The sequence below is a fragment of the Bufo gargarizans genome, chromosome 7, assembly GCF_014858855.1.
Source record: "Bufo gargarizans isolate SCDJY-AF-19 chromosome 7, ASM1485885v1, whole genome shotgun sequence".
Classification (NCBI taxonomy): Eukaryota; Metazoa; Chordata; class Amphibia; order Anura; family Bufonidae; genus Bufo; species Bufo gargarizans.
The window spans coordinates 168,770,721-169,327,186 of NC_058086.1; the positions used below are offsets into that span (position 1 = coordinate 168,770,721).

At 46.1% G+C, this 556,466-nt stretch overlaps 4 protein-coding genes and 1 long non-coding RNA gene across 10 annotated transcripts; 2 read left to right on the forward strand and 3 right to left on the reverse strand.

Moving 5' to 3' along the window:
- The first annotated feature begins 133,197 nt into the window (after positions 1-133,197).
- Positions 133,198-375,136, forward strand: RAD18 (RAD18 E3 ubiquitin protein ligase). The gene is made up of 13 exons (XM_044301938.1): positions 133,198-133,300; positions 140,198-140,279; positions 175,531-175,592; positions 180,353-180,423; positions 198,095-198,432; positions 198,833-198,932; positions 217,754-217,938; positions 237,976-238,046; positions 243,736-243,796; positions 270,215-270,313; positions 285,418-285,580; positions 341,876-341,941; positions 374,538-375,136. Exons 1-13 carry the CDS (start codon positions 133,244-133,246, stop codon positions 374,635-374,637), a joined length of 1,455 nt encoding a protein of 484 aa, XP_044157873.1. The 5' UTR covers positions 133,198-133,243; the 3' UTR covers positions 374,638-375,136.
- Positions 375,137-383,003: 7,867 nt separating this feature from the next.
- On the reverse strand, positions 383,004-389,805 carry LOC122943857. Of its 2 annotated transcripts, none has more exons than XR_006390900.1 (4): positions 389,687-389,805; positions 386,297-386,446; positions 386,050-386,219; positions 383,004-383,280 (listed from the first exon to the last, which is right to left on the reverse strand). It is a non-coding gene; the product is annotated as an uncharacterized LOC122943857 (long non-coding RNA). The 2 variants fall into 2 exon arrangements; XR_006390901.1 differs by having other exon boundaries at positions 386,297-386,382; positions 389,687-389,804.
- Positions 389,806-403,985: 14,180 nt separating this feature from the next.
- OXTR (oxytocin receptor) lies at positions 403,986-460,742 on the forward strand. Its single transcript, XM_044302163.1, has 2 exons — positions 403,986-405,462; positions 459,612-460,742. Exons 1-2 carry the CDS (start codon positions 404,544-404,546, stop codon positions 459,860-459,862), a joined length of 1,170 nt encoding a protein of 389 aa, XP_044158098.1. The 5' UTR covers positions 403,986-404,543; the 3' UTR covers positions 459,863-460,742.
- A 17,815-nt stretch (positions 460,743-478,557) lies between these two features.
- CAV3 (caveolin 3) lies at positions 478,558-481,502 on the reverse strand. Its single transcript, XM_044301412.1, has 2 exons — positions 480,662-481,502; positions 478,558-479,091 (listed from the first exon to the last, which is right to left on the reverse strand). Exons 1-2 carry the CDS (start codon positions 480,770-480,772, stop codon positions 478,750-478,752), a joined length of 453 nt encoding a protein of 150 aa, XP_044157347.1. The 5' UTR covers positions 480,773-481,502; the 3' UTR covers positions 478,558-478,749.
- Positions 481,503-492,417: 10,915 nt separating this feature from the next.
- Positions 492,418-527,662, reverse strand: LOC122943408 (protein SSUH2 homolog). 5 transcript variants are annotated; one of them, XM_044301117.1, is made up of 15 exons: positions 527,529-527,662; positions 526,549-526,662; positions 520,463-520,564; positions 510,957-511,043; positions 504,067-504,162; positions 498,288-498,366; positions 497,595-497,724; positions 497,457-497,517; positions 496,203-496,327; positions 496,066-496,128; positions 495,876-495,955; positions 495,528-495,620; positions 493,223-493,328; positions 492,898-493,002; positions 492,418-492,818 (listed from the first exon to the last, which is right to left on the reverse strand). In XM_044301117.1, exons 1-15 carry the CDS (start codon positions 527,539-527,541, stop codon positions 492,678-492,680), a joined length of 1,395 nt encoding a protein of 464 aa, XP_044157052.1. In that variant the 5' UTR covers positions 527,542-527,662; the 3' UTR covers positions 492,418-492,677. The 5 variants fall into 5 exon arrangements, with proteins under 5 accessions (XP_044157052.1, XP_044157051.1, XP_044157054.1 ...); XM_044301116.1 differs by having other exon boundaries at positions 496,066-496,143; XM_044301119.1 differs by lacking the exon at positions 520,463-520,564 and having other exon boundaries at positions 496,066-496,143.
- Positions 527,663-556,466: the final 28,804 nt, after the last annotated feature.

A 556,466-nucleotide genomic window follows, 5' to 3' on the forward strand; every position in this document is an offset into this window, starting at 1 on the left:
GTTACATCCTGTATTATACTCCAGAGCTGCACTCACTATTCTGCTGGTGCAGTCACTGTGTACATACATTACTTATCCTGTAATGATCCTGAGTTACATCCTGTATTATACTCCAGAGCAGCACTCACTATTCTGCTGGTGCAGTCACTGTGTACATACATTACTTATCCTGTACTGATCCTGGGTTACATCCTATATTATACTCCAGAGCTGCACTCACTATTCTGCTGGTGCAGTCACTGTGTACGTACATTACTTATCCTGTACTGATCCTGAGTTACATCCTGTATTATACTCCAGAGCAGCACTCACTATTCTGCTGGTGCAGTCACTGTGTACGTACATTACTTATCCTGTACTGATCCTGAGTTACATCCTGTATTATACTCCAGAGCTGCACTCACTATTCTGCTGGTGGAGTCACTGTGTACATACATTACTTATCCTGTACTGATCCTGAGTTACTGTCACGCTTCAGTGTGGGAGGGAAACACCACACCGAGCATAGGAGGGAAGGGAGAAACAGGGAATCAGGCCTGAGAACTAGGGAAGGAAGATGGACACCTCCTAGTTAAAACCCTAACCAAAATCCTGACTGACTACCAGTATGAACCGACCCCAAAGGTAGGTGAATTCATATGCAGGAATACCTATAGTCCTATCTAGCCCTATAGGACCCAGGTACTAATGGCAGGGACGAGACTACCTGCTCCTCCAAATGGAAAGACGAACAGGAGTCTCCTTCAGGCCTAATAAAAACAATAGGGAAATGCAACACACAGAACCCAAACAAAATACAAAAAGGGAAAGGAAAGACTTAACTTCAAAGAGGCTATGGAAGCACCAGGAACTCAGCAGAGATACAACCACAAACAATCCATGGGCACAGAAACTATAAACCGCACAACATTGTGGGAGAAGTAACTATAAATAAGGAAGGTTAAATGACCACATAAGCAACACCTGGAGGCAAGGGTTGAGGCCATTACCAGAAACAACACAGACACCTATTGATCCACTAGGAAAACCTGTCAGATCAAACCACGTGTTGCCAGTCTCACAGATCTCCTGCCACTCACTGTCCTCGGGACATCCGTATGTCTTGGTACGTCCATGACAGTACCCCCCTTCTACGAGTGACCTCCGGGCACCCAGGACCGACCTTTTTCCGGGTGAGACCTGTGAAAAGCTTTCACCAAACAACTGGAATTTACGTCAGATGCCGGTACCCACATCCTATTCTCTGGTCCATAACCCTTCCAGTGAACAAGATACTGAAGAGATCTACAGAGAACTCGAGAGTCAATTATCTTGGCGATTTGAAATTCCAAACCGTCCACCATGACAGAAGCGGGTGGAAAAGGAAGATGGCTCCCAAGGTTCAACATATCTCTTCAACAAAGATTTATGAAACGCATTATGAATCTTCAGGGCCTGAGGGAGTTCAAGACAGAAGGCTACAGGATTAATAAACCTTGAACCCAACTTCCAAGAAGGTATCTTCAACTTAATGTTTCTTGTGGACAGCCACACAGAATCACCCACTCTTAGGTCCGGACCTTTCATACGTTACCTGTCAGCCACGCGTTTATACTTGTTGCCCATATTCATCAAGTTATCTTGAATTTTCCGCCATATAGATGACAATGATGACGAAAAACGTTCCTCCTCAGGGATACCAGAAGTATCTGAAGCAGAAAATGTGCCAAACTGCGGGTGAAACCCATATGCCCCAAAAAACGGCGACTTGCCAGTGGACTCCTGTCTACGATTATTTATGGTAAACTCTGCCAAAGACAAAAACGAAGACCACTCCTGGATCTCAGAGACAAAACATCTCAAGTAAGTCTCCAGTGCGCTCCGTCTGTCCGTTCGACTGAGGATGAAAAGCTGAAGAAAAGGACAGTTGTACCCCCAGCCGAGTACAGAATACCTTCCAGAATCTGGACACAAACTGAGTCCCACGATCCGAGACCACGTCAGATGGAATGCCATGGAGTTTTACAATGTTGTCAACAAACACTTGTGCAAGTGTTTTAGCATTAGGTAGGCCCAGCAACGCTATAAAGTGCACCATTGTACTTAGGCGATCAACTACCACCAGAATAACTGTCTTTCCTGAAGAATTAGGTAGATCAGTGATAAAATCCATGGACGCGTCCACTTCCACAAAGGTTGTGATACATCCGGCTGCACAAATATAGGGGTGAAAGAGAAGCACTCTTTAATCGCAGAAAAGGCTCGCAACGCCGAATCAGACCACACTGAGACATCTGTCCCTTTCTTAGTCATGTCAGTTAAGGGATTTACTATTGTCGAATAGTTCTGAATCCATTTTCGGTAATAGTTTGTGAACCCCAAAAACCGCATAAGAGCCTTCAGATTTTCGGGTCGATCCCAGTCCAACACAGCATGTTCTTTCTCTGGATCCATTCGAAAACCTGAAGTTGACAGCAGGTAGCCCAAAAACTGCACCTCATGTACCGCAAAAACATACTTCTTTAATTTTGCGTACAATTTATTATCTCTTAGGATCTGTAACACCTGTCTAACGTGATCCTGATGAGTCTCCACGTCTGGAGAATAAATTAGCATGTCATCCAAATACACGACTACAAACCTCCCCACCAGGTGATGGAAAATGTAATTGACAAAATGCTGGAAAACCGCAGGAGCATTGGTCAACCCAAAAGGCATGACCAGGTTCTCAAAGTGCCCCTCAGAAGTATTAAAAGTTGTCTTCCATTCATCACCTTCCTTGATCCTGACCAGATTATATGCCCCCCTTAAGTCCAACTTGGAGAACACCTTGGCATCAACAATCTGGTTAAAAAATTGGGAATCAAAGGAAGAGGGTAAGGATCACGGACAGTAATCCGATTGAGTTCACGGAAATCCACACATGGCACATTATCCACACATTAACAAAAAAGAACCCTTCAGCCACTGGAGACTTGGAAGGTCTAATGTGTCCTTTAGCCAAACTCTCTGTAATATACTCTCTCATGGCCAGTCTTTCAGGTCCAGAAAGGTTATACATCTAGATTTTGGCAACTTAGCTCTGGGGATAAGGTTGATGGGACAATCATATTCCCGATGCGGAGGTAAATCCTGGCATCCACTCTCAGAAAATACATCGGCGAAATCAGATATAAAAAAAGAGAGTAATGTCTTAGTGGTTAAAACAGAAAAAGATGTATTCATACAGTTGTCAATGCAATAATCACCCCAATCCACCGGAGCAGGGAGACCCTCCAACACAAAACACAAGATAAATTCTTGATGTAAGTCACCCTTAATCTGATAGTATGCACCATCTGAGATAAACACTTCCGAGTTAGAGGTGCAGAATCAATAGCAAAAATGTGCATTTGTCTTTGACTGCTAGTACCCGATTTCTCATGACTGCTGAGGTGGCGCTAGAGTCAAAAACTGTGGGGATTGAGGCGTTTATTAACAGTCGGGCCGGGGTGAACCTGATTGATGCTCAGTTCGTCGGTATGCACGGGTTGTCACCGTGTGCATTAGAAAAAAACATTTCCATTTTATGACTCTCCTCTCACTCCTCCAAGAGTCAGATGGGAATTAAACGTCCCTCTTTTTTCTTTTTGCCGTTGAATGTATGGACATACTCTGATAAAATGTCCCTTCTGTCCGCAGAAAAAACACACTCCCTTCTCATTACCAGTATGCTCCCCCTAATTGCATGCGTTCATCCCCAGACATAAACCCAGGAGTATCTTCACCCAAAGTGTCAGAGGAGGATGATACATCAAGTGATAGTACGTCCTGAGAGTGGGGGCCCCTAGATCTCTCTCAGGCGTCTATCCATGCGTACGGCAAGAAACCTAGCCGCCTCCAGAGACACTGGGGTTTCATGAAAGGCCAAAGCGTCCTTCAGCCTCTCTGATAACCCTTGACAAAGCTGGCTACGGAGGGCAGGATCGTTCCACTCCGTATCCGTAGCCCACCCCCTAAACTCAGAGAAATAAATCTCAGCGGAACGATCACCCGGACGAAGGCCGCGCAGCTTGGTTTTGGCTAAAGAGGTCCGACCCGGATCATCATAGATAAGACCCAAAGCTTTGAAAAATTCATCTACTGACCGGAGAGACTTCATCTACTGACCAGAGAAAAAGCCCATCACTGCGCATCCCCCTTAAGTAAGGAAATAACCACAGATGAGTGTGGACGTAGCCTAAAATACAGTTTGCACGCCTCCCTAAACTAAATGAAATTATCACGTCCCCCAGAGAATCTGTCTGGGAAGGAAACGTTAGGCTCAAATAGGCCTGGTAACCACCACTAGGACCAGCAGCCTGTGATCTCTGCATCTGCGAGACGGTCGTGCGGAGGTCAGCTACCTCCAAAGATAGCCCCTGCAGCTGACCTGACAGTGCAGCAATAGGATCCATGGCTGCACACAAACAAACAAAATGACGGCATAGGCGTGCGCATGGGGTGTGCCGGGTGTGCCTGGGCACACCCTAATTAAGCCTGCTGGCCGGCGAATACTAATGAAGCGCTTCCATTTTGGAAGCGCTCTTAAGTACCGGAGAACCAGGAAGCGGTGAACGCTATTTACTCACCGCTTCCTGGTCCTCGGCTGTCAGCTGTGCAGGGCTGCGCACAGCGTGAGGCGCTTTGTGACGCCATGCTGCGCGCGCCAGTTCAGAGCACAGCTGACAGCAGGAGGAAGAGGATCGCGGGCGGCGAGGAGCGGCGGTGTCCAGGAGCAGAGAGGTAAGTGGTTTGTTATTTTATTAAAATATTAGGCTGCTGGGGGCATAATGGAGGCTAATGAGGCATAATAGAGGCTAATGAGAGGCATAATGAGGGCTAATGAGGCATAATTGAAGCTAATGAGAGGCATAATGGGGGCTAATGAGGCATAATTGGGGCTAATGAGGCATAATGGGGCTAATAAGAGGCATAATGTCACGGAAGGTGAGGGAAGGAAAGCAAACCAAACACAACTAACAGGTAACAAAACACCAGGCTAGGCCCCACAGCTAAGGAACAGGGATTGGTCACCACCTGACAAACCCTAAGCCTTTCCCTCACTGCTAACAACATGAACAAATCCCAATGGTAGAAATGTTCATGCACTGGAACCTAATCCCTGCTGCAACTGAAACAGACCCTCAGCTAGGGAACAGGCAATAAGACAACCGGTTTCTTGCAAGAGATGAAGGAACCAGTGTCTTCCTAAGGCCTAGCCAGGAAATAGAACAAAAGGGAAGAAAGGAGGACTTATCTCAAGACGGACTGGGAGCAGGAGATCCACCAAGCATCATCAGAGAACTCCAGAAGAAGCTATAGACCGCAAGGGCTATAGTGAGAGGCGGAGATAAATAGCATCACTAACTAACGAGCAGAACCTGCGAGGAGGTGGGACCCTGTCCAACAACACAACAAAGCAATCTGTCAGATAGGCTGATGTGCCGCAAGTCTGACAGACCTTCTCAGATCACTCAGAGGGCAGGGCATGACACATAATGGGGCTAATGAGAGGCATAATGGGGCTAATGAGAGGCATAATGGGGCTAATGAGGCATAAGGGCTGACAATGGTGGCTAATGGCATAAAGGATATATATATATGGAAAAAGTTTGGCATCACCGAAAAAACTAACTATAGAAACAATGCGGGTGCTATGTCCTAGGGCATAAGCCAATAGCCCAATGTATAAGTAGAAAGATGGACATCACTCCAAGGTAATAAAATATAAGAAAATGTATTCACCCATGTGGAACAAAATAGCTGCTGCTATTTTGTTCCACATGGGTGAATACATTTTCTTATATTTTATTACCTTGGAGTGATGTCCATCTTTCTACTTTTATATATATATATATATATATATATATACACACACACACACGCGCGCAGTGCTTGTGCTTTAGAGTGCACACCCTAATGCAATAGGCTGCGCACGCCTATGAATCACGGTAAAGGCGGTTTATAATGTCACGCTTCAGTGTGGGAGGGAAACACCACACCGAGCATAAGAGGGAAGGGGGAAACAGGGAATCAGGCCTGAGAACTAGGGAAGGAAGATGGAATCCTCCTAGTAAAACCCTAACCAAAACCCTGACTGACTACCAGTATGAACAGACCCCAAAGGTAGGTGAGTTCATACACAGGAATACCTAGAGTCCTATCTAGCCCTATAGGACCCTGGTACTAATGGCAGGGACGAGACTACCTGTTCCTCCAAAAGGAAGGACGAACAGGAGTCTCCTTCAGGCCTAATAAAAACAATAGGGAAATGCAACACACGGAACTTAAACAAAATACAAAGGGGAAAGGAAAGACTTAACTTCAAAGAGGCTATGGAAGCACCAGGAACTCAGCCGAGATCCAACCACAAACAATCCACAGGCACAGAAGCTAAAAACCGCACAGCATTGTGGGAGAAGCCACTATAAATAAGGAAGGTTAAATGACCACATAAGCAAAACCTGGTGGCAAGGGGTGAGGCCATTACCAGAAACAACACAGACAACTATTGTTTCACAAGGAAAACCTGTCAGATCAAACCACGTGTTGCCAGTCTCACAGATCTTCTGACATTCACTGTCACCGGGGCATCCATATGTCTTGGTACGTCCGTGACAGTTACATCATGTACTATACTCCAGAGCTGCACTCACTATTCTGCTGTTGCAGTCACTGTGTACATACATTACTTATCCTGTACTGATCCTGAGTTACATCCTGTATTATACTCCAGAGCTGTACTCACTATTCTGCTGGTGCAGTCACTGTGTACATACATTACTTATCCTGTACTGATCCTGAGTTACATCCTGTATTATACTCCAGAGCTGCACTCACTATTCTGCTGGTGCAGTCACTGTGTACATACATTACTTATCCTGTACTGATCCTGAGTTACACCCTGTATTATACTCCAGAGCAGCACTCACTATTCTGCTGGTGCAGTCACTGTGTACATACATTACTTATCCTGTACTGATCCTGAGTTACATCCTGTATTATACTCCAGAGCTGCACTCACTATTCTGCTGGTGCAGTCACTGTGTACATACATTACTTATCCTGTACTGATCCTGAGTTACATCCTGTATTATACTCCAGAGCTGCGCTCACTATTCTGCTGGTGCAGTCACTGTGTACATACATTACTTATCCTGTACTGATCCTGAGTTACATCCTGTATTATACTCCAGAGCTGCACTCACTATTCTGCTGGTGCAGTCACTGTGTACATACATTACTTATCCTGTACTGATCCTGAGTTACATCCTGTATTATACTCCAGAGCTGCACTCACTATTCTGCTGGTGGAGTCACTGTGTACAAACATTACTTATCCTGTACTGTTTCTGAGTTACATTCGGCATTGTTCGGTATTATTTCTATATTTGATACTACATGTTATAATTGTGGAGTGATTTTAAAAAATGGAAACATTTATAATCTAAAATCAATTCTTGAAGACCACCTTCCCTCTAAAAGCTGCTGTAAGTAAATAAATCAATAAAAAATTTGGTTACATAGAAAATGCTTATGCTCTTGTATTTTCATGCAATGTCCAGCAGATGGCGCTCTATGACAGCAATTCAAAAAAATATATGTTCCTGTAAATAGAATAATTCCAATGTACTGGAAAATTAGTTCTCCATTATTTTCTCTAAAATTTATTGAAACTTTAAACCTGTACATAAATCACAAGCTGTCGTTTACCTACATTCTGTGGTTTTAATGCTGGGTCTGTTCCTGGCAGATTGACTATGCTCCCATGTGTTTGCTAGGGAGATGTTTGAATTGGAGGACTTTGGATCTGTGTCCCGGATTGCTGTGCAGGTGTGTAGCTGTGAGGGACCCCGGCCATGTGTGCGGGGTCTCTGGCAGCTTGCGCTGTGATGTGTGTTTGCACAGGGACAAGGAATTCATTTCAGGCGGTTCCAGACTTTGCTGCCCTGCGGGGAGTTGGCATCGCCAGGGATCTGCACACAGAGCTCAGCTCGCTTCTGTCCACACACTTTTGGCAGGGGAGCGTGAGGAGGCATAGCATTAGTTATTTGCCTGTAGTCACCAGTAGCCTGCACTTCACTGCGCGCACACCGCCGCACAGAGAACGATGTGTGCTCTTAAAAGGGTTGTGCAGAACTACAAAACATAGGCGCTTTTATTTCCAAAATCATAGGCGCCACTTATTTCCACAGGTTGTGTGTTCTATTAGGCCTTGTCCACATTTCCGTTTTTCAGTATTTTCTGCGGACAGCACACGTACCCATTGATTTCAATGTGTAAGGTATTAGTATATTTTTTTTTTACTGACCGCGGGTCAGCAAAAAAAATCACCGACACATGCACTACTTTGATCCGTGAAGCACGCCCATTGAAGTCTATGGGTCAGTGAAAATCACGGACACAACATAGATGACATCCGTAGTGCGTCTGTTTTTCACTGAAGACTAATAGGAGACTCTTTGGAAATTAATTTTCAGCTGAGCAACGTCAGTGAATTACGGATGAAAAAAACGGATACACGACCAACCACGCATGCTTCATGGACACATTAACGGATGAAACACGTACACTTTTTTTTCACGGACGTGTCACTGACACGGGAATGTGGACGAGGCCTTATAGCTCAGCCCCGCTCACTTCAATGAGGTTAAGGTGTAATACCACACACAACCTATGGACAGGTGCGGCGCTGTTTATGAAATTGCCAGCCACGTTTTTCTAATCCTGGACAAACTTTTTAATTTGCAGATTTATTGGAACCGATCGGGGATAATGTGGATAAGAATAAGGGCTCGTTCACACAAATGTTTTCTTGCGTTCCGTATACGGGCCGTTTTTTGAGTTCCGTATATGGTTCACATACGGAACTATTCATTTCAATGGTCCCACAAAAAAAATGGAATGTACTCCGTATGCATTCCGTTTCTGTATTTCCGTTTTTCCGTTCACAGATAGAACATGTCCTATTATTTCCCCGCAAATCACATTCCGTGGCTCCATTCAAGTCAATGGGTCCGCAAAAAAAACAGAACACATACGGAATTTTCTCCGTATGTCTTACATATCCGTTCCGTTTTTGCGGAACAATCTATTGAAAATGTTATGCCCAGCCCAATTTTTGCTATGTAATTACTCTATATGCTATATGGAAAAACGGAAACAGAACCGGAAACACTACTGAAACAAAAAATGGAAAAACGGATCCGTTAAAAACGGCCCGCAAAACACTGAAAAAGCCATACGGTCGTGTGCATGAGCCCTAAGGAGAAAGTGACTAGTTGTCCAGGTGTCTGAATGCTGCGGGACTGCAATACCTGGGACCACATGACCTGCAAATATCTTCTAAACCAAGGAAAGTGCAGCCGTCCGTCTGACTGAAGAAGTCATATCTGTCTTGGAATTAATTAGGATCCTGATGAAGTTTCTCCAGATTGAGGCCTCTTGCACACGACCGTATGTATTTTGCGGTCCGCAAAAAATTGATCTGCAAAAAATACGGATGACATCCGTGTGCATTCCACGAAACAGCTGGCCCCTAATAGAACAGTACTGTCCGTGGCCGTAATCCGAACAATAATAGGACATGTTCTATTTTTTTGCCGAACGGAAATATGGAATCGGAATGCACACTGAGTGCCTTCCGTTTTTTTGCAGACCCATTGAAATGAATGGGTCCGTATACGGTCCGCAAAAAAAAACCTGAACGGAATACGTTTGTGTGCATGAGCCCTAAGGCTGCTCACACAGGGCGTGGTCCGGCATGCGGATTACCGCTTATTGCTGGTTCGCACCTGTACTTTCTGGGCTGCCCAGCAAACAGCATAAATCCTAATTTTGCATGAGCATCCCACGACCAAGCACCATGTGCAAGCGCCCTAAGGGCAGCCTATGGGACTCATGTAATTCAGCTGTTCACCGTTGTTTCTGATTGTGCTGGGATTTCCTGCTGCGAGAGAGACAGGCAGAGCTGCTTCAACTGTATGGGAAGAGAAGAATATACCAACCCCACCCTAGAAGAGCTAGAAAATTGTCAGCCACCATACTCCTAGAACAATGGAGACGGCAAACGAGGGGGGTGGGGTCTATAAACAGGGGAGGGCGTGTCCTATACAAATAGGAGGGGAATAAGGAAATACATTTTCATGGGGAACTACATAACCCCTTTTTTGTTCTAGTATCGATATAAGGAGGGCAGAACTTGCAGCCCATAGATGTGGAGGACGACAGGTGAGTATATTTACTTGACTGACACGGGGGCAGCTCGGGGCCTCCATGAGGACAGCTGAGTACTAGAGATGAGCCAATCAATTTGTCTCATTAACTAGGCCTCAGCACCTGTGACGGGGCGTCCCCGAAGTTGAGGGCGCTCCCCCACCATTTGATTGACATGGACGGACATCTAGGCCGGCCCTGCCAATCTTACGCGCTGGTCCGAGTAGCGGCACATGCGCAGAGGCTCTGCTTCTGCTACTGGATTAGAGACCCCACGTGCGCCGCTACAAGGCCTAGATGTCGGCCTGCTTAATGAGACGAATGGATTCGCTCATGTTTACGGGGCACAATATCAGGCATACAGGGCTGCGTATGGTATTATGACCAGTTACACTGCAAATCTGCCAACCCCTTGAGGAACATGAGATAAAAGGACAGGTGGCTGTGAATTTTGTGCAAGTTCTATAAAAAAAAAACTGTGCCCCAACTGATTTAGCAGGAACTGCAGCAAAAAAATGTTGCAAAATTAGCCAGTGTGAACTCACACATGCGGCTCCGTTAAAGCGAGTGGGTCCGCATCCGATTTGCAAAAAATGCGGATCGGATGCGAACAAAAAATAAGTTTGTGTGCATGAGCCCTAAGTGTTCCTGCACCAAAACCGCTAATAAATCTGCACTATTTATCGTTCTTGCGCGTTCTTTTGTTGGTGTTCATGGTTTTTGTTGCAAATTGTTTATGTTAACAACCCCGTGGGGAAAACCCGCTATATCTAAGGTGCAGAATAGCCCCCCAAAAATTGACATGGTGTGGATTTCAGGTCAGTTTCCGCACAGAGATTCGGTTATTAACACTGCAGTTTGTTCACGTGGAAAAACCGCAGGCAATCTGTATGGCGCGCAGGCAGCCTTATGGTCGCGCTCTGGGTGCCGTTTCATTATAACAGTTTTTTTTTAATCCTTTATTTCTTTTCTATTTTCTTTTCTAATGAGATAATATTCCTGGTGGACGTGAACTTTAAAATTGGTTAATTTCTGATATTTAGATCCTGCAGCGCTTTCATCAGCATGCAAATGTATGCGCGTCATGTCAGTAAGAGAGCGACGTAATTAATTAGTAAATTAAATATGGGTCATGGTGACACAGAGAGAAAAGCGAACACTGCTCATCAGTATATTTGGAGCCAATGAGTTATTTCGGTAACAATGTCCGATCTGCTTTCTGCTGTTCAGTGCAACGTACGGTCTATTGCTCCCTGTTATCAGCCATCCCGGGGTGCAGAGAAGAGGACTGTAGTGCTGCTGTCCTCCAGGTATAATGCCCTGGATTCTGGACTGATGTGCAGTGTCTGGCATAAACTATACAATGACCCCAGCTGAGAGTCCCCAATGTCTTCTCCACAAGAGAAGGGGCTGAGCTGCCGTAACTCGGCACAAATTCATTTTTGTGGTCAGGTTTAGGGGTCCGATCTTGGGTCTAAACCAGTTTTGAGGTCTGGGGTGAAATTAATTCTAGAGATCTGGTTTCAGCTCCGGCCTCAGATTAATTTGAGGGATCTGGTCTGGAGTCTGAATTAATTTTAGGGGCTGGACTGAGGTCTGATTAATTATAGGAGTTTTGTGGGTAAGATTAAATGTAGGGGTCTGGGGTCTGATTGATTTAAGGGGTTTGGTCTGTGGTCTAAATACATTTTTGAGGTCGGATTTACGAGTCCGATCTGGGCACGGATTGAGTTTAGGGGCGTGGGGTCAAATTCATTGTAGATATTTGGTCTCAGATTAATTTTAGCGCGAGGTCTGGTCTGGAGTTTGAATTCATTTTAGGGGCTGGTCTAAGGTCTGATTCGTTTTAGGGGTTTTATGGGTCAGATTTAAGGGGTTTTAGGGGTCTGAATACATTTTTGAGGTCGGGTTTAGGAGTCTGATTGAGTTTATGGGTCTGATCTGGGGTCTGAATGAGTTTTTGGGTCTGGTGTTAACTTAACTCTAGAGATCTGGTCTCAGATAAATTTTAGGGGCCAGTCTAAGGTCTGATTAGTTTTAGGGGTTTTAAGGGTCAGATTTAATGTAGAGGTCTGATTGATTTTAGAGATATGGTCTCAGGTCATTCATTTTAGTGGTCAGAATAAATTTTTGAGGTCGGGTTTAGGAGTCTGAGTGAGTTTATGGGTCTGGTCTGGAGTCGGAATTAAGTTTAGGGATTGTTTTTTAGGTCGGATTAGCTTTAGGGGTTTTGTGGGTCAAATTAAATGTAGAGGTCTGATTGATATGGTCTGGGGGCATTCATTTTAGGGGTCTGACTACATTTTTTAGGTCGGGTTTAGGAGTCTAATTGAGTTTATGGGTCTGATCTGGGGTCTGAAGGAGTTTTTGGATTACGGTAAATGTAGAGGTCTGATTGATATGGTCTGGGGTCATTCATTTTAGGGGTCTGAATACATTTTTGAGGTTGGGAATAGGAGTCTGATAGAGTTTATTGGTCTGATCTGGAGTCGGAATTTATTTTAGGGATTTTTTTTAAGGTCGGATTAGCTTTAGGGGTTTTATGGGTCAGATTTAATGTAGAGGTCTGATTGATTTTAGAGATATGGTCTCGGGTCATTCATTTTAGGGGTCTAAATACATTTTTGAGGTCGGGTTTAGGCGTCTGAATGAGTTTATGGGTCTGGTCTGGAGTCTGAATTAATTTTAGGGATTGTTTTTTTAGGTCAGATTAGTTTTAGGGATTTTGTGGGTCAGATTAAATGTAGGGGTCTGGGGTTTGAATTCATTTTAGGATGTGAATGGTTTTATGGGTCTGATCTGGGGTTTAAAGGTGTTTAGGTGTCTGAAAGAGTATTAGGGTCTTAATTTTGTGCGTTCGATTTGAATTTCCTTCTTGCTAACAAATACAAAAATCTAGATTTAAACAATTTTATAAAGTTTGTGAAATGTAAAGACGACATCTTTATTGTTAATTTGTCACCTGGCCACAGACCCAAGTACTAGTAACAGGAGCTAGACCAGCAGGAACCACGGTATAACATAACTAACAGAACTCTGAATGCAGCACTGGAGGTGACTAGCAGCATCCCAAGTAAACCCTGTAAAAAATCCCTACTTCTCAACCCTTTTACAGATTTTGCACTGGGGCCGGGGACTTCAAGTTACTTCTGTGCTACCTAAGATGTATCAGAAATCTCATTGTCTTCTATTTTCTATAACTCTCCTCAAATCTCATGTCCCCCTCCCCCGAGTGATTTATATATATTTTGTCCTAATTGACTCTAGCTCCATGGTCAGACAGATGACTGATAGAGGCGGGCAGCAGCTCCCCACAATGCTATGCTCACAATTAGCTGTAATTCATGCTGCTGTTATAGTCATGGCCATTGACATCCTCTTGGCTTCACAACATCATAACATCTCGAAAACATCAGTAAGTCATTTCTCCTGAGTGAGACAGACCGGGTACAACTGTGGTTTGTCAGAGATGGATGCTATTTGTATCCTCAAGGCCTTTTGTCAGGATATGACTTTACCACCACACAGAAAATAAGCAAATGCTTGTGGGCCCTAGAGATGAGGGGCCCCTTGCTGGCCAAATGACTAAAGGGGAGGACACAGCAGCTGCGCAGCGGGTTCATCTGTAGAGCAGCAGCTGTAGTGTGCAGTGGGGTTCTGTGGGCTGACGGGCGTACAGCTTAGCAGTGTGAGGAGGCCACGTGTAGCGGTATGACGAAACATGGCTTAGCGGTATGACGAGTGGAGCTTAGCTGTGCAATGGGGGCCGCAGAAATGCCAAATCTGCACTTCAGCATCTGGCACTGCGAAGTGCTATAAATAAGACTTGTGACTCTAACAGTTCTTTAGGGGCTGTGACCTTTTTTTGAAGCAGCTGATTGGTTGATCATGTCACCTGACATACAGTACTGTGGACAGAGCCCTCCCCTGCAGATCCAGCCTCATTCAGACACAAGACAATCCTTCAGACACACACAGAAAAAACGAATTAAAGAAGCGTCATTTATCTGAATGTCCTCAAGGAAATCATATCATAAACCAATGCAAATGTCACCCCATGAACCTGTGACAGATGCACCAGACAATAGTGCTGCGCAAATGCATGAGAATTTAGCCCAGTTTAGTTGTACATGTTGGAGCATTTTCAGTGAAACCTGAAATATTGAAAATTTTGTGGACGCCTTAGAAATTCCAAGCAAGGAACTGATCTACCCCTAAAGTTAAAGACAGTAAGCATGGCAAAAACATGCAAAAAACAAAACAAAAAAGTGGTTGTGCAAGGGTTTAAACTGTTAGACTGGGTCCCTGCCGCCCCCTGCTGGTTCACACTCTTTACATAGCAGGATTTGGATGTAAAGTAGTGTTACGTGCCGTTACATTGTATCTTATTCCCCCTCCTGTCTATCCAGAGCTACAGAGACTGGACATTCACCCCGGTGATCACCCACCCAGTTATTTAAAGGGTCTTCTCTTTACTGGGTACTTTTTTAATTGGGGGAAATACTCTTACAGATTCCTATCATCAGACATGGGTGACATGACCATTTTTTTTACTGCGGACTGTCACACAGCTTTCCTCAAACCAAGCAAAGCTATAAATCTAAATTTATAGAATTATATCCATCTCTTGCTATCTGTATCCATGATTATCTCATGTGTCAGTCCCCACTGTAGTTCTGGCATTCTATTCCTGTAACAAAACTTGCAAAAATAAATGGTCAGCATCTGTCATGCTCGTTCATATCATTAGTCGGCACCCACCATTTGCAGTAAATGTCCTACACTAGCAGCCATCCAAACACTCTATTGTAAGGCCAGCCGTACTTTCTCTGATTATTGTGCTCAGTCACCAGTCCACATTCTGATTATAATAAACTCATGCTTTACACTTCAGCTTTGCTTGTTTAGATGACTACTGTGTATAAATGCAAGCTCAGCAGGAAGCCGATGCATGAGCAGATGATATCTATTACTCCAAGGACAGACTGATCAGAAACTTCATTACCTCATTTGGTGTATGTCCTAAAATGTCTACCTTTCAGCTCCACTTTATTTTGTTATTCTTTTTAACCTAACTAGGTCGAAAAGTGGCTGGAGATCTGTTCCTGTGATCCACAAATCCAAATCCCCTGCATTGTTAAGGGGAAATAACATTGTGTCTGCATGCAGTAACCACCAGGGGGCGCTCAGGAGATCACTGTATACTGCTGATACAATAAGCTCCCTCTAGTGGCGGCTCTTGGAACCTAGAATTTTATGCAGAAGAAAATCAGAACTCCAACCAATATAAAGAAACATTTAGTAAGTAATGTAAAGCACAGATTGCTGGACTGAAAATCACCATAGAGTTAACAGGTGGACATTCAAGTAAATTCTTAGTATTTTTTTTACGTAGCACTACAATGAAGTAACAGGCCGCAGATCAGAGCCATTAAGCCCAGTGCAGAGAGCAGGGAAAGCGTGTTGGCCACAGATCAGTAACCTCTTTCCAACAGACTGACTTATAACTCCAGACCAGAGGAGATCAACTTTATAAGATATCTGCTCAAAATCCAGGATCTGGAGGACGTGTGTCCTGTCAGCCGCTCACCATTTTCCAGGTCCTGCATCTCATTTACAATTGAATTAAATCCAACCCTGCTCCCTTCCACTGCTTAAGCCAAGTGTCTGTGAAAGATGCAATTAGATCTGTCACACCTTACCTTCATGTGCTCCATGTGATGAGAAGCAGACAGGATGCACTTGTCTTCTTCTTAGCCGTTAATATGCACTGCACTCTAATATGGATGTTCCCTGTCACCGCCATATCCTGCAATCAGAGCACAGAGGACGCGGAGAGACTAAGTGGGGATAAGTGTAAAGCTAGTAATGTTACTTTAGGTGAAATTACCATTTAATTCTTGCTACTTTGTATTCACTCTATAAGTGACTATATGAAATGATTAAAAAAACCTTTTATCCTGTACTGATCCTGAGTTACATCCTGTATTATACTCCAGAGCTGCACTCACTATTCTGCTGCTGCAGTCACTGTGTACATATATTACTTATCCTGTACTGATCCTGAGTTACATCCTGTATTATACTCCAGAGCTGCACTCACTATTCTGCTGGTGCAGTCACTGTGTACATACATTACTTATCCTGTACTGATCCTGAGTTACATCCTGTATTATACTCCAGAGCTGCACTCACTATTCTGCTGGTGCAGTCACTGTGTACATACATTACTTATCCTGTACTGATCCTGAGCTACATCCCGTATTATACTCCAGAGCTGCACTCACTATTCTGCTGGTGGAGTCAGTGTGTACATACATTACTTATCCTGTACTGATCCTGAGTTACATCCCGTATTATACTCCAGAGCTGCACTCACTATTCTGCTGGTGCAGTCACTGTGTACATACATTACTTATCCTGTACTGATCCTGAGCTACATCCTGTATTATACTCCAGAGCTGCACTCACTATTCTGCTGGTGGAGTCACTGTGTACATACATTACTTATCCTGTACTGATCCTGAGTTACATCCTGTATTATCCTCCAGAGCTGCACTCACTATTCTGCTGGTGCAGTCACTGTGTACATACATTACTTATCCTGTACTGATCCTGAGTTACATCCTGTATTATACTCCAGAGCTGTACTCACTATTCTGCTGGTGCAGTCACTGTGTACATACATTACTTATCCTGTACTGATCCTGAGCTACATCCCGTATTATACTCCAGAGCTGCACTCACTATTCTGCTGGTGGAGTCACTGTGTACATACATTACTTATCCTGTACTGATCCTGAGTTACATCCCGTATTATACTCCAGAGCTGCACTCACTATTCTGCTGGTGCAGTCACTGTGTACATACATTACTTATCCTGTACTGATCCTGAGCTACATCCTGTATTATACTCCAGAGCTGCACTCACTATTCTGCTGGTGGAGTCACTGTGTACATACATTACTTATCCTGTACTGATCCTGAGTTACATCCTGTATTATCCTCCAGAGCTGCACTCACTATTCTGCTGGTGCAGTCACTGTGTACATACATTACTTATCCTGTACTGATCCTGAGTTACATCCTGTATTATACTCCAGAGCTGCACTCACTATTCTGCTGGTGCAGTCACTGTGTACATACATTACTTATCCTGTACTGATCCTGAGCTACATCCCGTATTATACTCCAGAGCTGCACTCACTATTCTGCTGGTGGAGTCACTGTGTACATACATTACTTATCCTGTACTGATCCTGAGTTACATCCCGTATTATACTCCAGAGCTGCACTCACTATTCTGCTGGTGCAGTCACTGTGTACATACATTACTTATCCTGTACTGATCCTGAGCTACATCCTGTATTATACTCCAGAGCTGCACTCACTATTCTGCTGGTGGAGTCACTGTGTACATACATTACTTATCCTGTACTGATCCTGAGTTACATCCTGTATTATCCTCCAGAGCTGCACTCACTATTCTGCTGGTGCAGTCACTGTGTACATACATTACTTATCCTGTACTGATCCTGAGTTACATCCTGTATTATACTCCAGAGCTGCACTCACTATTCTGCTGGTGCAGTCACTGTGTACATACATTACTTATCCTGTACTGATCCTGAGCTACATCCCGTATTATACTCCAGAGCTGCACTCACTATTCTGCTGGTGGAGTCACTGTGTACATACATTACTTATCCTGTACTGATCCTGAGCTACATCCTGTATTATACTCCAGAGCTGCACTCACTATTCTGCTGGTGCAGTCACTGTGTACATACATTACTTATCCTGTACTGATCCTGAGCTACATCCTGTATTATACTCCAGAGCTGCACTCACTATTCTGCTGGTGCAGTCACTGTGTACATACATTACTTATCCTGTACTGACCCTGAGTTACATCCTGTATTATACTCCAGAGCTGCACTCACTATTCTGCTGGTGGAGTCACTGTGTACATACATTACTTATCCTGTACTGATCCTGAGTTACATCCTGTATTATCCTCCAGAGCTGCACTCACTATTCTGCTGGTGCAGTCACTGTGTACATACATTACTTATCCTGTACTGATCCTGAGTTACATCCTGTATTATACTCCAGAGCTGCACTCACTATTCTGCTGGTGGAGTCACTGTGTACATACATTACTTATCCTGTACTGATCCTGAGTTACATCCTGTATTATACTCCAGAGCTGCACTCACTATTCTGCTGGTGCAGTCACTGTGTACATACATTACTTATCCTGTACTGATCCTGAGTTACATCCTGTATTATACTCCAGAGCTGCACTCACTATTCTGCTGGTGCAGTCACTGTGTACATACATTACTTATCCTGTACTGATCCTGAGCTACATCCCGTATTATACTCCAGAGCTGCACTCACTATTCTGCTGGTGGAGTCACTGTGTACATACATTACTTATCCTGTACTGATCCTGAGCTACATCCTGTATTATACTCCAGAGCTGCACTCACTATTCTGCTGGTGCAGTCACTGTGTACATACATTACTTATCCTGTACTGATCCTGAGCTACATCCTGTATTATACTCCAGAGCTGCACTCACTATTCTGCTGGTGCAGTCACTGTGTACATACATTACTTATCCTGTACTGACCCTGAGTTACATCCTGTATTATACTCCAGAGCTGCACTCACTATTCTGCTGGTGGAGTCACTGTGTACATACATTACTTATCCTGTACTGATCCTGAGTTACATCCTGTATTATCCTCCAGAGCTGCACTCACTATTCTGCTGGTGCAGTCACTGTGTACATACATTACTTATCCTGTACTGATCCTGAGTTACATCCTGTATTATACTCCAGAGCTGCACTCACTATTCTGCTGGTGGAGTCACTGTGTACATACATTACTTATCCTGTACTGATCCTGAGTTACATCCTGTATTATACTCCAGAGCTGCACTCACTATTCTGCTGGTGCAGTCACTGTGTACATACATTACTTATCCTGTACTGATCCTGAGTTACATCCTGTATTATACTCCAGAGCTGCACTCACTATTCTGCTGGTGCAGTCACTATGTACATACATTACTTATCTTGTACTGATCCTGAGTTTTACAGCCAGACACGGAGGCGAGTATTGCTTTCTCCTTCTTTACTTTCCACCAATAGCAGCAAAGAAGAAATTTACATAATCATAACAATAAAGGCCCCTCCCCTGTCAGATCCTATATCAATCGGCTCCTCTTCAGAATCCGCCTCTTTCTTTGCTGCTCCACCAGCTAAGGGCCCTTTCACACTTGCGTTATAGTCTTCCGGCATAGAGTTCCGTCGTCGGGGCTCTATGCCGGAAGAATACTGATCAGGATTATCCTAATGCATTCTGAATGGACAGTCCGTCCTTCAGGATGCATCAGGATGTCTTCAGTTCCGGAACGGAACGTTTTTTGGCCGCAGCAAATAGCGCAGCATGCTGCGCTTTTTGCTCCGGCCAAAAATCCGGAACACTTGCCGCAAGGCCGGATCCGGAATGAATGCCCATTGAAAGGCATTGATCCGGATCCGGCCTTAAGCTAAACGTCGTTTCGGCGCATTGCCGGATGCGACGTTTAGCTTTTTCTCAATGGTTACCATGGCTGCCGGGACGCTAAAGTCCTGGCAGCCATGGTAAACTGTAGTGGGGAGCGGGGAGCAGCATACTTACCATCCGTGCGGCTCCCGGGGCGCTCCAGAGTGACGTCAGGGCGCCCCAGGCGCATGGATGACGTGATCGCATGGATCACATGATCCATGCGCATGGGGCGCTCTGACGTCATTCTGGAGCGCCCCGGGAGCCGCACGGACTGTAAGTATACCGCTCCCCCGCTCCCCACTACTACTATGGCAACCAGGACTTTAATAGCGTCCTGGCTGCCATAGTAACACTGAAAGCATTTTGAAGACGGATCCGTCTTCAAATGCTTTCAGTACACTTGCGTATTTCCGGATCCGGCGTGTAATTCCGGCAAGTGGAGTACACGCCGGATCCGGACAACGCAAGTGTGAAAGAGGCCTTAGTACATCTGCATTTTCTCTTGTCATGTTGCTATATTGCTGTGTTTCTTGTAGGATTGTTTGTCTGCGCTGCTTTCATCTAGGGTGACTAACCCTTATGTGCAGCGCTTCCTGGTGGGTTATTTCCCCACTGTTTTTTATCCCCCTTTAGGTTCTGTATTTGCCTTCAGTTCTCACTGTCCCCATTTTGGCCTGTTTTTTATTTTCATCCCCTTACCACACTCCGTTTCTGCGCAGCGTTTCCCCTTCCCGACCGCTTGTCTCTACATCGGGAGGCGGGGCCTCCCTCCCCGTCTTCCTCGCTTCGGTCTGCCCGCGATTCGGGCCTTGCTCCCCGGCCGGCCGCGAGATCTCGGCGGCCATCTTGGATGACGCGATTGTCCCGCGAGATCTCGGCGGCCATTTTCGGTTTCTTGGCCGCGATTTCTCGTGAGCAGTTCATACCCAGCGTTCCCTGCTTGCTGCTCCTGCCGCCCTCGTTCTTCTAGCTGTGACCCCTGTATTTGGTATTTTGCGCTTGCACTGCTAGTTCTTTGCTTAGCTACCTCCCCCTTACTTGCGGCCAGTTAGTTTCAGGTCTGATTACCTCATAATATCCCACCCTGCCCAGTCTCCCACTAATGCCCCCCCCCCTCTTTCCCATAGGGCACCTGGGGAGGATGCACAGGCACAGGCTTTTCTGCGCTCTGTGTCTGATGCCATCATGGCAGCCATGGGCTCCATGACCACCATTCTGTCCCAGAGCATTACCTAGGCGCTATCTGCGCAGCCTACAAGAGTAGCTCTGCAGGATACCCAAAACACACCGCAGCCTACCTGTATTGAGCCTCCTGTTTCACAGGAGAACTTGACTGGTGCGCATCCTGCCACCCAAGGTAACGTGCATAGTTCACGTAAAAGGGCCTCATCACACCAGGCAGAACGGGCGCGAACATGGAAGTGCGCTAGAGCACAATCCCCTAATATGTCTGACTCAGACAGAGCATCGGACGAGGAGGCTTCTGCGGATGTGGATTATGTGTCAGAGGAGGATATTTCTCCCCCAGTTGAGGGCCCCTCGGTTTCCGCTCCTGCGGCCTCCTCTGCCAAGGACGTTGCGTCCTCCTCCGCCATGAGTCGGTCAGACATTCTGCTGGACTCAGCGGGTGTACCTACGTTCAACCCCCGACACTTTGCATCACCCTAGATCGGCGGAGTGGCTTCCCACTGAACATGTGGGTAGCTATTTGGAGCACTGGGTGTGTCGCCCCCATAGCCGTGAAACACAGAACAAACTTAGGGCCGAGTGCCCCAGGCCACTAGTCCCCAATAAGGTGTGTGACACCCCTGTGGTGGACCCCAAGATGTCTCAGTTTTTGGCCAAAACTGGTTGGAACCCTTAAAAGGGCCTGGGCTCAGCCCTGCGCAGCTGCCAGGATAAAGTGCTGGATATCTTCGGCCCGCTGGCCAAGATTTTCGAACTAGCTGAGGTGGCTAGGACTGAGGGCTCCCCTATTGACCCTGAAGAGTTGCGGGGTTGGACCCAAAGGGCGGTCTGCATCGCCGGGAATGCCAACACCGCTTTGGCAATCGAAAGGCGTAAGGCCATTTTGTTTAAAATTGATCCCAAGTTGTCAAATTTGGCGCTCACAGAAGCGGGCAAGGACGCCCAGGGTCTCCTGTTCGGCGATTCCTTTATTAAAGATATGGGGCAATTTGTTGGCACCTTCACCGCGCTAGACAAGGCCCAATCATCCATGCGCAGGGTATTTCAGGGACGGGTCTCTAATCGGGCCGGCAGTAGCAGGGGCCGCCTGTCCGGCCATGCAAACTTTCAGGCCCGTGGCGCAGGTAGAGGTTCCTTTGGTCAGCGACCTCCCTTTCAGGATCGACACATCCCATCTCCTTTCTTCTCGACCAGAGGAGGCCAGTGGCGATCTCGCTCCTTCAGAGGCAACCCGACCTCTCGCAGACCCTTCGGTAAGTCCTCCTCTGATTGGGGATTCTATGGCCCCTTGTGTAGGGGGCAGACTCCATCCTTTTTCTCATGTTTGGAGCCTCATCACATCAGACCCATGGGTGCTGACCACAGTCAGGGGTTTTTGTATAGAGCTCACGGGGTTTCGTGCATGCTTCCCCTCCCCCCCCCTGCCCATACCAATGTTGCGCCCGGATTGCGCACTAGTAGATTCGGAGCCCTGAATACGGTGGTGCGCTACCGTCATTTCAAAATGGAGGGGATTCACCTCCTTCGAGATCTTTTGACGCCAGGAGATTGGATGGTAAAGCTGGATCTAAAAGATGCTTACCTGACAGTCCCGGTAGACCCTCGTTCCAGGGACCTTCTCCGGTTCTTTTGGAGAGGAGGGATCTGGAGGTTCACGTGTCTCCCGTTCGGGTTGTCTTCAGCTCCTTGGTGCTTCACCAAACTGCTGCGTCCGGTCGTGTCATGGTTGAGGAGTCGGGGTGTTCGCCTCATCATTTACCTGGACGACATCCTCCTGATGCACGAATCCAGGGCGGGACTTCGGGAACATCTGCAGTGGGCGGTGGACCTACTGACGGACCTCGGTTTCCTCCTCAACGCGTAGAAATCATGCCTCATCCCATCGCAGAGGATGGAGTTTCTGGGCTTTATGGTGGATTCGATCTCGGAATCCCTCAGCCTCCCAATGACGAAGTTACGTGCGATCCGCAAGGAGTTGAGACATGCTCTTCTTGTCCCTCATCTTTTATTACGCCACCTGGCCCGCATCATTGGACTCTTAGCGTCTTCAATTCAGGCCGTGTTTCCGGCGCCGTTGCACTACCGTGCTCTCCAGAGGCTGAAGATTGCGCATCTTCGGATCGGTGCCTCCTTTGCGGACGTGGTGGTCTTGGACTCGGAAGCCCGGGAGGAGCTGCGTTGGTGGATCGCCAATCTGTGTGGAATGGCAGGGCGATCTTCGGCTTCCTTCCGGAGTTGACCATCGAGTCGGATGCGAGACTCATTGCAACGGAGTCTCCACGGGAGGATCTTGGTCGGCGGAGGAGTCTCTCCTCCACATCAACGCCTTGAAGCTCCTGGCCGGTTCCTTCGCGGTCAGGAGTTTCTCCAGTGGGATCGCCAATGCATGCATCAGGCTGCGGATGAACATCGTCTTGGCAGTCCGTTACGTCAACCGGTTAGGAGGTACCCACTCGGCAACCTTGGCGCGGTTAGCCAAGGAGTTTTGGTCGTTTTGCCTCTCCTGGAACATCATGGTGCAGGCGGAATACCTGCCGGGTCTGAGCAACGTCCGCGCGGATTGGAACTCTCGCTACCTGTCGGATGGCAGCGTTTGGCAGTTGGATCCGGAGGTGTTCTCGGCAATTTCGAAAATGTGGGGCCCGATGACCATCGATCTCTTTGCTTCGCGGCTCAACCGGCAACTCACCCGGTTTTACAGTTGGCGTCCGGATCCGGAAGCAGTGGCGGTGGACGCGTTCCTCCAAGACTGGTCGACTTCCCGCCTTTACGCTTTTTCCCTGTTCGCAATGATCCCGCGGACTCTCCTTCAGGTTCGTCGCCATCGGGCGGATTTGGACGTTGCTGGGGATCATAGTGGAGGTACCTGTTCTTCTCCCGTCTCGCGTGGACCTCCTTCGCAACCCTCAGGATCTTCACCATCCTCTCCTGCTCGACGGTTCCCTTCGGCTGTTGGCGTGCTGGATCTCCGGACACCTGGAGCTGTCGATGGCATTTCGGAGGCGACTCGACAGTTACTGGGCAGCGCATGGGCTCCCAGCACCAGAAAGTCTTATCGGGCAGCCTGGAGAAATTGGGCTAGCTGGTGCTTGGAACGGGACTTGGATCCCGTTTCAGCACCTGTAGCTCACCTTTTGCAGTTCCTCACCTCCCTTTTTGAGGCAGGTAAGGCGTACCGGACCCTCAACCTCTTCAGGTCGGCTATTTCCTCTACCCATCAGGGTTATGAAGGCGTCCCTGCGGGTCAACAGCCTTCGGTTTCTCGCCTTTTGAGGGGTTCTCGTTTGGCGCGCCCTCCTCTGCCTCGTTTTTCGACTACCTGGGACGTCTCTCTGGTCCTTTCCTTTTTGTCCTCTTGGCCGGAGAATTCGGCTCTCTCTTTGAGACAGTTGTCCGCTAAATTGTTGGCTTTATTTTGTCTTATTTCTTGCAAACGGGTCTCGTATGTTCGGGCCCTCGACTTTGACGCAAGTTCTTTCACTCGGAAGGTGTCACTTTCAACATTTCGCGTCGCACCAAGACTAACATCAATTCTGTCTCCTATACCAGTTTTCCTTCTGCTCTGATTTTGTGTCCTGTGGCTTGTCTGAGAGAATATGAGTCCAGGACTAGAGCCCATCGTTCTTCGACTGTGTCTCATTTGTTCCTCTCTATTCGCCATCCTTTTGGCCCGGTTTCTAGTCCTACGTTGGCACGCTGGCTTAGGTGGGTCATGTCACTGGCTGGAATTGACACTGCCGTCTTCACAGCGCATTCCGCCAGGAGTGCCTCTGCTACTTCTTTGGCGGTTTCGGGGGCCCGATTGGAGGACGGTATGCGGTTGGCGGACTGGTCTAATGTTACCACGTTTAGGGAATTTTATTTTCGTCCCCCGTCTCATGTGTTTTCTTCTATTATTGAGCGGCTTTGAACTTGCAATATGAGCCTCCGTGTCTTGCTGTAAAACTCAATGATTTTCCTAGTCTACGACGTAAAGTCATAGTTTTATTAAAGACACGGAGGCGAGTATTGCCCACCCTGTTCCCGCCCTTGGGTCTCCTCACGGTTTTTTATTGCAGTGGATTTTTTCCTTGTTTTTCTGATGATGGACGTTTTTGTTAATATTGTTATTATTATTGTTGTACCTTTTAGTATTACTGTTATCAGATCTTTGATGCTCTTATTATTTATATTATTATGATTATTATTATTATCGTATATTGTTGGTCTGTCATTTTATCCCTGTCATGTATGTTTGAGTACTGGGATTTCCGGATGTGACAGGTCTTGACGTGTATGTTTCACCTGGGCCTATAGTCTGTTCTCTTTTTCAGGTTGAAGGTCGATTCGGAATTTGGTGCCGTTTTTCTGGCTGAGTTGCCACGGTGTCTATGGTTCTACGTCGTTCTGAGTTTACAGAAGTTAGCCAGGTTGGCTCGATTTTGCAGTTTGGTGGACCTGAATGGTGGTCGTTCCTCGGGTCCAGTTCCGGTTCCAGTTTCAGTTACGGTGTTATGGATGGTGTCGGATACAAAGAAAGAGGAGGATTCTGAAGAGGAGCCGATTGATATAGGATCTGAGAGGGGAGGATCCTTTGTTGTTATGATTATGTAAATTTCTTCTTTGCTGCTATTGGTGGAAAGTAAAGAAGGAGAAAGCAATACTCGCCTCCGTGTCTTTAATAAAACTATGACTTTACGTCATGGAATAGGAAAATCATTAAGTTACATCCTGTATTATACTCCAGAGCTGCACTCACTATTCTGCTGGTGCAGTCACTGTGCACATACATTACTTGTCCTGTACTGATCCGGAGTTACATCCTGTATTATACTCCGGAGCTGCACTCACTATTCTGCTGGTGCAGTCACTGTGTACATACATTACTTGTCCTGTACTGATCCTGAGTTACATCCTGTATTATACTCCAGAGCTGCACTCACTATTCTGCTGGTGGAGTCACTTTGTACATACATTACTTGTCCTGTACTGATCCTGAGTTACATCCAGTATTATACTTCAGAGCTGCACTCACTATTCTGCTGGTGCAGTCACTGTGTGTATACATTACATTACTTGTCCTGTACTGATCCTGAGGTACATCCTGTATTATACTCCAGAGCTGCACTCACTATTCTGCTGGTGCAGTCACTGTGTACATACATTACTTATCCTGTACTGATCCTGAGTTACATCCTGTATCATACTCCAGAGCTGCACTCACTATTCTGCTGGTGCAGTCACTGTGTACATACATTACTTATCCTGTACTGATCCTGAGTTACATCCTGTATTATACTCCAGAGCTGCACTCACTATTCTGCTGGTGGAGTCACTTTGCATACCACCCAACCTTTTGCATGTTCAAAAAGGGACACTTATGGCTCATTATGTGACAGATCCAGTCAGTGGCTGGGGCAGATCATGGCTGCAGCCACTGATTTTACTGAGCTATAGTCCCAGCCATTTCCTGCCGGGCTGAGACAGTAGCAGGAAGTTGGCTGCAGCAGGGATCCAGCACCACGAGAGCTGCAGCGGTGGGGGATTGGTAAAGCCGGTATTATTATTTTTTGTTTTTGTGCATGTGCTGCTCCTCAGACTGAATTTTCTTGCCCTGAAATACCCCTTTAAATCCAAACACAAAAATGATCTCATTATAGATATTTTTAACTCAAAATTGCACCAAATAATAAAAAAATATTATTGGGATTTGTCACTCAGAGCATGTGCCTTGTGTAGGATATGAATATAAATCAGGAATGGCAGAATACAATCCTATCAGGTTTCTCAGCAGAAGATATAGATTTCCAGGTAGCGGTTATATTTTAAGGGGAAACCTTGAGATCCGCGTCCATTAACACTAACGTCATCAGGCTGATGTATGGACTGCGCTCTGACATTCTACCTGGAACAACTCATAGAGGATGAGACGGCGATGACAGCCAATATCAGCCACCCGATGGTAATAGACCGGATCTGGGCACAAGCCGCTCATAGATCAGAAATAACTGTCAGCGAAATCCTCAAAAAAGACATAAAAAAGCCCAGTAAAGATTATCCCGAGGACAAGAACAAAAAGGTGATCTGCCCATAAACCGGAGAGGGCAGAGAGCGCTGCTCTGTTTCTCCAGGACCACAGGTTCATACACCTGTAGGGTTCCCCCTGCCCATTACCTATCGAACAAAGTTGTCCATCTACCAATTACCCCCTCCTAAAAAAATACATCAAAGTATCCCCAGGACTATGATAATGTTATGTACTTTTCCACCTCATAGCATGAGCACAGCGCGAGTACCCCCTGGACATATGACATGTACCCCTGTATCACAGAATGAGAACCTAGGGTCTAAGTGAAGGGTCAGTGTTCGAGGACCCCCTTCTGCCCCACTAAAGTGAAGTCGGCAAGCGGTGAACCCCACCGAAAACTGTCACTAATCTAATGCACCTTTACATAGAAGCTCCGCCGTTTGTCCAGTTGAAGTACGTGACCTTGGGTCTCACTGATGTCACAGCCTAAGGCTCCATTCAGACGTCCGTAGTGTATTGCGGATCCGCAATACACCCGGCCGGCACCCCCATAGAAATGCCTATTCTTGCCCGCGGACAAGAATAGGAGATGCTCTATTTTTTTCCGGAGCTGTGGACCTGAAGATCAAGGCCGCGCTCCAGAAATGCGGATGCGAAGAGCACACTATGTGCATTCAGTCCCCATAGAGAATGAATGGGTCCGCACCCGTTCCGCACAATTGCGGATGTTTGAATGGAGCCTAAGGGCTCGTTCACATGACAGTATGGCTTTTTCAGTGTTTTGCGGGCCGTTTTTAACGGATCCGTTTTTCAGTTTTTTGTTTCAGTAGTGTTTCCGGTTCCGTTTTTCCGTATGGCATATACAGTATACAGTAATTACATAGAGAAAATTGGGCTGGGCATAAGATTTTCAACAGATGGTTCTGAAAAAACGGAACGGATACGGAACACATATGGAGTACATTCCGTATGTGTTCAGTTTTTTTGCAGGCCCATTGACTTGAATGGAGCCACGGAATGTGATTTGCGGGCAAAATAGGACATGTTCTATCTTTGAACGTAACAGAAAAACGGAAATACGGAAACGGAATGCATACGGAGTACATTCCGTTTTTTTTTGTGGAACCATCAAAATGAATGGTTCCGTATACGGACCGTATACGGAACTAAAAATAAGGCCCATATACGGAACGCAAAAAACATATGTGTGAATGAGCCCTAAGGCCTCATGCACACAAACATATTTTCTTTCCGTGTCCATTCTGTTGTTTTTTTGCGGACCGTATACGGAACCATTCATTTCAATGGGTCTGCAAATAAAAACGGAAGTTACTCCGTGCCTTCAGTTTCCATATGTCCGTATTTCTGTTCCGCAAAAAAATAGAACATGTCCTATTATTGTCCGCATTACGGACAAGGATAGGACTGTTCTATTAGGGGCCAGCTGTTCCGTTCCGCAAAATACAGAATGCACACAGACATCATCCGTATTTTTTGTGGATCCGTTTTTTGCGGACCGCAAAATACAGACAGTCGTGTGCATGAGCCCTAAGGGAGAGTTTATCTGCCATGGTCAAATGGAGGTTCTTGCAAAACTGTGCCAAAATGATATCGTTTAGAAGCAAACAATGCAATTTTAACCTTGATGTGTGAACTCACCATAAAGATGCCGCCGACCCTCTACTATGTATGGGAATGCCCCGACCCTCCCTGACAGCAGATGCCATGGCCGATCTCCAGGGAAGTGCCGGGCAGCACTTTATTTCTCTTTCTCCATTTAAAACATGTCTGATTGAGTCGCAGGTTCGTCTGTCTATGTGGTGGACAATGGGTTTGTGTAACACTTCTCTAAAATGCTAAGCTTTCAGGCCCCCATGAACTTTAGACAATTGTTAAAGGGGATGTCAAGGTTCACGGCTGCCTAGTGGTACCCGCCTCTAAAACAGCAGACTGCCCATTTGTGCCTGTGACGTCACCAAGCTTAGCATAGTGAGGAGAAGCCTGGTATGTCACCAGCAGTAAGCAGACATTGCCCTGCGCAATGCAGTGCAAGGCAACGGGGAGCATCAGAGCAAGGAATGCTATGATGCTCCACTCATACATAGTAAATAAGAGGTTAAATCTGGGTTCAGCTCTGAACCCAGACAACCCCTTTAAATCGAATTGTTAAGTTCAGCTGGGTTTGGGGTGGCCCCAACACTACGCTGGGTCTACCGGACACCGTTGAGGTGTCACCACATGTTGCTGCTCTCCAGACGGGATCGTAAGGCCTGGTGCACCTGATGGGATAGAAGTCCAGATAGTCAGGGACTGCAGTAAACCAGTGCGCTTCTTTATTGGAGGAACTCAAGTGCAAAATAATACATGTAATGCACTGAGCTGGTTTCTCCAGTCTCGTCCCTGGCAGAAGAATGTTTCCTGCTGACCTAGCTGTCCCTCTATCTTTCTCAGAAGGCTGACTCCCTGGTCAAACAGCTGGTGGCCCAGGGTCACTCATGCAGGCCGGCCCAGTCTCTCCTACTAAGCCCTGGTCTGCAGAAAACTAAGGCCTCTGACTGCTCTTCTCATATACAGTTTCTAGCTGAACTAGAACCTTCTAGTGGGGGGTGGAATGAAGAATCACCGCCTAAACAGATAAAATGTTACAATGTCTGTCTGTCATAGACTTGTATAAAGCTTCATTGCAAGTATATGGGAATGATTAAAGTAGTTTTTCCAGACATAGGGCTCTTTCACACCTGCGTTCTTGTCTTCCGGCATAGAGTTCCGTCGTCGGGGCTCTATGCCGGAAGAATCCTGATCAGTTTTATCCTAATGCATTCTGAATGGAGTGAAATCCGTTCAGGATGCATCAGGACGTCTTCAGTTCCGGAACGGAACGTTTTTTGGCCGGAGAAAATACCGCAGCATGCTGCGCTTTTTGCTCCGGCCAAAAATCCTGAAGACTTGCCGCAAGGCCGGATCCGGAATTAATGCCCATTGAAAGGCATTGATCCGGATCCGGCCTTAAACTAAACGTCGTTTCGGCGCATTGCCGGATGCGACGTTTAGCTTTTTCTGAATGGTTACCATGGCTGCCGGGACGCTAAAGTCCTGGCAGCCATGGTAAAGTGTAGTGGGGAGCGGGGGAGCAGTATACTTACCGTCCGTGCGGCTCCCGGGGCGCTCCAGAGTGACGTCATCCATGCGCATGGGGCGCTCTGACGTAATTCTGGAGCGCCCCGGGAGCCGCACGGACTGTAAGTATACCGCTCCCCCGCTCCCCACTACTACTATGGCAACCAGGACTTTAATAGCGTCCTGGCTGCCATAGTAACACTGAAAGCATTTTGAAGACGGATCCGTCTTCAAATGCTTTCAGTACACTTGCGTTTTTCCGGATCCGGCGTGTAATTCCGGCAAGTGGAGTACACGCCGGATCCGGACAACGCAAGTGTGAAAGAGGCCATAAACAAGTCTTCAGGCAAAAACAGAGCTAAACCAGTCAGAAGGTCAGTGTGTCTGGCCTTTTTCCCTCCAAAACTTTGTACAGGTAAAAAGGCCCAAAGCATCTCCATATTAGCTGGCTGTGCATTAAGCCTTTTAACAGTGCAGTGCAGATATAGTGCAATAACAGTGCAAATGAACGGAATATATTACTATTGTTACGGCATACAAGGAAATGCTTCAAACTCCCGAACGGAACTTCACGAATAGCTGCTAGCAGACGAATAGGAAACGCATACAATCAGCTTACACTCCTAGCAATCAGTCTCTAACAGCATACAGTGAATCCCCCCAAGAACGAGACCAAGCTCTGTGTTGAGGGCAAAGCGGTGGACGGCCAGAGCTGTGTGGTTATTGTTCTTATATAACATTGTTACACATTAGTACCACCCACAGGGTTTTGTAAGACAACCAGTAACCACGTACAATACACTCAGACACTCCCACACAAAATCCTCCCCTCTGCCTGTGATACAATTACCTTACACAATGGGTTAATGTAATTTTCACAGGCAGGAGAATACACAGTTTTATACAATGTCTTCTGTCCTGGAGACAATTGGGGAGTAATTCAATTATCTCTCAGGACAAAGGGAAATCGCCAATACACACGTGGGGACAATAGGACAGAAATCACTATTCAAATATACAATGTCACAACCATTACAGTAAACATAGACATTTAACATATCCCCAGATAGCTTCGGTCTGAGTGCATTCAATTATTAGGTGAATGGCACTCAGAATACATGAATACAGTTTAATTGCCATGGAGTTTAAGTTTAGCATAGGCTGATGAGTGTCACAACCAGACAGCTGAGAAGCTCTGACAGAGGCCTTTCAGAACCTCCTCCTTGAATTTCTGTGTTGTGGTATTCAGCTCCTCCTCTCGTCAGCCTCTCTCAGCTGTCATGTCTTAATTGCTTCCCTTTAAATGCCTCCTCAGAATGCTTTTCTGAGCGGCTTATATTTCCTCCTGGAGTGTGTGTGCACGCTGATCTGTCCTCCTCTTTGCTTCAAAGCTAAGTGTACTTTTATATGTTTATATCTGTTTGCTGGATCCCAGATGACCCTGACTCCCTCCGTGTCTTGTGTAGGGAGCCGGTGGTCGTGTCCCCTCACTATAGTAGGGTGCTCAGGGCTTTATAGTCAAGGTTCGTGGATATGCAAACCTCCACCATTAGGATCTTTGCATAGGCTGAGCAGCCAGGGAAAGTGCCAGGTCTTCTGCAGGGGTCTCCCTTGGTTCCTTAGTTTTTGGATCCAGCGAGTCGTTTATACATGTTGCTTTGCCTTGTTTCCTGTACACCGTCCGTGACATTATAAGCCGCCAAAACCGTCTTAAGCATGGATCCGGTTTCACTTTTGGCTGAACGCTTCCAGGGTCTTTCATTGGAGGTAGCTGACCTCCGTAAGACTTTGTCTCAGCTTCAAGTGACCGGTTCAGCTTGCGTTCATGGAGCTTGTTCTGAGCCTAAGATCTCGCTCCCGGATACGTTCTCCGGGGGTAGTGAGAATTTTGTGCGTTTTAGAGAGGCTTGCAAACTCCATTTTCGCCTTCTTCCCCATTCTTCTGGTGATGAGGAACGGAGGGTGGGGATCATTATATCGCTGCTCAGGGGTAACGCTCAGTCCTGGGCCTTTTCGCTGCCGGAGGGGGCACGGCCCCTCCGTTCAGTGGATGAATTCTTTTTAGCCCTGGGTCAGATATATGATGATCCGGATCGTATTGCTCTGGCGGAGTCTAGACTACGTCTCCTATGCCAGGGTAAACAATCCGCAGAAATATACTGCTCAGAATTTCGGTGTTGGGCAGCTGATACTGGTTGGAATGATGCTGCACTCCGAAGTCAATTTTGCCATGGTCTTTCAGAGGGATTGAAAGATGCATTTGCCTTTCATGAAAGGCCTATTTCTTTGGACTCTGCTATGTCTCAGGCCGTTCGTATGGACAGGCGTCTTAGAGAGAGAGGAGAGATCTCTCCTTCCTGTCATACTCGGTCCCAGGACTGTGCAGCGGTCCCATTCTCTGCGCAGGGGTCTCAGTCGCTGTCAGCCCCTTCTGAGCAGGAGCCCATGCAGCTGGGGTTGATTGCTTCTGACAATAGAAGATTCAGCCCGCATGAGAGGGTTTGTTTTTGTTGTGGAGGTATTAATCATTTGGCAAATATTTGTCCCTCTAGGAGATTCAGGCAGTTCTCTGGGTATAATAAAGAAACAAAGAGGAAAAAATCTTTGAAAAATGTTCCGTCTGTTACTATTGGCAGGATTGAGGCGGAAATTGAAGATTTTCCGTTTGCTTGTAGTTCCCGTTTTGTCCTGCCGGCTAGGGTGGCGCTAGAGAGCAAGAACATTTTTTGTGAGATTTTTGTGGATAGTGGAGCAGCGGTTAATCTCATTGATAATCACTTTGCGATAACTCATGGTTTCCAGGTGTGCGCTTTGAGAAAGGATATTCCTGTGTTTTCTATCGATTCCGCTCCACTTTCTCAGAAGTCATTAAAGGGCATAGTTCACAATATCCGTTTAATTGTGAGTGATGCTCATGTTGAGGATGTGTCATGTTTCGTCCTTAGCGGTTTGCCGACTCCTCTAGTGTTGGGGCTACCCTGGCTCACTAAACATAACCCCACCATTGATTGGCAAGCAAGGCAAATAAATGGTTGGAGTGACTTTTGCAGAGAGAATTGCCTCACGACATCTGTTTCTGAGGTTGCTACTAAGACTGTACCATCTTTTCTCTCTGAATTTTCGGATGTCTTCTCTGAGAGTGGAGTTCAGGATTTGCCCCCGCACAGGGAGTACGATTGCCCTATTAATCTCATCCCAGACGCCAAGCTGCCTAAATCTCGTTTATACAATCTTTCCCAACCTGAGAGGATCGCTATGCGTACTTATATCTCTGAGAGTCTGAGAAAGGGACACATACGACCCTCAAAGTCACCTGTTGCCGCTGGTTTTTTCTTTGTTAAGAAAAAAGATGGTTCTTTAAGACCTTGTCTGGATTTCAGGGAGCTGAACAATATCACAATTCGTGACCCTTATCCGCTTCCTCTGATCCCGGACCTGTTTAACCAGGTTGTTGGGGCTAAAGTCTTTTCCAAATTAGATTTAAGAGGGGCATACAACCTGGTCAGGGTCAGAGAAGGGGACGAATGGAAGACGGCCTTCAATACCCCTGAGGGCCATTTTGAGAATTTGGTTATGCCTTTTGGGTTGATGAATGCCCCAGCCGTTTTTCAGCATTTCGTGAACAGCATTTTTTATCATTTGATGGGAAAATTTGTATTGGTGTATTTGGATGACATTTTGATTTTTTCTCCCGATTTCAAAACTCATAAGGAACATTTACGTCAGGTCTTGCTCATCCTGCGGGAGAATAAACTATATGCGAAACTGGAAAAATGTGTGTTTGCGGTTCCAGAAATTCAATTTCTGGGGTTTCTTCTCTCCGCTTCTGGTTTTCGCATGGACCCCGAGAAGGTCCGCGCTGTGCTTGAGTGGGAGCTTCCTGAGAATCAAAAGGCGCTGATGCGTTTTTTGGGCTTTGCCAATTATTACAGGAAGTTCATTTTGAATTATTCTTCTATTGTTAAACCACTCACTGATATGACCAGAAAGGGGGTAGATTTTTCTTCTTGGTCAGTAGAGGCGCGTAAGGCCTTTTCTGATATCAAGGAGAGTTTTGCTTCCGCTCCCATCTTGGTGCAACCTGATGTTTCATTACCCTTCATAGTTGAGGTTGATGCTTCTGAGGTGGGTGTGGGGGCGGTCTTGTCTCAGGGTTCCTCTCCTGCCAATTGGCGACCGTGTGCCTTTTTCTCAAGAAAACTCTCCTCCGCAGAGAGAAATTACGATGTGGGAGATAGGGAATTGTTGGCCATCAAGTTGGCTTTTGAGGAATGGCGCCATTGGCTAGAGGGGGCCAGACACCCTATTACCGTATTTACTGACCATAAAAATCTGGCCTACTTGGAGTCAGCCAAGCGTCTGAACCCGAGACAGGCCAGATGGTCGTTGTTCTTTTCTAGGTTTAATTTTGTTGTCACGTTCCGCCCTGGAGTTAAGAATGTGAAGGCAGATGCCCTGTCACGTTGTTTTCCGGGAGGCGGGAATTTTGAAGACCCGGGTCCCATTTTGGCTGAAGGTGTGGTGGTCTCTGCTCTTTTTCCTGAATTGGAGGCAGAGGTGCAGGCAGCCCAGTCAGAGGCTCCTGATCTTTGTCCTCCTGGGAGGTTGTTTGTGCCTCTCGCTTTAAGACACAAGATTTTTAAAGAACACCACGATACGGTCCTTGCTGGGCACCCGGGGGTAAGAGCCACACTGGATCTCATCGCTCGGAGATTCTGGTGGCCTGCGCTTCGTAAGTCGGTTGAGGGTTTTGTGGCAGCCTGCGAGACTTGCGCTCGTGCCAAGGTCCCTCATTCACGGCCATCAGGTCCTCTCCTTCCCTTACCCATTCCTTCCCGTCCTTGGACACATCTGTCCATGGACTTTATCACGGACCTGCCTCGTTCCTCGGGGAAGACTGTGATTCTGGTGGTGGTGGACCGTTTTAGCAAAATGGTGCATTTCATCCCTTTTCCTGGTTTGCCCAATGCTAAGACGCTGGCGCAGGCATTTGTTGATCACATTGTCAAGTTGCACGGTATTCCTTCAGACATAGTCTCTGATAGGGGCACGCAGTTTGTTTCCAGATTCTGGAAGGCTTTCTGTTCTCGCTTGGGGGTTCGGTTGTCATTCTCTTCTGCTTTCCACCCGCAGTCGAATGGCCAGACAGAGCGCGTCAATCAGAATCTGGAGACATATCTGCGTTGTTTTGTGGCGGAGAATCAAGAGGATTGGTGTTCTTTTTTGTCCCTTGCTGAGTTTGCTTTAAATAACCGTCGTCAGGAGTCCTCTGATAAGTCACCATTTTTTGGTGCATATGGGTTTCATCCACAGTTTGGGACTTTCTCGGGAGAGGGGTCTTCTGGTTTACCTGATGAGGACAGATTCTCCTCGTCTTTGTCATCTATTTGGCAAAAGATTCAAGAGAATCTAAAGAGCATGAGTGAGAGATATAAGCGTGTGGCTGATAAGAGACGTGTGCTTGGTCCGGACCTGAATGTTGGTGATCTGGTGTGGTTGTCTACCAAGAATATCAAATTGAAGGTTCCCTCCTGGAAGTTGGGTCCTAGGTTTATTGGGCCTTACAAAATCCTGTCTGTCATCAATCCTGTTGCATACCGTCTTGATCTTCCTCAGACTTGGAAGATCCATAATGTTTTTCATAAGTCCTTATTGAAACCTTATGTTCAACCCATTGTACCCTCGCCTTTGCCTCCTCCTCCGATTATGGTTGATGGGAATCTTGAATTCCAGGTCTCTAGGATTGTGGATTCTCGTCTTGTCCGCGGTTCTCTTCAGTACCTTGTTCAGTGGGAGGGGTATGGTCCTGAGGAGAGGATGTGGGTCCCAGTGACGGACATTAAGGCCTCTCGTCTCATCAGGGCATTCCATAGGTCCCATCCTGAGAAGGTGGGCTCTGAGTGTCCGGAGTCCACTCGTAGAGGGAGGGGTACTGTCACAACCAGACAGCTGAGAAGCTCTGACAGAGGCCTTTCAGAACCTCCTCCTTGAATTTCTGTGTTGTGGTATTCAGCTCCTCCTCTCGTCAGCCTCTCTCAGCTGTCATGTCTTAATTGCTTCCCTTTAAATGCCTCCTCAGAATGCTTTTCTGAGCGGCTTATATTTCCTCCTGGAGTGTGTGTGCACGCTGATCTGTCCTCCTCTTTGCTTCAAAGCTAAGTGTACTTTTATATGTTTATATCTGTTTGCTGGATCCCAGATGACCCTGACTCCCTCCGTGTCTTGTGTAGGGAGCCGGTGGTCGTGTCCCCTCACTATTGTAGGGTGCTCAGGGCTTTATAGTCAAGGTTCGTGGATATGCAAACCTCCACCATTAGGATCTTTGCATAGGCTGAGCAGCCAGGGAAAGTGCCAGGTCTTCTGCAGGGGTCTCCCTTGGTTCCTTAGTTTTTGGATCCAGCGAGTCGTTTATACATGTTGCTTTGCCTTGTTACCTGTACACATTCCGTGACAATGAGAGGGCCCATAATCCTGGGGCAAGAGGCTGGCAACCAGGCTTCTCCAGCACCCAGTGGCGAGGTTGGTTTCGCCACAAATATAAACGTATAAAATGCAGTTCAACAATATAAAACAATCTAGGTGCACCCAACAGCATAAATCACAGTAAACCCTTCAAAGTGCAATAAAGTAGGGAGTTGATGGCTTTGCATAGTAGCAATAGGGGCAAATGTCCACAAATGTCCATAGTCCAAAGTACCCTTGCTCCAGGGCACTACACAAGTGTTGGGAGAGACAGCTGTCAGCATTCGAAAGACAGTATCACGATCGGCGTAACTGTCACATACGTGACACGGAGGGAGGGAAAGAGGAAGGCCCTGCCCTAGTGAGAGGGAAGGTGGTGACCCCTGACTCACCTTGCGTCTGGCACCTGGCTGCCCTGTCGTCCCTAGACGGGTTCCTCACCCGTACGCCGATCACGTGCCTAAAACCCTGGCTTTCCCTAGGATGAGCCCTAGATAGTGAACAGGGCGGTGGGAACACTAGTCCGCACCACTAGCTCTAGAGGAAAACACCAAGGGGAGGACAGACAATACAAACTAAACATATAATCCCAGGTGGGCAACAACAGGAGACAACAAAAGCCCAACAGGGATCCGGAGGGTAGCACTCTGGAACAACAACCAGGATTCACAGCTCCAGTGGGTCAGTATAGATGTCCAGGCAGGAAGCTCTATAACTGGCAACTAGAGAAGTGTGAGAGGAGAATATAAGGAGGTTGGGAGTGGCAGACAAGAAACAGCTGAGGAGGAGAAGCTACGGATCCCTGAGTGAGACAAAAAGGATAGCAAGGCAAACACAGAAAACAAACACTAAGAAACACCGTGATCTTTAGACATAGAGCGCGCAGCCACCCGCTGCGACTTCCTGACCCCGGGTATAACGGAGTCAGACGTGGCTCTTGACACCCTCGTGACAGTACCCCCCCTTTCACGAGGGGCCTCCGGACACTCAGGACCAGGTCTCTCCGGATGAGAGACATGGAAAGCCTGAATCAACCTGTTGGCGTTTACCTCTGACGCTGGAACCCACATTCTTTCCTCGGGACCGTAACCCCTCCAATGCACCAGATACTGAAGAGAGCGGCGGACCCGACGAGAATCAACAATTCTGGATATTTGAAACTCCAGATTACCATCCACAACAACAGGAGGAGGTGGCAGCGGTGATGGTTCTAGAGGTGGAACATACTTCTTGAGCAACGACTTATGGATCTTAAAAGTCTGAGGTAGCTCCAGGCGAAAAGCCACAGGGTTAATGACGGCTACAATTTTATAAGGACCAATGAACCTAGGACCCAGTTTCCAAGAGGGAACCTTCAACTTAATATTCCTAGTAGACAACCACACATAGTCATTCACTCCTAGGTCCGGACCTGGCGACCGTTTCTTATCGGCCATGCATTTGTATTTACCACTCATATTTTTCAAGTTAGCTTGCACCTTCTGCCATACCGATGAAAGAGATGAAGAAAACCGTTCCTCTTCGGGAACCCCAGAAGACCCCCCCTCTTTGAAAGTACAAAATTGGGGATGAAAACCGTATGCACCAAGAAATGGTGACTTGCCAGTGGATTCCTGACGGCGATTATTTATGGCAAACTCGGCTAACGGTAAATAAGATGACCACATCTCTTGGTTTTCAGACGCAAAACACCTTAAATATGTTTCTAGGTTTTGGTTGGTACGCTCAGTCTGTCCATTCGACTGAGGATGGAAAGCTGAGGAAAAGGATAAGTGTACCCCTAAACGGGTACAAAAAGCTTTCCAAAACTTAGAAATAAACTGGGTTCCCCGATCCGAAACCACATCGGAAGGGACCCCGTGAAGCTTCACGATTTCACTGATAAACACCTGAGCAAGAGTCTTAGCATTAGGAAGTGCGGGTAGCGCAATAAAGTGTACCATTTTGCTAAACCTGTCTACTACTACCAAGATAACTGTTTTACCCGCAGACCAAGGTAAGTCAGTGATGAAATCCATTGATAGATGTGTCCATGGTCTATTGGGGATGAAAAGTGGCAATAAAGACCCTGCTGGACGTGTATGAGAGACTTTCGCGCGTGCACAAGTAGAACAAGTAGACACGAAATCTATTACATCCTGACGCAACCTTGGCCACCAAAAACGACGAGACAATAGCTCCAAGGTTGCTTTACTACCTGGGTGCCCAGCAAGTGCCGAATTATGATGTTCCTTCAATAACTCAAGACGCAGGTTTAACGGTACAAACAATTTCTCTGAGGGGCAAGAGGCCGGGGCGTCCCCCTGGGCCTCTAACACCTTTCCCTCTAGAACAGAGTGTACAGCAGAGACAACCACTCCTCTTTGTAAAATAGGTACCGGATCACTAACATTACCCCCTCCAGGGAAACTACGAGATAATGCGTCTGCCTTGGTATTTTTTGCCCCAGGACGATAGGTGATTACAAAGTTAAATCTGGTAAAGAATAGCGACCACCTAGCTTGTCTAGGGGTGAGACGCTTAGCCGATTCTAGGTACAGAAGGTTTTTGTGATCCGTAATTACCGTGACGGGGTGGATTGCTTCCTCTAAGAAGTGACGCCACTCTTCAAACGCCAGTTTAATCGCCAACAGTTCCCTATTTCCAATATCATAGTTCTTTTCTGCTGCAGATAATTTTTTGGAAAAGAAAGCGCAAGGACGCCATTTGCCAGGAGACGGACCCTGAGACAATACAGCCCCCACTCCCACCTCCGACGCATCAACTTCAACAATAAAAGGCTGGGAGACATCAGGTTGAATTAGAACAGGTGCCGAGGTAAATCTCTCTTTTAGAGAGAAAAATGCAATTTTAGCGGCGTCAGACCATTTAGAAAAATCAGTCCCCTTCCTAGTCATGTCAGTAAGGGGTTTAACGATCACTGAATAATTTTTAATAAACTTTCTGTAGAAATTTGCGAAACCCAAAAACCGTTGCAGTGCTTTGAGGTTCTCAGGAAGATCCCAATCTAAAATTGCCTGGACCTTCCCAGGATCCATACGGAAACCTGAAGCAGATAATAGATATCCCAGGAATTGTATTTCCTGAACGGCGAAGACACATTTTTCAATTTTCGCATATAATTTATTCGTCCGTAGGACCTGCAGTACTTGCCTGACATGTACTTCATGTGTTTTCAGATCAGCCGAATAAATTAAGATATCATCTAGGTATATGACTACAAACCTGCCGATGAGATGACTAAAAATATCATTAACGAAATGTTGGAAGACAGCAGGGGCATTGGTCAGACCGAAAGGCATGACTAAATTTTCGTAATGCCCCTCAGGGGTGTTAAAAGCTGTCTTCCACTCATCCCCCTCCTTGATACGAATCAGATTGTAGGCCCCCCTAAGATCAAGTTTGGAGAACCACCTAGCACCCGCAATCTGATTAAAAAGGTCAGGAATGAGAGGAAGAGGGTATGGGTCTCGGATGGTTATCCGGTTTAGCTCACGGAAATCTAGGCAAGGATGCAGGCCCCCATCTTTCTTTTTAACAAAGAAAAACCCTGCAGCCACGGGTGAAGAAGAGGGTCTGATGTGTCCCTTGGCCAGACTCTCGGAGATATAATCTTTCATGGCTTGTCTCTCGGGACCCGAAAGATTATACAACCTGGACTTGGGTAATTTTGCACCGGGAATCAGGTTAACCGGGCAATCATAAGGACGATGAGGTGGTAGCTTCTGACAACCCTTTTCAGAAAAAACGTCCTCAAAGTCCGAAATAAATGTAGGTAGGGAAGCTATGGAGGCGATTAAGCAATTGTTATTTAAGCAATTCTCTCTGCAATGCTTACTCCACTCCAATATCTCCCTGGCCTGCCAATCCACCACTGGATTGTGCGCTACCAACCAGGGAAGACCCAATACCACAGGAGAGGGAAGGCCCTCCAGAACGTAACATGAAAGACGCTCCTTATGGTGGTCCCCTACCCGAAGATGTAAGTTATGGACAACATGAGTGAGGTTTCTCTGAGACAGAGGAGCAGAGTCAATAGCGAATATGGGAATGGGTCTCTGCAGCGTACAGAGAGACAAACCCATAGTGCGGGCAAAATGGGCATCTATCAAATTTACCCCTGCACCACTGTCTAGAAAAAAAGAAATAGACTCCGTCTTAACACCAAAAACAATAACCGCTGGCAACACAAATTGAGATGTTCGTATGGAGGAAACGTATACCCCCCGGCTGACATCCTCCGCACAGCCTGGGGTTAGTAGTTTTCCGACGGTCTTTTGTTTTTGAGAAAGGAGGGACAGACATTAATGAAATGACCCCTCCCCCCACAGAAAAAACAAGCCCCCCACCTACGGCGAACCTCAGGAGGACGGACCTGACGAGTAGTTCCTCCTAGCTGCATAGGCTCATCCAAGTCCGTACAGACTAACTGCTGCTTGGGAGAGGTTACCGATTGCTCAGGAATTTTCGATCTCTCCCTAAGACGTCTATCTATCCTGATAGAGAGGGACATAACAGCATCAAGGGAAAGGGGGGTCTCATACAGCGCCAGCGCATCCTTAACCCTTTCAGATAACCCAGAGCAGAACTGACTCCTGAGAGCCGGGTCGTTCCACTGAGTATCCGTAGCCCACCTGCGGAACTCTGAGCAATATTCCTCTGCTGGCCGATCTCCCTGTAGGAGTCTCCGTAACTTCGACTCAGCCAGGGCGACACGGTCAGGGTCATCATATATGAGACCCAAAGCCCCAAAAAATCCCTCCACTGACCGGAGAGCCTGGGAACCAGGGGGTAACGAGAACGCCCAGGATTGCGGGTCCCCCTGAAGCAGGGAAATAACAATCCCCACCCGCTGTTCTTCATTACCTGAGGAGTAAGGGCGCAGCTTAAAATATAATTTGCAGGCCTCACGGAACAACACAAATTTGTCCCTTCCCCCAGAGAATCTGTCAGGAAGAACAACCTTGGGTTCTGTAACAACCTGGTTACCCATAGCAACCGCTGGGCTTGCGGTCTGCTGCATTTGCTGCTGTTGTTGGAGGACAGACGCCTTCAATCCTGCCACCTCCAAAGACAGGCCTTGAAGCTGTTTTGCCAAAGCAGCAATAGGATCCATATTGGATTCTAAGTAGAGAAAAAAAAATTAAATATATATATATATATATTTTTTTTTTTCTCAAAAAATAAGGGCCAGTTATAATATCACGATCGGCGTAACTGTCACATACGTGACATGGAGGGAGGGAAAGAGGAAGGCCCTGCCCTAGTGAGAGGGAAGGTGGTGACCCCTGACTCACCTTGCGTCTGGCACCTGGCTGCCCTGTCGTCCCTAGACGGGTTCCTCACCCGTACGCCGATCACGTGCCTAAAACCCTGGCTTTCCCTAGGATGAGCCCTAGATAGTGAACAGGGCGGTGGGAACACTAGTCCGCACCACTAGCTCTAGAGGAAAACACCAAGGGGAGGACAGACAATACAAACTAAACATATAATCCCAGGTGGGCAACAACAGGAGACAACAAAAGCCCAACAGGGATCCGGAGGGTAGCACTCTGGAACAACAACCAGGATTCACAGCTCCAGTGGGTCAGTATAGATGTCCAGGCAGGAAGCTCTATAACTGGCAACTAGAGAAGTGTGAGAGGAGAATATAAGGAGGTTGGGAGTGGCAGACAAGAAACAGCTGAGGAGGAGAAGCTACGGATCCCTGAGTGAGACAAAAAGGATAGCAAGGCAAACACAGAAAACAAACACTAAGAAACACCGTGATCTTTAGACATAGAGCGCGCAGCCACCCGCTGCGACTTCCTGACCCCGGGTATAACGGAGTCAGACGTGGCTCTTGACACCCTCGTGACAGACAGCCATTGTAGATGAATGGACACCTTTTTTTTTTTGATGAATAGGGCTACATATACGGCGCCTAAAATTTCTTTTAGAGGTAATAGTGCCTACTATAGACCCCTACAAACTAAAATAGATCATAATACATAAAAAGAAAAAAAAAAACAATGAGGGAAATAGTGACAGAAACAAAATAATAATAATACTAATGCCGCCAGGGCCCCTCGGGGGATGAGATATTACGGCCGACAAAACCACGGGACAAGAATATTAGGACTTATTTAACAATTATTTGGTATTTCATATAGTAGATGTTGTTGTAGAGATGAGATCAGGTAGTTCCAAAAAGAAAACTACAAAGTTACACCAGAGCTAGTGACAACTTACGGAAGTTCATCCAAAGTTTTTATATCTTTAAAAACTGTTCGTGTCTGCGTTCGATCCAAGAGGTAAGTTCCTCAAGTCTACAAATCTGATCTACTTTCATAACCCATTCCCGCTGGGAAGGGGGGGGGGGACTCAACCAATGTAAAGGTATTTACAATTTGGCTGCAAGAATAAGAAAGTGGGTAATGCAATTTTTTTAGGGCTGAAAGAGGTGGTATCCTGCCATAGCAGAATTAGATTTGGCATTAAAGTCGGGGGATCAAGACATACCCTCTTGATCTTCTCCTCCACCACTGTCCAGAAGGGCCTAATTTTTTCGCAGAACCACCATATGTGCGATATTGTCCCTGAATTAGATTGACATCTCCAGCAGGTGTCGCTATCTACCACTCCCCTCTCATATAGGTATGCTGGTGTCCGATACCACCTGGACAATGTCTTATATGAGTTTTCCTGTAAAGGGACACATCTGAAGAAGCCATGCGATCTGGAAAGGATCTTCTGGACATCTGCGCCGGAAAAGGAGGTATGTAGCTCCGCTTCCCAATCTTTTAAGAACGTTGGTATTTCTGCTGCCACATCAGTTAGTATTAATTAGTATAGTTTGGGCAATGGCCGAGCAGAGAACAATGCTTTCTCAAAGTCTGCGGTTTGTCTACTGTGTGAATTACCAACCACCGCTTTTTGACAAATATGATAGAAGTGCGAGTATTGCAAGATATGCAAAGGAGGCCCATGAAGTTTCTGAGAGAGTCTGTTGTATGACGGAATTTTCCCCGTGAAGGAGGGTTGAAATAAGGCATGAGAGTAGCTGTTCCTATAAATCCTTAGCACGTGCCGCGGGAGGAATGTTCCCAAGTAAGTACGGCAAATAGCATGCTGGTGTTTGAGGCGAGGGGAAGGGCGCTATTGCTGGATGATTCCGGATCCCGTGCCAGGATAATAGAAGGCCCCTAGACAATCACCTGAGGACTGGAGCCTAGTGTTAGACCACATTTAGGGTCCATTCACACGTCTGCAAAATGGGTACGCATCCGTTCCACAATTTTGCCGAACAGGTGCAGACCCATTCATTTTCAATGGGGCCGGAATATGCTGTCCGCATCTGCATTTGCAGATCCGCGCTTCCGTTCCGCCAAAAAATAGAACATGTCCTATTCTTGTCTGCAATTGAGGACACGAAAAGGCATTTTCTATGAGAGTGCCGGCGATGTGCGGTCCGCAAAATGCAGAACGCACATTGCCAGTGGGAAACCAAACTGAAGCATAGTCTCTTTCATAAAAATCCAATCTAACCTCTCAAATGCCTTCTCGGCATCCGTGCCGAGAAGAACCATAGGTATTTTATTGGATTTGGCACAATGTGAACTCTATTAGCGTTGTCCTTACCTTCTCTGGAAGGGACAAAGCCTGTCTGTTCCATCTGTATCAAAGAGGGGAGAAATACCCGTATGCATCTAGCTTAGATTTTGCCCACAGTTTGACATCACAGAAGTGAGATGGGGCGATAGCTACCACCAAGCTCCAAGTCCTTACCTTCTTTCGGCAGGATGGCAATATGTGCTTCCAGCGCCTGCCTGGGAAGTTTCCCACCCTGCAGCAACACCTGACAAACGGAGTGAAAATGAGGTAACAGGATATTTTTTGAATTTCTTATAATAATTTATGGGAAACCCATCAGGACCTGGGCTCTTTCCAACAGGTGTCGATGATAACGCTTGTTGGATTTCTAGTATAGAAGTTGGAGCTAGTAGCTGGGCGGCTTCCCCCAGAGAAAGGGCAGAAAGATGCAAAGACTTCAGAAATTTTTTGATATCCTATGTTCGCTCCTTTTTCTTTGACAAACTCTCTGTAGTGTTTATATTGTATAATTGTCCATAGAAGTTGGCAAATTGAGCAGCAATTTCTTCAGTCTGATGCAACAGAGAGTTTTTGGATGAACGCATAGAAGCAATATGAGAGCGAGTAGAGGGGCCCTTAAAGGGAACCTGTCACCGGGATTTTGTGTATAGAGCTGAGGACATGGGCTGCTAGATGGCCGCTAGCACATCCGCAATACCCAGTCCCCATAGCTCTGTGTGCTTTTATTGTGTCAAAAAAACCGATTTGATACATATGCAAATTAACCTGAGATGAGTCCTATACGTGAGATGAGTCAGGGACAGGACTCATCTCAGGTTAATTTGCATATGTATCAAATCAGTTTTTTTACACAATAAAAGCACACAGAGCTATGGGGACTGGGTATTGCGTACTTGCTAGCCGCCATCTAGCAGCCCATGCCCTCAGCTCTATACACAAAATCCCGGTGACAGGTTCACTTTAAGCAAAGCTTAAAATTTTCACAAATTTTATCCCCAATAGATCCTTAATCTGACCTCTTAGGTTGGATAGTTCCGCAAGTTGTGAGACTGCTAGTGAACGTTTATGTACTCTCTCCGGCGTAGCAGAGAGTCAACCTCTTTTGATCTCTTCTTTTTTATGGCTGCTCCTAAAGCTATAAACTCTCCTTCGATGTAGGCTTTATGGGCCTCCCATATCATGGGAAATGAGACATCTGAGGTGATATTAGTGAGAAAAAAGGCAGAGGGTTTCTCACTTAGTGCTGAAATTATAGTGTCATCTTTTAGACGGGTTTCGTTGAGTCTCCAGGACCAGGCTTTCTGTTCAGAGGTCTGAAGCTGAAGAGTGATGTGTATAGGGTCGTGATCTGAGACCGAGATTGACTCTATGCCAGCCGACCTCACTGAGAAATAAAAAGATGGTCAATACGTTGGTATGAGTGGTGCACCTGTGAGAAAAAGAAGTAATCCTTAGCATCTGGATGAAGAGTTCGCCATGTGTCTACCAAGTGAAGACTCTCTAGAGAGGCTATCAGGGTACGTAAACCTGTGAATGAAACAGCAGAAAGCGAGGATGATGAATCTAGTAATGGATTGAGAGTAACATTGAGATCTCCTCCTAACAATATAATACCCTCTGCAAACAACTGCAGTCGATATATAGTGTTAGTCAGCCATTTCACCTGGCCCCGATTCGGTGCATACACATTTGCTAAAGTAATAGGAATGTCCTCCAACTTCCCTTTTACAAATATAAATCTCCCTTCTGGGTCAGATTTGGATCGGGGACAAGTGAAGGCCAGACCTTTTTTAAAAGCAATACTGACTCCTCTTGATGCTCGGGAGCCATTACAGCTATGAAACCATTGGTCGAAAGGTGAATATTGGAGTTTGGGAATTTTGGGGATTTTGAAGTGTGTCTCTTGTAAAAAGGGTATAGATGGTGAGTTCCTGCCTATCAAAGTAAAAACCTGAGATCTCTTTTGAGGTATATTGAACCCCTTCACATTGAATTAAACTGTGTGTTTCGTCATGTCACAATCTGGGGAAGGGTAAGTCCCTTATATGTGGTGTGTCTCCTCGTCTCTCCCGCGGGCCCCAGCCAGCAAACAAAATGACAATTAACATAAATAAAAGTTGCATGAATAAGAACATAAAAGATAACATTTTGGCAAGCTTAAGCTGGACCAACTCCACGGCCCACATAAGGGCCAATACTAAACGCACAAGTCTCAGCCCATACTGTGGACCCTTCAAGTGGCTACAGAAACACATAGCCTCAAACCCAGTCTTAACTCTGAACTTGAAAGCATGTCCCACTTATGCCTGATTTATCTAACAATTAACTTCTGAACCTGGAGGTGTGTCCCACCTCCACTGAATTTACTGACATCCATTGTGTTAGAAGGGCCCAGATACATATCATCCTGTAAGGCCATCCTCCCCTCTCAGAAACAAAAAAATCCCTTAAAGGGCTTCTGTCACCCCACTAAACACATTATTATTTTTCGTCTACTTATCATCCCTATCCTGGCATATTGCCATACATTATGTTATTAATAATTTTCGTTCAGTAGATTTAGCCAAAAACGTACTTTTATGATATGCTAATTTCCTTTCTACCAGCTAGTAGGGCGTCTCCTCGCTGGTAGCAGCCGCAGAAAACCGCCCCTCCTCCTGTTGATTGACAGGGCCAGCCGCGATCTCCTCCTCCGGCTGGCCCTGTCAGCATTTCAAAAATCGCGCGCCTGTGTTGTTTCGGCGCAGGCGCTCTGAGATAAGGAGGCTCGCCTCCTCAGCACTCCCTCAGTGCGCCTGCGCCGATGACGTCTTCTCTTTCGGTGACATCATCGGCGCAGGCGCACTGAGGGAGTGCTGAGGAGGCGAGCCTCCTTATCTCAGAGCGCCTGCGCCGAAACAACACAGGCGCGCGATTTTTTAAATGCTGACAGGGCCGGCCGGAGGAGGAGATCGCGGCTGGCCCTGTCAATCAACACAAGGAGGGGGCGGTTTTCTGCAGCTGCTACCAGCAAGTATATAGCATATCATAAAAGTAAGTTTTTGGCTAAATCTACTGAACGAAAATTATTAATAACATAATGTATGGCAATATGGCAGGATAGGGATTTATAATAGACATCTTAGGTTGTGCAAAGTTTCAAGGCAATTGATTGAGGTTTAGGCACATTATGGTACAATAAGCTACAGTAAGCCATTTTCACATTAAATGTTTTAGGATGTCCCATTAGCAGGTGATTACCGGGTTAATCCCTGATAACTGCCTGCTTGCTCGGCCATGTGAAGGGTACTTTAATCTGCTTTTGTCTAGGGAAAGCTTTGCCTGAACCAAAATCAGGTCTGAGTGCCTTGCCTTTCACTTATACGTGTCCTGTTCAAACCAACCTCTTGCTAGATGTTCCCGTGATACCATATAATGAATAAGAGGTTTCCATTGTAGTCAGAATTACTGACTCTATTCACATACAGAGGCGCTGTGTCTGCATTCAGTGCTCGGAAGCACATCATAGACGTCATAAATCATGAATTACAATGCATTCTTCCAGCTCCTTTTGGCTCCAATCGTTGGCTTGGATTTGCACCTACAGTACAATGTAGATTGTTGATGGGTCTTACTGGAGCCACATGAAAGGCCAAGGTTCATGCATGTATCTGGAGTAACTCAAGGGTTTCAGGTCCAGTCGTGAAGTAACAGGTGTTAGATTGCAACCTTTCCAGTTTTATTTAATCACTTATGGGAGACATTTGACCCACATTGGTCTAGGGATTGATTTAGGGCATAGGGTTAAGATACTGAAATCCTTGGCCCCAAGTCATTAATTTATCAAGTGGAAGTGGAAGGGGTGCTGGCCAAGAGCTGTCCAGAAGTAGTGGGCAGATAAATCCTCGCAACTCAACCTCATAGTGAAGGTTGGACATGGATAAGGACATCTGGCAACAAGACTCTAACCTCCACATAAAGACGGCAGGAGAAAGATTTTCTTGGAGGCTAATGTACGTCCACAGTAATAAACAGATTCCATAACGTCATGGAGAAGGATTGTAGCTTCTTTCCATCCAAGGTAACATACTTAAGGTGTCCGGGAAATGAAAAATTGGCAAAAGAGAGACTGCATGAAACATGATCCAATCTGCAGGAGTCATATATCTTGTATATGTTCTCCAGAAGTATTGTGGAGAGTTCTAACTGTGTCAGATGAGTCTTTTTCAAAAAGATTTATAGCTAAGTCTGAAAAAATAAAAATAAGTCCTTAAATCCTAAAAAGACATTTGTATAATACATTACTGGTCTTTTTTTCCCCTTCTAGATCCATCAGTCGGTGGTCATTATAAGCAGGTAGCTAGACTGCAGAGGATACAGAAGGAAGGGGAGAGCATAAGTGTATTATGGATGAGGGACCAGTAGGATAATCCCATCACTATTGGTATTAAATGTCAGTGATGCATTCAGTAGGTCAGGAGATTTTAAAAATAAAGAAAAAGTAAATGTTTTAACAAAAACATTTTCTGTCTGGAATATAATACTGCCTCCTATGTACAAGAATATAACTACTATAATACTGCTCCTATGTACAAGAATATAACTACTATAATACTGCTCCTATGTACAAGAATATAACTACTATAATACTGCCCCTATGTACAAGAATATAACTACTATAATACTGCTCCTATGTACAAGAATATAACTACTATAATATTGCCCCCTATGTACAAGAATATAAGTACTATAATACTGCCTCCTATGTACAAGAATATAACTACTATAATATTGCCCCCTATGTACAAGAATATAAGTACTATAATACTGCCTCCTATGTACAAGAATATAACTGCTATAATACCGCTCCTATGTACAAGAATATAACTACTATAATACTGCTCCTATGTACAAGAATATAACTACTATAATACTGCCCCTATGTACAAGAATATAACTACTATAATACTGCTCCTATGTACAAGAATATAACTACTATAATATTGCCTCCTATGTACAAGAATATAACTACTATAATACTGCTCCTATGTACAAGAATATAACTACTATAATACTGCTCCTATGTACAAGAATATAACTACTATAATACTGCCCCCTATGTACAAGAATATAAGTACTATAATGCTGCCTCCTATGTACAAGAATATAACTACTGTAATACTGCTCCTATGTACAAGAATATAACTACTATAATACTGCTCCTATGTACAAGAATATAACTACTATAATACTGCTCCTATGTACAAGAATATAACTACTATAATACTGCTCCTATGTACAAGAATATATCTACTATAATACTGCTCCTATATACAAGAATATAACTACTATAATACTGCTCCTGTGTACAAGAATATAACTACTATAATACTGCCTCCTATGTACAAGAATATAACTACTGTAATACTGCTCCTATGTACAAGAATATAACTACTATAATACTGCCTCCTATGTACAGGAATATAACTGCTATAATACTGCCTCCTATGTACAAGAATATAACTACTATAATACTGCTCCTATGTACAAGAATATAACTGCTATAATACTGCCTCCTATGTACAAGAATATATCTACTATAATACTGCTCCTATGTACAAGAATATAACTACTATAATACTGCTCCTATGTACAAGAATATAACTACTATAATACTGCTCCTATGTACAAGAATATAACTACTATAATACTGCTCCTATGTACAAAAATATAACTACTATAATACTGCTCCTATGTACAAGAATATAACTACTATAATACTGCTCCTATGTACAAGAATATAACTGCTATAATACTGCTCCTATGTACAAGAATATAACTACTATAATACTGCTCCTATGTACAAGAATATAACTACTATAATACTGCTCCTATGTACAAGAATATAACTACTATAATACTGCTCCTATGTAGAAGAATATTTCTGCTGTGTAATAGCTGGTCTATGGCACTTTTACATTTGTTCTTCGTTCTTTATCAGCTTTTTCCGATCTATTTTAGATAAGGAAGAAAATGGATGAAGTAAGTTGTGCACAATGAAGGAATAATACCGCTGGCTAGAATTCAAACCATGTAACAAAAAGAAATTCAATTTAAGTGAAACTAATAGAATCTTTGCCAGAGATGTAATATAAAATAATATGATAAAAAAAATTGAAAAAGCCACAACCTCAGATGCAGAGTACTCCTAATATTACTACAAGAGAAACCATATACTGGACATCAGTGGGTACTGCAACTAAAGTGTAATTGGACAGTATTGATGATTGCAAAAAAAATGCAGGTCCAGCACAAAAGCATCTCAAGAATAAACCATGGAGGCGGAGCACATATCTGTGCAGTTCAAAGCAGCAGGTTCTTAATTATATTTAATAAATGTCCGGATCTATATAAAAGACATGTATCTATTTTTTTTTTTTAATTGTTTTATCCTTTTTAAAAAATCAATAACACAAATATGCCCTTAATAAAGAATCATTAAAAAAAAGACCATAAAAAAATACTACATATCACTACCATAAAATAATATATAGTCACGGTCCCTCTATCTATTCCTAGTGCGGAGCTCACAAACTATTTAGGATATTTTATATTCCGCAGCGATATTGAAAGAGCCGCAAAGGAATCTTGTTATTGTAGTCTTATACTTATAGTTCTACTGTGGGGTGTTATACTGCTTACTTTGGGATACTTCATACTGTGGGGTACTTTATACTGTATACTTTGGAGTATTATACTGTATACTTTAGGGTATACTGTGGGGTGTGATGTACTGTAGAGTGTTATACTATATACGGTGGGGTAGAATACAATATACTGTAGGGTATACTGTTGGGATGTTATATACTGTATAGTGTTATACTGTATACTGTGGGGTGTTATACTGTATACTTCATACTATGGGGTACTTTATACTGTATACTGTGGGGTATACTGTGGGGGTGTTATATACCGTAGCATGTTATACTATATACTGTGGGGTAGTATACTATATAGTGTGGGGGTGTTATATGCTGAAGAGTGTTATACTATATACTGTGGGGTATACTGCTGTGATGTTATATACAGTATAGTGTTATACTGTATACTGTGGGGTGTTATACTATATACTGCATACTGAAAAGTCCAACAAAAAAGCACTCCGCACAACCAAATCAATATAAAATGTATGTAATATATTTTATTAAATAGACAATGGGTTAGAATACATATATATGGTATCATAATCCAAAACCACTGGAGAGTGCATACAATGTGGTCCTATTACAAGTATAATAGAATGTAAAGAAAGTGAGTGTTAACAATGCAACACAAGCCAAAAAAAGTGCAATACATAAGAAATTACACAGACCAAATTTAGCACCTCCACAGGACACCCCCTGTGCAGGGCCCTCTCGCCTTCTGTATACTGCATACTATGGAGTGTTGTGCACTATACACTATGGGGGGCTGGGGGTGTTATATTATATTTGTGTAAGGGGCTTACGGTAGTACAGTGAAGAGCCCTGGGAAAGCAGGGAATGAGTGCAGTCGGTTGTGGTGTGCCGAAACCGAGGATGAGGTAGGCCTGAGAAAGAAGAGGGCAAAAATGGAAATAACCAGTTTATTGTAACCAATTGATGTATCAATGGCTTAACCCGACATGTTTTGGAAAGCCACTCTTGACTCTTGTGTTGGATTGGGAATGTATTGCGCGTAAGCGGATGACTCCCAGCGCCCCAATCCCCTGATGACATGAGTGAGGATGTTGGCACTGGAGGCCGTGGACGTGGCTCCAATGCGAAAGGAGTGCCCTGAGTAGTTGGCTGCGTTAAGGCCTAGTTGTGTGAGGGATGACCCGGCATGGGTCATGAAGGTGGTGGTGGTGAGTACCGAACCATGTAGTTGAAGTAGCGGTTGAGAGGGTAGAACTTGTGACGCTGATTGTGAGCATCCAGGACCCTGACTGGACACCATCTGTTGTGCGTGGGGTAATGAAATGTTGACGGGTAAGTGCTGACTATTCTTGGAGTGAGGTAAGGACAGGATGTAGTGAACCATGTGTTTTGACAAGTGGGAGACAAGAAGACAAGGTGAGTGTCACGAACTATGGATCCGACCGCTCCGGATCCCACAGCTGTGACGTAGTGGTCTGTGACGGAGTCTGCGCACACACAGAGACCTCACGTGACCGGGGTATTACCACTCGGCTAACACCCCCCACTATACTTCGGTAACTGCCACCACGTGGGTTCCCGGTCCACGAGCCGACTATCCGGGTAATTCACTATCACACAGATCAGTGGATGAACCGGATATCACTTACTGACCAACCGCAGTCAATCACCCCCAGCTACAATTCTTAAATGCAATTTAACTAACTACCTGGTAACGTCTCTTCAAAGGCAAGGTACGTTGTTCAGCAGCTTAGAATATGGAAGACTTGGCCACTTAGATTTTATAATCTTTAATAAGCGGTAAAAAGCAGTGCATACAAGTCTAATGAAAATGACTATAAATCTACAGAATAATAATAACAATATAAATAATCACGACAGTCAAATAAAAGGGAAAAAGATGAAAGAATACTTAGTTTCTCTGCAGGGTTTCAGATGGTCGTTCATATGTCCTTTTTGAATCCTTGCAAACCCCTTTTCAGTATGTATCAGGGGAGACCCTCAAAGTTCTTCTGATACAGGGATCTGCCGTCAATGTCCAATTAAGTGTCTGGTGATGTTCCATGGGTCTCTCTCCTCTGTCCTTGTGCATGGATTTTTATGAACTCTGCCATGGGCAGGAGACTTACTCCTGTCAGCCAATGGCAGCAGAGTGACTGTGAAGCCTAGGGATTGCCCCCAAGTGTTTTATGACCCCATCAAAGTTCAGTTCCTACAATGAGGATTATACTTAAGCTCGTATCTCCTTGATACATCGGCATATTTTTATACAGAATACATATTTGCGATCCTTATTTATTTACCTACAGAATGAGACCACACACGGTAATGCTGGGACCTGTAGTTCTTCTACCACCGATAGGTCAGCTACAGAATCATATCCTCTAGTCATATTTGATACCAAATTAACTACAATACTCTGTAGAGCCTGGATCTGGTGTCAGAATGGGCATAAGTTGATTCATAAATGAAATATGAAAGTGGACTGGTTTTATGCCCAGAGCTAATTAAGGGCTATTAGCTCTCCTCAAACCAGACCTGGAAATTAATGACGTCACGCTCCAGCCAGGCTTGACAGCGAGCTTATCTTATCTCATAGGACAGGATGAGCTGGGCCTGGTATAGCCTTTATGACCTTTTATTGCTGGCCTCAAAGAGTAGTGGTAATAAAAGTGTCCATCTATATCATAGGCGACCCAGGCTTCATGAAGATGAGAGTTCACAGTTTTTTACATAGGCCAGAAGCATATAAGATGGCTACCCAGAGGAATTATGTATGTATGCCGGCACAGTGAGGTTCGGGTCGTGGAGGCTGTAGTGAATTTCCAGGAACTCAGGAATCTGTAGATGGCCAAGTAAATTGCCGTTTTGATGATGGAGTTGGTATCTGTTTCAAGAGGCGTGGCGTCCAGTAAGTCGGATAATGCTTTGAAGATATAATTGTTTATGGGTAGCCTCTGGGCTGGACGTGCGGGTTCCGTTTCCTGAATACCTCTGAGTATGGATTTGATCTGGTGCGAGGACATGAAGCTGATGTTATTGGGGTGTGTGATTAGCATATGATGTTGAAATGCCAGTGAGATATAGTTTGATGGTGTTGTATGACATGATTTTGAGGTGGCAAAAAGAAGCCAACCCCGGAAGAGACGTCATGACAAAAGGGTGCGTGATGTTGTGTTCCAACAGGACCTGTTGAATAGTGTGAACGCTCTGTCGTGTGTTCTATGTGTATCGTCTGATAGTGCTAAGCGGGACAAAGACTGGCTATGCCGCATGATGCCTTCTAATCCAGAATGAGCTGTTTGAAATGATGGAGTGATGGAGGCCGTGGGTGACGCTGATGGGAGAGCTTGATGAAATGCCTGAAATTTGACGCGAGACAGACTGTCAGCTGCCGTATTGCCCACCCCCGGGACATGGAAACAATGTGAGAAGAAATTATTGCAAGCGGCCAACCAAGGAAGTCTCCGCAGAAACCTCACGATTGTGAGAGATTTGGAACGATCCTGTTGATGAACTGGCAGGTCGTATGGTTGTCTGAATAGCACCGGACCGACATGTTTGCCCCTGAATGACCCCACGCTACGGCAGCTGTCCCGATGGGGTAGAACTTGAAAAGCGCTGAGGCAGCGGAGAATCCCTCCAAACCCCGGACCGCAGGAGGCCAGCTGCCCCACAGCCAATCGTTCCCAAAAATGGCCGCGAAGCCTGTGGTAGATGCCGCATCTGACCAGATAGAGGGGGAAGAGTCCGACGGCTGAGGGAGAAACAAGCCCCCGCCACTCCAGGTGGACAGAAATCTCCCCCACATGCCCAGACCTGCCTGCAGCGTGGGCATCCAGGGACACCCCGTGCGAGTCGTGTGGGAGAAAGGGGAGAGGTGCGGGAGCCGTGATATAAATGAGCGACCCCGAGGTGGATGCGCATGGCAAAGATCAGGGACCCCAACAGGGACTGCAGTTCTTTGCGGTTGCCGGTGCTGAGTTGAAGGTAGTTGTCTATGTGGGCGAGAATGTCCTGGATCTTCCCGGATGGCAAACTGGCTTGCATTGAGGCTGAATCCAACTGGGTACCCAGGAAAAGTGATGACCGTGTCTGGCCCTTCTGTCTTCTTGGTGGCGATGGGTACCCCAGGTTCCTCCTCCGGTATTATGTGCGCCGGGCTGACTTCTTGGTCCTCCAGGCTAGCGGTCGACGTAATCACTGGCAATCCGGCCGGCGCCGGTGACGCTGCCGGTGGTGGCTCTGCCAAGGAGAGGGTCGCGGTGACTGATTCCAGCCTCTCCAACCTGGCGTTGACTTTAGACATGGATGACATTTAGGGAGGACAGCATGGTATGTATATCCCCTGTGCTGGACTGGCTAGGTCCTTCCCCTGCCTCCCTGTTATCGATTGGCGTGCGCAGCAGCCGGAAAAGCTCTGCTTCCCTCGCCGTGGCGGGGAAGGGAACATGCCGTCACCTTAACTCCGTCGTTATGGGCGGGATTGTCCAGGATCTGATGGGTGCTGGACTGGCTAGACCGTCTCCCTGGGTAGCAGTGACGCATCTAGCAGGGGTGCCAGGTAGGGAGAAGTTCTCTATCCCTTCCAGAGACATGGTAAAACAAAACAGTTGATTAGCTTGGGGAAACACAGGATCGTGCTGGCAAGCTAGCTAGGCCGGATGGCGAAAAATTATACTTGCATGGTGACAGATGAGGCCCTGCTAATTTGCCAAGCGGCTTGAGAGGCTCTACCTATGATTTGGCGCGAGGGGTTAATGAGGCCACTTGTGGTAGTGGCAGGAGCGTTGGCCTCTCGGTGACTGTAAGACAGGACTAGGGGAAGGGAGTGACAGGTGAGGCCCTCTCTATGCAACACGCGAGGCGGCTTACTAACGAGGTGGCGCGTTGGGCGGGTGCCTCTGTATGTTTGAGGCGGGGTGTCGGCCTCGCGGGACCACTAACTGCTGGCGAAGCCAAGAAGGGGGTAACCTAGTGGGATGATGGTGCCCCTAAAGCCAGCACGCTGACCCTACCGGGACCATCCGAAATGTAAGGAAGACTTTTGTTAATGAGCAGGTGAACATACCTGGTGGTAAGAAAAAATTCTCCGGATACATGGTAGTGCAAAATACAATATAGGCTGACCGCCTGAAAAAAAGGGGGAGGGTAGACATAAGATAGTGTGATGAAATGTGACAATGTACATGGTACATATGCATGACCCGGAGGATCATGACGGTTGTTCATGAAATGATAGCTTGCGCCTGGTGTGAGAAGAGACCAGCGCGTGGCGCATGGCCATGCACAAGTGGGAATGTGCGTTTTGCAATCCAATGGAACGTATTGGTCGGTGTCCTTTAATTTATTATTATTTTTTTTTTTGTGTGGGGCTGCTGTGGTGATGTTTGACTTTGGAGGGGCGTGCTGGAAGGCCCCCCTGCAACCTGCGCAGGAGGGGCCCCCTGTGTGACCGGAGCCCCCTGAGCTCAGCCGACCAGCCGGGCCGGACCGTCCGACGGTAGCCCCCCGTATCAGATGCGGCGCGCACGGCCGCCGGGACACCGCGCACGCGCCGACGGAATCGCCGCGCATGCGCAGAACCCCGGCCGCGCAAGCGCAGACCCGGCACCAGGACGCGGCCGGGCGCCATCGGCCGCGCGGCAGGAGGAGCGGCAAAACAGGCAGGAGGCGGTGGGGAGGGGATGTCTGTGCAGCGGTAAGCCCAGTGGAGGTTGAAATGAATAGGGGGTGTGCCGGGCGCCCGCAGCTGGCCCCTGTGCGGTGCACATGAATACGAGGAGGAGGGGGAGGGGGGGGAGGGCATGAATGTTGGATGTTGGATGTTGAGGGGTGAAATGAAATAAACCAGAAATGGGGAATGGGGCTGGAACCAGCAGGGTGCTGACCAGAGTGTCGGTCCTGTGGGGAGACGCCAGAATAGGCCTGAGAGCAATGAGCTGCCGGTGATTGCTGCGAGAAGCCGTGACATGGGTGCAGCGTGTGTGAAAAGAACAACAGAACTGGGGGATTTAATCCAGGAACCATTGGCCGCATGCTGCCAGAGCTGTTGCCCGGAATGGTGGTGCGGTTTGTGAACAAATGCGCATGAACAGGTGCGACAGAAATGAAAGCTGGTGACTTTGTGTGAAAACCGTGACATTGGTGCGCATTGATGAAATGAGATGAACCGGTACAGGGGCAACCGTGAGGCCCTGCTGTACCGTATGAAATAACTCATACGCATTTGTGCTCCTGCAGCCGTGCACATGAACATGAGGAGGGGGGGGGCATGAATGTGGATGATTGTGGGGTGATATGGACTGAAAAGGAAATGGGGAACGAGCCTGGAAACCACAGGGGTGCTGACCGCAGTGTTGCCTGTGGGAAGATTGCTTGAACGAGACATGACAAAATGAGATGCTGGTGACTGTGAGAAAGGCGTGATATTGCGCAGCGTCTATGAAATGAAATAAAACAGAAATGGGGGATTAGGCCAGAAACCATGCTGCAGAGGTGTTGACCGGAATGGTAGTACGGTGTGGACAATGAAATGAAATGAACCGGTACAGGGGCAACCGTGAGGCCCCGGCTGTACCGTATGGATGACTCAGAAACCACTGCCTGCAGCCGCAGGGGTGTTGTCCGGAGTGGTGATACGGTGTAGGTAAATTTATACATGAACAAGACATGACAGAAATGAAATGCTGGTGACCTGGGCGAGAAAGCTGTGACATTAGTGCAGCGTTTGGTGAAATGAAATTAACAGAAATGGGGGATTGCCCAGGAAACGACTGCATGCTTGCGCAGGGGTGCTGACCGGAATAGTGGTACGGTGTAGACAAATTGTGCATGAACAAGGCGTGACAGAAATGAAATACTGGTGACTTGTATGAGAACACAGTGACATGGTGCAGCGTTTGGTGAAATGAATTGAACCGGTACAGGGGGCAACCGTGAGGCCCCGGCTGCACCGTATGGATGACTCGCAATTTAACGGGCAAAACGTGACCCCCAGTGAACCTGAGTAAAGCCGGAAAAATAGAACCGAAATGCTCCAAATCCAGAACTGATGGCAACGAAAAACTCCCAGAAATTCAGCGACTCGCAGGCAACTCTCCAGACACTCCATAAGCGACCTCCTCTCTCAAAAGCTCAGACCTCAATGATGCAGGAGCCAGGTAAGGGGAGTGCCCTAAATAGGCTGGAGGCGGACCTCAGCCCCTCCCACAAATCCAGGCAATCTGCCTTAATACATGTGGTATAGTTTTCTTTAATATGTACCAGAAAATAAATAATATGGGGCGAAACACAAAAGGGTGGATGGTCGTGGCAAATGGAGGTAGGGGGACCAAGATGGGTAACCGGTAGTGTCGGGCGAGCATGCTCTGCCGAACACTAATTTTACTCAAGCCGAATATCGGGTGTGCTCGAGCGCGATGCTCAAGTCTCCTCCCCGCACAATTTGTTAACTGCTACGCAGCCAATAAACGTGCAGGTAAGTACTGCCACTCACTGTAATGCTGTAGCCATGTTGGCTGCTGGCATTACATTGATTAGCTGGCTGGAACGCGTCATCGAGTGCGATATAGCACCCAATGACACGTGTTCGGCTCAGTCTTAGTCAGGGAGAGCTGGAGAGCAGAAGGGAGAGATAGTGTAGGGAGTGAAATAGGAATATTTTAGTTTTTATATTTGTTATATTTGTGTTATAGACCCAAAAGTCCTTTTAAGGACTATAGTTGTATCTGGCAGCAATATACACTCACCTAAAGAATTATTAGGCACACCTGTTCTATTTCTCATTAATGCGATTATCTAGTCAACCAATCACATGGCAGTTGCTCCGATGCATGTAGGGTTGTGGTCCTGGTCAAGACAATCTCCTGAACTCCAAACTGAATGTCAGAATGGGAAAGAAAGGTGGGCTACAACAGCAGAAGACCCCACCGGGTACCACTCATCTCCACTACAAATAGGAAAAAGAGGCTACAATTTGCACAAGCTCCACCAAAATTGGACTGTTGAAGACTGGAAAAATGTTGCCTGGTCTCATGAGTCTCGATTTCTGTTGAGACATTCAAATGGTAGAGTCCGAATTTGACGTAAACAGAATGAGAACATGTATCCATCATGCCTTGTTACCACTGTGCAGGCTGGTGGTGGTGGTGTAATGGTGTGGGGGGTGTTTTCTGGGCACACTTTAGGCCCCTTAGTGCCAATTGGCCATCGTTTAAATGCCACGGGCTACCTGAGCATTGTTTCTGACCATGTCTATCTCTTCATGACCACCATGTACTCATCCTCTGATGGCTACTTCCAGCAGGATAATGCACCATGTCACAAAGCTCCAATCATTTCAAATTGGTTTCTTGAACATGACAATGAGTTCACTGGACTAAAATGGCCCCACAGTCACCAGATCTCAACCCAATAGAGCATCTTTGGGATGTGGTGGAACGGGAGCTTCGTGCCCTGGATGTGCATCCCTCAAATCTCCATCAACTGCAAGATGCTATCCTATCAATATGGGCCAACATTTCTAAAGAATGCTATCAGCACCTTGTGGAATCAATGCCACGTAGAATTAAGGCAGTTCTGAAGGCAAAAGGGGGTCCAACACCGTATTAGTATGGTGCTCCTAATAATTCTTTAGGCGAGTGTATATTTTGCAGCCAAATAGCTTGCAATTGTTTTTCCACTGCAGACAGCAACATTATCTGCACTACTTCTCCTGTGTAACGTGTGCGCAGCCTAAAATATCTGTGACATCCAGTGTACTTTTTCTGTAGACGGTGTCTGCTGCGGACAGTTACATTACCTGCGCTACATCTCCAGTATAATGTTTGCCCATCCTAAATATCAGTGACATTAATTCAGTGCAATTTTTTATTAGGCGGTGGTGGCGGCAGCTACAATTTTTTTTTGCTATACCTCCTGTTTAACGTGTGCACATCCTAAAAATATCTGTAATATTCTGTGTACTTTATTTGCGCATACACTTACAAAACCTGCGCTACGGTACGTGTGACATACTTGCAAGCATATATACCATTTAATATGTGCAAGGCAAGCAGTAAGGGACGGGGAAGTGTCCGTGCTGCTGATGGTGCACGCAGAGGCCGTGGCCCTGGGCATGGTCAATCTGTGCCTGCTGCCAGAGCACAAGAAATACACTCATCCACCATACCTAGCTTCATGTCCCAGTTTGCAGGGCGGCGCAGGACACCACTCTCGAAGTCAGACCAGAGCGACCAGGTGGTGGGTTGGATTGCAGCAGATAATGCTTCCAGTCGGTTAAGCACCACCCTGTCTACCACAAAGTCCAGTCTCAGTAGCCAAGAGTCTGGTCAACAGAATCCTCACCCTGAAACTCCTTCCCCCCATGGAGAGTCTTGGCAAACAAGTGATCCCACACTCGGTTATTCTGAGGAGCTCTTTTCATCGCCATTACTTAATTTGGGCCTCTAGCCAAGTCCGCTTGAAGAGGGACATGAGTGGATCTTGTGCCCTGCTTCCCAAACTCTGGAGCATCCACAGTCAGAAGAAGATGACGGTGGGGAACGGCAATTAGTGTTTCACGAGGTGGATGATGAAGATGTAACACAGTTGCCAATAAGTCGACTGCAATTAGTGTCTCAAGAGATTGATGAAGAGGATGAGACACAGTTGTCAAAACTGAGGTTGTTGTTAGGTCAAGTCAGGAGGATGACCAGAGTGAGGAAGTGGAAGAGGAGGTGGTGGACAATGAAGTCACTGACTCAACCTGGGAAGGTGGCAAGCCGGGTGAGGACAGCAGTACAGAGGGGGCAACAGGCTGGAAGAGGCAGTGGGGTGGCAAAAAGGAAGAAGGCGAGCCACAGGCCCGCAACTGTTCCCCAGAGCACCCCCTTGCGGCAATCTCCCTTGCCAAGGGGTAGGTATTCCGCAGTCTGGCCCTTTTTGAGGAAAGTGCGGACGATAAAGAATTGTCATTTGCAACCTGACGGCACACTGGGTGAACGTTGTGGAGGCCGGGAGTGATTCGTACCCTGGGATGGCACAGGTGCTACCGACACCAAGGATTGCTGGCCCTACTTCCATCTGGGTTTCCGCCGCCACCTACGTTAGTGGCTGCAACCCCCCCTCCTCCTCCTCCGCCTCCTCCTCCATTTCCATCTCTGAATTATCCACGTGCAGCACCAGTCAGCCATCAGTCAGTAGCTGGAAGCAGTGTAGCACTGCAGTGGGGAAGCGGCAACAGGCCGTGCTGAAGCTAATATGCTTAGGGGACAAACAGCACACCGCCGCAGAGCTGTGGCAGGGTATAAGGGACCAGACTGAGCTGTGGCTCTCGCCACACAACCTAGAACCAGGCATGGTTGTGTCTGATAATGGCCGTAACTTGGTGGCGGCTTTGGAGCTCAGCAGGCTCACACACATCCCATGCCTAGCCCACATCCTAAACTTAGTGGTTCAGCGTTTTTTTCAAAACCTACCCCAATTTCCCTGAGCTACTGGTCAAGATGCGCCGCGTGTGTGCCCATTTCCGCAAGTCATCGATAGCTTCTGCCGGTCTGTCAACGCTGTTGTGCGACATGAGCACGCGCTGGAACTCAACGTTCCACATGTTGGCCAGGCTTTGTGAGCAGCAGAGGGCAGTAGTTAAATACCAGCTGCAACATGGTCGTCGCCTTTCCAGCCAGCTTCCGCTCTTCACAAGCGAGGAGTGGGCATGGATGTCTGACCTCTGTGAGGTTTTACACAACTTTGAGGAATCAACACAGATGGTGAGCGGCGATAACGCTATTATCAGTGTAACCATCCCACTGTTGTGTCTACTCAAACGCTCGCTACTCACAATGAAGGCGGACGCTTTGCATGTGGAAGAGGTGGAAATGGGGGAAGACAGTACACAGGGTGATAGCCAGACCACCCTTAGTTTGTCTTCACAGCGCAATTTGGATGATGATGAGGAGGAGCAGGAGACGGCTGCCTCCGCTACAGAGGGTAGTACCCATGGAAGCTTTATTCCATGTGTTCATCGTGGATAGGCAGAAGAGGAGGAAGAGGAGATTGAGAGTCATCTTCCTGATGACAACAGCGAAGTCTTGTCTGTTGGGACTCTGGCACACATGGCTGACTTTATGTTATGTTGCCTTTCCCGTGACCCTCGCGTTGTATGCATTTTGGCCAACACCGATTACTGGTTGCTCACCCTTCTCGAACCCCTGCTACAAAGAGAACTTCTCATCTTTCGTTCCTGTGGTGGAGAGGACGAGCAAAATGGTGCAGTACCAGAAGGTCCTTTATTGAAAAATTGCTCCAAAAATTTCCAGCCGACAACGCTGGCTGCAGAGTACGTAGTTTCTTGGCCAACCGAGGAGGGGAGACAAGGGGAACACACAGCAGTTCCAACAGAGGCAGGGCAACACTCTCCAAGGCCTGGGACAGTTTTATGACACCCTGCCAGCACCCTCAACCTCATGCACGGTCTAGTGTCACAAGGAGGGAAAAAACTTTGGAAGATGGTAAAGGAGTATGTAGCAGACTGTGCCTTACAACTACTGGGTGTCCAAGCAGGACACGTGACACGAACTGGCACTCTACACCTTAGAGGTGCTGGCCTGCACTTCCGCAAGCTTTTTTTCAGAGCGGGTATTTAGTGCTGCTGGGGGCATAATAACTGATAAGCGCATCCGCCTGTCAACTGAAAATGCTGACAGGTTGACTCTTATAAAAATGAACAAGGCCTGGATTGCCCCTGACTTCTCGACTCCACCAGAGGAAAGCGGCTGAACATAAAGGCACTTTACATGTGGCTTTTATGGTGTATTAAATGCACAAAAAAAAAAGGTATATGGTTCAATCTCCTTTTTCTTGTTCTCCTCCTCCATCATATCAACATGCTTATTAGGCTGCCCTCGCTCCTAATGTTTAAGAGGGTCAGCTCAGTAGCGGGCCCTCACCTATAATGTTTTTGAGGGTCACCAGCAGGCCCTCAACCATAATGTTTTAGAGGGTCAGCTCAGCAGCAGACCCTCACCCCTAAATTTTTAGATGGTCAGCAAAGCAGCAGGCCCTTGCCCATAATGTTTTAGATGGTCAGCTCGGCAGCAGGCCCTCGCCCACAAAGTTTTTTAGATGGTCAGCTCGGCAGCAGGCCCTCGCCCACAATTTTTTTTAGATGATCAGCTTGGCAGCAGGCCCTCACGCACAATTTTTTTTAGATGGTCAGCTTGGCAGCAGGCTCTTGCCTTGCCCATAATGTTTTAGATGGTCAGCTTGGCAGCAGGCCCTCGCCCACAGAATTTTTTAGATAGTCAGCTCGGCAGCAGGCCCTCGCCCACAAAATATTTTAGATGGTCAGCTCGGCAGCAGGCCCTCGCACACAACATTTTTTAGATGATCAGCTTGGCAGCAGGCCCTTGCCCACAAAATTGTTTAGATGGTCAGCTTGGCAGCAGGCTCTTGCCTTGCCCATAATGTTTTAGATGGTCAGTTTGGCAGCAGGCCCTCGCCCGCAAACATTTTTAGATGGTCAGCTCGGCAGCAGGCCCTCGCCCACAATTTTTTTTAGATGATCAGCTTGGCAGCAGGCCCTTGCCCACAAAATTGTTTGGATGGTCAGCTTGGCAGCAGGCTCTTGCCTTGCCCATAATGTTTTAGATGGTCAGCTTGGCAGCAGGCCCTCACCCACAACAATTTTGGGATGGTCAGCTCTGCAGCAGGCCCTCTCCCACAAAATTTTTTAGATGGTCAGCTCAACAGCAGGCCCTTGCCCACAAAATTTTTTAGATGGTCAGCTCAGCAGCAGGCCCTCGCCCACAAAATTTTTAGATGGTCAGCTCGGCAGCTGGCCCTTGCCCACAATTTTTTTTAAATGGTCAGCTCGGCAGTAGGCCCTTGCCCACAAAATTTTTTAGATGGTCAGTTTGGCAGCAGACCCTCGCCCACAAATTTTTTTAGATGGTCAGCTTGGCAGCAGGACCTTGCCCACAAATTTTTTTAGATGGTCAGCTTGGCAGCAGGCTCTTGCCTTGCCCATAATGTTTTGGATGGTCAGCTTGGCAGCAGGCCCCTACCCACAAAAAATTTGGGATGGTCAGCTCTGCAGCAGGCCCTCTCCCACAAAATTTTTTAGATGGTCAGCTCGGCAGCAGGCCCTCGCCCACAAATTTTTTTAGATGGTCAGCTTGGCAGCAGACCCTCGCCCACAAATTTTTTAGATGGTCAGCTCGGCAGCAGTCCCTTGCCCACAAAATTTTTTAGATGGTCAGCTCGGCAGCAGTCCCTTGCCCACAACATTTTTTAGATGGTCAGCTCAGCAGCAGGCCCTTGCCCACAATTTTTTAGATGGTCAGCTCGGCAGCAGGCCCTCACCCCTAATGTTTTAGAGGGTAACAAGAAGGCCATCAATCATAATTTTTCAAGGGTGTGTATGATGCCCTCCTTTATGTGTAACAAAGGGTGTATTGTAGTGCCAGTTCCTTGTAATTTTTGGCAGCTCTTTCACTTAGTGCATAGGCTTTATGAGTGTAGGAGTCCCACTACCTGAACAATTGTACCACAATGTGAATGAGGCCCTCCTTTATGTGATATATGGGTTGTATCGGAGTGCCTCTTCCTTGTAATTTTTGGCAGCACTCTATATACAAGTAAATATACAGGAAAGAATGTTTCTTAACAATATTTCCTCTAAAATAGTTTTTTTTTTTCCGGGTTTGTGCGTATTATTGTCAGTCTGTAAAAGTGGCGTACTACTCGGACAACATCGTTCCCGGCATCCAGACATCCTCCCCATGCTGTTCCCGGACCATTTCAGTGGTGTTTCTATAAATTTCTGACCTTTTCCTTTGAACTAGGCACCCTCCCCTCTTCAGAGCAGGGGGTGCCTGGTTTAATGCTCGGGTTCTCCCATTGACTTCCATTGTGCTCGGGTGCTCTGTAGAGCACCCGAGCATCCCGAGGTGTTCGGCCCGAGCACTTTGGTGCTTGACCAACACTAGCAACCAGCCCTCTCTCCCAGCACCAGCTCCTTCTCTAGCACCTTTGCTCGTCTTCCTTTGTAGACACTGATATTTCTATGGATGATGGGTTTCCTTGCCTGTATCAGAAAAACAAGATAAACAATTTCCTAGGGGAGTAAAATCACAGCCCCTCAGGCTGCGGACATTCCCGTCTGCATCCCCTAGAGAGGAGCAGTCAAAGGGGAAAACTTCAAAATCCAAGATAAACTTCAGTCACCCAAGAGTGTGCTTGTTAGGAGGTTGTATCGCTGGCTCAGATATGTCTCGACTGGATGAGTTTCCATCCTGAAAAGATTAAGCCAAATAAAAAATACACTGTGATTTCCTGATAAGACAGAGGATAACGGCTGTAATCCATCCCTCCGTCACCACTCAGCGCAGCACAGAGAATCTCACCGGATAGCGTGTAGACAGAGTTCTGTGTAATCTACCAAGCACAGAGTCTAAGTGGTAAAATGCATTTTAGTGCTAAATCCAATTACATTGCCTTTCTTAGAGTCACTCTACTGTCACACAATTTAATTTAATAAAGAATGGTTTAAATAAGACATTTCTAAATTACTTCATTTAAAAAGTCTGTCTGCATACATAAGACGGCAGACAGAAAGTGTGAGGTAATGTGTCAGAGCTTGCTGAGATTCTGAGCTTAATAAAAGAACTGCTTCTACACTGCTTCTGAAAATCCCAGGAGCCTCCTGTGTGTCTGTAAGTGTGATCTCCCCCTCCTTATCGGCTCCGGAGCTGAAAGCAAACATAGTGGGAAAGAAGGGAAAGGATGTCACAGTGTTGTTGGCAGATTTTCAGATGTTCCCTGCTTGTGAGAGAAATGTATCTAGCTGTGCAGCAGCAATAGGGAATAATATAGCTGAAAAATACATTAGAAGCCTATAAAAGACCTTCTCCTACACAGTTATGATTGTACAAAGAAACATAGTCATTATGCAAACTTTTTTTTGAAAACACGTAGGCTTTAAAGTATTTATGGGGTAATTTATCAAACTGGTGTAAAGTAAAACTGGCTTAGCTGCCTATAGCAACCAATCAATTTGCTACTTTACACCAATTTGATAAATTACCCCCTTAGTTTCTATCAAGTAAATAATGCTGAAATGAAATGGCAGCCTTCAGAATCAACAAGTATCACAGCAATGAATGGGCCCTCGTCCAGATCAGGAGCTGCTCTCAAGCTGGTCATATGCAGTTGAAAAATGTCAGCCTGACTCACTGATTTTGGCAGGAGTGGCCAAGCATCTAATGTGTTTGAAGCATTGGCCATGTTGGATTTCCACATGCCAAATCCTTTTATTCTCAGGATGATAATGAGCTTTTGGCTGACAGGTAACTTGTGTGTATATGACCGGCTTAAGATTCACACAACCATACCTCCTTTCATGCTTGCTCCTCATTTATTCCAGGTAATAAAAATAAAAAAATAAGCAAAGTTCCTGGGTCGGTAAAAAATAATTTTACCTGTTAGTGGTTTCAGGATACAATCTCCATTCCTCTATTCATTTTCCGACCCCCATATATACAGTGGATATAAAAAGTCTACACACCCCTGTTAAAATGTCAGGTTTCTGTGATGTAAAAAAATGAGACAAAGATAAATCATTTCAGAACTGTTTCCACCTTTAATGTGACCTATAAACTGTACAACTCAATGGAAAAACAAACTAAAATCTTTTAGGTAGAGGGAAGAAAAATATAAAAATAAAATAATATGGTTGTATAAGTGTGCACACCCTTAAATTAATACTTTGTTGAAGCACCTTTTGATTTTATTCCAGCACTCAGTCTTTTTGGGTAGGAGTCTATCAGCATGGCACATTTTGACTTGGCAAGATTTGCCCACTCTTCTTTGCAAAACACTCCAAATCTGTCAGATGGCAAGGGCATCTCCTGGGCACAGCCCTCTTCAGATCACCCCACAGATTGTCAATCGGATTCAGGTCTGGGCCATTCCAAAACTTTCATCTTCTTCTGGTGAAGCCATTCCTTTGTTGATTTGGATGTATGCTTTGGGTTGTTGTCATGCTGAAAGACGAAGTTCCTCTTCATGTTCAGCTTTCTAGCAGAAGCCGGAAGGATTTGTGCCAATATTGACTGGTATTTGGAACTGTTCAGAATTCCCTCTAGCTTAACTAAGGCCCCAGTTCCAGCTGAAGAAGAACAGCCCCTTGGCATGATGCTGCCACCACCATGCTTCACTGTGGGGATGAGGTTCTTCTGGTGATGTGCAGAGTTGTTTTTGCGCCAAACATATCTTTTGGAATTATGGCCAAAAAGTTCAACCTTGGTTTCATCAGACCATAACACCTTTTCCCACATGCTTTTGGGAAACTACAGATGTGTTTTTGCAGAATGTAGCCCGGCTTGGATGTTTTTCTTGGTAAGAAAAGGCTTTCATCTTGCCGCTCTACCCCATAGCCCAGACATATTAAGAATACGGGAGATTGTTGTCACATGGACCACACAGCCAGGACTTGCCAGATATTCCTGCAGCTCCTTTAATGTTGCTGTAGGCCTCTTGGTCCCTCCTAGACCAGTTTTCTTCTCGTCTTTTGGAGGGACGTCCAGTTCTTGGTGATGTCACTGTTGTGCCATATTTCCTCCACTTGATGATGACGGTCTTTACTGTGTTCCATGTTATATCTAATGCCTTGGAAAGTCTTTTGTCCCCTTCTCCTGACTGATACCTTCTAACAATGAGATCCCTCTGATGCTCTGGAAGCTCTCTGTGGACCGTGGCTTCTGCTGTGAGATGTGACTAAGAACATTTCAGGAAAGACCAACTAGAGCAGCAGAACTTTATCTGGGGTTAATCAGAGGCACTTTACATGACGGCCGGTGTATGCAGACTGCTATCTAACAGGATTGTGAATGTGATTGCTTAATTCTGAACACAGCTACATCCCCAGTTATAAGAGGGTGTGCACACTTATGCAACCACATTATTTTAGTTTTTTTTGTTTTCTTCCCTCCACCTAAAAGATTTCAGTTTGTTTTTCAATTGAGTTGTACAGTTTATAGGTCCCATTAAAGGTGGAAAAAGTTCTGAAATGATTTATCTTTGTCTCATTTTTTTTACAGCACAGAAACCTGACATTTTAACAGGGGTGTGTAGACTTTTTATATCCACCATGTATATATATGTTTACAGCCTGCTTCTAGTGTCAGACTTCTCTCATGTGGACAAGTCCCTCCGAGTTATGCATTCTGGATGTGACTTCTGTGTGTCCAGGATGCTGCTGTCTTCACTAGCTGTCTTGTATCAGCACATCTTCATTTCTGGACTGATTCCTTCTACATGAGGGCTCTCTCTTCACTTGTTCTAACAGTCACAGATTTTAAAGGAAGATACTACCCTCACCGATATGGTATTGATGACCTGAGTGGAACATAGGTCATCAGCATCTATAAAATGGACAATCCCTTTAACACTGAGAGGACGGACGTAGAGAGCAGACAGAACCAACACACTAAGGAGCAGGTTTGGATTGAACTCAGAAGCAGCAATACTGCCAGCTAGGTGAAGGACTTATAGAAACAGTAGGACATTTTAAATAAATAAAGGCTTTTTAGAAAGCTTCATATCTTTGCTTTTTGGAAGCAAATTAACAATAAATATATTTCAGCACAGAAGTGTCTGTAGTGGTAAAATGAAATGAAACATATAATAATAACATTACGATATTACCTTCAGCGTATATGTGGCTGTTGTCTATGGAGTCTACCAGAAGAGCCCTTCAACCTCTACAGTCCCTGATAGGTGACATTCCTTGAACTACTCCATAACAGGTACAGAAACCGCTTGTTTATCCATTATGAGGGGTGGTACATTTTCCAGTTTGTTACACTGTATCTATGCACTGGTCAAAACTGACACATTTTCCACTACAGAAGCGATCAGTGTCCCCATAAATGTATCACCTCTTTGCCTCTGGTTCTGCAGAGTCCCAGGGGTGTCTCACTCGCCGCATCATATTTACTTTGCTGATTACAGATGCTCTTATGTACAGAGGTGTTCTGAGAGTGGCCGATGTGACCGCTGTCAAACTTCTCTCTCGATCTGAAGCGGATGAAAGAACGGCCGAACATTGGATTTCTTGTTTGTTCTTACTTTGCTGGGTGATTGCTTAAAGTAAACAGGAGATTCTCAGCTGAGCTCGGCTTCGTCCATCGCACAGGCCCCGATACTGTTATTAAGAGCTAGTTATGGGCAGAAGTATAACCGAGGCGCTGGATCCACAATTCATTGTGCCCAATGTGTAAACAGTCATTCGTCGTAGGATTACATGGTGCCCATCAGAACAGGGGTTTCCTGTGCTAAGTAGTTTGCCAAAAAATCTTGCTTCAAGGTTTCACTGGTTGCATTTCATGAACTTCCCAAGTTGAGTTGAAGCGAACATAACTTCCATATAATCTGTATTAAAACCTATTCTAAATGTGCTAAAGTAAAATGTTAGAATATACTTTGTTTTTATTTATATTTTTTTGCGAAATAGACACCTATAGTGATGTGGATCTGTACACCCATATACCACTGACATGTTAGCGGTGTACGGATTCCACTGGGGTTGCACTGAGCGCTGCATAGGCTGGAGCACACATCACTGCTCCTACCTGTACCAGTGCTGTCCTGCTAAAGCCTGGCATAGATGTTCTATGCCAGGCCTTAGCAGGGTGGGTACAGGCAGGAGGAGCGATGTGCTATGGAGAGCTCCTGCTGGCGCCTACTCGCTCCGCTTCGGCCTGTACAGTGGCCCCAGAAGAACACGCTGTGTATCACAGGCAGTGTGTGGGTGACATTATCTTGTTAGAACACTATGGGGCACATTTACCAAGACTGGCGTTTTAGATGCTGGTCTTAATAAAGCCCCATACCTGGCGCAGTCCCCTCCATAACTTGGTGGATCCAGCGCTAGTTCTAAATGTAAGACAGTTTATGAGCCGTCTTACATTTAGACAATTTTCTACGCCTAAGACAGGCATAAAAAAATTATTTTAGACCTGGCATGAGCAGGGAAAAGTCGCAGATGGCGGCGTATTTCAGATTAGTAAATGACCTCCTATGTCTCCTAACTGAGCCAAAAAAGGCAGTAGAACTGGTTCCATGATGTCCTGGACATCCCGAAGCCTAGTTAATGGTCCCTCCCTGCAGGACTGGTGCAAGGATTTTTGCCACCCTAGGCAAAAGCTAATTTTGCCACCCCTTGACTCCGCCTATTGACCACGCCCTTTGACCCGCCCCTTTTTATCGCCCACCTATTTATACAGACTGCACCCTTCATTGTGGTAAGGCCACGTTTTGTCCCTCCAGCTACATACCATGTGATCCACAGATCCCCACAAGTGTCACCCACAGATCCCCACAAGTGTCACAGCCACAGATCCCCACAAGTGTCACCCACAGATCCCCTCCCCGCCCAGCGCCATCTCCTAGCTAATTTATTCACTTCACTTGCGGCTGAGGTAAATGCAGAGAAGCGCCGTAATCTCGCACAGGCGCACTGGATACAGTAGTCTGTGCCCGTGCTGACTACTGGCAGAGGCATCGTCGAGCGAGGTGTGCTGGAAGACGGCGCATGTGCAAAATAAATTAGCTAGGCGCTGCGGGCCGGATAAAAAGGTCCTAATGCTAAGTCTGGCTAGAGCGGTGCCAGCGCCCCCAGCAAGAGTGCGCTCTACGCGGTGGCGTACTTTGCTTACGGGTGGCGCCGGCCCTGCCTCCCTGAATACCAGAAGGGAATGGGCATGGCATCCCACACCATGCCACCTGGTGTTAGTCCTGGGTGTCTCCGCACTATATGGCAGTACGTGCCCTCCAGCAAACTTTGATAGGGAGAGATATAACATACTCCCTGTGCCAAAACTGTAGCATACATTTTTTACCCCTTCTCTACCACATTTGGGTGCGGCATGTACAGAAGGGGTGGGCACTGTGCCGCCCAACACATTTACGTCAGTTTTCTGCAGAAGTAATGCCTGCAAACCCATGCCTGCTAATATCTGGTGTAGCTTTGAGATTTTGGTGCATGGACCAGAATTAGGGAGAGTTCACGATACCGTTATTATTTCAATCTTCTAATCCATCAGAAGAACGGAAAAATAAATAAAATAAAAATAACAGATCTGTAAAAAAAACGGATCCTGTGCATCAGTATATGCACATTTGGCATCCGTTGGAACTTGCTCTATCTTTTTGCGGAACAGATGGATGGCGGACCCCCATTGAAGTGAATGGCGTCACGATCCGTATGCGGCAGCCCCACGGCCGGTGCCCTTGCAGTTTGCAGTCCACAGCACGGGCACGAAGGGGCAACGGTCGTGTGAACGAGCCCTGAAAGAGGAGAAGGCTGATGTTGGAGGAGAAATCTAGCGCACACGCATGTTGTCCAGTCTAACTTTATAACACCTATAGGTTTAGGTTACGAAATCCGCACATACACTTTGGCACATTTTGTATCGCATACCAATGCTGCCACGCCGCTTTCCTATTAAGCCACGCCACGTCGTTGGACGAGTCGTAAGAGGGATAGAAAAGTGTCTAAAACAGGTTAATAACTGAGGCTAACGCTCCATTTACCTGGCACAAACTGCAGACGGATTCTGGTGCATTTTGATGAGTAAATCTCCCCCAGGGTGCGGGGTTAGACGGAACATAAAAGGTATTTCACAGTTTTAATTCCTAACGCTGTCATTTGACTGGATTAGAAAGGCAAGGGCCCATTAAGCTCCCGCACACGTCTCGCACTCTGACACTTCTTTCCTAATAACACATTCATAATTTGTGTTTCAGAGAAACGATCAATAAAAATAAAAGCCTGCGGAGGAGCAGCTGTAAAAGTGCAATATCTGGCAGTGAGCAATCAGAGCTGACTAACTAGGAAAACTGCCTTGGGGCTCATTCACATGACCGCGTGTGCCCCGTGCCCGTACTGCAGACCGCAAACAGCACCGGCCATGTGAATTCCTTATCACGGATAGGGACCCATAGACTTGAATGTTCAAGATACGGTGCAGTGCGGATCAGGAGCCCACAGATGCACTATGGAGCACTTCAGTGAGATTTCGTTCTGCGCATCCGCACAGATCCGCAACTATTTTTTTTTGTGGTGCAGAATGTATCTTGCGGATCGCGGACCCATTCAAGTGAATGGGTCATCATCTGCAAACGTCGTGCACTTGGCCGCTACTTGTGCATTGCAGACCGCTATTTGCAGTCTGCAGCACAGGGCACACATGCTCGTGTGCATGAGCGCTTAGGGATCCGCAAAAAGTACGAGTGACGTCCATGTTGCATTAGTTTTTTTTGCGGATCCATTGTAACAATGCCTATTCTTGTCCACAAAACCTGCAGGAATTGGACATGTTCTATTTTTTTGCGGGACTACGGAACAGACATACGGATGCGGACAGCACACACTGTGCTATCTGCATTTTTTGCAGACCCATTGAAATGAATGTGGATCAGATGCAGTCGGAAAATACGGTTGTGTGAATGATGCATTAGGCTGGGTTCACACGTAACTGATTAGCTGTGGATTTAACCTGCAGCTGAAAATCTGCAGCATTTCTGCAACAACAAAAAAAATGCACCAAAGGGTGCGTGCACACCAAGGCCTCCCCGCTAATTAGGGAAGGTGAGGCGATCGCCTCAGGCGGCGTAGCCCTGGAAATGAGTGGGCGGCAGCAGAAGGGCCAAGGGAAATGAGTGCTTCCACAGCTAATAGGACATGTTCTATTTTTTTGCAGAACGGACATACGGAAAAGGAATGCACACAAAGCAACTTCCGTTTTTTTTGCGGACCCACTGAAATGAATGGTTCCACATGCGACGCGCAAAAAAAAAAAATGGAACGGACAAGGAAAGAAAACACGTTTGTTTGCATAAGTCCTAACACCGAGAGAAGGGAGGGGGAGAGCAGAGAGAGCTACAGTTGCAAGAAAAAGTATGTGAACCCTTTGGAATTATATGGATTTCTGCACAAATTGGTCATAAAATGTGATCTGATCTTCATCTAAGTCACCACAATAGACAATCACAGTCGGCTTAAACTAATAACACACAAAGAGTTAAATGTTACCATGTTTTTGTTGAACACACCATGTAAACATTGACAGTGCAGGTGGAATAAGTATGTGAACCCCTAGACTAATGACATCTCCAAGAGCTAATTGGAGTGAGGTGTCAGCCAACTGGAGTCCAGTCAATGAGATGAGATTGGAGGTGTTGGTTACAGCTGCCCTATAAAGAACACACACCAGTTCTGGGTTTGCTTTTCACAAGAAGCATTGCCTGATGTGAATGATGCCTCGCACAAAAGAGCTCTCAGAAGACCTACGATTAAGAATTGTTGACTTGCATAAAGCTGGAAAGGGTTATAAAAGTATCTCCAAAAGCCTTGCTGTTCATCAGTCCTCGGTAAGACAAATTGTCTATAAATGGAGAAAGTTCCGCACTGCTGCTACTCTCCCTAGGAGCGGCCGTCCTGTAAAGATGACTGCAAGAGCACAGCGCAGACTGCTCAATGAGGGGAAGAAGAATCCTAGAGTGTCAGCTAAAGACTTACAGAAGTCTCTGGCATATGCTGACATCCCTGTTAGCAAATCTGCGATACGTAAAACACTAAACAAGAATGGATTTCATGGGAGGATACCACAGAGGAAGCCACTGCTGTCCAAAAAAAACATTGCTGCACGTTTACAGTTTGCACAAGAGCACCTGGATGTTCCACAGCAGTACTGGCAAAATATTCTGTGGACAGATGACACCAAAGTGGAGTTGTTTGGAAGAAACAGACAACACTATGGGCCAGATTTATCATGGGGGCAAATGACACACTCTAATACTAACTTAACGCTAATAAATGATTGACACCAACAACATAGTGGAGGAAATGGCCGCTGAGCTTTATTAAGGGTCACTTAAAATTATTTAACAACCATAAATAAATAAATTAATTAATTTAAAAATACCATAATAACCGATACCAAAAGACCAATAATAAATTAACCATATAAAGACCAAGATCCACTCAGCATGAGCTGAGCGACACTACCCCTCTAATAAAGCCCAGCGACAGGTGACACAGTGCGAAAATAAGGGAAGGGGGGGTGGGACGCTGGTCAGTTCTTCAGGCACATCTGAGCCAGCTCTGCCGAACCTGTAAATATAAAGGGGAACAGCTTCCCGCCACTAAACCAACAACAAATCAGAGGGCTGGAAATCTCCCCCAGCAACAGCCAGCACCAATCAGCTGCGCTCTTCACTTGTACAGCAGGAATCTTCTAGACTACAGGTAACACATTTTTCTGAGGTAAATGTACCTGTAATAGAAAAAAGGGCGGGAAAAGACAAACAGGGGAAAGAGACATGGATCCTACTTCAATCCTAATTATGTAAACCTATGGTGTCATTGCCCCCATGCTTCCCCCCAAGCTAAACGCTCTGGTGGGGTTAATTCATTAGCTCAAGTCAGAATAATGGAGTGAAAAATTCGCAAATTTTTGCGCAATCGCTTAAACTGCGCAAAAATTGGCGACTTTTTTCTGCTCTGCACTATGCTCGCCAGTTTTCTGAAAGTGGGCGTGTTTTCTTATGTAAATGAATCTCTAGACAGATTTACTATTGTGACTATTTAAAAAGTCGCAAAAAAGTCGCAATTTTACTCCAGTGAGGACCATGCTTATCTTATGAGACTTTTTAATAGAACATGCGACTTTTTCATAAAAACTTGTGACTTTTGTAAAGCTGCTTACTGACGGATAAACTGCTACCGTCAAGCCACATTTATTACAGTCTTAAAGGGCCGATCATAAATCTGACTTGGCTAAAACTGACTTTAGCCTTATGTGAAAGTGGAGTGAGCTGTCAGAGTAATGATAAATCTGGCCCTATGTGTGGAGAAAAAGAGGCACAGCACACCGACATCAGAACCTCATCCCAACTGTGAGGTATGGTGGTGGGGGCATCATGGTTTGGGGCTGCTTTGCTGCGTCAGGGCCTGGAGGGATTGCTATCATCAAAGGAAAAATGAATTCCCAAGTTTATCAAGACATTTTGCAGGAGAACTTAAGGCCATCTGTCCACCAGCTGAAGCTCAACAGAAGATGGGTGCTGCAACCAGTTATTAAATCCAAGGGTTCACATACTTTTTCCACCTGCACTGTGAACGTTTACATGGTGTGTTCAATAAAAACATGGTAACATTTAATTCTTTGTGTGTTATTAGTTTAAGCCGACTGTGATTGTCTATTGTTGTGACTTAGATGAAGATCAGATCACATTTTATGACCAATTTGTGCAGAAATCCATATCATTCCAAAGGGTTCACATACTTTTTCTTGCAACTGTATCTGAAACAGGAGCAGAGCTCTGACAGATCTAGCAGTTTCAGCAGATAGGTAGAGGACTTAGGGTGGGTTCACATCTGTGTTCTGGATTCCCTTATGGCTTTCCGTTATAACATGTTTTAACGGAAAATAACGGAATCCATGAGACGGAGGTCAAAACGGAAGCCTTTAAGAGGCATTCCGTTTTGATCCGTCCTAGTAGAAGTCTATGGGACTCATAACAGATCTGTCTGGTTCCCGTTATGCAAGATGGAAAACAAAGTCTTGTCGACAGGACTTTTTTCTCCGTTCTGCATAGCGGAAACCAGGACCGATCCGTTCTGCTGTCTATATACTTCTATTAGGACAGAAAGCAAAACGAAATGCCTTATAAAGGCTTCCGTCCTAATACAAGTCTATAGACAGCAGAACGGATCGGTCCTGGTTTTTGACGTCCGTCTCATGGATTCCGTTATTTTCCATTATAACTATGTTATAATATAATATAATAAAATAATAAAATGTATTTATATAGCTCCACCATATTCCGCAGCGCTTTACAAATTCGTAGAGTTCATGTATGAAACAAAACTAACTGGCTAATATGCAACTGAAACACTAGGGGCCAGATTTATCACGACTCTGACAGCTGACTCCACATTCACATATGGCTAAAGTCAGATTTATGATCGGCCCTTTAAGACTGTAATAAATGTGGTTTGATGGTAGCAGTTTATCCGTCAGTAAGCAGCTTTACAAAAGTCGCACATCTTTACGAAAAAGTCGCACGTCTTTACGAAAAAAGTTGCATGTTCTATTAAAAAGTCTCATAAGATAAGCATGGTCCTCACTGGAGTGAAATTGCGCAATTTTTTGCGACTTTTTTGCGACTTTTTAAATAGTCTCAATAGTAAATCTGTCTAGAGATTAATTTACATAAGAAAACACGCCCACTTTCAGAAAACTGGTGAGCATAGTGCAGAGCAGAAAAAAGTCGCAAATTTTTGCGCAGTTTTAGTGATTGCGCAAAAATTTGCAACTTTTTCACTCCATTATTCTGACTTGAGCTAATGATAAATCTGGCCCTAGGAGTCAGGGCCCTGCTCGCAAGAGCTTACAATCTATGAGGAACTAGGGGTGACACATAAGGTGTTATAACGGAATCAAGGAGGCAGATGTGAAGCCACCCTTATACACACTCTGCAGAAGTGGTGGGGAGTTTTTAGCGAGTACTATTTGGAATGTTGGTTCATTCTGCATTTAGAAAGCAAATGAACAATAAAGTATTAACTGAAAGTCGTCCAAAGTCTCTAAAGAGGATGTTTCACTTCTCTGGACTTGTCTGTTTCAGTAAACACATTGTCCAATTATCTTTTATTTTACCTCGGTTATGCCTTTCCTCTAGTATTCCTACTAGAAGTTTATGAATGAGTCTGAACTATGGTGTGTGCCGAACTTTGTGACTTTTTGAGACCCATTTTCTGGCATACTGGGGATGACAACCATCCTCCTAGTGACTAAAGGTATGTCTGATCTCCACTATTGGGGACCGAGCCGCAGCTTTCAGAACGGTTCTGTTTTGATCAATGCGACTAATGGATAATGATCCTGCTGTCATCCCTTGTGGGCAGTAGAAGGCGCTTGTTGCTGCTGCTGTTATTATATCTGTTATGTTGCTCCTTGCGATTATGTCACTTTACTATATCGAGCCATAATTCTCTGCTGTGATTTTTTTTTCAAACCTGTTATTATTTCTATTATTCTAGGGTGAATTTGGGTATTTTACCTCCAACCAATCCATTCCGTTAAAAACATTCGACACATTCAGTGACATCTGTCAGTAAGTTTACTGACACTTGGCAGCCCAGATAATACTGTTGTGTAATGGTTGCCTAGTAATGCGGTAAATTACCAGGTTGTGATGTTCTCGCTTTCTGAGAAGTCAGAACACATCAGGAAGAGGATAATAGGATTTCAGACAGCATGGTCCGCTCTGTCTGACATGAGCTGGGACTCTGTAATGGCAGCGCAGGTGATATAGCACCTCCGATCCTGACTGTCACATAGGTGTAAGGTGACGTGAATAGAGCATGGCCGCCAGTGCTGTTACATCTAACATAGGAGTGAGATCTCTAGTGCTGGCTATGGGGCCCGAGACAGAGGGGGCCTAGTGCAGCCTGGGAATGGGCTCCTATTTGTGGGGAAAGTCACTGTAGTGGCCTATACAGCACTGCTACGTACTACGGTATAATCACTGCTGTAAAGTACTCATAAAACTACTATACAGTATCCATATACTACTGCCACACCGCACCCATATACTACTGCCACACAGCGTCCATCTACTACTGCCACACAGTGCCCATCTACTACTGCCACACAGCACACATATACTACTGCCACACAGCACCCAAATACTACTGCCACACAGCACACATATACTACTGCCACACAGCACCCAAATACTACTGCCACACAGTGCCCATCTACTACTGCCACACAGCACCCAAATACTACTGCCACACAGCACACATATACTACTGCCACACAGCACCCAAATACTACTGCCACACAGCACACATATACTACTGCCACACAGCACCCAAATACTACTGCCACACAGTGCCCATCTACTACTGCCACACAGCACCCAAATACTACTGCCACACAGCACACATATACTACTGCCACACAGCACCCAAATACTACTGCCACACAGTGCCCATCTACTACTGCCACACAGCACACATATACTACTGCCACACAGCACCCAAATACTACTGCCACACAGTGCCCATCTACTACTGCCACACAGCACACATATACTACTGCCACACAGCACACATATACTACTGCCACACAGCATCCATCTACTACTGCCACACAGCACCCATCTACTACTGCCACACAGCGTCCATCTACCACTGCCACACAGCACACATATACTACTGCCACACAGCATCCATCTACTACTGCCACACAGCATCCATCTACTACTGCCACACAGCATCCATCTACTACTGCCACACAGTGCCCATCTACTACTGCCACACAGCACACATATACTACTGCCACACAGCACACATATACTACTGCCACACAGCATCCATCTACTACTGCCACACAGCACCCATCTACTACTGCCACACAGCGTCCATCTACCACTGCCACACAGCACACATATACTACTGCCACACAGCATCCATCTACTACTGCCACACAGCATCCATCTACTACTGCCACACAGCGTCCATCTACCACTGCCACACAGCACACATATACTACTGCCACACAGCACCCATCTACTACTGCCACACAGCACACATCTACTACTGCCACACGGCATCCATCTACTACTGCCACACAGCAACCATCTACTACTGCCACACAGCGTCCATCTACCACTGCCACACAGCACACATATACTACTGCCACACAGCACACATATACTACTGCCACACAGCATCCATCTACTACTGCCACACAGCACCCATCTACTACTGCCACACAGCACCCATCTACTACTGCCACACAGCACCCATCTACTACTGCCACACCGCACCCATCTACTACTGCCACACCGCACACATATACTACTGCCACACAGCACCCATCTACCACTGCCACACAGCACCCATCTACCACTGCCACACAGCACCCAAATACTACTGCCACACAGTGCCCATCTACTACTGCCACACAGCACACATATACTACTGCCACACAGCACCCAAATACTACTACCACACAGTGCCCATCTACTACTGCCACACCGCACACATATACTACTGCCACACAGCACCCAAATACTACTACCACACAGTGCCCATCTACTACTGCCACACAGCACACATATACTACTGCCACACAGCACCCAAATACTACTGCCACACAGTGCCCATCTACTACTGCCACACCGCACACATATACTACTGCCACACAGCACCCAAATACTACTACCACACAGTGCCCATCTACTACTGCCACACCGCACACATATACTACTGCCACACAGCACCCAAATACTACTACCACACAGTGCCCATCTACCACTGCCACACAGCACCCATCTACCACTGCCACAGCGTCCATGTACTACTGTCACATAGCACCCTTATACTACTGCCACACAGCACCCATCTACCACTGCCACACAACACCCATCTACCACTGCCACACAGCGCCCATCTACCACTGCCACACAGCACCCATCTACCAATGCCACACAGCACCCATCCACCACTGCCACACAGCACCCATGTATATGATTTGATGATTTGATGGAGCCGCACTCAAATGAGTTGACTTCTCGCTCAATGTTTAGTATATACGTGTCTCGCTGTCTCATTTTGATTTGAGTAGCACTTATCCTGCGGCGTGAATAATACTTACTGTTTCTCTACTTCATACATATGTATGTGACTGAGGTTCTAAATATAATAAATACCGATATCAGCAACATGCTATCCTTTATTTATGGCATTTTATTCTCTCCATATATATGCTAATCTGTATCCGATATATACTGTACGTGCCATGGTTCCTGACATTAGATACATATTATGGAAATAGCCTTTCTATCCGAATGGATTATGAGGTGGTCAAGAAATATACAGAGGGGTCTTCATGAAGTCTATCTTCAATTAGAATATATTATTTATTAAAATATGGATATAGTCACCATTTCAGTGCTCATGGGAACATATAAAACATCTATTTACTTTCAGGGATATTTTTCCAAAGACTCACGTGCAACATTCATTCATTGCAAGTATTGCTGAGAACACCTCCCCATGCAAGTGCATAGGTGATAGCAGTATCTTCTTCTGGCTTTCTATCTTTAAAGTCCTAAGACATGCGCAGTAGGGACGTAGGTCTGTAGACTTAGGGCCTTTTATCTTCCAAGTCCTGTGGAGTTTCGCTCTGGTAGATAGGGTAAGCGGACGCAGTACAGAGGCAAAAGACAAGTTCTTAACGCAAAACTTCAGTGTTTTTTCACACTTGAGGTCTTGGTGTTTACTTCACACACAATGGAAAGTTCATATAAGACAAGTCACCTTGATCTCAGTTCTGCCTCCAGCAGTCCACAGCAGGCTTTAGGGGGTCTGTTTCCTCAGCCCATGTGTCTCAGCCCTCCAACCTGGCACCAAGCCTCAGATCCCAACACAGAGATCCTGCTGCTGAGCCCGGCTGCCTATTTAAGGACAGCCAGATGCTGCCAAAAACCCGGAACGGCAATTAAAATCCAGTCCGGTATTTGACCTCACCTGGCTGCAAATCAGCCCAGCAGCACATGCTGGGAGGAAAATACCTGTTTTCCCAGACCATTCCCCTCATTGTGTCAAAGTCCTAAGAAATGCGCAGTAGGGACGTAGGTCTGTAGACTTACGGCTTTTTATCTTCTAAGTCCTAAGAAGTGCGCAGTAGGGATAAAGGTCTGTAGGCTTAGGGCCTCTTATCTTCTAAGTCGCTAGATATGCGCAGTAGGGACTCAGGTTTGCACACTTAGGAAGCTTGCACCCCCTGTTTGTTTAGATTGGATATCCCTCACAAACGTCATAGGCACGAGGCCCCATCGTTCTCTTCTGTGAATGGTGGGTATAAGGCTGGGTTCACAGCTGAGCGTATTCAATAAGCGCTTTTTACAGGCATTTTTATAGGGCGTTTTTGAGGTGTATTTTGGGGCGTTTTTGTATTTTGGAACGTGTTTGTGTGATTAACCACAGAGGCATCCAATGAAAAACTGCCACAATACGCGCCACAATACGCTCCAAAGAAGCTTCTGTAGAGCTGAGAACCATGCCCATAGAGAAACATTGTATTTTTGCCTGTTGAGCGTTTTACAGCGCATAGGAACGAGCTGTAAAACGCTCAGGTGTGAACCTAGCCTGAGCTGTCCATCTACCAAACAGTATCTTATTTGATCAGCGAATATTAAGATACGCCTTTAGGGCATAAAACCCCCAATCGTTTGACAATCTGCTTCCTTAAAGGGGTTGTGTAAACAAAAATATTCTACATTTTTCAAACCAGCACCAGTATCTCAATACTTTTATAATTGGATGTAATTAAAAATATAGTATCGCCACTGAGTTTTTTATTTAAATGTCCCATTATTGTCCGCCTAATGGACAAGGATAGCACTGTTCTATCAGGGGCCAGCTGTTCAGTTCCGCAAATGCAGAATGCACACGGACGTCATCCGTATTTTTGCAGACCGCAAAATACTGAAAAAGCCATACGGTCGTGTACAAGAGGCCTTAGGGCCATCTTTTTGTGGAACGGACAGATCGCAGACTCATTCAAGTGAATGGGTCCGCGATCCGCATGCGGCTGGCCCACGGTCGGTGCCCGTGTGTTGCGCACCGCAATTTGCGGTCCACATCACGGGCGCGGAGGGGCAACGGTCCTGTGAACAAGTCCTTACGTGCAAGTCACTCCACTGAGTTCAACAGCTACACTGCTACATGGAAGACGAGCAGTGTCCAGAAAGGAGGATCACACTCACACACGGAGCGTGATTTCTGGACTGTACACATTTGTGTGAAACAGCCCTTATTCACACAGTTAGGCCTCTTTCACACGAGAGTTGCGGGTGGGTTGCGGGAAAAGATGCGGGTGCATTGCGTGAAAATGCGTGATTTTTCCGCACGAGTGCAAAGCATTTTAATGCGTTTTGCAAGCGCGTGAGAAAAATCGGCATGTTTGGTACCCAGACTTGAACCCGGACTTCTTCACAGATGTTTGGGTTTGGGATCAGTATTGTGTAGATTTTATTATTTTCCCTTATAACATGATTCTAAGGGAAAATAATAGCATTCTGAATACAGAGTGCATAGTAAATTAGGGATTGTTGTGCCTTTTCATAGGTAAATGCATTGATATCCAATTAAGGCCTCTTTCACACTTGTGTTGTCCGGATCCGGCGTGTACTCCACTTGCCGGAATTACACGCCGGATCCGGAAAAACACAAGTGTACTGAAAGCATTTGAAGACGGATCCGTCTTCAAAATGCTTTCAGTGTTACTATGGCAGCCAGGACGCTATTAAAGTCCTGGTTGCCATAGTAGTAGTGGGGAGCGGGGGAGCGGTATACTTACAGTCCGTGCGGCTCCCGGGGCGCTCCAGAATGACGTCAGAGCGCCCCAGGCGCATGGATGACGTGCCATGCGATCACGTGATCCATGCGCGTGGGGCGCCTGACGTCACTCTGGAGCGCCCCGGGAGCCGCATGGACGGTAAGTATGCTGCTCCCCCGCTCCCCGCTCCACTTTACCATGGCTGCGAGGACTTTAGCGTCCCGGCAGCCATGGTAACCATTCACAAAAAGCTAAACGTCGTATCCGGCAATGCGCCGAAACGACGTTTAGCTTAAGGCCGGATCCGGATCAATGCCTTTCAATGGGCATTAATTCCGGATCCGGCCTTGCGGCAAGTCTTCAGGATTTTTGGCCGGAGCAAAAAGCGCAGCATGCTGCAGTATTTTCTTCGGCCAAAAAACGTTCCGTTCCGGAACTGAAGACATCCTGATGCATCCTGAACGGATTTCACTCCATTCAGAATGCATTAGGATAAAACTGATCAGGATTCTTCCGGCATAGAGCCCCGACGACGGAACTCTATGCCGGAAGAAAAGAACACAAGTGTGAAAGAGCCCTAATTCTAGTCAAGATGGATATTCGTTGCCTTTAAGAGCCATACTCGACTATAGTTACAATTTTGTATATCTTGAGTAGGCCAAAGTAAGGTCGCACAAAGATTTCTGCTTTTTAGTGTTATTCTTCTTATGAATGTATCAGTCTGAGAAGAGGCCTCTCCTTGTCTACATAAATTTATGACGGGAGATAAAGATAAGCTCTATGCAGCTGGTGATAATTACCTATACAATTAGGCATTTATTAATGAAGCAAAATATATAATATTCATGTATTCATTTAATGAGCCTTAGTCCTTAGCATAAGACAATCAGTAGGACATTATATTACATTGTTATATGTTATGAAGACAACATGTATCCAGTATATTATATATATTTTTAATTAGGAGAATATTCATCTCAAAAAGAGTTTCTGTAAAGATGTGTGTTTTGTAACAATTAATTACATCTTTGATATGACAGGAGGAACTGATATCTCTGTGAGAAAACAAGGCCATTCATATCATTATAGTCCATAAATCAATAGTGTAAGAAACATGCAGAGAGACGCCTAGAGCAGTGTTTCCCAACCAGTGTGTCTCCAGCTGTTGCAAAACTACAACTCCCAGCATGCCCGCCCAGCCAAAGGCTGTCAAGGCATGCTGGGAGTTGTAGTTTTGCAACAGCTAGAGGCACACTGGTTGGGAAACACTGGCCTAGAGGTCTGTCTCTAATTGCTACAGGTGTCAGAATTAAGCTTTGAATTAAAGCTTCTAAGGTCAAATGTATAGAATACATTTTATTCAGACTTACATAAGTTAAACCTTTATACTATGATGCAAATAGCTTATACAGCAGTGCCACCTAGGTATCAGTAGGTGACATTACAACAGTAGCAAAAGTGCATTCTGGGTAAGGTTATGATGTCACATTTTTATAAATGGTCACGCCCATCCGACTATGATTGGAAAGCTCCAAACTAGGAAGGTGTGTCTAACTGATAAGTTTGTGATCATAAACCACACACAAGAGATTAGAAAAAAAAAAAAAGAGGAAAGAGAAGTTGAGCTCCCTAGAGGTGTCTATCAAGATGAAAACCATGGTGAGATGCACTATGATGGACCACCCAGCTTTCCTAGGAGCAGAAGTGAGAGTCCTACTAGGACTTGGTAAGAGACACAGAAAATGATATTTCATTTTATTAAGACTAATTTGATAGTGTGGGTGAAATTATACCATCTAGATTGGCAAATAAATAAGAACATTTATTAATTGATCATCTCCATATTGAGATGTAGTCTTTGGATATTGTGAGGCTTCGTTCTACCTGCAGAAGAATCAAGACTCATAATCTAGCAAAGCATTAAATGATCTCTTATATATATATATATATATATATATATATTGATAGAACATTCTTCGCCAAGCTAAGTGATGGATTCCCACAGGAAAGACTTGTTTCAAGTCCTTCCCATTTAAGATATGATCTAGCAAGATCCTAGATCCCTGTTATTTGTCTTAATATTTTTACCAATGTTATCTCTAAGTTATATCCTTGGATGGATTTGCCCATCTTGAGGTCATGTGATGTGTAGTTGGTTAGAGGGGGGTGGAATGTATTTAGCATTCTATATTGATGTCTAGGATTAGGAAATTTATAGCGATAGATAAGGTACAGAAAGATTGGAGAGGTGGGAATCATGTAGAGAAAATGTCTCGTCTAGAAACAAAACGCATTTACGAACTAAATACTCTACAACCATTAGGGTTGAATGCAGACTTTGAATTGTTTGGGTTTCTGTAGGATGGGGGCCATCTGTTGACGACTAACTGGACTATATATCAATTTGGTCCAGTTTCTCCTCCACATCTGGCCTCCATCCTAGTATTCTACAATAGCTGAAAAATCATCTTCCCAATTCTTGACTAATCCTGTACCCCTCCGTATCCCAGAATTACCCTGAAGAGTCTATGGCAAATTGTTACAGCTAATGTTAAATTTTAACTCCAATTTTTGTAGACTCATACTGTAACGCAGCCAAAAACTGTATGCGATATCAGTGCGTTTGTTACATGTTATTATTTTAAGGGATATACTGATCAATTAATAAAAGATCCCTTTATTACTGTATGTTGTCGTCGATAATAGTGTCCATAAATGAAAATTTTAAACTTTTTTGGTGTTTTTAAGATTTTGGATTCATTTTAAGTTATAATGTCGTTAATTCTGAAAAAAATCCTTGAAAAATGAAGTCCTTGGAGAAAACGCACCAGAGGTGCATTAAAATTGTATGCAGTACTGGTGCGTTTTATATTATAGTTGACTCCAAGCAACCTAGTGACTTATTATATATGAGTTTTCTTTTTATTTATTGTAATAAAGCTATAATTTTAAGCATTTGAAAATGTATATTAACTCCAATCCTTGGAAGATAGGAACTCCAGACCAGTCTTTTGTACACTCCTTACTCACTATAAAAGAAGATCATTAGCAGGGGGATATTAACCACTGAGGAAGGGGTCAATACTTCAAAGCCCCGAAACGCGTCTGGTGTGAATCCCCCTTAAAGGACAGCAAGGACACTGCAACCCCCGGTAAAGGTCTGGACACTGTTACAAGAAGAGCTAATTCACTGCGTCATTGGAGACGCCAAAGACCGCGTGGAACACAACCTGATTGACGCCAGCTCAGTAACAGCCCTTGAGACCGGGATACCACAAGTTGATCGTACCGAGTCGAGGACTCACTGTCAGGTACCAAGACCTCCGGGTAAGGCTGCATTGATCCCACACAAGCGATCGCTCTTTTCAAACACAGCGGGACGCCGCTGTATGATTCTGTAGCTATACGCTGCAATCCGAACTGTTGAAAGCCACATGCTCTGAATTTGATCAAATACACACAAGTGTATCGCTACAATGTTGCAACTTTATTAACTTATCACACACAAACTATCTATATCAGGAAAGACTTCGTTTAATTTCCAATAGAGATACAAAAGACTGGTTTCAATCAAGATTCATTTCTCAGATGCACCTATAAATATCAGTGTAAGACTTCATTGCCAATACATATCTTGCACCGATTATTTTCTGGATATTATATGAATTATTTTAGCATATTCAATGGGATTTATGTCTTATTTATTGTAATTTAATCTAATTCTATTTTATTTTAGTCTTATAAGGTCACTATCTTCTTTTTTTATCCATCATTGTATTATTAACCTACTGTGTATTATTGTATAGACCATTAAAGATCCCTTTACTTTAAAGAGTGTGCCCCACTTTAATCTTATTTATTCTAGGATTAGACATGCCGTCCTGATATCATGAGGTTTTCTCTGAACAGCAGTGATGTATATAACCTATGTTCATATTTTGATATCCTTCCTAACCTAATAATAGCTTGGTTATAATGTGACAAGTTATTTCCACTCACATGTATTGTTAAGCTTGTAATGCTTTATATTAACGCTATATTTATATATATATATATATATATATATATATATATATTCATTTGCATGTATCATTGTGTTTATTTACTTATATATGTTATCCATGTAACCAATAAATCTGCATATTTTTATACCTGTGTATTATTGTATAATGCAGAACTACATGTTTATCATTAACGTCATCTCACGTCAAAAGAACTTATTTATCTGAGAAAATAGTCGGACTCAGATGTGAATTGTATCGATTAGTTTGTCTACAATTCACCAGGTCATGATTTTAAGAATTTATGACAAATTTTATAAAAAATTTTTTTTTATGGTTAATTATTTTTATGACCATAATTAATAAATCTTAATTGAATTATTACTTCCCGACAGGATGGAGGGGTTAAAAAAATAAATAAAATTAAACTCACCTCATCCACTTGTTCGCGAAGCCCGGCTCGTCTTCTTTCTTCTTCTTTGAGGACCTGGGAGGAAAAGGACCTTTGGTGTGACGTCACTGCGCTCCTCACATGGTCCATCACCAGAGACTTTGCAAAGATCATCGGAGCCAATACATTCTAACACTGTACAGAGCGCTTGCTCCGTACAGTATTGAAACAAAGTTTTATGAGAATCGACTTCGGATGATTCATCCGAAGTTGATTCGCTCATCCCCAATCCTGAGCATAGGTCGTCAATATCCGAGTGCCTGGTCTGACACCTGGCAATCAGATGGTTAAAGTGAGTCAGCGCAGTCTTCCCTTCATTGTTTACCTGCTCGCCGTTGCAACAGCAGCGATGGGCAGGTGTAACTACAAGAAGCCGTCCCGTTAACTTCTGGGACGGTTTCTTCCTATTCAAGTGTATAACACAGAGCCGTCTCATTGAAATGAATGGGACAGCTTTTTGTATAATTTAATGCACCTGCCCACCGCTGCTGTTGTGACAGCGAGCAGGTAAACAATGAAGTGAAGACTGCGCTGGAACGGCGAGTGCCTTCTCTTTTACCAGCTGATCGGCGGGGGTGCTGGGTGTCGGATCCCCACCGATCTGATATTGATTACCTATCCCGAGGATGGGTCATCAATAAAGCTAACTTGGACAACCCCTTTAAAGTGGCCCGATCCTGTGTGGTTTAAGGGGTTAAAGTGGCCCGATCCTGTGTGGTTTAAGGGGTTAAAGTGGCCCGATCCTTTGTGGTTTAAGGGGTTAAAGTGGGCCGATCCTGTGTGGTTGGTGGCAGAACACAAACCTTGTGGCAGGTCTGACTCTGAGCTCTCGTATCTCGCTGCCTAATCTTGTGAACTCCGCAGGATTTTTGCGCAGATCTCAGTTTGGTATAACTATGTAGAGCTGCGTGCCGAGAGTGACAGTCCAGGCTGATAATCACCTCCAGCCGGGGATTATTATACGTTTTACTGCTTTCTGGTGTTTTAAAATTTGCAGCTGAGACGCCTAAGTGTGAACACATTATAAAATATCAGCATCATGAAAATGCTCTTATCCTATTAATGTGTGACTGCAGACTGTGTAGCTGATCTAAGCGCACTCACAGGATTGTCCATGGCCCTCTAAATAATAGCGAGGGCCCCCAGTGCGAGATTGCTGTCTAGTAGTCGTGACTTGCAGCTCTCTCCATAGATGTCTCACTGTGCTTTGTAAAACCAAGCAGCCACCTAATGAACAATCAGCCACCTTATGCTTATAGCAAGTGATGTCCAGGAAAGAAAGCATACCCTATGTGTAATTCAGAATTATCTGCGCCTCCGGTCATCACTAACGAGCCCCTTGTGGGACACCAAGGTCTTCAGGTTCTAGAATGGAAAGGTAGAAATCTCGGTATTCATGTCCAGTGATGCCTCTTTCCAACCGCAATCCATATGTCTTTTCATCCTGGATGGATGACTGTGAGCGCCTGTTGACTGAGCTCTGTGTGCAGTAAGGGTGTATTCAGATGTTGCTGTTAAGGTGCAGATAAAGCCACAAGGGAAACCACATGCGGTTCTTCATTTGTGTTTTTATTGAAGTATCGCAGCTGCATCTTGAACGGCCGCCATGTTTTTTCTGCCGGCAAACTATGACACAAGCTTTCTAATGCAAGAAAATGCTAAATGGATGATTGAGATACCAGTCACAAGTTGCTACAATGTAGGAACCATACTGAAACAACGTATACGGAGAGCACAATGGGGGACAATTATTAATGGTGTTTTCTGGTAATATTGAATTTTAAGAAAGAGCTCACAGTCAGCCTCCTGAAACAGAAAATCCTACTTACCTGCTCCATGCCGCTCCGGTCCTCTGTTCTGCCGCCATCTTCCGGTCCCCGCACTGTGTATAAAGTGGATATAAAAAGTCTACACGGCCCTGTTAAAATGTCAGGTTTCTGTGATGTAAAATAAATTAACAAAGATAAATCATTTCAGAACCTTTTCCACCTTTAATGTGACCTATAAACTGTACAACTCAATTGAAAAACAAACTGAAATCTTTTAAGTGGAGGGAAGAAAAAATATAAAAATAAAATAATATGGTTGCATAAGTGTGCACACCCTTAAACTAATACTGTCATGCCCTGCTCAGGCTATGTGCGGAGGTCTACCAGGTTAGCAGCACGTGTGTAGCCTTTTTGTTTTTGAATTGAGCTATATCCGCCTCCCTTCAGGTGCACTGGGTGGGGTCGTTGGTTTGAGTTTAAATTACGCCCACTCCCAGTGTCCTTGGCGGGTTATAGCTTCTGTCTGGCTCAGAGGAAGGAAGGAAAGAAGGATTTGCTGTTCCTGCTCAGTACAAGATAAGTTGGTTTTGTTTTCTTGTGGTTGTCTGTCTAGGCTGTTAGAGAGACGCCTGCCCCCTCCAGGTCCTGAGGGAGCAGGCTGCCTCTTTCCCCCTTTCACCATCTTAGGGATTTTAGGGAATCTTCAGCCTAGGCACGAGGACACGTTCATTCCCACCTTCAGGGTCTGAATGTGGGCATAGAAGTCTAGGGAGAGCTGGTAGGGATTTGTCAGGAGGTGACCTCTATCCCCAGCTTTTTGTCTAGACACTTGTTTGCTTATATCCTGTCTGCCGTGACAAATACTTTGTTGAAGCACCGTCTTTTTGGGTATGAGTCTATCAGCATGGCACATTTTGACTTGGCAAGATTTGCCCACTCTTTGCAAAAACTCTCCAGATCTGTCAGATGGCGAGGGCATCTCCTGGGCACAGCCCTCCTCAGATCACCCACAGATTGTCAATCGAATTCAGGTCTGGGCTCTGGTTGGGCCATTCTAAAACTTTAATCTTCTTCTGGTGAAACCATTCCTTTGTTGATTTGGATGTCTGCTTTGGGTCGTTGTCCTGCTGAAAGATGAAGTTCCTCTTCATGTTCAGCTTTCTAGCAGAAGCCTGAAGGTTTTGTGCCAATATTGACTGGTATTTGGAACTGTTCATAATTCCCTGTAGCTTAACTAAGGTCCCAGTTCCAGCTGAAGAAGAACAGCCCCTTGGCATGATGCTGCCCCCACCAGGCTTCACTGTGGGGATGGGGTTCTTCTGGTGATGTGCAGTGTTGTTTTTGCGCCAAGCATGCCAATTATTTCTGGCATTGGCTCATTGACATCTAACCTGTCACAGTGTACTGACAGATTACTCCAACCTGTAGTAAGAAAGATAAGATCTTACATCAAGGATACGACACAAATCATAAAAATTATTGAAGATATAGATTTCAAATCGGACTGGACACTAGGCACTTTAGATGTACACTCCTTATACACAATAATTGAGCATGAACAAGGAATTAAGGCCATGAAAAAACAACTGGAAAAAAATAGTCTTTATCCAACAGAACAAATTGAATATCTAGTCAGGGGAGTCAATCATATTCTGACGCACAACAATTTTTGTTTTGAATCGGAATTCTTCCTCCAGATTAAGGGAACAGCTATGGGCACCAGGTTCGCCCCCAGCTAGGCAAACCTCTTCATGTCGGAGTGGGAGGACTGCCGCATCACACCTAGACTGGGGATGGACCTGGTGCTATGGCACCGTTACATAGATGATATTATCTTCATCTGGATAGGGAGTGATGATAAACTCTTAACTTTCCTACAGGACATCAGTCTGAACCCTATAAACTTACGTTTTTCTTCAAATACAAGCAAAACTCAAATAGAATTTCTAGACATACAGATTAAGGTGGTTCAGAATAAGTTTATCTGCTGCACTTATCAAAAACCCACAGCAAGAAACATTCTCTTTTCGAGTTGCCATCTACCCAATTGGCTCCTCAATATACCGGCAGGCCAATTCAGGAGGATAAAAAGAAACTGCACAGATGATAAACAATGTGAACACGAAGCTCAAAAAATGAAGGGACAATTTATTGCATGAGACTATTCTACAAAAGGAGAGAGATAAGGCACTTACTAAAGTAAGAAGTCTATTTTTTCAACACAGACAATACTTAAACCAACACAGATAAGGAGAGTGCTATCCGCATTATCCTACCATTGAATGCACAGCACAAAACAATTGAATGGATCTTAAAAAAGCACTGGCTTTATTCTTAAAGATAAGCTATTAAATCCACTGATCCCTACGAATCCACACATAGTCTACACAAAAGCCCCAAGGTGGATCGAGGTCAGGCTGTTTACCAGCACCTCGATCCCCCCTCGGAGCTAGGCCCACATACCTATTTTAATCGATCACACTTTTGATAACACCACTACATCATTATTACCAGACATTTGGACAAATCCGTCACCCTTTGGGAGTGTACATTTTTGTATATTTTCTTTTTTTTTCTTTTAGATTCTTGTGTATTTTGGGCAAATAGAATTTTGTATTATTTTTATTGCTACTTAATGAGGAAAGTCCATTGCTTTGGACCCACCAGGTTCTCCAATATAGAATGTATATGATCACTGGGAATAAATATTGACAAAAACATACACAAAATGGATACTAACAATAAAACGCAACATTACCGCATCTGATCGCATAGGATATAAATATGGCGACTATATGGTAATCTACACTATTTACACACTCAATCCTTTATAATACTATTATATTATTATTACCAAATACCAACGAACAAATCAATCAGATATTTGGATAAATTCATTATCCTTTGGGAGCATATATGTTTTTATTTTTTATATCCTCATGTATCGATATGGGCAAATACAATTTTTCACTATCCTCATTTATACTCAATGAAAAAAGTCCACCTTTTGGACTCATCAAGCCTTTCAATATAGAGTATATACGATTACTAAGAACAAACATGATGATGAAAATATGGATAAAATGGACATTGACAATAAAACGCAACATTACCGCACTTGACCGCATTTGATATAAATATGGCGTAGTCATGGCAATTTTCAATGAGACTCATTGTATTCATATCTATACTAAATCCACTCTGAGAAGGAGCCAAATTAGGGCTCTTTCACACTTGCGTTGTTCTTTTCTTCCGGCATAGAGTTCCGTCGTCGGGGCTCTATGCCGGAAGAATCCTGATCAGTTTTATCCTAATGCATTCTGAATGGAGAGAAATCCGTTCAGGATGCATCAGGACGTCTTCAGTTCAGGACTGGAACGTTTTTTGGCCGGAGAAAATACTGCAGCATGCTGCGCTTTTTGCTCCGGCCCAAAATCCTGAACACTTGCCGCAAGGCTGGATCCGGAATTAATGCCCATTGAGAGCCATTAATCCGGATCCGGCCTTAAGCTAAACGTCGTTTCGGCGCATTGCCGGATCCGACGTTTAGCTTTTTCTGAATGGTTACCATGGCTGCCAGGACGCTAAAGTCCTGGCAGCCATGGTAAAGTGTAGTGGAGAGCGGGGAAGCAGTATACTTACCGTCCGTGCGGCTCCCGGGGCGCCCCAGGCGCATGGATGACATGATCGTGTGGACACGTCATCCATGCGCATGGGGCGCTCTGACGTCATTCTGGAGCGCCCCGGGAGCCGCACGGATGGTAAGTATACCGCTCCCCCGCTCCTACTATGGCAACCAGGACTTTAATAGCGTCCTGGCTGCCATAGTAACACTGAACGCATTTTGAAGACGGATCCGTCTTCAAATGCTTTCAGTTGACTTGCGTTTTTCAGGATCCGGCGTGTAATTCCGGCAAATGGAGTACACGCCGGATCCGGACAACGCAAGTGTGAAAGAGGCCTAAACCAAGATGAAGAACCTAGAATACTTTTAAATAATCTTTAAAAAAATAAAAATCATTAAAAGGTAATGGATTAAAAAAATTATCAAAGGAAACAGACTAGGATCCACTCCGGTCCTTCAGTCCAACCCCAACAGGATTTAAAAGCTTGGAATGGAGAGATGCGGGTTACCACTGATGAAGAAGTCAGAGCTAGAATTAAGATTAAGATTAATAAGACACCCGCACAACCATTGCATAGATGAACTTTATCTAATCTACGGTTTGGAAGCGCTTCCATGTATTAAGCTGTATTCACCCATCCACTTGAATTGGCAATGAATATCCACAGCTAAATCACTGCTTTTACTCTTATTCTCTGTGTCATGAGGAAGGATCTGTAATATATGTTGATCCGAAACATGTTGATGAAATGAGCCTGATGTTTGGTTTTTAAGCACGTTTCCTAATAAAATACGCACTGCGAGGTGAAGATGGACAATCTACTTTTTCCGCTATTTCTCAGCCTTGGTTCCGGTTCTGTGTCCGTGCTCCTCGGTGGTGTATGGTGAGGTGAGCTCCAACTTGGTGTTTTTACGTTTATCCACTTGAATATACTCCTGAGCATCGGGAGCCCACGTGGGACGCCAAGCGCAAAAGGCTATGATACTTATCTCCATCGGCTGATGCAGACGCTGAATCACTCGAACGTCCCTGCATAGAGCCACGTGAGACGCCGAGCGCACGGCACCGGTCAAACAGCAGCGCTGAGAGCCTGTGAATCCGTCGGGACAGGTAATGGCGGCCAGTAAACAAGGGTATGGTGGGACGCCACCAGCAAAGTACTGGTCCGCTCTTATATTCATCTACATTTCCCTGAGAACTGGTGTATGGATATACGGAACTCATGGTATGATAACGGTCTCATAACCACATAAGACCTATAGAACTACTCAGACCAGCAACGCATTACGCAAGGTGAATTTTGACAACTTTATTAGGCTGTTCTAATATATTACTAGGAATATTAGAGACTTTATTTCAAACAAACCAAACAGAATAGTCTGGTTTGCAGCCCAATACAGTGAATATATCGCCACATGTCTGATTTCCACCATATATGCGGTATGACACAATATACATTCGATGTGTGACTGAAAATCATATCAGCAATATTTTTCCCAGGAAAATAATCCCTCGAATTCTGATCCTTGGTTTGACCAGCATATTGCTGTAGACATTATTTGGGACATTTGAAGAGTTCTTACTGACTTATTTTTTGCACACGATCTGTTTGTATATTTTTAATATTTATATATATTTTTATTATTTCTTATACTCTTTTACTATGATATAGGTACCACATTTTATGTGCAATATAGCATCTAATAATGAGTCAATTTTATCGTAGTATATCTGTGGGTCCGCAATATGCGAGGACCGGCCGTGTGCTCCCCGCATCACGGATGTGGACCCATTCACATGAATGGGTCCGCAATCTGGAGCTGCGTTGCGGAACCGAGGCACAAAACCCCACGGAAGCACATGTTCTATTTTTTTACAGTGTGGATGGATCACGTCCCAGCCGCTGCACGGATGTTGCCTGTGCATTGGGGACCGCAAATTGCGGTCCCCAATGCACGGAACACCTGCACAACGGCCGTGTGCATGAGGCCTAAAAACAGATAGTAAATCTGCTGCACGGCACGTGTGCCAGTTTCTTCTGTAATCTGTGCCAGAATCCTGGTGCAGCTTGCTTAGTAAATCTCCTCCTATGTGTTTGCACAACCTTCTATTTTTGGCTAGAGTTCTGGGGAAAACCAAAAGACCCAACAAATTGCGCGGGGATTCCACTGATGTCCAATGGCTTGTGGCTCCTCAAACCAATTTTACTTGTTGTCTCCAAAAATTCTTTAGTGAAACTGACTCAGTGGTTATTATATGTCTGATAACCGAATAATTATACCAATGGTGAGCTACACTTCCCAGGGGTGACCCCTATATCCAGGGGAAGCGACTGGATCCTTACATCAATGTGGAAATCTAGTAGACCTCGTACGGCACTGCAGAATATATCAGTGCTACACTGAGAACTTTCCCTAGACGACCATGCTAAATTATTTCTCAAATTTCCAAACAAGCAGTAAAGAATGTGTGTTTGGATAAGATTCGGGCGCCCCCCCCCCCCCCCGGACATATCAAATGTTGATTTTACATTCTTTTAAGGCTTCCAGTACATTTAACTCCAGGTTCGCCCCAGTTACCGGCTCCAGGGTTGTCAACGCGCTATAGAAATACCGTTTGCTGCCAGTTGTAAGAAAATGTTGGGGTAATTAACATTTTTGTCTGAAATGTTGTGTAATCCGCATTAATCCAAGCAAATTTAGAATGCAAAGAGGGTTTAGAGGGAGTCTGTCACCTCAGAATCGGTAAGCGCACTGCCATGAAGGGTAGGTGCCCCAAAACCAAACCATTCTTTATTTGCACAAATCCTTGTGTTTTCTAATCTTGAGTAATGCTACTTGTTATATTTATGCAAATCATTTTTTCGGTGCACTGTGGGTGAGGCCGCTTCATCTGGTGCATCATTGCTCTGCCATAACGTTGCCCAGCGCTTTCCCCTCTTGTCCCTGAGAATTCAGAGCTGGCAGCGATAATGCAGGGAAAGTCATGTGCACCGAAAACCTTATTGCATAAGGATTAGAGAATTCTCACAAGAAACACATGGCTAAGTTTCAAGCACTTATCATACAGGGAGGTGATTTTAGAGGGGACAGACTCGCTTTAGAGGAGTTTCCCAGGAAGGGGTACGTGACGCTCTAGTGAGTGCTGCAGCCTCTTCCTCGGCCTGTGATGTCACATCCATTGGTCACATGACCTTCATGCAGCTCAGATACAAAGCTCAGCCGCTATACAATGTGTGGCGCTGTTCTGCAGGGGCGCCAAGAATCAGACCCCCCTTCCTTCCCCAATCGAGTACTGATAACCTGTCCCATGGGAAGGTCAGGAATATTTAATAACTAGAAATCCCCCTTTAACACCATAGTCCAAAATAGATTAAAAAAATTACATTGTAAGTAACAGATTCTGGGTGACAACCCGAGTGGCAAGCATTGCAGCGCCCATACTGGCTGTCACCCAGCATTCCACAGTCTCTGACATATTCGGTGTTAGGATGAGGTAGACGCTTGTTTCTTATGGCACTCAAGAAGACGAGCAATAAAAGAGAGAAAGGCCAGCACCTGAAATTTAAATTCTCCGTATTTATTAGCCTTTAAACCGCCCTGGGTCCGACGTGTTTTGGAGAAGAGGTCTTTTCCCGGCTATGAAACGCGTCAGCCATTGTGGCAGCTTTAATAGCTCATAAATAAAGCAGAAAGGATTTTAATTTAAGCGCTGATTGCTCTCAGTTTTCCTCACTGAGTTGCCGGTCTTTTCGACGATACAAGATGTGGTCTCTCCCTGGGGAAATATAAAGATATGAGCTATATAGGAAAGTGTTCCTGCTCTGTGCCTCGGGGCTTACTGTAGGTGCAACATCAAGAAACAGATCTCTGTGTCAGTATTTACTATCATTCCAGCATTCTATTCGTAAGTACAGCTCTGGACACTGTTGCCCCCCCCCCCTCGCACACAACAAAATCTGAAAAATCAGCAGACAACCCTGGCACCAACCTGACCAAAAAACTCAGACAAGCTCCCAGGGCTGCTGAGCGGCGATGGAAGAAATCCCATTCTAAGGATCACTTCACTGCATACAAGCAATCCCTCCTCACATTCAAGTCCTTACTCGCTGATGCAAAACAGGCGACTTCTCATCCCTCATATCTTCCCTGGCCCACAGCCCTAAACAACTTTTTAATACTTTTACCTCCCTTCTCCCTCCCCCAGTTTAACTAACGCTGCGCTCTCCCCTGTTCCCCTGTATCCGTACAGCACTTACGAACAAGCTTCCATAGCAGGCAGAGCGGTTGGCAGCAGTAACGTCTCTCCCGGCTCATACATCGCAGTCTGTGATGTAAAATGGAAGCATTTGCCCCATAAGACGCAGGGGCATTTCCCCCCCACTTTTGGAGGGAAAAAGTGCGTCTTATAGGGCGAAAAATACGGTAATTCTTCTAGCTCCGTTCTATAGAAACAGTAGGTTTAAAGAGCACACCAAATGCTTGAAATAACTTCTTTATTAACTTAAACTTTTCTTCATATAACACTGCCGTCTCTGCAGCAGATAGTCCATGTACAAAACACGTGTTGAATAAAGTATCACAAAATGGCGGTATACATAAGATGGTGGTTCAACTGTTCAATCTTGTCATTCAACATAAAATGGTGGATATATTTCTCTCTTCAGTATCTGTACTCTCACTTTAAGTTACTAAAGCACTTTATGATCTCTCTGAGGTCTAACTAATAGTTCACTTGCGGAATTTGGTCGCAATTTGCAGTATGCAGTTAGCAGTAACTATTTGCAGATTGAGTATGATCTGGTATGGTTGTATGCAATTTGAATTGCAATATGGAATTTGAATTTGGATTGTGAACTTTGTAGTTTGTAATTGGTGGAACTGTAAGTAAACATACATATAACCAGTTCAGTATACACTTATAATAACTACATTAATAGGAACATTATATAACTGTTCTAAATACCTATTTTGGCCTCTCTGCTTCCATAAAACACAGCTCTTAGTGAAGTGTGTGTCTGTTCAGCTCCTCTTTCTGGTGAATAATGATTCCAGCAGCTCCTGCTAGGGGAATTTCCCACACAAGCTGTGTGTGAGGCTGGCTGTGATTGGTCAAGACTCCTGCCCAGCAACAACAGTTTAACTCTATGCTTTCTGTTGTTTCTGCTGACTGGGCTTACTTTACATTCATATAATGAATCTTAAAGGCATATTATCTTTTCTGCTTCTGTGAACACAATATATTTAACAGTTATATGACATCTAAAACATGAAGTCACTGTAAATAACTCTGCTTTTGTCTTTAACACACAAACATAGGAGCTGTATTAAGGTTATAGGTCTAGATTAAGGCATGCTCAACCTGCGGCCCTCCAGCTGTTGCAAAACTACAACTCCAGCATGCCCGAACAGTCTACAGCTATCAGCCTAGAGCAGGGCATTGTGGGAGTTGTAGTTTTACAACAGCTGGAGGGCCATCAGGTTGAGCATGCCTGGTCTAGATGTATAAACTAACAAGCTATATTAGCAACCTAGGACAGGTCTTAGCTGGCCAGCTACACCGCCTTCCCAGAGTTCCGTTGCCTCATGTCCTCACACGTGTAGCCAGCCATGTTAGGAAAAATTGCAATTACCATGAAGCTGCGAGGAAATTCACATTAGTTCATAATCTAATTTTTCACCTTACTATCCAGAATCCCACATTGTCCTATCTTCCATATCCTCCTTCTTCTCCTCCTCTCGCTTTCTAAAAGTTAACATGGATAAAACAGAATTTATCATCTTTCCCCCATCTTGCTCAACCCCCCAACAGACCTATCTATCACAATCAATGGCTGAACACTCTTCCCGGTCATCCAGGTCCGCTGCCTTGGATTCTGCCCTCTCCTTCCGACCGCACATCCAAGCCCTTTTACCACCTGCCGCCTCCAACTCAAAAACATCTCCCACATCCGAGCTTTCCTCAACTTTGAGTCTGCGAAAATGCTTGTACATGCCCTCGTTATCCCCCGCCTAGACTACTACAACATCCTCCTCTGTGGCCTTCCATCTAGCACTCTCGCACCCCTCCAATCTATCCTCAACTCTGCTGCCCGACTAATCCACCTCTCACCCTATTACTCCGCTGCCAATCCCTTCACTTGCTCCCCATTGCCCAGCAAATTCAGTTTAAAATACTAACAAATACATACAAGGCCGTCCATAACCTGTCCCCCCTCTACATCTCTGAGCTACTTTCATCTTTCTATTGAAAAAGAAAGGACATCTCATCTTTGTCAGTATCTTGTGGATTGCAGACCCATTCAAGTCATCCGCACCACCGAGTACACACGGCTGGCGCCTGTATATTGCAGACCCGCCATATACAATCCGCAATATGGGCACAGAGCCCTTACCGTCGCATGAATGGGTCCTAAATCTGATAACCCAGGGGAGCAGCGCACACAGCTGAGGGAGGTCTGTATTTTTACCAGAAGGAACAATCATTCTTATTTTTAGCATCTAACCTGGGGCCTGGAGCATGTGACAATGAATGAACCACCTCTGGGGTTAGTTTGCACATTTTATTTTGTCCCTTTGGGACCCAGAAGTTGTGATCTCGTTGAGCCTTAGTGGGTGGGAGACCCGTTCTTCAGCCCAGAGGAACACAGCAGAGGAAATTCACATGCTCTGTGTCTATTTCATATAAAGTCTTTGCCGGACACACATGCAGCAATTATAGCAGAGAAATGTTCGCACGTCCCCAGCGGGATATTACAATAACATCTATCATCCAAGATAAATGCAGAAGCACTCCGGAGTCCAGGCTGGTAGACTGTGGAATGTATAGGCTTGGATACAATTGTAGCAAAATCTCAGCTGCGAGAATGATTAGATCTGCAAAAACATTCTGCTTCCGGATGGAAAAGAAAAATTCTAATACTACAAGATGTAGGGCAATTGAAACCATAGGGTCAAGGTTAACTGTAATGTGGGGATGGTGCAACCAGATTGCACTGAAAAAAGGACTTTGGTTAAGTACTCACATTAGGAAAATGCCCCAAAACAACTACTTGGTCATTGGGTCCTTTGCTTGGCTACACCTAGCACTAATGCTCCAACTGCAAGCTACAGAGGAGGTGGTGAAATGGGGTGAAGTGGGTACAGTGCCCCAACAGGGCTGCGCTGTGGACTTACTGTCATGGATTTGTATGAGGTAGATCCGCAACGTATTACAGTACCAGCGAAGTGGATCAGATTTTTGGCATTTGCTCTTGTAAAAAAAATCCATAGTGTAAATCGACCTGCGGTGTAGATTTTATGTACATTTCTGCAGCAGATTTTACCATATGCAATACAGAGGGTGAAATATGCGGCAAATCCCCAGCTGAGTCAGCATGTGCTCGGTAAGCTGCGAGGAGGCTGCGGCACCCACACCTTCCTAAATAGCTGATCGGCAGGGGGACTGGGTGTCGGACCCCCACTGATCAGATATTGAGACCTAAACAAAGGATAGGTCATCAGTAAAAAAGGTCTTGGAAAATCCTTTTAAAATTTGCAATTTGACCAGAAAAGAAAGTAAGAGGAAGGGATTCCTCTGAAGAGCAGGAGATTATAATAACCAGGACTCTTCTCAGGTAGATCGGACTCTTTTCAAGGCCTGGGCTGCAATGATTATGATGCTGGTTCTCGGCAACCACTTACTTTTAGCTCATGAGTGACGCACCGCTGACATCAGCATTTCTGTCACTATATTATACTTCCCTCAGTGAGGTCAGCATAAAGTTGATGACGGGTTCCCTTTAAAGCAACGACCAACTGCATCAATAACCAACGGGTGACTTTTCATGGGTCTTACTTGAAAAATCTTCTATACATACATAGGGGGTCATTTACACAGATCGGGGTTTTACACCCCAAACTCTGACAGGAGACGTTTTTTGCAAACATTTACACCCGTTTCCAGGCATAAAGGTTATTACTTAGTGCCGTCATTTTTCCAGGACTAATGTCCCAGCCCCAGTCCCTGTCACACCCCTGCCTCTCCCAAGTGGCGAGGATGGCATAAAAACGCTCACGAGACAAAATATTGTCACTGGGCGCTTTAAATGTCACAAAACGAGGCCTTGCAACTATATTGTATGCCAAAAACTGGTGCAAAAAAAAGCTAGTAAATGACCCTCAAAGTGTCTTTTACTACAACGCTCAGTGCCGCGCACCTCGACCGAGTCATGCATCACATATTATTCAGTACAGAACATCCTCTGAACGAGCAGCAGTTTCCCTTTCACTTCCACATTAAAGAATAAAGCAAATTGAGTTAGTTGCTTCATATTCAGAACATCTGGGTTTCGGAGCGGTCTATCCGCCCGCCAGCACTTCTAGAATATCACCATTCTGGATAAAGCACAGCTGTCATAATGCGGTAATCCAGCAGAGATGCCAGCGCTCTGCGGTGCACACACCACGCAGGACGGGACAGGCTCAACTTCCCTGGAAAATATGACTAGAAATGAATTTAGTCTCCAGAAGCGGCTGGTACATAGTATCACTATCAGACCCGCCGCGGTCACTCCACTCCTCTGCTGACCTATCAATCCCACACAACATGGAAGCCAATGTTCCTTCGCCTCAAGAAAGAATTTCCAAATTATGGCCTTTATGTAAATTATCCATTTTCCTTGTAAACAGGTCAAAAATTCTGTGCTGATTAAGTTCATAATATGTTTTTTCTAATTATCCAGGCACATTTTTTTTTCTGATACAGAGCTCCAAACCCTCTGCTTCCCTTAAAAATGCCATAAACGTAAACGATTTTTCGTAAACCAAAGGGAATGGTCAGGTGAGTATTACTTCTAATATTACTTTATATCATTTTTACCTGTTTTTTCATTATAAAATTCATGGTCTTAAAAAATAATTTTGGCTGTCTGTATCTACCACCAGGGGGCTCAATATTACTGAACTCAACGGTAGCTGTACAAAAACGTATGTAATGATCGCCACCTAGTGGTGGCTGCAGGCAATCAGAATTTTATAAATTACTTCTGGGTATAATATGGATTAGGATCGCTAACTCATTCTCCATACAGTAAGAACATACAATATTACTTCCCATAACCATTGAGCCCAGTTATTGGCTCCGTGGTCACCTAGAGTCGCATTGCATGTCACTGTTGGAATATATTCTTGTACATAGGAGCAGTATTATAGTAGTTATATTCTTGTAAATAGGAGTAGTATTATAGTAGTTATATTCTTGTACATAGAAGCAGTATTATAGTAGTTATATTCTTGTACATAGGAGACAGTATTATAGTAGTTATATTCCTGTACATAGGAGCAGTATTATAGTAGTTATATTCTTGTAAATAGGAGTAGTATTATAGTAGTTATATTCTTGTACATAGAAGCAGTATTATAGTAGTTATAGTCTTGTACATAGGAACAGTATTATAGTAGTTTTATATTCTTGTACATAGGAGGCAGTATTATAGTAGTTATATTCTTGTACATAGGAGACAGTATTATAGTAGTTATATTCTTGTACATAGGAGGCAGTATTATAGTAGTTATATTCCTGTACATAGGAGCAGTATTATAGTAGTTATATTCTTGTACATAGGAGGCAGTATTATAGTAGTTATATTCCTGTACATAGGAGGCAGTATTATAGCAGTTATATTCTTGTACATAGGAGGCAGTATTATAGCAGTTATATTCTTGTACATAGGAGCAGTATTATAGTAGTTATATTCTTGTACATAGGAGCAGTATTATAGTAGTTATATTCTTGTACATAGGAGGCAGTATTATGGTAGTTATATTCTTGTATATAGGAGGCAGTATTATAGTAGTTATATTCTTGTATATAGGAGGCAGTATTATAGTAGTTATATTCTTGTACATAGGAGGCAGTATTATAGTAGTTATATTCCTGTACATAGGAGCAGTATTATAGTAGTTATATTCTTGTACATACGAGCAGTATTATAGTAGTTATATTCTTGTACATAGGAGCAGTATTATAGTAGTTATATTCTTGTACATAGGAGGCAGTATTATAGTAGTTATATTCTTGTACATACGAGCAGTATTATAGTAGTTATATTCTTGTACATAGGAGGCAGTATTATAGTAGTTATATTCTTGTACATACGAGCAGTATTATAATAGTTATATTCTTGTACATAGGAGCAGTATTATAGCAGTTATATTGTACATAGGAGCAGTATTATAGTAGTTATATTCTTGTACATAGGAGCAGTATTATAGTAGATATATTCTTGTACATAGGAGCAGTATTATAGTAGTTATATTCTTGTACATAGGAGCAGTATTATAGTAGTTATATTCTTGTACATACGAGCAGTATTATAGTAGTTATATTCTTGTACATACGAGCAGTATTATAGTAGTTATATTCTTGTACATAGGAGCAGTATTATAGTAGTTATATTACTGTACATAGGAGCAGTATTATAGTAGTTATATTCTTGTACATAGGAGCAGTATTATAGCAGTTATATTCTTGTACATAGGAGGCAGTATTATAGTAGTTATATTCTTGTACATAGGAGGCAGTATTATAGTGGTTATATTCTTGTACATAGGAGCAGTATTATAGCAGTTATATTCTTGTACATAGGAGCAGTATTATAGCAGTTATATTCTTGTACACAGGAGCAGTATTATAGTAGTTATATTCTTGTACATAGGAGCAGTATTATAGTAGATATATTCTTGTACATAGGAGCAGTATTATAGTAGTTATATTCCTGTACATAGGAGAAGTATTATAGTAGTTATATTCTTGTACATAGGAGCAGTATTATAGTAGTTATATTCTTGTACATAGGAGCAGTATTATAGTAGTTATATTCTTGTACATAGGAGGCAGTATTATAGTAGTTATATTCTTGTACATAGGAGGCAGTATTATAGTAGTTATATTCTTGTACACAGGAGCAGTATTATAGTAGTTATATTCTTGTACATAGGAGCAGTATTATAGCAGTTATATTCTTGTACATAGGAGCAGTATTGCTGAATGAAGAAGACCATTTAACTCCAGACAGGGTTGTGTATTTGTTATTGTCTTTAAGCAGACAGGGAAGTTCATGGCCATTAATTCATGTTTCTCTGGCCTTTTGAGTTGACTAGACAGGGTAGTGTGGAGTTTCGATCCATTAATCCTTCAGTCTTGTTTATCATCTTCAGTCATTGAGCGGACATGTTGTAGGTGTCACTCCGTCCCTCCCTTGGTTTCTGTGCTTTGGCAGTGGCCTATGTATCACAACAAATATGGAGAAATGACCTCTGGAATTGTAATTAAATCCTGGCAATGTCTAGGATATTTAATGCTTGTCTTTTTTAGCTGAATATGATAAAATTTTAAGTAATGAACTTCAACATGACAGATTTACATCGCAGGAGGGCTACGCGTCTTGCTGACAGATTCTTTGATGACAATGTGCTTTTATTGATGAATTTGCAAAAGAAGTAGCTGCGGCCTTTTGCCTTAATTAAAATCTCCATCATCGAGTATCCCAGATTGAAAGCAGAAAATTGATGTTTCTCAGTGAGGCGCCGTGCTGTAATTGTATGGATTGTGGCAAGCATTGAATGTAGCCTAGTATTGGTAATATGGTGTGACCTGAGGTTTGTGCACAATTCATTAGCAGTTCCCCGCTGACCGAGGCTCATTTCTCTCTGTATATGGCCACCTTTACATGTCTGCATTTGAAAGCCAAAACCATGCATGCAGCCTACAGGGAAAAGCTATAGTGGAAAGACCTGCAGGTCTTCAGTATTGTGGAGTCACTCACGGTTTGGGCTTACAAATCCTGACCGTGAGAAAGTGGCCGAGTGTGACCCGGTAATTTGGCTTACAGTGGCGTACATAGAGAAGTAAGGGCCCCATAGCAAGGATCAAACCAGGGCCCCCACACAGGACAGAAGGGTTTCCGCTTAAACCCTTTTCAATGACCCATGGGCCATTTTTCCACTGTCTCATTTGCTAAAAGTTGTTAGAGGGCAGAGTCCTGACCAAGGTTTCACCTCCAGTAGAAGAGGAGATGATTCCAACTAAGACTGGGCCCCCTCCTGCCCTGGGCTCTATAGCAGTCGCATGGTCTGCCGCTATGGTAGTTACGCACCGTTTGGCTGGTAGTTTATATGTCATTATCCCGGCATTCATCTCAGCTACTGAATTCCATTGAAGAATTTCTTTGACTACACATCAATGTGACCAAGCAGATGGGCAGCGCATACAATGGTGGAGGGACAGAGTGGGAACCCAAGCCCCTGATGTGACGGGAGGTCACTGATTATAGCTGCGCCCAAATGGAGCGGAGCTAAAAAAAAGATGGCACCGCTGTAGGGGTGCACCTAGCCTTTCTGCTGCCTGAGGCGAAAACTGAAACAGGGCCCCAACCCCCCAATGATAATTTCTTAACCAAACCCCTTCCTTCCAGCTCTACTGTTATAGACATACTTGGAAAACATTACATACAGCGCTACATACTGTGCCCACTGCGCTTCCCAATACTATACCGCAGAAACAGATAATGCCCCTTCCGCTGCCCCCATCTTGCCCCTACCCGATGCTGCCTGAGGCAATCGCCTCGCCTCATTGGCGGTGCACCCCCGTACCGCTGATACTGAAGGCAAAAATACAGCAGCATCCATGAGGCAGTGAATTCAGTTTGGACCTCAATTAGAATCCAGTTTTCACAAAGGACCAGTAACGAGCTTGGCCGTCATTAAATAGAGGCATGAACATGCAGATGAGTGGGCGCCATCAGCAATGCTGGTTGGAGGAGAGCTGCTGACAACTGGGCTCAACTACTGCTGCCCTGACAACTTTAGTGTAAAGTAAACTGACATTTTCTGAAATGATTTAGCCATCTCACCTTAGCAATATGTCATCACTTTCTGATTTAACGGGAGTCAGACTGCTGTGACCTCCTGAGAATGAAGGGGCCGTCGCCCGGTTAGTAGCTGGACCCATCTTTCCCGGCTCTCTTGGCCAGTGCAGCTGTATTTAAGCGAATGGGAACAGATAACATATACCTAAGATAGCCGAGACTGGAATAAGCCTTGCAACTAGCGTCCGGAGTTACGGAAACAGCACAGTTCAGCCCGCTCGCCTGCTTCCATAACTCCACCGACCCCAGGCCGCAGCTTATGGGTTATTTTGAAAGACTGAGATTGGAGTAAAATTTTCAACCTCCTCAGACCCTGAAGAAAAGTCTGCAACAAGGTACCCCCTTACCAGGTGCCATATATAATACTGGGCTGTTACCCTAAGGACCAGGGCTAAGGTGCGACTACCTTTGCTACAACGAAACCCTGACAGCTGGTGGCTGGGAAAATCTTTGGGGGAAACCTTTAGGCCTCTTTCACACGGGCGTCATATTTTTGGCCCGGATAAGAAGTGGGTGCGTTGCGGGAACACCCGCGATTTTTCTGCGCGAGTGCAAAACATTGTAATGCATTTTGCACTCGCGTGAAAAAAATCGCGCATGTTTGGTTCCCAAACCCGAACTTCTTCACAGAAGTTCGGGTTTGGGATCAGTGTTCTGTATAAGGGAAAATAATAGCATTCTGAATACAGAATGCATAGTACAATAGCGCTGGAGGGGTTAAAAAAATAAAAAATAAAAATTTAACTCACCTTAGTCCACTTGATCGCGCAGCCGGCATCTCTTCTGTCTCCTTTGTTGAATAGGACCTGTGGTGAGCATTAAATACAGGTAAAGGACCTTTGATGACGTCACTCCGGTCATCACATGGTACGTCACATGATCTTTTACCATGGTGAATCACCATGGTAAAAGATCATGTGACGTACCATGTGATGACCGGAGTGACGTCATCAAAGGTCCTGTTCCTGTAATTAATGCTCACCACAGGTCCTATTCAACAAAGGAGACAGAAGAGATGCCGGCTGCGCGATCAAGTGGACTAAGGTGAGTTAAATTAAAAAAAATATATATATTTAACCCCTCCAGCGCTATTGTACTATGCATTCTGTATTCAGAATGCTATTATTTTCCCTTATAACCATGTTATAAGGGAAAATAATAATGATTGGGTCTCCATCCCGATAGTCTCCTCGCAACCGTGCGTGAAAATCGCACCGCATCCGCACTTGCTTGCGGATGCTTGCGATTTTCACGCAACCCCATTCATTTCTATGGGGCCTGCGTTACGTGAAAAATGCAGAATATAGAAAAAGGTGCGATTTTCATGCAACGCATAAGTAATGCGTGAAAATCACCGCTCATGTGAACAGCCCCATAGAAATGAATGGGTCGGTATTCAGTGCGGGTGCAATGCGTTCAACTCACGCATCGCATCCGCGCGGAATACTCGCCCGTGTGAAAGGGGCCTTAGGCCTCTTGCACACGACCGTTTTTTTTCCCCGTTTACTGCCCGTTTTTTGCGTTCCGTATACGGAACCATTCATTTCAATGGTTCCTCAAAAAAAACGGAATGTACTCCGTATGCATTCCGTTTCCGTATTTCCGTTTAAAGATAGAACATGTCCTATTATTGCCCGCAAATCACGTTCTGTGGCTCCATTCAAGTCAATGGATCAGCAAAAAAACGGAACACATACGGAAATGCATCCGTATGTCTTCCGTTTCCGTTCCGTTTTTTGCTGAACCATCTATTGAAAATGTTATGCCCAGCCCAATTTTATCTATGTAATTACTGTATACTGTATATGCCATACGGAAAACGGAACAGAAACAAAAAACGGAACAACGGATCCGTGAAAAACGGATCGCAAAACACTAAAAAAGCCGTACGGTCGTGTGCAATAGGCCTTATTCTGAGGATCGGTGGGGGTCCCAATCAGAAAGTGACGTCTTACTATGTGAGCTGGGAAAGCCCCGGTAAGATCTGAAGAATCTGGAAAACTAGATCCTGTAGCAGATAGGTGCAGTCACATATGTTTATTTTTCCTGACAAAAGAGAAGTACTGTCTGTCTTTAATTCTTCCCCTTTTATAAACCAATCCTGACTTTGGATTAAAAACCCTGCAAAAGCGGCCGTACCCTGACTGTAGTGAGTCCATGCGGTGAGCTGAACCGCATAGACATGAACGGCCCCATAAACTGAAATGATCTCCGCATAAAACCAGTCTAATAAAGTGGGTCAGCCTGTGTGTCATGCTTCCTGCGTCCCGTCTGTCCCATGGGCGGCAGAGATGTTGGTTTTAATTACACACCCACCTCTTGAGTCCATTCATAGCCTGACCTCCCAGGCGGCCTCGATCCTCCTCCATTTACATGGTCTGGGCTTACATGCCAATCTGCCTTCATCAGATGATAAGCAGCATTTATACCTACAATCCGTGCAAATCCTGGCGCCTTCCTTTTGTATGTGTGAAAGGTGGGTCACAACCTAAATTACAGCTCCCACAGCCGCCCTCACCCAGCTTTACTGTGTACATCCGGAATGACACATACGACAAATTATAGAACGTACATTCAATATCCCCAATATGTCTATATACCGAAGAACTAATGTGGCAAGAGCCTTGTTATGGGGGCATCTGAGGCGGGCACACGCTGATATGCTGGCATTTGTGGTATGAACAATGTTATAGGCACACTATGTTATGGGGGGATCTGTGGGTGACACACCGTTATGGAGGATCTGTGGGTGACGCACCGTTATGGGGGGATCTGTGGGTGACGCACCGTTATGGGGGGATCTGTGGGTGACGCACCGTTATGGGGGATCTGTGGGTGACGCACCGTTATGGGGGATCTGTGGGTGACGCACCGTTATGGGGGGATCTGTGGGTGAAGCACCGTTATGGGGGGATCTGTGGGTGACGCACCGTTATGGGGGGATCTGTGGGTGACGCACCGTTATGGGGGGATCTGTGGGTGACGCACCGTTATGGGGGGATCTGTGGGTGACGCACCGTTATGGGGGGATCTGTGGGTGACGCACCGTTATGGGGGATCTGTGGGTGACACACCGTTATGGGGGGATCTGTGGGTGACACACCGTTATGGGGGGATCTGTGGGTGACACACCGTTATGGGGGATCTGTGGGTGACACACTGTTACAGGGATACCTGCAGTGGTCACACAGTTATGGAGGCATGTGCGGCAGACATATCTAATAAGGTTTGTGAAAAGCCTGTTTCCGATTCCCATCTTTTGGAGGTCCCCCGGCTTTTACAGTGTGAACTGTAGGACAGGTCTGTGTTGCAGCCTGACGTCCTCCTGCGCACACATGGCTTCTTCTTGGTGTGGATAAATGAGATTTGGTAGAGCCAGTCTATTGCAGACCTGCCGCCTCCGCTACAGCCCCCTCCGTCCTCGTCAGGCTCAGGCTCTGAGGTGGACACGTGTGCAGCTGTGCACAGGATATAGAGGGAGCCTCGCAGTGCACGGGCAGGAGCAGCACTCATGTCCGTCTGTCCTGTTTATCGGCAATGGTTTTCTGCGCAGCCTGACAGATCAGCGCCTGCAGGGCACTCCCTTAACACGGCCTGCAGCCGAGGCAGCGCTCTACCACTTGCACATCCATGGCACACGCAGACCAGTCCTACTGCTCCACGCCAGCTACGGTCAGAAGGAATAAAAGAGAAATCCTATTCAAAAGTGGAAAATTGTCTTTCACGGTCTATGTGACAGACGGCTGCTTACCTGCACGGTATAAACGTTGTGTGCTCCCTGCATTCGAGGAGACCAGGAGGCCTCTATTAACATTACATAACCAGCTGGTCCTGTCAAAATCTTTCGGTTTGGCCAACATTAAAGGGGTATTCTCATCTCAGACATTGATATTGCTGGGACCCGCTTCTATCTCCAGAACGGGTCCCTTGAAGTGAAGAAGAGTGCACTGCGCATGTGTGGCCACCCTCCATGCGCAGCGTGCTCTCCATTCAGCACTACTGGACTTCTGAAAAAAGCCACGCATGCTCGCTCGACTATTTGCGGAACTCCCATAGCAGTGAATGGAGAGCATGCTGCGCAGTAAGCACAGTAAGCTCTGTCACTTCGGGGCCCCCGTTCTGGAGATAGGAGCAGCAGGTCCCAGAGGTGGGACCGGCACCTACCTGACACTGATGGCATATCCTAGAGCTGGGCCAACCCCTTTAATGGTTTTTAGTTTATACTGGCAGCCATGTCCAGTCACCAAGTGGCACCCCACCACTGAAACCTGCCTTCGAATGTGAGCCTCCCATCATCTTATAGACAATCATCTCGGCTATCTCATACATACATTGGACTTGCAGCTAATTAGTTCTGCAGATTCTTCTCATGTAACTGCATTGTGACGGTTTTGCTCCTGGTGGTGGAACAATCTTCTTCTATACCACAAATTACAGCCTGTCCTCACATTCCCTAATAGCTCAGTGTGTTATTAGATTGATTCCCATGAGAAAGTTCACTGGTTTGAATCCAGGATCCGCCATGAAGAAGATTTCCCAAGAAAAGAGAAACAGCCTCATCCAGCTCATCGATAGCGGTATCTCAGTCAAGAACAACTGCATTGTGTGAGCGCCATGACAGCTGGGAGAATAAAAAAATGAAGTCCATCCATTCCAAAGCCAAGAGGTGGACGTACAGGCAAAATATTGGAGTCAACAGATCGGCTCATCCCAAGGTCTATCAGTTCTGGAGGCAGTTTACAAAAAAGTCTGAACAGTGGACAGTAGAAGATTGGAAACGGGGGATTTGGAGCAATGAGACTGGGCTCTGATGGGTGCAAATGGGTCTGGAAAAACAAGGGAGAAGGGGCTAACGGATCAAGACATTGAAGGAACTGTCAAGTTCGGTGGAGGACGCCTGATGACATGGGGTAGTTTCACAGCCAAAGGTGTTGGATACTTGACCAGGATCAATGGTGATCTCAATGCTGAGCTATATGTGAGTATCCTACAAGACAAGTTATTTCATACACTTGAGTACTATGGGTATGAAAAGTGTTCCAGCAGGACAACGGCTCTAAGCATACGCCAAGATTGGTGAAGAAATGGTTCAATGACAATGAAGTAGAGGCGCTGGATTGGACCCCACAGTCCCCAGACCTCAACCCAAGCCAACACTTGTGGGTAGACCTCAGCATGGGCAGAAGGACTCAGGTAGTGCTAAAAAGCCAAAGGTGGATTTACAAAATACTAACGAAATATTAAAATTTAGAATTTAGGAGCAAAACAGTCACAATGCAGTTACACGAGAAGAATCTGCAGAACTAATCATATGATAAATACAGGGTAGCTGAAAGTCCAATGTATGTATGAGATCGCCGAGAGGATTGTCTATAAAATGATGGGAGTCTCACGTCTGAAGCTGCAGTGGATGGTGAGATATGGAGCCTGAAAGTTCAAAACATTGTTACCCTTTTGCTCATCAGTGTATTTTAGAAGGGTTTTTCCAGGTCTGTAAAAATCTAAATTATCTGCTATGGATTTAATTCTTAAGATTTTTAATATGTGAATATGTGTCTGAAGTAAATATTGTTGGTGCACAACATAGGGGACACAATTGCGTTTTTAACCCCATAGTGAGATACATTTTTGGCTTTAAGGACCAATAACATTTTTTCCTCTGTGTGCTCCAGCAGTCATAATTTTTTCATTTTTTCTTCAAAATTTTTAGCGGATTTTGTGGGATGAGTTGTATTTTTTTAGGAACCATTTTGGGGTACATATAGTGTAACTTTTATTTATTTTTAGGGGGAAAGATAAAAAAATTGCAATTTTAACATTATTTTGTGAAACTTATTTACGGCGTTCACTGTGTGGTATAAACGATAACTTTATTCTGTGGGTCAGTACAATAAATGATAATTTAAATCTATTTTTATATATATTTTTTTCTTTTCTCCAGCAGGCTGTCAGCTCCTCAACTGTCTCGCCCCCCTCTCCAGACTGAAGAGGGGAGGGCTAATTTAGCTGCTGGCATTCAAACAATAGCAGAATCACAGCATTATCTCCACTACATCGGCAGATATCGCTGTTAGCAGAGCTCAGGCAAAACTCTTAGGTGGTTAAAGGAGTTTTCCAGGAGTAGTATATTGCTGATCTATACTCAGTATAGGACATAAATAAGTGATCGGTGAGGATCTGACTCCCGGTAGCCCCACCGATCAGCTGAGTCTGCGTCGCTACATTTAACACTGTGGCCTCTTCCTAGGCGATGTGGCGTCATGTTCATCAGATGAAGGGACCTGAGCTGCAATACCAATCACAGCCACTACACAATGGACGGCGCTGTGCTTGGTGAGCTGTGTGGAGGCCGCAGAGCTCACTGGAGCACCGCAGTCTCTTCAAAGAGCTGATCAGTGGGGGTGCCGGGAGTCGGAGCAGATATTGATGACCCATCAACAGTATTTTACACAAAGAAAATCCTTTTAAAGATATTTTGCTATATAAATAAAACTTTCTATATAATCTCTGCCCATTTGCTGACATCTGCCAGCGCCTCGTTGGCATCATCCCCTCCACTTATACAATAGGTTATTTCCAGTTCAGTGCTGTTCATCACAATCTGGCTGCAGGAAACGCGCTCTTCTGCAGATACAAAGGGAAAGTGTCCCGTTATATTTTGGTAGAGGACATCGTTTCATCAGACATTATAATAAGACAAGCAATTAGCGCCTAGACTTTCACCAGTCTCATCCTTTTAGTGGAGCAGTGATTTGTACCGGTATAAATGAAGCGAGGCTCTGTGCGTTATCTTTTATAACGTCACGTATGTTCCCACCTCAATGCCAGCACTGCCCTGGCTCCGCGGCTGAGGGGATACTACTGCTCATGGAAAATCTGCTCCACGGCAGAGTCCCTGAGCTCTCCCCACAGTGGACATCATTTTCCATGTGGATTTGTCACCGATTTTGATGCATATTTCACTCTGTGCATTAAGAAGGAGGTGCAAAAAAAAAAAAAAAAAGTAAACATCCATCAGTTCAGCATTTCTTATAATTTTGCATCTTGACACATCCTGTCCCCTGCGCCATAACATCTGAATTCTGCAATATGTGTGAATATGCCCAATAGGCGCTACCCTACCGGGCATATAGCCCGTCAGGGTGGATGACTCTGACAAAAACGATACCTTTCTTTCTGCTGTTGGTGGTGGAGAAATTTTTTGGAAATATGCTAATGAAGTATTCGAGCACCAGGAGGTGGGCCAATGCAGTTTGAGCACAGCTCCAGAAAATCCCCTGGTGCTTCTGGACGCCCCTCTGCTGCAATTCACGCCCCTGCCTTTAGATTGACAGCGATAGACCCCAGAGGGTCTAGCGCCGAGATCCCGTGCCTGCGCACCGGTGTCCAGAACGGCACGTGCGCAAATCTTCGGCTACATTCCCGACTTCTGAAGATGCATAGTCCCGTCACGGGATCTCAGTGCTAGTCCAAAGGGTCTATCGCTGTCAATCCAAAAGCAGGGGGCGTGAAAGACAGCAGAGGGGCGTCATTATGGAGCACCAGGGGCGTCACTGGAGCGGTGCTCGAACCGCATAAGCCCACCTCCTGGTGCTCGAATACTTCATTTGCATATTTTTAAAAGTTCATTTTTCTCCACCACTGGACCACCGACAGCAGAAAGAAAGGTATCATTTTTGTCAACATAATCCACCCTACAAGGCTATATGCCCGGTAGGGTAGCATTGATCCAGGTGATCAAGGATCAGTACATGACAGGTAAAGAATAGTATGTGCAATCTTGCACAACAAAGTTGCAAATTATCATTCTGCTCTGCAGCCATTACAGTGACAGCAGAGTCTTTCTGCACAGAAACTCCTTTCATGATTTGCCTCCATATAAAGTCTTCCAGGTTTTTGACATATTTAATTTTATTCTCTTGTGAATCATATTAAACAGTGAGTCAGACTCATCTCCCAGCAGCACATGTACCTTTATGAATCTTTAATAGAAACCTTTTCCAGGCTGTGTGGTTCTGATGGGTGCATTAACTGCAGACCCCTTAATCAGCCACGCAATGTAATGAGACTACAACCGGGGGGATGTGTATACACAGCCGCAATCATTAACCTAAAGAATGGCTTCTTCTCCACTTATATCACCTGGAGTCTCCCATCTGTTTCTCGGAAAGCGGAAAACATGGATGCCTGGAAGAGGTTTTAAACTAATGTGGACTGTCAGTGCACCCCACCACCTACATCTACACCACTGTATCCTTTAACTGTATGTGGTCATGTTTTGCTGATGTAATGCAGTTATACATTACATTGTTTAAAGTTGCCCGTATTGCCAGCACACGAAAGTGAGTGAGAACTGGGCCATCTGAGCTTGGTGAAGACCTTGAGATGGACTAGATGAGCTATTCCGAACCCTATATTGCACCTATGGACTGCATGACAGCACTGGGCCTGCTGTACTGTCTTGAAGTAAGTGACCACCAAGTCGCAACCCAGGGTAATTGCAGGTTAGCCACGCCAAGAAAGAGGAAACTGCGAGTGGTTGTGGACTGCTATCCACTTCCAGTAGTAATTGTGACCCAAGCTAAATGTGACCAGCCAGTCTGCCCACTTGTTGAACACTTGTAAAGGGTAACTCTGTAGTAACACGGTGTGTGGCAAAGAAAACTGCAATGAGACTGGAGACTGAGGAGTCACAGTACAAGTTTTTCTGTTTATACTAGATATAGAAAAAGGAAAAAATATGGATGGGCACTCATATATGGAAAAATGGGACAGAATTTATTTAAACATATAATAAAACATCAATAAAACAAATAAATAGTAAAAAATGTATGAGGATATTTTCTGGTTGGAGGTCACCTGCTCAGATAATCTCCACTAGTACGGATAACTTTCACCAGTACGGATAACTTTCACCAGAAAATATGCAGTCCTCTATACCATTAAGATTGTATTAAACATTAGCAATAAATCCTGTATAAAAAATGAAAATGTACACATAGGTGTCAAGCGCTGTTGATTTTCCTTAGTTGATATAATTTGTATCTTATTGTGAATATACAAGTAGCGATATGCAAGTAGCGATATAAATATCAACTATATGTCTTGTTATGGATGCACTAGAATAGTACCAAGTCCGAGTTATTTTTCCTATCCAGGTAATGAGAAATGTCCAGTCTCTATTGTTTGCTTGTAAAAAAGCTGGAAGATATTCTTGGCAGATCACTAGATATATTTTATCTGGTCTAGTTTCAATCTTGCTAATATATGAATCTACCGTCTCATAGTTCTTTACCCACTATGTGGGCTTACCTTTGCCTGGTATAGATTCACTGGGACAAGTGGATCGACTGCTGATCTGTGTTAGAAGCCGGCGTCCCGGCTGTAAAGTCCGTAGCGTTCCACGTGTATATCCCAGATACTTCCGGCAGCTGGTTTGGTTTGAGAAGCTGCGTACTCGTACCTTCAGGCGCAGGTAAATGACGTATTGGAGGTCTCGGGCTGGAGAAAGTTTATTTTTTCTTTCTCTTTCTTTTCCTTTAGAGTGCACTTTTGTCCATGGAGACGGGGTATTATTCAATTGTTCACCAAACGCGTTTCGGGGAGACGCTTTCCCCTTCCTCAGTGGTATACCCCGATTTCATAGATTAGCTTATTTTATACTTGCGCTTGGTCTCTTTCAAGATCTGGTTCGGACTCAGAGTTCCAAAGTGCACTCTAAAGGAAAAGAAAGAGAAAGAAAAAATAAACTTTCTCCAGCCCGAGACCTCCAATACGTCATTTACCTGCGCCTGAAGGTACGAGTACGCAGCTTCTCAAACCAAACCAGCTGCCGGAAGTATCTGGGATATACACGTGGAACGCTACGGACTTTACAGCCGGGACGCCGGCTTCTAACACAGATCAGCAGTCGATCCACTTGTCCCAGTGAATCTATACCAGGCAAAGGTAAGCCCACATAGTGGGTAAAGAACTATGAGACGGTAGATTCATATATTAGCAAGATTGAAACTAGACCAGATAAAATATATCTAGTGATCTGCCAAGAATATCTTCCAGCTTTTTTACAAGCAAACAATAGAGACTGGACATTTCTCATTACCTGGATAGGAAAAATAACTCGGACTTGGTACTATTCTAGTGCATCCATAACAAGACATATAGTTGATATTTATATCGCTACTTGCATATCGCTACTTGTATATTCACAATAAGATACAAATTATATCAACTAAGGAAAATCAACAGCGCTTGACACCTATGTGTACATTTTCATTTTTTATACAGGATTTATTGCTAATGTTTAATACAATCTTAATGGTATAGAGGACTGCATATTTTCTGGTGAAAGTTATCCGTACTGGTGAAAGTTATCCGTACTAGTGGAGATTATCTGAGCAGGTGACCTCCAACCAGAAAATATCCTCATACATTTTTTACTATTTATTTGTTTTATTGATGTTTTATTATATGTTTAAATAAATTCTGTCCCATTTTTCCATATATGAGTGCCCATCCATATTTTTTCCTATATTTATTTCACTTTTGAGGGGTGTCTCAATTTTGGTTGGTGCACCTGCCCTGAGAGAGCAGGAGTGAGCGGATCTCTATAACATTTTTTTAGATATAGAAAAAGACTAAGCATAGTGCCTCTGCCAGGAAGTGTAAAGACCAAGCATAGTGCCTCTGCGAAGAAGTGTAAACACCAAGCATAGTGCCTCTGCCAGGAAGTGTAAAGACCAAGCATAGTGCCTCTGCCAGGAAGCGTAAACACCAAGCATAGTGCCTCTGCGAAGAAGTGTAAAGACCAAGCATAGTGCCTCTGCCAGGAAGTGTAAAGACCAAGCATAGTGCCTCTGCCAGGAAGTGTAAAGACCAAGCATAGTGCCTCTGCCAGGAAGTGTAAAGACCAAGCATAGTGCCTCTGCCAGGAAGTGTAAACACCAAGCATAGTGCCTCTGCGAAGAAGTGTAAACACCAAGCATAGTGCCTCTGCGAAGAAGTGTAAACACCAAGCATAGTGCCTCTGCCAGGAAGTATAAAGACCAAGCATAGTGCCTCTGCGAAGAAGTGTAAGTGTAAAGACCAAGCATAGTGCCTCTGCCCACAACTGTACAGCCAAGCATAGTGCCTCTGCGAATAAGTGTAAACACCAAGCATGATGCCTCTGCGAAGTGTAAACACCAAGCATAGTGCCTCTGCCAGGAAGTGTAAACACCAAGCATAGTGCCTCTGCCAGGAAGTGTAAACACCAAGCATAGTGCCTCTGCCAGGAAGTGTAAACACCAAGCATAATACCCCTGCCAAGAAGTGTAAATGCTAAGCATAGTGCCTCTGCCAAGATGTGTAAAGACCTAGCATAGTGCCCCTGCCAAGATGTGTAAAGACCTAGCATAGTGCCCCTGCCAAGATGTGTAAAGACCTAGCATAGTGCCCCTGCCAAGATGTGTAAAGACCTAGCATAGTGCCCCTGCCAAGAAGCGTAAAGACCAAGCATAGTGCCCCTGCCAAGATGTGTAAAGACCTAGCATAGTGCCTCTGCCAAAGTATTTATAAAGTTATACTTCTGCCCCTGTGTCGCTGCATAATTAAACAGTTTTGCCATTCAAGAGTCTGGAAAAGCTGGGTGACAGTGGCACGGGGGTAGTTGTCACGGGGGTAGTAGTCAACGAGATAGACAAGCACAAGTCAGGGTGCGCGGTGGGAGGGCTGGAGGAAGGAATCCAACTCTTTAGAGTTTTCTCGCTCTATGTTGAGCTGGCGCTCAGTAATCATTGACTCATTCTTCATACCACTTTACATTGTGTTTCTCGTTGTTTTTCTCTTTTTTCTGCAGTTTGCATCTTTCATAAAATCCACCTACATATTCCTCCTGTTTATTCACACCGGCATCTGTAATCTGCCCAACCTTCCATTACAAATCATCACAACTTTCAGCAAATGCGACCGTTCATTATTGCGCCTCTCTCAGATCTGACATTATAAATCAAATACCAGAGGGATTTTCAAGGTTGAATTGTCCGGCGGATGTTGTGGGAATCCGCAGTCGCTCATGGGCGTGATCGACATCTTCAGCGGAAACTCATTGCTCAGACGTCCAGGGCAGAAATATGATTCTGAGCTGTAGCTAGAGCTGGAACCTACTGAATCCACAAAATCGTTAACCCCTAGAGGCATCATACAGCAAAACACTTTTGCACTGAATTTAGGGCATTTTGATATTATGGATGAGCCAGATACCGGATACCAGCCATGTGCATTCCGTACGGAACAAAAGGGCTGGCCCCGAATAGAACAGTCCTATCCTTGTCCGTAATCGTAATGTGGACAATAGGCCAAGTTCTATTTTTTTTCGTGGAACGGCCATGCTAACATGGAATGCACACGGAGTAATTTCCGTTTGAAGTGAATGGTTCCGTGTACGGGCTGCAAAAAAATAAAAAAAAAGCAGGGTGGACACGGAAAATAATAAGCTTATGTGCATGAGCCCTAACTATGCGTAGATGCCATTCCTGGTTTTAGCTCATAATCCCTGATGGAAATCACAGACGTGTGAACAAGGTCCAATGCTGGCTGGCAGCATACCCCTCTGCTGTGCCACAATGCACCAATGGATATTTTGCAACTATATTTGTCTGCAATTTTGAGTGAATTGTGGCAAAAATAAAAGCCAAAGCCCAGTCCGTGTAAATGCCTCCTAATTAAGTGTTCTGCCTGAAGCATTCCTTGTCAATAACATCTGATCAGTTGGACGCCTCTACAGGCAGCTTCATTTCAGGGAAGGCGGCCAATAGTCAGGGGGCGGCCAAAACAGAATCAGCTCTTCCTGTGATCAAACATGGCGCCAGCAATATTTAGAAGATGATTGAGCGCAACCAGAGAGCGAGCTCTTGTACAAGATGTATTTCCATTTGCAAGTAAAGCCTCATTCACACGTCTGTGTCCGTGAGCAGGTGGTCAGTGAGGCATCCGTGAAGGACCCGTGTGTCTGTTTTTTTGCTGCCCGTGTTGCATCCGTGTTTCATTGACACTGAACAGCTGAATTTTTTTTTTAAAGCATCTCTTCTTAATGATCCGTGAAACACGGATGCAACACGGATGGCATCTGTGGTTTTCAAGGACACAGACTATAATGGACGTGATGGATCAGTGAACACAGACAAAACACAGCATGCATCCGTGTTAAAAACACGGACCCGCGGACCGTGCTAAAAACACGGATGTCTGAATACACACATATTAAAATGAATGGGGACGTGTGCTGTCCGCGGAGAACATGTACAGCACACGTCTGTGGAACACTGACGATAGTGTATTCTATAAATGTATGATAAGTGCGGATCCCACCTCTGAGACCCCGCAGTGAATGGAATGGAGTAGTTCAGTACTTTTTACTTCACTGCATGTGCAGGAGAAACAGGTTAACCACTTCAACCCCGCTAGCTGAAAGCCCCTTAATGACCAGGCCACTTTTTACACTTCGGCACTACACTACTTTCACCGTTTATCGCTCGGTCATGCAACTTACCACCCAAATGAATTTTACCTCCTTTTCTTCTCACTAATAGAGCTTTCATTTGGTGGTATTTCATTGCTGCTGTCATTTTTACTTTTTTTGTTATTAATCGAAATTTTATGATTTTTTTGCAAAAAAATGAAATTTTTCACTTTCAGTTGTAAAATTATGCAAAAAAAAACGACATCCATATATAAATTTTTCGCTAAATTTATTGTTCTACATGTCTTTGATAAAAAAAAAAATGGTTTGGGTAAAAGTTATAGCATTTACAAACTATGGTACAAAAATGTGAATTTCCGCTTTTTGAAGCAGCTCTGACTTTGAGCACCTGTCATGTTTCCTGAGGTTCTACAATGCCCAGACAGTACAAACACCCCACAAATGACCCCATTTCGGAAAGTAGACACCCTAAGGTATTCACTGATGGGCATAGTGAGTTCATAGAACTTTTTATTTTTTGTCACAAGTTAGTGGAAAATGATGATTTATTGATTTATTTATTTTTTTCTTATAAAGTCTCATATTCCACTAACTTGTGACAAAAAATAAAAACTTCCATGAACTCACTATGCCCATCACAAAATACCTTGGGGTGTCTTCTTTCCAAAATGGGGTCACTTGTGGGGTAGTTATACTGCCCTGGCATTCTAGGGGCCCAGAAGTGTGAGAAGAAGTTTGCAATCAAAATCTGTAAAAAATGACCGGTGAAATCCGAAAGGTGCACTTTGGAATATGTGCCCCTTTGCCCACCTTGGCATCAAAAAAGTGTGACACATCTGGTATCGCCGTACTCAGGAGAAGTTGGGGAATGTGTTTTGGGGTGTCATTTTACATATACCCATGCTGGGTGAGAGAAATATCTTGGCAAAAGACAACTTTTCCCATTTTTTTTATACAAAGTTGGCATTTGACCAAGATATTTCTCTCACCCAGCATGGGTATATGTAAAATGACACCCCAAAACACATTGCCCAACTTCTCCTGAGTACGGCGATACCAGATGTGTGACACTTTTCTGCAGCCAAGGTGGGCAAAGGGGCACACATTCCAAAGAGCACCTTTCGGATTTCACCGGTCATTTTTTACAGTTTTTGATTTCAAACTACTTCTCACACATTAGGGCCCCTAAATTGCCAGGGCAGTATAACTACCCCACAAGTGACCCCATTTTGGAAAGAAGACACCCCAAGGTATTCCGTGAGGGGCATGGCGAGTTCCTAGAATTTTTTATTTTTTGTCACAAGTTAGTGGAATATGAGACTTTGTTAGAAAAAATAAATAAATAAAAAAATCATCATTTTCTGCTAACTTGTGACAAAAAAAAAAAAATTCTAGGAACTCGTCATGCCCCTCACGGAATACCTTGGGGTGTCTTCTTTCCAAAATGGGGTCATTTGTGGGGTAGTTATACTGCCCTGGCATTCTAGGGGCCCTAATGTGTGCAAAGTAGTTTGAAATCAAAATGTGTAAAAAATGACCGGTGAAATCCCAAGGTGCACCCCTTTGCCCACCTAGGCTGCAAAAAAGTGTCACACATCTGGTATCGCCGTACTCAGGAGAAGTTGGGGAATGTGTTTTAGGGTGTCATTTTACATATACCCATGCTGGGTGAGAGAAATATCTTGGCAAAAGACAACTTTTCCCATTTTTTTATACAAAGTTGGCATTTGACAAGATATTTATCTCACCCAGCATGGGTATATGTAAAATGACACCCCAAAACACATTCCCCAACTTCTCCTGAGTACGGCGATACCAGATGTGTGACACTTTTTTGCAGCCTAGATGCGCAAAGCGGCCCAAATTCCTTTTAGGAGGGCATTTTTAGACATTTGGATCCCAGACTTCTTCTCACGCTTTCGGGCCCCTAACATGCCAGGGCAGTATAAATACCCCACATGTGACCCCATTTTGGAAAGAAGACACCCTAAGGTATTCCGTGAGGGGCATGGCGAGTTCCTATATTTTTATTTTTTTTGGCACAAGTTAGCGGAAATTGATTTTTTTTGTATTTTCTCACAAAGTCTCTCTTTCCGCTAACTTGGGTAAAAAATTTCAATCTTTCATGGACTCAATATGCCCCTCACGGAATACCTTGGGGTGTCTTCTTTCCGAAATGGGGTCACATGTGGGGTATTTATACTGCCCTGGCATTTTAGGGGCCCTAAAGCGTGAGAAGAAGTCTGGAATATAAATGTCTAAAAAATTTTACGCATTTGGATTCCGTGAGGGGTATGGCGAGTTCATGGGAGATTTTATTTTTTGACACAAGTTAGTGGAATATGAGACTTAGGCCTCATGCACATGACAGTATTTTTTCACGGTCCGCAAAAACGGGGTCCGTAGGTCCGTGATCCGTTTTTTCGTCCGTGGGTCTTCCTTGATTTTTGGAGGATCCACGGACATGAAAAAAAAGTCGTTTTGGTGTCCGCCTGGCCGTGCGGAGTCAAACGGATCCGTCCTGAATTACAATGCAAGTCAATGGGGACGGATCCGTTTGATGTTGACACAATATGGTGCCATTTCAAACGGATCCGTCCCCATTGACTTTCAATGTAAAGTCTGGAGTCCCTTTTATACCATCGGATCGGAGTTTTATCCAATCCGATGGTATATTTTAACTTGAAGCGTCCCCATCACCATGGGAACGCCTCTATGTTAGAATATACTGTCGGATATGAGTTACATCGTGAAAACTAATTTCCGACAGTATATTCTTTTTTTAATATATAAACTTTTATTTTATTTTTTTTAGTTATCATACAAAAAGATACATGACAATATACCATTTGCAATACAATAAGATCCAAGTGTCCGTCAGTTCTAGTCCATAAAGCATAGTTAAATATGATTTCATGCAAATACCCATAATTAAATAGATATTGACCAAACTCAGATAGAGGTCTCTCTGCCTGAGGGGGAAGCAGGACCCACCCGGCATTGGAGGGTTTAGAATTACAGATAGAAGGAGACATCTTATTTATTATAATTATCTCTATGCTGGGAGGGAGCATAGGCCCGAGGCCCGGGGGGCCCGCCAAGCAGCGAACACGCACCTGCCCCGGCCTCCCTCAGACGTAAGCAAGCGCCACGGACAGGACCAAGACCCGTGGGGCGAGTCCTCTAGTACACACCTATCCCATCTGGGGCAGGCTCATAGCGATCTTTAATCGCACCCTTCCATAGAACCGGAGAAGAACAAAAGGGGGTCCAGCAGTCTTCTATCCCAGTGGTATAAAACCCACTCCCAGGATTTCCTGCCTCATCCCCATAAAGTTGGATTAAATGATAATAGCCTGTTTAAGCATAACTCGCATGGGTTCACCGCGGTATCTCGTGAAGAGAGGACACAAATCAAAGTGTCGCTCAACAATCTCCAGCACTTGAGAAGACAAGAAAAAAACATAACCAGCCAGCACTGTCTCATTAAGAGAACCGTGCCCAGCATAAACTCCAGTTCATTAAGAAGGGACAAATGACGGGGCCCAAACCACACCCGAGTCAGCTCACTGCCCGTGGTATAAACTCACGTCCAAGAGAAAAAGCCGCATCCCGGGTCACACCCGATGCCCGGACCCCCCAAGGTCCTGAGCCCCGACCCCTCACCAGAATATTAGTCCATAATTTAGATTAATCAAGAATTAACCAATATCCAATGCCGGTAAGTCCTGCCAACCCCCGGCATTTCAAAAGATGCTCCATTATAGCTTCACATTCTGCATTAATACATTGCATACAAACAAAAAGCCGGACAAATTGGATCTTCCCCCAACAAATCCCCTACCATACCCCCCCCCCTCCCCCCCACCTTGCAGAGAAAAAAAAAAATAAAAAATAAAAAAAATAAATAAATAAATAAATAAATAAATAAATAAATAATATATATATTTAAATTAGTTGATCATATCCCAGTCTTTCCACAATTTATACCACTTTAAGTAGGAGCCTCGTTGTTTATGCAAGATCTTCTCGTAACTTTTCACCTTCTCAACCAGACCCAACCAGTTATTACAATCTGGAGCGGAGGGGCAAAACCATGCTCTAGAAATGAGAAGCCTGGCCAGAAACATCACCTTAATCAACAATCGACCATTTGCGGGTTGATAATTAACCTCCGATAAATCTCCCAGAACCCATATCCTGGGAGTGAAGGGAACCACAATGTTGAGTTTACGAGCCAGGTTGGTTTGAACCGATCTCCAGTACCTGCTCACCATTGGGCAATCCCAGAACAGATGTAGATGATCTGCCTCGGGTTCACCACAGCGTGGGCAGCCAGAGGAGGTACTAAGTCCTCTCCTATATAACCATATAGGTGTCACATATATTTTGTGCAAAATATTGAATTGTACCACAATGTGATTAAAATTGTGCGAGACCAATGTTAAGCTTTCCCCTATATTCTCCCAGTTCGGAGAGCCCGTCGCTGAGAGCGAGGATGACCAGGCTCTCTGTCCTGGTGAAAGAACGTCAGAAAAAAACTTTTTCATTAAGTGTCTATAACAGTGAGATACTTTAATTCTCGTGACTATTTTCTTGGAAATTAAATCGTGTAAAAATTCTGGAGTTTCTATAATAAGAAGATAGCGATTCACAGTGCTAGAAAGTGCTGACCTTAATTGAAAATATGCATACCAAGCCACCTCACCTAAATTTGCCCCTTGCTTTAAATCCGCAAGGGACAAGATGTGTCCACCACTGACCACTTGATGCAGGTACTGAATATTCTTGGTCCTCCAATACTGGCTGCAACTCAGGTCATTTAAATTCAAAAGCTTTGGATTGTGCCACAATGGAGTACAAATAAGTGATGCCCCAACTCCACACCAGTTCCTTATAATTCGCCAAGACTTTATAGCCATTCTGCAGAAGAGTGTATACCCACTCACTGCATTTAGTAAATAGTCAGACTCAAGTACTGCAAAGAAATCTGCAAAGCCTGAGTCTTTCACCACCCCGCTGCAGAACTGGCTATTTTCCCATTCATTAAACAAGCAGAGTTGGGAGGCCACAAAGTACCCCCTAAAGTAGGGGAGGTTAAGACCTCCCCGATTATAGGGCATAGAAAAATAGAGTACCTTCAGTCTCACACGCTTCCTCCCCCATATTAAATCATTAAGCATCCGCTCTATCAATCTAAAGTACTTATCTACAATCCATACAGGCGAGTTGCGCAAGATGTATAGAACCTGGGGCAGCACCACCATTTTTATTAATGAAATTCTGTCGGCTCTCGCCGACAGAATTTTTTGCCAAATCTTTATTTTAACCCTCAGCTTTATCAACAGAGGGAGCAGATTGAGTTGAAGATATTCCTGTGGTTTGGCAGAAACTGTTATACCCAGGTACTTTATTGAATCTGAGATCGTTAGCTGGTTGTACCGTTCGCCCCGCAGTTCATCTATGGGGAGGAGAACGGTCTTATCCCAGTTGATCTCGAGACCGGAAGGACCGGAAAAGAGACCAACCAGGTCCATTATGCGAGGAAGAGTCGTATCTGTCTGATGCATAAAAATCAAGATATCGTCTGCATATAATGATACTCGATCCTGATTCCCCATTGTACCAAAACCGGCCACCCTCGGATCCAGCCTAATACTAGCCGCTAGGGGTTCAATGTAAATATTAAATAACAGAGGGGAAAGAGGACAACCCTGACGGGTGCCTCTTCCTAATATAAAGCTCTCTGTAATCATATCATTGATCCTTATCCTAGCGACTGGGGAGTTATATAGGAGCTGTACCATCGCCAAGAATCTTGGGCCAAAGCCCATTTTTTTCATCACCTCCCAGAGAAAGGTCCACTCCACCCTGTCGAAGGCTTTAGTAGCATCCAACGACAGGATGGAGCGGGCGCCACTCCCCGGGGACTGAATATTCATAAATAACCTATGCAAGTTATGATGGGTGCCCCTTCTTGGCATAAAACCATTTTGATCTGGATGAATAATAGTGGAAATAACCCGCGAGAGCCTCCTAGCCAAAATTTTTGATAGTAGCTTAACATCGGTATTTAATAAAGAAATTGGTCTATAGGAGCTCAATTCTGCCGGGTCTTTATCCTTTTTCGGAACCAGAACAATAAGAGCCTCCATCATAGAACATGGCAAGCCCCCTCCCTGGGCCGCTTGGGAAAACACCTCAAGTAGCTGGGGGAGGAGCGTCTCACCATACCTACGATAAACTTCATATGGGAGGCCATCCAACCCTGGCGATGAGCTCCCCGAGATAGACCCCAAGGCCTCCTTCAACTCAGAAAGAGACAGATCCTCCTCCAAAAATTCCACCTGAACTTCATTCAAAGTGGAAAGTGGAATCTTCTCCAAGAATCGCATCGCCAGTTCGGATGTCGTATCGAGAGGGGGTCTATATATCTGAGCAAAATATTGTAAGAAGGCATCCCTAATCCCCTCTAAATTTGTTATAGTTTCCCCCTCTAATTTCGAATTAAAGTGATGGATTGATTTTTCCTATCTTGTTGAGAAATTATTCTTGCTAAGAGCTTACCAGGACGTCCGGACTCCGAGAAATATTTAAGCCCCTTAAAGAATACTCTATGATTTGCTTTCTCTACTAAATACTTTTCCAAGCAACAGCTAGCCTTCTGCATCTCTTCCCTGTTGTGTTCCGTGGGTTGACTGGTAAAACATTCATTGGTAAGGATAGCGATCTTAGCCAGTTCCTCCTCTTTACCCCTAAATGTTCGCCTTGCTGCAGCAATCTCACTGATGAAGACCCCTCTTAAATACGCTTTCAAGCGTCCCATACTACATTGATGTTGGCAGAGGGAAAATTTACCTCCCAAAAGGAGGATATCAATAATGTAATAGACTGAGGATTCTCCATAACGGCAAGCCAATATGGGTTCAACTTGAATCCTAGCCCCCTTATGTCCTTATTCTCCCCAGTGCGAACCTCAATTAGTACGGGTGAGTGGTCCGAAACGGTTCGTACTCCGTATCGGATCTTGCTGATGTTGCTCAAATTGCTCTCATTAGTGAGTGCTAAATCAATCCGAGACATTGCTCTCCCCCCCCTGCTGACACAGGAGTATACTCTCTTTCCTCCGCCGAGGTATTCCCATATATCTACCACTCCTACCTCTAAACAGAACTGGGGCAGCAAGGAGTTGCAGGGGTTCCTCCCCCGGTCTGCATCTAACGTAAGTCTATCCTTATTGGGGTCCATAACCGCATTGAAGTCCCCCATCAGGATTAACCGGCATTCTGATCTATTTTCGGCAAAAAGCAATAGCTGAGTCAAGGGATACATTGAGAATGGAGGGGGAATGTAGAAGAAGGCCAGAATGTAACTATGGCCATACAGCTTACCATGTAGAAAAATGAATCTGCCCTGATCATCTATATGAGATTTTATGAGGATAAAATCTACAGAATTATGAATCAGGACTGAAACGCCCCTAGAAGATCCGCTAAAAGTGGAGTGATAAGACTGGGAGTGCCATCCCGTCGTCAGACGGCGCAGGGTTTCTTTAGTAAGATGAGTTTCTACTATGCATATAATTGCTGGAAGGTATCTCTTTACTGCATCCATAATAGCTTGCCTTTTAACCCTTTCCCCGAGCCCTCTGACATTCCAAGATACAATTCTAATAGACATCAATCAAAAAAAAAAAAAAAAAAAAAAAAAAAAAAACCCAGCCTGCAAGGTGAGTTCCCAACCCCCCCCCACCCCCCAACCCCTTCTCCATTGATCCGCCCGATCTAATCAGCGAACCTCTAACCTCCGGCCGCTCTCCCCCAGCCAAGCCCCACCCCCCAGCATCCCTTCAAACATAATATTACGCAATTTCAGATGCCCGTTTGATCAATCCAGTCTAACGCTTGTTGTGGAGTCTCGAAAAACAGGGAAGTCCCATTATAGATCACTCTTAATTTCGCTGGATACTGTAGAGAATATTTGATATCCTTTAGCGCCAAGCGCTTCTTTATCTCTATAAAATTGCGTCTCTTTTCCTGAGTCTGACGAGCAAAGTCAGGAAAAAAGAGCAACCTAGAGCCCTGATATTCAATGGGAGTACATTCTCTAGCTCTTCTTAATATCATATCTCTATCAACGGACAATAAAAGTTTCATTAAAATTGTACGCGGTGGCCTCCCTGGAATAGATTTTCCTCCTGGAATTCGATGAGCTCTTTCTATTTGAAACATGGGAGAAAAATTCTCGCTGCCTAGATTATGTATAACGACATCTTTGAGTTGCTCCTCTAACTGCCGGCCCTCAGCCCCTTCTGGGAAGCCAATTATACGGACATTATTTCGCCTTGACTTATTCTCAAGATCCTCCAGCTTATGTTGTATCACTAGGTTTTCTGAGGCGAGAAGCAGAGTTTGGGATTTTAATGTGGCAATCTCGGTTTGCAGTGAAGCAGCAGTTTTTTCCACATTGAGAACTCGATCACGGATCTTTACTAAGTCTTCCCTGATTAGGGTGATATCGCTCTGTACTGAACCCAATTGAGTGGACATCCCCTGCACCAGGGAGCCGTTGTTTTCCACGGCGGAAAGGATCTTATCTAATACCGATGGATCATATTCTGTTCGCGTTTGTGCTGGAGATCCCTCCTCTACCGCCTCCTGGTCTGCCTCCATTGATCCGTCTTCAGAGGGTTCCTCAAACTGGGGCGTTTTAACATTTTTCTTCACATTAACAGAGGTTTTAACTTTAGGTGGATTTTTTTCAATAGGGAATGGTGATTTCAAAAACTTATCGATCTTATTTTCTGGTGTTTTTGACCCCAATTTAGTTGTCGAGGAGTCCACTGATCGTCGCTTTGGGGCCATTCTCTTCCCTTCTTTCCCCCGTTCGCCCTCTCCCTTTTTTATTAATTTCAGTTTATTTATGTTCCCCCCCCCTTTTTTTTTCCCCTTTTTTTTTCTCCTGTTTGTAGTTTTCACACCCCGCTGCTTCTTTCTTTTTCCCAGCTTATGTTCTCCTTTAAACCTCCTTATAGCTTCCTTATCGCCTTATTTTCCCCCCTTTTAACCGCTTCCTCACCCCCTATCTAATCCCGCAGAAGGAAAACGGGAAAAAACAAGGCAAGGCAAAAAAAAAAAATACGCCCTCCCAGCAGCACAGCAACACAGAAACCAGCGCTATATAAAAAATAAAGTCAACCAAGGCTATGTTCTCACGTGTCCAGGGGTCCAGGAATGGCCGACAGTCCAGGTTACAGGCAAACAAACAGTAGAGGAGAAGCCGTAGGCAAAGCGGTAAGACCTCCGGATCCAAAGGGAGGAAGCAGACGGGAGGCAAGGGCCGGGCAAGCAAGCCAGCCGACGAGGGAAGGAGAGAGGAGGTCCCTGGGGCAGTGAAGCAGCTGAAATCAGACACGAACAGGAGGGAGGACTGGAAGCAAAAAAAAAAAAGAGCAACGGAGGGTCAGCACGTCCGGCAACCACCGATGAGCCGCAGGTGAGATGATCCAGGATCCAGGAGCCGCGTCCAGCGCGGGGCGCCGCTCAATACTTCAACGCAACATCAGCTAGTCAGCTGATCGGGTGAGTCGGGAGCCTGAGGGGAAGAGGCCGGCGCGGGAGAGCGAGACGTGCTGTGTTCACGTCATCTCGCCTGTCCCCCTTCCGACAGTATATTCTAACACAGAGGCGTTCCCATGGTGATGGGAACGCTTCTAGTTAGAATATACTACAAACTGTGTACATGACTGCCCCCTGCTGCCTGGCAGCACCCGATCTCTTACAGGGGGCCGTGATCAGCACAATTAACTCCTCAGGTGCCGCACCTGAAGGGGTTAATTGTACTATCATATCCCCCTGTAAGAGATCAGGGCTGCCAGGCAGCAGGGGGCAGACCCCCCCCCCCCCTCCCCAGTTTGAATATCATTGGTGGCCAGTGCGGCGGCCCCCCCCCCTCCCTCTATTGTAATAATAGGTTGGTGGCACAGTGTGCGCCCCCCTCCCTCTATTGTAATAAATCGTTGGTGGCACAGTGTGCGCCCCCCATCGCCCCCCCCTCCCTCTATTGTAATAAATCGTTGGTGGCACAGTGTGCGCCCCCCATCGGGCCCCCCCTTCCTCCCTCTATTGTAATAAATCGCTGGTGGCACAGTGTGCGCCCCCATCGGCCCCCCTCCCTCCCTCTATTGTAATAAATCGTTGGTGGCACAGTGTGCGCCCCCCATCGGCCCCCCTCCCTCTATAGCAGTAACAACATTGGTGGCCAGTGTGCGGCCTCCCATCTCCCCCCCCCCCGATCATTGGTTGCAGCGTAGTTCCGATCGGAGTCCCAGTTTAATCGCTGGGGCTCCGATCGGTAACCATGGCAACCAGGAAGCTACTGCAGCCCTGGTTGCCATGGTTACTTAGCAATAGTACAATAGTAGAAGATTCATACTTACCTGCTGGCTGCTGCGATGTCTGTGATCGGCCGGGAGCTCCTCCTACTGGTAAGTGACAGTTCTTTTAGCAATGCGCCGCACAGACCTGTCACTTACCAGTAGGTGGAGCTCCCGGCCGGACACGAACATCGCAGCAGCCAGCAGGTAACTATGAATCTTCTACTATTGTACTATTGCTAAGTAACCATGGCAACCAGGACTGCAGTAGCGTCCTGGTTGCCATGGTTACCGATCGGAGCCCCAGCGATTAAACTGGGACTCCGATCGGAACTCCGCTGCCACCAATGATCGGGGGGGGGGGGGGGGGGGGGGAGATGGGAGGCCGCACACTGCCACCAATGTTGTTAATGCTATATAGGGAGGGGGGGCCGATGGGGGGTGCACACTGTGCCACCAACGATTTATTACAATAGAGGGAGGAAGGGGGGGGCGCACACTGTGCCACCAACGATTTATTACAATAGAGGGAGGAAGGGAAGGGGGGGGCCCTATGGGGGGCGCACACTGTGCCACCAACGATTTATTACAATAGAGGGAGGAAGGGGGGGGGGCCCTATGGGGGGCGCACACTGCGCCACCAACGATTTATTATAATAGAGGGAGGAAGGGGGGGGGGGCCGCACACTGGCCACCAAGCTATTATTACAATAGAGGGAGGGAGGGGGGGGGGGGCCGCACTGGCCACCAATGATATTCAATCTGGGGAGGGGGGGGGGGGTCTGCCCCCTGCTGCCTGGCAGCCCTGATCTCTTACAGGGGGATATGATAGTACAATTAACCCCTTCAGGTGCCGCACCTGAAGGGGTTAATTGTGCTATCATATCCCCCTGTAAGAGATCGGGTGCTGCCAGGCAGCAGGGGGCAGTCATGTACACAGTTTGTAGTGTATTCTAACTAGAAGCGTCCCCATCACCATGGGAACGCCTCTGTGTTAGAATATACTGTCGGATATGAGTTTTCACGAAGTGAAAACTTAGATCTGAAAAAGCTTTTATGCAGACGGATCTTCGGATCCGTCTGTATGAAAGCAACCTACGGCCACGGATCACGGACACGGATGCAAATCTTGTGTGCATCCGTGTTCTTTCACGGACCCATTGACTTGAATGGGTCCGTGAACCGTTGTCCGTCAAAAAAATAGGACAGGTCATATTTTTTTGACGGACAGGATACACGGATCACGGCCTCGGCTGCAAAACGGTGCATTTTCCGATTTTTCCACGGACCCATTGACAGTCAATGGGTCCGCGAAAAAAAAAACGGAAAACGGCACAACGGCCACGGATGCACACAACGGTCGTGTTTATGAGGCCTTAGGGGTTAAAAAAAATCACATCTCCAGCCTGCCAGCGAGCGATCGCCGCTGGCAGGCTGGAGATCCACTCGCTTACCTTCCGTTCCTGTGAACGCGCGCGCCTGTGTGCGCGGGTTCACAGGAAATCACGGCTCTCGCGAGATGACGCGTATATGCGTGACTCTGCGCAGAGCTGCCACCTCCGGACCGCAGATCTGCGTTAGGCGGTCCGGAGGTGGTTAAAGGGGCGGCCTCATCTTACTCACTGATGGCACATTGCTAGGATCTTCCATCCATGTCAGATAGGAGCAGGTCCCAGAGGTAGGACTGTCACCTATCTCCAGAATGGGGCCCACAAAGAAATGCGTGCCCACCACTTATCGCTACAGGAGTACCGAAGATAGCTGAACAAGCGTGCATGGCTAATTTTGGAAGTCCCATGACGATAAATGGAGGGTGGCTGCTCTCAATCCACTTTGGGGGCCTTGCACTGGAAATAGGGGCCCCAGAGTTGGGATCCAAACCTACCTGACGTTGATGGCAAATCCTAGTGACACGCCGTCAGTGTGTGAGGTGAAACAACCCCATTAAATGTGGAAAATAGAGAAATTCTACTTACAGCACAATTTAAATCCGCTGTACCCCCCCCATTCTCTGTCCACAGATTTAACAAGGTGCTGTCTGTCGCTATAGGAGGTACAGATGTCCTGTACCCCGAGTGTCAGCGTCATTATCCTGTACCCCGAGTGTCAGTGTCATTATCCTGTACCCCGAGTGTCAGCGTGTCATTATCCTGTACCCCGAGTGTCAGTGTCATTATCCTGTACCCCGAGTGTCAGTGTCATTATCCTGCACCCCGAGTGTCAGTGTCATTATCCTGTACCCCGAGGGTCAGCGTCATTATCCTGTACCCCGAGTGTCAGCGTCATTATCCTGTACCTCAAGTGTCAGCGTCATTATCCTGTACCCGGAGTGTCAGCGTGTCATTATCCTGTACCCCGAGTGTCAGTGTCATTATCCTGTACCCCGAGTGTCAGTGTCATTATCCTGTACCCCGAGTGTCAGCGTCATTATCCTGTACCTCAAGTGTCAGTGTCATTATCCTGTACCCCAAGTGTCAGTGTCATTATCCTGTACCCCGAGTGTCAGAGTCATTATCCTGTACCCCGAGTGTCAGCGTCATTATCCCGTACCTCAAGTGTCAGTGTCATTATCCTGTACCCCGAGTGTCAGTGTCATTATCCTGTACCCGGAGTGTCAGCGTGTCATTATCCCGTACCCCGAGTGTCAGTGTCATTATCCTGTACCCAGAGTGTCAGCGTGTCATTATCCTGTACCCAGAGTGTCAGCGTGTCATTATCCTGTACCCCGAGTGTCAGTGTCACTATCCTGTACCCCGAGTGTCAGTGTCACTATCCTGTACCCCGAGTGTCAGTGTCACTATCCTGTACCCCGAGGGTCAGCGTCATTATCCTGTACCCCGAGTGTCAGCGTCATTATCCTGTACCTCAAGTGTCAGCGTCATTATCCTGTACCCGGAGTGTCAGCGTGTCATTATCCTGTACCCCGAGTGTCAGTGTCATTATCCTGTACCCCGAGTGTCAGCGTCATTATCCTGTACCTCGAGTGTCAGTGTCATTATCCTGTACCCCAAGTGTCAGTGTCATTATCCTGTACCCCGAGTGTCAGCGTCATTATCCTGTACCCCGAGTGTCAGCGTGTCATTATCCCGTACCTCAAGTGTCAGTGTCATTATCCTGTACCCCAAGTGTCAGTGTCATTATCCTGTACCCCGAGTGTCAGTGTCACTATCCTGTACCCCGAGTGTCAGTGTCACTATCCTGTACCCCGAGTGTCAGTGTCACTATCCTGTACCCCGAGTGTCAGTGTCACTATCCTGTACCCCGAGTGCTAGCGTCCTTATCCTGTGCCCCAAGTGCCAGCGTGTCATTGCCCTGACTGAGTAAAGGAGACCTAAGGGCCTATTCATGTGGCGGGATTTTGGAGCAGAATTTTTGCTCCAAAATTGCATGCGGCAGCCACGTGGCTTCTGCTGAAGGATATCGGTGAACAGGCTTCTAGGGTGCGGTCACACGTTGTGGATTTCCGTGAGGCACATCAGCAACGCTGTACAGGACCAGTAAAGTGGGCGAGATTAGGAACGTTTATCCACATGAAGCACAGAGTCTGCTGTGTATATTGACCTGTGGGGCGGATTTGAAGCCTGCGGAAGTCGGTTTAAGCTGCAGACGTCCACCGCCGATTTCACCGTTTGCAGCGGAGGTGGTGAAATCCGCAGCCATTCCAGTGGTAAAAACTGTATGAAATTCACGCGGTCTTTGTCGCAGATTTAGGGCTCACGCACATGGCTGCGGCATGAACATACGCTAACGTAATCAAAGAGCCATTACAGATTTTTTTTACTGGGGTGATGGCTCTTTTGGGGATAAGCGGTGCCAGACATGTTCACAGCTGCTTATCTGCCGGACCTTGAAATACCCAGGAAAATTCCTCTGATGCCAGGGATCGATCTCTCACATTTAGGACTCATGCACACACACATTTTTTTTTTTTTCGTGGCCCGTATGCGGAACCATTCACTTCAATGGGGCCACAAAAAACTTGAATCGACTCTGTGCACATTTAGTGTCCGTAGAGTACGCAGGACAACCCCCCCATCATGGCATGAGGCATATGTTCTGCAGAACGCACGCGGCTAGTATCCGTGTTTTGTGGATCCGTAACTTGCAGACTGCAAAACAACAACGGTCGTGTGCAAGAGCCTTTATAGATTGATTACTGACATTTATGGCTCTTTTTGCAGATTTCAGGTCCAGAATAGTCATCACTTCACGGCTTTACCCTGAATGTAAAGACTGGACATGCTGGGAGTTGTAGTTCTCCAGCATTAGATGAGATGCAATCTCTCCTGAGGAGAGCCCCCCGTCCCCATACTCTCAGTTCCCGCCATACTCTCAGTTCCCGCCATTACCAGCTGACTGAACGCGTTCCCACAATCCTCTGCGCTGTGGGCGTGTTCAGAAGATCCCGGGAAATTCAGAGACCGGGCTGCCATAGTTCTCCCGGTACCATGGCAACAACCAGTGCAGACGGGGCCCCCAGGGGCCAGCAGCGCAATCCTCTCCAGGTGAAAAGCGGGCGTTCATTACCGGGGGAGTGTTTTAAAGCGCCGTGGCGGGTGAGGTCACTGCTAGTGGGTGGGTCACGTAAACGGGTGTTATGTAAGAGAGACGGGGAGGACTACAAGTCTCAGCAGGGCTGTCCGTCAGATAATAGTGTATGTGACATATAAAGGAGGGTTAGCTGAAGATACATGGGGTCTATGACCAGGACAGCGGCTGTCATGGTGGTCAGGATGCTGAGGGGATTGAGTACACAGGACAACCCCCTCCATCATGGGATCAGACGGTAGAGTACACAGGACAACCACCTCCATCATGGGATCAGGCCGTAGAGTACGCAGGACAACCATCTCCATCATGGGATCAGGCGGTAGAGCGCGCAGGACAACCCCCTCCATCATGGGATCAGGCGGTAGAGCGCGCAGGACAACCCCCCTCCATCATGGGATCAGGCGGTAGAGCGCGCAGGACAACCCCCTCCATCATGGGATCAGGCGGTAGAGCGCGCAGGACAACCCCCTCCATCATGGGATCAGACGGTAGAGTACGCAGGACAACCCCCTCCATAATGGGATCAGACGGTAGAGCATGCAGGACAACCCCCTCCATCATGGGATCAGACGGTAGAGCGCGCAGGACAACCCCCTCCATCATGGGATCAGACGGTAGAGCGCGCAGGACAACCCCCTCCATCATGGGATCAGACGGTAGAGCGCGCAGGACAACCCCCTCCATCATGGGATCAGACGGTAGAGCGCGCAGGACAACCCCCTCCATCATGGGATCAGACGGTAGAGCGCGCAGGACAACCCCCTCCATCATGGGATCAGACGGTAGAGCGCGCAGGACAACCCCCTCCATCATGGGATCAGGCGGTAGAGCGCGCAGGACAACCCCCTCCATCATGGGATCAGGCGGTAGAGCGCGCAGGACAACCCCCTCCATCATGGGATCAGGCGGTAGAGCGCGCAGGACAACCCCCTCCATCATGGGATCAGGCGGTAGAGCGCGCAGGACAACCCCCTCCATCATGGGATCAGGCGGTAGAGCGCGCAGGACAACCCCTCCATCATGGGATCAGGCGGTAGAGCGCGCAGGACAACCCCCTCCATCATGGGATCAGGCGGTAGAGCGCGCAGGACAACCCCCTCCATCATGGGATCAGACGGTAGAGTACGCAGGACATCATTTTTCTGCAACCGGAAATTGTTTCTGCTCATCTGAATGAGGTTGTTCTGGTGGGAAGCGCATGGATTTCTGGAGGCTGCATTCAGAGGAATGGAACTGATTTTTTGCAACAAACTCTGCCTTGTGTGAGCTCTCCCTAACAGCTGCAACATCAACACCGTGAAGACTAAGGCCTCATGCACGCGACCGTATGTATTTTGCGGTCCGCAAAAAATACAGATGACGTCCGTTTGCATTCCGTATTTTGCAGAACGGAACAGCTGGCCCCTAATAGAACAGTACTATCTTTGTCCGTAATGCGGACAACAATAGGACATGTTAAATTTTTTTGCGTAACGGAAATACGGAAACAGAATGCACACTGAGCAACTTCCGTTTTTATTTTTGCAGACCCATTGAAATTATTGGTTCTGTATACGGTCCGCCAAAAAAATGGAGTGGACACGGAAAGAAAATACGTTTGTGTGCATGAGGCCTAAGGCTAACTCATCCGGCAGAGGAACAGCTGCAGGCATAGCCGGATTCTGCTTTTCCCTGCCGGAGCCCTTTCACTATAATGGGACCCGACGGAGATCCTGCCTGTTCCCGACATTAGCGCTGCGACTCATGGATAAAAGTTGATGATTTTGATGCTAGTGTGAAAATAGCCTTAGGGCTCATGCACACGACCATTGTTGTTTTGCGATCTGCAAATTGTGGATCCGCAAAAAACGGATACCGGCCATGTGCGTTCCATATTTTGTGGAACGGAATGGCCGGCCCCTATTAGAACAGTGCTATCCTTGTCCGTAATTTTGTGGAACAGACATATGAACACTGAATGCACACAGGGTCATTTGTTGTTTTTTTTATTTTTTTTATTTTGCCCCTAGAAATGGGAAGAAAAATAAGTTTGTCTGCATGGGCCCTTAGGCATGGTTTTTCACATAACGCAGGCCCCATAGAAATGGGTTTTGCGTGAAAATGGCAAGCATCCGCAAGCAAGTGCGGATGCGGTGCGGTTTTCACGCACGGTTGCTAGGAGACTATCGGGATGGGGACCCGATCATTATTATTTTCCCTTATAACATGGTTATAAGGAAAAATAATAGCATTCTTAATACAGAATGCATAGTACAATAGCGCTGGAGGGGTTAAAATAAATAAATTGAACTCACCTTAATCCACTTGTTCGCGCAGCCGGCATCTCTTCTGTCTTATTTTGTGAGGAATAGGATCTTTGATGGCGTCACTACGTTCATCACATGATCCATCACCATGGTAAAAGATCCTGTGATGGACCATGTGATGAGCGTAGTGACGTCATCAAAGGTCCTATTCCTCACAAAAGAAGACAGAAGAGATGCCGGCTGCGCGAACAAGTGGATTAAGGGGAGTTACATTATTTATTTATTTTAACCCCTCCAGCGCTATTGTACTATGCAGTCTGTATTCAGAATGCTATTATTTTCCCTTATAACCATGTTATGAGGGAAAATAATACAATCTACACAACCTTGAACTCAAACCTGACCGTCTGTGAAGAAGTTCGGGTCTGGGTACCACATTCAGTTTTTTATCACGCGCGTGCAAAACGCATTGCACCCGCGCGATAAAAACTGAACAACGGAACGCACTCGCAGTCAAAACTGACTACAATTGTGTACCTACTTGCGCGGGTTTGCCGCAATGCACCGGTACGCATCCGGACCTAATCCGGACACGCTCGTCTTCAAGGGGCCCAAGCGTCCATTCAGATGTCCGCAACGTGTTTTGCGGATCCACAGAGCCGCGGATCCGCAAAACACGGGCAGCGGCAATGTGCGTTCTGCATTTTACGGACCTCACATTGCCGGCACTATAGAATATGCCTATTCTGTCCAAACATGTTCTATTTTTTTTCGAGAACGGAATTGCAGACCTGGAATTGCGGGTCCGCAATTCTGCATCAGGGCAGCACATCGTGCTGCCCCATAGAAATGAATAGGTCCGCAATTCCGCAAATGCGGAACAAAATTGCGGACGTCTGAATGGACCCTAACACTCAGCATCTTCTAGCAACCATCCGTGAAAAACGCATTGCATCCGGACTGCTTCCGCCCCATTGGTACATATGACCCATCATCTGGAACCATACTAGATCTGCCTTCTCCTGTTTTGTTGAGAAACTTAGTATCAATGGCATTGGACGGAGATCCCACACGAGTCTAGTACGGAGACCCTCCCCTTTCTAGATATACGCATTTCCAGGAAGGGATTAGAGGAATTATCTACCACTATCTATAGAAAACCGACTTAGACTAACTCGGACCTTCACTGGAGCAGTAGTCGCCCCGCTCCCCTCGAGAGGTATTCCACGGGGACAATACCTGCGCCTCCGCCGGAATTGTTCTGAGAAATCTGATTTTGTAAAACAAGTGAATGATCTTAGGGTCAGGTTTCTATCCAGAGGCTACCCAGATCCTACCCTCAGAACAGCTTTTCAGACAGTCCTATCTACTGACCGCACGGAACTATTGGTACCCAATGCCGATCAAAAGATCCGCCTGATTACTACTATTGATTGCGCTGCAGGTCAGGCCAGAGGGAACCTAAACAGACACTGTCCTGTCCTCCTCCTGATAGACCCTGATATTAGGGTGTAATCCATGAATATCCACAGGTTACATCTAGAATAGGCAGTAGTCCTCGGGATCTCCTTGTCCACAGCCACTACACCCCTGCTCTCCGTAGGGGTAGCTGGTTAGATTGTGAACCAAAAGGTTGTTTCAGGTGTAGTGGCTGTGTGGCCTGTGATATTATCCAGAGTGGTAAATCCTTCTACAGTACCAACCTGCAACAGACTTTTCCCATTAAGAACTTCATTAACTACCAGAACCCCAATGTTAAGACCTCAGATCAGACCCCAATGTGAATGACCCCAAATCGGACCTCAGATATGAGCCCTCATGCCTCTTAGCAGCCTCCATATGAGCCCCTATGCTTCTTGGCGGCCCCCATGTGATCCCCCCATGCCTCTTGGCGGCCCCCATGTGATCCCCCCCATGCCTCTTGGCGGCCCCCATGTGATCCCCCCCATGCCTCTTGGCGGCCCCCATGTGATCCCCCCCATGCCTCTTGGCGGCCCCCATGTGATCCCCCCCATGCCTCTTGGCGGCCCCCATGTGATCCCCCCCATGCCTCTTGGCGGCCCCCATGTGATCCCCCCCCATGCCTCTTGGCGGCCCCCATGTGATCCCCCCATGCCTCTTGGCGGCCCCCATGTGATCCCCCCATGCCTCTTGGCGGCCCCCATGTGATCCCCCCCATGCCTCTTGGCGGCCCCCATGTGATCCCCCCCCATGCCTCTTGGCGGCCCCCATGTGATCCCCCCCCATGCCTCTTGGCGGCCCCCATGTGATCCCCCCCCATGCCTCTTGGCGGCCCCCATGTGATCCCCCCCCATGCCTCTTGGCGGCCCCCATGTGATCCCCCCCCATGCCTCTTGGCGGCCCCCCATGTGATCCCCCCCCATGCCTCTTGGCGGCCCCCATGTGATCCCCCCCCATGCCTCTTGGCGGCCCCCATGTGATCCCCCAGTGCCTCTTGGCGGCCCCCATGTGATCCCCCAATGCCTCTTGGCGGCCCCCATGTGATCCCCCAATGCCTCTTGGCGGCCCCCATGTGATCCCCCAATGCCTCTTGGCGGCCCCCATGTGATCCCCCAATGCCTCTTGGCGGCCCCCATGCCTTTTAGCAATCCCCATATGAGCCCCCATGCTACAGAGTGCTTAAAATAAAAAAAAATACTCACCTCTCCTGCTCTGGACGCCGCCGCTCCTCACCCACAGCGCCCTCTTTATCCGGCTGTGCTGTGATCTGACGCGCACAGCGTGAGATCACAAAGCGCCCTCACGCTGTGCACAGCCGACAGCCGAGGACCAGGAAGCAGTGAGTACAGAGCCTTCCCCGCTTTCCGGTCCTCCAGTACTAATGAGCACTTCCATTATGGAAGCGCTCATTAGTATTCACCCCATAAGACGCAGGGGGGAAAAATGTGTCTTATGGGGCGAAAAATACGGGTAAATACAGAGGAGTGTTTAACCCTGTTTTCCTCTTTGGCCATGTTTGTGCGCGGCCTGACATGGTGACCTCAGCATTGCGTCACCTACGTCTTTATACTGGGAGCCAGGCCTCGTTTTGAGGCCGCTCCACGCTTAAAATACTGGTGGGCTGAGCGGCCTATCCCGGCCACAAACTGCCCCTGGGAGACATTTGGGCCCTGTAAATGGAGGAGTGGGGCTTCCATCTGCCACCACCCCCCTTCCCTCTACTAGTGCCATATCTGGGGCTTAGTTCTATATTACTACATGAGCGGACATTCCGTAGTTAACCCACTGTAACCTGCACTGCTGCTCAGCAGCACTCATCTGTGTACTGACTAGTTCATGCCCAGCTCCCCTGCGTTTCCCCTAATGAGTTTTTCTAAATGGAAAGCGAAACATGCGTGTAAGGAATAGATAGGATAGGCTAACTTTTATTTAGCGAAAGGTTCCGGACGGGGTCACTTTTCAGGGCGGGTGCTCTGTTAGGCTGTCAGGGCCAGTAGAGCAATACCAGGGATAGTTTATCCCAACCTTGTCTTCCACATAGCATCTTCATCTGGCCCAGGGACAGTCTCTCTTTCCTGGACCATCGATGCATGCTGGAATCTGACGGAGGGGTAGGACAAACGGTTTTCATTTATGGGCGCCGCTGTGCACCATTTTTCCTACTACGATTTTAGGTTCTTGTTTAATAATTCATATTATTTTGATTTATCTTAAAGGGAATCTGTCACTAGCATATTAGCAAATTTTTTTTTTTTTATGAATCAATATGTAATAAAGTACCTTATTTCCATATGTCTTGTTCTTTTTATTCTGTGTCTTGTCATTTCTTAAAAAAAACGCTTTTTATGATATTCAAATGAAGCTGTAAGGAGCCCAGAGGGGCGTTATTCTTTGTCCACGGTGCCCAGGAACGCCCCTCTGAAGTGCCGTGCCCGCCTAAATTTGAAAACTAAGAACTTCTCCAAGATCGCCTAAATCGCCTCCCAGAGGCGAGGCTAAGTGCTCGCTCCCTCCCCCCCAGCGCCGCGCTCTGCGGCAAACACCCCCGATCCTTCTCTCGCCCGCATCCAAAATCCTGCGCAGGCGCAGTGCCGGCGATTGCCTGTGCGATGATAAGACGACTGAGGGCAACAGCCCAGTGACGCTGTTGAAGCTGTTGCCCTCAGTCGTCTTAAAAAGAACAAGACATATGAAAATAAGGTACTTTATTACACATGGATTCATAAAATTTTTTTTTGCTAATATGCTAGTGACAGATTCCCTTTAAGGGCTATCTTTTTAGTAGAAAAAGTATTAAAAGTTACTATTTATATCTAATCAAGACTGGATTACCTCCCTAGTATATTGTTTTGAACTTCAGATGATCTCCTGCATAGATTTATCCCATTATCCCTTTTGGTTTAAGTGTTTCTAGAGGGGAAACATTTCATTGTCTATCGCGGCAAAACCATGGTAAAGCACTGTGTATGTTTTTCCCTTTTTTCCATGTTTTACGCTGCTGGGGTAGTGTTTCCATGCAGAGTGTGGACTTGCAGCTCTAGGTGTGTGCATGGTGGCGGCGTCCGCCCGTCTGCCTTTTAATACTTTTCTGGGGTCTGTTCTTCTTTGGATTTTATTTTCTGACTCTCCCTATTTGTCTTGCAGGATCTGGACAACTTGCTGCTCTGTGGAATTTGCTTTGATTATTTCAACATCGCCATGATTATCCCGCAGTGTTCACATAACTGTGAGTATCCCCGAGTCACAGACACTTAAATGGGTTGTCTCATCATAGACATTGGGGGCATATCACTAGGATATTCTCCCATTGTCTTATAGGTGCGGGTCCCACTGCTGGGACCCGCACCAATATTGAGAACGGAGCCCCGCAAGGTGGTGGCTGGAGGACTACGGTCCGACCACCACTAAGCCGGCTCCCTATAGAAGTGAATGGGAGCGGACCGCGCATGACCGGCCACCGCTCCCATTCACTTCTATGGGCTCGACGGAAATGGCCGATCCAGCGCTCTGCAATTTTCGCCGCCCCATGGAAAATTAATGGAGGGCGGCTGCGCATGTGCAGTGCGCCCTCCTTCACTTTCGGGGCTAAATTTTTGATATGGGTGCAGGTCCCAGTGGTGGGACCCGCTCCTATAAGACAATGGGGGCATATCCTAGCGATATGCCCCCATTGTCTGTCATGAGACAACCCCTTTAAGCTGGAGGGTCGCAGAGTGATTGCCGTGCACTCAGGACCTCTGTCTCCATGTTTTCTTGTTGTCTCATGCTGCCGTCACTTCCTCCTAAATCAATTCACTGTACACAGACTGCAGGCTTAAACGACCGCTGCGTCTTACCCTCCGCTCCTAACGCATGCCATTCATGTGTCGTGATAACCATCCATTTCTGGAACGCTGTGCTCTCAGATGACTTCCACTTTCTCTCATTTCACATAATTCAGGGTCTCTTCAGATCTTGGTGCCAGGCGATTCCATTACTGTGATGTGTGCACAACAGGCATTGATCCATTCTGTGCTGTAATCGGGATAATAGTCTTTGCAGAGTTGTAGCGCGGTCAGTGTACGGTTATTTCTACATTGCCGCTTCAGTTATCAAATTACTTCTGATGTTCAGGCGAGGTTTACAATGCTGAGCTGTTGCTTCAAACGAAAATTGACAGCTCAAAACTGCATGAATATGTCAGTAGTTTCACAAATACTTTACATTGCTGTTTTTTTGCAGTTCTATCCAGATGCGACAGCTTCCAAAATTTTGCCGGTTGCCTTGGAAACATACCACAGTTTATTCCCATCCGTTGTCAGATGTGTGACCATATGGATGAGCTCTGTGTAACTTTTTTTTGAGCTTCCAACTTGCACTGCAAAATTCGTGTAAATGCTGGGCAATCAGGACTTCCAGGCCACATACTACTGGATTCAAAGGGTTTTCGGAGGTTTTAATACTGTTGACCTATCTTCCTGAATAGATCATTAGTATCTGATCAGTGGGGGTCTGACACCCGGGACCCCTGGCAATCAGCTGTTTGAAAAGGCAGTGGTAAGCGTCGGAGCTTCCTTGCAGCTTACCAAGCACATCGCCATACATTGTATAGTGGCCATGCTTGGTATCGCAACTCAGCCCCACTTCTATGGGGCTGAACAGCACCTAGGCCACATGACCGGTGAACGTGTCATGACTGAGAAGGCCGTAGAGCTACTGTGAGCTCCGGTGCCTTCTTAAATAGCTGATCGGTGGGCGTCCCGGGTGTCGGACCCCCACTATCAGATATTGATGACTTAACCATGGGATCCGCACCTATATCGAGAAGGGAGCGGGGAGCGCTGTGGCTGGAGGACCCGGGGGTCCGTCACACCAAGTGCTAATCCCTGCCTCTCCCATAGAAGTGAATGGGAGCATACTGCGCATGCGCGGCCCATGCTCCCAATTATTTCTATGAGCCAGGCTTCGGCTGTTTTCAGCGGCCCCAAAAAAATGAATGGAAGGCGGCAGCGCATACACAGTGCGCCCTCCTTCACTTTTGAGGCTCCGTTCTTGATATAGGTGCGGGTCCCAGCGGTGGGACCCGCACCTATCAGACAATGGGGGCATATCCTAGTGATATGCCCCATTGTCTGAGATGGGAAAACCCCTTTAAGGGTAGGGCAACATGGTGACATGTCTAGTGCAACATAAAATACGTGCCGCTTGTCTGCAGTTTTCTGTTGCAGTACTATTTTAGAGCTGGGATTTGGCTGTGAAAATACAGCGAATGTGCAGCCATTTTGAGTCGTATCAATGGAGTAAATGTCGCACACAACTTGTGACACAATATCCAGTAGAGTTGGATTTTATGCGACTTTGGCATTGCAGAGATGCAACACCGTTAACATACATTATATGAAATGTCGCATGACACGTGTTGCTTTGTAGCCGTACCGTAACGCCCACACGTGGTGGAATGTATTTTTTGGCAATTCAGAAGCAAAATCTAGGCGTGCAACATGCGGCTAGTGCTGGAGGTTCACTGCGGATTTTGTGACAGTCATAGGGCCGCGCTTGACGTGGTTTCCCATAGGGAAAGATTGCAGCAGGGTCATGGTAATTCTGTAGTTTTACATGCGACCTTTGTTGCTGTCACAGCCTATTCATTACCTGTGTAACCCTTCTGCAGACCATTACTCCTCTCCTGTCCTGTCCCACAAGCTGATTCCATGTGATCTGCTCCGTTTTATGCCAAATGCACTGAGCACAAGAAGAGAAGTTTACAGTTTAACTCGGCTCCCATCCATTCGCCAAGATTTATCTCTTCAGATCCTGCCTATGTGAACCGGGGATGTAAATTCAGCTTATCTGTTGTTTCACAGGTTTATTAGCGCTTCCAGCATTTGTTATCTACGTTTCTGCTCAGCTGCATTTCCATATTTTATCTTGATTTTATTTTCCATTCTAGAAGATAGTGGTATGTATAAATAGTTCATACAGGAGGCTAAAGGTGGCTTTAGATGGGCAGATTATCGGGAACAAACCTTCCTGCGACTGCTCGTTGTCTGGCAATCTGCCCGTCTAAAGTTGCCGCTGATCACCCGATGAACAAGCGAAGCGTTCCTTCATTGGATGATTCTATCGTTTGTGCAGGCATCTAAATTTTCATTTCTGGGCAGCAGATCGTATGGTGTAAACAGTGATCTTCTGCCCAGAGACAATTCAGCCGTATGAGGACTAGTGATCGCAATAGCCATCCCTCGTCCTCATTTTGGAGGAGATCGCTGCATGTAAATGCTTCACCTCCACTGAACGAGCAGCCAATTGTTGGGAAAGAACCACAGTCTGTCCTGTCCATCCTCTCTGTACTTCAAGTCTCCTCATAAACTCCATTCCTAGAGATTCAGCTGAAGATTTTATCATCTGTATTCAAGATTATAATCCCTGACAAGCAGAGAGGAGGATGAGGCAGCTCTTTAGCTCAGTGCTCTGAGGTAACCCGTCCTGCGGTGTGATTAGGACAGATTTTGTGTGTACTAATAGGACGACGGCCATTTTATTTTCCCTGATTGCTCCCCAGACATAACGAGCCATTACAACTGATGAAAGGTATTTGGGAATATATTTATTAGGGATGAGCGAAAGCCTAGTATCAGTCACTATCGGAGAGCATGGTGTGCGCAAATCGCAGCGCGTGCTGTTTTCTCATAAGCAGCCGAACAGTGGAGGAGAAAGGAGAGGGTCCCCTCTCCTCACTGTGACGCGGCTGGCCCCTGCCACCAATGAAAAGGCTGAAGGGACCAATGGGGTGTATCTGGGAGAGTGGAGAATAGGAGGGCAGGAGAGAGAGAAACTTATCGCGTCCGTGCGGGGCTGGAGCTGAACCCGGATATGTCCCTATCTTCACCCTTCTGGCCCCCCTGACATGAGCATAGGAGCATTTCAGTGTAGGGCAAGGGCTTTTTTTGTTTACAATGGCAAACTGCTAGGTAGAGGCTTCCGCCCAGCAGTGTTTCCGGTGACGTCACCGGCTCTAATGGGCGGGCTTTAGCGCTGCCCTGGCTGTTTTACGGGCTAGGGCAACGCTAAGGCCCACCCATTAGCGCTAGTGACGTCACCGGGCTCACTGCTAGGCAGAAGCACTGAATCCTGACACATTAATTTCAATGGGTTTGTGCACGTTTTTTCACGCATCAGTTCTGCGTTGCGTGAGAATCGCAGCATGTTCTATATTTTGCGTTTTTTATGCAGCCCTGGCCCATAGAAGTGAATGGGGCTTCAGTGAAAAACGCATTGCATCCAGATGGTTGCTAACTGATGGTTGCTAAAAGATGTTGTTTGTAAACATTCATTTTTATATAATATATATTTTTTTTTTCCTCACGCCTCCACAACGGCACTACGTGGAGGTTTACCCCGCCTTCTTCAGGGACAGGAAACGGCTTTCGAGACCAGCCAATAAAGGGCCCCCTCCCTCTTACCTTGCCAGTTGTTTTCCTGTCCCTCAGAAGGTCGGGAACTCGTGCACCAGCTACTATTCGCGCGGCCTTCAGGTTTGTTATCCCGTCGCTGCCGGACGGCCGTCGCAGGGGATAGGATCGCGGGACCCGGCAGTGTGGTTCCTCCTTCTTTTAGGTGAAATCCCAGCTTGGGCTGGTCACCCCGGGCTGTATCCCCGCGTTCCGGTGGAACCGGCATCTCTGTGGCATGGCCGAGCGTTCCTGGGCCTGGGAACGCTCCCATAATCCTCCTATAGCTGCAGCGCGTGCCTCTGTGACACTGCTTATTGCGTCATCGGAAGGGGCCGACGCTGCGCTAACAAAGAGGAAGTGCAGGCTGCCGGCGTCCTCCTGCAGCTACCAAGTGCCCCTCAATCCAAGTCTATCCTGGACGATGCAAGCCGAAGGATACTCCCCCAGAAAGCCCACAGACACCTCCAGGCCTTCTAGCCCGGTAAGCCTCCTCCCTGCTCGATGTATGAGGGGTGTCCCTTTTTTTTTTTTTTTTGCGCACTATTAAATTATGTAAGCTTGCACCCATTTTCTTCTGGTGGCGGTTCCAGAAAAAATAAAATAAGAATCTTTTTTAAATAAAACTTTTCCTGCTATTTATGTCTCTTAGGGGAGAGGAACTTCTAAAAGGGAACTGTCCATCAAAAGAAGATGTGCCATATGCAAGAAAACGCTTTCTGGCTCATATAAAAAACCTTTGTCAGAAATGTTGGACAAACTGGTCTCAGAGGAAACCTTCCCTAGTGGAGAGTCTGAGAACCATGATTAAGGAAGAAGTGGGGGCAGCTGTAGAAGCAAAGCTATCTTCCTTACCGCCCAGACCTTCCACTTCTAGCACCCCTATTATGGAACAAGATTCTGACCTAGATGAAGGTGAAATTTCATCTGGTTCAGACTCTGATATTTCAGAAGACTCCTATGGTCAACCTCTGTGTTCGGTGGAAGAGACGGAATCCTTGTTAAAAAATATCAGAGCTACCATTAATCTAGAAGAAGCAAAAGAGACACTATCTGTACAGGATCAGATGTTCGCAGCTCTGGGGGAGAAGAAAAAACTTGTTTTCCTGTCCATACTGATATTAAATCTTTAATCCAAACTGAGTGGAAAGAGCCTGAAAAGAGACAATCCGCTTCTAAGATATTTAAGAGAAAATATCCGTTTGCGGAAGACAACTCGGCCACCTGGGATAAGACTCCTAGAGTGGACGCCCCCGTGGCAAGAATTTTAATAAAATCTGCCCTACCCTTTGAAGATCTGGGACTTCTTAAGGATCCCATGGATAAAAAATGTGAAAGTCTCCTAAAAAAAAGACATGGGAATCCTCCACCACTATATTGAGACCAGGTATCTCTGCAACCTACACCGCCAGAATCCTGTCTCTGTGGTTGGGACAGCTAGAGGAGCATATTGAGTCCGGCACACCTAGAGAAGACTTCCTTGCCTCAATCCCTATACTGAAGCAGGCTGGCAATTTTATTGCTGATGCTTCAGCAGACATAGTCTTACTATCTGCCAGAACAGCCACCCTAACAAACGCTTCACGAAGAGCTATATGGTTACGTACCTGGTCAGGAGATACGGCGTCAAAAAATAAGCTCTGTTCTTTGCCATGAGAAGGGGATAGAGTTTTTGGCACGGCTCTGGATGACATCTCAGAAAAGGCATCCGATAGGAAGAAGGGCTTTCCCACTGAATCTGAAGTTTTTTTTACAAAAGGTGTTCCTTTCAGCCCCAAAGACGTGGTAAATTTGACCAAAAAAAGAAGGATTCAGGACAATCTTGGCAGTCTCTACCAGAGGAAAAGGAAAGGGGTTCTTGTTTAACCCCGACAAGTCCACCCACACATCCTCCCAATGACGCCAGAGGGGCCGTAGGGGGAAGGCTCAGTTTTTTTCACTCTGCCTGGGAAAATATTCAAGCCTGCCCATGGGTACTAGAGGGGATAGAAAAAGGATACAGTCTGGAGTTCAGTCATTATCCTCCAGACCGGTATACGGAGAACATAAAATTAAAAGCGGAAAACCAGAAGGCAATGGACCTACGAATATCGCTCCTGTTGAAAAAGAGGGCCATCGTTCCTGTACCAGTGGAAGAACGGAAGGAAGGATTTTATTCACCGATTTTTTTTTTTTCTTGTAAGAAAACCGAACGGCTCCTTCAGAGCAATAATAAATTTGAAATCCCTAATCAAGTACATAGTGTACAAAAAGTTCAAAATGGAGACGATAAAATCCGTGACCAACCTCCTTCAAAAAGACGGTTACATGGTAACATTAGACCTGGCAGATGCATATTACTATGTTCCAATCAGAGAAAAAGACCAGAAGTTTTTGAGGACGGCGGTATGGTTCAAAGGATCCCTATGTCACTACCAGTTCCAGGTTCTTCCATTTGGCCTCAGTTCCGCTCCGAGACTGTTCACGAAAATCTTGACGGAAGTGGCAAAATATTTTTATCTGGCAGAGATTTTATTCATCTCATACCTGGACGACTTCTTGATTGCGGCTCCATCGGAAGACCTGCTGCTTTATCACCTTCAGATTATACTGAAGACCCTGACCAACCTAGGATGGATGGTCAACAGGGAAAAATCATGTCTGCTTCTTCTCACAAAGAAGGATATTTTTGGGAGTTCTGCTGGACTCAATGCTGATGACCTCCTTCCTTCCAGAGCAAAAACAGGACACCTTGATTTCCAACACCGAGAAGTTCCGAAGGCAGAAACTTCCCTCTTTCCGGGATGTAATGACAATCCTGGGTCTTATGACTTCAACAATCCCGTCTGTAAAATGGGCCCAGTACCATACAAGAACACTTCAGACCTTTCTTTTAGAGAGCTGGGACAAAAAACAAACTTCCTTAAACAAAAGAATAAAAATCCCATCTCGTGTAAAAACATCCTCATCTTGGTGGATGAATCGAACAAATCTCTCCCGAGGCGTGGCATGGAGGCCAACGAATCAGGTCGTCATTACTACGGACGCCAGCAAACGGGGGTGGGGAGCCCACATGGAAAAACGGTTGCAGCAGGGTCTATGGGAATCTCACCTTTTTTCGGTAAAGGCGGACCGGAAGATTGGCGGCGCGCTCCGGAGATGCGGAGAGCACATAATGTGCTCTCCGCATCTATTCTGTCCCCATAGAGAATGAATAGGTCCACACCCGTTCCACAATTTGCAGAACGGATGTGGTCCCATTATTACGGATGTCTGAATGGAGAAACGTGAGAGTTTACTCAGACAACACGACAGCAGTGGCCTATATAAACCGGCAGGGAGGTACAAGGGCTCAGGGCCTCATGTCTCGCTCATCAGATTTTCAGTCTAGCAGAAGCTTCTCTATTATCTCTTTCTGCAAGTTCATCTAAGGTGTTCAATGAGGAAGTCCGCTTTAACAGTCGTCATCGTCTATACCAGGGAGAGTGAAAACCCCCCTGATCTAGGGACCAATCAGGTTACAGCGTTGTGGGGGATTCCGGAGATGGATCTCTTTGCCACCAGGTCAAACAGGAAGGTAGAGGTCTTCTTTTCCCTTTCTCCAGGGGAGCATCCGAGGGCATTGGACGCATTGGCCCAATCATGGCGGCATGGCCTTCTTTATGCCTTTTCCCCCCTAAGGCTCCATTCACACGTCCGCAATTCTGTTCCGCATTTTGTGGAACAGAATTGCGGACCCATTAATTTCTATGGGGCCACACGATGTGCTGCCCGGATCTGGAAATGTGGATCTGCACTTCCGGGTCCGCATTTCCGTTCCCGAAAAAAAAATTGAACATGTCCTATTCTTGTCCGCAATTGCGGACAAGATTAGGCATTTTCTATCAAGTGCCGGTGAGTGGACCGTATACGGAAACATTCATTTCAATGGGTCCGCAAAAAACACGGAAGTTACTCCATGTGCATTCCGTTTCCGTATGTCTGTATTTCCATTCCGCAAAATATTAGAACATGTCCTATTATTGTCCGCATTACAGACAAGGATAGTACTGTTCTATTAAGGGCCAGCTGTTCTGTTCCGCAAAATACGGAATGCACACGGACGCCATCCGTATTTTTTCGAATCCGTTTTTTGAGGACCGCAAAATACATACGGTAGTGTGCATGAGGCCTAAATGTGATCTATGTGTTCTGGCCAGACCGATGAGCAGCAGCGGGACTGCCTGCTGGATAACATAACGCTGCTCAGTGTCTGGATCAGTAACCACTCAGTAGGGGGTAATTTCTTAATTTCCATACGTTCCAGTTGTCTCCCAGTTACAGTCATGGATGATCATCTAAGCTGAAACGTGGAGGAGGGAAGCAATGCTGAGATGCTTATGTTCTGGTTTGTCTGGATACCTCCACTGATTTGTATTCCGGGGCAGTCAGCGAGCACTTTTGCAAATGACATCGGCGAGCCTGTCACGGAGACGTCTGGCCATCAAAACTGTCAGCGGAGCAGAAAGTAATGCACCCCAGTGACTGCCCCAAGTGGGCCACTTCCCTAGGCTACATATCGGGCTAGGTGCAGTTGCAGAGTCCTTACGTTTTGAAAACCCCACCCGCAGGAAAAACCGATGCAGAATTCAGGGCAAGCTGTGAACTTACAATACATCTTAGGGCACTTTCACACTAGCGTTTTTCTTTTCCGGCACTGAGTTCCGTCAAAAGGGCTCAATGCCGGAAAATAACTGATCAGGTATATCCCTATGCATTCTGAATGGAGAGTGAGGGCTCTTTCACACCTGCGTTCTTTTCTTCCGGCATAGAGTTCCGTCGTCGGGGCTCTATGCCGGAAGAATCCTGATCAGTTTTATCCTAATGCATTCTGAATGGAGAGAAATCCATTCAGGATGCATCAGGATGTCTTCAGTTCCGGAACGGAACGTTTTTTGGCCGGAGAAAATACCGCAGCATGCTGCGCTTTTTGCTCCGGCCAAAAATCCTGAAGACTTGCCGCAAGGCCGGATCCGGAATGAATGCCCATTGAAAGGCATTGATCCGGATCCGGCCTTAAGCTAAACATCATTTCGGCGCATTGTCGGATCCGACGTCTAGCTTTTTTAGAGTGGTTACCATGGCTGCCGGGACGCTAAAGTCCTGGCAGCCATGGTAAAGTGTAGTGGGGAGCGGGGGAGCAGTATACTTACCGTCCGTGCGGCTCCCGGGGCGCTCCAGAGTGACGTCAGGGCGCCCCACGCACATGGATCGCATGGGGCGCTCTGACGTCACTCTGGAGCGCCCCGGGAGCCGCACGGACTGTAAGTATACCGCTCCCCCGCTCCTACTATGGCAACCAGGACTTTAATAGCGTCCTGGCTGCCATAGTAACACTGAACGCAGTTTGAAGACAGATCCGTCTTCAAATGCTTTCAGTACACTTGCGTTTTTCCGGATCCGGCGTGTAATTCCGGCAAGTGGAGTACACGCCGGATCCGGACAACGCAAGTGTGAAATAGGCCTAATCTGTTCAGGATGTCTTCAGTTCAGTCATTTTGACTGATCAGGCAAAAGATAAAACCACAGCATGCTACGGTTTTATCTCCAGGCAAAAAAACTAAAGACTTGCCTGAATGCATTTTTTTTCCCATAGGAATGTATTAGTGCCGGATCCGGCATTTGGAATGCTGGATCTGTCCTTCTGCGCAGACCGAAGAAAAAAATAAATGCCGGATCTGTTTTGTCAGATTACACCGGAAAGACTGATCCGGCATCTCAATGCATTTTTTTTACTGATCAGGCATTTTTAAGACTGATCAGGATCCTGATCAGTCTTACAAATGCCATCAGTTGGCATACGTTTTGCCAGATTTGCTTGGCGACGGAACTGCTTGCCGGATCACTCTGCCGCAAGTGTGAAAGTAGCCTTAGGCAAAATCGGCTGCAGAAAAACTGTCGTTGCTTCTCGTCCTACATGTTTTATAGATGAGGCGCATGTTGGTGCCGTTTCCAGCCCAGAAAAAACAAAACTAATGATATTGTGCCACTTAGGGCCTCAGATCAGTGATATTCATGTCTGGGCGCTGCCCTAGTGTACAAATGAGAGCACCTGGACTGAATGCTGGCTCTTACACAGGGCGGCCCGCAAAAAAGTAGTCCGCCTCCAGTATCGCCAAATCAAACTGCCTAATAGTGAATCAGTCTTAGTTGCCCATAGCAACCAATCAGAGCTCAGCTTTTAGTTCCTACAGGGCTCTGAAATAATGAAAGCTGAGCTCTGATTGGTTGCTGTGCACAAATAAGACTTATTTACTATTAGGCAGTTTGATTTGGAGATATTGGAAGCGGGCTGCTTTTTCGTGGCCGCCCTGTAGTTAAATCGTCAGTTCAAATATGCAACTTCTTTTTTTCTTAGCATTCACCATCGAGCTTTGATTGTCATGCACAACTCATTGAATTGAGTTACACACCACTCGTCTGAAAGAGCCCTCAGGGGCCCGATGCACATTAGTGTATTGTGCAAGAACAGCTGACGGTTTAATGTGTATGGGGAGCTCCTGACTCCACCGATGTCGGGTAGAGAGGGATCAGGCAAAATGAATATTTTTGTCTAATCCTTCTGTTCTCGCAGAAGATAAGTAGTGTCTGGCAGCGGCTTTCTCCCCTCTTCCCATTCATTACACAGACATATTCAGCCTGTGTATGAGGGAGTCGGGAGACGAAGCTGTTTGACGAGCGATCATTTGATTAGGGCTACACCCATCACTACAAAAATTTCTGTGATCTCCATAGGAACAGATTGAGTAGCTGAAAATGCTTTCAAAATCTCTTCAGTCGGCTGACTCATTAGTTGTGTTTTCCTACATACGAACGTGAAAATCACCTAAAAATCTCTGTAAAATTGCTTTATTAAAAAGTCTGCAAAAAAGCCCCGGATCTTGGACAGATCGGGTAAAAGTCGTATAAGTCATATCGTGTCACGTTCCACCTGAAGAAGCGGTCAGACTGAAGTCACTTCTTGGCTTCCATCCCTCTACTTAGCCTCTGGTAATTGTCCTCGCTGAGGTTCTGCGTCCTCTTTTTATGGACTCTTCATATGCGCCGTACGTCTCCGTCCCGGGCGCCGCGCTGTGGTTTTTAGTCTGGTTTATTGAGGATTGCAGAAAATCCATTTTCTCCCTCTGCTTATGGTAAAGGAAATTGCTCGTTACATTTCTGCCCAGAATAATAAACCCGTCGAATTAAAGAGGGGAATGAGGTATGCCGCGAGCTGACTGCTCATACATCTGTGGGAATTGGTCGGCGCCTGCGAAGAACACGTGCAGCTTGGAAGCTCCATCGTACTCCTCTCCTTTCATTGACAATAGGCGCTTGACTTGGTCTTTTTTTTCCCGGTGATTGGCAGCGTCTTCAGCCGGAGACAGTATATTGGACCAGTGATAATATCTCGGGCATTGAGCTTCATGCGGACGAGCTTGTAGTTCCACGGCTGATGTGCATTCACTGTCTGCTCAGGCGTTTCTCTAGTAGGAGCATTTCCGGGCTTAGGAAACGCTGATGAAAATGCCCCCTCATTCAGTCTCCTTGCACCGCACCCTTCGTCTCATTGCCCCCCTCCATTTGCATATTGGAAAGGACATGCATCGAGGTGCATCGTTGCTGCATACCACACTCTGCACGGTGTTTCGGCGCGGAGTGTGATGCCTTGAATGTAATTTCCCTGTTTACTATATGACACGTGAAAGCACCTACCCCCATGTCATTAGGCAGGGGCGGATTGGCCATAGACCTTACAGGGAAATTTCCCAGTGGGTGGATGCCCAGGGGGCCGCCTGAGCCCTCCTCACTGCCGGGCAGTGGAAGTTTTTGGGAATGTATTTTGTGATTGACTTTGGTATTTGGCTCTGTTAGGTGGTACAATGTGCCACAATATGGTATTGCTGCCCGCCTACTTGTGTTGGCCCTGACTTCCATCTATTTGGACCCGACTACAAAATGGGGCCACTCTTAGTACTTTTTCCAGGGCCACTTTAAGTTCCCAGTCTGCCTCTGTCATCAGGTCTCCACTTTGCATATTGTTTTGCACTTCGTGAGACAATCTCCTCATAATCTTCATGTTCCCACTTGGTGTTTAGACTTTTTCTGTACTTGCTGTAAGGGCTCGTTCACATTAATGTAAGGGTGGTCTGCAATGCAAGGGCACCAGCCGTGTGCACGCCGTGCTGAGGATCCGGACCCATTGACTTGAATGGGTCCGCGATCTGCAAGATACGGCCAAAGATAGGACAGGTCTTATCTTTTGTGGAGCAGAAGCTCGTACCCAAAAACTTCTGAGTATCTTGCGGATCACGGACCCAATCAAATCGATGGGTCTGCATCCGCAGCATGGAGTGCGCATGGTCGGTGCCACGTATTGCTGACCCAGTGATTGTGGTCCGAATAAGGGCACGGAGCCCTTGCGGTCGTGTGAATGAGCCCTAATGGAAATGAGATCTGAATGCACAGAACTTGTGTCTGACAATAAGCTTAACTGAAGTGTAAAGCATGGGAGAGGGAAGAAACTAAGGGGGTCATTTATTAAGACTGGCATTAAGTCGTCGGTCTTAATGAGCCCCTGCGCTGACGGTGGATCTGCTGAAGTTACGAAGGGGCGCTGCTGGCCCTTCCCCGCCCACTCCAAATTTTATGTAGTCATGTAATGAAACATCCTGCAGAGTTATCATCACTCCCATCATTTTTGCACAATTCAGCCTCTCGCACTCCTGTCAGCAACACTTTCCTAGGAATCCAGATGACCCGTCAGTGTGTGAGGAGGCTCTTAGAGGACGTCCGTTTTTAGTAAATGCGTGTATTCCCCATGAAATAACTCTGGAGCATCTTTGAACACTACATTGTGCCGTTCCTCTGCTATTCCTATTGTAAATCTTTGAATAAATTGACAACTTGTTAATATTTCCCTTGTTAAAGCGGCGCGTTCCTGCATAGTCATAGGGTCAGCTCTGATTGGACAATGCCAAACTGTGCAGGGACACACCCCTCAGTGGTGACACCCAGTTGCCGATTTATTCATAAGTCTTCCAGGAAGAAAAAGAGAACAGAACAAGAAAAGAGTCCAGAACTGAGTTAATATCGATACTGCGCTGCTGTTCGTTCTCTTATTGGAGTCCAGAGAATATAAAAAGAATGAACGGTGAAATGTAACGTTGTGTATGGGCCCCATGGAGGAGGGCGTATCTGGAATCTGCCGCCCGGGGGCATTTGGAGTAGAGGGTTCTCATTAATATTCCGATGGGAGTTATATCCTATGGAAAGCCTTGTGGATGGCGTCTGGAGAGTAATGAGAGCCTCCCAGCTCCCCGGACTTCACATCCATTTCCTTCTTACTTAATTCTGATTTATAAGATTCATAAATCTCTAAATGCTGACGAAAGCAGCGATTAATTGCGTGCAGCGCCTCCTAAATGCGTTTACCGCTCATCTTTATTTATATCCTGCGCCGCGCTCTTTTCATATATAAAATCAATGCAGTTACTGCCATTGTAAAGCCGGTCAGTTCTATGACGGAGCGCAGCGCTCCCCACTGATGTTATCCATCACTCCAAACACTTTCCCTACAGCAGAAAACAAAACTGCTCAGAATTATTACTGCACCGCGCCGCTCACTAATCCCCATAAGATTCATGATGTAAAATTAATGAGGCAATGTCCTGAAGATTATTTTATTCTAAAATCAATAAATGTATTATGGAGCTTGTCTTGTGTAATAAAACCATAATATTCCCTTGTCTGAAAGGTGGGAGCGAGGATGTGTCATATCAGTCTCAGGAATTCCACCTTCCTAACTGAATGTGTAGATTCTATTACATAAGGGCTGTATTATAGTAGTTATATTCTTGTACATAGGAGCAGTATTAAAGTAGTTATATTCTTGTACATAGGAGCAGTATTATAGTAGTTATATTCTTGTACATAGGAGCAGTATTATAGCAGTTATATTCTTGTACATAGGAGGCAGTATTATAGCAGTTATATTCTTGTACATAGGAGGCAGTATTATAGCAGTTATATTCTTGTACATAGGAGGCAGTATTATAGTAGTTAAATTCCTGTACATAGTAGCAGTATTATAGTAGTTATATTCTTGTACATAGGAGCAGTATTATAGTAGTTATATTCTTGTACATAGGAGGCAGTATTATAGTAGTTATATTCTTGTACATAGGAGCAGTATTATAGTAGTTATATTCTTGTACATAGGAGCAGTATTATAGTAGTTATATTCTTGTACATAGGAGCAGTATTATAGTAGTTATATTCTTGTACATAGGAGGCAGTATTATAGTAGTTAAATTCCTGTACATAGTAGCAGTATTATAGTAGTTATATTCTTGTACATAGGAGCAGTATTATAGTAGTTATATTCTTGTACATAGGAGCAGTATTATAGTAGTTATATTCTTGTACATAGGAGCAGTATTATAGTAGTTATATTCTTGTACATAGGAGCAGTATTATAGCAGTTATATTCTTGTACATAGGAGGCAGTATTATAGCAGTTATATTCTTGTACATAGGAGGCAGTATTATAGCAGTTATATTCTTGTACATAGGAGGCAGTATTATAGTAGTTAAATTCCTGTACATAGTAGCAGTATTATAGTAGTTATATTCTTGTACATAGGAGCAGTATTATAGTAGTTATATTCTTGTACATAGGAGCAGTATTATAGTAGTTATATTCTTGTACATAGGAGCAGTATTATAGTAGTTATATTCTTGTACATAGGAGCAGTATTATAGCAGTTATATTCTTGTACATAGGAGGCAGTATTATAGCAGTTATATTCTTGTACATAGGAGGCAGTATTATAGTAGTTATATTCCTGTACATAGTAGCAGTATTATAGTAGTTATATTCTTTGTCAAATTTCTTTTTATTGGTAAGCAAGCAAAAGGTTTCAACACAACCATTGAGCATCCATTCTGCCATGCAAGACAGAGCTGTACACATTCGAACTATACAGTGTAATGGGAGACAAGCAGAAGTATACAAAATACATGAGGTCACGTCATTAAGTGATATCCAATGTTAATTGTTTGCGGAGGCTTTTACGCTCTGCTCCCTATGTGCAAAATGTCCTGCATGTACGATGCGCCCATGTCCTGCATAGGTAAGTGAAATGCAAATATCTATCATGCATTTTAATGCAGAAAACACAAAGTTCTTAACTGAACCGGACAACAGTCCATCAACTTGGGGTACAAGGGGGGTTGGGATGATGAGGTCTCCCTAGAGAGACCCTCCTGCACACACGCGATACACACGTTTTCCCATCAGCTCTGTCCGTATACATTCTACTAGGCCTTGCAAAATTTTAGTATTAACAGAAATCAGGCTACTGACTAATCTGCTCTCCCCGCATTCCGGGAGTCTGGGGGTCTATCTCTTGTTTCCTATATGTCAACCATGGGGTCCATAATTTGAGATATTTGTCATGTCGTCTGATCTCCCAGCTAGCCAGCTCCTCCTTTCTGCATATCTGATCCACCTTTGCTTCCCAATGTGGCAGCGTAGGGGGTTCATCACTAAGCCATTTCTGTGGGATTAGAAGCCTTGCAGCTTGAATTAGATGCGTAGGTAAGTTTGATTTGGATGGAGACAAGCCAGGCGTGGGCAGCCAGAGAAGCACCAGTTCTGGGGATAGTTGAATATGTTTATGCATAATTCTATCTATCGATGTAGATACTCCCTCCCAGTACTCGCGTAGTTTCGGACATGACCAGAATATATGCGTCTGTGATCCACTCCCCTCCCCACACCTCCAGCACAGGTCAGAGTTGCTAAGCCCCTTAGTAAATAATTGTTTCGGGGTGTGATACCACTGGGTCAATAACTTGTATGAGTGCTCTTGTACTCTTACGCACCGTGAGAACCCGTGTGAGTGCGCGTGTATGCGCAAGATATCCGTTTCGGAGAATTCTAAATCCAGCTCCGCAGCCCAGGTTTTCAGATAATGAGGAATCCCTACAGGGTTTTGTGTGTTAAGTGCTAGATACAGTTTGGAGACCAATTTCGTAGGAGGGGACTTCAAATGTAACAGCTTCTCGAACCAAGTGGGTTCAGTCTTGCCTTGTCTGTCTTTTAGAAGGGACTTGCTAACAGAGTTAAATTCAATGGCGTCCAAAAAGTTACAGGTTGACAGGACACTATTTATGGGGTGTTGATCACAAAGAGCCCCTGATGCCCCTTCTAGGAATTCAGTTACTGTATAAGGGCGCATTTTGTTCCACGTCTGTGATATAGTATCTGCCTTAGGCCTAGTTAGGAACGGGGCAAGGTCGGCTGGCATCAAAGGTGACGGTGCAGATAATAAGCTTTTGTCTTTGTTCAATTGTCTAATAACAGCAGCTGTACCTTTGAGCAGCACATGGGAGTGTAGTGAAGAGGAGTTCAGACCCCACAGACCGGCTCTCTGCTTCTTATCTAGTTGTGCAATTTCAAATTCTCTACCCAAAATGTTGGACCACGGGGCGTGAATTTGTAACCATCTCTTCAGATGCGTGGCATTATAATATAATTGAGCATCCGGCAAAGCCATACCTCCTTGTGTCCTCCTCAATATCAGCGTGCGATGTGCCAGTCTCGCTCCCCTCCCCCTCCAAAGAAACGTGCTAAAAAGTCGTCTTATTTGCGTAAAGAAGGAAGAGGGGAGAAAGACAGGCAACATCTGCATCACATATAACAACTTCGGCATAATGAATGCCTTTAGCATATTCTTCCGGCCCATCCATGATACATATGGAATCCGCAGGGTAAGCAGCTGTTGTTGGATGTCCCTTAACAATGTCGCATAGTTTAGTTGGAATAATTTATCCAATCTATAAGGAAGCTTGATACCCAGGTAGGACAGGTGAGAAGTTTGCCATACAAAAGGAGTAGAGGATTTGAGCAGATTAATCTGATGGGCTGGAGCGGATACGTTCATAGCCTCTGACTTTGTATGATTTACTTTGAAGTTAGACACTTGACCGTATTGCTCGAACAGAGCCAACAGACGCGGGAAGGCCTCGACCGGGTTGGATACCATGACCAGAAGGTCGTCAGCATATGCCGCATTAAGGTGTTCGGTGGAGCTATTTTCCAATTTAATACCTTTAATGTCAGGATGTTCCCTAATAGCTTGTAACAATGTTTCCATTACGAGAATGTACAAAGCAGGTGATAACGGGCAGCCCTGCCGCGTCCCATTTCTTATAGGAAAAGGGGGCGACAACGTGCCATTAACTCGGATCCGGGCGCTTGGGTCGCCATAAAGTGACATTATAGCGCTTCTGAACTGCTGGGGAAAACCAAATTTTTCCAGCGTACGCATCATATAGGACCAATTAACCCGGTCGAAGGCCTTCTCCGCGTCCACGCCCAACATAACCAGTGGGGTTTTCTTTTTAAGAGCTAACTGCATAATGGACAGGATTCTACATGAGTTGTGACTGCCCTCTCTACCTGGGATAAAACCCGTTTGCTCAGGGTTTATGAGTTTAGGAAGAAGAGTACTAATTCTAGTCGCTAGGATTTTCGCCCAAACCTTAATGTCGACGTTAAGCAACGAGATTGGCCGATAGCTGCCACATTGCTTGGGGTCCTTTCCTGGTTTGGGAAGGATAGTAACTGTGGCTTCTAGGGACTGCTTATGCAACTGGGAACCTGTCAGAAGCTCATTGCACCAGGCAGCCAAGTGGGGAGTCAGTATGTTTGAGAATTTTTTATAATATCCCACCGGGAAGCCGTCTGGACCCGGGCTCTTCCCATGTGGCATGGAACCTAACAATGTAGCTACTTCTTCCTCAGTGACAGGGGACAGTAGCGCTTGGCTCTCTTCCTCAGTCAGGATGGGTAAATGTATATGGCTAAGAAACTTATCTATGAGGGAGTCTCTTCCCTCCGAGGATCCACCAACTTCCTCCGGGAGGCCATATAGACCTTTATAGAATTTTTGGAACTTATTGGCTATGTCTGACGTTTTATGTAAGGTATTGCCATCCTTAGTGTCTATTCCCGCAATGTACATGGAGTCTTTCTTTTGCTTAAGCAGGGAGGCCATAAGTTTAGTGCCCTTATCTCCGTGTGAATAAAAGCGAAACTGCGAATATTGATACGTTTTCGCATAGCCTATGTTTAAGTGGTCAGTCAGTTGCTTCCGTAAAACGGTTAGCTTATCCCTGGCTTCTATGGCTTTCGATCTTTTGTGTAACGTCTCAATATCGGCAATTTGTTTAAGTAGATTGTTCAGGTGTTCCTGCCTTACCCTTTTAACTCTGCAGCCCAGCGCAATGAGCTCCCCCCTCATGACCTGTTTATGCGTCTCCCAGACGGTTGTGAGTGGCATTCCTTCTGTGCAGTTTTCTTTAAAAAATAAAGTCAATTTCTGACTAAGATTATCTAGGTCTGAATTTTTATCTAGGAGTGTCTCATTTAACCGCCATTGTTTATCCTGAGTTGGTAGGGTTGGGAATCGGAGTGAGGCAGTCACCGGGGCATGGTCAGAAACCGTAATGGGTTCAATGGTGGACCGCTCCAGCCTGTCCGCACAGCTGCCAGAGATCAGGATATAATCCAGCCTTTTATAGGTGTTGTGTGGTGCTGAAAAGAAAGAGAAATCCTTATCGACAGGGTGAAGCAGTCTCCACGAATCCACCAGGTTAGCATCTGCCAGATAGCTATTAACCCTGCCTAATACTGCCTGAGTTAATTGTGAGGTGCCATCAGATGCATCTACTAGGGGGTTAAGCGTCATGTTAAGATCACCTCCTATTAATCTTATTCCCTCTGCAAAGGAAGTAAACTTCTTTAGAGTGTTGATAAGCCATTTTGCTTGTCCTCTATTAGGGCAATATAAACTGGCAAGTGTCACTACCTGGGTACCAATCGAGCCTTTTATAAATATATAGCGCCCCTCTGGGTCTTCTTGCTTACACGTCAATTGAAAAGGGACATTCTTCGATATAGCAATGCCCACCCCTCTGGCTGCTTTGTTGAATTCACTAGAAAACCAGTGCCGAAAATATGTTTTGGGGAGGGTAGGTACGCGCCCTGATTTAAAGTGTAGCTCCTGTAGGAAGCAGATATCAGTGTGCAACTTCCTCATTATAGATATAACTTGTGACCTCTTCTGCGGGGTGTTAAACCCTCTAACATTGAGTGATGAGCATTTAATCAGTGCCATTATACGTACTAGTCAGTGTCAGTAGAGCGAGCAATGATACTGAATCACGTGTGTTGCCAGGGAAACACAATAACGGAAAAACCAATAAGAACCATTGTAAAATGGAGTATGACTCCAACATGAAAGACAGGTAGCTTGTGCCCATCGCGCAGCCCATCACAAAGAGGCAAAGCGCAAACGGCCCAAGCCCACCTATACTGAGGCGCTTGCACCAGGGTTGCGCCATCGAATCCCTGGTGAGTGTCATGTGGGATTGAGGGGTCATGTCAATCCGGGGGGGAGAACCAACATATCTCCTGGGTCATAGCAAACAGCTTTAGATATTGTACATAGCATAACAACCTAGCCCGGCCGGCCCTAAGTCCACACTCTACCACAATCCAGCCATGATATGTCCACCCAAACGTTGTCAAGTGGGCTACCAACCCCTCCGGACACAGGCCTCTGCTAGGTGTAACGCCCACAGGTATGAAAGCATACGATATCCAGACCTGTCCCCAGGAGGGGTGAGCCGCCGCCACATTCGGTAAGACAGTAAACTAGTACCGCCCGCCATGGAGCGGCCCACACGCAGCATCGCAGCCCGGGCCCAACTGGGACCCGACCGCGAGGCGGCGGCTGGGCGTCTCACAAACAGACATCAGACAGCAGACAAATATGGCTTGCATTATACTTGCATCACGGATCATCAATAGCGTCCATTGTGTGGCCTAGTCCGACCATTCTGCTTCTGGTAAACGCAGTCTCTCTTCAAGTGACGCACTTAGCACGGCTAGCGACTTCAAGGCCTGCGGCTGAATTTCCTCTTATTTGCCGCTTGGATCCACCTCTGCTCCTCCGGTAGTTCAGGCAAGGGGACACCTGTGTCGGCTGATGGTAGCCAGGATGGGATGTCCAATGGAGTCGTCTGGAGAAGGGACCAAGCTGCCGGTAAGTCCGCTGGTGTGCGTATCGTGCATCTCCTTCCCTCAGATGAAAAGGTTAGTCCAAACGGAAAAAGCCATTTGTAAGGCATCTTGATTGCTCTAAGATGGTCTGTGAGCGGCCTCAGAATCCTCCGCTTACTCAGAGTCGAGGGTGCAAGGTCCTGATACATTAGGATTGTGGCTCCTTCATAGATCAATTCTTTCTGCTCTCTGGCAGCTTTAAGTATCGCCGCTGTGTCGACATATCGCAGCAAACCGCACACTACATCTCTAGGCGGGTCTGTGTCTTTTGGTCTCGGCCGCAATGCTCTGTGGATTCTTTTTCACACAAATCTCCGCAGCTCTGTCTTTTCCTAGTAGGCCGGAAAAAATGGCGGCCGCTGCTTCAGGCAATGCGTCATGAGGCACCAGCTCTGGGAGACCACGTAGCCGGATGTTTTTTCCGTCGACTACGGTTTTCTTGGTCCTCTATTAAGGCGAAGGCATTATCCAGCGAAGCGGCAAGTGCTGTGCTGTTTCCGCCCACGGTATGAGCAAAGGTCAACATGGCCGCTTGATCTTGCTCTAACTTTTCCACCCGGTGTCCTATGTGCTTCAGGTCACCTTTAATCTCCATGAGATCCTGTAACACCGGTGCCAGAGCTGATGTCAGAGCTTGCTGTATAAACTGGCGTGAAATGGGCGCCGACGAGCTGGTGCGGGCCCGGGAGTCTATATCTGAAGAGACGCCTTCTGCTCCCTCTGCATCTCGTGGCCACTCATCCTGTTCCGGTGGCGCCAGTTTAGCAGCGCTTGCGGCCGGAGGCTTTTTAGCAAAGAATTTGTCCATTTCTTGTGGAATTTTGTCTGCCCTGGAGGGTTCAGGCTTGTCACTGGGGATATATCTGCCTATTTTGCCCATTTTTGAACGGCTAGATAGCAGAATTTACTAGTTTGCTGACTCACATGGAGAGGAGCTCTCTCACATGCGTCTGTCCCGGTCGGCTGTTAGGCTCCGCCCCCATAGTAGTTATATTCTTGTACATAGGAGCAGTATTATAGTAGTTATATTCTTGTACATAGGAGGCAGTATTATAGTAGTTATATTCTTGTACATAGGAGGCAGTATTATAGTAGATATATTCTTGTACATAGGAGCAGTATTATAGTAGTTATATTCTTGTACATAGGAGCAGTATTATAGTAGTTATATTCTTGTACATAGGAGGCAGTATTATAGTAGTTATATTCTTGTACATAGGAGGCAGTATTATAGTAGTTATATTCCTGTACATAGGAGCAGTATTATAGTAGTTATATTCTTGTACATAGGAGGCAGTATTATAGTAGTTATATTCTTGTACATAGGAGGCAGTATTATAGTAGTTATATTCCTGTACATAGGAGCAGTATTATAGTAGTTATATTCTTGTACATAGGAGCAGTATTATAGTAGTTATATTCTTGTACATAGGAGCAGTATTATAGTAGTTATATTCTTAACCAAATTTCTTTTTATTGAAAGAAAAATCAAGGCCATAGCCCACACATGACAGTACAATGATGGCAATAGGATACAAGATATACATCCAGCATACATGTCAAGTGCAAACAGTACCAGCTGTCATTGACATTAATCATACAAAGAAATCAAAGAAAAGAGAAAAAGGGGGGAAAGAGGACATCAGGAGGGGAGGGAGGGGAGGGAAACAAGGAAGGGATACACATCTGCTCCATCAAGTAAAGTTTCTGTAGACTTTCCATGGAGACCACAATTTCAAGAAGCGAGAGCGAGAGTTAGTCTCCCAATGCGCTAGCTCCTCAAAACGGTAGATCTGGTCCACCTTCTCAGACCACATAAGGACAGTCGCCGGGGAATCGTTCTTCCACAAAAAGGGTACGATCAACCTAGCCGCTGTGAGCAACATCGTTGGAAGGTCATGCTTGGTAGGTGTAAGGGACTTGTTTGGGCACCATAATATAATGAGCTTAACATCTAGTGATATCTCAGTATCACATATTTGGTTGATTAGAGCCTCAACCGCGCTCCAGAACGGCCGGATCTTAAGACAGAACCACCAAACATGTGACAGAGATCCAGTGTCTGTGCCGCATCTCCAACATTTTTCGGAAACCTCTGGGTTCAGTTTATGCAAAAATTCAGGCGTTTTGTACCACCTGCAGAGAAGTTTAAATGAGTTCTCCTGGATTCTCACACAACGGCTGAAACCGTGCGAATGAGCCAGAATAAACGCCCTCTCTGGGTCCGTGAAGGCTATGGAGAGTTCACGTTCCCATGACGCCATGAAACGAAGCTCCGGGGGCAGGGAGGAGAGCAATTCTTTATACATCTGAGATAACGGCCGAATAGAAGGCTTAGTAGTCAAAACCTTCTTTTCAAGCCAGGAAGGGGAGCTGCTACCAGAGAGGAGTCCAACACACAGTTTGGTATCCCTCTGGAAGTTCGCTAGATGGAAAAAGGGTGCAGCTTTGACCTCAGGGAGGTCCATTACTGAATCCCAGTGCCAGCTACCGTCCGGGAGAAGGACATCCCGCAGAGCAGTGTCAGCGAGCCTAGACCAAATCCCGGAGGGGCGTGACACGGCAGGGTGTAGGTGACATTGAAGAAGTCTAAGCGGCATACAAGCGTTCGGGAAGCTAAAAGTACGGGATTGGATCATTTTAGACCACTCCACCAGCATGCCCTTCCAAACCGGGGACGTATAACAATGATTAGCTGAAACAGGCCTTATACCCCACATGGCTAACAGTTCCTGGTCAGTCAAAAGAGTATTTTCAAGACGAGAACAAAGGGAATTGGACTGGCGAGACATAATGGTAACACATCTACCCAGCTGTACAGCAGTGTAGTAAAGCTTGACATCTGGCATCCCAAAACCCCCGAATTTCTTATCCCTAGTAAGCACAGAGTAGGCAATGCGTGGCGATTTGCCATTCCATAGGAAGCGTGTGAACACCCTGCGGACTTCAGTAAAGTATGAATTCGGGAGCCAAATGGGGAGGGATTGCAGCAAGTATAAAAATTTGGGGAGAATAAAGGTCTTGATGTAGTTTTTACGGCCAACCCAGGAAACAAACGGGAGTTTCAGGTTCTGTAAATGTGAGCGAACATTTTGCAGAAGCGGCATAAAGTTAAGGGAAATGAGATCCTGCACATTAGCTGAAATATGCGTCCCTAAATACACAATGTCTCTAGAGGCCCAAGAAAAAGGAGTTGCACGTTTAAGAGCAGTGATCACCGTTTGTGGACATGATATATTGAGAGCCATGGACTTCCCATAATTAATTTAAAAATTCGAAACGAACCCAAAATCCTCAAATACATTCAGCAACCTGGGCAAGGCCTCCTTGGGGTTCGATGTCATGACTAAAAGGTCATCCGCGAATGCTGCAGCAACATGAGTACAGGAACCGATACGTAGACCCTCAATCTCTGGGTCCAACCGAATCTTACAAAGTAGGGTCTCCATCACCAGCACGAACAATGCAGGGGATAAGGGACACCCCTGCCTTGTTCCATTAGTGATGCGAAATGGTGGTGACAGTGTACCATTCACTTTGACCATGGCAGAGGGGGCCGAGTATAGCGTATAGATAGCTTTAATAAATTGGTCCGGTAAACCGAACCTCGACAGGGCCTCGGACATAAAGTGCCAACTGACCCTGTCGAAGGCCTTCTCCGCGTCCGTGCTCACCAACACCAAGGGCTTAGCTGATCGTTTGGCCCAGTTGACAAGATGAAGAAGCCTTATGGTGTTCTCAGACCCCTGTCTGCCATGGACAAAACCCACCTGGTCTCCATGAACGATGTCGGATAACACACCCTGGAGCCTAGTCGCTAAGATCTTTGCCCACCACTTCACATCACAATTAAGCAAAGAGATCGGCCTGTAGTTGCTGCAGCATGTCGGATCCTTATTCTCCTTATGCAAGATCGTAATATGCGCCATCAAGGAGTGGGGAGCCAAAGAGCCCCCAGTGAGGAGGTGGTTGCACAGGTCCCTGAAACGAGGGATTAAAACATCTTTAAAGGACTTAAAGTAAGCAATAGAAAACCCATCCGGGCCTGGGCTCTTGCCTGAGGGGATGGACATGAGAACCTTATGGACCTCTGAATCGGTAACTGGCCTAGTTAGCTGAGATGCCTTTAGAGAGGATATGGAGGGGAGGTCTAGATTCTGCAGGAATTTATTTGTGGCTTCAGAAATATCAGTAGCAGCAGCGCCCTCTGGGGGGGGGGCAGGTTGTAGAGCGCCTCATAGAAAGTACAGAGGGCCTTAGCTATATCTGGGGTGGATTTATGTACTTTGCCTTTGGGGTCCTTAATAGAGGAAACAAAGGAGTCAGAGAACTGCTTCTTAGCAATCGCCGACATCAGTCTGTTTCCTCTATCCCCATGTGCATAGGCTTTAAATCGGGAGCGTAGGATCAGCTTTGCAGAGGTGACATTTAAAAGATTTTTCAAATGTACTCTAGCCTCAGTGAGTTCCGTCAGAATGGCCTTAGCCTGAGACTCCTTGTGAGAGGATTCAAGGCGAACAATTTTCGCAAGTAAAGCATCTAAGGCCTGTGTCCTTCGCTTTTTCACATAAGCCCCTAACGCTATTAGTTCCCCCCGTATAACTACCTTATGTGTCTCCCATAAAGTGGAAGGGGAAGGAGGTGACTCCGTTGTGTCATTAAGCACAAAAAACTCAGCAAGCGAGGCCCTGATTTTGCGAGCGTGAGAAGGATCCAAAATCAGGGTGTCGTTCAGACGCCAAATGCGCTCTTTTCTCTTTGATTCGGACAGGGAGAAATTAATGATGACCGGCGCATGGTCGGACAATGTGATACTACCAATCCGGGCCTCAGAGACATTGCGTATATGTGAGTCAGACAGGAACAGGTAATCTAACCTATGGAATGACATCTTAGCATGTGAATAAAAGGTATAATCACGGCCATTAGGGTTCATAGTGCGCCAAACATCAAGGACCTTCAATTTCCGTAGGGAAGATTTAAGCCTTCTCAAGAGCCTGTAGGATACAGACGGTCTCCCCAACGATGTGTCAACAGCTGGCTCCAGAGCCACATTGAAGTCGCCCCCCAGAACCAACAACCCATCAGTGAAGGATGATAAGGAGGCAAGGGTCTGAACGAGCCATGGTACTTGGCCTCTATTAGGCGCATAGAGATTGGCGAATGTAACCGGCGAGTCACCAATTACACCCTTTACAAAAATGTACCTGCCCTCAGGTCCGCTGAAGTATCTGCATGTTTAAAGGGGAGGTTTTTGTGTATAGCTATACTAACTCCTCTACTAGCGGAATCATGTGTACTATGGAACCACTGAACAAACCTCTTAGGAGGAAGCCGAGGGATTTTATTCGTTCTAAAATGCATCTCCTGGAGGAAGACCACCGAGACCCTATCCTTCAGAAGAAGGGATATGGTGTGAGACCTTTTGCATGGCTCATTCAGCCCGTGCGCATTCAGGGAGGCGACTACAATTGATGACATGATACAATCCGTATTAGGCAGAGAAAGCACAAATTACCCATAGAAATGTCTAACAGAGTATAGCATATACGAGCAGGATGAGGGAAGGAGGAAAAGGGAAAACATGTAAAATAAAATAAATTAAGAAAAATAACCAACAACATAGTGGGCCGGTAAAAAACCAGCTCAGATGCAATATACATCTAAAAGAAAGGTAGGTGTTCACCTATCACCATCCAAGACAGGGTTGGAGTGGCGAGGGGGCAAGTGAGACACCTCTAGGTCTACTACAAAAACAGAGACCAAAAACATAAAATACTTCCAGCACCGGAAACGATCCGGCCATTCCCCTGCAGTTGGGGGGGAAAGAAAAAATGCCCACTGAGAGGCATAGTCCCAAAACATGAGAAAAGAGTCCCGATTAAAACGTGACTTGTTGTAAAAACTCTAGGACCAAAAACATCATACTTTGTGAAAAGCAAAGCGAACCAAAAAGAAGGCCTCAACCTTCCATGTAAACACTAGGCTGTGAAGCCGGGAGACAGTCATCTCTCACATATGAACAGAAGGCAAGGCACGGTAACGGCAGCCTTTGCTAACAGGCAAAAATAATCAACGGCACCTTGTTCTGGGCTCAAGTAAGGGCCCTGTCCATCTTGCTGCGACTCATGCGATCCGACTTGCTTGCGGAGGCCGTCTGCCAAGGAGACACCCGCGGCGGAACAGGTAAGGGGCCATCTTGGTTGGCTGGTAGCCACGAGGGAATCTCCACCGGAGGGACATCCAGGGACCTCCAAACTGATTCCAGGTCCGCAGGTGACCGTACTGTAAGCAGCTTCCCATTCCTGGAGACAGCCAGTCCAAACGGATAAAGCCACCGGAACGGAGTCGATGTCTTCCTAAGAACTTCTAGGAGAGGCTTGAATAGGCGTCGCTTAGCCAGGGTGGATGGCGCCAGATCCTGGAACATCTGTAGCTGCGCGTTTTCGTACTCCAACACCTCCATCTCACGTTGCCTTTTTAAGAGGGCTGCGGTATCAATATAGCTCAATAGGCCGCAAATCACGTCACGTGGCGGCTCTTGTGGTTTAGGCCTAGGACGCAGTGCCCTGTGTATGCGTTCCACCACGATCCCTTCCGCTCTGTCTGGCCCCAGCATGGAGGAGAACAACTCACGCGCCACAGTCGGTAAGGCCTCTGCTGCTATCGATTCAGGTAGGCCGCGTATGCGTATGTTGCGCCGGCGACTCCGGTTCTCCTGGTCCTCCAGTTTCAGGAATGCCTCATTTAGTAGAGCTTTATGGGACGCTAGTACTTCTGACGCTTTACCTTCATAGGTTAAGATGGCGTCCTGCGTACCCTCCAGCGTGACCACTCTCTGGCCTAAGTGCTTCATATCGTCCTTGATTTCCGCCAAGTCCTGCTTAAGAGGGGTAAGGGCCGATTCAAGGACCCGACGAAGGGTCCGCTCCGACAGAGGCGGATCTCTGGGCCTCCTGTCTGAGGTATCGGAGCCGCTGCCCGCATCGGATAGCTCTCCTGCATCAGAGTCCTGTGCAATAGACGCCGCCATATTGGCGCCTTTCTGTGCGGCAACTCTCGGCGTTTTCCGGAGAAATTTCTCCATTTCAGGCTGTCTGGAGCGCTGTGGGGTAGACTCTGAGCTTCCTCTTGTCTTTTCTTTGCCAGGTTTCCCCATAATCAGGTAAAATCCAAGCTTTTATAGGGTAAATGCGCCGGAATGCTGGAGGAGCTCAAGCTCGTGCGGCCATTCAGCAGCGTGGCTCGGCTCCGCCCCCTATAGCAGTTATATTCTTGTACATAGGAGCAGTATTATAGTAGTTATATTCTTGTACATAGGAGCAGTATTATAGTAGTTATATTATTGTACATAGGGGGCAGTATTATAGTAGTTATATTCTGTACATAGGAGCAGTATTAGAGTAGTTATATTCTTGTACATAGGAGCAGTATTATAGTAGTTATATTCTTGTACATAGGAGCAGTATTATAGTAGTTATATTCTTAACCAAATTTCTTTTTATTGAAAGAAAAATCAAGTCCATAGCCCACACATGACAGTACAATAATGGCAATAGGGTACAAGATAGTCATCCAGCATACATGTCAAGTGCAAACAATACCAGCTGTCATTGACATTGATCATACAAAGAAAAGAGAAAAGGGGGAAAGGGGACGTCAGGAGGGGAAGGAGGGGAGGGAAACAAGGAAGGGATACACATCTGCTCTATCAAGTAAAGTTTCTATAGACTTTCCATGGAGACCATAATTTTAAGAAGCGAGAGCGCGAGTTAGTCTCCCAATGCGCTAGCTCCTCGAAACGGTAGATCTGATCTACCTTCTCAGACCACATAAGGGCAGTCGGCGGGGAATCGTTCTTCCACAAAAAGGGTATGATCAACCTAGCCGCTGTGAGCAACATCGTTGGAAGGTCATGTTTGGTAGGTGTAAGGGACTTGTTTGGGCACCATAACAGAATAAGCTTGACATCCAGTGATATCTCAGTATTACATATTTGGTTGACTAGTGCCTCAATAGCGCTCCAGAACGGCCGGATCTTAAGACAGAACCACCAAATATGTGATAGAGATCCAGTATCTGTGCCACATCTCCAACATTTTTCGGAGACCTCTGGGTTCAATTTATGCAAAAACTCAGGTGTTTTGTACCACCTGCAGAGAAGTTTAAATGAGTTCTCCTGGATTCTCACACAACGGCTGAAACCGTGCGAATGAGCCAGAATAAACGCCCTTTCTGGATCCGTGAAGGCTATGGAGAGTTCACGTTCCCATGAAGCCATGAAACGAAGCTCCGGGGGCAGGGAGGAGAGCAATTCTTTATACATCTGGGATAACGGCCGAATAAGAGGCTTAGTAGTCAAAACCTTCTTTTCAAGCCAGGAGGGGGAGCCACCACTAGAGAGGAGTCCAACACACAGTTTGGTATCCCTCTGGAAGTTCGCTAGATGGAAAAAGGGTGCCGCTTTGACCTCAGGGAGGTCCATTACTGAATCCCAGTGCAAGCTACCGTCCGGGAGAAGGACATCCCGCAGAGCAACGTCAGCGAGCTTAGACCAAATCCCGGAGGGGCATGACACAGCAGGGTGTAGGTGACCTTGAAGTAGTCTAAGCGGCATACAAGCGTTTGGGAAATTAAAGGTATGTGATTGGACCATTTTGGACCACTCTACCAGCATGCCCTTCCAAACCGGGGATGAGTGACAGTGGTTAGCTGAAATAGGCCTTATACCCCACATAGCCAGCAGTTCTTGGTCAGTCAAAAGAGCATTTTCAAGACGGGAGCAAAGGGAATTGGACTGGCGAGACATAATAGTAACACATCTACCCAGCTGTACAGCAGTGTAGTAAAGCTTGACATCTGGCATCCCAAAACCCCCTAACTTCTTATCCCTTGTAAGCACAGAGTAGGCAATGCGTGGCGATTTGCCATTCCATAGGAAGCGTGTGAACACCCTGCGGACTTCAGTAAAGTATGAATTTGGAAGCCAAATAGGGAGGGATTGCAGCAAGTATAAAAATTTGGGGAGAATAAAGCTCTTGATGTAGTTTTTACGGCCCACCCAGGAAACAAACGGGAGTTTCAGAGTTTGTAAATGTGAACGAACATTTTGCAAAAGCGGCATATAGTTAAGGGAAATGAGATCCTGCACATTAGCTGAGATATGCGTCCCCAAATACACAATGTCTCTAGAGGCCCAAGAAAATGGAGTAGCTCGCTTAAGAGCAGTGATCACTGCTTGTGGACATGAGATATTGAGAGCCATGGATTTCCCATAATTAATTTTAAAATTCGAAACGAACCCAAAATCCTCAAATACAGTCAGCAACCTGGGCAAGGCCTCCTTAGGGTTTGACGTCATGACTAAAAGGTCATCCGCGAATGCTGCAGCAACGTGAGTACAGGTACCGATACGTAAGCCCTCAATCTCTGGGTCCAACCTAATCTTACATAGGAGGGTCTCCATCACCAGAACGAACAACGCAGGAGATAAGGGGCACCCCTGCCTCGTCCCATTAGTGATGCGAAATGGCGGCGATAGTGTTCCATTCACTTTGACCATGGCAGAGGGGGCCGAGTAGTAGTTATATTCTTGTACATAGGAGCAGTATTATAGCAGTTATATTCTTGTACATAGGAGGCAGTATTATAGCAGTTATATTCTTGTACATAGGAGGCAGTATTATAGTAGTTATATTCTTGTACATAGGAGCAGTATTATAGTAGTTATATTCTTGTACATAGGAGGCAGTATTATAGCAGTTATATTCTTGTACATAGGAGCAGTATTATAGCAGTTATATTCTTGTACATAGGAGGCAGTATTATAGCAGTTATATTCTTGTACATAGGAGGCAGTATTATAGTAGTTATATTCTTGTACATAGGAGCAGTAGTATAGTAGTTATATTCCTGTACATAGGAGCAGTATTATAGTAGTTATATTCTTGTACATAGGAGCAGTATTATAGTAGTTATATTCTTGTACATAGGAGCAGTATTATAGTAGTTATATTCTTGTACATAGGAGCAGTATTATAGTAGTTATATTCTTGTACATAGGAGGCAGTATTATAGTAGTTATATTCTTGTACATAGGAGCAGTATTATAGCAGTTATATTCTTGTACATAGGAGGCAGTATTATAGCAGTTATATTCTTGTACATAGGAGGCAGTATTATAGTAGATATATTCTTGTACATAGGAGGCAGTATTATAGTAGTTATATTCTTGTACATAGGAGGCAGTATTATAGTAGATATATTCTTGTACATAGGAGCAGTATTATAGTAGTTATATTCTTGTACATAGGAGCAGTATTATAGTAGATATATTCTTGTACATAGGAGGCAGTATTATAGTAGATATATTCTTGTACATAGGAGCAGTATTATAGTAGTTATATTCTTGTACATAGGAGCAGTATTATAGTAGTTATATTCTTGTACATAGGAGCAGTATTATAGTAGTTATATTCTTGTACATAGGAGCAGTATTATAGTAGTTATATTCTTGTACATAGGAGGCAGTATTATAGTAGTTATATTCTTGTACATAGGAGCAGTATTATAGTAGTTATATTCCTGTACATAGGAGCAGTATTATAGTAGTTATATTCTTGTACATAGGAGCAGTATTATAGTAGTTATATTCTTGTACATAGGAGCAGTATTATAGTAGTTATATTCCTGTACATAGGAGCAGTATTATAGTAGTTATATTCTTGTACATAGGAGCAGTATTATAGTAGTTATATTCCTGTACATAGGAGCAGTATTATAGTAGTTATATTCTTGTACATAGGAGCAGTATTATAGTAGTTATATTCCTGTACATAGGAGCAGTATTATAGTAGTTATATTCTTGTACATAGGAGGCAGTATCACAGTAGATATATTCTTGTACATAGGAGCAGTATTATAGCAGTTATATTCTTGTACATAGGAGGCAGTATTATAGTAGTTATGTTCTTGTACATAGGAGCAGTATTATAGTAGTTATATTCTTGTACATAGAAGGCAGTATTATAGTAGTTATGTTCTTGTACATAGAAGGCAGTATTATAGTAGTTATATTCTTGTACATAGGAGCAGTATTATAGTAGTTATATTCTTGTACATAGGAGCAGTATTATAGTAGTTATATTCCTGTACATAGGAGCAGTATTATAGTAGTTATATTCTTGTACATAGGAGCAGTATTATAGTAGTTATATTCTTGTACACAGGAGCAGTATTATAGTAGTTATATTCTTGTACACAGGAGCAGTATTATAGCAGTTGTACACTTATCCATGTGAGACAATGTTATAGTAGATATTGGAGGCCGTTTACAATAGCTGGTACGCCAGAAAGTTGCATAAAATAGTTGCCATTGCGACTATATTTAGTTGGAGTTTATACACCGCCTAGACCACTTTCTGAGAGGGAACCAATGTTTTCCAGTAAACAATGGTAGAAATCTGTGCTTGCTCCGATCTGGTGTAGATTTTATTGTGGACGCACGGACTGAGGGAGGATGTGCTTAATTTATACAAATGCAATGACTCCATTGTCTGGTTTAGAAACCGTGAGTCGGTTGCAGTAGAATAAATACTATTGAACGTGTGGCGAAGGTAGAAAAGTCTTCGAGCCGTCCATGTGTCGTTCTGGAGTAGAAAAGTCAGAGATTCAGACTCGGGATGGTGACTGCGTTCTCTGTTGCGTCACTTGGGTCTTCAGGTAAATCTGCTTCGTATTAGTTCAGATGACAGATTAACCCTGCATCGTCTGTACCAGTCGCCCCAGAGGTTTTAGCTTCGACGGAGCTGCGATCAGGGGGAGGATTGTGCTTTGTGAACTGTCCTTGGTGGATGATTTCCTGTGACGTGATTTAACTTTTCATCTTCAATGCTGGAAGGGGCAGTGATATTGGCAGCCGAGCGACTCGCAGAGCACAGCGTGCACATTATACAGAGCGGCAGCCGCCCAGGGTTAAAATAACACCAGCAATTATCAGCTGTAAATTAAGATGTAATATATGTCTGCAGCAATTTTCTAAAGTTCTTAGTATTTATCAGAATCAGTATTATACAAATGGACAGTGTAAAATCGATTTGGGGGATTATGATTTGCCGGGATCTACAGCAGGAGCTGCATTCAATGATCTCACCTGCTGATTATAAAAGTTCCTGTACTTTATAACATTGCAAGGTGTTTAGAAGGAACTTTTCCTTAAAGGCTATGTACACTTTTGGGGGCATTTTTGTAATTATTGCATTGTAATCATTTTCAGCTAAAAATCATTTTTTCAGTTGGTCTTTATAAAAAATGTGGAGCCCTTTTCTCTGTACAGGGCTTACATGCTGTAGTAGCAGGATCTGAATGTTCTCTGTTCTGTCAGGCAGCTCAGCTGATTGCTCCTGATCTCTGACCGTATAAACACTTATAGCTCAGTTCTTATCTTAATGATAAAAATGTGGCTTAAGGTGCATTTACATAGCTGGAGAATCGTGCATATTGTCTGGAATTACCTTTCCTGCGAGTGGTAGTTCCCGACAATCTGGCAGTGTAAATGTGTCACAGATTACCCAATGAACGAGCGAAACTCTTGTTCATTGGGTGATCCTGTGGTTCATGCAGGCTCCACCAATCATGGCTTCTGGGCAGCAGATCATGTCATCCAATCAGCGATTTGCTTCTCAGAAACCATGATTCTGTATGAGGACGAGGGACCGCAATAGCAACCCCCCATTGTAAAGTGAAGGAGATCGCTGCACGTATATAGAGCAGTCTTTCACTGAACGAGTAGCCGACTGTCGTAATGGGACTCCAAAAAGTACGATTCACTCAGCTAGACAAACTGTTAACCCTTTGTGACAGAACAGCTCAATATTTGTTATAAAGACTAATTGAAAAAAAATTACTTTTATCTCAAAATGAGTAAAATCTAATATGTAAAGCTGAGTGTGTGTACGTCCACTAAAGGAATCCGCACAGTCGCATTTACAATCGCGAAATTTGGCACACAGGTACCTCAGGTGTCCGGGAAGGTTTTGGACCACGTCTCAGCGCTCTAGGACGTATCGGTCCTGAGATATTCCCCAAAAATGTATTAGCCAATAGAAGCCTGGTCACATGACCCTTATCATCCAATAGAAGCTCGCAGGCCCTTAGTCTCCACATACACACAGTTTTACACCAGTTTTACATAACAGCCCAGCCATTTTTCTTCACTGCTGTAGGTCAGCTTTACAGGAAATCTTATAAAGCCATGGCCTAATAGCACTTAGTACCTTACTTATTTCCAGATGTGTCGTTGTTCCAGCAATAGATGTTTTTATCCTCTGTTTTTTGGGTATGCAAATGAGCCAGTAAGGTGCTCAGAGGGGAGTTACTCTTGCAGGAAGGAGCCCAGACACGCCCCCTGCCACAATGTGTCCACCCACCCCTCCTACATCACATTAACGCCATAACTCACACCCCCTTTTCCCTGCTTCCAGCATGAGGGCGTGTCGGGGCTCCCTCCTGCAAGAGTGACGCCCCTCTGGGCCCCTTACTGGCTCATTTGCATACCAAATAAACTGGGTCTTCAGAGGATAAAAACATCTATTGCTGGAACAAAGACACATCTGGAAATAAGGTACTAAGTGCTATTAGGCCACGGCTTTACTTCAACAGCGATGATCCTGGTGACAGGTTTACTTTACAGGGGCAGGGTGCTGTGGAGGTCACAGTCCAGGGCAGTCCTCAAAAAATGGACGTAAAACCCCCGCCCCCAGGTCGCACTAAGCCATGCCCCTGTTAGGCCACACCCCTCCCAGTCCGCAGCCGACGTGGATTGAAAAAATTAAGGTAAAAATCAACTTTTGTCAGCTGCAGGGGTGGGAGGGAGGGTGACTTTCTCCCTGCAGCTCACACTCAGACAGCACAGTGCTGTAGAGGCCACTGTTAAGGGGGCAGGGTGTTGTGGAAATCACTGTTAAGGAGACGGGGTACCGTGGAGGTCACTAATAAAGGGGCGGCCGTTGTGGAGGTCACAGTTAAGGGGGCAGGGAACGGTGGAAGTCACAGTTAAGGGGACTGTAACCTATGGTCAGTGTTAAGGGGCAGGGTGCTGTAGAGGTCACTGTTAAGGGGGCGGGGTGTTCTGGAGGTCACATTTTAAGGGAACAAAGCTCTGTGGCGGTCACTGTTAAGGGGGCGCGTTATTGTGTAAATCACTGTTAGGGTCCATTCACACATCCATGTGTGTTTTGCGGATACGCAAAACACGGACATTTGCAATGTACGGTCCGCATTTTGTGGACCGCACATTGCCGGCACTATAATAGAATATGCCTAATCTTGTCTGCAATTTTTTTCGGGAACGGAAATGTGGACCCGGAAAGAAACGGGTCCGCAATTCAGTTTGTGCTATAATTCATACGGCGTGGATCTGATATCTGCTGACCATGCGGCGTTGAATGGGGCCAGTCAGCAGACCGATCGCCGCCATTGCAGATCTGCAGCTGTAATCTGTGGATCACTGTATAGAGAGCAGGTATAACCAGGAATGTATTCTGGGATCCATCTTGTTCACATCTGTCCTATAGATCTGCGGCTTCTCCCAGGTTTCAGTGAACCCGACGAGCTTTCCTAAAGAGAGAACAAGATGTTAGTGATTGCAATTCATCGTCTAGAAGCGAATGGTGACTGTGACCGCTATATGTGATTCTCCGCAACAAAGCCCAGCTTGTATAGGGATTTCAAGTGCCATTCATCTGCCCTAAATTACCTCCCAGCAATTAGCCTGAAGAAGTATCCTGTGGGAGCGCAGGGCCTGCAGGTTCTGGAAAAAGTGTACGTTGTTGTACCTTGAGGTTGTTGTGAGGTATGTGAACCTACAATGCACTGATTTCTGTGCTGCACTAACATGTTTTCCCTTCTTTTTCCAGACTGTTCTCTCTGCATCCGGAAGTTCCTGTCATACAAGACACAGTGTCCCACCTGCTGTGTGGTAAGTCCTTCATATCCACGACTTCTTCATTTCTTACCTTTGTCAGGCCGGTGCTGGATGCCACTTTGGCCACATCATGGATGCAGGTTTTTGTGTCACGTATGGTTCTCATAGTTGGCCATCATCTGCGACAGTACCACTAAATCAATGGATGCAACGATTGGTAGGGATTATTAAATTTTTAGCTAATAAATTGTATTTTTTACATGGTGAACACTCTTTCTGCATCAATTCACCACAGTTCTGAAAATTTCTGCTTGCTGTCATTCAGTGGAAACCTTCATTGTTCACATCCAGGGAGTTGTAATCTGTTCTGGTCATGTGATGGACGCACCTGGCTTTTACCCATACCGTTCGGATGAGGCCACGTATTGTCCAGTAAATTAGCTGCTTCAGGGAATTGCGGCGATCGCCGGAGCTCTGGTGGGCTCCCATGCACGGTGGAGTCACATTGCCTAGGAATGTGCCGCGGCCCTCACATCCAGCCTTTTCTAAAAGCTGATCGGCGGGGTCCGTGGAGTCCGGCCTCCATCAATCTGATATTGATGAACTATATTTTTAACCGTTGCAAAGCAACACAGCCCACTAGGCAGGTTCTGTACCCCCGACCACCTCTGGCTGTATGCAGGGGGTATTCCAATCTCCTCCATGATATGATTTATTCCTTAATGGGGGTTGTCCGGGTTTAGAGCTGAACCCAGACATATCTCCATTTTCACCCCGGCAGCCCCCCTGACTTGAGCATCGGAACAGTTCATGCTCCGATGCTGTCCTTTGCCCTGTGCTAAATCGCGTAGGGCAAAGGCATTTTCTAGAGTTCCGGTGAAGTACCGGGCTCTCCATGGGGCTGACAGGCGGAGGCTTCTGCCCAGCATTGAGCCCAGTGACGTCACCAGCACTGATGTGCGGGCTTAAGAGCTGCTCTAGCCCGTAAAACGGCTAGGGCAGCGCTAAAGCCCACCCATCAGAGCCGGTGACGTCACCGAACACACTGCCAGGCGGGAAGCCTCTGCCCGGCAGTGTGTTCGGCCTCTTTCACAAGGGCGAGAATTCCGCGCGGGTCCAATGCATGACGTGAACGCATTGCACCCGCACTGAATCCGGACCCATTCACTTGAATGGGGCTGTTCAGATGAGCGGAGATATTCATGCATCACTTGGGCTTTGCGTGAAAATCGCAGCATGTTCTATATTCTGCGGTTTTCACGCAACGCAGGCCCTATTGAAATGAATGGGGATGTGTAAGAAATTGCAAGCATCCGCAAGCAAGTGCGGACGCAATGTGATTTTTACGCATGATTGCTAGGAGATATAAAATTTAAAAAAACTCGCCTCATCCACTTGATCGCGCAGCCGGCATCGTCTTCTTTCTTCTTCTTTCAAGACCTGCCAAAGGACCTTTGACGTAATCGCTTAAAGCGCACTCGCGTGGAAAAAACTGAGCAACACAACTGCAGACAAAACTGACTGATTGCAGACGCAGCACATCCAGACACGCTCGTCTGCAAGGGGCCCTATTGTAAATAAGAGCCCTTGCCCTGCTTGATCCAACGCAGGGCAAGTGAGCGCATTGGAGCATGAAATGTTCGGATGCTAACATCAGGGGGCCGCCTGGGTGAAATTATGGGTATGTCCGGGTTCAGCTCTGACTCTGGAGAACCCCTTTCAAAACTGTCTTCAATCTTAACACCTTTTTATTTATTTTTTATTTATTTTTCCCCGCATTGTTCTGATGCATCTGTAGGTTCAGTCCTTTTCATAGCTGTTCTTGCTGCACAAATTGATGGAAACAAAAGTGTGAAGCTGTGCGATGGGAGGAAATCTTCAGGATTGTTTGGTGCTGATTCATACCTCGATGTTGTGCACTTCATCTAATTATACAGCCGGAGGCTCGGTCTGCTCTATATAGAAGAGCGTGTAATTAAAATCCAGCTATTCCTAATAAAAATAACCCTGACTTGGAACTGCAGGTGTTTCTAGGATTGAGAAGAGTCTTTATCTCTGTGCATGAATTTCCTTCCAATTTTTTTATATATTTTTTTTAAATAAACTTTCCAAGCGCCTCTGCCTCCCTCCTACACTGCAGCTGATTACCTCACATACACGTCATTAAATAAACTCGCCATGTTCTTCCCAAACGCCTAGCTATGAATGGCACAGTACTGCAAGGACGTCCACTCTGCTCCCCTTGTGTAGCGCGATGATGATGAGTCACAAATGATTTGGTGCCGTTCTCCAGGGTCTCTGCTGCGGGTCTTCTGGAATGTTCCGGAAAGTTTTTCTACATTAATGATTCCATACGTGCTCAAGATGCTTATATCAGAAAGAGGAAACTGAAAATGTCTCCAGGTGTGACCCTCGATAGGTCATTAAATATTAAAGAAATAAAAAATATTAACTTGGCTAAAAGTAAGTGAAGCAAACCAGCGCACTCTCTCCATATTGCATCCCTCCGTAAGGTGAGAGTTTATCCTCAGAATCGGACATTCACCGGTTAAATGCTTTCTCTTTGTTGAGTTTGATTCTGGGACCCACTTGAAAGTGGTCGCCATGAAGCTTTTGGGGCTGGGGATATCACATGGCGGAATGTTTATCTGGTGTTTGATGGTGTGAGATGCGGACATCACATTCCGGCCCAATTAAAAATGAATGGGTTCGCACCTGTTCCACAAAATTGCGGAACCACAAAATTGCGGAACGGATGCAGACCCATTTTGCGGACGTGTGAATGGACCCTTAATCATCTTAAATGTGTCTGGCTGCATAGGACCTGCCCCATCCCACCCGGCTGCATAGGACCCGTCCCGTCCCACCCGGCTGCATAGGACCCGCCCCATCCCACCCGGCTGCCTAGCACCCACCCTGTCCTGCCTACATCTTGTCTACCTTTTACAAAAGTTGCATAACAGAGCAAAAAGTTGCAAATTTCTGCACAAAACAGCACTTGTGCAAAACTGAGTTCCTTTTAGGCATCGCTGCTCTGGCACAGGGGCTTTGATAACTCTCCATCTTGTTTTCTACAGTTTTAGTAAACTGTTTCTGGGAAACCAGTGTTGCCACCGTTACAGGAGTTGTCACCTGGCTTATTAAGGGACACATGTACCTGACGTTTTCAGTGCCTGTCCCTGTCAATCAAAGTGCAGCGGGCGTGGCAGTTAGAGAGAGCTGAGCTTTTAGGTGTAATGGCAACGCCCCCGTTGCTCCTAGAGGCTCATTTGCATATACTAAAACATCCTTTTTCTCAGCAGTGCGGGCACATAGGAACATGGGACCAACACAGACGCCTTCAGCTGCCAAGTGCACATGTAACAGGTCAGCCGGTGTCATAGGGACAAAACTGCTGACAGATGTACTTTTAAATTATGTAAACATTTTTGGAGAATTGGACATAATTATGCACTTATGCATCCTATACCATATAATGTGAGTGTGACTTCATGACTTCTAGGAAAGCTGGGTAACCGCTTCTATGGAGGCTGCAGCAGGATCCTTTGGAGGTGGCACCCAACTTTTGAAGATGCAGAAATTATTAAAAGTGGCCGTACATATTAAATATCGGCTGAATGAGCGGTAATTCTCCTCAGCCACCTCCTCCATACACATGCACGCAGGGCCTGGCTGAGCATGCATGTGTTGTCACTGGCAAGAGGGGAGTAAGTTGCTGGCGGCGGTTTATCTCCTGTAGGAAGATGGGATTGGGCATGTTGTAATCCAGTCACTGTTATGGGGGCTCTCTTGTCAGGACAAATAACGTGGGTTTTCTTGGGGTGCTCCGTGTTAATTAGTTATGTCTTACAAAGCCTGAAGGAGCCATGCAGCGCACACACATTGTGTTACATCGGCCATAATGAGGACGTGTGCGGTTATAAAGCGGAGAGGTGTGTGTGTGATGTGTTATGTGCTCACAGTAGCACGCAACTGTAGCGAGGTGACAACTTGCTGCATCGGCTCCCGCCATGAGATTATCTAAGGGAGCGGGGTGTGTGTTCTCATGAAATAACCTCATTTTACCAGTTTTGTACCTAATCACCCTGATGCCACTGGAGAACAAGTACAATAGCGCTCAGGCCGTACACAGAGCGGTACCAGGCGGTTAGATATAGAGAAATCTATTAAAAAAAACAAAAAAAAATTTGAAAAAATAAAATAAAATAAAAAATTCATTGCATTTTTTGCTTCACGGGCCGCACATAAGATGTTTGATGTAGCAGAGCTGTATTGGGCATGTGCACATGATAGGTCCACATGGCCCGGATTCATTGTATACAATGTTTTTAACCCATTTCTTGTTGTGTCTGTTGCTTTAAATAAATTTGATACATTTTTAGATGTGCGGCTCCTATCTCAGGATTCTTTTTATTCAAATTACATGATGTAGCAAAGCTGTATTTGTCATTTGACTGTTTTTCTACACTCGCTGGATTAAACTGCATCTCTGCATGTTAACAAAACACTGGACCGGAACTTTACCAATGCTTTGCTTTTACTGGTTTTGTACCAGTAAAATTAAACCAGTTGCTGCCCTGTGAATGGGAGTAAAAATGTCTTACTGTAACAGTGTATGCACAAAACATGCGCTGCGCTCTCCCAGTCTTCTTTGCGCCGCTGTTGCCATGGAAACCAGGCATTGAACCTGAGCATGTTCTTTATAGATTTGGCAGTGGGGAGCAGATCCATATTACAAGTGATACATGACAATGCGGATGGTGATGCTCAGCTAGTATAAATGCGCCCTCGGTAATGACTGTGTCTCTTTTCAGGCTGTCACCGAGTCGGAATTACGGAATAACCGATTACTGGATGATGTGGTGAGGACGTTTGTCAGCGCCAGGTACGTGTCTCCCCGGGTATAAACCCAGATACTCGATGGCTGCTTTGTTTTATGACGTTATATTGTGCTTGCCCTCTCGTGTGGCTGGAAGAGATCTATAATCAATAAGAATTAAAGGGGTGTTCCAGAGCTCCAGGATATTTTAGGGAAGGCCAGGAATGTTCTAAAAGGAACCAACCAACAAACAAAACTCATACCGCTATTCCAGAACCCCCTGGTGCAGCCTTGACATTCCTGATACTCCACATGACTGCTGCAGCCAGTCTCTGGTCTCAGTGCTCACCTGAAGTGTAGTCGGACATGTCATCGCAGCAGCGCTGGTCTGTCCACAGCAGTGGTGTCCCTGACTGCTTTCTGTGACCCTAGAGGCCAGTGAGTAGTCGGCACATCATCGCTGCGCCGCCAACCACGTGAAGCACTGCAGTAGTTCTGCTACAACAACGGATATTGAGTACATTTCATTATTTTATAAATTATCCAGCCTTCTAACTAGAAGGTTGCATGGCAGATATCCAAAGCAAATTTTTTCCTACAGTGTGCAAGCATGGCCGCCGCTGCTAGATTGCATGATGGCTGTAACCCCTGAATACGAGCAGTGTATAATGTGATGGAAAAATGAATCCAGCCAGTAAAGGAGGCAATATGGAGAATCACAACACATTAGGAAGTGCCTTGTATTAACTTTCTCTACATGATAAATGCAACTTAGGCCTCTTTCACACAGGCGTCCCGGATTTGCTCCGGATGCGTCGCGTGTGCTTCAGGACCTGCAAAAGGATCTTGGATGACGTAATCGCGCTCACCACGTGGATCCTTCTATCTTCATTCAGCAGGACCTGCGCTGACGTCACCGCGTGGTGAGCGCGATTACGTCTTAAAAGGTCCTTTTGCAGGTCCTGAAAGAAGATTATGCCGGCTGCGCGAACAAGTGGATGAGGAGAGTTAATTTTTTAATTATTTTTTAACCCCTCAATCGACATTTTAGTAAGTGTTCTGTATTAAGGATGCTATTATTTTACCTTATAAACAGTGAATTTACTTTAATGGGGTTGCTCATCCCTGTCATCTGCTAGCAGCCATGCGTGAAAATTGCACCGCATCCGCACTTGCTTGCGGATGCTTGCTATTTTCATGCAGCCCCATTCATTTCTATGGGGCCTACGTTGCGTGAAAAACGAAGAATATAGAACATGCTGCGATTTTCACGCAACACACAAGTGATGTGTAAAAAAAATCACCGCTCGTCTTCACAGCCCCATTGAAGTGAATGGGTCTGGATTCAGTGCGGGTGCAATGCGCTTACCTCGCGCATTGCACTTGCGCTGAAAACTCACCCATGTGAAAGGCCCCTTACTGAAGTGAGACAACCCCTTTTAACAGCCGCCACATTGACCATAGACACTGTGGACAGTAGGGCACCTCATTGAGTTCTAATGGAGAGTTTTCTAGGCATGCTATGTGGCCTGTGCTGAGGTAAGAAAGGAGTAGATGTGATATCAGCTATTGTGAATGGGAGGTCCTGTGTTCTATCTATCGATCAATCTATCTGATATCTGTCATTGTAATCCTGTGTGTGATGATAAGCAGATAACTGCAGTAAAGGGATCTGTATAGATCACGAGCTGGTGCCTATTATTGGGCTTAGTGGCCAGTGTTAAAACTGCAGGATTTAAGATTTTTTTTTAGAATATGAATATTAACATTAAAAGTAACTAGAAACATTTTTCTGAGATGTTTCACATAAAGCATGATGCAAACAAAAGGTCATTTTTCTAAGATAAGAGGAGAATGGACTTGAAGACTAGGGCATACCTGGGCCATTACCTCCCGCAATGGTTGCAGGCCTCTATTGCTGTCCTATAGACCAAGGACTGTCTTGGTACTTGTGCTGCAACCCCCACGTCAGATACCACAGAAGTATTTCCTTGTAGATAGAGACTTTGCAGCACTCAATCCTTCCTAATTGTATTTAATGGAACAACAACGTCTGCATGAACCTTCTCCTCCTAGCCTTAAATAGGTTTGCGATTTTGCAATCCAGAATAATGAGACCAAATTTGAACAGAGCAATCAAATCTAATGGCGGATAATTCTGCTTCTCATCATCCAAACTTTTTAATATGTCTTTTAATTTTCATTGGGTTTGGTTGTTTGGAAATCTTCTCGGTATAATATGAATCGGTCGGTATGAGGAATGCGGAGCTCTGGGCACAGCTAAACCATTTATTGTGATTGCATTTTGTTTTGAGGTTAAGCATCTGTACATTTACATAGCGAATTATGCAGATTGTCATATAATTGAATTTGTTCCCTCTCTGCAAACAAATGAAATCTTCCTGCAGATTCCTGGTTTGATCTCATGGCTCAGATTGATGAGGTATAATGAGGCGTTAGACTCCTGCCAGCACAGGGTGTTGGGTTCTTCCTTTTTGTATTGGTTTACTGCGCTCACCTGTTGCACAATTTTCCACCTAGGTTCGAATTTGTCTCTTATAAATGTAGAAATTTTCTTTCTTTTCTTATTTTTTTTTTTTTTTTTGCAAATAAGTGGACCTTGGGGTAGAGCTGTGTATCTGTACTTGCTGGTTTTGGTGGCGCTTTTTTCATAGCTATTGCTTTGTCTTGCATGCCCCCAGGGCTGTGTAGTCGGGGCTGGTTATGAGTAGAGTCAGTTGATAGAAATGTACTGACTCTGACTCCAGGACTCCAGCTTAAAATTGTGTAATTTAATCACTTTTCATATAAATTTTGAAATGTTAATCCATAAATATATGTTATGTTCTCTCAATCTAAGGCTCTTATTTATCAAAAACGGGGTGTTCTAGTGATAGATAATCAGTCCTCATCTCTCCTGTGTTCTCCCCTGTCCCTTTTACTATACACAGTGATAAGCAGGGTGTTCTAGTGGTGATAGATAATCAGTTCTCACCTCTCCTGTGTTCTCCCCTGTCCCTTATACTATACACAGTGATAAGCAGGGTGTTCTAGTGGTGATAGATAATCAGTTCTCACCTCTCCTGTGTTCTCCCCTGTCCCTTATACTATACACAGTGATAAGCAGGGTGTTCTAGTGGTGATAGATAATCAGTCCTCATCTCTCCTGTGTTCTCCCCTGTCCCTTATACTATACACAGTGATAAGCAGGGTGTTCTAGTGGTGATAGATAATCAGTTCTCACCTCTCCTGTGTTCTCCCCTGTCCCTTATACTATACACAGTGATAAGCAGGGTGTTCTAGTGGTGATAGATAATCAGTTCTCACCTCTCCTGTGTTGTCCCTTATACTATACACAGTGATAAGCAGGGTGTTCTAGTGGTGATAGATAATCAGTTATACTAGGTATGTTCATGTTGCTCCAAGGCCCTTAGTTATGATTCCTGAAAATAACGGAAGAAAAAAAATCCTAAAGTCTTTCCTGGGATTTGAACATGCGTGCAACTGGGCTTACCACTTAGGGTGGGTTGGCACTTGCGTTATAGCATTCCGTTATAGGTTCAGTTTGTAACGGAATTCCCGGAGAGATTGCAAAACGGAAGCCTTCAAGAGACTTTCCGTTATGCGTTATGATTTGTCATAATAGAAGTCTATGGTGGGCAAGCATAATGGATCCGTCTGTTTTCCGTTATGCTGGACGGAAAACAAAGTCCTGTAGAGGAGTCGGAGCAGCTGGTTACAGGCCTCGACAGTGACGAGCCCCCTTGAGGCTGGTCGCTGTCACGGCCTGCTATTGGCTACAGATACCTACCCCCTCCTTCCCGGGCGGATGTTTTGATCCATGCGACGGGGAGATGCAATGTTGGCTGTGCAGGGACCTGGGGCGACCCGGGTTCTGGGGTGCAGGTAAATGTTGTTGTTGAAGGAAGACACAGAATGCTGCAGTCATCTGTTTACCTTGTCCACATGGGGCCCGCAGGCTGGGGCCTATCACTGCTGGCTCCGCCACCTTACTGAGTGAACAACTGTATTTCTAAAACCGGTACTGCTTTTATGTCTGTCGATTTAGCAGTGTTCTCCTGTTAAAGGGAACCTGTTATGTGTTTATCGCCCCATGAACAAACTAGCCCTTATAATTACTAATTTCAATAGTATATCTCCCCCCCTTTTTTTTATACCTTAGTAATATAGTACCTTTGTATTCCCCGTTATTCATTTTCCCGCCAATTATTAAAATGAATGAATGACGTAATAAACCACGCCCCTTTTATCATCTACAGCTCTTTTTAATTTTATTTCTGGCCACGAATTCTCGTCTCAAATCCCGCACATGCGCGCTGTCTGATCAGTGTAATGTTCTAAATGCAAAACCAAATAAAGTGTGGGGCATCAGGGAGAGTCTGTGAACAGCGAGGCTGGCTGCTGCGCGCCCACTAAACAGTACAAGTCAAGCCGGAGAACGCTTACCCGAGACGTACACTCTGCCCGCCAAATAACTCCTACTTGTACTGGTCCACCGAAAGTGAGGATGAGGCGACGCATGCCCAGTTTACTTTCAGCTAAGAATGTGCGTCATTACACTAATCAGACAGCACGCATGCGCAGGATTTTGAACTTCTGAACAAGTGAATAGGGGAGTGGCTACAGCGCTGAATAAAAAAAACGCTGGACTTGTTTCGAAGTCAGACGTCACGCTGGACTAATCAGAAAAACGTATATTATGAGGCTAACCATCTGTCACACCAGTAAGTGAAGAAATCTAAGGTTTGGTATATAATGAGTTATATTATAATCAAATACCCACATGACACGTTTCCTTTTAATGCACAGCGCATCAGGAATTCAGAAAATGGAAAGAATTTCAGAAATTATATTCCAATAAATATGGTTTAAGCTTCATCTAAGTAGCCTGATGACTTACATGATGGTGAGAAAAAGCAGATGTCACAGTTTTTCTACAGGAAATTTTGTTATTACTAAATTATTGCCCGTTTATGCCGGAGCCGAAGTGTGATAAAATGCAGGAGCCCGGACTTTGGCTACTTTCACACTTGCGGCAGAGGATTCCGGCGATCCAGACGCAAATGGATCCGGTATTTATTTTTCTCATTTTTAAAGGTCTGCGCATGGATCCGTTTTGCCGGAACACTTGGGGCCGGATCCGGCATTAATGCATCTCAATGGAAACTAATGCCGGATGCGGCATTCCAGCAAGTTTTTAGGATTTTTGGCCGGAGAGAGAACTGCAGCATGCTACGGTATTTTCTCAGTCCAAAAAACGTAAGAGGGACTGAACTGAAGACATCCTGATTAGTGATGAGCGAACTTCTGTTTTAAGTTCGGCGTCTAAAGTTCGGCTTCCGGTTAGCGGAGAATCCCGATATGGATCCGGATATGGATTCCGACTTCCGTTGTGGTCCGTGGTAGCGGAATCAATAATGGCCGATTATTGATTCCGCTACCACGGACCACAACGGAAGTCGGAATCCATATCCGGAACCATATCGGGATTCTCCACTAACCGGAAGCCGAACTTTAGACGCCGAACTTAAAACAGAAGTTCGCTCATCACTAATCCTGATGCATCCTGGACGGATTGCTCTCCATTCAGAATGCTGGGGATAAAACTGATAATTTTTTTTCCCCCGTATTGAGCCTCTAGGACGGAACTCAATACCAGAAAACTTTAACGCAAGTGTGAAAGTACCCTTAGATTATCGACTCCACAGCCCTGCCACTAATGCACTGATCTGTCCACCCTTTTAAACCTCTTGCAGGGGTTAGTAGCTTCTGTTCTGTATAAGATGCCTACATTAAATATTAGCTTGACTCAGGTCAATGGAAGTTAAGTGTCCTGTCCTGAAATACTCTGTGCAGCTGAACGACCCTGCTCCATCTACTATGTAACTCTGTCTGTGACCTCCACAAGATCATCTCACTCCTCTCCCTTGAAATCCTCTGTGCTGCTGGGAGTATCCTGCTCCTTCCACTCTGTAAAGGCTACATGCACACGACCGTATGTGTTTTGCGGTCCGCAAAAAAAATCCGGATGACATCCGCATGCCATTAGTTTTTTTTTTTTGCGGATCCATTGTAACAATGCCTAAAACGGACAAGAATAGGACATGTTCTCTTTTTTTTTTTGCAGGGCTAAGGAACGGACATACTGATGCGGACAGCACACGGTGTGCTGTCCGCATTTTTTGCGGACCCGTTGAAATGAATGGGTCCGCATCCTATCTGCCAAAAAAACGGACACGGAAACAAACAACGTTCGTGTGCATGTAGCCTAACTCTCGTCCTGTGACCTCCACAAGATCAGCGCACTCCTCTCCTGAAATCCTCTGCGCTGCTGGGGATCCTGCTCTTTCCACTATGTAACTTTCATCCTGTGACCTCCACAAGATCAGCGCACTCCTCTCCTGAAATCCTCTGCGCTGCTAGGGACCCTGCTCTTTCCACTCTGTAACTCTCATCCTGTGACCTCCACAAGATCAGCACACTCCTCTCCTGAAATCCTCTGTGCTACTGGGCGGATCCTGCTCCTTCCACTATGTAACGCTCATCCTGTGTATGCCAGCTGTGCGCTATAATTTATACCACTTTCGGGCATATATCGTTGTAAATTTGTCTGGGTGCTGGAGACATCGTCCCTTCCTCCACTTTTAAATGTTTTTGTTTTACGTGGCAACATTTTATAGACTTAAAAAAGGAACACATCTTGTGATAAATGGCTTCTGAAGGCAAATGTAACTACAGAAACACAGAATTTATTTTTATTTTTTTTAAATACTCTTTTGTGCCAAGATGCTGCGGTGATTTGTTACAGTCGAAATGCTAATAAATCTGTGGACGGACGGCTCTAATGAAGGAACACGATGTGATGATTTCATTACCTGGTCCTATACTTCATAGTGCCGATGCGGCAGTGTTCTCGGGCAGATTCTGTCTGCTGGGGCAAGGGTTGTCAGATAAAAGCTGCGCATTACAGACAGAAGGAAGACGAGAACTCTTTCATTAAGTCCGTGATTGTACAAACTGCAGGAAATTGAAATCCGTCCCGGTTATTGTGGAGCGGATTCCGTTCCTCCTCGCTGGGGATCTGAAGAGGCGCAGTTTAGAGCAGGGGTGCACAACCTGCGGCCCGGGGGCCACATGCGGCCCTCGATATCATTCTGTGCGGCCCCCAACCATCTGTTGACAGACATGTATGACTATGTCTTGTGGCTGCTCACATGCATTTTTCATGAATTCTCCCATTTGATGTGAATCCTGGAGGTGTAACCAGACATTTATAGTATATACTGTATGTACAATATGCAATAAATACAGTATATCAGTTGGTAAAACCCCTTTAACTTTTATTTTTCGGCCCTTGGGATTCCTTCAGTCTTACAGTGTGGCCCCCGACCAGAAAAGGTTGTGCACCCCTGGTTTAGAGATACCGTTGCCTGGTCCTTCATTAGGTTGTGTGACCCCTCCAGTAACAGGTTTTCAGTTCCACCACATACTTTACATACCAGCCATCTCCTTCTAGAAGACACCCCCAGTACAATTTTGGGTGGCCATCTCTTTGCTGTGATGAAGGCCATCACATGTTTAACAGCCGAGGTCATGTCTGTATCCAATACTAATAGGGATGTAGCCTGCGGTTTTACTAGGAACCGTCATCCTCGTTTCATTTGCCTTCGGTAGTTCTGTGAAAGCTGATGTGGGGCTTGTAAAGTCATGGCAGGTAAGTCCACACAGGGCGTAATCTGCAGCTAATATATTTATTGCACAGCTGCCTCGTATTTCACACGATGCTTTGCAAAGCCTGAACTGTGCGGTGATTTCTGCCAGTACATTTGCATGCTGTGGATTTAGAATCGGCCCCGCAGCTTAATTTCCACATAAATTCTGCACTGATTTATTTTTTGTATAAGGGCTCATGTACACGAACCGGCCTGGGACGTACACGGGCACCGACCCTAGGGCCACCGTACCCGGGCCCAGGACCCATTCACTTTAATGGGGTTCCGTGATCCGCATGTGATGGTCTGCACCACAAAACCGTAGTGGTTCCGTGCCTCCGTTCCACACCACACCTTCTGGATTGCGGACCCATTCAAGTGAATGGGTACGCAGCCGTGATGCGGTACACAAACGGCCAGTGCTTGTATATTGTGGACCCACTGTTGGCGGGCTGCAATATGGACACCGGCTGACAACAGTCGTGTGCATGAGCCCTAAGGCTGAGTTCACATTTCAGTTATTTGGTCAGTTATTTCCATAGGTGGTTGTTAGTCAGAACCAGGTGCGGGTCAAGAACACAGAACAGGCGCAGATCTCTGCATAAGAGTCACTCCTGGTTTTGGCACTGACCAAACACAGACTGTGCAACAGCAGCCTAAGGGTCCATTCACAGGTCCGCAAAGCATGGACACCGGCCATGTGCATTCTGCATTTTGCTGACCGCACATGGCCAGCTCTATAATAGAAATGTCTTTTCTTGTCCATTTCCTCGGACAAGAATAGGACATGTTCTATTTTTTTGCGGGGCCGCGGAATGGAAGTGCGGCTGCAGACGGCGCTCTGTGTGCTGTCCGCTTCTTTTCCGGCCCCTTTGAAAATGAAAGGATCCACACCCGTTCTGCACACATTTTGCGGACGTGTGAATTGGACCCTAAGAGAGACTTTCTGAAGTTTCCTGAAATCATAGTCTAGAGCAGGGGTCAGCAACCTTCGGCACTCCAGCTGTGGTGAAGAGAAGAGCAAGTATGCATGCTGGGAGTTGTAGTTTTGCAACAGCTGGAGTGCTGAAAGTTGCCTACTCCTGGTGTATAGAGCATCTTATATCAATATATTTTATTTTAATACTGGCGTATGAAACGAGTATATTTCCCTCTCAGTTTTTTTTTTTCTCTAGCAGAACTTAAGCTTGTACATTAGGCCTTGTCTATCTCCAATTGTTTTCTGTGAGAGGCAGCTCTGCAATTCACTGCCCGCCAAGCAGGGACCTGTCCCCAGCAGTGAATGGAGCAACATCCGCCGCGTGAACAGGTCCGAAGAGAACTAGCTGGGTAACCAAGCAGAATTGTGAATGCAGCTCTCGAAAACCAGATTTTCAGAGATCAAGTCTGAGAATAAATTGGACCAATGATAATTATAACAAAAATGTCGCCATGCTTTTTTAGTTTTGCAGATTTCTAATGATCTTTGCTGCTTGCCCTGCGCCTCCACGCTGGGGATATCCTATAACATTGACGGACAGCATTATAATCCTCTGAGCGCGGCTGTAGTGGAATTTTTCAGCAGTTTATACTATATGTCTGTAACTGATGGACCTGGGATTTACGGGTCCTGACATGTGGAATTCATACATTGTCTAATCTGCGAGAGGTACTGGAGTAAACCATTTACATTAGTGCTGCCAATAATAAGGCAGAGCTGCAAAATGTCTGCATACAGAGCAGGACTCTGCGACTTGCAGTTCAGGACGGAGTACTGACTCTGGATGGGTGGAGCAGTGGATGTAAGGGTTTGCCTTTCGGCGCTTCACAGCGCAGTTTATGAGGATGAATCCACTGGGATCCCCCTCCATGGAAAGAATGGGAAATGTTGGCCGGAATGTGTGGATGGAATATTCTCCGAGGCCGTGCGGTCACAGCGCGTCTGGACACTTTCCATTAGAGGACTCCCTAAAGTCATAACCAACCAGGGGCCCCTCCGTGCAGGGTCTGTATCGGTGTCAGCGGGGTCTTGACATCTTCCATCTTCACAGTCGTGTTTGTGCTGTACCATGGTGAAATCAGATTGAAAACCTTCCCTCAAAATCTGGCTCTGTTGTAGGGGAAATGTACGACCCTGAGAAATGTCGCACAGATGGAAGTGCTGCAAGAGAATGAGGAGGAGAGCGGAGGTCGCAAGAAAGGGGTCGGCACCGCAGTCCTGAAAACCGCTCCCCTCCACCGCCAGTCTGGACGCAGTTTAGTCCCTGCGGTTCCCATAAGTTATTCCCATAACCCTCCACTCTGCAGACTGTGTCAGCCCTAGTACTTGGGACGTCACACATGCAGGCTACATGCGAGCCCCGTCCAGTGATACAGGGGAGGCGCAGACGTGGTCACAGAATGCCTGCAGTGCCACTGATCTGAATGGACCACCCAAGTGAGGCTAAGTATCTGAAAGGGCTTCTTTTGCAGTAGACAACGCGTTTTGGGGTCGCATGTGATGAATCGCTGAAACGCGTTTTCATTTAAAGCATTTTTGGAAACTATTGTCCTTGCCTGGTCCATGGTGATGACCAGTGACTAGTCCATTGGGATACAGAAACACCTGGAACAGTTACTGGTGCCATTCCTGGGTCAGAGCGGCTATAGATGTGAACAGTAACCATCTCTATTTATATGGCGCCAACGTCTTCTGCCGCGCTTTACAAGCAGGGGGTTCACCAACAAGTCAGCAGTCAATACTAGAGGAATGAGGGCCCTGCTCACAAGAGCTTACAATCTATAAGCAGCACTGTGCTGGGCTGTTGTGGTAAGATAGCATTGAAATTACAGGGATATTCACAAAATGACAGGTTATCCACACGATAGTGTCTGACTGGTGGTGGTCCGGTCACAGTGACCACACGGCTCGCCAGAGTAGGGGTCCCATGTCGTTTGAGTGGAGTTATGCTCAGACTTCCATACAGTACCGCGCTCTGCCGTCTCCGGCAGTTCCTTATTGTTTTAATCGATAGCGGATGTAGGACCCTGCTCTTGTGATCGTCGGGGGTCCAACCCTGTCTTGTGGAGAGCCATTTCTTTTCTGGCCAGGTGGGATTTCCGTAGCCGCTCTTGTCCCCAGCAGTTTTAATCAGCGTTCATCTTGCCGATTGTGCTGCGCCGAGTATTTAGGAACATTACCTCCCTAAATTGCTTTAGTTAATATCATTATGACCCGCCGAGCGCTCTCCTGTGTCTTGGACCAGCGCCTCCATGTTCAGTGTTTAGAAAGGGAAAGCCTCCATCCATTATGAGGAAATATGAGAAGGCTCTCAGCGAGCGGAGATGTCAGCTGAATTTTACTTTTCTCTAATTTAATAATGGAGCCGCCCATCCACTTCCAAAGAGATTTAAACCCTGACCACGTCCCCTCCGTTACATTACTTTCCGTCAAAGCGGAGAGCTGCCGTGTAGATGGGAGCTTTCAGTCTGTGGGGCCCGCGCCAGCGAATTACCACAGTCAGCGAGCAGCGTCAGGGACACCTGAGGATGAATTTACTCTAATTTACTGATTCCTCTTAGAGGATTATCACATAGCCTGGAAGGAACAGCGGCAGCGAGGCGCCGTCCAACTTCTGTCCATAAATCCACAGTGGGACTCTGCTTGAAATTACACAGAAGGGGTTTCCAGCTCCCTCTGGATGGGTGTCATAGTAATGAATGGTGGTCAGTGTGGTCAGCTCAGAAATCAATGGTAACTCGCACAGAAAGTCGGAAAAAGGAGCTCAGCAGTCATCTCCTTATCACTGGCAGGATTACAGTGATGGGTAACACACACACACACATATATATATATATATATATATATATGATCCACCATTCACCTCCTCCACAATGATTTCTGCACAGGCCACAGAGCATGCCCACAACACTCTGCCAGAAATAGATGACGATCACAGCTCATCTTCTCCCCCTCTCTGCACAATCCACAACACTCTCCCATAAACGTCATTGGGGGAATTTATCAAGCCCTTTACAATTTTGAGGCATGCAGTTTTTTTGAGCAGTTTTTGTGATTCTGGTTCTAACAGCTCCAGTGCATGCCAATGAGTCCTGCTATTCATGAGTCTCTCTCCGCCCTCACACCGCCATTGATCGACAGTTTTTTTTCCAACTGAATTAGCAGCAGGGGGCGGAGAAAATCGGGGCTCATGAATATTCAGGACCTTGGTCACATAAGTCACACAGGTAGAGTGTAAGCAGAAAGGAGGACCCCCATGGGACAGCGGGAACGTGCTGCGGGGGGAGGCTGTGGACCAGTGTGTCAGCTGTACAAGATGTCAGCAAGATGTCAATCAAAAAAGTGACCCAGTATTTTGCCAAGGGGATCATAGGGTACTTTCACACTAGCGTTGTTATAATCCGGCAAACTGTATACAAACTGATATCCTTGTTTTCCGGATCCTCGTATATCCCGGCGCATGAGCAGACAGGAAAACCGGATCCGACTACGCTGCAATTTCCACTCCACTTGGTACCGGATCCGGCATTAATACATCTCTATAGAAATGAATGCCAGATCTTTGTCCGGAAAAAATACCGTAGCATGCTGCGGGATTGTGTCCGGTTGAATACCATAAAAGTGACGGAACGGAAGACATCCTGATGCATACTGTACGGATTGCTTTCCATTCAGCCTGCATTGGGACAAAACTGATGCGTTTTTTTTCTGGTATTGAGACCCTTTACTGAATCTCAATACTGGAGAAGAATAACGCTAGTGTGAAAGTAGCCTAGGGCTAGCGGCAGGGGAGTCCGGCAGGGTGTTCCGACGGGTGAACAGCCTGTCATATCTGTCCTGCCGCTAGTTCACGTGTGCCCCCGGACTGCCGCTCCGTCCTTATTGACGGCGGTGAGAGGCAGTCGGACTAAAAATACTGCATGCCGCCGAAACTCCACCCATACCCCCATTATAGTCAATGGGGACGGAGCGGCAGTCCGGGGGCACACGTGAACTAGCGGCAGGACCGATCCGACAGGAGTCCCCTGCCGCTAGTGTGAAACTAGCTTTAGTTAGGACACCATAAAACTGGTAACAGATTCCCTTTAGTAAATGATCAGACAAGATGGCTGCCACCATAGCCACGTGCAGAAAACAGAATAAAAAAAAATCTGCCATCAGAAGATAAAAAACTGATTTTTTTACATATGAATATTTTAGTTAAGAAAAATATAGGCGACTCTTCTTTCCTTTCCTTTTCTTTTTTTTTTCTTTCCTTTCCTTTCTTCCAGAATTTTTTTTAAATGATTTCCTATCCTTCGGAAAGGCAATCCGTGCCCGTTCAGTGGGGGTCCGACACCGTGTACCCCAGCCAATTAGCCGCTCAAGAGCTGGGACTGCTCCATCCACTGTCCTGCCCTCTGGTAGAAATGCCTATTCTTGTCCCAAAAATCAGACCAGATTAGGACCTGTTCTTTTCTTTTCTTTTCTTTTTTTTTTGTGGGGCCATGGCAATATGAATGCGGACAGCACACTGTGTGCAGTCTACACATTCAAATGAATAGATCCGAATCTGATGCACACAAAATGTGGATCAGATGCGGACCCAAACTACGGTCGTGTGCATGAGCCCTTATCCTGAGGATAGAACATCATTCCTGGAATGATCTGTTATGTCTGTCTGTCCGTCCACATAGGATATGAGGATGGTTACTGGAAAGTTCCTTTGTAGTTTCGTGGTTTCTCCACTTGAATCCGGTGTTCAGACCAAATCCTGTTTTTTTTCTAATTGTCGAGCAGCGCCGTCCGCTGTAAATGTCTTTTTGTTGTGTGTCTGACTGAGCCGCGCGCTTCCATCATCCAAGGTCAAGTGCTCCGCGTCAGCAGGACGGAAAGCTTTCTGCAGAGTATTTCCAATTCTTCTCTGCAGGTCTCCGCTCTGATTTGCATCATGGCAGATTAATGGAGCTTTTGGGTTGCCGTCGAACAGTGCTTATGGTCTATTTGCAGGAAGGCGCTCTCCTGGCAGGCTAATATTTTAGCACGGCCGCGGCGGTGAACTCACCATAAATCTGAAGACGTCTGAACCATTGTGCGCTCGCTCTAGTTGTAATGTGTCCTATACAAACCGGTCTGCTTGGTGCATCTATCTCAATGGCAGCTCTTAGATGGAGAGATGGTGCCTTATGTATTAAAGGGGGTCTGTCAGTCGGGAGGGGGAGGTAAGAGGGCTGCGTAGAAGAAGCCTCCATACGTGAGCCCTCCGTGCGGCTGATCGGACCCCTCTGTTCTTACAATGGTCTTTACGTGATTGATCTGCTTCTGACGTGGTATTTCCTTTATTCCGAGCTTCATTGATTTTCGCGGCGTTTAGTGGTGGACAGACGAGGCCGAAGTCACCTGCTGACATCAACTATTCGCTTGGCGTATATCTAAAATACGGCTTTACGTGCTCAATAGAAAAAGCTCTGTATTTACTGAACCCGCCCTGACGTCATGCTGAGGCTTGTGCTTATACTTAGCAGCTAGTCTGAAGAAACTGAGCTGCAGTGTAAAACATTGGGGGGATCAACAAAACAGTAGCCTGCACCTTGGATGAGATGAGACGCGGACTTCAGATTACTATAGACTTCATTGATCATAGCTGTGTATTAATGGCTCAGAGCTTCAGTGTAAAGCATGGGCAGAGCTGCAACCTTAGCTTCGGAGGGCATAGGAGGCAGATTTCAGACAGTTTAGCAAAGCTGTGTACTAATGGATGAGAGCTGCAGTGTAAAGCATGCAGAGGGGAAGAGCAGCAACCTGAGCCTCAGGGTCCAAGGTAGTCTGAAATCCACACCTGTCTCATCTGAGCCTTAAGGTGCCGCCCTGTCCCTCTGATACTTTATACTGCAGTTATGATCCCTTAGTGCACAGCTATGATCAATGATTTCAGTTTTGCTGCACTGTCTGTCACAGTTTAAGATAATCTGAAATTCACCTCCGATGTCTGCTGCTCAGCCTCTCCAGATGCTTTACAGTGCAGCTCTGATCTGTGCATGGCTGTGATCAGTGGCTTTGCTGCACTGTCTGTTGGAGTTTAAGGTAATCTGAAATCCATCTCCTGTCTCGTGCAGCAAAACTGAAGTCACCGATCATAGCTGGTGTTACTAGTAGAGTACAGCTGCAGGGTAAAGCATGTAAACAGGTAAAGCGGCAATCCAAGCCTCGGTTAAGACAGGACATAGATTTCAGACAATGCATCTAAACTGGAGACCGATCCCATCTCAGCCCTTTATTAAGTAGAAATTAAATGCACGTGCCGCCAGGTAAAATAAATAGCACTTCTGGGGGTGATTTGAAGACCTCGACTTAATGTCTGCTGTATGGATTACCGGCCGGCCTTATGCGGTTTCTTCGCTCAGTAATAATGCCGCCACATGTATGGCACACGGTTTTCTCATCTTTCCATGAAGCCGTCTAGTGATCTGGATGAAATAATGGATTTATTTTCCATGAGTAGATATTTTTTTTATGAAATGTAAAACTGAGTAAATGTGATTGGAAGCGCTGGACAACCGCAGACCTTTATGAGTGTAATCTCAGCCGTCCCAGAGGTGCATGCCCCTGCGCTGATTCCCCCTCCGCGGCGGTTACTGATGCTGGAGCGTTCTGACTGTCAGACCCGTCTGCTGTTTACTAGTCAGACCCGTTCGTTGCCTGCCGCGTTCATTAAAAGCTTTATGGCCCTGGCATCATCCGTGTCTGTCTGTATTTTCTGGTACGTGTACCCTGCCCCCCGCAGCTTCGTAGGGCTGAGTCCCAGCTTTGTGGCGGCTGCACGCTGGGTTATTATCTGCAAATGTCTGATCTAATTTTCAGCAAATTTGTGTTTTGTGTCCCCCCCTGAATGTTCCCCTGAACCGAACCTACAGCAATGTCTCATCATCTGCCTGACTGTGCTCCAGGGAGCATGCGCTCTTCATATTGAATGTCAAAAGACTAAATGCAGATGCGCAGGTGTCGGGGGTGCATTGGCCACCTACCCTACAGGGCCGATTTCCAGGGGGCCACCCCGAGCCCTCCTCATGGCTGCTGTCCAGGTACATAACCATCTGATGCTGTCAGAATGCACCTCAACTGTATTACCGTCCTGGTATGGTGATAGGACAGTATTTTATGCTGCACTGTGGTATTTGGTTCTCCTGGGGCGGTATTTTATGCTGCACTGTGGTATTTGGTTCTGCTGGGGCGGTATTTTGTGCTGCACTGTAGTATTTGGTTCTGCTGGGGCGGTAATTTGTGCTGCACTGTGGTATTTGGTTCTGGTGGGGCGGTATTTTGTGCTGCACTGTGGTATTTGGTTCTGCTGGGGCGGTATTTTGTGCTGCACTGTGGTATTTGGTTCTGCTGGGGCGGTATTTTGTGCTGCACTGTGGTATTTGGTTCTGCTGGGGCGGTATTTTATGCTGCACTGTGGTATTGCTGCCCCTGCCTACTTCTGCTGCCCCTGCCTACTTGTGGCTTGTGTTGGCCCGTCTTCGGTCAGTTTGGACTCGTTTACAACATGGGGCCACATTTAGTTTTTTTTCTAGGGCCACTTTAAGTGCCCAGTCTGCCTCTGGCATTGGTAGTTCTGAAAATGATGTGCAAGTCACCACTCATGGGCAATCCTCCCCTGTAATTGACACTCCGCAGTGCTGGCGACTTTATTAAGGCTACTTTCACACTTGCGTTCAGAGCGGATCCGTCTGGTGTTTGCACAGAGAGATCCGCTCCTATAATGTAGACGATGGGATCCGTTCAGAGAGGATCCGTCTGCATTATAGTTTAGAAAAAATTCTAAGTGTGAAAGTTACTCAGACGGATCCGTCCAGACTTTACATTGAAAGTCAATGGGGGACGGATCCGTTTGAAAATTGAGCCATATTGTGTCAACTTCAAACGGATCCGTCCCCATTGACTTACATTGTAAGTCTGGACGGATCCGCACGCCTCCGCACGGCCAGGCGGACACCCGAACGCTGCAAGCAGTGTTCGGGTGTCCGCCTGCTGAGCGGAGCGGAGGACAAACGGTGCCAGACTGATGCATTCTGAGCGGATCCGCATCCACTCAGAATGCATTAGGGCTGGACTGATCCGTTCGGGGACGCTTGTAAGAGCCTTCAAACGGAACTCACAAGCGGAGCTCCGAACGCTAGTGTGAAAGTAGCCTAACTCTGCTGCATTAGGACGCAGGTACAATCAGTGACTCCAGCTTGGATGCATTGGATGTTGGAGACTGGAGTAGTGTGAAATCCATCCTCCGCCATGCTTTACATTGCAGCTCTGCTTGTTCACATTACAGCTAGGTCAGAATAATTGTAAAGCAATATCTGATTCCTGGACATAGAGGGAAATGATTGTGGATGAGTATGGGTCGTTAATCCTGGGACATAGAAGAATCCAGGTGCCTCTAATGTAAGTTCATCCCTGACATGCATCCGTATAAGCCAGACGTGTGTCATGGCGGATTATCGGGCCGGGGTTGTGACTGCTTTATTGACTTTTTCAATTAAGCTTAATGACTTGGTCACACTAATTACAATTAAGTACTATCGGTTTATTGATCTACAAATCCACATTTTTCACATAGATTTATTAAAAGCGGTAAGAATGGAAGCAGAATCGATCCCGGTGTCCGTACTGAGCAACTATGGCGGTGGCTCAGCGTGCACCGTAGCGGTTTTATCTGGCATTGTCATGTGTACCTGTTTTTAAGAAATAGTGGACACTGAGGGGGAAGCCACTGAGGCGCAGCTGTCCCAATTTAGCACCACTTCTGTCTTACAAGCTATATCCACCTGCATAGAGGCGGGCGAGACATAAAGGGAAAGTCACCCACATCTGCAGGGACCAGGTAATCAATGTCTGTGGGCACCTAAGTGAAGGGTCACATCATGGCGTGTTAGACCCACCTCCGTGTACGGGAGATGAAGATCAGTGGACATTCACGCTTCATGTTTATTAAGAGCTGTTAATATATATTGTTCTGTCCGCATTGAATCTCATCTGGTTTATTTCTTAGGACGCATCTTTCCCAGTCTTTCTCGGACTCCTCGCCGCAGACTCCACAAGATCTTTCCACAGGCAATCTGTCTACGAGTGGGAGACATGAAAGCACCAGGAAAGATATAAAGCAGGAGAGAAAATCTATGGACACGTTCCTGGTAAAAACCAGCTCAAAAATATCCAGAAGATCCTCCGGCGCTGCAAATGTCTCCATGGGGACCGCACTGGATGGCTACCTGTTTGCCCCATCAAGCTCCACCAGATCAATCAAACAGGAACCTGGTGTCACCGATCAACCATCAGAGGAGGTGTCTGCACCCAGTAACCCCTCCACATCCCTGGCAAAAGTTAAAGGTAAGTCCCCGGTGACCTACAGGATGAGGTCCTCCTATTGCAATCACTGTCCACATGGCGTCATCTTCTTGACACTGGTTGTAGATTTGCTCCTTTGGACTTCAGAAAGTCTCCATGTACCCAGGCTGTAAGGATCATCAGTCATTGTAGATGGCACCTGATGATGATGATGCAGGGAGTTGATGGAACTTATATCTAGAATGAGATAACCCTCTGGTGCCATGCCGGAACATATCTGTAAATCTCTCCATCTTGTCTCTTGCTCTATTTCTGGTGTTCATTGCAGCACTGCTGGATGGAGCTGGAATGGGTACGCGTTGTTTTTGTTTTTATTTTTAATTTTTTGTTACCTTGTGAACTGAGTCAGTATATTGCATTAATTCTGCCTCTTGTCTTCCAGTGGAATGCCCTGTGTGCGGAGTTGGCATTTTGGAACAATACATGAACAATCACCTAGACAGCTGCCTTACTAGGGATGAGAAAAAAGAGAGTCTGCGCAGGTAAGGATGACTGCTGCAAACATGCACTCACAGCAGCGCTCACACATGCACTCACAGCAGCGCTCACACATGCACTCACAGCAGCGCTCACACATGCACTCACAGCAGCGCTCACACATGCACTCACAGCAGCGCTCACACATGCACTCACAGCAGCGCTCACACATGCACTCACAGCAGCGCTCACACATGCACTCACAGCAGCGCTCACACATGCACTCACAGCAGCGCTCACACATGCCCTCACACATGCACTCACAGCAGCGCTCACACATGCCCTCACACATGCACTCACAGCAGCGCTCACACATGCCCTCACACATGCACATAGTTTGGGTTTTACAGAAGTTTGCAGCAGATTGACCTTTTTTCCTGTGTTTTCTTTTATGCTTAATGGGCATGCTTTATAACAATCACGTCACTGTTACCTGACCTTTCTGCACACAGCCATCTGTACTTGACATGCGGGATTACGTTGCTCATGTATGGTACAGATGGAGGATGATGCTGCTCGTGTATGGTATGGATAGAGATGACGCAGCTCGTGTATGGTACAGATGGAGATGATGCTGCTCGTGTATGGTACAGATGGGGGTGATGCTGCTTCTGTATGGTACAGATGGGGGTGATGCTGCTCGTATATGGTACAGATGGGGGTGATGCTGCTCGTGTATGGTACAGATGGAGATGATGCTGCTCGTGTATGGTACAGATGGGGGTGATGCTGCTCGTGTATGGTACAGATGGGGGTGATGCTGCTCGTGTATGGTACAGATGGAGATGATGCTGCTCGTGTATGGTACAGATGGGGGTGATGCTGCTTGTGTATGGTACAGATGGGGGATGATGCTGCTCGTGTATGGTACAGATGGGGGATGATGCTGCTCGTGTATGGTACAGATGGGGGTGATGCTGCTTGTGTATGGTACAGATGGGGGATGATGCTGCTCGTGTATGGTACAGATGGGGGTGATGCTGCTCGTGTATGGTACAGATGGGGGTGATGCTGCTCGTGTATGGTACAGATGGAGATGATGCTGCTCGTGTATGGTACAGATGGGGGTGATGCTGCTTGTGTATGGTACAGATGGGGGATGATGCTGCTCGTGTATGGTACAGATGGGGGATGATGCTGCTCGTGTATGGTACAGATGGGGGATGATGCTGCTCGTGTATGGTACAGATGGAGATGATGCTGCTCGTGTATGGTGCAGATGGGGGTGATGCTGCTTGTGTATGGTACAGATGGGGGTGATGCTGCTCGTGTATGGTACAGATGGGGGTGATGCTGCTCGTGTATGGTACAGATGGGGGTGATGCTGCTCGTGTATGGTACAGATAGAGATGACGCAGCTCGTATATGGTACAGATGGAGATGATGCTGCTCGTGTATGGTGCAGATGGGGGTGATGCTGCTCGTGTATGGTACAGATGGGGGTGGGGGATTGTGCCAGCAGCTCTAAATGCACCAGGTTTGGCGGTGGAGCCTCTTCTGTTCCATTGCTGCAGGTTGAAGTGATATATAATAGACTGCAGGGAGTGCGAGGATCTTCTTGTGGTGACACAGAGGTCAATCTCACTTTCGGCGGTCAGTTAGCAGCTGCCATCCTGAGGCAGAGCAGCTGGTGCCTGGCGTTGTGTCCCTGGCATACAGTGTGGCACATCTGTGTCTCTGAGTTCCTATCAAGCCCTGTGAGCTGTGGCGGGATGTGAACTGAAGCCGTTTTTCCATCGGATTCGCCTCGCGGCGGCGGCAGGACTTGGCCGGGTGCTTGTTTATTCCGTCCTGCAACATTTCACATTGATAACGCTCTGTGTCAGGAGGAAATATTTGCTGATGCTAAATAAAGCTACGATTTGTTTTCCTGCTTTTTTTTTATTATTTTTTTTACAAAAATTGTGGGAGATTAAGAAAGCAAATGTCCTTTGTCAAGATGCTAAAGTTTGTAGTCTGCCTTTTTTTAAATGAAATCTTATTCTGGGAAATCTGGGAGACAATCAGTATGGCTGCTATGATCGCTCTCACGGGGTGGTTACCTAGTTTTCCTAGGATAAAAGGCCCACATCTTATCTGAGGTCCGATTGCATGAGGGGGCTGTAACTGTCCGCTGAATGATCATTTGATTGTGCTCCCTCCTAATCATACATATGCATGCCCGGTTTGGCTGAGCATGCATATGTGGTGAATGAGGACAAGGAAGAAAGCTGCTGCCAGATGCTGCCGGTGGCGGAGGGAAGAGAGGGAAGGAATGAGAGATGGAAGAGGGTAGAGAGATAGAGAGAACGGGAGAAAGATGGAAGCAGGGAGACTGATGTAGCAAGAAGGGAGAGAGACGTAGCAAGAAGGAGGAGAGAAGGGGGAGAGAGGGAAGGAGGAGAGTGATGGAAGGCGGGAGAGAGGTGGATTGTGATTAAGAAATGAATAGTTGCTGCTGAGGTGTCTGGCAGTAGCTTTCTCCCCTCTCCCGTTTCAGAGTACATGCATGCTTGGCTGAGCCCAGCATGCATATATTTAGTAGCAAGGACTGGGAGAGTGCTCATGTGCATTGCTGGCCTGACACCGCTGTTCTGTTTCCAGCCCTGTGGCCCCTTGCAGCACATATGCAGAGAACGACGTGCAGCCATTTCTGATCTGAGATTCTATACATCTCGTCAGCTGGTAATTAACCCTTCATTCTTTATGGATGTTTTGAAAAAATAAATTCACCAGGAAGTGTAATAATTTAATTCCCTTAAGGCTCTGGAGCGCTGAATCCTTACTGCCTCCCCGTCCATCCTTCTTCATCAGTGCTTTTAATTTCACACCGTCCTGACCTCAGGCCGCAGTAGAATTTTTATTATGGGATTGGTTATTACTATCCTGCTTCTCCTTAAGCCGGACGTGTTCGTCTGATGGCGTTTTCTGTGCCTCCTAAGCTGTTTTTCTGTTTGTGGCCTTGTTTTGCTCAGCGCTCCGTCACCCGCTCTTTACATCCCTGGTTGCTGTAGTTTTCTTCCTTGTTAAATGCTTTGCATCTTGACGTTCATTCAGCTCCGTTGGGGGTTATGCTCCTGTGAGATCCATTGTTTTAATTTATTTTTTGTTAAGTTTTACTTTTCATCAAGCTTTGTTGACTTTACTGTACAGTACGTTTCTACAGGAGCTTCTCTGGGACTATTCCAGTATTTGTAGGCTCGCTTCTCTGGGACTATTCCAGTATTTGTAGGCTCGCTTCTCTGGGACTATTCCAGTATTTGTAGGCTCGCTTCTCTGGGACTATTCCAGTATTTGTAGGCTCGCTTCTCTGGGACTATTCCAGTATTTGTAGGCTCGCTTCTCTGGGACTATTCCAGTATTTGTAGGCTCGCTTCTCTGGGACTATTCCAGTATTTGTAGGCTCGCTTCTCTGGGACTATTCCAGTATTTGTAGGCTCGCTTCTCTGGGACTATTCCAGTATTTGTAGGCTCGCTTCTCTGGGACTATTCCAGTGTTTGTAGGCTCGCTTCTCTGGGACTATTCCAGTGTTTGTAGGCTCGCTTCTCTGGGACTATTCCAGTTTTGTAGGCTCGCTTCTCTGGGACTATTCCAGTATTTGTAGGCTCGCTTCTCTGGGACTATTCCAGTATTTGTAGGCTCGCTTCTCTGGGACTATTCCAGTATTTGTAGGCTCGCTTCTCTGGGACTATTCAAGTGTTTGTAGGCTCGCTTCTCTGGCACTATTCCAGTATTTGTAGGCTCGCTTCTCTGGGACTATTCCAGTGTTTGTAGGCTCGCTACTCTGGGACTATTCCAGTGTTTGTAGGCTCGCTTCTCTGCTCCAGAGCTGCTATGTCTTACCGGATCATTTTTTGGTAGTTTTGTTTCCTCCCTGCATTTTAACTCTTCTCCTTTAGGTTAGAGCAGTGTTGGAGTCTGAGATCGACCTCCTGAAATGACCGGTCTACTGCTCCATCTTTCCTCTCGCTTTACACTTCTGCTGTGCTCAATTAGGGCTCGCCTTTGATCAGTTTATGGTCAGGCCCCTTACCCAAGGATTGCAGAACAGAAAGCAGCTGGGGCCCAAGTGAGAAAAAGATTATTGGGTGACCTCTGTACATAGACTGAGTGGGGTGAGCCTCAGAGACGGAGGAGTCTGGAATCTGCATTATACTACCAACACTGGTCATAGTACTTTTACCTTTTACCCCTACTTATAGGCGTCGATTAAATTCCCCCTCTTTGGTGGTATCCATTTCCTAGTTTTTTGCAGACCCTCCATCTCTTTTTGCTTTGCTATTGAAAGTATGAGCCTTCTTGATGTGGCTGGTAGCTCCGGATGAACATAGTTATAGGTGCTGATGGCTAGTGGTGGGCGATGTTCCGTGTAATTCATCAGCACCCCGATCACACTGAACTGCAACATGGCTCCATTAAAGTGAATAGGGATGGTTGCACTGCCGGGTGGCTGGGAGCTGCTGTGCACTGAAAACTTAGGAGGGGGCACAGCTCTGCAGACCCCTATATTCATAGGATCAGTCTGAGGGGGTGGCATATCCCAGCGATAAGCTGTAAATATACCTCTTTAATAAATCAGGTCCTGCAGTAGATGGGGCCTCCTGGAGTAAATACTTTGTCCTGTAAAGACCATCTGTCACCATTACAGTACCAGCTGAAGGCCTGCGACAGGAATAATCCGGCGTCATTAGTCTCCATCCTGGCACGGACGAGCATTATTAGGCTGCCCCAGATCTCATTAGGCCGATATTGACACCATTACTGCCACATTGCCGTTGTTTCCAGCAGCTCCGATGTAGTAATTTGCAGGTCTGAATTCACTCCGATTGCTGAAATTACTGTTAATTAGATGTAACGCTAACAGAAGAAAAAATATATTTGTAAAGACCCTTCGGTCCTGCAGGGAAGACCCCGTGGATGAGCAGCAAAGGGATGAACACTCATCGACAGATGAGCAGAGACCGGTGCGGATCATCAGTCGTCCGGTCGCCCTATTTCTGCCTGTACACAGCGGCTGCAAGCTCTGCTTCTTTATACAGTCAGAGGGCTGACGCGTTTCACAGTCGTCCAGGTCTGCTAATAATAATAATCCTCAACCCTCCGTTAGAATGGATTAGCTGGAAGGCAGGCAGATTAATGGAAATTGTGATTTCTTCACTGCAATGAAATGATAAGTTATTTCTTGCCACAAATGGAGGTTGTGGACAGGTTATGACGGTAATAATCTCTCCGTGCGGACAGCGCCCCTCGTTCTTTACTGTCTGCAGCCTAAATTCTCCAGTAATAGAATGGACCTTTAAATACTTTGTGGTCAAGGTAGTCATCACCGGGCCAAGGACCCGGAGGTCTCGATCTACTGAATGTCTTCTGAGGACTGTAGCGAATGCATTGGAACAGACCCTCAGACCTGGAGGAGATTTCGAAGGGTCTTCAGACTCTGGATGTATATAAAAATGTTTACATTCACTGATTGCAAGCAGAGACCTTAAAAATAGTGAGCATGAAAAGTATAGTGTGTGTTAGAAAGCCACAGAGCATTTCATTATGTAATGATTATAGAGGATCCGACCTCTGTCCTTACTTGTATGCTCCATATTCTTCTGGAGCAGCTCTTCTCAAAACTCTGCATTGTGACATTCCTCTGTTATTCCCCCTGGAAATGTAGAAATCAATTGACAACAGCGTTACCATTTCTCTTGTTAAAGGTGGGTGCTCTTAGACCGTCTGGTTGGACACGGTCAGTGCGTGTAGGAGCACCCCTGATAACACCCGGTTGTCAGTCTATCCATACATTTCCAGGGGTAAGAAAAGAGACTCCAGAACAGTTATTTCACTAAAAGTGTATAATGTCAGGAGAGAAAGGGGTATTCCAGTAATGTCAAGTTATCCCCCATCCCACAGGACCCTCTGAAATGAATGGAACTGCAGGACGCTTTTCTGCTCCATTTATCCTTATGGGACCAACGAAGATGGTAAAGTACAGCGCTCCGCTACATAGCGATGAATGGAACCATAGTGCACATGTGGATCTGCAGCTCTGTACATTTCGGGGGGTATGTGGGGTATGGGGTCCCTATTCTTGTCATTGGTGGGGGTCCCAGCAGTAGGGTTTTCAAGGGATTTTCCTGCACTTATATACTGATATCCTGGGGGTTGATCATAAATATCTGATTGATGAGGGTCCGACTTGTGGTAACGCTGTTGAAAGGGGCCGTGGCCCTCACTGAGTGCTTCATCCTTGACTGGAGTGTCACGTCCATCGGTCACCAGGCACGGCCACTGCACAATGTACGGCGCTGTACTTAGTATACTATGAAGAGGCTGCAGCGCTTGTCTGAGTGCCGCGCCACTCTCAAACAGCTGTTCAGGCGAGATGCCGGAAATCGTCCCCCACCAATATAATATCGATGAGGAAATATATAATTCCCTGTCTGTCAGATATTTATTGTGCATCAGACATGTCTGATAGGTGTGAGCCCTTTTGTATCTCTAGAGCAGGGGTCCCCCGGCCCCGTTCCCCTGACCATGTCATGCAGGCTGTGAGCGGTGGCAAAGCGGAGCACGTCCGTGTCTGTATCGCTGGCAGCAGGGAGCAATCTGCTACAACTCACAGCATCCTCTGACGGTATACAGTAGTTTCATAACAGCTGCAGAGTCAGTGGTGGCAGGTCACTGTGTTACGGGGGTGACGAGTAACTGAGAGCAGAAGTGCGAAGCGCACAGTGGTGAAGCTATAGGGGGTGGCAGATTCACATGGGGCTGGGGCTTGAGTGGGCCAATAGGTCTTTTGCCGGCGGGGGGAGGATTATTATTGCAGCCTTGATGCTCTCCACACGCACAGGGATCTTCCAGAGTTGAAAACGAACCCAGGTGTTGGCCCGCAGGCTTTATTCTCACTTGGCTGTTGGTTTTATGTGGGTTTTTCAAATAAGACGGTAATCCGAAATCCCTCACTTCATCCCGACTAGAGATGAGCGAATTTCCGCTTATGAAATTCGTTCACACTTCGTTTGTTGGTAAAAGGTGAATTGCGTTATGGATTCCGTTACCACGGACCATAACGCAATTCTATGACGGAATGCATAACGGAATTCACCTTTTACCCACAAATGAAGTGTGAACGAATTTCTAAATATGAAATTCACTCCTCTCTAATCCTGACTTCCATTTTTCTTAGATAGCAGTCGGCTCGCTCGGCTAGCCCCCATCAAACACCTTAAGAGTTCGGTAATTTTGGTCACATGACAGCGTTTGTGCCCAAAGATCACAGCGTATTGGTTCTAGAACAGAAACGAACAGGGTCGCAGTGTGACTCGCATATATACCGCGATCCCAGAATCCCCCAAAAATCCAGCACTGTGCGAGTTGCATGGTGACTGTGACGGACCCCTAGTACTCAGGAAGAGTATGTCCGCCTCTGTATTCTTCCTTACTCGGGAGATATTGCAAACCGCTGATCTGTAGCTCCCAGTTTCCCCAGTCACTGGTCAAGGCTCAGTGTAGGTGAAACAAAATCTGCTTTATTGAGCAGCTGCACAAACTTATATACAGAAAGTGATCAGATGAAACTGTAATCCCATCACATCCCCCTTCCCCTCCCTAGACATTCTATCTGCACCGCACCACAGGGGTCCACGAAGCTGGGGGTGCTGACAGTCTTTTGATAACAAGTTACACAGTATAACACAATTACTCATATCCAACACTAATACACATTTAACTCAAACTGATGACCATTCATCTGAAGTGTAACGTCATACTGAACTTCTGCGGAACAGCACATATTTAGGGTTGACCGAGAGAATATTCTGATGGAGGCAGAACAGAAATTTAAATAAATATAATGAAATCCACAGACTCGGCTGCTGCAGTGTAGTCAGCGTAGTCGGCTCCGCCCCCTCACAGCTGGTACATGGCATGATTTGCAAATTGCATGTTTGGATGAAGCCAAAACCAAGAGTGAATCCTAACTACAGGAGAGCATAATGGAAAGATTTATTATTTTAATTTTTTTTCATCCAATCCTGATTTTTGTCTACAAAATACTGATGTGAAGTGCTGACCCACTCTGCAGTATGTGAACGACAACTTAGTGGGTGAGAACAGTAGTCAGGCTGGTATCTGGTTTTCTCAGTTGGCGGTGGGTGTGTCCCTGCACGGTCTACTACTACTATGTGCAAGGATACGCCCCAACCAGTAACACCCAGATGTACATTTATTTATAATCTTCTTTCTAATAGAGAAATTCTCACAATATGAGGTTATAAGAATAGATGCTCCAGAGCTGTCATTTCACGTGGCGTGCAGTCGGTTACTTGAACAGACGCGCCAGGAGAGGCGAGTTCTCCTCTTTAATTAAGTGAATTTTCCCTTTAAGCAGTTGCCACTAGGCTGAATCTTTGAATTGAAATGGAAGCTGTGATGTATAGACGGAGCAGTAGGAATTCCTGTCCAGAAATGCTTTCATCTCCAGTCCCTGCTTGTTTTGCCATTGAAGCGAGAGACGCGGCTGATGAATTCCATGAAGCCAGGACGGGGAGGCCGAATTATTCTCTGTAAAGTACACAGGCCGTCTGCAAGTGCAGGAAATTGATTTATATGGAGTGTGGCGGGACATTGACTTACGGTAATTACTGCTAAGTAAACCCAGCTCCGGACTGAGACTTTATTCAGTGTTGGCCTGATCTGCGTTTCCTCCAGCCTGTACAAAATTCATAACCAATCTCCGAATGTGTGTGAACGTCCGAGTAACTAATGATATACTCGTACTACAACTAGCAACACAAGAGGGACAGTAATAATAAAAAATAAAACTTACGGTAACTTTTATTTTTAGCGTATCTAAAAAATAGACAAAAGGCACAATAAATAAAAAAAATAGGAACACTTACCGGTATGTTGATAATTCATTTAGCCCTTGAATATTGGTCTGGTTGGGGGGATGCCGATCACTGGGGAGGTGGGATGATGCAATATACAGTCCTGATCAAAAGTTTAAGACCACTTGAAAAATGGCAAAAAAAATCATATTTTACATTGTTGGATCTTAACAAGGTTCCAAGTAGAGCTTCACCATGCAACAAGAAGAAATGGGAGGGAGACAAAAAAATTTTTGAGCATTCAATTAATTGAAAATAATGATTAAACTGAAACTGGCTGTTTTTCAGCTGATCAAAAGTTTAGGACCAAATGCCTTTAAAAGGCCAAATCTGTGCAAAGATGTGGAAACGGCGTCAAACGGCCGCTGGCTATGTCCAGATGTTGCAGAGAGCATTCCTCATGACTGAGGGCCCTCGTCTGTGGGGTAACAGGACAACGCTACAGTACACAATGCCCGCAGGACAAGGGACTTCTTCCAGGAGAATAACATCACTCTTTTGGCCCACCCTGCGGGTTCCCCTGATCCAAATCCAATTGAGAACCTTTGGGGATGGATGGCAAGGGAAGTTTACAACAATGGACAACAGTTCCAGACAGTAGATGGCCTTCGTGCGGCCGTCTTCACCGCTTGGAGAAATGTTCCCACTCACCTCATGGAAACGCTTGCATCAAGCATGCCGAAACAATAACGGCGGAGCTACTCATTACTGAGGTCATGTTTGGTAGTTGGATTTCTGTTTTTTGGAGGTGTGGTCCTAAACTTTTGATCAGCCTGTTTCAGTTTATTCGTTGTTTTCATTAAATTGAATGCTCAAAAAATGTTTTGTCTCCCTCCCATCTCTTCCTGCTGCATGTTGAAGCTCTACTTGGAACCTTGTTAAGATCCAGCCGTGCTAAATAGGATTTTTTGCCATTTTTCAAGTGGTCTTAGACTTGTTTGATCAGGACTGTATAAATCCTGTCTCTACCTAGTGCCGTCAGATCTATTATGCCCTAATAACCCCCTAAATACGAAGTCATCGCCCGTCCGGAACCTTGCCCTAAGAAAACCCTGTGGGGGGAGTGAACAGCCAGCCAATATCTGTCAGTACCCTCCCTAATCCAAACAACAACAAAAAAATGTCTGAGAAAAAAAAAAAATAATGTTTCAACGCGTTTCGCCTTCATGGGTTCCCCGAGACTGATCAGGGAGCGAGGGGCTAAGATTGAAAAAAATATGTATAATAGAAATTAGCAAGAAAGGTGAGTAGTGATCACCACAGTTGCGGTCCGGTGTCACTCAGGTGTAGATCGCCTGCTACCTCTAAGTACAGCATGTATGGCAGTATGACTTGCTCACATGTGTCTATCAGCCGTGTATAATGTGATGGAAAAATAAATCCAGCCAGCAAAGGAGGCAATATGGAGAATCACAATACATTAGGAAGTGCCTTGTATTAACTTTCTCTACATGATAAATGCAATTTGCTGAAGTGAGACGACCCCTTTAATGATCATGAGTTAAAAAGAAATATAAAATGTACATTAAATGAATTAATGCATTTTTCACAAAAAATTCTGTTAAATCAAGTTGATCAGCATCAGTGCTGAATGTCACCCATGGGTGCACCATTATAGCACCCACATTAAATACAATCCAGCTTTGTAGTTTTATAGTGATACAGGGCATAAAGGATGACATCAAGTAGCAGACATATGGGTTACCACCCAGCTTTCCCAGATACAGATATAACGTAGAAATGGCAGAAGAAATGTTCTTGGGCTTAGATTTTTTACAACTGGAGATTTCCTGACTTTGGGATGGAGATGGAGCTTATTATGACTGGTATATCGCAGCGTCTGGCATATAAATATTATTATTTTTAGATGACATTGGCATAGATTACACAGCCGGATGATGTCTAGATATTCGGTATCATGTTGTCAGGGTGAATTTTACTCACAAAGGGAGTTTAACCCAACAATTCATTCTTCACGTCCTTCCTTCTGCCATGATAAGCTTAAGTGCATGAGTCCCATCCATGGAAGAGGTTCCCAGCCGAAGTTACCACCGGTTTTGTCGTTTGTCATAATTCATGCTCGAGGAGTCCTGAGATTTATTTGCTGAGAAAGGTAGTTCACTTTTCTGCCCCTGCCTCCCTCCTGACTTCTGTTAAAATATGAAATGAGAATAGTTAATTTATGATGTCTAGGAAGGAAAATCGGAAAGGTCTGGAGTCGTCAGACTGATTTATGTCTCTATTGTGGGCCGTATGACAATTGGGGGGAGAGTTATGGAGTGTTTACAGCATGTTGGAAAGTAGCTCTCCTCCTAGTGGAAGAAATCAGTCTCTCTGCTGCCACCTACAGGTGGTGGTGGAAAATCTCTTTATTGGCCTGATTCTGAGAAAAGAGAAGGTTCTGACCTTTTATGCAGCAGCACATGGAGTGTCCAGGCAGATGTCTCCTCATGCGTTGTCCATGATCCGTCCCAAATAAACTACATGTATGATGGTGAAGTAGTCTCAGAACTGGGATGTGGTGTATCTTTTTACATTGCCCAATTGATTGTGATCTTACTGCCTGTGGCAGTTCAGTGCGAACACTTGAGATCTCCGTTCTTCCCTCCTGTAATGTCTTCCAGGTGTCGAAATTCCTCATGAGAAACTGGCCGTTGTTGCAGGAGGCTAGCCTCCAAGTGTAAGGTTTCTGGACATGGCTATTCTGCAGCGTTTGTAAAGTTCTTATAAAAAGGTTTTCTCTAATTGTGGGTTGTGCAACCAGTGCCAGTGAGCTGCTGCCCAAGGTAAAGAAAACCATAGGATACATGATGTTCTGGTAAGGCCTCAGACGCCCAACCATATTTTTTTGACCCATTCATTTCCATGGAGCCAGGCACACATTCATATTTTTTGCAGATCCGTGTGTAGTGTTGAGCGAACTTGTGTTTTTAAGTTCAGCGTCTAAAGTTCGGGTTATTGAAGTATCCCGTTATGGATTCCGCTACCGCGGACCGTAACGGAATTTAGAATCCATAACGGGATACTTGGATAACCTGAACCCGAACTTTAGACGCCGAACTTAAAACACAAGTTCGCTCAACACTATCCGTGTGACCATTCTGCAAATTATAGAATGTGTCCTTTTCTGGTCCATTTTGCAGACGAGAAGAGCCATTTCTATTGATGGGAGAGAGGAAAATGTGGAGTGCACACAGAAGGTGTCCGCATTTTGTGTCTCCGTGGTGCAGACACAGGCGTGTGCGTGAAGCCTAAATCTTATAGTATGAAAAATGGCCTTTTACCTCATTGAAAGACGTTTTACAGGTTATGTGCGGTTCATGCTGCGGATGGGATTTATTCTGCCGGACCCTGTGTGTTTGCAAAAAAAACTAAAAACAATAACAATCTGATAAGAAACAAAACAAAAAAACCCATAAAGTATAAGCTGGACGTAACGGAGCTTGACGCTTCTTTGTTTGCTCAGATTACTGCTGTCTAGCTTTGAATGCACTGCCGTCCAGTGTGCTGCAGGTGGCGCTACTTCATCTACTTCTGTCATTACACGTCCACCAAGTATTCTTTATAAACTCCTGGCTGAATAGGGAATAAATGTCTGTGAAATGTAATTGCAAATCGCAGTCCGCTTCCTCCCTTCGCCGCTCTCTGCCATTATCGTCCGCGGTTAGCTTGGAGTGATTAGACCTCCAGAGTCAGGGGGAGTGTTTGCTGTGCACAATGTGTAAGATACTTTGCATGCATGCATTGTTTGGCTAATATCTGTTCACTATCCGTGGTGCTTGCCAGGCTGAGCTGTCATATAAATGCAGATATTTCATTTCCTTCAAGTGGAAAAGAGCAAATATTTGCATTGTAGAAGTATCAGGCGGGTTCTGAATCATAAGACGGCTCGCTTCTGCAGAGGATGGATTTATACTGCAGCTATTGCCGGAGGGGTATCCGCCGTAATGCTTCCAGTATTACCTCCACGGCCTCCATTCGTAGTCACTTTTACTTGGTGCACAAATGGAAATGAATTTGTAGAGGCTGCAATAAGCGGTCCTGCCCTGCAGCCGCTGCGTTCTATATAGGAAGCATTGTTACCGCACTTGTCACACGTTTTATGGCAGAACCTATGGCCTGCAGTTGTGCTTGGCATCATTATAGATATCGTCTACATCTAGTCTTGACTAAGTTTTCCAAACACTTTATTTGGAAACAGCAATGATCTTCTGCCAGCTCCAACTTTCGATGCCGTGCTACTCCCTGCTGGTTCAGTGTCTGCACAGTAAAGAGATGTAGAAAATGTTGCATCTCTAGAATGCAGTACTTCAGAGATTGTGGGCTGACGGGTTGGCAGGATTCTTACTCTGTGATCATTAGTCAAGTTGATATAGTCTTTTTATTTTTTCTTCTTCTTTTTCTCGGCAGGAAATGTCATTTTTTCCATAATGCTTTACAGACAGAATTTGCATTTCAATACATTTCAGGTGTATCTGAATCACCTAGGAGGCTGGCACTGCACACGGATTCTTGCTCCATGATATTTTCTAATCCTCCTTTTTGGAAAAGCTTCATGATGCAATATATGTCCATATTGTGGCATCATGATACACAAGTCTGTGTGCGTTCCCAGCTCAGGTCCTTGGTCACAGCTAAGGAGGGTCTGAACGCAGGGTTAGCAGCACTACAAGTGAGATAACATCTGTGACAACCATAGGAATACATTGACCTGTGCAACAAAGTATCAAGGTGAAGATAAATCGCATCAAAAGAAGTGCAGTGGTTGCCGGTATTTCACATAAAAAAATGCTGCATAAATCGACTTCCAGTTACCTAGAGATTATAATTTCTAAATTGGTTTGTCCGTATCTAGGTGATGCTTCCTGCTGTTTAGTTCCTCGTTTTTTGCGCCTTAGCAGCTTCTAGAGATGAGCGATTTGGAGCGCTTTGTAATTAATTACTTCGTCACTAAGCGCATTTCTTTGTATGTTGCGGGCGCAATGACAGGGAACTGTGATTGTGCCCCCCCGTCATTGAACCCCTCATGCGTGTTCATCGCTGATTGCGGCACCATTGAGGCCTTTCAGGGATTAATCGTGTGAAAGTACCCTTACACCAGGCACTCTCTAGTCATCTGATGTAGGAAAACCAAGGCTAGTTTCATATTTGCGGCAGGCTGTTCCAGCAGAAACCAGCCTGCAGGAGCTCCTGGATCCGGCTTTGTGTCTGGCATCATAGTCAATTGGGCCGCTGGGCAATGCCGGATCCAGAGAGCTCCGAACAGCCTGCCGGAACTCGTACTGCGAATGTGAAACCAGCCTAACCATAACCCTGTGCATCATAGATGCAACCAGCAGAATTGTGAATGCAGCTCTGGAGCGTAAGGGTATGTTCACAGACGGTCCATATTTCTGTGCCTAAAAATAAATTCCGTACATGTGAAGGAGGTTATTTCTGAATCACATTTATGGATTTCTGCCATTTCTGAAGGAAGCGTTCACAGAAATTTTAGCAACAAATCTGCTATGTGTGAATATTCCCTAAAAATTTTTTAAAAAAATGGCTGGAAAATCATAAGCGGCAGGTATAATTGATTCTGCGTGCTGCCCGTAGTTTACTGCCGGCTGTTATATCCGCCCTGCACCATAAAGCTGCTTCTGCTCGATTCGAGGCTCAGAGCAGCAGAAGTCACTTTTATTTTCTGGGTCATTGATTTAGGAGGATCCCTCCGTCGGATCAGTTTGTGGCCGGGGGATGCATTTTGTTTGCGCTCCAGAATTGCTTTTCTCGCTTTCTACATTATTAAGCGGAGCTGCCAGGCACACACTCATTTCTTCGTCCTCGGCCAACTTTCCAGCTTGTATTTTATAGAAGCACAAAGCCTTTTATAAGGTATAAATCTGCTTAGTCATGAAAGAAAATAGAAGTCTCTGTGTTATAGACCTAATTTTTGTCCTCAATGGTTACCTAAATCACGCCACCAGTAGGGCCCGATACATAGAGGAAAGGTGTTTAAACAAATAACCTCCCCTAAAAACATAATCTTTAATAAACCCAATTAATACCACAATTTTTAAATTAAGATTAAAACTTTAATTGGGATTCTGTAAGATATATGTACTCCTGCTTCACTCGGGGATCTCGCCCTGTTCTGTCCTTACCTAAAGCGGAATAGCCGCCCTGATGAGAGCGATCCCACGACCTTCAAATCTCTCCCTACAAACTCTAACCTAGCGAGGAAAAAGTAAAAATACGTCAATCACTAACAGAAACCCGGAATAGGCAGAGCGCACAATCGTAAATATATAGTCTTACACCAGATTTTCTCTAGATATCACACATAGGAAGCTCTAGTGCGCAATTTAAGCGGCGTCTCTCTAAGAAGATCTGTCCTATGAGCAAATCACAAACCCAATACCGTATGCTGAAAATGAATGCTCTCTTAATTATCATTAGTGCATCTAATCTGTATACTCTGTGGTATTGGGAGTTGAGGGGTTAAGGGAGGTAACGTATCCTTTATCTGTTTTTTTTACCTCAACTGTGATCATGGCATCTAAAAGCTAAAAAACCTTCTTATTTCTGCGGCCAATGAGGAGGCCGGTAATTGGTTTCAATACGCTGGGTCTCTCTGAAGAGACCCAGGGTATTGGAGCTGCAACATAAGAAATTAGCTATTCTAGTATAATTATGGATCTATATGAAACATAATGGTACAGAATTAAAAAAAATATACGTTTTGGAGTCTCAAACGTGAGCTACAAAACAATAAAAAAAGTAAAATAAATTGTAAAATAAATTTAAATAATTTAAAAAATATATATAAAAATGTTAATCACCCGCATTTCCATAGAATAAAAAAATACATAAATAACAAAAAATATAAAATCATGGGCATCACTGCTTCCAGACAAGCCCATACTATGAAAATATAAAAATATGTCTCCAGTGCGGCGAATGGCGTAACAGAAAACGGGGTCAAAATGGACGATTCTCAATTTATTTTTTTATTGCTTCTCTTACCCCGAAAAAATGTAATAAAATGTAATCAAAAAGTCACACACTCCAAAATCACAGACACTCCAGATCGTCCCACAAAAAAATTAACCCCTGACAAAGCTCAGTAGATATAGCTATAAGAAAAAAAAGTTATGGGGGTCAGAATATGGTGATGTGTAAATAAAAAAAAAATGTTTAATTTTTACACTATTTAGACATTAAAAAAACTATATATCTGTAGTATTGTTGTAATCGTACTGACCCAGAGAAGGAAGGGCACAGGTCAGTTTAGCCGCAAAGGGAACGCTGTAGGGACAAAACTTATAAAATGGTGGAGGAATTGTATATAATTTTTTTCTTCAATTCCACCCCATTTGGAATGTATTTCACGCTTCCCACTACATTGTATGCAATATTAAATGGTGACATTAGAAAGTACAACTTGCTGCGCCAAAAAATAACCCTTCATACAGCTATGTGTACGGAAAAAGAAAAGTTATGGCTCAAGGAAAATAGGGAAGAAAAATGAAAACGAAAATACATCCGCTATCCAAGGGGTTAAATTGTGCACTATGTGTGATATCTAGAGCAGATCTGGTGTAGGGCGCTATATCTACTATTGTGCTTGTGTTTTTAGGGGAGGATATTTGTTTGCTGTGATTTCTTCCCCCCCCCCCCCCCCCCCCATGGTTCCCTGAATGCAGCCCCTACAGTGTAAAGAATGGAGGTTTTCCTTCTAGTTGCCATGGCTGCATCTGCTAAACCTCAAAATACAAAGTGGTTTGTGTAAATAAATATGTGTAGTACAGGCAAAAAGAGAAATTGTATTTACACACAAGACATAGCCATGACAACCAGAAAGTAAACCTCCATTCTTTACACTGCTGGCTGTATCCAAACAACTTTTAAATTGTCTGTCTTCCAGAATAAGGAGAACTGTCTCTCTAGTGCCGCCTGTAGGTAACTACCCTGCAAGTCAACATCTGACCTATAAAGGAGCCTTACAGCGATTGCAGACCCCTCACCTGGGGACCTTCTCTACGGACCCCCTGAGCATGTGGTAATTATACTTACCTTATAGCCACGGCTGGGTTCTGGCTCCATCGCTGCTCTGCAGTTCCCGGGTATCCTTGCTTAAACGCCTGGTTTGACGCAGGTCACGTGAACACTACAGCCAATGATTGGCCTCAGTGGTGACATGCCACCCATGTATGATGTCACTAGGTCACGTGATGCATGGGTGACCGCTGCAGTGGTCATGTGAACACTACAGCCAATAATTTGGCCTCAGTGGTATGCTACCCATGTATGATGTCACTGGGTCACGTGATGCATGGGTGACCGCTACAGTCTGTAGAAAAAATCCCTTTGGGTGAACAATCCCTTTAAAGAATGATTAATGGGATGGACACGACTAATGCTGGATTCACATGTCCGTATTCTGGAGTCTGTATTCCAGATGTGTGTTCTGGCCCGACTGCGAGTTTAATGACCTGAACTCACTGCCTTGGTCCAGTGGTCATCCAGGGACACAACCAGAGTATGGACCTGTGTGACCAGCCTTACAGGGCTGCCCATAGGTGGCACTAGAGGGAGATTACTTCCTGTCTGGGTAGGAAGGACCTATAGAACTGTTCATCCTGATCTTCCTGCTTCATAAACAGAATACCAGACCTACAGTGAAGACTGACGCACGGACAGGGCAGCAGGAGAGGGAGACATAGTGGCACTGTAATGGCTCATGTCACTGCTTGTTCCTCGGCATCTTTTAGGAAACAACTGATTTAAATTCCTGTCGAGTCAAACACACAGACCAGAAAATTACATCTGACTGGCAGCAAAATAGCAGAACACGACGTGTGAAGTACGCGCCGTCTCGTGAAATCCTCCTCGCTGCCGCCGCTCTCCCTTTTATTGCTGTGAAAGATAAAGAGTGCATTTTGTGATTTTCTGATTTTACACATTTTTGTTGTCCAACCATTGGTCGTAACCTGTGCACAAATAAAAGTAATTAAAAAAACTTCCCTGTCCGAAGACCCGCTGTTTTTGCACTGCTGCCCCGTTCCTGCCCGCTTATATTGCCTGCCAAACTGGAAGTGGCCTGGTCCTGTGACCGCTGCAGTCAGTGACTGGCCTCAGTGGTCACATGTGCTAGAATGACACATGATTAGCATGTCAGTGACATGCTATTCCAACACGTGACTGCTGAGGTCACTGATTGGCCACAGTGGTCACATGACCAAGCTGCTTCCGGACTGGCAGGGACTGAAAGCTTCTGGGAACAGTGCAGCAGCAGTGGGCACAGGTTATGATCATTGGTTGTCTTATCCTAGGGCCAAACAAACCCTTTATATGTGCACTCTGGGTAGAACTGAAATGCTGCATTAGGTCTAGTGCCAAGCATAAATGTGGGCGGAGCATGACACAGGTATGGAATATACCATCCCATGTTGATTGGTGGAGATCCAACTTGCGGGAACCCACAATGATTCTCAGATTAAGGGCTTGTTCACATGGCGTATTTTCCACAATCCTTCAATGGGAAACCACGCTGACGTTCATACTGCTACGGATTATACCACTTGCATTTCAAAACAGCATCTAAAAGGCACATGTCCCTTCTGGGCGCTGTTTTCCGGCAGGTGTCCGCACATGGATTAGCCCCACTAAATGCAAAAGCGTGGCAGAAATGTGAGGGTCAAAAATCCGCCATGTGAAGTTGTGAACATATCCCTAAAGGGCTGCAGCACTAGTTCAACGTGGCAACGCTTCCCCTTTGCAGCCCGTGCTAACAGGGTTTGTGCTCTTCGTTCCTGGAATGGTGTGAGCTCCCAGGGTTTGGAGCACCACGTGGCAAATCCTATGTGATACTAATACCCCATTATGTCATCTGTGGAAATCTGAATCACGGCTGTGGAGGAAACATTTTACACCAGGGAATGTCACTTAGGATCTTCTTCAATCTACTATCCCTCTTTTATTTCAGCTCAGTTCAAAAGCGGAAACCTATGACCAAAGTCGTGTACAACCTGCTGTCCGAGCGCGACCTGAGGAAGAGGCTGAAGGAGGTCGGACTGCCCACTCAAGGGTCCAAGCAGCAGATGATTCGGCGGCACCAGGAGCTGGTGCTCATGTATAATGCACAGTGCGACTCATTGCATCCCAAATCAGGTACAGCCCTCAGTTATGTGCTCCGCTCCAATAACATGTGAACCCCAGACCTGCAGGGAATTGCACAGAATACTGAGCTCAGCCATTGTGTCTGCACCGGAACCCTATGTGCTTTGTATGGACGGGGAGCCCTGATAAATTGTATGCCACAGGTTCCCTGTGCAGGAGCTGATCGGACTCCATTCATGTTCTCCTAAATGAAATAAGTGATTATTGTTCAGTGCATTTAGCAAGATATTGGGATTTCTTTGGGGAAAATTAAGGGGAAAATTTACATTTCATGATTTCAAGGGGTTCCCCAGTACTGAAGTATAATAGGTAATCCTTTTAGATTTGCGGAGGTCTGACTCCTGTGTAGTGGCCCGGCCTGGTTACTGCAGTGCAGATCCTGTTCACTTCACCACTACATACAAGATGAAGCTGTGTAGTTCTGGTGCCTGTTTTCGGTGCTGGGACTATTGCAAACAATTGACAGGTCTGGGTGTCTGGAGTCTGGTTTCCCATTGATCTAATATGACCTGTCCTAAGGGTAGGTCATCAATACTTCAGTCCCAGAGAACCCCTTTAAAGGGATGTCCTCATGAAGACCTTATTAGGACACATAAACCTCAGATAGCGTTCCACTCTTGCGCTTTTAGATTGACCATATATTACATAGTAGACTCATGCATTCCAGCTTAATTGCCATATAAAACGACTTTTTCGCTATGTGGCAGGAGAAAACATCTCTTAGAAATATGTTGGGGCCAAGTCTTCTACCATCCCTTTAAATTTGTTGCATTTGGTGGTCATCTTCTTATTGGGGAGCAGTGCATTGTCGTAGCTCAGATGACAGAAGCATAATTAGTGCTAAACTGCGAGGTCGCACGTCTGACACCAAGGTCCAGATAAAGCCGCTGTCTGTTTCCGGGGGCGACCAGCAGAGGTTTGACTGGAGACAAATGCATCTCTTCACATCTGAGAAATCATTGCTTTACTGCATAATTCCATGGTTCGGTTATTTTTTTCATTCTCAGTCCCTCTTGTCTCAGTAAAATATTGAGGGGTCATTTATGAAGCTGAAATATGCCTATATTAGGCATATTGTAGGCGCAGATTGCGGCGCAACAGCTTGTTGCGCCACAATCTGCAACTTCTCCCCTCCAGGTCTAAAAAAAATAAGTGGATGAGGAAGGGGATTGGCCGGAAGGCTCGTCTCATTTACCGTTTTCTATTACTGTGTCAGGCATAGAAAAAGGTCTAAATGCAAGACAAATGAAGAGACCGGCGCCTGTACATAACTCCGGCGGATCCAGAGTTTCTGCAGAGTTTGACACACACACATCCTAGATTGCTTACTTTTCCATCCTCCTGGTGCCTGAACGGTGTCATCCTGCTGCTATCTCCAATACTGTGCCTGCTGTGCTCCCCAATGCCCACAACCGCTATACTGCAGAGATAATAGTGCCACACAATAGCCCCCCTCCAATAGCTCAGACTACCCTTAATAGTAATAGTACCCCAATAATAGAAATGCCCACCATATTCTGTCTCCCCTTCCCTCTACAATAATGCCCTCAATATATAATGTTTCCCCCTCTAGAATAATGCCCCGACATATGCCCCCATGCAGAATAAAGCCCCAAATATATAATGCTCCCTCTCTAGAATATTTCCCCCACTTATAATGCCACCAGATATAATGCCCCCCCAGAATAATTCCCCCATGTGTAATGTTCTCCTCCTGTAGAATAATGCCCCTACATATAATGCTCCCATCCCAGAATAATGCCCCACTGCCGCCACAGATAATGCTTTCCCCCTTTAGAATATTACCCCCACATATAATGCTCCCCCTCTAGAATAATGCCCCCATATATAATGTTCTCCTCCTGTAGAATAATGCCCCCATATATAATGCTCTCCTCCTGAAGAATAATGCCCCCATATATAATGTATAATAATATAGCCATATGTAATGCCCCATCCCCCCCCCCCCAGTTATTTCCCCCAGTAGTGCCATGGATATATATATATATATATATATATATATATATATTAAAAACAAAAAAAGAAACCCACATTATACTCGCCTGTGTCCATCTGCGATGCAGACAAAAGGTTTCTTCTTTCTTCAGATGATGTCATTGCAGACGCGTGCACAATTCTACTGCCACATAGGCTGCAGGCCTAGCAGCCTGGGGCCTATGGGGCTAAATGGTGGGGACGGAGCCTGAGGCTCCCATGCCCCACGGCACAATGTTGCCCCCCTGCCTCATGGCAGAAGTGGGTGCAACATAAAAAAGAATAGTGTGGTAATTAAGAAACCGCAATATCACCGTGTCTCTGTTTCTTAATACAGCGGTACATCACATTACCTGACAGCGGCAGCCAGTCAATGGCCTCAGTGGTCATGTGTGCATGAATAGCATGTGATTGATGAGGCTACAGTTGATTGGCTGCAGCGATCATGGGTGTGACATAATTACTGCGGGGACCAGAGCACCGACGCTGGAGCGGCGTCACATTAAAAAGGGTAGGAGCTTTATTTTATTTGCGATGTATCAAGTGCATTGTAGCAATTTAAAAATGGTTGCAAAACCCTTTAAAAGTAACTCCAAAATATGAGTCTTTATTTTGTAAGAAAATTAAACTTTGGTCGATTGCAGTCAATTTGCTGCTTCCAATTAATGGTAAAGATGTTTTAGATTTTTGGGTTGATGCATCCCCGGAGATTGTGCACATTGCCATGTCCTTGGTTAGAACCAGATCCCGACAAACATCTCCATGAGTCACTTGTGGTGGGGAGCCCCATGTCGTGCGTTACGGCCGTCACTCCTCTGCCGCGCCCCCCTGTACCAATGACTGAGGTCATTTCCTAACAATGGGGCAGCAGTTTATTCTCTAATAAATTGGAGGCTTTCTTTTTCCCATGTGAAAGTTTCCACGTTTTCTTCAGGGTCTTGTCTCAAAGGCAATAACATAATAATAATTCCGTTTCTGTAAATATCAATAGTCTTGTTTTCAGGCTTTTCTTGTTTTTTGCTTATTTCTCTTGATCTTTGCGTTCTGTAAGCGACAGCCAAGATTAAGCGCCGCACTGCGGCCCTGAGCGTTTCATTATTTTCTAATCTAGAGAGCGGTCGGACGCAAGAATTACATTTTTATCAATGGATTTTTTCCATTGTGTCTAAAATAGATACAAATAAAAAATGATATGGGGGGGGGGGTGTTAAAAGTTCTTTTGCATATATTGCATCTATAAAGTAAAAGTTAATTTGCATATATTGCATCTATAATCATCTTTTTGCATAAGTCACACCTCGAGATGAGATGAGTGTAGATCGTACTACACCCTTTTGTGGGAGCTTGTATCTCAGTGGCCTTTTCCTAATATATGTGGTAGAGCTACGCTGCCCCATTTCTTTCATAAAGACATCTTAACATGCCTATTTCAGCCACTAGGGGACGTTCTGTATGCCGATCAGTGGCATCCATATGCAGCTATATACAGAAGGCACCAGTCCATCTGTCAGCAGATTTCTCCCTATGACACCGGCTGACCTGTTACATGTGCGCTTGGCAGCTGAAGGCATCTGTGTTGGTCCCATGTTTCTATGTGCCCGCATTGCTGAGAAACATGATGTTTTAATATATACAAATACCTGTTACACCTAGAGGCTCTGCTCTCTCTGCAGCTGCCATGCCCTCTGCACTTTGATTGACAGGACCAGGTGTGATGACTTTTTCCACTGTTGTGATGTTTGTAGAGAGAGCAGAACCCCTAGGTTTAACCACAACACCCCATTGTTTCCAGAGGCTCATTTGCATATCAAAACTTATTTTTTCTTAGGTGTAACGGCAACGCCCCTTTTGCTCCTATAGGCTAATTTGCATATATTAACTCTTCATTTTTCTTAGCAATAAACATGGAACCAACACAGATGTCTTCAGCTGCCAAGGACAAATGCAACAGGTCAGCCAGTGTCGTAGGTACAAACCTGCTGACAGATGCCCTTTTAGAGGGCTATTTCTGTCTCATGAATTGATGGCATGTTGCTAGGATATGCCATCACTTTGATTGGTGGGGTCCAATCAGAATGCTGCACTCCACCCACTTGGCCTTGCATGAAACTGTATCTGTCCATATACACAGTATAGGGGTATTAGTACTGTAGGGCCCCTTAATGCTCAGGATTGGTGGGTTCCCATAGGCCGGACCCCCAATCATATCCTAGCAATCACCACCAATTCATGAGATAGGAAGAAATCCCCCAATAAGGTGTTTTAAAAATGCATTATAGTACGTGATGGGAGATTTCTGCTCTGAAGACTGCAGGAATGTGAATGCAGCTCTGGTCTGTCATACAGTTTTTAGTAAAAAATTGCAAGATGAATAACGTGATATATTTAAAAGATGGTTTTGTGTCTACGTATACAATGATGATCACAGCGACCGCTGGCTTCAGTGCAATATGCACCTTTAGATCTAAGCAACAAAGATGCAATTGTAGGTGACAGTGTAACAACGTGTTTAGTGCTTTACTTGAAATTTCATTGTGTTTTGCTGCAGCAGTCATATGGTAGTAGTATTTAAAGTTGGTGATACAACACTGAGATGTTGATGGGTCACCCACCTTGATGGGACATGTTTGAACCATTACCTTCTTGCACTGGGTCCCTGTCAGGACAAGATCTGTAATGTTGATTTTGGCATCTGATGGATAAACCGTGCGATGCATATTCCCTGGAAAATCAAGCAGCCGCGTCCATTGCCAGTGTAAGCAATCAGGGGTCTGTTTATTCTGCTGTAAGTGCTGAACTAGCCCCCAAGGTCTCCGCCTCATCTCATGAGCTTTTTGCTGGGTGGTTGCACCCCCATGATATCTAGCCGTCAGTGCAGAACCTGTAAATTCCTCACACGATCGTCTTTTAGAGCCAAATAGTTGAATTGAATAGATGTTGAATTTATGTGGATCTGCTCCTTCGAGAAGCCAGCGAGCACTTATTGCTGTGTATGATTGTGTTACAGCTCAGGAGAAGCATTTTAATATGCGAGCATACTGGTAATGGATTTAGGCTGGAAGAAAGCAAAGCGTTTGGCCGTCTGTTCAGCTTAATCTATTTAGTCACATCCAATAAAATTGTAATCGCTCTGATCCAAAACTTCACTGCAAGTGGATTAAAGGAGTTTGTCATATTTTCTAATAGATGGGCTCTGCAGTGTAAAGAGCACCGGCCGGGGCCTAAACTGCTTGTGGTATCATGTACATCATCATCAACCGGCAGAAATTTATATTGTGAAATGGTATAATGCTGCCCCCTAAGATAATATATTGACTATAATACTGCTCCTATGTACAAGAATATAACTACTATAATACTGCTCCTATGTACAAGAATATAACTACTATAATACTGCCTCCTATGTACAAGAATATAACTACTATAATACTGCCCCTATGTACAAGAATATAACTACTATAATACTGCTCCTATGTACAAGAATATAACTACTATAATACTGCTCCTATGTACAAGAATATAACTACTATAATACTGCCTCCTATGTACAAGAATATAACAATACTGCTCCTATGTACAAGAATAGAACTACTATAATACTGCTCCTATGTACAAGACTAGAACTACTATAATACTGCTCCTATGTACAAGAATAGAACTACTATAATACTGCTCCTATGTACAAGAATAGAACTACTATAATACTGCTCCTATGTACAAGAATAGAACTACTATAATACTGCTCCTATGTACAAGAATAGAACTACTATAATACTGCTCCTATGTACAAGAATAGAACTACTATAATACTGCTCCTATATACAAGAATAGAACTACTATAATACTGTAACCCCCCCCCCCCCAGTATTAAGCATTGGTGGCGCAGTGCGCCTCCCCCCCAAGCCCCCCCAGTGGTGGCGCATAGGGCCCCCCCACCCCAGTCGCAGTGCGCGCCCCCACAGGATCCCCTCTCCCCTGCTCCTCCGATCAGAGCCCCAGCAGTGTAATGCTGGGGCTCCGATCGGTTACCATGGCAGCCAGGACGCTATTGAAGCCCTGGCTGCCATGATAAGCTCCATGCTGCTGTGTGCACAAAGCACAGAGCAGCAGGGACAGTGTGAGCTCCTATTCACCCTGATAGATCTCTATCAGGATGAATAGGACAAGGGTTCTAGTCCCTAAGGGGGCTAAAAGTTAGTTTAAAAAAAATAAAAAAAGTTACAAAAATAAAAACACCAAAATATTAAATATAAATGAAAAAGAAAGATTTACAAAAAAATAAAATACACATTAACAATAAACATTAATTTTCAGCAGATTTGCGGAAATTTTTTATTTTTTTTTCAAAAATGAAAATTCCCATAATATCGGTATAAATTATCGGCTATCGGCCTGAAAGTTCACAAATTATCGGTATCGGCCCTAAAAAATCAATATCGGTCGATCACTAACTATAATACTGCCTCTTATGTACAAGAATATAACTACAATAATACTGCTCCTATGTACAAGAATATAACTACTATAATACTGCTCCTATGTACAAGAATATAACTACTATAATACTGCTCCTATGTACAAGAATATAACTACTATAATACTGCTCCTATGTACAAGAATATAACTACTATAATACTGCTCCTATGTACAGGAATATAACTACTATAATACTACCTCCTATGTACAAGAATATAACTACTATAATACTGCCTCCTATGTACAAGAATATAACTACTATAATACTGCTCCTATGTACAAGAATATAACTACTATAATACTGCTCCTATGTACAAGAAGATAACTACTATAATACTGCTCCTATGTACAAGAATATACCTACTATAATACTGCCTCCTATGTACAAGAATATAACTACTATAATACTGCCTCCTATGTACAGGAATATAACTACTATAATACTGCTCCTATGTACAAGAATATAGCTACTATAATACTGCCTCCTATGTACAAGAATATAACTACTATAATACTGCCTCCTATATACAAGAACATAACTACTATAATACTGCTCCTATGTACAAGAATATAACTACTATAATACTGCCTCCTATGTACAAGAATATAACTACTATAATACTGTCTCCTATGTACAAGAATATAACTACTATAATACTGCTCCTATGTACAAGAATATAACTACTATAATACTGCCTCCTATGTACAAGAATATAACTACTATAATACTGCTCCTATGTACAAGAATATAATTACTATTAAAAAAAACATCCAAGTCTGATGTATAGGGTCAAAGTAAGGCTTTAAGGGGCACATTGGTGTATAACCTGCTGAGTGCAGCTCTGGAAGTTAACACAGGATGTAAGGGTACTTTCACACTAGCGTTATTCTTTTCCGGTATTGAAATCCGGTAAAGGGTCTCAATACTGGAAAAAAAACGCGTCAGTTTTGTTCTAATGCATTCTGAATAGAAAGCAATTCGCTCAGTATGCATCAGGATGTCTTCTGTTCTGTCTCTTGTACGGATAATAATGCCGGATCTGGTACCAATTGTTCCGGAAATTGCTGCGTTGCCGGATCCGGGCTTCCGGTCTGCGCCTGCACCAGGACATAGGAGGAGCTATTTTTGCTTTTGATCTTTGAAAGAAAATGAAATACCGGATCCGTTATTCCGGATAAGACGTCTAACGGATCCGGAAAAAAACACATTTCCGTTTGCATCCAGTTTTCCGTATCCGGTTTTCCGTTGCCGGAACTGCCTGCCGGATCCTAACAACAATAGTGTGAAAGTACCCGTACTCAGGATCAGTACAGGATAAGTAATGTACGTACACAGTGACTGCACCAGCAGAATAGTGAGTGCAGCTCTGGAGTATAATACAGGATGTAACTCAGGATCAGTACAGGATAAGTAATGTATGTACACAGTGACTGCACCAGCAGAATAGTGAGTGCAGCTCTGGAGTATAATACAGGATGTAACTAAATGATTTTCCTATTTCATGACGTAAAGTCATAGTTTTATTAAAGACACGGAGGCGAGTATTGCTATCTCCTTCTTTACTGAACCACCAATAGCAGCAAAGAGAAAAAATTAACATACAGGGAACCATAGCAACCAAGGTCCCTCCCCACTGGCCCCTATAATAGGCCGCTCCTCCTATGGCTCTTCCTCTTTCTTTGGGATCCTGGTGCCAACATCCCGAACAATCCAACGAACTCTGAACATCAACCGGAACGAAGAACTCCACTCTGTACGAAGCAGGAATCAGCAGTCGCCAACCTGGTCAACCACCGAAGAACTTTAAACCGGAACACGGTATACCATCTTTGAAGAAGCTTCAACCTGAAAGAGAGAACAGACCATGGGCCCAGGTGAAACCGGCATGTCAGGACAAGAGCAACGGACACCAACCGCTCAAACAGACCCGATAGGGGTTGAATGACCAACGGCAATAAAGTGCATTAACAAACACTACAATGGCAATGAAATAACCAACAGAGTAATAAATACAATGTCATTAATAAATAACAGGACAATAAATACCGCAAAGACATTATCATAAGTGAGCCCTGAAAGAAAACAACCCACCAAAAGACCCCAGGGAGGGAAACAGGGTGGGCAATACTCGCCTCCGTGTCTTTAATAAAACTATGACTTTACGTCATGAAATAGGAAAATCATTTAGTTTTACATCAAGACACGGAGGCTCATATTGCAAGTTCAAAGCCTGTCAATAATTGAAGCAAACAAGTTAGCTGGAGGACGGAAATAGAACTCCCTGAACGTGGTAACATTAGACCAGTCGGCCAGGCGCATCACGTCCTCCAACCTGGCCCCCGAAACCGCCAGGGCGGTGGCAGAGGCCCCCCGTGCGGAATGGGCAGTGAAGACAGAAGTGTCAACACCCGCCAACGACATAACCCACTTAAGCCAACGCGCTAACGTAGGGCTAGCCACCGGGCCAAACGGATGCCGAATAGAAACTAACAGCTGTGGCCTGGTCGGAGACCTGTGTGCCAGAGTCCTGGACTCGTACTCCCGAAGGCACGCCACGGGGCATAAGATCGGAGACGTAGGAAAACTAGGGTAGGACACGAACCGGATGCTAGTCCTAGTGCGACGCGAGATGTTAAAGGTAACCCCATCCGGGGTAAACGAACGCGCGTCGTAGTCAAGGGCCCTCACATCCGACACTCTCATACATGAAATGAGGCAAAACAGTGCCAACAATCTAGCAGACAATTGCCGAATGGACAAAGCCGAATTCTCGGGCCAAGAGGCCAAATAGCCCAAAACCAGGGAGACATCCCAAGTAGTGGAAAAACGAGGCCGAGGGGGACGAGACAACCGAGCCCCCCGAAGGAGGCGAGACACAGAAGGATGTTGACCAGCCGCGACACCCGCGTAGCCCTCGTGGGTAGAAGAAATAGCGGACCTGAAAAGGTTAATGGTCCGATAAGCCTTCCCCGCCTCAAAGAGAGAGGTGAGGAAACACAGCAGGTCAGCTACAGGTGCCGAAACGGGATCCAGGTCCCGTTCCACGCACCAATGAGCCCAAGTTCTCCAGGCTGCCCGGTAAGACTTTCGGGTGCCGGGAGCCCACGCGCTGTCCAATAGTCGTCGAGTCGCAGCCGAAATTCCCTCGAAAGATCCAGGTGTCCTGAGATCCGGCACGCCAGCAGCCGCAGGGATCCGTCGAGGAGGAGGGGATGAAGTAGACCCTGAGGGTTGCGTAGGAGATCCAACCGGTTCGGGAGAAGCACAGGAACCTCCACCAGAATCTTCAACAATGAAGGGAACCAAACCTGGGATCCCCAGAACGGGACCACCAGAACCAGATCCGCCCGATGGCGGAGAACCTGCAGGAGAGTCCTCGGGATCATTGAGAACGGAGGAAACGCGCACAGGCGAGACACCGACCAGTCCTGGAGGAAAGCATCCACCGCTTCCGGGTCCGGACGCCAGCTGAAGAACCGGGTTAGCTGCCTGTTGAGCCGAGAGGCGAAGAGATCGACGGACATCGGACCCCACACATCCGAAATCACCGCGAACACCAGCGGATCCAACTGCCAATCACTGCCGTCCGACAGGTAGCGAGAGTTCCAATCCGCCTGAATGTTGCTCAACCCTGGCAAATACTCAGCCTGCACCATGATATCCCTGGACAGGCAGAACGACCAAAAATCTTTGGCCAAACGCGCCAAAGTGGAGACACCGTTGCAATAGGCCCCCCAGCCCTGGAGGCTCGCGTCCGTTTCGATCGTCAACTCCGGCAGGGACCCAAAGATTGCTCTCCCGTTCCACGCTTCCAGGTTGGCTATCCACCAACTCAGTTCCTCCCGGGCTTCTGAGTCCAGAACCACCGCGTCCGCAAAGGAGGCACCGGTCCGAAGATGGGCGATCTTCAGTCGCAGGAGCGCCCGGTAATGCAGCGGGGCTGGGAACACCGCCTGAATGGAATAGGCCAGCAGGCCGATAATGCGGGTCAGGTGACGTAACGAGAGATGGGGAGCAAGGAGAGCATGTCTCAACTCCTTGCGGATCGCCCGCAACTTCGCCGTCGGTAGGCTGAGAGACTCCGAGAGTGAATCCACCGTGAATCCCAGAAACTCCATCCTCTGGGCCGGAGTAAGGCAGGATTCCTCTCGGTTGAGGAGGAACCCGAGACCCGAAAGCAGATCCGCCGTCCAGCGTAGATGTTCCAGCAATCCCGCTCTGGACTCGTGCATTAGCAGGATGTCGTCCAGATAGATGATGAGACGCACACCCCGAGTCCTCAACCACGACACGACCGGACGCAGCAACTTGGTGAAACACCAGGGAGCTGAAGACAGCCCGAACGGCAGACAGGTGAACCTCCAGACCTCTCCCTGCCACCGGAACTGAAGCAGGTCTCTGGAAAGGGCGGATACCGGGACCGTCAGGTAAGCATCCTTCAGGTCCAGTTTCACCATCCAGTCCCCAGGGATTAACAAGTCCCGAAGGAGATGGATCCCTTCCATCTTGAAATGACGGTAACGTACTACCGCATTCAACGAGCGAAGGTTGATGACCGGTCTCATCTGCCCGTCTTTCTTCTGTACAAGAAAGATGTTGCTGATCACACCCACCGATGCCGGGGACGCAGGCACTATTGCCAACTTTTGCCTGAGGGACTGTAATTCCGCGTCCACCAACGCACGATCCGCGCGCGATAGGGGAACAAGCGGAGGGGAAGGAATCAGATAGGGGGAGCCCGTGAGCTCTATGTGAAATCCCCTGACCGTGGCAAGCACCCATGGATCCGCGGTAATGAGGCTCCAAGCGTGGGAAAAAAGCTGGAGTCGGCCCCCTACAGAAGGTACCATAGAATCCCCCATCAGGGGAGCACTTACCCAAGGGTCTGCGGTGACTCGGGTTGCCCCGGAAGGAGCGAGAACGCCATTGCTGTCCTCTCGTGGTGAAGAACGGAGACGCGTTGCGTTGTTCTTGGAACTGAGGACGATGTCCACCGGAACCTCTGGTAGCTCCGCGGGCCTGGAAATTAGCACGGCCGGACAGGCGGCCCCTACCACTGCCGGCCCGATGAGAGACCCGTCCCTGGAAGACCCTGCGCATAGAGGACTGGGTCTTGTCCAGCGCAGTAAAGGTGCCCACGAACCGGCTCATGTCCTTGATGAAGGACTCGCCGAAAAGGAGGCCCTGGGCATCCTTTCCAGCCTCAGTGAGAGCCAAATTGGCCAATTTGGGGACAATCTTAAACAAGATCGCCTCGCGTCTCTCAATCGCCATGGCAGTATTGGCGTTTCCGGTCAGGCATATGGCCCGCTGGGCCCAGCCCCTCAATTCCACCGGGTCAATCGTGGTACCCTCCATTCTAGCCGCTTCGGCCAACTCTAAGATCCTAGTCAAGGGATCAAACACATCTAGAATTTTGTCCTGGCAGCTGCGGAGCGCTGAATCCAGGCCCTTTTTTGCGTTCCAACCCGTTTTGGACAAGAACTGCGACATCTTGGGGTCCACCAACGGGGTGTCACAGACTTTATTGGGAACCACCGGCCGGGGACACTCGGCCCTAAGCTTATTGCGCGACTCGCGGCTAAGCGAGTGACGCACCCAGTGCTCCAAATAGGTCCCCACATGAGGGGAGGGAAGCCATTCCGCCGAACGAGGGTGATGTAACGACTCGGGATCGAACATCGGTTCGCCCGAGTCATCCAACACGGCCTCAGAACGGGCAGGGGCGGAAGTAGTCGCCGCCTCCTTGGCAGAGGAGGCCGCCGCAGCGGAGGTAGAGGGGCCCTGAACTGGGGGGGTGAGATCCTCCTCCATGCCGTACTCGAAATCCGCTAACGCCTCCTCGTCTGAAACTCCATCCGAGTCAGACAGGTTCGGTGATTGCGCTCTAGCGCGTTTCCATGTCCGCGCCCGTTCTGCCTGGCGGGAAGAGGCCCTTTCCCGTGAGCTAAGCACGGTCTCTGGGGTGGCAAGATGCGCACCAGTCAAAGTCCCCTGTAAAACAGGGGGATAAATGGAGGTAGGCTGCGGGGCGGCAATGGGGTCTAGCAAGGGAGCACTGGCGGGATGTGCGGACAGAGCCTGCGCAATAGTTTGTGACAGAACTGACGACATGGAGCCATGGCTGCCATGATCGCGTCTGACACCGAGCGCTGCAGAGCTAGCGGTTGGGCATCAACCCCAGCAGAGTTACATAACTCAGGGGAAGCGGGGTCTACTGGCAGTAGGAGGGGGGGTAGGGGCAGACATAACCAAAGACTATGGTCAGGTGGGAGCGCTACCAGGGAAAACAAAAGCCTTCAGGGTAAAAGCGATGTCACCTGGAAAAAACCAGCGGCGCTACAGAGCAGGCAGAAGCAGGAGCCGCCGACCGTGCCTGGAGAGGAAGGCGAATGGCCGGAAGTAGCAGCACACAGTAGGTCCGCCCCCAAAAGCGCGCGAATCGCGGCCTCTGAAACCAAAATGGCCGCCGAGATCTCGCGAGACCTCGCGGCCGGCCGATGCTGAGGGAGTCCAAGATGGCCGCCGAGATCTCGCGAGATCTCGCGGCCCCCGAAGCGCAGAGGCGCCGGGAACGGCGCCGCCGAAAGCAGCGATGGAGGACCCGCCCCAACAAACCGGGAAGCGCTGGAGGCTCCGGTAAGGCAACACGCCGTACCTAACAGGGCGGGGAGGGGACGCAGGCCACACAGGACCATTAAACGCTAAGCGCGACCGGCATAATGGTTGGGAAACCAGAGGGAAGAACCGCAAATAGGCTCCAGCAAGGACTCCCACAGCGCGGGAATAAGCGCAGGGGAAGAAAAAATCGCCCGCCCCAAAGAGGCAGGGGGAAAAGCACAAGGGAAACGCTGCTAGCAGGCAGGGTTAGTCACCCTGGGGTGCGCAGCGCAGAAGAAAACACCAAACAATTCAATGAACAAGACAGAACAGAAAAGAGGTGTACTTAGCTTGGCAGCAGCAAAGAAAGAGGGAAAGAGCCATAGGAGGAGCGGCCTATTATAGGGGCCAGTGGGGAGGGACCTTGGTTGCTATGGTTCCCTGTATGTTAATTTTTTCTCTTTGCTGCTATTGGTGGTTCAGTAAAGAAGGAGATAGCAATACTCGCCTCCGTGTCTTGATGTAAAACTCAGGATCAGTACAGGATAAGTAATGTATGTACACAGTGACTGCACCAGCAGAATAGTGAGTGCAGCTCTGGAGTATCATACAGGATGTAACTGAGGATCAGTACAGGATAAGTAATGTATGTACACAGTGACTGCACCAGCAGAATAGTGAGTGCAGCTCTGGAGTATAATACAGGATGTAACTCAGGATCAGTACAGGATATGTAATGTATGTAAGCAGTGACTGCACCAGCAGAATAGTGAGTGCAGCTCTGGAGTATAATACAGGATGTAACTCAGGATCAGTACAGGATAAGTAATGTATGTACACAGTGACTGCACCAGCAGAATAGTGAGTGCAGCTCTGGAGTATAATACAGGATGTAACCCAGGATCAGTACAGGATAAGTAATGTATGTACACAGTGACTGCACCAGCAGAATAGTGAGTGCAGCTCTGGAGTATAATACAGGATGTAACTCAGGATCAGTACAGGATAAGTAATGTATGTACACAGTGACTGCACCAGCAGAATAGTGAGTGCAGCTCTGGAGTATAATACAGGATGTAACTCAGGGTCAGTACAGGATAAGTAATGTATGTACACAGTGACTGCAACAGCAGAATAGTGAGTGCAGCTCTGGAGTATAATACAGGATGTAACTCAGGATCAGTACAGGATAAGTAATGTATGTGCACATTGACTGCACCAGCAGAATAGTGAGTGCAGCTCTGGAGTATAATACAGGATGTAACTCAGGATCAGTACAGGATAAGTAATGTATGTACACAGTGACTGCACCAGCAGAATAGTGAGTGCAGCTCTGGAGTATAATACAGGATGTAACTCAGGATCAGTACAGGATAAGTAATGTATGTACACAGTGACTGCACCAGCAGAATAGTGAGTGCAGCTCTGGAGTATAATACAGGATGTAACTCAGGATCAGTACAGGATAAGTAATGTATGTACACAGCGACTGCACCAGCAGAATAGTGAGTGCAGTTTTGTAGTATAATACGGGATATTACTATCAGTACAGGATAAGTAATATAATCACTCATTACTTCACTGTTTATGTAGATTAATTATATGTAAAAACTGTAGAATTGAGTTGAGAGCTCAGCATTTGCCTTACATTCTTTCGGGTAAATATAAGCAGTTTTTATGTTCCCCTTTGTTCTAGTAGAACTGGATGTTATTAGTAATGAAATCTCCCATTTTGCTTGTTTTTGAATCTTAGCTGAATAAATACTAATTAAAAGCATAAAATAAATGATAATTATCCTTCCCTGCTCGTTATATCCGGCCTCACCAGATAATTACACTACATATAAACAGCTATTCCGAGTCCATTCAGTTCAGATCTGAGTAATTGGTTGTCAACATCTCTCTGCTTTTCTCTTTTTGGTTTCATATTTATTTCAGTTTATATTTTTCTTATGATCTTCCTATAATCTTCTCTTTCTCTGCTTATCTTGTACTGATCTTGCTTTTCTTCATACTTTTTACTCCAGTCACATCCAGAGTTTCAGTCCCACATCCAATATCTCATCTTTCATAAGATGACAGTCATATTCTATGCCCCTATGTCCTGCTCAGATGGGGAGTTTGTTAGTGTGTCAGCGTGGGGAAGTGCCATCAGTCTGGAATCCTGAACAAGGGCAAGAGATCTTATATCTGCTCGGTCTAGTGTGCAGAAGATTCTGCCTAGACTGACACATTCCAGCAAACTGCAGCTATATGAACAGGATTATAATAATAATCATAAATCAAACTTTCACCTTTTAATACTTGGTTACAAATCCTTTGCAGTCAATTACAGCCTGAAGTCTGGAACGCATACCAGACGCTGGTCTCATCCCTGGTGACGCTCTGCCCGGCCTCTACTGCAACTGTCTTCAGCTCCTGCTTGTTCTTGGGGCATTTTCCCTTCAGTTTTGTCTTCAGCAAGTGAAATGCTCAATCGGATTCAGGTCCGGGGATTGACTCGGCCATTGCAGAACATTCCACTTCTTTTCCCTTAAAAAACTCTTTGGTTGCTTTTGCAGGATGCTTTGGGTCATTGTCCATCTGCACTGTGAAGCGCCGTCCAATAAGTTCTGAAGCATTTGGCTGAATATGAGCAGATAATATTGCCCGAAACCCTTCAGAATTCATCCTGCTGCTTTTGTCAGCAGTCACATCATCAATAAATACAAGAGAAGCAGTTCCATTGGCCGCCATACATGCCCACGCCATGACACTGCCACCACCATGCTTCACTGATGAGGTGGTATGCTTAGGACCATGAGCAGTTACCTTCCTTCTCCATACTCTTCTCTTCCCATCACTCTGGTACAAGTTGATCTTGGTCTCATCTGTCCATAGGATGTTGTCCCAGAACTGTGAAGGCTTTTTTAGATGTCGTTTGGCAAACTCTAATCTGGCCTTCCTGTTTTTGAGGCTCAGCAATGGTTTCCATCTTGTGGTGAACCCTCTGTATTCACTCTGGTGAAGTCTTCTCCTGATTGTTGACTTTGACACACATACACCTACCTCCTGGAGAGTGTTCTTGATCTGGCCAACTGCTGTGAAGGGCGTTTTCTTCACCACAGTTGTTTTCTGTGGTCTTCCGGGTCTTTTGGTGTTGCTGAGCTCACCGCTGCGTTCCTTCTTTTTAAGAATGTTCCAGACAGTTGTTTTGGTCGCGCCTGATCTTTTTGCTATCTCTCTGATGGGTTTGTGGTGTTTTTCAGCCTAATGATGGCTTCACTGATAGTGACCGCTCTTTGGATCTCATCTTGAGAGTTGACAGCAACAGATTCCAAATGCAAATAGCAGACTGGAAATGAACTCTGGACCTTTTATCTGCTCATTGTAATTGGGATAATGAGGGAATAACACACACCGGCCATGGAACAGCTGAGAAGACAATTGTTCCATTACTTTTGGTCCCTTAACAAGTGAGAGGCACAGATGCAAACTGTTGTAATTCCTGCACCGTTCACCTGATTTGGATGTAAATACCTTCAAATTAAAGCTGACAGTCTGCAGGTACAGCTGACAGTCTGCGGGTAAAGCTGACAGTCTGCAGGTAAAGCTGACAGTCTGCAGGTAAAGCACATCTTGTTCGTTTCATTTCAAATCCATTGTGGTGGTGTATAGAGCCAAAAATGTTAGAATTGTGTCCATGTCTCTATCAAGTGTCCATTTGGGACATTTGAGGTTGCAAAGCTTATTTGAGATAATGCCAAGCTCCCTGGCATATACAGAATGCTCAGAGCAGTTGCCCCAGGCGCGGATTATTTCTCCCACAGGATCATTACATGTCACGTGTCTGGGGTGGCATCAGGTAGCCAGTAACATAGTACCTCCAGCCTGTGCCATAAAGCTGATATGTGTTGTGACTGGATCCCCTGTTAGCCATAAATCAAGATCATACAGCGGTGATAACAATGAGAAGAGAGAGATTTACTTTTCAGCCAATGACATTTATCATGTAGAGAAAGTATGCTCGCGTTCACATCTCCGTTTAGGTGATCTGGTGCAAATGCCGGCTGTCAGCCAGGCACAATTTTTTTTGCATGCAGCGGTCTTTGGCTGAAACCCTGCATTTATGCCTGAAATCGGTCAGATCACTGCCAGATCCCATTACAGTCAATGGGGATCCAGCAATAAAGTAGAGGATCCGACAGGCTTCTCTGGATAGGTCATTAATATCAGATCGGCGGGTTCCGACACCCGACATCCCCGACGATCAGCTGTATGAGGAGACGGAGCGCAGTGTGTACGTGCCATCTCCTGTCTCTCTTCCTGCTCGCTGCTGCTATGTCTATATATGTTTCGGACCCCCACCAATCTGATAGTGATTACCTATCCTGATGATAGGTCATCAATATTGAAAGCCCGGAGAACCCCTTTAATACAAGGCACTTCCTAATGTATTGGGATTCTCCATATTGCCTCCTTTGCTGGCTGGATTCATTTTTCCATCACATCACACATGGCTCGTGTCCAGGGGTTACAACCAGATATGAGTTGGCCAGGACGGGAGCTGCTGTCCTTGCCTCCAGAGATGTCGGCGCTTTTCCCTGTAGTGTGCAAGCACAACCACCACTGCTGGATTACAGGGTGGTCGTAACCATGGAAACAAGCCGTGCATAATGCGATGGGAAAATCCAGCCAGCAAAGGAGGAAATATGGAGAATCGCAATACATTAGGAAGTGCCTTGTATTAACTTTCTCTACATGATAAATGCCATTTGCTGAAGTGAGAGAACCCCTTTAAAGGGAACCTGTCACCAGTTTTATGGTATCCTAACTAAGGGCAACATAAATAAGTGACTGATTCTCTTAGCAAAATGCTGGGTCACTTTCTTTAATTGACCCAGTCGATCTGCTAACATTTTGTATTGAAAAGCTCCAGCTGATAATGATGAGTCATGAATATTCATGAGCTTCTGACTCTCCCCGCCCACCTGCTGCTGATTGACAGTTATTTTCCATATGAATCAGCAGCAGGTGGGCAGGGGAGTGGCTATAGCTCTGAATTAAATATATGCTGGACTCAATGACATCACGCTGGACTCAAATCAGCTCATTAGCATGCGGCATCTTTGTGTGTATATTATGAGGTAACCATCTGTCACACCAGTAAGTGAATACATCTAAGGCACTTTTTAGTAGTTAATGATTGTATATAATTAGTTAGATTATAATCAAATATCCACATGACAGGTTCCCTTTAAGTTATTATTATTATTTATGTATGTTGTAAAGTCCGCTATGGCCGTCACATTGCCTAACCACACAGATATAAAGTCAGCGATATAACTGGCATTCCAGACCAAACTGGGTTTTCAAAGGTGAGCAGGAAGCATCCTTGCTGGTACGGTGTTAGGCCTCATTCACATAGCCATATCCAGGTTTGCGGACTGCAGATTTTGGATCCGCAAAACATTGATACCGTCTGTGTGCATTTTGTGGAACGGAATGTCCTGCTCTCTATAGAACTGTCCTATCCTTGTCCTTAAAACAGACATATGGATGCGGACAGCATATGATGTGTTGTAATGAATGGGTCCGCTCCGATCCGCATTTTTTTTTATGGATTGTGTGAATAGGGCCTTAGGCCTCATGCACACGAACGTATTTTGTTTCCGTGTCCGTTCTGTTATTTTTTTGCGGATAGGATGCGGATTCATTAATTTCAATTTGTCTGCAAAAAAAATGCGGACAGTACACAGTGTGCTGTCCGCATCAGTATGTCCGTTCTGTAGCCCCGCAAAAAAAAATATAACATGTCCTATTCTTGTCCGTTTTAGGCATTGTTACAATGGATCCGCAAAAAAAACGGATGGCATACAGATGTCATCATTTTATATTTTTTTTTGCGGATCCACAATTTGTGTACAGCAAAACACATACGGTCGTGTGCATGTAGCCTTACACTGCGTTTTTTTTTTCTGCCCGTAATCCACAATTTGTGCAGGTATCCTTATATGTCATATGTTGCTCTGCTAATTATTTGAGATCTTAATACTTCTTTAAACTTCTGGTGGATTCACACATGGGAGATTTGTCTGAATTGCGCCAAGGCTGGGCAGTTCGGATGGATTCATAGCTTTTCAATGCGTCTGTCATGAAGCTGTGAGCAGGTGCCACAGAAATTAGCTCCAACTATACTTTTTCTTGCGTAGGGTCAGTGGCCCTCACCATATTGATAATAATGTTCTTTTTTGTCTTTTTCTTCTAAAAACCCTGTGTCGCTTCAGCATTTTACTTGTGTTTTCTGGTAGAAAATGCTTGTAAATAATTTAGGAGAATTCCTGGCTGTTTCACCAGACTGGGCCAACAAGTCAGCTTTGCAGATGTTTTCCATTTGGGATAATGGGATTCAGCTTGGTTTGTGGGATGCGTGATGCCCAGGACACTGCGGTATATGATCTGCAGCCAAAGTCTTTTATTCTGCAGGTTCAAAAAACAGGAGAAAGCTGGAGTCTCCATTCCTGGCCAGAAAGTTTATTTCCAGATCAAAGAGTATATCCTAAAATGGAAAAAAATATCCTTCGTTTATGAGAAAGTTGGGTGACAGCCAAATCCAAATCGCCCCCCTTAGAGTTCCCATGAGGGTTGCCACCCAGCTTTATTTGACAGAAGGGGACGACACATTTTGTGGATTTTCCTGGGACATTCTCTTCAATATAGAATAACGTATTAATTTCCTGTGGAAACAATGCAGAGCCCTGCAGTGACGTGCGCACCAGAGTAGAGCTGTTTCCGTGTCCCAGTTTTCGTTAATTAATGGTATAACGAGCCCATGATTAGACATAGTAGACCCCTCACGTGCAGGTACTGTGCAAGCGCTCACTGTTAGACTCTGGGGGCATATATTACGTACACTGTTCATTTGCTTTTTAAAAACTCGCCGTAATTTTGCTAACCTGTTTTATTTGTCTTAATAGTTGCAGAAATAGTTTGTGAAATTGAGAAAAATGAGAAGATTCGCTCATCTCTGGAGGCAAAGAAAATAAGTGTGAGTATAAGAGACGGCGGCCGCATCTGCTATTCCTCAGAAATTGACCATATAATATAGAAACACTAACAGAAAGATGCGGCTTCACATGGGTATATTTCATCTATTTTGTTTAATATTTGTGTGTGTTGTTAAAAGATATCGACAGTATCCCCCAAAACAGTGACCTCTACAGCACCCAGCTTTAACAGTGAACTCCACAATCCCCCACCCCTTAACACTTACACCCCCCCCACCACAGTGCCCCGCCACTTTAAAATGGGACCTCAACAGTAGCCCATCCCCTTAACTTTAACCTTCACAGCAGTTCGCCCCTTTAACAGTGAGTTTCACAGCACCCCACTCTCTTGACAGTGACCTCACAGTACCCTGCTGCCTTACCGGTGACCTCGCAGTACCCTGCTGCCTTACCGGTGACCTCGCAGTACCCTGCTGCCTTACCGGTGACCTCGCAGTACCCTGCTGCCTTAACGGTGACCTCGCAGTACCCTGCTGCCTTACCGGTGACCTCACAGTACCCTGCTGCCGTAACGGTGACCTCGCAGTACCCTGCTGCCTTAACGGTGACCTCGCAGTACCCTGTTGCCTTAACGGTGACCTCACAGTACCCTGCTGCCTTAACGGTGACCTCGCAGTACCCTGCTGCCTTACCGGTGACCTCACAGTACCCTGCTGCCGTAACGGTGACCTCGCAGTACTCTGCTGCCTTAACGGTGACCTCGCAGTACCCTGCTGCCTTAACGGTGACCTCCACGGCGGCCTGCTGCCTTAACGGTGACCTCCACGGCGGCCTGCTGCCTTAACGGTGACCTCCACGGCGGCCTGCTGCCTTAACGGTGACCTCCACGGCGGCCTGCTGCCTTAACGGTGACCTCCACGGCGGCCTGCTGCCTTAACGGTGACCTCCACGGCGGCCTGCTGCCTTAACGGTGACCTCCACGGCGGCCTGCTGCCTTAACGGTGACCTCCACGGCGGCCTGCTGCCTTAACGGTGACCTCCACGGCGGCCTGCTGCCTTAACGGTGACCTCCACGGCGGCCTGCTGCCTTAAAGGTGACCTCCACGGCGGCCTGCTGCCTTAACGGTGGCCTCCACGGCGGCCTGCCGCCTTAACGGTGGCCTCCACGGCGGCCTGCCGCCTTAACGGTGGCCTCTACGGCGGCCTGCCGCTTTAACGGTGACCTCCACGGCGGCCTGCCGCCTTAACGGTGACCTCCACGGCGGCCTGCCCCCTTAACGGTGACCTCCACATTGCCCTGCCCCTTTAATGCTAGAGCTACACGACGGCCTATGTCGCACCACATTTTGTCTCAACAATATTTATAATGGTAGTCTATGATGTTGCACTGCGACATGTGACATGCTGCGACTGCGACACAACAGTTGCAAAAAATCCTTCCAAGATGGATTTTTCTGCGACTGTCGCGTCGCAGTCGCAGCATGTCAAATGTCGCAGTGCAACACCATAGACTATCATTATATAAATTGTCACTCGACATTGGTGCGACATTAATGTTGCGCGACACATGTAGCAGCGTAGTTGTACCCTATGTGTTGTGCGACTTATTGTCGTTGTATAGCCCTAGCCTAAAGCTGACCTACAGCAGTGAAGAAAAATGGCTGGGTTGTTATGGAAACCTGGAGTAAAACTGTGTGTATGTGGAGACTAAGAGCCTGCGAGCTTCTATTGGCTGATAAGGGACATGTGACCGTGTGTATGGCAGTTGGGATATGAAGAAAAGACTTGCAGACTTGTATTGAATAATGCAGGTCATTTTTTGGGAATATCTCAGGAACGGTACGTCCTAGAGAGCCGAGACCCCACAAGATTTCTTTCTAGGTAGCAAGGGATGTGTATACTGAGTTTCATTGAAATCGATGGTTGCGTTTTTTAGTGATCGCAGAACATACATATACACATATATACGTCCTTTTTTATACCTGTATATATAGATTCCTTCCGTTTGGCTTTTGGAGGTGGAGGCTGGTGCAGCTTTCTTAAATATTCTGAATTCTGACATATTTGCCCATACAGATTCATATAGTGTTGGGTTATTAAAGGGAACCTTTCACCAGTTTTATGTTCGTAGGTTCTAACGGCTTTGGCGCCTGCCGATTCCCCATATTCATGAGCTCACGGCTCTCTCCGCCCACCTGCCTCTGATTGACAGTTTTTTTCCCCCAAAACAACAGCAGGTGGGCGGGGAAAGCCAGGAGCTCATGAATATCAGGCCCTTCGTAAGGACACGACAGAACTGGTGACGGATTCCCTTTAATGGAACAGTTTCTTTGATCCTAGTTTGTTTCTTTTTGCGGTTCGAACTAAGCAGTATTAAGAGCTCAGTCATGTCTCCCCTCCTTCTCCTCACTGTCTTTTGCCAGACTGTAAGACAACTGGCTGCGACAGGAGCCTCTTAGATCAAAAGGATTGTAGCTCTCCTGTTTACTTGTGCCATTCATTTCTGGTTTAGTGTTCCCCTAAGGCCTCATTCACAAGACAGAGGGACCACCGTACCCTTGTTGCGGACAACAAAACAAAGGTTAGTCATACCTGGGCATCGGCCACGTGCACTCCGCATCTCGGAGCTATTGAGTTCAATGGTTCCGTGACCTGCGAGGTGCGGTGAAAGATAGGACATGTTCTGTCTTTTGCGGTGCTGAGGCACGAACCCGGAATGACATGGAAGTGCTTCTGTGTGTTTCCCTTGGCTTTCGGCTTCGTTCCTCTGTGCTGCAAAAGATAAGACATGTCCCATCTTTCGTCGCGTCTTTCAGATCGCGGACCCATTGAAGTCCATGGGTCCGTGCCGCAATGCGGAGTGTAAACAGCAGCAGCCCGTGTTTTGAAGAACTGCAGTTTGCGGTCCACAATACGGGGACGACGGCCCCTGAGCTATGTGAATGGGGCCTAATTATTCATTATCTTCAGAATCTGCTCATTATACGTATATTTAACGTTTCATCGGCTAATTATGGTAATATTCCGTTCATCCTGCACCTATAGGACACATTTTCCTCATTGTTGGGTAGTTTGAGCAATTCCAAATCTGGAAAAAGTAATTTCCCATAGTTGCACGAGATCGGCCTTTACTAGATTATTGGGTGATGGCCACCTAATAAATACCCTACAGATAGTCCATTCAGGACAGCCGCTGTCTGTGTGCTATATAATAGGGCTTTTAGGGGTCGTAAACGGGCGTAACCTGCTGGGAATCCCCTCGATCATCCATGTTGGAGCTGCAAACCATCTGTTGTCCCTCAGGACTATATACTACTTGGTCACACACTGATTTTCATAGGTACCATGTACTGCTGCGTTAACACAACATAGTAAATGTGTGCAGACCCCTAGAATTTGTCACCTCTAGGGGCCCCGAATAATCAGACCCCTGAAGGTCAGCTCTTTAGTGGAGCAGATGCCTCAGGGGTGTTGATTGTCCTTGATGGACATCCCTTTTGTAAAGGTTTATCACTATGACCATGGCGAGCAAAAACACGTTGTGTAATGTAATCTGAAGCGCGCTTCCTGCAGGATTACATAGAATAGCATACATTAAGAGGGAGTTGTTAGATTCTTCCGGAGAGTTTTTTTTTCCCTCTGATACGACACTAGCTCTTTATACAGGTTGACAATAAAGACTGATGCCAGGTACTCGCTCCTATTCCCTGGAGAATCCCCCTTCCACCCACTGATGGGGCCGCTGATCTATTGTCTTGCAGCACATGCATTGTCTTCTCTTCCGCTGTTTGCTGTCAGCACAATAAAACTATGCAAAATGTATCTAAGTTAACCCATGCCCGACCGTGCAGTAGCAAGTTCCCACTCACTTCGCCGGAGCCCATCCACGGCTGCTTCTGTTTCTATGATGTGACCTTTACTGGGCTGTCAATTAACCAACAGCTATGATGGCTCAGACCAGTCAGGATGACATCAGACACTACAATGCACTTACTGGCAGTGACATTTAATAAAAAGCTCTGAGAGATGATGTTCCCCACATCCCTCTTCAGGGAAAACCTTAATATGTTGTTTTTACCAAAACCCCACGTTCTGGAGTATTGAATTCATTGGGCCGAGGTGGAAATAAAATGCACTTCTTTTAACTGCAAGAATGAGATGAGACATCAGTCTTCAATTCACATATACCTTGTAGTCCAAAAGTCTTCAGACCCTTTTGCTTTTTTCACATTTTGTTATGTTGCTCCTTGTGCTAAAATGTTAAAAATTCCAGTTTTCCCCATCAATATGCACTCAATACCCCATAATAATAAGGTGAAAACAGAATTTCAGAAAAGTTTGCAAATTTATTAGAAAGGAAAAAAAAATAGAATTTTTCCTGGACATAAGTATTCAGACCCTTTGCTATGACACTTGACATTTGGCTCTGGGGCTTCCCATTTCACCTGCAGTAAAATCATTGGACATGATTTGGAAACACAGCCCTGTCTATATAAGATCTCACAGCTGCCAATCAATATCAGCGCAAAAACCAAGCCATGAGGAGGAAAGAACTGCCTATAGAGCTCAGGGACAGGATTGTGTAGAGGCTCAGGTATGGAGAAGGGGACAAAACATTTCTTATGCTCTGAAAGTTTCCAAGAGCACAGTGACCTCCATAACTGTATGGCAGAAGAACAACCGGGACTCTTCCTATAGCTGGCCTCACCCCAAACTAAGTAATCAGGGGAGAAGGGTCTTGGTAAGAGAGTTGAGCAAGAACCCAATGGCCAATGTGGCTGAGCTCCAGAGATTCTGTGCGCAGATGGGAGACACTTGCAGAAGGTCGACCATCACTGCAGCCTCTCCTCAATTAAAGACCTGAAAATCTGATTTAAATAAATAAAAAAATCTGATTTAAATTAAAAAAAATATATATATATTTTTATCCACCCTGCTGAAGACATGTCAATTTAAGATTTTAGTTTTCCTTTTTTTTATTAAATTAGTAAAACTTTCTAAGATTGAGGGCAGAATGATGGGGGAACTGATATCACAAGGAGCAAGAGAACAGAATGTGAGAAAGTGAGAGTCTGAAGACTTTCTGAATGCTCTGTTTTGATTGGTAGAAAATGCCAGTGCTCCTCAATATCTGCTGGTCTAGGATTGTGGAGGTCCTGAATGTGGCCGATTACCAGAATAATATTTTAATCTTTATTAGAGAAAAATGATTTATTAAAGGGGTTGTACTGGCTTAGAAAAACATGGCTGCTCTCTTCCACAGCTGTCAGCAGGATCTTTGTGGTATTGCAGCTGAACCCCATTCACCTCTATGGAACATGGCTGCAGTACCAGATACGGCAGATTAATCACCCATCCAAGCACATTGTAGGGCAAGGATGCTCAACGTGCGGCCCTCCAGCTGTTGCAAAACTACAACTCCCAGCATGCCTGGAAAGCCTACAACTATTATGGCATGATGGGAGTTGTCGTTTTGCAACAGCTGGAGGCCTGCAGGCCGAGCATGCTTGTTGTAGGGGATTCCTCTGGCGTTCATGCACCTGAAGAGCTTGGCTGTGAGGAAGGGCACATGACATGGCTCTACAGTAACACCTAATACAGACTGTGTGTGTGTGTGTGTGTGTGTATATATATATATTACGCTATTCCATCTGTAACATTTTTTTTTCTCCTCTCTGAGATAACTTTTTATGGGTTTCATAGCTTCTGTTTTTCCTCTCCATCTCACAGGGCCTGACATTCAGCAAGGAGCAGAGTGAAGAGCAAATAGATGGGATTCACCAGGATTACAGTGAGTGAGGGGATTTTTTTTGTATGATATTCTTTATTGGACAATGTCTCCTGGGTCCTTCCATAACACTTAGGCCTGTGAGTACATTGATAGAGAGCATCACCCATTAGTCTCTGACCTCCATGAACATGGTCACCTAGACAGACACGAGAGAAAAACTCCAGCAGTAGAAAACAAAGTCTCCGACCGATGCTCCCTGCAGACCAGCTGGCCAGGAGGTCAGCTGTACAGGGCTGGAAGCTCAGCAAGTAGACTGTAACGCTTTCTCTACACAACTAATACTCACAGTTCTCACAGTGGAGGGTTTGTTACAGTTGTAGAGTATCCCTTTAAATGTTGCATCTGGGACAATGTGGAGATGCTGTGTCCTCCGCAGAATAAAGAGCGTTTAGTACTATATGAAACAAGTCCAAAGCTGTTATAGTGGGTGGATTGCAGAAGAAGCAGGTCTGCCTACACTGCTGAGTCACATTTATTACCTGAACCGCTGACTTGAGTTAATATTTGGTAAAATGAAATGTCCTAAAAAATGGCATCTGATTATGTTAAATGGATTAAGTGAGAATAGAAAAAACATGGCTGCTTTTTATCCCCCTGAAAACAGAGCTGCTGTCGCGCTTTAGTGTGGGAGGGAAACACCACACCGAGGGAAGGGGGAAACGGGAAATCGGGCCGGAGAACCGGGGAAGGAAAATGGACACCTCCTAGTCAAACCCTAACCAAAATCCTGACTGACTACCATACGCAGAAATACCTACCTATCCTGTCTAGCCCTATAGGACCCTGGTACCAATGGCAGGGACGAGACTACCTGTTCCTCCAAAGGGAAAGACGAACAAGAGTCTACTTCAGGCCTAATACAAACAATAGGGAAATGTAACACACAGAACCCAAACAAAATACCAAAGGGAACGGAAATACTTGACGTCAGAGGCTATGGAAGCACCAGGAACTCAGCCGAGATCTAACCACAAACAATCCACAGGCACAGAAGCTATAAACTGCACAGCATTGTGGGAGAAGCCACTATAAATAAGGAAGGTTAAATGACCACATTAGCAACCCCTGAGGCAAGGGGTGAGGCCATTACCAGAAACAACTCAGACACGAATTGATCCACAAGGAAAACCTGTCAGATCAAACCAGGTGTTGCAAGTCTCACAGATCTCCTGCCACTCCTGTCCATGGGTCAGGTTTGGTGCTCACATGAATGGAGCTGAGATTCTATACGGAGGACAAGCAGACCCTTTAATCTATTGCAGCCCTTTTATCCACCTGAGGCCTGCCCACCACATATTTACAACTGGTGAAGACTTGTGCCCCGAGTAAAGGGGCCGAAGACTTGTGCCCCGAGTAAAGGGGCCGAAGACTTGTGCCCCGAGTAAAGGGGCCGAAGACTTGTGCCCCGAGTAAAGGGGCCGAAGACTTGTGCCCCGAGTAAAGGGGCCGAAGACTTGTGCCCCGAGTAAAGGGGCCGAAGACTTGTGCCCCGAGTAAAGGGGCCGAAGACTTGTGCCCCGAGTAAAGGGGCCGAAGACTTGTGCCCCGAGTAAAGGGGCCGAAGACTTGTGCCCCGAGTAAAGGGGCCGAAGACTTGTGCCCATGTCAGATTTTATTTTTTTATTTTCAGTAAATTAGTAAAGATTTAAATAGTGTATTGTATGGCAGTGTATGTATTGTATATACATTTATATATCTACATCTAAATGCCTAAAAAAAATTTTTTTTTTAAAGGCAAAAATTGTGTGTGTCAAAAACCTGCATTAGTCTTGTTAAAATGGAGCAAAAATCATACGGGTAATCTAAGAAACAAAGATGTCATCACTATTAAACTAATGCGTACTAGTAATGGCTGCTCTGTGGTGCTGACACCCTGGACATGAAGCGCTTATGGAGAGTACCAGATCCTGCTGTGTCTGTATTAATAATCAGCCCCTGATAGTGAAGTTGTCAGAGCCCCTCCTCCACACAGGTGACAACACAAGAGCAGCACCGGGAATGACACTTCAGAAGTAATGTGACTTCTACTGGAGAATCGGCAACGTGTTGCATCAAGACGCCCCGTGTGGTTCTGTCAAAGTGGCACCCAGTGGTGTCCTCTAGGTGCTCCTCTCCCTAGCTTGGAAGCTGTCGTCAGGCTTAACATTGCATCTGTTACACAGAAATTTGCAGAAAGTCCATATTAATTGTAGCACACAATTCCTCCCCTCGCAGCTGAGCAGGTCTGGTCATTAGCAGGCATTGTGCACGGACATGTCCGCAGAGCAGCAGGAGCCATCCAGACAATGGCTCTCAGACGTCCGCTTCCGTCGTCACCTGTCTGCTAACCCGTCGTGTCTGGGAAACCAATCCACATACAGAATTTTACTGAAGTGTCAGTTATTTCTTCTCCCGATACATTGTAACTTCTGGAAAATTAATGAGGAGACAACAATATTTTGACAGCATATTTGTGCAGAACAATCTAATTATATTCAGTGGGTTTGATGAAATGGTGCAGCAATCTGCTGGTATAAATAATTGGCCGCTGATTTGATATGAAGTCCGGACTCTTTCTCCTTAGCTTCTTACATAGATATCTGTAGAGACTGGAATACAAGTGCATTCCTGTTGTCAGGATTCATACAGGACACTTCACATACAGGAGGGTCTCCAGATATGAAAGCTGAATCCTTATCAGGACTGTGACTGGAGAGGAGATGGAGCAAAGGAAACACATGATTCCATCACCAAGAGCAATATCATACAGGATGCATACAAGGAGTATAACGGAGTCATGGAGATTGAATCTGACAGACAGAAATGGTAAAAGATATCGCCAGATTATCATATATGTACAAACTAAGAAACAATATTAAATGTGTCTGTGTACATTGTACTGCAAACGATCAAAAACAAGTGAAAATTCTCCTCACTTCCAATCCATATCCTGGTCTATCAGGAGCAGTATTATATTAGATATATTCTTGTATATAGGAGCAGTATTATAGTAGTTATATTCCTGTACATAGGAGCAGTATTATAGTAGTTATATTCTTGTACGTATGAGGCAGTATTATAGTAGTTATATTCCTGTACATAGGAGCAGTATTATAGTAGTTATATTCTTGTACATAGGAGGCAGTATTATAGTAGTTATATTCTTGTACATAGGAGGCAGTATTATAGTAGTTATATTCTTGTACATATGAGGCAGTATTATAGTAGTTATATTCTTGTACATAGGAGCAGTATTATAGCAGTTATAGTCTTGTACATAGGAGCAGTATTATAGTAGTTATATTCCTGTACATAGGAGCAGTATTATAGTAGTTATATTCTTGTACATAGGAGGCAGTATTATAGTAGTTATAGTCTTGTACATAGGAGGCAGTATTATAGTAGTTATATTCTTGTACATAGGAGCAGTATTATAGTAGTTATATTCTTGTACATAGGAGGCAGTATTATAGTAGTTATATTCTTGTACATATGAGGCAGTATTATAGTAGTTATATTCTTGTACATAGGAGGCAGTATTATAGTAGTTATATTCTTAACCAAAACTCTTTTTATTGAGAGTGCAAACGATCTGGTCAAAAAATACGTATCATTATATAGCCATATGCAAATGGCAGCAGTAGAAAGGGTACAAATATTCTTACAGACCATATCATATCTACTAACATAGTGAGTATAAACAATTTAGTAACAACGAATGAAAGAAAAGACACAGACAAGATTGGGGGGTGGGGAGTTGGGAGGAGAGGTAGAATGGGGTGGGTAGAGGAGGAGAGGGAGTTCTTCCAATTCACTCGGGATTACGGTACTTCTCCCATGGTCGCCACAGTTTGAGAAATTTGGAACGTGTGCGTGTTTCCCAATGGGCTAATTCCTCAAATCTAAACAATTGGTCTGTTTTCTCGGTCCACATTAACATTGAGGGTGGCGAATCATTCTTCCAGAGGAGGGGTATCAACATACGTGCTGCAGTAAGAAGCATGGTCGGGAGGTCAGCTTTGGCAGGGGTAAGGGAATCATTGGGACACCAGAGGAGTACTAGTTTTGCATCCAGACGTACCTCAGAGGCGCATATCCGGTTAATTGTGTTCTCTATTTGAGACCAGAAGGGGCGAATTTTACTACAGGACCACCATATGTGCGACAAAGAGCCGACTTCTGTTCCACACCTCCAGCACTGCGATGGAATATCCGGGTTGAGCCTATGTAGGAATTCTGGTGTTTTGTACCAGCGGGTCAGTAACTTGTAGGAATTCTCCTGAATTTTGATGCATCGGTTGAAGCCATGTGAATGGGCTAAGATAAAGGCCTTCTCCGGCTCAGTCAATTGGATTGTGAGCTCCTTTTCCCAGGCGGACACAAAGTGCAGTGCTGGAGGAGCAGAAGAGAGCAGCTCCCTGTAGAGTGTCGAGAGGGGCTTTTTCGGTAACTCGGGAACACAAAGCTTCTTCTCTAGCCAAGTAGGTGTATCATCAGTGGGGGGAGGTAGCTTGAGGGCTCTAATATCACGACTAAATGCCCCAATAGAAAGGAAGGAGAGGGCTTTGACCCTCGGCAGATCCTGGATCTTGTCCCATGCCAAGTCCCCAGACGTAGAAGCGATATCTTGTAAGGTAAGGTCAGATAGTATGCGCCAGACTCCGGAGGGTCTGAGTATATCGGGGTGAATATAGTTCTGTAGTAGATGCAGGGGAAGGTGGATATTAGGGAACCTGAGGTCTTGGGATTTATATCGTTTGGCCCATTCCACCAACATGCCTTTCCAAATGGGAGAGGCATATGCGTTGTTCGGGGTGCATGTGCGGATTCCCCATAGGATAAGTCCTTCTTTGTAGGTGATAAGAGCACGTTCCAGTTGTACGCAAAGATTCGGGGGTTGGCGTGAGAGGAGAGAGAAGCACCTGTTCAGGAGCGACGCTGTATAATAAGTTTGGATGTCGGGCATACCAAAGCCCCCAAATCTCTTTTCTCTTGTCAATATTGAGTACGCTATCCTGGAGGACTTGCCTGCCCACATTAACAAAGAGAACATACGGCGTATTTCCATAAAAAAGGAGCGAGGGAGCCAAATTGGTAGTGTTTGTATTAAATATAGAAGTTTGGGTACAATGAAGGCTTTAAGGAAGTTCTTCCTGCCTATCCAGGAGATGAAGGGGAGTTTAAGGGACTGTAGATGTGTTCTAATATCTTTGAGTAGGGGGCCGTAGTTGAGACTAAATAGGTCATCTTGGTTAGCTGAGATTCGTATCCCTAGGAACGTAATATCACGGGGGGCCCAAGCAAAGGAGGTGGCGCGTTTGAGGTTCTTGACTATATAGGATTTGCATGAAACATTCAGGGCCATGGATTTGCTATAATTAATCTTGAAATTAGAAATCCATCCGAACTCTTCGAACAGAGAGTGGAGCCGTGGGAAAGAAATCGTGGGGTTGGTGGTCATCATTAATAGATCATCGGCAAATGCTGCAGTGGTATGCATGCAAGATCCCATCTTGATGCCTTCAATGTCGGGGTCTTGTCTGATCTTGCATAGTAGGGTTTCCATTACTATGACAAAAAGAGACGGGGAGAGGGGGCATCCCTGTCTAGTGCCATTGGATATGGCAAAGGCAGGGGAAAGAGTGCCGTTGACCTTGACTCTGGCAGAGGGGGACGAGTATAAAGAGAAAATAGCCGCCATTAACTGATCAGGGAAACCAAATTTCAACAGTGCCGCAGACATATACTGCCAACTGACCCTGTCGAAGGCCTTTTCCGCGTCTGTGCTGAGCAAGGCTAGCGGAGTTGAAGTGCTCCGCGCCCAATTCATGAGGTGGAGGAGGCGGATATTAGATATATTCTTGTACATAGGAGCAGTATTATAGCAGTTATATTCTTGTACATAGGAGGCAGTATTATAGTAGTTATATTCCTGTACATAGGAGCAGTATTATAGTAGTTATATTCTTGTACATATGAGGCAGTATTATAGTAGTTATATTCCTGTACATAGGAGCAGTATTATAGTAGTTATATTCTTGTACATAGGAGCAGTATTATAATATTATATTCCTGTACATAGGAGCACTATTATAGCAGTTATATTCTTGTACATAGGAGGCAGTATTATAGTAGTTATATTCCTGTACATAGGAGCAGTATTATTGTAGTTGTATTCTTGTACATAGGAGCAGTATTATAATATTATATTCCTGTACATAGGAGCAGTATTATAGTAGTTATATTCCTGTACATAGGAGCAGTATTATAGTAGTTATTTTCTTGTACATAGGAGCAGTATTATAGTAGTTATATTCTTGTACATAGGAGCAGTATTATAGTAGTTATATTCTTATCCATAGGAGTAGTATTATAGTAGTTATATTCTTGTACATAGGAGGCAGTATTATAGTAGTTATATTCCTGTACATAGGAGCAGTATTATAGTAGTTATATTCTTGTACATAGGAGCAGTATTATAGTAGTTATATTCCTGTACATAGGAGCAGTATTATAGTAGTTATATTCTTGTACATAGGAGGCAGTATTATAGTAGTTATATTCTTGTACATAGGAGCAGTATTATAGTAGTTATATTCTTGTACATAGGAGCAGTATTATAGTAGTTATATTCTTGTACATAGCAGGCAGTATTATAGTAGTTAAATTCTTGTAGATAGGAGCAGTATTATAGTAGTTATTTTCTTGTACATAGGAGCAGTATTATAGTAGTTATATTCTTGTACATAGGAGCAGTATTATAGTAGTTATATCCTTGTATATAGGAGCAGTATTATAGTAGTTATATTCTTGTACATAGGAGCAGTATTATAGTAGTTATATTCTTGTACATAGGAGGCAGTATTATAGTAGTTATATTCTTGTACATAGGAGGCAGTATTATAGTAGTTATATTCTTGTACATAGGAGCAGTATTATAGTAGTTATATTCTTGTACATAGGAGGCAGTATTATAGTAGTTATAGTCTTGTACATAGGAGGCAGTATTATAGTAGTTATATCCTTGTATATAGGAGCAGTATTATAGTAGTTATATTCTTGTACATAGGAGGCAGTATTATAGTAGTTATATTCTTGTACATAGGAGCAGTATTATAGTAGTTATATTCTTGTACATAGGAGACAGTATTATAGTAGGTATATTTATGTAGCTAGGGGATTGTATTATAGTTTTTATATTTTTGTATATGGTCCTGAATTAGTAAGTCAGAAATGCGCTCAGTGCTGCTGTCGGCTCCCTTCCCCCTCTCCTCTTTGCTGCTCATGTACAGTACATTGTTCAGGAGGGGACAGAAAAGAGCAGATGATTAAGGATGAAGACAATATTAGACATCTCTATCCTGGGTCATGATGGGAGTGAATGTTAAAGTCCAATTTGTTGTGGAAATCAATCTCTGCACTTTTGAAATGTATTATAAGAGAAAAAATAATCAGTAATTCTGTGGAGTAGGATATGTCATGATCCGCAGCGTTGCTGACGTTTACTCACTGCCGAGTTCTCCTCTTACATCTCCTTAATAATGATCAAAGAAACCTATTTAATTGCAGGACAATTTAAAGCATTTGCTTAAACGTGGGAAGATCAGGTCTGTATGACAGGAGGCGCCGCTGATCATGGTAGATGGGACTTGTCGTTTAGTTATATTGTTTGAAGCGCAGATGGTCTCTTTTAGTACAAGAGAGTTTTCAAGGACTCCTGTACCCGCTGCAAATGAATCTTTAGTGGCTCGTCAGCCCTTCACGTCACGGCGATTGTGTATTTCTCCAGCTATCCTTGCTCTAGTTTAGACAAACAGAAACTGCGTCACCTAGAGATCTCATGGCAACTTTTTGAGCTTTTTGTTACCATGGAAACTTGTGCTCAGTCAAAATTCTGTTAAGAAAAACATAGTAAACACTTCATTTCTTTTAATATTATATATTTTGATGTTATATTTTTCTACTACGCAAGGGCTCTGCAGCCGGGCCTATTGACGGCTGAGTTGAGTCTAGACCTGACATCAGCCTCCTATCACCAGCATGTCATCCATCACATGACCAGTCACGTGGCCCCCACAGCCAGTACAGACAGCTGTCGTGCCGCTTCCTGGTTTCCATACGCAGCGCTCACTTTTTTTTAGGTTCTACAAGTTAAATAAAAAATTGTGCAACCGCTATACAAAATCAGAAGAAGCAATACTTTCCCATTTTCTTCCTTGCTCTCTCCAGAGCTTCGCTGCTGTACTCCCTGCTGTAGTTAGTTTTCCTGGCATTTTCTTGCTGCTGAGGCCAGTGGTTGGCTTCATGGTCATCAGAACGTGGTGGCGTCAGTCAAGACGAAGACTTCAGCGACAGAGCGGAGCATAGTGCAGGAAGCAGCACGGGGGAGAAAGGAGAAGTATTGCATCTTTTGTTTTATCATAGGTACAGAAGCTGCTTGGAAAGCTGGCACTAAGCGCCACACCCAAGTGGCTGGACTTACAGAAACTGACGAGCAGGTCGGCGCGCGCCGCTGTTTTTCATTGCTCTCTTTGCAGTTAGACAGCATACCATTAGACGCTATGTAAGTTCAGAGTTATGGAATCAGCTTAGCTTACCTTTTTATCCTATTTGTGTAGCTCCCTGCCAATGGAGCTATGGAAATTGTGGAGTGCCACCTGCTCAGCAATAACATATGCCCTGTCACCTGGGGTTGACGCCGACCCCCACCTCATTGGGGAAATGGCCGGGTGGGACAACCTCTTTTACTGTGACAACTCCTTTTAAATCCTTTCCTTAACGATAAACATTCAGGGGGTTAAGGACCAGGACCACCCACTGTGTATATACACCAGGCAGTCCTTAAAGGGGTGTTCTGAGATATTTTTACAGATGACCTATTCTCTGGATAGGTCATCAGTGTCTGATCAGTGGGGGTCTGACTCCTAGGCGATCACTTGTTTGAAGAGGCACTCACACTAGCGCCATGGCTTTCTTCCAGCTTTCCTTAGGTCATTTGATGTCACGTTCATTGGTCAAAAGGCCTAGACGCAGCTCAGCCCCATTGAAGTGAATGGGGCCGAACCACGATACCAACCACAGCCGCTATACAATGTACGGCGCTGCGCTAAGGCCGGGGGGCTCTGCTGTGTGTGCTGGTGCCTTCTCGGACAGTTGATCGGTGGGGGTCCTGGGTGTCTGATCCCAAGGATAGGTCATTAGTAAAAATATCTCAGAAAACCCTTTTAAGCAGTTTAGGCTACTTTCACACTTGCGTTTGGTGCGGATCCATCTTGTATCTGCACAGACTGATCCGCACCAATAATGCAAACGCTTGTATTTGTTCGTAACGGATCAGTTTGCATTATTCATAAAAAAATACGTCTGAGTCAAAACGGATCAGTCTTGACTTACATTGAAAGTCAATTGGGGATATGGTGTCAGTGAAAAACGGATCCATCCCTATTGACTTACATTGTAAGTCTAGACGAATCTGTTTGGCTCCGCATAGTCAGACGGTCACCAAAACGCTGCAAGCTGCGTTTTAGTGACCTTCTAAAAACGCAACGGAAACCAAACGCAGCCAAATTGATGCATTCTGAACGGATTCTTATCCATTCACAATGCATTGAGGTTGAACTGATCCGCTTTGGGCCCCTTGTGAGAGCCCTGAACGGATCTCACAAGCAGACCCAGAAACGCCAGTGTGAAAGTAGCCTTAGTTGTAAAGGCCTCCAAGCAGTGGAAGAAACCTTCACAGGAGCAATTTCTACTAAAATCTGCTAAATATCACACCCAGATCGTCGCTCGGCAAAAGTCCTCTTATTCCAAAACTTTGCTTTGTCTACTGTCAGTTTTCTAAGAATATCGTCACGCCGATCTGCACAATCTTTAGGTTAAAACATCCTACCCATAACGGAGAGAGGACATGGCGGTTTTCTTCTAGAAAGCGTACTGGCAGCAGGACTATCAAACGTGCTTAGCGAAGCGGTTTTACTCCTCGTCATGCAAGAAGGTTCTTCTTTTTTCTTTTTAAATCTTTGAAGTTCGTCTAACCTTGTAAGGTAATGACTTTCTGAAACGTGTAGGGTCAATGGAAATGGTTCATTTAGATGTAGAATCATTTTAGCCTCTTCTGCTGTGCGTTAGGGTAAGATCTATTACAAGAACATTGCTGGGCACCTCTAAGTTCTGTCCATTAGCTTGACACCAGGCTTCTGCCTCTAATACGTTTGTATTCACACTCGCCTCTTTAGCGTGCACTATAAAACGTTTGTAATCATTTACGCATTGGGTGCAGTACCAAGTCTTTAATGCCTGCCCATCAATTATTAGTGTAATTTATGAAGGGGGAAAAACCCTGTATGAAATCTGCCATTGGTTTCCCTTCAGTTCTTTCTGCTTCACTTTTCCTCCCCCTTACTTTAAACTGCAGTTCATACTGGTTGCTGGCATAAGCAAAAATTAAAGGAAGTCTGTACATGGAGAGTGTCTGTCATGGCACAATGATTCTAAGCAGCCTCCAGGGAGAAAAGAGCTTCATTATGTAACTGCTACTTTTATTTTATGAGGAGGCGCTTCAGTAAATGGGAGGGGCCTATATTTATTTTTTAAAGCGGTTTTTCAGTGTTCATAGAGATCTTTTAAAATAGTCATTTATGAAGGTCGCTGTCATTTTGTAACTTATTTATTTTCCCTTTATTGCTCTCATCTTCTGTTCTGGGCTGCGGTCACGTGACCTTGTCCATGCAGCTTTCTCTTATTTCCTGTGATGTCATGTAGGGGGAGGGTCTATCTAACTAGCTGGGTGGGAGGAGCTATAAACTAGCTGGGCTTTGTTAGGGGAGGTGCTAGAGCTGTAGCAAAGAAAGGAGCAGTGCATCATGGGTTTGGTTGGATACAGCAACAGGAAGTGCTTCCTAGAGGATGGAAATGAATGGAAGTGATTTACATGGTGAGAATGGGTCAGGAGAGTCCCAAAAAAAAAAAAAAGGGAGAGACCATTTTTATCACGTTAAAAACCTATTTAGAAGAGTTTTTCCAAGATATTTTGATTGATGACCGGGACCCCCGCCAATCAGCAGTTTGAGAAGACACTGACGTTTGCAGTAGCGCTGTGGCCTTCTCTCAGCTTTCCCTAGGCCATGTGACGTCATGTTCATCGGTCATGTGACCTAGACGCAGCTCAGCCCCATTGAAGTGAATGGGCCTGAGCGCGATACGAAGCACAGCCGCTATACAATGTACGGCGCTGTGCTTGGTGAGCAGAGAGACGGCCGCGGCGCTACTGTGAGCACCGGTGCCTTCTCGAACAGCTGATTGGCTGGGTCCTGGGTGTCGGACCTGGATAGGTCACCAGTAAAAATATGTCAGAAAAACCCTAAAAAGTCATGTCAAGAGGTGTATATTATTAGTCCCTCCTGGGCAAAGCCCATTGTGTGCATTTAATTTTTGTTCTATGTAGCAGCCATTTAAGGAGAGTGGTTTGGTATTGGGCGTCCATTAAGATGCATTGTGGTTTGCCGCCATTTCCCGCCGCGAGGATTTCTGCATTGCGTAGTAATCGCTGTCCTTAATAACCTCATTTTGTTTTCATTCCCTTTAATGTCGCTGAATGATTTACAGCCTGTGACTTAGAGCGCTCGTCTGGAATTTTCTAAAGCGCCGGACGAGTCAATTATTAATTCTTCCTACAAAATCCTGTGTTACTGTTTAATGAAGCACTTAGCCATAATGGCAGCCGGTGGAACAATATCGCTTGTTTGAAATATTGAATATTTAATGATACTGGGTCTGTAGGGTTTATTTTAAGGCTGGTGCTAACTGTGTAATTAAAGAGAGCAGAATTTTATACCATGGAACAAGTTAGCCAATGTACCGTATTTATGATGATGTCAGGTGGTATTACTTAGAGGACCTTTCATCAGTTTAGCCCTCGTCTAATTATGGTCTTACCTTATAGGGCTGCCCCCAATGATGCCATGGCACTTCCCCCCCCCCAAAGACCCCCCTGTTCGTCCGCTCTTGGCCCTGTTGATTTTGGCGCCTTATATTATAATGAGCCGACTCTGTTATACTATGCGGAGACTCGCAGTTTCGATGGGGGAGGTTCTCTTCTCCTTGGCTGTGAGCGCATCCAATCAGAGCGCTCCGCTCTTAGCCAGGGAGAAGCGCATCCAATCAGAGTGCACTGCTCTTAGCCAGGGAGAAGCGCATCCAATCAGAGCGCACTGCTCTTAGCCAGGGAGAAGCGCATCCAATCAGAGCGCACTGCTCTTAGCCAGGGAGAAGCGCATCCAATCAGAGTGCACTGCTCTTAGCCAGGGAGAAGCGCATCCAATCAGAGTGCACTGCTCTTAGCCAGGGAGAAGCGCATTCCAATCAGAGTGCACTGCTCTTAGCCAGGGAGAAGCGCATCCAATCAGAGCGCACCGCTCTTAGCCAGGGAGAAGCGCATTCAGAGCGCACTGCTCTTAGCCAGGGAGGAGCATTCTCCCTGGCTAAGAGCGGTGCGCTCTGATTGGATGCGCTCACAGCCAGGGAGAAGACACCACCCGCAGCAAAACTGCGAGTCTCTGCCTAGTATAAACGAGTTGTCTCATTATAATATAAGGCGCCGAAATCAACGGGGCCAAAAGCGGACGAACGTGGGGTCTTTAAAAAAATAAAATAAAATAAAAAGTGCCATGGCATCAGTGGGGGCCGCCCTATAAGGTAAGACCATAATTAGACGAGGGCTAAACTGATGAAAGGTCCTCTTTAAAGGGTTTTTCTGGCAGATTTTATATTGTACACTGCACTGAGGGAGTGACTGGTGCGTCTCTCGGTCAGTATTAGCAACTATTCCCCATTGCGCACATAATGTAAATAAAAATGGTGGATTTTCAGACCTGGTGATGTCTCACCTTTTCTAATGTGACAATCGTGGTTCTGCTTTGGGTCGAGCACGCCTCTCCTGGGCTGAGACTCCGCGCCCCCATCAGCGCCATTGCCGACACGAGGTAACTCCACCCACACTTGCCTTCAGCTTCGCCGAGAAATCCTGCCCAGGCGCATGCCCAGTGACACATGAAGCACGCATGCAGTCTTTGGTACTGTGCCTGCGCGATATTTCTCTGTGAAGCTAAAGGTAAGTGTAGGTGGCGTTACTTACCTCTCGTCAGTGATTGGGGGGGGCGACGTCATGGCGAGTGGAGTCTCCATTCCGCTCTGGCGGCTGCCTGCAGCGTTTTGCTGTCCGCTTGATGAAACTGAGCCAAACGGATCCGTCCCCATTGACTTAAATTGTGTGCCAGGACGGATCCGTTTGGCTCAGTTTCGTCAAGCGGACAGCAAAACGCTGCAGGCAGCCCCCAGAGTGGAATGGAGACAGATCGGAGGCAAACTGATGCATTCTGAGCGGATCCTTTTCCATTCAGAATACATTAGGGCAAAACTGATCTGTTTTGGACCCCTTGTGAGAGCCCTGAACGGATCTCACAAACGGAAAGCCAAAACGCCAGTGTGAAAGTAGCCTAACAAAGAGAGAACCAGCTCTGTGCCTGCCCTTTCATTGCTCCAATTGTTCTCCTATATTTGTTTCAGGCTGGCAGGGGCATGTCCTTTTACTGCAGCTCATTCCCTGTAACTACCACAGCTTGGGCGGTGACCATTTAAGATTTAAACGGAGCGTGTGCGACCACCTCAGTGAGGTGGACAAAAAGTAAAGAAAAGAAGAAACAGCAGGTGGCACCATACAGACATTTTATTGAATAGCCCAGTGGCTGTACTAAAGTTTTAATGACCTGCAATTACAAAAGTATTCGGATCCAGTTGCTGGTTTCAAAATGTAGAATATTTTTTGTAGAACAGCCCGTTTGAAAGCATGTCTTTAAACTTGCTTCAGCGATTGACCGGGTTCACCGAGTGGAAAGCGAAAGACATCTGGACTTTGGGCCAGATATATTCTGGGGGATTAGATCTGAGTGTGACCTCCCTTCCACTCACTTCCATAAGTATTTGCAGCTGAGGCACGCTGTGGAAACACAATTCCAGTTAGCTCCATTGCAAATTACAACTAGTCAGATGCTTGACAAGATAGTGGCGACAGTGTTGAGAGGGGAGCTATATCAGAAGTGTATCGCTCTCTACATGAGGATTTCCTTAAAAAATTCCCTCTTAAAGGAAAAATGTATTGGGAAATAAGCGATACTCAGTGGGAAGAAACATTAGCATCAACCCCGAACCTGTCTCTTAGTGAGGCTGCTAGACTGTCTCAGCTGTTTGATACACGGGGTTTATAAAACTCCAATAGTTCTCTTCGAAGCCTTGTATAGAAGAGACTCCTGTTGCCCGAAATGTGGAGAGGAAGGGGCTGATCTGTTTCAGATGTTATGGAACTGCGGTGCCTTGACAGCATTTTGGCAGGACATAATACAACTGATAAATAAGGTACATAGTGCAAATTTCTCCCCTGATCCCAAAACGTGTCTCCTTGGCATTTTTGATTTGGAAAATCTTCAACCACCTATTATTACAGGAATACATAGAATGTTATACATGGCACGTAAGACACTGGCGGGCGAGATGGATTAGCATGTCCCGCTGGTTGTTGCAGAGTTTATTGCAAAATTAAATGTAGCGATCCGGTTGGAAAAAGGGGTCTATCCTAAAAGGAATTGTATCTCGAAAATTTAGGCTATTTGGGGTTTATAGATAGATAGGTCCGGATTATGTAGCCCTTGGTTGGTTTTTGATAGAGAGGTGAACTGGACCAATTGATATTAATGTGCAATTTGTTTAATGGAAAAAAAGATTTTTCAATAAAAATTATCTGATAAAAAAAAATAACTTGCTTCAGAAATCCTCCGCGGATTCTCTGCTGACATTTGGCAGCTAATGAAAGTGAAGGAGGTATTTTTTATCTCTCTCTGGAATAATGAACGCACTTCAGATTTTAAAATCGACAGCATGTTCATTATTTGGGCAAATTCTGCACTGAAAAGCTGCAGCTCAGCCCAATTGAATGATGGGACTGAATCCATGTAAGTTTTTGCCACGTGCGCACATAGCCTGGTCCACCTGAGCGAGAGCCGCTTGTTTCTTGCAGTCATAGAGTCTTGAGCAGGAGACACATTTGTTTCCCTCTACATAACAAGACCGTTCCACAGAATTGTAATTTTAGGTCTAATAGAGGTTCGTAGTTACAGTTCTATGTGCATGTGATATAATGTAGTTTTATTCTTCTTGGGAGTCTCTTCGATGTTGGCCGCCAACATTTTTTGGCCTGGAATTATTAGCGAAGAATGTGCTTAGAACATCTGCTCACCCACCTCTGATGGGCTCTCAGCGGACCGTCCTCCTTCATCTCCAAGAACTTTTCTGTCTCGTAAACAATAATTTCTTGTAGTTCAGTTCTGTCCAACTTCGCACTGGATGCAGCCATGAGAACTAGCGTTTGTGGAGGCTCCCATACAGCCGCTCTCCTTACTGCAGCCACAATGACTGGTGGTATCACCACGCAGGTGAAGTCCACGTCAGACCTGTAGCTGATGACCAGCCGCGTGAAAAACTCAGATGGAACTGTTACCAGCCCTGTCATTGCAAGATTGGATACGGGGGTTTGTAAGAAAATGTTAAAGGTTTTAAAAAGCTTTAAGGTGTTGTCCACCCTGGACGAAGAATGATCCATCAAAGGAAGGCAGATCACGGGGTTCCCCCACAATCTGTAATAGATAACATACAAATATATAGAAAATGGAGGCCTGGGCGTGCCCTAAACTACTCCAGCTTTCCATGGGGTTGAAAATGTAAAACAACACATACCAAGAATCGAGACACCCCTCCTGTGAGAGTCACTTGAGCAATATGTACTCTGATTCTGAACATGTGAATCACCGCTGAGTTCTGCAGAAAACCCACAGATTGGCAGGATAAGCCATGTGTCCTGGAAAGTGAATGAGAAATGCGTGAAGGGAGGGGGGAGAACCAAAGGCTTGTTTTCCAAATCCAAGTCATTAAAGAGGCTTTCCTGGGCTATGCAGCACATTCCGTCTGTTGCTTTGGGACAGCTACCCCTGCCACGAAAACACAGATGTACATTGCATTCACATTTTACTTGGTAAACAGAGCAGTTGACGAAACAGTATGTAGCAAGGTAGGTCTCCCATCGCCCCCTCTGCAGAAGTTATTTCAAGGGTATGACACGGATATAGCTGAAACCTGATTCTTTCATCGGCATCGTACAGGACATTTCCTGCGCAGAAGCACATGCACAGCCAGCTTTCCATGTTTTCTGCTCCAAACAAGGCTCATATGCCCCCTCATTCTCCTGTTATCTAGGGTGCCTAGAACTGCGTCCGCTACCTATCAGACATGTATAAATTCTGTGGGTCAGAATGAACATCTTAGACATGAAAAGATGTTTTTAATTATGCTAGTAGTTGCACTAAGCTTCAAGCAGTAATCTTCATTAATTTTCAGACCCTCTGATAAACATTATCTCCCTTATGTCCTTCCCAGTAATACATGCAGGATATGAGGTCTGTGTGACCAGGATGCTACTGTCTTCACTTTCTCTCTTCTATCAGCACATCTTCATTGCTGGACTCCTTTCCCTTTCGAAGATCAGGAGGGATCTCCTTTCCCTGTTCTTACAGTCACTGATGCTGAGGTGTGTGATTTCCCCCTCCCTCCCCATGCAGAGGCTGTTCTCTCCTATCCCTGTACACTGATTCACACCCTGTTTGATCCCACTCGCAGACTGCAGTGTGCGATCTCCTCCTAGGGCCACTAACTTTTCAAAAAACTTTTGATATGTCATAGAAACTTATCAAAAGTTTAGATCTGAGCACTAAGACCACCATTGATCCCTAGAATGAAGGGATCTTCACAGCTGAGGGCGGAATTAAGATGGGGCCATAGACGCCGTGCATTGTGGAGTGAGAGCGCAGTATACACGTGCTTCTCTCCCCTCTTTCTTGGGATCATGGGTTATCTCAGCGCTCGGACTTCCACCAGTCTAAGATTTTGATATATCTCAAAGACATAACAAAAGTTTTTAGGTTTTTTTTATGGTTAATGACTACGGATGAGCGAATCGACTTTGGATAAAACATCCGAAGTCTATTCGCATAAAACTTCGTTAGAATACTGTACTGAGCAAGTGCTCGGTACAGTATTCAAACAAAGTTTTATGCAAACTGACTTCAGTTGTTTCATCCAAAGTCGATTTGCTCATCCTTATTAGTGACCCTTTCAGCATGTGTGTTCTGTTCCTCCTGAAGACTTGTATGCTTTCCCCCCTCTCCAAACTCTGATCTCCTGTTTAAAACCTTCCCCTCTCTGTTCTGCTTCATCTCTAACACTGAGAGAAGGGATGGATGAGTAGAGCGAGCCAGGAGTAGTGTGCTGTTGGATCTGTCAGATTCAGCAGGGGTTACACATACAGCATCAAGCTTGTAGAAAATGTTACAGCAAAAAAAAAATTCTAATAATAATTTCGAAGGTGTTCATAGCCTTTTAACCTCTTAATGAGAAGGCCTGTATTGTAATTTTTTTCAGTTTGGAGGTATTGTTCAGGACAACATGTATTTTTAATGACACCATATTGAAAAACTTTGGGCTGACAGAGGGAACTCCGCTTTGATCCTGCAGCCCTGCATACATAGGGTTAACTTGGCAGTCTTGAATGGAAATAAACAGCAGTGCGTTCTCCGAAGTTACCTTGATACGGTCTGTGCTCGAGTGTCAATCCTCCACACCCGTAGTGCGGCACTTCTCCGATAGATGAAGGCAATTTCTTCGTCTTCATTATCTTCTCACTAAGGAGCATACTAATGATCTATCATGTTAGCATTATTACTTCCACCCTGGTGCAACTGATTAAATCCCATGGAGCTCATTGCCAACATAAATCATGGAGAAGTCACAAGTGGAAAAGGCAAACCATATTCTGCGGTCAGGAATTCGGCTTCTCTCCGAGATGAAATCCATATTAATCACTAGTGATCATATATGTGACCTTGTATAAAAAAGATCTAACGCGCTTCTTTCCCCGGAATTCTCTCTTATTCAAAACTGTTGCAGAAAATATAAAATCGGTATAATGTCCGTCCCTCTGGTATTACAGTAATTACTACATCTCCCTCCATTAATTTTCTGGATGTGGGTTTCAGCCTGGGGGAAAGGCAAATCTCCCCAGACCGGCAGAGGAAGCGTTCCCGCCATCTTTTTATTTTAACAGATGTTTGTCTTTTTTTTTTCCCCCCCTTAACATCTTACTTTGTTCTGTGAGATACTGGAAGTAGGATTATGATTTCTGTGCACACAGCACACCGGAAATTCTTCTGATGGTTTAGATTTTTTAATTTTTTTATATATATATATTCGTAACTAATATGCAATTTTAATAAACTCTCATATTTGCAAATGATGAACGGTGGTGTCCACCAAGAGATCAATATGAAGCTATCTCCCCTGAGAAGCGAAAGAGCTGGTATGTTGAAATTTGCCAGCCGGTGAGAGTCAGGACACCCTCATACTAATTAAACATTGAGAAGAAATCTGTAGCTTTGACCGGCATTCATCTGATGTGTATGTCCAGCTCATAGGTGTTTTTAACTCTGGGGTGGGCCTTTTAAACCCCCCCACAAGGTTCTGCACCTGTGGAGGAGCGTACTTACCTGCTCCCTGCTGCTGGGTTCCAGCTGCTTCGCTTACCTGCAGCTGCTGCCTCCCTCTAGTCTGTGTCCCATCTTCGTGGGTCCCGTGGCAGCACTGACTACTGGTTCCCCCCAATGCTGGGTCATGGCAGGTGAGCGAAGGAGCCAGGGGCATGGAGCAGAAACGCTTTCTTCCCTCTGCAGGTCTAGCTCTGTGGGTGGAGGGTCTGTCTGAAAGGCCCCCAAAGGGGAGCAACCCCTTTAAAATGGTGGCTGCATGTATTCCCATAGGATTGTACAGGGTGATAGACACATAGCTGCCTTCCAGACACAGCGCCACACCTGTCTGGTATTGCATATCTTCTTCTTTGACACTGCAATACCACTCTCAACCTGTGGACAGGTGTGGTACTGTTTTTGAGACAAAGCAGCCATGTTTTTGTAAATCCTAAACTGCCCCTTTAAATGGAGTCTGCCACCAGGAAATTAACTTTTTTATTTTCTAGTGCGCAAACTGCAGGAAGAATTTAAGAGACCCGCATGTCTAATAAATATGAGACATCTTCCACCAGCACATTTCTTATTATGACCATTATATACAGATCGCGCATGATAGTTATCTTCCGGGCAGCATTACACCATATCGGCTCTCGGCTGTAACATGCTGCACGTCTGCATGGTCAGGATGGGTTCCCTAGTCTCTGGATGTAAACCGTGAATATTACCATTCACTGACAGCAAGCAGAGAGCTTGGAAATGGGGGAGATATTGACACACAAGGTATATTAGAAAGATGTAGAACTTTTCAAATCAGTAAATTGCCAGAGCAGGTAATGGTGCGGGTTTACAGTAATGAGATTCCGATCAGCGAGTGCTTTATAAGATCCGAGGTTACAATCTATAAGTAAACGGCCGGATCTGTGACCGGCCAAAGGAAAATGTCATCTGGGGATATCCTCGCCTCCACGCAGCATGATTCAAAACACTTCAGCACATCTGTCAATCCTTTCATCCCGTTCAGCTTTCTGAAGAGCGGACGGCTCACAAAATGATTTTATAAATCTGCTTATTAAGTCTCAGCGAGAGCAGAAATAGTCATTCAGCTTCTAAATGAGAAAGCACAAAGTATTACCAGGACGTCTGCGCCCACGGGGTTATAGCTGCGTGCCGGAAGATGAGAAGCTGCCAATCCTGAAAGTGGGAGAAGAAAATACATGGAAGAAAACCATACGGGTTAAAGGAGAGCAGAAACAGTGTACGATTATTAACCTCTTCATTAGGGTGCATTCACATGACCGTGTGTATTTTGTGTCCATTGTAACAATGCCTATCCTTGCCGCAAAACGGACAAAAATAGGGCATGTTCCATCTTTGCGGGGCGACAGAATGGACGTGCAGAAGTTGACAGTACACGGTGTGCTGTCTCTGTCTTTTGCAGCCCTTATTGAGTCCGCATCCAATCTGCAAAAAATGCGGATCGGATGCAGACCAAAAATACAGTCGTGTGAATAGGGCCTTACCGTTTAAGGCTACTTTCACACCTGCGTTAGGTGTGGATCCGTCTGGTATCTGCACAGACGGATCCGCACCTATAATGCATGAAATTTTATCATGAAATTTTTTTAAATAAAAAATTGTGTCAGGACGGATCCATTTGGCTCAGTTTCGTCAGACGGACATCAAAACGCTGCAAGCAGCGTTTTGGTGTCCACCTCCAGAGCGGAATGGAGGCTAAACGGAGCCAAACTGATGCATTCTGAACTGATCCTTTTTGGGCCACTTGTGAGAGCCTTGAAACGGATCTCGCAAGCGGACCCAGAAACGCCAGTGTGAAAGTAGCCTAACCCCCTTCCTAACCAGGCCACTTTTAGCAATTGGCCTGTCTGACTTCAAATAACTGATTTCCGAGACAACTTAGACCTTTCTTTTGTGCCATTAGATAATATAATATTTAAAAAATAAAGGAAGAACTGTGAAAATTATGGAAAAAATTTATAAAATATATATATATTATTTTTTTCCCTTTCTTACCAATTTTTCTTCTATTACAAAAGATTTAGAAGCAAAAGATTTCTAAAACCATTACCGTATGTGTGTACCGTGTAAAATGGACGCTATTTGTGTCATTTATCTGCTGGCTGGGCTAAGTACAAGACTACAAATGACTGGAGCACATTTTGGGTTTTGGTGGATTTTTGTATTGCTGGCTCCATGGCACCGTACTGCCAGTACAGATTATGTAAATCGCCAAAACATTAGAAACTCCTTCAAAGTGACTTGACTCCCCTAAAGAATTCTTCTTGCACAAGGGGCTGACGTGATGACGTAGGTGTGGCTGCGTTGCGCTCTCTGCCTCGCCACGCTGCACTTGGTCTTGCTTCCCGGCTGGAGCGGCTCTTAACTGCTGGAGGAGCTGCACGCCACCTGGGCTTGATGGGTACCTGCGGGGGTGTCATGCCCTAAATTACGGATCCCTTATCGATGCTTCGAGACGGACGATGCGCTCAGCCCTCTCTGGCTTTTGCTGGCTTTCTCCGCTGTCTGTCCGTGCTGGCTCCTGAAGGAGGTTTGAAAGCCCTGGAAGTGTACCTACTCCTGTCTCCATGTTAAGCCACTTTTCCTCCGCTTGCTGTATGTGCCTCCTCCGTCCTCCTGTTGATAACCAGCTACCGATTGCCTCCTCTCCTCCATGGTCTGCCCAGCTGTGGTGTTTTTTCATTCTGTTACTGGACCCATGTTGGTGCTGCCCTAGATGAACATCCGCTGTATTATTGACCAATATAAGAAGACTGGTGAGATCTGCCCATAGTGGCCCTATTTTTGTATTTTTTGGTTTCTTTTTCCTTTTTTGTGTGTTCCTGTTCCTCCCTTCTTTCCGTGTTTTTCTCAGAGAAATATGAGATAGGAGAAACTCTCCGTGATTAAGACGAAAAATTGGCGCTGTGGACTTGTTAAAGTGGTGATAAGTTAAAACGGGGGGAACGAGAGCGAAAGGTGGGAAGGGGGAAAAAAAAGTTTTAATCTGAAGGCCTGTAAAAGACACTATACAGAAGGGGAAAAAGGAAAGGGAGGAAGAAAAAAAATGGGGCCCTAAGCAAAATAGGTGATCAGCGGACTATTCTAAAATGGGACAGAAACCTCTTGAATCGTCACAAATTGATCAGTTTTTGAAATCTTAGTTGAGAGATCTGGTGCAGTAATGTGGCAGATCCAGAGGTTTTGGGGGGGGGGGGGGGGGGGGTGATGGATTGAGATGTGTCTCCTAGGAGATGGGGATCTATCTGATTTGCTGATTTAAGTCGATCTTAAAATTTTAATTTGGAATGTTAGGGGTCTGGCGGGTTCTGATTTAGACAGGCGGGTTCTGATTTGGTCCAGAGACACTTACCTGCGATTGTTTGACTAGTGGAGCCCCATTTCACTGAGGAGACGGCTATACGGTTTGGTAGAGGATGGCCCTGCAGACTTATCATTCCACTTTTTCCAGTTATTCCGGGTGAGCGACAGTTTTAATTCACAAGAGCATTGATTTTGTCTGCGAGGCGTCCTCTATGGACAAGCAGCGGAGATTTGTTTTCCTTTATGCCAAGTTTGTTGGAAGATTTTGTATTTTGGCCTTTATTTATATTCCGCCACCTTTCCCTCTCTATGTACTTAATTATTTGCTAACATTTATGGATCAATGGCCTGAATGTCCCTCGCTAGTTAATGAGGATTTCAATTATGTTATTAATCCAGAGATAGATGGGATTTCAATGAGGGGTGATGCCCATATTTCTGTTCAAGGGTCCCCCATGACAAGATTTTGATGTATGGGGGTGTCTAGGGAAGGGGACAAGAGCGTTTTCTTGTATAACCAAATCGGTAAATGCTATGTCCAGGATAGATCTGGCTCTGATAAATAAAAATCATCTTATTTGTGTAAAGCGGATGAAATATAAGGCCAGGGCTCTATCGGATCATGTACCGTACTCGCCGGAGGGATCTATGACAGATAAATATAGGGCCAGACCCCCATTTAGACTAAATCCCTATTGGATAGCCATAATGGATATTCATAAAATGATGGAACAGGAGATTGTCCGTTTTTAGGATTCTAATTGTTATTCGGTTAAAATTCAATTAGTATGGGATGCATTCAAGGTCTTTATGAGGGGGTTATTTATTAGCAACATTTCTAACTTAAGAAAAGGGTTCGGTATGAAAGAGAGGGAATTAAAAGAAATAGCGGCAGGGGCCATGAAGGAATTTTGTAGGAATAAAACAGAGGAAAATAGGAAAAGCATGCAAGCCAGGAATATTCTGATTTCTTATTGGACAAGGCCCAGCAGAGGCGCTTTTTTTAAGGGACAAAAATATTTTGCTAAATCGGCCCGTCCGGGGAAATTGTTGGCTAGGGTGATTTCAAATCAGGATCCAAAAAATGAGATAGTAAACATTCACTTACCTGGAGGTAGAATTATTGAAGATCAAGAAAGCATAAAAATAATTTTTGTTGAGCACTTTGCGGATTTACCGTATATTAATCAAATACTAATATTCCAGAAGAAGTGATGGATTCATATTTGGAGCCCATCTCTCTTCCAGTCCTTACGGACACTCGAAGAGAATTTCTGGATGTTGATCTTTCCCTACAGGAGCTAGAGGCTGCACTAAAGGCCTCCCCTTGTTCAGATGGATTGCCATATGAATTTTACTGTAAAAATAGGGAGGTTATTCTCCCATGTTTATTGAGGGTATTTACTGAATCATTGGAGGATGGTAACCTTCCAGAATCAATGACAGAAACTGCGATAACACTAATTCTAAAGAAGGACAAGGATCCTCTAGATATGGGATCCTGTAGGCCGATATCTTTTGTTGAATACGGATGTGAAGCTTCTCTCAAGGGTTTTGGCTACAAGGCTTGCTAAGGTTATTACATCGATTTATACATCCAGATCAGAATGGCTTTATTCCGAATAAGGCTACTTTCACACTGGCGTTTCTGGGTCCGCTTGTGAGATCCGTTTCAGGGCTCTCACAAGCGGTCCAAAACGGATCAGTTCAGCCCCAATGCATTCCGAATGGATAAGGATCCGTTTGTTTCCGCTCTGGAGGCAGACATCAAAACGCTGCTTGTGGAGCCAAACTGATCCGTCCTGACTTGCAATTTAAGTCAATGGGGAGGGATCAGTTTTCACTGACAATATGGTGCAATTGGTCTCTCATTGGCTTTCAGTGTAAATCAGGACGGATCCGTTTTGACTTAGACCTTTTATTTTAAAGAATAATGCAAACGGATCCGTTCTGAACGGATACAAGCGTTTGCATAATCGGTGCGGATCCATCTGTGCAGATACAAGACTGATTCGCACCAAACGCAAGTGTGAAAGTAGCCTAAAAATACTTATTATAATTTACATCGCCTGTTTGCGAACATACAATCTTGGGGTGGGGGCTCTCGCTCCATCCTGTCTCTTGATGCCTCTAAGGCCTTTGATAGGGTTAAAAATAAGAGTTCTTCTTGGGGAAATTTGGACATTTTAAGCAATATATTTTTAAATAAATGAAAAAATATGCATGCGTTTGTATATTTTACACACAGATCCCCCCCCCCATACTAAATATAGCTAAGGCCTCTTTCACACTTGCGTTGTCCGGATCCGGCGTGTACTCCACTTGCCGGAATTACACGCCGGATCCGGAAAACCGCAAGTGTACTGAAAGCATTTGAAGACGGATCCGTCTTCAAAATGCTTTCAGTGTTACTATGGCACCCAGGACGCTATTAAAGTCCTGGTTGCCATAGTGGGAGCGGTATACTTACAGTCCGCGCGGCTCCCGGGGCGCTCCAGAGTGACGTCAGAGCGCCCCATGCGCACGGATGACGTGCCATGCGATCACGTCATCCATGCGCATGGGGCGCCCTGACGTCACTCTGGAGCGCCCCGGGAGCCGCACGGACGGTAAGTATGCTGTTCCCCCGCTCCCCGCTACACTTTACCATGGCTGCCAGGACTTTAGCGTCCCGGCAGCCATGGTAACCATTCAGAAAAAGCTAAATGTCGGATCCGGCAATGCGCCGAAACGACGTTTAGCTTAAGGCCGGATCCGGATCAATGCCTTTCAAGTCTTCAGGATTTTTGGCCGGAGCAAAAAGCGCAGCATGCTGCAGTATTTTCTCCGGCCAAAAAACGTTCCGTTCCGGAACTGAAGACATCCTGATGCATCCTGAACGGATTTCACTCCATTCAGAATGCATTAGGATAAAACTGATCAGGATTCTTCCGGCATAGAGCCCCGACGACGGAATTCTATGCTGGAAGAAAAGAACAACGCAAGTGTGAAAGAGCCCTTAGATGAATACCCTATATTTAAAAAAAAATTATGAAAGGGAAAAACAAGTGTGTACGTTGGTATATTGTTGAAACTAATACATTTATTTTATTTTTATGAAAGAAAATAAGGGGAAATGTGTGTGTACATAGTCTACTATACTATTGCTAGAACTAGTAACTAGCTATATATAAAAAAAAAATCTTTATTAAAAAAATGTATTTTATTTTTTACTTTTTATTTATATTTAATGGAAAAAAAAACTAACTATTATAGTAGGAAGGAGTTAATTCACAGACTCGCAGTTAATTTTTCAGCCAGCAGTGAGTGCTCTCACGTCACTTTACATTGTGACGGATCACTGTAACACCCTGTTACATTAATACCACGCAGGGAGACCACTTTGGCTGGTTTCCTGGATACTTACTGTGACCGCAGCTAACGACAGCCTGTCACCGAGATCTGCGCGCTACACTGGTTATGTAAACGTATCCCCTATCCACAGGTTAGGGATAACCATTAGATCAGCGGGGGCCCAGCTGTAGGACATGAACTGGTGCCCCATACCACATGGAGATTCTCTAAATGAATGGAGCTGCTGGTCAGACAAGCGAGCGGCCACTCCATTCAGTTCCGGAGATAGCCGAGCGCTGTACTCATTTCTCTGGAACTCCCATAGAAATGAATGTGGCAGCACCCCGACCTGTATAATGTTGAGGGTTATTCTTTAATTTTTCTTCACACGCGTAGAAAACACATGCAATCTAGATACAACCACCCGGATGGAAAAAACGCATTCACTGAACGCAATTCCAGAAAAACCATCAGTTTTTCTGTCATCAGATCCTGACACAATCCGTATCGCTCGTGTGAATGAAGCCTAAAGTTTTCCCGGCTGACAGCTATTAGAACTAGTACTGAGCTCGCTTTATACACCTCTCGTAAAGAACCAGCAGAGATCTTTTTCATGTTGTCATAAATTAGCATTTTAATTAATTCAGCGTAATTTTCCTCTCGTTTCCTTGCAGGTGACATGACTAAATTTAAATAATAGGTTTTGAAATGAGATTAGAGCAGATTACTCGGTATAATTACATGTTTACTCATGCTAAGTGTCTCAGCCTTTGTAGAGTAAAGTTGTTTAGTCCTGACAGAACCAGTCACTTTATAGTATCATTTCCCAGACCCCGAGTGAAGGCAGCAGTGTAAAGAATGGAGGAATTCCAATGATTTCATAGTTTTCTATACTAGTTTGCTGTATCTAGCATAGATAAATAAAGCCAAGAGTGTATAGAGGCCTAACCCTGAACGTGGTCATGATCTCATTTGAAAACCTCTGTTCTTTCTGCTTTATTCTAAATTTCGTATGTTCTTTAAACAATGTTACATTTAGAGGGTGTAAATGCTTTAATTGAATACATAGTTGTTTTTTTATTCCGTCCTTTTTTTTTTTTTTTTTGAACCTCTTTTGGGTTATTAAATGCTTCTATGTCTCTTACAGGGAAGAAGCACAAGAATGAATTCCAGCAGCTCATACAACAGGTGAAGGGTCGATGGAAGAATTCTAAGGGACAGAAGGTGAAAGAGGAGCCCAACACAGGTGGGTGCCGGGAGGGGGTCTCAACTCTTCAGACTCCTAGATAGAGATATATATATATCTATATATATAATCAGGAGAAGCTTGTTTCAAAATTTAGTGAATTTATTTTTAATTTGCTCTTTGGGGTGTCATTTAGACCGGAGGGTACAGTATCCATCGCTGTTAGATCTTAGCCCCTTTCATGTAAGTTTTTTTTATTTTTTTTGTCTACATTTAAAGGGGTCCTCTCACTTTAGCAACTGACCTTTATAATGTAGAGAAAGTTAATACAAGGCACTTACTAATGTATTCCACAGTCCGCACAGGTTGCATGCCATATTTTTGAGGCAGTTCTTGGTCTCGTGACCTGTGACCCGGCAAATTCGGCAAGGATCCTCATTGCAGTTCTTCATCTTGTGGCCCTTTTTTCCTCATTTCCGGAAGAACTGTGGCATATCCGGGTAGTATATGAGACTGTGGCAGTTTCTGAGGGAAAATGACAGGGGCAGGTGCTGGAGGCCGTCTTCAGAGGTCGAGTCCTTGTTTAACTTGACGATCACTGACCCCTTCCCGATTCAGAAGCAGAGTCCGTTCAGGATGTGGGTGGGTTCCCTCACCACTGTGCAGAACCGCTTCAGGAAAGTGGTGATGTCTTTGCCGGGGGTGTGCGGGTTCCTCATAGACACCATGAACCTTCTCTCCTCCCTCTGAATGGGGCAGTTCCCGACAAAGCGAGAAAATGGGGAATCCGGTGTTGCTGATTTCACCGTTTCCCAGTATCTTTCTACAGATGTTTGATGCAAAGGTCACGTAGAAGATCCCGGTGTAGTAAAAAGATCACAGAGAGGCACAGAGCATTATCAATCATGTTAATGCTCCGTGTCTCTGCTGTCCGGTGCAGGGCGTGGCTCTCTTTCATGCAGTGGATTACCCGCACGGCATCCGCTCGTGTGAAAGATCCCTTACATCTGGTGGCATCAGAGGCAGAACTTGTTAAGAGCTCATTTGCATACCCTCAAAGATAGTAAATGGCTCAAGACGTATTCCAAATTGCCACATACATGCCTTATACTGTTCTGCACTGATGAGGGGAATTCACTCGAAACAGCTGTCTGCAGATGAGATGCTGGCTTACGTTTTGTCCAAGTCCTGTCTCAAGGCCTCTTAACCACCTAAGGCGTCTTGCACACAAATGTTTTTTTTATTTTTTATTTACGTTCCGTTTTTTGCATTTCGTATACGGAACTATCCATTTCAATGTATCCACAAAAAATCGGAAGGTACTCCATATGCCTTCTGTTTCCGTTTTTCCGTTCCGTTCAAAGATAGAACATGTCCTATTATTGCCCGCATAGAGGACAAGGATAGTACTGTTCTATCAGGGCCTTCTGTTCCGTTCTGCAAAAAACGAAATGCACACGGATGTCATCCGTGTTTTTTATGCGGATCCGTTTTTGCAGACCTCAAAATACTGAAAAAGCCATACGGTGAAGGAGGCCTAACTGTTATGCCAGAGTCCAGCTTCGGCAGTAAGAATAGTAGCTAACTGGAGGAGAAGGGCAGCTTTAGATGCTGCTATCTCCTGAATGGTAGCAGATAAACATGCAACTGTTCTTGTTTGAAAGCTGACATTCCATGCTTTCAGTATACGAGAATGACAGCAATATGTTCAGGACAGAGGAAGATATCACTGATAGAAATCAGGATGCAGTGAATGCAGCTGAAAGTAAAAGTAACAACATGTTTTACCCACGATTATTCCCGAATCGATTCCTAACAGTGATTTCAGTGACTTTAGCTGTCATTTTGGTCTTGTATGAAAGCCTGTCAGAATGTCAGCTTTCAAACAAGACCAGATGCATGTTTCTAGCTGATACCATTCAGGAGATAGTAGCATCTGAAGCAGCCCTCTCCCTCCAGTTAGCTACTTTTCCCACTACCGGAGCTGGCCTCGGGCAAAACAGGTGGTTAAAAGGTTGAACATTGACTTTTAGGATAGCTGGTAGCATTAGAGGCGGAGCTGGCTAACAGCTCATTTGCATACCATCTTCCCAAAATTCCAGAGGAGACTGTATGGCCTATAAGCCTCCTTACGACATTTAAGGCGCTGTCCATAAGGTGATATTGTATTCCCCATATCTTTTCATGACACATCTATTAAATGGATGCTCTTATCGACACGGGTGGTGCCATTATTAGACATCTATCACAGCCTTTATTTAACATATACGTCAGGATCGTTTCCCGCCATGTTTCCTAAACCACGGAAAATCCAGTTATGAATGGGCGTTTAATGACCTCCCTGCACATGGTTTATAATATAAGAAGACTGTCCTGGTTGATGTTTTTCTTTGTTTAAAACATTTCAGGGACTGTAATTTCTTTTTCGTCATTGATGCTGTACTGCCTCTGGCTAGGCGGCATCTTTCTGCAGCCTCCTCTACGTCTCGAAGCCAATATAAGCCACTCCCCTTTGCCAAGCTCCACCCCTCATCCTGTATAACATCCCGCCTCCCTCGCGCCCCTGTCCCTGTATTAGTCCAATACACTTGAACTTGGCAGAAACTCACAAGACCTAAGTTCGTTTTGTGTGTGTGTTCCCCTTTAAGTTGCCGTGCTCTTGGCAGCCGGTGTATAGATATAGATCATCACTATTATATATGGGCCAGGGTTATATAGTGCCTGTGCTCCCGCAGAATAGTTTCACAGCCGGAGCCGGACATAAAAATTCTCCTCACATATCAGCGTTGCCATAAAAGTCGCCGCCTGCTGCAAATCTCTATTTCCAGAAATGTGGTTATACGTTACTGAGTGGAGAGGCCCGCTGCGTCCGTCGCTCCGATTATAAAGCCTATATTTCAGAGCGACGCAAACCATTGTTCTCTTATCACAAAAAATGTCTTGCACAAACTTTATATCCTATAAAGTTATACGAGGGTTTGATGGCATGGCGGCGCCATCCTCAGCAGATCCCGGTCCTGTGCCTGACGCTCTCATTGTGACAGCGATGCCTCATTCAGCAATTGTGACGTCCATATTCCTCTTATCTCTTATTAACCATGGCTGACAGTACAAAGGAGGCCGGGGGGCATTCACCAGGGACGGTTTGCTTTGAGCGCCACATTACATCTTCATTTGCTGGAGGCAGATACGTGTATTTCAACTCCTTCAGTTATTTCCTTGTCATCTCGCCCCCAGTAATCCAGACGTTCTGAGGATCCAGCAGTATGGCCCATATGCAGAAGCATTCGCTTCAATGGAAATGACTGTGCATTCCGTTTCCGTATGTCTGTTCTGCAAGAAAATAGAACATGTCCTCTTATTGTCCGCATTATGGACAAGGATAGGACTGTCCTATTGAGGCCATGTATTTTTCGCGGATCCTTGTTTTGTGGACCGCAGACCACATACAGTCATAGTGATGAGCCCTAATAGTCACGTTTCATCCAGTATACCATGACCATTTAGTAATTCAGTGCATTTGATTAACATTTACCGTTTTCTGCAGCCCCATTGCACGTGCACAGCCAAAACCCAATTTTTTGCAGTGATTAATGCTTTACCTATAGTTTCTGATGGACAGGCCATATAATTACAGCAAAACCCATGGCAAGCGAAAGACTGGAATACCAGGAATCGCAAAAATGCAAAGACTCTGTCATCATATGATAGGAATCCACTAATCAAGCAGGGCAGGTGCAGGTGATGTGCGATCCCTGGTGCCGCCTGCACATCTGTCAGCAGAATGTATGCAGCCTGTATTCTGCCAGAGGAGCAGCCGACCGTGGATGTGGTGACATGAGCTGCATTTTCTCTTGTGTTTTGTCCTAAACATTGCATTGTCCAGGATGGCAGTATTGATGGCCTATCCTTAATCAGTGACTGAGTTTTGGATCTTCTCACAAATTAACTTCTGCTTTTGCTGGGGAAAGTGTGTGGGTCCATTCCAGCCTCCCCCAGTGCTGGGGTCTGCTTATATTGACTTCTAGCTGCCCCCAGTGTGTCGCCCTGCATACAGCAGTTCTCCTCAAGCCTGGGGGGATGTCCAAATACAGGCAGTCTGCTGTAGTCCTAGTGAGTCCTGTCCCCAGCACACGTGGTGAGTAAGAGACAGTTTATGATGAAATGGATGATTTTCATTGGCTTTCTTTAATAAAATACCATCCCCTGCGGTATACATAATGTCCCACATAGTGGCCCCCAGCATTAATAATCCCCATAGTGGCCCCCAGCAGTAATAATGTTCCCCATAGTGGCCCCCAGCAGTAATAATGTTCCCCATAGTGGCCCCCAGCAGTAATAATGTCCCACATAGTGGCCCCCAGCATTAATAATCCCCATAGTGGTCTTCAGCAGTAATAATGTTCCCCATAGTGGCCCCCAGCAGTAATAATGTCCCACATAGTGGCCCCCAGCAGTAATAATGTCCCACATAGTGGCCCCCAGCATTAATAATCCCCATGCTGGGAGAGCATGGTGACGTCTTCACACTTGAGCGTAGGTCCTCCAGCATCGAGACAGGAGTGACTGCCTCTGCGTGTGTAAGTGGATGAGGTGAGTAATTTGTTATTTTAACCCCTCAAAGGCCCTTTTGCAGTAGTGCACCTATTTTTTAACGTCCGTGAGACGGGTGCACCTCTAACCATATAAACAAGCTAGAACCAACGCATGCAGAGGCTCACAAGCACTTCATAAATGAATTTATCACGACTGGAGTAAGAAATGCACTTACTATGTACCGGAGGGAAGATGTGGCGGTCATACACAGTAGAGGGAGCATTCTGCAGTGTTCAGGCTCTGAGCCCTGGATGGGGAAGGGGCCTCTGCACTGAGCTCAGGGGCCAGCCAGTGAAGAAAAAGAGAAAAAAATAAAAAACGCACTACTTTTTGTGTTTGCTGCTAAGGATGAGGTAACCAGGAGTGAACAGCAAAATTGCTGGAAGTGAGACTCCTAGTGGCAGAGATTTCAGAAGTGTTTTTAGGGTGGATAACATGAACATTTTTTAATCAACGTGATTTTCAGATTTGTTCTGGTTCACAGTCCTAAACTGACCTTTATGAAGAGGTTGTTTGAAAGGTTAGTGCTCCTTTAAGGTAGGTCATCAGTATCAGACTGGTGGGGATCTGACTGCCAGTTAGAAGGGGCTGCGGTGCTCAGTATTGCTGCTTTACTCCATTTCATGGCTGCTGCGAGCGACCATGGCTGAACCACACGCGCCGAGCGTTTGCTGTTCCTCCCCTTCGCTCCCGTCTCCCGAACGCTGAGCATTTCCATCTTGTTTAGATTTTTGTTTTCTTCCTCTCTCACATGAAAGTCATTCTGGGGCCGAGGAGATAGCGATCTCTGGATAACTGCGCCATAATTTGTCTTCCCTTTGTTTGTTGCTTTGATCTGCTATCAACAAGGAACGTGAAAATAAGCGGGTGAATTATTCCTCCACTTGGTCACGTAGGCGCATCCTCCTCACTGCTACATGAAAGGCAGCGGCAGCTGATCACAGTGCGCCCCAGCCGCGCGCAGATGTCCGCGCACCAGATAGAAGTCTGTGAATTATGTAGAAGGCCGGACCGAAGTGCAAGTAGTAGAATGTAATTATTCTATACAGTATAGAGTGGTGACATCACTGAGAATGCCGCCTATCCATCACTAGAGATCAGCGGTGACATCACTGAGAATGCCGCCTATCCATTCACTAGAGATCAGCGGTGACATCACTGAGAATGCCGCCTATCCATCACTAGAGATCAGCGGTGACATCACTGAGAATGCCGCCTATCCATCACTAGAGATCAGTGGTGACATCACTGAGAATGCAGCCTATCCATCACTACAGATCAGCGGTGACATCACTGAGAATGCCGCCTATCCATCACTAGAGATCAGTGGTGACATCACTGAGAATGCAGCCTATCCATCACTAGAGATCAGCGGTGACATCACTGAGAATGCAGCCTATCCATCACTAGAGATCAGCGGTGACATCACTGAGAATGCCGCCTATCCATCACTAGAGATCAGCGGTGACATCACTGAGAATGCCGCCTATCCATCACTAGAGATCAGCTGTGACATCACTGAGAAGGCAGCCTATCCATTCACTAGAGATCAGCGGTGACATCACTGAGAATGCCGCCTATCTATCACTAGAGATCAGTGGTGACATCACTGAGAATGCAGCCTATGCTTTCACTAGAGATCAGCGGTGACATCACTGAGAATGCCGCCTATCCATCACTAGAGATCAGCGGTGACATCACTGAGAATGCCGCCTATCCATCACTAGAGATCAGCTGTGACATCACTGAGAAGGCAGCCTATCCATTCACTAGAGATCAGCGGTGACATCACTGAGAATGCCGCCTATGCTTTCACTAGAGATCAGCGGTGACATCACTGAGAATGCCGCCTATCTATCACTAGAGATCAGTGGTGACATCACTGAGAATGCAGCCTATCCATTCACTAGAGATCAGCTGTGACATCACTGAGAATGCCGCCTATCCATCACTAGAGATCAGCTGTGACATCACTGAGAAGGCAGCCTATCCATTCACTAGAGATCAGCGGTGACATCACTGAGAATGCCGCCTATCTATCACTAGAGATCAGTGGTGACATCACTGAGAATGCAGCCTATGCTTTCACTAGAGATCAGCGGTGACATCACTGAGAATGCCGCCTATCTATCACTAGAGATCAGTGGTGACATCACTGAGAATGCAGCCTATCCATCACTAGAGATCAGCGGTGACATCACTGAGAATGCCGCCTATCCATCACTAGAGATCAGCTGTGACATCACTGAGAAGGCAGCCTATCCATCACTAGAGATCAGCTGTGACATCACTGAGAAGGCAGCCTATCCATCACTAGAGATCAGCTGTGACATCACTGAGAAGGCAGCCTATCCATCACTAGAGATCAGCTGTGACATCACTGAGAAGGCAGCCTATCCATTCACTAGAGATCAGCGGTGACATCACTGAGAATGCAGCCTATGCTTTCACTAGAGATCAGCTGTGACATCACGAGAATGCCGCATCTATTCTCTAGAGATTAGCGGTGACATCACTGAGAATGCCGCCTATCCATTCACTAGAGATTAGCGATGACCTCGCTGAGAATGCCGCCTATCCGTTCACTAGAGATTAGCGATGACCTCGCTGAGAATGCCGCCTATCCGTTCACTAGGGATTTGGTTAGAGCAGGCATGCTCTACCTGCGGCCCTCCAGCTGTTGTATAACTACAACTCCCACAATGCCCTGCTGTAGGTTGTTTGGGCATGTTGGGAGTTTTAGTTTTGCAACAGCTGGAGGGCCGCAGGGTTAGTGTATGGATCATTCAGTTTGGGTTAGGTTCTGGGATACATGTAAATGGTGCCGCTCACTTCTCTGACTTGAGTGGATTTCCTTAGGACCTGTTACACACAGGCGCTGCTGATCTCCACATTCCTATTTTTGCTCACTGTTTTCAATTAAAACTTAAAGGGACTGTGTCAGTAAATTACTTATTATTTAAATCATGTTTTTATGTTAAACATTTTTTAGTGTTTTTTTTTCTATGTCACTATTTATATTTAAAAAATTGTACATAATCCTGCAATTTTCACACTGGCCACTAGGCCAGACTTGCTGTCTTTTGAGAGTGATGACATGAGCCAGACACACAATGGAGAAAGGCGGGCTCCACTGACTTCTATGGAAGAGTTTTCTAGGCATGCTTTGTGCGCTGTGCAGAGGTCAGGAAGAAGCTGATAAGGGCTCTTTCACACCTGCGTTCTTTTCTTCCGGCATAGAGTTCCGTCGTCGGGGCTCTATGCCGGAAGAATCCTGATCAGTTTTATCCTAATGCATTCTGAATGGAGTGAAATCCGTTCAGGATGCATCAGGATGTCTTCAGTTCCGGAACGGAACGTTTTTTGGCCGGAGAAAATACCGCAGCATGCTGCGCTTTTTGCTCCGGCCAAAAATCCTGAACACTTGCCGCAAGGCCGGATCCGGAATGAATGCCCATTGAAAGGCATTGATCCGGATCCAGCCTTAAGCTAAACGTTGTTTCGGCGCATTGCCAGATCTGACGTTTAGCTTTTTCTCAATGGTTACCATGGCTGCCGGGACGCTAAAGTCCTGGCAGCCATGGTAAAGTGTAGCGGGGAGCGGGGGAGCAGCATACTTGCCGTCCGTGCGGCTCCCGGGGCGCTCCAGAGTGACGTCAGGGCGCCCCAAGCGCATGGATCACGTGATCGCATGGACACGTCATCCATGCGCATGGGGCGCTCTGACGTCACTCTGGAGCGGCCCGGGAGCCGCACGGACTGTAAGTATACCGCTCCCCACTACTACTATGGCAACCAGGACTTTAATAGCGTCCTGGCTGCCATAGTAACACTGAAAGCATTTTGAAGACGTATCCGTCTTTAAATGCTTTCAGTACACTTGCGTTTTTCCGGATCTGGCGTGTAATTCCGGCAAGTGGAGTACACGCCGGATCCGGACAACGCAAGTGTGAAAGAGGCCTAAGCTGTGATATCGCCTATTGTGAATGGAGGATCCTGTGTTATCTATATAGAGATGTTACTTGTCATTGTAATCCTCCCTGTGATGATAATTTGGATCATAGATCTGAAGTCAATTCGCTGGTAATGCTGTTTCCGTACAGCATTAAAATTGATGGGCTCCGTGTAGGCAAACGTCATCTTGGCTGAAGTTACGCGAGACTTCAGTGAATGACTTCGGTATTCCTATCTGGGTATTTAAAAACATTTTAAGAGAGAAATCCGAAGTCGGCTTTGGTACCCAGATACCAGCCAGTACCAAAGCCCACTCCCGATTCCTATTTTAAAATGTTTTTTAATAAACAGATGAGATAAATGAAGTAATTCACCGAAGTCTCGCGCAATGATCCGAAACGCGATTCGCTCAAGCATAATGATAATAACTACTGAAAAGTTACCTGTATAGAACAGTAAAATTGTGAACGTTTACAGTATTATACATATTTTTTAACTTGGGAAAACAGAAAATAAATAATAATGTTTATCATTTTCTGATGACGCGTTCCCTTTAAACGTTAGAGATCTGTGTCAGAAATCCGTGCGTAACCTTTACTATTTTGCTTTATTCCCGACAAATAAACTATAATTGCTCAGCCGGAGGCGCAGGCGGCCGAGGAAATGTTGAGAATTCAAGAATCAGTTTTAGCCAATCTCATATTTAACCCCAGTCACAGTGAGTGGGAATTGAGTGCAACAGCCAAAGCCGGGGCCCAGGATCTGCGGATAATAACCCAATCTACCAGAACGTTGCACCTACCAGAGTTATTATACTAACCAGCATACGGCTGCTGGGATCAGCGTCTTTGTCCCATGAATTTACTCATAGACTTGTAAAATTATCGGCTTCCTCTTGCCACCACTAGAGGGCGACGTGTATGCAGCTCCTATTCATGTCCATGTGAACCTTATACAGCTGTATACAGGTTTGCCCTGGTCCTCATGATGTTTGCTGCAGTTTTTTGGGGTTTTTTTTGGACACAGAATTATAACATTAGTTTGCTGCTTTCCTATCCTTTTTCAGTCATTTTATCTGAGCCGTGCATTGAGCTTGCTAGATCATGAATGGAATTCCGCATCTACTGTGAAAACTGACACTTTAATAACGGTATTGTCACCCAAGAATTATCACAGACAGCCAGTCTGACAGCGGAATTTAATATTAGAATTCTTTACATAAGAGTAGGACTTAGAGGTTTTCTGGTTTAATGATTACATTTATTGACGTCTGTAGAAAACTGGATATTGAACAATTTTCTAATATACATGTATTTAAAATTTTGCTTGCAAACCTTTATTATATCCATACAGTAGCCCCTCTCTAAAGTCATGCTACCTGGGTATTAGAGCATTGAGGAGCAGAACATATAGAGCACCTCGTCATGCCAGTGTCTATGTAGAAGCAGATTTGTGTATGTGTTTTTATTTTATTTTATTTTATTTTTTACAGTAAACTTTATTAACAACATGACAACATCACCTAGAGACAGGCAGCCATTTTCCAAATCACCTACAGACAGGCAGCATTATATGAATGCACACAGAGATGGAGTTACTGTAATAACTACAATAAAAATCATGATGTCACCACTAGTCTTATTTACTTATCACACAGAAGTGTCCTGAGTGCTGACCCAGCACATGTATGTCATGTAACACTATTGCTTACTGAATGGCAGGGATTATATAATGTGAATAGTGACTGATGCCACGTTTCAGTTAAGCCATGGATACATTACATAGGACCGATACATGGGCTATACCATTCTACTGCATATAGGTGTCAACCGCCCTGATATAAGAAAGGCATGTATGCAGAATTTTAAATACATGTATATGAGATTTCCTATTATATAAGCAAATACAAAATTAAAAACGGGAAAACCCCTTTAAGAATGATATGGCTTTTTTTAATGACTTCCTGCACCACTGACTGTTTGGTGACCGTCCAGAATTATATATCTGTTATGTATGAAGATGTCTGCGTTCGGTAAGCCGCTGGTGTAGTTCTCGTATAGTCATGAGCCCATTGAGGCTTGGTAGTGAATGAGGTTAGCAGAGGAGGGTGTCAGTAGAACAGCCACTGACCGCGAGGGGCCCTGGCTGTCCGGAAATGAGGGTGAATGAGTGGTCATAATTTTGGGGGTACTCTATCTCTCCTTGGGGAGAGAGGCCTAAGTCGGCGTGAGGAGACTTATAGGCCATACATGCTCCTCTGGATTTCTGGGAAAAGGGTTATGCAAATGAGCTCAAAAGCCCCGCCTCTAATGCCACCAGATGTAAGGCAGCTAAACTATAAGTCAATGTTTGACCCGTGGTCATGAGGCACGGACTGTGCCTGTGATTCCACGAGGAGGCTGATTGTCTGGAGAGAGACCAGTTGTGGCCTCCGGTTATGTCCTCCATGTCGCCTCAGTCTGTAGTAGTGTGTAGAGCGCCAGGCACTGACAGCTGACGTCTGTATCCTGTACGCTGCTGGCTTCTCTGATAAGGAGCAAACATTCAAATGAAATGCTCTAAACCTTCCAATTGAGTGATCCTTATTCTGAAATACTCTGTGCTGCAGAAGGACGCCAGTCCCTCAACTGTAGGACTCTTCTGTATCCACACCATTGTCTTCATTGATGTTACCCCTCTCGCTGGTAGCCCTTTGGTCACTTTACTGCTGCTCGAGTGACTACCCCCACAGATCTTCAGACTTTGCTCCACAAAATACTCTGTGCTGCTGGGAGGATAATCTTTTTCTCACCACCTGCTTGTGAGCCTTAACTTGTCTCCATTTATCTCCTGACGACATAACATTCTACCTCAATTGAGAGGACAGGTCACTGTACCCGACAAGATCAAGTATACTGTTCCGCTGAGATACTCTGTGCTGCTGTGATCTTCTGCATTTCCTCCTTCACACATCAGTGTTCCATGGAAAACACATGTTCCCTTTCATTTTAATGTGTGTTTTCACACTTCTGTGGTTTACCACGGTCCGTGATTTTAGCATGGATGCATGCTCTATTTTGACCGTGTTCATGGATCCATCATGCCCATTGTAGCATATGGGGTCAGTGAAAACCACGGATGCCATCCGCGGTTTACGGATCATTAGGAAAATATGCTTTGAAAACTATTCTTCAGCTGCACAGTGTCTGTGAAACACGGATACCACATGGACCCAACACGGATCCTTCACAGCCAGCTTCACGGGGAAATCGGTGACCTCCTATTCGGGGATTTAAGAACAGACACAGACGTGTGAATGAGGCTTTTATCCGTCACTGATCTCCACCAGATCACACAAGCCTCGCCTACTGAAATACTCTGTGCTGCTGTGATCTTCTCCGTTTTCTCCTGACACTGTCCCTTGAATCGGTCACCGATCTCTACAAGATCACACGTTTATTTCCTGAAGTACTCTGTGCTGCTGTGAGCTTTCTGATTGTGTGTCGTTTAGCCTCCTTCGATTTCGGCACGTTAGAGCTGGTTTCAGAGGTTTGCAGCAGCGCGAATGTCTCCTTGTTAAAATGCTTTATCTTTAGGCTAATGCCCGTGTACTGTCACTGCTGGCAGCTTTCACTTGATGCACGGTGCTCTGGGTGCCATTCACACATCACGTGCCTCAAGATGAACCGTCTCCCAGCACTGGTTCAGGACTTAGTGGCTGAGTGGCTCTATAATGGATTAGTCACGGTACGCGGCGCCCTGCGTTGTCTGTATTCAGCGCTGCTCACAAAGTGAATGATTCATTCACTATCTACCAGGCGCCTCTGATAAGTCCGTCCCCGTGGGTCAGCTTTAGACGACGCCTTGTAATATACAGCCTCTTCATGAATGTGCATTCAGAGGTTTCAAAAAACGGAGAGTAATGTTGCACAATGCGGAGCAGCGGCGCACGTGGAATATCCCCTGCGGCCCACTCTTGCAGTCACATCCATGCCACTTACAGAGGGATTGATCACTTCATGATACAATGTAATTCCTGTAATGTCCCATTATCAGACCGCCTGGATTATCACTGCGAAGGGCAGAGAAGCCAAAGTATAACGTTCTCAGAAAACCTCCTCCTGCTCAGGCTTCTGCTTGTGTCTTTGCTCAGTAATTAAGCTTTTTGCGATTATCATTAGCTATAGAAATTCCCTTGTGTATGGCAGGTTCAGCAGAAGGCCTTCTTCCTGTCTGATATAGACTTAGGGGAGCGTGCAGGTCCTCTTCACAGTACTGCCTGTGACATGCCTGCTGCTGCATAGTGTGCAGTCATTCATTGTCCAAGGCCATGGACACCTTTGAAAACATTTATTTGCCTTTTACTGCATTGCATTAATTATGTCATAAGAAAACATTTTCCTGTTATTTGTTATTGAAAAGTTTGTTCATTTCACTTCTGCAGCTTGCATATATTCCAGTAAATCGCAAGCTGCAGGTTACTGTTCTGGTGCTTTGTCTTCTTAACCTGAGCCGTCATTTGCTGACTTCTAATGAGCTCAATAAGAACAGGGAAGAAGGAGGGCTGGAGACGAGACGTCAGAAAGCCAGTCTGATGGGTTTTCCACAGAATGGCATTCTGTAGCTTGCTTTGTATTGGGATGCATGCAAGTTGCAGAAGCCAAACCGATCAGCATTTGTTATAAAAGTAGTTATTTTTTTATTTTTATATTCAATACAATAAAATAAAAAAATTAAAGGTGTGCATAGCCTTAAAGGGGTTGTGCAAACAGTACATATTGATGACCTGATCATCTGTTTGAAAAAGAGGCGGCACTCGTGCGAGCGCTACTTCAAGAATCCAGTGCACAAGAAAAAGGAAATTGTGGAACTCGCCTTCGGATTATAAAAAGCTGGGTCAGCGGGACAGACAACATTGCAAATGTAAAAAAATTGGCAACAGCCGTTTCGCGCTTGTATGCGCTTCCTCTGGCCTCGTGCGAGCGCTACTTCCTCTTCAAGGTTACACTGCGCTGGAAATCTTGGCAGCACAGTGTGATTACAAGTGCTTGTTCTATTCACTTGAATACACCAAGCCGTTGTAATTACACTGCGCCGCCGTTGCAAGTGAGACGACGCACAGTGTAATCTCAAACGAGCGCCGCCTCCTCTTCAAACAGCCAATCAGATACTGACTACCTATACTGAGGCCAGCAATCACAAGATCACCTTGTACGTGTAGTTACCAGAGCTATGGCCTGTATCCCATGATTTCTGCAAAATGCAAGACAGAATTGGGACTGTTCTCTGCAGAAAATGCAAGTTAGAAGTGGCATGGCAGGAAACTGAGCGCTCTTCATTGTGAGCTATGAAGGGGGACTTAAATCACATGGTCACATGGTCTTTGTGCAGCTCCACCCTCATCAGGTGAATGGCACTGAGCTGCAATACCAAGCGCAGCCACTATATGATGGACGGCGCTGTGCTGCTTAGAGTATGAAGAGGCTACAGTGGGCATGATCGGTGGGGGGTGCAGGACGCAGGATCTGATATTGATGTCCTCTCTGGATGATAGGTCATCAGATTTTAACTGCCAGAAAACCTCTTTAACATCTTTCTTGGTAGGGGACTGAAGTATTTAACCATGTAGGTACCTCACATATGTTCTGAATCCGCCAGCGTTTCTATCTTCTCAGCTTCTTTATGCACGTCACGTCTCCAGCAGCATAATTAGTGCAGAAGATTAACTGCTGCAATCAGGATGTAAAGAGCCTCTTGGAAATGTATTTAATAGGCGCAGCAGTGATTTGTGGAAGCGTATTCCTTCTGGGGTCCAGACCTTACTGCCGACCTCTAACCTTTAACTCTGCTAACTGGAAATCAATGACAAATCATTATTTCTTGCTGGCTAGGTGATAAAGCAGGAATCCAGTTATGGGCTACAAGTCCTATAGAACTCACTGTGGATATATGGATAGATAGATGTAGATAGAGTTTAAGGCTACTTTCACACTTGCGTTCAGAACGGATCCGTCTGCATTATATTGTAAAAAAAATTCTAAGTGTGAAAGTAGCCTGAACGGATCCGTCCAGACTTTACAGTTTAGAAAGTCAATGGGGGACGGATCCGTTTGAAGATTGAGCCATATTGTGTCATCTTCAAACGGATCCATCCCCATTGACTTACATTGTAAGTCTGGACGGATCCGCACGCCTCCGCACGGCCAGGCGGACACCCGAACGCTGCAAGCAGCGTATGGGTGTCCGCCTGCTGAGCGGAACGGAGGCTGAACGCTGCCAGACTGATGCATTCTGAGCGGATCCGCATCCACTCAGAATGCATTAGGGCTGGACGGATGCGTTCGGGGCCGCTTGTGAGCCCCTTCAAACGGAGCTCACAAGCGGACACCCGAAAGCTAGTGTGAAAGTAGCCTTACCCGCGTTCTTTTCCTTGTTGTCGGCTGCTCTCTAGTTCTGCTGTATTAGGGCACGTTGCTATCAGTGGCTCCAGCTCAGCTGCATGGCCTGAAATCCACATGGTGCTATTTTATTCCTTGCTTTATACTGCAGCTCTACTTTCTCTATGTATAAGCACAAGTTGGTGCATTTCACATTGAGTAATGGGGGACTTATCTTTGCAACGTTGTTTCTTTTAGATAACATCGTCCCGGATATCAAAGAGGAGAAGATGGAGGAATCCACCCCCAACCGTCACCCATTGTCGGAGACTGAGGATTGTTGCCCGCTAAAAACAGAAAATGCATCTGTCTTCCGCTCCAGCTCACCTGTTTTCCCTCTTTCTCCCCAGTCTAGAGCCAGGTAGGATGCATTCAGATTTCTTGCTTCTGTTTGACTTGTATAGAACCCAAATAGGAATCATCTGAAAAATTTATGAAATTAAGAAATCCTCCAAACACGGAATAGTGACCTGGAATTGTAAGGTCTGGATTACGACCCCTGTGTAGATGGTGCCGCCCCTCCGTATACGATGAGGGTGCATACCGCACTGTCTCATTAAACAGGTGTTCTGATACTGTTCATGTTGCCTGCTGTTTGCCACTGTGGTCTCGTGATGCTGCCCAGAGAGAAGTTTGCAGCCTCCGCTGACGTCCCTACATTATCTTTAGGAGTCCTCTTCCAGTGTACGGGTCCGTCATTAGTGACCTAAGGGTCAAGGGAGCTGGATCCTATCAGACATCGGTTGCTATAACGCCGTGCGCCCGCTGCTGTACCGTAATACACTCGTATAGATAATACGAGTGTATTATTGTACAGCAGCGGGCGCACGGCGTCAATGCAACCAATGACGCCGTGCGCTCCTGCACTCAGCAGGACTCCAGGTCAGTGTCTCGCGGTCCGTGTTCCACGGACAAGTGCATGAGGCTTAAGAGGGATGAAATATTGTTCGCACCCTCACATAGGCTGCAGTAGTAGTAACTATCTCTATTGCAAAAACCATATGGTGAATATTATCATCATGTTTTTTTTTTTTCATAATTTTTATTTATTTTTTGTACATATTTTTGGTGTGCAGACATGGACAATTGAGTACTATCAATATTTAAGGATTGCCAGTCCACTATTTATTAATGTTTGTTAGTAATGTTTTATCCTAGGAGTTTATTTAATGAAATCTGTATGTATTGATATATCTGGGCGAACACTCGTTGGATACCAATGAATTGATGGTAATAATTAATGTAAGCTGCCGATAAGTGAGAGCGCCAACCAAAGATATTATTATGATTCTCCATGTCGCCTCCTTTGCTGGCTAGATACATTTTTCCATCACATTATGCAATGTTCATATCCAGGGGTTACGACCACCCTGTAATTCAGTAGCGGTGGTCGTGCTCGTACACTATAGGAAAAAGTGCCGGCCTTTCTGGTGGCCAGGACTGTTGGGGCGCACATAGGCAATCATGCGCAGCAGATACCACCCCAGCTGCAGCGGTCGCCATAAACCCTGTGATGGAAAAATTTATCCAGCCAGCAAAGGAGGCAATATGGAGAATCACAATACATTAGGAAGGGCCTTGTATTAACTTTCTCTACATAATAAGTGCTATTTACTGAAGTGATCACATACATTTAACCCCTCAGATGCTGTGGTGTGACCACAGCATCTGGGAAGTTAAAGACTGGGAGCACCTGCCCCTCCTGCTTCCTCTGTCAGCACCGCCATTTCCTTTTCGATTCAGGCAAGATGACATGCAGGAACCTGGACCTGTCAGTCAAGGAGAGGGAGGAGGCTGGCAGATGATGTAGGAGGAGCAAGGGTGCACGGAGTGGCTTGGGCCCGCCCTCTGTGCACTTAGCTGCTCTTTTTCTCCAGAATGAAGCAATGGATCACTGAGTGAAAGGTTTCATTACACTCATCTGAGCCAGACCCGCAAGGCCTGGTTTCCTGACGACAGGCTCCCTGTAAACACCTGTGGAGTGCGATCTGCTGTACAGTGAGAAAAGAGAAAGCGGCCAGTGAGAAAAACAATATGGTGGGATAGGAGGAGCCTTCATGAAACTCTTAGGGCCAAAAGGACTTAGTTGTATGATGCCCCTAAAGCTAACGTGTGGCCATATTAATGAGCGCACCCAGTGACCCCTCGCTGTTATCTCCTCTCACCTGGGCAAAAATCTAAATCCATTCTGAATTGTGCGTCCCGCGGTTCCAGAGCTTTTGTTAAGTGGCGTAGAATGAGGTAGACGTGCGCTGAAGGGCAGAAAGAGGGAAATGTCATTTTTGTGAAGGCTTATTAAATTAAAGATCAGATCCTGACTTGGATGAATTGAAGATGTTTCCTCTGATCCTCTGGAGAACGCCAGCGCTTGCTGCCAACCCTCCTGTTTATTTCATGTCTCTGCACTTCTTATCCCAGGGTTTTTCTTTGTTTTGGTACCGTTACCAGTCAGCCTGACGTTGTCTAGATGCATTTTCATACTTCTTGCAAACATGAATCCACTTCAAGTTCAGTTTATTTTTTATTTAGAATCTTGAATATTTTCTATCTGTTGTTTTGTTGATACCATGATTCTGAGTTCAATCCTGTATTATACTCCAGAGCTGCACTCACTATTCTGCTGGTGCAGTCGCTGTGTACATACATTACTTATCCTGTACTGATCCTGAATTACATCCTGTATTATACTCCAGAGCTGCACTCACTATTCTGCTGGTGCAGTCACTGTGTACATACATTACTTATCCTGTACTGATCCTGACTTACATCCTGTATTATACTCCAGAGCTGCACTCACTATTCTGCTGGTGCAGTCACTGTGCACATACATTACTTTATCCTGTACTGATCCTGAATTACATCCTGTATTATACCCCAGAGCTGCGCTCACTATTCTGCTGGTGCAGTCACTGTGTACATACATTACTTATCCTGTACTAATCCTGAGTTACATCCTGTATTATACTCCAGAGCTGCACTCACTATTCTCCTGGTGAAGTCACTGTGTACATACATTACTTATCCTGTACTAATCCTGAGTTACATCCTATATTATACTCCAGAGCTGTACTCACTATTCTGCTGGTGCAGTCACTGTGTACATACATTACTTATCCTGTACTGATCCTGAGTTACATCCTGTATTATACCCCAGAGCTGCACTCACTATTCTCCTGGTGCAGTCACTGTGTACAGACATTACTTATCCTGTACTAATCCTGAGTTACATCCTGTATTATACTCCAGAGCTGCACTCACTATTCTGCTGGTGCAGTCACTGTGTACATACATTACTTATCCTGTACTGATCCCGAGTTACATCCTGTATTATACTCCAGAGCTGCACTCACTATTCTGCTGGTGCAGTCACTGTGTACATACATTACTTATCCTGTACTGATCCTGAGTTACATCCTGTATTACACTCCAGAGCTGCACTCACTATTCTGCTGGTGCAGTCACTGTGTACATACATTACTTATCCTGTACTGATCCTGAGTTACATCCTGTATTATACTCCAGAGCTGCACTCACTATTCTGCTGGTGGAGTCACTGTGTACATACATTACTTATCCTGTACTGATCCTGAGTTACATCCTGTATTATACTCCAGAGCTGCACTCACTATTCTGCTGGTGCAGTCACTGTGTACATACATTACTTATCCTGTACTGATCCTGAGTTACATCCTGTATTATCCTCCAGAGCTGCACTCACTATTCTGCTGGTGCAGTCACTGTGCACATACATTACTTATCCTGTACTGATCCTGAATTACATCCTGTATTATACCCCAGAGCTGCGCTCACTATTCTGCAGCATTCTATTGACAGACTTGCTGCTTACAGCTTGGATGAGCTCTTACAATGCAGAAGGGGAGACCTATAGTTGACTGTATTGTCCCTGGTGTGAAGATTACAGTTTACAGAAAGCTAATCACCAAAACCGTTTCTGTAGGAACACAGCGGAACTAGCAGGAAACATTGGCTGAATTGAGCTCTGAAGCCAGCAGAATTGTGATTGCTTATAATAAATACCAAGTAGATTGTATTTGTATGTAGGGCTGAAACGATTACTCGATTTGAATCGAGTAACTCGACACCAAAAAATCCTTGATGCAAATTTTTTGCATCAAGGATTTGTTTGTGTCATGTGACCACGGAGAGTGAGTGAAGAGCTTGCTATTACTCCCCGCTCCGTGGTCACCTGCCGGCCCGAACCGCGCTGCACTGGATCCTGACACATCGTGCTTTATGACTTAAACGCTGTGTGACGTCAGGACGACAGTGCAGCGCATGGAGAAAAAGACGGACGAGCTGTGGAGCAGCGCCCCTACAGGAGAGGTAAGTATTTTATTTTACTGGCACTGGGGACATGGCTAGGAGGGGGCAGCTGGTGGCACTGGGGCAGGGGGAGGGGGAGCCTGATGAGTTTTTATAAAGAAAAAAGTTCTTTTAATTAGTATAGTCGATAGGTGAAGCCCTATTTGTATGTAAACTGTATAATTTTTTAAAAAGGAGAATGTGCAAGGCCCCCGGCAGTGTCCAGAGCTGCATTCAGAATTCTTCTGCAGTGGGGTCTTGGCTAAGCGGTTAGAGGTATATCTGTCAGCACAGCGCTGCAAGCTCTTACCCGCTAACATGTGAATGGAGCGTCATCAGCAGCCTGCCATTACAGGGAATGGATCTCCCTCTGTCGGATACTCCGCCATGTACGGATCGGGGAAGCTCCGTCCACTACAGTCTACTGTTACTCCAGTCCTTAGGGTTCTTTCAGATTGGGATCTCTCACTCACAGAAAAGTGCGATGACGCCGAGTAACTTCATCCTGCAGCGATAAATATCCAGAATATGTGGTGACGTGCCAGGAATAGAGACGCAGAGGTTCTGTGCATAGATGTGATGAAGATGGTCAAGTCGAGCTTGCATGTGTATGGTGGTCCAGAGTATCCGCTGTCGGCCACACAAGCTTTCAGTCGACAGAAGTCCCATATTCTGCCCACGAGTCTTTGTTTCCTATGTAATTATCAGTTGTGTGTTGTAATGGAGGTTCTTCCTCTGTGTACAGTATATACAGTCCCTGACAAAAGTCTTGTCGCTTGTGTACAAATTGACCTGAAGTGCCGCTAAAATATATTTCTAATCAAGATTTTGGGTCATTTTAATCCCAACAGCTTTTATAATAATGTTTCAGTGCAAAACAAAACTGACAAAAAGTATTCTAATATTCACAGCTTGGTAAAGCCCATTGAGTCAATTTTTGCCAAGACATAAGTGTTGTCGCCTTGTCATATGAGCTTCACCTGTGACTAATAACGGATCAATTAGGTCTCAGGTGTGTATAAAAAAACCCCAGTACACTAGACCTTCACATCAACTGCAACTAGACCTCTGCAAACATGCCTAAGAGTCACCCGGAGACTAAAGTGTTGATTATCAAGAGGCTGAAGACCAGATCCACTGCTGATGTGGCAGACACCTTCAATGTGTCTCAGCGTCAAGTTCAGAGGATAAAAAAAAGATTTGAAGAGACTGGAGACGTTTTGGACAAGGCCAAGTCAGGCTGACCCCGCAAGACAACTGCTCGAGAGGACCGTTTGTTGGCTCGAAATTCCAAGACCAGCCCATTTTCCACTGCAGCAGAGCTCCACGAGACCTGGTCACCTGAAGTCCCTGTGTCCAGGGCCGGACTGGGACAAAAAATAGCCCGGGCATTTTTGACTGAGCAGCCCAATCACATGACCCCCAACAGGCCCCACCCCCTTGCAGTCTAGGGGCGGAGCCAACACCGGAAGCACAATTGAGGGGCAGGGCCAGCCACCAGTAAGATAGGAAGGCTTCCGCCAACCTGTAGAGCAAACGGAAAGCCTCTTGCAGAGTCTGCACGGTACGAGAGAGAGATAGCAGTGGCTGTGAAGGGAAAAGTTCCAGAGCACAATGACGGCCCCAGAGCCTTTCTGCTGCCTGACCAACCGTATGCTGCCACAGCGCCAGCCCAGCCTGCAGGACATCAGAGAGGCCTGGGGTCCACATTATAGCACCACTACATTTACTTATTATCAAAAAGCATCATACATAACCAAGCAAAAGCCAGAATATAATAAAAGAAAAAAACATTAAACTACATTTATAATAAAACAATTTACTTACAAAAGAAGCTATTCAGTCGACTGCTGTGCCGTCCTCTGCTTGCTTCCACTGATTATTTGCCCTCCTTTCTGTCTCTCCTCAGTGCGCAGGCGCACTGTTATGGGGGATCTGTGGACGACGCACTGTTATGGGGGACTTGTGGATGACGCACTGTTATGGGGGACTTGTGGATGACGCACTGTTATGGGGGACCTGTGGATGACAGTATGACTTACTGTTATGGGGGACCTGTGGATGACACACTGTTATGGGGGACCTGTGGATGACAGTATAACACACTGTTATGGGGGACCTGTGGATGACGCACTGTTATGGGGGCATCTGTGGATGACAGTATAACACACTGTTATGGGGGACCTGTGGATGACACACTGTTATGGGGGACCTGTAAATGACACACTGTTATGGGGGAATCTGTGGATGACGCACTGTTATGGGGGCATCTGTGGATGACGCACTGTTATGGGGGATCTGTGGATGACGGACACTGTTATGGGGGATCTGTGGACGACGCACTGTTATGGGGGACTTGTGGATGACGCACTGTTATGGGGGACCTGTGGATGACAGTATGACTTACTGTTATGGGGGACCTGTGGATAACACACTGTTATGGGGGATCTGTGGACGACGCACTGTTATGGGGGACTTGTGGACGACGCACTGTTATGGGGGACCTGTGGATGACAGTATGACTTACTGTTATGGGGGACCTGTGGATGACACACTGTTATGGGGGCATCTGTGGATGACATACTGTTATGGAGGATCTGTGGATGACACACTGTTATGGGGGATCTGTGGATGACACACTGTTATGGGGGATCTGTGGATGACACACTGTTATGGGGGATCTGTGGATGACACACTGTTATGGGGGATCTGTGGATGACACACTGTTATGGGGGATCTGTGGATGACGCACTGTTATGGGCATCAGTGGATGACACTGTTATGGAACTTATGGGGACATCTGTGGATGACACTATTAGGGGGCATCTGTGGATGACACTGGCATGGCGGCATCTGCGTGGATTGTGGAATGATGGAATCTGACACAGATGCGGGGGGCATCTGTGGATGACACTGTTATGGGTGGCCGGGGGGGATCTGTGGATGACACACATATATGGCAGCGCAAGCATCTTGTGCTATATAAATGTGTCATCATCCACATATCACATCTCTTCCCCCCCCCATAACAGTGTCCCTGACAGTGTCCCACCCTATTGTAAGACGTCCGTTCCTTATGTAAGTGAGCTATTGAGCTTGTAAATAAACTTGTGCAAAGTATATGAGTAGTTAGTAACTACTCATATAGTTTGCAGTTTGCACAAGTTTATTTACAAGCTCAATAGCTCACTTACATAAGTTACTATCTTATCTAATATAATCTATCACTATCATCACTAACTTACTGCCTGGAGGCTGGGACAGTCAGGAGGACTCCAAATTGTATTCACAACTTAGTACAATTCACTGTGTTTCACAGACAGTGCAGTAGTCAATGTGCTGCAGACAGTGCACAAAAGACTGCCTGTCAATCATTCACGGTTCACAAGTGACTTCAAGTCCGTCTGTCCACACAACATCCATTCACTGTCTGTGGCAGACTGTGGGCATGGGCAGGCGGCAGCGACAGCCAGTTGGCACTACTGGAGCGCAGGGGCGGGCACTGGCAGGCAGAAGCTGGTGGCGTGGCACTGGCAGTGCTCCAGTCCCGCTCTTCAACATTCAAACTTGGCGGCCGGCGGCAGCGTAACTGTAACGTGACGTGACGTCACTCACTACGTTACGTCGCACGCGCTGCTTCTCCCACACTGAAGGCGGAGCAGGCGCGTGATGTCAGAGTGAGCGACGTTACGCTGCCGGCCGCCGGAAGATGGGAGGCAATCAGGCAGAGCACGGAGGCGGAGCACGGAGGCGGAGCACAGGAGGCGGACTCAGTCTCACACATGAGTCAGTATATGTGTCTGTTCTTTGTGTCACAGTGGGCGGCCGGGGCTGGCAGGAGGCGGAGCAGTCACAGTGACAGGGGTGTGATTAGGCCATACCCGGCCGGCAGTCACGGACTCACGGCACACCCACTCGAACCCTGAGGCGGCCCCCCCGAGGCGGCCCAGCCCACCGGGCAAATGCCCGGTCTGCCCTATGGCCAATCCGGCCCTGCCTGTGTCAACCAGAACAGTTTGTCGGATTCTGTCTCGAAATGGCCTCCATGGTCGAATCAGTGCCACTAAGCCAGCACTAAACAAAAGACAATTGAAAAACCGTGTGGCATTTGCCAAGGCCCACAGCCTGCTAAAAGGATGGACGCTGGAAAAGTGTCAGAAGGTGGATTTTTCAGATGAATCTTCTGAGGGATCTGCAGGGTGGAAGGCAACATCAATAGTCTAAAATACCAAGAAATCTTAGCTACCTCTTATATTCCCTACCATAAAAAAGGCCAAATTCTTCAGCAGGATGGCGCTCCATCGCATACTTCCATCTCCACATCAAAGTTCCTTAAGGCGAAGAAGATCAAGATGCTCCAGGATTGTCCATCCCAGTCTCCAGACATGAACATCATTGAGCATATGTGGTGTAGGATGAAAGAGGAAGCATGGAAGACGAAACCAAAGAATATTGATGAACTCTGGGGGGGCATGCAAGACTGTTTTCTTTGCTATTCCTGATGACTTCATCAATAAATTGTATGAATCCTTGCCAAACCGCATGGAGCTGTCCTTCAAGCTCATGGACGTCATACAAGATATTACATTTGGATCTCACAGCACCACTACTTATATTGCTGACATATTTTTGGATTTGCAGTGAAGTTGTTAAATTTCTGTATAGGCGACACAACTTTTGTGTTGCCAAAATTTGACCTTTCTGTCTTGATTAAATGATAAATCTTTTTTCAGTGAAACTAATTTATTTCAGTGCATTAAGCATCATTTGGGAGGGCTTTAGCTTTTCATATGAGCTATTTCTAACACCAACTGATTAATTAAAAGTCAGGTTAATAGCAGGAGTTTCTACAATATAGAGAAGCGACAAGACTTTCGTCAGGGACTGTACTTCTTCCTCCGCTCTGATGTGATGTTGGTTTCTTCTTCTGTTTGGCCGACAGCTGGTGATGGAGCAGATGGTTCTCTCCTGCAGCACCCGTCGTCACAGGATCAGCTGGATGCCTTCTGAAACTACTTCTCAGCTACGTGATATCTAATGTGTCTCATCTTCTGTATGCATTTCCGCTGAAGTGATAGCACTCAAACTGGAGAATTATAAAGAGGTCCTGACAGCTTCTCTAGGAATGTGATCTATACAGTGTGACAGTGAAGATTGTATGGGAAGGAGCAGGGACCCCCACCCCCCCATCATATACTTATCCTGTAAGGGCGAACAGGGCAAAGGTGACACCCTGACATTTGGGGTACAGGATAATGACACGCTGAAACTTGGGGTGCAACATAATGACACTGACACTTGGGGTACAGGATAATGACACTGACACTTGGGGTACAGGATAATGACACTGACACTCGGGGTACAGGATAATGACGCTGACACTTAGGATACAAGATAATGACGCTGACACTTGGGGTACAGGATACTGACACTTGGGGTACAGGATACTGACACTTGGGGTACAGGATAATGACACGCTGAAACTTGGGGTGCAACATAATGACCCTGACACTTGGGGTACAGGATAATGACGCTGACACTTGGGGTACAGGATAATGACGCTGACACTTGGGGTACAGGATAATGACGCTGACACTTGGGGTACAGGATAATGACACTGACACTCAGGGTACAGGATAATGACACTGACACTCGGGGTACAGGATAATGACGCTGACACTCGGGGTACAGGATAATGACACTGACACTTGGGGTACAGGATAATGACACGCTGACACTTGGGGTACAGGATAATGACGCTGACACTTGGGGTACAGGATAATGACGCTGACACTCGGGGTACAGGATAATGACGCTGACACTGGGGGTACAGGATAATGACGCTGACACTTGGGGTACAGGATAATGACACACTGACACTCGGGGTACAGGATAATGACACACTGACACTCGGGGTACAGGATAATGACACTGACACTCGGGGTACAGGATAATGACGCTGACACTCGGGGTACAGGATAATGACGCTGACACTTGGGGTACAGGATAATGACACTGACACTTGGGGTACAGGATAATGACACTGACACTTGGGGTACAGGATAATGACACTGACACTCGGGGTACAGGATAATGACGCTGACACTGAGGGGTACAGGATAATGACACTGACACTTGGGGTACAGGATAATGACGCTGACACTCTGGGTACAGGATAATGACACTCGGGGTACGGGATAATGACGCTGACACTCGGGGTACAGGATAATGACACTGACACTTGGGGTACAGGATAATGACACTGACACTTGGGGTACAGGATAATGACACTGACACTTGGGGTACAGGATAATGACACTGACACTTGGGGTACACGATAATGACACTGACACTCGGGGTACAGGATAATGACACTCGGGGTACGGGATAATGACGCTGACACTCGGGGTACAGGATAATGACACTGACACTTGGGGTACAGGATAATGACACTGACACTTGGGGTACAGGATAATGACACTGACACTTGGGGTACAGGATAATGACACTGACACTTGGGGTACACGATAATGACACTGACACTCGGGGTACAGGATAATGACACTCGGGGTACGGGATAATGACGCTGACACTCGGGGTACAGGATAATGACACTGACACTTGGGGTACAGGATAATGACGCTGACACTCTGGGTACAGGATAATGACGCTGATACTCGGGGTACAGGATAACGACGCTGACACTTGGGGTACAGGATAATGACGCTGACACTCTGGGTACAGGATAATGACACAGACACTCTGGGTACAGGATAATGACACTGACACTCGGGGTACAGGATAATGACACAGACACTCTGGGTACAGGATAATGACACTGACACTCTGGGTACAGGATAATAACACTGACACTCGGGGTACAGGATAATGACACAGACACTCTGGGTACAGGATAATGACACTGACACTCGGGGTACAGGATAATGACACTGACACTCGGGGTACAGGATAATGACACTGACACTCGGGGTACAGGATAATGACGCTGACACTCGGGGTACAGGATAATGACACACTGACACTCGGGGTACAGGATAATGACACACTGACACTCGGGGTACAGGATAATGACACACTGACACTCGGGGTACAGGATAATGACACACTGACACTCGGGGTACAGGATAATGACACACTGACACTCGGGGTACAGGATAATGATACTGACACTCGGGGTACAGGATAATGACACTGACACTTGTACATCTGCCGTACGCACCGCCATCTGCTTCCATTACACAACATGTGTGCTCCATACCTCCCCTCCTGCTCCATACTGCATCTATTCATCACTAGCAGATCATCATGTGGCGTCCTAAACAAAATATATTATTATTATTAATGAGGTTTAGAGGAATGTCCACATGTAAAATAGCGTGCAAGCGCTGCAATAGACGCAGACGGAGACTAATGACTTCCTCGCTGGGGCCTGCAGGGGAGCTCTGTGCCAGAGTACGAGGTCTCTTCATCCCGCTGGTCAGTCACCTTCACACAGGCTCAGGAGGTTGTTAATGGCTTTCCCTGACAGAACAGGCTGGATACGTCTCCCTTGAGCTGGTGCCGGAGCATTGACGACGTCCCTGTAAGAGGTTTACTGGAGGGATACAGATTACTGCCATTATTCTTCTTGTGCTTGTTGCATCATGAAACGCCAGCTCAGTCATTTGCTATATATATTTTAATGTTTCAGCGTGGAAACTCAAGGTCCATCAGTTTCCTCTAATGTCAAAAAATCCTTGGTCCGCTGCTGGGTTCTGGCTGCCGTGTTCTTCTCCCTGGCAGCCTGGGCTGATAGGACCATGCACCGCCAGAGCTTCAGTGGCATGATCCCCACAAGGTCTGGGGTTGTCTCCTGCTGGCGGCGGTCCACGACTTCACAACTCATAATTACATTGCCACTTTTTCTGGAGTGTCCCTTTAATTTTCTCTCACTCTGAGCCAATTTCACTGACAGACAATTAACCCATCAGGATGTTTGCCCTGGTTACATTCCAGCTTCTTTCTTGCTTTGCCAAGCATTGATCTCTCTGCGAGCACGGATTCGCTGCACGCTGAAACAGCGGCCTGCAGCGAGCGTGCTTTTTCCATGATCATTATGGGGTTACCAGCCGTTTTGTCTCCTTTTGTGATACCTTAGGAAGACCTCTACATAATTCAGAGGTAACCAGGACTGTTTTAGTTGTCAGCCCCTTTGTAGTATATTTTCGGAGGCCATCATCCTTCATGTTGTTCCCGTTTTGTATAGTATAGACAAAAATGTGCTGGCAAGAAACCATCAGCAAGTAGGCTGGCTGCTTCTATCTTCTTATAGTTTCATGTTCATTGCAGATCATGGAGATCTATGACACTGTCAGTGTCTGTGGCTGGGACCTGTGAAGGTAATTTGTGAGCAAACACTTGCTAGTGTTACACGCAAGTGGCCTAAGGGTCAATTCACACTCAGCAGATTTGTGGTGCTGTGGATTTTGTAAGCGCTATCCATGTGTATCTGGAAATAATCCAGATGGGAAAAAGGACACCACAATCCACAGCACATTACACACTTGGATTTTTCTGCATTTCCGCTGTGGATTTGCACATGCACTTGGCCCTTCTGATCGCAGGGGTCTATCCTAAGAATCAGCCATCAGTGGTATGGTCCCAGAGAGCTCCTGTAATGATCAGGTGTGCAGGGGGCTACTGGAAGTCAGACCCAAAACATTCTTACAACCTGATGTCTTCTACAGATGTAGAGGATAACTTGTCTGTGCCAGAGAGGAAATGGTTAATTTCATGGAAGCTAGATCCCTGTAAGTGCAATGCTTCCATATTGACACAGTGGTAATGGAAAACTATCCTTCTTTGGGCCCAGGACATGCCGGCCCTTCTATAGACCCATGAACGTTCCGGTCCTTCTATGGACCCAGGACGTGACTGTTTTTCTGTAGAATCAGAAACGTGCCGGTTCTTCTATAGATCCAGGAACGTGCTAGGCCTTCTATGGACCCAGGAACGTGCCAGGCCTTCTATGGACCCAGGAATGTGCCAGGCCTTCTATGGACCCAGGAACGTTCCAGGCCTTCTATAGATCCAGGAACGTGCTAGGCCTTCTATGGACCCAGGAACGTGCCAGGCCTTCTATGGACCCAGGAACGTGCCAGGCCTTCTATGGACCCAGGAATGTGCCAGGCCTTCTATGGACCCAGGAACGTTCCAGGCCTTCTATAGATCCAGGAACGTGCTAGGCCTTCTATGGACCCAGGAATGTGCCAGGCCTTCTATAGATCCAGGAACGTGCTAGGCCTTCTATGGACCCAGGAACGTGCCAGGCCTTCTATGGACCCAGGAACGTGCCAGGCCTTCTATGGACCCAGGAATGTGCCAGGCCTTCTATGGACCCAGGAATGTGCCAGGCCTTCTATGGACCCAGGAACGTTCCAGGCCTTCTATAGATCCAGGAACGTGCTAGGCCTTCTATGGACCCAGGAACGTGCCAGGCCTTCTATGGACCCAGGAACGTGCCAGGCCTTCTATGGACCCAGGAATGTGCCAGGCCTTCTATAGATCCAGGAACGTGCTAGGCCTTCTATGGACCCAGGAACGTTCCAGGCCTTCTATAGATCCAGGAACGTGCTAGGCCTTCTATGGACCCAGGAACGTGCCAGGCCTTCTATGGACCCATGAACGTGCCAGGCCTTCTATGGACCCAGGAATGTGCCAGGCCTTCTATGGACCCAGGAACGTTCCAGGCCTTCTATAGATCCAGGAACGTGCTAGGCCTTCTATGGACCCAGGAACGTGCCAGGCCTTCTATGGACCCAGGAACGTGCCAGGCCTTCTATGGACCCAGGAACGTTCCAGGCCTTCTATGGACCCAGGAACGTGCCAGGCCTTCTATGGACCCAGGAACGTGCCAGGCCTTCTATGGACCCAGGAACGTGCCAGGCCTTCTATGGACCCAGGATGTGCCAGGCCCTCAATAGACCCAGGATGTGCCAGGCCTTCTATGGACCCAGGAACGTTCCAGGCCTTCTATGGACCCAGGAACGTTCCAGGCCTTCTATAGATCCAGGAACGTGCTAGGCCTTCTATGGACCCAGGAACGTGCCAGGCCTTCTATGGACCCAGGATGTGCCGGTCCTTCTCCACCCGCACAGCTCACACATAACATTCATAACCAGCCGACCTTCACCCTCGCTCTGTCCTTGTGTAATATACAGAGCACGAATATCTCCTGGCTCATGTCAGGATAATTGGCCTTGAATAGAAACCTGGCCAAGTGATTTGTGCTGATCTTTATGTTCTTGGAAAAGAATATTGAAAATACAGAAGTAGGACACCGATGACGTGACCGGCTCGTTCACTTTGATCTCAGATTGCTGAAGTTCCAGGTAGCACCCACGGGGTTCCACGTACTGTCGAGCGGCCAGGTTTGTGACTCAGTTTGCTGGCAGGTAATAATTACAGGCCCGGAATCACATATGGGGGTTTTGATGTTCTTTTTTGAACTAGAGTCCATGTGAATCCAGCTGCTGGGAAATTCATCTTTCCAGTGAGCTGTTCATGATCAGACCGCTGCCATTCCAACGCTGGTCGTCTGGTCCCCGCTGCTCAACATGCTGGAAATGCCAGTAAAAGCCGCTCACCCAGTCATCTTATTTAAATGTCACAGAGCAAAGAAGCCCTTCCACCATGGCTCGCCTCCTTCCAGTATATATACAGTACTGTGGGGAAAATGCAGCGCAGAATTAATTGAAAGTCCAGTCAGTTTATGGTGTGACTGCCCTCTGCCTCCAGCATCAGGTTTTTTAGGTAGACTTGCACACAGTTTCTGAAGGGACTCTTTGGGGAGCTTGTTCCAGATATCTTGGAGAACTAAGTGCAGATCTTCTGTGGATCTAGTCTTCCTCCAATCCTTCTGTCTCTAACTGTAATCCTTGATAGACTGGATGATGTTGAGATCAGGGAGGCCATATTATCACATCCAGGACTCCTTATTCTTTCTTACGCTGAAGATAGTTCTTAACATTGGATGGATGTTGGGTGTCGACGTCCTGCTGCATAATTCATTTGGTGCCAGACGCCTCCCTGATGGTATTACACGGTGGAGAAGTATCTGCGTGAGTTTCTCAGCATTGAGGACACCATTACTTCTGACCAGATCCCCAATTCCATTTGCTGAAATACAGCCCCAAACTTGCAAGACACATCATGCCTACTTCTCTTCAAAATCAAAAATGTATCACAGTTCTGATAGATATAGACATCAGATGTCAGGTAGTCATTAGTGTAATTTAATTATAATATAAAATCACAGACGTATTGGAATAGGCGTCTCTACTTGTAGCCCAATGGATGGCTTGGTGCTCACCTCTCGATACCCCCAATACCATGGATCATAAATAACAGCCAAATATAATCAAGATGAGGGGCACTCTACACCCAGATATGCATGGAATGTGATAGACAAAAAATACACCTTTATTCAGCGGATAGCGACATCAAAATGCCATATCATAGACCATAAAAATGAATCTAAAAATACAAATCTAAATAAACACACCACAGCAGCTGCCACGCAGTATGGACGGCGCCCCTTTACTAGGATAATTGGTCCTAGCTATATGTGATTAATTATTACAATATGTAATTACGGTCGTCCACTCCTGCACTTTGAGCTTTTTTTGTTGAAGAGACACCTATTCAAAAGTCCAGATGCAATGATCCAATATGATCCGACATGTCCCAAATCAATCATGTATCTCCTATGTCACCAGAAGCCTTGCCTGGCTGTTATTCACTCAGTGCTCTTTAGACTTTAGATGGCTGTAACAATCAGCAAATCGCGTGATTTATATGCCGAGTACATAAACCTGCTGGATACATAAAAGTCAGTGGTTCGATGCTTTGCCACTCCACATGTCACACTGTGACACTCTCACACTCGTACTATTGTAGTACGCAGTCAGTCATGCGGTGCCGAGTACATAAATCAATGTGCTGGGTACATAAACTGGGTACTTTACCACTCCACGCCGCTGTGGTCGTCTGCGTTGTATGCTGCTCCTCTAACCTGTAAGGACCTACGCTGCGTCCCACGTGGTCAACACACCTCCAAAGTGGTGTCCCACGTGACGGAGGCCGAGCGGTGTTCGTCACACGCAAGGAGGATCGTAACCAGTCCTGAGTTCTGGGCTGGGAATGCGACAACTTCGTGCATAAATGAAAAAATAATTCTAGTCCAGCGATAAGCTTCCAATGGTCCTGGCTCGCATGCACCTCACTGTTCTTATAAGAACATTTCTGGGTGTAGAGTGCCCCTCATCTTGATTATATTTTGCTGTTAATTATAATATAATCACAGAGTACCTTCACCAGGGTAAAACGTAACCTTTACTGATGATCATTAAAACTCACTCCGATTGTGCCCATAAAAAGCAATTGACAATAAGGCTGGGAAAGGAAAGGAAAATTATCTCACACTCATACTTGCCCTATCAAACTACAAGCCCTGCCTAGCAAAAAGGTAATGGCCGCCCCGACAGGGGCGATCCCGTGTCGGGAACCTCCTCTCCAGACTTGGCATTTCAGTTGGGACTAAGGGAAGTAGAACCATAATTGCTCCTCTCTGATACATCGATCTGTACTTTGATTCGCTTTTCCTGCTGTTATTCCAATTTTGCTTCTAAAGCCATATTATTACTATCAGTATTTAACTGGTCTGCAGTATAGTTTAAAAGGGGCTTATTAGTACCAGCATTGTGGACATTGGGTGTGTGATGCAGATGCATTATATTTGGTCCCAAATTTGTGGGAATTGTTATTCTTTTTGGCCCTGAGAATTAGCATTATCATATGGACATCATCACAATAGTTTAATCTGATTCGCGCACATATTATTGCTTCCATTTTTGTATTGTTTGCTCTGTGGAGTTTTTCTGATGTGTGGTCCACTGATGAACTGACCCCGTTCAGAGAAACGCGTCGGGACAAAGTTTGCGTTCCTGGGACGTATTGCATGTGCTCCTTTTTTCCACTAGTGATCAAATGTGGACGCCACTGGTTTATTTGGGAGCATATATGTATTATGTGCAATATCTATGTTGTAACTTTATTATTTTCTGATACATTCAGAAGAACTGATGCTATATGCAGGGATGTGTGTGTGTGTGTGTGTGTGTATATATATATATATATATATATATATATATATTTGTCTGTATGTGTATATATAGTTGCAAGAAAAAGTATGTGAACCCTTTGGAATGATATGGATTTCTGCACAAATTGGTCATAAAATGTGATCTGATCTTCATCTAAGTCACAACAATAGACAATCACAGTCTGCTTAACCTAATAACACACAAAGAGTTAAATGTTACCATGTTTTTATTGAACACACCATGTAAACGTTCACAGTGCAGGTGGAAAAAGTATGTGAACCCCTAGACTAATGACATCTCCGAGAGCTAATTGGAGTGAGGTGTCGGCCAACGGGAGTCCAATCAATGAGATGAGATTGGAGGTGTTGGTTACAGCTGCCCTATAAAAACACACACCAGTTCTGGGTTTGCTTTTCACAAGAAGCATTGCCTGATGTGAATGATGCCTCGCACAGAAGAGCTCTCAGAAGACCTACGATTAAGAATTATTGACTTGCATAAAGCTGGAAAGGGTTATAAAAGTATCTCCAAATTCCTTGCTGTTCATCAGTCCACGGTAAGACAAACTGTCTATAAATGGAGAAAGTTCAGAGCTGCTGCTACTCTCCCTAGGAGTGGCCGTCCTGTAAAGATGACTGCAAGAGCACAGCGCAGACTGCTCAATGAGGGGAAGAAGAATCCTAGAGTGTCAGCTAAAGACTGACAAAAGTCTCTGGCAGATGCTGACATCCCTGTTAGCGAATCTACGATACGTAAAACACTAAACAAGAATGGATTTCATGGGAGGACACCACAGAGGAAGCCACTGCTGTCCAAAAAACATTGCTGCACGTTTACAGTTTGCACAAGAGCCCTGGATGTTCCACAGCAGCACTGGCAAAATATTCTGTGGACGGATGAAACCAAAGTGGAGTTGTTTGGAAGAAACAGACAACACTATGGGCCAGATTTATCATTAGCTCAGGTCATAATAATGGAGTGAAAAAGTCCCCCAAAAAGTCCCAAACGCTAAGTCTACTTTCACACTAGCGTTCGATCGGATCCGTTCTGAACGGATCCGATCATAATAATGCAGACGGAGGCTCCGTTCAGAACGGATCCGTCTGCATTATTTTGGCATATAAAAGCTAAGTGTGAAAATAGCCTCGGACGGATCCGTCCAGACTTTCAATGTAAGGTCAATGGGGGACGGATCCGCTTGAAGATTGAGCCATATTGTGGCATCTTCAAACGGATCCGTCCCCATTGACTTACATTGTAAGTCTGGACGGATCCGCACGGCCAGGCGGACACCCGAACGCTGCAAGCAGCGTTCAGCTGTCCGCCTGTCCGTGCGGAGGCGAGCGGATCCATTCAGACTGCATCAGGGCTGGACGGCTGCGTTCGGGTCCGCTCGTGACCCCCTTCAAACGGAGCTCACGAGCGGACAGCCGAACGCAGGTGTGAAAGTAGCCTAAAACTGCGCACAAATTTGCGACTATGCTCGCCAGTTTTCTGAAAGTGAGCGTGTTTTCTTATGTAAATGAATCTCTAGACAGATTTAATATTGGGACTATTTAAAAAGTCGCAATTTCACTCCAGTGAGGACCATGCTCATCTTATGAGACTTTTTAATAGAACATGCGACTTTTTCGTAAAGATGTGCGACTTTTGTAAAGCTGCTTACTGACGGATAAACTGCTACCGTCAAACCACATTTATTACAGTCTTAAAGGGCCGATTATAAATCTGACTTGGCTAAAACTGACTTTAGCCATATGTGAAAGTGGAGTGAGCTGTCAGAGTCATGATAAATCTGGCCCTATGTGTGGAGAAAAAGAGGCACAGAACACCAACATCAAAACCTCATCCCAACTGTGAAGTATGGGGGGGGGGGGGGCATCATGGTTTGGGGCTGCTTTGCTGCGTCAGGGCCTGGACGGATTGCCATCATCAAAGGAAAAATAAATTCCCAAGTTTATCAAGACATTTTGCAGGAGAACTTAAGGCCATCTGTCCACCAGCTGAAGCTCCACAGAAGATGGGTGCTGCAACAGGACAGCGACCCAAAGCATAGAAGTAAATCAACAACAGAATGGCTTAAACAGAAGAAAATCCGCCTTCTGGAGTGGCCCAGTCAGAGTCCTGACCTCAACCCGATGGAGATGCTGTGGCAGGACCTCAAGAAAGCGACTCACACCAGACATCCCAAGAATATTGCTGAACTGAAACAGTTCTGTAAAGAGGAATGGCCAAGAATTACTCCTGACGTTTGGTGGAAGTTTTTGCTGCCAAAGGAGGGTCAACCAGTTATTAAATCCAAGGGTTCACATACTTTTTCCACCTGCACTGTGAATGTTTACATGGTGTGTTCAATAAAAACATGGTAACATTTAACTCTTTGTGTGTTATTAGTTTAAGCCGACTGTGATTGTCTATTGTTGTGACTTCTATTCTTGAAAGCGTTCCCACCTCAGATGTAATAACACGATAGACAGATGATCGGCCGTATATGATGACAGTTTAGTGAATGCGAGGATCTCGCTGTGAAGTGTCTTGTCATTTTTATAGCTACTGTCTCCGTGACGTCCCCCGCGCCGCATCGATCGCCTCCATCCTATTTATTAACCTCAGGGCTTAGTCAATGTTCTTAGGTTTGCTGGCATGAATGGCTCATTATCGTGTCCAAGGCGAGCACAATGAATCTGACTCACAGCTATTCATCAGTAATTGTTCCCGCACAGGAAGCCGTGCCGGCCGTCGCCTTTCAAAGAGATGTGCCTAACGTAAGCCTGATTGTATTGTATTATATATTGCATTCCTAGAGAAAGCTGACTTTAGAGTCCTGCTAGTTTCTTGTTAGGACCCCACATCTCCCTGTCACCTCCTGCTGGTTCAGCGCCTGTGCAGAGAACAAGCAGCCCTCAGCTCTCATTCCCTGCGTGTTACTATCGGAGATCTGTCACATTGTATCTGTGCTGCTCATCTGTAATGCATCTTTATGGATGGGATACATGGACAGCAGTGGATGTATCCCGACCATGGACCTGGTCTTATAACTTTGTCTGCTGTACTTACGGTATTTATTAGGAGATATTGCGCTATATATTCTACTTCTGGAGAACAGATGGCGGAGCAGCATTGCCTTGTCAACATATCCTCAGCAGTTGCCACTGTAAACTTTTACCGCCGGATGTTATGAGACCACATAACTTTGCAGTTTTTCATGGGCAGCGTCTCATTCCTTTCCTTTTGGGTAAGATCTGAGTTCATACACATTCATACTGCTGAAGTGGCAGTGAGGACTGACACTCAAGCAGAGCAGATGTAAAACACCTATCGGTGCAGATGTGTGCACCTATGATGGTTTTTGGTAAGTTTGGCGGCACTTATAGGCAGCTGTCTTCTAGGATCTGTTATCCTTGTAATAAACCAAGATGAGAGGGCGATGTAATAACACAACTGGTCCAATATAATAACCCGATCCAGCAGGCGAGACCTCGTCCCCGGCCTCGGTGCACTGCGTCTGCTGCTGCTCGTAGTAAGAAGACATTTTCCAGGACAAGGTGAAGGCTGAATATGTTTACTGCCGCACTTCCAGCCATGTCAGGTGCCTAAAGCAACATGTAGTTGGAGTGCCTTGTGGATCAGCCGTCTGGCAGCAGCAAGAGGTGTAAGTGCCCAAAACCCAGCACTTATCACCTGCACCCAGGGGCACATTTCCTCCCATTCTGGTGCCCATCTGTTCTGCGCAGCCTGTAGCACAGATTACTTATGTGCAATGGAGAACAAACCTACATGATCGCTGCAGGTTATTGCGTTACCGAGCTCTTCCTCAGTCTGATACAGAGGAAGCATAGGAATAGGAAGCCAATAACGATCACGTCAACATACAGAGCAAGCGTCGCCGGGGGAGGAATGAATATTTCTGAATCATGTAAATGCAACCACATGTCCGATGCTCAGTTACTTTACTTCTGCAGAAAGTGGCACTTTTTTTTTTCCTGTTACATGTGGGATAATTCTCTGCTGTAAATCCTGTGGCCACATAACACCACGAGGCCGAGCGCTGCTCCGAATACTGCATCAAACATCGCCACCAAGAAGGAAACCAATCCTCTTAATTAGGTTCTTTGTAGAAACAACTCCTGCACAATTCCTTCCAAGTCTTGAAAATTTAAACGGTTCCAGCCTGCGTTTCCAGGAATCGCCCTCATTGAGCTGCGGTTTGAACACACTTTCAGACGCCACTTCTTTCTTTTGCTTGGTGGCAGCAGCAATGATCCCGTCCCTTTGCAGATAGGACACTCGTCGCTGTGCTTTTGAGTCCTGCGACCGGCATTGGCAGACTTTCTATATGCTTTCAGCTATGTGGCGGTAGTAGATCTTGGATAACCCGCTCCAATATGCGCTGAAGGAGTGTGCATATCCTTGCTCTACACGGACGGCCCATAGAGTCTCATTAATTGATATGAAGCTTTGCTGCAGGAAAGCCGATCAGAAAGCAGATAACTAGGCGGGACCCATTCTCTCACCCTGATCTATTCATTGTGAGGGCGGCGTACCCCAGCAGTCCACACATTCTTACATGGACTAAATTGTGCCGTACATTTTTGTGTATTTTTTTTATTCCACATTTTCCATAAGTTAAGGGTTCATTCACACTTTAACGATTCCATGCAGATCTCTGCTCAAATCCAATGACTGTCCTCCTCCAGTGTACGTGAATTGGGTGTTTGTTCACATGCTGCAGAAAATAATTGTCGTCTGTGCCGCGGAATAACCGGTGGTATAACTCCATTGAATGCGAAAAATCCTTGTGCAGATCCGTGGCACATGAAACTGCAAATGCTGTGTTTTGGTTAATTCATACAGTTATATGGTACCTGTTGGATTTGCCATAGGGGACTGCAATCTGTGAGGACAAACCCTAAGACTTAAAAAATAAATAAAAATGTGTGTGTGTGTGTGTATATATATATATATATATATATACACAATTATTTTCTCTTTCCAGTTTTGTATGAGAATTTTCAAAAAATGAATGGGAGGCATAGTATAGAGGCAGTGTAATTGGCCTTGTATATATGTTGGTTTTAATGTCCTGCAGTCATAAGAGAACTGATTGCAGAGAAGTTTCCATCCTTGATCGGCGGTCCCTGATTATTGAACCTCTCACCAGTCCCCAGTTATGGATCTTCTCACTTGGAATACATTTTGTGCTGTTCTGCATTGAAGGCCGTCTGGTTATTTTACTGTGAGCACCAATTACCACTCCCTGCAGGACTCTGTGTACCCCTCTGACATCAAAGAGGCGCATGCGACTCCCCAAGGAGTGCCTGGTGCTGTGATCTTTCTGTATGGCTTCCAGTATACAGAGGCCAGCAGCTCTCGCTCTGGGAAGCTCTGTGCCTGAGCCGCAGTGTTCTCACCCATACCTGAGCCAGCTCTTATTTGCATTTCTAGATTTCATTTCTATGGCTAAAATAATCCTAAAAAACTTTAAATGCGGCTACATTTACTGACTTGTAGGGCTGTCTGCACCCACAGATGATGCAAAGATTTCTTGTAATGTATTCACGTAATAAAAAAAGAAAAAAAAAAGTGTGTTTTATAAACTCGCTGTTTTCTGTGTCTATGTATTTTGAATGACAGGGCGAATGCAGTTTACTGCACACATGAAAACAAGGGGACCTCCGCCTGGGCTAAGGTCTCAATGTGGTGTGGTGGTCATCTTGCAAGGTGTAACGGATATTCTTTTCACTTACATAATTATGTACACAAACATAGTACTGCCTCCCTGTCTCTTTCCGTAAATGATGTATGTACAGATAGTACTGCCTCCCTGTCTCTCCTGTAAATTATGTAGGTACAGATAGCACTGCCTCCCTGTCTCTCCCTGTAAATGATGTAGTTACAGATAGTACTGCCTCCCTGTCTATCTATATAAATGATGTAGGTACAGATAGTACTGCCTCACTGTCTCTCCTGTAAATGATGTAGGTACAGATAGTACTGCCTCACTGTCTCTCCTGTAAATGATGTAGGTACAGATAGTACTGCCTCACTGTCTCTCCTGTAAATGATGTAGGTACAGATAGTACTGCCTCACTGTCTCTCCTGTAAATGATGTAGGTACAGATAGTACTGCCTCACTGTCTCTCACTCTAAATGATATACAGTACAGAACAAAAGTTTGGACACACCTTCTCATTCAAAGAGTTTTCTTTTTTTTCATGACTATGAAAATTGTAGATTCACACTGAAGGCATCAAAACTATGAATTAACACACGTGGAATTATATACATAACAAAAAAGTGTGAAACAACTGAAAAGATGTCATATTCTAGGTTCTTCAAAGTAGCCACCTTTTGCTTTGATTACTGCTTTACATAGAAACATAGAATGTGTCGGCAGATAAGAACCATTTGGCCCATCTAGTTTGCACACTCTTGGCATTTTCTTGATGAGCTCCAAGAGGTAGTCACCTGAATTGGTCTTCACTTCACAGGTGTGCCTTGTCAGGTTTAATAAGTGGGATTTCTTGCCTTATAAATGGGGTTGGGACCATCAGTTGCGTTGTGGAAAAGTCAGGCGGATACACAGCCGATAGTCCTACTGAATAGACTGTTAGAATTTGTATTATGGCAAGAAAAAAGCAGCTAAGTAAAGAAAAACGAGTGGCCATCATTACTGAAATGAAGGTCAGTCAGTCCGAAAAATTGGGGACACTTTCAAAGTTTTCCCAAGTGCTGTCACAAAAACCATCAAGCGCTACAAAGAAACTGGCTCACATGCGGACCGCCCCAGGAAAGGAAGACCAAGAGTCACCTCTGCTGCGGAGGATAAGTTCATCCGAGTCACCAGCCTCAGAAATCGCAGGTTAACAGCAGCTCAGATTAGAGACCAGGTCAATGCCACCCAGAGTTCTAGCAGCAGACACATCTCTAGAACAACTGTTAAGAGGAGACTGTGTGAATCAGGCCTTCATGGTAGAATATCTGCTAGGAAACCACTGCTAAGGACAGGCAACAAGCAGAAGAGACTTGTTTGGGCTAAAGAACACAAGGAATGGACATTAGACCAGTGGAAATCTGTGCTTTGGTCTGATGAGTCCAAATTTGAGATCTTTGGTTCCAACCACCGTGTCTTTGTGCGACGCAGAAAAGGTGAACGGATGGACTCTACATGCCTGGTTCCCACCGTGAAGCATGGAGGAGGAGGTGTGATGGTGTGGGGGTGCTTTGCTGGTGACACTGTTGGGGATTTATTCAAAATTGAAGGCATACTGAACCAGCATGGCTACCACAGCATCTTGCAGCGGCATGCTATTCCATCCGGTTTGCGTTTAGTTGGACCATCATTTATTTTTCAACAGGACAATGACCCCAAACACACCTCCAGGCTGTGTAAGGGCTATTTGACCATGAAGGAGAGTGATGGGGTGCTGCGCCAGATGACCTGGCCTCCACAGTCACCGGACCTGAACCCAATCGAGATGGTTTGGGGTGAGCTGGACCGCAGAGTGAAGGCAAAAGGGCCAACAAGTGCTAAGCATCTCTGGGAACTCCTTCAAGACTGTTGGAGACCATTTCAGGTGACTACCTCTTGAAGCTCATCAAGAGAATGCCAAGAGTGTGCAAAGCAGTAATCAAAGCAAAAGGTGGCTACTTTGAAGAACCTAGAATATGACATATTTTCAGTTGTTTCACACTTGTTTGTTATGTATATAATTCCACATGTGTTAATTCATAGTTTTGATGCCTTCAGTGTGAATCTACAATTTTCATAGTCATGAAAATAAAGAAAACTCTTTGAATGAGAAGGTGTGTCCAAACTTTTGGTCTGTACTGTATGTACAGATAGTACTGCCTCCCTGTCTCTCCCTGTACATGATGTAGGTACAGATAGTACTGCCTCCCTGTCTCTCCCTGTACATGATGTAGGTACAGATAGCACTGCCTCCCTGTCTCTCCCTGTACATGATGTAGGTACAGATAGTACTGCCTCCCTGTCTCTCCCTGTAAATGATGTAGGTACAGATAGTACTGCCTCACTGTCTCTCCCTGTACATGATGTAGGTACAGATAGTACTGCCTCACTGTCTCTCCTGTAAATGATGTAGGTACAGATAGATGATATATTCTGAATTCCCCAGTAGTGAGACATGGTGGGTGCTGACTGTGGGGACACCTGCACAATTTTGTCTACAGTCCCGTGCTGTTGAAGCCTCTAGAACATTATGTTGCCGATCTTGACTAGGGAGGTTTTGTGGCAGGGAGAGGGTTAAACTCAAGGAGACTCTCCTCTTTAACCTATTTGGTCATAGTATCGAGGGACGTGCACAAATAATAATGCTGGAGCATCGCTGACCCTGTCCTGATAGACCACAGAAGCTTGGTAAAGGCTGATGTTTGCAAGGTACAGCCTGAAGCAAATGATAATGGAGGGCTCAAAGTTCATTGCATAGATGTAGATTTAAAACATGAGATTGTGCTGTCTGAAGACACCACTAGGGGGAGCTCATTGCACTGTGTATACAGTTGTATCCCAGTAAACAGTGGGCTCCCTCTAGTGGCAGCCAGAAAATAAAGATCTGTTCCAAAATGAATCGGTGGAGATAAATCCCTAAAGTCAGCATTAATGAAATAAAACCCCCTTGCCTTCACATCAGTGTCTGCCCCAACAATTTCTACTATTTTGCTACAGGTTTTGTATTATTCTTACAACCTGCACATGAAGAACACAGCCTTGCATTCCCATAGCAGCCTAATGATTCATTATTTGTCACTGAATGTCTATGGAAAAATAAATCTTTCTGTTTAGGGAGCGTGCATTTGCTTTGTAGAATGGGATAGCTGCTGCCGTCCACGCCGCCACCAAAATCCGGCCCTGCTGCAGTCGCTGTTACTGAATGACACAGTAATTAGTTTCCATAACCTTTATGGCTACAGCATTGAATCAGTATTTCTCCAGCCTCTGCAACCCTAATTAATTTCTGCTAAGATTCATAAAATCACTTTATTTGTTGCAGCGTCCACAAGCTGTCGGTTCTTTCTACTTACGCAGCATGGTGCAAGCTGACTTACCGCTCACTGAAGCAGTCTATTGCAATATAGTTCAATTTAGCGTTCAATAAAATAAGAAAAATAAAAGAACAGTTACTTTGCACTAATGACTATGGTGACTAGAAGGAAACCTTCATTCTTTATACTGCTGGCTGCATCCAGAGAACTCGAAAGTATTGCAAAATAGAAATGTTATAAGGGCTGTCCGGTATTCTAGAGCCACTCATTCAGGACCCTCATATATTAGCCAGCCAGTCTCCTTTCTCTCCCTGGAGGTCCTAAAAGCCATGTGCAGCGTGGCCTGAAGGAGTTGGTGCAGAGGATTGGAGTGGTAGTAGCCCTGATGAAGTGTTGTGTCCTCAGGCAGACTGGTGCACTGGAAATGTAGCTTTAAACAATCGGGCCAGAATGAAACGTGTAGAAATCTCTTTTACTAAGTGCAATGTAGAACTTCCAATACCTTCAATAGCAGCTGATTTCAAATGCAAGCTTCTCTGGCAGGTTGGATGGCGACAATTTAGCATAGGTATAGAACTGGCCTAGTTATGTTCTGGGTGATGGGTGTCTTAGCCCTAGTCCCTCACCTCACAGCAGTGTCTTTAATGCTGGCTGTAGCGGTTCACTCGGCTATCTGTCTTCTCAAGGATTCACTTGAGTTCTTGATGTAGCCCATCTTTCTGGAGAACCTTTTCCAGGAGCAGGAGCTCTGCGGGGTGCTTCCTCTCTAAGTCTTGGCCCGCTCCTACCAATAGGGGAGGTGGTTAGCCCCTTTCTTTGCCGACCATTCCTCACTGGTAGTTATGGTCATAACATGCAAAACAAATAACAATATAATGCATGCCTTATAGAATTGTAGTACGGGGGTTGATTTTCATGAGACCTCTGTAATACTTCATGTCCCCTGTGGCGATTGCAGCTGATGGCCTTTGTCCTCCCAGCAGGACTCCTTGTGATAAGCTTGACGGGAGCCACTACTGGATTTCCAGCCTGCAGTTATACATGTGGGGTTTAGCTTTTTAAAGATGCCCCATGAAGGTAGAGCTACCAGAAATGAGTCCAGGGATCTCTGAAGGCATCGGGCACTTCTTTGCCTCACTGTGCTGTTTGGAGAGGCCGACTTCCTCTTTAAAACCATGACTGGTTAGTAACACTCGGGTTTACAGCGCCTTTGGTTTGTTTTTGTTTTCTCGTCACTACTGATATTATTCTTGTGCAATCGCTCTTCAGTAAAACCGACATTACAAGTACTTAAACTGACATTTCATGTCCCCTGCCCCTCAGATCCATAACCGCTTGTGTTTTACATGCATTCCAGTGGAACAGGTTAATTCTTACGGAGACGTCCTGCACCTCCCTTGTGGAGGGAACTTGAGGGTCGATAGGAAAGAGCAAACTTTTGACATTACGTTCCCCATGGGCAGTAGGTTGATGGCTTAGAAGAGCCCTATGTCCGTGGGGCGGCGGCGGCGGCGCCTTCCCCCCTGTCGTTCCTAGAGTTTTCCTTGCAGTTATTTAAACAGGTGAAGGATGAATATTGGCCTGAAGAATCTATTATAATGAGAACCTCCTGCACGGAGCGCACATACAGGTCATTTGCTCATGTCCGGCTACAGGATGACTTATATCAGGTTGTGTTCTGTAAGATCCATCCCAATAATGATACAAAACCAGAACAGACACCGTAATAACCCGCCGCCTATAAAGAGCGGTTCCACAACTAGCATATCATCCTTAGAGTCCTCCTCGGCACTCAAGTGCTTTAAAACCCTCTTCTGGTCCTTGCTTTTGCCAACAGGAAGTGGCAGCCATGACAGCTCCTCTGGGGAGGGGGGGGGGGGGGGTCATCTATTTTTCCAAGAATGGCAAATCTGCCAATCAGTGCAGTGATAAAACAGCAGCACAGATGAGTGACAACCTGTATAGCATCTGAAAGCATCATGAAAAAAGAAGAGATGCCTTGTCTGCAGTGTTGAAGAGCAAAGATGGCTGCCGGAGAGGTAGTGTCTGGTTATCGCTCTGCAGCGCTGCATGGGGACACCATACAATATCACGCAGTGTATCTGCTTACCTGGGTATTGCTGCGTCTTGACACCCAGCATTCTGAGAAATGCACAGAACAACAGGTCTGGATGCATGGACAAGGCGTGGGCTTAGGCCTGGCTCTTATCTTATGTCAGGCAAAAGAAAATCTGTCCCTTGGGCAGTCGCCAATAAATTGAGGCACCTACAAGTCGCTGTCATGTAGTTTGGCACTTGGGTCTTATGCACCCATGAAACCGGCCCCCACGGGTCATTCTATAAGTCTTATCTTATACAGTGGCTCACCAGAGGAAGTTCCTACACAATGTTCTTCGGGTTCCTGATGGACCCATAAATACCCCATTAACATGCCTATGCTTGTAAGGAAGAAAGGGGATCAGCGTAATAACTGATACCTGACCCCGCTTATCTGAGGAATAAGTCATGTAGAATTCAGTACTGTTTAATACAGATAATCCACACGTAACTTGACCTGTGGTTCAGATTTTAAATCCGCAGTATGTCGATGCACGATTTTCTGCTGCAGATTTTTCCCTTTGCAACATAGAGGGTGAAATCTGCGGCAAATCCGAAGCATTTCCACCACCAAATCTACAACATTTAGTGTGGATTTCGCTGCTGTGAAATTCTAGCTGATAGGCAGTGCACCAGTACCCTTACTCTGTGCAGAGGGACGCATACATCACCTCTATCAGCCGAATTGTAATCCACATTATCTCAAGTTAAATTGCATCACAAGGAATACCCTGTGCAGACACTGAAGCAGCAGGGGCTGCATGGAGGTGTGGAACCTGCAGCACGAGAGCCTGCAGGGCTCCAGAAGTGACTGAAATATAAGTTGTGCACAGCCTGCAGCTGTCAGAAGATACTAGGAGTTGTAGTTTTTAAATGACGCGGCACATGTACTTTAGGTATGCAGGGGTGAATGTTCAGCAGCTTTCACCGGGCAGGAATCCTTGAGAGCAGGTGAAGGAAGCATCGGCACCGTCATACTGATGAGCGCTCATCATTCCTCACCATGCAATTTACAGCCTGCCGATCCAGCCGCCATGTAAAGGTCAGGTCTGAGGCGTGAGTGATCTCCACGCTGCTTATGTGATGGATAACTAGAGCAGGGGCAATTTACATCAGCATGTTCGTAATTGTCACCTCTTGATATTTAAAGCGGAGACTAATGAGCGGAACTTGAGCCGAGGCCTATAAAAAGCGCCCGCCACGTACAGATCCCTGTTGTGACCAGAGAAACGTGCAAGGTGGATCCTGCTGATTTATTTTCCTGTAAATGTAACATGTAACATGCACAGTACTGCAGAGAAATCACATCTACGACGTGGTATATCCTTCACTGATTATATTTGGGAATTACTCAGCTAGCAGTTCCTTGAGCTTTTCCTAACATCGAGTGCAACATCCACATAAATGAACACAGTGGTTCCAAACCTGTAGCTCTCCATCTGTTGCACAACTACAACTCACAGCCTGCAGCTGGAATAGCATGCTGAGAGTTGAGACCTCTGCATTCACCGGTGATCCTGTGATTTCAGCAGCCTCTGCAGACGTATTAGTGTGTTTTTTTTTTTTTTTGCACCCGTCTTGTGTGTGCAAAGCTCCTGGAGTACATGCTAAATGTGTCCATAGGGCCCATCACATACAGCTTTTGTATAAGCTAGGCCAGTATGTGTAGTCTACTGCTTTCCTATGCAGTGAGACCTAGTAAAAAATAAAATAAAAAATCATGTGATACGGTGGCAGACATACACCAGTAGATGCCCACATAGTGTTACACTGTACGTCAGAGGTTTACCTTGGGGAATACTCCAAAATGACATGGGAACAGAACCTCTGCAGGTATGTGACCGTGACCGGGCTGCAGCTCCACTGTATGTATCATGGCAGACCGTGATAAGTACCAGCCTGCGGTAGAAGATTAGGAGGAAGCCTGCAGCACGGATCGGTGAAGGCTCTGCACAGATGCTGCATATGAGGATCAGGGAGCAATTTTATCAAGGGACATAGAAGCAGCGAGCGGTGAAAAAATCCCATTGTCCGCCTATATCACACACTGCTCATCAGATCTGCACAGATTTTACGATGTTCAATGGGAAAAATGTATCTCTGACTCCGAATGTCAAAATAAAATCATATGGCTCATGTATTATATTACTGCTTGTGGGCTTTTTCGTATACGTGGACGTGCTGTATGTATAGATGGAAACCTGCTAGATTGTCCGGCTCCCGTCTTTCACCACATTTCCTCCAAAGCATCTGCTGAATGCACAAGTTGTGGCCAAAGTCATAAATCCAGGCTCTGCTGGTAAAGGGCCGTGTCTGAGACGCGACTGTCCTCATATAACTCTGCTGGAGATCCCATTACTAATGCTGAGGAGTCAGAAGGTTGTGCTGCTCTGCACTCGCTGTGTGGTAGGTGGCCATTAGGATCCGAGTCTGGGACATTGCATGAATCCCTGATCCTCTCGCTAGTCGCATTGTGATAATGCAGGTGTCTCCTGGGCTCTATAAACCAAGAATTTCCTAAAACTGTACTAAAAAATATCAACTTTCTAAACCCAACAACCCCTTTGAGATTGTGACTTGTGTCCCTGACAACGAGACTTTACTTTGCCCTTGTGCCAGTAATATTCCATGTCCTCCCGTTTAGTCTGAAGCTTCGGCCCTTTGTAAGATTATTTGTCAGGCGGAGACTATCCTGGTGCGTCCACGTCAGACTTGCTGCAAAACTCTGATGATGGCAAAATCCGCACCAAATCATGCGGAATTCACTGCAGGTTCAGGAAATGAGCCCTATACCCACCTACCAGTCCGGTGGTGGGGTTTCCACAGCTTCATGTCTGCCTCTGTTTCTTGGCCTCCAGAGATGTGTCAATCTGTGTGAGCGCTGCGGATCCGCAGAATTTCCTGTACACGTGGACGCACCGTCCTGCTGCACATTCCATTGTCACACTGCCTAATATTATGTAATGGCTTCTCTCCTCCTGCCAAGCGGCTTATAAACTGAGGATAAAGAGAATTTACGATGTAGGAGCCGCCAGAGCGTACTTTACTCGCCGTACAGACGCCCCGAGCGAGTTGCAGTTTAGCGGTTGTGCCAGGCAGTGGAGTAAACACCCAGAGGCGGAATCTGTCTGTGAGAAATCCTTACAAAAATATCTTCCGATTACTTTAAGATGTTACAAATTAGGGGAAAAGGAGCAAAAGTGGAGCTGTCAGATCTCATCTGTGTCCTGCCTGTCCTGTAGCGCAGTGACCACTATTTATATCTTACACCACATTTTGGGCTTTGTGATAGTATATGTGACAATTATATAACCTCAAAATCAAAAACAACCTTGCTATAGACTGCATCTGTCAGCAGTTTTGTACCTATGACACCGGCTGACCTGTTACATGTGCACTTTGCATCTGTGTTGGTCCCATGTTCCTATGTGCCCGCATTGCTGAGAAAAAGGATGTTTTATTATATGCAAATGAGCCTCTAGGAGCAACGGGGGCGTTACCATTACACCTAGAGGCTCTGCTCTCTCTGCAACTGCTGCACCCTCTGCACTTTGACAGGACCAGGTGTATTCATGTTTACACTGCCTGGTCCTGTTGAGCAAAGTATAGAGGACGCGACCGTTGCAGAGAGAGCAGAGCCTCTGGTGCAATGGCAACACCCCCGTTGCTTCTGGGGGCTCATTTGCATATATTAAAACATCCTTTTTCTCAGCAATGCGGGCACATATGAACATGGGACCAACACAGATGTCTTCAGCTGCCAAATGCACATGTAACAGGTCAGCCGGTGTCATAGGGACAAAACTGCTGACAGATGCCCTTAGTTTAGTAACAGTTTAACATGGAAAAGAAAGCTTGTCATATATGTACCCCTCAATGTTGCATGGATCGGCCGCTCGGGAACCCAGTCACGTGACACTCCTCTTCTGAAAATCCAGCTTGTGCTGATGTCCCGTCTTTTACCAGGTGTCCGGCCTTCTGCTGTAGATGGTTCCAGGACCGTTCCTCCTCTCCATGTACAGATGAGATGGATTCAGGAGTTTGCGGATGCGCCCGGGGAGAGAATAGTTCTGCCTTCAAGCACAGCTCTGGTTGTGACTGGAGTACAATAGTGGATTTAACTCATACTCTGCTTTTGATAGTCTTATCCTGTTATGTGGATGTAAAGTATGACATGTTGTGGTATGAGAGCTGCACTTCATTTCTGGGGAGTGAGGAATTATTGTGCTCAGTGGTGCGGTGCCTTGTGGCATAATTATGAGCTTATGGGAACATTTGCAGCAGGGCCGTGTAATGGTGAACTATACGGTAATTACCACCGCCCGCTGTATTAGATGTATAGCCGGGCAATGTTTTATTTGGCCTCATGCGGTTACAATAACACATCCGCGGTGATTACGATTTGCCAGCCCGGCTGTAACTCCTCGTGCATCAGGCTCGTCTCATGGCAGCCCGGCACAGGAACGTTCCATGTGTGGAATATATTTTATCTTTGTTCCCCGCTACCTTCTGGATTGACCGGTGATCCTAATTATTTTCCAGCTTTGAACATGTGCATCTGATTACAGCTGTATTCTCCTGTGAGCGATCTGTGCACTGCAAGCAAACGAGGACTGACATCTCCGGAAAGCTCGCTTCAGCTGGAGACAATTCACACTCACATCGAAAAGACATCAGTCACATCTCCATCCAGACACGGCCTTGTCACACGAGCCGGGCTCGCTGGATCTCATGTCACGTAGAGAAGTCGGAGAGAATTCAAAATCTTAATAGGAAAAAAAATATGTAATGGATTTTTCACAGGCCAAAAAATAGATCTGCAAGTAGAAGGGTTTTTCTCAAATTAGCGTTTTAGGACGTTACCCTCCATTGAGATGTGTGACAATAAACCAGTCTATGGATGCACCCTACTGGGGCCACCCCTATAAAGTATTTCTACACTGTAGCTTTTTCATTGTTGCTCTAAACAGTCGATGAAACAATGTTGCGAGCAATTTGTAATTGTAATTGAAAGATCTCTTAAATGGAGTCTGTCACCACCTCTTTCTATTAGAAGCTGCTCCTAGTACCCGGTAAATCACATATCTCTTTTGTTAATATATATCGATGCCTAAGGGCAGTACCCCTGGGCATCGGAACCCAGCCACTCCATTAGAATCGAGGCCTGCTCCTCCAATATTCATCTTCTCTACACCTTCCTCCGCTCCTGACATCAGAAACCCAGAGCCGGCGCCTGCGCTGTCTTCTCCTTTCCATGGGCATTGGCGCCATCAACTGTTGTGCTCATGCGCCAGAAGGAGCAGGTGGCACATGCACAAACAGGTGGGGGATATCTGCCTGCATAAGGAGCAGACCTTGATTCTAATTGGAGCGGCTGGGCTCCGATGCCCAAGGGTACTGCCCATGGGCTCTTTTTTGGCTAATTTGCATATTGGAATAAAGATCTTTTTTCAGGGCACCAAGAGAGGTTTATAATGGAGAAAGGTGGGGACACTGCCGCTGACGTTTTGTGCTTTTAGCTCCTATTCAGAACTATGGCCCTGATTTATCCTTCTGACTTTAAAAAGTCTCAAAATTTTAAAAATTTAGCAATTTTAGACCACTCACTCCAGTTTTGAAATGTAGATGTTGGTAAAGTCTGTATTAGAGCGGCCAATTGTCGGCCAGTTTATTGTTAACGAGTGTTTGCAGTAACGCTCGTTAGCGCTGATCTGGCAGTGTGATACTGCCGCCAATTCACTGATGAACAAGCAAATGCTCGTTTATCGGGCAATCGGAATCTTTCAGCATGCTTAAAAATCCTTGTTTGCCGCCAGCAGATTGTGGTTAGACTCCAACGAGTCAGTATGGGAGTGAGAGGAGGAGATCACTGCATGTAATAGCATCGGTCTCCTCCACTGGTGAGCAGGCGATTGCCGGGAAGGAACGCAATTGCCTGTTAGATTGTGCAATGAAATACAGGTTTAAGTTATGTTCACTCCAGATTTATCATTGAGTAGGAGGGTGGAGGAGCAAAACTGACGGAGCTTTTCTAGACAAAAGTGTTAGGTTTAAGGATAAGATAAATTTATCATGTGACATAAGATAAATGTGGGATAAAGTGCGACAACACAGACTCAAGCAAAAGTGATTTCAAATATTCCCCTCATGATAACCCCCCATGTGTCTCCATGGTGACAGACTACAAAATATCCTCATGTTGTCCTGCAGTCCTACTGCCTTCCTTCTGTCCCCACTAGATGCTTATGTGCCTGATGTAAAGGTGTGAAATATGTTTATACCCTTTAAGGGACTCATCTGCTACAGAGTTTCTGTCGCAGAAAAGCAAACGAGATTTTACGAAGTCTCATACATACATTGGGCAAAGAAATCTACTGATACTTCCCAGACATTGACCTGTACGTTACGTTGCAGTGCGTTACTTTGTGCTGCAGATTTTACCCTTTAGAATGAAAATTGTAGCAAATCTGCATGTAACTCATTAAGATTTTTTCCGCATACATTTTCCACGGAGAATACTTGCCGTACGAACGTATGCTGAGTGCTTAACTCGTCCTCTTGACTTTATTTTATATATAGGTGTCCTACATAGTTAAATCATGCAGGATGACAACTGCTAAAGTCATGACCAGGTTCACTGAGGTTGTCACTTAAAGGAAATGTGTAACCAAAATGTTTTCTTCCAGTTAAAACCGGATAGTAACACACATGACTTTTTCTAATCTCTTTTTATTTTCTGATTGCAGATTTATTTATTCTATTAACTGAACATGATTATGGGGGCGGCCATCTTGCCTGAGCAGTTCTTTATGCCATCCCCATGGACCACAGACACAATGGTCAGGAGGGGGACCTCATTGACTTCTATGGGAGAGTTTTCCAGGCATACTTTGTGACCTGTGCAGAGGACATTGTGCAGGGAGGTGGAGTAGATAGGCTGCGATATCACCTATTGTGAATGGTAGATCCTGACTTATCGGTCATTCTAATCCTGCCTATAATGGCAGATAACTGCAGTAAAGTGATCCGTACAGACCAAGAAGTGGCGCCTATTATTAGGCTTAGTGGCCGGTGCGAAAAACTGCAGGATTTTTGTTTAAATATAGATAGTGACATGGAAAATTTAAAAATAACGTCACCAAAGATTTGTTAAAAATATGTTAAACATAAAAACGTGATTTAAACAATAGATCATTTTCTGACGACGCATCCCCTTTAACTGCACATACTCTGACTTATGAATCCGCATGTTCTCCTATTATCCCGCCTGTGTACTTGTTTACAGCAGTTCTGCAGTCCTTGCATTCTATTCATGGAAAGGATGAACATGGCTATAGGTCCCATCAAATAAGAGCGCATATGAATTAATAATACCGCCTCATACTAATCTAGTCTCATTCACATTCAGAGGACGATAAAGGAGTGAAGACGACTCTTCTGTGTGTGGTTTTGAGATCTCGGTGTAATTTATCCCCGTACATTCGTGCCGGTGGGTTAAGCATGCTTTAGTCTTGAATGTAGTAAGTCTGTCCTCTTCCTTCTTACTAAACATTGACTGACTTATATAATAACCATATCCTGCAGCATTTTCCTGCATGTTGGAGAATATTTGCATTCATTAACTGCAAGCAGGGATCTTAAAAAGGTATTGAATTGGGACAGAGAGTATATTACAACATTGCAAAACGTTTTACTGCATGGATTCAGATGAAGTGCACATCGACTGACATTGTCCCACGTGAACGGACATTGGACATAGTTGGCACGGATGCTGAAGTAGTCATAAAACGCACGGAGAGCGTCCCTCAAGGGCCCTAATTGTATATACCCGGAGGGGGGCTTTAATAAGCTACTTATTATTATACATTTCATACCTGCATCCAGCGAGTCCGCAATACACGGGCACCAGCCGTGTGCACCTTGCATGGCACTTGAATGGGTCCGCAATCCGGAAGATGCGGTGCGGATCGGAAGCACTACGGAGTGCTTCCGCTGTGTTTCTGTCCGTGCCTCCGCACCGCAAATATTTTTACGGTGCGGACGGATCACGACCCATTCAAGTTGAATGGGTCTCCATCCGTCCTGGCCGCCGCACGAATGTTGCCCGTGCATTAGGGGCCGCAAATTGCGCTCCCCAATGCACAGAACGGCCGTGTGCATGAGCCCTAACCTGGTAAAATCTTCCCTTCTTTGGTTAAATCCAGATCTTATGAATACAGAGCCAGCACCAAGAGATGTCCAGGGTCTTGAGGCTCCTTCCCCCGTGTTCCGAGGAACGTCAGAGTCTCTGTATTTAGATTTCCCACATACTTGGCACTCGGCGTTCTTCCTGCCCTGGGTACTTCTAATTAATGCCATCATTAGATTTTATTGGCCATTTCATTCCTATACTTATTTTTCAGCTCGCTGGGTCACTGCTGCAGATATTGCCATATTTGACAATCTTCTACAAGTTTCTAGGTGCCCATGGGGCAGGAATGTGTCCCATGTCGCAGACGTAGTACTCCTTCTTCTGGGCTTGCCTGCAGCTGATCCACAGCACTCGCTTCAGGTTCTGTCTCTTGATTTATGCCCCTTTTTCGGCAGTGATCTGAAGCCTCCGCATCCCCAGATGTTCTTTCCAGCAGGCTACGACTGGCTGCAGTGCTGAAGGCATGCTGGGACTTGTAGTACCACAGCAGCTCGAGAGGTACATCGTGCAGGGCCCGGCTTTAAGAATTTGATTATAGGAAGGATTAGAGCATATTAGTAACATATCAAGCTGAGTTACCGTCAATTATTTCACAGAGTATGTAAGATGGATAAAAATACTTTATCTAGCACTGATCACGCCTTATGCTCCAGTCACTACCAAAGCACCATTCAAAGGTCTGCTGGTTTCCTGTTAGCTTTTTAGTTACAGGACTTTGCCTTGTTTCTCTTCGTCTCGTGCGCTGCAAGGTGCTGTGAAAGTATTTGATAGTAGGAGGCACCACAGATTCACCCCCTCAGCACCCCAAATAGTGGAGCACAGCAGAGGCCATCCTCATTCCATACATTTGCCTCAGTTTGGGGGCCCAGGGCCCATCTCGAGGTGCCCATAACAGTGGAATCTGGTGTGATGACCCAATAAACAGCAGTGCTGGATTTTTTGTGACTTGTGCAGCGATCCCCTTCATTTTTTTGGGATCTCCGTTACTCTGCCATCATGTCGCGTGACCAGTGTCGCCATGTAGCCGTCCCCTAAATGTCAGGGAGGAAAAAATGTCAGTTCAGTGGTCCAGAAGGCCTGTTAATCTTTCGCCCATCTGCTCCAGTGAGTGGTGGGTTACTGGATTTGTGCTGGGTACATATAATAAGGCAGCGGGCACCGCGCCCATATTATGTTTGCCAGGTAATAAACACCTCTTGATTTCCTTTGTCTGCCAGGTACAGAATATATTCGGCCTCTGAGAAGTCTGCAGGTGCCCTCTTTGTATCCGGCCTCCTCATAATCTGTGATATCTCCCATCCACAGATGTTGTTTCTGATAGTTTTACTTTTCCTCCTGCTGCGGCTCTTCTCGCCTATAAATCCGCTGCATTAAGCCCTAAGTGGATTTGGATACAGCTCGGGCCCCTGCACCTCGGTGTGCTAATAAGATCATTGCACACATTACAATCTGCTGTACATCTGCTTTCCTCCTGTAAACCTCCGATGAGCCGTTTTTTTCCTTGTGTGGTCAATGCATTTACCTGATGCCCTGAACCCTGGAATCTGCACCTTGCTGGACTCCATATGGATCCACTGCTCCCTGTAATGGTTGGTTAAAGGAGACTTGCCTCTGAAACGGACCCCTGTCTCTGTAATAGCGGGAGTGTAATGGCACCCCTTAATAGCGGGAGTGTAATGGCACCCCTTAATAGCGGGAGTGTAATGGCACCCCTTAATAGCGGGAGTGTAATGGCACCCCTTAATGGCGCGGGTGTGTAATGTTCACCCTTTCAGCAGCCTACTGAAGTATCAGGAGGCTAAAATATATCTTGTCATTTTAGCTCCTTCCCTCCTTAAAGTGGTTGTCCAGTTTCAGGAGAAAACCTGATAACCCTTGCAGTAAAGCCTGCAGTAAAGAACTGGTAAGTACTTATCTGGCAGATTCCATGCCACACTCCGGTTCTCCCAGCCGGGCTCCAGTGGTGACATCACGTTGACCGCATATGACTGCTGCAGCCAATCACTGTCCTCAGTGGAGCAGTGAAAAGGCCAGTGATTGGCTGCAGAGGTCACATGTTGACTTCACCACTGCAGCCAGGTAAGTAGAGTCTGGCTGGGAGAACTGGAATGGCAGTGCAGGATTTGGCATGTAAGTGTTTACCAGTTCTTTATTGCAGACTGATCCTGAGGGTTGTCAAGTTTTCTCCCGAAACTGGACAACCCCTTTAAGTCATTCAGAACAGGAATTGTTTTATTTATAGAGCGCCTGTCCTTCATAGAGCGCGGATTGCCTTGCCATAGGTTTGCAGTTCACTGTTGCGTAAAAGTTCCATGACCCTGCACAGGTCAAATCAGAAAACTTACATCTCCGTAATGTACAGCAGTAACGGGGGAGGGGGGGCGGGGGGGTTCCTGGGAGATGCTGAGATCATAAAGATTGAAAGCAAGAAAAATAAATATTGTAGAATATTGAATGCAGCATTGGGTGTGAATGGAGTATAGGATGGGACAGCTGTGAATTTACAGTTGTAGGTTCAAAGTAAAGCTTTATTAGTTCTGTACAATGTCCTGTGTGTCCCTCTTCAGCCTCCACCTCGCAGGAGAGGATGCAGATGGGTTACTCATCAGGATGCGGGCCTCCCCCCCCCCCCCCCCCCCCCCCCCCCCCCAGTGAGAGGTTCAGTTCACGGTGACATGTTTCACCCTCCGCACTGATAGCTCGGGGTGAGCTCTGCTGGGTGCGTGCGGGGGCTGCTCAGGGTTATCTGCACTATGCTGCATCATTCTGTATGAGCAGGCCCACAGGATTCCTAGAAACAGGAGCGCACCGGCCTTGGACCCTACAGGGAAACTTCCTGGGGGGCCGTCTGAGTCCTCTTCACATGGCTGCAGGCTGGGTACATAATGCTCTCAGCATGAATTAACGTAGGTACTTACCTCTCACTTCAGTAAGTGGCATTTATCAGGTAGAGAAAGTTAATACAAGCCACTTACTGATATACTGTGATTCTCCATGTTGCCTCCTTTCCTGGCTGGATTCATTTTTTCCATCACATTATACACGGCTCGTTTCCATGGTTACAGACCACCCTGCAATCCAGCATCAGTGGCCGTGCTTGAACAATATAGGATGAAGAACTAGCCTATGTGTGCTCCCGTGGTCCTGGCCACCAGAGGGGCTGACGCTTTTTCCTATAGTATGCAAGCACGACCACCACTGATGGATTTGAAGGTGGTCTGTAACCATAGAAACGAGCCGTGTATACTGTGATGGAAAAATGTATCCAGCCAGCAAAGGAAGCAATATGGATAATAATACATTAGTATTAACTTTCTCTACATGATAAATGCCACTTGCTGAAATGAGAGGACCCCCTTTAAGGGCTGCAGATGCCATCTTGAATGCATCGCCGTCCTTGCGACTGTGATACACTTTAGTACTGTAGCGATGGCGGTAGTATTTTCTGCTGCACTGGAGTATTTGGTTTTTGCTGGGGCGGTATTTTGTGCTGCACTGCAGTGTTGCTGGCCCTGCCTACTAGTGTTGCCTCACTTTCTGGCAGTTTGGACTGGCCTACAACATGAGACCACTTTTAGGTTTCCAGGGCCACTTTAAGTTCCCAGTCCGCCCCTGTCATAGTGCCAGCCCAGCGCGTTTCCAGTTAAAACAGTTTTTAATAGCATTAGATTGTATATCCCAGAGCCGGCGGGCGCGGGCCAAGTCATTATAATTGCTGGTAAGTGCATATTATTCATCCTCTTCTCAGCTTTGGACAAGGTTCTAATTATTCTTGTCCAGTTCAAAGCGTCTAATGGACAGAAGAGCGACATCACTAATAGGAATCACAAATGAATGTGGCTGAACGTGGCGCTGCATTCCATCAAGGCTTATTACTGATGACATCGCTGGGATCCGGAATTATTCTAATCTTCATGTTCCTTTATTATATGAATGATGTCAATGTGGATTTTTACCAGTACAGGCCCCTTGTTCTTTCCCAAGGTAAGGGGAGTCTTGCTGCCCCTTTTCTCCATCACTTTATAGCAGTAACTTGAGGGCCGACAGCTATTTCATGTCTATGGCTGGAATAAAGAGGACCCGTCCCCTCTCCTGACATATCTGTTTTAGTAACATCTTGCATTCCTCATGTAATAATTATGAAGCATCTATTCTTATGGCTCTGTTGTGCCATTCCTGTTGCCAGCAGTCTGCAGTATAGGTACTGCTGGGTGTTACCAGTAGCAGGTGTGGCCCAGTAGCAGGTGTGGCTCACTCTGTCCAATCAGTACTGCTGGTGTCACTGTGCAGGGACACACCCCCAGCTGGTAACGCCCATCTGTACCTTTATCATAACTTCTAGTAGAAATAAAGGAGTGGCACAACATAGAGTCATAAGAACAAAGGCTCCAGAATTGTTATAACATGGGAAACACAGGTAATGACTGAAACAGGCATGTCTAGGAAGTGACAGGTCCTTTTCAAAGAGGACCTTTTACCACTTCTGATATGTCTCGTTTAGTAACTACTTGCATTACCCATGTAATAAACATTCTGGAGCATCTATTCCTATGGCTCTGTTGTGCCATTCCTTTATTATTTCTACTAGAAGGTATGAATGATTTTCCAGCAGTCTGCAGTAAGGGTACAGAGGGGTTGTAACAAGTTGGGGGGGTGTTCCTGCTCAGTCTGACAATGGCAGCACTGATTGGATAGAGTGAGTCTGTGGAGGTACACACCCCAACTGGTAACGCCCCTCTATACCCTTACTGCAGACTGCTAGCAATTCATTCATAACTATTAGCAGAAATAATACAGGAATGACACAACATAGAGCCATAAGAATAGATGCTCCAGAATTGTTATTACACGGGGAATGCTCGGAGCTATTAAAAACAGACGTGTCAGGAGCGGTAACAGGTCCTTTTTAACTCTTTCCTGTAGTCCTGGATCCTATGAGACTGAATACTAGTCATGGAACTTCTATCCTTCCACTTAACGTGGACCTAAAGGGAAAGGAGTATTTAAACAGTCTTGGTGCAAAATCTCCTACCTTTTTGTGTACACAGCTCTTGTGCAGAGTTGTGTGTTGCCATGGTTACAGTCAATATGTGTAGTCTGATCCTACAATCATACGCAACTCCACACCGCCAGCTGTAGAGGAACAGGCATACGAGCGAGACTGCGGAGTCAGACTACACAGCAGATTTGTTTGTAGTCTGTAACCATGGAAACACAGGTCAACATTTTTAGTTTTTTCCCTTGTCGGGGCCACTTGAAGCTCCCAGTCCGCCCCTGCACACAGGTTCTGCTGACATATGTTGTGCCTGACTGACCTGTGAGAGGCACCTGAATAGGAAATCTTCCCACAACGCATCAAGATTTATCCTTTCAGGAACCTTATAAGGGGTCATTTATGAAGACCGGCGTCTAAAAACACCGTTCATAATATCTCTTCAGCTGGCGGTGAATGGCGCCGGCCGCTCCATAACTTCAGCGTATCCACCGCCTGTCTAAATCTACGCCAGATTCCTTGTTGTCTTACATTTACACCATTTTCTACGCCTAAAACAGGCGTAAAAGATGCCAAATGAGACGGGCCCACGCCATGCCCACTTTTGCAAGAAAAGTCGCAGATTGCGGCGCAAAGAACCCCATAGTTTTCATTTAAAATATTTTAGCAGGCGGCAGTGCCCTTTAACACTGCAGCGAGGCCGACTGCCACCACATATGAATATTTGCCCGCCTGTGTTACTGGCATGCCCACAGTCCTGTAGTTTGTTCTCCCTGGATTGTCACATCATTGTGTCCGCCATAACTCTCATCATTGTTCCAGGACTTTGGCAGAACTTGAGTGGAGTGTGATTGCCGCGTTCAGACGCTGATGCTCCGTGTGCGGCGCTGGCCGCAGAGCCGTGTGGCTGGCTAATAAAACCCCTGATAACTTCACATTGGCACATTCTGTACAAGCTGTTAAATGTACGAGCGGAGCCCCTCTCAGAGGAAGACCTGACCTTCTCCGATGGCTGGCACCGCCACAGGGAACGGTTTTAATTGTACTTCCATCTGTGTCGGGGGATGAAACGAGATGCCAGGAAGCGGATCCCTTTTGAAGCTAAATTTATTTTTCTTATTTGTTTCAAGTCAGTGTAAAAAGATGTGATTATTCGGCTGATATTGCGCTGGAGAAGCCAGGTCTGCCCTGTGTAATGAGGAGGCCCCACCTCTCGGCTCTGTCGTATCTCGCTGACAGTGTTACGTTTGGAAACTATAAGGAGCTTTCATTAGGAAAAATAGAGAGGAAGTCATGAAAAGGGAAAAAGAATGAATCTGCTGAAACATTTACTGATAAAACCCAGCACAGTGGTTCCTGATGTCTTCTTCCAGCCAGTGACCACTACCACCCCCATCATCACCACCTCACTCACGTCCTAAAGGCTCATGCACACAAACGTATTTTCTTTCCGTTCCGGTGTTTTCTTGCAGACCGTATGCGGAACCATTCATTTCAAGGGGTCCGCAAAAAAAAAAAAAAAGAAAGTTACTCCGTGTGCATTCTGTTTGCGTATGTCCGTATTTCCGTTCCGCAAAAAAATAGAACATGTCCCATTATTGTTGGCATTACGGACAAGAATAGGACTGTTCTATTAGGGGCCAGCTGTTCCGTAAAATTTGAAATTCTCATGTACACGATGCAGACTTTAAAATCCGCAGCACGTCAATTTATTTTATTTTTCCTGACCCGTTCACTTCAATGGGACGAGTAAAATCCGCACTGAATCTGCTGCAAATCCGCATGCTAATCCACAGCAATTGATGCGGATCGATAACACGGATTTCTCTGCGAAAACTTGCGAATATCAGTGCGGATTCTCTGCACATAAATCCTGAACGTGTGCAATTACCCTAGGACTCTTTCCTTCTCCACTGTGCCGGCTCAGGAGAACATGGTGCGTGCCGAGAGAGGCGCATGCCATGTTCTATCGCGATAGAAACAAAATCTCTATCGTTGGCCAAATTTATATAGTTTATATTGCATATTGTCTATATTGCCCACCCGTAACACGGCCGTTGCCATATTGCGGCCCGCGTACTACATACTGGCCGTGAGCACCCCGCATCACAATCCGGGAAATGCGGAACGGAAGCATGGATCAGAAGCCCACGTAGTGCTTCCGTGGTGTTTCTGTCTGTGCCTCCTCACTGCAATAAAATAGAACATCTTTTTTTTACGGTGCGGATGGATCACAGACCCATTCAAGTTGAATGGGTCTCGATCCGTCCCGGCCGCCGCACAGATGTTGCCCGTGCATTGGGGACCACAAATTGCGGTCCCCAATGCACGGAATGGCCGCACAATGGCGGCTGTGTGCTGGAGGCCTTAAGGATAGCAGCAGGAAGGGGGAAGAGGCTGTACATGGAGGCTGTTTGGAGGAAGGAAAGCCGCCAAGGGAAGGCAGCAGCATGCTGGACTCACAGATCACATGTATCACTGGGAGGGACACGCCCACATGAGATGGGAGTGGGTTGTAAACTGAATATCGGGGTCTGAAAATGAATTGAGGAGTGAAGATTGCGGCATCAATCTTAGTGCAACTTAAGGAACCATATATATATTTTTTCCATATCAAAGGTCTTTATAATCTTTAAAGTAGATCTCCAGGCTTCTCAGCCTTCTTAAGGCCCCTCCCTTCAGTCTTTGTACAGAATTTTCAGATTTTTTTCCTTTTTCTTTATAAAGTTTTTCATTGCTTTTAATTTTTAATCTTGCTGTCCATGCATAGACTTACACTTATACTCACCAGCCACTCAGAACAAGCAGAGCTGCAGTGTAAAGCATGGATTAGATGCCAAATTATCAGGGCCCTGGAAGTTTGGTTTCAGACTCCAATATATAATGAAACTTGAGTCACTGATCATAGCTGTGCTCTAATGGTCAGTTTTTAAGCCAGTGACTCGATTTGCTGTTAAAGGGGCGAGTCTGTGAAGTAACCGTCTATCCCCAGGATGCCAGAGGCACCAGTCTATATATATAGGAAACAACTGCTGCATTTCAGCACCTCCTGTTGCCCAATGTTTCCTAATTACCTCCCCAGGGCTGAACGTGTTACATGTAATTAGAAGGCCCGATGCATCACGTGGGTATTATTAGGCCCTCGTCCCTTTGATGGTTGGAGAAACGCAGTCCTGGATGACGCCAATAACGGAAAGTGTGTGACATTGTGTAGATTAAAGGCGAGACCTTACTTAGAGATCACTCCTGGAGCACATACCCTCAGAAGCTGGTGATGAGATGGTCCTGGTGAGGACATTTTCACATGGCTCCCATGCTATTGGGAAATCATCAAAGAACAGTTGGACAGCACATGTAAGTTCTAGAGAACATCCAGGAGGGGGAGAGAAATGAGATTTGTACATTCTGAGCACATGTTGATCTCTGCTCTCCGTCTACAGAGTGACCCAGTTTGCTAAATTTCCATAAGGAGCCAAATATATAATGTATCGTATCCAAGCGCGGCTATTATACCTTTTAACTAATGTCATTCAACGAGGTCTAACTGACTCAGCTGCTGATACGGAATACTGTTACTCATATATGACGCTCCACCAAGTTGTTTCTTGCTCCAACATACTGATTAATTGCATACAGTATTTTTTTTATAGGGGTGCCAAATCCTTGGGAAAGCTACTAAATTTGCATTCCCTGCTGTTACCACTAGAGGGAGCTCAGGAGTTTACAGCATACAGTGTATAAATAGTATGCAGTAAGCTCCTGAGCTCCCTCTAGTGGTGGCTACAGGGAGCACATTTTTAGCATTTGTCGTCTTGTCTGTGCAGGGGCTCTGAAGCTCTTGTTATATTCTGATAAATGTCAAGTACATTTTCATTCTTTTAGCGCCAAATGAGTGAAGACGTCTTGTTCTTTTTACCATTGGAGAAGTTTTCGCTTTGCTCTTTGTCGCCCCCACTTTGTGTGCGCTACAGAGGAGTCAGGGAAGGAAAGTGACAACCGTGGTGAGCAAATTTGTGCTTTATAATTGTAGTTGTTACTATTCAAGCCCGCTCCGCTGTTACGTAAAGGGAATTTTTTCCACCCGATGAAGAATAAAAGGGCTTTCCTAAACTCTGCAGCGGCGCTTAGGTCCTTCCATGTAACCCTCTCACTATGGGACACCCGTATATAATGCCCAGAGAGTGTGTCATATGTGTGAGCATGTGTAAGGATACGTTGTGTGTGTATGTTTGTATGTACCTGCATATGCTTCATACGTATCCATAGGCCTCTATTCGGAGTGTCCTGTAAGTGTAGATTTAGTTTTTTAGCTGTATGGAATAGCACAGTCTGCTGCACTCTTCCATCCCTGGGCAGTCCAAAAATCTACTGCATGGTGTATAATTTTTATTATTTTTTTGGATATGGGAACCCATAGGCCAGGGATGCCACTGTACAGAGAGTCCTCCCAACCTCTACCTCCGTCAGACTCTGCAGAACATAGTACACCCAGGTGGTGCCCATGTGGGCTGTCCCCTCCCCCACAGGGTGTTTAGCAGTTGAGCATCATGCCGCCCCCACACCATGGCCCCAAATTAGGATCACAATGAAATCAATTTCCCCCCCGTTGTATGCGGTTTCTGCGCCCTGTAAATTCTCATTTTGCGTGGAGTTACATTTTAAGACCTAATTAGGAAGATGGAATGTTTTCTCCAACTTTCAACCAGTTTCCGGATAATATAAAATGACAAAAAAAAACTGAGAACACTTAAAAGTGACATTTCACATTCCACGGCAGCTTTAGTTATTTCTAGTTACATAAATTGCTGGTTTTCTGGGAAATTACAGTAGTAAGCCAGAACATCTACAGAGCGCGTGCGGCGGCGCAGGAACAAAGCGCTTTGAATGAAGGGATCATCACATGGGGAGCCATTTAGAGCCTAAATATTTGTTTCCATTGTCTTATTTTTGGGCTGTTTTATTGGCAACATCTGTGATTCCTAGCGTTCAGCTAATGAGTCCTCCAGCATTTTAGCAGATTGAGAATTATTAGTGGAGGAGTGTGTGCCGCCTCACCTGATGAAATGCCCATAGGGCGACCTAGCCATGGCGGCTCAGTGACTGACGTAGGTGTCCGCGGCCGTCCGGTCGCAGAGAATATTTCCTCCCAGGTCTTTGGTTTTCTGTAATTAAAGAGGCGCTCCCATCTTGTAAAGAAATGGCGTATTGCTAGCATATAGTATCATTTCGCAATTGGTGCAGGTCCAACCTGGGAGAAACCCCACCGACGCGGCCACAACGCTTGTGTATCACTGCTTCCCTTACTACATTGTCCTTGCACTTGAATAGGGCCGTGCACCACTTCACTGCGGAGAAGGGGGCGCAGCACAAAAATACTCTCAGCATAACACACCCCCCCCCCTTCTCCAAATCAGCTGTTTAAAGCACTCACTGGAGCACCACGGCCTCCTCGCAGCTTACCAAGCACAGCACCATCTATTGGATTGTGGTTGTGCTTGGTATTGCAGCTCTGGACCATTCACTTGAATGGGACTGAACTGTGTCTAGGACAGGGATCAGCAACGTTCAGCCCCCCCAGCTGTGGTGATACTACAACTCCCAGCATGCATACTTGCTTGGCTGTTCTTTGAACGCCCATAGAAATGAGTGAAGCATGCTGAGAGTTGTAGTTTCACAACAGCTGGAGCGCCGGAGGATGCTGACCCCTGGTCAAGGGTTTAATTGATTAACGTGTCTTCATAAGGCCTAGAAAGAGACTGATCAGCAGAGGTAGGGGAGTTCGACTCCCACCTGTCCGGAGGATAGACCGTCAGTATCAAACTCCCAGAAAACAGCTTACTTTGGGGCACTGAATAATACGGTATGATGGCCGGGTCGCTGGGTTTAATATGTAATTATTACATAGAATTACAGGTACATCACATAATATAACCCGTCAGGGCGACATGTGGTTGGTTTTACTGTGTGGCTGCTCAGTTTTCTATTACCAGTACATACTGGATCTCAGGCCGCGGGAGATCACACTGTTAACATGAGCTCCATCACCCTCCATATAGCACCTGAGGGGTTCTTGATCATTTTGTCGCCTCTTGAAGATGTTTCTTCTTTTTATCATTTGACCTCACATGGATCTGATACGCCTCCATTGAGACCCTCTGCTCATTCGGTGCCTCAACTGTGCATGCTTCATGCCTCGGTGTGCCTCTGTGACATAAGAGGACCTGTCACCACAAAATGCAATACAATCTGCAGGCAGCCTGTGATGGAGCAGAAGCTGAGCGGATTGATATATAGTTTTGCATCAGATTTATTTGTTTTTTTTTTATGGAGAGGGGGCGATTTAAACTTTATTTTCTTTATTTTTTTTTTATTTTTTTATGATTTTGAAGCTCATATTTGAGCATACAAAATCCAATATATATTTTTTTAATTCTGAACAGTCATGGTCTCACCCGATCGCGGTAATCAGCTGCTGGTCTCTGCTGTTTGAAACAGCAGAGATCTGTCGGCCATGATGCCCGCTGCACTTGTGTGCGGGCGCTTGTATGCCCATCGCTCCAGCGCCGTACATGTACAGCGCTGGTAGCGAAATGGTTAAGGGGCAGGATAGCAAGAAGTTGCTTTCCAGTTTTGCCATGAAAAGATTTGCATACTGCGGTGCTATTTTACTGCCCATGGCGGTTCCAGTGCATTGTAAGTATATCTCCTTGCCAAAAGTGAAATAGCTGTGGGTGAGGATAAATGTGGGGAGTTGTAGTACAGACTCTAAGACAATCCCATTACCCTCCAGGTATACTCGGCAAGCAGTTAAAGGCTATGTACTCCTTCAGAGGCTTTTTTTTAACGATTGTATGTTACTCATTTTTGGCTAAAAATCCTTTTTTCAATTGACCTTTATTAAAAATATTGAGCCATTCTGTCACAGAGTTAACTGTTTTTCTAACTGTGTGACTTGTTCTTTCACTTTGTGTCGGTCATCTAATAAGCCTTCTCTCTAAACTACTGAGAGGTCATAAATTTAAGCCACATTCTTATCAGTAATATAATAACTGAGCTATAAGATAAGAGATAAGGTGTCCGTCAGCTCCTCAACTGACGGAAAAGAGAGAAAATCCAAAGGGTGCTTCTAGGGATTCTCAGCTCTGTACAGAGAAAAGGACTCCATAGCTCAAAATGAGTACAATGCAATAATAAAAAAAAATGCCCCCAAAGGTGTCCATAGCCTTTAAATCATCATTGTGTGAGATATTTGAATACAAGGTTCCACATTCATCGTGGCCAAGATTGTGCCATTCATTCCACCGTGTCTCTGTTCTTATTGTATATATATTGCTGTTTCTTCATACATTCTTGTAGTTACCTGATGAAGGGCCCGATGTCTGGATCGTTCGCTAGGTCACATCATTGCACCAAAGTAGTTTTCTACTGGCTAACACAGTACCAGACCTTCTCCTTTTTCTTTATACTGTGCAGAGACACAGCCTAAACTGGGAGCATCCAGTTGGTAATTCATTCATAAACTTCTAGTAGTAACAATAGAGGAACAGTACACCTGAGAAGAGTTATAAGAATAGATTATTACATAGGAAATGCTAGTAGTTACTGCTCCTTTTCAGGTCTGGTGCATATCTCAGATATTCCGGATACGCGCAGTCACTTTATATCTGCAGTGTTTACTTTTCATTTCTGTTTATTCGTTATAATTTCCTTTTCTTCTATTTTACTTTTTATTGTGTTCCATAATATAATTAAAGTATTTTATAAACGTGAGGATCTAATTATTATGGAATTAGTTCTAATTTGCTGCTTGAAACAAGATTTGGTTAATTAAGGGGCTTTGTTTGCATTATATTAATATGGAAGGAAATGAAACCTATGAAACATGGTAAATCACTAGAATCTGTGGCGCGTTACCCCGGAGTCTGATAGGCTGCAGACATGGGTTCTCTGTCAGAATCATTTACACATACAGACTACAGCGCCAGTGAATCCAGCGCGCTCACATATTTTTCCTGCATGTCCCCTGGATATCTCCACCTCTTTACAGGCAGCCCCTCGGGTGTCTCCAGTGATAAGAGACATGGTCTCCGGCATGAGACAGTCTGGCCTCTTATCTCCACAGAGATCACACTGTAAGCTAAATAAACCCGCACCTGTTAGGCCACAATGTAACGTTCTGCTTGTACACAGGCAGAAGCCAATTTATTACTTCTCTATCTCTGAATGACAGTAAGTGGTGCTCGGACGTCCTGCTGTCTCAAATTGAAAAGTCTGAAGAAAACTGCATGTCCGTGACGTCCTCTGTATGGATAGGGCAAGTGATGCTGTAAATTCTGAGCGTTAAAACTAAACTGAGCGCTATCTGATAATTGTGTGATCTTCTACAAAAGAAGTGGATTCTGGCATTTCCTTCCCTGACCATTCATCTCATGAGACGTGTGTAACAATCAAAGATGTTGACATATCCACTACTGAGCATACACATTACATTACTTATCCTGTACTGATCCTGAGTTACATCCTGTATTATACTCCAGAGCAGCACTCACTATTCTGCTGGTGCAGTCACTGTGTACATACATTACTTATCCTGTACTGATCCTGAGTTACATCCTGTATTATACTCCAGAGCTGCACTCACTATTCTGCTGGTGCAGTCACTGTGTACATACATTACTTATCCTGTACTGATCCTGAGTTACATCCTATATTATACTCCAGAGCTGCACTCACTATTCTGCTGGTGCAGTCACTGTGTACATACATTACTTATCCTGTACTGATCCTGAGTTACATCCTGTATTATACTCCAGAGCTGCACTCACTATTCTGCTGGTGCAGTCACTGTGTACATACATTACTTATCCTGTACTGATCCTGAGTTACATCCTATATTATACTCCAGAGCTGCACTCACTATTCTGCTGGTGCAGTCACTGTGTACATACATTACTTATCCTGTACTGATCCTGAGTTACATCCTGTATTATACTCCAGAGCTGCACTCACTATTCTGCTGGTGCAGTCACTGTGTACATACATTACTTATCCTGTACTGATCCTGAGTTACATCCTGTATTATACTCCAGAGCTGCACTCACTATTCTGCTGGTGCAGTCACTGTGTACATACATTACTTATCCTGTACTGATCCTGAGTTACATCCTGTATTATACTCCAGAGCTGCACTCACTATTCTGCTGGTGCAGTCACTGTGTACATACATTACTTATCCTGTACTGATCCTGAGTTACATCCTGTATTATACTCCAGAGCTGCACTCACTATTCTGCTGGTGCAGTCACTGTGTACATACATTACTTATCCTGTACTGATCCTGAGTTACATCCTGTATTATACTCCAGAGCTGCACTCACTATTCTGCTGGTGCAGTCACTGTGTACATACATTACTTATCCTGTACTGATCCTGAGATACATCCTGTATTATACTCCAGAGCAGCACTCACTATTCTGCTGGTGCAGTCACTGTGTACATACATTACTTATCCTGTACTGTTCCTGAGTTACATCCTGTATTATACTCCAGAGCTGCACTCACTATTCTGCTGGTGCAGTCACTGTGTACATACATTACTGATCCTGAGATACATCCTGTATTATACTCCAGAGCAGCACTCACTATTCTGCTGGTGCAGTCACTGTGTACATACATTACTTATCCTGTACTGATCCTGAGTTACATCCTGTATTATACTCCAGAGCTGCACTCACTATTCTGCTGGTGCAGTCACTGTGTACATACATTACTTATCCTGTACTGATCCTGAGTTACATCCTATATTATACTCCAGAGCTGCACTCACTATTCTGCTGGTGCAGTCACTGTGTACATACATTACTTATCCTGTACTGATCCTGAGTTACATCCTGTATTATACTCCAGAGCTGCACTCACTATTCTGCTGGTGCAGTCACTGTGTACATACATTACTTATCCTGTACTGATCCTGAGTTACATCCTATATTATACTCCAGAGCTGCACTCACTATTCTGCTGGTGCAGTCACTGTGTACATACATTACTTATCCTGTACTGATCCTGAGTTACATCCTGTATTATACTCCAGAGCTGCACTCACTATTCTGCTGGTGCAGTCACTGTGTACATACATTACTTATCCTGTACTGATCCTGAGTTACATCCTATATTATACTCCAGAGCTGCACTCACTATTCTGCTGGTGCAGTCACTGTGTACATACATTACTTATCCTGTACTGATCCTGAGTTACATCCTGTATTATACTCCAGAGCTGCACTCACTATTCTGCTGGTGCAGTCACTGTGTACATACATTACTTATCCTGTACTGATCCTGAGTTACATCCTATATTATACTCCAGAGCTGCACTCACTATTCTGCTGGTGCAGTCACTGTGTACATACATTACTTATCCTGTACTGATCCTGAGTTACATCCTGTATTATACTCCAGAGCTGCACTCACTATTCTGCTGGTGCAGTCACTGTGTACATACATTACTTATCCTGTACTGATCCTGAGATACATCCTGTATTATACTCCAGAGCAGCACTCACTATTCTGCTGGTGCAGTCACTGTGTACATACATTACTTATCCTGTACTGATCCTGAGTTACATCCTGTATTATACTCCAGAGCTGCACTCACTATTCTGCTGGTGCAGTCACTGTGTACATACATTACTTATCCTGTACTGATCCGGAGTTACATCCTGTATTATACTCCAGAGCTGCACTCACTATTCTGCTGGTGCAGTCACTGTGTACATACATTACTTATCCTGTACTGATCCTGAGTTACATCCTGTATTATACTCCAGAGCTGCACTCACTATTCTGCTGGTGCAGTCACTGTGTACATACATTACTTATCCTGTACTGATCCTGAGTTACAGCCTATATTATACTCCAGAGCTGCACTCACTATTCTGCTGGTGCAGTCACTGTGTACATACATTACTTATCCTGTACTGATCCTGAGTTACATCCTATATTATACTCCAGAGCTGCACTCACTATTCTGCTGGTGCAGTCACTGTGTACATACATTACTTATCCTGTACTGATCCTGAGTTACATCCTGTATTATACTCCAGAGCTGCACTCACTATTCTGCTGGTGCAGTCACTGTGTACATACATTACTTATCCTGTACTGATCCTGAGTTACATCCTATATTATACTCCAGAGCTGCACTCACTATTCTGCTGGTGCAGTCACTGTGTACATACATTACTTATCCTGTACTGATCCTGAGATACATCCTGTATTATACTCCAGAGCAGCACTCACTATTCTGCTGGTGCAGTCACTGTGTACATACATTACTTATCCTGTACTGATCCTGAGTTACATCCTGTATTATACTCCAGAGCTGCACTCACTTTTCTGCTGATGCAGTCACTGTGTACATACATTACTTATCCTGTACTGATCCTGAGTTACATCCTGTATTATACTCCAGAGCTGCACTCACTATTCTGCTGGTGCAGTCACTGTGTACATACATTACTTATCCTGTACTGATCCTGAGATACATCCTGTATTATACTCCAGAGCAGCACTCACTATTCTGCTGGTGCAGTCACTGTGTACATACATTACTTATCCTGTACTGATCCTGAGTTACATCCTGTATTATACTCCAGAGCTGCATTTACTATTCTGCTGGTGCAGTCACTGTGTACATACATTACTTATCCTGTACTGATCCTGAGTTACATCCTGTATTATACTCCAGAGCTGCACTCACTATTCTGCTGGTGCAGTCACTGTGTACATACATTACTTATCCTGTACTGATCCTGAGTTACATCCTGTATTATACTCCAGAGCTGCACTCACTATTCTGCTGGTGCAGTCACTGTGTACATACATTACTTATCCTGTACTGATCCTGAGTTACATCCTGTATTATACTCCAGAGCTGCACTCACTATTCTGCTGGTGCAGTCACTGTGTACATACATTACTTATCCTGTACTGATCCTGAGTTACAGCCTATATTATACTCCAGAGCTGCACTCACTATTCTGCTGGTGCAGTCACTGTGTACATACATTACTTATCCTGTACTGATCCTGAGTTACATCCTATATTATACTCCAGAGCTGCACTCACTATTCTGCTGGTGCAGTCACTGTGTACATACATTACTTATCCTGAGTTACATCCTGTATTATACTCCAGAGCTGCACTCACTATTCTGCTGACTGTTTTAGGAATCAGTCAGTACCTAACCACTTGTGTGAGCGCCTGTTATGTAGGGGTGTTAGCTCTTCCTACATCCGATGACTGTGTAGTTACTGGTGTAAACCTGACGCTTCCTTGAATGTCAGTCACCAGATCTGTCTGTGCGACACTGAACAAACAGGGGGTGATTTCATCTTGTGTGTCTGGAGAGTTATCAGTGCAGCTCTGAAGTACAGGGGTGAGATGTAGTGTTCTCCTCTTGCTCTGTGCAGTAGTCTGCTGTATGGCTGTACCAGTCAGTAAGTGCAGCTCTGGATGTGACTGGAGTATGAGCACAGTTATGAGATAAGTAAAGTATTTGCTCAATATAAAATGTAGATTAATCCTATAAAACGATGAGCAAGCAGCTGCTGTCAAGATACGGTCATCTCGTCCTCCGCTCCTTCTCCTTGCAGCTGCGTCTTGTATCTTCTCACAGACCCGGAGAAGTTGCTTTAATGTCTGAATTTTTAATCTATTGCTGAGATGCAGCGCTGGAAATCCCTAAAATACAGCCCTGTCAGGAGAAGCAAATAGCTTTCATGTGGATGTACACTGCAGAGCTGGCAGCGGCTCCGATCGTGCACGCCTTCATTTCTAGAATTCCTCACTTTCTGCCCGGGATTCATTCTCAGGACGCCCCATCTTCAAGGTGCCCCACACGGGCCATGTCTTCCGTTACGGCCTCTTCTGCTTTTTCAGCCCCTGGGACTCGATTTATTGTCACTGTAAAGTCTGACACAATGAAGACCCTCTGACCTCTCACCATGGAAATGGACGTCCTTACATACATTTTCTGCATTCTTGTCATTTTGTTAGCATTAGTAACGAGACCTCTACACAGCAAAGGAGGTCATAATGGCTTTAACCCCTTCAGCCAAAGCGGAAGTTTCGGGGCAGTTTTGGTCTGGAACTATGACAGGGGTGTTCTCTTCAGAGAGTAGCTGTCCCCTCTCCTGACATGTATTTCCCATGAAATAATTACAGAGCATCTTTTGTGACAAGTCTGCATGATGCCGTTCCTCTGTTATTCCTCCTGGATTTTTATTAACAAATTGGGAATTAGATGCCATTCCTCTTTTTAAAAAAGCTTGTCTGATGATGTCAGCAAGTGATCGGACAGTGTAAGGGCAGGCCCCCACAGCCTGGCCAAAATCTCAACTATTAGCGATAGGCAATGGGAAAGAAACAGCTTGATGCCACCTGAGAGTGCCCTGTCCCAGATGCTGGACGTGCTGCGTGGTGGTGTCTTTGGAGCGTGTAGTGATGCACTCTAGGGTGACACCCAGTGTTCAGTTTATTTATGAATTTTTATGGGGTATAAGAGAGGAACAGCACAAGATGCTGCTGAAGGGTTTGCTTTGTATTAGGCCTCGGTTTAATGCCCCTCAGTGCTGAGGCTTTGAGCATAAATGCACCCTGTGGTTCTGTAAAGATGCCAAGCATAAACCCGAGTGATAAAGATGTGTACATAGACAGGCTCTCGGGTGACCTAACGCCGGAGTTACACGGAGCAGATCAGCGAGCAAAATGCTGTTCATCAGGTGAAATGGTCTTTCGTGCAGACATCTAAATCATCGCTTCTGGACTGCAGATTGTGCTGTGTGAACAGTGCTCTGCTGCCCAGAATCAGGGCATCTGTATGAGGACGGGGGATTGTAGTAGTCATCATACAGCGGAGGTAAATGCAGCTTTTCTCCTCCTCTGACAAGCGGGCAATTATCGGGAAGATACGGTCCCTTCCCAGTAATTGTCTGCTCCCTCTGCGCATGTAAATGTGCATTAACGTAATAAAGGCAGTTGTTACAACAATGTTACCAACTGTTTAGACAAATGTTGCGCTTGCAGCAATTGTATAAAAAAAAAAGGATCCTTTACTAATAAACCTTGTTACTTTAACCACTGCCTTTTTATAAGACGTCGTTCACATCACTGGTCAGCCTTTCCGTTCTCCTGCTCCGTTTAGGCTAAGTTACTTGAGAGACACTCCTTGTATGTATCACCATTATAATTAAAGGGGTTCTCCATGATTTTAATATTGATGCCCTATCCTCAGGATAGGGCATCAATATCAAATCGGCAGGGGTCCGACACCCAGCACCCCCGCCCATCAGCTGTACGAAGAGAAGGGTGTGTTCCATGCTAGAGTTGCCTTCCCTTCATTGTTTACCTGCTCGTCGACGACATCGCAGCGGTGAGCAGTGTAATTACAAGAAGCCTCCCCGTTCACTTCTGTGGGACGGCTCTGTACGGTAATATTCAAGTGTATAGGATGGAGCCGTCCCATAGAAGTGAATGGGGCGGCTTCTTGTAGTTGCAGCTGCTCACCGCTGCGATGTCGACGGCGAGCAGGTAAATAATGAAGTGCGGCCTTCTCTTCAACTAGCTGATCATCGGGGTCCAGGTGTCGGACCCCCACCGATCTGATATTGACGACCTATCCTGAGGTCACTTACAAACCATACGTTGATGGGGCCGCGGCTGCCGTAAATACGTGTCCAGTTAAATCCGACATGTGTGAACAGACCCTTACTCTTCTGTTAGTAGATACAGTAGCCCAGCACCGGCATAGCGACCTCATCCATGTATGGTTTGTAAGTGACCTCGCTAAGATGAAGATCCTAATTATTTTCTTTTCCTCCTCAGCTCCAGTTCTGACATTCTTCGGGACATAGAGGAAGCCACAGTTCCGGAAGCGTCAAATTCTACCCTGTAAGTACCCTGTGAGTGAAGGCGCGTGTGTCAGTGGCCGAGATTAAGACTCCCTGGTATTGGTAATGACTTTCCCCTTTGAAGTGCTAGGAAATAAATTCAGCCGCTGAAATTAGATGTCACATCCCCCCGGGGTCACCTTTTCCCTGTTTAATATTTTCTGCAGCTTTTTAATATACTTAAAATATACTATTTTTTTCTATTTTCAAATTCTCTGCATACTGTCACTGAATGGAAACACCATTCTGGATCATGGCCTCCTCTCATAGAATATGCTCCTTATTTACTGGAATTGATAGATCTTTTGTGTAGCTATCAAGGAATACTTTGCAGCTTCTTGACGTTTTCTTTTACCATGTAAACGTGGCCTGATGAGATTGTCCCCAGAGGATTCCAGAGCTTCTTAAGAACCTCCATAAACCTCAAGACGAGGCTGTGACCGGAATGGCTCCTATAATTTGGACCCCTCTTCATACTTCACACATTCTCCATCCTAGCTTTATTTGAATGGTCTTCCATGTGGCCCACCAGCCGAGAATGGATGCTACTGTAGCAGACCTTCTAACCTATGACACTTATTAGGTCCTTACTGGTTCTAGAGTAAAATTGGAAGATTCTCATTCACACATTTTACTCATTTTTGGCTGTCATATTTTCAATTGGCCTTTATTAAAAATACTGAGCCATTCTGTCACAAAGGGTTAATTGTTTTTCTAGCTGTGTGACTGGTACTTTCACTTTGTGCCTCATCTAATAAACCTTATCTCCAAACAACTGGCCACATTCTTATCAGTAAGATAAGGACTGAGCTATGATAAGTGTTTAGGTGGTCGGAGATAAGGAGTCTGTCTGCTCCCCAGATGACAGAAAATCCAGAGGCTGCTACTAGAGTATCTCAGCTCTGTACACAAAAAAGGACTCTCTATTTTTAATAAAGACCAATTAAAAAAATGATTTTAGCTCAAAATACGTACAATGCAATAATTTAAAAAAAATTGCGCCCAAAGGTGTACATAGCCTTTAATTAAATTCAAGGTGCTCTTGCCGATTAAAGGGACAAATCTGTGAATAAAATAGGAATTCCCTGATATTTCAGCATTTCCTTCCTGTTTTCTGATGGCAGTTTTTGCTTCCTTCAATCAGCCCTGGCTCCTCACACGCTTCTACTCTCCATTTTGCAGCCTTCAGGGGCAGTAGATTGGTAGGGGTCACTTTCCTTTGTAACTGTCATATTTTAATTTTATTTGCTAGTTTATTAGAGCTCGGCATGTAAACCTGAGTGAGTCTGTCAACGATTGTCAAAAGATCTGTAATTACCTTATAATAACAGCTTTCATTAATGTCCCCGTCCCTTTTCACTGCTCCCTTAAGACAGTTGCTAGGGCTTGTCTGTCTCCGGCTAAGAAGGCAGGAAGACAGAGGGGCGGTCCTTCACACTGCAGGCCTGCACTAGGCTTCAGAGTGAGGAGGCGTGTCTCTCAGTAATCCAATCTGATTGGCTGGCTGGCTGGCTACAGCAAGTGTGTATGGGAAGTGAGGGAAAGCAGTTTTGGCTTCAGAGAACTGGTAGAGGAGCCATCTTGAGAAGTTCCTCATATTGTAAATATTTAAACAGCCGTCACTAAGGGAAAAACTCAAGGAAAACAGTGGTATGTGAAGAAACTAAAGATTGCTTTATGCATAATGCTGCTGCAGCAGTAACATATGCTAAAATAGATTTTTTTTTTTTTTATGAAGACATGACAGTTACACTTTAGATAAAGGTAAACTCAATCTAGATTGTAATATATTCCCAGCATCTCCTCAGACAGTGCCATCCTGGGACACTGCTTTCAGTGACTGGGGTCACTCAGTCTCGGGTTAGCCCCCATTATTGGGCTCAGAAGTGTTTTTTTGTTATAATAAAATATATGTCGCCTATTTTACGGAAGACTTTTCACCCCCAATCATGATCAGACAGTGGTGACATAGCTTAGCAATATAAGACTGATGTCTATGCTATTTTGTGTAGTCAGCTTTTTTAAAGGGGTTTTCCAGGTGTTTAATATTGATGACCTATCCCCAGGATTTGGCATCAATATCTGATCAGTGGGGATCCAACACCTGTATGTAGTGAGCCCCCTCTAGTGCTGGCTGTATAATCTGTATGCAGTGAGCTCCCTCTATTGGTGGCTGTATAATCAGTATGTAGTGAGCTCCCTCTAGTGGTGGCTGTATAATCTGTATGTAGTGAGCTCCTTCTAGTGGTGGCTGTATAATCTGTATGTAGTGAGCTCCCTCTAGTGGTGGCTGTATAATCAGGTGATTTTCCTATTTCATGACGTAAAGTCATGATTTTATTAAAGACACGGAGGCGAGTATTGCTATTCTCCTTCTTTACTCTGACCAATAGCAGCAAAGAACAAATAAAAATATTGAAACATGTCATCAGCCCCTCCCCATAGTCTCTCTATAACAGGCCACACCGCCTGCAAATCCTCCTCTTTCTTTGTAAATCCGAACCGAACAGTCCAACCGAACCGCCAACCAGGAACCGGAACAGCCGGGGAACAAAAGCGCCATCCATCCGGAAGCGAACAGGAACACCAGGAACGACCTTGAAGAACCTCCTGAAGCAGTCCACGTCACATGACCGGCTGGAACCAAACTGCCGACCCTCCGAACCAGGACGTAGAACAAAGGACACCACGGAACTGACCGATCTCAACCTGAAAAAAGGCGAAAACAGAGCCATGATAGAAGCAAATTGGTGCATTGTATTCACAAACAAATGGTTGCGACAAACCTACTCAGGAAAAAAACTCATAGAGTTAAATCAATATGCAAATGACACACAATCAAAAATCATTCCAACTTTAAAACTCACATAGGGAGGGAAAACGTAGGGTGGGCAATACTCGCCTCCGTGTCTTTAATAAAATCATGACTTTACGTCATGAAATAGGAAAATCACCTGATTTTATTACAAGACCCGGAGGCTCATATTGCAAGTTCAAAGTTAAGACAAATTCTCAATAATTGACGAAAAAACATGAGGACCTGGACGGAAGTAAAATTCCCTGAACGTGGAGACTCTGGACCAGTCCGCCAGCTTCAAAATGTCCTCCAGTCTGGAGCCAGAAACCGCTAAAGAGGTAGCAGACGCCCCCCTAGCAGAATGCGCCGAAAAAACAGAAGTATCCACGCCCGCAAGCTCCATGATCCACTTCATCCACCTAGCCAGCGTGGGAGTGGTCACTGGGGCAAATGGACGAATGGTCGAAAGGAAAAGATGCGGGAACTCACGTGACCGATGCGGAGAAGTGCGAGCCTCATACTCCCTGAGGCAGGCCACTGGGCAAAGTGAAGGTGAAGCCGGAAAAGCAGGATAAACCACCGAACGGATGTGGGTCTTAGTCCTCCTCGAGATGTCAAGAGACCCCTTCCGGGGTGTACGAGCGTGCATCAAAGTCCAAAGCCCGGACGTCTGAAACCCGCTTGCAGGAGATCAGGCAAAAGAGAGTGACGAGCTTCGCCGACAGCTGCCGAAGGGAAAGGTCCGCATTCTGAGGCCAAGAAGACAAAAAAGAAAGGACACAAGACACATCCCACGTGGCAGAAAATCTAGGTCTAGGAGGACGAGACATCCGAGAACCGCGCAGGAGGCGACACACTAAAGGATGTTGCCCCGCAGGGGTACCATCAAAACCTTGGTGAGAGGCAGAAATAGCCGATCTGAACAGGCTGATTGTGCGGTAAGCCTTGCCCTGGTCAAATAAAGAAGAAAGGAAATGCAAGATCTCTGTCACAGGTGCCGATACGGGATCCAAGTCCCTAGCCACGCACCAGCGAGCCCAAGATCCCCAGGCTGATCTGTAAGATCTTCTGGTGCCAGGGGCCCACGCATTTTCCAAGAGGACTCTAGCTGTTCCCGAAACTCCTGAGACCTCCCAGGGTCCCCTGAAATCCGACACGCCAGCAGGCGCAGGGATCCGTCCAGGAGAAGAGGATGTGGTTGGTGATTCGGACCTCGGAGGAGAGTCTGAGACGTCGGGAGCAGGTACGGGATCTCTATCATCATCTCCAGAAGGTGCGGAAACCACGACTGGGAGTTCCAAAAAGGGACCAGCAGCACCAGATCTGCCGAATAACGTCGCACCTGAATCAGAGTCCTCGGGATCAGCTGAAATGGAGGAAACGCGTAAAGCAGATCTCTGGACCAATCCTGCAGAAATGCGTCCACCGCTTCGGCTTCCGAGTCCGGGCGCCAACTGTAAAAACGTCGTAGTTGCGAGTTGAGACGGGAAGCAAACAGGTCGATGCAGCAAGGACCCCAAATTGACATTAAGGAACGGAACCCCGCGGGATCCAACTGCCAGTCGCTGGAATCGGAAAGATACCGAGAGCTCCAATCCGCGTGAATGTTCTGGACGCCAGGGAGATATTCCGCCAAAACAACCAACTCCTTGTCTAGACAGTAGTCCCAGAAATCCTTCGCCAGACGAGACAAGATGGTGGAGCGGGTTCCGCCCATGCCATTGATGTACCGCACCGCTGACACGTTGTCCATGCGAAGTTGGATGCAGGATCTGGCCGTGCCTTTCGTGAAACTCTTGATTGCAAATGATCCAGCCAACAGTTCCAGCGCATTGATGTGGAATCCCGCCTCGGCCTCTGACCAACCGCCTCCGGTCGTGATCCCCTCGCAGTGAGCTCCCCAGCCCGACAGGCTGGCATCCGAATCTACCACGAAATCCGGACGATGGCCGAAGATCGCCTTGCCGTTCCACGCACGCAGATTGTGGATCCACCAGGATAGTTCCTCCTTGGTCTCCTCGTCCAGCGAGATCCAATCCGCATAGGAAGCCCCCGCCCGAAGGTGGGAGATCTTCAGGCGCTGTAGAGCCCGGTAGTGAAGCGGGGCTGGGAAAACCGCCTGGATAGACGAGGCCAGCAGCCCTATGATCCGGGCTAGATGGCGTAGAGGGATCTGGGAAGATGACCGAGCTTTGCACAACTCCTTCCGTATGGACCGAACCTTGGCCGGAGGTAGGCTGAGCGTCCCTGCCGTGGCATCCACCAGAAACCCCAAGAACTCCATCACGTGAGACGGGGTGAGGCAAGACTTCTCCTGATTGAGGAGGAAACCCAGATCTGACAGAAGATCCATGGTCCAGCGAAGATGATCCAGTAACACTGACCGATTCTGGGCCATAATCAGAATGTCGTCCAGATATATGATGAGACGAACTCCACGACTGCGCAGCCACGCCATAGCCGGACGCATCAGCTTGGTGAAACACCAGGGAGCTGAAGAGAGGCCGAACGGGAGGCACGTGAATCGCCAAATCCTGTCCTGCCAAGAGAAACAGAGAAGGTTCCTGGACGCGTCCTCTACTGGGACAGTAAGATAAGCGTCCTTCAAGTCCAGCTTGACCATCCAATCGCCCATCTGAAGGAGGTCCCGAAGGAGATGGATGCCCTCCATCTTGAAATGGCGGTATCTGACGAACGCGTTGAGGGCGCGTAAATTGATAACAGGCCGAAGTTGGCCCCCCTTTTTTGCCACTAGAAAAATATTGCTGATTATCAGGCCAGGGGACATCGGAGCCGGTTCTATGGCTCCTTTGCGGACCAGGTCCGACAGTTCTGAGTCGACCAGCATGCGGTTCTCCGCTGAGAGTATCGCCGGGTGCGGGGGTGGGAGGGATAGTGGAGAGGACGTCAGCTCGATATGGAAACCCCTGACCGTGGACAGGACCCAACGGTCCGAGGTGATGTGGGACCAAGCTGGGGAAAAAAGACGTAGTCTGCCCCCTACACAAGCCTTTAAAGAATTGAAATGAGTTGGTAGACTCACCGTAGGGACGTCTAGAAGACGGATTTCCTCGATATCCTCTTGGACGCCAGGAGCTTCCTCGTGAAGGGAAGAACGAAGACTGTTCTCGTCTGTGCTCCTGGAATGAAGACCTCTGGGAGTAGGAGCCTCGGCCCGAACCACGGGACTGAAATTGGGCACGGCCGGACAGGCGGCCCCTGAAGCTGCCGGCCCTGGTAGAGACCCTACCGTGAAAAACTCGCTTCATGGAGGACTGGGCCTTGTCTAAGGCCGTGAAAGCCCCCACAAACCTCCCTAGGTCCTTAATGAAATGTTCTCCAAATAAAAGGCCCTGGGCCTCCTTGCCAGCTTCCGTAAGAGCCAGGTTTGACAATTTTGGCTCAATTTTGAAAAGGATGGCCTTTCGCCTCTCTATAGCCAAGGAAGTATTCACGTTCCCTGCTATGCAAATGGCCCTTTGTACCCATTCGCGTAATTCTAGTGGATCAACCTGTTTGTTCTCGGCTTTTGCCACCTCCGCCAGGTCAAATAGTTTAGCCAGCGGGCCAAATATGTCCAGGAGTTTATCCTGGCAGGATCTGAGCGCCGACTCCAGACCCCTACGCGGGTTCCAACCGGATTTGGTGAGGAACTGCGTCATCTTGGGGTCGACCGCCGGAGTCTCGCATACCCTGTTAGGGATGACAGGTCTGGGGCATTCCGCCCTAAGCTTATTGCGAGCCTCTTTGGAAAGAGGACATCGCACTCTAGCCTCCAAATATTTGGAGACGTGCTCCAACGGTAACCACTCAGCAGAGCGGGGGTGGTGGAGCGAATCTGGGTCGAACAATGGTTCCCCAGAGGGATCCGTCAAAGGTGCAGGCATACCGTCTGCAGCAGACATAAGGGAGCTACACCCGGGAAGGGGGTTATCATCCATGACCCCTGATGGGTCCTCCTCTGCCTCCTCAAAGGCGTCATCAATAGCCTCCTCCTTGGATCCGATATCAGAGTCGGAATCCATCTCCTGCAGTGCTCTAGCACTTTTCCAGTTGCGCGTGCGTTCTGCCCGACGCGTACAGGCTCTCTTGCGCGGACCAAGCGCGCCAACATTGGTGGAAACATCATCACCTTTATTTCTCTTTCTGGAGGCAGATGGCCCTGGCCCGGTGGGTGCGGACACCATGACGGGCTGTGGGGTTTGGGAGGTAGCGGGATGGGCAGCAAGGGCCTGGGCAATCGTTTGGGAAATGACCGAAGTCATAGATCCCATGGCAGCAGCAATGGCGCTAGACAGTGACGCCTGAAAATCAATAGATTGATCACAAGGGGTCAGAACATGACCATCCTCCCCCGAAGGGGTTAATTCAACTAGAGGAACATCCTCTTCTGCAGGGCCCTGGCCACTATGCACATTCTTTGGCATGTTGACCAGCAGGCAGATATGGCAGACGAACTGCTGACTAATATATATAGTATATATAACCCTGAACCAGCTCTGAGTTAATTATGCTGGCGTAGGGTTAATGTGCTGGTGATGGGGGAGTGAGGGTTAATATGCTGGCAATGGGGATTTGCCCCAAGCCAGTAAAGGAGAAGAAACCTGGAAAAAAAAAAACCGAGCCGAGGGACGGACCGAGGCGCAGGCAGCCCCGATCGGTACAGACACAAAGCGGAAGCGGCAGCCGCCCGAGATCTCGCGAGATCTCGGGCGCGCCTGCAAGGATGAAAGAGAGAACCGCTGCAGCCGCACGGAGGTAAGTGGCGGCGGGAAAAAAGGGCCGTCCGACAAAGGGGGGGAACAGGGAGGGCACGGAACGGCAGAACAAGTCGGAGATGCAAATGAAAAGCGCCCCACAACAAGAGAGGGAAGGCGCCGAATTAACCGCCTGATAGCCACAGGCTGAGCGAACAACCTAAAAAGAAAAAACAATCTATATCCACATAAATATATATATACTCTCAGATAGCCCCAAAAGGGGGGAAAAGCAAGTACAGATAAAAACTGAAAACCCCAAAATAAAACCAAATCTATATGTGGGACACAATGACACAAGCAATAAATCCCACTACTTATCTGCGGTCAGCAGCAAAGAAAGAGGAGGATTTGCAGGCGGTGTGGCCTGTTATAGAGAGACTATGGGGAGGGGCTGATGACATGTTTCAATATTTTTATTTGTTCTTTGCTGCTATTGGTCAGAGTAAAGAAGGAGAATAGCAATATGAGCCTCCGGGTCTTGTAATAAAATCTGTATGTAGTGAGCTCCCTCTAGTGGTGGTGGCTCTATAATCTGCATGTAGTAAACTCCCTCTAGTGGTGGCTGTATAGTCTGTATGTAATTAGCTCCCTCTAGTGGTGGCTGTATAATCAGTATGTAGTGAGCTCCCTCTAGCAATGGCTGTATAATCTGTATGTAGTGAGCTTCCTCTAGCAATGGCTGTATAATCTGTATACAGTGAGCTCCCTCTAGTGGTGGCTGTATAGTCTGTATGTAGTGAGCTCCCTCTAGTGGTGGCTGTATAATCTGTATGTAGAGAGCTCCCTCTAGTGGTGGCTGTATAATCTGTATGTAGTTAGCTCCCTCTAGTGGTGGCTCTATAATCTGCATGTAGTGAGCTCCCTCTAGTGGTGGCTGTATAATCTGTATGTAGTGAGCTCCCTCTAGTGGTGGCTGTATAATCTGTATGTAGTGAGCTCCCTCTAGTGGTGGCTTTATAATCTGTATGTAGTGAGCTCCCTCTAGTGGTGGCTGTATAATCTGTTTGTAGTGAGCTCCCTCTAGTGGTGGCTGTATAATCTGTATGTAGTGAGCTCCCTCTAGTGGTGGCTTTATAATCTGTATGTAGTGAGCTCCCTCTAGTGGTGGATGTATAATCTGTATGTAGTGAGCTCCCTCTAGTGGTGGCTGTATAATCTGTATGTAGAGAGCTCCCTCTAGTGGTGGCTGTATAATCTGTATGTAGTGAGCTCCCTCTAGTGGTGGATGTATAATCTGTATGTAGTGAGCTCCCTCTAGTGGTGGCTGTATATTCTGTATGCAGTGAGCTCCCTCTAGTGGTAGCTTTAGGCAGACATAATGAATTTATAACTCAATTTTGAGCTGTGTAACACTGTGTATGACAAGATGCTAGACTTGATGTCCAGACACCTTGTATCACACATCTTCAGTCTTCGCTCCTGGACCGTCTTCCCGCACAGTGATTTACAGGTGGTGCAGTATTTGCACCCGAATAGGTGGGAGCCGTCGGTTGTGGTGGATGGGTGAGGAGAGATCTCCCCTCTGGTCCCTGCCCTGAGCCTAGGATTTACACGTCATTAGACTTCTGTTCCACTGTCTGTGATGAGATGAATAGTGATAATAAATACGTAGCAGTCTCGGCGCGGCGCCTCCTCTGTGACACGCTGCTCTCCTGCAGGGCAGTATTTCAGCCCTTTTGTAAAGCCATTTCCAAGGAAGAATTGAAATCCTCCACCCTGCAGTGTCTGGCATGTCAGCTCTGCCCAACCAGAGGGGGCGTCATGTGGCCAGCGTCCACGCCCGACTTTAGACCCAAAGTAAAAACAGTCGCCGCTGGTCGACCTCTGACCCCCGTCTCCAGAGCGTGGCCCGATCCTGACAACCCAGTGTTCACACCGGCCGCCTGGAAACCTTTACCATTCACTTTCCTAAAGACAGTTACATGTGTATGTATGGTCCATTACTTTGCACTGGGCCTTGCCTGTTATTACCCCGGCGGCCTTGCCCCCATTAATCAGGCCGTACATGACCTTGTGTCGCAGTGATACAGGCGGAGCAATAATTAGTATGAATAATGGAAACTGAATACTAGAATGCAGGTCAATGAAAAGCACATAATCAAAGACCGTTTAATAAATTTTAGTTAGAAATTATATAAAAAAAACGTGCGGTCTCGGTTCAAAACTTAAACTACCGGAATACATTGAAGCCGCAACTTTCATTTAACCCATTAGGGCCAAGGGTGTGTTCACACCTGTAACTTCCTCCAGCACCTGCCATCTCAAATCAAACTCATTTATTAAGACTGGCGTTTTAGACATCAGTCTTAATAACACCTATATCTGGTGGTGGATCCGCTGATGTTAGGGCTCATGCATACGACCGTGTGCTAGCCGGACCCCTGCTGCGGACCTTGGGGCAGCCGCATGCAGATCGCGGACCTATTAACTTGAATGGGGTCCGCGATCCGCATCCGATGGTCTGCACCGCAAAAAAAGTAGTGGATGAACTCTGTTCTGCACCGCACCGCATCTCCCGGATTCACTTGAATGAGTCTGCATCCGTGATACGGGGTGCACACAGCCGGTGCCCGTGTATTGTGGACCCGCTGTATACTTACATTAAGACCATTTTCTATGCCTAGAACAAGCATAGGAAATCGTGAATCAGAAGGGCCACGCCCCTCCCACTTTTTTAGACCTGGTGTGAGCAGGGAAAAGTCGCAGATTGTGGCATCTTCGCCAGAAATACACCTAATATAGGCTTATTTCTGGATACCCCCCCTTGGGTTTCTTTTCAACGAAATGTTTCACAACTCCTGACTCATGAATAGATTTTTGGAGCCTCATTCGATGTCCACTTTATGAGGCCCTCACGGGAGTTTGATAGAGGACTCCCAGGTGACTCCGTGACCATTGAGTTGATGTTTCCGTTCAGAGTTTTGCAGCGTCTGAGCCTGTGCCCAGCCGCTGCATTGTATGGGAATGGCAGAGGTAGCGGAGTCCAGCATAGAGAGTGAATGGAGCGGCAGTGCACATGCTCGACCTGCCACTCCATCGGGACAGAGGTATGAGACCCCCGCTCTCAGGATCAGTGGGGGTCCCAGCTGTCGGATCCCCACCAAATAGTTGTCTCCTATCCTCTGGATAAATTGTAGTTACTGGAATACCCCTTTAAGACCATGTATAGCATACCCGATTTTATTTGTATCCCATCACTTCCAATCTGCATTTTGCAAATTTCACTGTGGGAGGAGTTTCGTTGTCACCTGACGAGTAGCTTTTATAGCAAAGGAGCTTAATGGGGATGAACGTGATTCATGTGTCTGCAGTGCAGAAACCAGCCCGTAACGCCGCCTGCGGAGAGCTGCACCCGCACAGGCACCGAGAGCTTTCTTCATTTCTGACAAGTGTTGTCCTTTAAATCGTTGCCAAGAAATTCCTTCAGTTTATCTCTGAGACTCTGAGTGACAACCGCAAAAACGGGGGGAAGGAACGGCGCGTTCCAGCTTGTCTCACGTTCTATGTGGGCGCCAGTGGGATATCTCACAGCTTCCTGTATATGTAGAAAGTCGTGAACGTTTCTGCAGGCAGGGTTGTCAGATGTGCCTGAGGTCAGCTGGGAGACGCAGGGACCGGCCAACGGATCAATGAGAAGAGAAAAGTATCACTGACGAGATGGCTGTAGAACTACAGATCCCAGCGGACACATTGCATCACTGTTCTCCATCCTCCGCCTCATGAAGACATATTGCGTTTTTTGCTGTGTGAATACACACTTAAGATTCTTGTGTCTGATGATTTGTGGACCCTGCTCTGTTCCCCGGAGAGCTGGGTGACTACTACTTCTGCCATGTCTGCAGTGGGGGTTGTCACTCAGCTTTCCAAAGGTCCCGAGAAGAACGTACGCTTCACCAAAGGTATGAGGATATATGACTGCAGGGCTTTAGGAGTGACAGTCATTTTGGCTGTCACCCAGCTTTCCCAGAAACGGATATAACAAAGAAACAGCAAAACACAAGAATTTGGGCAAGAAATCTTTATTCGCCACAAGCTGTGACCATAAGGTTTGTCTGTGGACGTGGCGGGTTGTCGTGTCTGCATCACAGAATTGCGAGCAGAAAATCCGCGCAATATTTATTACAGTGCCATCAACGTGGGCGAGATTTTACAATATTCATTTACCGTGCCTTGCAAAAGTATTCACCCCCCTTTACTTTTTCCGTGTTTTGTTACATTACAGCCTTAAGTTCAATGTTTTTTTAAATCAGAATTTTATGTGATGGATCAGAACACAATAGTCTAAGTCGGTGAAGTGAAATAAGAAAAATATATAAATAAAACTAATGTTCAGAAAATTGTCCTGTGCGTATGTATTCACCCCCTTTGTTAGGAAGCCCATAAAAAGCTCTGGTGCATCCAATTGCCTTCAGAAGTCACATAATTAGTGAAATGATGTCACTTGTGTGCAATCTAAGTGCCACATGATCTGTCATTACATACACACATCTTTTTTGAAAGGCCCCAGAGGCTGAAACACCTGAGCAAGAGGCATCACTAACCAAACGCTGTCATGAAGACCGAGGAACTCTCCAAACAAGTAAGGGGCAATGTTGTGGAGAAGGACAAGTTAGGGTTAGGTTATGAAAAAATATCCAAATCTTTGATGATCCCCGGGAGCACCATCAAATCTATCATAACCAAATGGAAAGAACATGGCACAACAGCAAACCTGCCAAGAGACGGCCGCCACCAAAACTGACAGACCGGGCAAGGAGGGCATTAATCAGAGAGGCAGCAGAGAGGCATAGGGTAACCCTGGAGGAGCTGCAGAGTTCCACAGCAGAGACTGGAGGATCTGTACAGAGGACGACAATAAGCCGTACGCTCCATAGAGTTGGGCTTTATGGCAGAGCGGCCGGAAGAAGCCATTACTGTCAGCTAAAGACAATAAGGAGCGTTTGTGAGGTTGCAAAAAGGCCTGTGGGAGACCCCAAAATGTATGGAGGAAGGGGCTCCGGTCTGAGGAGACTAAAACTGAACATTTCAGCCATCAAAGAAAACGCTGTGTCTGGCGCAAACCCAACACATCACATCACCCAAAGAACACCATCCCCACAGTGAGACCTGGTGGTGGCGGCATTATACTGGGGGATGGGACTGGGAAACTGGTCAGAGCTGAGGGAAAGATGGATGGTGCTAAATACAGAACCTGCCCCACTCTGGGTGATCTGAGGCCAGGACGGAGAGTCACCTTCCAGCAGGACAATGACCCCGAACACACGGCTAAAGCAACACTCAAGTGGTTTAAGGGGAAACATGTGAATGTGTTGGAACGGCCGAGTCACAGCCCAGATCTCAATCCAATAGAAAATCTGTGGTCAGAAGTAAAGATCGCTCTTCACAAGCAGAAACATCGAACCTGAAGGAGCCGGAGCCGTTCTGCAAGGAGGAACAGCAACAATCCCAGCGGTGAGATGTGGCGACTGCTCCTAGAGACTTATCCAAAGCGACTTGGAGCTGTGATTGCCACAAAAGGCAATTTTTTATTTTGTCCTATTTGTTGTTTGCTTCACAATAAAAATAAATAAAAAAATCTTCAAAGTTGTCGGCATGTTCTGTAAATTACATGATGCAAATCCTCAAACAATCCATGGTAATTCCAGGTTGTGAGGCATCAAAATACAAAAAAAGTCAAGGAGGGGGTGAATACTTTTGCAAGGCACTGTAATGCTGTGGATTTCACCCATTGCAGTCCACGGCAAAATCCACACATAACACATGAGGAGTTTGCCACGGAAACACATCCGAACCCACTGCTTCACGACTGGGACAGTGAAAAAGAACTATAGCGCAGGTGGACGAAGCCTCCAGCTCTGTATGTGACGCCGCGGCGCGCCTGCGTATCTCCCCTCGAGACGCAGGAAGGTAACGATGGAACAGAACCGGCAGAAGTCCAAGAGATTATTGAAGTTCACAGGAGATAAGACGCTCAGCTCGGTTTACTGCAGGCGCTAACGTTACTCGGACCGCCGGGGCCGTGCAGTCACTTAGTGCTGTCACAGCGTCATCATCACTTATATCATCCGTCCTCTAGTAATATACTCATTGTCAATAAGATACTGCCTCTAACCTGGATACAAGATGAGATACGGCCTCTAACCTGGATACAAGATGAGATACAGCCTCTAACCTGGATACAAGATGTGATACAGCCTCTAACCTGGATACAAGATGAGATACAGCCTCTAACCTGGATACAAGATGTGATACACCCTCTAACCTGGATACAAGATGAGATACGGCCTCTAACCTGGATACAAGATGTGATACAGCCTCTAACCTGGATACAAGATGTGATACAGCCTCTAACCTGGATACAAGATGTGATACAGCCTCTAACCTGGATACAAGATGAGATACAGCCTCTAACCTGGATACAAGATGAGATACAGCTTCTAACCTGGATGAAAGATGTGATACAGCCTCTAACCTGGATACAAGATGAGATACGGCCTCTAACCTGGATACAAGATGTGATACAGCCTCTAACCTGGACACAAGATGAGATACAGCCTCTACCCTGGACACAAGAAGAGATACAGCCTCTAACCTGGATACAAGATGAGATACGGCCTCTAGCCTGGATACGAGATGAGATACGGCCTCTAACCTGGATGCAAGATGAGATACGGCCTCTAGCCTGGATACAAGATGAGATACGACCTGTAGCCTGGTTTTGTGAGCGCTATGGGTACAAGGAAACTGTTAAACCGTGTCCATTCTTGGGTTGTCGTCTGTTAGCTTTATTCTGGATCAGTCTGTTCCTGGGAAAGCTGGATGACAACCAGTATGGCCACGGGTGAGCCTGGTGCTGATTCCTGAATGCCAAATCTGCCTGATTATGCATTGAGATCTTGCTGCATGTTGCCAACTGACTGCGTTGTATATGCACCTGAGGTAGGTGAACATGAACGGATTTGGGAATGCAGCGATGCAAAATATGCTGGAGCACTGATGTACGCCGACCCAGATAGCAGGTAGGAGGATGGTACACATTGCCAGCATTTTCTCCAGACCTGATAGATACTCTGATTGCTTTTAGTGAATGGCAGCACAGGTCCGGGCCCATGACTCCTCCAGAGCAGCCAGCTCCAGAACACTTCACTTGTCTGTGTGATTCACGACCTGCATTGAGGCCAGACACATTTTCTTCCTGTGTCCTTCCATGACGCACACAAGATGCAGAAATGTGAAATCCACGGTGCTGCTGCTCATCACGTGTCCTGATTGTAGCTCCAGAGATGGCAGGCTATGGAAGAGTCATGGACGGCAGGCACCTGGCTGAGGCCGTGTTCACACATGCACTGCAGTCGGCTGATCAGTATGTACCTTATCCTCCTGACTGTGGGGCTCAGATCCTGGGCAGGGGGGTTATAGTAGCTCAGGTCCAGGCTCTGAGGCCGCAGTTCTGTGATGTGTATACAGTATGTCACGGCGGTGTGTATACAGTATGTCACGGCGGTGTGTATACAGTATGTCACGGCGGTGTGTATACAGTATGTCACGGCGGTGTGTATACACCATTCACCTCTCTTTGAACTTATTGCATGTAAACTGTTAACTCTCGGGCGGCAGCGGCCACACCGAGCCCCACAGCCAGCGGCAGTAATTCTGCCAGAAAAGCACCTGCTTCCGTGACTTGGGAGGTCCTAGGTGCAAAATCCTGTATATTGTCCCCCAGCCTAAGGCAATGCCACCTCCGGGCTTTATATTGTCTGCAATTAGATCAGAAATATCCTGAATGTATCTGTTCTTATAATAGTGGGATTGTAGGATTGTGGTAACATAGAAAACATAATCATCACCAGAACGACTTCAGAAAAGACTGTGAAGACAGAGAAAGGGCTCATGCACATGACCGGTTGTATTTTGCGGTGCACAAAAATTACGGATGACATCCGTGTGAATTCTGTATTTTGGGTAACTGAGCAGCTATAGAACAGTCCTATCCTTGTCCGTAATGCGGACAATAATAGGACATGTTCTATTTCTTTGTGGAATGCAAATACAGACCTATAGAAACAGAATGCACACGGAGTAACTAACTTTTTTTTTTTTTTTTTTGCGGATCCATTGAAATGAATGGTTCGACATACGGTCCACAAAAGAAACGGAACGGACACGGAAAGAAAATACGTTTGTGTGCATAAGCCCAAAGTCTACCTATATTATCCACGAGGGGATCTTCTACATAGGAGCAGTATTATAGTAGATATATTCTTGTACATAGGAGCAGTATTATAGCAGTTATATTCCTGTACATAGGAGCAGTATTATAGCAGTTATATTCCTGTACATAGGAGCAGTATTATAGTAATTATATTCTTGTACATAGGAGCAGTATTAAAGTAGTTATATTCTTGTACATAGGAGCAGTATTATAGTAGTTATATTCCTGTACATAGGAGCAGTATTATAGTAGGTATATTCTTGTACATAGGAGGCAGTATTATAGTAGTTATATACTTGTACATAGGAGCAGTATTATAGTAGGTATATTCTTATACATAGGAGCAGTATTATAGCAGTTATATTCTTGTACATAGGAGGCAGTATTATAGTAGGTATATTCTTGTACATAGGAGGCAGTATTATAGTAGTTATATACTTGTACATAGGAGCAGTATTATAGTAGGTATATTCTTGTACATAGGAGGCAGTATTATAGTAGTTATATACTTGTACATAGGAGCAGTATTATAGTAGGTATATTCTTATACATAGGAGCAGTATTATAGCAGTTATATTCTTATACATAGGAGGAGTATTATAGTAGTTATATTCTTGTACATAGGAGCAGTATTATAGTAGTTATATTCTTGTATATAGGAGGCAGTATTATAGTAGTTATATTCTTGTACATAGGAGCAGTATTATAGTAGTTATATTCTTGTACATAGGAGCAGTATTATAGTAGTTATATTCTTGTATATAGGAGGCAGTATTATAGTAGTTATATTCTTGTACATAGGTGCAGTATTATAGTAGTTTTCTTCCTGTTCACAGGCCATGGTATTGTAGAAGTCAGACCTGGTATAGTCAGGATGTTAGTAAGGAAACCAGTTTAGTGATGTAGATACCAGAGCATTTGCCACTTTTGCCCTCTTTCCAGCTCATACAAAGTAAGTTGATTCGCAGTCGGTGACAATTACGACAAGGAAAAGCATAGATGTTGGTGAAGAAATGTTTGCTGTATCCTGAAGCATGATGGGAGTGGTAGGTCAGTCATCACCTAAACTTGATGAGAATAAGATACCTTTCATGGTTCTCTGTCTAGAGCCTCAGCTAACAAGTATCTTTCCTCCCAGTAACAGAGCGGCAGGAGGTTAGGCTTCTGTGGCTGCTCAGGTTTACATCATGTAATATTTATGACTTTTGCAATCTTTACTATATATTATACAGGGTTTGATTATCTTGGCTGTACTATAATTCACGCTGTAAATCCCTGTTACGTACAAGCCTCCTCCTCTTCATTCTGCATTAACATGGGTCCTGTAGGAGTTTTCTCCACTGCTTATTCAGCTGCAGCAATGTATAAACTGTTAGCAGCACAACAACATTGCAGAATATATTGATCCCAGTTAGTGATTGCCTTTCCTCAATATGAAATCCGCCCGTCACCTCTGTCCATCAGCTGTTTGAGGAAGCTGCTGCACTCATGAGCGCTGCAGCCTCTGCACAGCTTACCAAGCACAGCGCCATACACTGTATAGTGGTTGTGTTTGGTATTGCAGCTCAGGCCATGTGACCAATGCTGACATCACTGATCTACAAAGATGCCTTTATGCAAAGAGCCGCAGCCTCTTCTAACTGCTGATCAGCTGGGGTCCTGGGAGTCCGTCTCATATTGATGAGCTATCCTGGGTATAGGCCAGGAGTATGACAATCCAAGGCTTCCCCTTTAACCAGTGGCGTAACCCCCCTTCCCTAGTAATTTTTTCGTAACCCCTTCCTTTCATGCCGCCTCTATTCCTGTGGCTAGTAAAGATCGCTCTTAGACCAGTCCCGGCAGCTGTTCCATCCGTTTTATACACTGTCTATACTGTCACTGTATATCATTTCATTGTGTAATACTGTTGAGGGGACCCTGACAAAATCTTTTAGTCCTCCTCCTCCTGGATCGGCCCCCTTCTTGGTTAGGGTCCCAAAGCAGCCGCTTACCCTATAGCTACGCCCCTGCCTTTAACTCACAGAGTGTAATTGCCTTTCTTGTCTGAGCTTTAAGATATATGCATCTATATTAAGAAAAATTAATGAAATTAAAAATCTCTTACCATACCGCTTCTACACAGGCCTTTGTGTTTCCATGGTTACAGACTACAAGATAACTATATGTGTAGTCAGATCCTGCACTCACTCCTTCCTCTCTATCTCCTCTTCTACTCACTGATCAGCAAAATACAAGGGAGGGAAAGATGCAGCAAGTAATCCCTGAGATACATAGATTTGCGTAGGAACTGAAGACACAAAACGGGGAGTTTATGCAATACTAATATACTATGTGCATTTAGTTCATTAAGGCAGTAAAAAATAGTGCTCACTGATTGATTTTGTCATTTCTGTAATGTACAGTCGTGGCCAAAAGTTTTGAGAATGACACAAATATTAGTTTTCACAAAGTTTGCTGCTAAACTGCTTTTAGATCTTTGTCTCAGTTGTTTCTGTGATGTAGTGAAATATAATTACACGCACTTCATACGTTTCAAAGGCTTTTATCGAGAATTACATGACATTTATGCACAAAGTCAGTATTTGCAGTGTTGGCCCTTCTTTTTCAGGACCTCTGCAATCCGACTGCGCATGCTCTCAATCAACTTCTGGGCCAATTCCTGACTGATAGCAACCCATTCTTTCATCATCACTTCTTGGAGTTTGTCAGAATTAGTGGGTTTTTGTTTGTCCACCCGCCTCTTGAGGATTGACCACAAGTTCTCAATGGGATTAAGATCTGGGGAGTTTCCAGGCCATGGACCCAAAATGTCAACGTTTTGGTCCCCAGGCCACTTAGTTATCACTTTTGCCTTATGGCACGGTGCTCCATCGTGCTGGAAAATGCATTGTTCTTCACCAAACTGTTGTTGGCATGACACAGGACTGATGGTAGCGCTCACCTTTTCTTCTCCGGACAAGCCTTTTTCCTGATGCCCCAAACAATCGGAAAGAGGCTTCATCGGAGAATATGACTTTGCCCCAGTCCTCAGCCGTCCATTCACCATATTTTCTGCAGAAGAACAATCTGTCCCTGATGTTTTTTTTGGAGAGAAGTGGCTTCTTTGCTGCCCTTCTTGACATCAGGCCATCTTCCAAAAGTCTTGGCCTCACTGTGCGTGCAGATGCGCTCACACCTGCCTGCTGCCATTCCTGAGCAAGCGCTGCACTGGTGGCACTCCGATCCCGCAGCTGAATCCTCTTTAGGAGACTATCCTGGCGCTTGCTGGACTTTCTTGGACGCCCTGAAGCCTTCTTAACAAGAATTGAACCTCTTTCCTTGAAGTTCTTGATGATCCTATAAATTGTGGATTGAGGTGCAATCTTAGTAGCCACAATATCCTTGCCTGTGAAGCCATTTTTATGCAACGCAATGATGGCTGCACGCGTTTCTTTGCAGGTCACCATGGTTAACAATGGAAGAACAATGATTTCAAGCATCACCTGCTATTTCAGTCTGCTATTTTAACCCAATCAGCCTGACATAATGATCTCCAGCCTTGTGCTCGTCAACATTCTCACCTGAGTTAACAAGACGATTACTGAAATGATCTCAGCAGGTCCTTTAATGACCGCAATGAAATGCAGTGGAAAGTTTTTTTTGGGGATTAAGTTAATTTTCATGGCAAAGAAGGACGATGCAATTCATCTGATCACTCTTCATAACATTCTGGAGTAGATGCAAATTGCTGTTATAAAAACTTAAGCAGCAACTTTTCCCATTTCCAATATTTATGTAATTCTCAAAACTTTTGGCCACGACTGTACAAGATGAGTGAGTGAACCCCCCTCTGTTTAAATAGTTGAGATTGGACCAAGGTCTTGTTCCTGACTTAGGCCCTGTATGAAATGTAATGACCATTTCTTATGTAAGGATTTTAATGGGATAATTCAGACCATCACAGACTGTTCTCGACTCCTACTAATTACAGACTCGCGTATAATTTTTGTATTGGTACAATGCACCTAAAATGACAAAAGAATTAACTTTGTAAACAAGATGTCCTACTGTTTCTACGGCTCCTGAACAGACCTGCGTCTCCATGGTAACAGACAACAAACAAACCCTGTGTAGTCTGATCCTGCAGACCTACTCCCTTCTGTAGGTCCCGCGCTTACTGCTACGGCTACTTTCACACTAGCGTTAATATTTTCCGGTATTGAGATCCGTCATAGGGTCTCAATAACGGGGGAAAAAACGCTTCAGTTTTGTCCCCATTCATTGTCAAGGGGGATAAAACGTAACTAAACAGAACGGAATGCTACAAAATGCATTCGGTTCTGTTTGGTTGCGTTCCCAAACTGCAGCATCCTGCAGTTTTCTTTCCATCATGGGATGTGGAGCAAGACCGATCCGTCATGACCCACAATGCAAGTCAATGGGGACAGATCCGTTTTCTCTGACACAATAGAAAAATAATCCGCCCTCCATTGATTTTCAGTGGAGTTCATGACAGATCCGTCTTTGCTATGTTACAGATAATACAGCCGGATCCGTTTATAACAGATGCAGACGGTCGTATTAACAGTAACAAGCGTTTTTGATGAACCCTGCCGGATCCAGCAAAAATGCAAGTGTGAAAGAAACCTGAGCAGCAAAGATATGTTAGAAAGAACCAATGAACAAAAGATTAGGAGTATGACTGCAGGATCAGGCTACAGAGGTTTTAGTACTTGTTACCATGGAGACACATAGGCCTGCATTGCTGCTGTAGACACAAAAACAGAAGCACATTTTCAGCTTCTCCTGTTTCTGTTATAGATGCATTTGGGCAATAAAAAATGGTTGCTGTTGACAGAACCTTTAAAAAGATGAGATGAATTAATCTCGCTGCTGCTGCTGCTAGGAGACCCGGCGGTTGTGCTTTGGGCTCCGATGCGCTTCATGACTTCCCGTCTAATTCTTTGGTTAAACATTGTGTTTTCTCTTTGTCTGTTGCCGAGCAGTCCGCGCTGTGAGCCAGCTCATTGTATGCTCAGGAATAACTGTCGCTCGCAGCCGCCGAACTGCGTTCGATGAAGGCGAGTCCATTGTGCGGTCACAGTAGCGCATTGTCAGGTATTCGCCCAAGGTACAAATACAGATTGTAGGAGATCACCACTGGTGTCCTGTACCTCCGGCCGTGCTGCACCTCAGCGGAGAGAATATGGCCCGAAAAATCACTAAATTACTGATCCGGTATTAGAAGGGTCTCCGAGCGCGTCACAGACCGCCTCCAGCAACCAGAATGTAAGGTCCAAGATGCATCAGTGATGACTCTACATGTGACTTCTTTTAACCACATTTCACGTGGCTTTAAATAATTTATTTTGCATCGATGTTCACATCTAAATATGTTCCAGTCTCATCCAGAGAATCTAACTAGCAAAGAATGGGGGGATCTCTGCAACTATGCGAGGTACAGGGCTGGGTCGAGCTTTACATCAATGATGGCATAACCCCTTCCTGGCTTAGAAGTAGAATTCCACAAGTAAAGTGAAGACTGACACGTGGCGGCTGTGACCACTAAATCCACTATCTTTTCATTAGACCTTTTGTGTCTTGCCGCACACCCAGCCAATATTCAAGGCGGGCTCTAATATACAGATAGGAATCACTTTCTGGATCAATATTGTAACTGCAATAATGCAAATCTATACTTAAAAGAGGGACCTGGGGCAAAAGTAGGGACTGTCGCTCCAAAATTGTGACCCTTGGAGAGGTCTGTCACAAGCCGTACACCAGTATAGATCTGTACATTAGAACTAGGACAGACTTGGAACGTTGGGAGAGTTCTAAAATACACTAAATATAACTGCACAATGGAGCCCCATTATTCTGAGCACCCGCTGATCTCCAGCGTAACCGCCATGTGCAGCACGGACAGCAGCTAGTCAGGCCTGGGTGACTCCATAAGGTCCTGGGTGGTTGTCACATTTATCTGAAACCCTGCTGACTGCAGTGCATCGAACAACTGTTGGAGGGGACGCAGGGGAGGATCCATAAGGCAGACACAACCATCAAGGTGGTCCCACAGATGCTCAATTGGGTTCAAGTCTAGGGAATTAGGGGCCAGGGTAGTACTTGGAAGTCCTGGTCAGGCTCTTCCAACCAGTGTCAGACATTTCTCTTCACGTGACATGTCACATTGTCTTGCTGGTAAATCCCATCCACCCCATGGGATAAAATCAGCATGTTGGGGTGTACGTGACCTGCAAGGATGGATTCATACTCAGACTCAGACCACATGGATGAGTGGCCCAGAGAATGCCAGGAAAACCTCCCCCCGACCATAACGCTGCCCCCACCAGCTTGTGTTCTTCCAGCAATGGCTGCGGGGTGTTCCCTCTCTGATGTTTCTCTCGTGACACGCCAACGTCCATCCGTTCCATAAAGCAGAAAATGTGGCTCATCAGAGAAGACAACCCTTTACCAATCAGCGGAGTCCGATTCTGATACTGCAGCGAAAACTGAAGCCTTTTCTGCTGATGCAGCTTCATTATCAGAGGAGCAGTGACCGTCCGTCTGCTCCGGAGCCCCAGACGCAGTAGGTTCTCTGCACTGTTGTGTTAGACTCACGTCTGGTGCCCCCTGGGCCCTTGTTAGCGGTGAGCTGCTCCCCTGTAGGGTGTCCTCCATCCTCGTGCACCTTCATAGCCGACGTTCACCTCTCACATCAGTGGCACGTTTTGCTCTGCCGTTTCCACGTATCTTATTCACAATGGCGCCATTTATTCGCTCACCATATATTTTCACCACAGCAGCAGAAAACAGTTCACACTGCGCAGGTTCAGAAATACTCCCACTCGGAGCCCGAAAGTTAATCCCTTTCTGCATCTATGATGTCGCCTCTTTTACCCATGACAGCAACGAGGGATATGTGTGCAGACAGCCTATCACACTCCTTATATACCCACCGAGCCAGCTCACCACACTTTATATACCCTCCGAGCCAGCTCACCACACTTTATATACCCTCCGAGCCAGCTAATCCGACTTCCTTAATGTGCTACGCTCTGCCGACATTGAAAGTACGAAGTGCTCAGATTAATGGGACTCGGATGTGTATTATGTATGGGAAGTTGATGTATACGGGATATAATAAGACACATACACCAGTATAGATCTGTACATTAGAACTAGGGCAGATAGACAGTTGGAGGTGTGGACTTGCCGGCTCCGTCATGTATCTGGTGATGCTCCTCACACAGTGACATGGACAGCACCGTGTACAAGGCAGGTAAATAGAGGCTATACTCATCGCATGCACATCACCAAGTCCAGTAGCCACCGCCGCCTCCACACAGTATTTTCAGATGTATTTTACTCTGGATCCACATTCTAGGATAGAGATCCTTGACTGTAAATGGGAGTTCGGTGACGCACCCAACTTGGTGCTCCGCAGTGCTGAATCAGACAGCCTGTGCAGGGTCTCTTCAGTCCCTGCCGCCCCCACACAAGGGTTAATGGGACAGGCGTCAGGGGCTGAAGAAAGTACACAGGCTGCGCTCATACAGCGCTCCTGAAGAAACAAATTCAATATGACTATTATAAAAAATGTCAGACACTGAAAGGGCAAATTAATCGCGCAGCCCTAGTTTTACCACATGGCTGTATACAAGAGTATTCGAGAGGCATTAAAGGGGCCCTGTCACCAGAAATATAAGCCCTCAGGCCCCACATGAGCCCTTTACACTTCCTAATAGAACCTCTCCTACCATCAAGCAGGTCATTGCAGACTTATGAATTGTTAAATCTGCTGATCACATTATAGGTGCGCTTTAAATTGGGACAACACACCCCAAGAAATATAAAACTACTCTTTTTGTGGTCCAATTTTTTGGAGAACGGGCACAAAAAGTGTCTCTTGCTCTGGAGGACCCAGAAGGTCTCTCCCTTACATGGACAGCCATTTGATCTGAATGAAAACTGGGTAATACTTAGTTTCTCCTGTGGTGGCGCTGCTGAGAAATCGACTGCTTGCTAATCACTGGGATCACTGAAAGGATGGTGGCCACATTTGAGTAACCCGTTATGTATCTAGCCGTGGCTGATGACTGCCTGTCAGACTTGCTTAGAGCGCTGCTCCTCTCTTGCAGCTTTTCGTTCCGAGCTCCCTGAGTTCGTCATGTGCACAGTCCTGTTGAGCTGAAGACAAATTTTTATATTTACTTCTACAAAGTGACATGCAGTGACAGAGCGCAGCTCGCTCGTTCCGTTAGCTGCAGGGCGATGTTTGTATTACTGCAGGGGGCGTCCCCGAAGTTGTATCCTTCACGGGCCTATAGTCAATGACCCCTGTCAGTCTGGATATAGCATGTTGAGATGAATAGACCCGCAGCTTGAGGCTCCAAACCCAGCATTGTGCAGACAGATACGAGATAGATGGTGCATTCGGAAAGACTTCAGACCCTTTTTCTTTTTTTATGTCGCACCCTTGCACTAATGCGAAAGTGCACGGGTGCGACATAATGCGAAAGTGAAAACTAAATTTTGGAAATTTTTTACAATTTATTTTAAAAAAAAATCAGTGACTTATGTATTCAGACCCTTTGCTATGACACTTGACATTGCGCTCTGGGACTTCCCGTTTCTCTGGATCAGCTCTGAGATGTTTCTCCACTTTGAGTCACCTGTGGTAAATTCAGTTCATTGGACATGATTTGCAAAGACACGGCCCTGTCTATAGATCTCACAGCTGACAATCAATATCAGAGCAGAAACCAAGCCATGAGGTGGAAAGAACTGCCTGTAGAGCTCAGAGACAGGATTGTGTGGAGGCACAGGTCTGGAGAAGGGGGCAACAACATTTCTGCTGCACTGAAAGTTCCCAAGACCACAGTGGCCTCCATAACTGTATGTAGGAAGAACAACCAGGACGCTTCCTAGAGCTAGCTGCCCCACCAAACTTAGTATTTGGGGGAGAAGAGCGTTGGTAAGAGAGGAGACAACGATCCTGTGTGCAGATGGGAGAAACTTCCAGAAGGTCGACCATCACTGCAGCCTCCACCAATCTGGGCTTTATGGCAGAGCGGCCGGAAAGAAGCCTCTCCTCAGTAAAAAAAAAACATGAAAGATTCACAGAGTTTGTAAAAAAATAAATAAAAAAACTCTAAAGGACTCTCAGACTGAGAGAAAAAAGATTCTCTGCTCTGATTGAACCAAGATTAAACCTTTTGGCCTCAGTTTCTAAGCAACATGTCTGGAGAAAACCAGGAGTGTCATATCACCTGCCCAATACCATCCCTACAGTGTATCATGGTGGTGACAGCGTCATGGCTGGAGGTAACGAGGTGCCGCTTATCACCTGCCCAATACTATCCTTACAGTAAAGCATGGTTGTGGCAGCATCATGCTATGGGAGACAGGAAGAATGGTCAGGGTGGAGGGGAAGCTGAATGGAACAAAGTACAGAGATTCTTAATGAGAACCTGATCCAGAGCTCTGGACCTCAGACTGGGCCGAAGGTTCACCTTCCAACCAGACAATGACCCTAAGCACACAGCCAAGACAACACGGGAGCGGCTGAGGGACAACTCTGAGAATGTCCATGAGTGGCCCAACCAGAGCCCTGAACCAAATAGAACATGTCTGGCCCCCATCCAACCTGACAGAACTGGAGAGGATCTGCTGAGAAGAATGGCAGAAAAATCCCAAATCCAGGTGTAAACCTTATGGCATCATCTCCAAGAAGATGGGGCTTCTACTAAGTCATGAGTGAAGGATCGGAATACTTACAGACGTGGACAAAATTGTTGGTACCCTTTGGTCAATGAAAGAAAAAGTCACAATGGTCACAGAAATAACTTTAATCTGACAAAAGTAATAATAAATTAAAATTCTATAAATGTTAACCAATGAAAGTCAGACATTGTTTTTCAACCATGCTTCAACAGAATTATGTAAAAAAATAAACTCATGAAACAGGCATGGACAAAAATGATGGTACCCCTAGAAAACACAGAACATAATGTGACCAAAGGGACATGTTAATTCAAGGTGTGTCCACTAATTAGCATCACAGGTGTCTACAACCTTGTAATCAGCCATTGGGCCTATATATAGGGCTCCAGGTAATCACTGTGTTGTTTGGTGATATGGTGTGTACCACACTCGACATGGACCAGAGGAAGCAAAGGAAAGAGCTGTCTCAAGAGATCAGAAAGAAAATTATAGACAAGCATGTTAAAGGTAAAGGCTATAAGACCATCTCCAAGCAACTAGATGTTCCTGTGAGTACAGTTGCACATATTATTCATAAGTTTAAGATCCATGGGACTGTAGCCAACCTCCCTGGACGTGGCCGCAGGAGGAAAATTGATGACAAATCTAAGAGACGGATAATCCGAATGGTAACAAAAGAGCCTAGAAAGACTTCTAAAGAGATTCAAGGTGAACTTCATGCTCAAGGAACATCAGTGTCAGATCGCACCATCCGTCGTTGTTTGAGCCAAAGTGGACTACATGGGAGACGACCAAGGAGGACACCATTGTTGAAAACGAATCATAAAAAAGCAAGACTGGAATATGCCAAACTACATGTTGACAAGCCACAAAGCTTCTGGGAGAATGTCCTGTGGACAGATGAGACAAAAATCGAAGTTTTTGCCAAGGCACATCAGCTGTATGTTCACAGACGAAAAAATGAAGCATATCAAGAAAAGAACACTGTCCCTACTGTGAAACATGGAGGAGGCTCTGTTATGTTCTGGGGCTGCTTTGCTGCGTCTGGCACAGGGTGTCTTGAATCTGTGCAGGGTACAATGAAATCTCAAGACTATCAAGGAATTCTAGAGAGAAATGTACTAGCCAGTGTCAGAAAGCTTGGTCTCAGTCGCAGGTCATGGGTCTTGCAACAGGACAATGACCCAAAACACACCGCTAAAAACACCCAAGAATGGCTAAGAGGAAAAAATTGGACTATTCTAAAGTGGCCTTCTATGAGCCCTGACCTCAATCCTATTGAGCATCTTTGGAAGGAGCTGAAACATGCAGTCTGGAAAAGGCACCCTTCAAACCGGACACAACTGGAGCAGTTTGCTCATGAGGAGTGGGCCAAAATACCTGCTGAGAGGTGCAGATGTCTCATTGACAGTTACAGGAAGCGTTTGATTGCAGTGATTGCCTCAAAAGGTTGCGCAACAAAATATTAAGTTAGGGGTACCATCATTTTTGTCCATGCCTGTTTCATGAGTTTATTTTTTTACATAATTCTGTTGAAGCATGGTTGAAAAACAATGTCTGACTTTCATTGGTTAACATTTATAGAATTTTAATTTATTATTACTTTTGTCAGATTAAAGTTATTTCTGTGACCATTGTGACTTTTTCTTTCATTGACCAAAGGGTACCAACAATTTTGTCCACGTCTGTATGTCCTGTGTAAAGGGGCTGAAGACTTAGTTCCTAAGTAGAGGAGGCGAAGACTTATGTCCTGAGTAAAGGGGCCGAAGACTTGTGTCCCGAGTAAAGGGGTCGAAGACTTGTGTCCCGAGTAAAGGGGCTGAAGACTTATATCCTGAGTAAGGGGGCCATAGACTTTTGTCCTGAGTAAAGGGGCCATAGACTTATGTCCTGAGTAAAAGGGCCGAAGACTTATGTCCTGAGTAAAGGGGCCGAAGACTTGTGTCCCGAGTAAAGGGGCCGAAGACTTGTGTCCCGAGTAAAGGGGCCGAAGACTTGTGTCCCGAGTAAAGGGGCCGAAGACTTGTGTCCCGAGTAAAGGGGCCGAAGACTTGTGTCCCGAGTAAAGGGGCCGAAGACTTGTGTCCCGAGTAAAGGGGTCGAAGACTTGTGTCCCGAGTAAAGGGGCTGAAGACTTATATCCTGAGTAAAGGGGCCATAGACTTATGTCCTGAGTAAAGGGGCCATAGACTTATGTCCTGAGTAAAAGGGCTGAAGACTTGTGTCCCGAGTAAAAGGGCTGAAGACTTGTGTCCCGAGTAAAAGGGCTGAAGACTTGTGTCCCGAGTAAAAGGGCTGAAGACTTGTGTCCCGAGTAAAAGGGCTGAAGACTTGTGTCCCGAGTAAAAGGGCTGAAGACTTGTGTCCCGAGTAAAAGGGCTGAAGACTTGTGTCCCGAGTAAAAGGGCTGAAGACTTGTGTCCCGAGTAAAAGGGCTGAAGACTTGTGTCCCGAGTAAAAGGGCTGAAGACTTGTGTCCCGAGTAAAAGGGCTGAAGACTTGTGTCCCGAGTAAAAGGGCTGAAGACTTGTGTCCCGAGTAAAAGGGCTGAAGACTTGTGTCCCGAGTAAAAGGGCTGAAGACTTGTGTCCATGTGAGATTTAAGTTTATTCTTTTCAGTAAATTAGTAAAGATTTCTCACTTTCTCATTATGGGGAGCTAAGAGGGCGTGAAAACTTTCTGAATGCATTGTGTGTATACATATTAGTCTGTTTATTTTACTGGTTGCAGTCCGGGGTTATCATACAGATGTGGCTGCTGGATGTCACATTATGAGGAGCAGCACGTGGAGCTGTAATCACAACCCTGCAATTATCTCCATTGACGTGCTGCGTTTAATGGTGAGCGATGCTGGTGTCAGGGGCTCTGGCCCTTTGTCCTCATGTGGCAGTGTGGACGGTGCAGCTATTGTGCGGATGAATCATAGACCTGTAATTACCGGCTGTGAATTGTAATGAACATCAGCTTTCTTTTCCCTAATTGACAAAAAAACAGCCCCCCTCCTCCATTATCTGGGGTCTTATGTGCCATAGGGGCCATTGCTACCTCTGCACCGCTCTATAGCTGCACATAGATCTTTTTGGTATTCTTATGCCTTTATCCCTAGGGATCTATCCTCTTTTTGCTTGTTTGACTTTACGATCCACGAGTCGGGCTTTTCAAATTAGAGCCACCCACAATAAAATGTAACGATGCATTTTGCGCCCCAAAACTCGTTGGCCGCCCACTGCAGTGCTGTTTTTGATGGGATAAGCTTTGGATTTCATTTGGACGTCTTGCTGGAGGTTTTCTATTTCTATAACCAGATTAAAGACCTCTTCTTCCCACTGTCGGCTGTAGACTGACTTCTTGTTTTGTGTCTGAACAGCTACATTTCAAAATCAATAAGGTTTGTATCGCCTCTAAGTGGTGCGGACTTGGCGTGTGTTCCCGGGGAGCCGCGGTCCTTATTGCCTGGGGTCTGACTGATTTGTGCGCTGGACATGTGTTTCCCTTAAATAGAAGGCTCGGGTTTGCTTCAGCTGTGGGGACACACTGCTGTTTTGTTCTCTCGAGGCTTTGAAGTGCTTGTTTTCTTAGCATTAGCCCAGAAATGAAATTTCATTTCCTCCTCTGATGCAGGAGACCTCGCTGACCATACAGCGCGACATAGCTGACGTTACCCCCTGCAGCCCTCATGGTTATAATGGGATTACTGCACAGTGGTGCCATTTGTGGTATTACAGAGTATTCGCCTCCATCGGACTGGAGGGCCCATCCTGCTCAGTACAGGACAGCTCTGTGTCCACCTGTAATTCCATCATAGCCTCCACCATTACAAGCGCTGCTAGGAACAAAAGTGGCCCCATGTTGTAGGTGGGTCCAAATTGACATAAGACGGGACAATTGAAGTAAGCAGGGCCAGCAATACCATAGTGCAGCACAAAATACCGCCCCAGCAGAACCAAATATCACATTGCCAAACAAAATACTACTGCCCTCGCCACAGTATTCAGCTGTATCGCCATCCTCTGGACGGTGAGACAGTTGAGTCGTAGTGACGGCTTCAGATGGGATGTCTTCTGCTGGATCCCATGATGGAGACCATGGCCTTGCATGTGATCTGATGGTTCTCGGGTGAGTCATTCCTCCTGTACTGTAGGGCCCTCTTCTTCTAGGGCAGGGAAGGCCAACCTGAGGCTTTCCAGCTGTTGCAAAACTACAACTCCCACCATGCCCTGCTGTAGGCTGATAGCTGTAGTTAGTATGGCCATGCTGGGAGTTGTAGTTTTGCAACAGCTGGAGAGCCTCAGGTTGGCCATCCCTGTCCTGTCTTCTGTTTCCCGGCTGATAGTCATAGATGACAGAGCAGGAGTCACAGTGATTGAAGGCGCTGACGCCGGCAGCAGTGACTAACAAGTGGCCTTTACCTCCCACACAGAGCCGGGAGTGGGTGCTCACCTCTACTGCCCTCATTAATGGCACACCGCACCAAGTATTAACCCCTCGTCTCTAGACAATAGGTGCCTGTCCGTCAGCAGCGACAGCTCATCCTGAACCCCTGGAGACCAAGGTTTTTATAATATCCGGTGACTGACATTCCCCATAGATATTGTAGGTGATAGCGAGCTGTGACCCTCTAGACCCCTGAGGGGCTCCAGTGCAGGATCATTTATGAAGTGAGTAATCCTTCACAAGTCATAATTCTGATTCATTTTAAAGGGATTAAGCAATGATCACTAATATATTCCTTCCCATTATGATGGCATAAAGGAGACCCCCACCATTCCTGAACGTGATCCCATAGAAGTGAATGGAGGCAGCCATGAGGGTGTGGGGACCCTTGTTCTGGAGATCGGTGCTGGTCTCAGGACATGCATCAATCAGACGTCGATGCAAATACCCCTTTAAATCTCGGGTTACTCTAGACTTGTCTGGACCAGTTCTATCTTGTCAGCTCCTTCCCTGATTCCTCAGTCACCTGCCAAAGTCGTCTTCCTCTCGGTGATTGATGCAGATGCATTTTAGGAATACACACGTCACATCTCATCCAATTTCCTCGTCTGATGTTTTTTTAATTGGCGCAGGATCTTATCTTTGTTGGGCTCCACATTAATATTTGCCTCCAGGCTCCCAGTTCATTCCCAGTGGAGAGAACCCTGCATGCACCATTATTAGTGCTGGTTCTGTTAATTGGACTCATCTATGACTAATGACATTGCCACCAGTCAGCTCTGAATGATGAGGATCCTGGAGCTTCTCCAAGAAGGCTGCTCTGACTGAGGAAAACAGCATTTAAAGGGGTCACACATTTCAGCACAAAATGCCTTTTTCACAAAAATTTGTACACCAGAAAACGGGCATTACAGGTTTAGTATATGACCTCTGTGATACCTAGGCAAGCTGAAAATTAAAATTGGGTGGTGGGCATTTTTGCAATTAAAAACGATATTGTGTATACAGCTCCTGTGCAGACCTATGTGATTCTCTGGTTACAGACAGTACAAGAGGAGGCATAGGGAAGAGAGTAACGTGACTGCATGATCAGACTACACAGGGATTGTTTGTAGCCTGTCACCATGGAGACACAGGTCTGCACAGTGGCTTAGATACAAAATGTGATGTGTAGTGGGAGCCATGGTATTCCTGTGTCCCCTGTTCAGAGTGCCGCCATCCACTCCATTCACTGCTGTGGTACCTGGTGTCTTCTCTTTTGTCCGACTCCACTATGCAAATTACCATTTAAGGGGAAACAGTTTAGGTTTGCACACTCCTTCCTTAGATCCGCAGAAGCCGACCAGCCCTGCAGCACATTTCAGTAGGCTGCTATAATCTACCCGGAATCCACACGGACAGCTCATGAAAGTGTTCAGAGGAGGCCCAGATTACTCCCAGGCAACAGGATTCCAGCTAATTAACTATTTCCATAAAATAGCCTCGTAAAGGTTGGAAAAATTACACCACTTAAAATTTGTCTTCTCTCCATCTGCCATGCAGGTGAATGGAATCTACTTTTTCCTGTTATCAGCCATCTCAGGGTTGGCAGCCCCCCATGATCACTACTTTGTCACACATCCCCAGTGCTGAGAGTCATTTACCTACATATGTGTGACCGGTATCAGACGCTCCTCTTATAATGCTCTGGCCTGTTCAGCGGACAACTATCTTTCCTAAACCCCTCATACACATGCAGGCTTGGCTCGGCTGAGCATGCATGTGTCCTGAATGGAGAAAAAGAACCCTATGGTAGAGGCTTTCCTCTCCATGAACAAGAGGATCAGGCATATTGAAATCCAACTGCATGTGTCGGGAGGGCCACATGCATGTTAGATGATCGGCTGGGTCCACTAAAATTGGGGGGTTCGGCTGGCATTTATCTAATGTCTGCAGGCAGCTTAAGGCTCTGTTCACATCTGCATCATAGCTTCCATTTATAAGGGAAACCCTGCATCGTGGATAAAATCAAAGCCCGACAAACCCCATGGACATGGTGACAGCTGCGCTTTGTCAGGTTTTCCAATTCTTAAAATCTTCCTTCAGATGTGTTTTTGGCATCCATACACATATGACATCGGGTGCGATGATTTCTGGCCCTTTTAGCACAAGCAGGGTTAATGCTGGCTGAGCAGCACCATGTTCCAGGATCCAGCCTCAGCTCAGATCCAGCAACAGCTGCCATTAGACAAGTTTCTTGTCATCGTAAGATTTTCAACACAAAACCTACAGCTTCCTGAGGAATCTTCTGTAAAATGATTGGTTTTGGGAGATCTCAGCTCTGAAGACAGCAGAATAGGGAGTGCAGCTCTGGAGTATAATACAGGATGTAACTCAGGATCAGTACAGGATAAGTAATGTATGTACACAGAGACTGCACCAGCAGAATAGTGAGTGCAGCTCTGGAGTATAATACAGGATGTAACTCAGGATCAGCACAGGATAAGTAATGTATGTACACAGTGACAGCACCAGCAGAATAGTGAGTGCAGCTCTGGAGAATCATTCTACAATATACATATTATTAGGGAATAGTCTGTGTTACAGGAGCTGTATGTAGATAGCATGCATGAAGTCTATAGGTTATAGATTGTTACAGGATGCAGCATCAGATGTATAGATGTTAATGCCGATCACTGTTCTGTCTCTGCAGAGGTCCATCCCAAAGCAGGAGGAGGAAGAGGAAAGTCGTCCCCTCGGCTGAAGCATCGTCTAAGCCTCAGACATCTAGGAGTAAGAGACAGCACAAATAAATGGTTTTGCTTCCACCGGGGACTGAGGACGACCTAAAGAAGCAGAACACAAATGACTTCCATCTTACCCAGAGAAGCGCTGCATCTGGAGTCTGGGAGAGGCGCTCTCAGCATTTCCCCCCTGGAATCCCAAAATTCCCATGTTAGAAGCACTATGGCCACCATTATTGAAGATAATTGCCTATTTATGCAGTGATACAGCCTGGAACAGCCATGGACAATTCAAGGAATTATTTACCTGGGAGAAGTAAACCTTCCATAACTCTCCCGGAAGACTAATCTTTCCTCGAAGAACCTGAGGTCACAGGGACAGGAGAAGCTACCAAACCGTATTCCTCTGGGTAGAGGGTCTGGAGGAGCCCCATTGACCCTGTTCTAGCTGCATTACACACCTTTCAATGTGAATGTAAGACTTGAGATGGAAACTTTTGGACTTTTTTTTTTTTTTTTTTTACTTTTTCCTGATTTTTTTTCATCCTTTATTTGCAGCTGCCGTCTCTTACCCCGCCCGCCGTACACAAATCTACTGAAAATTAATATGTTTATTGTTAATGTGTAGTTTTTTGTTTTGTTTTTGTAAATCTTTCTTTTTCTTCATTTATACTTAATATGTTGGTGTTTTTTTTTTATTTTATTTTTTTACTATTAGCCCCTTTAGGGACTAGAACCCTTGTCCTATTCACCCTGATAGAGATCTATCAGGGTGAATAGGAGCTCACACTGTCCCTGCGGCTCTGTGCTTTGTGCACACAGCAGCATGGAGCTTACCATGGCATCCAGGGCTTCAATAGCGTCCTGGCTGCCATGGTAACCGATCGGAGCCCCAGGATTACACTGCTGGTGCTCTGATCGGAGGGGGATAGGGATCCGGTGGCCACTGCCACCAATGTTTTTAATACTGGGATGGGGGTGGGGGGCGCACTGTGCCACCAATGATTAATACTGGGGGGCGCACTGCGCCACCAATGAAGAGAAATCTCATTAATTCATATACAGGAGGCAGGAGCTGCAGAATCACATAGCCGGCTACCGACTTCTATGAGCAGTAGCTGCGATCCGCGGCACCTGAGGGGTTAACTACCGCAGATCGCAGCTACTTGTCATAGAGGTCGGGAGCCGGCTATTTGATTCTGCAGCTCCCGCCTCCTGTATATGAATTAATGAGAGAGTTATCTTCTTTGGTGGCGCAGTGGCCATAGCCCCTCCCCTCTTCTTGTCTTCCTTCCTCTTATTGGCAGCGGCAGCAGCACAGGGGGAGGAGACACTGCTTCCTTCTCCTCTGTGCTGCGGAGGGAACACGGAGAGCGCTGACAGCAGCGCGATCTGTGTTCCCAATACGTTATCGGAATATCGGCAAAATAGATGCCGATACCGATAACGGACAAAATACTGAATATCTGCCGATATTATCAGTAAAACCGATAATCGGTCGATCCCTATTTTCAACGGCATATTTTATCATCATCTCGTCACTGTAACGATTGTTTTTTACTTTTTATACTTCGCTGGTTGCGCTACCAAATTCGTCCTTCAAATCAGGCTGCAGCCGCTGAATAAATGTTTTCTCTTTGCTGCTTTCACCAGACGCACATCCTTCATTTCAGGGATCGCCATGTATATGCAGTGTACCGCCGGCTAAAGATGAAAGGTTTCCGCTTCTCTCTCTTCTCCGCCTTCGTCTTCGCTGCTTCAGTTCCTCTGATGGAGGAAGAAAATACTTGTATTCCCCATGAAATAACAATCCTGCAGCCTCTTTACTTAGAAGTCTCCATCGGGTCATTCCTCTGTTACTCATCCTGGAAATGTATGAATAAATTGACAATTCCCATTGTTAATAGGGCGTGTGCCCTACACAGTTTGACGCTCGCGGCACTAATTGGATTGTATCAGAGGGCATGGGGACAGTCCCCATTGAAATAAAGAATTACATTTCTTTAACCCCTTACACCTCTAACCCCTTAACCACAAGGCCCGTTTTTCACCCTTGTGTTTCTGTAACTTTTTTATATTTCTGTCAATGTTGCTGTAGTTGTAGTTTTTATTGGCACTATTTTGGAGTAAATATAATTTGTGGGCTAATTTGTATAATTTTTTTTTTGTGTGGGGAATTGGAAAAAAGGTCAGCAAATCGGCTAAGGCTACTTTCACACTGGCGTTTTGGCTTTCCGTTTCTGAGATCCGTTCAGGGCTCTCACAAGCGGTTCAAAACGGATCAGTTTTGCCCTAATGCATTCTGAATGGAAAAGGATCCGCTCAGAATGCATCTGTTTGCCTTGTTTTGGTGTCCGTCTGACGAAACTGAGCCAAACAGATCTGTCCTGGCACACAATGTAAGTCAATGGGGACGGATCCGTTTTCTATGAAACATTCTGGCACAATAGAAAACGGATCCGTCCTCCATTGACTTTTAATGGTGTTCAAGACAGATCCGTCTTGGCTATGTTAAAGATAATACAAACGGATCCATTTTGAACGGATCAGTCTGTGCAGATCCATGACGGATCCGCCCCAAACGTTAGTGTAAGGCCTCTTTCACACGGGCGTCATGTTTTAGGGCCGGATAAGTGCGGGTGCGTTGTGGGAAAATGTGCGATTTTTCCGCGCGAGTGCAAAACATTGTAATGCGTTTTGCACACGCGTGAGAAAAATCGGCATGTTTGGTACCCGAACCCGGACTTCTTCACAGAAGTTCAGGTTTGGGTTAGGTGTTGTGTAAATTTTATTATTTTGCCTTATAACATGGTTATAAGGGAAGATAATAGCATTCTTAATACAGAATGCTACGTAAATTAGAGATGGAGGGGTTAAAAAATAATAATAATATTTAAACTCACCTCATCCGCTTGATCGCGCAGCACGGCTTCTCTTCTGTCTTCATCTTTGCTGTGCACAGGAAAAGGACCTTTGATGACGTCACTGCGCTCATCACATGGTCCATCACATGATCTTTTACCATCATGTGACGGACCATGTGATGAGCACATGTCCGTGCACAGGTCCTTTTCCTGTGCACAGCAAAGAAGACGACAGAAGAGATGCCGGCTGCGCGAACGAGTGGATTAAGGTGAGTTAAAATATATATATATATATTTTTAACCCCTCCAGCGCTATTGTACTATGCATTCTGTATTAAGAATGCTATTATTTTCCCTTATAACCATGTTATAAGGAAAAATAATAAAGATCGGGTCCCCATCCCGATGGTCTCCTAGCAACCGTGCGTGAAAATTGCACTGCATCCACACTTGCGATTTTCACGCAGCCCCATTCACTTCCATGGGGCCTGCGTTGCGTGGAAAACGCACAAAGAGGAGCATGCTGCGATTTTCAAGCAACGCACAAGTGATGCGTGAAAATCACCGCTCATGTGCACAGCCCCATAGAAATGAATGGGTCTGGATTCAGCGCGGGTGCAATACGTTCACCTCACGCATTGCACCCGCGTGGAAATCTCGCCCGTGTGAAAGGGGCCTAAAAGTAGCCTAATAAGCTATATTTACTCTACGGGCGTTGTGATTGCGGTGGTAGCGAATAACGATGGCTGTATGAGTCATTAATGTGCAGCCTCCTTCTGCGGTTTTATAGGTTCTCCAATAGCTTTGTACGACTGCATTAAAATCATAACCCCCTATTTGTGGAAGGGGGGTCTAGGATGTGGTTCAGTTTTAGGATTCCTGCTCTGGATTCAAGCCTGTACCTTATGCGGAGGTGCACTTTAAGTTTCGTGCCTGGCTGCTTGTAAATGCCTTTATGGATAAGCAGTCGCCCGTAGATCGGTTTTGCTCCCTGGATTGAGTGGTTGCGCCGCTGAGAAGTTTCATTCCCTGCAGGAATCGATGATGCAACCTGCCCGACTGATGCAGCGCCTCAGGGAAGGCACAGAGCGCTTTATTGGAAGATTAGCCTTCACCCCACATTACTGTCATTTGTCAGCAGCCACAATCGGCATGCCGCTGATCTCCCCTGTGTCTCCGAGCCCAGCTTCTATAGATCTGCTCCACAGGTAATAATTCCTGGGGAATATGTTGTGGTCGCCTCGAGGAGCCGTCTCTGCCACCGAGCTCTCCTTCCTACGCTGCTTCATGTGTCGTACCTACAGCAGTAGCGGGCACTGGTCCCCTCATGTGCACCTGACAAGCGTCTGCATATATTAGGTGCCAGGCAACCCGAATGGCACAACCAACAGATACCAACCGCAGGGCAGGAGCAAGGGACGGGGAGAATCCATCAGCTCCAAGCAGTGGGGGGGTCGTCCAGGCCCCATTCACAAAAAATCTGTTATCTATTGCCAGCTCTCAACCCCTTCCCTTATCTTCAGAGCCAAATGGCCAGTAAATAGCGGCTGTAAAAAAATAGGACATGTCCTATTTTTGGGCATTTTCATGACCCCATTGAAATCAATGTTCTTGTTTATAACGGCCACGTAGACAGGAGTGTAGCCGACTAATGGCCATTAAACACGGCTACCAGGGTCTTTCAGGGGTTAAAATAAATTAAAAAACCACCTCATTCACAGGGGACACCTCAGACCCTCGCTGTTCACTGAACGCAGCAGGACCTCCGCTCCCAGCATCATGACGTCACCTGTGACGGGCCCTTACTGGGGGTTATAGTATATATGTATGGGGGCTAATATCTATTCTAGGCCACAACTTGGGGATATTACAACTACAGGGAGGCACTAAGGGGGCCATTATAGCTACGGGGGGGGGGGCACATGTGCGGCGCTGGGAGGGCCTTTAAACATGGCACCTTCTCGCATGTGCAGTGGATGCCATAGCCGGCGGGTCTCTGCTGTTTCAAACCGCAGAGTCCCGCGGCTCATGCCTGCGACTGGCAATGATGCTGATCGCAGGCATTTAAGCTTTTAGATGCCGGGGCCAAGCGCGACCACAGCATCTAAATGGTCAAAAACCTGGAAGCGCATGCTGTCTAAAAACTGATCTACGTTTTGTGGTGACAGGTCCCCTTTAAAAACCCAAATGAATGATCATTTAATGGCCGTTCTTTTTCAGTTTCATGTGGTCATAGCCTTAGGCCTCATGCACACGACCGTTCTGTTTTTTGTGGTCCGCAAACCGCGAATCCACAAAAAAACGGAAGCCAATTGTAGCTTATTGTAGACATGCCTATTCTTGTCCGCAAAACGGACAAGAATAGGACATGCTGTATTTTTTTTTTGCGGGTCCTCAGAACGGAGCAACGGATGCGGATAACACACGGAGTGCTGTCTGCATCTTTTGCGGCCCCATTGAAGTGAATGGGTCCGCACCAGAGCCGCAAAAACTGCGGCTTGGATGTGAACCCGAAAAACGGTCGTGTGCATGAGGCCGTATTCTGTGAGTCAGTATGATTACAGCCACCAAATAAAAAGAAATCTTTGAAACATTTTTTTCTTTGCACTGCCGTATACTGACTTCCTTAACTTTTTTATTTTTCTATCTACAAACTTGTATAACGGCTCATTTTTTTGCAGGTCAATCTGTAGTTTTTATTGATGTCATTTAGGGGTTTTGTCCTACATTTTGACATATACGTTTGGAGGTAAAAAAGGATAAAAAGCAGAGTTCACTACACTTTTCCATCCTGCAGAGTATGAAGGCTTTCTAGATAGACAGATAGGAGATGGATAGTAGAGAGAGAGAGAGAGATAATAGATAGAGAGAGAGAGCGAGAGAGAGATAGATAATAGATAGAGAGAGCGAGAGAGAGATAGATAATAGATAGAGAGAGAGAGAGATGGATTAATAGATAGGAGATAGATAGTAGAGAGAGAGAGAGAGATAATAGATAGAGAGAGAGAGCGAGAGAGATAGATAATAGATAGAGAGAGAGAGCGAGAGAGAGATAGATAATAGATAGAGAGAGAGAGAGATGGATTAATAGATAGGAGATAGATAGTAGAGAGAGAGAGATAGATAATAGATAGAGAGAGAGAGAGATGGATTAATAGATAGGAGATAGATAGAGAGAGGTCGGAGATAGATAGGCGATAGATAGAGATAGGTCGGAGATAGATAATAGATAGATAGATATGAGACAGATGATAAACTTTTCTGCAACAAAATGTTAATTTGTTTTTCAAATGGAAATAAAACAGCTTTCCGACCTCCACAAGATGAGGTTTGTTCAGCGGCTGCAGTGATGGGGATTTTGTCCTGTCTGCGGCATTTGCTCTTTTCGGCACTTTAGCGTTTTCCTCGTAATAACGGCCGCTGCGATTGTGATATTGTTCTGTAGTCTCGGAACTCTCCGGAACAATATGTCAAAGCCTCGTTCCTGATGTGTTCACCGATTCCTGTATCGAGGCTTCATGGACTGAAAGTTTTGGTTTAGTGTCCCCACAACAACACTTTGTGACCTGACTTTTTGCACACAAAGATCCCGCACCCATCACCGCCAGCCCTATGACGTCCTTACATTACAGGGGGTCGTTATGTGCCTACCCCCCCCCCCCCCCTCCCCGCTGGTTATCCATCGATGTGGGTGGGGTGGAATAATTGCCAACTCGTGATCGTTCTTTCATGGACAGTTAATTTTAGGGAACCTGTCACCTGGATTTTGGGTATAGAGCTGAGGACATGGGTTGCTAGATCGCCGCTAGCACATCCGCAATATCCAATCCCCATAGCTCTGTGTGCTTTTATTGTGTAAATAAAACGATTTGATACATATGCAAATTAACCTGAGATGAGTCAGAGCTTAAAAATATGACTCTTCTCTGGTCACACAAGTGAGATATGACTCTTTTATGTTAATTTGCATATGTATCAAATCAGTTTTTTTACACAATAAAAGCACACAGAGCTACGGGGACTGGGTATTGCAGATGTGTTAGCGGCCATCTAGCAACCCATGTCCTCAGCTCTATACCCAAAATCCTGGTGACAGGTTCCCTTTAAGGCTCCGTTCACACACTGCAACTCCACAAAACATGGATACTGGCCGTGTGCACGCCACATCACGATGCGGAACCATTGACTTTAATGGGTCTGCAGTCCGCAAAATGTCGCAAAAATGGGAGATGTCTTATCTTTTGCGTTGCAGCCACATGATCAACATGGTTTGTGGTCCCCGAAATGGACGCGGTTCATGTGAATGGACCCTAACAGTGCTGAGTTTTTGCCAAGCCCATCGTCTTGCAGAGATTATGATAGAAGCGCGGTTCTGCTGTAAATCTGCCTCCGTATTTATGTGTCTGGCGGATAGTGTCACCTGCGGCCCGTACAGTGCGTGACAGAGCAGCTCGTAAATGCAGGTCTCGCGCTGAGAGTTAACACACTCCGACAGAAGACTGCGGCGTCTTACGAAAACCCTGTAAATCTCCTTGTCGCCTGCTATGTCTTAGCATTGCTCACCTTCTTTGCATCAATTTAACCCTTTCACCACCCTTGATGGGAAGTAGAAAATTGGGCCTAAGCTCATTCCCAGTTGGTAACGACTTTTAAATGTCAGTAGGGAAAGAGCGATCACTATGAGATCCGCTGTCATGGTGGTGTCCATAGCAGCGGGGATTCCTAGTGATGTCATCGTGGGGGTTCCTACACACCCTGTGTCTGTTTTATAGGATGATGAGGGTTGTGTGCTCGGCAGAGCATATCGTGTGAGTAAAGAGAATGCAGTCCATTCCACTGAGGCTCTTTAGACGTATCTGGACATTGAAGAATATGGCTGCTTTCTTTCCTAAACAGCGCCACGCCTGTGCACAGGTTGTGTGTGGTATTGCAGCTAAGTCTTATCCATATGAAGTCCAGGCATCTTGAGCACGAGTTACTTTCCTCTCCGGCATCAGAGGAATGTCTGTACCGGGTCACATTACACAATTTAAATTTTGCAACCTTTATATTTTCTGTTCCTTATTTTTTTATTAGTCGGAACAAAATAAAAAAAAAATCACAACTTTCTCCTGAAGTGACCCGTTCGCCAGCAGAATTACTGGGGGTCATTTAGGAAGGGATGGTGAAACTGGGTGAGAGGGTAAAAGAACGGAATAGTAACCGCAGGAGCCGCAGCGCGTCAGACGCAGCAGAAGAATATAACGGGACGTTAATCATCCGTTGGGTTTCCTGCGGAGCAGACGCATTTCATGCTCTTTGTGTCATCTTTATTGGTGAAAGACTCAAGAGGAAGCCTGACATAGATCAATGGGCTTCACGTAGGGAGCAGTGGTGTGCGCGCAGAGGGGAAGCAGGCACGGGTCCCAGCTGTTAACATTGCGGTATTTCTGACTGTGGTGTTACAAAGGTCTGCAGGTAGCGGAGTTATTATCTGGTCTGCTACATCTGTATAGTGGAGGGGTCCATAATAAGAGAAAAATCTAAATTGTTAATAAACTTCCCATCCACCTCCTTTGCAGTATCACATCCCCTTCTCATCCCTGGTCAGGAGATGCTGGGACTTGCTGTTCCACCATGTAAGAAAACAAAGCAGTTTCAAGCTCATGCAAAACGTATGGGGGTAACGCCAACCCCAAGGACCCCATCATTGCTACGGCTTTATCATTGTGTATGACTGTGTCACCTTATGTAACCTATCGTGAAGTGATACTGTGGATAAGGATTCAGCCGAGTGCCACCGATCCAGCGGCAGAGCCCATCTGTGTGTCTGGCGGGCGCGCACCGTCTCCGGCAAATTCTCAATTTCCTTCATAAACGGAATTAAATCCGATTCATAGAACATTGAGACCATCTACAAATATCTGCAGATTAACATCCGATTATGATGTTTTTTGGTTTCTTACTGAGATCCTGATGGTGTATCTAAGCCTTCCACTCGTGGTACTGTCTGCTGAGCTGTGTATCTAACCCTTCCACTCGTGGTACTGTCTGCTGGGCTGTGTATCTAATCCTTGCATGTGTAATACTGTGTTTAGCTGCTGTATCTAAGCCTACCACACATGAAACTGTCTGCTTAGCTGCTGTATCTAAGGGCTCATTCACATGAACGTGGGCTGCCCGTTGCCGTATTGCGGTTCGCATTTGCGGATCCTCAATACACGGGCACCGTTCCGTGTGCATTCCGCATTCACTTCAATGGGTCCGCAAATCCGGAGATGCAGAACGAAAGCACGGAGCACTACGGAGTGTTTCCTGGAATTCCGTTCCGTGCCTCCACACTGCATAAAGATAGCGGAACGGACAGATGGCGGACCCATTCAAGTGAATGAGTCTGCGATCCCCATGCGGCTGCCCCACGAACGGTGCCTGTGCATTCCGGACCGCAATTTGCGGTCCACAGCGCGGGCCTCACACGGTCGCGTGAACAAGCTCTAAGCCTGTATACGAGTTTCTGTATCTAAACTTGTGTGATACTGTCTGCTGAACTCGTATATCTAAGCCAAGCTTCTCTGATACTGTCTACTGAATATCTAAGCCCCTGATGTGTGATACTCTTTCCTGAGCTGCTGTATCTAAGCCTACCACACATGAAACTGTCTGCTTAGCTGCTGTATCTAAGGGCTCATTCACATGAACGTGTGCTGCCCGTTGCCGTATTGCGGTTCGCTTTTGCGGAACCGCAATACACGGGCACCGTTCCGTGTGCATTCCGCATTCACTTCAATGGGTCCGCAAATCTGGAGATGCAGAACAGAAGCACGGAGCACTACGGAGTGTTTCCTGGAATTCCGTTCCGTGCCTCCGCACCGCAAAAAGATAGAACTTGCTCCATCTTTTTGCGGAACGGACAGATGGCGGACCCATTCAAGTGAATGGGTCTGTGATCCCCATGCGGCTGCCCCACGAACGGTGCCCGTGCATTCCGAATCGCAATTTGCGCTCCACAGCACGGGCCTCACACGGTCGTGTGAACAAGCCCTATGCCTGTATACGAGTTTCTGTATCTAAACTTGTGTGATACTGTCTGCTGAACTCTTATATCTAAGCCAAGCTTCTCTGATACTGTCTGTTGAGCTGTGTATCTCAGCTTATCTTCTGTGATACTGTCGGCTGAGCTGCTGTATCTAAGGCTAGGTCTACACAACGACAATAAGTCGCAACTACACTGCAACATTTGTCGCGTGACATTTTGTCGCATCAATGTCGCGTGACAATTTTTATAATTATAGTCTATGGTGTCGCAATGTGACATGCTGCGACTGCGACGCGACAGCCGCAGAAAAATCCATCTCAAATGGATTTTTTTGCGACTGTCGCATCGCAGTCGCAGCATGTCGCAGTGCGACACCATAGACTATCATTATAAAAATTGTCGTGCGACATATGTCGTCGTGTAGACCTAGCCTAATCCTACCTTGTGCGATACTGTCGGCTGACCTGCTGTATCTAATCCTTCCTTGTGTGATACTGTCTGCTGAGCTGTGTATCTAATCCTATCCTGTGTGATACTGTCTGCTGAGCGGTGTATCTAATCCTATCCTGTGTGATACTGTCTGCTGAGCTGTGTATCTAATCCTGTCCTGTGTGATACTGTCTGCTGAGCTGTGTATCTAATCCTGTCCTGTGTGATACTGCCTGCTGAGCTGTGTATCTAATCCTATCCTGTGTGATACTGTCTGCTGAGCTGTGTATCTAATCCTATCCTGTGTGATACTGTCTGCTGAGCTGTGTATCTAATCCTATCCTGTGTGATACTGTCTGCTGAGCTGTGTATCTAATCCTGTCCTGTGTGATACTGTCTGCTGAGCTGTGTATCTAATCCTATCCTGTGTGATACTGTCTGCTGAGCGGTGTATCTAATCCTATCCTGTGTGATACTGTCTGCTGAGCTGTGTATCTAATCCTATCCTGTGTGATACTGTCTGCTGAGCTGTGTATCTAATCCTCTCCTGTGTGATACTGTCTGCTGAGCTGTGTATCTAATCCTATCCTGTGTGATACTGTCTGCTGAGCTGTGTATCTAATCCTCTCCTGTGTGATACTGTCTGCTGAGCTGTGTATCTAATCCTATCCTGTGTGATACTGTCTGCTGAGCTGTGTATCTAATCCTGTCCTGTGTGATACTGTCTGCTGAGCTGTGTATCTAATCCTGTCCTGTGTGATACTGCCTGCTGAGCTGTGTATCTAATCCTATCCTGTGTGATACTGTCTGCTGAGCTGTGTATCTAATCCTATCCTGTGTGATACTGTCTGCTGAGCTGTGTATCTAATCCTATCCTGTGTGATACTGTCTGCTTAGCTGTGTATCTAATCCTATCATGTGTGATACTGTCTGCTGAGCTGTGTATCTAATCCTATCCTGTGTGATACTGTCTGCTGAGCTGTGTATCTAATCCTATCCTGTGTGATACTGTCTGCTGAGCTGTGTATCTAATCCTGTCCTGTGTGATACAGTCTGCTGAGCTGTGTATCTAATCCTATCCTGTGTGATACTGTCTGCTGAGCCGTGTATCTAATCCTATCCTGTGTGATACTGTCTGCTGAGCTGTGTATCTAATCCTTCCTTGTGTGATACCTCGCAGTCCAGCAGCAGTGTGTTCCACCCTGGCGCCCGGTGATACATATCTTGGTTTCTGTGTTTCGGGTTCCTTGGCGCTGCCTCGCATGTCCTGTCTGTTTAGGAAGTCGCCAGACAGCGGGTGGGTGGTTGTCGGATGACGCCTCGCTTCGCCTTGTAATGGCCTCCTGTCTCCAGGTAATTTCCGATATTAGAGGATGCTGACGGGCGCGAGCGCACATTTACATAATCAACAATTACAAACCTTCCGGCTGCTCTCAGAACGAGCTGGCGTCGCTGGAGATGTTCTGTCTTCATTATTATCCAGAATCGGAGTCATCGACCTTCATCCTGGAGGAAAACAGTGCAAGTGCCAGTTCAATGGGGTCTTTGAAGGGTGTGTATACTTATGCATCTAAAATAAGAAAAATTAAAAACCAATGAAGCTTCTTTGCAGATAGTGAAACATCTCTTACTGTTGTGTATACAGCCCCCGTGCATAGCTATGTGTCTCCATGGTTACAGACTGCACACAAACCCTGTGTAGTCTGATCCTGCAGTCTTGTCCAGCTGTAACATTAAGACATCTCACCCTTTATGACCCATCATGGACTCCCCCTGACCTCAGGTGTCCTGTGGTATCGGGTTCTGTAAGCTGCTCGGCGCGGCCTCCATGGATCCCACAGAGGACGATCGGATTGAGATCTGGGAATCTGGAGACGTCACCATCTTCCTCTCTTGGTTATGCTCCTCATTCCTGGACAGTGTTTGCAGTGTGGTCGGGGCATTATCCTGCCGGAAGAGGGCACTGCCATGAGGGGGCGCCGCTGCCATGAAGGGGTTAAGTGTCTGTACAGTGGTTAAGTAGGTGGCACGTGTCACATCCGTATGACGCCAGGACTCGAGGTTTCCAGCAGAACATTGTCCTGAGCCTCATACTGCCTCCACCAGGTTGTCTCCTTCCCATAGTGCAGCTGGTGCCATCGCCTCCCCAGGTAAGTGACGCACCCGGCCGACCACGTGGTGTAATGTGATTCCTCAGACCAGGTCGCCTCCTTCCTGCCATAGTGCACCTGGTGCCATCGCCTCCCCAGGTAAGTGACGCACACGGCCGGCCACGTGATGTAATGTGATTCCTCAGACCAGGTTGTCTCCTTCCCATAGTGCACCTGGTGCCATCGCCTCCCCAGGTAAGTGACGCACCCGGCCGACCACGTGATGTAATGTGATTCCTCAGACCAGGTTGTCTCCTTCCCATAGTGCACCTGGTGCCATCGCCTTCCCAGGTAAGTGACGCACCCGGCCGACCACGTGATGTAATGTGATTCCTCAGACCAGGTTGTCTCCTTCCCATAGTGCAGTGTTTCCCAACCAGTGTGCCTCCAGCTGTTGCAAAACTACAACTCCCAGCATGCCAGCACAACCAAAGACTGTCCGGGCATGCTGGGAGTTGTAGTTTTGCAACAGCTGGAGGCACACTGGTTGGGAAACACTGCCATAGTGCACCTGGTGCCATCGCCTCCCCAGGTAAGTGACGCACCCGGCCGACCACATGGTGTAATGTGATTCCTCAGACAAGGACGTCTTCCCATAGTGCACCTGGTGCCATCGCCTCCCCAGGTAAGTGACGCACCCGGCCGACCACATGGTGTAATGTGATTCCTCAGACAAGGACGTCTTCCCATAGTGCACCTGGTGCCATCGCCTCCCCAGGTAAGTGACGCACCCGGCCGACCACATGGTGTAATGTGATTCCTCAGACAAGGACGTCTTCCCATAGTGCACCTGGTGCCATCGCCTCCCCAGGTAAGTGACGCACCCGGCCGACCACATGATGTAATGTGATTCCTCAGACAAGGACGTCTTCCCATAGTGCACCTGGTGCCATCGCCTCCCCAGGTAAGTGACGCACCCGGCCGACCACATGATGCAATGTGATTCCTCAGACCAGGACGTCTTCCCATAGTGCACCTGGTGCCATCGCCTTCCCAGGTAAGTGACGCACCCGGCCGACCACGTGATATAATGTGATTCCTCAGACCAGGACGTCTTCTTCCATTGCTCTTTTACTCCTGTGCCCATTGTAGAGAATGCGGTTTCCGTGAGACCAAACAAATGTTAGGATTTTCGCAGTCAAATGTTAAGTGCTCCCTGTTTCCCGGCACACAGCCGCGGTTTGGGAGAATCCGTAAAATGTTAATTCACAAACACCTGTCAAACGCAGTGACTGCACGCAACACATCGAACGGGGGGGGGGTGCTTAGTCCATGTTGGTTCCAGCCATGACGTCCTGACCCTGAGCAAACATGGAGGAGGAGAAGGAATCCTATTAGGGCATTATGCTGAGCTGCCTGCTGGGAGTTGTAGTTCTGAAATGCTTACAAAGTATTTAGAGTCATCTTACAGAGGTTAGTGGAGAAAACATCCAACTTCAGCTGTGACAACCACCAGTGAAGCAGAAATGGGCCCAGACCGGTTGTCGCTTTCCTTCCCCAACTCCTCAGGTCATACCCAGAACATTACTCAGCAGGGGGCGACACTGAGTTCCCCTCAAATCTAAAATATGAGGTACATATGGATCAAAAACTGAGTTATATAATGAAAGGACCAGGGTCCCCAGCAGCACAGAGGACTTCAGGAGCAGAGTGTGCTGATCTTCTGATGTGGGTGAGGACAGGGCTGCTGTATTTTACCTAGATCATAACCTGCAGTGACAATCATGTCCATATAAACATAGAAGAGCAATGCTGCCACCGAATGACTCTGGCCCCCAGGGGCCCCTTGTGGCATTTCAGGTTGATTTTGGCTCTTTCCTTTCGCCTCCACCTCTGATGATTTACTCTTTCCTTGCTGTGTCCTCAGCTGCTTTTTACATAGGGATTGTATTTCTTGTGGGTTCCGTGTTGCGTTGGCGTTCGGCGAGATATTGCCAATCCTCGTTAGGTCCGTGAGATGGAAATGTCGTCCGGGCGGTTCTGTTCTTCGTTAACAGCAGCTGAAACCATTTATGAAAATGTGAGAAAATGCTCCAAGACGTTGTGTTCAGCGAAAAACCTCTCAGCGCTGAGTCGGCAAACTAAATACAACTGCCTCCGGGGATTTCTACATTGACATCATGTCCTATACTCCAGTCACAACCAAAGCTGCATTCACAGTTCTGCTGGTTTCCTGTCAGACTTTAAAGGGGTCCGATCCCCATCCCCTCTTCCTTCCCCGCAAGTCAGCTGTTTGAAGAGGCTGCGGAGCGCTGCGACCTCTTCCAAGGCCAATGATATCACTTTCATAGATCACATGGCCTAGGAGGAGCTCAGCCCCATTCAAGTGACGGGAGCTGAGATGCAGTACCAAGCACAGCCACTATACAATGGGTGGCGCTGTGCTTGGTATGCTGCCGGGAAACCGGAATGATGTGTATCACCACCTATCTGATATTGATGACCTATTCTTTGGCCTTTAGGGTTTATATTTTTGGGGTTTTTCAGTTTTGTTTTTAGCATTGCTGCAATTTTACACCCAAAAACAAAGTGGAGAATAATAAAGTTCATTTTGCACAAAAGTGACACAGCGCTCAAATAAAATAGCAAAAATATGGAAACATCAAAATAAGAGCAAAGACAACAAGATATCGGTTAATAGGGGAAAAAATTTCACTTACACCAAGAAAGCCGATGCTGTAGATACATTGCGCCAGATACTCCGAGAACAGGTGAGATTTACTAAATCATTGCATTTCTGGTAATAACAATCCTGGAACGTTCATTCTTCTGACTTTCTCTTCTGTGAGTTCTACTAGAGGTTTATGAATAAATGTACAACTGAGTGTTACTGGTGTTACTGGTTGTGGGTGTGTCTAATCAGTGTCAGATTGTGCAGGGGACCCCCCCCCCCCCCCCCAACTGGTAACGCCGATGCTCCAGAATTGTTATTCAATGGGGAATGCAAGTATTTACTCTAATAGGGATGTCAGGAGAGGTGAGAGGACCTTTTTAAAGGGCATCTGTCAGCAGTTTTGTCCCTATGACACCGGCTGACCTGTTACATGTGCGCTTGGCAGCTGAAGGCATCTGTGTTAGTCCCATGTTCATATGTGCCCGCATTGCTGAGAAAAAGGTCGCTTTAATATATGCAAATGAGCCTCTAGGAGCAACGGGGGTGTTACCATTACACCTAGAGGCTCTGCTCTCTCTGCAACTGCCGCGCCCTCTGCACTTTGATTGACAGCTCCATGTCTGGTCCTGTAAAAAGTGCAGAGGGCGTGGCAGTCTCAGAGAGAGCAGAGCCTCCAGGTGTAATGGTAACGCCCCCGTTGCTCCTAGAGGCTCATTTGCATATATTAAAGCGACCTTTTTCTCAGCAGTGCGGGCACATATGAACATGGGACTAACACAGAGGCCTTCAGCTGCCAAGCGCACATGTAACAGGTCAGCCGGTGTCATAGGGACAAAACTGCTGACAGATGCCCTTTAAGGAACATGCAATTGCCCATAAGCCACAAAATCTAAAGTATAATAATACCAGCAAAAGAATAATATATGATATTACTACCGAGAAGAACAGCACATGAATATACGGATACAGAGATATTCGATAGATGGATAGAGAACGCAAAAGAGAAAGGTGTGAAATAGATATTATATAGATTTCTCCCAATTAAAGGGGTTTCAGCTCTGAACCCGAACACAACCCCATCTACTCTCACTTACCATGAATGAGTGGCGCATCGGAGCTTTTTACGTTCCGATGCTCCCCTTTACCCTTGTAAGGGAATTTTCATGAGATCTGGTGACATAACGGGCTCCCCATGGGTGAGCTAGGCAGAGGCTTCCACCTAGCAGCGAGCCCGGTGATGTCACCCGCACTGATGGGTGGGCTTTAGCGCTGCCCTAGCCTGTTTTTACAGCTCTGAACCCGGACAACCCCTTTAACTTCAGAAAATAACCGTGAAAAAATGTAACATTTTGTTATTTCTCAACCACAGTAAAAAATAAAAATAGAAAAATACGGTACATTTATGACTTAACACTGAAAGTACAAAGTGTCCTGAAAACAGCAGAAAACCCGCATTTTCTCAGAAGTCGATTCTGAGGACATACTCCATTTAACCCCCAATGTTCTGCTCCCCAGTATCCACCATCATGTCCACTTTGGCATTGCTGCTGTGGGGGATGGTAGAGGCCGCTGTGTCACTATGGGATCAAGGTGATGCGGAGCAGAGATGAAGGGTCCCAGGACCTGAGTGTGTAATACCCCAGTGGTATTACTATTTCTGCGCTCTTTGACAGTATTATTCCAGATCCCTCACATTGTGCATTGATAATATTGCTCTGAAACTTACCATTCCATTCTCCCCCTTTTGGGCAGAAGTGGGCTAGTCCAGCTTCCTACCAGAAGGAAAGGTTGCAGTTCTAGTGGAGCTGAAAAAACGTGCCAAGATGTAGCAGTGAGGAGAAAGTTCCACCTCCTGCAGCAGGAGTCCCTCCAGAGGGAGCAGCTCATAGAGCACCCTGACTCCTTGCAGATTAGGGTGGCCAGACGTACGGTTTTCTGGCTCCCTGTCCTCCATCCGACACAGGGCCAGGATGGACCCAGGGATGTCCTCCTTTTCAGTAGCTCAGCTCACCTTCCTGCCTGAAAGTCCCTCCCCCTTTTGCTGACAATAGGGGCGTGGCTTTGCCGTTTGGGGCGTGGTCAGTGGGGCCCGGCTTTATATGGTGAAATCAGTGGCCACCCTATTGCAGATTCACCTACAGAGTGTCACGAGGGGGTCAACAGCCAAAGGCACCCCACTCCAGAGATACCAGAACAGTCCTGAAGTCCAGCTGCCAGTCTAAAGCCGAGTTTAGCACAGCAGAGAGAGAGCAGAGCACTCAAGTTCGCCTGCCAGTTTATGCCAAAGCCTGCTGGAACCAAGAGAAAGACTCTATATTGTCTGGATGAAAGTTTATGCAAGTAAAGCTGTTGAACTTTATAAAAGTCTGGACTCTCCACCGTTACTCATCCCCTTTATTGCTCCAGAGCCAAGCCCTGGGGAGCAACGGTGTCCAGGTAGGAGCATCGTGACAAACACAGAGACTATTAAGGGCCACACCACACCACTCAGCATTCCTATAGACCTGGGACACGATCGGCCCTGGAGGGCGGCGTGTTGCAAGTGCCGTCCACACTATTAGCAACTGGAACCCAGAGTTGAGCAGGATCCTGAGCGCTCGTCCGCTGCTATGTGATGTCACAGGAGCCACATCTGATGGGGAGGGGTACAGTATATCATACCCCCTATTATTATACAGTTGGTGCAGTTTATAATGGTTGCTGCAGGTATGACCACTGTGCAGGATGATGAATTTGGCTCCACTGTTAGCGCTTATGCACACGAACATGCCGTGCCTTGCGATCCGCCCTTGTTTGCAGAACGGCCGGCCCATTATAGAAATGTCTATTCTTGTCCGCAAAACAGACAAGAATAGGACGGGGTTTTTTTTGCAGGGCCACGGAACGGAGCAACGGATGCGGACAGTGCATGAAGTGCTGTCCACATCTTTTGTGGCCCCATTGAAGTGATTGGGTCCGCATCCGAGCCCCAAACAATGCGCTCAGATGAGGAACCGAACCATGTTCATGTGCATGAGCCCTTATAGTGACCTCTGACTCCGAGATGCTTCTGCTTATAATCTTAGAATAATCAGGATGATTTGTGGAGCTTTTTCTGGGAAACCTGAGATCGGTATGTGATCTGCAGAACAGCTCCTGTGTGCTTTATCATATCTATATCTAGAGGAATGCAAACTATTCAGGACCTGTTATTACATTGATTTAAGCAAGTAAAGGCGCTGTCTGTGTTTTTAAAGTTTTTTGGGCAAATTCAACTAATACAAGGGTGTCCCCTTATCTATGATCCCCCCTTCTAATGCCAGTTCTGTATCTAGTCCAGTTCAGAGAACTGGACGACCACTGAGTCCAGTAATCAGTCTGCAGTGAGCACCCCCAAGTGGTGACTGTATAATCTGCATGTAGTGAGCTCCCTCTAGTGGTAGCTGTATAATCTGTATGCAGTGAGCTCCCCCTAGTGGTGGCTATATAATCTGTATGTAGTGAGCTCCCTCTAGTGGTGGCTATATAATCTGTATGTAGTGAGCTCCCTCTAGTGGTGGCTGTGTAATCTGTATGTAGTGAGCTCCCTCTAGTGGTGGCTGTATAATCTGTATATAGTGAGCTCCATCTAGTGGTTGCGGTATGATCTGTAGTAGTGAGCTCCCTCTAGTGGTGGCTGTATAATCTGTATGCAGTGAGCTCCCTCTAGTGGTGACTGTATAATCTATATGTAGTGAGCTCCCTCTAGTGGTGGCTGTATAATCTGTATGTAGTGAGCTCCCTCTAGTGGTGGCTGTATAATCTGTATGTAGTGAGCTCCCTCTAGTGGTGACTGTATAATCTGTATGCAGTGAGCTCCCTCTAGTGGTGGCTGTATAATCTGTATGCAGTGAGCTCCCTCTAGTGGTGGCTGTATAATCTGTATGTAGTGAGCTCCATCTAGTGGTGACTGTATAATCTGTATGTAGTGAGCTCCCTCTAGTGGTGGCTGTATAATCTGTATGTAGTGAGCTCCCTCTAGTGGTGACTGTATAATCTGTATGTAGTGAGCTCCCTTTAGTGGTGGCTGTGTAATCTGTATGTAGTGAGCTCCCTCTAGTGGTGGCTGTATAATCTGTATGTAGTGAGCTCCCTCTAGTGGTGGCTGTATAATCTGTATGTAGTGAGCTCCCTCTAGTGGTGGCTGTATAATCTGTATGTAGAGAGCTCCTTCTAGTGGTGGCTGTATAATCTGTATGTAGAGGGCTCCTTCTAGTGGTGGCTGTATAATCTGTATGTAGAGGGCTCCTTCTAGTGGTGGCTGTATAATCTGTATGTAGTGAGCTCCCTTTGATGGTGGCTGTATAATCTGTATGTAGTGAGCTCCCTTTGATGGTGGCTGTATAATCTGTATGTAGTGAGCTCCCCTTAGTGGTGGCTGTATAATCTGTATGTAGTGAGCTCCCTCTAGTGGTGGCTGTATAATCTGTATGTAGTGAGCTCCCTCTAGTGGTGGCTGTATAATCTGTATGCAGTGAGCTCCCTCTAGTGGTGGCTGTATAATCTGTATGTAGTGAGCTCCCTCTAGTGGTGGCTGTATAATCTGTATGTAGTGAGCTCCCTCTAGTGGTGACTGTATAATCTGTATGCAGTGAGCTCCCTCTAGTGGTGGCTGTATAATCTGTATGTAGTGAGCTCCCTCTAGTGGTGGCTGTATAATCTGTATGTAGAGGGCTCCTTCTAGTGGTGGCTGTATAATCAGGTGATTTTCCTATTTCATGACGTAAAGTCATGATTTTATTAAAGACACGGAGGCGAGTATTGCTATTCTCCTTCTTTACTCTGACCAATAGCAGCAAAGAACAAATAAAAATATTGAAACATGTCATCAGCCCCTCCCCATAGTCTCTCTATAACAGGCCACACCGCCTGCAAAACCTCCTCTTTCTTTGTAAATCCAAACCGAACAGTCCAACCGAACCGCCAACCAGGAACCGGAACAGCCCGGGAACCAAAGCGCCATCCATCCGGAAGCGAACAGGAACAACAGGAACAACCTTGAAGAACCTCCTGAAGCTGTCCACGTCACATGACCGGCTGGAACCGAACTGCCGACCCTCCGAACCAGGACGTAGAACAAAGGACACCACGGAACTGCCCGATCTGAACCTGAAAAAAAGGCGAAAACAGAGCCATGATAGAAGCAAATTGGTGCATCGTATTCACAAACAATTGGTTGCGACAAACCTACTCAGGAAAAAACTCATAGAGTTAAGCAATATGCAAATGACACACAATCAAAATCATTCCAATTTTAAAACTCACATAGGGAGGGAAAACGTAGGGTGGGCAATACTCGCCTCCGTGTCTTTAATAAAATCATGACTTTACGTCATGAAATAGGAAAATCACCTGATTTTATTACAAGACCCGGAGGCTCCTATTGCAAGTTCAAAGTTAAGATAAATTCTCAATAATTGACGAAAAAACGTGAGGACCTGGACGGAAGTAAAATTCCCTGAACGTGGATACTCTGGACCAGTCCGCCAGTTTCAAAATGTCCTCCAGTCTGGCGCCAGAAACCGCCAAAGAGGTAGCAGACGCCCCCCTAGCAGAATGCGCCGAAAATACAGAAGTGTCAACGCCCGCAAGCTCCATGATCCACTTCATCCACCTAGCCAGCGTGGGAGTGGTCACTGGGGCAAAGGGACGAATGGTCAAAAGAAAAAGATGCGGGAACTCACGGGACCGATGCGGAGAAGTGCGAGCCTCATATTCCCTGAGGCAGGCCACTGGGCAAAGTGAAGGTGAAGCCGGGAAAGCAGGATAAGCCACCGAACGGATGTGGGTCTTAGTCCTCCTAGAGATGTCAAAAGAGACCCCCTCCGGGGTGTACGAGCGAGCATCAAAGTCCAAAGCCCGGACGTCTGAAACCCGCTTGCAGGAAATCAGACAAAAGAGAGTGACGAGCTTTGCCGACAGTTGCCGAAGGGAAAAGTCCGTATTCTGAGGCCAAGAAGATAAAAAAGAAAGGACACAAGACACATCCCAAGTGGCAGAAAAACTAGGCCTAGGAGGACGAGACATCCGAGAACCGCGCAGGAGACGACATACTAAAGGATGTTGTCCCGCAGGGGTACCATCAAACCCTTGGTGAGAGGCCGAAATAGCCGATCTGAACAGGCTGATTGTGCGGTAAGCCTTGCCCTGGTCAAACAAAGAAGATAGGAAATGCAAGATCTCCGTCACAGGTGCCGATACGGGATCCAAGTCCCTAGCCACGCACCAGCGAGCCCAAGACCCCCAGGCTGATCTGTAAGATCTTCTGGTGCCAGGGGCCCACGCATTTTCCAAAAGGACTCTAGCTGTTCCCGAAACTCCTGGGACCTCCCAGGGTCCCCTGAAATCCGACATGCCAGCAGGCGCAGGGATCCGTCTAGGAGAAGAGGATGTAGTTGGTGATTCGGACCTCGGAGGAGAGTCCGAGATGTCGGGAGCAGGTACGGGATCTCCATCATCATCTCCAGAAGGTGCGGAAAACATGACTGGGAGTTTCAAAATGGGACCAGCAGCACCAGATCCGCTGAAGAACGTCGCACCTGAATCAGGGTCCTGAGGAGCAGCTGAAATGGAGGAAACGCGTAAAGCAGATCTCTGGACCAATCCTGCAGAAACGCGTCCACCGCTTCGGCTCCCGGGTCCGGGCGCCAACTGTAAAAACGTCGTAGTTGCGAGTAGAGACGGGAAGCAAACAGGTCGATGCAGCAAGGACCCCAAATTGACATTAAGGAACGGAACACCGTGGGATCCAACTGCCAGTCGCTGGAATCGGAAAGATACTGAGAGCTCCAATCCGCATGAATGTTCTGGACGTCAGGGAGATATTCCGCTAAAACAAACAACTCCTTGTCTAGACAGTAGTCCCAGAAATCCTTCGCCAGACGAGACAAGATGGTGGAGCGGGTTCCGCCCATGCCGTTGATGTACCTCACCGCTGACACGTTGTCCATGCGAAGTTGGATGCATGATCTGGCCGTGTCTCTCGTGAAGCTCTTGATCGCAAATGATCCAGCCAACAGTTCCAGCGCATTGATATGGAATCCCGCCTCGGCCTCTGACCAACCGCCTCCGGTCGTGATAGGAAGCTCCCGCCCGAAGGTGGGAGACCTTCAGGCGCTGTAGAGCCCGGTAGTGAAGCGGGGCTGGGAAAACCGCCTGGATAGATGAGGCCAGCAGACCTATGATCCTGGCTAGATGGCGTAGAGGGATCTGGGAAGACGACCTGGCTTTGCACAACTCCTTCCGTAAGGACCGAACCTTGGCTGGGGGTAGGCTGAGCGACCCTGCCGTGGCATCCACCAGAAACCCCAAGAACTCCATCACGTGAGACGGGGTGAGGCAAGATTTCTCCTGATTGAGGAGGAAACCCAGATCCGACAGAAGATCCATGGTCCAGCGAAGATGATCCAGTAATACTGACCAATTCTGGGCCATGATCAGAATGTCGTCCAGATATACGATGAGACTAACTCCACGACTGCGTAGCCACGCCATAGCCGGACGCATCAGCTTGGTGAAACACCAGGGAGCTGAAGAGAGGCCGAATGGGAGGCACGTGAACCGCCAAATCCTGTCCTGCCAAGAGAAAACAGAGAAGGTTCCTGGACGCGTCCTCTACTGGGACAGTCAGATAAGCGTCCTTCAAGTCCAGCTTGACCATCCAATCGCCCACCTGTAGGAGGTCCCGAAGGAGATGGATGCCCTCCATTTTGAAATGGCGGTATCTGACAAACGCGTTGAGGTCGCGTAAATTGATAACAGGCCGAAGATGGCCCCCCTTTTTCGCCACTAGAAAAATATTGCTGATTATCAGGCCAGGGGACATCGGAGCCGGTTCTATGGCTCCTTTGCGGACAAGGTCCGACAGTTCTGAGTCGACCAGTACGCGGTTTTCCGCTGAGAGTATTGCCGGGTGCGGAGGCGGGAGGGATAGTGGAGAGGACGTCAGTTCGATATGGAAAACCCCTGACCGTGGACAGGACCCATCGGTCTGAGGTGATGCGGGACCAAGCTGGAGAAAAAAGACGTAGTCTGCCCCCTACACAAGCCTTTAAAGAATTGAAATGAGTTGGTAGACTCACCGTAGGGACGTCTAGAAGACGGATTTCCTCGATATCCTCTTGGACGCCAGGAGCTTCCTCGTGAAGGGAAGAACGAAGACTGTTCTCGTCTGTGCTCCTGGAAGGAAGACCTCTGGGAGAAGGAGCCTCGGCCCGAACCACGGGACTGAAACTGGGCACGGCCGGACAGGCGGCCCCTGAAGCTGCCGGCCCTGGTAGAGACCCTACCGTGAAAAACTCGCTTCATGGAGGACTGGGCCTTGTCTAAGGCCGTGAAAGCCCCCACAAACCTCCCTAGGTCCTTAATGAAAGGTTCTCCAAATAAAAGGCCTTGGGCCTCCTTTCCAGCCTCCGTCAGAGCTAGGTTTGACAGCTTTGGCTCAATTTTGAAGGGGATGGCCTTTCACCTCTCTATAGCTAAGGACGTATTCACGTTCCCTGCTATGCAAATGGCTCCCTGTACCGATTCGCGCAATTCCAGCGGGTCAACTTGCTTGTTCTCGGCTTTAGCTGTCTCCGCCAGGTCAAATAGCTTAGCTAGCGGGCCAAATATGTCCAGGAGTCTATCCTGGCAGGACCTTAGCGCCGACTCCAGACCCCTACGCGGATTCCACCCGGATTTGGCGAGGAACTGCGTCATTTTGGGGTCGACCGCCGGAGTCTCGCATACCCTGTTAGGGATGACGGGTCTGGGGCATTCCGCACTAAGCTTATTGCGAGCCTCTTTGGAAAGAGGACATCACACTCTAGCCTCCAAATACTTGGAGACGTGCTCCAGCGGCAACCACTCAGCGGAGCGGGGGTGGTGGAGCGAATCTGGGTCGAACAATGGTTCCCAGAGGGATCCGCCAAGGTGCAGGCATACCTTCTGCAGCAGACATTAGGGAGCTACACCCGGGTAGGGGGTTATCATCCATGACCCCTGACGGGTCCTCCTCTGCCTCCTCAAAGGCGTCATCTAAAGCCTCCTCCTCGGATCCGATCTCAGAGTCGGAATCCATCTCCTGCAGTGCTCTAGCACTTTTCCAGTTGTGCGTGCGTTCTGCCCGACGCGTACAGGCTCTCTTGCGCGGACCAGGCGCGCCAACATTGGTGGAAAACATCATCACCTTTATGAATTCTTTTTCTGGAGGCAGACGGCCCTGGCCCGGTGGGTGAGGACACCATGACGGGCTGCGGGGCCTGAGAGGTAGCCGGATGGGCAGCAAGGGCCTGAGCAATAGTCTGGGAAATGACCGAAGTCATCGATCCCATGGCTGCAGCTATGGCGCTGGATAGCGACGCCTGGAAAATCAGTGGTTTGATCCCCAGGGATCGGGATATGGCCATCCTCCCCCGAAGGGGTTAATTCCACCAGAGGGACGTCCTCCTCAGCAGGGCCCTGGCCCGTATGCACATTCTTAGGCATGATGACCTGTGCAACTGTGTACTTATAAACGGTGCTGCTTTATTTCAATATAAAAGGGGGCGATCTAGTAAGGTATGATATGAGGAAGACACAGGGTTAAAAACCCCAGTCTCAAACACACAGTAAGACGCTACCAATGGCCGCTCAATCAATCAAGCAATAGCCACAGGAGCATCTGGGGAGAAGGAACTGGTGATGGGGATTTGCCCCAGGCCAGTAAAAAGAGATCGCTGCAAGAGAAGAACCTAACCGGACACCCAGGACTGAGGCAGCCGAGCTCCAGGCCGAGAAGACGCTAACAGCGGAAGTGCCCGAGATCTCGCGAGATCTCGGGCGCGCTTGCCGGGAAGAAAAGAGAGCACAGCCGCAGCCGCACTGAGGTAAGCGGCGGCGGGAAAAAGAGCCGCCCGATTAAGAGGGGGGACAGAAGAGGGCACAGTGAGGAAAAGAGTGAGCACAAAAGTGAGCACAAGATGTCCGTCCTGGGATCTGAACCACTAACAGGAAGCCCAAAAGAGACCAATACGATAGGGGGGAAAGGACAAATTTAACAGGCACAGTATATAAAAATACCTATATGTACCCCCAAATAGCCCACAAGGGGAAAAAACAAGCCAATACAAAATTCCCAACAAAATAAATGCATCAGTAAGTCATAATGACAAAAAACAGTAACAAAGCACTACTTATCTCTGCGGTCAGCAGCAAAGAAAGAGGAGGATTTGCAGGCGGTGTGGCCTGTTATAGAGAGACTATGGGGAGGGGCTGATCACATGTTTCAATATTTTTATTTGTTCTTTGCTGCTATTGGTCAGAGTAAAGAAGGAGAATAGCAATAGGAGCCTCCGGGTCTTGTAATAAAATCTGTATGTAGTGAGCTCCCTTTGATGGTGGCTGTATAATCTGTATGTAGTGAGCTCCCTTTGATGGTGGCTGTATAATCTGTATGTAGTGAGCTCCCCTTAGTGGTGGCTGTATAATCTGTATGTAGTGAGCTCCCTCTAGTGGTGGCTGTATAATCTGTATGTAGTGAGCTCCCTCTAGTGGTGGCTGTATAATCTGTATGCAGTGAGCTCCCTCTAGTGGTGGCTGTACAATCTGTATGTAGTGAGCTCCCTCTAGTGGTGGCTGTATAATCTGTATGTAGTGAGCTCCCTCTAGTGGTGACTGTATAATCTGTATGCAGTGAGCTCCCTCTAGTGGTGGCTGTATAATCTGTATGTAGTGAGCTCCCTCTAGTGGTGGATGTATAATCTGTATGTAGTGAGCTCCCTCTAGTGGTGACTGTATAATCTGTATGCAGTGAGCTCCCTCTAGTGGTGGCTGTATAATCTGTATGTAGTGAGCTCCCTCTAGTGGTGGCTGTATAATCTGTATGTAGTGAGCTCCCTCTAGTGGTGACTGTATAATCTGTATGCAGTGAGCTCCCTCTAGTGGTGGCTGTATAATCTGTATGTAGTGACCTCCCTCTAGTGGTGGCTGTATAATCTGTATGTAGTGAACTCCCTCTAGTGGTGACTGTATAATCTGTATGCAGTGAGCTCCCTCTAGTGGTGACTGTATAATCTGTATGTAGTGAGCTCCCTCTAGTGGTGGCTGTATAATCTGTATGTAGTGAGCTCCCTCTAGTGGTGGCTGTTTGATCGGTGTTATTACACTTTGAATGAAATGAAACAATGAAAAGTTTTTAAAATCTCTTCTTACGGTCAGTGAATTGGTAGCTAATAAACTGTCCTGACCTAATACTTCTCACAGCTGAGGGTTTGTTACAGTTTTAACCAGTCTAGACAATCCTATGTGAGCTAAACACATCAGCAGCACAAATATGTTTCCTGTCTTTCATACTCTGTTACAATGTATCAGTGCAGGTAAATGTCTCAGTTTGGAATCTAGGTGGCTCAGCTAATGGAAGATTTGTATAGACTGGATGAAATTGTAACAAACTCTCAGCTATGAGAAGCTTCACATCTGTCTAGTTTTTATCGTATTTTGCCTTTCCCATCTCATTCACAGACAGCAAGCAGAGATCATGAGAATTTGTAACAAATTAGAATAGAAAGTCTCCTAATTTTTCATCTGCTGTGGACAAGGCAGGGCCTTGGTCTCTTTGGATCCTGATCCTTGGCCCCGCAGCGCTCTCCAGCTTCCCACATCTGTTCCTGAGGATTGCTGCATCACATCACAAGGTGAGCCCGAGCTGACTCTGCAGGTGTCTGCTGGATGTGATTAGAGACAGACGGACTGCGAGCATATGGGAAAGCTCCATGTCCTGTCATAACAAGCGCTCTACGGTAATCACAGAAGACGTCGCAGCCGAGCAGCTTGTACAAATGAAATGTTGGCTCCTGCTCAACAGCTCCAAGAAATACAAGACCTGAAACTGTCACGCAATCGGTGCCAGCAAGAGTCTTCCACGCATCACCGAGGTGTCACATGACTCTACTGACCGTTACTGCGCCATCTGTTCTCCGACAACCACACTGAGCGGCATGCTTTGTCATTCAGAGTGGTTGTCACATCTCTGCAAACCTGGCGGTCAGAGAACAAGGATCCGGGAAAAGCTGCAAGTGTTGGACGGTATTCATTAGGCCTCATGCACACGGCCGTTGTTTTGGTCCGCATCCGAGCCGCAGTTTTGGCGGCTCGGGTGCGGACCCATTCACTTCAATGGGACCGCAAAAGATGCGGACAGCGCTCTGTGTGCTGTCCGCATCCGTTGCTCCGTTCCGTGGTCCGCAAAAAAAATATAACCTGTCCTATTCTTGTCCGCGCTTTGCAGACAAGAATAGGCATTTATATTAAAGGCTGTCCGTGCCGTTCCACAAATTGCCAAATGCACACAGACGCCATCCGTGTTTTGCGGATCCGCGGTTTGCGGGCCGCAAAACACACAACGGTCGTCCTTAAAGTGTAAATCCCCTTTATAAAAAATGCCCCAAAAGAAGAGGTGCTCCTAGGGTAAGCACGTACGGGTGCGAGTTCCCCTCCTGGGGGGGGTACGTATTCTGCTCACCTGTCAGTGTTGTGCAAATTTGGGCGCAACTCCAGTGAACGCTTGAGATCCGCAAAAAACAGATGCCGCCTGTGTGCCTTTTGCAATTTGCCGAACGGAACAGGAGGCCCATTATAGAGATGCCTATTCTTGTCCGCAAAACGGACAAGAATAGGACATGCCTCATTTTTTTTTGCGGGGCCACAAAACGGAGCAACGGATGCGGACAGCACACAGAGTGCTGTCCGCATCTTTTGCGGACCCATTGAAATGAATGATTCCGTATACAGACGTTATATGGAATCAAAATACGGTCCGTATACGGAACGCAAAAAACTTTAGTGTGCATGAGCCCTAAGGGAAATATTGGGATATGTGCGCTGCATTGTATCTGCCAGGGAAGGCTACATTCACACGTCAGTATTTTCCTATATCCCGATTTTCGGTCCGTTTTTTGCGGATCCGTTGTTCCTGAAAATGTTTCCGTGTCATCCGTATGTCATCCGTTTTTTGCGGATCCGCAAAAAACGGAAACATGTATAAAGTTCAATAATCAAATAAAGTTGTTTGGATTTCTTTGGAAAAAAAAAATATATATATATATAATTTATTATGTGTTTCCAGGAACAGATTCCGCATAAAACGGATGACATACGGAATGACATCCGAATGTCTTCCGTTTTTTTTCGAATCCATTGACTTTGTATTGTACCAGGATCCGAATTTTGCGGACAAGAATAGGACATGTTTTATATTTAAACGGACATGCGGAACGGAACAACGGAAACGGACAGCACACATTGTGCTGTCCGATTTTTTCCAGGACCCATTGAAAATGAATGGGTCCAGATCTGGTCCTGATCTGTTCCGCAAAAAACGGAACAGATCAGGGAAGAAAAAACGGACGTGTGAATGGACCCTAATAGTGATCTAAGACAGCTGGATGCCGCTGGGTGCTAGTTTTACAAGATGATGTATTTACTAAAAAAGATCCAAAAGTCGGTGTTAATTTCCTCAAATACCTTTATAATCATAGCTTCATTTCTCTGCTGCCAAATCCCCTGCAGAGACAAGTCCTGTATCCTGTCCTCCTGCAGCCGCCTCTAGAGGGAGCTCACTGCACACTGTGTTACTATAGAGGTCAATGTGCTGCGCCTGAGCTCCCCCTAGTGGTCACTGTGGTCTGTTGAAAAATTATTATTATTTAAACTTTTTGCCTATGCAGAGAGTTTGGAGCTCTGTATCAGCCACTGTAAAGAGTTATTGGCAGCTTGTGGTGACCCACAGAGAGAGTAGCAGCAAAGTGCATGAGATTTTAGGAATGCATTCTGCATAACTGGTGCAAGATATACGGCATCCAAGCAGAATTGTGGCGCATTTTGAAATCCGCAGCAAAATCTGTATGGAAATCATTCAAATTTTTTGCAGAATTTGCAGTATGTTCCATGGGATGTGCCCTGATGTGATTACCTTCCCTCCACCTTAAGACATTACAAAGTCTGATCAGTGCTCATTAATTGCAAAGAACAAAAATATGTCCCTTTTAATTGTAGAACTACAAATCCCATCCTCCCAGCAGCTTGTGGGATCTGCTAGTTCTCACCACCTTGGATTTCTTAGCTTGCAGTCACTCTGGAGGTATAAATTCCATACATCCAGTAGTGGAAGAAGCTGCCTAAAGTGAGGCCATTTCTAGCGCATTGTGTGAATTATCTCTGATACCATCCATTCATTCAGCTATGGCCAGCTGCATAGGAAGATCCATGTCCTGCAGCGCCACCTAGCGGCCACCCAGGAGCAGCGCAGCCCCCTGTCCGAATACTCCTAGAGTTGGCTGTTCCTTCTGCTCACTCTCCTCAGTCTGCAAGATGAGAAGGTGATGTGAGAGGAGGCTCCTGAGCAAAGCTCAACCTATGGCTCTGTAGACTTCTCTCACTGTGGTGAGGAATCTAGCCTGGAGTGATGGCTCCTCTTCTGCAGAGTTGTGTGGACTGAGCTACTAGGAGACCATTACATCCTGGACATTGGGTGGTGGTCCTGCTGACCAAGGTGCAACAGTTTGCTTTGAAATTTGCAAGGACTTGAGCTTCCTGTATCTGCTGAGAGTTGTCCTGTGGATGTAACCTGCTGGGAGTTATCCAAATCTATTGCTACCTAAGCACTGCAAGAATCTGCAGATTTCAGAAAATTGTCCAGGGGGGTCTGCATGTCCTGGGGGAAGGAGGTGCTGGCAGAGACCACCTCTTCTTCTCATCTTCAAGGGAATAAAGCTTCCAGAAGATTGCAAGCAGTGGAGCTGTCACCTGCCTGGAGAGACCTTGTGCTAGGGGGTCCTGGGGAGCCAAAGGAGATGTTTTTGTCCAAGGAATGATACAAGTTTAGGAACCTTTAGTGGATTTGTAGGGTTTTATAATTGCTCCTGGACATGGAGGGATTGTGCCTGAATTTAGACAGTTCTGAGCTACTCAACTCTTCATGGGTGAACTCCAGCATGGAGAACCAGAACCACAGCTCCAACAGCACCAGGGAGCCCCTGAAGAGGAATGAGGAGATGGCCAAGGTGGAGGTGACTGTGCTGGCCCTCATCCTGTTCCTGGCCCTGGCAGGGAACATCTGTGTCCTCCTGGGCATTTACATCAATAGACACAAGCACTCCCGCATGTACTTCTTCATGAAGCACCTGAGCATTGCAGACCTAGTGGTTGCAATCTTCCAGGTGCTTCCTCAGCTCATCTGGGACATCACCTTCAGGTTCTATGCTCCAGATTTTGTTTGCAGGTTGGTCACTTACCTGCAGGTGGTGGGGATGTTTGCTTCTACCTACATGCTCCTGCTCATGTCCCTGGACAGGTGCTTGGCCATCTGTCAACCATTGAGGTCTCTGCACAGGAGATCAGACTGTGTTTATGTCCTTTTCACCTGGATCCTCAGCTTTCTTCTCAGCACCCCCCAAACCGTCATCTTCTCTCTTACAGAGGTGGACAATGGGGTCTATGACTGCAGGGCTGACTTTATCAAACCCTGGGGGCTCAAAGCTTATATCACCTGGATAACCCTAGCTGTGTACATCATCCCAGTGATGATCCTTAGCGTCTGCTATGGGCTCATTAGCTACAAGATCTGGCAGAACATCCGCCTGAAGACTGTGTGTGAGAGCAACCTGAGGCTGAGCACCAGCAGGAGAGCCACCCTGTCCAGGGTCAGTAGTGTCAGGCTAATCTCCAAGGCTAAAATCCGGACTGTGAAGATGACCTTCATCATAGTGCTGGCTTACATTGTCTGCTGGACGCCCTTCTTCTTCGTCCAGATGTGGTCAGTGTGGGACCCCAACCCACCCAAAGAAGGTAAGAGGTTCATGTGCACTTTCCACAAACCCCCCTCTGAGGATATTGAGTTGTGCCTTCACCTCTTAGGCTACTTTCACACTGGCGTATTGGCTTTCCATTTGTGAGATCCGTTCAGGGCTCTTACATTTGGTCCAAAACGGATCAGTTTGCATTCTGAATAGAAAAGGATCCGCTCAGAATGCATCAGTTCCGTCTCCATTCCGTTTTGGTGTCCGTTTGACGAAACTGAGCCAAACGGATCCGTCCGGACACACAATGTAAGTCAATAGGGACGGATCCGTTTTCACTGACACAATATGGTGCAATTGAAAACGGATCCGTCCTCCATTGACTTTCAATGGTGTTCAAGACGGATCCGTTTTGGCTATGTTATAGATAATACAAACGGATGCAGACGTTGTATTATCTGGACGGATCGGCACAAAACGTGAGTGTGACAGTAGCCTTAGATGGTTACTCTCCTCCAGGTCCTGCACACATACAGACGTGGACAAAATTGTTGGTACCCTTTGGTCAATGAAAGAAAAAGTCACAATGGTCACAGAAATAACTTTAATCTGACAAAAGTAATAATAAATTAAAATTCTATAAATGTTAACCAATGAAAGTCAGACATTGTTTTTCAACCATGCTTCAACAGAATTATGTAAAAAAATAAACTCATGAAACAGGCATGGACAAAAATGATGGTACCCCTAGAAAACACAGAACATAATGTGACCAAAGGGACATGTTAATTCAAGGTGTGTCCACTAATTAGCATCACAGGTGTCTACAACCTTGTAATCAGCCATTGGGCCTATATATATGGCTCCAGGTAATCACTGTGTTGTTTGGTGATATGGTGTGTACCACACTCGACATGGACCAGAGGAAGCAAAGGAAAGAGCTGTCTCAAGAGATCAGAAAGAAAATTATAGACAAGCATGTTAAAGGTAAAGGCTATAAGACCATCTCCAAGCAACTAGATGTTCCTGTGAGTACAGTTGCACATATTATTCATAAGTTTAAGATCCATGGGACTGTAGCCAACCTCCCTGGACGTGGCCGCAGGAGGAAAATTGATGACAAATCTAAGAGACGGATAATCCGAATGGTAACAAAAGAGCCTAGAAAGACTTCTAAAGAGATTCAAGGTGAACTTCATGCTCAAGGAACATCAGTGTCAGATCGCACCATCCGTCGTTGTTTGAGCCAAAGTGGACTACATGGGAGACGACCAAGGAGGACACCATTGTTGAAAACGAATCATAAAAAAGCAAGACTGGAATATGCCAAACTACATGTTGACAAGCCACAAAGCTTCTGGGAGAATGTCCTGTGGACAGATGAGACAAAAATCGAAGTTTTTGCCAAGGCACATCAGCTGTATGTTCACAGACGAAAAAATGAAGCATATCAAGAAAAGAACACTGTCCCTACTGTGAAACATGGAGGAGGCTCTGTTATGTTCTGGGGCTGCTTTGCTGCGTCTGGCACAGGGTGTCTTGAATCTGTGCAGGGTACAATGAAATCTCAAGACTATCAAGGAATTCTAGAGAGAAATGTACTAGCCAGTGTCAGAAAGCTTGGTCTCAGTCGCAGGTCATGGGTCTTGCAACAGGACAATGACCCAAAACACACCGCTAAAAACACCCAAGAATGGCTAAGAGGAAAAAATTGGACTATTCTAAAGTGGCCTTCTATGAGCCCTGACCTCAATCCTATTGAGCATCTTTGGAAGGAGCTGAAACATGCAGTCTGGAAAAGGCACCCTTCAAACCGGACACAACTGGAGCAGTTTGCTCATGAGGAGTGGGCCAAAATACCTGCTGAGAGGTGCAGATGTCTCATTGACAGTTACAGGAAGCGTTTGATTGCAGTGATTGCCTCAAAAGGTTGCGCAACAAAATATTAAGTTAGGGGTACCATCATTTTTGTCCATGCCTGTTTCATGAGTTTATTTTTTTACATAATTCTGTTGAAGCATGGTTGAAAAACAATGTCTGACTTTCATTGGTTAACATTTATAGAATTTTAATTTATTATTACTTTTGTCAGATTAAAGTTATTTCTGTGACCATTGTGACTTTTTCTTTCATTGACCAAAGGGTACCAACAATTTTGTCCACGTCTGTATGTCCCTGTCCCCTATTCTTAAAGTTGCATGTTGTTCTTGTTGACTTTGCACTCTCTTGTGTTTGTGCCCCAGGCTTGAGGATTTGCACACCGCTCCATATGTGTGATGAGTGCAGTGATACAGAAATGTGGTTTTACCTTTACGCCCAAGTGTTACATTATTAGTGTCAGGTTCTCAAATAGTTGGCTGCAAACTTCGCAGCAGATTTATTGCAACAAAATACAATGTAAGTGAAGTGAGCTTTAGGAAGCAGCCTGGACTATTTGCAGCCCGTTGCATAGATTTATTGCAGTGCAGAAAGTGAAGGCTGCAGCACAATTCTACTGAACCATATGGCGGTTTTGTTGCCATTTGCCAGCTGGTTCCAGGGCTTTCTGGCCATCTCGCCCTCTCCTTCCTCTGGTTGTTACTTCAACTCTTTATGACTTGCTCTTGCAGATGTTGGCGCTCTTGCAGATGTTGGCGCGCTTGTAGCTGATATGTTCCTATGACATGTTTACTAGAGGATCTGGGTTAGGCTACATGCACACGACCGTTGTGTGTTTTGCAATTCGCAAACCGCGGATCCTCAAAACACGGATGGCGTTTGTGTGCGTTCCGCAATTTGCGGAACGGCACGGACAGCCTTTAATATAACTCCCTATTCTTGTCCGCAAAGCGCTGACAAGAATAGAACATGTTTATTTTTTTAAGGAACGGAGCAACGGAGTGCTGTCTGCATCTATTCTGGCCCCATTGAAGTGAATGGGTCCGCATCCGAGCCGCAGTTTTGGCGTGTGGAACAAAACAACGGCCGTGTGCATGAGGCCTTCAGGTCCTTTTACATGGACTGATGTTTAGGGCAATTATCTAGAAGGAACCGGAGGCTTCTGATAATTGTCTGATCATTGGCAGAGATGAGAGCCGTATTTACATGCAGCAACCACCTCGGCTGTATAAGGGCTCATGCACACAAACTTATTTTTTTCCGTTTTATTTTGCGGACCGTATGCAGGACCATTCACTGCAGTGGGTCCACAAAAACAACAAAAGGTACTCTATATGCATTCCGTTTCCGAATTTCCTTTCCGCAAAAAGGTAGCGCATGTCCTATTATTGTCCGCAAATCACGGTCCGAGGCCCTATTCAAGTCAATAGGTCCGCAAAAAATACAGAACGCACACGGAACACATCCGTATGTCATCCATATTTTGTGTTTATCCATACTGTAGAAATGCTACGCCCAGCCCATATTACTCATGTGTTTGGGGATTAATAAGTTACTGTTTCCATTTCTGAGCCGCAAAAAACGGATCGCATACGGAAACCATATGGATATGTTTTGTGGAATAACGGAAAGGAAGAGGACTTTAATCAGAGGGAAAAAAAAGTCAAACACACAGAACAGGAGCAGATTTTCCCCTTATACCTGATCTCTCCGGAGGCTTCACCTCTGGTTTTGGCTCATGATAACGGATGGAAATAACGGAAGTGTGAACTCCGGACTGACAGCTCGTCCCCGTAGAAAGCCATTGCTCCCGCGCAGCAGATCCTTGTATAAACAGCACAGGGAGCGATGATATTTGGTGCCTACAGAACGGCACGATCACCCAATCCCTTCTTCATTTGCCGATTATCCGCAGGGTGAAAGATCCTTAACACAGGTTTCTGACCCATTTTACAGAAGATGAAACTGGCCGTTCTCACCCAGGGATCATATGTTAGGTTAGAACTAGTTCTCATCGTCCTAAAGTGAAACCTTCCTTTCCCCGATAATAAAGTCTTCAGATTACTGATCAATGGACTATTTCTTTACACAACAATTTCACAATGATCTGATTGGACACAAATTGGTCAGATATCTGTAAGCGTAAAGACAGCTACAGCTCAGACTCTTTTCTGCGTTACATTGTTCCAATTTACTTACATTCACACATTCATCCTCCGTGTATTCCATATGTCTCTTCTATATGGCATTACCCCCCCCCATAAATGATGTCTGTGACGCCCCCTATATATAAACCTCCTAATACACTGGGTCTGTGACGCCCCTATATATAAACCTCCTAATACACTGGGTCTGTGACGCCCCCTATATATAAACCTCCTAATACACTGGGTCTGTGACGCCCCCTATATATGAACCTCCTAATACACTGGGTCTGTGACGCCCCCTATATATGAACCTCCTAATACACTGGTTCTGTGACGCCCCCTATATATAAACCTCCTAATACACTGGTTCTGTGACGCCCCCTATATATAAACCTCCTAATACACTGGGTCTGTGACTCCCCCTATATATAAACCTCCTAATACACTGGGTCTGTGACGCCCCCTATATATAAACCTCCTAATACACTGGGTCTGTGACGCCCCTATATATAAACCTCCTAATACACTGGGTCTGTGACGCCCCTATATATAAACCTCCTAATACACTGGGTCTGTGACGCCCCCTATATATAAACCTCCTAATACACTGGGTCTGTGACGCCCCCTATATATAAACCTCCTAATACACTGGGTCTGTGACGCCCCCTATATATGAACCTCCTAATACACTGGGTCTGTGACGCCCCCTATATATAAACCTCTTAATACACTGGGTCTGTGACGCCCCCTATATATAAACCTCCTAATGCACTGGGTCTGTGACGCCCCCTATATATAAACCTCCTAATGCACTGGGTCTGTGACGCCCCCTATATATAAACCTCCTAATGCACTGGGTCTGTGACGGCCCCTATATATAAACCTCCTAATACACTGGGTCTGTGGCGCCCCCTATATATAAACCTCCTAATACACTGGGTCTGTGTCGGCCCCTATATATAAACCTCCTAATACACTGGGTCTGTGACGCCCCTATATATAAACCTCCTAATGCACTGGGTCTGTGGCGCCCCCTATATATAAACCTCCTAATGCACTGGGTCTGTGACGCCCCCTATATATAAACCTCCTAATGCACTGGGTCTGTGACGGCCCCTATATATAAACCTCCTAATGCACTGGGTCTGTGTCGGCCCCTATATATAAACCTCCTAATGCACTGGGTCTGTGACGCCCCCTATATATAAACCTCCTAATACACTGGGTCTGTGACGCCCCTATATATAAACCTCCTAATGCACTGGGTCTGTGACGCCCCTATATATAAACCTCCTAATGCACTGGGTCTGTGACGCCCCCTATATATAAACCTCCTAATGCACTGGGTCTGTGACGCCCCCTATATATAAACCTCCTAATGCACTGGGTCTGTGACACCCCCTATATATAAACCTCCTAATACACTGGGTCTGTGACGCCCCTATATATAAACCTCCTAATACACTGGGTCTGTGACGCCCCTATATATAAACCTCCTAATGCACTGGGTCTGTGACGCCCCCTATATATAAACCTCCTAATGCACTGGGTCTGTGACGCCCCTATATATAAACCTCCTAATACACTGGGTCTGTGACGCCCCCTGTATATAAACCTCCTAATACACTGGGTCTGTGACGCCCCCTATATATAAACCTCCTAATACACTGGGTCTGTGACGCCCTCTATATATAAACCTCCTAATACACTGGGTCTGTGACGCCCCCTATATATGAACCTCCTAATACACTGGGTCTGTGACGCCCCCTATATATAAACCTCCTAATACACTGGGTCTGTGTCGCCCCCTATATATAAACCTCCTAATACACTGGGTCTGTGTCGCCCCCTATATATAAACCTCCTAATACACTGGGTCTGTGACGCCCCTATATATAAACCTCCTAATACACTGGGTCTGTGACGCCCCTATATATAAACCTCCTAATACACTGGGTCTGTGACGCCCCCTATATATAAACCTCCTAATACACTGGGTCTGTGACGCCCCCTATATATAAACCTCCTAATACACTGGGTCTGTGACACCCCTATATATAAACCTCCTAATACACTGGGTCTGTGACGCCCCCTATATATAAACCTCCTAATGCACTGGGTCTGTGACGCCCCCTATATATAAACCTCCTAATGCACTGGGTCTGTGTCGCCCCCTATATATAAACCTCCTAATACACTGGGTCTGTGTCGCCCCCTATATATAAACCTCCTAATACACTGGGTCTGTGACGCCCCTATATATAAACCTCCTAATACACTGGGTCTGTGTCGCCCCCTATATATAAACCTCCTAATACACTGGGTCTGTGACGCCCCTATATATAAACCTCCTAATGCACTGGGTCTGTGTCGCCCCCTATATATAAACCTCCTAATGCACTGGGTCTGTGACGCCCCCTATATATAAACCTCCTAATGCACTGGGTCTGTGACGCCCCCTATATATAAACCTCCTAATGCACTGGGTCTGTGACGCCCCCTATATATAAACCTCCTAATGCACTGGGTCTGTGACGCCCCCTATATATAAACCTCCTAATGCACTGGGTCTGTGACGCCCCCTATATATAAACCTCCTAATACACTGGGTCTGTGACGCCCCTATATATAAACCTCCTAATACACTGGGTCTGTGACGCCCCCTATATATAAACCTCCTAATACACTGGGTCTGTGACGCCCCCTATATATAAACCTCCTAATGCACTGGGTCTGTGACGCCCCCTATATATAAACCTCCTAATGCACTGGGTCTGTGACGCCCCCTATATATAAACCTCCTAATGCACTGGGTCTGTGACGCCCCCTATATATAAACCTCCTAATGCACTGGGTCTGTGACGCACCCTATATATAAACCTCCTAATGCACTGGGTCTGTGTCGCCCCCTATATATAAACCTCCTAATACACTGGGTCTGTGTCGCCCCCTATATATAAACCTCCTAATACACTGGGTCTGTGACGCCCCCTATATATAAACCTCCTAATACACTGGGTCTGTGGCGCCCCCTATATATAAACCCCCTAATACACTGGGTCTGTGACGCCCCCTATATATAAACCTCCTAATGCACTGGGTCTGTGACGCCCCCTATATATAAACCTCCTAATGCACTGGTCTGTGACGCCCCTATATATAAACCTCCTAATGCACTGGGTCTGTGACTCCCCCTATATATAAACCTCCTAATACACTGGGTCTGTGACGCCCCCTATATATAAACCTCCTAATACACTGGGTCTGTGACGCCCCCTATATATAAACCTCCTAATACACTGGGTCTGTGACGCCCCCTATATATAAACCTCCTAATGCACTGGGTCTGTGACGCCCCCTATATATAAACCTCCTAATGCACTGGGTCTGTGACGCCCCCTATATATAAACCTCCTAATACACTGGGTCTGTGACGCCCCTATATATAAACCTCCTAATACACTGGGTCTGTGACGCCCCTATATATAAACCTCCTAATACACTGGGTCTGTGACGCCCCTATATATAAACCTCCTAATACACTGGGTCTGTGACGCCCCCTATATATAAACCTCCTAATACACTGGGTCTGTGACGCCCCCTATATATAAACCTCCTAATGCACTGGGTCTGTGACGCCCCCTATATATAAACCTCCTAATGCACTGGGTCTGTGACGCCCCCTATATATAAACCTCCTAATACACTGGGTCTGTGACGCCCCTATATATAAACCTCCTAATACACTGGGTCTGTGACGGCCCCTATATATAAACCTCCTAATACACTGGGTCTGTGACGCCCCTATATATAAACCTCCTAATACACTGGGTCTGTGTCGCCCCCTATATATAAACCTCCTAATGCACTGGGTCTGTGACGCCCCCTATATATAACCTCCTAATACACTGGGTCTGTGACGCCCCCTATATATAAACCTCCTAATACACTGGGTCTGTGACGCCCCTATATATAAACCTCCTAATGCACTGGGTCTGTGTCGCCCCCTATATATAAACCTCCTAATACACTGGGTCTGTGACGCCCCCTATATATAAACCTCCTAATACACTGGGTCTGTGACGCCCCTATATATGAACCTCCTAATACACTGGGTCTGTGACGCCCCTATATATAAACCTCCTAATGCACTGGGTCTGTGACGCCCCCTATATATAAACCTCCTAATACACTGGGTCTGTGACTCCCCCTATATATAAACCTCCTAATGCACTGGGTCTGTGTCGCCCCCTATATATAAACCTCCTAATACACTGGGTCTGTGACGCCCCTATATATAAACCTCCTAATGCACTGGGTCTGTGACGCCCCCTATATATAAACCTCCTAATACACTGGGTCTGTGTCGGCCCCTATATATAAACCTCCTAATACACTGGGTCTGTGACGCCCCCTATATATAAACCTCCTAATACACTGGGTCTGTGACGCCCCTATATATAAACCTCCTAATACACTGGGTCTGTGACACCCCTATATATAAACCTCCTAATACACTGGGTCTGTGACGCCCCCTATATATAAACCTCCTAATACACTGGGTCTGTGACGCCCCCTATATATAAACCTCCTAATACACTGGGTCTGTGACGCCCCTATATATAAACCTCCTAATACACTGGGTCTGTGACGCCCCTATATATAAACCTCCTAATACACTGGGTCTGTGACGCCCCTATATATAAACCTCCTAATACACTGGGTCTGTGACGCCCCCTATATATAAACCTCCTAATGCACTGGGTCTGTGACGCCCCCTATATATAAACCTCCTAATACACTGGGTCTGTGACGCCCCTATATATAAACCTCCTAATACACTGGGTCTGTGACGCCCCTATATATAAAACTTAATGGAAACTCCATAGACGCTCACCAGGACATTGCGATGTATGAGCAGAGGCTTCACATAACGTTTACTCGCTGTATAATGAAAAGCTCTGCCACTTTCTAATATACTTTGTGTTTCAGTTCTTTGCCATTTTCAAGATCTCTACTAGCGGTCAGTGAATGGGAACATTCTTGTTTAGTCCCTACGTTTGAAACCCTATATAGCCTTAACATTTCTCCCAACTGAGGGTTTGTTACAGTTGCATCCAATGCAATCCTCTGTCAAATCTCCTTCCTGTGCTACAATGTATCAGTGCTGGTGAATGGTTACTGCACAGAGGATGCAATTGTACCAAACCCTCATTTCTGAGAAGTGTTAGGTCTGGATGGGTTTTCAGTATTAGGTTTACAAGTATTAGGTCTGTTCTATAATGTTTTCGTTCATGGATAGCATGCAGAGATCTTGAAATTCTTGAGGAATTGAATTACAAAGTATATTGGAAAGATGCAGCTTTGGATGAGATGAAAGGTGGAGGCCGCTCAGTCACTGCAGGTAGTGGTGCCTTTTAGTGGATCGGCGCTCTCTTCAGAGCTGAACTCCTAGTAATGGTATAGAGCAGTGATCTCCAACTTGTTGGTCTCCAGCTATAACTAGACTACAACTCTCAGCATGTTCTGACAGCCGCAGTCTGGAGGTTGTGCGGGACTTTTCGGGGTCAGGGACAGCTCCCATCATTACTGTAATTACAATGACATTTAATGTAGACCGCAGGATACAAACCTCACATATGAAAACCATCTGTGCTGGATATTTAACCCCTGCATGGACCAGGCTGCCTTGCACATGTCATACCTTTTCAGCGGAACTATAATCCCTAGCATGCGCCTCCTCTTTGTGGCATGCTGGTGCTTGCAGTCCCATGACAAGCAGGGAGGAGTTACTTGCATAGCACTGCAGTAATCCGGATAATGACCCCCCTTGCAGTCGGTAGTTTGCAGGAATGCCTCCATAGAATATATTCATCTCTGCCACTGACTACCATAATAAACCCCATACTGGACATTTCCTCTGAACTGGAGAGGCCGTGGTGTTTCTACAAATCAAATCCAAGTAATTTCTGTTAAAGTGATTCTGCGCCTTTGGTTATCATGGGCACTGTAGTGCGCCACATCCACGTTCTATCACAGATTTGCACATTACTTTCACAACTTCTAATTGGGGAGGGGAGGGGGGGGGGGGTCTTAGGACTTTTTGTTTCCATGTTACTAAGTTATTCATTACCTTAGGATAAGAATAAATCCACAGTTTCCACTTATTTGATACATGATACATCCTAGGTATTTCTCCAGCACTCCAGCTGCTGTGAAACTACAACTCCCAGTATGCTCATCTCTCCTATGGCTGTGTGCATGCTGGCCATTGTAGTTTCACAGCAGCTGGAGTGCCGATGGTGGCTGACCCCTGTACCACCTGTTCAGGTGGGTTCTGCTAGAGCAGTGGTGGCAGGTGCCAGAGCGCCCACTCGGAGGCCTCTGTGTAGGTGTCACGGTGGGAAATGGGGGAAACGCCCCACCGTACAATGTCAGGAATAAAGGGGAAGCAGCTGGGCCAGGACGCCGGGATCAGGGAGCAGGTCACCTCCTAAAGCGTCCCCAATCCTCGTCCTAACTCCTCGCCGTATGAGCGGACCTGGATGGTAGGACGGCTCATACCCAGGATACCTTTGGCCCTGTGTCGCCCTGATAATTCCTTTCATAGGAGCAGGGGAGAGACGACCTGTTCTTCCAAGACACGAAAAACAGGACTAGTGTCAATGAAAAGTAGGAGACTGTATGCAGTAACTAAATCGGCAGGTAAGTACACAGAAACACTTACCTCATTTCATGCCGGTAATATCTTTTTGTAGCTCATCTAGTAGAGGGGGGGGGGGGGATTTGTATGGAACATCCTTGACGAGGGGTAAGTGAGTTGGATACCTAGGTATGACATGCTCTCTCGTTGCCAGTCTAAGGGGAACAGGCCTTTAAGGTGCCGCAATTGGTCCGGGTGTAAGTTTATAGGAAGACTCTGGGATTTCTCTATGTTCAGTTTGTAGTAGGAGGTTTGGCCGAATACCTTTAATAGATAGAATACTCTATGGAGAGCCGTCCTGGGATTTGTACAGACTACAATGACGTTGTCCGCAAAAAGCGCTAGTTTCTGTTCTGTGGGTCCCATTTTGAGGCCTGATATGTCCGGATCCCGACAAATTTATTCCGCCAGGGGTTCAATAGAAAGCACGAAAAACAGGGGGGACAATGGGCGCCCTTGTCTGGTGCCGTTTGTCAATTGGAAGGCTGTGGATAGGGCCCCATAAGCAAAGACTTTAGCACAAGGGTTGGAATATAGTGCGGAAATGGCCGAGTATTTTGGGCCAGTAAATCCAAACTGTCTTAGTACCGAGAAGGCATATGGCCAGTTAATGCGGTCAAACGCCTTCTCGGCGTCCAGTGTCAGGGATATGGCCGCAGTACCTGATGCTTCTGCGGATCTCCTGGTGTTATCCGGAGCTCGCCTCCCTGATACAAACCCAGTTTGGTCTATCGAAATTAAAGAGGGGATAACGGACTGGAGCCTATTCGCTAGTATTTTCGCATAGATCTTTACATCGCAGTCTAATAGCGATATTGGACAATAGTCGTTTGCAAGGGTGACTTGCCTGATTTAGGGATCGTCATTATAAGAGCCTCCAGCATTTCCGATGGGAAGGAGCCAGTGACCATAGCTGTAGAGGACACTGGAAGAAGATGTTTGAGGAGTAAGTGGCCGGAGGAGAATCCGTCGGGACCCGGGGCCTTATTTAGGAGGAGAGAGCGGATTACTGCGTTAAATTTTTCAGAGGCTATCGGTTTGTTGAGGATCTCTAATTGGCTGTTCTAGAACGGAGTCTATATCTTGTTGGGGGGGCTCGGTGGTATCTGTATCCATCCTTAGATTGTATAGATTAGAGCAATAATCTCTATTGGAGTCTCCGAGAGGGACTGTTCATAGGCGTACATGAGGAGGCTCCGCAGAGGCAATCTAGCCCCAGAGAGCTCTGCTAGAGGAGTCTCCGAGAGGGATTGTTCATAGGCGTACATGAGGAGGCTCCGCAGACGCAATCTAGCCCCAGAGAGCTCTGCTAGAGGAGTCTCCGAGAGGGACTGTTCATAGGCGTACATGAGGAGGCTCCGCAGAGGCAATCTAGCCCCAGAGAGCTCTGCTAGAGGAGTCTCCGAGAGGGACTGTTCATAGGCGTACATGAGGAGGCTCCGCAGAGGCAGTCTAGCCCCAGAGAGCTCTGCTAGAGGAGTCTCCGAGAGGGATTGTTTGTTCAGTGATTTGAGCCTGTGAATATTGTGCATCGTGTCTTGGATGTCTTTATCTCTTTGCGCCATATGCTACTCTGCTTAATGAGGACTCCCCTCATGTACACCTTGTGACCGTTCCATAGGGTGTAGGGCTGAATCTCTGGGGTGCCGTTTATGGCAAAGAATTCTGTAAGGGAGGATTCCACCTCTTTACTGATAGATGGGACAGATAAGTGTTTAGTCTCCAAACATAGTCTGAGGTTTTCAAGGGGGTTTCCGGAACGGACAGTGTTACTGGAGCGTGGTCTGACCATTGAGGTCCTATCTATGAGGAATCTGCTTACCCAGAACATGTCTATGCAGGAGTAGGTCCTGTGTACTCCCGAATAGTAAGTGTAGTCTTTTTCATTCACATACAGGAGACGCCATATGTCGTACCGTCATGTGTCCACGCCAGGTTTGCAACCAAGACTTTGCGGGATGAGGGTTTTGCTGTGGAGTCAAGAGAGGCATTAAGGTCTCCACAGAGCACAACGCTTCCCTTCTGTACTTTCTGCATTTTGCCCAGTAGGCGCCTCAGGAAGCGTCCTGTGTGCGAGTTGGGCGCGTAGATATTCACAATGGTAAATTCCACATTGTAGCGTAAACAATGCGCTATTATATATCGACTTTGTGGATCAATCCAGGTTTGATGTATCTGAAGCGCCACCGATGCCTTAAAGGAGTACCCCTCTCTTTATTTTTTTTTTGTTCCTTTCCTGTTGATCAGGATCTTTGTAGGGAATCCCCACCTGTATGGTATAGCGCAGTGTTGGCGAACCTATGGCACTCTGAGCCCTCTCTGTGGGCACCTGTACCCTTGAAAAAGTCTTTGGCGTACTAATATGCCTTAGATTTTTCCTGTCCTTCATCAGCGCAGTGCGTACTATGAGAGGCACAGGCAGTGCATTGAATGTAGGCAGGCTGTTGTAGCTAAATGATACATGGAAGATATACTATATTGCTATTCAGGTTAGATTGCTGGCTTGGCACTTGGCGATAAATAAGTAGGCTTTGGTTTTCAGTTTGGGCACTCGGTCTGTAAAAGGTTCACCACCACTGGTATAGCGTGTCGTCTTAAGATAGACGTGATCGGTACAAGGCGTTTGCGAGTTTGCAAGGTGACGGTGACAGATCTGTATAAAGTTTCAGGGAGGTATAAGGATCGGGTGAAGGTTGTTTTCTTGCAATCTCCTTGATGTAATAGACGGAGTATCTGGCCAGTACATCCCGAGGCACTGGGTCTGGTAGATTAGGCTTGGGGACTGTATGTGCACGATCTATGCTGAGTTGGAGGCAGGGAGTAGTGTTTTGGTAAGCTGCGGTTGTAGATATACTCTGAGTTCCGGACCCGGGACTGACTCCGGGATGTTGCGGAATTTGATATTATTCCTGCGATTGCGCTCCTCATAGTCCACCAATTTGGCTTGCAGAGTGTCTACCTTGTCATCTAGGGCATTATGGGAGTCTACTGATTCGTTGTGAGCTCCAGCAAAGGAGGCCATCTTGGATTCCATGTAGGAGACTTTGAAAAGTCCTTATGTAAGGAGGAGCGCAAGGCCAGCAGCGTGGCTTTCAATGTGTTTTCAGAGGCTGCTTTGTCCGAGGTTTGGATCTCGTGTGCGGTGAGGAAGTTACTAGGGCCGCTCTGTGCGCCCGCGTCTCCTCAGCCGCGCCATCTTTGCTCACCTCCTCGCTGAAAAAGAAGTGCTCCAGGGGCACCGAGCCCTTAGCCTTCGGCATCTTCTTCCTCCCCGACTGTTTCGCTGCCATCTCAGGGCTTGTGGGTGTGCTGTGGGTCGCAAGGAATGTCGCTAGGCGAGGGAGGGAGGTTGCGGTGTCCGGAGCTCACTCACTAAGCGGCCATGTTAGGAGCCGGCCGGGCCACGGTGCAGTTCATTGGGTTATATAGTAAGATTGCTCCTGGGATTATGGGACATGTGTGAGAGGCAGGTGAGTTCTGATGAGTGGAGTTGTCCTCTGCCTTCTCATGGTGCCCGGACGGTCGGGTGATGGTAAATCCTGCACAATGTTTTCATAGAACATAACTGATGTAGGATGATGAAACTCAGCCTCGGTGCAGAGCAAAACCCAGTCAGGACATGCTGGGAGTTGTAGTTTTGCAATGGCTGAAGCAATAGAGGTTGGAGACCTCTATTCTGAGCTGGGAGTGTCACGTTTGCGCCTCTTGTGAACCGCCTATGGGTCTCCATCACACAATCCGGACACGTTCAGAACTCGTGGCGTCTATGCAGGAATCTCGTCCAAATGTTTAATGTAAAACTAAGATAAAACGTGCGAAGCGGACTGCGATTTCCTGCAGATGATAATTATAATTACACGCCGTCCTCCTGGCGTTGCCATTAATCATCCCGATCTCTGCCGCCTGCAAATAAAAGGAGGAAAAAAATAAAAATAATGCAGAAGCTTTACCCCAGCTGTCACCGCTGATCTCTAGTGGACGGATAGGTAGTGCTGTGGATGGAGGATGCAGGTGTTGCACGTTGGAGGATGCAGGTGTTGCGCATTGGAGGATGCAGGTGTTGCGCATTGGAGGATGCGGGTGTCGGGCGGTGGAGGATGCGGGTGTCGCACGGTGGAGGATGCGGGTGTCGCGCGGTGGAGGATGCGGGTGTCGCACGGTGGAGGATGCGGGTGTCGCGCGGTGGAGGATGCGGGTGTCGCGCGGTGGAGGATGCGGGTGTCGCGCGGTGGAGGATGCGGGTGTCGCGCGGTGGAGGATGCGGGTGTCGCGCGGTGGAGGATGCGGGTGTCGCGCGGTGGAGGATGCGGGTGTCGCGCGGTGGAGGATGCAGGTGTCGCACGGTGGAGGATGCAGGTGTCGCACGGTGGAGGATGCAGGTGTCGCACAGTGGAGGATGCAGGTGTTGCGCACGGTGGAGGATTCAGGTGTTGCGCACGGTGGAGAATGCAGGTGTTGCACGGTAGAGGATGCAGGTGTTGCATGGTGGAGGATGCAGGTGTTGCGCGGTGGAGGATGCAGGTGTTGCGCACGGTGGAGAATGCAGGTGTTGCTTGGTGGAGGGTGCAGGTGTTGCGCACGGTGGAGAATGCAGGTGTTGCTTGGTGGAGGGTGCAGGTGTTGCGCGGTGGAGGATGCAGGTGTTGCGCGGTGGAGGATGCAGGTGTTGCGCGGTGGAGGATGCAGGTGTTGCGCGGTGGAGGATGCAGGTGTTGCGCACGGTGGAGAATGCAGGTGTTGCTTGGTGGAGGGTGCGGGTGTCGCGCGGTGGAGGATGCGGGTGTCGCGCGGTGGAGGATGCGGGTGTCGCGCGGTGGAGAATGCAGGTGTCGCGCGGTGGAGAATGCAGGTGTCGCGTGGTGGAGAATGCAGGTGTTGCGCGGTGGAGAATGCAGGTGTCGCGCGGTGGAGGATGCAGGTGTCGCGCGGTGGAGGATGCGGGTGTCGCGCGGTGGAGGATGCAGGTGTCGCACGGTGGAGGATGCGGGTGTTGCACGGTGGAGGATGCGGGTGTCGCGCGGTGGAGGATGCAGGTGTCGCGTGGTGGAGGATGCGGGTGTCGCGCGGTGGAGGATGCAGGTGTTGCACGGTGGAGGATGCAGGTGTTGCACTCTTTATGTTGTGGTCATTAATGAGAGATCTCATTCTCCAGTTTCCCAACATTGTTTCCACTGATCAGATGTTGACTGAAGACATGGAGCGCAGACGCCATGAACATTCTTCTTCCATGATGTAAGGCTGATGACACTTCAGAACAACATAAGACCTCCGCAGCCAGCGCTCATGGTCACCAATTTTAGCAATGTGAATAATGGCAGCTGCTGAAAATTTGTGCAAGTGAAAATCTTGCAATTAGAGAAGTTGATATTTTTCACGCCCCGCCCCCCCCCCTCCCCCTCCCCCCGTGTCCTCCTGACTCTGCTCTTTTTGTGGCTTAATCCGGCCAGGCGCAGCCATTTGGCATCTTTTGCCCCGAGCGCATTAACCCCGCGTCCTTCCACCGCCTGCAGACTCTTAATTGACTTTTATATCATATAAACACGCTAATTGATTGGCCTCACCCCCTCCCCCGGGGCGCGGCGTTCGTTCGGCGCCCCGTCTGACCTGTAGAGTGGAGGCGTAATGTGCGGAAGCTGATGGCCATTAAGGCACAGCTGTTCGCCAGTTAACGAGGTGTTGGACCGGCACTGCGCTATTAGGTGCACAGAAATGACATTATTGGAGCATAGGATGGATTGCTACATATTTAATGGCGCCAAGTCGTGTCACGTGACTAGCGGAACAAACACTGAAGCCGTTAATACATCAAGAAAAGTCGAAATAACGCACAGTAATTAGGCTGAATTCACACTCATAACTGCAACAAACGAGAGGCTTCTTATATAATATGTAACACAATGTTGCGATTTGTGATAAACAGACTTGTTAAGGGTAAATTCACACGCGGCAGCTTCATAGCAGAATGAAAGCCAGCGCCAAACCTGTGACTGGAATAGTTTCTGCAGCGGGTGCACGGACTTCTGCAACAGATCTGCGGCGTGTGAACATAACCTTCTGCTGATAGGAGCTGTAACACTATGGGAACTTAAAGGAATTGTCCAGTTTTATGCAGATGAAGCTTAATCGTTATATAAAAAAGAGGCGTGCAACCTCTGAGATTAAAATTCTCCATTTCTCTGCTTGCTGTCAGTGAATGGGAAAATACATATAGAAGCTGGAAATCTGTCCTGATCATGTCCAACTGATACATATGCAGGACTCATCACAAGACAGAGTTCTGCCAGGTTTCCGGCTTGTTTCCACTTGATGACAACAAGCAGACATCTTGAAACTGGTGAAGTATTGAAACGGAAATCCCTTTGCCATAAATCTTCAACCCCGAGCAAAGTTTTCTGTATAAAATACAGTGCAGCCCAAGAAAAAGCAGCCGCCTCCAATATCTCCAAATCCAACTGCCTAATAGTAAATCTGTCTTATTTGCCCGCAGCAACCAATCAGAGCTCAGCTTTCATTTTGCCAGAGCCCTGTAGGAACTGAAAGCTGCCCTCTGATTGGTTGCTGTGGGCAAATAAGACTGATTTATTATCCAGTTTGATCAAAGTGCCCGATTGTGTCAGAAAGATGGAGTTCCCCCCGGAGCAGCGAATAGTGATTGTGGAAGGCGATTAAGGAAATGCCAGAGACCATTACCAACAAGGAACAAAACCACGGGCTAAACGTCGTATTCAGAGTCTGGTTGAGAAACGGCTGCAAACATGACGTAATCGAGGCCTCCATCGATCAGGACGACGAAGTTGTGGATGAAATTCAGCAGCGGTGCAATAGCCCCCAAAAATCACCTCTCAGCAGGTTGGTGGATCAGGAACGACGTGTCAGCGAGCGCTGAGATCTCTGAACCGGAAACCGCACCAAATAACGTGTGTGCAGGAAGTGAAAGAGTCCGACAAAGCTGAACGCGGAAATTACCGGACTTGCTGCTGACTGTGGTTGACGACAGACATTGCTGGACTTCATGACGGGCGAAACTTGGTTTAATCTATCAGGTCACGTAATTTCCCAGAATACGAGGTCCTGGTCCACGGAAAATCACCATTTTACTCACAACCAGAAAATTGGCGTTTGGCGCGCAGTGTCAGGAACACGAATAGTGCGCCCAATTTTGTTCAAATCAACTGTGAATACCGCCATTTACCTGGACGTCTGTGAAGAGTTTTACAACCAACTAACGCCAGAAGGGAACATGCCGCCCCTCACAGACCTCACCGGACGGGACCTCACGGTCCCCAGACTTGTCCACATGAGATTTTTATCTGTGTCCACTAACAATCCACATCCCCTGGAGGAACTGAAGGAGAACATCACAAACACCATCCGCAGCGTCACAAGCGGTATCCGCCAACATAACCCGACCTGCCCATGAACGAGGACCACTCTCAGCATCTTTTCTGACTTGTGGGTAATTAAAAAAATAAAACAATCCACTTGCGCGTTCATCTTGTCATACTATCGCTGGAGGCGGCCGCCCTGTATCTTTATATCTGCTTTATTTTTTTGATACAGAGCTCCAGATCCTCTGCATAGATAAATGTTATGGTTCTGAATGTCCACAGCCACCACTAGGGGGAGCTCAGCAGCTTCCATTTATAAATGTACACAGTAAGCTCATCAGCTCCCCCTAGTGGTGACAGTCCACAGCCAGAATGTTATGCATATGCAGGGGGTTTGGAGCTGTGTATAAGATATTTTAAGTGTGTAAATAGGGATGGGGACAGATGATCTATCTGCACATTGATATCACTGAGTATGTAGATATCTTTTCTGTATTTGGGGCTCTTATAAAGACCATACATCCATTTTTACATCACTGGGAATTTTCCCACATGTCACAGGAACTTCTAGATCATGTCTGAGCTGCTTTATCCCATCAGATCATACCGCACTCCTAACAATTACCATAAATGATGGTGGTTATAGTCCTGACCATTAGTTAATATGGTTGGTTTTGATGACATCATCAGGTAGGATGGCTTCTCTTCAGGATTGCTTAACCATGCCTGGACACATACTGGGGTCTCTGTGCGGACTTCTCTGACTGGACCCTGAAGATATAAACCCCTCCAGTAATTTCTGAATAACACAATTTTCTGTTTAGGACCATGGCCCAGGCACAGCCCCAGAGCCCATCATAATCCAGCCTCTGTTCTCAGTCTCCCATCCTCACAGGACTCCATTTCTCATGCAGCCTTGAGGTGTCTTCCATGTCAATGGTTCTCCACAGATCGGCTTCAGGTCACATCATTCATCTCCAGCATACTTCATGACATGGACAATGTTCCTCAGAGGCCTCATTCACGGGCACAGAAGCCTCCCCTGAGTCCTCCACAGAAGCTGCTGGATTTCTTACGATGTGTAACAATCTAAGAGAACGCCTACACTGATACATTGTAACGCAGTAAGTGCTGCTGTATGAACAGGACTAAGTCAGGACAGATTTACGTTCTCTGAATATAAACATACATTTCTTCCATTCACTGACAGCAAGCAGAACGTCAGAAGGAAGTTAAAAACAAAGTATAAAGGAGACTGAACAGAGTGGGACGAGCTCTGTCCTCCATGCTGGGCACCTTGCTGGATTTTCCTTTTACTTTTGAAACTTCCATCAAACGATTCTTTTTCAGAGCCACTTGGTTCTCCAGGATTCTGTAGACCTTGCATGGCAGACCCGCTCACCGCACTTTTCTTAGAAGCAGTTGCTGCTGTTCCTTCTTTCATTGCTTTTCTCTCTTCCATTTCTTCATTTCTTTTTCTTGGGCTGGAAACACTTCCATTCTGAGCATTTCTTCCAACAGGTATGATTTTGGGATTTACATCCACATTTGGAAGAGTTTGGGAGTTTCCTCCCAGTGAAGGCCTGGAAGCCTGGGCCCTGCTTGGGGGGCTTCCCCACCCAGGGTGGCCCCTCCTGGGCTTTCTCTAGACATCAGGAGAGCTACAACACACGTTCTCACAGCTAGGAGGCAGTATTATAGTAGTTATATTCTTGTACACAGGAGGCAGTATTATAGTAGTTATATTCTTGTACACAGGAGCAGTATTATAGTAGTTATATTCTTGTACATAGGAGCAGTATTATAGTAGTTATATTCTTGTACATAGGAGGCAGTATTATAGTAGTTATATTCTTGTACATATGAGGCAGTATTATAGTAGTTATATTCTTGTACATAGGAGCAGTATTATAGTAGTTATATTCTTATACATAGGAGCAGTATTATAGTAGTTATATTCTTGTACATAGGAGCAGTATTATAGTAGTTATATTCTTGTACATAGGAGCAGTATTATAGTAGTTATATTCTTATACATAGGAGCAGTATTATAGTAGTTATATTCTTGTACATAGGAGCAGTATTATAGTAGTTATATTCTTGTACATAGGAGCAGTATTATAGTAGTTATATTCTTATACATAGGAGCAGTATTATAGTAGTTATATTCTTATACATAGCAGCAGTATTATAGTAGCTATATTCTTGTACACAGGAGGCAGTATTATAGTAGTTATATTCTTGTACATAGGAGGCAGTATTATAGTAGTTATATTCTTGTACATAGGAGGCAGTATTATAGTAGTTATATTCTTGTACATAGGAGCAGTATTATAGTAGTTATATTCTTATACATAGGAGCAGTATTATAGTAGTTATATTCTTGTACATAGGAGCAGTATTATAGTAGTTATATTCTTATACATAGGAGCAGTATTATAGTAGTTATATTCTTATACATAGCAGCAGTATTATAGTAGCTATATTCTTGTACACAGGAGGCAGTATTATAGTAGTTATATTCTTGTACATAGGAGGCAGTATTATAGTAGTTATATTCTTGTACATAGGAGGCAGTATTATAGTAGTTATATTCTTGTACATAGGAGCAGTATTATAGTAGTTATATTCTTGTACATAGGAGCAGTATTATAGTAGTTATATTCTTGTACATATGAGCAGTATTATAGTAGTTATATTCTTGTACATAGAAGCGGTATTATAGTAGTTATATTCTTGTACATAGGAGCAGTATTATAGTAGTTATATTCTTGTACATATGAGCAGTATTATAGTAGTTATATTCTTGTACATAGAAGCAGTATTATAGTAGTTATATTCTTGTACATAGGAGGCAGTATTATAGTAGTTATATTCTTGTACATATGAGCAGTATTATAGTAGTTATAGTCTTGTACATAAAAGGCAGTATTATAGTAGTTATATTCCTGTACATAGGAGCAGTATTATAGTAGATATATTCTTGTACATAAGAGCAGTATTATAGTAGTTATATTCTTGTACATAGGAGCCGTATTATAGTAGTTATATTCTTGTACATAGGAGCAGTATTATAGTAGTTATAGTCTTGTACATAGGAACAGTATTATAGTAGTTATATTCTTGTACATAGGAGCAGTATTATAATAGTTATATTCCTGTACATAGGAGCAGTATTATAGTAGTTATATTCTTGTACATAGGGGGCAGTATTATAGTAGTTATATTCTTGTACATAGGAGCAGTATTATAGTAGTTATATTCTTGTACATAGTAGGTAGTATTATAGTAGATATATTCTTGTACATAGAAGGCAGTATTATAGTAGTTATATTCTGTACATAGGAGCAGTATTATAGTAGTTATATTATTGTACATAGTAGCAGTATTATAGTAGTTATATACTGGTATATAGGAGCAGTAATACAGTAGTTATATTCTTGTACATAGTGTAGGAGTGTGCTCGTGGTAGGCTACGGTAGCGGCGGCAGTATTGAGGCAATCACAGACAGTCTTTGTGATACACTGTGACTTTATTCACACCAAAGGCATAACAGGCAATCTGCAGCCCACACAGGGGCGTATTTACATAGAGCATAGAACAAAAAGTCCTTCCATAACAAACAAACAGCAGGTTTGAGTCACCTTATTTCTGTACGGACCACACCGGTCCTGCAGGCTTCTAGGCTACCTGCCTTTGTCTCCCTCAGCACAGCAAGACACACCCCAACCCCCCATCTTCAGCAGGCTGGGTTCTTCAAAGGCCCAGCTCCACCAAAAACCTGGGCTGGCCATGGGAAACAGGCACCCACCCTGCGCTTTTCCTGTTCCCAGTAAGAACCGGCCCGGACACGCTGCGCCAGCAGCATTCGCCGATGTAACCGCAATGATCCGGTTGTTACTCCACCAAGGCCAGGACCTCTGGTGGCACGTATCGTTCGTCCATTATTATCCCTGGAACTCTCCTACATATCCCCCCTTTTTTCACCCCTGAGGGCTTGAACATAATGTTCAAGCCTGAGGGGGTGAACACATGCACAGCAGTGTACCCGGGACAGGGCATCTGAGTTCCCCTGTAAGCAGCCGGCCCTGTGCTCAACAGTAAACGTAAAGTTCTGGAGGGACAAGAACCACCTGGTGACCTGAGTACTTCCCTCCTTAGCCCGACTCATCCACTGGAGAGGAGAGTGGTCGGTCACCAGACGGAACCTTCTCCCTAAGAGGTAATATCTGAGAGACTCGAGTGCCCACTTGATGGCAAGGCACTCTCTCTTCACGATGCTATACCGGGTTTCTGCTGGGGTAAGCTTGCAGCTTAGGAAAACAACGGGGTGCTCTGTTGAGCTCCTGGGAAAGCACAGCCCCTAGTCCTACTCCCGAGGCATCTGATTGAACTACAAACTCCCGCTTGAAGTCGGTCGTCACCAGAAGCGGGGACCCACATAGGGCCGACTTCAAACGGGAAAACGCCTCCTCCTCCTCCTGCTCCCCCCAGCGAACCATCACCGACTTTCTACCCTTCAAGAGTCCAGTTAACGGGGCTGCCAAGGTGGCAAAATGGGGAATGAACCTCATATAATACCCAATCAGGCCCAAAAATGACCGTACTTGCTTGGACGTACGAGGCCTAGGCCAATTCCGGATTGCTTTGACTTTATTCACTTGGGGCCTAACGACTCTGCGTCCGATCACATACCCCAAATAGCGAGCTTCCTCTAGCCCCAGCAAGCATTTGTTTGGGTTGGCGATCAACCCTGCCTTCCTGAGAGAATCTATCACTGCTTGAAGTTTTGACAAATGACCCTCCCAGTCCGGGCTGAACATGACTATATCACCCAGATACGCGAAGGTATACTGGTGATGGGGCTGGAGGACGACATCCATCAGACGCTGGAACGTAGCCGGAGCGCCATGCAACCCAAAAGGCGACACCCGATACTGAAAAAGCCCCTCCGGGGTGACAAAGGCCGTCTTCTCCTTTGCTGCCTCCGTCAGAGGTACCTGCCAGTAGCCTTTCGTGAGATCTAGAATCGAAAAATACCTGGCTTTTCCCAGCCGCTCTATCAACTCGTCCACCCGAGGCATGGGATAGGCGTAAAATTTTGATACTTCGTTTAATTTCCTAAAATCATTACAGAACGGTAATGAACCATCCGGTTTGGTAATAAGGACAATCGGGCTAGCCCACTCGCTCTTTGACTCTTCTATGACCCCTAGTCGTTGCTTCGATCTTACCTCCTGAGAAATGGCCTGTCGCCGAGCATCCGGTGCTCTGTATGGTCCTAGGCGGACTTTCACCCGGGGCTCAGTGAGAATGTCATGCTCGATCAAGGTAGTACGTCCAGGAAGGTCAGAGAATACGTCCCTTTTCCGACTAACGAATTCTCTCACCTCTTGTGCCTGTTTGGTCGACAGTCCGTCCCCTATCGTCACCCCAGTGGCGTTCTCCGGAACCCCTGGTGACCCCGGGTCTCTCCCTGCCAGCCAGCCAGAGGGCGGGCTGTCTCCAAAAAAAATTTCTCTGTCTCTCCAAGGTTTCAGTAGGTTCACATGATATACCTGTTCGCGCTTCCGCCGTCCTGACTGGTATATCCTGTAATCAACTGGGCCCACTTTCTCCTTAACTTCATAGGGTCCTTACCACCAGGCCAAGAATTTACTCTCGACCGTGGGCACGAGTACAAGAACTCGGTCCCCCGGGTGAAATGTCCTTACCCGGGCGGTTCGGTTATATACCCGACTCTGGGCCAGTTGTGCCGCTTCCATGTGCTCACGGACGATCGGCAACACTCTATCACACTTTTATAAGGCGTAGGCTGTTGCTCCCATGCCTCCTTAGTGATATCCAGTAGCCCACGGGGATGCCGCCCATATAACAACTCGAAGAGCGAGAACCCCGTGGACGCCTGGGGCACTTCCCGTACTGCAAACAAAACATAGGGCAACTGTAAGTCCCAATCTCTCCCGTCCTTAGCCATGACTCTTTTTAGCATGGACTTCAGGGTCTTATTAAACCGTTCTACTAACCCATCGGTTTGGGGATGGTAGACAGACGTGTGCAGGTGTTTAATATTTAATAGCTTACACAATTCCTTTGTTATTTTGGACATAAAGGGTGTCCCCTTGTCCGTCAGAATCTCCTTTGGTATCCCCACCCGGGCGAACATACTCATGAGCTCTTTAGCTATTACCTTGGCCGACGTATGGCGCAATAGGACCGCCTCCGGATACCGCGTGGCATAGTCTAACACTACCAGGATGTGTTGGTGACCTCAGGCTGATTTAATAATGGGGCCTACCAGATCCATGGCGAACCTTTCGAAGGGCACCTCTATAATGGGCATAGGCACCAGTGGACTGCGATACTGAGGTTGGGGGCTAGTCACCTGACACACTGGACAGGACTGACAGAACCTCTGGACTTCCTCATATATCCCAGGCCAATAGAACCGTTGTAAAATTCGCTCCGTTTTCTTAACCCCCAGATGCCCTCCCAACACATGCGCTTAATCCAAGACCATTCGCCGGTAAGGCTAGGGCACCACCACTTGTTCCACCACCTCATGCCTCACCTTGTCTACCCTGTATAACCGGTCCTGGTTATAGGCCAGGTGAGGAAATACGGTATCGGCCCCTGGACGCTGGGCAACGCTATTGATCACTGACACACCTACTCTAGCCTGCAATAACGTCGGATGCTGGAGCTGTGCCATCCCGAAGATTTCTCGAGGTACCTCCAGATCCGGGATGGACAAACTTTCTACTGTCTCACCTGCCAACCCTTCTAGGGGAAACCGGTTAAGTTACACTCCACCTCCCCTACGGTGACCCCTACAGCTGGGGCCCCTTCCTCGGGGTCCTCAGGCTCGGGACCCGGACATTTTTCTTCCCCACAGGTAGGCAATCTGTTCCTCCACAAAGTCCAGAACAGGGGAAAGTCCCTCCGCAATATTGCGGCATAAGCGAGCCGTCTCGCCACTCCTACAACATGTGGTACCTCTTTCCCACACACCGCCAGGGTAACCTTACTGGTAGAATACTCCCGGCGATCCCCATGTATACAAACAATGGTTAGGGTTCTCCTTTCCGGGAGTTTTTCCGTTACCAGCGACTCATGGACCAGTGTCCAGCAGGCCCTGCACGGAGTGTCCATTAACAACGACATCACACACCGGAGAGGTGTCCGCAGCTGGGCATAAAAGGAGGACCGACGAGCGAACCCGCAGTCCATGGGTTCGGATGCCCTAGGGCAGTTGGCTACCACATGTCCCCAGTCCTGACAATGCCAACATCTGATCCTCGCAGCCTCCCTCCTCCCCAGGGTATTCCTCCCACGGACTGGCGATCCACTCCCCCCCTTATGAGGTTGGATCCCTTTTCAGGATCCCGGGTCGGCAACGGGGGCTGACGTGACTTTGGTAGTACCGCAGAGTTCTGCACCAAATCCTGAGTGGCCATATACCTCTCCACCAAGCTAACCAGTTGTTCCAGGTTGCCTGGATCGCCTTGTCCCACCCAGCGCTGTATGGCTCTCTGGAGGATATACGCGCGAACCTGTCGACCACGACCCTTTCAACCATCTGAGAAGGGCTCAACACTTCAGGCTGAAGCCATTTTTTTACTAGGTGAAGTAAGTCATAGGCTTGTGACCGGGCGGGTCGGGACTCGGAAAACACCCCCTGACAGTGCCAGCACCCAGGGCGAGCCATTTATTGCACCCCCCCCCTCCCAACCTGTGGACACGCCCCTTTTACAGATAATGTAGCAGTCCTATGTAACACCACAGATAACATGGTGGTAACTCTCTAAGTACAGATGATGTAGTAGATGGGTGTGAGGCCCCAGAATTCAGAACACGCACAGTGTGACCTGAAGTCTGGGGCCAGGATGCGGCAGGGTGGGCCAAATTCTCAATCCACCCCCCAGCCCTACCGTGAAACAAATATGTGTTTGGACATTACATACATCACTACAGAATATACAGGAGAATACAGCAGCACATGCCTCATCCATCCAGTGATATCTCCTGTGATGTAGACTTTTCTCAGCGTCTTCATTCGGAGATAAGACCGCCATGACACCTTCTTTCAGCCGCGTCTCATCTATGCAGAGTTTTATTATTATTAGTTATTATTATATATAATGGCCCCTCTGTATAATATATAATGGCCCCTCTGTAATATTAGGATATGTAATGGGCCATTATATATTATAATAATACAGGGGGGTCATTATATATAGTAATTATACAGAGGGTCCATTATATATCCTAATATTACAGAGGGGTCACTATATATTATAGTTATACAGAGGGGCCATAATAAATAATAATTATACAAGGGGGCCATTATATATTATAATTATACAGAGAGGCTATTAATAATGGGCCCTCTGTCTCTGTATAATTCTAATATATAATGCCCCCCCTGTATAATTATAATATATAATGGCCCCCTGTATAATATATCACGGACCCTCTGTATAATATAAAACGGTGCCCATTCTTTCTAAATATACTGGCCTCCTTTGTATCTCTTCTGCCCACCTCCATAGTGCCCCCAGTACTTAAATAAAGAAATAATAATAATACTCACCTCTCTTCATCACCTCTTGTAGTCTTTGCTTGGGCGTCCCGGCGCAGGAGGTCTCGTGATATAATCGCGATCTCCTGGACTCCTGCGCCGCTCTGCTGCTTCTTAAAGCTCCAGGTGGAACAAAGGGGATGGGAGCCATAGGCTTCCATCACCCTCCTTTTACTGCCTTCTGCCTGGCGCCCCCTACAATTTGGCGCCCGGGGCAACGGCCCCCCTGGCCCCCCCCCCCCCACGCTACGCCCCTGCCCACTGATACACCCCTGCCCACTGATACACCCTGTGCGCTCGCACATACAGTACAGACCAAAAGTTTGGACACACCTTCTCATTCAAAGAGTTTTCTTTATTTTCATGACTATGAAAATTGTAGATTCACACTGAAGGCATCAAAACTATGAATTAACACATGTGGAATTATATACATAACAAAAAAGTGTGAAACAACTGAAAATATGTCATATTCTAGGTTCTTCAAAGTAGCCACCTTTTGCTTTGATTACTGCTTTGCACACTCTTGGCATTCTCTTGATGAGCTTCAAGAGGTAGTCACCTGAAATGGTTTTCACTTCACAGGTGTGCCCTGTCAGGTTTAATAAGTGGGATTTTTTGCCTTATAAATGGGGTTGGGACCATCAGTGGCGTTGTGGAGAAGTCAGGTGGATACACAGCTGATAGTCCTACTGAATAGACTGTTAGAATTTGTATTATGGCAAGGAAAAAAGCAGCTAAGTAAAGAAAAACGAGTGGCCATCATTACTTTAAGAAATGAAGGTCAGTCAGTCCGAAAAATTGGGAAAACTTTGAAAGTGTCCCCAAGTGCAGTCACAAAAACCATCAAGCGCTACAAAGAAACTGGCTCACATGCGGACCACCCCAGGAAAGGAAGACCAAGAGTCACCTCTGCTGCGGAGGATAAGTTCATCCGAGTCACCAGCCTCAGAAATCGCAGGTTAACAGCAGCTCAGATTAGAGACCAGGTCAATGCCACACAGAGTTCTAGCAGCAGACACATCTCTAGAACAACTGTTAAGAGGAGACTGTGTGAATCAGGCCTTCATGGTAGAATATCTGCTAGGAAACCACTGCTAAGGACAGGCAACAAGCAGAAGAGACTTGTTTGGGCTAAAGAACACAAGGAATGGACATTAGACCAGTGGAAATCTGTGCTTTGGTCTGATGAGTCCAAATGTGAGATCTTTGGTTCCAACCACCGTGTCTTTGTGCGACGCAGAAAAGGTGAACGGATGGACTCTACATGCCTGGTTCCCACCGTGAAGCATGGAGGAGGAGGTGTGATGGTGTGGGGGTGCTTTGCTGGTGACACTGTTGGGGATTTATTCAAAATTGAAGGCATACTGAACCAGCATGGCTACCACAGCATCTTGCAGCGGCATGCTATTCCATCCGGTTTGCGTTTAGTTGGACCATCATTTATTTTTCAACAGGACAATGACCCCAAACACACCTCCAGGCTGTGTAAGGGCTATTTGACCATGAAGGAGAGTGATGGGGTGCTGCGCCAGATGACCTGGCCTCCACAGTCACCGGACCTGAACCCAATCGAGATGGTTTGGGGTGAGCTGGACCGCAGAGTGAAGGCAAAAGGGCCAACAAGTGCTAAGCATCTCTGGGAACTCCTTCAAGACTGTTGGAAGACCATTTCAGGTGACTACCTCTTGAAGCTCATCAAGAGAATGCCAAGAGTGTGCAAAGCAGGAATCAAAGCAAAAGGTGGCTACTTTGAAGAACCTAGAATATGACATATTTTCAGTTGTTTCACACTTTTTTGTTATGTATATAATTCCACATGTGTTAATTCATAGTTTTGATGCCTTCAGTGTGAATCTACAATTGTCATAGTCATGAAAATAAAGAAAACTCTTTGAATGAGAAGGTGTGTCCAAACTTTTGGTCTGTACTGTAGGTGTTTCCCCCCAACCTGGCCAACACCTCACCTTTTAGCCTCTCATAGTCCTTGGCCTCCTCGCGGCTGAGGTCAAAATAGGCCCTTTGTGCTTTCCCTACCAGAAAAGGCGCCACCACCTCAGCCCACTGCTCCAATGGCAGCCCCTCTTGCTCCGCAGTTCTTTTCGAACACTGTCCGGAATGCCTCTATATCGTCTTCCGGACCCATTTTCCTCATGGCGGATTGGACTTTGTCCCTGGCGGTAGACACAGTCGGGGCTGTCGCGGTTGAAACTCCTTGCAGGGATGTTCGCACCGACTCTTGCATGGCTACCAGCTGCTGCATTAGGAGATTGTTCGTCTGCTGCTGTGCACACATAGCCTCCTCATGTCTTTTTTGCTGTAGCTCATTACTTTCCCTCTGAGCCTGCAAAGCCTGTTGCTGCTGTAGATTACTCTGAATCAGGTGCTTAATGGACTCCTCCATCTTGCCGGGAACCTTAAAACTTGCAGGCCTGATATATGACATGCAGTCCAACACAACTTTTGCCTCAGGCCTGCCTCACTGCAGGATTGCACACATCCTCCACCATATGTAGGCGTGTGCTCGTGGTAGGCTACGGCAGCGGCGGCAGTATTGAGGCAATCACAGACAGTCTTTGTGATACACTGTGACTTTATTCACACCAAAGGCATAACAGGCAATCTGCAGACCACACAGGGGCGTATCCACATGGAGCATAGAACAAAAAGTCCTTCCATAACAAACAAACAGCAGGTTTGAGTCACCTTGTTTCTGTACGGACCACACCGTTCCTGCAGGCTTCTAGGCTACCTGCCTTTGTCTCCCTCAGGCCGGAAGCACTTCAGCTAGTGGCACCACAGGTCCCAGGGCTATCCTTCAGTTTTTGCTGTGCCCAGTCTCTCCTTGACCAGCACCGACTCTGTCTGTCAAAATCTCCAGCTCAGCAAGACACACGCCAACCCCCCATCTTCAGCAGGCTGGGTTCTTCAAAGGCCCAGCTCCACCAAAAACCTGGGCTGGCCGTGGGGAACAGGCACCCACCCTGCTCTTTACCTGTTCCCAGTAAGAACTGGCCCGGATACGCTGCGCCAGCAGCATTCACCGCTGTAACCGCAATGATCCGGTTCTTACTCCACCGAGGGCAGGACATCTGGTGGCACGTATCGTCCGTCCCTTATTATCCCAGGGACTTTCCTGCAATAGGAGCAGTATTATAGTAGTTATATTCTTGTACATAGGAGGCAGTATTATAGTAGTTATATTCTTGTACATAGGAGCAGTATTATAGTAGTTATATTCTTGTACATAGGAGCAGTATTATAGTAGCTATATTCTTGTACATAGGAGGAAGTATTATAGTAGTTATATTCTTGTACATAGGAGGCAGTATTATAGTAGTTATATTCTTGTACATAGGAGGCAGTATTATAGTAGTTATATTCTTGTACATAGGAGCAGTATTATAGTAGTTATATTCTTGTACATAGGAGCAGTATTATAGTAGTTATATTCTTGTACATGGGAGCAGTATTATAGTAGTTATATTCTTGTACATAGGAGCAGTATTATAGTAGTTATATTCTTGTACATAGGAGCAGTATTATAGTAGTTATATTCTTGTACATAGGAGCAGTATTATAGTAGTATATTCTTGTACATAGGAGCAGTATTATAGTAGTTATATTCTTGTACATGGGAGCAGTATTATAGTAGTTATATTCTTGTACATAGGAGCAGTATTATAGTAGTTATATTCTTGTACATGGGAGCAGTATTATAGTAGTTATATTCTTGTACATAGGAGCAGTATTATAGTAGTTATATTCTTGTACATAGGAGCAGTATTATAGTAGTTATATTCTTGTACATAGGAGCAGTATTATAGTAGTTATATTCTTGTACATAGGAGCAGTATTATAGTAGTTATATTCTTGTACATAGGAGGCAGTATTATAGCAGTTATATTCTTGTACATAGGGGCAGTATTATAGTAGTTATATTCTTGTCCATAGGAGAGGATAGACGTGTGGTGCTGAGCTCCCTGCAGGGAGGGGGCATGGCTTCTGACCCAGGTGGAGGGGAGGGGAGCTGGGCTGATGATCCTGGGAAAGCCCAGAGCTTGGAGTGCGGCCTGCAGCATGGAGATGGTGGAAGCGATGATCTGGAAATGGTGACTGGTGAGTCAACTGAAACTTGTAGTGCTTCTGGATTAAGTACAACTGTGACAAAGAAAAGTTTATTTAAACTGGAAAGGCGCATTTCTAAGCTAAGAGATGAGATAAAGATAGAGGCTGATCCCAAGAAAAAGCTGATGAAGTATGAATGCCTGGATGACTGCACACGTGAACTGGATATATTAAAAGACAAATTAGATACAGGTAAAAACACAATACCTAAAGTGGAAAGCTGGGCAATGGAGAAAAAGAGGGAGGCCAGAGCCCAGAATGTGAAGATAAAAGAAATCATAGAAATAAAAAGTAAAGATTACGGCGATGTGCATAATATGGTGAAGCAAGGAAACCCTCAGAGATGTGTGGGTGCAGCGCCTGGAGGGTCACTGCTTTCAGGGTCACTATGTATGGGGTCTGAGCAGTCAGTCTCTGAAAATGCTGGGAATACTATGGAGCAAAGTGAGCCATCCAACAAGGAGTTAATTGCAGTGGACTCAGCTTGTTTCTCTGGTGAAGTGAATGAGAACAGCAATCCTGTGTGTGAGCAGGAGAGTGCTTCATGTATGGACATTGTGGGTGAGACCCCGCTCAGCGCTGTGGAGGAGACCCCGCTCAGTGCTGTGGAGGAGACCCCGCTCAGTGCTGTGATTGAGACCCCGCTCAGTGCTGTGATTGAGACCCCGCTCAGTGCTGTGATTGAGACCCCGCTCAGTGCTGTGATTGAGACCCCGCTCAGTGCTGTGATTGAGACCCCGCTCAGTGCTGTGATTGAGACCCCGCTCAGTGCTGTGATTGAGACCCCGCTCAGTGCTGTGATTGAGACCCCGCTCAGTGCTGTGATTGAGACCCCGCTCAGTGCTGTGATTGAGACCCCGCTCAGTGCTGTGATTGAGACCCCGCTCAGTGCTGTGATTGAGACCCCGCTCAGTGCTGTGATTGAGACCCCGCTCAGTGCTGTGATTGAGACCCCGCTCAGGGCTGTGATTGAGACCCCGCTCAGTGCTGTTATTGAGACCCCGCTCAGTGCTGTGATTGAGACCCTGCTCAGTGCTGTGGAGGAGACCCCGCTCAGTGCTGTGGAGGAGACCCCACTCAGTGCTGTGGAGGAGACCCCGCTCAGTGCTGTGATTGAGACTCCGCTCAGTCAGCTCTCAGAGGTGACAACTACACAGACTGAAGCAGACATGGAGGTCGGTATACAAGGCCCTCAGCCATCCACAGTGTCAGCTGCACAGCGGTCTGGAGTAGACACAGGTGGATCTTCAGGACAATCTGGAGTCAGTAAGCCTGTAGAGGAGAGGCCCAGCACTGATCCTCCTGCTGACCGTCCACAATTCAGGAGACTGTTCTCCAATGTTACAAGGCCGGCTAACCCTCCACCTCAAAGGAGGAATGCTGTACGGATTAAGTATACGGGTCCAGAAGAAAACCTCCCCTCCAGACTGTACATAGGGAAAGTTCTTCTGAAGGACTTCATGAAATTTAAGGCATCTGAGGTATACGCCCTGATCCATATCCCCTCCAGCAGGATCTTTGACATCAGCTTTAAGCTTCAGTATGATTTGGACTTATTCTGGAATATATACAATGACACAAAAGAACAGTCAATCTGGGAGCATCTACAGGTGATCCAGCTGTCCAAGCCTCAGGTAGTGAGGGCCACCATCTTGTTCCAGTCTGAGGTGGTGGCACTGGCAGATCTGGAGCACTGGCTGAGCAGACAGTGTCTGTTGAAGAGTCATCCTGTAAAAATCTATGATGAGGAAGACATCTGGAATGGCGGATACACCGTTATGATACAACTAGCGCAGAACAATGGTGTGACCAGACATCTGCCACACTCCTTCTACCTGGGCTCAGAGAGAGGGATATGCTACTACCCCGGGCAGCCGCGGCTGTGTCACAGATGTGGGGGCAGGCACCTCGCCATCAACTGCTCCCGTATTAAGTGCTCATTTTGTGGACAGTTTGGTCACTCAAAGGACGACTGTACAGGTCCGGTCATCTGTAACCTGTGTTTAGGATCTGGTCATACGTTCCGGGACTGTCCGCATGCAGATCATAATAAAGGCAGTGATGAGATTTTCTCAGAGGCCATGGAGGAAAGTCAGGAGGATGTCACTGCAAGAGCGGATACAGCCCCAGAAACTGGTAATCGTCCTGCTGAAGCAAGTACTAGTGACCCTGCTGTAGAGAGTGGTGACCCTCCTGATGCACTACAAGTACCGGCAGAGTTGGAGACTGATAGCCAAACTACTCCATTACAAGTAACAACATCTGCTGAACCACAAATACCAGCTATTGAAAAGGCTTTGATATCCAGAAATCCTGCTGTGGAAACTAAAGTACCATCTGTAGCACTACAAGTACCAGTCACTGAAGAGAATTCTCATTTGCAGAGTAAAGTGACCAGTAAACCAGTTGCCAAACCACCTAAAGAACTGCCCTCTACGTCTACAAAGCCTGATGGTCCAGCTGCAGGGCTCAGGAAGCTCAGGAGGTCCTCTGTGGATGAAGAGGGGTTCCAGACTGTTAAAAGAAAGAACAGCGCTACAGCAAAGAAAAACCCGGATCCGCCAGTGCTGGCCATAACCTCCGGGCAGTATGGTGCGCTAGGGGAAGAAGAGTCAGAAGAAAAGATTGAAATGGACTATGTTTCTTCACATAACCCTGATGGTGACCCTCTGGAAGATGAACCTGGCCCTTCAGTGTCCACCAAAAGATGGGGTTCTAAAGGTCACAGCAGTGGAAGGAGAAAAAAGAATAAGAAAAACTAAGTGACCTGGATGAGGCTGAGAATCAGCTCTATAAATGTGAACAGTGTGAAGACCAAGAACAGGCGGCAGGCGATCTACCAACGTCTGTCTCAGGAGAGATCTGACATCTTCTTCTTACAGGAGACTTATTTGAAGAGCAATGCTCAGGTGTTTGCAGCCAAGAGAGACTGGAGACATGGAGCATCGTTCTGGTCCTTTGGGCTGGAGAGAAATGATGGTGTGGCGATTCTCTTCAATAAGATGGAAGTTGAGGTGGAGAGAGTCCTGGAGATCTGTCCGGGCCGCTGTCTGATGCTGGACTTCATACTGGACACTGTGTATTATAGAGCCATTAATGTCTATGCTCCTCAGACTAGAAAGGAGAGGAGGGAATTGTTCCAGCAGATGAAGCCATATTGTTTTACATCCAGGGTGTTTATAATGTGCGGGGATTTTAATAGTGTCTCCTGTAATGTGGACCGTTCCAGTAGTCATAAGCAATTGAAATATGATGAGAACTTCCTTAACAATATAGTCCAGCAGGCTCATTTAGTGGATCCCTATGGTTTGCGCGGCTCCAATAGAGCCTACACTTACCATAAGGCCGGTAACGCCAGTAGAATAGACCGGGTGTATATAAAACGTGAAGTGAGGAGCTCTGACTACAGGACGAGTCCCATAGAGTTCTCTGACCATTGTATGGTGAGTGTCACGTTGGATCTGGCCGGGGCCGTGGTCTGTGGTAGGGGCTACTGGAAGGTGAACAGCTCGGTGCTGCAAGATCCAGGGTTTAGAGAGGCCTTTACCACCTTCTATAATGACCGGAGGACCACCCAGTGTATGTGTGATGACACAGCGGAGTGGTGGGAGTGTATGAAGGGTGATATCAAGCAGTTTCTGATACGTGCTGCGAGGAGGCATAGTAATGTTGAGTATATGAGGTATTCTGCACTGAGGCTGCAGCTAAGCCGGGTATATGGTAAGATCAATAGTGGTGAGAAGATAGATGGTAAATACGTCAGCCAGATAAAGCAGGAGATGCGGGAGCTGAAGTATGACCGCCTCAAGTCTCTCAAAGCAGAGGGGCAGTTTGATAATTGGGGGGTTCACAACCCAGACCCCTATATTGCCTGTAAGAACAGGGTTAATAAGAAGCTTATGACCAGCCTGTTAGATGAGCATGGGGTGGAGCAGTCAGATCAGACTAAACTCCACAAGATTATTGGAGATTATTATAAAAATCTGTTTAAAGGCCGTCAGATAAGTGGTGACAGCATCAGAACTTACCTGAAAGGCGTCAAACTCCCTAAACTAGATCATGCACAAGCAGATGGCTTGGCCGAGCCCATAACTGAGGAGGAGGTGAAGAGGAGCATTGACTCCTTAAAAACCAAGAAGAGCCCGGGCCTGGACGGTCTGACCAGTGACTTCTATAAGGAGTTTAGAGATATATTAGCCCCAGACCTGGCGCAGGTCTATAATGATTGCCTCTCTGCCAGGAAACTTCTGCAGTCACAGTATAAATCTGTTCTGGTTCTCCTGGCAAAGAAAGGAAATCTAAAAGACTTAAAAAACTGGCGTCCATTGTCCTTACTGAACACCGATTATAAAGTCTTGGCCAAGATCTTGTATCACAGGCTGAGTGCGGTGGCAGATGACCTGATCATCTCCAACCAGACGTGTGGTGTGAAAGGCCGGACTATAGAGGACTCATTGCTGCTGGTGAGGGAAGCAGTGACCTACATCAGGCAGCACAGTGGAGGAGCATATGTGGTTGGGTTAGACCAGAGCAAGGCCTTTGACAGAGTCCATCATGACTACCTGTACCAGGTGTTGTTGGAGTATGGCCTTCCTGCACGCTTCGTACAATGGCTGCAGGTTCTCTATATGGAGGCGGTAAGCCAGCCTCTGATTAATGGTCACTTGGCAGAACCCTTTAGGATCATGTCTGGTGTAAGGCAGGGCTGCCCTCTAAGCCCATTATTGTACGTCTTCAGTCTGGATCCTTTTTTAAGAAAGTTGCAGGATAATAGAAATCTCTTGGGGTTAGAATGTCACCTACAGAGTAAAAGAGTGGACATAAAGTTCTGTGCTTATGCGGACGATGTGACGGTTCTGGTCTCGTCTAGTGAGGACTGTGCGGCCCTACAACAGGAGATAGCAGCTTTCTCTCGAGTGTCGAATTCTGCTGTGAATATGGATAAGAGCGAGGCGTTGTGGCTGGGGGGTGACCATGGGGTCTTCTCAGTGCCCTTTAGAACAGTGCAGGACAAGATAAAGATTTTGGGGATTCAGTTTGGAACTGTAGATGATGGGAAAGTGAACTGGGAGGAGAAGCTGGCGGTGTGTGAGCAGAAGGTGCAGTGCTGGAGGCACTGGAAGCTGACCTATCAGGAGAAGATCCGCCTGCTGAAAAGCTTCCTGCTCCCGCTATTCCTCTATGTCAGTGTGGTGTTCCCAGTGCCCGATAAGTTACTTACCAGACTGACCAATATCTTCTTCCACTTCTTGTGGGGTAATAGGGTGAATATAGTCAGGAGGAACATTGTCTATCTCCCCCAGAAGGAGGGTGGCCTGTCCATGCCCTGCCCAGAGCTCTTCTTTAACTTAATGTTTCTGATGAGGAATTTCTCATTTTGTAAGAGTTCAGAGCTGAAGCTGTGGAGTCGTCTGTTTAAGAACCAGATACAGCATTTTGTCTCTGTGTGGTCGGTAGGTGACCCCATTAAGAGGATCTCGGGGCGCATTAAGAATAACGTTTCCTGGTACGCGGTACAAGCAATTAGCAAGATCATTAAATGGAAAATCTTATATGGTGAGGTAAAGCAGCTCAGTAGGAAAGAGATGTATAAGAACCTGCTGATATCTCAGTTTAGTGCCCATATCCAGCTGAGGAACGCCCCGAACCTGGATGTAAAACAGGCTGTGAAAATCCTGGAGGACCCCAGAGTCCCCGCTCACATGAAGGATGTGTCATGGCTGGCATTTCATGGTAAAATGTATGTCAGGGACAATCTAAAGTGTAGAAATGTGCCAGATAGATCCTGCCCTAGAGAGCAATGCCGTCAGGTACTGGAGACCATGGAGCATCTTCTGCTGGACTGTCCGTTCAGTGTCCAGGTATGGGAGGCCGTGTCACGGTCCCTTCAGTTACCACATCTAGTGGGACAGCCGTATAATCAGCTTTTGTATGGAGACTTCCCCCCAGATCTCAGACAATACAGCAGAAGTGCCCTTTATGTAGTGAATGTGGTGACCATGTACCATCTGTGGTGTGCGCGGTGCTGCCTGGTCATCAACAGAGAGCTCCTGACCTGTGATAACATCTTATATAATATCCTGGAAAGTCTGAAGATGATATATAAGAAAGACCTGAAAAATAACCGCAATAATGTGTACTGGAGGAACATCCATGTGTCAGCAATTGTATAATGCATTGTGATGTCACTTTATATTTATTCTTTTCTATGATTTTATAGTAAGTGTATTGTAATATTTTGTTGCCTGTTTTTAAATAAAAAGATCATTATAGTAGTTATATTCTTGTACATAGGAGCAGTATTATAGTAGTTATATTATTGTACATAGGAGGCAGTATTATAGTAGTTATATTCTTGTACATAGGAGCAGTATTATAGTAGTTATATTCTTGTACATAGGAGGAGTATTATAGTAGTTATATTCTTGTACATAGGAGCAGTATTATAGTAGTTATATTCTTGTACATAGGAGCAGTATTATAGTAGTTATATTATTGTACATAGGAGGCAGTATTATAGTAGTTATATTCTTGTACATAGGAGCAGTATTATAGTAGTTATATTCTTGTACATAGGAGGCAGTATTATAGTAGTTATATTCTTGTACATAGGAGACAGTATTATAGTAGTTATATTCTTGTACATAGGAGCAGTGTTATAGTAGTTATATTCTTGTACATAGGAGCAGTATTATAGTAGTTATATTCTTGTACATAGAAGGCAGTATTATAGTAGTTGTATTCTTGTACATAGGAGCAGTATTATAGTAGTTATATTCTTATACATAGGAGGCAGTATTATAGTAGTTATATTCCTGTACATAGGAGCAGTATTATAGTAGTTATATTCTTGTATATAGGAGGCAGTATTATAGTAGTTATATTCTTGTACATAGGAGGCAGTATTATAGTAGTTATATTATTGTACATAGGAGGCAGTATTATATTATTGTATTATATTATCTGTTGTGCAATGACTGGGTAGGCGAATTTCTGTGCAAACAAAACAAAATTTTGAATAATTTTTTTTCACAGGGACATCTTTTCCTGATTATGGGAACTTCTCTTACATGAAGCCAAATGCTTTTTAAGAAGACAATTGTCTTTGACGCGTCTGGTTATTTATCATTTTGACCTTTTCAATGAGATTCTCATGTCCTGCTTTAGAGTGTATTCGCACTTTCATGCACGACCGTGTTTGGACACCAAGATTCTTCAGTAATTGTGTCAGTCTTAAAAAACAGAATTATTTTTCATTAATCAGTGATACGTTGTTAAATGTGTCAGAAGATTCTGATTACATTCTTGGGGGGGGGGGGGTTATTGATGTGATCGCTGTACGTTTTACCGTATAACATATTAGAATTTTCTGTTAGAGTTTGGACCAATGACTGCTGTATCTCCCTTCGTGTTTCTCTTAAGTGACTGAGGGGTGTTTCGGCCCCTACAGTGTTAGGGCCCAAGTGTGACTGCAACATGTGGACAACACCCGGCGCAGGGACCCATTTGCAGCTCCATCTGACTTCTGTATTCACACCTGCAGGGCATGGATTTTATTATGGGCACAACAAGGGCGATATAATAATCAGAATGCCATACATCTGATGGTTGCGCCATCTCCTCAGCCTGGCATTCTGCTCGCCTCCTCTTCTAAAAATACATGAAAGAGACATGACGTCAGGACGATCCGCAGCTCCGCGTAACAAGCTCCTGGGAGAATTACAAACTTGACATTGAAAATATTTCTCTCAATGATCTGAGGTCTCCTCCGCTGTTTCATCCTGGGGGTTTGGTAAAATGGCGATTGCTTAGATTGTGACCAGACATGAAGGGGTGTTGCACGTGTCTCGCACCATTTACTAGTGAACCTGATTGTCGAATGGAACCTGGACTGATATATACTGTATATCAGACAATCGCTCGTCTAGCACTTCCCTTATTGTTGCTGTGGGTAGGCACTGTCTGATAATCCAGGACTCCTCCAGTACATCTGATAAAAGGAATATTACTATATGTAAAGGCGTTGTCCATAGAAAAACATGGCTGCTTATTTGCAAAGACAGCGCCACATCCTGTCCGTATCTGGTATTGCAGTCCAGCTCCATTAATGTGAATAGGGTCTAGCTGCAATACCACACACAATCTGTGGGCAGGAGAGGCGCCATTTAAAGGCCATGTAAAGGCGTTGTCCATAGAAAAACATGGCTGCTTATTTGTAAAGACAGCGCCACATCCTGTCCGTATCTGGTATTGCAGTCCAGCTCCATTAATATGAATAGGGTCTAGCTGCAATACCACACACAATCTGTGGGCAGGAGAGGCGCCATTTTTAAAAGTAGGCAGACATGTTTTTCTAATTCTGGACAAACCCTGTAATGTGACTGCAGTTCTGAGGAGGACGAGATTTTGGTTTGCGGCCAGATCGATGTCCGTGAAGGGCAGGTAATGAGGACAGACTCCACAGGTGGCGTTATTATTTCGTGGCCGCAGATAACAGCTGCGTTATAATAATCATAATCTGGAACGAGAGGTGAAAATCTGGGGCTGGAAGTCAATGATGTGAGCAGCCGGTTGCGTTGTACTGATTACAGGTGGTCAACAACCGTTATTTCGGTACAGCAGGCGTCACCGGTGATGATCCATAGAGGTCACGTCTGTCTCCGCCGCACCTCTTCATGACGTAATGACAGTTTTCTCAATGATCGAACCTGGGATGAATTTGCAAAATGAAACAACACAGAAATTGAGCTTCTTCTTGGGCAGATCTATGACTAAAGCTTTAGTGTGCAAAGCTGCATCTCCACCGCATCCGAAAAACGGCGCCAAAAATGCAATGAAACAGCAAATGAATAATACAGGATGTCAGAACATGCTGGGAGTTGTAGTCTTGCAGACATCCGATTTACAGCACAGCTTTGCCCCTATGAACACTGTTGCTGATCTTGAGTGTCTAATTCTCTAGTCACACCCAGAGCTGCAGTCAAGGTTTGTTTGGCTTCCTGTTCGCTTTCCATCTGCAGAATCTTGGCTATCTCTGCTGCCCCCTGCTGGTTCCGTTTCTTTGCCGTGTATGCTATGTTTGGAGGAGATCCAGCGTGGTCACCCACTGAGTGGAGTGTCTGCTGCTGAACAATATAATGTGTACGTTTGTTGTGCAAGATCCTTAAAGGTTATGTCCGTCTTTTGTAACCTAATTTTTAAAATGATCCCAATAAATAAAAAAAAAGATGCAGCTTTACAATAGATCTTAGTTAATAATATCTTATCATTTTGTATTTGCGGCTCCTCTGCAGACCGATGCGTATCCATAGTAACAGACGGCAATCGCACGCTGTAGTGTCCGCCTGCAGCCTCAGTCTTTCTTCCATCTCTTCCCTACTTTGTGCTGCTGTGCATTTGGTAGGTGAGCAAGAAATAGAGGACAGATGGAAGGGAATGGGACTGCAGGATCAGACTACACAAAGTTTGTTTGTAGTCTGTTACCATGGAAACATATAGTCTGTATAGGAGCTGTAGACAGAAAATAATAGGACATTTTTGAGAGCTAATGTAAAGTTGCTTCATTTTTTCATCTGATATGCACTGAGAGATCGAAAAATAATTTGAGAAGGTTGACGTCACCTTGAAGGAGACATAATCCTTCCTTGTCCAGGACAGAGAGGATGAATATGGAAATGATTGAAGTTCTGGAATTCCTCTCAGATTCCTGCTGTTATTGCTTTAGGCAGCAGCTTCCCCTGCAGTCCACTGTCTATCCCCCAGCAGAATGGTGTCGATGCGTTTCGGTTTTTCACACGTTACCGTGGCCGCTCCTGATTGCTTTCACAGTTCTCCTCTTTCCACACATCAGCTGTCACAGGAGTCAGGGACTGGTAGGAAAGTGAGCGGAAGGTCAGTCGTCACCTGTGGATCACAAACATTTATTAAATTGGAACATTTTACAAATGGCTTCTTAAAAGGGTGGGTAAGGGGGTTATTTAAAAAAAAAAATTCAGGGAGTGAGCAATTTGAGGCGCCGAAAATAAGAGTCTGAGGTCCTGCTGCAGCTTTAGGCTAGGTCTACACGACGACATTTGTCACGCAACATTTTGTTGCACCAATGTCGCGCGACAATTTTTATAATGGCAGTCTATGGTGTCGCACTGCAACATGCGACATTCTGCAACTGCGACGCGACAGTCGCAGAAAAATCCATCTTGAATGGATTTTTTGCGACTGTCGCGTCGCAGTCACAGCATGTCGCATGTTGCAGTGCGACACCATAGACTGCCATGATAAAAATTGTCGCGCGACATTGGTGCAACAAAATGTCGCGCGACAAATGTCGTCGTGTAGACCTAGCCTTACTCGTCTTGTTGCCAATTCTGAGCTACAATATGTCTTCTACTCCACTCACATCTAAAGCAGCCTTCAAAATTCTACTGATGAACTTTTGAATTCCATCGGCACAGGGCTGTCAGAACAGGAACACAGCCATGTATGGGGTTGGGGGGTAAGATCATGCCTTGTCCAATGTATACAGTAAATGGAATCTTCACTTAGTGAAGGAAAGCCTGTCTCCATTAAAGGGGTTTTCTAGTTGCAAAGGAAAAAAACTAAAAAAAAAAAACAACAACAACAGCACCTTACTGCAGTATGGGAGTGAGATGATGACACTCTGAGTGCATTTTGACTCCTCCAGCATAATTGCGATCTGTGACCCTCACCCTGTGTTTACATCCCAGTGCAAGTCTCACAGGGAGTGTCTATAGCATCAAGTCTCTCTCTCCTTCCCCCCAAGCTTGAATATCATAGATCCAAAGCAGGGTCGGCAGACATTAGTATTTACTTTAGTAAATACTAATGAAGCTGTCTTGGATACTGGTTGGGGGAGGGGCCCTCTTCCAGTACATAGACTTTTACTAAATAAATAATTTAACAGGTCTTCATCAGGATTTGAACCTCAGAACTTCTATATGGGAGGCAGAAGAGTTACCATTACACTATAGACCTGCTCTATTGTAAGGGCTCAATTTTCTGTGCTTAAAAAGCTATTTTCTTCACAGGCATAACACTATTACTGAAATGAATGGAAAAAAATGTGTCATTTACTAATCACTATCACTAATGTGCTCACTATGTTGTACAGTGTAAAGGATCTCCTAGCACACCGACCGGGTACCTCCGTTGATGGATGCTCCCAGTGCCTCCTGAGGACTCCAAGCACTCCACTTGACACAGATACCACCACAGGAACCAGGGACAGCTCTTACAAGAGCAAGAAGTAATAGCCAGGGGAGTATACACGTATAGCAATCCCCACACACATGAGACGAGGCTCTATGTTGAATGTAAAACAGCAACTCTTTATTTGAACACACAGCATTGATTTATACACATCTTCCAACAAGGTTACCACCCACAGGGTTTTGTAAAAACAGCCAATCACATGCATTTACAGTATTGAAACCTTCCCAGCAATTGTACACAAAACCCCCTTCCCTCTGTCTGTAACGCAATCAACAAAATACAATGAGCCAATAACACAAAGGCTACAACCCACATAGAATCCTCCCCTCTGCCTGTGATATAATCATGGTACACCATGGTTAACATAATCACCACAGGCAGGAGAATACACAATGTCCTCTGTCCTGGAGACAATCGAGTTGTAATTCAATTATCTCTCAGGACAAAGGGACATCGCCAATACACACAGAGAGACAATGGAACAGACCTCACTACTCAACCTATACAATGTCCCACCCTTTACAATACACATAGACATTTAACATCCCAAAATGGCACGAATTTGACCAGGGGTTCAAGTTAGTACAAGTCCTTTGTGAACAAAGGAGGCCTGGCTGATGAGAGGGCCCGTAATCCTGGGGCAAGAGGCTGGTAAACAGACCCCTCCAAAACCCAGTGGCGAGGTTGGTTTCGCCACACACAGCTTATTATGATTACAGAGATACCAAATACTGTTTTGTGATATTTCATACTAAGTATGTTACAAAAACTTTAATGTTTTTTGCTTCATTATTATTTTAATAACAATTAAATAAAAAAATTCTAGGCTTCTGCCATAACCTTTACTACAAAGATTATTTCACAGCTCTCAGTAATGTTTGAACCCCAGGCCTTCTGTACAGTAGACAGCGGATTGACCCACTACTCCATAGAAGAAGTCTGCTGTAAGCGTTGGATTTTTTTAAATGATTAATAGTATTGCTGTTTTTTTTTTTTATTAAATGTGACGAAACAGTATTTGGTATCTGTAATCATAATAACCGGTACAATATAGTGAACATATTATTTACGGTGATTGGTAAACAACTTTAAAAAAAATGGGGAGGGGGCAGGATTTGCCTGTATGGAGTCCTGAAATTCTTGGATCCAAGTCTACTTGAAGCCCTGCAGAAAAAATCCCACCCTAAGACATGGCATCAGTGCTGACATCACATCTACGGGGCAGGGTCCAGGAGGATGAGCAGGACACCGCCCTGAGAGGCAAGGTAAACTAATGATGGTGTGTCTACAGGGCAGGGCCTTACAAGCCTCAGATGTAGACGTGATGTCATCAGGATAGGGAACCAACACAGCGGAAAATGTCACATGACCAGGATGGAGTGCAGGAAAATGGGCATCACTATTAGTTAGTGATAACGTGTTGTTTCCAACAATTGATGCTGAAAATTGAAAAGCCGTAATACCCCTTTAAAGAGGCCGAGATCCATTAAAGGTGTTGTATGGGATTATAAAAACATGCACAAGGAAACAGCGCCACTCTGGTCTTGGGTTGTGTCTGGTATTGTAGTTCAGCTTTATATACGTGAATGGGACAGAACTGCAATACCACGCACAACCTGTGTGCAAGTGTGGTGCTGTTTACGAAAATTCTGTACAATGCCTACTGTACTCTGCTGAGGATCTTACAAGTGGAGACCCTACATCTAATGCCCTGCGGAACAGAGCCGCATGTTCTATAGACACTGAACCAGCAGGGGGTTACAGAGTTCTGCAGCTTTGTATGTGACCGGAGTCCCATACATGATGACACATTTATGAGGTCTTAAGAGATCGGGATTGCATTTATTTCCCAACAGGAACTTAACTTTTGGGTTTGCAGAAATTGCAGTTGCATCTAGACCCTGGCGTCCCACATGATAGGGCACCAGTACTATACATGATGTGACGGCACTATTTTAGGTTTCACATTGGATCCCAGGAGCTTCTAGGGCCCCTTCCTCTGACACCCCATCTTCATGACTCTTACATACTGAGAAGGCCACTTCATGCTCTTTGAGCTGCTTTTCTCAGAAGTCTCCCGGATTGCACATTGTCTCCTTCCCCATATGTCACCTGCATGATGGATGGCCTGGCCTTAGAGGTGGGATAAGCTATGAAGTCATCCATCACTTAATGTCAATAGGCTGCCGGGTTATGTGTAAAGTCGTCGAAGAGACATCACGTAGGTCTGCAGGGGAGACATTTGTATTAAAGGGCAGACCAGGAATTCTGCACATGGAGCAGAGGCAAAGTGTCTGCACCACCCAACATCTGAATGTGAGAGCACAGGACATCCCATCAGCAGCGATCTTCTGAACTGGGACGTCCTCCTCTCGGGGTCTCAGCACCAGGGAGATTCTGAAAACGGGAACAATTGTTTTCTTATGTCCTCTCCAATCTCCACACCCCAAAAAGCAGACTACAGACCCCAGACCCCCGTCATCTATACAGACTTTAGATAAGACTCCCAGCTACACAAACCCCATCCCTTATTGTATAAACCACTGCCTCCATCTAAACAGACCCCGACTAGAATCTCTCATCTATACATATCCCAGACCAGACTCTTTATCTATACAGACCCCAGACCAGAACTTCTTATCTATACAGACCTCAGACCAGAACTTCTTATCTATACAGACCCCAGACCAGGCTCCTCTTCTATACAGACCCCAGACCAGGCTCCTCTTCTATACAGACCCCAGACCAGAACTTCTTATCTATACAGACCTCAGACCAGACTCCTTATCTATACAGACCTCAGACCAGACTCCTTATCTATACAGACCCCAGACCAGAACTTCCTATCTATACAGACCCCAGACCAGGCTCCTCATCTATACAGACCCCAGACCAGGCTCCTCATCTATACAGACCCCAGACCAGAACTTCTTATCTATACAGACCTCAGACCAGACTCCTTATCTATACAGACCCCAGACCAGAACTTCTTATCTATACAGACCCCAGACCAGACTCCTTATCTATACAGACCCCAGACCAGAACTTCTTATCTATACAGACCTCAGACCAGACTCCTTATCTATACAGACCTCAGACCAGACTCCTCATCTATACAGACCCCAGACCAGAACTTCTTATCTATACAGACCTCAGAACAGACTCCTCATCTATTCAGACTTTAGATAAGACTCCCAGCTACACAAACCCCATCCCTTATTGTATAAACCACTGCCTCCATCTAAACAGACCCCGACTAGAATCTCTCATCTATACAGATCCCAGACCAGACTCCTTATCTATACAGATCCCAGACCAGACTCCTTATCTATACAGACCTCAGAACAGACTCCTCATCTATACAGACCTCAGACCAGAACGTCTTCTCTATACAGACCCCAGACCAGGGTCCTCATCTATACAGACCTCAGACCAGAACTTCTTATCTATACAGACCTCAGACCAGAACGTCTTCTCTATACAGACCCCAGACCAGGGTCCTCATCTATACAGACCCCAGACCAGAACTTCTCATCTATACAGACCCCAGACCAGAACTTCTCATCTATACAGACCCCAGACCAGACTCCTCATCTATACAGATCCCAGACCAGAACTTCTTATCTACACAGACCTCAGACCAGACTCCTCATCTATACTGATCCCAGACCGGACTCCTCGTCTATACAATTACAGACCCTAGACCAGAACATCTCATCCATTCAGACCCCAGAGCAGACTCCCTCCCCATCTATACAGACCCAGCCCAAGGCCCACTTATCAGTACACATCCCAAACAAGATCCCTCCTTCTCTCCATAAACCCTGTCCAGACCACAGCCGTGGGTAGAATAGATCTTCATATGTGCACCCTGATGCAGCACCCAGTGCCAGATCACAGGGCAGGTTTCTGCAACGCTACCTTCAAGGAGATTTTGCCAGTGACTGTGAGATTTGGCAATTTAACCGGGAAGGGGGGGGGGGCTTTTCTTCCTTTCTTCCCACAGGTCAGGTGCGACCTGAACGCTCTATAAATGCGAGGGCCAAACAAAGGATGACAGGGAGGGTTGTGCTGAATGAGATACATTTTCATGCTGGATCCACCCAAAAAGTATGAAATTAAGGTAATCTGCCATCAAATAATTCAGAAAGTCTGCACTCCAGACAGAATTTGATATAGTGTTGTCTCACGGCTGCATTTATTACAGAGCTCTCCTGTGACACACTGTGCACCTATGTAATAGCAGAACATGAGCAGGAACAGTTTTCAATCTCTGGCTCTAAACAGGAAAGTTCCCATTCACTGACAGCAGAGATCTTGAAAAATGGTGAGAAAACCGAAACACAAAAGTATTTTAGAAAGTTGCAGAACATTTTATGATACAAGTATCTTATGTAATGAAAATCTCCATCTCCTCAGTAGGAAGTTTCCATTGTATTTCATGTCTTGGCTCCTCTCTCTGCTCGTCTCTAAGGCGGCCATTTTCAGCACTCATGTTACTCATCCAGGATTTATTTGGGTACGGTAGTAATCTCTGTAATCTTGAGGCTGAAGGCACGATGCTCATTTCTTGCTGAAAAGCCAGTGCACAGGATTATGGGTAATGTCTGCAAATATTTATCAGGCACCAGAAGAACAGAAAATCCACAGACTTCTGATCGGCCCCTCCTGGGATACAAGGCATTTGGAAAGTCTTCACACCCGCTCACTTTTCTCATATTCTGTTCTCTCGCTCCTTGTGCTAAAAATTCCCCCATAATGAGAAAGTGAGAGCAGAGTGTTAGAAATGTTTGCAAATTTATTAAAAAGGAAAACTTTTTGCCTGGACATTAGTACTCTGCCCAATTACTATGACACTTGGCCTTTAGATCTGAGGTCTCCCATTTCTCTGGATCATCTCTGAGATGTTCTACACCTTGATTGGAGTCACCTGTGGTAAATTCAGTTCATTGGACATGATTTGGATGACACAGCCCTGTCTAAAGAAGATGTCACAGCTGACAAAGCATCAGAGCAAAAACCAAGCCATGAGGAGGAAATAACTGCCTGTAGAGCTCAGAGACAGGATTGTGTGGAGGCTCAGATCTGTAGAAGGGGGCAAAAACATTTGCATACCTCCCAACTTTAGAAAATTGCAAAAGGGACCACTAGACCACGCCTCTAACTCCTCGCAAAGCATAACTATACACACCAAGTCTCCTTAATGCCCCCACATAGTAATTATTCCCCCTTTGTGCCAACACATGGTAGTAAAACCCACACTGTACCCCCTTCACAGTAGTCATGCCTATATTTGCCCCATTCACAGTAGTTATGGACAGATATATGCCACTTCACAGGAAGTAAAAAAAAAAACTCCCCTGGTTCCTCCGATGATCACAGCTCAGTGGCCGACGCTCCCCTGCAGCAGGATACTGTTATACATCACGCTGCTGGTCCGTGGAGGAGCACAGAGGCTGACTACGGGTGATGTGTGACAGTATATAGTGCTGCTGCTGCTGGGAATCGTCAGCTGCTGAGCTGAATGGTGAACGGCTCTCTGCTTCACTATTAAACTCAGCTGTTCCGGGACCGCTGGACAGCCACTGAAATCCGGGACAGTTGGAAGGTATGCATTTGTGCTGCACTGAAAGTTCCCAAGAACACAGAAGTTTGGAACAACCAGGACTCTTCCTAGAGCTGGACACGCCACCAAACTAAGTAATCAGGGGAGAAGAGTTGGTAAGAGAGGTGACCAAGAACCCAATGGTCACTCTGGCTGAGCTCCAGATATCCTGTGTTCAGATGGGAGAAACTTCCAGAAGGTCGACCATCACTGCAGCCTCCACCAGTCTGGGCTTTGTGGCCAGAAAGGAGCCTCTCCTCAGTAAAAAGAGTTTGCAAAAAATCACCTAAAGGCAGGGGCGGACAGGTCCAAATTAACAGAAGACGGGGCAACACAAGTAGGCGAGCTCAACAATACCATAGTGTTAAATACCATCCGAGCAGAACCAAATAACACAGTGTAGCACATTATACTGCATAAAAGATGGCCCTCTGTGGTGGTCATCAATAGCTACCATCTTCTGTCCGGCTCCAGCTGTCTATGGAGCAGGGGGCATAGGAAGTGAGTTGCGGCCATGCAATGGGTAGCCTCCTCCAGGGCCCTACTATAAATCACGTCCCAGGTGTAGGAAATGCAGAGTGTGGCCCAAATGTCTCTTTATGTGTGTCACAGTGCTCCTACCTGGATACCGCTGGACCCCAGGCTTTGGCTCGAAAGCAATAAATAATGGGTATTGAGGGATTAAGGAAGAACTTGAGTCCAGACCTAGAGATGAAGTTCAATGGCAGCTTTACTTAAGTAAACGTTTTGCCAAAACAGATTTCAGGCTTTATCTTGGTTCCAGCAGGCTTTAGCATGAAACTGGCAGGCAAACTCAACCCTGCTATATCTGTTTCTCTCTGGCTCTGCTGTACTGACAGGCCTAAATAGAATCTTTGCTTTCTTCTTGATGCTGCACTTTCTCTCTGTAGTCTGACTCTAGGTGATGCCAGGGAACTTTCCTCCTGGCTCCTGAGGCTTCAAGCTTTGGCCTCCATGGCCAGCAGAGCTGAAGGTGCTGTGGCTAGTGTGGGCACATCCAGCAGAGACGTGAGGGTGTTAGAATAGAATAGAAGGTCCCATTCTATCTAACTGTAGCTCTGCCATATTTGCTGCCATCTGCTGGTGAACCAGGCACATTACATATGAACAGTTCCATAACATTAGAAATGCACAGTGTATAGGACCTCTAAGCCTGTGAGAAAGAAGATTTTCTGCTCTGATGAAACCAAGACTGAACTTTTTGGCCCCAACTCTAAGGCCCCTTGCAGACAAGCGTGAGCGGAATAGGTCCGGATGCGTTGCGGATGCGTTCAGTGAAAAATGCGCGATTTCGCAAGCAAGTTCATTACAACTTTGTCTGCGATGGTGTTCAGTTGTTCAGTTTTTATCGCGCAGGTGCAATGCGATTTAATGTGTTTTGCACGTGTGTGATGAAAAACTGAAAAAACTTTGCAACCTTCAGTGAAAAACGTATTGCATACGCACTTGCTTGCGGATGCAAAGGGATTTTCACGCAGCCCCATTCACTTCTATGGGGCCAGCGTTGCGTGAAAATTGCAGAATATAGAACATGCTGCGATTTTCACGCAATGCACAAGTGATGCGTGAAAACCAACGCTCATGTGAACAGCCCCATAGAAATTAATGGGTCCGGATTCTGTGCAGGCGCAATGCGTTTGCATCACGCATTGCACCCGCGTGGAATACTTGCTCGTGTGAAAGGGACCTAAGCGTCACGTCTGGAGAAAACCAGAACTTATAGCACAAGGAGCGAGATGACAAAATGTGAGAAAAGTGACCCCCAACATTCAGTTATGTCCAGGCTGAATAAACTAGGATTTGCACTGCAGCCCCATGTCGCTTATCATTGCCGCTTATCTTGATGATTAATGAGGGCACTCCCCACATAGCAAGATTGTAGCGGGACAGGATATAGGGGCTATTTACAACCAGGCATGTGCCCACCTTTCTGGAGCCAGCCCGCCCCACATCTTATCTCTTGGCTCTTTTCACTTCCTATTTATTTCAGGCATCTCCAGGTATTGTTTTTGTTATCAGCCCCCGGGTATTTTTAGCCAGCAGCCCCTCAAGGTATTTGTCCTGAGGAATCTGCTGGTTCTTGAGCTGCTATAAGGCTCAGTTTAATATTGGAATAACAGCAACTCAGTGTCGCCCCCTCTGCTTAAGAAGAAAAACTGCACCGCAGATGTTTTGTCATTGATTTGCATATTGAGCCTGCATGCAACTTTGATGCGGGAACAGAATGTTTCCTATTGACTATTGTTACAGTAAATGTAAACGTAAAAGTGGTTTTACAACTCCCAGCATCCCTGAACAGCCTACAGCTATCAGCTTACAGCAGGGCATGGTGGGAGTTATAGTTTTACAGCAGCTGAGGGCCGCAGGTTGAGTATCCCTGCTCTAAGCTGTCTTTCTCTATACTACTGTTTATGCAATGAGCAATGACTTGCTGTATGTAAGCACATTCAAATATATAGTAGGTATACAGCCAAATACAAACCGGATTCCCAAAAAGTTGGGACACTATACAAATCGTGAATAAATACTGAATGCAATGATGTGGAGGCGCCAACTTCTAATATTTTATTCAGAATAGAACATAAATCACGGAACAAAGGTTTAACCTGAGAAAATGTACCATTTTAAGGGAAAAATATGTTGAATCAGAATTTCATGGTGTCAACAAATCCCCAAAAAGTTGGGACAAGGCCATTTTCACCGCTGTGTGGCATCTCCCCTTCTTCTTACAACACTCAGCAGACGTCTGGGGACCGAGGAGACCAGTTTCTCAAGTTTAGAAATAGGAATGCTCTCCCATTCTTGTGTAATACAGGCCTCTAACTGCTCCATCGTCTTGGGCCTTCTTTGTTGCACCTTCCTCTTTATGATGCGCCAAATGTTCTCTATAGGTGAAAGATCTGGACTGCAGACCGGCCATTTCAGTACCCGGATCCTTCTCCTACGCAGCCATGATGTTGTGATTGATGCAGAATGTGGTCTGGCATTATCTTGTTGATAAATGCAGGGTCTTCCCTGAAAGAGATGACGTCTGGATGGGAGCAGATGTTGTTCTAGAGCCTGAATATATTTTTCTGCATTGATGGTGCCTTTCCAGACATGCAAGCTGCTCATGCCACACGCACTCATGCCACCCCATACCATCAGAGATGCAGGCTTCTGAACTGAGCGTTGATAACAACTTGGGTTGTCCTTGTCCTCTTTGGTCCGGATGACATGGCTTCCCAGATTTCCAAAAAGAACTTCGGAATCGTGACTCGTCTGACCACAGAACAGTCTTCCATTTTGCCACACTCCATTGTAAATGATCCCTGGCCCAGTGAAAACGCCTGAGCTTGTGGATCTTGCTTAGAAATGGCTTCTTCTTTGCACTGTAGAGTTTCAGCTGGCAACGGCGGATGGCACGGTGGATTGTGTTCACTGACAATGGTTTCTGGAAGTATTCCTGAGCCCATTCTGTGATTTCCTTTACAGTAGCATTCCTGTTTGTGGTGCAGTGTCGTTTAAGGGCCCGGAGATCACGGGCATCCAGTATGGTTTTACAGGCCTTGACCCATACGCACAGAGATTGTTCCAGATTCTCTGAAGCTTCGGATGATGTTATGCACAGTTGATGATGATAGATGCAAAGTCTTTGCAATTTTTCGCTGGGTAACACCTTTCTGATATTGCTCCACTATCTTTCTGCGCAACATTGTGGGAATTGGTGATCCTCTACCCATCTTGGCTTCTGAGAGACACTGCCACTCTGAGAAGCTCTTTTTATACCCAATCATGTTGCCAATTGACCTAATTAGTGTTAATTGGTCTTCCAGCTCTTCGTTATGCTCAAATTTACTTTTTCCAGCCTCTTATTGCTACTTGTCCCAACTTTTTGGGGATTTGTTGACACCGTGAAAATTTGAATCAACGTATTTTTCCTTTAAAATTATACATTTACTCGGATTAAACGTTTGATCTGTCATCTACGTTCTATTACAAATATAATATTGCCATTTGCCATCTCCACATCATTGCATTCAGTTTTTATTCACAATTTGTTTAGTGTCCCAACTTTTTGGGAATCCGGTTTGTATACGTTTTATCTGCAGCTAAAGGGGGTGTAAAGGGCTCCTGTTACTGATGGGGCCCCCAGGCTGTATGGCGGCGCAGTGACTGTCATGCTGTACAGAACGGCCTCACTATACAATGAATATGTTTTATTGTGTGACATCCTATATACAGCAGGAGGAATAGTTGCCGCATCTCAGCTTGAGGGTACAGTTGTTGCATGGGGGCCCATTTTTCATGCTATAACCCTGCAAATCTTACTGTTATCAACCAACCACTGCACCAATATGAACAGAATGATTTAAGTATAGAAGGTACATTTTGAAAAATACAAACTTTTTTATTAACAATGATTTGGTGCAAATGTTATATTTGATAAGTAACATATTTGCAGCACATCATTAACATCAGAGCTTTATTAGGAGCCCATTCACATTATTATGTTTCATTTAGAAGATTACTATCATTATTTTTGGTATCACTGTCATTTATTATTATTGCTATTATCATTATCTTTATAATCATGTTTTTATTATCATCATTTATCATTAGTATCATTATTATTTTTATTATCATCAGTATTATTATTATTATAATAATAATTCTTTATTATGTTTATTGCACAATTTTATGTGCATATCCGCTTCCCCTTAATAATGGTTGGTTTTCAGTGTAACGCTGCTGCCTAAAGGTCGAGAGATAATGACGTCCCGTCTTGAAGGCATCTATCTTGACCCCCTCATTTCTGCTTAGGGGGCTATCACATCTGCACTGGCACATATATGAGTAGGCACAAATAAAACTTTCATGTATAGATATAGGTATTGAGTCCACCTTCTGTTCAGTTCACACATGGCAGATTTGTTCCATTCATTTAAGGTTGTTAAGTAGCAAGCACTTGGATTCTTGCAAGCCCCATTCAAAAGAAGGAATTTCTATAAAAAATCTGCTATGTGTGAATATAACCTAATGTTGACTCACTGTATGAATATACCGCCATATAGTCTCTGGATGAATAGTACTTTGAAAACTCATGCAAATCTCCTCAGTCATACACCACCCGTATGCACTGCATAATTTCCTACAGTGCCCGTTCACATACAGTGTTCATACTACATTGCGCAGAGTCCTATACTTTGTTCAGACAGTATCATATTGTGATCATACTGAAGAAAACAGTACCTGAAATGTGCCATACCAACATAGAGCAATACAGTGCCCCATTGAGCCATACTTTACTCACATATAGCCAAACAGTGCTCAGAGAGTGCCATACTATTCTACATAGAGCCAAACAGTGCTCAGAGACTGCCATTCTATACTACACAGAGACAAGCAGTGCTCAGATACTGCCATACTATACTACATAGAGCCAGACCATGCTCAGAGACTGCCATACTATACTACATAGAGCCAAACAGTGCTCAGAGACTGCCATACTATACTACATAGAGCCAAATAGTGCTCAGAGACTGACATACTATACTGAGTAGAGCCAAACCATGCTCAGAGACTGCCATACCATACAGCCAAACAGTGCTCAGAGACTGCAATACTATACTACATACAGCTAAACAGTGCTCAGAGACTGCCATACTATGCTACATAGACCCAAACTATGCTCAGAAACTTCCATACTATACTACATAGAGCCAAACTATGCTCAGAGACTGCCATACTATACTACATAGAGCCAAACAGTGCTCAGAGACTGCCATACTATACTACATAGAGCCAAACAGTGCTCAGAGACTGCCATACTATACTACATACAGCCAAACAGTGCTCAGAGACTGCCATACTATACTACATAGACCCAAACCGTGCTCCGAGACTGCCATACTATACTACATAGAGCCAAACCATGCTCAAAGACTGCCATACTATACTACATAGAGCCAAACCATGCTCAGAGACTGCCATACTATACTACATAGAGCCAAACCATGCTCAGAGACTGCCATACTATACTACATACAGCCAAACCGTGCTCATTGAGTGCCATATTTTGCAAACATAGCCATACAATGCCCACAATACACCATGGCATGGATTCTGCCATTGCTGTGCTTCCAGTGAACCCTCCCTTGTGTGCCCATGCTCTCATCTATTAATGTGTATGGTTCAGGTATGTTTTCGTCATATTTCTGTATGTGTATGTTTTTCAGCAGTCCTATGTAAGACGCTCCATATATACATTATAATACATCGATCATGAGTCCTTCCAATTGACACACCTGGCTCTACTATATCTGTATGTATATAATCAGCATGTCTGTGTGTATCTGTACAGGGGCGCAGCTGTTGGGGGGTCACACATGAGCAATGGTACCTAAGGGGACCCAAGGGTGTACAAGTTTGCATTGTAGCCCCAGGAGCTTCACTCTACCACCCTTTAACTGTATATGATCAGTATCGTTACCCTTTTTGGGCTTAGCTTTTTGCCCACAACTCATCATCTACAATACAGCTGTCGGGCCCCCTATGAGCTATGCATACTTATACATCTCTGTCTTTCTTCCCGCAGCCTCGCTCTTCATCATCGCCATGCTCCTGGGGAGCCTGAACAGCTGCTGTAACCCCTGGATCTACATGCTCTTCACCGGTCACCTCTTCCACGACCTGCTACAAAGCTTCTTCTGCTGTTCCGCCCAGTACCTGAAGTCCCAGCAGCAGGGCAGCGACCTGAGCGCCAGCCGGAAGAGCAACTCCTCCACCTTCGTGCTGAGCCGCAAGAGTTCAAGTCAGAAGAGCATCACCCAGCCGTCCACCTTGTGAACGCCCCAGGGACACTGTGGCCCTTAGAGGGCCCGGGGTCCATGGCGCAGACTGGTCTAAAATCAGGGCAAGGACTGCGATCTGCAGGAAATGCTACTGGTTCCGAGCATGTAGGAACCATCAATATGGAGGCCATGTATGCGGGGGAGCAGTCATTTTGTCACTAGATGGGTCTGTACGATCCTTGGTTATGTTTGGTGCCTTTGATGGCATTTATTAAACTGATCTCCCACCCCCCATCATGGCGCTGGAGTCCCCGAGACAAGAGGTGGCGCAGGACCGTTTAGCAGTCTCCATCCTCGACCTGGCGCCGCTGATCCACAGGGATCACCTCAAAACAGAGCCCCAGTTCACAGTGGAAAGACGTATGATGCTCTGCAGCTTTCCAATGCACTTTGCCTTCCAGTTGTGCGACATTTTCAAGATCTCTTTTTGCTGTCCCAGAATGGGAATGCATTGCACACGAGCTCTTGTCCGCTGGGTGAGCGAGACATGCCTTCAGCTTGTTAGCAGGATCGTTTCCAGTCACTGACAGCCAGCGGAGGCTTTGAAAATAGACAAGGAGCTGAAACACAAAGATTTATGAAACCATCTAAAAGCGGAACTGCCCTTGTTGCCCATAGCGACCAACCACCGCTCTCTTGAAAAGTGAAAGCTGGGCTGTGATTGGTTGCTATGGGCAACAGCTTAAATGTAGGCGAGAAAGTTGCAAAACTTTTTTCGTGATATAACAAGCTTTATTTACAGAAGACGTGACAAACAAGCGCAGTGTGTGAATATGACCTAAGAAGGGAGTCTGTCACCAAAATATGACATTGTACACAACTTCCATGATTCAAATGGTACCTTTGTAATTTTCTTCTGAGTTTCACCAGCAGGAAAAACGCACTTTAATCCATATGCAAATGAGGGCTCGCAAGTGCCCAGGGGCGGCGTTCAGTGTGTAGGTGCCCAGGGGCGGCGTTCAGTGTGTAGGTGCCCAGGCTGCTCTGCCTTCTTTTTACGTTACTCCTCCCCAGACTCTTACTTGGCCCGCCCTGCAAGTCCCTTGCGTCATCCACAGGACCGGCCGATATCCCGCGCGTGCGCAGTGCACCGCAGCCTCCAGTCCTCCTGTTTGCTTCTGGTCCACCCTCTAGTCACTGGTTTCATGCCTGTGCTGGCGCATGCACGGAATATTGGCCAGTCCTGTGGATGACGTAAGGGACTTGCAGGGCGGGCCAAGGAAGAGGCTGGGGAGGAGTAACGTAAAAAGAAGGCAGAGCAGCCTGGGCACCTACACACTGAACGCCGCCCCTGGGCACCTACACACAGAACGCCGCCCCTGGGAACTTGCGAGCCCTCATTTGCATATGGATTAAAGTGCGTTTTTCCTGCTGGCGAAACTCAGAAGAACATTACAAAGGTACCATTTGAATCATGGATAGGTGTGCTAGAGAGCCATGTAAGTGGTGTGCAATGTCATATTTTGGTGACAGTAAGAAAAAAGAAGTTCTGCATCGGCGCAAAATCACTAGTGGAAGCGGTCTTAATAGATGGATTCTTCTTGTTTTAATAAGAAACAACGCGTTTCGGGGATCAGAGACTCCCCTTCATCAGGTTTCACGGTGAAACCTGATGAAGGGGAGTCTCTGATCCCCGAAACGCGTTGTTTCTTATTAAAACAAGAAGAATCCATCTATTAAGACCGCTTCCACTAGTGATTTTGCGCCGATGCAGAACTTCTTTTTTCTTACTACGAATTTCTTTTGGGGGACTGGACATCCCATCCAAGAGACTACAAAATCTGCGGCTGCAATCCTGGTCTAAAGGTCTTATTTCTACTAAGTCTACAGTAGAGTTGTGCCTGCCGGAGCACAACCCTATAAGGTGAGTTTGGATATTTCTCACTTTGATATTTTCACCCGGTGTCGAACATACTACCCTATTGTGCGCTCAGTTTTCTCTCTGTTTCCCTGCCCTCGAGGGGAATTTAGATCTGTCCGTGACATATTTTGGTGACAGACTCCCTTTAAGCCACAAGTGATATTCGGGTACACAGGACTGTGATTTGCATTGTATGATACCTCAGGTGACTTTTCACGGACACCCCCTGCTTTACACGACCAGCTCGACCCTAGTTAGCCGCAGGCTGTCGCCTGGGAGTCTTTCACGTCCGCTTTTCCACGCAATTTGTCCTAAATTACTGTGTAATTATCATTTTTGTAAAAAATCGCCAAGATATCTCCACAGGCCACAGCACTGCCATATTCATTACACGGGTGACCTGCAGCGCCGCATGAATATTACGTCTTTGTTTACTTAAAGCAGAAATGGCCAACCTGAGGCTCTCCAGCTGTTGCAAAACTACAACTCCCAGCATGCCCAGACTGCCTTCAGCTAGCAGCCTACAGCAGGGCATGGTGGGAGTTGTAGTTTTACAACAGCTGGAGAGCCGCAGGTTGGCTATGCCTGACTTAAAGGGATAATCCAGTCAGATTATAAAACCCATAGCAACCAGTCTGACCAAGAACGTTTGGTTGCCATGGGCAACACCGCTTATTTCATAGGCCCCATTCTAGTGTGGAAACCAGTTACCCTTGGCAACCAATCAGGTGTCGGCTTTCACTTTCTAACATGCAATGACCAAATAAGAGCTGGTTGCTATGGCGGCACCCTAGGCCCCTCAGGTATGAAAAGGACAGCCCATATTAACCAATCAGGTTGCTGCTTTGATTTACTAACCAATAATGACAAAAACTAAGAGCTGTAATCTGATTGGTTGCTGTGGGCATTAGCTCCTACCATCCAATCAGTTTGCTGCTTCCACATTCCAGCCAGTGCTATATCAGGTGAAAGCTGATTGGTTGATGAACACTGGTACAGACAACCAATCAGATCACAGATTTCATTTTCTAACCATTGGCAAAATGTCAGCTGCGATCTGATTGGACAACACCTTTGGCTTGGATTATGGTCGCGGTGCCCTGACCGCAGGCGTTGTGGCGTCACCTTGTCACTGTGCGCTGTCGCTTCACGCTGCTTCCACTAACACAAAGACGCTAATTCTGATTTCTGCGTAAAATGTGCATTTCTTTATATTAAATGTTTGTGCATTTTGTTTTGTGCGCGGTGCTCCGGATGGCGATCAGGGAACTGGGCATTGAAATGTTAGCCTACTGTTAACCTCTCCAGTGCCGGGGAAATCTCTTCAAGGGTCTATTGACATAAATGGTGGAAGGCGCTGCTGTGAACCCTGTTAAGTTTGAATGTAAGTTGACACGTGGCTGGTGCGGCCATTTTGGACCACTATTCCGAACTGTGGGGTTTACAATGGAAGTTTCACTGCTTGGAAATGAGTGAACTGCGTTCTCGGCAACATTCAGACTGCAAAATGGCCGCATCCATAACATGCTGAGAAAAAAAAAACGCATTGGACCTTGAACCGATAATTTCATGGTCAGCAACCAAAGCGATTGACTTGCGGTGGGAGCGGGACGGTTCCCCACATTCGGCGCACCTTGTTTTTTTTATAGCAGAAGCACTTTTGTCCTGTCACAGATTATTCTGAGAGTTTTATTTTCTGTCTTCTACATAAATGATGAGATATTGGATCTATCTTTAATAAATCGTGTTCTTTACCACCAGACGCCATCGTTATTTGCTTTGTGTTTCCTGTGGACAGAATGTTGTGTGGAAATACGTGTCAGTCTACACTGTCCTGAGAGAAGCGATGAGAGGGGAAGGGTTAACGGGGGTCACTTTCATCATATGAGGTGACGCTGTGGTTATAGCTTGACTAAGGCCCCTTTTACACGGGCAAGATTTCCGCGCGGGTGCAATGCGTGAGTTGAACGCATTGCACCCGCACTGAATCCGGACCCATTCATTTCTATGGGGCTGTGCACATGAGCGGTGATTTTCACGCATCACTTGTGTGTTGCGTAAAAATCGCAGCATGCTCCTCTTTGTGCGTTTTTCACGTAACGCAGGCCCCATAGGAATAAATGGGGTTGCGTTAAAATCGCAAGCATCCGTGGATGCGGTGCGATTTTCACGCACGGTTGCTAGGAGACGATCGGGATGGGGACCCGATCATTATTATTTTCCCTTATAACATGGTTATAAGGGAAAATAATAGCTTTCTGAATACAGAATGCATAGTACAATAGGGCTGGAGGGGTTAAAAAAAATAATAATTTTTTTTAACTCGCCTTAATCCACTTGTTCGCGCAGCCGGCATCTCTTCTGTCTTCTTTTGTGAGGAATAGGACCTTTGATGACGTCACTACGTTCATCACATGGTCCGTCACATGATCCATCACCATGGTAACAGATCATGTGATGGACCATGTGATGAGCGCAGTGATGTCATCAAAGGTCCTATTCCTCACAAAAGAAGACAGAAGAGATTCGGGCTGCGCGAACAAGTGGATTAAGGTGAGTTAATTTTTATTTATTTTTCTTAACCCCTCCAGCCCCATTGTACTATGCATTCTGTATTCAGAAAGCTATTATTTTCCCTTATAACCATGTTATAAGGGAAAAAAATACAATCTACACAACCTTGAACCCAAACCTGAACTTCTGTGAAGAAGTTCGGGTCTGGGTACCACATTCAGTTTTTTATCACGCGCGTGCAAAACGCATTGCACCCGCGCGATAAAAACTGAACAACGGAACGCAATCGCAGTCAAAACTGACTACAATTGCGTACCTACTTGTACGGGTTTGCCACAATGCACCGGGACGCATCCGGACACGCTCGTCTGCAAGGGGCCTTACTGGTTTCCAGAGGAAGACTGACACACTGTAACGAGCTCTGCACCTGCGTCAGGAGGACACGAGCGGGGTGGATGTAAACATGTCTGTTCTCATTCACTGACTGCAAGCACAGATCTTCAAAATAGTATACATACTAGTATACATACGATATACAAGATCAGCACACTCCTCTCCTGAAATCCTCTGTGCTGCTGGAAACCCTGCTCCTTCCACTATGAAACTCTCAGGCTGTGACCTCCCACAAGATCAGCACACTCCTCTCCTTACACTATGTAAAGGCTCATTCAGACGACCGTATGCTGTCCGCAAAAATGCATATCCGTTTTTTTTTGCGGATTAGATGCTGTCCCTTTCACTTCTATGCACGGCTTAGCAAAAAAGATGAAACATGTCCTATAATTGTCAGTAAAAATCAGGACATGGCCCTATTGAGGTCTATGGATCAGCAAAAAAACTGAATGCAATCCTTTTTTTGTGGACATGCTGAACTGTCCGCAAAAAAAACTGATCCGCATTTTTGCGGACAGCATATGTCCGTCTGAATGAGCCCTTACTCTCACCCTGTGACCTCCACAAGGGCTTGTCATAAATTGTATCAGTGGAAACTCTCTGACTCGCGGTTTGCTGATGTTTCTCGTCTGTTGATTCTTGCGCGGTCTTCATCCCGTCCGCAGCCGTTTATTTGACATTTCTGATGACGACAGAAACAGAACGTCTTCTGGTGTAATGTTTATAATCAGCGGCAGCGAGAAGCGGCTTCTCTAGAGGATTTGTGGAAAGAATCTGGCAGCCGCGGCCAAATATAGAAGTAATGACGGCACTGAGCCGCGTAAGGCCGAGTTCACATCACCGTTATTTTCCCGTTCTTCTGATCCATCAGAAGGGCAGAAAAAAACAGGATCCTGTAAAAAAATAAATGGATCCTGTGCATCAGTTATACACATCTGGCATCCATTTGAGCCATTTCCACCTGAGATCCATTTTTTTACTGCACGCAGGACCTTCCCTCCCCCGCCCCCGTCTCAAAAAACGGATCTCAGATGGAAATGGCTGAAACAGATGCCAAATGTGTATAACTGATGCTCAGCATCCATTTTTTTCCTGCTCTTTTGACGGATCAGAATAACGGAAAAATAACGGTGATGTGACCTCTCCCTAAGCCTGTCATGTGTGATACTGTGTTATGGGCTGTGTATCTAATTTTAGGTGTAATACTGTCTGCTGAGCTGTGTATCTAAGTCTGTCATGTGTGATACTGTCTGCTGAGCAGTGTATCTAATCCTATCATGTGTGATACTGTCTGCTGAGCTGTTGTATCTAATCCTATCCTGTGTGATACTGTCTGCTGAGCTGTTGTATCTAATCCTATCCTGTGTGATACTGTCTGCTGAGCTGTGTATCTAATCCTATCCTGTGTGATACTGTCTGCTGAGCTGTGTATCTAATCCTATCCTGTGTGATACTGTCTGCTGAGCTGTGTATCTAATCCCATCCTGTGTGATACTGTCTGCTGAGCTGTGTATCTAATCCTATCCTGTGTGATACTGTCTGCTGAGCTGTGTATCTAATCCTGTCATGCGTGATACTGTCTGCTGAGCTGTGTATCTAATCCTATCCTGTGTGATACTGTCTGCTGAGCTGTGTATCTAATCCTATGTGTGATACTGTCTGCTGAGCTGTGTATCTAATCCTATCCTGTGTGATACTGTCTGCTGAGCTGTGTATCTAATCCTCTCCTGTGTGATACTGCCTGCTGAGCTGTGTATCTAATCCTATCATGTGTGATACTGCCTGCTGAGCTGTGTATCTAATCCTATCATGTGTGATACAGTCTGCTGAGCTGTGTATCTAATCCTATCCTGTGTGATACTGTCTGCTGAGCTGTGTATCTAATCCTATCCTGTGTGATACTGTCTGCTGAGCTGTGTATCTAATCCTATCCTGTGTGATACTGTCTGCTGAGCTATGTATCTAATCCCATCCTGTGTGATACTGTCTGCTAAGCTGTGTATCTAATCCTATCCTGTGTGATACTGTCTGCTGAGCTATGTATCTAATCCTATCCTGTGTGATACTGTCTGCTGAGCTATGTATCTAATCCTATCCTGTGTGATACTGTCTGCTAAGCTGTGTATCTAATCCTATCCTGTGTGATACTGTCTGCTGAGCTATGTATCTAATCCTATCCTGTGTGATACTGTCTGCTGAGCTGTGTATCTAATCCTATCCTGTGTGATACTGTCTGCTGAGCTGTGTATCTAATCCTATCCTGTGTGATACTGTCTGCTGAGCTGTGTATCTAATCCTCTCCTGTGTGATACTGTCTGCTGAGCTGTGTATCTAATCCTATCCTGTGTGATACTGTCTGCTGAGCTGTGTATCTAATCCTATCCTGTGTGATACTGTCTGCTGAGCTGTGTATCTAATCCTATCCTGTGTGATACTGTCTGCTGAGCTGTGTATCTAATCCTATCCTGTGTGATACTGTCTGCTGAGCTGTGTATCTAATCCTATCCTGTGTGATACTGTCTGCTGAGCTGCTGTATCTAATCCTATCCTGTGTGATACTGCCTGCTGAGCTGCTGTATCTAATCCTACCCTGTGTGATACTGCCTGCTGAGCTGCTGTATCTAATCCTATCATGTGCGATACTGTCTGCTGAGCTGATAAATCCTGGGCCGGCGCCACCTGTAGAGCGACCTAGGCAGCCGCCTAGGGCGCAATTTAGCAGGGGGCGCCGGCCCTGTGCGGTTTTAAAAAAAAAAGCGTTGGTTAAGTGGCGGCCGGGCCGGTCCTACCGCAAGTTTTTTTTTTAAGTGCGGTGGCGGGCCCTCCCCCGCACCGGCCGGCTGCCGCACTGCCTGGGCTGGCGCGTCTATGATTGTGCAGCCTGAAGAGAGGGACTGACAGGAGGGAAGCGCCGAGCTCTGTTCGGTCCGCGGTACAGGAGCTTTTGTTTCCTGTACCCGGCCGGAACGGACAGGAAGTGCTCACTAAGTGTGCACTTCCTTTCAGTCCGGCCGGGTACAGGAAAAACATTCTCCTGTACCGCGGACCGAACAGAGCTCGGCCACACTACACTAGAGGTGGGGGGGGGGGGGGGAAATGGAATGAGATTGACAAAGAAGGGAAGGAGGGGGGAAAATGAGGGTGACAAGGGAGGGGGAGGGAATGAGAGTCACAAGGGCGGGGGGAATGAGAGTGACAAGGGGGGAATGAGAGTAACAAGGGAGTGGGGGGGGGAATGAGAGTGACGAGGGGGGAAGAATGAAAGTGACAAGGGAGTGGGGGGGATGAGAGTGACAAGAGAGGGTGGGAATGAGAGTGACAAGGGGGGGAATAGTGACAAGGGAGGGGGGGAATAAGAGTGACATGTGAGGGGGGAATGAGAGTGACAAGGGGGGGAAAGAGAGTGACAAGGGGGGGAAATAGAGTGACAAGGGGGGACGGGAAATGAGAGTGACAAGGGAGTGGGGGGAATGAGAGTGACAAAGGGGGGGGGTTAGAGTGACAAGGGGGGGGAATGAGAGTGACAAGGGAGGGGGGGGAATGAGAGTGACAAAAGAGGGAGGGGAATGAGAGTGACAAGGGAGGGGGGGATGAGAGTGACAAGGGAGGGGGGGATGAGAGTGACAGGGGGGGGGAATGAGAGTGACAAGGGAGGGGGAATCAGAGTGACAAGGGAGGGGGGATGAGAGTGACAAGGGAGGGGGGAATAAGAGTGACAAGGGAGGGGGGATGAGAGTGACAAGGGAGGGGGGAATGAGAGTGACAAGGGTGGGGGGAATGAGAGTGACAAGGGAGGGGAGGAATGAGAGTGACAAGGGAGGGGGGAATGAGAGTGACAAAGGGGAGGGGGGAATGAGAGTGACAAGGGAGGGGGAATGAGAGTGACAAGGGAGGGGGGGGAATGAGAGTGACAAGGGAGAGGGGAATGAGAGTGACAAGGGAGGGGGGAATAAGAGGTGACAAGGGGAGGGGGGGTGGGGAGTACAAGGGAGGGGGGGAATGAGAGTGACAAGGGAGTGGGGGGGGGGGTGGGGGGGGTGAGAGTGACAAGGTGAGGGAATGAGAGTGACAAGGGGGGGGAATGAGAGTGACAAGGGGGGGAAATGAGAGTGACAAGGGAGGGGGGAATGAGAGTAACAAGGGGGGGAATAAGAGTGACAAGGGAGGGGGGAATGAGAGTAACAAGGGGGGGAATGAGAGTAACAAGGGAGGGGGGAGGAAATGAGAGTGACAAGGGAGGGGGAATGAGAGTGACAAAAGAGGGAGGGGAATGAGAGTGACAAGGGGGGGAGGAAATGACAGTGACAAGGGAGGGGGGGATGAGAGTGACAAGGGAGGGGGGATGAGAGTGACAAGGGGGGGAATGAGAGTGACAAGGGAGGGGGGAATGAGAGTGACAAGGGAGGGGAATAGTGACAAGGGAGGGGGGAATGAGAGTGACATGTGGCGAGGGAATGAGAGTGACAAGGGAGAGGGGAAATGAGAGTGACAAGGGGGGGAATAGTGACATGTGGGGGGGAAATGAGAGTGACAAGGGAGGGGGGAATGAGAGTGACAAAAGAGGGAGGGGAATGAGAGTGACAAGGGGGGGGGAAATGAGAGTGACAAGGGGGGGGGGGAAATGAGAGTGACAAGGGAGGGGGATGAGAGTGACAAGGGAGGGGGATGAGAGTGACAAGGGAGGGGGAATGAGAGTGACATGTGGGGGGGGTGAGAGTGACAAGGGAGGGGGGAATGAGAGTGACAAGGGGGGGGTGAGAGTGACATGTGGGGGGAATGAGAGTGACAAGGGAGAGGGGAAATGAGAGTGACAAGGGAGGGGTGGAATGAGAGTGACAAAAGAGGGAGGGGAATGAGAGTGACAAGGGGGGAGGAAATGAGAGTGACAAGGGAGGGGGGGATGAGAGTGACAAGGGAGGGGGGATGAGAGTGACATGTGGGGAGGGGTGAGAGTGACAAGGGAGGGGGGAATGAGAGTGACAAGGGGGGGGGATGAGAGTGACATGTGGGGGAATGAGAGTGACAAGGGAGGGGGGAAATGAGAGTGACAAGGGAGGGGGGAAATGAGAGTGACATGGGAGGGGGGGAATGAGAGTGACAAGGGAGGGGGGAATGAGAGTGACAAGGAGGGGGGGAATGAGAGTGACAAGGGAGTGAGGGGGAATGAGAGTGACAAGGGAGGGGGAATAGTGACAAGGGAGGGGGGGAATGAGAGTGACATGTGGGGAGGAAATGAGAGTGACAAGGGAGAGGGGAAATGAGAGTGACAAGGGGGGGAATAGTGACATGTGGGGGGAAATGAGAGTGACAAGGGAGGGGGGAATGAGAGTGACAAGGGGAGGGAATGAGAGTGACAAGGGGGGGAATGAGAGTGACAAGGGGGGGAAATGAGAGTGACAAGGGGGGGAATGAGAGTGACAAGGGAGGGGGGAATGAGAGTAACAAGGGGGGGGAATAAGAGTGACAAGGGAGGGGGGAATGAGAGTAGGGAGGGGGGGAATGAGAGTAGGGAGGGGGGGAATGAGAGTAGGGAGGGGGGGGGGATGAGAGTGACAAGGGAGGGGGGAATGACAGTGACAAAAGAGGGAGGGGAATGAGAGTGACAAGGGGGGGAGGAAATGAGAGTGACAAGGGAGGGGGGGGGGAGAGTGACGAGGGAGGGGGGGGTGAGAGTGACAAGGAAGGGGAGAAGAGAGTGACAAGGGAGTCCCCAGAGCCAGACTGCAGCCAGAGACCAGATCATCTTATTGTCCTGGTGGCAAGTAGACAATGCAATATGTTTATTATGTAATTGTTTAGTTATTAATGCTACATTAGAAACTAATTTACCTCACATTAAAAGGACACTATAGTCCCAGAACCAGTACAGTTAATGTAGTGGTACTGGTGTCTATAGCCTGTTCCTGCAGAGAACAGACCCTGTGCAGTGCTGGTGGTAAAGGACACTATAGTGCCAGCAAAACAAACTCATTTTCCTGGCACTATATAGTTGTTAGGAGGGGGTCACCCTTGTGTCCCCCTCCCACCGGGCTGAAGGGGTTAAAACCCCTTCAGCCACCTACCTTTCTCCAGCGCCGGCACTGGGAACTCTTCTCCCTGATCCTCCTCTCAGCTGCGCATGCGCACACATTCAAAACTATGTTCCGCGTCTTCCCACTGTAATTTTCACAGTGAGAATCGCGGAAGCACCTCTAGCGGCTGTCAGGGAGACGGCTACAGGAAGCTTGATTAACCCTAAGGGAAACATAGCAGTTCTTTTAATTTAAATGCTGATAAAGGGGTGGAACATATATGATGTCATGATATGGGCAGATCATCTGATGAGGGGGGGGGGCAGCAATTTTTATCTTGCCTAGGGCGGCAAAAATCCTTGCACCGGCCCTGATACCATCGGAGCTCTGTATCTAATCCCATCATGAGTGATACTGACTTTCCTTCTGCGAAACTCTGACTCGGAGGTGACTGTAGATACGTCACACTCCTTTACGTGTCCCTTTGTTTCCTCTCTGCTTGTTCTTCGGATCCAGCAGTAGCGCTGACCTGCACTGTGAAGCGTCTTCAATAACCGGTGTACCGCCGCACAGAGACAGTCATTAAATCGGCGGCGGCTCTTGACTCCTGCTTAGGAGCAGTTTCCGTTTCTACTTCTCATATAAGACGCTGTTACTGCGGTCAAGAGAAGAAGAAATCCAAGACGTTCACCCCATTATAAAAATTAAGCTCCATCGCCGTCTAATGAAGCAGCCTTTCTATATACTTTGTGTTTCAGTCACTGTGTTCAAGATCTCTGCTTGCTGGCACAGAATGAGACGCCTTTATTTCATTGAGGAGGCTGAAAACCCTTTCTGGTCTAATCCTGCTCACAAAGCTGAGGATGATACATTGTATCAGTATAGGAGTCATCAGCCTGGACATCCCAGACTTAAAGGGGTTGTCTCATCATGGACAATGGGAGGCATATCGCTAGGATATGCCCTCATTGTCTTATAGGTGCGGGTCCCACCGCTGGGACCCGCACCTATATCGAGAACGGAGCCCCGCAAGGTGGTGGCTGGAGGACTACGGTCCGGCCACCACCAAGCCGGCTCCCTATAGAAGTCAATGGGAGCGTACTGCGCATGTGCGGCCCCCGCTCCCATTCTTTTCTATGGGGCCAACAGAAATAGCCGAGCCAATGTTCAGCTATTTTCTAGCCAGCCCCATAGAAAATTAATGGAGGGCGGTTGCGCATGCGCAGTGCGCCCTCCATCACTTGTGGGGCTCTGTTCTCGATATAGGTGCACTCCGGCGAGGGAAATTCCCGCAAGACTTCGGTGAATAACTTAGGGATTTGATTTTTGAACTTGAAATCCATTTAAAAACTTGGATCCGAATTCTGCTTCAATACCGAGGTACCAGCAGTTACCGAGGCAGACTTCGGATTCCTGTTTTAAATTGGTTTTAAATTTTAAAAATCTAATGCCAAAGTTATTCACCAAAGTCTCGCGAGACTTCGGTGATAACGAATTTCAACTCGCGGGAGCCCATACATTTAGATACTGTACGGAGACGAATCTCCATTCAGTATTCTAACTAAGTTTTGACCGAAGCAACTTCGGATCTAGAATACAAAGCGACTGCAGATCTCGGATCCGAAGCTCGCTTCGCTCATCATAGTAGTTACTGGCAGTGTAATACTGCCTCCGATTACCCGGGCAATACAGTTTTTTAAACTGGCTTAAAAATTATAATTTGCCAATAAATTGATTAGATTAGACAGCACGATCTGCCGCCGGCAAACAGTCTGTATGAGGATGAGCGGAGGCATTACTGCTCCTAATACTATGGAGGAGATCGCTGCATGTAATAGCAGCTCCCTTCTCTACTAGCGAGCCGGCGATTGTCAGAAAGGAACGCTTCCCTCCCGACAATCACTGTAGGTAATACAGCCTTTAGAATGGATACATTGTAACAACTCCTGTTTGCTGTCAATCATCATGAACGGATTTACTGGCAGGCAGAAGATGCCCCAAATTTGTCACAGTGGCGCATGCCAAGTGATAATTTGGAGCACACGGGTTATATATTGTACACACACTCTACTCTAGACCGTAGGTACAACCAGACCTTCAATACCGCGCGGCCATTAGGAATTAAGACCGGATTCAGTTTTCATTCGTTAAATATCAGGCAGCTGCAGCCTATTTGGCAGCACGGGTCCTGACCACAGCTGGCTACGACCTAAAAGGATCACGACCGCGCTGTGTGGTCGTACCCTAACACTGGAAATCTGGTGCAACATCAAAAATACATTTATTCCATTCCTGTTTATATCCAGAGACTGAAAATTGGCATGGGCCCCATACGTCTCACCACTGAGGGTTTGTTATAATTGAATCCAGCCTAGACCATGTACGAAGCACATCAGCAGCACAAATCTCCCTCCTAGTTAGGCCTCTTTCACACAACCGTTTTTTTTTCCCGTTTCCAGGCCGTTTTTTGCGGACCGCAAAACACTGAAAAAGTCATACGGACGTGTGAAAAAGGCCTTGTAGAAGAATGTGGCATTGCTGTCCTGTTGGTTTGGTGCTCTAGTTGTGGGGTCCCAACCCCAAGCAAAAAAATTAAATAAACTTAGGCACTCCTTAAGACCCCTTTCACACGGGCGAGTTTTCCGTGCGGGTGCAATGCGTGAGGGGAACGCATTGCACCCGCACTGAATCCGGACCCATTCATTTCTATGGGGCTGTGTACACGAGCGGTGATTTTCACAATCTCTATTTTGTGCGTTTTTCACGCAACGCAGGCCCCATAGAAGTGAATGGGGCTGCGTGAAAATCGCAAGCATCCGCAAACAAGTGCGGATACGGTGCGATTTTCACACACGGTTGCTAGGAGACGATCAGGATGGAGACCCGATCTTTATTATTTTCCCTTATAACATGGTTATAAGGGAAAATAATAGCATTCTGAATACAGGGGGCTGGAGGGGTTAAAAAAAATTGAAAAAAAATTTAACTCACCTTAATCCACTTGCTCGCGCAGCCCGGCTTCTCTTCTGTCTTCTTCTTTGCTGTGTACAGGAAAAGGACCTGTGGTGACGTCACTCCGGTCATCACATGGTCCATCACATGATCCATCACCATGGTAAAAGATCATGTGATGGACCATGTGATGACCGGAGTGACATCGCCACAGGTCCTTTTCCTGTACACAGCAAAGAAGAGATGCCGGCTGCGCGAGCAAGTGGATTAAGGTGAGTTAAATTTTTAATTTATTTATTTTAACCCCTCCAGCGCTATTGTACTATGCATTATTTTCCCTTATAACCATGGAACTTTTTCAAACACTGGATAACAAATTACAAAAAATACATATCAGTATAGCATCAGAAGAATGAAAAAAATCATATATTATAACTATATCTGTCTGTGTTATACTGGATATGACAATAGGATGGCCTAGTATGGTATAGACCAGTGGTGGGCAAACTTTTTTGTCAACTGAGCCAAATATCGCCAAAACCACGATTGAAATTTCTTTTGAGAGCCACATTTTTGATACCTAAAATATATAGGAAGGTACATTGTTTTTAGTTTCAATAAGTGTTTATTGAGAATATTCTGCAATAATTATTGCGTCAACAGTACCAGTGAGGACTATTAGGGCTCATGCACACGACCGTGTGCCCGCCGTTGCCGTATTGCGGCCCGCATACGGCGGGTCTGCAATACACGGGCACTGGCCATGTGCAGCCCGCATCATGGACTCTTTCACTTCAATGGGTCCAGGATACGGGATATGAGTGCTACAGAGTGCTTCCGTGGTGCTTCTGGCTGTGCCTCCGCACCGCAAAAAAGTAGCGCATGCGCTACTTTTTTGTGGTGCGGACAGTCGGATGCGGATCGCGAACCCCATTCAAGTGAATGGGTCCACGATCCTCATGCAGCTGCCCCACGGTCTGTGTCCATGCATTGCGGACCGCTATTTGCGGTCTGCAGCACAGGCACGGCGCCCTTACGTTTGTGGGCAGGAGCCCAGAGTGTGTTTTTACATACTTTTATATGTACTTTCGTTTATTTGGATCTTTATTATTATTTCATTTTATCTTTATAATTTTTTACTTTTATTAAACTTGTCTGCAGACATTACTTTTGCTGTTTAAACACCTGCCAAGTAAATGCTGATGCCAAATAATTGAGTCACCTGTAGAAGGAGGTACACTGACTCTGACTCTATGCCTGTAGTCACGTTCATAGAAAGCGCCTGCACAGCAGCGGTGTTCTGGCTCTGGCAGATTTCACTGCCCGGGAACTTTCACTACCCCTCGTCACCTCCTCCTGTGACGCAGCACGTTCCGACGTCTGGAAGGAGGTGCGTACTGCGTACTACTACAAGTGAAGGCGCTTACTGTCATGATGCGCGTGCGCTAATTCTAGTTAGCGAACACGCCGTCTCTTGCTTTGCGGAACACAAATGCGTCCCACAGGCAAGAACTCTGTAGTGCAGGATGGGTTGGTTTCGCCGGTGGGAGCCCGCACCAAAGAGACGCATTGACGGGTCTAAGGAGCCGCTCTTGACTCGCGAGCCGCGCTTTGCCGACCACTGGTATAGAGAAATGTATTACAAGGCATGTAATGTTGTGTGGTATGCCTAGTTTAGAGGGGCACACCAGAGGTAGAGTATCGGTGACAAATACTGCATGGGCTACATAACATTATAGGTAAGTCTAGGGGAAAGTAGCACTTGACAATGACAGCAATAGCCTTGCATATGAAAATCAAATAAAAACCAACACGATACTTCAAGTAATTCTTAAAGGGTTTCTACCACTTAGGCGTCACATATTTAGCTGTCAGACACTAGCGATCCGCTAGTGTCTGCTCTGCCCAACCATCCTAATATAATTGCTTTTGGGGCAGCCGTTTTGCTAAAAAAAGAACTTTTATTAATATGCTAATGAGCCTCTAGGTGCTATGGGGGCGTCATTAGCACCTAGAGGCTCCGTCTACCTTCAGAAACTGCCGCCGCCGAGCGCGTCCCTCCAGCCCGCCCATCTCCTCCTGAATGCGATCCTCCTTGTGAGCGTATGTATTCTGCGCATGCGCAGTGAATGTCTGACCGCTTCCTTGCTCAGACATCTCCACTGCGCCTGCGCGATGACGCCATAGTGCTCCGAGGAACAGGCGCAGTGGAGATGTCTGAGCAGGGAAGCTGTCAGACATTCACTGCGCATGCGCCGAATACAGGCGCTCACAAGGAGGATCGCATTCAGGAGGAGATGGGCGGGCTGGAGGGACGCGCTCGGCGGCGGCAGTTTCTGAAGGTAGACGGAGCCTCTAGGTGCTAATGACGCCCCCATAGCACCTAGAGGCTCATTAGCATATTAATAAAAGTTATTTTTTTAGCAAAACGGCTGCCCCAAAAGCAATTATATTAGGATGGTTGGGCAGAGCAGACACTAGCGGATCGCTAGTGTCTGACAGCTAAATATGTGACACCGAAGTGGTAGAAACCCTTTAAGGAGTGCTTACGTTTATTTTATTTTTTTACAAATCTCTCTCCTGTCATGATAGTTTGTTACAATGTTTCAGTGCAGATAAAATGTATCAGTCTGGCGTCTGGGATGTTTATATCATGTTATTTAGACTGTATATAATTGTAACAATCCCTCAATCCAAACATCGAAGCGAATCAGCAGCACAAATCTCCCTCCTAGTTAGGCCTCCAGCACACGAACACAATGTGGGCCGCAATGCACGAACACAGTCCGTGGGGCAGCCGCAGCGGATCGCGGACCCATTCACTTTAATGGGTCCGTGATCCGGTCGTTCCGCAAAAAGATAGGACATGTTATATCTTTTTGCAGAACGGAAGTACGGGACGAAACCCCACGGAAGCACTCCGTAGTGCTTCCGTAGGGTTCCGTTCCGTGCTTCCGTTCTGCACCATTCCGCATATCCGGATTTGCGGACCCATTCAAGCGAATGGGTCCGCATCCGTGATGCGGAATGCCCACGGAACATCACCCGTGTATTGCGGATCCGCAAATGCCTTCCGCAATACGGCAACGGGAAGTTCGTGTGCAGGGGGCCTTAGTAGAATGTGGCACTCGTGTCCTGTTGGTTGCGTGCTCTAGTTGTGGGGTCCCAACCCCATAGCAAGCAAAAAATAAAATAATATCCTTATCTCATTTGCATATTTTCTTAATTATTGTTCTTCATCTCAAATTTGGCATGACTATTGTTTACCCCTCGTCATCCCTGCTATTGCTGTCACTGCCATCCTATTGTCCTATCCAGTATAACAGACAGATATAGTTATACTCTCTTTTATTTTTTCGTTCTTCTGATACTAATATGTATTTTTTGTAAATTGTTATCCAGTGTTTGAAAAAGGTCCATGTAGGACCGAAATGTTACATGTACACGAATAAGTTGCCTTGCATATGAAAATCAAATAAAAATCAACACGATACTTCAAGTAATCCTCAAGGAGTGCCTAAGTTTATTTTATTTTTTACAAATCTCCCTCCTGTCATGATAGTTTGTTGCAATGTTTCAGTGCAGATAAATTGTATCAGTCTGGCGTCTAGGATGTTTATATCATGTTATTTTAAGACTGTATATAATTGCAACAATCCCTCAATCCATGAGAAGTATTAGTTCTCTGTTCAGCCTCTGAAGGTTAAAAGGCTCCTCTCTCTTCAGCAAGTGGCATTTATTATGTAGAGAAAGTTAAAACAAGGCACTTCCTAATGTATTGTGATTCATTCATTTTTCCATCACATTATACACTGCTCGTATCAAGGGGCTTCGACCACCCTGCAATCCAGCAGTGGTGGTCGTGCTTGCACGCTATATGGAAGCAGTGCCGGTCTCTCTGGTGGCCGAGACCATGGGAGCTCACATAAGCACGCATGCACAGAAGCCACTTTGTATCAGCACTGCAGCGGTGGTTGTTACTAGTCAATATTCGAATAGCGAATATTAATCACGAATATCGGCACTTCAAGAATTAACAAATATTTAGAATGTAGTGATATATATTCGTAATTTCAAATATTCTAGATTTTTTTTCCATCAGTAACCTCCCTTCTTGCTTGTGGGCCAATGAGAAGGCTGCAATGTCTTTGTGTGAGCTTAGCAGCCATTGTACGCAGTATTTGCAGATCTGAGAGAGAGAGCAGTGACATTGCTGCGCTCTGCGCTTTGCTGTGTCATTACATTAGTTAGTTAGCTTATATATATAATACAGATAGTTAATGGGAGACAGTCAGTGTAGGTTCTGTCCTGATATAGTGGAGCTGATAGGTTCTGCTGTCCGTACATACAGCTACAGACATAGCGCTGTGATGTCACAACAATACTTAGTGCACCGATCACTAATAAGTAGCCAGACCTGTTAAAATGTGACGTTGCACGTATTGCGCCACAATATTCGCATCATTAGTGCCGATTTCGCAATCACGAATATATTGGAGCACTCTATCTGCATATAAAGCTATTGTAATGTTCTGCCGTGCCGACCATTTTCTTCAGTCTCAGGAAACTTTTAGCAGCTTGAAAAATGTAGCTATAGTAACCCACGCCTGTATTTTGCGCGCATTATGCGAATATTACATTGCCGATTTTTCGCGATCAAGAAAATAATCTCGAATTCGCAAATATATGACAAATATTCTACCAAATATTCTCGGAATATCGCAAATTCGAATATTGCCCCTGCCGCTCGCTCATCACTAGTCGTTACTGCTAGAATTGATTGTGTATAATGGAAAAATGTATCAAGCCAGCAAAGGAGGCAACATGGAGAATCACAATACATTAGGAAGTGCCTGATATTAAAGTTCTCTACATGATAAATGTCATCTGCTTTAAAAAAGAATCTCCTCATTTACTGATAGCAAGCAGACATCATAAATAATGATTAGGTTCATTAGCTTGAATTACATAAAACTGCAGAAGCCTTTATAAAGGAAATGTACAGGATGCAGGTTGTTACATTGTAATTGGTCGTAGACAAAAGAAACATCAAATAATGGAAGAAATGGAAAGATACAGAATGAGAATGTTCCACTGCTGTGCTGAGGGGTGTATGGTGCTGGGCTGGAGGTCCTGACATTCGGGGACCCCTCAACCCTGTTTTTGCAGAGTTACTTTGATGGCGCCGAAGACTTTACCTATGGCTTCATAGAAGGGGTCACAGAAGGTGCGGACGCAGAGGGAGAATATCCGACCGGCGCACTGGATCTCTATGAGGTAGCTCTTAACGCATGGAACCACCGCCCAGATGTGACAAAAGGAGATGAGAGCAAAGAGGACGCCCCAAATTATGGCGAGGGGTATGCCGATGAGGGCAGAGAGCAGCCGGTAACACCAGTACTTGGTGACGGTGAAGGTGGCGTAACTGGCTTTCCAGACGCCATCAAAGCTGTGAGTCCCATACGGCTCAGCGATCACATCTTCAAAGTCCAACTGCACAAAGAAGCAACAAGTCAGTTACAGGACGCCCCAAATCACATGGACAGATTGTGACCACCCCCAACTACATGACCGGATGGACTGTGGGCTTCTAAATATAGATATATATATATAATTTCATTTTAAGTTTCCATTCACTGACAGCAAACACAGGTCTTAATGAAAGTATATTAGAAAGCTGCTGAACTTTGCGCGGATCCGCATTTCCGGTTCCAGACAGCACATCGTGTGGCCCCATAGAAATGAATGGGTCCGTAATTCCATTCCACAAAATGCAGAACAGAATTGCGGACGTGTGAATGGACCCAAAAACATTCACCACTTCTCCACTGGACAGGCTATAAACATTAGAATGGTGGGGGTCCGACCACTGGGACCTCCACTGATCACTGCGCTCAGCTGTTTCTGTCAGTCCCATAGACTTTAAATAGAGCAGCAGTGCCGACATTGTATTAGTATTAGCATGGCGCTGACAGTTTTGTGGGGGGTGAGGGGAGAAGAGAAAATCTATATCTATCTATTATCTGTCTGTCCGTCTATCTATCTATTTTCTGTCTGTCCGTCTATCTGTCTATCTTTATGTCCATAGCAGTGGAAGGTCTCAGCTCCCACCTGGAGTTTTTTTCCCAAGCAAATCTGATATATAATAACAGGCTCTATATAGCCCAAAATATAGTGACATCATAATTGCCAGCAGTTAAGAATGATACAATGTTACAGCATCATAAGTGTATCATAGTGATACATACACAAATCAAGACATTGCTCAGTAATGGTTAAAAATGGGGAAATCCCTCTTTTAGCATATACTGAGAAAAGTTTAAATCATCAATTATTCAAATGAATTCTAGGGTGGAGGGAATTGGGGGACACTCCCCAATCTTGTCTAAGATTATAAGCCTCGCGGGCAGGGCCCTCTCTCCTTCTGTACCAGTCTGTAACTCGTCTTGTTCATGATTAGTGCAATTGTCTGTATCATGTATGTGCACCGCTTATCATATGTGCACCGCTTATCATATGTACAGCGCTATGGAATGAATGGCGCTTTAATAATATCTAGTGTATCGCTACATACTGAGCAATGCCTTGATTTGCGTATTTATCACTATGATACACTTATGATGCTGTAACATTGTATCATTCTTAACTGCTGGCAATTATTATGATGTCACTATATGTTGGTCTATATAGAGCCTGTTAGATATATCACAGTTACTTGAAATCTTGCACTGCTATGGAGACAAGTTAATAAAACACATATTCTCTGAAGAACTGCTGGAGCGCTGCGATAGATTAGATAGATAGATAGATAGATAGATAGAAAGGATATAAATAGTACGGTAGATAGCAGCACTCCCAGTTCCCAGGTGCAAATCCTCAAAGAATCCTGGACAAAAATCCTCCACAATAAAATAAAAAATATGAAGAAACAGCACTCCGGTAGTTGTGAAGATAAAGTGGATCTCCTATATTCACCCAATGCTATATCCATTTTATCTTCAGAACTACCGGAGTGCTGTTTCTTCATATTTTTATTTATTTTAGATACATAATGTAACCAAACCTTGACCACATCCTCGTTTATCTTCTTTGGGTCTCTGTCCACCAGGTCAATCTCCTTGGTGAGAATGTCTTTAGAGATCTTATCTTCATAGTAAGACTGTTCTTCAGCCATAATGACTTATTCCTGGGTCCCTCTATGGTCGTTGACCACCTTTATGGCCAGTGACTCCCTCTGTGACCGATGACTACCTCTATAGTGGGTGACTCCCCCTGCAGCCGGTGACCCTCTCTATGGTCGGTGACTCCTTCTGTGGCCAGTGACTTCTCCTACAGCTGGTGACCACCTCTATAGTCAGTGGCTTCTTCTGTGGCCGGTGACTTTCTTTACAACCAGTGACCCTCTCTATGGTCGGTGACTTCCTTTACAACCTGTGACCCTGTCTATGGTTGGTGACTCCCTCTGTGGTCGGAGACTCCTTTTGTGGCCGTGATTTCCTCTACAGCCAGTGACCCTCTCTGTGGCCGGTGACTCCCTCTGTGGCCGGTGACTTCCTCGAAAGACAGTGACCCTCTCTGTGGCCGGTGACCCTCTCTGTGGTCGGTGACTTCCTCTACAGCCGGTGACGCTCTCTGTGGCCGGTGACTTCCTCTACAGCCGGTGACCCTCTCTGTGGCCAGTGACTCCCTCTGTGGTCGGTGACTCCCTCTGTGGCCGGTGACTTCCTCTACAGTCGGTGACCCTCTCTGTGGCCGGTGACTTCCTCTACAGCCGGTGACCCTCTCTGTGGCCGGTGACTTCCTCTACAGCCGGTGACCCTCTCTGTGGCCGGTGACTTCCTCTACAGCCGGTGACTTCCTCTACAGCCGGTGACCCTCTCTGCGGCCGGTGACTTCCTCTACAGCCTGTGACTCCCTCGGTGGCCAGTGACTCCCTCGGTGGCTGGTGACTCCCTTCTGGTTGCAGTACTTCAGACTGAGAGCGAGGTTTGCTGCCGGCTCCTGACATGTGAGAACAGCTGCCTGGCATAGCTGAAGAGCCGTCATATCTGGACACTGCTGTTTCTCATCTGAGAGGAATCTTGGATCACTCCAGGACAAGCACCCCCTGGATAATAGATGGTGAGGGGGCCCATGGCTATGAATTCAGCTGCAATGATTGCCCCAACTCCTGTCCCTTTGGGGAACAGGTTCAGCTCATGCTGATTTCAGTGGAGGATGGACGGCTGACACCTCTTAGCTGAGCTAATTCGGACATGGGTGAAATAACTGTCCCTTGTCTTCACCCCACTCTCCTTTGATTAAAGTTTGCATGGGCTGTAATGCTGTGATTGACCTGGAGAGGCGCTGCAGGGCTGGGCAGAGAAAGCAATTGCATTCAGAAGGATTCGCCCAACAAGTCACTGTTTTCTACTTTTCTATGATCATCCTGTAATCCAGAATACTTGATAATCCAGCACCGGGTCGTGTGCAAGGGCTGTGCAGTGTGATGGCAGCTGGGTCAGCAAAGATTCAGTTCACCGCCCAAGCCCTGTATCGAAATACCCTGGCCAAGGCAAAGTGTCTCTTTGATGCCCCCAATAGCAGGACAACTGAACCAAAAATAAGCAACAGACAAAAAAATTTACGGACATACATACACCCTTTTTAGAGACCACGCCCCCTATCCCACGCCCTCAAAATGTGCTAAGTGCCCCCAGTAGTTTAAATGGTCCCCTATAGTGCCCACAGTAGCTTAAATGGCCCCCTACAGTGCCTCCGGTAGCTTAAATGGTCTCCTACAGTGCCCCCAGTAGTCTAAATGCCCCTCTACAGTGCCCCCAGTAGTTTAAATGGTCTCCTATAGTGCCCCCAGTAGTTTAAATGGCCCCCTACAGTGCCCCCGGTAGTTTAAATGGGCTCCTACAGTGCCCCCAGTAGTTTAAATGGCCCCCTACAGTGCCCCCAGTAGTTTAAATGGTCTCCTACAGTGCCCCCAGTATTTAAATGGCCCCCTACAGTGCCCCCAGTAGTTTAAATGGTCTCCTACAGTGCCCCCAGTAGTTTAAATGATGTGGTACAGGCAGGACCAAACCATCAGGTCATGTCAGCAGAAACAGCAATAGGGGGTGCACTGTAGTCACCCCCATGGGTCCTGCCTGTGCCACATGAGTGGGCACAGGGCTTTTGCCGTGGGGGTAACCATGTAAGTGATGTAGCGGTGGGGGTCAGGGAAGCCTGGCATCTGGCACAGAGGCCTGGGTGATGTAAGGGGTAGATCGGGGGTTACTGGCAGACTAGCTGCTGCCCTCATCGTGACCGGCTGTGCCCGCACCAGGAGTTTAGGCGTTCCAGTCCGCCAAGCCCCAGTCCTGCCGCCGGCCGCAGTCTGACTCAGGGTCCTCTCTGACTGCGCGGGAAAGTGACTCCTCCTTGCTCGCGCTCCACAGGTCTCCAGCACAGCGGAGCATCGGCTTCCGTCTCCCTGTACGCATGCGCAGTGCGTAGCCCAGAGTTCAGGGGACAGATTTTTATGGAGGGTGTTTTTTGCAGACTGTGTGTAAATTTACAGACGGTTGGCAAACCTGCCCTTTTGCGTATTCCCTGATTGCCCCCATCAGCACACTGCCAGGATGGAAGAAAATCAATGGCGTCTTGTCAGTGGGTGTCAGGGCAGAATGCTATGTGCAATCTGGAGGTAGTCAGAGGGTTCTATACAATGCAGTCAGTAGTCAGTCCCAAATCTGTCATGTGATGCACCAGCGCCTTCTCTTTCCCCTTATAATACCGCCGCATGCACCTGATGATGTCGACGATGGTCCACTAACGAAACACATGGCGCTTGTGCCTTTAATGTTAATTTGATTAATATTCCTTTAATAAAGTTTGAAAATAGCGCCGTCAACGTGCGATTGTACATTCAACTGTATCCAGTATAACACCGCTATAGCTAGGGGAAGATCTGGGTGTCAGTCTCCTCGGGGTCACATATTGCTGGTCACCCAGCTGCCCTAGGATGTGGCGGTCTACTTGGGAATGCGGTGACCCCCCCCCCCCCCGTATCGCCACGTGTCAGCGCCGTGTTTTAATCGTTCACACCTTTGTGAGCTGGGAACAGTCCCAGGATAAACATTGTTTTTCCACCCTCATTTTCTGCTCTCGATATGTGATCCCGGGGAAGGTAGAACAGCGCCGTGGAGGCTCTGCGCGCAATGTGGCGGCTATATTTAATGGAGAAGTTAGCAAGCAAGGTCAAAAAGCTGAGCCGATGCAGCTGGCACGTGTGCGGGCACTGGACGGGCTCTATTTAAGGCACCAGACGGGGCTGTGTTACTAAAAGTAGCCGCCGCTTGCTCTGCAGACAGTCAAGCAGATAACAGAGCTCTCCCATGGAAACAACGCATTCCGAATTCCCAGGAATGGCTCAGCGAGGCCCGTGCGTGCCTGGCGGCGGACTCTGTGCCTGCACCTGCTGATTTGGACCCTTGGGTGACATGTAGCTCGTATGTAATACTTTCTTCCATCAAATATCTTGTTATTGCTGATATTTTGTTTGCATTCAAAATAAATGCAGCATTCCAGGCTCCTCCCCCTTACTGAGGCTCCACCCCCGAGGACCCTGATCACCATTCTCTCACTAGTGGTTTGGTTGCTTGTAGTTTATAATCCTTCTGTCCTCACATCTCTTTACATATTAAGCTTCTACTTCTCAACAGAAGTCAATTGAAAGAGCAGAGTGGCAGTGTAAAGAATAGAACAGCATTCCAGGCTCCTCCCCCTTACTGAGGCTCCACCCCCGAGGACTCCAATCATCATTCTCTCACTAGTGGTTTGGTTGCTTGTAGTTTATAATCCTTCTGTCCTCACATCTCTTTACATATTAAGCTTCTACTTCTCCACAGAAGTCAATTGAAAGAGCAGAGTGGCAGTGTAAAGAATAGAACAGCATTCCAGGCTTCTCCCCCTTACTGAGGCTCCACCCCCGAGGACTCCAATCATCATTCTCTCACTAGTGGTTTGGTTGCTTGTAGTTTATAATCCTTCTGTCCTCACATCTCTTTACATATTGAGCTTCTGCTTCTCCACAGAAGTCAATTGAAAGAGCAGACAAATCCATGTTGTGGAAAACAAGCAATTGATACATGAGATACAAGGTGTGTTTGTGATCCAGTCACATGGAGGTAACATGACGACGACACACTGTCTCTAAATGCCGCGCAGACAGAACATTTAAATCTGAATCCTGGGCCTGCTCTAATTTCTGCCGTTTTCGGTTGGTTTTTACCATTTTCTAGCGATTACGTTCTAATTAATCTTTCTTTGATTACAATTTATCCTAATGATTCCCACACGACCCTGAACCCCGGACAGTTACATTGTATCATAAAGTGACAGTTCTCAGATGTATCCGCCCGGCCCGCAGGCTGACGATCGCCCCGGGCCTTGGATATTTGACCATGAGACTTCTGAAATGTTTATGTACGACATGACAGACTTGGTGACCCTGACGTATTAGAAGAGTCCACTGGGGGGAATTCTAGGAAGGGGCGCGTTTCAGGGTAGAAATATTTGGTGGTTACATTGTAACTTTCAGAGGGGGAGCCAAGAAGGAGAAAATCCAATATATTTAATCCAGTAATCAGAACATCGGATAATCCGGCAATTGTATACAGTCCTAACTAGGGTTGGGCGATATACCGGTATCACGATATACCGCGGTATTAAAAAAACCGCCGATATGGCGATATCGCTGTTTCCTAATTACCGCAGTATTTTGTGACGTCATAGAAGTGGTCATGTGCGCTGACCGCTTCAAAATCTGCGTCCGCGGCCGCCCGCCCCAGCATGATTCTATACCAATTGCTGCCCGCAGCGGCTACTCCGGCTCCTCCATGCAGGCTCCGCCCACTGACGTCTGACGTCGGAATCAGATGACAGGCGAGGCTGCGCAGCGCAGGAGAGGACAGGACAGGAGCGCCGCCAACACTTCTGCTTACAGCCTGCAATACACCTTCTAGTAGGGGATGATACACGAGATTGCTATAAACCACTCGTTCTGGTACTGAATTAACCCTGTAATGGTTTTGTTGTTACTAGAAGTCAATCAACTAGTTACAGATACCCGAAATGGTGAAAAATGACATATAAAAGAATAACAATTAACGTCTCCTTGTATCTGCCCCCATACAGTATAACGTCCCTTTGTGGCTGCCCCCATACAGTATAACGTCCCTTTGTGGCTGCCCCCATACAGTATAATGTCTCCTTGTGGCTGCCCCCATACAGTATAACGTCTGCTTGTGGCTGCCCCCATACAGTATAACGTCTCCTTGTGGCTGCCCCCATACAGTATAACGTCTTCTTGTAGCTGCCCCCTGTTGTGGTAAAACGCTGCCCCCATACAGTATAGCGTCTTCTTGTGGCTGCCCCCATACAGTATAACGTCTCCTTGTGGCTGCCCCCATACAGTATAACGTCTCCTTGTGGCTGCCCCCATACAGTATAACATCTCCTTGTGGCTGCCCCCATACAGTATAACGTCTTCTTGTGGCTGCCCCCATACAGTATAACGTCTCCTTGTGGCTGCCCCCATACAGTATAACGTCTCCTTGTGGCTGCCCCCATACAGTGTAACGTCTCCTTGTGGCTGCCTCCATACAGTATAACATCTCCTTGTGGCCCCCATACAGTATAATGTCTCCTTGTGGCTGCCCCCATACAGTATAACATCTCCTTGTGGCTGCCCTCATACAGTATAACATCTCCTTGTGGCTGCCCCCATACAGTATAACGTCTCCTTGTGGCTGCCCCCATACAGTATAACGTCTCCTTGTGGCTGCCCCCATACAGTGTAACGTCTCCTTGTGGCTGCCCCCATACAGTATAACATCTCCTTGTGGCCCCCATACAGTATAATGTCTCCTTGTGGCTGCCCCCATACAGTATAGCGTCTTCTTGTGGCTGCCCCCATACAGTATAACGTCTCCTTGTGGCTGCCCCCATACAGTATAACGTCTCCTTGTGGCCCCCATACAGTATAATGTCTCCTTGTGGCTGCCCCCATACAGTATAACATCTCCTTGTGGCTGCCCCCATACAGTATAACATCTCCTTGTGGCTGCCCCCACACAGTATAACGTTTTCTTGTAGCTGCCCCCTGTTGTGGTAAAACGCTGCCCCCATACAGTGTAACGTCTCCTTGTGGCTGCCCCCATACAGTGTAATGTCTCCTTGTGGCTGCCCCCATACAGTATAACGTCTCCTTGTGGCTGACCCCATACAGTATAACGTCTCCTTGTGGCTGCCCCATACAGTATAACGTCTCCTTGTGGCTGCCCCCATACAGTATAACGTCTCCTTGTGGCTGCCCCCATACAGTATAACGTCTCCTTGTGGCTGCCCCCATACAGTATAACGTCTCCTTGTGGCTGCCCCCATACAGTATAACATCTCCTTGTGGCTGCCCCCATACAGTATAACGTCTCCTTGTGGCTGACCCCATACAGTATAACGTCTCCTTGTGGCTGCCCCATACAGTATAACGTCTCCTTGTGGCTGCCCCCATACAGTATAACGTCTCCTTGTGGCTGCCCCCATACAGTATAACGTCTCCTTGTGGCTGCCCCCATACAGTATAACGTCTCCTTGTGGCTGCCCCCATACAGTATAACATCTCCTTGTGGCTGCCCCCATACAGTATAACGTCTCCTTGTGGCTGACCCCATACAGTATAACGTCTCCTTGTGGCTGACCCCATACAGTATAACGTCTCCTTGTGGCTGCCCCCATACAGTGTAACGTCTCCTTGTGGCTGCCCCCATACAGTATAACGTCTCCTTGTGGCTGCCCCCATACAGTATAACGTCTCCTTGTGGCTGCCCCCATACAGTATAACATCTCCTTGTGGCCCCCATACAGTATAACGTCTCATTGAGGCTGCCCCCATACAGTATAACGTCTCCTTGTGGCTGACCCCATACAGTATAACATCTCCTTGTGGCTGCCCCCATACAGTATAACATCTCCTTGTGGCCCCCATACAGTATAATGTCTCCTTGTGGCCCCCCATACAGTATAGCGTCTCCTTGTGGCCCCCATACAGTATAACGTCTTCTTGTGGCCCCCATACAGTATAACGTCTCCTTGTGGCTGCCCCCATACAGTATAATGTCTCCTTGTGGCTGCCCCCATACAGTATAATGTCTCCTTGTGGCCCCCATACAGTATAACGTCTCCTTGTGGCCCCCATACAGTATAACGTCTCCTTGTGGCCCCCATACAGTATAATGTCTCCTTGTGGCCCCCATACAGTATAATGTCTCCTTGTGGCCCCAAGTGTTTTTTTTTTTCTAAATGGGCATTTATTGCGATACATTTCTTAATATCGTTATCGTGGGAATATTTTTGATATTGTCCAACCCTAGTCCTAACAATGCTCGCTGTCTGTCACCCAGCTTTCCTAGACTCCTGAGCGGCAGATATGTCAAGCATGCATTGATGCACACCATGGCTCTCTCACTGCTAAGAAGCTTTTCCCTTTCAGGACCCCAGGAAAGCTGGGTGCCAAGCCTCTGGGCGCTGGGATGGCAGCCATATTGACTGTCACTCAGCTTTTCCAATGAACAGATAGGACCCCAGTGCACACAGTGTGGCGGGTCCTCCTGTGCCTGGAATGCACTGTAGGAACCCAAGATAAACTGTAAGGCGATCCCTACAGATGACGATGCTAATATTAGCCCATATAACGGGATCCCTGCGTGCGCTGTATACCGCATACCCCACACGCCTCCCGGATATGACTGGGGGAGTAGATTGGCTGCACACAACTGTTTGTATGGCTCCAGTGCATTTACAATATCTAAAAGAGCATTGGAGCAAATAGTTTTGATTAAAAATCTCCTGCCGTTTTGCGTATGCAGCCCCTTTGCAGAGCTATGTGCCTCCATTCACCCATGGCAAGATGTCTGCTTCATGTCAGTGAGTGGCGACATTTCCGTTTATATCCAAAGGCTGAAAAGCCATCCTTACAATGTTCTGCTCACACAACTGAGGGCAAAATACTGGGATCATTCATGGTGTAACATGGCAACGAACCTATAGCTGTAAAATGTTTTCTTCTCCGCAGAGATATTGAAAATGAGGACTTCAACCACAGAGTATGTGTCTCTGTAAAAGCCATGGTAGTATAAATCCTGCCTCAACACTCACCCTAGTGGCCAGAAATGGTATCACAAATGTTTTTTATTTTTTAGTCTATATTGTACTGTATGGTCCGGACCATAGGACATTAGTCTTCCTTCCACCCCTTTAATTCCAGCGCTGACCCCCCCCAATCCTGCTCCAAATTCCAGCTGCAGTGATTTCCTCTCTCTATACTTGAGTCCAGGCATCCGGCCTCTTCCCTGCATCCCTCTGGCATTAATGGGGCTTGTGAAATCCTCTCAGTCCAGATGGAGATAAAACCATTTATTATCAATCACTGCTCTTGTGGTTGCCTGGAAGAGCAGCATATGGCGGTGCATAAATATCAGGAGCGACCGTGCGGAACAGCGAAACCAATGCTGTGCAAATATCCCGATAGAGCGCCCGCTCCTGGGGACCGCACGGGGCACTTTATAGGGGTCATGGCCCCCACCGAAGGAAGAGTCGCCACCTGCTGGCCAGGAATGGTGCAGGCAGAAGTGAGGGTGCGGTAGACATCGCGTAAAAACTGCGGGGGGACAATAGGGCAGAGGGGTGAAGATCCTGGAAGGAGCCCAAATAAAACTGAGAAAATCCCCCTTCTACCCCGTGCAAACCATTATCACTGCTGTTTGAGAAACTTGACATCCACATCTGTGTCATCCACAGCGCCCCCATAACAGTGACATCCACACTGCCACCATAACAGTGACATCCACAGCGCCCCCATAACAGTGACATCCACAGCGCCCCCATAACAGTGACATCCACACTGCCACCATAACAGTGACATCCACAGCGCCCCCATAACAGTGACATCCACAGCGCCCCCATAACAGTGACATCCACAGCGCCCCCATAACAGTGACATCCACAGCGCCCCCATAACAGTGACATCCACAGCGCCCCCATAACAGTGACATCCACAGCGCCCCCATATCAGTGACATCCACAGCGCCCCCATATCAGTGACATACACAGCGCCCCCATAACAGTGACATCAACAGCGCCCCCATAACAGTGACATCCACAGCGCCCCCCATAACAGTGACATCCACAGCGCCCCCCATAACAGTGACATCCACAGCGCCCCCCATAACAGTGACATCCACAGCGCCCCCCATAACAGTGACATCCACAGCGCCCCCCATAACAGTGACATCCACAGCGCCCCCCATAACAGTGACATACACAGCGCCCCCCATAACAGTGACATACACAGCGCCCCCCATAATAGTGACATACACAGCGCCCCCCATAATAGTGACATACACAGCGCCCCCCATATCAGTGACATACACAGCGCCCCCATAACAGTGACATCAACAGCGCCCCCCATAACAGTGACATCCACAGCGCCCCCCATAACAGTGACATCCACAGCGCCCCCCATAACAGTGACATCCACAGCGCCCCCCATAATAGTGACATACACAGCGCCCCCCATAATAGTGACATACACAGCGCCCCCATAATAGTGACATCCACAGCGCCCCCCATAACAGTGACATCCACAGCGCCCCCCATAACAGTGACATCCACAGCGCCCCCCATAACAGTGACATCCACAGATCCTGAAATCATATGATGAAATCTTAGGTCCGGTCACAGAGAGTTGTCAGTAGTCAGCGGCCGGAGCAGCACATACAGCCCGGAGAGGGCAGCTGCAGGTCAGCGCAGTCTCGGGGGTTTGGCCGCCGGCCATCGCTGGAGTCTCCTGTACACATCACACATCTGGTGCCGCTCACGGCCGGGGCCTCCCTGGACACTCTGTATACATTACACGTATGTGGCGGATTACACGCGTGCAGATCATACACCCCCTCCCCAGGTGAGAGAACATACATACCAGGATTACCACTACTACCACTACTATTGCTGCTACTACTACCACTACTATTGCTGCTACTACTACTACCACTATTATTGCTACTACTACTCCCCTAGAGAGATAACAGAAGGCGTCCTCTGCCGGTATGATGAATTAAAGCTTAATTATAATAAAACGTTCTGCAACACTCTAATAAACTTTATGTTTCATTTCGGCACCATTTTCAAGATCTCTGCTTTTTGTCAGTGAATGGAGGTATGATCCATCTTTTATATCCAGAGACTGAATATCTGTACAGTCCTAAGACATCTCACAGCTGACGGTTTGTTACAGTTGTATCTAGTCCAGACAATCCCCTGGGAGCTCAACATAACAGCAGCAGAAACCTCTCTTTCCTTCTGTTACAGTGTATCAGTCTGGATACAAATGAAACAAGCCCTCAGCTGTGAGAAGTGTTTGGTCAGGGTGGGTTTTAAACCTAGTCTGGATGTAATGGAAATGGTTTTCATTCACTGACAGGAAGCAGAGATCCTGAAAACAGCAAAGAATTGAAACATGATGTTTAATGAGAAAGTTACAGATTAACCTTTCAGAAAACCCGAACACATCTAAAAAATGTCTGTTTACATTTGTTTCTGGGAAAGTTGGCTGACAACTAGTGTAGTCAACATTACAGCTCCCAGGTTGTCACCCAACTTTCCCAGGTTCCTAAAAGACATGTTTACTGATAATACATCCCGGTGCGGAATATTTAGGCAGATACTTGGCGAGAATCTGCGGAGGGACGTGCCGGGGTCTGCACCCATGGTTTATTGCAATTCTCCATGTCCAGGGAGAGGAAGCATGGGCAGCCAGAGACCAGCGGAACCACTGACAGGCTGCACCGCCATCGTGTGGTAGACCACAGGTACTGCAGCCGTCCCGCTGAATGACAAGACTGCCTGGTTTTACAGCAATTATTGGGATTATCCCACAAATAATAAATAAATAATGCACACTGTTATTTTATATCACTGCAAAGACCGCTGCTCTTCAGTGTCATTTTCAGCTTTTTCACTCACATTATCTGCAGATAGAAAATTGCAACAGACACACAATTCTACATACAGTGATATTGTTTATTAAATACTTGTGCACAATGTATCAGAGCCGGGCAGGTTAAAAAATATTTAACTATCTATTGCAAACCTATCTCAGCGCCCTGCTCCAAGCGCAGACACAGGAAAACACTTGAAAATGAACGATACTAAATTGCATTACGGATACACTTACTATATGTGACAATTTAACGCTCTGTGCACACATTTTACTCTCTGTCTGTCTATATCATATGATCTATCAATCCATCTATCTATGGTCTCTTTCACACAACCGTATTTGCAATCCGTATATGGCTCGGATTTTATGTACCAGAATCCTCAATGAATACTAGAGCTATTCACATGGGCGTATAATTTCTGTCAGTATTTGAGATCCGCAGCGTGTCCGAGTTTTGTGCTTAGTTCTTTCCAAATATGCACAGTACAGTCTATGGGAGATCATCAAACATGGAGGGAGGAAAGAACACACATGTAAATCCTGAAGCAATACTGATGGCATATCATCAGGAATCCATGCATAAGGCCGAATGCACACGGCCGTTGTGCGGCCGTTCCGTGCCTTGGGGACCGCAATTGTAGTCCCCAATGCACGGGCAACATCCGTGCAGCGGGCTGGACCCATTCAACTTGAATGGGTCCGTGGTCTGTCCACATGTCATATTTATTTGCGGTGCAGAGCAACGGAAAGAAACACCACTCCGTAGTGCTTCCGGTGTTCCGTTCCGTGACTCCGTCCGCATCTCCGGAATTGTGGACCAATTCAAGTAAATGGGTCCGCATCCGTGATGCATGGTGCACATGGCCAGCGGCCGTGGATTGCCGACCCTCCGTTTGCGGGCCGCAATATGGCCACGCCGCCCAACATAAGGCCTAATCCAGAGCCAGAATACTGGTGGATTTCAATACGCTCGTGTGAAAGTATCCTATCTGCCTGTCCTTCCGCCTATCCGTTTGTCTTTCTATCTATCTCTCTATCATTCCTCCTGTGGTTACATGATTGTACAGCAGCATTTTCGGGGATAGTTTTTGGCATACGCTTTGTTCTCTGTCCCATACACATAGTAATCGTATTCGGCGTTGTGCCAGGTGTAGGTCACTCTGGTGAGCGGCAGCCATTCAATGCTGTGTCTCTGTGGGAGGAGATGACACTTTGTATCAGACGTACATATGAGGATACATTGTTGCAGCTCTTATGATGACATTACGCACCTGTTGCAGTATTTTACTGTTTGTGAACGTAGCGCGATGCTGAGAAATCACATTTCCCGATGCTTCGCTGATAGACGGTTCAGGAAAACTGGTGACAGGCGTCACCTGCAGAAAAATGGGAAGAAAAGTTCTACGAGAGACAAGGCAGGAACTGAACATAAACTTATCACAACTTTCTAATTAGCAAGATGAATAAAATGAAGTTGTAAAAGACGATAATAACTGGAGGAAGGGACATTGTTACCGCTGGTTGTGGTTCCTTCCCCAGATGTTACACCTCATATAGTAGGAATACCCCTTTAAGGAGCGGGCCCCAGTATCTCACCATTTGCTGCTCATCAGAGAAGATATTTTCTCCTGTCACTTTCTTGAAACGTTTAGATTTGAAATCTGATTTATGGTCGGCGATAAACTCAAAATTGTGGTTTTCCCTAAAACAAAAGAAAAAGATGAAAAAATGGTGTTCATTTTCTGGACTTGAAATTAACAAACCATCATCCTGAGATACAGGTGCAAGCAGAGGTGTCTGCAGGTACAGTCAAGCAGGGAGCACAAGTATGGGCAGTGCCCTCATTATAAAGTGCAACCTCCATTACAGTGCGTGCAGACAGCAGCCATACTGCTCACAATGATAGCATACTGCGTACATAAATAACACTGCCATACTGTACAGCCAGCAGAGTGCTCCTATAAACAGTGCCAGCTCAGTGACCCATATACAAAAACAGTATAATATAGTGGAGTTATGTCTGGTGGTGTACAGCAATAAATGGGTTAATGCATGTTCATAATGCAGGTCCAACATTACTTTTTTTTGATAAATCTAATTATTTTGAATCTTGATTAATAATCCCATAGTGGGAGCTCACTACATACAGATTATACAGCCACCACTAGAGGGAGATCACTACATACAGATTATACAGCCACCACTAGAGGGAGATCACTACATATAGATTATACAGCCACCACTAGAGGGGGCTCACTACATACAGATTATACAGCCACCACTAGAGGGAGCTCACTACATACAGATTATACAGCCACCACTAGAGGGAGCTCACTACATACAGATTATACAGTCACCACTAGAGGGAGCTCACTACATACAGATTATACAGCCACCACTAGAGGGAGATCACTACATACAGATTATACAGCCACCACTAGAGGGAGATCACTACATATAGATTATACAGTCACCACTAGAGGGAGCTCACTACATACAGATTATACAGCTATCACTAGAGGGAGATCACTACATACAGATTATACAGCCATCACTAGAGGGAGCTCACTACATACAGATTATACAGCCATCACTAGAGGGAGCTCACTACATACAGATTATACAGCCACCACTAGAGGGAGCTCACTACATACAGATTATACAGCCACCACTAGAGGGAGCTCACTGCATACAGATTATACAGCCACCACTAGAGGGAGCTCACTACATACAGATTATACAGCCACCACTAGAGGGAGCTCACTACATACAGATTATACAGTCACCACTAGAGTGAGCTCCATATGCAGATTATACAGCCACCACTAGAAGGAGCTCACTACATACAGATTATACAGCCACCACTAGAGGGAGCTCACTACATACAGATTATATAGCCACCACTAGAGGGAGCTCACTACATACAGATAATACAGCCACCACTAGAGGGAGCTCACGGCATACAGATTATACAGCCACCACTAGAGGAAGCTCACTACATACAGATTATACAGCCACCACTAGAGGGAGCTCACTACATACAGATTATACAGCCACCACTAGGGGGACCTCACTACATACAGATTATACAGTCACCACTAGAGGGAGCTCACTACATACAGATTATACAGTCACCACTAGAGGGAGCTCACTGCATACAGATTATACAGCCACCACTAGAGGGAGCTCACTACATACAGATTATACAGCCACCACTAGGGGCAGCTCACTACATACAGATTATACAGCCACCACTAGAGGGAGCTCACTGCATACAGATTATACAGCCACCACTAGAGGAAGCTCACTACATACAGATTATACAGCCACCACTAGAGGGAGCTCACTACATACAGATTATACAGCCACCACTAGAGGGAGCTCACTACATACAGATTATACAGCCACCACTAGGGGCAGCTCACTACATACAGATTATACAGCCACCACTAGGGGGAGCTCACTATATACAGATTATACAGTCACCACTAGAGGGAGCTCACTACATACAGAATATACAGCCACCACTAGAGGGAGCTCACTGCATACAGATTATACAGCCACCACTAGGGGCAGCTCACTACATACAGATTATACAGCCACCACTAGGGGCAGCTCACTACATACAGATTATACAGCCACTAGTAGAGGGAGCTCACTACATACAGATTATACAGCCATCTCTACTGAGAGCTCACTACATGTGATACCTAGCTTGTGGTAAGCTTCTCCTAGCGCCATCCACTGGAAGACAGGCTATATCAGAGATCACTATAGTGTATAGAAATGGTGATGTGAACTGACCTTGCAACTTGCACCATATATACAGCTCTGGGTGCAATATGTGCAGCATTATAAAATTATTTCTATATATACGATGATGGCCGTGTTGTGCTCGTACCATTTCACTGTTAGTAGTATGTAGCGGACGACTTCTCCTTGACTGCTGCAGGTAAAACATTGCTGGTACCCGGAGCCTCCACACGATATGCATCTGTAGGTGGAGAGTGGAAAGCAAGGTGATATCATGTGTAGTGCACACAGTGGTGCACATACCGCCATACACTGATCAGTCTGAGCCATGTGTCCCTATGGGGGATGAAGAACTTGTTGCATCTTGTTGATGTCTATGGTGCAGTTTCTGCATACATGGGCTCCTGCTCACATAGCAGAGCTCTTTTCTGGCTCATTCGCACCGCTGCTGTATCAGTATATTTTAATGTAGGGTCCCCAGTAACTTTCCACTCACGTGTTACGTCCCACTCCACTACAAGCGAAGCACATCTGGTTATTACTGCGGCCGCATCCTCCACAGGAGGCACATGTTCTCTGCGGAGTGAACCAGGCATTATGATAACCATGCTGAACGCAGTTTACCAGTCCCCCATGATTCATGTGTTTCCCATCCAACGAGCACCCTCATTGTCATGTCTACTTACCCGACCAGCCCCATAGCACACTATGCATGTGTTCCTGCCGCGACCGCCACAATCTGAGCAGGTCTGTGGAAAGGAAACCTAGAAATAACCCTGAGCTTGTTACTGACTTGGACCTGACATTGTGTCGTCCTCTCTACCTGCACGGAGGCCGTGTGCGGCAGCGGCCTGCAATACTCTGCGTTCCGGAAGAGGCATGGGGGCTCTGCTGGCAGATCCCAAGCGTTAGGTGCTAGACCATTTTCAGGACCGTCCACTTCTCCACCTGTCCATAGAAAAGCTTACTGTACACATTGTAATAGAAATCATCATAGACACAATGTATCGTGTGCTGCACCATTATATCACTCTATAGTACAGGAAACAGGTCAAATAATGTACAACTCCCCCCATCATTAACTATAAAACGCTGTATAACCCAGCATCTCTGTAATAGATCTATGTCTACATTTTAGTAGATAGAAACAATCAGAAAGCTGCTGTTGATGGATCCTGTCGTGACTATTTAGATTGTTTCAATTCCCAGAGTATTCTGCCTCTTTGAAAGCCTTATATTCATCATAAATATGCAAATAAACTGAATAACATGGAATAATTACAACAAGGTAATACTGGGGTATTAATAGGCTGTACTGCAGAGCATAGTAGCCTGATCAGACTCACGAACCATTCATAGCAGGCGCCCCCATTATCCACTCCAAGTACTAAGTATATATACAAAATGAAATCTGTCTACAGCAACATGTTGACGGTTTCCATGTCTTGTGACAATACCGCGTGTTTTTACCGCATGTGATGTGAAGGGCTGTAATATTTGTATCCACCAGAATAAAGAAGTTACGGCTTGAAATCAACATTGATAGTGCTGGGTTTTTCTTTTCTTCTGGTATATGCGACATCTATTCTTTACTCATAGAATCAATATTCAGCCAAATGCTTAGATCCTGTGCTCCGCTGGGGTAGTCACCAAGGTGCGTGATGGATCCTTACATTACTATTCAATATGGTGACTTCTTAAAGGGAACCCGCCAGTATGTCAACCCTCCCAAAATAACGCCATCAGCGTGACCTTCTCATAAATACACTACATACATACACTAGTGGTTGCAATTGCACCTATAAAACAGCCCCAAAAGAGGTGCCAAAGGGAAAGCCCTTCCTGCTTTTGTAGTCGCTTGGTGTGTCACATGACACGTTTCAGCCAATCAGCAGCTTTAAAAACAGATCATATGATGAAGTCTGTGAATTGTAAATTTTGGGTTGGGTATGTCACATGAGCCTATTGAGAGCTTCTTATTTTTTGGAAGGTATCGTGAGATTTACCATGTGCTTTGTTTTTGCCCCCCTTTAGGGTGCAGAGGTGTAGTAAAGGCTCGGTCTGGGGTATCACTTACCAAAATGCGGCTCAGACACCCACTTACATATCCTGGTCTCAGTGAACGTGTCCAGTCGATACTAGATATGAGACAGAGATGGTGGGTTAAGCAACAATTAAAATTTTGGTCCCAACAAACACCTAACCCCGTATGCACCCTAAAAGTGTTGAAAGGCTGGAAATCCCGGAGGATCATCTGCCGAGCGGGTCCGGTGCTGTAGCACCATTTCTTTGTGGCGTATTCCAGTAAAGCTTGTCTTGCGGCATCTTCTGAGATGAGCGATGTGCTGCGGAAAAGATGAGCGGAAAAATTTAGCACAGGACGGACGCGACTTATCTGGTCCTCGGTACACGGGCCGGACATTCCTCCAATATTGTGGGAAGGGATTTTAATCATAAAAATGACGTAATTTTATAAATATAAAATCGATACATTGTATAAACGATGGCTCACACATACAGTATGTAACTGCTGTGCCACGTAGAGGGAATCATGGATTGCTACAATGTTGCAGCCACATTTGTGACTACAAATTCTATTTTATAGGAATAGATACATTGTATAAACGATGGCGACCCCTCCCTTAAAACATGCATAGAGTATATCACTGCAGCGCCACCTAGACAGCATCACGGATTGCTACAATGTTGCAACTACATTTGTGATTACATATTCTATAGGAATAGATACATTGTATAAACGATTGCAACCCCTCCCGTTAAACATACATACGGCACATCACTGCAGCACTACCTACAGAGCATCACGGATTGCTACAATGTTGCAGCTACATTTGTGATGGCGAATTTTACTTTATTGGAATCAAGCAATGAACCGACGGACACTTACGGGATGGTAATCGGTTTTCGAACAGGACCTGGAGGGAAATCAGGCAGCAAGTATGGAGGCGGGGGCTCAAATTCTCCATCTGCAAGTGTGAAAGATTGAAATTTCAAGCAGGAAATACTTGCAATAATCCTTCCTCTTTTTGCGCTCCAAATACGGTTCGTATACGGAACCATTCATTTTAATGGTTCTGCAAAAAAAAAAAACGGAAAGTACTCTGTATGCATTCCTTTTTTCCGTTCCGTTGAAAGATAGAACATGTCCTATTATTGCCCGCAAATCACGTTCCGTGGCTCCATTCAAGTCAATGGGTCTGCAAAATAAACAGAACACATACGGAAATGCATCCGTATGTATTCTGTATCTGTTCCGTTTTTGCGGAACCATCTATTGAAAATTTTATGTCCAGCCCAATTTTTTCTATGTAATTACTGTTTATTGTATATGCCATACGGAAAAATGGAACAGAAACGGAAACACAACGGAAACAAAAAACGGAACAACGGATCCATGAAAAACGGACCGCAAAACACTGAAAAAGCCATACGGTCGTGTGAAAGAGGCCTAAGGTATATTCTCACATTGCAGTCAAATCGTCACAACTTTTGCCTTGAATTTTGCAACAAAAAAAAAAAGCTGCAAAAAACATGAGAAGACAATATCTGTACCTGTATAATAACGGTCGCGTTGCAGTTTTTTCTGTAGTTTTGCTGTAATCTTGGAAAATCATTGCGTAAAGAGTGACATGTAAATAAACCCAGAGGCAAATCATAGTCCTAGAGATTGTTACAGACAGAGGGTTTGTTACAGTGTACCAGAGCTCTCTCTAGTCATGCACTTGTGTCAGCTGGACATGATGCCAACAGGTTTTTAGCCTCTAAATGTTATCCAGCATGTCTATAGCAGAGGAATTACCGCCATAGCAGCTATAATGGCTGCCAGGGCGCCCACTGCATTAAGGGTCAAGGCAGAGGGGTATTGCTAGGTGGGAATGAAGGAAATTTTTTGGGCCCCCTCTCCCAGATACTTACCTTTACCTGATTTTCGGGGCCACTACACTCAGCTGTATCTGCAATCCCAGACATTAGCCCCAGGGGTCTTCTATACAGTAGACACCAGTGGCTAACGTCTGCGATTGGCAGTAATTGCCAATTGTGACCATTGGATCTGAGGCAGCTTTCCTTGGTAGCACTGTGCTCCTGGATGTGGAACAGCTTCCCTGTTCTGTTCGGGGAAGCCGTTTCTTGGAAGTGATAGGCTGGAGTCTGCTGGAGGCTTCCAGTCCTAGTAGAAGCATATTCCAATGTTTGCCTGCAGGTGGCAGCACTGTCTTTGAAAATGCTGAATTTCCTACCCACTAATATATTAAATTATATTATTGTGTAGGAAAATCAATCTGGTGATTGCACATTCAGATTCCAAAGGGGAGCTAGAAAAAGGTGAAAAGTAAAAAAAAAAACTTTTAAAGAATATAAAAAAATATACAAATGGAAATCACCCCATCTTTCCCCATAACCAAAAACAAACAATAAAGACATCATTAGTATCACCGTGTAGGAAAAAGCCCAAACTATTAAAATATAAACATGTTTCCCTTACGGCAAACACTGGACAACGGAAAAAAATATATCCAACTGTCTGATTCACTATTTTTTTGTTTAACTTTGTTTTGCTTCAACTCCCAAAACAAAGTGAATGAAATGTGATCAAAAAGTCCTGCACGCTCCAAAATAGTATAAATAAAAACTCGCTCGGCAAAAAATGAGCCATCGCACAGATCCATAGACATAACTATCAAAAAGTGATGGGGGTCAGAATATGGCAATGAAAAGAAAAAATTATTATTTCCAAAGTTTTTAAATTCTTTTTCAATATTAAAAAACACAAGAAAAAACATATAAATGTGGTATCAATGTAATTGTACTGACCCAGAGAACGAAGGGCACAGGTCATAGTTACTGCAAATGGAATGCGATAAAAACAAAACCATTAAATCTGTGGAGGAATTGTTTTTTTTTTCCCAAATCCTCTCATTTAGAAGCGTTTCCAGCTTCCCACCACATCTTAAGGATTATCAGATGGTGCCATTAGAAAGTATAACTTGTCTCTCAAAAAACAAGCCCCCTTCTGCTATGTAAAAGGAAAAATAAAAAAGTTACGGCTCCAGAAGGGCAGGGAGTAAAAAGCCTGATTGCAAGGTCCTGAAGGGGTTAAATAACATAACATACGACTTGTGTACTGGACAGGTAGGTGGACAACCTCTGGATAGGTCATTGTCTTGGTCCTGAGTGGGGGGAAGGGACATTCTCCTCAGATGAGGTGTAGTTGCTTGTATGGGATGCAAATGACTGTTATCCTGAGGTGAGAAGACGAGACCCATTAAAATGGAGCAGAAGACAATGGGGTGGAGGAGGCTCATTGGTATGAGATGTAAATGGTGGTGCCTTTTGTCCTCCTGAGGTGTTATCAGGCGAGACCACTTAGGATGGTGCCTGTTAGAAGGTGAGACTCCTTGAGATGGAGCAGAAGATAAACGGGCTGGAGGAGATTGGGACATAGCTTGTGGTGGCGGTTGTCCTCCTGAGATGTTATCAGACCCCTTTAGATGTAAATGGTCATGCATGTTGTCTTCCAGAGGTGTTAGAAGGCGAGACTCCTTGAGATGGAGCAGAAGACAGTGGGGCTGGATGAAGGTTCATTGTCAAACCTTAGGAATAACTGCTTTAAAGGGAGTCTGTCCCCTCCATATGGCGATATACAGCGCTTACAAGGCTCTGCAGCACAGCTACACAGGATTGTAACGGGACCTTTCTTCTTTTCTTTAGACTTGCACCAGCAGGAAAAACGATGTTTAATTCATATGCAAATAAGCACTCGCAAGTGCCCAGGGGCGGCGTTCAGTGTGTAAGTGCCCAGGGGCGACGTTCAGTGTGCAAGTGCCCAGGGGCGACGTTCAGTGTGCAAGTGCCCAGGGGCGACGTTCAGTGTGCAAGTGCCCAGGGGCGACGTTCAGTGTGCAAGTGCCCAGGGGCGACGTTCAGTGTGCAAGTGCCCAGGGGCGACGTTCAGTGTGCAAGTGCCCAGGGGCGGCGTTCAGTGTGCAAGTGCCCAGGGGCGGCGTTCAGTGTGCAGGTGCCCAGGGGCGACATTCAGTGTGTAAGTGCCCAGGGGCGACGTTCAGTGTGCAAGTGCCCAAGGGGCGACGTTCAGTGTGCAAGTGCCCAGGGGCGACGTTCAGTGTGCAAGTGCCCAGGGGCGACGTTCAGTGTGCAAGTGCCCAGGGGCGACGTTCAGTGTGCAAGTGCCCAGGGGCGACGTTCAGTGTGCAAGTGCCCAGGGGCGACGTTCAGTGTGCAAGTGCCCAGGGGCGACGTTCAGTGTGCAAGTGCCCAGGGGCGACGTTCAGTGTGCAAGTGCCCAGGGGCGACGTTCAGTGTGCAAGTGCCCAGGGGCGACGTTCAGTGTGCAAGTGCCCAGGGGCGACGTTCAGTGTGCAAGTGCCCAGGGGCGACGTTCAGTGTGCAAGTGCCCAGGGGCGACGCTCAGTGTGCAAGTGCCCAGGGGCGACGCTCAGTGTGCAAGTGCCCAGGGGCGACGCTCAGTGTGCAAGTGCCCAGGGGCGACGCTCAGTGTGCAAGTGCCCAGGGGCGACGCTCAGTGTGCAAGTGCCCAGGGGCGACGCTCAGTGTGCAAGTGCCCAGGGGCGACGCTCAGTGTGCAAGTGCCCAGGGGCGGCGCTCAGTGTGCAAGTGCCCAGGGGCGGCGTTCAGTGTGCAAGTGCCCAGGGGCGGCGTTCAGTGTGCAAGTGCCCAGGGGCGGCGTTCAGTGTGCAAGTGCCCAGGGGCGGCGTTCAGTGTGCAAGTGCCCAGGGGCGGCGTTCAGTGTGCAAGTGCCCAGGGGCGGCGTTCAGTGTGCAAGTGCCCAGGGGCGGCGTTCAGTGTGTAGGTGCCAAGAGGCTTGGAGGGTGGCAAAGGAAGAGGCTGGGGGGCGCGACTATTTTTGATCTGCATCCAATTTTTGAGGATCTCACATATTCCCCTTCATTTTGACAGCGTCACAAACAAAGCAAACAGCACTTTGATGTCACCACTGTGCAGAGCCGCAACTTATACAACATGTCCTGATCTTGTTGGTTTTGAAGACAAGTATAGGCATTGTTTCAATGGGGCTGTAAAAAATGTGAGGGATGCACACAGACTGCAAAACGGAAACGGTTGTGAGAACATGGACAATATTAATAGGCCTACAAGGTAGAAGCCTGAAAATACAAGTAAATCATAGTCTGCGCTGATCGTGTAGATACAAGTCATAGTCTGCGCTGATCCTGTAGATACAAGTCATAGTCTGCGCTGATCCTGTAGATACAAGTCATAGTCTGTGCTGATCCTGTAGATACAAGTCATAGTCTGCGCTGATCCTGTAGATACAAGTCATAGTCTGAGCTGATCCTGTAGATACAAGTCAGTCATAGTCTGCGCTGATCCTGTAGATACAAGTCATAGTCTGTGCTGATCCTGTAGATACAAGTCAGTCATAGTCTGCGCTGATCCTGTAGATACAAGTCATAGTCTGCGCTGATCCTGTAGATACAAGTCATAGTCTGCGCTGATCCTGTAGATACAAGTCATAGTCTGCGCTGATCCTGTAGATACAAGTCATAGTCTGTGCTGATCCTGTAGATACAAGTCAGTCATAGTCTGCGCTGATCCTGTAGATACAAGTCATAGTCTGCGCTGATCCTGTAGATACAAGTCATAGTCTGCGCTGATCCTGTAGATACAAGTCATAGTCTGCGCTGATCCTGTAGATACAAGTCATAGTCTGCGCTGATCCTGTAGATACAAGTCATAGTCTGCGCTGATCCTGTAGATACAAGTCATAGTCTGTGCTGATCGTGTAGATACAAGTCAGTCATAGTCTGTGCTGATCCTGTAGATACAAGTCAGTCATAGTCTGTGCTGATCCTGTAGATACAAGTCAGTCATAGTCTGTGCTGATCGTGTAGATACAAGTCATAGTCTGTGCTGATCGTGTAGATACAAGTCATAGTCTGTGCTGATCCTGTAGATACAAGTCATAGTCTGTGCTGATCCTGTAGATACAAGTCATAGTCTGCGCTGATCCTGTAGATACAAGTCATAGTCTGTGCTGATCGTGTAGATACAAGTCATAGTCTGCGCTGATCCTGTAGATACAAGTCATAGTCTGTGCTGATCCTGTAGATACAAGTCATAGTCTGTGCTGATCCTGTAGATACAAGTCATAGTCTGTGCTGATCGTGTAGATACAAGTCATAGTCTGCGCTGATCCTGTAGATACAAGTCATAGTCTGCGCTGATCCTGTAGATACAAGTCATAGTCTGCGCTGATCCTGTAGATACAAGTCATAGTCTGCGCTGATCGTCTACACAGGAACTTTATTGTACATAAACTACAGAAAAGTGTGTTACGACCGCCCTCGCTGTAAGGGTGCATTCAGAAATTTTATATGGGGCCCAGCAATTTTTTTGTTATGACCCTGAATGTATCCATCCATTCATTGACCACAAGCAGAGATCTTAACCTCAGTGAGGAAGTGAAACAAAGTATAAGAGAAAGATTCCAAAATGTTCCATTATATAGTGTGAGCCATCATTGTGTCTGGGACTGAGCTGCAGTAGCTGACATGGCCACACGCACAAGAGCGGCGCTGTGTCTAAAATAAAAAAAAAAATCTTCTTTATATTCCTGAACAATCCCTTTAAGTGCAGCATCTCTGTATCTTCAAATAAGTCATAATTACCGAGTTTTATGTCTTCATACTTGGGACAATCAGTTCCTTCAGATTCATTTTCCTTGTGGGATTGTATGGTGATTGGTGCATTCAGATCACTGAACCCTGCAAAGTGAAGAACAGAACCAGTGAACAGTGAGTGCAGCTCTGGAGTATAATACAGGATATAACTCAGGATCAGTACAGGATAAGTGATGTATGTACACAGTGACTGCACCAGCAGAATAGTGAGTGCAGCTCTGGAGTATAATACAGGATGTAACTCAATGATTTTCCTAGTCTACGACGTAAAGTCATAGTTTTATTAAAGACACGGAGGCGAGTATTGCTTTCTCCTTCTTTACTGTCCACCAATAGCAGATAAGAGAAAAAATTTACATACAGGAAATAACCATAGTAACCAATGTCCCTCCCCTATGGCCCCTATAATAGGCCGCTCTTCCTCTGGGACTTCCTCTTTCTTTGATCCTGGTGCCCACATCACGAACACCTCAACGAAACTCCGCACTGTAACTGGAACGAATAAGCCCAACGCCAACGAAGTGTATCCAACTAGCCAACTTGGCCAAACTGTGGTAGAGACCTCAACCGAAAGCACGGCATCCTAGAATGGATAGACCTTCAACCTGAAAAAGAGAACAGACCATAGGTCCAGGTGAAACAAAACATGTGACGACCAATCTCGTCCGGAATCCCTCTACTGAAAACGACACATTAGGGATTAAAGGACTGAAAACAATATAAATCTTAATAAATAACCATAAATAACAATAAATCACAACAATAATAATAATAATCTTAAACAGATCTATAATACAATAAGGAAAATAATAAATACCCCTGTAACAAAAAACCGTGAGGAGACCCCAGGGAGGGCAGACAGGGTGGGCAATACTCGCCTCCGTGTCTTTAATAAAACTATGACTTTACGTCGTAGACTAGGAAAATCATTGAGTTTTACAGCAAGACACGGAGGCTCATATTGTAAGTTCAAAGCCGATCTATAATAGAAGCAAACAAATTAGATGGAGGACGAAAATAAAACTCTGAACGTGGTAACATTAGACCAATCAGCCAAGCGCATCACGTCCTCCAATCTGGCCCCCGAAACCGCAAAGGAGGGCAGTGAAGACAGAAGTGTCAATACCCGCTAGCGACATGACCCACTTAAGCCAACGCGCCAACATTGGACTAGACACTGGTCCAAACGGATGTCGGATAGAAAGGAACAACTGAGATGTGTCGGGAGATCGATGGGCTCTAGTCCTGGATTCGTACTCCCTAAGGCAAGCCACAGGACACAAAATTGGAGAAGAAGTGAAACTGGGAATGGAGACAAACCGGATGCTAGTCCTGGTGCGACGCAAAATGTTAAAAGTAACCCCATCCGGGGTGAAAGAACGAGCGTCAAAGTCAAGGGCCCGAACATCCGAGACCCTCTTGCAAGAAATAAGACAAAACAATGCTAACAATTTAGCGGACAATTGCCTAAGAGAAAGGGCAGAATTCTCCGGCCAAGAAGATAAAAAAGGAAAGGACCAGGGAGACGTCCCATGTAGTGGAAAAACGAGGCAGAGGAGGACGTGCCAACCGAGACCCTCACAACAGACGACGAGAGACCGAAGGATGTTGACCTGCAGGAACACCCTCGTAACCTAAATGGGTAGACAAAATAGCGGACCTGAAAAGGTTAATGGTCCGATACGCCCTACCCGCCTCAAACAATGATGTGAGAAACTGCAACAGGTGAGCTACAGGTGCCGAAACGGGATCCAAGTCCCGTTCCATGCACCAGTTAGCCCAAGTTTTCCAGGCTGCCCGGTAAGACTTTCTGGTGCCGGGAGCCCATGCGTTGTCCAGTAACTGTCGAGTTGCTTCCGAAATGCCATCGACATCTCCAGGTGTCCGGAGATCCGACCCGCCAGCAGCCGTAGGGATCCGTCGAGGAGAAGTGGGTGGTGCAGACCCTGAGGGTTGCGCAGGAGATCCGGACGGGTCGGGAGAAGGAGAGCTATCTCCACAAGGATCCTCAGCAACGAAGGGAAACAGACCTGAGACCCCCAGAACGGAACCACCAACACCAGGTCCGCCAGATGCTGTTGAACCTGAAGGAGCGTCTTCGGAACCATGGAAAAGGGAGGAAAAGCATAAAGGCGGGATACCGACCAATCCTGGAGAAACGCATCCACCGCCACTGCTTCCGGATCTGGACGCCAGCTGAAAAACCGGGTGAGTTGCCTGTTGAGCCGAGAGGTGAAGAGATCGACAGCCATCGGTCCCCACCTGTCCGAAATCGCTGAGAACACTTCCGGGTCCAGCTGCCAATCGCTGCCGTCCGACAGGTAGCGCGAGTTCCAATCCACACGAACGTTGCTCAGCCCCGGTAAGTATTCCGCCTGGACAGGCAAAACGACCAAAATTCCTTGGCCAACCGAGCCAAGGTAACCGAGTGAGTACCTCCCAATCGGTTGACATACCGGACCGCCGAGACATTGTCCATCCGCAGCCTGATGCACGCGTTGGCGATCCCGTTGGAGAAGCTCCTCACTGCAAACCAGCCGGCTAGGAGTTCCAAAGCATTGATGTGGAGGAGGGATTCCTCCTCCGACCAGGCTCCCCCCGTGGAAGCTCCATTGCAATGGGAGCCCCAGCCCTGGAGACTCGCATCCGACTTGATGGTCAGTTCCGGCAGAAATCCGAAGATCGCTCTGCCGTTCCCAGCCTCCAGATTGGCAATCCACCAGCCCAACTCCTCTCGGGCTTCCGAGTCCAGAACCACCGAGTCCGCAAAGGAGGCACCGGTCCGAAGATGGGCGATCTTCAATCGCTGGAGAGCACGGTAGTGCAACGGAGCCGGAAACACTGCCTGGATCGATGAAGCTAACAGCCCGAAGATGCGAGCCAGGAGACGTAACGAGAGGTGGGGAATGGTGAGGGCATGTTTCAACTCCTTGCGAATCATACGCAATTTCTTCATCGGAAGACTGAGGGACTCCTAAAGCGAATCCACCGTGAAGCCCAAGAACTCCATCCGCTGAGATGGGATGAGGCATGACTTCTCCTTGTTGAGGAGGAAACCGAGATCTGACAGCAGGTCCGCTGTCCACTGGAGATGTTCCAACAAACCCACCCTGGACTCGTGCATCAGGAGGATGTCGTCCAGGTAAATGATGAGGCGTACGCCCCGAGTCCTCAACCATGACACGACTGGTCATAGCAGCTTGGTGAACCACCAAGGAGCTGAAGACAGCCCGAATGGGAGACAAGTGAACCACCAGATCTCTCCTCTCCACCAGAACCGGAGCAGATCCCTGGAACAAGTGGCCACTGGGACCATCAGATAAGCATCTCTTAGATCCAGCTTTACCATCCAGTCCCCAGGAACTAACAGGTCCCGAAGGAGGTGGATCCCCTCCACGTTGAAATGACGGTAGCATACCACCGTATTCAGAGCGCGAAAGTTGATGACCGGTCTCATCTGACCCCCTTTTTTCTGGACGAGGAAAATATTGCTGATTACACCCCACTCCGAAGGAGGGGCAAATTCTATCGCCTGTTTTTGCCTGAGAGCATAGCTCCGCGTCCACCAGAGAGCAATCTGGACGTGATAGCGGAAGGGGCGGGGGGCAACGAACCAGGTCTGGGGACCCCGTGAGTTCTATGTGAAAGCCCCTGACCAGGGGCGTAACTAGAAGTGACTGGGCCCCACAGCAAATATTTGTAAGGGCCCCCCTCAGCGCGCTTCGCATCTCCCTCCTCCTGTGTAAACCCCACTCCTTTGGCACAGTGTAGCGGTATACTGTATATTGTGTGGCACAGTGTAGCGGTATACTGTATATTGTGTGGCACAGTGTAGCGGTATACTGTATATTGTGTGGCACAGTGTAGAGGTATATTGTGAGGCACAGTGTAGCGGTATACTGTATATTGTGGGGCACAGTGTAGAGGTATACTGTATATTGTGTGGCACAGTGTAGCGGTATACTGTATATTGTGTGGCACAGTGTAGCGGTATACTGTATATTGTGTGGCACAGTGTAGAGGTATACTGTATATTGTGTGGCACAGTGTAGAGGTATACTGTATATTGTGTGGCACAGTGTAGAGATATACTGTATATTGTGTGGCACAGTGTAGCGGTATACTGTATATTGTGGGGCACAGTGTAGGCTATATGTGCATAACATAAACATACTCCACATGAACACTTACAATTTCTTGGCTTGGCCCTTGGGGATCTCGGACGCCACTTCCACACTTGGCCGGGGTCTCGGCGGAGCTGATGTTGTGTTTTATCCTAATGAGAAAGATTTCATAATAAGGATTTGGAGAAGGGGCAGAGGGATAGCAGAGCAGGGAGAGGCTGGTGCTCCTACTAGGGGGTCATACCATGGGGGAGTAATAAAGCCCACCATAATGCCCACCCAGTTGTAATAATTCTCCTTATAATGTGACAGTGCAAAAATACCCCCTTGTAATGCCCCCAGTTGAGCTAATGTCCCCATAGTGCCCCCATAATGTGCCAGTATAAAATACCCCTATATAGTGCCCCCAGTAAATTCACCCATAGTGCTCCTCTCCCCCTTCCTGCTAGTGCCCCCCATAATGTACCGGTATAAAATGCCCCATATATAGTGCCCCAGTAGATGCCCCTCAGTGTCCGGCCTCTGATAGGCTGCCGGCCTAGTGTCCCCCATAATGCCCCCCAATAATGTGCCAGTAAGTGTCCCCATAGATGCCCCCCATCATGTGCCAGTATCAAGTGCCTCTCCCCCCCCCCACATGTCCCAGTATTATAGTGCCATCTCCCCCCATGTGCCAGTATCAAGTGCCTCTCTCCTTCCCACCCCCCATGTGCCAGTATCATAGTGCCAAACCCCCCCATGTGCCAGTATCAAGTGCCTCTCTCTTCCCCCCCATGTCCCATTATCATAGTGCCATCTCCCCCCCAAAAAAGTGCCAGTATTAAGTGCCTCTCCCCCCCATGTGCCGATATCATAGTGCCAACCCCCCCCCCACATGCCAGTATCAAGTGCCTCTCTCCTCCCCCCCCCATGTCCCAGTATCATAGTGCCATCTCCCCCCCCACCCCCCACAAAAAAAGTGCCAATATCAAGTGCCTCTCTCCCTCCCCCTCCCCATGTGCCAGTATCAGGTTCCTCTCCCCCCCCCCCATGTGCCAGTATCAAGTGCCAACCCCCCCTCTCCCCTCCAGGTGCCAGTATCAGGTGCCTCCCCCCCCCCCCATGTCCCAGTATCATAGTGCCACCCCCCCCCCCCTACAAAAAAAGTGCCAGTATCAAGTGCCTCTCTCCCCCCCCCACATGCCAGTATCAGGTGCCAACCCCTCTCCCCCCCATGTGCCAGTATCAGGTGCCAACCCCCCCTCCCCCCAGGTGCCAGTATCAGGTGCCACTCTCCCTCCCCCCCCATATGCCAGTATCAGGTGCCACTCTCCCTCCCCCCCCATATGCCAGTATCAGGTGCCACGCTCCCTCTCCCCCCCATATGCCAGTATCAGGTGCCAACCCCTCTCCCCCCCCATATGCCAGTATCAGGTGCCAACCCCTCTCCCCCCCATGTGCCAGTATCAGGTGCCTCTTCCCCCCCCCATGTGCCAGTATCAGGTGCCAAACCCCCTCCCCCCCAGGTGCCAGTATCAGGTGCCAACCCCCCTCCCCCCCATGTGCCAGTATCAGGTGCCTCCCGCTCCCCCATGGCAGTAACAGTCGGGTATTAAAAAAGTAATAAACACTTCTACTTACCTCCATGTCAGCGATACGATGCAGCCTCTTCCTGTGTCCCGCCCTGTATGTCCTTATATGGAGTCAGTGCTTGTATTTGAGAAAAGATTCTGCTGGGATTCGAACCCACGACCTTCTGCTTCAGAGGCAAAGCAGCTAACCACTAGACCAGGGGTCCTCAAACTTTTTAAACCGGGGGCCACTTCACTGTTTCTCAGACCATTGGAGGGCCGGACTATATTTTTTAAAGGGGTATTCCCATCTTGGACAATAGGGGAATATCGTTGGGTGCAGGTCCCACGGCTGGGACCCGCACCTATATAGAGAACGGAGCCCCGAAAGTGAATGGGAGTGTACTGCGCATGCACTGCCCATGCTCCCATTCATTTCTATGAGGCTGGCCCATAGAAATGAATGGACGACAGCTGCTTATGCGCAGTGCGCCCTCCTTCACTTTCGGGGCTCTGTTCTCTATATCAGTGTGGGTCCCAGCGGTGGGACCTGCACCTATAGGACAATGGGGGCAGTGTGGACAGTTACCTCTTGCAGGCTTTTCTATGCAGACCAGCTCAGTCCCTGATGGGGTTCTGTTATATCTCCCTATATAACGGGCCAAATTGATACGTTCTAAATCCGAACACTGAAAAGGAAACGCTTATCAAATCTTAGTATTTCTATCAAGGAGACCCCTTTAGGCCCCATGCACACGGCCGTTGTTCACGGAGCCTGGATCCCTCCTGAGAGCAGGAGCGCACGGCGTCACTGGTTGCTATGACGCCGTGCGCTCCCTGCTGCCGCCGCAATACAGTAATACACTGGTATGATCTATACCAGTGTATTACTGTACTGTGCCGGCAGCAGGGAGCGCACGGCGTCATAGCAACCAGTGACGCCGTGCGCTCCTGCTCTCAGGAGGGATCCAGTCCGCGGTTCCACGGGCCGCACACGGCCGTGAACAACGGCCGTGTGCATGGGGCCTAAATCAGTAATCTATTTTACACTTCAGTTGACGTTCTGGTTTGGAATGGCTATATAAGCAGGAAGATCCTTTCCATGGGACAACCATGACACTAAAATAGGATCTTCCTGCTTATATAGCCATTCCAAACCAGAACCCCCACTTACAGGCCTCTGCCCCCCGACGTGGACACTTACCTCTTGCAGTCTTTTCTATGCAGACCAGATCAGTCCCTGACGGGGTTCTCCCTATATAACGGACGGGGTTCTCCCTATATAACGGGCCTGAAAGGAAATGCGTATATAAGTAGGATGCTATTTTATTATCATGGTTGCCCCATGGAAAGAAAACTGGCAGTTGGCTGGATTGGCATGCTCTCAATTGTTTCCCAAAGAGACTTGGATAATGAAATATCAGGCTGCAAGTCTGCATTTCAATAGGTCAGATTCTGCAGACTGGCACCCTGATATTTCGTTATCCAAGTGTCACTCTGACTGACCTGTTGACAGGCAGACTGGCATTTTGTTATCCAAGTCTCTTTGAGTATGAAATGAGAGCATGCCAACCCAGCTAACTGCCCGTTTTTTTTTTCCACTGTCACAGTGGCCACCATTTTGATGTCCCCCACAGACAAGTGGCCGCCATTTTCATGTCCCCCGCATCGGCCCCGCCACCCCCCCCCCATTGTAAAAAATGCCCACCACACACTGTCTCCCCATTGTTAATATTAAAATGTTAAGTGCCACACTGACGCACCCACTGTTGTCCAGGCTGTCCCTGAGGCTTCTTCTCTCTGCTCCGGGCAGTGATATGAGAAGCAGACAGCGGGCGGGCGGCGGCGCTAACTCACTCACTGTAGGTCACGCGCCAGCGTAACCTGCGTCGCCTGAGAGGAGCAGGCGAGTGACGTCAGTGAGCAGTCACGTACCGCCGGAGCAGAGCTGACATCGGAGGGAGGGAGCCAGGGCGCAGGAGGAGGAGAGCAGAGGTGTGCAGGCCCTGAGCATGCTTAAAGGTTAACTGTTAAACAGACCCGGCGGGCCGGATAAGATTCCTCGGCGGGCCGCATGTGGCCCGCGGGCCATAGTTTGAGGACCCCTGCACTAGACCATACCAGCTGCCTTGCGGCTGACTGAAAAAATATGAGACTTCTACTGTTATAGCTGGCTAAGTGTACATCTTTACACATGACAGCTGCTCATATATAGAGATATAGCAGAGCTGAATGTGCTGAGACAGCTGTCATATACAGATATAGCAGGATCTCAGATATATCTCTATATGACAGCTGTTCCAGCACACTCAGCTCTGCTATATCTCTATATATGATAGCTGCCCCAGCAAACCCAGCTCTGCTACATCTATGCATATGACAGCTGCCCAAACACACCCAGCACTGCTATATCTCTATATGACAGCTGTCCAAGCACACTCAGCTCTGCTATATCTCTAGATATGATAGCTGCTCCAGCACACCCAGCTCTGCTACATCTATATATCTCTAAGTATTGCTATACAGTAGATAGATATATAGAGATGTAGCAGAGCTTACTGTGTTTTGGCAGCTGTCATGTGTATAGATGTAGTAGAGCTGGGTTTGCTGGGGCAGCTGTCATATATAGAGATATAATAAAAAATATACTGGAATCGCACTCACCAGAACTTGCGGTCACCCGATATGCAGCAGCCTACCTGGAGTCCAAGATTCATCAGGGCTCCTTCATGATAAGTCCAAAATAAGAGATGGAGGCAGCATGATCGGTAGAAAAGTCCCTTTAATGGGAACCGCCAAGTGAACAAACGTGCAGCAGTTGTGACGTTTCGGCTGCTTCACAGCCTTTATCAAACACAATGTGAAATCTAAAGGTACCTGTTTAAATACATTAAAACACACCCACTCACTCTGGAGTGGCCAATAACACAGTGAAAAGAGATGCTGATGTCATCAAGGATGCGCCCACAGGTGCTCCTACTAAGTGTCTCAATCCTAAATGTCAGATCCATTAACCCACACACCTTCAGGGCACACATATATCACGGCGTGCCCAGGCTCTTGGTGCGCATGTCAGGAGAGAAGGAACAACGTCACCAGCTGCTTCACCCTGAACCAGCTGATCGCAGCGACTCCGCCCCACCTTCTCCCGTCATCACAACACTCCCGCCATGCGCTCCGTTGCCAGGGACGCCTAAGAGTCGTTCCATCACCGCCAATAACCTGCGATCGCTCCACGCCACCACGTCCACAGCGCCAGCGGCCAGAACCTGGATCGGGTCGCACAGTCATACAGACTCGCCAGCATATTCCTTGCGTCCTCTCGCATCATCGGGGGACGTCCGTGCATGAGCAGACAGCGATACCACGCCTCCAGCCGAGACCCGGCCCTGGTGACGTCATAGCTCCGCCCCTCCAACGTCCGACCCGCCCCGTGTTGCCAGAGACGCAACCCAGGTCTAGCCCCAGCTGTGGCGTGCGGTGCGAGACGACCGCACTCATATAAGGGGTGAATGATAGGACCCAATCCTATGTGACATACCGTGCCCTGATCCATGCGGGCCAGGAACAAGTGAAAATGTGCATAAAACAAATAACAATTAAAAAACACTACACAGAGAACCAGTTCAATGGTCACTTAACATTATTACACATTTGATACTGAGAACTCTATATTCATACCGAAAGGTTGCAGGGCTCTCATCTGAAAGATCCACTTAAGTTCCTTCTTACGCAGAATCCGATCCTTGTCCCCCCCACGTTTCAGAGGGCCGACAGAATCAATGATTCTAAAACGGAGTTGGTTGACCGAGTGCCCACGCTCCAGGAAGTGATTCGCCACCGGCTTATCACTCTGGGCCCTACGTATGTTGCTCTTATGTGAGTTGATGCGCTCCCTGGCTTCCATTGTGGTTTCCCCAATGTAAATGAGGCCACACGGGCACGTGATCATGTATATCACGTCCCGTGACCTACATGTGTAGAAATTTTTTATCTTGTAGGGCTTGCCACTATAGGGATGGGCAAAGGTATCTCCCTTAAGCATATTGCCACAGTTACAACACCCAAGGCAGGGAAAACATCCCAACTTCCTTGGTGCCAGATACCTCTGCCCATCCCCATGTGGCTCACCAACCTCGGTCCTCACCAATTTGTCACGCAGGTTGGTCCCTCTCTTATATGCCATCATGGGGAAACCCACAAACTCCTGCACCATCGGTAACCCTTTTTGTAGGATATGCCACTCTTTGCGTATAATCCGCGCTATGTCGCCACTCTTGGCTCCATACGTCGAGACAAACGGAATCCGTTTAGAGTCCCTCTCCTTCATCTTCCCCTGGAGCGTGGACTCCCGGTCAACCTCCCCCACTTTTAGTGAAATCTTCTCCACTAATCGTCGTGGATACCCCCTCTCGAGGAATTTCCTCCCCATCTCCTCCACCCTCCTCCCAAATCGCTCCTCCCCCGATACCACCCGTCTCACCCTCAACATCTGACTCCAGGGTAACGACTCTACCATCCATCGAGGGTGGTTACTCCTGAAATCTAACAGATTGTTTCTGTCTGTTGGTTTGTGGAAGATATCTGTTTCAATACCCTCCTCCCTGATATGTACCATCACATCCAAAAATTGAAGGGACACCGTCGACATTGTCATGGTGAACCCCAACCCGGGCACCCTGGTATTGAGAAACTCAAAGAAGAGCTATTATCGGTGAAGCCCTGGTTGAGGGTATCATCGATAAGGAAGTCAGGGAGTTTCTTCTGATCAAACACCCGGTCACTCCCCTGTTCTATGTGCTTCCCAAAATACATAAAAGCTTGGTTGATCCCCCGGGCCGGCCTATTGTGTCGGGCAGGGGATCCATCTTTAGCAATATAGCTATATTCCTGGATAGGGTGTTGCGGGTCCATGCCACCAGCGCCCCCTCCTATGTCAGGGACACGAGCCACTTTCTGTTGAAGCTCAGAGAGCTGAGCCTACCTGCCGACCCCATTCTTGTCAGTTTCGATGTAGTCTCTCTTTACACCTCCATAGAACACACTTACGGATTGAATGTCGTCGATGTGGCCCTGGCCAGCACCGGGCTCTCCCTGGGCGGCCGTGGGTTTGTCCTCCGCCTCTTGGAGGTGGTCCTAAGGCGGAATTACTTCCGCTTTGGGAGCACCTATTATCAGCAATTGCGTGGAGTGGCCATGGGCTCGAACGTGGCGCCCACGTATGCCAATATGTTTATGGCGGAGGTGGAGGACAGACTCATTTATAAAACGGACTTGTTCGGGAAAGCCCGGTGCTGGTGGCGCTACATCGACGACATCTTTGTGGTGTGGGGGGGTTCCCAATGTGAACTACAGCTCTTCTTTGAGTTTCTCAATACCATGGTGCCCGGGTTGGGCTTTACCATGACAATGTCGACGGTGTCCCTTCAATTTTTGGATGTGATGGTACATATCAGGGAGGAGGGTATTGAAACAGATATCTTCCACAAACCGACAGACAGAAACAATCTGTTAGATTTCAGGAGTAACCACCCTCGACGGATGGTAGAGTCGTTACCCTGGAGTCAGATGTTGAGGGTGAGACGGGTGGTATCGGGGGAGGAGCGATTTGGGAGGAGGGTGGAGGAGATGGGGAGGAAATTCCTCGAGAGGGGGTATCCACGACGATTAGTGGAGAAGATTTCACTAAAAGTGGGGGAGGTTGACCGGGAGTCCACGCTCCAGGGGAAGATGAAGGAGAGGGACTCTAAACGGATTCCGTTTGTCTCGACGTATGGAGCAAAGAGTGGCGACATAGCGCGGATTATACGCAAAGAGTGGCATATCCTACAAAAAGGGTTACCGATGGTGCAGGAGTTTGTGGGTTTCCCCATGATGGCATATAAGAGAGGGACCAACCTGCGTGACAAATTGGTGAGGACCGAGGTTGGTGAGCCACATGGGGATGGGCAGAGGTATCTGGCACCAAGGAAGTTGGGATGTTTTCCCTGCCTTGGGTGTTGTAACTGTGGCAATATGCTTAAGGGAGATACCTTTGCCCATCCCTATAGTGGCAAGCCCTACAAGATAAAAAATTTCTACACATGTAGGTCCCGGGACGTGATATACATGATCACGTGCCCGTGTGGCCTCATTTACATTGGGGAAACCACAATGGAAGCCAGGGAGCGCATCAACTCACATAAGAGCAACATACGTAGGGCCCAGAGTGATAAGCCGGTGGCGAATCACTTCCTGGAGCGTGGGCACTCGGTCAACCAACTCCGTTTTAGAATCATTGATTCTGTCGACCCTCTGAAACGTGGGGGGGACAAGGATCGGATTCTGCGTAAGAAGGAACTTAAGTGGATCTTTGAGATGAGAGCCCTGCAACCTTTCTGTATGAATATAGAGTTCTCAGTATCAAATGTGTAATAATGTTAAGTGACCATTGAACTGGTTCTCTGTGTAGTGTTTTTTAATTGTTATTTGTTTTATGCACATTTTCACTTGTTCCTGGCCCGCATGGATCAGGGCACGGTATGTCACATAGGATTGGGTCCTATCATTCACCCCTTATATGAGTGCGGTCGTCTCGCACCGCACGCCACAGCTGGGGCTAGACCTGGGTTGCGTCTCTGGCAACACGGGGCGGGTCGGACGTTGGAGGGGCGGAGCTATGACGTCACCAGGGCCGGGTCTCGGCTGGAGGCGTGGTATCGCTGTCTGCTCATGCACGGACGTCCCCCGATGGTGCGAGAGGACGCAAGGAATATGCTGGTGAGTCTCTATGACTGTGCGACCCGATCCAGGTTCTGGCCGCTGGCGCTGTGGACGTGGTGGCGTGGAGCGATCGCAGGTAATTGGCGGTGATGGAACGACTCTTAGGCGTCCCTGGCAACGGAGCGCATGGCGGGAGTGTTGTGATGACGGGAGAAGGTGGGGCGGAGTCGCCTGCGATCAGCTGGTTCAGGGTGAAGCAGCTGGTGACGTTGTTCCTTCTCTCCTGACATGCGCACCAAGAGCCTGGGCACGCCGTGATATATGTGTGCCCTGAAGGTGTGTGGGTTAATGGATCTGACATTTAGGATTGAGACACTTAGTAGGAGCACCTGTGGGCGCATCCTTGATGACATCAGCATCTCCTTCACTGTGTTATTGGCCACTCCAGAGTGAGTGGGTGTGTTTTAATGTATTTAAACAGGTACCTTTAGATTTCACATTGTGTTTGATAAAGGCCCCATGCACACGGCCGTGTTTCACAGCCGTGTGCGGGCCGTGGAACCGCGGCCTGGATCCCTCCTGAGAGTACGAGCGCACAGCGTCACTGGTTGCTATGACGCCGTGCGCTCCCTGCTGCCGCCGCAATACAGTAATACACTGGTATAGATCATACCAGTGTATTACTGTACTGTGCCGGCAGCAGGGAGCGCACGGCGTCATAGCAACCAGTGACGCCGTGCGCTCCTGCCCTCAGGAGGGATCCAGGCCGCGGTTCCACGGCCCGCACACGGCTGTGAAACACGGCAGTGTGCATGGGGCCAAAGGCTGTGAAGCAGCCGAAACGTCACAACTGCTGCACGTTTGTTCACTTGGCGGTTCCCATTAAAGGGACTTTTCTACCGATCATGCTGCCTCCATCTCTTTTTTTTGGACATATATAGAGATATAGCAGAGCTGAGTGTGTTGGGGGCAGCTGTCATATGTATAGATGTAGCAGAGCTGGCTGTGTTTTGGCAGCTGTCATGTGTATAGATGTAGTAGAGCTGGGTTTGCTGGGGCAGTTGTCATATATAGAGATATAGTAGAGCTGAGTGTGCTGGTGCAGCTGTCATGTGTATAGATGTAGCAGAGCTGGGTGTGTTTAGGCATCTGTCATGTGTATAGATGTAGTAGAGCTGGGTTTGCTGGGGCAGCTGTCTTATATAGAGATATAGCAGAGCTGAGTGTGCTGGTGCAGCTGTCATGTGTATAGATGTAGCAGAGCTGGGTGTGTTTGGGCATCTGTCATGTGTATAGATGTAGTAGAGCTGGGTTTGCTGGGGCAGCGGTCATATATAGAGATATAGCAGAGCTGATTGTGCTGGGACAGCTGTCATATAGAGATATTACAGTGCTGGGTGTGTTGGGGGCAGCTGTCATGTGTATAGATGTAGCAGAGCTGGCTGTGTTTCGGCAGCTGTCATGTGTATAGATGTAGTAGAGCTGGGTTTGCTGGGGCAGCTGTCATATATAGAGATATAGCAGAGCTGAGTGTGTTGGGGCAGCTGTCATGTGTATAGATGTAGCAGAGCTGGCTGTGTTTCGGTAGCTGTCATGTGTATAGATGTAGTAGAGCTGGGTTTGCTGGGGCAGCTGTCATATATAGAGATATAGCAGAGCTGAGTGTGCAGGGACAGCTGTCATGTGTATAGATGTACAATTAGCCAGCTATAACAGTAGAAGTCTCATATTTTTTCAATGAGTTGTAATGCAGCCTTTATGGCTGTGAGGGTAAATGCTTTGCCACTGATACTCTGCTAGATTGGAGGTTGTGGGTTCGAATCCCAGACCAGGAGACTTTAGCAGACAGTAAAATTAGATCACACTAGCGGCGATATTTAACTAACTTGAAAATAAACTGTCACACACGCTGCTGGGGCGCCGGGCCCCCTTGGCAGCCCGGGCCCCGAAGCAGCTGCTTCCCCGGTAGTTACGCCACTGCCCCTGATCTGGATCTGAGGTGATGAGACTCCAAACATGAGAAAAAAGTTGGAGGTACCATAGAATCCCCCATTTGGGGAAGACTTACCCAAGGGTCTGCGATAGCTGGGGTTGCCTCTGAAGGAGCGAGATCGCCACTGGCCTCCTCTTGTAGTGAAGAAAGGTGAGGGGTTGCGCTGGTCCTGGAAGGGAGGTCGCTGTCCACTGGCACCTCTGCTCGCGCCACGGGCCTGAAAGTTTGCACGGCCGGACAGGCGGCCTCTACTACTGCCGGCCCGATGAGAGACCCGTCCGTGGAATACCCTGCGCATAGAGGCCTGTGCTTTGTCAAGCGCGGTAAAGGTACCCACGAATCGGCCCATAGAGGCCTGGGCGTCCTTCTGACAAATCGCTGAGTAAATAGCCTAAACTACGCAGTAGGAGCGCCTGAGCAGAGGGAACCGGAAGCCAGACAAAAAGCCAGCGGTAAAAACGACACCAAAATGGCCAGCGAGATCTCGCGGCCGGCAGAGCTACTGAAGGCGCTCACAGGAATGGCGCCGCAGAAGCGAGGGGAAGAAGGCCTCGCCCCCGAACGCTGGGGGAGCGCAGGGACCGAGCAGGTAAAGCGGAGGTAACACCGCATGTGTCGTCGTCCCCCCCCCCCCCCCCCACTTTCTGCTGCGAATCGGGAACAACGCAGCAGAAAGTAATATGGAACGCAGGGAAGCGCTATATAGAAATACTAAACTCAAAGGGGAATAGAACAACCTGTAAAGACAATAAGAGGGCAGAAGCCCCCAAGGGAGCGCTGCTAGTAAGGGTTAATCACCCTAGGTTGGAGCAGCGCACAGGATAAACATAAACACAAACCATATAGAACACACAACAGAACTATAGGTGTACTTAGCTGTTGGCAGCAGCAAAGAAAGAGGAAGTCCCAGAGGAAGAGCGGCCTATTATAGGGGCCATAGGGGAGGGACCTTGGTTACTATGGTTATTTCCTGTATGTAAATTTTTTCTCTTATCTGCTATTGGTGGACAGTAAAGAAGGAGAAAGCAATATGAGCCTCCGTGTCTTGCTGTAAAACTCAGGATCAGTACAGGATAAGTAATGTATGTACACAGTGACTGCACCAGCAGAATAGTGAGTGCTGCTCTGGAGTATAATACAGGATGTAACTCAGGATCAGTACAGGATGAGTAATGTATGTACACAGTGACTCCACCAGCAGAATAGTGAGTGCAGCTCTGGAGTATAATACAGGATGTAACTCAGGATCAGTACAGGATAAGTAATGTATGTACACGGTGACTGCACCAGCAGAATAGTGAGTGCAGCTCTGGAGTATAATACAGGATGTAACTCAGGATCAGTACAGGATAAGTAATGTATGTACACAGTGACTGCACCAGCAGAATAGTGAGTGCAGCTCTGGAGTATAATACAGGATGTAACTCAGGATCAGTACAGGATAAGTAATGTATGTACACAGTGACTGCACCAGCAGAATAGTGAGTGCAGCTCTGGAGTATAATACAGGATGTAACTCAGGATCAGTACAGGATAAGTAATGTATGTACACAGTGACTCCACCAGCAGAATAGTGAGTGCAGCTCTGGAGTATAATACAGGATGTAACTCCGGATCAGTACAGGATAAGTAATGTATGTACACAGTGACTCCACCAGCAGAATAGTGAGTGCAGCTCTGGAGTATAATACAGGATGTAACTCAGGATCAGTACAGGATAAGTAATGTATGTACACAGTGACTCCACCAGCAGAATAGTGAGTGCAGCTCTGGAGTATAATACAGGATGTAACTCAGGATCAGTACAGGATAAGTAATGTATGTACACAGTGACTGCACCAGCAGAATAGTGAGTGCAGCTCTGGAGTATAATACAGGATGTAACTCAGGGTCAGTACAGGATAAGTAATGTATGTACACAGTGACTGCACCAGCAGAATAGTGAGTGCAGCTCTGGAGTATAATACAGGATGTAACTCAGGATCAGTACAGGATATGTAATTAGTTATAATTACCGGGGTTTAGCTCTTCAGATTTGGGACAATCTTCCCCCTGAGATTCATCGTCCTTCAGGTCTATTACACTGGTTTGACCATCTGTTTGTTGGAGCTCAGAACCTAAAGAGGAGGTGATTGGATCGCGATTAGTAGTTTAGCTTTTTGTGGTCGGGTCTCATTCAGCCGTCATTCTCCTGATCAGAATGCAGTAAATGGTGAAGGAACTACAAGGAAATCATTGGATCAGATATGATGGGGGATCCATCTATTACATCTATGGCTGACTTAGGCCGCATCCACACAACAGTATCCATTTTGTGGTCCGCAAAGTGTGGATCTGCAAAATACGGATACCGTCTCAGAGCCCTCCACATTATTTTGTGGACCCATTGACTTCAATAATAGAATAGGACATGTTCTATTGTTTTCAGAACGGACATACAGATGCGGACAGCACGTGGATGTTACAGAGCCACAGTCTGCGGCCCCAGTCCTGCTAGACAGAAACACAGCTGATTATGTCATCAGTGTTTCATTTCTGACCAAAGCGCCGCACAGCGCTGGATTAACGCACCTATTCCTGCTTTCCGGCAGGACCGGTAGGGTCCCCGGCTGTCAGTGACAGTGGTGGACCCAAGGAGAAGACAGAATAGGTCTATTACAGTGTGACGAATATCGCACCTCGCTGCCGCCGGACGTCAACTACGTAGAGCCAGCGAGATACGGTATGGTCACTGGTTACCACAGCGTGACGTTACGCCGCCCCTGAGGAGCAGGTAAGGTCAGTCACCGGGGACGACGGCGGACAGGATAAACTCAAGACACCTCCTCCTAACCTCCCCCGCCGAGATCGCCTGTAAGATGAATATACACCCCGTCCTTGTTGAACAGATGAACTTGAGGACTTCCACATACAGGATGCTTTTTTTTATGATTAAATAAGAGCTCGATACGTTTCGGGGATTATATAAAAGTCCCCTTCATCAGGAGCATATAGACAAACATAACAAGATACAAACAGTTATATAGAGGGAGGTCTACCTCGTTTGTTAGAGGAGTTCCATGTGGTGTTTCTCCTGGTCACATGACCATTAAGGCCGGAAACAGGAAGGTTTCAAATATTAAGATAATCTAATGAAAAAATGGGTAATAGGTGGATAAATAACTAATCATCCTGTTATTGAGGAGGAAAGTAAGGGAAATATATGATAAAGTACGAGGAGTACACACTAGGACCAAGTATTAATGAATTGAAAGAAAAAATCGTGGTGCGTTCCAGCCTGGAACGCACCGCCGCCGGGTAATCTGCTTATTCGCGGTGAGTTCCACCCTGGAACGCACTGCGATGTATGGACTTCCTGTAAGGGGGAGTGGCTGTGGCCGCTAGGTTGGCCGGATATTTTTCTGGTTTGCGATGCGCTCCAGCCTGGATCGCATCGCGATGTATGGGGGAGTAGTTGTGGTGCGCGCCTCATTAGGAATAGAGGGTGGAGGCGGCGCACACTAGAGTTGGAGTGAGCTCTCACGCCGCCGGATAGGAAGGGAGTAAGTCCACCCCCTGTCTGCTACTCACGCCTGTCCCTACCTACTTGCCCTTTCCTGTCCTAGGTAATGGAGCGCAACTGGGCGGCGGTCCCTGACCTCAATAAGTGCGGTAGAGACATGGAGGACAGAGACAGAATAGCGGGCGGAGCGGTGACACCGTAAAAGACCAAGCTAGGCCAAGAGGGTACGGGCGGCTAGCAAGCCGGGGGTTACTACACTGAGGTCGAGTCAACACGGAGGAACAACAAGACGAGTCCGTATACAAGCCAAAGGGTCAAAAACCAGGAGGTAGCGTCAGTACACAGGAATGAACAAGAACAGGTCAGGTCACAAGCCGAAGGTCAAGCCAAGAGGTCACATCAGGAACTAGGAGCAAGCAGTAGCGGGTCAAAAACAGGCACCGGTCAAAATCCAGATAGCGCAGGCAACACAATAGCAAATAGCCTAGGACAATTAGGTCTCTTTCACACGGGCGTTGCAGGAAAATGTGCGGGTGCGTTGCGGGAACACGCACGATTTTTCAGCGCGAGTGCAAAACATTGTAATGCGTTTTGCACTCGCGTGAGAAAAATCGTGCGTGTTTGGTACCCAACCCCGAACTTTTTCACAGACGTTCAGGTCTGGGATCGGTGTTCTGTAAATTGTATTATTTTCCCTTATAACATGGTTATAAGGGAAAATAATAGCATTCTGAATACAGACTGCATAGTACAATAGGGCTGGAGGGGTAAGAAAATAAAAATGTAACTTGCCTTAGTCCACTTGATCGCGCTGCCCGGCATCTCCTTCTGTCTCCTTTGCTGAACAGGACCTGTGGTGACGTCACTCCGGTCATCACATGATCCATCACCATGGTAAAAGATCATGTGATAGAACATGTGATGACCGAAGTGATGTTACCACAGGTCCTGTTCCTGCAATGAATGCTCACCACAGGTCCTGTTCAGCAAAGGAGACAGAAGGAGATGCCGGGCTGTGCGATCAAGTGGACTAAGGTGAGTTAAATTTTTTTATATTTTTTTTTTAACCCCTCCAACGCTATTTAACTATGCATTCTATATTCAGAATGCTATTATTTTCCCTTATAACCATGTTATAAGGGAAAATAATAATGATCGGGTCTCCATCCTGATCGTCTCCTAGCAACCGTGCGTGAAAATCGCACCGCATCCGCACTTGCTTGCGGATGCTTGCGATTTTTACGCAACCCCATTCACTTCTATGGGGCCTGAGTTCCGTGAAAAACGCACAAAGAGGAGCATGCGCGATTTTTACGCAATGCACAAGTGATGCGTGAAAATCACCGCTCATGTGAACAGCCCCATAGAAATTAATGGGTTGGTATTCAGTGCGGGTGCAATGCGTTCAACTCACGCATCGCATCCGCGCTTAATACTCGCCCGTGTGAAAGGGGCCTTAAACACAGGCAACCTGTGGCCATCAGGTTGCCTGTTTATATACTGAAGGGCAGGGGTCATGTGACGTGGCCTGCGCCACATGACCTCCCACCATGTCTGTAGCCGAGCGCCGAGTGCCCAGCTCGGCGCTCAGCCCCTTGACCATTACCATGGGAACGGGGGACGCCGGCCGCACAGAGAGGAAGCGCTCCGCCCCCCGTTAACCCAGCAACCAAGACGCTGAGCGGCTCCCCGCTCGGCGCTACAACAGGACGCGGCGTGCATGTCTGCCGCCGTGTCACACCAGGGTGCTGGCGGCGTAGGAGAGGAGAAGCACATCGCCGGCGTCCTGTGACATGAGCGTTCCATACTGGGACGCATCGGGGCTTCCTTACCTAGGAGAGAAATGGCTAAATAGAAATAAATTTATGAAAGTGACAGTAAAACATAAAATAATATGCCGAGTATATATATAAAGAAACATTGTGAAACTGCTCAGTAACAATGGACTTTGGATATATCCGAATGTCCACAGATCCATTGATCTAATGCTAATTGCATATAAATGATATATGATATAACTTAGTAAAGAAACCTATTTACATGTAGGAGGTACAAAGTATTTATAGGACTCTTACTAATCAATAAATATTCTCGTGATTATACAGCCAATATATAATAGTCATCACATTAATAATAAATTATCTTTCTTACTACTAGTAAAATAAAATTAATGATGAATGGATATTAGAATAAATAAATAAATACACTTATATCAGACCTGGCTCACTTCTGTGCCAAACTTAACTCTCATAAAATATCATGTCTAATAAATTATAAAATGATCCAATGGTAAAATGATCGAAAAGATCATAGGGGGTTGAGCCCGACTTATTCATGAGATCTATAATGAATACCAAAAGAGGCTAGGTGTAATTAGCGCTTCCGATGATTATGGTGCATATGTTCAGCAAAGAAGACATACAGTATATGTATGGTATTATTCGGGTGAGTCTATTAAGTTGATATAATCTATAATCGGAAGCAATAAAAGTAAAAATAGAGAAAATATAAAAATATGAAAATATATAGATAATAACAGCTGTATAGCAATAAACATGTTTGTACAAATTCTTGCTTATTAGGTCCCTGTTTATGTCAAGGAAGTGGAAGCATTAGGGATTCAATAATTACAGTACTCAAGAGCCTCGTTAAGCCCAAAGGGGGCCAAGGTGTTGAAGCGAAATATCCAAAACATTTCTTTCTTGCATAATTGGGCATATAAGTAAGGGATCCAATCTATTGGTGTTAGTAGCAGCTTACTCGGGTTGTGTGTTTAATGGAAAAATATTTTTATACGCTGTGTTTCAAATAGCCGAGATTGATATTCCAACGGTGCTGGTTCAGTCTCTCTCTGAGTGTTTGTCTGGGTTAAGCAAACAGGGTTGAGCAGAACAAAAGGGACAGTTTACCAGGTATATGAGTCCTTTGGGTTGTGATGAGTTCTTAGCTGTAGTCACATGGGAAGCAGTGATGTCAGCAGGTCCCTCTAAACACATGGCACGATGTGACCTCCCTTCAGAGAAAAGAAGCGCCCGCTTGCTGGCACAAGCCTTTTGACCTGTAGCCGGCCCCTCCCCTCCTAGCCTTCGGGAGGGGTCCACTCCCCCTCTGCTGTGGCTGGCAGCAAATGAGCCACAAAACCGATTAGGGCTCATGGCTCCAGACCAGAATGTCGCAGGGAGGTGGTTCTGGGACCAATGGATTTCTGGCTACCAGTAGAGTCCAAGCATGGTACCGTCAGTTGGTTTCTGTGGGGAGATATGTATATCTCCCCTCCTGGGCATCCCACCACCAAACTATGACCATGGGCCTGTTCATCGTGGCCACAGGGACACAAATATGTATCTGGTTTATGTCTTTGATGGACAGGCGATTCATAATTCCTTATGAATCGCTGGTTCCAATATGTTTGATAATCTGATTGAAGCGGTGAATAGCTTAGACTCCCTGCAGAGAGGGTTTTCCTGTTCCATTAGATGGGTTCCTGGCTGGCTGGAGTAGAGGTGTAAGATGCAAGCAAAGGTGGCCTTCTAGAAGTTCTCTGCCATTTGGCTGGGCTTTGAAGCAGGGCCCCCCTGTGGAGTTTACTACATTTGCTATCTGACAGCAGATGGCTGGTGTGGCAAAATGGCTGAAATTAAATAACAATCCATATTCCTCACATACAGCTTTTGCCTTCTCCTCATATTGGTTCATGGCATGTAATGAGCACTATGCAGTGAATAGAGGAAGCGACTATGCTTGTGATCATCGGGTGTCTCAGGGGCAGAGAAGAGCTGCAGGGTCTTAGCAGACCCTGATCACCTCTGTTTTGTACAAAGCTCCCATAGAGGGCTGTTTTCACTTGTAAGTGGGGGAAATAGTACAAAATACAAAAAAAAAAAGTGTTAGTATTTTGTCCCCCCAGAGAACTTTCAATGGCTTCTTGGGGGACATATTATGTGGCAAAAATCCATTAAAATATAAAAAGATTAAAAAATAAATAAAGAGCACAATATAAAGAAAAATTGTAGAAATAACAAAAAAAAAAAAAGTGTTAGTGTCCCTAGATGTCTTTCAATGACCTCTTGGGGGACATATTATGTTTCAAAAATATACTAAAAGAATGATAAAAAATAAAACACATATAAAAGAAAAAAAATGGCAACCAAAACTGTCGCCATTATCGCCTGATTCACATGAAACTATACACATAAAATATCCAAACCTCACAATATAGGGAACTCATTTTAATAATTTATTTTGGTTTCGGTTTGCATATTTAAAGAATAAGGAACTATAGTTTGAAATAACTTTTTAAAACCCTTTGCACAGCTTTAAAAAAAACTTTAAAAAAATGCCCGATGTGTAAGGTAAAAAAAAAAAAATGCAAAAATGTATTTGTTAGTCCAACAAGCGTGCGCAAATATCACGAGAAAGTGTCCGGTCAGTAAGGCTTTTTCAGACCTGTATAATCGAGCCTCCGACCAGCCGATAAATGTGCAATTTCTCGTTTGTCAGCTGATTTGAATCTTTCAAGTGTGGAGCCGTCTCCGAAAACCTGGACAATCCCATTAAGTGCAGCATTGCTGTTTTTCAAAAGTGATTAGTTATAATTACCTTCCAAATCTTCATAATTGGGACAATCAGCCTCATTAGATTTATCATCCTTGAGGGTAGTCACACTGACTGGAGCTTCTGGATCGGAGGACCCTGCAGGGTGGAGCTCAGAACCTGAGGAGGAATCGATAGAAGTAATCAGAATGCGTCTGGAAATCTCACATGTTACAATGTATCAGCGCAGGTAAAATGTATTGTTATGGAGTCCAGCCTGTTTAGGATCATCCTGTGAGAAGTATTACTGGATATAATTATAAATCTTTCTACTCGCTAACAGCAAGCAGAGATCTTGAGTTCTAATGGTTTCCAAATCCCAAACTATACTTACAAATCGTTATGCATGAGACCAAATGAAAGAAGAAACATTCCTTAGGCTAGGGCTTCACAACATGTTTCACGTGACAAAAAGGGATCATGCACACGACCGTATGTATTTTGCGGTCCGCAAAAAATGGATCCGCAAAAAATACAGATGACGTCCGTTTGAAATCCGTATTTTGCAAAACGGAACAGCTGGCCCCTAATAGAACAGCACTATCCTTGTCCATAATGCGGACAATAGTAGGACATGTTCTATTTTTTTTTTTGCAGAACGGAAATACGGACATACAGAAATGGAATGCACACAAAGTAACTTCCATTTTTTTGTGGACCCATTGAAATGAATCGTTTCGCAAACGGTCCGCAAAAAAAACGGAACGGACACGGAAAGAAAATACATTTGTGTGCATGAGCCCAAAGGGTGCAACTACATTGCGACATGTCGCAGAAAAGTCACACAACATTTTTTTATAATGATAGTCAATGGTGTCGCACTGCGATATGTGATATTGGTGATATGACAGTCGCACAGGCATTTTTGCAACGGTCGTGTGGCAGTTGCAGCAGTCGATACCATAGACTATCCTTATAAAAAATGTGGCATGACTTTTCTGTGACACACGTCGCCGTGTAGCCCTAGCCTAATAGTATACAAGTACCTGATTCATCCATGTCTGTAGCCACAGGAGGCAGACCACTATTATGTGCTATGCTGAGAGTTGTAGTTTCTTATGACTTGGGCTTGGACTCCGATACAGATAGGTAGTTTGTGGCAGCTTCTTTTGGAGACTAGACCCTGACACAATGTAACGCTTCCCGGTCACTTGCAGTGTGAGGCTTGCACCATCCTTGTGCAATAATGTCAGCAGGAGGAAGCGCAATAGCAATTACTTAACTAACTATTGCACTTACTAGAAGCGAGGAGGAATGATCGCACCTGATAATAAATGGTATTACGCCTTAGGCTAGGTCTACCCGACGACATTTGTCACACAAATGTCGCGCGACAATTTTTATAATAGTAGTCTATAGTGACATGTGAAATGCTGCGACTGCGACACGACAGTCGCAAAAAACCCATTCAAGATGGATTTTTCTGTGACTGTCGCGTCGCATGTCGCAGTGCGACACCATAGACTACCATTATAAAAATTGTTGCGTGACATTAAAGGGAACCTGTCACCAGGATTTTGGGTATAGAGCTGAGGACATGGGTTGCTAGATGGCCGCTAGCACACCCGCAATACCCAGTCCCCATAGCTCTGTGTGCTTTTATTCTGTAAAAAAACCGATTTGATACATATGCAAATTAACATAAAAGAGTCATATCTTGCTTGTGTGACCGGAGAAGAGTCATATTTTCAAGCTCTGACTCATCTCAGGTTAATTTGCATATGTATCAAATCGTTTTTTATACACAATAAAAGCACACAGAGCTATGGGGACTGGGTATTGCGCATGTGCTAGCAGCCATCTAGCAACCCATGTCCTCAGCTCTATACCCAAAATCCAGGTGACAGGTTCCCTTTAATGTTGCAGTGTAGTTGTGCCCTATGTGTCGCGCAACTTATTGTCCCGCGACACATGTCGTCGTGTAGACCTAGCCTTAGGGTTCCCATGTTGGCCCTGCCTCTACAATTTCTCAGTAAGCCCCGAAACATTAGATAATCACTAGTCATATCATTTTAGCTGCCACAATAGCGCTGGCAAAGTTTCAGGTGCATTCAAATTGCAACAAATGTATCCGTCTCACAATAACAGATCATCCCAATGTTTAATGGACCGGATTCCTGGGACCATTCAATGTTCTCGCCCTAAAATAGTTATTCTGTAGTAAATGCCTTGGTTCAGTGTTTCACTTTCACTGGCTGCAGGTGTGAAGAGCGGAGATTCTATCGAATAGTTATTATGAATGTTTCCCCAATGGGGAATCCTGTTCTCTGGCTTCCAAAGAACTGAAGTTATATAGATATGTTCTACTACACATTACTATAACGTCTTTTATCAGTCATACTTTAAGCCGGGGACATACAACGATCACTGGGCTCCACAGGGAGAGTTTAGATTTTTTTTTAATTTGTAGAGGAAACATTTAATAAAAAAGTGTTTACAACTTTACACAAGTTTTATTTCAGAAATTGAATTTGCTGCTTTAAAAATATGGCGCGCATTCTGAAGACCTTATTTCTCAATGTACACTCATTGTCAGAAAAAAATCCCACCAAGAAGGAGTAAGGCTCCATTCACACGTCCGCAATTTTGTTCCGCAATTTGCGGAACAGAATTGCGGACCCATTCATTTCTATGGGGCTTCACGATGTGAGGCCCGGCTCCACAATTGCGGACAAAAGTAGGCATATTCTATTAGTTCCGGCGATGTGCGGTCCGCAAAATTCGGAACGCACATAGCCGATGTCCATGTTTTGCGGATCCCCGGATCCGTGGATCCACAAAACACACAAACGACGTGTGAATGGACCCTTAGAATGAGTTTTTCTGTGTGAATGTAATGATGATAAATGTGATTACAGTATTAGAGGAAAGGAGAAGTGTATTGGGGAAATCTGTACAATGGAAAAGAGGCTCTAGGACCCTGTTGGGCAGCCTCTAGCCTGGACACAAGATGAGATACGGCCTCTAGCCTGGACACAAGATGAGATACGGCCTCTAGCCTGGACACAAGATGAGATACGGCCTCTAGCCTGGACACAAGATGAGATACGGCCTCTAGCCTGGACACAAGATGAGATGCAGCCTCTAGCCTGGATACAAGATGAGATACAGCCTCTAGCCTGGACACAAGATGAGATACGGCCTCTAGCCTGGACACAAGATGAGATACGGCCTCTAGCCTGGACACAAGATGAGATACGGCCTCTAGCCTGGATACAAGATGAGATACAGTCTCTAGCCTGGATACAAGATGAGATACAGCCTCTAGCCTGGACACAAGATGAGATACGGCCTCTAGCCTGGATACAAAATGAGATACAGCCTCTAGCCTGGATACAAAATGAGATACAGCCTCTAGCCTGGACACAAGATGAGATACGGCCTCTAGCCTGGATACAAGATGAGATAACGGCCTCTAGCCTGGACACAAGATGAGATACAGCCTCTAGCCTAGATACAAGATGAGATACGGCCTCTAGCCTGGACACAAGATGAGATACAGCCTCTAGCCTGGATACAATATGAGATACAGCCTCTAGCTTGGATACAAGATAAGATACGGCCTCTAGCCTGGAACCAAGATGAGATACGGCCTCTAGCCTGGATACAAGATTTGATAACGGCCTCTAGCTTGGATACAAGATGAGATACGGCCTCTAGCCTGGAACCAAGATGAGATACGGCCTCTAGCCTAGATACAAGATTTGATAACGGCCTCTAGCTTGGATACAAGATGAGATACGACCTCTAGCCTGGATACAAGATAAGATAACGGCCTCTAGCTTGGATACAAGATGAGATACGGCCTCTAGCCTGGAACCAAGATGAGATACGGCCTCTAGCCTGGATACAAGATAAGATAACGGCCTCTAGCCTGGTTACAAGATGAGATACGGCCTCTAGCCTGGATATAAGATGAGATACAGCCTCTAGCATGGATACAAGATGAGATACGGCCTCTAGCCTGGATACAAGATGAGATACGGCCTCTAGCCTGGATACAAGATGAGATACGGCCTCTAGCCTGGATACAAGATGAGATACGGCCTCTAGCCTGGATACAAGATGAGATACGGCCTCTTGCCTGGATACAAGATGAGATACGGCCTCTAGCCTGGATACAAGATAAGATAACGGCCTCTAGCCTGGTTACAAGATGAGATACAGCCTCTAGCCTGGATATAAGATGAGATACAGCCTCTAGCATGGATACAAGATGAGATTCGGCCTCTAGCCTGGATACAAGATGAGATACGGCCTCTAGCCTGGATACAAGATGAGATACGGCCTCTAGCCTGGATACAAGATGAGATACGGCCTCTAGCCTGGATACAAGATGAGATACGGCCTCTAGCCTGGATACAAGATGAGATACGGCCTCTAGCCTGGATACAAGATGCGATATGGCCTCTAGCCTGGTTACAAGATGAGATACGGCCTCTAGCCTGGATATAAGATGAGATACAGCCTCTAGCATGGATACAAGATGAGATTCGGCCTCTAGCCTGGATACAAGATGAGATACGGCCTCTAGCCTGGATACAAGATGAGATACGGCCTCTAGCCTGGATACAAGATGAGATATGGCCTCTAGCCTGGATACAAGATGAGATACGGCCTCTAGCCTGGATACAAGATGAGATACGGCCTCTAGCCTGGATACAAGATAAGATAACGGCCTCTAGCCTGGTTACAAGATGAGATACAGCCTCTAGCCTGGTTACAAGATGAGATACGGCCTCTAGCCTGGATATAAGATGAGATACAGCCTCTAGCATGGATACAAGATGAGATTAGGCCTCTAGCCTGGATACAAGATGAGATTCGGCCTCTAGCCTGGATACAAGATGAGATACGGCCTCTAGCCTGGATACAAGATGAGATACGGCCTCTAGCCTGGATACAAGATGAGATACAGCCTCTAGCCTGGATACAAGATGAGATACAGCCTCTAGCCTGGATACAAAATGAGATACGGCCTCTAGCCTGGATACAAGATGAGATACAGCCTCTAGCCTGGATACAAGATGAGATACAGCCTCTAGCCTGGATACAAGATGAGATACAGCTTCTAGCCTGGATACAAGATGAGATACGGCCTCTAGCCTGGATACAAGATGAAATACGTCCTCTAGCCTGGATACAAAATGCGATACGGCCTCTAGCCTGGATACAAGATGAGATACAGCCTCTAGCCTGGATACAAAATGAGATACGGCCTCTAGCCTGGACACAAGATGAGATACAGCCTCTAGCCTGGTCACAAGATGAGATACAGCCTCTAGCCTGGACACAAGATGAGATACGGCCTCTAGCATGGATACAAGATGAGATACGGCCTCTAGCCTGGATACAGGATGAGATACGGCCTCTAGCCTGGATACAGGATGAGATACAGCCTCTAGCCTGGATACAAGATGAGATACGGCCTCTAGCCTGGATACAAGATGAGATACAGCCTCTAGCCTGAATACAAGATGAGATACGGCCTCTAGCATGGATACAAGATGAGATACGGCCTCTAGCCTGGATACAGGATGAGATACGGCCTCTAGCCTGGATACAGGATGAGATACAGCCTCTAGCCTGGATACAAGATGAGATACGGCCTCTAGCCTGGATACAAGATGAGATACAGCCTCTAGCCTGAATACAAGATGAGATACGGCCTGTAACCTGTATACGAGATGAGATCTGTTGGGTATGGAGGCATACGGGTTCTGTATTATATCCTGCGGCACATTTGCCCACAGATGCTGCAGCTGGGTCTGTAGATCCTGCACTCGTGTGTTGGTGAAGCCGAGGCCCCAGCCTGTCTCATAAATGCTGGATTGGTGATAAATCTGGTGACCGGCAGCCCATTGCTGTAATCTGGAGGAGACATTCCTGTGTGCAGGCGAGCAGTATCCTGCCATGAGAGGAGCACACGTGTCCGCGGGATGTCCTGCACGTATCGCTGCGCTGTTAGTGTCCTCATATCACTACTAGCGGTGACCGACCGGCGTTTGTGCCGACTCCCCCGATCCTCATACCAGCAGTCGTCGCTCCACAGTAAAGGCAGGACTGAAGAGCTCAACACCAGGCCTTCATACTCCAAACGGGCTGTCACCGGATCACAAACAGAACCTGGATTCATCGGTAAAGACGATACGCTTCCAGTCAGGATCACTGCAAAGGAAGGTGTCAGTGGCAGGACACGTAATGGTTATCGTGACACTATATTTCCTTCTGCTAAGTGCCTGGAAATGGTGACACAGGTGTAACAAAGGGGTCGCCTGTATCTGGATGGTGGACAACAAAACTTTGGGTCCTGCTCATGCTCATCAGCGGATCAAACAATCCTCTGTACTGGGCCGTCCAAAACCTGTTAACTGTGTGTGTGCCGTCAAGTAACTGCTGCCCCCAACACCTCCTAACAGCCCGGTCAGAAGGGTGGGCAGTTTTTTAAAACCGCCATCCTGCTTCTCTCAGTCCATTAACCACTTCAGCCCCGCTAGGTGAAACCCCCTTCATGACCAGAGCACTTTTTACACTTCGGCACTACACTCCTTTCACCGTTTATCGCTCGGTCATGCAACTTACCACCCAAATGAATTTTACCTCCTTTTCTTCTCACTAATAGAGCTTTCATTTGGTGGTATTTCATTGCTGCTGACATTTTTACTTTTTTTGTTATTAATCAAAATGTAACGATTTTTTTGCAAAAAAATGACATTTTTCACTTTCAGCTGTAAAATTTTGCAAAAAAAACGACATCCATATATAAATTTTTCGCCAAATTTATTGTTCTACATGTCTTTGATAAAAAAAAAATGTTTGGGCAAAAAAAAAAATGGTTTGGGTAAAAGTTATAGCATTTACAAACTATGGTACAAAAATGTGAATTTCCGCTTTTTGAAACAGCTCTGACTTTCTGAGCACCTGTCATGATTCCTGAGGTTCTACAATGCCCAGACAGTAGAAAACCCCCACAAATGACCCCATTTCGGAAAGTAGACACCCTAAGGTATTCGCTGATGGGCATAGTGAGTTCATAGAACTTTTTATTTTTTGTCACAAGTTAGCGGAAAATGATGATGATTTTATTTATTTATTTTTTTCTTACAAAGTCTCATATTCCACTAACTTGCGACAAAAAATAAAAAATTCTAGGAACTCGCCATGCCCCTCACGGAATACCTTGGGGTGTCTTCTTTCCAAAATGGGGTCACTTGTGGCGTAGTTATACTGCCCTGGCAATTTAGGGGCCCAAATGTGTGAGAAGAACTTTGCAATCAAAATCTGTAAAAAATGGCCGGTGAAATCTGAAAGGTGCACTTTGGAATATGCGCCCCTTTGCCCACCTTGGCTGCAAAAAAGTGTCACACATCTGGTATCGCCGTACTCAGGAGAAGTTGGGGAATGTGTTTTGGGGTGTCATTTTACATATACCCATGCTGGGTGAGAGAAATATCTTGGCAAAAGACAACTTTTCCCATTTTTTTATACAAAGTTGGCATTTGACCAAGATATTTCTCTCACCCAGCATGGGTATATGTAAAATGACACCCCAAAACACATTCCCCAACTTCTCCTGAGTACGGCGATACCAGATGTGTCACACTTTTTTGCTGCCAAGGTGGGCAAAGGGGCACATATTCCAAAGTGCACCTTTCGGATTTCACCGGTCATTTTTTACACATTTTGATTGCAAAGTTCTTCTCACACATTTGGGCCCCTAAATTGCCAGGGCAGTATAACTACGCCACAAGTGACCCCATTTTGGAAAGAAGACACCCCAAGGTATTCCGTGAGGGGCACTGGCGAGTTCCTAGAATTTTTTTTTTTTTGTCGCAAGTTAGTGGAATATGAGACTTTGTAAGGAAAAAAGAAAAAAAAAGAAAAATCATCATTTTCCGCTAACTTGTGACAAAAAATAAAAAATTCTAGGAACTCGCCATGCCCCTCACGGAATACCTTGGGGTGTCTTCTTTCCAAAATGGGGTCACTTGTGGCGTAGTTATACTGCCCTGGCAATTTAGGGGCCCAAATGTGTGAGAAGTACCTTGCAATCAAAATCTGTAAAAAATGGCCGGTGAAATCCGAAAGGTGCACTTTGGAATGTGTGCCCCTTTGCCCACCTTGGCTGCAAAAAAGTGTCACACATCTGGTATCGCCGTACTCAGGAGAAGTTGGGGAATGTGTTTTGGGGTGCCATTTTACATATAACCATGCTGGGTGAGAGAAATATCTTGGCAAAAGACAACTTTTCCTATTTTTTTATACAAAGTTGGCATTTGACCAAGATATTTATCTCACCCAGCATGGGTATATGTAAAATGACACCCCAAAACACATTCCCCAACTTCTCCTGAGTACGGCGATACCACATGTGTGACACTTTTTTGCAGCCTAGATGCGCAAAGGGGCCCAAATTCCTTTTAGGAGGGCATTTTTAGACATTTGGATCCCAGACTTCTTCTCACACTTTCGGGCCCCTAAAAAGCCAGGGCAGTATAAATACCCCACATGTGACCCCACTTTGGAAAGAAGACACCCCAAGGTATTCAATGAGGGGCCTGGCGAGTTCCTAGAAATTTTTTATTTTTTGCATAAGTTAGCGGAAATTGATTTTTTTTGTTTTTTTTCTCACAAAGTCTCACTTTCCGCTAACTTAGGACAAAAATTTCAATCTTTCATGGACTCAATATGCCCCTCACGGAATACCTTGGGGTGTCTTCTTTCCGAAATGGGGTCACATGTGGGGTATTTATACTGCCCTGGCTTTTTAGGGGCCCTAAAGCGTGAGAAGAAGTCTGGAATATAAATGTCTAAAAATGTTTACGCATTTGGATTCCGTGAGGGGTATGGTGAGTTCATGTGAGATTTATTTTTTGACACAAGTTAGTAGAATATGAGACTTAGTAAGAAAAAACTAAAACAAAAACAAACAAAAAATTTCCGCTAACTTGTGCCAAAAAAAATGTCTGAATGGAGCCTTACAGGGGGGGGGTGATCAATGACAGGGGGGTGATCAATGACAGGGGGGTGATCAATGACAGGGGGGTGATCAATGACAGGGGGGTGATCACCCATATAGACTCCCTGATCACCCCCCTGTCATTGATCACCCCCCTGTAAGGCTCCATTCAGACGTCCGTATAATTTTTACGGATCCATGGATCGGATCCGCAAAACACATGCGGACGTCTGAATGGAGCCTTACAGGGGGGTTATCAATGACAGGGGGTGATCAGGGTGATCACCCCCCTGTCACTGATCACCCCCCCTGTAAGGCTCCATTCAGACATCCGCATGATTTTTTACGGATCCATGGATACATGGATCGGATCCACAAAACACATGCGGACGTCTGAATGGAGCCTTACAGGGGGGTTATCAATGACAGGGGGTGATCAGGGTGATCAGGGTGATCACCCCCCTGTCACTGATCACCCCCCCTGTAAGGCTCCATTCAGACATCCGCATGATTTTTTACGGATCCATGGATACATGGATCGGATCCACAAAACACATGCGGACGTCTGAATGGAGCCTTACAAGGGGGGTTATCAATGACAGGGGGTGATCAGGGTGATCACACCCCTGTCACTGATCACCCCCCCTGTAAGGCTCCATTCAGACATCCGCATGATTTTTTACGGATCCATGGATCGGATCCACAAAACACATGCGGACGTCTGAATGGAGCCTTACAGGGGGGTGATCAGGGAGTGTATATGGGTGATCACCCGCCTGTCATTGATCACCCCCTGTAAGGCTCCATTCAGACGTCCGCATGTGTTTTGCGGATCCGATCCATGTATCCGTAAAAATCATGCGGACGTCTGAATGGAGCCTTACAGGGGGGTGATCAATGACAGGGGGGTGATCAATGACAGGGGGTGATCAGGAGTGTATCACCCGCCTGTCATTGATCACCCCCCTGTAAGGCTCCATTCAGACGTCCGCATGTGTTTTGCGGATCCGATCCATGTATCCATGGATCCGTAAAAATCATGCGGACGTCTGAATGGAGCCTTACAGGGGGGTGATCAATGACAGGGGGGTGATCAATGACAGGGGGTGATCAGGGAGTGTATATGGGTGATCACCCGCCTGTCATTGATCACCCCCCTGTAAGGCTCCATTAGACGTCCGTATGCGTTTTGCGGATCCGATCCATGTATCCGTGGATCCGTAAAAATCATACGGACGTCTGAACGGAGCCTGACAGGGGGGTGATCAATGACAGGGCGGTGATCAATGACAGGGGGGTGATCAGGGAGTTTATATGGGGTGATCATGGGTGATCAGGGGGTTATAAGGGGTTAATAAGTGACGGGGGGGGGGTTGAGTGTAGTGTGGTGTTTGGTGCGACTGTACTGACCTACCTGAGTCCTCTGGTGGTCGATCCTAACAAAGGGACCACCAGAGGACCAGGTAGGAGGTATATTAGACGCTGTTATGAAAACAGCGTCTAATATACCTGTTAGGGGTTAAAAAATTCGGATCTCCAGCCTGCCAGCGAACGATCGCCGCTGGCATGGTGGAGATCCACTCGCTTACCTTCCGTTCCTGTTCACAGGAAATCTCGCGTCTCGCAAGATGACGCATATATGCGTGACTGTGCGCAGGGCTGCCACCTCCGGAACACACATGTGCGTTAGGCGGTCCGGAGGTGGTTAATGCACCCCCTCTGGGCAAAATGTCTTTGAGTAAAGAGTAATGTCCAGCAGTCAGTGGTCTCTCATCAAGAGGTGCACCTCCCTAAATACATAACTGCAGGGTGAGTTTTGCAGCAATATGACATTTCTATCTGGGAGTGTTTTGGTTTTTTTCTTCAATGTATGTATGGACAACTGGTATAAATGCATAATATAAATCCCCCCCACACACAGCTCTAGGTCTCTCTAGTTATAAAACTGTCCTCCTGCAGCTACCACTAGGTGGAGCTCAGTGCAAAGGAATTTATATAATTACCATCAAAAGCAATGGAAGCTGTAAAAAAATTATATGCAAGTTCCTCCTAGTAGTGACTGCAGGAAAATGCCATAGATCTCTGTTGGAAAACAGAAGGAGGAGGAGGAAGCAGCAGCCGCAGGTCACAGGCACTATAGCAGTGGAGTGTTTTGCACCACTGACTGGAACCCGTTTTCTCTATTTTCTGTCATCCATATAATTTAAAGGGAACCTGTCACCGGGATTTTGTGTATAGAGCTGAGGACATGGGTTGCTAGATGGCCGCTAGCACATCCGCAATACCCAGTCCCCATAGCTCTGTGTGCTTTTATTGTGTAAAAAAAAACGATTTGATACATATGTAAATTAACCTGAAATGAGTCCTGTCCCTGACTCATCTCACATACAGGACTCATCTCGGGGTAATTTGCATATGTATCAAATCGTTTTTTTTACACAATAAAAGCACACAGAGCTATGGGGACTGGGTATTGCGGATGTGCTAGCGGCCATCTAGCAGCCCATGTCCTCAGCTCTATACACAAAATCCCGGTGACAGGTTCCCTTTAAATCCCATGATAAATGCAGACGAAAAAACTGAAACTTTCTTCTATTTTACCTTATTGTAGTCTGTATGATACAGTGTAACTTTGTTGTATCATTGCTATTCTTGGTAAATGTAACATTCAATAAAGATATTTTTAAGAACATCTGATCGGCGTTAGGTCAGGAGTCTTAACCACCTCCCGACCGCTGTACGCGTATATGCGTCCGGGAGGTGGTTGCTTTATTCCTCCTGGACGCATATACGCGTCTTCTCGCGAGACGCGAGATTTCCTGTGAACGCGCGCGCACAGGCGCGCGCGCTCACAGGAACGGAAGGTAAGCGAGTGGATCTCCAGCCTGCCAGCGGCGATCGTTCGCTGGCAGGCTGGAGATCCGAATTTTTTAACCCCTAACAGGTATATTAGACGCTGTTTTCATAACAGCGTCTAATATACCTCCTACCTGGTCCTCTGGTGGTCCCTTTTGTTAGGATCGACCACCAGAGGACTCAGGTAGGTCAGTACAGTCCCACCAAACACTACACTACACTACACCCCCCCCCCCCCCGTCACTTATTAACCCCTTATAAACCCCTGATCACCCATGATCACCCCATATAAACTCCCTGATCACCCCCCTGTCATTGATCACCGCCCTGTCATTGATCACCCCCCTGTCAGGCTCCGTTCAGACGTCCGTATGATTTTTACGGATCCACGGATACATGGATCGGATCCGCAAAACGCATACGGACGTCTAATGGAGCCTTACAGGGGGGTGATCAATGACAGGCGGGTGATCACCCATATACACTCCCTGATCACCCCCTGTCATTGATCACACCCCTGTCATTGATCACCCCCCTGTAAGGCTCCATTCAGACGTCCGCATGATTTTTACGGATCCATGGATACATGGATCGGATCCGCAAAACGCATACGGACGTCTAAATGGAGCCTTACAGGGGGGTGATCAATGACAGGCGGGTGATCACCCATATACACTCCCTGATCACCCCCTGTCATTGATCACCCCCCTGTCAGGCTCCATTCAGACGTCCGCATGATTTTTACGGATCCGATCCATGTATCCATGGATCCGTAAAAATCATGCGGACGTCTGAATGGAGCCTTACAGGGGGGGTGATCAGTGACAGGGGGGTGATCACCCTGATTACCCTGATCACCCCCTGTCATTGATAACCCCCCTGTAAGGCTCCATTCAGACGTCCGCATGCGTTCTGTGGATCCGATCCATGTATCCATGGATCCGTAAAAAATCATGCGGATGTCTGAATGGAGCCTTACAGGGGGGGTGATCAGTGACAGGGGGGTGATCACCCTGATTACCCTGATCACCCCTGTCATTGATAACCCCCCTGTAAGGCTCCATTCAGACGTCCGCATGCGTTTTGTGGATCCGATCCATGTATCCATGGATCCGTAAAAAATCATGCGGATGTCTGAATGGAGCCTTACAGGGGGGGTGATCAATGACAGGGGGGTGATCAGGGAGTCTATATGGGTGATCACCCCCCTGTCATTGATCACCCCCCTGTCATTGATCACCCCCCTGTCATTGATCACCCCCCCCCCCTGTAAGGCTCCATTCAGACATTTTTTTTGGCACAAGTTAGCGGAAATTTTTTGTTTGTTTTTGTTTTTGTTTTTTCTTACTAAGTCTCATATTCCACTAACTTGTGTCAAAAAATAAAATCTCACATGGACGCACCATACCCCTCACGGAATCCAAATGCGTAAACATTTTTAGACATTTATATTCCAGACTTCTTCTCACGCTTTAGGGCCCCTAAAAAGCCAGGGCAGTATAAATACCCCACATGTGACCCCATTTCGGAAAGAAGACACCCCAAGGTATTCCGTGAGGGGCATATTGAGTCCATGAAAGATTGAAATTTTTGTCCTAAGTTAGCGGAAAGTGAGACTTTGTGAGAAAAAAACAAAAAAAAATCAATATCCGCTAACTTATGCAAAAAAAAAAAAATTCTAGGAACTCGCCAGGCCCCTCATTGAATACCTTGGGGTGTCTTCTTTCCAAAGTGGGGTCACATGTGGGGTATTTATACTGCCCTGGCTTTTTAGGGGCCCGAAAGTGTGAGAAGAAGTCTGGGATCCAAATGTCTAAAAATGCCCTCCTAAAAGGAATTTGGGCCCCTTTGCGCATCTAGGCTGCAAAAAAGTGTCACACATGTGGTATCGCCGTACTCAGGAGAAGTTGGGGAATGTGTTTTGGGGTGTCATTTTACATATACCCATGCTGGGTGAGAAAAATATCTTGGTCAAATGCCAACTTTGTATAAAAAAATGGGAAAAGTTGTCTTTTGCCAAGATATTTCTCTCACCCAGCATGGGTATATGTAAAATGACCCCCCAAAACACATTGCCCAACTTCTCCTGAGTACGGCGATACCACATGTGTGACACTTTTTTGCAGCCAAGGTGGGCAAAGGGGCAACCTTTCGGATTTCGCAGGCCATTTTTTACACATTTTGATTGCAAGGTACTTCTTACACATTTGGGCCCCTAAATTGCCAGGGCAGTATAACTACGCCACAAGTGACCCCATTTTGGAAAGAAGACACCCCAAGGTATTCCGTGGGGGGCACGGCGAGTTCCTAGAATTTTTTATTTTTTGTCACAATTTAGCGGAAAATGATGATTTTTCTTTTTTTTTCTTTTTTCCTTACAAAGTCTCATATTCCACTAACTTGCGACAAAAAATAAAAAATTCTAGGAACTCGCCATGCCCCTCACGGAATACCTTGGGGTGTCTTCTTTCCAAAATGGGGTCACTTGTGGGGTAGTTATACTGCCCTGGCAATTTAGGGGCCCAAATGTGTGAGAAGAACTTTGCAATCAAAATGTGTAAAAAATGCCCTGCAAAATCCGAAAGGTGCACTTTGGAATATGTGCCCCTTTGCCCACCTTGGCAGCAAAAAAGTGTGACACATCTGGTATCGCCGTACTCAGGAGAAGTTGGGGAATGTGTTTTGGGGTGTCATTTTACATATACCCATGCTGGGTGAGAGAAATATCTTGGCAAAAGACAACTTTTCCCATTTTTTTATACAAAGTTGGCATTTGACCAAGATATTTTTCTCACCCAGCATGGGTATATGTAAAATGACACCCCAAAACACATTCCCCAACTTCTCCTGAGTACGGCGATACCAGATGTGTCACACTTTTTTGCTGCCAAGGTGGGCAAAGGGGCGCATATTCCAAAGTGCACCTTTTGGATTTCACCGGTCATTTTTTACACATTTTGATTGCAAAGTTCTTCTCACACATTTGGGCCCCTAAATTGCCAGGGCAGTATAACTACCCCACAAGTGACCCCATTTTGGAAAGAAGACACCCCAAGGTATTCTGTGAGGGGCATGGTGAGTTCCTAGAATTTTTTATTTTTTGTCGCAAGTTAGTGGAATATGAGACTTTGTAAGAAAAAAATAAATAAATAAATCATCATCATTTTCCGCTAACTTGTGACAAAAAATAAAAAGTTCTATGAACTCACTATGCCCATCAGCGAATACCTTAGGGTGTCTACTTTCCGAAATGGGGTCATTTGTGGGGGTTTTCTACTGTTTGGGCATTGTAGAACCTCAGGAATCATGACAGGTGCTCAGAAAGTCAGAGCTGTTTCAAAAAGCGGAAATTCACATTTTTGTACCATAGTTTGTAAATGCTATAACTTTTACCCAAACCATTTTTTTTTTTGCCCAAACATTTTTTTTTTATCAAAGACATGTAGAACAATAAATTTGGCGAAAAATTTATATATGGATGTCGTTTTTTTTTGCAAAATTTTACAGCTGAAAGTGAAAAATGTCATTTTTTTGCAAAAAAATCGTTACATTTTGATTAATAACAAAAAAAGTAAAAATGTCAGCAGCAATGAAATACCACCAAATGAAAGCTCCATTAGTGAGAAGAAAAGGAGGTAAAATTCATTTGGGTGGTAAGTTGCATGACCGAGCGATAAACGGTGAAAGGAGTGTAGTGCCGAAGTGTAAAAAGTGCTCTGGTCATGAAGGGGGTTTCACCTAGCGGGGCTGAAGTGGTTAAAGGGGTCCTCTCACTTCAGCATAAAACATTAATTATGTAGAGGAGGTTAATACAAGGCACTTCCTAATGTATTGTGATTAACCATATTGCCTCCTTTGCTGGCTGAATTCATTTTTTCATCACATTATACACTGCTTGTTTCCATGGTTACGGCCACCCTGCAATCAAGCAGTGGTGGCCGTGCTTGTACACTATAGGAAAAAGCACCAGCCTTTCTGGTGGACAGGACCATGGCACTGCACATAGGCTGGTGCTTTTTCCTATAGTGTGCAAGCACGGCCACCACTGCTTGATTGCAGGGTGGCCGTAACCATGGAAACAAGCAGTGTATAATGTGATGAAAAAATGAATCCAGCCAGCAAAGGAGGCAATTTGGATAATCACAATACATTAGGAAGTGCCTTGTATTCACTTTCTCTACATGATAAATGCAATTTGCCAAATTGAGAGAACCCCTTTGAACACCTATTACTGTAGCAATTGCCAGACCATTGGATTTTGGATTAATGGACTTTTGCTATATACTTGGCTGGAAGTGTCCACGTCCTCTAGTTTATCGCATTTTCTTCAGTGCATGTTAACAGCCGTAGTAATCAATAGTCAGCGAGTTTTAGGATTGCGGCATTCAGGAATTGTATGAAGAGCCGCGCCACGTCTGCGAAGATCTTGTGTAACGCAGGATTTCAGGACTGGCTCGTGGCGTTTCACAAGATGAAACAGGAAGGTTACAATGTTACAACAGGGGCTGAGAAAACAGGAATCACGTCCTCACTATAATAACTGGGGGGCCCCAGGCTGCCTCTGTAGAGGTGGCTGGGAGTTGTAGTTCCACCCCAGTTGTGAGTTGCAGCTTCATTATTGTTGTGGGGTCACAGGTTGAAGCCTTAGTGCAGGAAAGCAACTACAAAGACTGGGGACGGTATATAATCAGTGACGTATATAGGGCAGGCATACGACTGGTTGGGGGAGTCTGGCACTGAACTGGTTTGTCTGCTTATTGTATAGGGGGGAGGGAAGGGTAACACGTTCTCATCGAAGAGCCTAATATTCAGACAATGATCCCTCGTTAGTACAGTGGCCCCTCGTCAGTACAGAGCAGGATACATAGTTACATAGTTAATTTATAGATTGAATAAACAAGTACAACTATGTTCCTTTTAAAATAATGAACTAAAAAATGAACACTTTATCATGATTTTAGCAGGGCTTCAAATATATGACGCCATCGCCAACATTCAATACAGGAGAGAAGACTGTGACATTGAATTCTATAATTGATTGCACATATTCCCTGCAGCCTAATTATAAAGTTCAAGTACAAAATATAGAGAGGAGACTAAGGCCTCTTTCACACGGGCGTCATGGATTTGGGCCGGATAAGATGCGGGTACGTCGCGGGAAAATGCACTTTTTCCGCGCGAGTGCAAAACATTTTAATGCGTTTTGCACGCCCATAAGAGAAATTGGCATGTTTGGTACCCAAAGGTGTTGTGTAGATTGTATTATTTTCCATAATATCATGGTTATAAGGGAAAATAATAGCATTCTTATTACAGAATGCTTAGTACAATAGGGCTGGAGGGGTTAAAAAAATATAATAATAATTTAACTCACCTTAATCCACTTGTTCGCGCAGCCCGGCATCTCTTCTGTCTTCTTTCTTCAGGATCTGGGTAAAGGACCTTTGATGACATCACTGCGCTCATCACATGGTCCATCACATAATCCATCACCACTGTGACGGACCATGTGATGAGCGCAGTGATGTCCCCACAGGTCATTTTCCTCCTGCACAGCAAAGAAGAAGACAGAAGAGATGCCGGCTGCGCGAACAAGTGGATTAAGGTGAGTTAAAATTTATTTTATTTTTTTAACCCCTCCAGCGCTATTGTACTAACGCAGGATTTCAGGACTGGCTCGTGGCGTTTCACAAGATGAAACAGGAAGGTTACAATGTTATGACAGGGGCTGAGAAAACAGGAATCACGTCCTCACTATAATAACTGGGGGCCCCCAGGCTGCCTCTGTAGAGCGCTATTGTACTATGCATTCTGTATTCAGAATGCTATTATTTTCCCTTATAACCATGTTATAAGGGAAAAAATTAATGATCGGATCCCCATCCCGATCAACTCCTAGCAACCGTGCGTGAAAATCGCACATGCTGGAAATCTCGCCCGTGTGAAAGAGGCTTAAGGAGTAGTAACATCCTAATCATCCTTTGCTATTGAATCCAAAGACTCTGAACTAGCGTATATCAGTCCTAAAACGTACATAAAAAAAAGGCCGAAAATACAATCTGCGGGATCATAGAAAGTGAAACAATTGAATTAGTGATTCTTTATGTCTATGCTCCAGGAGGCTGGACTCATATACGCTAGTAATATATAAGGAATCATTGGCCACAACTCTTTGGATACGATCGTGAAGCCAATTTTCAATCCAGTTACAAATAATATTTTCTAAACCAATAGACCTCAATTTACCCATTAGTCGTCCATGAGGGACAGTATCAAACGCCTTTGCAAAGTCCAGAAACACTACATCCACGGCTGCCCCTGTGTCCCCCTCGGTTAGTCCCACAGCTTCTGTTCTTAGTAACACCATGTTGGTTATCACTTATTATATTACTGTCAGTTACATAATCCCGCGTGTCGTCCCGTAGAAGGTCCTCAAACATTTTTCCAACTATGGATGTTAAGCTTACTGGTCTATAATTTCCTGGAGAAGACCTGGCACCCTTTTTGCTGGATGGGAAGCCCTGGACTGGCTGCAGATTTGTGGTCCAGGTTCTGCAACTCTCCAGCACTTTACAGTAACATACATGGGGTTACAAAATGGGTTATTGCAGGTTCGGACACTTTTTGTAGTGCTATAGCAGGAATACATAAAAAAGGACCTGAAAAAAAAACATTTAATGATGAAATTTCCATGTTTTATCCATTTTTATTTTCACTTCTCGTTCTTGACATTGTCATCTCATAGCCAAAGAAATAATGGGACTTCCCATGTGCAGTAAATGGGACTGAGATTCAGAGTGAAGCCTCTGAGCCAGGCCATGCTGGGAGTTGTAGTTTCACAGGAGGACCGCAGGTCAGAGAACACTGAGCTGGGATGGTACTGGGAGGACTGGCAGCGTTCATTGAAATCAGTGGGTGATCATTCGTTCCAGTGGTTTCCCCTCATACTTTCAATAGAGGTAAACCATGGGGCTACTATGGGGTCCTTGGACCGATAGGATACTGCTCTTTTTGGTTCCATCCCTTTTGCTAGTAGCAAAGCAAAGAAGCAGATGGCGAATTCGCAGAAAGGGTCATGGTCACTCTTGCAGTTTGGTTCTTGGGATTGTTCCATCAAAATGTGGACAGTTGGCAACTATGGGACTGTAATTGGCATTAGACCTTTCTATCCTGGGTGGCAGGGTGCTCATTGTGATGGGGACCCTGGGTGGCACTGGTATGTGCCATTGCATGGTGGTATTAATTATGTAGTAGATAACACTGGATGGCAGCGTCAGCAGTGATTCCATTTAGTGAATACTACAGTATTTTGATGGTATGACTGCTGCATGGTGAGTCCTATTAGAGATGAGCGAATTTCTGCTTATGAAATTCGTTCACACTTTGCTGGTAAAAGGTGAATTGCGTTATGGATTCTGTTACCACGGATCATAACACAATTCTATGACTGAATGCCTTTAGAGGTATTTCATTATTAATTCCGTCATAATAGAAGTCTACGGTCTGCAAAACGGATCCGTCCCGTTTCCGTTATGCAGGGGGGGGATGACTCCTTTTACTACCAAACGAAGTGTGAACGAATTTCAAAATATGAAATTCGCTCATCTCTAGTCATTATGCATTCTATAACAGTTATACACTGTATAGCAGCATTAGGTTTGCCCTGTATGGCGCTGGTATTTGCCTCTGTATGCGATTATTTATGGACTATATAGGGTTTATAGCAATATTATATCTACTTCGTGTGGGACTGCATGGTGGCATCATCATGCGCCATATAACAGAGTACATCGCACCCACTATATACATCTGCCCTGTATGGCGCTGTTATTTGGTTCTGTATCTGGTCTTAGGCTACTTTCACACCTGCGTTAGGTGTGGATCCATCTGGTATCTGCACAGACGGATCCGCACCTATAATGCAAACGCTTGTATCAGTTCAGAACGGATCCGTTTGCATTATTCTTAAAAAAAAAAGAAAAGTCTAAGTCAAAACGGATCCGTCCTGACTGACATTGAAAGTCAATGGGAGGCGGATCCGTTTTCAATTGCACCATATTGTGTCAGTGAAAACGGATCCGTTCCCATTGACTTACATTGTAAGTCAGGACGGATCCGTTTGGCTTCGCATTGCCAGGCAGACACCAAAACGCTGCAAGCAGGAGGCGGAACGGAGCCAAACTGATGCATTCTGAACGGATCCTTATCCATTCAGAATGCATTGGGGCTGAACTGATCCGTTTTGAATCGTTTGTGAGAGCCCTGAAACCGATCTCACAAACGGAATTCAAAACGCCAGTGTGAAAGTAGCCTTATTTATGCATTGTGTAACACTTTTCGGGGAATGTATCAATTTTCTATGCCACAAAATTGACATCTATTGCAACTTTTTTCCCAACTTCTTGACAGCGGGAAATCACTGATTCCGCATCAGGGGCCATACCATAGAGTCTGACGCATAGTAAGCTGCGGCGCTATTACACAACCGATTTGGGGAGTAGTGCCATTATCTTTCTAGTAGATCCACAGTATTTAGCACCTGTTAATCAATACACTGGTAGCAATAGCTATAGAGTATTTGGTAGGCCACCTACCCTTCAAACAGTGACTAGCCTAGTGACAGAGACCACTTCAGATAGACACGGAACATGTCCCCTAACTGTCTCCTGATAGTTTTAAATCATTCAATAGTATTGTTTTCTCCGAGTAGTATTTATGCATTGTATAACACTTTTCGGGGAATGTATTAATTTTCTATGCCACAAAATTGACATCTATTGCAACTTTGTTACCAAATTTGCAACTTTTTGACATTTTTACAAAAAAGTATGCAAGTTGCGGGAGTGTGCACATCACACCAGAAATCTACACCTGCTCCCGTGTTGACGTGGATTTAATTTTCTGGTACCCAAAACTTTTTAGGAAGTGGCAAAATTATTGAGGCTTGTGGTTTTTAAGGTACTTTTTTTAGTGATGATTTTTCCTAAATGACTGTGTGAACTATTTTTTTTCTGATAAATAGCAAAAGCTTCAGCATAAAAACACCAGAGACCCAACAAGCTACTAATTTTAAGTTTAACTATTATTTATTAAAGCATTAATTTTGACATACAAAAAAATGTATCATACACATTAATAATTTTAAATTTTCCCCCTGTATCCCTCCCCCCCTTCCCTTGTGATGTGTCTCATATCCCCTCCATCCCAAAATCCGGAACAAGGGGATAAATAAAGGGGTAAGGCTACATGCACACGACCGTATGTGTTTTGCGGTCCACAAAAAAAAACGGATGATGTTCCGTTTAGCATCCGCTTTTTTTGTGGACCCGTTTTTTTTGCTGATCCATTGTAATGATGCCTATCCTTGTCCGCGAACTAGAAAAAAATAGGACATGCACTATTTTTTTCCGCGGGGCAACGGAATGGACATACTGATGCGGACAGCACACGGTGTGCTGTCTGCGTTTTTTGCAGACCCATTGAAATGAATGGGTCCGCATCCTATCCGCAAAAAACCCCAGAACGGACACGGAAACAAACAACGTTCGTGTGCATGTAGCCTAAGGCCTCATGCACACGACCGTAGTTTAGGTCTGCATTCGAGCCGCAGTTTTTGCGGCTCGGGTGCGGACCCATTTACTTCAATGGGGCCTCAAAAGATGCGGACAGCACTCCGCGTGCTGTCCGCATCCTTTGCTCCGTTCCATGGCCCCGCAAAAAAAATATAACATGTCCTATTCTTGTCTGTTTTGCGGACAAGAATAGGCATTTCTACAATGGGCCGCCCTTTCCATTCTGCAAATTGCGGAAGGCACACGGGCGGCTTCCGTTTTTTGCGGACCGCAAAAAATGGAACGCCCGTGTGCATGAGGCCTAAGAGCAAGGAAATCCCCCATATCCTATTCCATTTCTCCTCAACATTTATTTCCTTTTAGAGGATCTTTTCATATCCTTTGATCCATCTAGCCCAGGGATGGCCAACCTGAGGCTCTCCAGCTGTTGCAAAACTACAACTCCCAGAATGCCCAGACTGCCTACAGATAGCAGCCTACAGCAGGGCATGGTGGGAGTTATAGTTTTACAACAGCTGGAGAGCCGGAGGTTGGCCATGCCTGGTCTAGCCAATTCACACTTGGAGATCTAGTAAAAACCGAGCTCGTGCAATCAAAGGTCTTGCCACAAACTTTATTTTAATCGAGAGAATCCTTTTATACTTATCACACTTTGCTTTGGAGAGATCGCCCAATATCCAACATTCTACCCTGGATGGGAGCGCTACTTTCAATTTTTGAGTAATAAGGCCCCCCAAATCAATTGCCTCCCCAATATTATTATATTCTCTACTACAGGACCAAAACATATATAAATGTTCAGCCCCCGGTGAATCACACCGTGGACCACATTTCTCAAGCCATACTGGCGTAACATATGTTCTACGTAAAATATTAAATTGCACCACAACGTGATTAAAATTATGTCAGACTAATCTTAAATTTGCTAATATATTTTCCCAATCATCCATTTGAGTCATGAAACACTCTGCCCCCCAAGCCCTTTGCCCGGGGGAGCGCGTATTATTAAATAGTGCTTTGATTAATAATTTATAAAGTTGAACAATCTTAACCTTCTGCCCAAAATTCCCCAACAAGTCATTCGGAGGTGTAGATGTCTCTATGTCAAACAACCACTTTTTATTTTACACTAGAAAGTGCCGAAAATATCTGAACCAAGATAAATTCTGTATATTCTCCCCTCGTGCTAACTGCAAAAGAGAACGTATATCTCCATTTCTCACCACTTGTGCAAGATAAAGGATATTTTTTTTTTGCTAGTATTGATCCCTCACTAATTCATCGAGTTCCCGTGGATAATAATTATGCCCGAAGGGCGTGCGGCAAAGTGATCCTCTTATTCCCATCCATCCTGGTGACCCATGCTTTCCAAATTCTCGATAATCCTGTTGGGCGTTACTTAAGTAAGACATATTATCATATCCAAATCTCCTCACCAGGGCTGTTCTCCCACTCGCAATATAACCATAATTGTGAGGCAATAAAGTAGTCCTTGAAATAGGGAAGGTTTAATCCTCCCCCTTCCGTCGGCTTACAGAGATTTTCCATTTAAAGTATCATTAATAATTCTCTCAATTAATTTAAAAAAACTTATCCTCAATCCATACTGGGGAATTCCTAAGGATATAGAGGAGTTGGGGTAACATCACCATTTTCATTTTATTTTATTTTTTTATATATTTTTATTTTATTGTTTCATAACAACAACAGGGTAAACAATTCACATTTACATTAAAGCAAATAATAAAATTCTTTGTTCTTTGAGGGGGTACGCAGACCCCGAAACTAAGTCACAAACAAACAAGATCTATCAGACGTCAAACAATTACTCCAAACATCAGGGTAAAGCTCAGCACATCAGCGGTTCATCAACCCAGGAAATCAAAGTTTTGTATATCTATATTGTTTTATTTAAAAGCAACGAGCACCGCCCTGTTAGGACACCAGTGAACCCTCATTATCCGCTGCACGTAGTAACAACCTGCCCAATCTTCCTCTCATTTGTTCTAATAGATACCATTCCATCAAAGATACAGGTTGCATTATGTTTTGTATCTCTGCATCAGACATATACGTAATAATAAAGCTTCTCCATTTTTTATAAAAGCTTATGTGTATGCTTTTGAGTTCAATATAGCCAAACGTTCCAAATGGAATAACTTTTTTAGCTGGTTCTTAATGATATGTATCGTTGGCACGGCAGCTTGTAGCCACTGTTGCAATACTACGTTTGACCACCGTACATATTGTATCAAACAAATCAGGAAGGTCCCCCCACCACCCCCCTTCCTCAAAATGAAACAGAAAGCGCTGTGGAGTTACGTCCATCCTCCTCCCCCGTATTTCTCCAACCTCTGACCAGAGCTTTTTGCTTTTCGGACACGTCCAAAGTCCATGAAATAGATCCGTGTAACCTACCCCACATTTAGGACAGTTTGCTATACGGCCGGGTCTGTCTGGGTGAGGAGGTATGTTAAAACCATGTGTATTATTCTCAATTGCGTGTCTCTCCCTACCTCATTGATAATATGATTTCTCACTCGCATCCACCCTTTGTGCAGCATTTGGGCGATATGTTTTCTACCCCAACTGCTCTTCCGATTGGTTAAAACCTCCTACCCTATCCCTCCCTGAGTCTTCTGTTTGCATTCTATAGTAGATGCCATAGACTGAGGTTTTCCCTCCTCCCAAATCAAATATTTTGTTTAGTACATTTTGCTTTATTTCCTTATGTACCATGAATAAGTTTGAGTTTATGGCCGCTTTGATTGGAGCATACGGAATTGTCTGAAAGGGACGTACAGAGAATTTGTTGACTACTTCTTTCTCCTGAAGCCATCGGGGTTCCGAATCCTGTAGGAAGTGCCTAACCTGAGTCACCCCTATAAACAAGCCATAGGTGCAGGTTTGTGTGAACTCCGAGTTGTTCCACAATGGAAGGTGCTTAGATATTCTATAGGACAACCAATACCTTCTCCTCAGAATTCTCCAAGTTGCTATAGTGTCTTTCAAAAGTACACATTTTTTAATCCATTCAGGAATGCACAGCAATCTCGCCTGCAGCGCCGCCGCCAGAGAGCGGGGAGCGCAGAGCTGAATAGAAGCCAGTGCCATTAATCCGATCCGCAATGTGCCTGGCCATACACGCTAAATTATATCCTCTAACATCTGGGAAAGCTATGCCACATTGCTCCTTGGGTGCCCTTAAAGGGGTTTTCCAGGTTCAGAGCTGAACCCGGACATACCTCCATTTTCACCCAGGCAGCCCCCCTGATGTTGGCATCGGAGCAGTTCCTGCTCCGATGCTCTCCTTTGCTCTGTGCTAAATCGCGCAGGGCAAAGGCATTTTCAGGAGATCCGGTGACGTATCGGGGCTCTCCATGGGGCTGCCAGGAAGCCCGGTGATGCCACCGGCAGTGATGGGCGGGATTTAGCGCTGCCCTAGCCAGTGAAACGGCTAGGGCAGCGCTAAAGCCTGCCCATCAGAACTGGTGACGTCACCGAACACACTGCCGGGCGGAAGTTTCCGCCCGGCAATGTGTTATTGAAAACAAAAGAGACCTTGCCCTGCGTGATTTAGCGCAGAGCAAAGGAGAACATCGGAGCATGAGATGCTCCGATGCTCAAGTCAGGGGGGCTGCCGGGGTGACAATAAGGGTATGTCTGGGTTCAGCTCTGAACCCGGACAACCACATTAATTTACGTAGACTTGTTCCCGGGCGTTTACCATGCCAAAGAAATACCGTGAAGGCTTTTGTCAATGTATTGACATCTTCGCGCTTTAGTAGCAGAGGAATTGTCTGCAATGGGTACAACTGTTTGGACATCATATTAATAAGATGATTACGTCCCATTAAAGACAATGGGAGATTACGCCAGTGCTGTAGTTCTCTCGTGATCTTATCGATCAGTGGGACATAGTTCAGTCCATAAATTGACTCCAGAGTTTTACCTATTTTAATACCTAGATAAGTTATGAATGACTCAGCCGCCGGTAAGCGCCGTCCGCTGTTGCTCTGTGACCCCCTGAAGCATCATTTTTCATGAAAAGAATATTGCTCTTTGAGTAATTTACTCTAAGTCCAGAAAGAACCAAAGGCCGTCAGCACTCGCATCACTCTGCCCATGTCAGTGACGGGGTCAGCCATGAACAACACTATGTCGTCCGCGAATAACGGCAATCGCATGTTATGAGGGCCTACCGCCAAGCCTTCGAATATTGTGGGCGAATCCAAGTATCTGGCCAATGGCTCTATCGCCAGATCGGAAAGCAGAGGGGACCGAGGGCACCCCTGTCTAGTACCTCTCTGTAAGGTGTTGTGGAAATGTTATTATGCGGACATTTTATCTTAGGATGTGTGTGTGTTTTTATAGATTGTCATCTGTCTCCCTGTGTCGGATTTAGCCAGAGAACGCTCTAGCAGAGGGTACTTGGGTTGAATCGGGACCAGTGGTAAAACCGTCAGTATGAAAACCTTCTCATGGGCTTGGAGACGTGTTCTCAGTGTGTAGGGGGGCGTTTGCCGGTTTGTGAGCACTAAGTGCAATGCACTGGGCTTCTTCCCTTCAAATGTCTATACAGATTAGAGAAGTGAAGTCTGCATAACGAGAGATACATATTATACCTCTGCTGCGGCTTCGCTATCCCTTTCTGGATACATATCTGCTTTTAAGACATGCATATCTGCCTTGTCGGTATACTCGTACCGTATACTGACAATAGCCGTAGCAATGGCTCACAGATAATCTCAAACCTATAAGCACCAGTAGAACGATCTTCATTAGTTACTAGAAGGGGGGTTGGAGCCGCGCTGCTCTAGATTAGGTTCCCCGGTCAGTGATGAATGGTATTGGGCTCCACACGCCTTTTCTCTGTCACCCTAACAGGGTCCGATCTTCCAAACACAGTGGCCTCTATGAGGTTCAAAGGACAGACAAAATAGTGAAGTACCCTTTACCAGATGGTATAAAAAGGTTTTAATCTACTCACAACAAAGTTGTTCAACAAAGGCATATAGTAATTCCACTTTACAGCGTCTCGTTCCTGCCCGACCCGGGTTTCGCTACCTTGCTTCTTCAGGGGCGAACTGCGCATATGCGCAATCAGGCTCCTTAAGTAGCCCAGCTGCCTCATTACATTGAATGTTACACCGGATCATATCCGGGAAGTGCAGATCACACTTTCATATTATACACTCACAAAACAGCATTACTTTCATCTTAATTACTCTCATCAATTTCGTCATAAATCATGACCGCATATCTCTTATATTACAATATCATTTTAGTCAGCCTAATCATAATCCGTTATTGCATTTATCTAATACATCAATCCCCGCTAATAGCCGCACTTTAAACACATTTTCTAAGAATGGTTACATATTCTCCTTCTCGTAGTTTTATCCCTCATCTCCTTTCATCTATCAGTCATCATGACATCGTCATTTCGCCCCACCCTCTCCTAGAGCGTCATTCGGATCTGTCCAATCCCGCCTCTCCGGTTACCTCCAGCTACGTCACTCCATGACGCTGCCCTACCAAAATAGTCCAACCTCCTGACGTCACCCGAAGGTCCTCAAGAGGCGAGATGGGGAAGAGTCGAATATCGCACCAGGTAAGGTATTTCACAAAAGGCACGGTTTCAAGTCAAACTCGATATTTAATCCACCTGGCTGCAGAGTCCCCAACTGGTAGATCCACTCGACCTCTTTCTTATTTATTTGTGTCAGTGAATCCCCTCCTCGCCAATGTGGTCTAACTGTCTCGACTCCAGCAAATTTCAAACCCCAAGGATTCTTCCCATGTACAAGTTTGAAATGAGCCGACACACTATGAGTGATAAGACCTTTTTTAATGTTTCGTATATGTTCTTGTATTCGAACTTTAAGCTTCCTTATTGTCTTACCCACGTACTGGAGCCCACATGGGCACTCCAGTACGTATATGACATTCTCGTTTTCACATGAACAATTCCCTCTGATACGAAATTCCATTCCATTTTTGCTAGATATAATGCTATTACTATTCCTCTTGCGTTCCTTTGTGTTCCGGTTTCTGCAACCTACGCAGAAACCACACCAAGTGAACTTTCCTCCCTCTCTATTTATTTTAATATTCGCAGGTGGAATGGCACTATGCACAAGCTTGGTTTTAATATTAGCCGCTCTTTTGAAAATGAAGGAAGGATTTTCGGGTATGATTTTTCCTAAAACAGGGTCATTTTTAAGTGTCCCCCAGTTCTTTTTTACCATTTTCTTAATATTATCGGACATGGAACAATACTTTGTTACAAATGAGAACTTATAATCCTTACTCTCTTTTTTCTTCACTATTCTCTTTGTATTATCGCTTTCTTCCTTTTTCTCTTTTTCTACCATATTTATGCATACGTCCAGATCCGCCTCATTGTAACCCCTTTCGACAAACCTATTCTTTAGTATATTACTCTGTACTCTATATTCTTCCGTTTTCGTGCAATTACGGGCCATCCTCTTGAACTGTCCCTTTGGGATATTCTTGAGCCAAGGTCCGTAATGGCAACTAGTCACATCAATATAGGAGTTAACATCTGTTTCCTTAAAGTATGAACTGGTCAGGAATTGGCCGTCTTCTATCCGTATGCATAAATCGAGGAAATTTACTGAACTGTTACTAATTTCCCCCACAAATTTCAAATTCCAATGGTTACTATTTAGTTGACCAATAAAGGACTCAAGGCCTTTTTTCTCTCCTTCCCACACTAGGAGACAGTCATCGATATACCTCCTCCAGAAGGTCAATCTTCCTCCTGGGGTATCTGCTCCTAGTGTGGGAAGGATGGTGGCCTCTTCCCATGCTCCCATAAAGATGTTGGCAAAACTTGGGGCGAATTTCGCCCCCATCGCTGTACCAATACACTGCACATAGTGTGAATCAATACACCAGAAATAGTTGTGATCAAGGCAGTAGCTGAGGCATTCCATAATAAAAGCTCCCTGTATTTCCCCTATTTTTTCATCTTTTTTTAATCTGTTTTCCACAGCTTCCATCCCTAGATTTTTTGGGATGACAGTGTATAAGGATGCCACATCAATTGTGGCCATCCAGGTGTTGGTAGTAGGGGGATTTAGTTCTTTAATCAATTGCAATACTGCGCCAGTGTCCTTCAGGTGCGAGGGATTCTGTACCACATATCCCTGCAGATGGAAATCTATATATTCAGTAACCCTGCATGTCAAAGAATTAAGCCCCGAAATTATGGGTCTTCCCGGGGGGTCAATCAGGCTCTTATGTACCTTTGGCAAGTGGTATATCACTGGTACCACCGGGAAAGGAACAGTAAGATATTCATATTCTTTTTTATCTAATATCCCCTTTTTATAACCCTCATACAAAATGTTATCAAGAATCATTTTGTAGTTTTGAGTGGGATTACTTTTCAATTTCCTATATGTTGTTACATCCGATACCACTGGTATCGGATGTAACAACATATAGGAAATTGAAAAGTAATCCCACTCAAAACTACAAAATGATTCTTGATAACATTTTGTATGAGGGTTATAAAAAGGGGATATTAGATAAAAAAGAATATGAATATCTTACTGTTCCTTTCCCGGTGGTACCAGTGATATACCACTTGCCAAAGGTACATAAGAGCCTGATTGACCCCCCGGGAAGACCCATAATTTCGGGGCTTAATTCTTTGACATGCAGGGTTACTGAATATATAGATTTCCATCTGCAGGGATATGTGGTACAGAATCCCTCGCACCTGAAGGACACTGGCGCAGTATTGCAATTGATTAAAGAACTAAATCCCCCTACTACCAACACCTGGATGGCCACAATTGATGTGGCATCCTTATACACTGTCATCCCAAAAAATCTAGGGATGGAAGCTGTGGAAAACAGATTAAAAAAAGATGAAAAAATAGGGGAAATACAGGGAGCTTTTATTATGGAATGCCTCAGCTACTGCCTTGATCACAACTATTTCTGGTGTATTGATTCACACTATGTGCAGTGTATTGGTACAGCGATGGGGGCGAAATTCGCCCCAAGTTTTGCCAACATCTTTATGGGAGCATGGGAAGAGGCCACCATCCTTCCCACACTAGGAGCAGATACCCCAGGAGGAAGATTGACCTTCTGGAGGAGGTATATCGATGACTGTCTCCTAGTGTGGGAAGGAGAGAAAAAAGGCCTTGAGTCCTTTATTGGTCAACTAAATAGTAACCATTGGAATTTGAAATTTGTGGGGGAAATTAGTAACAGTTCAGTAAATTTCCTCGATTTATGCATACGGATAGAAGACGGCCAATTCCTGACCAGTTCATACTTTAAGGAAACAGATGTTAACTCCTATATTGATGTGACTAGTTGCCATTACGGACCTTGGCTCAAGAATATCCCAAAGGGACAGTTCAAGAGGATGGCCCGTAATTGCACGAAAACGGAAGAATATAGAGTACAGAGTAATATACTAAAGAATAGGTTTGTCGAAAGGGGTTACAATGAGGCGGATCTGGACGTATGCATAAATATGGTAGAAAAAG

Bases quoted from the DNA above. Each gene is read 5' to 3' on its own strand.
- RAD18 (XM_044301938.1), top strand. From the start codon at position 133,244: ATGGCAACAACCAGTGCAGACGGGGCCCCCAGGGGCCAGCAGCGCAAT. The intron at 217,939-237,975 runs GTACAGCCCTCA...TTGTCTTAATAG, and splicing joins CTCATTGCATCCCAAATCAG to TTGCAGAAATAGTTTGTGAA. The intron at 285,581-341,875 runs GTAGGATGCATT...TTTCCTCCTCAG, and splicing joins TCTCCCCAGTCTAGAGCCAG to CTCCAGTTCTGACATTCTTC.
- OXTR (XM_044302163.1), top strand. From the start codon at position 404,544: ATGGAGGGATTGTGCCTGAATTTAGACAGTTCTGAGCTACTCAACTCT. The intron at 405,463-459,611 runs GTAAGAGGTTCA...TTCTTCCCGCAG, and splicing joins CCCCAACCCACCCAAAGAAG to CCTCGCTCTTCATCATCGCC.
- CAV3 (XM_044301412.1), bottom strand. From the start codon at position 480,772: ATGGCTGAAGAACAGTCTTACTATGAAGATAAGATCTCTAAAGACATT. The intron at 479,092-480,661 runs GTTTGGTTACAT...TTCTTTGTGCAG, and splicing joins TAAACGAGGATGTGGTCAAG to TTGGACTTTGAAGATGTGAT.
- LOC122943408 (XM_044301116.1), bottom strand. The intron at 520,565-526,548 runs GTAATTATAACT...CCTCCTCTTTAG, and splicing joins CAATTATGAAGATTTGGAAG to GTTCTGAGCTCCAACAAACA. The intron at 493,329-495,527 runs GTACGAGCACAA...CTTTTGTTTTAG, and splicing joins ATACTACTAACAGTGAAATG to GGAAAACCACAATTTTGAGT.